The sequence below is a fragment of the Sesamum indicum genome, linkage group LG8 (assembly GCF_026168435.1).
Source record: "Sesamum indicum cultivar Baizhima isolate 11 linkage group LG8, ASM2616843v1, whole genome shotgun sequence".
In the NCBI taxonomy this organism is placed as follows: domain Eukaryota; kingdom Viridiplantae; phylum Streptophyta; class Magnoliopsida; order Lamiales; family Pedaliaceae; genus Sesamum; species Sesamum indicum.
The window spans coordinates 31,086,462-31,546,242 of NC_142664.1; the positions used below are offsets into that span (position 1 = coordinate 31,086,462).

The 459,781-nt window shown below is 36.9% G+C and overlaps 102 protein-coding genes, 1 long non-coding RNA gene, 1 other non-coding gene and 8 pseudogenes across 164 annotated transcripts in view; 70 read left to right on the top strand and 42 right to left on the bottom strand.

Annotated features, from left to right (window-relative positions):
• Positions 1-2,077: 2,077 nt before the first annotated feature.
• LOC105169708 (V-type proton ATPase 16 kDa proteolipid subunit) lies at positions 2,078-4,457 on the bottom strand. Its single transcript, XM_011090197.3, has 3 exons — positions 4,251-4,457; positions 3,673-3,958; positions 2,078-2,488 (listed from the first exon to the last, which is right to left on the bottom strand). The coding sequence occupies exons 1-3, from the start codon at positions 4,327-4,329 to the stop codon at positions 2,356-2,358; spliced, it is 498 nt and encodes a 165-aa protein (XP_011088499.1). The 5' UTR covers positions 4,330-4,457; the 3' UTR covers positions 2,078-2,355.
• Positions 4,458-5,072: 615 nt separating this feature from the next.
• Positions 5,073-7,350, bottom strand: LOC105169709 (uncharacterized). Its single transcript, XM_011090198.3, has 2 exons — positions 7,044-7,350; positions 5,073-6,467 (listed from the first exon to the last, which is right to left on the bottom strand). Exons 1-2 carry the CDS (start codon positions 7,195-7,197, stop codon positions 5,230-5,232), a joined length of 1,392 nt encoding a protein of 463 aa, XP_011088500.1. The 5' UTR covers positions 7,198-7,350; the 3' UTR covers positions 5,073-5,229.
• A 1,703-nt stretch (positions 7,351-9,053) lies between these two features.
• Positions 9,054-10,941, bottom strand: LOC105169710 (uncharacterized). Its single transcript, XM_011090199.3, has 2 exons — positions 10,648-10,941; positions 9,054-10,380 (listed from the first exon to the last, which is right to left on the bottom strand). Exons 1-2 carry the CDS (start codon positions 10,790-10,792, stop codon positions 9,263-9,265), a joined length of 1,263 nt encoding a protein of 420 aa, XP_011088501.1. The 5' UTR covers positions 10,793-10,941; the 3' UTR covers positions 9,054-9,262.
• Positions 10,942-12,823: 1,882 nt separating this feature from the next.
• Positions 12,824-17,134, bottom strand: LOC105169711 (translocon-associated protein subunit alpha). Its single transcript, XM_011090200.3, has 8 exons — positions 16,976-17,134; positions 15,946-16,110; positions 15,749-15,799; positions 15,394-15,482; positions 14,606-14,683; positions 14,307-14,510; positions 13,351-13,422; positions 12,824-13,183 (listed from the first exon to the last, which is right to left on the bottom strand). The coding sequence occupies exons 1-8, from the start codon at positions 17,034-17,036 to the stop codon at positions 13,133-13,135; spliced, it is 771 nt and encodes a 256-aa protein (XP_011088502.1). The 5' UTR covers positions 17,037-17,134; the 3' UTR covers positions 12,824-13,132.
• An 807-nt stretch (positions 17,135-17,941) lies between these two features.
• On the bottom strand, positions 17,942-22,504 carry XCT (XAP5 family protein). The gene is made up of 12 exons (XM_011090201.3): positions 22,207-22,504; positions 21,630-21,695; positions 21,477-21,541; positions 21,263-21,375; positions 20,799-20,877; positions 20,566-20,642; positions 20,417-20,478; positions 20,177-20,308; positions 19,968-20,021; positions 19,780-19,845; positions 19,185-19,259; positions 17,942-18,231 (listed from the first exon to the last, which is right to left on the bottom strand). The coding sequence occupies exons 1-12, from the start codon at positions 22,375-22,377 to the stop codon at positions 18,181-18,183; spliced, it is 1,011 nt and encodes a 336-aa protein (XP_011088503.1). The 5' UTR covers positions 22,378-22,504; the 3' UTR covers positions 17,942-18,180.
• Positions 22,505-24,311: 1,807 nt separating this feature from the next.
• On the top strand, positions 24,312-27,286 carry TIM (triosephosphate isomerase). The gene is made up of 9 exons (XM_011090202.3): positions 24,312-24,584; positions 25,071-25,097; positions 25,540-25,609; positions 25,727-25,850; positions 25,952-26,036; positions 26,197-26,329; positions 26,425-26,598; positions 26,696-26,778; positions 26,877-27,286. Exons 1-9 carry the CDS (start codon positions 24,378-24,380, stop codon positions 26,931-26,933), a joined length of 960 nt encoding a protein of 319 aa, XP_011088504.1. The 5' UTR covers positions 24,312-24,377; the 3' UTR covers positions 26,934-27,286.
• A 767-nt stretch (positions 27,287-28,053) lies between these two features.
• Positions 28,054-28,806, bottom strand: LOC105169714 (uncharacterized). Its single transcript, XM_011090203.3, has one exon. It carries the CDS (start codon positions 28,631-28,633, stop codon positions 28,238-28,240), a length of 396 nt encoding a protein of 131 aa, XP_011088505.1. The 5' UTR covers positions 28,634-28,806; the 3' UTR covers positions 28,054-28,237.
• Positions 28,807-29,322: 516 nt separating this feature from the next.
• LOC105169716 (Urb2/Npa2 family protein) lies at positions 29,323-40,857 on the bottom strand. Of its 3 annotated transcripts, none has more exons than XM_011090204.3 (10): positions 40,473-40,857; positions 38,292-39,924; positions 35,907-37,322; positions 34,832-35,157; positions 32,834-34,530; positions 31,021-31,429; positions 30,710-30,872; positions 29,996-30,099; positions 29,790-29,881; positions 29,323-29,696 (listed from the first exon to the last, which is right to left on the bottom strand). In XM_011090204.3, the coding sequence occupies exons 1-10, from the start codon at positions 40,691-40,693 to the stop codon at positions 29,620-29,622; spliced, it is 6,138 nt and encodes a 2,045-aa protein (XP_011088506.1). In that variant the 5' UTR covers positions 40,694-40,857; the 3' UTR covers positions 29,323-29,619. The 3 variants fall into 3 exon arrangements, with proteins under 3 accessions (XP_011088506.1, XP_011088507.1, XP_088739550.1); XM_011090205.3 differs by lacking the exon at positions 40,473-40,857 and adding an exon at positions 40,204-40,446; XM_088883424.1 differs by lacking the exon at positions 40,473-40,857 and having other exon boundaries at positions 38,292-39,714; positions 39,849-39,924.
• A 1,329-nt stretch (positions 40,858-42,186) lies between these two features.
• LOC105169717 (putative alkaline/neutral invertase B) lies at positions 42,187-45,584 on the top strand. 2 transcript variants are annotated; one of them, XM_011090207.3, is made up of 5 exons: positions 42,187-42,518; positions 42,961-43,445; positions 43,772-44,203; positions 44,417-44,975; positions 45,173-45,584. In XM_011090207.3, the coding sequence occupies exons 2-5, from the start codon at positions 43,011-43,013 to the stop codon at positions 45,460-45,462; spliced, it is 1,716 nt and encodes a 571-aa protein (XP_011088509.1). In that variant the 5' UTR covers positions 42,187-42,518; positions 42,961-43,010; the 3' UTR covers positions 45,463-45,584. The 2 variants fall into 2 exon arrangements, with proteins under 2 accessions (XP_011088509.1, XP_011088508.1); XM_011090206.3 differs by having other exon boundaries at positions 42,187-42,508.
• A 752-nt stretch (positions 45,585-46,336) lies between these two features.
• On the top strand, positions 46,337-50,279 carry LOC105169718 (uncharacterized). Its single transcript, XM_011090209.3, has 6 exons — positions 46,337-46,743; positions 48,027-48,226; positions 49,125-49,265; positions 49,383-49,463; positions 49,731-49,855; positions 49,943-50,279. Exons 1-6 carry the CDS (start codon positions 46,521-46,523, stop codon positions 49,989-49,991), a joined length of 819 nt encoding a protein of 272 aa, XP_011088511.1. The 5' UTR covers positions 46,337-46,520; the 3' UTR covers positions 49,992-50,279.
• Positions 50,280-51,306: 1,027 nt separating this feature from the next.
• Positions 51,307-52,271, top strand: LOC105169719 (snakin-2). The gene is made up of 3 exons (XM_020695756.2): positions 51,307-51,507; positions 51,778-51,820; positions 51,921-52,271. The coding sequence occupies exons 1-3, from the start codon at positions 51,418-51,420 to the stop codon at positions 52,100-52,102; spliced, it is 315 nt and encodes a 104-aa protein (XP_020551415.1). The 5' UTR covers positions 51,307-51,417; the 3' UTR covers positions 52,103-52,271.
• A 141-nt stretch (positions 52,272-52,412) lies between these two features.
• Positions 52,413-57,095, bottom strand: LOC105169720 (5'-methylthioadenosine nucleosidase). 5 transcript variants are annotated; one of them, XR_002287554.2, is made up of 10 exons: positions 56,812-57,095; positions 56,643-56,706; positions 56,234-56,325; positions 55,717-55,823; positions 55,252-55,326; positions 54,360-54,434; positions 53,569-53,661; positions 53,072-53,280; positions 52,921-52,995; positions 52,413-52,763 (listed from the first exon to the last, which is right to left on the bottom strand). XR_002287554.2 is itself a non-coding variant. In XM_088884240.1 (9 exons), exons 1-8 carry the CDS (start codon positions 56,900-56,902, stop codon positions 53,083-53,085), a joined length of 795 nt encoding a protein of 264 aa, XP_088740366.1. In that variant the 5' UTR covers positions 56,903-57,095; the 3' UTR covers positions 52,829-52,995; positions 53,072-53,082. The 5 variants fall into 5 exon arrangements, 2 of the variants coding, with proteins under 2 accessions (XP_088740366.1, XP_020551414.1); XR_002287553.2 differs by having other exon boundaries at positions 52,921-53,280; positions 56,812-57,089; XR_002287552.2 differs by having other exon boundaries at positions 52,861-53,280; positions 56,812-57,089.
• Positions 57,096-57,592: 497 nt separating this feature from the next.
• On the bottom strand, positions 57,593-62,310 carry LOC105169911 (COBRA-like protein 1). Of its 4 annotated transcripts, none has more exons than XM_020695819.2 (6): positions 61,786-62,310; positions 60,668-60,747; positions 59,333-59,786; positions 58,828-58,987; positions 58,462-58,715; positions 57,593-58,177 (listed from the first exon to the last, which is right to left on the bottom strand). In XM_020695819.2, the coding sequence occupies exons 3-6, from the start codon at positions 59,685-59,687 to the stop codon at positions 57,843-57,845; spliced, it is 1,104 nt and encodes a 367-aa protein (XP_020551478.1). In that variant the 5' UTR covers positions 59,688-59,786; positions 60,668-60,747; positions 61,786-62,310; the 3' UTR covers positions 57,593-57,842. The 4 variants fall into 4 exon arrangements, with proteins under 4 accessions (XP_020551478.1, XP_088740134.1, XP_020551479.1 ...); XM_088884008.1 differs by lacking the exon at positions 61,786-62,310 and adding an exon at positions 60,857-61,771; XM_020695820.2 differs by lacking the exon at positions 61,786-62,310 and adding an exon at positions 61,548-61,769.
• A 126-nt stretch (positions 62,311-62,436) lies between these two features.
• Positions 62,437-66,317, bottom strand: LOC105169721 (uncharacterized). Its single transcript, XM_011090213.3, has 5 exons — positions 65,737-66,317; positions 63,775-64,071; positions 63,304-63,519; positions 63,023-63,151; positions 62,437-62,812 (listed from the first exon to the last, which is right to left on the bottom strand). Exons 1-5 carry the CDS (start codon positions 66,013-66,015, stop codon positions 62,603-62,605), a joined length of 1,131 nt encoding a protein of 376 aa, XP_011088515.1. The 5' UTR covers positions 66,016-66,317; the 3' UTR covers positions 62,437-62,602.
• Positions 66,318-69,295: 2,978 nt separating this feature from the next.
• On the top strand, positions 69,296-80,766 carry MRL1 (Pentatricopeptide repeat (PPR) superfamily protein). 3 transcript variants are annotated; one of them, XM_020696005.2, is made up of 20 exons: positions 69,296-69,809; positions 70,543-71,545; positions 71,654-71,882; positions 72,192-72,255; positions 72,337-72,481; positions 72,592-72,707; positions 72,936-73,064; positions 73,209-73,382; positions 73,486-73,650; positions 73,886-74,026; positions 74,556-74,655; positions 75,775-75,883; positions 75,979-76,070; positions 76,659-76,749; positions 77,743-77,974; positions 78,086-78,178; positions 78,679-78,727; positions 79,014-79,107; positions 79,864-80,099; positions 80,242-80,766. In XM_020696005.2, exons 1-19 carry the CDS (start codon positions 69,498-69,500, stop codon positions 80,096-80,098), a joined length of 3,573 nt encoding a protein of 1,190 aa, XP_020551664.1. In that variant the 5' UTR covers positions 69,296-69,497; the 3' UTR covers position 80,099; positions 80,242-80,766. The 3 variants fall into 3 exon arrangements, 2 of the variants coding, with proteins under 2 accessions (XP_020551664.1, XP_020551665.1); XM_020696006.2 differs by having other exon boundaries at positions 80,245-80,766; XR_016066968.1 differs by lacking the exons at positions 78,679-78,727; positions 80,242-80,766 and having other exon boundaries at positions 79,864-80,004.
• Positions 80,767-81,090: 324 nt separating this feature from the next.
• LOC148787374 (auxin-responsive protein SAUR21-like) lies at positions 81,091-81,402 on the bottom strand. The gene has a single exon (XM_088884176.1). It carries the CDS (start codon positions 81,390-81,392, stop codon positions 81,096-81,098), a length of 297 nt encoding a protein of 98 aa, XP_088740302.1. The 5' UTR covers positions 81,393-81,402; the 3' UTR covers positions 81,091-81,095.
• A 1,567-nt stretch (positions 81,403-82,969) lies between these two features.
• Positions 82,970-83,534, bottom strand: LOC105169723 (auxin-responsive protein SAUR21-like). Its single transcript, XM_011090217.3, has one exon. It carries the CDS (start codon positions 83,425-83,427, stop codon positions 83,134-83,136), a length of 294 nt encoding a protein of 97 aa, XP_011088519.1. The 5' UTR covers positions 83,428-83,534; the 3' UTR covers positions 82,970-83,133.
• A 1,765-nt stretch (positions 83,535-85,299) lies between these two features.
• Positions 85,300-85,919, bottom strand: LOC105169912 (auxin-induced protein 15A). Its single transcript, XM_011090466.3, has one exon. It carries the CDS (start codon positions 85,797-85,799, stop codon positions 85,473-85,475), a length of 327 nt encoding a protein of 108 aa, XP_011088768.1. The 5' UTR covers positions 85,800-85,919; the 3' UTR covers positions 85,300-85,472.
• Positions 85,920-87,462: 1,543 nt separating this feature from the next.
• Positions 87,463-88,179, bottom strand: LOC148787375 (auxin-induced protein 15A-like). The gene has a single exon (XM_088883854.1). The coding sequence runs from the start codon at positions 88,041-88,043 to the stop codon at positions 87,747-87,749; it is 297 nt and encodes a 98-aa protein (XP_088739980.1). The 5' UTR covers positions 88,044-88,179; the 3' UTR covers positions 87,463-87,746.
• Positions 88,180-90,642: 2,463 nt separating this feature from the next.
• On the bottom strand, positions 90,643-91,215 carry LOC105169724 (indole-3-acetic acid-induced protein ARG7-like). Its single transcript, XM_011090218.3, has one exon. It carries the CDS (start codon positions 91,128-91,130, stop codon positions 90,813-90,815), a length of 318 nt encoding a protein of 105 aa, XP_011088520.1. The 5' UTR covers positions 91,131-91,215; the 3' UTR covers positions 90,643-90,812.
• A 1,616-nt stretch (positions 91,216-92,831) lies between these two features.
• Positions 92,832-98,223, top strand: LOC105169726 (pescadillo-like protein). Its single transcript, XM_011090220.3, has 13 exons — positions 92,832-92,953; positions 93,056-93,141; positions 93,244-93,492; positions 93,591-93,728; positions 93,820-93,904; positions 93,996-94,103; positions 94,461-94,554; positions 94,715-95,001; positions 95,343-95,450; positions 95,846-95,967; positions 96,651-96,864; positions 97,344-97,547; positions 97,964-98,223. The coding sequence occupies exons 1-13, from the start codon at positions 92,930-92,932 to the stop codon at positions 98,045-98,047; spliced, it is 1,803 nt and encodes a 600-aa protein (XP_011088522.1). The 5' UTR covers positions 92,832-92,929; the 3' UTR covers positions 98,048-98,223.
• A 2,510-nt stretch (positions 98,224-100,733) lies between these two features.
• LOC105169725 (auxin-induced protein 15A) lies at positions 100,734-101,275 on the top strand. The gene has a single exon (XM_011090219.3). The coding sequence runs from the start codon at positions 100,856-100,858 to the stop codon at positions 101,132-101,134; it is 279 nt and encodes a 92-aa protein (XP_011088521.1). The 5' UTR covers positions 100,734-100,855; the 3' UTR covers positions 101,135-101,275.
• A 617-nt stretch (positions 101,276-101,892) lies between these two features.
• On the bottom strand, positions 101,893-102,696 carry LOC105169729 (auxin-induced protein 15A-like). Its single transcript, XM_011090224.3, has one exon. The coding sequence runs from the start codon at positions 102,421-102,423 to the stop codon at positions 102,142-102,144; it is 282 nt and encodes a 93-aa protein (XP_011088526.1). The 5' UTR covers positions 102,424-102,696; the 3' UTR covers positions 101,893-102,141.
• A 634-nt stretch (positions 102,697-103,330) lies between these two features.
• On the top strand, positions 103,331-103,797 carry LOC105169728 (auxin-responsive protein SAUR24). Its single transcript, XM_011090222.3, has one exon. The coding sequence runs from the start codon at positions 103,331-103,333 to the stop codon at positions 103,604-103,606; it is 276 nt and encodes a 91-aa protein (XP_011088524.1). The 3' UTR covers positions 103,607-103,797.
• A 505-nt stretch (positions 103,798-104,302) lies between these two features.
• Positions 104,303-105,358, top strand: LOC105169727 (auxin-induced protein 10A5 pseudogene; annotated as a pseudogene).
• A 1,556-nt stretch (positions 105,359-106,914) lies between these two features.
• Positions 106,915-107,684, top strand: LOC148787376 (indole-3-acetic acid-induced protein ARG7-like). The gene has a single exon (XM_088884181.1). The coding sequence runs from the start codon at positions 107,243-107,245 to the stop codon at positions 107,519-107,521; it is 279 nt and encodes a 92-aa protein (XP_088740307.1). The 5' UTR covers positions 106,915-107,242; the 3' UTR covers positions 107,522-107,684.
• Positions 107,685-109,035: 1,351 nt separating this feature from the next.
• Positions 109,036-109,621, top strand: LOC148787377 (auxin-responsive protein SAUR24 pseudogene; annotated as a pseudogene).
• Positions 109,622-111,411: 1,790 nt separating this feature from the next.
• Positions 111,412-111,968, top strand: LOC110011286 (auxin-induced protein 15A). Its single transcript, XM_020695845.2, has one exon. It carries the CDS (start codon positions 111,539-111,541, stop codon positions 111,815-111,817), a length of 279 nt encoding a protein of 92 aa, XP_020551504.1. The 5' UTR covers positions 111,412-111,538; the 3' UTR covers positions 111,818-111,968.
• Positions 111,969-113,439: 1,471 nt separating this feature from the next.
• On the top strand, positions 113,440-114,014 carry LOC105169913 (auxin-induced protein 15A). Its single transcript, XM_020695846.2, has one exon. It carries the CDS (start codon positions 113,556-113,558, stop codon positions 113,832-113,834), a length of 279 nt encoding a protein of 92 aa, XP_020551505.1. The 5' UTR covers positions 113,440-113,555; the 3' UTR covers positions 113,835-114,014.
• A 1,691-nt stretch (positions 114,015-115,705) lies between these two features.
• On the top strand, positions 115,706-116,290 carry LOC110011280 (auxin-induced protein 15A). Its single transcript, XM_020695842.2, has one exon. It carries the CDS (start codon positions 115,840-115,842, stop codon positions 116,116-116,118), a length of 279 nt encoding a protein of 92 aa, XP_020551501.1. The 5' UTR covers positions 115,706-115,839; the 3' UTR covers positions 116,119-116,290.
• Positions 116,291-119,064: 2,774 nt separating this feature from the next.
• Positions 119,065-119,517, top strand: LOC105169730 (auxin-responsive protein SAUR24). The gene has a single exon (XM_011090225.3). It carries the CDS (start codon positions 119,187-119,189, stop codon positions 119,463-119,465), a length of 279 nt encoding a protein of 92 aa, XP_011088527.2. The 5' UTR covers positions 119,065-119,186; the 3' UTR covers positions 119,466-119,517.
• Positions 119,518-120,965: 1,448 nt separating this feature from the next.
• Positions 120,966-121,736, top strand: LOC148787378 (auxin-induced protein X15-like). The gene has a single exon (XM_088883582.1). It carries the CDS (start codon positions 121,287-121,289, stop codon positions 121,563-121,565), a length of 279 nt encoding a protein of 92 aa, XP_088739708.1. The 5' UTR covers positions 120,966-121,286; the 3' UTR covers positions 121,566-121,736.
• A 1,480-nt stretch (positions 121,737-123,216) lies between these two features.
• LOC148787379 (auxin-responsive protein SAUR24-like) lies at positions 123,217-123,778 on the top strand. The gene has a single exon (XM_088883583.1). The coding sequence runs from the start codon at positions 123,321-123,323 to the stop codon at positions 123,597-123,599; it is 279 nt and encodes a 92-aa protein (XP_088739709.1). The 5' UTR covers positions 123,217-123,320; the 3' UTR covers positions 123,600-123,778.
• Positions 123,779-125,221: 1,443 nt separating this feature from the next.
• Positions 125,222-125,781, top strand: LOC148787380 (auxin-induced protein X15-like). Its single transcript, XM_088883598.1, has one exon. It carries the CDS (start codon positions 125,346-125,348, stop codon positions 125,622-125,624), a length of 279 nt encoding a protein of 92 aa, XP_088739724.1. The 5' UTR covers positions 125,222-125,345; the 3' UTR covers positions 125,625-125,781.
• A 1,274-nt stretch (positions 125,782-127,055) lies between these two features.
• Positions 127,056-127,638, top strand: LOC105169733 (auxin-responsive protein SAUR19). The gene has a single exon (XM_011090228.3). It carries the CDS (start codon positions 127,166-127,168, stop codon positions 127,442-127,444), a length of 279 nt encoding a protein of 92 aa, XP_011088530.1. The 5' UTR covers positions 127,056-127,165; the 3' UTR covers positions 127,445-127,638.
• A 1,224-nt stretch (positions 127,639-128,862) lies between these two features.
• LOC148787381 (auxin-induced protein 15A-like) lies at positions 128,863-129,879 on the top strand. Its single transcript, XM_088883540.1, has one exon. It carries the CDS (start codon positions 129,280-129,282, stop codon positions 129,556-129,558), a length of 279 nt encoding a protein of 92 aa, XP_088739666.1. The 5' UTR covers positions 128,863-129,279; the 3' UTR covers positions 129,559-129,879.
• Positions 129,880-130,660: 781 nt separating this feature from the next.
• Positions 130,661-131,371, top strand: LOC105169734 (auxin-induced protein X15). The gene has a single exon (XM_020695801.2). It carries the CDS (start codon positions 130,931-130,933, stop codon positions 131,207-131,209), a length of 279 nt encoding a protein of 92 aa, XP_020551460.1. The 5' UTR covers positions 130,661-130,930; the 3' UTR covers positions 131,210-131,371.
• Positions 131,372-132,728: 1,357 nt separating this feature from the next.
• Positions 132,729-133,311, top strand: LOC148787382 (auxin-responsive protein SAUR24 pseudogene; annotated as a pseudogene).
• Positions 133,312-134,437: 1,126 nt separating this feature from the next.
• Positions 134,438-135,026, top strand: LOC105169735 (auxin-responsive protein SAUR21 pseudogene; annotated as a pseudogene).
• A 268-nt stretch (positions 135,027-135,294) lies between these two features.
• Positions 135,295-138,617, top strand: LOC105169737 (transcription initiation factor TFIID subunit 14b). Of its 3 annotated transcripts, XM_011090230.3 has the most exons (7): positions 135,297-135,710; positions 135,859-135,947; positions 136,061-136,282; positions 136,537-136,721; positions 136,854-136,975; positions 137,643-137,728; positions 138,328-138,617. In XM_011090230.3, the coding sequence occupies exons 1-7, from the start codon at positions 135,609-135,611 to the stop codon at positions 138,413-138,415; spliced, it is 894 nt and encodes a 297-aa protein (XP_011088532.2). In that variant the 5' UTR covers positions 135,297-135,608; the 3' UTR covers positions 138,416-138,617. The 3 variants fall into 3 exon arrangements, with proteins under 3 accessions (XP_088739406.1, XP_011088532.2, XP_088739405.1); XM_088883280.1 differs by lacking the exon at positions 135,859-135,947 and having other exon boundaries at positions 135,295-135,710; XM_088883279.1 differs by lacking the exon at positions 138,328-138,617 and having other exon boundaries at positions 135,303-135,710; positions 137,643-137,930.
• Positions 138,618-141,763: 3,146 nt separating this feature from the next.
• LOC105169738 (auxin-responsive protein SAUR50) lies at positions 141,764-142,267 on the top strand. Its single transcript, XM_011090231.3, has one exon. The coding sequence runs from the start codon at positions 141,876-141,878 to the stop codon at positions 142,191-142,193; it is 318 nt and encodes a 105-aa protein (XP_011088533.2). The 5' UTR covers positions 141,764-141,875; the 3' UTR covers positions 142,194-142,267.
• Positions 142,268-147,412: 5,145 nt separating this feature from the next.
• On the bottom strand, positions 147,413-148,145 carry LOC105169739 (auxin-induced protein 6B). The gene has a single exon (XM_011090232.3). The coding sequence runs from the start codon at positions 148,100-148,102 to the stop codon at positions 147,680-147,682; it is 423 nt and encodes a 140-aa protein (XP_011088534.1). The 5' UTR covers positions 148,103-148,145; the 3' UTR covers positions 147,413-147,679.
• A 2,233-nt stretch (positions 148,146-150,378) lies between these two features.
• LOC105169740 (ribosome-binding factor A family protein) lies at positions 150,379-153,898 on the top strand. Of its 6 annotated transcripts, none has more exons than XM_020695885.2 (5): positions 150,379-150,835; positions 151,771-151,944; positions 152,623-153,067; positions 153,467-153,524; positions 153,599-153,898. In XM_020695885.2, the coding sequence occupies exons 1-3, from the start codon at positions 150,479-150,481 to the stop codon at positions 152,776-152,778; spliced, it is 687 nt and encodes a 228-aa protein (XP_020551544.2). In that variant the 5' UTR covers positions 150,379-150,478; the 3' UTR covers positions 152,779-153,067; positions 153,467-153,524; positions 153,599-153,898. The 6 variants fall into 6 exon arrangements, with proteins under 6 accessions (XP_020551544.2, XP_011088537.2, XP_020551542.2 ...); XM_011090235.3 differs by having other exon boundaries at positions 152,623-152,836; XM_020695883.2 differs by having other exon boundaries at positions 153,467-153,898.
• Positions 153,899-153,954: 56 nt separating this feature from the next.
• Positions 153,955-156,549, bottom strand: LOC105169741 (uncharacterized). The gene is made up of 3 exons (XM_011090237.3): positions 156,293-156,549; positions 156,119-156,184; positions 153,955-154,442 (listed from the first exon to the last, which is right to left on the bottom strand). Exons 1-3 carry the CDS (start codon positions 156,338-156,340, stop codon positions 154,395-154,397), a joined length of 162 nt encoding a protein of 53 aa, XP_011088539.1. The 5' UTR covers positions 156,341-156,549; the 3' UTR covers positions 153,955-154,394.
• Positions 156,550-156,717: 168 nt separating this feature from the next.
• LOC105169742 (peptidyl-prolyl cis-trans isomerase Pin1) lies at positions 156,718-158,616 on the top strand. The gene is made up of 2 exons (XM_011090239.3): positions 156,718-157,072; positions 158,221-158,616. The coding sequence occupies exons 1-2, from the start codon at positions 156,838-156,840 to the stop codon at positions 158,343-158,345; spliced, it is 360 nt and encodes a 119-aa protein (XP_011088541.1). The 5' UTR covers positions 156,718-156,837; the 3' UTR covers positions 158,346-158,616.
• Positions 158,617-160,056: 1,440 nt separating this feature from the next.
• LOC105169743 (amidophosphoribosyltransferase, chloroplastic) lies at positions 160,057-162,145 on the top strand. The gene has a single exon (XM_011090240.3). The coding sequence runs from the start codon at positions 160,138-160,140 to the stop codon at positions 161,887-161,889; it is 1,752 nt and encodes a 583-aa protein (XP_011088542.1). The 5' UTR covers positions 160,057-160,137; the 3' UTR covers positions 161,890-162,145.
• A 249-nt stretch (positions 162,146-162,394) lies between these two features.
• On the bottom strand, positions 162,395-166,780 carry LOC105169744 (FMN-linked oxidoreductases superfamily protein). 2 transcript variants are annotated; one of them, XM_011090242.3, is made up of 10 exons: positions 166,435-166,780; positions 165,964-166,080; positions 165,592-165,840; positions 165,246-165,492; positions 164,939-165,162; positions 164,130-164,402; positions 163,567-163,848; positions 163,332-163,452; positions 162,852-163,021; positions 162,395-162,760 (listed from the first exon to the last, which is right to left on the bottom strand). In XM_011090242.3, exons 1-10 carry the CDS (start codon positions 166,708-166,710, stop codon positions 162,662-162,664), a joined length of 2,058 nt encoding a protein of 685 aa, XP_011088544.2. In that variant the 5' UTR covers positions 166,711-166,780; the 3' UTR covers positions 162,395-162,661. The 2 variants fall into 2 exon arrangements, with proteins under 2 accessions (XP_011088544.2, XP_011088543.2); XM_011090241.3 differs by having other exon boundaries at positions 164,939-165,165; positions 166,435-166,778.
• A 246-nt stretch (positions 166,781-167,026) lies between these two features.
• Positions 167,027-167,110, bottom strand: TRNAL-CAA (transfer RNA leucine (anticodon CAA)). Its single transcript has one exon. It is a non-coding gene; the product is annotated as a tRNA-Leu (tRNA).
• A 416-nt stretch (positions 167,111-167,526) lies between these two features.
• On the bottom strand, positions 167,527-171,476 carry LOC105169746 (Basic-leucine zipper (bZIP) transcription factor family protein). Of its 3 annotated transcripts, none has more exons than XM_011090244.3 (5): positions 171,252-171,476; positions 169,670-171,027; positions 169,425-169,557; positions 169,255-169,339; positions 167,527-168,239 (listed from the first exon to the last, which is right to left on the bottom strand). In XM_011090244.3, exons 2-5 carry the CDS (start codon positions 170,959-170,961, stop codon positions 168,025-168,027), a joined length of 1,725 nt encoding a protein of 574 aa, XP_011088546.1. In that variant the 5' UTR covers positions 170,962-171,027; positions 171,252-171,476; the 3' UTR covers positions 167,527-168,024. The 3 variants fall into 3 exon arrangements, with proteins under 3 accessions (XP_011088546.1, XP_011088545.1, XP_088740079.1); XM_011090243.3 differs by having other exon boundaries at positions 169,670-171,086; XM_088883953.1 differs by lacking the exon at positions 171,252-171,476 and having other exon boundaries at positions 169,670-171,245.
• Positions 171,477-175,350: 3,874 nt separating this feature from the next.
• LOC105169747 (protein BASIC PENTACYSTEINE4) lies at positions 175,351-178,887 on the bottom strand. Of its 5 annotated transcripts, none has more exons than XM_011090248.3 (4): positions 178,712-178,886; positions 176,772-176,815; positions 176,522-176,673; positions 175,351-176,356 (listed from the first exon to the last, which is right to left on the bottom strand). In XM_011090248.3, the coding sequence occupies exons 3-4, from the start codon at positions 176,582-176,584 to the stop codon at positions 175,493-175,495; spliced, it is 927 nt and encodes a 308-aa protein (XP_011088550.1). In that variant the 5' UTR covers positions 176,585-176,673; positions 176,772-176,815; positions 178,712-178,886; the 3' UTR covers positions 175,351-175,492. The 5 variants fall into 5 exon arrangements, with proteins under 5 accessions (XP_011088550.1, XP_011088549.1, XP_020552134.1 ...); XM_011090247.3 differs by having other exon boundaries at positions 178,701-178,886; XM_020696475.2 differs by lacking the exon at positions 176,772-176,815 and having other exon boundaries at positions 176,531-176,673; positions 178,701-178,887.
• Positions 178,888-179,380: 493 nt separating this feature from the next.
• Positions 179,381-182,127, top strand: LOC105169751 (3-oxo-5-alpha-steroid 4-dehydrogenase family protein). Its single transcript, XM_011090254.3, has 6 exons — positions 179,381-179,759; positions 179,843-180,192; positions 180,461-180,695; positions 181,590-181,688; positions 181,807-181,878; positions 181,983-182,127. The coding sequence occupies exons 1-6, from the start codon at positions 179,607-179,609 to the stop codon at positions 182,085-182,087; spliced, it is 1,014 nt and encodes a 337-aa protein (XP_011088556.1). The 5' UTR covers positions 179,381-179,606; the 3' UTR covers positions 182,088-182,127.
• Positions 182,128-182,411: 284 nt separating this feature from the next.
• Positions 182,412-185,290, bottom strand: LOC110012414 (NADP-dependent D-sorbitol-6-phosphate dehydrogenase-like). Of its 3 annotated transcripts, none has more exons than XR_016067013.1 (5): positions 185,109-185,290; positions 184,093-185,008; positions 183,864-183,989; positions 183,125-183,205; positions 182,412-182,849 (listed from the first exon to the last, which is right to left on the bottom strand). XR_016067013.1 is itself a non-coding variant. In XM_088884219.1 (5 exons), the coding sequence occupies exons 3-5, from the start codon at positions 184,093-184,095 to the stop codon at positions 182,631-182,633; spliced, it is 348 nt and encodes a 115-aa protein (XP_088740345.1). In that variant the 5' UTR covers positions 184,096-184,189; positions 184,582-185,008; positions 185,109-185,286; the 3' UTR covers positions 182,412-182,630. The 3 variants fall into 3 exon arrangements, 2 of the variants coding, with proteins under 2 accessions (XP_088740345.1, XP_088740344.1); XM_088884219.1 differs by lacking the exon at positions 183,125-183,205 and having other exon boundaries at positions 184,093-184,189; positions 184,582-185,008; positions 185,109-185,286; XM_088884218.1 differs by lacking the exon at positions 183,125-183,205 and having other exon boundaries at positions 184,093-184,174; positions 184,582-185,008; positions 185,109-185,285.
• Positions 185,291-186,635: 1,345 nt separating this feature from the next.
• Positions 186,636-188,106, bottom strand: LOC110011513 (NADP-dependent D-sorbitol-6-phosphate dehydrogenase-like). The gene is made up of 3 exons (XM_088883221.1): positions 187,898-188,106; positions 187,200-187,419; positions 186,636-187,077 (listed from the first exon to the last, which is right to left on the bottom strand). The coding sequence occupies exons 1-3, from the start codon at positions 188,071-188,073 to the stop codon at positions 186,847-186,849; spliced, it is 627 nt and encodes a 208-aa protein (XP_088739347.1). The 5' UTR covers positions 188,074-188,106; the 3' UTR covers positions 186,636-186,846.
• Positions 188,107-191,407: 3,301 nt separating this feature from the next.
• On the bottom strand, positions 191,408-197,624 carry LOC148787383 (uncharacterized). 5 transcript variants are annotated; one of them, XR_016066629.1, is made up of 6 exons: positions 197,442-197,624; positions 196,426-197,341; positions 196,197-196,322; positions 195,458-195,538; positions 194,733-194,807; positions 191,408-191,684 (listed from the first exon to the last, which is right to left on the bottom strand). It is a non-coding gene; the product is annotated as an uncharacterized LOC148787383 (long non-coding RNA). The 5 variants fall into 5 exon arrangements; XR_016066630.1 differs by having other exon boundaries at positions 195,458-195,590; XR_016066628.1 differs by lacking the exon at positions 195,458-195,538 and having other exon boundaries at positions 196,426-196,522; positions 196,915-197,341; positions 197,442-197,621.
• A 1,344-nt stretch (positions 197,625-198,968) lies between these two features.
• On the bottom strand, positions 198,969-201,829 carry LOC105169748 (NADP-dependent D-sorbitol-6-phosphate dehydrogenase). The gene is made up of 6 exons (XM_011090251.3): positions 201,566-201,829; positions 201,038-201,132; positions 200,807-200,924; positions 200,228-200,360; positions 199,533-199,752; positions 198,969-199,410 (listed from the first exon to the last, which is right to left on the bottom strand). Exons 1-6 carry the CDS (start codon positions 201,696-201,698, stop codon positions 199,180-199,182), a joined length of 930 nt encoding a protein of 309 aa, XP_011088553.1. The 5' UTR covers positions 201,699-201,829; the 3' UTR covers positions 198,969-199,179.
• Positions 201,830-203,335: 1,506 nt separating this feature from the next.
• On the top strand, positions 203,336-221,613 carry LOC105169752 (nucleoporin (DUF3414)). Of its 4 annotated transcripts, none has more exons than XM_088883742.1 (32): positions 203,336-203,768; positions 203,969-204,142; positions 204,269-204,364; positions 205,067-205,136; positions 205,985-206,118; positions 206,275-206,415; positions 206,489-206,646; positions 207,437-207,605; positions 207,711-207,809; positions 208,002-208,079; positions 208,161-208,220; positions 208,298-208,455; positions 209,247-209,451; positions 210,577-210,696; positions 211,431-211,513; positions 211,617-211,727; positions 212,088-212,186; positions 212,487-212,569; positions 213,364-213,512; positions 213,912-214,055; positions 214,183-214,290; positions 215,017-215,124; positions 215,290-215,394; positions 215,479-215,589; positions 216,127-216,302; positions 216,402-216,870; positions 217,030-217,137; positions 217,555-217,613; positions 218,149-218,530; positions 219,273-220,811; positions 221,047-221,254; positions 221,341-221,613. In XM_088883742.1, exons 1-32 carry the CDS (start codon positions 203,622-203,624, stop codon positions 221,439-221,441), a joined length of 5,952 nt encoding a protein of 1,983 aa, XP_088739868.1. In that variant the 5' UTR covers positions 203,336-203,621; the 3' UTR covers positions 221,442-221,613. The 4 variants fall into 4 exon arrangements, with proteins under 4 accessions (XP_088739868.1, XP_088739869.1, XP_088739870.1 ...); XM_088883743.1 differs by having other exon boundaries at positions 215,479-215,581; positions 216,161-216,302; XM_088883744.1 differs by lacking the exon at positions 203,336-203,768 and having other exon boundaries at positions 204,002-204,142; positions 204,241-204,364.
• An 807-nt stretch (positions 221,614-222,420) lies between these two features.
• Positions 222,421-223,198, top strand: LOC105169753 (peptidyl-prolyl cis-trans isomerase 2). The gene has a single exon (XM_011090257.3). It carries the CDS (start codon positions 222,485-222,487, stop codon positions 223,001-223,003), a length of 519 nt encoding a protein of 172 aa, XP_011088559.1. The 5' UTR covers positions 222,421-222,484; the 3' UTR covers positions 223,004-223,198.
• A 1,292-nt stretch (positions 223,199-224,490) lies between these two features.
• LOC105169754 (sterol 14-demethylase) lies at positions 224,491-227,307 on the top strand. 2 transcript variants are annotated; one of them, XM_011090258.3, is made up of 3 exons: positions 224,491-224,661; positions 224,863-225,368; positions 226,069-227,307. In XM_011090258.3, exons 2-3 carry the CDS (start codon positions 224,889-224,891, stop codon positions 227,065-227,067), a joined length of 1,479 nt encoding a protein of 492 aa, XP_011088560.1. In that variant the 5' UTR covers positions 224,491-224,661; positions 224,863-224,888; the 3' UTR covers positions 227,068-227,307. The 2 variants fall into 2 exon arrangements, with proteins under 2 accessions (XP_011088560.1, XP_088739872.1); XM_088883746.1 differs by having other exon boundaries at positions 224,491-225,368.
• A 185-nt stretch (positions 227,308-227,492) lies between these two features.
• Positions 227,493-228,182, bottom strand: LOC105169755 (small ribosomal subunit protein cS23). The gene has a single exon (XM_011090259.3). It carries the CDS (start codon positions 228,110-228,112, stop codon positions 227,597-227,599), a length of 516 nt encoding a protein of 171 aa, XP_011088561.1. The 5' UTR covers positions 228,113-228,182; the 3' UTR covers positions 227,493-227,596.
• Positions 228,183-229,047: 865 nt separating this feature from the next.
• On the top strand, positions 229,048-232,783 carry LOC105169756 (putative magnesium transporter NIPA6). Its single transcript, XM_011090260.3, has 9 exons — positions 229,048-229,607; positions 230,122-230,178; positions 230,276-230,366; positions 230,464-230,624; positions 230,721-230,848; positions 230,998-231,135; positions 231,651-231,743; positions 231,843-231,972; positions 232,310-232,783. The coding sequence occupies exons 1-9, from the start codon at positions 229,484-229,486 to the stop codon at positions 232,396-232,398; spliced, it is 1,011 nt and encodes a 336-aa protein (XP_011088562.1). The 5' UTR covers positions 229,048-229,483; the 3' UTR covers positions 232,399-232,783.
• Positions 232,784-233,476: 693 nt separating this feature from the next.
• On the top strand, positions 233,477-235,911 carry LOC105169757 (eukaryotic translation initiation factor 4B3). The gene is made up of 2 exons (XM_011090261.3): positions 233,477-234,717; positions 235,505-235,911. Exons 1-2 carry the CDS (start codon positions 233,576-233,578, stop codon positions 235,587-235,589), a joined length of 1,227 nt encoding a protein of 408 aa, XP_011088563.1. The 5' UTR covers positions 233,477-233,575; the 3' UTR covers positions 235,590-235,911.
• Positions 235,912-237,759: 1,848 nt separating this feature from the next.
• Positions 237,760-239,835, top strand: LOC105169758 (Pollen Ole e 1 allergen and extensin family protein). Its single transcript, XM_011090262.3, has 3 exons — positions 237,760-238,139; positions 238,598-239,030; positions 239,252-239,835. Exons 1-3 carry the CDS (start codon positions 237,989-237,991, stop codon positions 239,604-239,606), a joined length of 939 nt encoding a protein of 312 aa, XP_011088564.1. The 5' UTR covers positions 237,760-237,988; the 3' UTR covers positions 239,607-239,835.
• A 131-nt stretch (positions 239,836-239,966) lies between these two features.
• On the top strand, positions 239,967-242,547 carry LOC105169759 (putative amidase At4g34880). 2 transcript variants are annotated; one of them, XM_011090264.3, is made up of 5 exons: positions 239,967-240,662; positions 240,981-241,195; positions 241,330-241,572; positions 241,667-241,865; positions 241,967-242,547. In XM_011090264.3, the coding sequence occupies exons 1-5, from the start codon at positions 240,114-240,116 to the stop codon at positions 242,339-242,341; spliced, it is 1,581 nt and encodes a 526-aa protein (XP_011088566.2). In that variant the 5' UTR covers positions 239,967-240,113; the 3' UTR covers positions 242,342-242,547. The 2 variants fall into 2 exon arrangements, with proteins under 2 accessions (XP_011088566.2, XP_011088567.2); XM_011090265.3 differs by having other exon boundaries at positions 239,967-240,564; positions 240,997-241,195.
• Positions 242,548-242,583: 36 nt separating this feature from the next.
• Positions 242,584-246,414, top strand: LOC105169916 (putative amidase At4g34880; annotated as a pseudogene). Its single transcript, XR_016066752.1, has 8 exons — positions 242,584-242,652; positions 242,692-243,192; positions 243,732-243,947; positions 244,262-244,494; positions 244,559-244,567; positions 244,680-244,869; positions 244,995-245,946; positions 246,278-246,414. The product of XR_016066752.1 is annotated as a putative amidase At4g34880 (transcript).
• Positions 245,972-248,380, top strand: LOC105169917 (putative amidase At4g34880). The gene is made up of 5 exons (XM_088883067.1): positions 245,972-246,717; positions 246,870-247,084; positions 247,321-247,560; positions 247,651-247,849; positions 247,946-248,380. The coding sequence occupies exons 1-5, from the start codon at positions 246,184-246,186 to the stop codon at positions 248,300-248,302; spliced, it is 1,545 nt and encodes a 514-aa protein (XP_088739193.1). The 5' UTR covers positions 245,972-246,183; the 3' UTR covers positions 248,303-248,380.
• A 141-nt stretch (positions 248,381-248,521) lies between these two features.
• LOC105169760 (dirigent protein 4-like) lies at positions 248,522-249,800 on the top strand. The gene is made up of 2 exons (XM_088883068.1): positions 248,522-249,088; positions 249,156-249,800. Exon 2 carries the CDS (start codon positions 249,173-249,175, stop codon positions 249,734-249,736), a length of 564 nt encoding a protein of 187 aa, XP_088739194.1. The 5' UTR covers positions 248,522-249,088; positions 249,156-249,172; the 3' UTR covers positions 249,737-249,800.
• A 707-nt stretch (positions 249,801-250,507) lies between these two features.
• Positions 250,508-251,435, top strand: LOC105169761 (dirigent protein 23). Its single transcript, XM_011090267.3, has one exon. It carries the CDS (start codon positions 250,558-250,560, stop codon positions 251,131-251,133), a length of 576 nt encoding a protein of 191 aa, XP_011088569.1. The 5' UTR covers positions 250,508-250,557; the 3' UTR covers positions 251,134-251,435.
• Positions 251,436-253,079: 1,644 nt separating this feature from the next.
• On the top strand, positions 253,080-253,947 carry LOC105169762 (dirigent protein 22). Its single transcript, XM_011090268.3, has one exon. It carries the CDS (start codon positions 253,137-253,139, stop codon positions 253,746-253,748), a length of 612 nt encoding a protein of 203 aa, XP_011088570.1. The 5' UTR covers positions 253,080-253,136; the 3' UTR covers positions 253,749-253,947.
• Positions 253,948-256,353: 2,406 nt separating this feature from the next.
• On the top strand, positions 256,354-257,205 carry LOC105169763 (dirigent protein 21 pseudogene; annotated as a pseudogene).
• Positions 257,206-258,092: 887 nt separating this feature from the next.
• Positions 258,093-259,008, top strand: LOC105169764 (dirigent protein 22). Its single transcript, XM_011090270.3, has one exon. It carries the CDS (start codon positions 258,215-258,217, stop codon positions 258,845-258,847), a length of 633 nt encoding a protein of 210 aa, XP_011088572.1. The 5' UTR covers positions 258,093-258,214; the 3' UTR covers positions 258,848-259,008.
• Positions 259,009-266,284: 7,276 nt separating this feature from the next.
• Positions 266,285-267,275, top strand: LOC105169918 (dirigent protein 22-like). The gene has a single exon (XM_011090471.3). It carries the CDS (start codon positions 266,382-266,384, stop codon positions 267,033-267,035), a length of 654 nt encoding a protein of 217 aa, XP_011088773.2. The 5' UTR covers positions 266,285-266,381; the 3' UTR covers positions 267,036-267,275.
• A 1,608-nt stretch (positions 267,276-268,883) lies between these two features.
• Positions 268,884-269,495, top strand: LOC105169919 (dirigent protein 11-like). Its single transcript, XM_011090472.1, has one exon. It carries the CDS (start codon positions 268,884-268,886, stop codon positions 269,493-269,495), a length of 612 nt encoding a protein of 203 aa, XP_011088774.1.
• Positions 269,496-272,967: 3,472 nt separating this feature from the next.
• Positions 272,968-273,885, top strand: LOC105169920 (dirigent protein 21). The gene has a single exon (XM_011090473.3). It carries the CDS (start codon positions 273,032-273,034, stop codon positions 273,596-273,598), a length of 567 nt encoding a protein of 188 aa, XP_011088775.1. The 5' UTR covers positions 272,968-273,031; the 3' UTR covers positions 273,599-273,885.
• Positions 273,886-274,641: 756 nt separating this feature from the next.
• On the top strand, positions 274,642-275,449 carry LOC105169765 (dirigent protein 22 pseudogene; annotated as a pseudogene).
• A 1,093-nt stretch (positions 275,450-276,542) lies between these two features.
• On the top strand, positions 276,543-277,377 carry LOC105169766 (dirigent protein 22). Its single transcript, XM_011090273.3, has one exon. It carries the CDS (start codon positions 276,593-276,595, stop codon positions 277,163-277,165), a length of 573 nt encoding a protein of 190 aa, XP_011088575.1. The 5' UTR covers positions 276,543-276,592; the 3' UTR covers positions 277,166-277,377.
• A 633-nt stretch (positions 277,378-278,010) lies between these two features.
• On the top strand, positions 278,011-280,066 carry LOC105169767 (Pentatricopeptide repeat (PPR-like) superfamily protein). The gene has a single exon (XM_011090274.3). It carries the CDS (start codon positions 278,106-278,108, stop codon positions 279,885-279,887), a length of 1,782 nt encoding a protein of 593 aa, XP_011088576.1. The 5' UTR covers positions 278,011-278,105; the 3' UTR covers positions 279,888-280,066.
• Positions 280,067-281,086: 1,020 nt separating this feature from the next.
• Positions 281,087-282,477, top strand: LOC105169768 (PLC-like phosphodiesterases superfamily protein). The gene has a single exon (XM_011090275.3). The coding sequence runs from the start codon at positions 281,282-281,284 to the stop codon at positions 282,236-282,238; it is 957 nt and encodes a 318-aa protein (XP_011088577.1). The 5' UTR covers positions 281,087-281,281; the 3' UTR covers positions 282,239-282,477.
• Positions 282,478-282,554: 77 nt separating this feature from the next.
• FIO1 (methyltransferase) lies at positions 282,555-287,756 on the bottom strand. 3 transcript variants are annotated; one of them, XM_011090277.3, is made up of 8 exons: positions 286,457-287,756; positions 285,705-285,910; positions 285,158-285,614; positions 284,853-285,060; positions 284,324-284,431; positions 283,985-284,137; positions 283,837-283,906; positions 282,555-283,310 (listed from the first exon to the last, which is right to left on the bottom strand). In XM_011090277.3, the coding sequence occupies exons 1-8, from the start codon at positions 286,684-286,686 to the stop codon at positions 283,303-283,305; spliced, it is 1,440 nt and encodes a 479-aa protein (XP_011088579.1). In that variant the 5' UTR covers positions 286,687-287,756; the 3' UTR covers positions 282,555-283,302. The 3 variants fall into 3 exon arrangements, 2 of the variants coding, with proteins under 2 accessions (XP_011088579.1, XP_011088578.1); XM_011090276.3 differs by having other exon boundaries at positions 282,555-283,333; XR_016067052.1 differs by lacking the exon at positions 282,555-283,310 and having other exon boundaries at positions 283,985-284,150.
• Positions 287,757-288,254: 498 nt separating this feature from the next.
• On the top strand, positions 288,255-289,071 carry LOC105169772 (cold shock protein 2). The gene has a single exon (XM_088884297.1). It carries the CDS (start codon positions 288,331-288,333, stop codon positions 288,835-288,837), a length of 507 nt encoding a protein of 168 aa, XP_088740423.1. The 5' UTR covers positions 288,255-288,330; the 3' UTR covers positions 288,838-289,071.
• A 311-nt stretch (positions 289,072-289,382) lies between these two features.
• LOC105169770 (auxin transporter-like protein 5) lies at positions 289,383-292,957 on the bottom strand. The gene is made up of 8 exons (XM_011090279.3): positions 292,689-292,957; positions 292,404-292,589; positions 292,145-292,257; positions 291,847-292,030; positions 291,605-291,702; positions 290,706-290,913; positions 290,339-290,596; positions 289,383-289,949 (listed from the first exon to the last, which is right to left on the bottom strand). The coding sequence occupies exons 1-8, from the start codon at positions 292,845-292,847 to the stop codon at positions 289,668-289,670; spliced, it is 1,488 nt and encodes a 495-aa protein (XP_011088581.1). The 5' UTR covers positions 292,848-292,957; the 3' UTR covers positions 289,383-289,667.
• A 4,075-nt stretch (positions 292,958-297,032) lies between these two features.
• On the top strand, positions 297,033-299,794 carry LOC105169773 (Pathogenesis-related thaumatin superfamily protein). 2 transcript variants are annotated; one of them, XM_011090281.3, is made up of 4 exons: positions 297,037-297,330; positions 297,416-298,124; positions 299,110-299,210; positions 299,344-299,794. In XM_011090281.3, the coding sequence occupies exons 1-4, from the start codon at positions 297,267-297,269 to the stop codon at positions 299,346-299,348; spliced, it is 879 nt and encodes a 292-aa protein (XP_011088583.1). In that variant the 5' UTR covers positions 297,037-297,266; the 3' UTR covers positions 299,349-299,794. The 2 variants fall into 2 exon arrangements, with proteins under 2 accessions (XP_088740422.1, XP_011088583.1); XM_088884296.1 differs by lacking the exons at positions 299,110-299,210; positions 299,344-299,794 and having other exon boundaries at positions 297,033-297,330; positions 297,416-298,128.
• A 1,957-nt stretch (positions 299,795-301,751) lies between these two features.
• Positions 301,752-304,048, top strand: LOC105169774 (thaumatin-like protein 1). 2 transcript variants are annotated; one of them, XM_011090282.3, is made up of 3 exons: positions 301,772-302,014; positions 302,346-303,015; positions 303,450-304,048. In XM_011090282.3, the coding sequence occupies exons 1-3, from the start codon at positions 301,957-301,959 to the stop codon at positions 303,745-303,747; spliced, it is 1,026 nt and encodes a 341-aa protein (XP_011088584.2). In that variant the 5' UTR covers positions 301,772-301,956; the 3' UTR covers positions 303,748-304,048. The 2 variants fall into 2 exon arrangements, with proteins under 2 accessions (XP_088740421.1, XP_011088584.2); XM_088884295.1 differs by lacking the exon at positions 303,450-304,048 and having other exon boundaries at positions 301,752-302,014; positions 302,346-303,019.
• Positions 304,049-304,500: 452 nt separating this feature from the next.
• Positions 304,501-308,067, bottom strand: LOC105169775 (Glycosyl hydrolase family 10 protein). Of its 3 annotated transcripts, XM_020696289.2 has the most exons (8): positions 307,933-308,067; positions 306,725-307,420; positions 306,487-306,643; positions 306,224-306,399; positions 306,028-306,129; positions 305,801-305,947; positions 305,079-305,717; positions 304,501-304,964 (listed from the first exon to the last, which is right to left on the bottom strand). In XM_020696289.2, the coding sequence occupies exons 2-8, from the start codon at positions 306,842-306,844 to the stop codon at positions 304,629-304,631; spliced, it is 1,677 nt and encodes a 558-aa protein (XP_020551948.1). In that variant the 5' UTR covers positions 306,845-307,420; positions 307,933-308,067; the 3' UTR covers positions 304,501-304,628. The 3 variants fall into 3 exon arrangements, with proteins under 3 accessions (XP_020551948.1, XP_011088587.1, XP_011088588.1); XM_011090285.3 differs by lacking the exon at positions 306,725-307,420 and having other exon boundaries at positions 307,933-308,059; XM_011090286.3 differs by lacking the exons at positions 306,487-306,643; positions 306,725-307,420 and having other exon boundaries at positions 307,933-308,059.
• Positions 308,068-308,178: 111 nt separating this feature from the next.
• On the bottom strand, positions 308,179-311,406 carry LOC105169776 (serine/threonine-protein kinase-like protein ACR4). Its single transcript, XM_011090287.3, has one exon. The coding sequence runs from the start codon at positions 311,116-311,118 to the stop codon at positions 308,389-308,391; it is 2,730 nt and encodes a 909-aa protein (XP_011088589.1). The 5' UTR covers positions 311,119-311,406; the 3' UTR covers positions 308,179-308,388.
• A 1,089-nt stretch (positions 311,407-312,495) lies between these two features.
• Positions 312,496-315,417, top strand: LOC105169777 (peptidyl-prolyl cis-trans isomerase CYP21-1). Its single transcript, XM_011090288.3, has 7 exons — positions 312,496-312,888; positions 313,657-313,738; positions 314,325-314,372; positions 314,474-314,497; positions 314,621-314,803; positions 314,939-315,014; positions 315,113-315,417. Exons 1-7 carry the CDS (start codon positions 312,775-312,777, stop codon positions 315,288-315,290), a joined length of 705 nt encoding a protein of 234 aa, XP_011088590.1. The 5' UTR covers positions 312,496-312,774; the 3' UTR covers positions 315,291-315,417.
• Positions 315,418-316,737: 1,320 nt separating this feature from the next.
• On the top strand, positions 316,738-320,116 carry LOC105169778 (Plasma-membrane choline transporter family protein). Its single transcript, XM_011090289.3, has 3 exons — positions 316,738-318,188; positions 318,750-319,095; positions 319,705-320,116. The coding sequence occupies exons 1-3, from the start codon at positions 316,870-316,872 to the stop codon at positions 319,969-319,971; spliced, it is 1,932 nt and encodes a 643-aa protein (XP_011088591.1). The 5' UTR covers positions 316,738-316,869; the 3' UTR covers positions 319,972-320,116.
• A 1,184-nt stretch (positions 320,117-321,300) lies between these two features.
• Positions 321,301-322,376, top strand: LOC105169779 (actin-depolymerizing factor 5). Its single transcript, XM_011090290.3, has 3 exons — positions 321,301-321,451; positions 321,593-321,852; positions 321,966-322,376. The coding sequence occupies exons 1-3, from the start codon at positions 321,431-321,433 to the stop codon at positions 322,114-322,116; spliced, it is 432 nt and encodes a 143-aa protein (XP_011088592.1). The 5' UTR covers positions 321,301-321,430; the 3' UTR covers positions 322,117-322,376.
• A 1,702-nt stretch (positions 322,377-324,078) lies between these two features.
• LOC105169781 (subtilisin-like protease SBT1.6) lies at positions 324,079-326,866 on the top strand. Its single transcript, XM_011090291.3, has one exon. The coding sequence runs from the start codon at positions 324,108-324,110 to the stop codon at positions 326,481-326,483; it is 2,376 nt and encodes a 791-aa protein (XP_011088593.2). The 5' UTR covers positions 324,079-324,107; the 3' UTR covers positions 326,484-326,866.
• A 1,349-nt stretch (positions 326,867-328,215) lies between these two features.
• On the top strand, positions 328,216-331,010 carry LOC105169782 (protein EARLY-RESPONSIVE TO DEHYDRATION 7, chloroplastic). The gene is made up of 4 exons (XM_011090292.3): positions 328,216-329,334; positions 330,001-330,167; positions 330,347-330,431; positions 330,599-331,010. The coding sequence occupies exons 1-4, from the start codon at positions 328,427-328,429 to the stop codon at positions 330,771-330,773; spliced, it is 1,335 nt and encodes a 444-aa protein (XP_011088594.1). The 5' UTR covers positions 328,216-328,426; the 3' UTR covers positions 330,774-331,010.
• Positions 331,011-340,595: 9,585 nt separating this feature from the next.
• Positions 340,596-345,060, bottom strand: LOC105169783 (myb-related protein 308). Its single transcript, XM_011090293.3, has 3 exons — positions 344,554-345,060; positions 341,441-341,735; positions 340,596-341,278 (listed from the first exon to the last, which is right to left on the bottom strand). The coding sequence occupies exons 2-3, from the start codon at positions 341,701-341,703 to the stop codon at positions 340,729-340,731; spliced, it is 813 nt and encodes a 270-aa protein (XP_011088595.1). The 5' UTR covers positions 341,704-341,735; positions 344,554-345,060; the 3' UTR covers positions 340,596-340,728.
• A 145-nt stretch (positions 345,061-345,205) lies between these two features.
• Positions 345,206-349,363, bottom strand: APX3 (ascorbate peroxidase 3). The gene is made up of 9 exons (XM_011090295.3): positions 349,162-349,363; positions 348,918-349,042; positions 348,194-348,243; positions 347,903-347,968; positions 347,687-347,735; positions 347,184-347,266; positions 346,998-347,077; positions 346,812-346,914; positions 345,206-345,632 (listed from the first exon to the last, which is right to left on the bottom strand). The coding sequence occupies exons 1-9, from the start codon at positions 349,272-349,274 to the stop codon at positions 345,435-345,437; spliced, it is 867 nt and encodes a 288-aa protein (XP_011088597.1). The 5' UTR covers positions 349,275-349,363; the 3' UTR covers positions 345,206-345,434.
• A 1,225-nt stretch (positions 349,364-350,588) lies between these two features.
• Positions 350,589-357,009, bottom strand: LOC105169785 (synaptotagmin-1). The gene is made up of 12 exons (XM_011090296.3): positions 356,730-357,009; positions 355,156-355,254; positions 355,006-355,056; positions 354,788-354,911; positions 354,079-354,197; positions 353,851-353,952; positions 353,457-353,531; positions 352,826-352,902; positions 352,492-352,738; positions 352,061-352,411; positions 351,498-351,629; positions 350,589-350,879 (listed from the first exon to the last, which is right to left on the bottom strand). The coding sequence occupies exons 1-12, from the start codon at positions 356,838-356,840 to the stop codon at positions 350,751-350,753; spliced, it is 1,617 nt and encodes a 538-aa protein (XP_011088598.1). The 5' UTR covers positions 356,841-357,009; the 3' UTR covers positions 350,589-350,750.
• Positions 357,010-358,495: 1,486 nt separating this feature from the next.
• KAK (HECT ubiquitin protein ligase family protein KAK) lies at positions 358,496-369,530 on the top strand. 3 transcript variants are annotated; one of them, XM_011090298.3, is made up of 19 exons: positions 358,496-358,618; positions 358,937-359,902; positions 360,107-360,217; positions 360,338-360,454; positions 360,568-360,738; positions 360,810-360,971; positions 362,122-362,370; positions 362,457-362,578; positions 362,655-364,083; positions 364,635-364,739; positions 365,293-366,852; positions 366,949-367,164; positions 367,290-367,394; positions 368,185-368,265; positions 368,335-368,403; positions 368,573-368,701; positions 368,778-368,900; positions 369,007-369,163; positions 369,301-369,530. In XM_011090298.3, the coding sequence occupies exons 2-18, from the start codon at positions 359,045-359,047 to the stop codon at positions 369,070-369,072; spliced, it is 5,673 nt and encodes a 1,890-aa protein (XP_011088600.2). In that variant the 5' UTR covers positions 358,496-358,618; positions 358,937-359,044; the 3' UTR covers positions 369,073-369,163; positions 369,301-369,530. The 3 variants fall into 3 exon arrangements, with proteins under 3 accessions (XP_011088600.2, XP_020551545.2, XP_088739302.1); XM_020695886.2 differs by having other exon boundaries at positions 358,599-358,750; XM_088883176.1 differs by having other exon boundaries at positions 358,599-359,902.
• A 2,919-nt stretch (positions 369,531-372,449) lies between these two features.
• On the bottom strand, positions 372,450-376,780 carry LOC105169787 (beta-galactosidase 13). The gene is made up of 19 exons (XM_088883185.1): positions 376,604-376,780; positions 376,434-376,529; positions 376,241-376,353; positions 376,088-376,154; positions 375,907-375,999; positions 375,677-375,820; positions 375,451-375,545; positions 375,271-375,376; positions 375,098-375,182; positions 374,850-374,968; positions 374,618-374,779; positions 374,320-374,498; positions 374,120-374,229; positions 373,906-374,015; positions 373,701-373,808; positions 373,507-373,611; positions 373,270-373,415; positions 372,831-373,173; positions 372,450-372,752 (listed from the first exon to the last, which is right to left on the bottom strand). Exons 1-19 carry the CDS (start codon positions 376,772-376,774, stop codon positions 372,609-372,611), a joined length of 2,496 nt encoding a protein of 831 aa, XP_088739311.1. The 5' UTR covers positions 376,775-376,780; the 3' UTR covers positions 372,450-372,608.
• Positions 376,781-377,761: 981 nt separating this feature from the next.
• On the top strand, positions 377,762-381,062 carry MCM10 (minichromosome maintenance 10). Its single transcript, XM_011090300.3, has 11 exons — positions 377,762-377,918; positions 378,105-378,279; positions 378,817-378,891; positions 378,973-379,210; positions 379,300-379,424; positions 379,629-379,662; positions 379,756-379,802; positions 379,892-380,032; positions 380,338-380,402; positions 380,482-380,554; positions 380,651-381,062. The coding sequence occupies exons 1-11, from the start codon at positions 377,831-377,833 to the stop codon at positions 380,781-380,783; spliced, it is 1,194 nt and encodes a 397-aa protein (XP_011088602.2). The 5' UTR covers positions 377,762-377,830; the 3' UTR covers positions 380,784-381,062.
• A 1,361-nt stretch (positions 381,063-382,423) lies between these two features.
• Positions 382,424-386,350, top strand: LOC105169789 (rac-like GTP-binding protein 5). Of its 3 annotated transcripts, none has more exons than XM_011090302.3 (8): positions 382,424-382,626; positions 382,714-382,942; positions 383,801-383,888; positions 383,973-384,082; positions 384,458-384,521; positions 385,531-385,595; positions 385,735-385,800; positions 385,910-386,350. In XM_011090302.3, exons 2-8 carry the CDS (start codon positions 382,844-382,846, stop codon positions 386,012-386,014), a joined length of 597 nt encoding a protein of 198 aa, XP_011088604.1. In that variant the 5' UTR covers positions 382,424-382,626; positions 382,714-382,843; the 3' UTR covers positions 386,015-386,350. The 3 variants fall into 3 exon arrangements, with proteins under 3 accessions (XP_011088604.1, XP_020551638.1, XP_011088603.1); XM_020695979.2 differs by having other exon boundaries at positions 382,424-382,588; XM_011090301.3 differs by having other exon boundaries at positions 382,425-382,593.
• A 2,260-nt stretch (positions 386,351-388,610) lies between these two features.
• On the top strand, positions 388,611-392,437 carry LOC105169790 (kinase with adenine nucleotide alpha hydrolases-like domain-containing protein). Of its 2 annotated transcripts, XM_011090305.3 has the most exons (11): positions 388,611-388,817; positions 388,954-389,436; positions 389,570-389,643; positions 389,776-389,894; positions 389,969-390,084; positions 390,176-390,730; positions 390,818-391,066; positions 391,146-391,309; positions 391,390-391,617; positions 391,703-391,852; positions 391,966-392,437. In XM_011090305.3, exons 2-11 carry the CDS (start codon positions 389,286-389,288, stop codon positions 392,224-392,226), a joined length of 2,067 nt encoding a protein of 688 aa, XP_011088607.2. In that variant the 5' UTR covers positions 388,611-388,817; positions 388,954-389,285; the 3' UTR covers positions 392,227-392,437. The 2 variants fall into 2 exon arrangements, with proteins under 2 accessions (XP_011088607.2, XP_020551637.2); XM_020695978.2 differs by lacking the exon at positions 388,611-388,817 and having other exon boundaries at positions 389,363-389,471.
• Positions 392,438-393,731: 1,294 nt separating this feature from the next.
• LOC105169791 (basic leucine zipper 23) lies at positions 393,732-397,015 on the top strand. Of its 2 annotated transcripts, none has more exons than XM_088883797.1 (3): positions 393,732-394,225; positions 394,589-395,632; positions 396,623-397,015. In XM_088883797.1, exons 2-3 carry the CDS (start codon positions 394,795-394,797, stop codon positions 396,646-396,648), a joined length of 864 nt encoding a protein of 287 aa, XP_088739923.1. In that variant the 5' UTR covers positions 393,732-394,225; positions 394,589-394,794; the 3' UTR covers positions 396,649-397,015. The 2 variants fall into 2 exon arrangements, with proteins under 2 accessions (XP_088739923.1, XP_011088608.2); XM_011090306.3 differs by having other exon boundaries at positions 394,602-395,632.
• A 569-nt stretch (positions 397,016-397,584) lies between these two features.
• Positions 397,585-400,609, bottom strand: MSI2 (Transducin family protein / WD-40 repeat family protein). Its single transcript, XM_011090308.3, has 6 exons — positions 400,183-400,609; positions 399,424-399,744; positions 399,147-399,290; positions 398,817-398,941; positions 398,090-398,185; positions 397,585-397,947 (listed from the first exon to the last, which is right to left on the bottom strand). Exons 1-6 carry the CDS (start codon positions 400,462-400,464, stop codon positions 397,728-397,730), a joined length of 1,188 nt encoding a protein of 395 aa, XP_011088610.3. The 5' UTR covers positions 400,465-400,609; the 3' UTR covers positions 397,585-397,727.
• A 1,270-nt stretch (positions 400,610-401,879) lies between these two features.
• LOC105169793 (squalene monooxygenase SE1) lies at positions 401,880-404,535 on the top strand. Its single transcript, XM_011090309.3, has 8 exons — positions 401,880-402,210; positions 402,308-402,419; positions 402,528-402,702; positions 402,847-403,015; positions 403,104-403,328; positions 403,429-403,704; positions 403,825-404,103; positions 404,201-404,535. Exons 1-8 carry the CDS (start codon positions 401,971-401,973, stop codon positions 404,333-404,335), a joined length of 1,611 nt encoding a protein of 536 aa, XP_011088611.2. The 5' UTR covers positions 401,880-401,970; the 3' UTR covers positions 404,336-404,535.
• A 360-nt stretch (positions 404,536-404,895) lies between these two features.
• Positions 404,896-406,718, bottom strand: LOC105169794 (heavy metal-associated isoprenylated plant protein 26). The gene is made up of 2 exons (XM_011090310.3): positions 406,393-406,718; positions 404,896-405,468 (listed from the first exon to the last, which is right to left on the bottom strand). Exons 1-2 carry the CDS (start codon positions 406,471-406,473, stop codon positions 405,085-405,087), a joined length of 465 nt encoding a protein of 154 aa, XP_011088612.1. The 5' UTR covers positions 406,474-406,718; the 3' UTR covers positions 404,896-405,084.
• Positions 406,719-410,675: 3,957 nt separating this feature from the next.
• On the top strand, positions 410,676-411,943 carry LOC105169795 (putative BOI-related E3 ubiquitin-protein ligase 3). The gene is made up of 2 exons (XM_011090312.3): positions 410,676-411,274; positions 411,363-411,943. Exons 1-2 carry the CDS (start codon positions 410,993-410,995, stop codon positions 411,852-411,854), a joined length of 774 nt encoding a protein of 257 aa, XP_011088614.2. The 5' UTR covers positions 410,676-410,992; the 3' UTR covers positions 411,855-411,943.
• Positions 411,944-413,462: 1,519 nt separating this feature from the next.
• Positions 413,463-415,533, top strand: LOC105169796 (chloroplast protein FOR GROWTH AND FERTILITY 2). The gene is made up of 2 exons (XM_011090313.3): positions 413,463-414,001; positions 414,510-415,533. The coding sequence occupies exons 1-2, from the start codon at positions 413,684-413,686 to the stop codon at positions 415,347-415,349; spliced, it is 1,158 nt and encodes a 385-aa protein (XP_011088615.2). The 5' UTR covers positions 413,463-413,683; the 3' UTR covers positions 415,350-415,533.
• A 1,056-nt stretch (positions 415,534-416,589) lies between these two features.
• Positions 416,590-418,206, top strand: LOC105169797 (SKP1-like protein 1A). Its single transcript, XM_011090314.3, has 2 exons — positions 416,590-417,028; positions 417,734-418,206. Exons 1-2 carry the CDS (start codon positions 416,702-416,704, stop codon positions 417,905-417,907), a joined length of 501 nt encoding a protein of 166 aa, XP_011088616.2. The 5' UTR covers positions 416,590-416,701; the 3' UTR covers positions 417,908-418,206.
• Positions 418,207-421,088: 2,882 nt separating this feature from the next.
• On the top strand, positions 421,089-427,238 carry LOC105169921 (uncharacterized). Of its 4 annotated transcripts, none has more exons than XM_088883357.1 (14): positions 421,090-421,520; positions 422,637-422,774; positions 422,949-423,030; positions 423,470-423,546; positions 423,708-423,808; positions 424,246-424,372; positions 424,857-424,973; positions 425,068-425,153; positions 425,293-425,375; positions 425,598-425,687; positions 425,961-426,052; positions 426,398-426,541; positions 426,620-426,732; positions 426,880-427,238. In XM_088883357.1, exons 1-13 carry the CDS (start codon positions 421,371-421,373, stop codon positions 426,653-426,655), a joined length of 1,323 nt encoding a protein of 440 aa, XP_088739483.1. In that variant the 5' UTR covers positions 421,090-421,370; the 3' UTR covers positions 426,656-426,732; positions 426,880-427,238. The 4 variants fall into 4 exon arrangements, with proteins under 4 accessions (XP_088739485.1, XP_088739483.1, XP_088739482.1 ...); XM_088883356.1 differs by having other exon boundaries at positions 421,091-421,520; positions 426,620-426,707; XM_088883358.1 differs by having other exon boundaries at positions 421,100-421,520; positions 425,309-425,375; positions 425,609-425,687; positions 426,620-426,707.
• Positions 427,239-430,095: 2,857 nt separating this feature from the next.
• LOC148787384 (putative aquaporin PIP2-8) lies at positions 430,096-431,658 on the top strand. The gene is made up of 4 exons (XM_088883360.1): positions 430,096-430,468; positions 430,563-430,858; positions 430,959-431,099; positions 431,205-431,658. The coding sequence occupies exons 1-4, from the start codon at positions 430,180-430,182 to the stop codon at positions 431,322-431,324; spliced, it is 846 nt and encodes a 281-aa protein (XP_088739486.1). The 5' UTR covers positions 430,096-430,179; the 3' UTR covers positions 431,325-431,658.
• Positions 431,659-433,578: 1,920 nt separating this feature from the next.
• LOC105169798 (GCIP-interacting family protein) lies at positions 433,579-436,191 on the bottom strand. Of its 3 annotated transcripts, none has more exons than XM_011090315.3 (6): positions 436,047-436,191; positions 435,742-435,912; positions 435,333-435,532; positions 434,976-435,216; positions 434,089-434,225; positions 433,579-434,002 (listed from the first exon to the last, which is right to left on the bottom strand). In XM_011090315.3, the coding sequence occupies exons 2-6, from the start codon at positions 435,863-435,865 to the stop codon at positions 433,775-433,777; spliced, it is 930 nt and encodes a 309-aa protein (XP_011088617.1). In that variant the 5' UTR covers positions 435,866-435,912; positions 436,047-436,191; the 3' UTR covers positions 433,579-433,774. The 3 variants fall into 3 exon arrangements, with proteins under 3 accessions (XP_011088617.1, XP_011088619.1, XP_011088618.1); XM_011090317.3 differs by having other exon boundaries at positions 436,078-436,176; XM_011090316.3 differs by having other exon boundaries at positions 436,015-436,170.
• A 2,154-nt stretch (positions 436,192-438,345) lies between these two features.
• UBC23 (ubiquitin-conjugating enzyme 23) lies at positions 438,346-446,003 on the bottom strand. Of its 4 annotated transcripts, none has more exons than XM_011090319.3 (8): positions 445,827-446,002; positions 442,517-444,538; positions 441,940-442,077; positions 440,671-441,159; positions 440,422-440,491; positions 440,187-440,326; positions 439,683-439,994; positions 438,346-439,167 (listed from the first exon to the last, which is right to left on the bottom strand). In XM_011090319.3, exons 2-8 carry the CDS (start codon positions 444,533-444,535, stop codon positions 438,916-438,918), a joined length of 3,420 nt encoding a protein of 1,139 aa, XP_011088621.2. In that variant the 5' UTR covers positions 444,536-444,538; positions 445,827-446,002; the 3' UTR covers positions 438,346-438,915. The 4 variants fall into 4 exon arrangements, with proteins under 4 accessions (XP_011088621.2, XP_011088620.2, XP_088739480.1 ...); XM_011090318.3 differs by having other exon boundaries at positions 442,517-444,535; positions 445,827-446,001; XM_088883354.1 differs by lacking the exon at positions 445,827-446,002 and having other exon boundaries at positions 442,517-444,353; positions 444,457-444,535.
• A 2,638-nt stretch (positions 446,004-448,641) lies between these two features.
• On the top strand, positions 448,642-451,346 carry LOC105169801 (uncharacterized). Its single transcript, XM_011090321.3, has 5 exons — positions 448,642-448,854; positions 448,964-449,060; positions 450,051-450,129; positions 450,237-450,318; positions 451,019-451,346. Exons 1-5 carry the CDS (start codon positions 448,822-448,824, stop codon positions 451,157-451,159), a joined length of 432 nt encoding a protein of 143 aa, XP_011088623.1. The 5' UTR covers positions 448,642-448,821; the 3' UTR covers positions 451,160-451,346.
• A 759-nt stretch (positions 451,347-452,105) lies between these two features.
• LOC105169802 (putative 26S proteasome non-ATPase regulatory subunit 3) lies at positions 452,106-456,232 on the bottom strand. Its single transcript, XM_011090322.3, has 10 exons — positions 456,073-456,232; positions 455,897-455,977; positions 455,703-455,796; positions 455,135-455,325; positions 454,439-454,576; positions 454,209-454,345; positions 453,945-453,999; positions 453,763-453,873; positions 453,256-453,495; positions 452,106-452,844 (listed from the first exon to the last, which is right to left on the bottom strand). The coding sequence occupies exons 3-10, from the start codon at positions 455,782-455,784 to the stop codon at positions 452,332-452,334; spliced, it is 1,467 nt and encodes a 488-aa protein (XP_011088624.2). The 5' UTR covers positions 455,785-455,796; positions 455,897-455,977; positions 456,073-456,232; the 3' UTR covers positions 452,106-452,331.
• Positions 456,233-456,399: 167 nt separating this feature from the next.
• LOC105169922 (monooxygenase 2-like) lies at positions 456,400-458,839 on the bottom strand (annotated as a pseudogene). Its single transcript, XR_016066967.1, has 7 exons — positions 458,615-458,839; positions 458,300-458,380; positions 457,872-458,018; positions 457,694-457,747; positions 457,413-457,578; positions 457,115-457,343; positions 456,400-457,017 (listed from the first exon to the last, which is right to left on the bottom strand). The product of XR_016066967.1 is annotated as a monooxygenase 2-like (transcript).
• A 428-nt stretch (positions 458,840-459,267) lies between these two features.
• Positions 459,268-459,781, bottom strand: part of LOC105169803 (Splicing factor, CC1-like protein) — a 7,782-nt gene continuing 7,268 nt past the window's right edge. For both annotated transcript variants that reach the window (XM_011090324.3, XM_011090323.3), the window contains 2 exons: positions 459,772-459,781; positions 459,268-459,667 (listed from right to left, as the gene is read on the bottom strand). The exon at positions 459,772-459,781 is cut by the window's right edge and continues 105 nt beyond it. In XM_011090324.3, the coding sequence (XP_011088626.1) occupies positions 459,623-459,667; positions 459,772-459,781 (55 nt within the window). In that variant the 3' untranslated portion in view covers positions 459,268-459,622. The remainder of the gene's footprint in view (positions 459,668-459,771) is intronic.

Consider the following 459,781-nt stretch of genomic DNA (forward strand, 5'->3'; position numbering starts at 1 on the left):
CATTCCACTAATTTAATAACACACAAAAATGCATGAGAACGATCAATTGACGTTTTATTCTTGTAAAAACTAAATCACGGATTTTGAATCTTAAGGTAGAGTCCCATGATCAACTTTGATAAAAAAAAAAAAAAATGATGGGGGGGGGGGGGGGGTTGGTTCATTGGCTATGGCCTAGGGGTCGAGGACCACTCTCATCTAATCTCACGATTTCATTCACGTGATAATAAATGATGTGTACACGTAAACGAAATACAAACTAATACTTAGGTAAATTAAAAGTTTTATAAAGTAGGGGTGACAATGGGAGCCCACTGGATGTTATAATTATATAATGAAGGGGGGAAAAAGAAGCAGCAGATGCATGTAATCAAACTTATCTCCAAATTTAAATAATTAATCTCTTAAAAAGAAAATAAAATTGAGTCGGCAGTTGGAGGTAAAATGACAAACAAGTGTTATAGTTGAAAGCAACGTCATAACCACAACTATAATGTAATTCATACAATACCACTTGTCTCTTCCACAATTCATCCTAATAAAGATTTTTCATCTCATTATTCAGATTCATAAAGTTTTTTGCTTTATTTATTATGGTATGATAGAGATGCATGCATTTAATTACTTCCTTCTTTTGATAAAAACATGAAAACCTATGTTGTCCGTTATTTATCCTATTGACTCCACCCTTATCTTAGAAATCAAAATCTAATTGATTGCTTCTCCATTTCAATAATTTGGTCCAAAGAGTCGAATATCCACCAATCAAACTTTCACTCATCAAGAAAAGTAAAAAGAACAAAATACACCAATCAAACTTTTTGAATCATCATCTTTGACCAGGACTTGTAGCATAGATGAACCTAAATAGTTTAATTAAGGGACAATTATACGTCCATCTCATAAAATTTTGTTCAATTATACATAAACCACATGTGATTTAAAAAAGTACACCTAGCACGCCAATATTTGTTTCCATCCGACAAATAGATATTCCATCAGTCAAAATTTATCAATTATTTTTGGATATTAGCAAAAAAAAAAAAAAAGAAAAAGGAATAAAACTTTTAATTTGGCTTTGATTGACATAAACTTAATGCAGATTAAACAAGTAATTTTAATCAAACTACCCTTATACATCATCATACATTAATACATGAGGAGGTACACCTTTGTCCTTATAAGAATAGTTTGGTTAAAAAAAATTAGATGACCTACAATAAGTTAATCAAAGGTAAATATAAATTTTAATTCAATTTTTTTTTTGTTAACATCAACAAATTTCGTACATTTTTTAACTAACGGAATGATCTATTTGTTTAAGGAAACAAAAATGTTAAGGCTACTAGATATAATTACTTGAACCACAAAATATTTACATATAATTATACAAAATCCCATGAGTCCGGTGTAACTATCCCTTTAATTAAGGGATGAATTCTTAACCAAGTTAATGTCAGATATTAAATTCGTTTATCTTTTCCCAATCCTAGGGGTTTTTTAGTTCACACTTCAAATTGCAAAGGTCATATTCCTGTTTCCAGTCAACACAGCGCAGACAGAAGTCCTTACAAAGTCCTTTCATCTTATAATTGCCGAAACAAAGAGACCTTTCATCTTCTCATAGGCCAAGAAAGGATTTGCTTTGTGGTTTGTTTGGCAATCTGCAAGGACTTGATCTAAAAGACACTAGAATATTCACTAATATTTGTATATGGGCCTTTAAGAGGTTGGGTACAAATGTAGAGGACCAGCTTGAGCAGAAGGCATAGGTCACACATCCCAGCCGCAGCCTAAGCCCAGAACTCAGAAACAATACATACCCAATAGATCCGGCTTCAAGTTTTTGGCCCAACCCTATCATAAGTGCTCTGATACTGTTCTCGAAAATCAATTTAAAAATGTTCTAAAAACGGAAGAGTGAAAATTAAAACAACAATGCTATTATATATATATATATATATATCACTAAGTAATCCTTCACAACTTTTGCTCCACATCCCTCATGATCTGGAAAAAGATTGATTGATGAAATCCTTCCAAGCGAATTATACATTCACATATCTAAATACTTAGATACGGGCAAGGGTTATAACATCATAGAAAGAAGGTTCCTACATTGTCCGGAAATCCCAAGTTCACAAGAAAATCAAATAATGCAACAAAAGATAGCTATGAGCTCTTATTAAGTAGAAAAACATCCTCACTAGTCACTAATACTACAAACCCAATGCTCAACCATAGAATAAATGTGAAGAGAACACAATTAACTTTAATGATGAATTATAATGCAAGTAAAAAATAGCAACTCAAATCTGTGACAATTCAATTCCTACAACATTACCCGCTTTTCCACTAGTCAGCTCTGGACTGGCCAGCTCGTGAAGACAATATAATTCCAACAATAAGACCGTAGAGTGCCAAAGCTTCAGCGAAAATTAGAATGAGGATCATTCCAACAAAAAGCTTAGGCTGCTGTGCATTAGCTCTGCAAAGTAACATCAAGTATTAACTATAAGAAACATAAACAAATGTAAACCTGTATCAGATGAATATATCACCATATCAAATGCAGAGCATATTAAGAGCTAAGTGATTCATGCATAGACAAGATCAAAGCAAAGTAAATCAGACAAGGAAATTCACACATGGATGACACAGACTCTGATTTTTATTTGAAGTTGATAAGTAGAAAGATTAGGTCCATCTTTTTCCAAAATTAACATTATTAAGTTGGGTCTCCAAAACAGGCTTATATTTCCAACTCATCTACAAAAAATGTGTTCCTGACTCAGAGACAGTAAGAACTTTGAAGGTTTATATGTGCATTCGGACAGTGTATAATCTAATCCATAACATGCATATCACAAGGCAACATTTTCATTATTCATCATGCGAGCAGCCAGAGCCTATAAAGCACCATTTAACTCAACATGGACACTTAATATATACATATATCCTCGATTCACAACACTTTAAAGTCTCCTCGAAAGATATTCATGGCTTCTAGAAATAATTGTAAATTACTTGTACAGTATGTAAATTTATGAAAATGGACAAATCTAATACTTAAACATGTGCTAAAGATGCATTTGACACTTCAATTCACTATTCATCTATAGTTTCTACAAAAACATTTACCAGACTCAACCATATCGCAGTTCATCCACCATTTTTAATATATGCAGAAACTGATCAATAAACAAGCACAAAAACGGATGCAACAGCTGGAAAACCATCCCGCAGTTTAAACACTGGAGGTTGCAGCTGAAAACATAGAAGATCAATAAACAATGATGAATTACTCTCACAGAACATGCACTCCTTAAACTTTTCAACCTAGTTGGATTTTTATTTAGGCACATGAAATTAGATTTTGCTTATACTATGATCATTCTTCGTCACTCTTCAGTCGTATTTAGTACGGGCACCTTTCGCCAGCCAAAGATCACTATTAAAATAGCCTGAAGTAGCATCTGGCAACCACATCACATCAAGTTAATAAAACCTGCTCACATTGAGCTCCTAAATGCAAAAGGTCACATCTTAAAGTTCAAATCACAGCTCCGCGTTGCAACGTAATTCCAAAACAATATCATCCGACTAAACACAAAAATAAAATAGACTTTCAATCTTAACAAATCAAATTCTAGATATCGGTAAAGATCATACCTAACACCAGCATCTCCCACAATTCCAATAGCCATTCCGGCAGCAAGTCCAGAAAGGCCACAGGCCAAGCCCGAAGACAGATGCGCATATCCATCGAAAAGATAATAAGACTTGGCTTTCGGGTTAATACCAGTGCTGATAATCACAGCGATAATCAATCCGTATATACCCAAAACACCAGCCATGACAACAGGCACGATGGACTTCATCACGAGCTCCGGCCTCATCACCCCCATTGACGCCACGCCAACTCCACTCTTCGCTGTTCCATAAGCCGCACCCATACCTGTAAACTCAAACAGATCATATTAAGATCTTTAAACATCATTACAAAACCAAGATAAAAGAAATCCCAGCAATATAATCAGAATAAGGAGAAAACTGTTTCAGCATGTGGGATTCAGCAAACGACGGCAACAAACTACTAGAGATTCCGGCAAACTAATCATAAACAAGAGCAATAAAGTTAATAACAACAAGGAATCGGCAAAAAGGCATGCGACAAAATAGGAAAAGTCCACCAAATCTAATCGAAAGTTTTGGGAGAAGATGAGAAGTGAATTGAGGGGAGAGATTACAGGAGAAGACGAGGGCGGCAGCAGCGCCGAGAAAGCCGAAGAAAGGAGCAGTTTCATCGCCGCTGAAGGTCGAAGACATTTTTGGCTTTTATCAAAATTTAGTTTTAAGGTCGCAAAGAGGAAGAATTTCTGATGGGGTTTGGATTCAGATCTTTCTCGTGTGGGTGTGTGGGAGAGAGAGTGCGAGAGAGACAGAGAGACAGAGAGAGCGAGCTAAAAAATTATTGGAATGGGGTTGATGGGCTGCTTCGGTGATCAGAGTTGTTGGGTTTGACTTTGAGCCCTTGTAGAGGACTTGCAATGTTGGGCCTCAACAAGGACCAGGCCTTGAATAGGACTCAATCAAGGTCTGAAACATTTGGCCTGACCAAAATTGGGTAGGCCTATATTGTACTTCTTGTTGGTTCTGGGGCTTTATAGGCTATCACTGGTGGTTATGTGTGATACAGGTCCAAGTTGATATTTGGGCTGTAGTTTCTGAATTAGTCCAAATTGAAATTCTTGATTTTTTAATAGATCCATTCACCCAACCCACCTCCTCATGTTCGATACTCCGAGTCTTCTGCTGAACTTTTTTTTTGGAGGACTTCTTCTTCTGTTTTGATGACTTGATCTTGTAACTTAAGGAGGAGACGAGCTCGATATATTGATGACAAATTGAGAAAATTTAGACTTGTTTGGGAAGTGATTGGTGATCTGTTTTGAGCAAATTTCAGTTTTCTCATTCTCAGAAAATTGCTAGAATAGATGTCCCATTTAAGTCCTCTTTTTCATTTCCAGGAATGGCTTTGTCGGTTGAAGTGGTTGTCTGAGACTGCAAGATAATATTCTACATGACCACGATTTTATTTACCTGAGCACAAAATTTCCACATAGTACTAGTACAATTCAGTTCAATAATAAATATATGGTTATTATTTATATATAGAAGTAACGCACGATCGCTCTTTTTGTGCCCGGTGCTCCTAAAGAACACAAATCAGGGGTGGGAGAAGTAAGAGGAACGTGGAGGTTGGGATTTTGATTTTGGTGGGTTGAAGTACTTTCTTGGGACTGTGGGGATTGGAGGAAGCCGTGGAACAGGAGGAGCTCTGGGGATGGCATTTGGGTTCCCCTGATTTGGTGGGTTTAGTGATCCAGTAGGGGAAGTTGGTATTGGCGTTCTGAGTTGGGGATTTGGTGGTGGAGGATATGGGTTTTGGGCAAATGGTGGTGGAGCATTTGGTGTCTTAGGATGGGGTTCTCCATGTGGTGGTGGAATGGCAGGAAGAACTGGAGGTGGTGTGGGGTAAGGCGTTTGATAAAATGGTGATGTGAGAGGAGGAGGTAGTTGGTTGCTTTGAGGAGGCGGTTTTGGTAATGGGTGCTCAGAAAATGGTGGAGGAATTGGCTTCTGGAACTTGGGAGTTGGGGATGGAATTGGTGCATTGGATGGCTGAACTTGTGGAGGAAGTAGTGGTGTCTCATATTTTGGGATAGGTGGAGGAGATGTGCCCTTGCTCTTAGGATTAGGTTTGTTTTGTGGGCTCTGAGACCATGGTGCTGGCGTGGTCGGTGTGGTTCCAAAGTTGACATCTGGTGGTGGAGATGGTTCACGGAATTCTGGAGGGGGTGGTGGAAGGGATGGAACAGGCGGCAAATATGAGGGTGGTGATGCTGGAGCTGGTGATGTAGTTCCAAAGTTGACATCTGGTGGTGGAGATGGATCACCAAATTTTGGATTCGGTGGTGGAAGAGATGGAACAGGCGGCAAATATGAGGCTGTTGGTGGGAAAAAAATTTCATGTGGAGGAGTTGGTGATTGGATGGGAGTTGCAAGTGGAGGAAGAGCCTCGGTAGGTGGTGGAGCAAACCCCATTGGCTCCCCTGTGGGAGGTGGCCCAATGGGGAAAAATGTGAAGTTGGGTAGTGGCCAAAAGATGGCTGATTGGCATGTCACAGGAGAGAACTGTATTATTGTCGGCCTATTGTATGCTGCTTGTGTGGCATTTTCCTCAGTGGCAAGGAGTTTGACTGATGCCGTCTGGGCACTTTGTATGGGACATGGTGCAGCAGATGCACTTTGAAGCTTCGCAAAACACCCGTCTAGGGGATTTCCATGTTTTGTGATCTCAGCAGATAGCATTACATAAAATTTTCCTTCATTGTCAATGGCTCCATTTCCCTGTGGCTTCGTCTCTCTGTTCCTGGACTTGCAGCTTATGGAGACGTGGATCCCTGTGTCAACGATGCAGATGTTTATAAAGTTTCTGAGCACTTTGGAAAGAAAGAAGTACGAGAATGTTAAAATACTGTTCTATAGTGAAGTATACTACATGTTGTTTCTCTGCCTTTTCCTGCCCTTGAAAGAAATTCTCCTATATCTTTGATGCTAAAGGAATGAACTCTTCCTCCACACATTACAATTAATGTTCTCTTGGGTGGCGGCAGATGGAATTTCATGCGTAGTATGCATGCTGAACAGGGGACCAATAATGATAGTTATAATTACTAAATGAATTTTAGAGATAATGAAAAGAGTTTGGACATGACAACCTTTCGAAATCTGACAAAAAGTTGCGTCTATAATTAGGATATATCTAAGACTATCCTGACTTAGCTTAAATAGAATCATTAAATCAACTGTATCTAAAAATAGAATACATCTGTTGAGAAAATCGCAGGAGCTATTAAGCACAAAATCTATAGTTCCTCACAGAAAAATGTGGTACATATGATACTATAGCAAGAGAGTCTATATAGAATCTTCAGACAGATAAAAGGAGGATGTAAAGGAATGAAAAAAGTCCCTACCCATGGATTCTTGGCTGCTGCTAAAGTCATGCCTGATGCACTCTCTGCAATGCATGAGTCCAAATACCTTAACTGTCACGTTCTTTCCATGAGAGAAGCTTAGGGTTAACAGTAGGCAAACCGAAAAACCAAAGAACTTAAGTTGAAATCCCATCAAGAATTTGCTGGCCTTGTGGTATAGAGCATAAGGTAAAAAACACTGGGAGTTCTACTCAATGTGACACTGTTTGGGACTGGGGAACAATTTATAGCAATGGAGGATGTTACACCAATGATTTGAAGATTAATTCTTTTCATTTTTCTATTTTTCGTTGATATTGAAGGTCCCAGATGTAATTTACTTCTGTCACAGAAAATAAAAGGAAAGTAAATGCCACCGGCGCCACCGGCTTTGCTGATAAGAGCCATTTTTAGTGAGCATTGAAATCTAGAAGCGCATCTGCCGTACTTTCTTACCTCCAAGGACAATCCACTTTGTTGCTATGATGAAGCAACCCTCTTCACTAGAAATAAATTGCTCGTTCTGTTAGGTGCAAAGAAAATTGAAATAACTAAGAAAAAAACAGCAGCCTTTACTGAAAGCTAAAAGCTAATAGCAAAAACATGTTAGGTAGTTGGTTCAAGCTGAAAGAAACAGCACAATAACTGCACCTCAAAGCACTGAACTAATCCTTGGAGTTTTATAGGATCTCAGCACCTTTCTTTAACAAAAATATCATTAATATTGCATTTCACATCAGCATATTTAAACAACTGAATTGAGAGCTTGTAAACTTAATTGTTTTTTAGACGGACCCTTGTACTGTTGGAGTTCTTCTATGAAATGGGCTGAATTCTGGAACTTGATCTCAACAAATACATCCCAAGACTCACGGGAAACCAACAATCATGCGAACATCTTACAAGTCAATGATGTTTCGTGAGTCTCAGATATTTTTGGAGTATGTGCAGATTTTCGTGATTAGTTTTGAGTTTTCACTCGGGTCAGGGGCAAGTTCTGTATGCATATACCAGGTAATTTTCTGTAGATTCTGATATGTATGTTGTCAAACTACACGCATATATAATCTCAAAACAATATTCTTACGCATGATTCAAGTTGTGCTACAGTAAACTTTTATTTGTTCACCTGACATACAAGAAACTGAAAACATTTCTTTATAAAACTTGAATTTTAAATCAAGTAGTATGGACCCTCTACATGCTCAAGATCAGGTGAAATGTACATCTGTCTGCATTGAGGTAACAGAAGTGAGAAAATCTATATTTCCTTTTATCCTAGAGAGGGGCATAGAATTCCTTGGCAGTTCTTAGTCCAAGTTTTTCTTTTAAAACTCATGATCAGGACTCTACATTCCATGGTTCCATGCTTTCATGTTGGAAGATGGTACAAGCAATCTGTTCTTTCTGCAGTAATTCATAGTAATGGAGTGAACTTAAAAAAGTTTCAGCTTTTTCTGCAATAAAGAGCTGTTCACCATGCACAGCATAGGTCTCGAAAATAAAAAGTTATATTCCAGCTTCTGTAACTATTGAATGTCCAGAAAATTGGAGGCCCTAGGGCTATATAACAACAATCAAAATCAGGGACATAAGTGATCCGGTTCTTTTAAGTTTAGCTAGTCCAGTAAAGTTGACCATTGTTTTTTTTATTATCAACAGCTAGATATTGAACTGCCTGTTGTGTTGTTGAGTTGTTGCACGTGGTGCCATTAACAACAATGTGATGTTGGGTCTACCATCCAGTCGAGCCAACGGACCACTTTGCTCCAAAATTGAGATTAACTACCATACACTACAAGATCCATGTCTTTTTTACATATGTGTATTTGAATTGAGAAACATATCTTGTAATTCCTTACAAAATGATATTATTATCTCCAATTGATATTGACCAGTATATCAGGACTTGCGATCATGATATATACTACTGAGTTACCAAATAGTATTTACTGCTTATGTTTGTACTAGAGAAAAGATTATTCTTGGGATAAACATGAACTCTGGATATGTACAAACGTCTGAATTCACTTTAAATCAAACATATAACCATACAAGTCGAGTTCAAGTACCACCTGACATTCTTGCTTCTTTCATACTGCTTCTCTCTTGATACTTGAGAAGAATCTTTATTTTGATAGTGAAAATTTAACAACTTATTGCTTCCATCCTTGGAAGTACATGAAGCAACAGTGTTAATTACACTTCTTTTGAACAGATCATGGATGAGGAATTGCAGGAGGGAGGGGTGGGAGATATCCAGATTTGGGGTGGTGGAAGTACTTTGGAGGGATCTTGGGTAAAGGAGGAAGTTTGGGAAGAGGGAGGGGAGGACAAGGCTTCTTATAGAATGGTGGTGGAAGTGGCTTCACCACGGGTGGCTTGTAGATTGGGGTTGGTGGAGGGAGTGGCTTTACTATTGGTGGCTCATAGATGGGAACTGGTGGTGGAAGTGGCTTTACTACTGGTGGCTTGTAAATGGGAACTGGTGGAGGAAGTGGCTTTGCTACTGGTGGCTTGTAGACTGGTGGATTTGGCTTGATGGGTGGGCATGGCTTCTTTGGAGGAATATAAACTGGTGGCTTTGGCTTATAGATTGGGACAGGTGGAGGAAGTGGCTTGATCACTGGTGGCTTTGGCTTGTAGACTGGCGGTTTTTGCTTGGGTGGGCATGGCTTCTTAGGAGGACTGTAAACTGGCGGCTTTGGCTTATAGATTGGAACAGGTGGAGGAAGTGGCTCAACAACTGGTGGCTTTGGCTTGTAAATGGGAACTGGTGGAGGAAGTGGCTTGACTGCTGGGGGCTCATAAACGGGAGTTGGTGGAGGAAGTGGTTTGACTACTGGTGGCTCATAAACGGGTGTTGGTGGAGGAAGTGGATTGACTACTGGCGGCGCATAGACGGGAGCTGGTGGAGGAAGTGGATTAGGATCATATATCGGTGGAAATGGTGGAAGAAACCATGGGTGGCCAAAGTTCTTCTTCCAAGGATGGCTAATCTTGGGAAGAGGAGGAAACTTGAAATACGGCCAAAAGAACTTAGAAGTGCATAATGCAGCTGAGAACTGCAGGTTCTTACTGGGGCCGAAAGTGGTTATGCTGTTGGCCTGAGACTTGAACACAATCTTGGACGCTTCCAAGCCATTGTGGGTTGGGCAGGGAACAGCAGCCGCACTGTGGAGCTGAGCGTAGCATTCTTCCTTGAGCGTCGTCCGTCCTTCTTCCACAAGCTCCTGTGGAAGCGGAACGTTGAAATTGCCTTGTTGATCAAGCTCACCAGCTGCCACTCTTTTCACATCCCCATTCTTGAGCTTGCAGTCAATGGTCACATGAAGCCCTACATAGAATCCACCATAAATTATATGATTTCTTAGAGAGAGGAGACATATATCTAGTTGTGAAGTAGAAAGTTATAGCTAATATGGTTTTAAAATCACGACGACTATGGTAATTTAAGTGGCTATGGAATTCATTACTTCAAATCCAAATGAATCAATCTTAAAGCTTGCATTTATTATTAGAATCCTTTAAAGTCCCAAATTGATAAATTTGTTCACATTCAAATATGGAAGAATGAAAATGGAGTAGTATATATGGGAAGTACCTGAAAATGAGTGGGTAATCTTGAAGTTAAAGTCCTTGCAATCTGCACAGTGTGCAGTCCCAACAACCTTCAATATCTTGTCATCTGCATTACACAAACTCACTGCAACAAACAATGACAAGAAGAAGAAGGAATATACACTCATTATTATAATTGAACTACTCTCAGTCTCAGCATTAACTAAACCAAATATGCTAATCAAGAAAACAAACTAACAAGATGCATGTATGATGATTAAAAGGGTAGGTCTGTGTGATTCTTGAATGAGTTGAGGCACAAGATCAGGAGATTGTTACGGACATGTATATATATATATATACAGTGATTCTAGATGAAGTGATCTCTCTCCATCTTCTTGTTTTTTCTTTTTCTTTTTTTTTTTTTTCATTTAATCAGGCCGACATTATGTTAAATGAGATCACATGAGGTTAGGTGCCATTGATAATGACTTGAAAAACCCAACTAAAAGACAGAAATGAGAACAACAATTAACTAGCAGCTAACAAAATGTGCATGGTTAGTTGCAATGTACAGCTTTTTTTTCTTCATTGAAATTAATGAGCTCTTCAACTGCACAATTCCTCTTCTACTTCTATCTATCTACAATCCCACCCCACTACTCACATAAACACGTACCCTTATACATTGTGCATGTGTGTGGATTGTTAAATTCTGGAAGTTAATTTGATTGAGGATTCTATTACTCTTTATGCCACACTAACATTGTCAGAATCAAACTTCCTAATCAAGGTTAAATAGGAAAGAAGTTGCATCAATCTGCCTAAAACTGGTCGAGGTTGAGGAGAAGAGCTGAACAAGTTTACTTCCTTTCTCCTCATTGTGCTACAGTTTAGGGACAATAACCAATCACATAACAAGTGTGATATACGTACTTTGTAATTAGTTTGGTTCAACCAAACTTGATTTGGGCAAAATTTTCCCTATTCCATAATAGGTATATACAGTAAATACCCTAATCCTAGTCATCTTAGATTAAGGCTACAATAAGAGTAAGTTCTTGGGTTTCTAAATTTTGTTAGACATGCTAATAAATGATCATTTCGTTTATGTGTACTTTTTGAGTTACATAAAGATAAAATGTAAAGCAACACGAATCTATCAATTCAGCATTAAAATTTTAACATCATAGTCCTATAGAAATCATAACTTTTTTAGGTGATTGAGTTCTTTATTCAAAAAATAATTTAGATCGCTATAGATTATTGTAATTTGGGATGTGACTCATTCAAATGTCGTCCAATATAAAAACGAATTTGCCCATAATAAGAAAGACCCACCTTCTCTCGCGTCACAAAATACTAACACATGCCATCTACATTGATGCATATGCATAACCAACTCTATTAATACACCTGCCACCCTTTCTCTCGGCCCCTTCCCTTGCTTTTTTAAAGAGTATTCCTACCATGAAAGTTTTGACTTTAATAAATTGTAGGGTTTATTATATGGGGACTTAGCTAATTTCCATGTATGTACAGGTTGTAATAAGAATGAATATATTAATTCTTAGACGTTTGAATTGGGTAATAATGCTGCCCGTAATTGTCCCACTATTTAACACAATTGAAGATGCGTAATTATAGCTCAACAACTCCTTGCTGCTTGTTGATGTGACACTGAGATGCATATCCTTCTCACCATTTTTATAAAGAGACGCATTCAAGCACATATGAAGCAGAAAAGTTTTTAATTAGATCAGATTAGATTACCCCATCCCCATCCCCATTAATTCGGAGAAAAATATGGATGATATTTCTATATGAACCAAAAATATCACTACTAGAGCTACCCAATGAAGTAAATGAGCTTCAGATATTTGATACATTTGGCACACATACTAAATCCCTAGCCAAAAGTCCCACAAGAATGATAAGGTTTGCGCACAGAATCATTTTAAACAGAATGCATGCTACAAAGGTGAAACACAGAGATAATAACCTGCCTAAAACAGATCAAAGATGTTGCAAAAGTAAAACAGACAAGTCATCAAGTGTTAAAAGAAGCAACATATGTAGCCTGGATGTTCAGTCCTTAATAGTTATTGTGTCTCCAGATCCAATCACAGCCTTTTTGTTGTCTTTAACTTTAGAACAAGTTTCCTGCATAAAGCTCTCAACACAGCAAAGTTAATTCACTAATCAATGGTTCCTCAAGGTGAAAAATGCTTAACTTAATTGACAAAATGACCATAATCTAACCAAAGTTTTACAAAACTGTCACTTCGTGAAGTTAACTCTCAGTTGGGTCGGCATTTAAATTAGCACAAATTTCGGAATCGTCTCTAGAAAAGAAAACATAAAAGTTTCTTCCTCATGCTACAACAGTGAGGTTGGTACTCCCAGGCTAACTTCTAAAGAACTGATTGACCTTTTGAGCTTCCCTCATATATTTGTGTCTCTAAGCTTTGATACAATGATCATTGCCCCCATTTGCCGCTTACAGTCAACTGTTTGCGTCTGCATATCTATTTCTTCTTCTTTGATTTGTTGGACTGAGATTGAGCATATGCAGTTCCCTGAACATATAGATATCCATTAGCCATTTTACCGTCCTGCTGACCTCAATTTACAACAAAACTACTTGAAGAAAAGCAAAACTTTTCAACTGGGTAAATACCAGGTCCAGATGTCAAAAAAAGAAAAAAAATCAGAAGTTCAAAGAATGTGTAGCCGTCACACAAACCTGCAACCACTCATCCATTGAGGCATCAGTTGTCCCAGTTCCAACTTCCACCTTTGGGGGCCTCTTGGTTTTCTAATCATCAAAAGTGAGAAGAAGGTCAAAAAATGCTTCAGAAAACCAGGCGATAAACAGCCAGTTGATTAAAGGTTCTTAATCCAGCCATTGACTATATATTACCAAAAATCAACAGAAGCGAAAGGATAAAGCTGATGATGTTTTCAAAACAATCACACTCATTATTTCCCTTTTTTCTCCCGAACAACAATCATGTACCTACTAGGCATCTTGAGGGCATAACAGAGCTCAAAACATCAACATATTAGCAACAGAGACAGTATGGTGCACAGATACTTGTTGGTAATCAACACAGAAGTGAATGGTAACGCTGATGCTGTTTTCAAAACAATCACAATCACGATTCCTTTTTTTTCCAAACCACCACCATCTATCTACTAAGCATCTTGAGGTTAGCATTACAGAGCTTAATACCTCAATGTATTAGAAAAGGAAACAATATGGTACATAGATATTTTGGTAATCAACACAATGCGGTATATAGCTGCAATTGCACTCACAAAATACACACAGAAGAAAAGAAGGGGCAAAGACGAAAAAAGGGACTGCGGACCATTTTCAATATCTTCCTTGACTGGCTTGAAATTGGCAGCACTTCCCTTCCATAACAAGCAGTTTAAATACCAACTCAAACTTACTTCTACCACATGTTCACTCTCTCCCACACCCCACAAGAAACAGGAAAAAAAAAAGAAAGACAAAATGATCACATCCAGTCATTTAGTACAGCCGTAAGAACTACAAATTCCAAAAGTTCCTTCCGACAGAATGAACAGGACCCCAGATGCACAATTACGTAATAACTTAAGGTCTTAATATTTTTCAAAAACTTCTGTGGACATAATTAACAATTAGTGTATAAGCACAAAATAAGTAATCACCTTGGATAATTGTTGGATTTGGCTACGGATCCAAAACCCAAGAAGAGCAAGAAGGGCTACTCCAAGGCAAAACAGGAATACTGACTCAACACTGAACAGGCCACCTGGCTCAGTAACTTCAATCGTCCCATTGTAGAAGGTACTCTGGTAAGGGTGCTGGTCGATCTCATAGACAATAGTCCCCACAAGATCAAATGCACCAGACTGTAAGATAAGGACAGAGATAAGCAGCCATGATCATCGACTAACTGGATGCAGCAGAAATCTAATGATACACTTCAACAATCCTACAAGCTTACCTGTAAGAACTTGCTGACGCCAAATATATAAGGGAAAGTTGCTTGAGCTGAGGGGGGAACTGAGGCATTGTTAAAAGCCTAATAAATAAAAAAATCCATATTACTAGCAAGATCTACAAGAAATTGTATTAGCCTACAAGTGAAGTAGAAGAAGATAATAGGCAGTTCGTGATCCATAAGTTGAAATACCATATCTGGTGAAACCTTACAAAGCTAGGAAAAAAACAACAAACAGCTCAAACAATAAGTTACATTGCTGAGAAGCCTATGCAAGTGCAATTACCAAAATATTAAATAACAACTCACAAAAGCCAAATAACACAATTTTTAAAGTCATGGAATATCGATCTGCAGGCATGTCAGAAGATGGTAGTGTCTTACTACCTAACCTCAACATTGACCACGTTAAACATATAAGTTGTTTCAACCAGTATAAACATCTCCAACATGTCTGATTATAATGAAGCAGCCAAACAAACATATTAAATAGATTTTTTCAGATTCAAGCTATCATTCCTAAAGCAAACTTTTTTGGTTCTTTACAGTGTGTTTCGAGCCACTCAAAAACGATGAAAGGTTTCGGTTTATAAATCAAACGAATGGTCCATCATTTTCTGACAGCACAGACATGCTTTCAAGCAGCATGGGTTTTTCCATAAACACATAACCATAGTCCAATGACCACAGCAACATTTCTGAGCAAAGGTTTCCAGACTGCATATCTAGAAAGAAATTTTAGAAGATAAAAGGATCACAGAACATCAGAAAACAAAAGTCAACAAGAATACCTGGGCAGAAAGATTCTGAACCAAGTAGTGGTGATCAAAAGGAAGATGAACACTAGCCTGGATGGCAATGACATTAATACTTGATTCCCCTGAGGTGATATCCAAAATATGACAAGTCTAAAATCAGCTCTCTGCATATTCAACAACTCACATACACAATAACTACTATAGACCTGTAAAAAGAGCGAAAGATATAAAAGCTGAAGAGAATAAGCACTGACAATATAGATAACTTTCACAAATTAATTGACAAATTAAGAAGCATAATCCAAGGTCCCAAGGCAAGCGAAACGATTAATGACATTAGTGAATATGCTAGAAAACACTCAAGGACAACCACTTAACAAAGTATTACCCTCATTTTTTATCCCAACGAGCAGTTCACTTTCTTCCCCTGCCACCACAACTGCAAAAAGAAAGGAGCAACCATGAGGTATAATACAATACACATGAACAAGCTCACATGATCCAACAACCACAGAAATACAAGTGATTAAGGAGGGAGAGGGAGAGGGACAGGAGGGTAAGAAAAATTCAACAACCACCACTAACATTTGGATGGGTTTTTTGGGAAAACACAAACTGTTTCCACGCCTGGAGCTGGACTAAAACTCCCACCACCAAAGTCTTGGACATCCTCACCAACAATCCCAAGATCTCCTCCTTCCTCAGCCGATTCAACTACCTCTGCATCTGGGTCTGGCTCACATTTTGCAACTACCAAGCAAAATAAATTAATAACAATTAGGTAACTGAATGCAGCAAAATAAATTTATTGAACATTTCAAGACTTAATTTTTAGTATTGCATGCTTAAATACCATTGAGTATATAAAAGAAACCATAAATATCAATTCGTAATCCAGAGTATATCAAAACAAAATTATTATCTAAATTGAAATCATTGCAGCGGCTTAGAGAAGTCTGCACTATAGTAGGGCAGCAATAAATCAATCTGTACCAGTTGAACTGAAAAAATTCAACAAACTGTTTCTTAGAAATCAACACAAGATTGAACATTACTTACTACATATCTGCTTCCCCTAAACTACTCTAAAAAATGTAAGGTTCACTTGACTTAAGGAATGCATGCTCAAGTTAACATAATTCCTGAGAGATAATTATCATTACTATCTTGATAAGTTCACCACGAGACTAAGGAAACACAATTGAACAAGGGGAAAGAAACATCAGGGTCAATTTGCTAATTGTCAGAACTGCATCGACTCCGCAACTGATACCCACTCCAATCTACACAATCGTGCACTAAAAATCAAAACGTACAAAAACCACAATAAATATCAAAATAAGTAAAACGAAATGACGATGATCTAAATAAGTCAAATACATAAACAAGTGAATCTCGATCTGATTTCATCGCACTACGGGGAAATCGAATTGCAAAAGAAACCACAGCGAAAAGAAAAATTCTTGCTACAAAGAATCGCTCATGCATGTGCCTGCATAGAGGCATAGGCAATTAACTATACGCGAAAAAAAAAAAAAAAAGGAAGAAGCTTTCCTCCAAACGAAAAACGGCAAAAATTAGAGAATAAAATGGATCTGGATCTGAGATACTTTACCTTGCAGAACTGACGATGTGAAAAGGAGTAGAGCGAGGATGAAGAATACCCTAACTGACATTTCTTCTCCTTAGTATTGCTTGCTCCAAAAGACAGAGAAGAGGAGAAACTGCGTGTGAGAAGCGAGAGACAAAAACCTTTTAACGCGTGGACTGAACACCCATAGGAGGGTCAAAATAGGGAAATCCCTTTATTTGCAAAGAGGGTTGGGCTTCTTTTTCTTTCTTTTATTAACATCTGTTATTTTTTTTATAATTTTTAAAATAAAATAATAAAAATATATTTTTAGATTATAAATTATAATTTTATATGTTTTTAAAACTTTATAAAATAATTTTACACACAAAATATGTACTATGAATCATTCAATTTTCTCCATTTGATTTATATTTTATCAAAAAAGTTAAATAAAATCAACAAAAATAAAATAATAATTTATAGCTCCCGTCAACGGCTATATAATTATTTTTCATTCAATAAAGATGAATTTGTAATTATATGAAAACTTAGGAAGGTAGTCGTAATTTGCTAAAAAAATAATACACATAGGTATATGAATGTGTTCTGAAGAAATTCTCATGAACAATTATATATTAGGTGGAAAAATATTTTATAAGATAAAAGAAATCGCACAAACATTCTTCTTAACATTCTCAGTCACATTCACATCACAGGACAGGATCCTTGTCATGTTAGATTACTTCCCCAACGCTACCATTTTACAACTGCAAAACTGATTTTTTTTCCAGAAAAACACCAACCTGATACCACTGTAAAAATCATCTTTGTGAGGACAAACAATGTAAATATCCATTCAAGCCCTTGGGGAAAGGGCAATAGTAAACCCTTTCTCTGATTCCACTTTCTGACAAATGTGTTCGTTGTAGAATTCGGTAATATGGAAGAAGCATGAGGTATGAAAGGAGCAACCTTATCCAGAGCAATATATTATATTGACACTTCATATGCATGTAATGTACTAGTATTATAAATGCTGGTAGCACAGCACACAATTTCGGTACTCAATTCAATCAGCACATTAGAGTTGCACTGCTGTCATTCATAGCCTACTTCTATTAAATACAACTCAATATAGACATCAGAACTTGATTTGTAAAGGAAACTAACTGCTGTCTATAATGCAAAAAGCTGGTGAAGCGGGCTCCAGTCAACCAATAGCCCAAGACAAGGGAAGTTGCATTAAATCAATCCCCATGAATTGTATATCGCTCCCACTTCTTCGTTGGATCATATATCTGCGCACAGAAGAACCCAAGGTTTTATAGTTCTGAAGGACGGTTCTGTTAAAAGGCCACACTGTTTGTCCACATTACGAAATATAGGGGACAGAAGACAATATGTGCGTTAAGTTGGGATGCGTAGAGAGAACCCACGCAAGACAAGACAGTACTCTAGGGTACATTTCAAAATATGCAAATCAACAAAAGGATCGACTACGGCAGACTAGAAAAATACACAAATTAAATGATCTAACTTCTAAGAGTGTTTCCCAATCCTTGGTTTTAAGAAAAAGTGTAACATGATTAAAAGCTTTTATGATATAAGGTGTTTGATAGACATTTTAGAAGAGCTTAAGAAGGGAAACTCCAATTATCTAAGATGTTCAAAACTCCATAACTCTGACAACATGTTGATGGCCTCCAGTTGTTAACTAATGAGATATTACACCTAATATGAACCAACTCTCGACCAAATTATTTAGTAGCTTCTATAAAAATTAAAGATAACATCTTATAAGTTTCAAAAACATCTTACTAAACTCAACGAGCTACCAACAGTCTTTAACATAGACACTCAAATGGCATTAAAGGCTGCCACACGTTTTAATTTACACAACCAAAAGGGTCAACACCTTCTGGAACCATAAAGGCACCAAGAGCTTCGAAAAAGCCTCCGATGTGCACAAGCAGAAGACATTAACAGCTGCCAATCACCCTTTAACACATACAACCAAAAAGCATTACGTGTGCATGCATCCACATACACAAACACTTGAATCATGCAGGAGCAACCAAGAATTATGGCCACTAGGGTCAACGAGTAGTCCATGTTAAAATATGAGAATTTTGCCCAGTGGAGTCGTGCAATCAATCAATGCAGGCACCATGGCTTACACTTTTGTGCAGCACATGAAACAAACACATGTATATAATATATGTATGTAAATGGGGAGGGAAGGAGGGAGTACCTCCCATCTTGAAGCTGGAAATATGTGCTTGTTCTTCTCGTACCAATGTCTCTCCACAACTTTACCAGCATGTGACTGTTGAAAACGTGTAGTAGATCGATTCAGTAAATTGATCCATATGTCTACCAAACTTCCATTAAAATTGCATTACATGCATCAAAGACCAGGAAACGAGCATAGATTCTCTGCATATATATGCACTCCAAAAGAACAAATTTGTAAAAATATTAAAATGCTATTTGCAGACAGATGAAGAAGAAATTGAACTAAAATGCCCAGTTAATTAGATGATTTCACAATTTTAAAAAGGCATAGACAGTTCAACACACACACACACACACATATATATATGTATGAAGTATGAACAAGATAATAAATTGAAGACTGAAAATTACTTCTCAAATAGCCTAGAATTCAGTATGAAACTGACAGAAAACAGATATAGAAGTCAGAAGCTTCCTTCGTTCCCTAATAGTTGTATGAAACCACATAATGAACAAAATTCTCAAATAGACAAGAGTTCTCTTAGAAAATCATCACAACATGAACCTGTATTTACCACTCCTTCGATAGGAACACAGGTCAAGAGCCTTACCTCATCTTTCTCGATTGTCGCATCAGCAATGGTTCGAACATCCTCATGCACATCAAAGTGGAAAAGCTGCAAGGCGGAGAAAAGTAAAACACAAACACAAAAATTTCACTCAACATTTCCTCCAATATGATTAGCTTCAAAATCCTTCAAATATGCAATTGAGTTGAGCCTGAGAAAAAGGACATTACCGGTCCGCTTTTCCCTCTAGCCTTATTCACAATAAGCTCGTAGAAACTGTGTTGCTGCAACACAGAGAGAAGTAAAATGAGTAAAAAGTATGCAGTACTTTTTCAACATTTTCTAGTGATGTCTTCTAATAATTTGGTTTATGTGGAGATCCAGCTTCATATAAGACTTTCGGCCATTTAGACATAGCATTAGGGCATGAGGGTCTTACATGCGGAATGATGAGATCTTCTTTCACATAAAGCAGATTCTCCACTGAAGCAGTTCGAACCTCTCGGAATTCAGGAGCAAGCTGCTGTTGGACAGCACGAAGAAACTCCCCTATTGTATCACCTTTCCGCACCTGATAGATGCAATGATCAATACCAACAAAAAAACAGTTCGACAAAAAGAACTACTGCAATCCTGAGCAGGTTCATCGAATTAAGATAAAGATAAAGTAGTTCTAAACCTGAATCACTCGCCGATGGCCAGTACCATCCCAGTAGCTGTAAGTGATCTCAAGAGGCTCATCTGGATAACATAACAGAAAGCAGGTATTTTTAAGTCAGGTATATATACAACCAAACAAACCAGAGCATTTTAGGCTTTAGAACTAACTCTTTATCTGCTCCTGCTCACGAAGCCACTGTTTCCGCAATCTTTCACGCTCAGCTTGTTCTTCTGCCTCTCTCTCACTGTAAGAGTATGCTTCAAACTCCAAACGCCAAGAATAAGTAAAGAGTGGAATTGCTGGGAGGGGGATAAATGGAAAAACCAGATACGCAATAGCATATGATTACAGAAAGGTGCATATATAGAAGTACAAAAGCAGAAAGGGAAGGATCCCACACCTATCTGGCAAAAAGCTGGTTTCAACTGTAGGATCTTTTCCATATTTTCCAAATTTTCGCCGACTAAATTCTTCATTGTCTTCGGAGACACAGAAACAAAATGTATCAGCCATAAGAATGAAATCATTCCTATTACTCCCAGAAATCATGTGTTCATCATGTCATATTTTTTAATTCTTCACTAGCAAATAAGGACAAAAAGGAGAAGAACCAACAAGAGCAAGATGTAGAAAAGGTGGATAAATCACAAAAAATTACAGGTCTGTCCCTGAGATATAGGAAGATCAGCTATCAACTGCAGAAAACGTAATGAAATATTGGAAAATCATACAGGTTTTGTCCTAGGAAAATAAACAGATGAGCAATCAAACCATGCAGCTATATCCATATATTTGAAGTTATCATCAAACAACTCCCAATAACAGCAAAAAAAATCTAGAAACTACGAATGAAATAATTCTCACTATTTTCCTCGTCTTCCTCTTCGTTGTCATTCTCAAAATCATCAGCAAAAGATAGACGAGGGTCCGCCTTTATTTTCCGCTTCTTCAATTTCTGCAACTGAAGCTCCTCCTCCCTACAAAAAGAAGAAAGAGATCAAAACAACCTAGAGTAAACAACAAAAGATCCTCAAAATTAACATTGGTGAATATTCAATTGAAAACAACATGCACTCACTCTTGCTGCAGCTTTAGGAGCTTCTCCTTCTCTTCCTCTTCAATTTTGTTTTTAATATTCACCCTCTGCCGAACAAAACCATCATTAAACAACCCAGGCCAAAAGGAGGGAAGGAGGTCGCTGGAAAACACCAAAAGAAGAAATGTTTATTACCTTCTCAACATATTGTTCTCTAGTGACCAGACCAACAGTTTCCTTCTTGAATGCAGTCTCGAGAATCTAAACAATGAACACCAGAAGTTGAATTTAGCAAACCAGGAAGAAATAGGAAGAACCTTATACGCACTTAACTCCGAAAGGCGTAGCTTAAAAATCAATAGGACTGTTTTGTTTTGGCTACTTGTTACTGGTTTAAACAAAGTAACTAACGATATAAAACATTGTTTGAGCTTGATATCAATTTCTTAGGCAACTTGAAATTTGCTTAAACTCAAGTCAAACAACAAACTAAAGACTCCTGCACACGACAAACCCTATTTTTGTGTCTTTGGATACACAACATACTGGTCAAGCTTAGTCGTATTCTTACCGTGCTTGTAATTTTTCGAGCTTGATTTTATTGCTAATCAAGCTAAATACGATCTAAATCGGCTAATATGATACTTTTTCTAAGCAAGACATAATCTTTTATTGTTAGGGTTTTTAAGAGAACAATGATAGGATGGCAAACTTTGTGATAGATACATCAATATCAGTACGTCAATACTAGTCCAGAATGATAAAAGGAAACCTCAGAGGTGCTGGAGCCGAATTGGAGGAGACCGGGCTGGCCTTTAGAAGAGGCGGTTTTGTTCTTGAGCTCTTGTATTTTGCGGCGCTCGGCTTCTCTCTGCTTCTCGAGACGTCGGATCCGAACGGCATCCTGCGCCGTGCCAACGTACCCATCACCCATACCCGCCATGGTGAATTCTATGTATGCAACACCGTGAAGTAGGGTTTCAGTTTGCCGATCGATCGGATGAATTAGACACCTGATAGGGGAACGTTGAAGTGGGGTTATTAGCGCCGATCGACCGGGTGAATTCGAAATCGTGTAACTTGGTGTGGCGACTATAACTTATATACTAATTCCAGTGCTAACAAAGGGGTAAAATTACATTCTACACCTCCTACTCTATCCTTCTCCTACTTTACCCCCTATACTCTTAATTACATCATTTAACCCCCTTATATTTTGTAAATGCATTAATTGTACCCCTACCACAGAAATATGAACTTTTTTTTTTTAATTCAGTAATTTGGTTCAACGAATTTTATAATAAATTACTTCACTTTTTTCCTGATCTTAATATATCTATAATGTTAATTAAAATTTTTAAATTTAAAATATAATTATTTAAATATTAAATATATATTTAAAAACAAGATCATTAGATTCAGTATTTAACAATACACTCAAAAAAATTACAAAAAATATTTATATTATATTATTAATTATAATAATTTTAGTTTTATAATGCATGTACAATTAGTTTTATATAGTAATTATGATTTTTTTAAGATTCAAAAATTTGGTTGAACAAAGTTTATAAAATAAAATGATCGCAATAAAATTACTACACCTTTTTCTTGATCCTAATAATCAATTCTAAATATGACCATTCATATATTAAAATACTATTTAAATTGCAGAGTATTTAGTTATCTTAGTATTTGACAGTATTCACAAAAAGAATTACCAAATTAAATAATTATGTAATTTATTTTTAGAATTTATATACATTGAGTTTCTTGTAGTAAGTATTTGAAGATTAAAATGAAGTATAAGGTTTTTCATATTATTTTAAAAAAAATAATATGAAAATGATAATATTATTCTTTCAACATAAAAATTAGTTAAAAGAAACTATAGTTATACTCATATTTTTAAATTTTTAGTCCAATAATAGATTTTTTTTTGTACCATAAGCATGGCAAATGACGCTTTTAGTCCCATAAAATTCAAAATCACATTTTTTTAGTCTAAAAAATGTGATTTTGGGCTTTTTACTCCCAAATAATTTAACGCCTTTTTAATCCCAAAGAACGCCTTTTTAATCTCAAAACCATAATGCATGTGACTTTGTAAAACTAAAAATACAATGATTATAAATTTTACAGGACTAAAAACGATACTTGCGAAAGTTGTGGTACCAAAATGATATTTTGCCTCAAAATATATATCTATTATGTACAGAATTCCTATATCTTTATATGGATCGATTTCTAATATTTTTAGAAATAAACCACTAAAATATTATCCATTTTCAAATAGTTTTTAGTTTTGAAAAGTATTTTATGATTTAAATAATTATATTTTAAATTGAATTTTCTGAGGAATAACATAAAAATGCTACAAGTATAAACAAGCTTTATATTCATATTATAAATATTTTATTTTATAAAATTCATTTAGTCACATTGTTAAACTTTACAAAATTATTCTATTTATAGGAGTAGATGGAATTAAATGATACAATTAAAAGTACAAGGGGGCAAAGTTAAGATAAAACTAAAGTTGAGGGGATTGAATGCAATTTACCACTTAAATTGATTAGAAGGTTAAATTACTTTGCTTATATTTATTATAATTACAAATATTTTTTCAAAATTAATGATGATTTAATAAATACTTTGTCATTGAGCTGTCATAAAATACATAATTATTAATTTTAGAAATTATTTGTAACTTTTAAAAGTATAAAAATATTTATAATTATAAAAACTTTTTTTAGAACGGTTCTAATTTATTTAATTTAAAAAACCGGTTGTTTGTTTGTCACGCTCCTTCACGTCGAGTGGGGGAACGTGGTAGGTCAAGAGGCAAATTTTGTCCATAAGATACGATGCCACTTGTTTCTAGTCTCTCGTTTCCAGATAGAGGGATAATAGTTCAGTCCGCTACAGTACAAGAACACATCAATGGCGGTAGTGTCCACCTCAGTCGGCGGCGCCGCGGTCACCAGCCAGTTGACTCAGTTCTCCGGCCTCCGCAGATCCTTCCTCAAGCTCGACACCTCCAACTCCAACTCAACTCAGGCGTTTTTCCGAAATGTCAACTCGCATCTCCACCTTGCCTCCTCGAGTAGAGGGTGCCGTGGTGTCGTTACCATGGCAGGCTCCGGAAAGGTGACTTGCATCTTTTTTCATTTTTTAATTAGGTTTTTATATCGTATTTTTCGTATAATCAGATCTGGAGATAATTAATTAATTGCATTGTGGACTAGTTCTTGAATAAGATACATCTTTTAGGAATTTTGTATTCTGGTTATTGAATAAATAATACTTTGACGAATAACTAGTTGGTATAGCAAACTCTATTCGAAGGACTGGTTCTTGTGGGGATCGTTTATTGGTTCAAGTATATTGACCAGTGCCAAATGGATATGAGAGAATATGGATTTATGCTCCTGAGAAATGAACCATAACTAAAATTTGATGCCTTTTCTTGTAAGCTATAGTCGTCTTAGTAGTTGCATTACACTCTTGCAATTACCGCTTATCGTGATTTATTTATCACTCATCCCCTGGCAATTCTCTTCTTTGCTGTGAAGTTCAAAGCATCATCTACATTCCTTGTTCAAAGGTCTGATTGCCTTTTCCTTTATGGTGCAGTTCTTTGTTGGTGGAAATTGGAAATGTGTAAGTATTATTTATCCCCTTTTACCAAGTTTGCATCTCTTTTTCTTTATTTCCCTTTTGTTTGCAGTTCTTTAGTATTTCTCCCAATATTCTTCATGGCCGACGCCACTTGGGCTGCAAGGGCTGCAAGCTTAATAGCTTATGCTTATTTGGCAATTCTTGGCATGGATTTTGATTTAAGTAATATAGCTGTCTCATATATGGCATATTTTCTGCTAGCTGTGTCCTGAGGCGAAGAACTAAATTATGATAACTTAAGTAGACTACTCTATGTTCAAATACATCCATCCAAATCACAAGTATCGCAAGACCTATTTATAACCACTGTACTGATTCTTTGTCAGTTTGAAGATAAAAAGTCTAAGTTTTTGAAGCATTATCTGTATTTCTTGTTTTCTGATTTTACTTTTCTTCTTGGCATGTCTCATACAATTCTACTTAGAATGGAACTAAAGACTCCATAAGTAAGCTTGTTTCTGAATTGAACAGTGCAACATTGGAATCTGATGTTGGTAAGTTCTTCTGTGCTAACTAATACCTGTTACCATTTCTTAGTTTCTACAAGTGTAGCTGGTTCAAGCACTCCATTTGGTTGCTGGTATATTAATATCTAACTTCAACTATTGCAGATGTTGTGGTAGCTCCTCCATTCGTCTACATTGATCAAGTGAAGAACTCGTTATCTGATAGGATAGAGATTTCTGCCCAGAATTGTTGGATCGGGAAGGGTGGTGCTTTTACTGGAGAAATCAGGTGGGTGCTTCAGTAACATTGGTTTTGGCGATTTGCAATTTCTACTGTAATGATATGAGGTTGGACAAATGAAACATGGAATAAGAAATAACTTATTGCAGCGTGGAACAACTGAAAGACCTTGGATGCAAGTGGGTTATTCTGGGCCACTCTGAGCGGAGACATATAATTGGAGAAGATGATCAAGTGAGTGAAATTGAATCATCTTCCCAACTTTGAATAAATTATATAGGAAAAGCAAAATTGAAAGAAAATACTGCTAGTTTATCTGATTTGGTAACTTCTTGTTCTAATTCCTGCTAATCTGATCTGTGCTCAAAGCCTGATTAAGTACTATCTTCTGCAGTTCATCGGGAAGAAGGCTGCATATGCCTTAAACCAGGGTGTAGGAGTGATAGCGTGTATTGGCGAGTTATTGGAAGAAAGAGAAGCTGGAAAAACTTTTGATGTTTGCTTTCAGCAGATGAAGGCTTATGCTGGCAAGTTTCCTCTCTCTTCCTCTCTCTAATTGGTTCATATTTGAACTTTCTGTCGAGAAAAGTTGGTCAACCATGATTGCTTTCATGATGTGTAGATGCGGTTCCGAGTTGGGATAACATTGTCATTGCCTATGAGCCCGTATGGGCGATTGGAACTGGAAAAGTGGCTACACCAGCGCAGGCTCAGGAGGTGCACGTAGCCATTCGGGATTGGCTGAGTAAGAATGTATCTGCAGAAGTTGCTTCTAAAACACGTATTATTTACGGAGGTATGTACTGTTTAGTCTGAATTTTGTAAGTTTGGAAAAAAATATTCCTACATGTATGTGTTATATAAATAGCCAACTTGCAACAAATCTTCCACAGGTTCGGTAAATGGAGGCAACTGTGCTGAACTTGCAAAACAAGAAGATATTGATGGATTTCTTGTGGGTGGTGCATCCCTAAAGGTATATTTAGATTTCTGTTGTTGGTGGCAGGTTTTACGTCTTATCATTTTGAAGTTCTATGATAGGTTGATTCTCACGATTCCCCTTTTGTGCTTCAGGGTCCTGAATTTGCCACTATTATTAACTCCGTGACTTCAAAGAAGGTTGCTGCATGATATTTGGATCAACACAGAGTATGCTCACAGAACCAGTTGTAGTAGAACTATCTCACGGCTAAAGTCACGTGCTATTCCCTTTCGTGGTAGATCACCTCTTCCCATGTCCTCCATTAACATGAAGTGATTGTTTTGCTCCATCTGTTTCCTAACAAACACTACCGTGTAATGGACGACAAAGTTCACTACAATAATGTTTTTGTAGCAATGATACAATAAAGCCAAACATAATTGCACTCTGCAATGCTAGGGCCACACTGTGCTAGGGGCTTGTGTTGAAAACTTCTGTCATGATTTGTAACATTATCTCATTCTGGAAAATAAAACGAGGATGTGATGCCTCAATTTTGAAATTACGGAGTGAACTTGGATATCTGTGTATATGAGGACTGTATATTCAAATATCGATCTATCTTGCATAATGCTATGATCAAATTTCTTAATTCTAATTTGCGCCTGCCTAGTTACTTATAGTGTGTCTAAACTCCAAGGTGCCAACTCTTTCTGCTTAAAAAAAAATGACCATGTAAAGTTTAACATCAGACCACTTACTGCGGTGCCTCCCTCCTCGTCACCTTTTGGTTGGGAAGATTTCAAGCTAGCCCATACATGAAAGCAACATTCCTACTAAATTCCCAACCCCACTCCTATCCTGTGAAGCATAGGCAATAGACAAGGAAAAATAATTGCACCACCACTGTGTTTCCAAACTGAAGAATTTCATGTCAACATTACGAACAACTCACGGCTGCATATTTGTAGCTTCTCTGAGTACTGTGTCCTGTTCTAATTGCATCAATTGTGGTACTCAAATTTCCTGGCTATTGTCGAAGTTGAATTTTTTTAAAGAATCTAGAAATACGAAATTTTGGTCCAAGTACTAAGGTGTAGTTTGAATTGGCGAGACCCTTGAGCATTGCTAGGCGACTCAACAGACGTGTCATTTTAGAGTCAGCAGTTCAGCCCGAGGGCTTCTTCAAGCTAATTAATCAACTGTTGATGATTGTATTGAAATTAATGGCTGATCTGTCTTTTTTGATCAATTGCCGTGCAAAGCCAAACAAAATTTGCTTGTAAACAAAGACGAAAAAGTTGTAAAGAACTATTGGGCTCAACAACATTACAAACCACAACTCTAGTGGTCCTCAAAATCATTAATAACTAAACATCAACCGACAAAGTTAACAGCCATCAGAGTTAACAACACAGATCCAACCATCCATTACCTATTTCACTATGTACAACATCGTCTTGCATGATTAAACCCTCCACCGAACACAGTCCTTGAAACACACTAAAGATTTTCATATAAACCAACTCTCAAGAAACACAGACTGGTACTGCACCAACACAAGCAACAACAAGATCAACGCTGCCACCCCCCATGGCGATCCGCCCTCCCCCGCCCCGAAGTACTCACTCTGCCGCCTTTCCCATGGCGACCTTGGAGAGAACCACCAACAGGGCGGGCTGTCGAGAGTCGACAGCCACCTAACAGCAAACAGCAAGACTAGTGGTGCTGCCATCAGCAGCCACCCCATGCCCTCCTCGGTGGCCTCCACGATGGATTCGTAAGAGACGTACCATTGGAGACTGAGGAAGATGAAGATGACGGCCAAGATTAGCAGGACTGGATAAGGTAGAGGGCTCAGAGAAAACACCTCAGAGATTGAGGAGGCTGTGCTTCTTCTGTAATGCATTAATGGCTAAAGAGTGGAGTCTCTTTTCTTGGACTAGTTCAAAGTGGCAGTTGAGAAGGGATGGCCTAACTAATTTATAGGAGAGGATGGCATGTCTGATAACATGTGAAGCTGCCTACTGGAGTTAAGTTGCACCTGTCGTTTCTAGCCGTTGATAGGATGTTGATGCATCAGTGGAAGAAAGCATTATCCTAAAATCCTAGGTAGGGAAGAGGGCAGATTCAATTTTGTATTGCAAACTCTATTCCATCTTTTACTAAATTCAATATAGATATGCTAAATGTATAAAGATAGCAATATATATGTAATTTATAAAAGAAATTATACACATACTATATATATAAAATAAAATAAAAGATATAAATAAAATTTGTAATAGAAAATTCGATCCGGAGAATGGGATGCTTTCATTATTATTGTTAGGACTATGGTGGTAGATATTTTCCTCTTAAGAAGGTTTTTCTAATAGGTGGGAGTTAAGGTCATTGAGGCCATTATATTATTTTGATCAATTATTAATTATGTTCCCCCACATTCCCACTTATAAAGTGATCATAGGGCCACTTGTTAAGAAACAATTAGACGAGTGTAGTAATTAGATTAAAGACGGCACATCCTATAAATCAACTTATTTGGACGGCTGAAAGCGTCTCTTTGACTCTGATGAATGAATTTTGCAGCACACAACAGAATCATCAACAAATTACTTTAGCCCTAGGGGGCACCCAAAGTATAAATTAACAAAAAAAAAAAAAACAATACCTATAACTTTTTCATATTAAACAAAACCCATGAAAATAGTATTTTCCTAACCTAAAAACCAATCTACCAACTTTAACTAAAACAAAAAGAAAAAAGTAGGGATAGGCCATATTTGCAGGGTTTAGGGATTTTTGAACAAGATATATTACCTGAACTAACCTATAATTACGATTAACCTCCTTTTTGACTTTTCATTTAATAACAAAACTTGGGAGAGATCGAAATCAAACTTTCCCTTCGAATTGGAAATTGAGCTTGTAATCATGTTGCAGAGCTGCCAGAGTACTTCTGCAGGGACCCTCTACAGAACCATGAGGATAGAGCACAAAAGCATTAGTAACATAATTCCTATTTCTTTGGATCTTAAACTTAGATGCAAGTTTAGAATGCTCACCTCCAAATACAGTATGGAGAAGCTGAAGATCATCAGCTGAGCAGGAGTCTATTAGAGCATAGACACCGGGTCTCAAAGCTTCATCTACTTCCCTGGAAAAATAGGAAAACCCAGTCTAGAGTTAGCGCACGATTTAATGTGGATAAAAGAGAACGCAGAGCATGGGAGTTAATGTAAATCAAGTGAACATGAGAAACTGAAAATACCTTATGATGCCTTTTCTGCCTGGACCTAATCCACAGAACACCCATATATAACGAGACAAAAACTGGAATGAGCATTGCCCAAAGACATCTTTCTGCTGCCGCACCTGAAAGGAGGGGATTGGAGGTTAACAGCACAGATAGAGGGAATCTAACGAATGAAACAGCAAGCTAAAGAGATGTTTAGACAGACAACACAATTCAGCTAAACAACATATCAAAATTTATGGTGCCATAAGATTCAATCAGGTCTGAAATGTCTGGTTGAACTTTTGCATGTCAGAACATAAGACCAAATAGCATATAACTTAGGGTTTTCCTCCATTATCCCATTAGAGCTTCAAAGTTCTTTAGGATGCTGTGCATCCCAATTCTTGACCACAGTTCACGCCTTAATTGCTCTCCTTGTTCTACCACTGGCGATTCTAATAATTTTTTCTGATCTGAACCAACTCTACCAGGAATTTCAAGAAAAAGAATTTCTAAACACACAAAAGCAACAAGAATACACCATTAGAAAGATGTAGAGGGCGAACTAACATAGACCCTCGGCTCCTCCCAATTGATGTTGTGGAAGTTAAAGCATTAGCTAGTCAAAACTGCAACAGAGACACAGTTTCATGCAGTAGAACACTCTTCTACGTGAATACAGACTTCAATATCAACCAAATATGCTAACAGCTGACGGGTGGTTAGATAAGCATAATAAACACACACCTCTTCATACACTCGCCGCAGACTGCTGGCACATTTTACTGCCTCTTCCACTTCCCATGCAAAGAACTTCCCTCCAGCAACTGGATCTATATTTACAATCTCTAAGCAATGAAGAAGAACACTAACTGAATCTTCAAGAAGGGCCATGCACTGCCGAGTCTCACTAGATATACAAAGCCAAAAATAAAAGAAGAGAGAAAAGATTATATAGATGTTTCTGATGACATTCGAGCTAGAGAGAGATTAGATAGACGACACCTAATGGAACTGAAGATGAAACAGATTTGAGACACAAAAAAGAGGCACCATACCTTTTATGATGCTTAAGAGCAGAACATAACATACGGCAACATGCAGCATAGAGTTCTACTGAAAACTTTCTATCTACAGAGCTACTGCTTGTGCCGATTTGAGATGCAACTCTAACAGAAGCTTCAGAAATCTTTAGTTGGAGAAGGAATTGAAAGAGTGCCCCGGGTACACGCAGGGACTCTGCAATATGGCAGGCATCTATTTCGAAGAAAGAGGGTTTAGCAGAAACTTTTGTCAGTACTTCAACACACATGAGAATAACTGACCCAGAATCAGGTCCTGCATGAGCCTTGGTTGAATTAATACATCCATAGAAAATACTAGGACCCTGCAAATGCAGGATGATATTAAAAAGGCAAGCAACTAGGCTCTGGATGTGTCTCTTGATCATATTTAAACGTCTAGGCCCTGCAAAACCACAAGAGGAACTGAGAGTAAAACATCCAATAAAATGTCATAGTTAACATATTCAACACAGTGAAATGCTGGTTGGAATTTTTGTGCATTGGTCGCAATAACTTATAAATCCATCACATCAGTAGATGGTTTGCCCCAAAAAGGTTGTGCTTTTTATGACATCGTAAACTATTGAACCTACCAACTTCCTTCTCGACTCATATTCTTTTCATTAACTTTTTGCAAATTAGTGCCAGCATAGTCCTGGTGTTTGGGTTGGCTGGTTGTGATGTCATTGTTTTCTTGTATTGTGTTATTTTGGGTCCGTATTTGGAGGATACTGAGAGCAAAGTTAAGAGGGGTAGTTTACGGACAGTGGCGGCAGGTGAGATGAATGCCTGTCAAAAAGGCAAATGGAAGGTGTTAAAGGAACCTCTCTTATTGCATTTCCAAGGAGTAGGGAGTATCTCTTTTCCACCCTTGTGATTTTCAGGAGCTAATCACTTGAGATCACTTCCCAGCAGCTCCACACATCAATCAGATCATAATTTATTCCACGGTGCCGATTTGACTTCTGCTCCTAATTTTAGACATTATATTTTAAGCAACAAATGATACAACAGGTGCAACGAAATTTTGTTTAGGGATTATTCCAACTCTGCTTGCATATATAGAGCACCCATGTACAAAAATGTGTGCCAAGTGCTGCATTCAATTATATATTCAAGCTTAAATGTAGTAAGGATAAAACGATCACGACCTATGTAAGTTTTGGACAAAAGGGAGGAAATGGAATGTGAACAGAGGTACCTAGCCACATGTGCTATTAACAACTAGCAAGAGCAAGATTGACTATATGTATATGACCATAAAGAAATGGGCTCAAGAACAACAATGTTCTGCCACATTCTAATACTATCGCAGATTGCCTGACGCAATATCATTAGTGCAACCTCCTCTGCAAAAATGGAATCTGAAGTTACAGATGTATTTTCCTTTTCTTAGGTTAATGTAAAATGAGACTTTTAGAAGAAAAGCAACAAGATTAAGAAATTGACTAATACTCTTTGCTGAAGTCCCAAGCAGTGCCGATGCGCATTAACAATCATAAGAAAACACTATCGACCTCGACCAGTATATAACCATCAAATTTGCACAAAAATAAAAGTCTCCTGTAATGCCTAATTATGATTGTCCCACAAAAGAAAGTTGAACCAGAGCTTATAACCAAAAGCCCCCTGTTCAACTCAGTTGAGCATTAAGATGACAGAATGATCGCATAGAGGAAGCAATGCATCTAAAGAGGTGAACTAATTGCAATACCAAAGATGGGTGAAAAAGGAAAACTCATCATGCTTGGAAGCAAATGGAAGATTTATGAACAACAACAGAAGAATGATAACAATGATGATTCACCTGTTACAAATTCGAGAATCAAACCCAAGCAATCAATACCAGCGGCAACAACACAGGAGGCCTCTCCTCCATTTGAACTTCCACAAACTAGTTCATAATTTGTTATCAATCCTTCCTGTACTGCAACTAAAGCTCTTTCTATAGCCTGCACAGCGGATAGTAAGTGCAACTCAGATGATTTATTGACGTATGTTCTAAATGACTTCCTCAATCTTTCCTTAAACACATGCAATTGACTTGTTCCCAAAGAGAAACAAGAGTCCATCTGATTAGCCAGCTTCTTGGCATGTAATCCTCTGTCTTGAGAAGCTAACTTTGCTTCCTTCCCTTGTAAAGAGATGCATTTTCCGATAATTCTCAAGTGTAAGCCTATCAGATTGACATAAAAATCTCTGGACGATGAAGGATCAAACTGTGGAAAGTAACTCGCCAGCTCCTCAAGAAATTTCACGACACCATCTAACCAAAAAAAAGCAGATTGATGCACGATTTTTCTCCTTGAAAGTTCCAAAAGCAGAAATTGAGAAATGTCCACCAAAATTGGAAATACGCTCCAAGAGATAGAAGTAAGGTCAATCTGCATATTCAGTCTCAAAATAGCTGAACAAGCAATAAACAACTGCCGGAGAAAGAAAGATGCATCAGTTTTTTCACCGCCGAAGACTTGTATTAAGAACGACCCTTTGAGGCGTGGTTTCTGGTGTTGAACCTCGGTCAGAAAAGAGTCGAGACCTCGGACTGCTGGAGAGGATTTCCTCGTAACATTACATTGTCTAAGATCATCCTTTATAACAGAGGGTGCCATTATCCCAATTGGCCGTCCCTCACTAGAAGCATCATTGTTACCATCATAATGACCAGATAAGGACTGATTTACAGCACATGCATTACCACCACATGCTGAAATGCACAGAGTTTGCTCATCCTCAAGAAAAAATGCTTTCAAGACATAAGTTGTAAAATTCATGAATGTATCGACACATGACATAATTCTGGTCATGATGCCAGCATCATAACTTGAAAATATTCTGATATTACTATCGACTGTATTTGTATCAAATGTAGAGGCTAGGCCCCACAATAGTCCCTGAAAGCAAGCAATTGTTGATGATAACTTATTCAAATCGTGAAATTCGGTGAAGCATTCTACTTTCATGTCAAGAGATGCATCCCTAAAAGAATTAAGGGACTCTTGCAGGTTATCTTCTAAGACCTCAGCTAATTGCAAGACACTTTGCCATGCATCCAAATTCTCTGTCAATTGAAGACTGCATTCTGATTGATCAGACTCCTTAGTGCAAGGATCTAAGTTTTTTCTTACTCGATGAAGCTTCCTAGAAGAAACAAGGGAGCAAACTGCACGTGCACATTGAGCTCTACTTACTGTCTGCAAAACATTAGATGTATGCTCCACCAATGAAAAGTTTGCACCTTTAGCTTCAAAAGCAATATCTTCTGGAAATTCACGTGTAAATCCAACTACTGTATACAATGATTTTAGAAACCATAGCAGAGGAAATGAACATTCTGGTAATTTGGGGGTGATTAAGGACTGATTCCCACTAAGATTTTCTTTGCTAGAAGCTGCAATCAAAATCTGAAGAACCCTTCGACAGGTCACAAATAATCGGAAGATCTCATAAGGATTGCGAGGACATAATGAGCTGTGCCAGCCTAACAAGCTGCCAACCAGAAGCCTGAAATGCAAAGGTAAAGTTACTCCATGGAACATGGATGATAAGAGGAAAACCCGAGCTAGGACTTATAATTGAAACATTTAAAACAGTGAGTTCCATGTTCAAATGGTACTTTCCAAGTTGACCATCAATTAGTCTAATGAGATCGAGTGGACAAATAAAATTGCAGTATTTAAACAAAGCAAATTGTGCTTCGTTTGAGCCCATTAAGTGTCACTCCCAATTATTATTCTCATTCTCCTTCATGATATGTAAGTTTGAAAAAAAAAAAAAAAACACAGAAATAAATTCAGCAGTATACCTCTCAAGATTGAGAATATGAGTGATATACAATGACGATGATTTCGAACTTAAATGTTCTTCTGGCATCCGCTTCAAAAGATTGAGCAAACATTGACATGTAGCAAAATTAACATCAATTTGTTTATTGCAGGATTCAGCAGGCACCATATTCGGTTTTATCCATGATGACACTCCAATTTGGACATCAGAAAGATTTGAAAATGCAGATATAACCTCGCCCCAATCAGGTGACTCACTCAACTCTACTCCAGAAGTAGCAAATATAGATGAAACCGACTTCTGCAGAATCCTGCAGAACCTTGATGCCATATACCTGAAAACAAACTGAGAAAGAAGTCAGTGATAACATAAAGGACAAAGGAAAAAAACAATAACTAGGAGTAAGAAAATAAGAAGGCAATGTAATAGCACTCACAGAGGATTACTTGGCCCATATGAGAGGTTAAGTAAACATCCAGTGCACAAAAACTTGAGCAAATTTTCATGTATTCTACAAGACAAGATTTCAGTATATTGATTATTTAAACATTCATTTCCCACTCTCCACTTCGTCTAACCACAGGTAATTTCGTTTCTTTTTCAACTTCACATTTCTTATTCTAACTAATAACTAGTAGGTTGAAAACAAAGAATAATTGTAGCTATTGCCAAGACACCTTATTATAGAATAATAGATCATTTAATGCTAACATTTTGTCATTGATATTCTTCAGTCTTTTTTTTCACCCTCAGTCAGCTTGGACCCTCACCTCTACCAACTTGAGAGACCTTGATGACAAATTCACATTTTCAAGAAGTATTTTCCTCTGATCATTTTATGAATAACTATGCCTCGTACGTCACGAGATCATTGACTACAATAACGTTGAAATTTTTTGTTACATGCAACATATGTTACATGATAGAACATAAAGTTTATCTCACAAAAGAAAATTTCTTTGGATCCATCTCTGAACAGATTAGTTTCTCTGAGAAGCTGTATGCATTGTCCCTGACAGATCAAGAAATAAAGAAAGTGGATGAAGCGGGAGAGAATAATTGCTCCTATCCATAGGTAAATAATGTTAGCTTACTCTGTGTCTATATGATATGTTGTTGCTCAGAAACTCCAGTGCAATACGATGTATGACTCTGTTCAGGTGCCCAGGCCTGCTCGTCTTATGCGTACTAAAGTTGCCATCAACATCATTTATGCAGGAAAGGGAAGCCCGGATTAGTAGCGTAAGAAAATTCTTCAAGTCCTTCTTGGCAGCATGAGGGCACCAAAATTCAACATGCTCACAAATAATGCACCATAATATAGACGGCAATGAACTATCCTCCAGAGAACTGATAGAAAATTTTAGGGTATCATTAGTATGAAGGCCTTGAATTAGAGTGTCGTCTATTCCAGCATCAAATGAGGGAGCAGATATCTGGTTCTCAACAATGGATGAAACGACTCCCATGATGAATTCTGTCAGACCTACAGCTTCTTCTGTCAGTTCTTGAACATACTTTCTCCATTTCCTGATTCTCTTACGACAAGAAGACAAATCAGCATCATCTTTCAATTCAGTTTCACTCTGATTCCTCTGAAGCATGTGCTTGGAAGACTGTATCAGCCGATGTAAATCAACAAGTCTTTTAAGAGCCATGGCATTTAATAGATACACCAATGATGGGCAGAGGACAACAGAATCTTGGATACAAATATCTGAGACAGAATGTATAACATTAAGAAGAGTCACTGAAGGTTGGAAGATCCATGAAAAAAAGCATTTGCCAGCAGAACCAGTCATGCCCAACCAATCACTTCCACACTGAACTGTAAATCCTATTACTCCAGACATCCTCCTTGAAGCAGCAGGAGGCATGAGGGTGATTAATAGCTCAAATAAGCTTCTGCAGGACAACAATAAATGAAAGAAGACCGCTAGGATCCGGCACATGGACAAATCGTCACATCCAGTGCTCTTACTCAAAGTTAGTCCATCTACCAAAATAGTTAATTCTTTGCAATTGTCAGGCTGTGGTGAAACCAGGCTACTCAAACTAGAGCGTATAATTTCTATCAAGTTCTTCAAAGAAACACCAACAAGATAACTATTACCAGAAGTGACAGTTATAGAATCTAGAATGATTGTATATGCTTCACACAACACCTTACTGAGGAGTTCCTCACGAAAATGAAACTGCAGTGAGTCAGAACTATGTGGATATGACATTGACATTTCACCTAAACCAGCCAACCGATGCCCACATTTCATCCACTCCAGAGATTCCACAATATCTGAAGTCAACTGCCGAATGCATCCGGCTGCTTGCCCTTCTGGTATGGCCTTTATAGCATTGCTGAATGAAAGCCTAAATTGCAAAGAGCCGAGCAACATGCTCAATGAATTTGAATAGGATGAACACAAGCACGATGGATCAAATGCTTCACCACTTCCAATAAGTGATAAAGAATGCCTCACTGCTCTACAGAGTGCAAATACCGAAGTATCCACCTACACTAGTTCAATATATTAGATCAGAAAATTGAAATAATCAGATATACAAACAAATCTAGAAAAGACAATAATGCTTAAGATTCAGGAAAGAGTATATTGGTTCCATTATTTTCTATGTTCAAACAAATCATTATAGTTTATTACAGAGATTTATTATCCATGCCAAATGAAAAAAATGGTTGAACCATAACTTCCAAAAACTAAGCAAGATATTATTTATCCCAAGGAGGTAGAAGGTAATTCCTTCTTTATTCTTCCATACCAAAAAAAAAATATATATATAGCAATTTATATTCGGTACCATTATTTATATATGGGTTTAATTATATTTTGCCATCTGAACTATGACCGTTTTTATATTTTGGCATTAAACTTTTCTTTTGTATCTAGTTATCATCTCAACTTTACGAAATTTTGCACTTTGCCATTTATAACTGTTTTCAATCAAGTTTTTTATCAAAAAACCACCACATGTAGTACACATGTTATATTTAAAGATTATGTGATATGATATTTTTCACATATGCACAGCATGCGATGTTTTTCCAGCAGAAAAATCAACAAAAGGACAATCATATATGCAAAGTGCAAATTTCACAAAGTTGAGATGGTAAGATGGCACAAAAAGAAAAAATCGATGGCAAAGTGTAAAAAACGGACATAGTTCGGATGGAAAATGTAATTTACCCTTTATATATAGAATAATTCAATCTACTAAGAGTAAATAAAATGATAAAAAGTGAAAGATTAAGCTTGCGGTACAGTCTAAATCTTCTGCTGTGTTGCAGTATGACAAAATACACTGAACTTTAGGTCCAAAAACTTATGGTTTCCCTTGAGAAAGAAGCATGTCATTGTTCATTTACTGGAGACAACAATATCAGGCACTTGAACATATGTAAATATCACAAGCAAACAAAGCTCTACAAACATATAGAGCACATACACTTATCCATGCTCTCTCACCTGCCGAAGTTCACTGTAAAGATCAAATAGCCTGCAACCCAGGCTCAGTATCTCTGAGGACAGCAAGGGCTGACCCAGCACATCTTTTGAACTATAGCAGCAGGCTGCAGAGGAAAGAATCATAGTCCATAATCTCTCTAGATCATCTCCAACAACCTCATATTCAATATTTAACAAATGATGCACGGACACAATAAGCTCCTTTCTAACAGAAATCAAGAGTTCCCTGTGTGATTTTTCATCTGAACCGACAGACAACATTTTCGGATGAGCAGTTTTGGCTGAGAGCGACATGACTGTGGTATAGATAATCCTCAGAAAATTTCTGGAGGCCCCATCAGAGGAATCCTCTGTTCTTAGGTATATCTTATCACAAATGAAGCTACAAAGTAAGTTATTGATGGATCTCAGCACGCTGGAAACATTAAATAATACAGATTCTGCTCCCCCATCTGATTGAACATATTTGTTGAGATCTGCTAATAGATATTCCAGAATCTGTACAAAATAATCAAAAATCGATTTCCGAAGTTCTGCGTCCAAGCTATGGCGCACAGGGATCAAGTTTGAAGACACTCTTCTGCTCTGGGGAGAGCTATTGGGCACATGAATAGTAGAGCTCATATCTGATTGCCTAGAACCTCCACCACGGACTGAAATTCCCTTATGCTTTGTAACACAACTGACAAACAAATGAAGAAGCTCTCCTAGACCAAGTAATGCAAATTCATTCTTCTTGGTCACTATCTTCTCCACTTTATCAAATAGGTGTCTATGATAACTTTTATTGACCAATTTTTCCTCCTTTACAGCTACATCAGAAGAATCTTTATATCTAGCAGTACTCTGTAAGCTGAGAAATCCATCAACATGAGTGGGGTGGAACAGGCCCTGAGCTAAAACTTCTTCAACCAATTCAGGTAAATTTGTGGTCCATTCAGTATTAGAACTAGAATGTAGCACATGTAACAAGTGTAGCAGAGGCTCAAGCAGCTTATCAATGAAATTGTGGAAACCATTCTTACGAGTTGGATGGACCCGTAAAAATTTTGCAAATGGCTCAAACAAATAACATGATAATTTCAATATGAAATTCCCAAGCTTGCTTCCATCAAACTGACCCGTAACAAATTTCAAGATGAGTCCAAGCACTTTATCCATGAGGAAAATCCACAAATCTAAATTTTCATTGGCAACTCCACCATGGAATGAGAAGATCAATGAGATACAATCAAGTACAGCATCATAAAATTGCAGCTGCCGATCTAAAAGTGTTCCCTCACAACATGAGGACACATTATTTACACAAGCTGATGCCTCCATTACAATAGAATGAATCACCCGTAAGAAGTCCTTGGAGAATGTCAAGGAGACATGAAGTTCTCTTGACTCCTCCAAGCAGAAATATAAAATCTTCCAGCACCTAAGATCCAAAAATGATCCAGAGGTTTCAAACTGAGGTTTGTTTTCTTCAAGCCTCATTTTCTTCTCTGAAGAAATGAGAACTGATTGAATCCAATTGTTCATGAAAACTAACGTCCTTGAGGTATCCATTACCTGCAAGCCCCGACTAATATCGTCCATCTCCCTAATACTGCTTGTTTTCACATAATCAAATGCCAAAGCAACCTTCCTGCATTACATCCCATTTTTCATTAATCACATCCTGAATTCCCACAAACACAGAATTTCCAATAAAGCTGAATTTCAGGAAACCAGAAATAACCATGTATAGTTTGAAGTTTTTATTTGAAAGTCTCATGATCAGATTATCAACAGTCAGAGAGGGGTCACTATGAGTTTTCTTATTTATTTCCAAATAAAAGACAACTAATGCCCATAGTACAAAGACTAACCAATTCACTTTATCTTGTTCAAATAATTAATCCTGAACACCATAAAGCTAAGATACCTGTTGTATGATTCAAACTGAAACATTTCACTTTCGGTAATTGCAAATTGTTCTGGATTCTTATAGCTTAAGACAGCTTCACGTAACTTAACGACTTAAGCTCCTTCCCTTTCTTCTGATTTCATGTTTTCCCTGCACCTAAGCCACTTCCTCTAACCAAATCACAAGTATTGGTATTCAACTTCCAACATGAACTCAATACATAAAATAGCTAACCGTACTAACCATGTACATACACCAAAAAAAGAAGTACTAATTTCACTACGTACTCTAGAATGTCCTTGTCTTTGTCTTGCAGCGACAAAACCAACTGCAGGTTCCTCCATGCGACACCCTCTTCGCTCTCTCTACCCGGTTGATCAGTTGGAGCAAATATGGAATTTTCTCGAACTTGTTCAACAACGTCCGTGCTTCTTCGCTTTCTTTTCTTGTTGAGTGAAACCGATTCCCGCTTTCGCAGCCGGAACGGCGGGCTATTGGCCTCCATCATGACGTTCCGAGTTTTAAGCAGAGTAACGGCGAGCTGCTTAATGTAAAGAAATTTCACCAAACCGGTGGCGCGGCGCTGCCCACTTACTACTCTTGCTCTTTCTTTGTAGGCGGCCGCGGCAGGGCAAGTGTACCCGCAAAAGGGGGGAAAAATGAGAATTTGAGAAGAATATGGAAAGACAAAAAAATAAATTAGTACCCAAACCTTTGCATAATTATAGATACACCCCCACAAAAATTTACATTAGTATCCTTTAAGGGAATATACGTATAATTTAAGGAATTTTGTCTAGATACACCCCCACAAAAATTCCGTATACAAAAATTTTGTATCTTTAAACCTGAATTTAAGGAATTTCAATCTAATTTATCCTAATTGTGCATAGGGTATGTTGGCGTGATCTCTATATATTATGGAAATTAGTGTTGTACACATTTGTATAAAAATTCATTTCTAATTATTTTAACACGGTATTTTATAATTACTATTTAAATTCTTTTTTGTATTCATGTTTGAAATTATTGGCTTTGCCTGCACAATTTATTAATCTAATACTTTGTTCCCATTACAATATATTTTTTATAACAAAAATCATGTGGCTCTAAATAAAATGAACAATACTTCGTATAAAAACTTTAATCATAAAGTGTGAGTATACATTATATCAAGTATATCACCCCGTTATATACATATATATATATAAAAAAAAAGAGTATAATCACCCCAATATGTATATATTAATATTTATTGTCGAATAATTTATTTTTATTTATGATTTAATTTTAATTATATTTTTGTGTTTGAAAAATAACTTGTGTCAATCGCATTGGAGATTCACACCACAATTAACTTTACATTAGATGAGTTTTGGAATGTACAAAAAATTTATTACCATACCAATACCAAAAGTATGTGTATATATATATATATATATATATCAGATGCATAACAATTACATCAAAGGTTAATTATAATTACGTATCGTTTAAAACTATGAATTTATACTTTTTTCGCAAAAAGTTTTGAAATTTCGTTTGATCTCCTTCCATTAGGATTTTGATAGAAAATGCCGATGTAAATATTTACAAAAATTATTTATTTTTTCTCTTATTTAATATTCTCATCTATATTTTTGTATATATGTACATGTTTAATAGTATTACATTTGTTCTATTATAAGTATAAAATTCCTACATATGATGTTAAATGAGGGATCAAATTAGAAATTTGTGCAATATTTTTGCTGACATCAATATTTTTCCCCCCAAACCATAACGAAAGGGACCACAGTTAATTTTCATATGAGCTGCAAAAGTATCATTTTGGATTATATTTAGGGAAAGTATAATTTATAGTTTTAGATGGGTGCAAGTGTAATTAAATTTTAAATTAAACTTAATTCTGAAATTCACTCAAATGAGTAAATGTTAATTTAAAAGTTAAGATTTATGAGGCTTTGAATAAAAATTTAAGACACTAACACACAATGAAGTGTACGTTAAAAAGAGAGTTTGAAACTGATGCAACATTTTTCCTGTCAACCTCACGGTATCACGACAACGGCGCGTGCAAACCGATAAAATTCTCCGCCAACAACCTGCAGTGCTGGCAGAGCTCGACTCCCCATGCTGTATATCACCCGTCCCTCACCAAATTCACACACAGCCAACAGTGACTGGAAATCCTTTTTCCTCTGCCCTTTCACGTTCTCTGCGTGAGGACGTAGACGTTCCGGTTCCATCATTCACACATCGATACACGTATATATGTTGTTCACGCCGCCTCGTTTGATATTTTTCTAGCGAACTAGTCGGGGTGAGTTCATGTAAGCGAAATGGATTTTGGGTTTAATCATTCAGTTTAGCTTTTGTTGTTTCTTAATTTGATGGGATTTGGGGCATGTTTTAGATAGATGGATTGTTTTGATTGATTTGTTTGTCCTGATTAATGCATGTTTGCCTGCCATCTTTAGTTAGATTTATGGGAATTTCTTCATTTCTTGTGTTTCTATCAGTTTTTAGAGATGAGGAGAGATTATTTCTGAAACTAAAGAGATCAAGGGGGTTTTGCAGTTGATGTTACTTCGTTATTTCTCAATCATCAATAATCAGAAGAATCAATATGTGCTCTGAACTGAAGACGCTGGATTGTTTGTTGTTGACAATTGTTGACCGTTCCTATTTTTGACTACTCATATGTGATTTCGCATGTTTTGTGTGTGAATTACTATGTCGGCTTACCCATTTATCTGAATTGAAAAAATGCAGAGTATTGAGCATCTGCAAGTAGTTATATTTGTGTTTGAAAGTTGGCAAGAATGTCCACACTTACAGTAGATGTGCAACAAAATGGTAGTGTTAAGAATGTCGACTCAAGCAGTGTGCATGAATTGGACGAATATGACTTTTCAAGGCTGCCGGATCGGCCCAGAAATTTGAATTTGGAGAGGCAGAGATCGTTCGATGAAAGATCGCTTACTGAGTTGCCTTTGGGGTTCTCTCCTCATCCACCGTCTAGAGCAGATAACTTCTATCGAGCTTTTGACGTTTTAGATGGTTTCTTTTCACCTGGTAGAAGGTCAGGGCTCAGTACACCCAAGTCTTTATTTGGTTATGGGCCGAGCAATGAGCCACATCCCATGGTAGCAGAGGCTTGGGATAATCTAAGGCGCTCGTTGGTGTATTTTCGCGGCCAGCCTGTTGGGACGATTGCTGCATTAGACAACTCAGAAGAAAACCTCAACTACGATCAGGTGAAGGGCAACAATTCTGTCGCTTCACATAGAATATGCTTTATTAGTTTGTCTAGTGGATTGGTAATCCTAGTTATGGTGAAATGCATCCTGTCATTTTATTATAGCTTATTTGAGACCACTGTCGATGGTTGAAGGTAAATGTAGCAGTTCCACAACTTTGACTATTTATAAAAAGCATGATTTGAGCAGAATATGAAATAGTGTAAAGTATGCACATGTATAGTGTTTTAGTGACGTCTTTTTGTTGCCAGACTGATGTGCGTAAAAAGTTTTTGAGCCCGTTAGACTTGTTCATGTGGATTCTGAAGCTTTAACTTGTGCAGGTATTTGTTAGGGATTTTGTTCCAAGTGCACTGGCTTTTCTAATGAATGGGGAACCTGAAATTGTGAAAAATTTTATCCTGAAGACCCTTCGTCTTCAATCATGGGAGAAAAGAATTGATCGGTTCCAACTGGGAGAAGGTGTTATGCCAGCCAGTTTTAAAGTACTACATGATCCAACCAGGAATACTGAGACGTTGATAGCAGATTTTGGTGAAAGTGCAATTGGAAGAGTGGCTCCAGTTGATTCTGGCTTTTGGTGGATTATACTTCTACGAGCATACACAAAATCTACTGGAGACACATCTTTGGCTGAGAGGCCTGAATGTCAGAAAGGAATGCGCCTGATACTCAGTTTATGCCTCTCTGAAGGATTTGATACCTTTCCGACGCTTCTCTGCGCTGACGGATGCAGTATGATTGATCGTAGAATGGTGAGTGCTCTAGTCTACACCACACTCCCATACCAGAATATCTTGCGTGAGGATCCGATGCTGTGAGGTGAAGCTAGTTTGGCAAAATAAAGTGGTCATAAATTTTGTAGTGATAAATACTACATGTTCTTTCTCTTTTCATTCCAATGCTTGTTTCATGTGCTTTTGCTTTTTTCCCGACTACTTGTTGTCTTGAAATGTGTGTTCGTATAGGGCGTTTATGGATACCCGATTGAGATACAAGCTCTCTTCTTCATGGCTTTGAGATGTGCCTTGCTTTTACTCAAGCAAGATGGTCCTGGGAAGGAATTTATAGAACGTATTATCAAGCGCCTGCACGCCTTGAGCTATCACATGAGAAGTTACTTTTGGTTGGATCTGAAGCAGCTTAATGACATATATCGATATAAAACTGAGGAGTATTCCCACACTGCAGTCAACAAGTTCAATGTCATGCCGGATTCTCTGCCAGAATGGGTTTTTGATTTTATGCCGCTGCATGGAGGCTACTTCATCGGAAATGTCGGCCCTTCAAATATGGATTTCCGTTGGTTTTGCCTTGGCAATTGCATAGCCATACTTTCTTCCCTAGCTACACATGAACAGGCAATGGCAATCATGGATCTTATTGAATCACGTTGGGAGGAGTTGGTAGGGGATATGCCGCTCAAAGTTTCTTATCCTGCTATTGAGAGCCACGAGTGGCGGATCATAACAGGATGTGATCCCAAAAATACTCGGTGGAGTTACCACAACGGTGGATCATGGCCAGGTAATCTATTCCCGACAATTTTTTGCCGGACAAAGTTCCATCTAGTGACTACAGGTTCAGTTCCATACAAAAATTCTATATGAAGTTTCAAATGTATAGTGGTTCCCTAATCTTTATATACATCTCCTTGTATTTAATTGCTTTAATAGAAATGTTGAAAATAATGCAATGACATGTAGCTCAATTACCATGGCCAGTGCTCTTATGGCTTCTTACAGCTGCGTGCATCAAGACGGGACGCCCCCAGATTGCTAGACGTGCCATTGAACTTGCTGAAACCAGGTTGTCGAAAGACGGTTGGCCAGAGTATTACGATGGGAAGCTTGGGCGATACATTGGGAAGCAAGCTCGAAAACACCAAACGTGGTCGATTGCAGGCTATTTGGTCGCCAAAATGATGCTTGAAGACCCTTCTCATTTGGGTATGGTCGCGATCGAGGAAGACAAGCAGATGAAACCGGTCTTGAAGCGATCATCCTCGTTTTGATTCCTAATTTTAGTAAATTTGTACCTAAACAAGATTCCAAACTTGTAGCATGTCTGGTTTGTACAGCCTTTGCAGTGTTGATGTCATTCTTTTGTTTACTCCAATAAATCTTTAGTTCGAAATCTCTTTAGTAAATATAACGAACTTCTTAATACTTTTGGAATACAAAATTTTGGGGTGGATATTGGGCGAGATCCATCCCATTGGATTTATTGCTGACATGAATTCTGTTAGCTCAACCCCCCAGAGATAAATATGTACCAACTTTCTATCTGCTCTTCCATGCTCCTCTTCTTTCATTTTCACTATTTGGTTTTTGGATTTAGAGTGAGTCATCACCAAAATTATGGAGAAATCTCACTTTTTTAACATGCAGTTGCATATATGGTCACCAACCATATTCCCTCCTATTTTTCTTATTATGATCAACTAGGAGGGTGTTTCGAGTTTATAAAACTTTCAAAACATCTTACATAAAAATAATTTATTTTTTTAATAATAACTTATAAATTCATTTTTAAAAAAAATCAATGTTTTTAATTAGGTCCAAAGTTATATCTAATTCAAACATTTTATAAATTTATTTTACAATAAAATTTAACATTTTGCGAATTATTATTTTTTATATAAAAGCTTATAAGATGTTTTAAGTGAATTTAAAAAAAAGATATTGTCTTAATTTGCGTTATCTTTTTACTGAATATTATTTATATTAGGGTAGTGTTGATGTCTTCTTGTACATCTTAAATTTGGAAGGATATGTAAATTAGTAACATACTATTTTCTTGATTAGTTCATCTTTCTCTTGTTGTCATTGAATTTCGAGTAATTGTTCAACAAATTAGTATCAGATTGAAATTATTAAGAAGAAAAGAGAGAAAAGGACTTATTTCAGCCATGACTGGATTTTGAGATTACTATAATTAATTTATTTTCACTCAATCAGACCCGTTTCCTTAAAATCCCTTTCTATACCTAATTATTTACACCAATTTTCCATCTCTTTCAAACGGGAAATAACTTGTAAATCCACACACATACGTATACGCGTACAGAAGATGATGCCACCGAGGAGGCCGATCCAGGCCGTGGTGACATGGGTTCGGCGGCAGCCGCCCAAGGTGAAGGCGTTTCTTGCGGTAATCAGCGGCATGGCTGCGCTTGTTCTCATCCGCGCAATCGTTCACGATCATGACAATCTTTTTGTTGCTGCCGAGGCTGTGCACTCGATCGGAATTTCCGTTCTTCTTTACAAGTTGATGAAGGAGAAGACTTGCGCGGGTAGGGGGTCTCTTTGTTTTTCTTTTGTATTGTTGTTTGTTTGCTGTTGTTTTCGATTGATAAGGGGATGAGGTAAGTTTGGCTTTCAGAATTGAGGATGGAGGATGAGGAACTTTGGAGTGTCGGAACCACATAAAAATCCCCCATCATTCTGAATTATTTCCAAGTTCTTTTTTGGTCGGGTTTGATTTTCGTTTTCTGGGCCATTGAAAGATTGAATTTTTATGTACCTTTTTTCCTTGTCCGCTGAAGAAGTTGTATCGGGTGTAACATTGGAGTTGTTTTTGCCTTTCATTTTATTTGTTTTCCTTCTCTATTGCTTGGTAACTGATTTGGGGGCTGAGAGTTAAGGATCTTCCTCTAGTTCTTGGGTTTCTCGTTTTCGCTTTTGAGATGTTGCTGTTTTCTTGTACATTGGTTTTGTTTTTTTCATTTACTCTGGTGTTGAAATGTTGGAGTTTAGGTTTTCTTCTCCCTCAAATATGTTTGCTTGAACTCTTTTTTGTCCCGTTCAATTGGAAGAAAGAAGGGGAAAAAAACTAATCTTTCTCCAGAATTTATGCTACCTATTTTAGTCCTTATATCTTGTTTGAAGCTATATGGGGCAGCTTGAAGATGTTGACTCATTATCCCAACCTTCATTCTTAAACATAGTCTTTACATTAAATTGGACTCCTCGGAATGGATACAGTGTATTTTTGCTTCCCCCTTTTCACATATGTTTTGTTAGTCTTCATGTACTTGAAAATAATTGGAGTAGAAAGTTTATTATGGTTGGTTGTAAGTAAAGCTATGAAGTGTTTTTATTTAGATCAGAATTAAATCCCATATTGCAGCCTTTGATCTTGAAAGTGGGCAGCATGAAACAACAGAGAGAGATGTGTGGGTTGTTACTTGTTAGTCAGAAGATGCTTTTTGTACTCCAACAGTTTGGATTGTGCAATTTCCATCAAATTTACTTTTTATTTGGCAACTTCAGTCTGGATACTATAAAATTGGCAGAAGATGATGTTTGCTTTCCTTCCATTGGCATAGAATCTATATAGTGAATTTGTTTAACCTCTTGTTTCCTTGAATTGGGTATTGATTATGAGTTGTTGTGTTCTGGTGCCTTGGCAAACATCTCAAGTCATAGCCCAACAAATTGCATGTGAATTGGAGTTTTGAATGTTTACTTTCTAAATACACCTTGCAATAGTGCCCATATTCTATTTTACCTTGACTTATTTTCTTCATGGATGATTGATGCTGATTGCATCCACTTCTGTAATTTATCATGGCAGGGCTTTCACTCAAATCCCAGGAGCTAACAGCTATCTTTTTGGCTGTTAGATTATATTGCAGTTTTGTCATGGAATATGACATACATACCGTGCTTGACATGGCTACACTGGCTACTACGGCGTGGGTTATTTATTTGATCCGATTTAAATTGAAGTCAAGTTATATGGAGGATAAAGACAATTTTGCGCTATATTATGTGGTAAGTCCTTTTGTGGAATCTTGTCATCTTCGTCTGCGGCATAATTCTTTTACTTAAACAAAACTGGTTGAGTTCTATCCTTTAACTATTAGCTTGATAATGGCATACCCTACTGCCTAGGGGCTTGCATCAAGTGAATACAAACAATCCTAATTTTCATGATATTGAAAGGCTTTAGCACAAAAGTAATAGGGTATTTGGATACTGTTGGTGATGTATGTGACGGAGTCCTCAGCCCCTAATTGCCATATGCACTCTTTTTGAGGAAGTAAGGCCATTTGCAGTTCAACTTTGGACAGGCGAACAATTGGGCTTAGAATACATCAATTTTTGCTTCCCCTCTTTATATCTGTAACCAAATATTGATGTTACTACACCTCCATTTATACATTACTTTCCTACGTATTTTGACTTTTCGGCCAAACCTAGGAGTTTCTCGAATGCCTTGATGAATGTAACCTAACCTTGGATCTGGTAATCTTGACCTGTTTGTAGCTTCAAGGTTTAGCATACCCAATTAGTCACTTTACCTCAAGCTCCCATTTCATGAAGTTGTTCTTTGTAATTTATATTTTGCTGTTTGTGATATAGACCAGCCAGAATCACTATATTGTTAGTGCTTTGTGGTGAGACCTTCATGGTTAATGTTGCAATGATTCGAAGGTTGTGAGACCTTTAGCAGCAACAAGAGGAGCATCTCTTTCGGTTTGAATATTTTTCAATTTAGGGTCTACAGAGCTGTAGTGACCGGTATTTAAGAAGGGGAAATTTGTCAGTCTAACTGGATGTGATTCCAAGAGTCGATGGATTTTCTATAACACTTTCTTTTTATGAATTTGGGATCTTTCCATTGTTTTTTGCATTCACTGTTTAAGGAAAGTGCCTTGGGCCTGTGCAGGTGGTTCCTTGTGCTATTTTAGCTTTGCTAATTCACCCATCTACATCACATCACTTCGTCAATAGGATTGCCTGGGCTTTCTGTGTCTACCTGGAAGCTGTTTCAGTGCTTCCACAACTGCGCGTCATGCAGAACACTAAGGTTAGACTTTTTTTCTTGGGGAACGTAAATTGCATATGCACACTAATAACGTTTTCATTGTGAAATTTGAGCAATATAATGCATAACGTGATGACATTTTTAATATTTTGGCGGCAGATTGTTGAACCGTTCACGGCTCATTATGTATTTGCACTTGGTGTTGCGAGGTTCTTGAGCTGTGCCCACTGGGTCCTTCAGGTTTGATGCATGAACTTATCATGCACAGTTGTTTAAAATAGTTTGGCGTTATGCACAATGCAAAAACCTTGCAAGCATCCATGACTTGATCACATTATTGTTCTTTGGTTTGTATGTTGCCTGCAAATTAAAGAATTGGTTCAAGTAAATATCCTCTATCACAACATTGCCTACTAGAAGCTCAAACTTTAATATAAGAGAGAGTAGGTCTATCTCTTATTTGAAATGGACAGATTGGCATTACTGTTTCCCAATTGCAATTGGCAGGTTTTGGACAGTCGTGGTCATCTCCTCGTGGCATTGGGTTACGGACTTTGGCCTTCAATGGTTCTTATATCAGAAATTGTTCAAACCTTCATACTCGCCGACTTTTGCTATTACTATGTAAAAAGGTTGAACGACTTGCACCATCGCTGACGTAAACCCATCTTCTGCAAATGCTTTGAATTGCCATATTAACCATGATTTTTCACCTGCAGTGTTTTTGGAGGTCAGCTTGTGTTGCGCCTTCCGTCTGGAGTGGTGTAATTAGTGGTCTCGTACAAGAAGCTAAATCTACTTGTTTTCAGTGCACTTGAGGGGTTGCCTGTGGGCTGGTTCTTCAGCAGAAAGCTACTGCATTGCAAGTTTGGTAGTTCAGGCAGATTGGATAATTTAAAATCGACCTCAACTCACAAGAAATCATATTGGCCTAATTGTATCTGGTACTTATTTGGTTTTAGAGAGTGGATTTCATTGTAATTCAGTACGCATAGAGCCCCGTGGTGTGAAAATAGTGATATCGATTCCAATTTTAGCACTTGACATTGTAGTTCATTTTCTCCCTCTCCTCTTGTTTTATCTTAATAGTTGCCTGTTTGCCTCTTGGTCGCATCACATGCGCTGCATCCCTTTCGCTACAGGATTCTTGAACTCATTCACAACAGATCCCAATGCGCTTTGTAATAGAAGTTATAAGTAGTCAGCTCAGCTCATGGATTTCTGTGTTGCCTTTCATCTTTCTTTATTTTTAATTTAATAATAATTGAAGAAAGGGATTCTTATGGTTGGGAAGGAGAGTTCCAGAGAGAACACAGCTGTGAAGCACGAAACCAAAAGTACACAATATCTTATTTGGAGTTGGACCTAAACCACTGACGGGGATTGTTCTCTTTGCAACCAGTCTGTTGGTAGGAGGGACTCTTAAATTATTCTTAACATATACACTTTCTCCAGTTGTTAACTTTCCCGTCCTCTTCATATTCTTTTAACACCCATCGGCCATCATTTGCTATTATTATCATTGTTATTTCTTGTGTGTTTGAGTTTGGGGTGGGATGACCCGGTGGTATTATAAATAAATGAGTAAATTATGTGGATATCATTTTATTTTGAGTTTATTATATAAATCAGGAGCAAAAGTTTATAAGTATGCTTTTTCAATAAATTGCATGAACAGCCCCAATACATTTATCATTTTGTAAAAAGACGCTAAATATTTATGCAAGTGTCTAATATAATTATAAGATCATTAATTTTTTAATATTAAGGGTTTCTTTTAATTATTTACTTAATATTAGTATAATTTCACTATTTTTCTTGAGTACTACAATCTGAGTACATTTATGCAAGATTATAATTAGCATAATTCATTGCAATTTTGTCCTCTTCACACACTTCTTTTTGTCTTTATCCATTAAAGAGATGTAATGACAGGCTATGTTAATTGTTTATTTGCATGCATGGCTGGTGGCACTTTCCTTGTACTTGCTCCTCCTCTCTGTGTCCCCTCCCTCCTATCACCCTCCCCTGCTTCCTTTCTTTCTTCCTCTCCCTCTTCTTCTATAAATACTCTTTTCATCTCAACGTATCCACATTACAACACAAGTTTCACAACTCAATATATATATATATATATATATATATATATGTAAACTCTCTTTATACCAGGCGCGCACACACGCACTGATTATCAATGGCTAGTGCCAAGGTCCTTATAGTGTCAATCTTTCTTTCTCTTCTGCTTCTCCATGGAGGCCATGCAATCCAAACCGATACAGTACTGGTAAGATCCCAACTCCTCAACTTTCAATCTGTGTAAATTAGAAATAATTACACTGACACCACGTAAAGTCGTAAGTATATTGCAAAGACTATAAAATCACCATTCCTATTATATTTTACACCAGACAAGATCAGACGATAGAAAGAATTTGTAATGTAAAATATAGCTGTAGTGGGCTGGTGTCAAAATGAAATATTTTTTGCCCTTTTGCAGTAAGCCGAAATTTCACCAATGTACAGTACTAAGCAGCATGTTACAATTTTGTTGCAGACTAGCAATGCTGTATCAGGAACTGCAGCAAGCCCCACAGTTGGTAATCCATCAAACTCTAGATTCTTACTTTTTCCCTCCAATTCGATATTCTCTCATACTCTTTACCTCCACTTCACTAAAATGGACTATTGTGTGTGTAGACTGTGGAGGAGCTTGTGCAGAAAGGTGCAGGTTATCAGGAAGGCCGAATCTGTGCAAAAGGGCATGCGGGACATGCTGTGCCCGCTGCAACTGCGTCCCGCCGGGCGCTTACGGCAACTATGAGGCTTGCCCTTGCTATGCTAAAATGACTACCCATGACAACAATCCCAAATGCCCTTAATTCGAGTATCAACCGACCCTGTAATCTGTGTACATGAAATCTTGTATTTAGGAAGTTTCTTTCTGTAATTTCTTTTTGGATTCTCGTGTTTCTCTTTCTGTGTGGTGTAATTTGAGTTGCTAAATCTTTGTACTGGGAAATAATAAATACAATTAATAATTTCGCCGTATCTCTAGTTTTTTCATATTTTTATTGAGATTACAAGAATTAATTAATGGAACATTTAGGAACTAATTAGTACAGAATCTTGACCCTAGTTTGAAGTTGCTTATACTCTGCAACTTGAATTGCACTGTCGGCAAAACAGAACTGGTTTAAAGATCAGCTGAAACAGAGCATTTTCTGAAGTATCAGAACAGTAAGATAATGAAAATAGATTCTTGGTTATGAGGCAAAAGCACCAGCAAGCCTTCTTTTCTTTTACCTCCTTAAAAAGAAAACATAAAATTAACATGACATTAAAATGACTTTATTTTTTCTCACAGTTCTTACTCACTTTTCCCTCTTCATCATTTTTCAAATTCTTTGCCTCTTGTGACATGCACTCCAGTACAAATGCATAGCATTCCCATGATCAGCCAATGCCTCGTACTAGCATTCACGTTTTTGTCCGGCGGAAGCTCCAGCTTCTTTCCAGCCTATTGAGAAGTGCATACATTATCTGCCAAATTGTAACGCCAACATGATATTCAGAAATTTCTTCTACACAATGCACATTGACAGCAATTTGTGGGAATAGAGAATGAGAGAATTAGAACCTTCATTTTGCAAATGTCCAAGTGATGGAATAGAAACATAGTGGAACACAGGTGACTTACAATTGACTTTGACATGGATGGTTCAAAATGGCAAAAGGTGCACATATAATGAATAGTGTCCTTCACATCACCTGGCTGTACAAGATAACCTAACCATTGAGTAACTTGTAGATTAATTATACTCGTTATTATCTTCCTATGACATGCTCACATTGAGAACAATCAGAGTTCTGAGAAAGTCTTCCCATTGATGAAATCAACAACTTTTGTCACTGCTTTATCAAGGGCAGCAACAACTGCAGCTAAATTTTGCAAAAATTCCTCAGCTGTTGGCTTGTCGCCGTCTACAATGTCGGTCACAGCTTTTAAAAATATTACAGGTACTTTCAGAAGGTCAGCCGCATAAGCAACTGCTGCTCCCTGTAAAGAGAGTTGAAATTAAACATAATAATCATAGCAACTATTGGCATGTGAGAGGAAAAGACTGCAGATCCAGTTCAGTTGGGCCAATTTTAAATTGGCAAAGGCAACAGCAATTATATTTTTTATTTCTAGGAATAGAAGAATTTTGAAAGTACAAGGCAAAGATCTTTGCTTGAATTTTGATATAAGCTGCAAACTGGTTGAAGCTTAAGAGCTGAATAATGCACAGAGCCACTTTAATTTTTACTTCAGGCAGTATGATAAGCTCAGATAGTAGAAGGGTACCTCCATGTCTTTAACAGTCGCACTATTTGCAAGTATCATCGCTGCATCCTGTGGTGTCATATCTAAAGAATCGCCAGTGGACAATTTGCCAACCTAAAACTTACATATAGAGTTAAAAACTTAAAGAACTATGATGGTATTCCAAAATCATGTCCTAATCCCTTGATACTGGTCAACAAACACCAATATACAATAAACACAAGACAGAGAGGCACTATGCTAAGAACTAATCTGGGTAATGATAATTACGAGAAATCTGGAAATTTATCAGTACACCTAGTCCAGTTCACATACTCATAACATGCCCTATTAATATAAATAGGAATCTCAAAGCTTGATCACTTATCAGGCCACTTTCCACAATAGTTTCATCAACTGGGTCTATTAAAACAATGATAAGAATATGGAACCGGCTTCAATCTTTGCTTTTCTTTTCCTACGAACATATCAAGGCAAGATAACCACAAGTCCCAATTTTACATAAAAGGTCAATATCTCCATCTAGTGGAGACCTTGACTCTAAACGCAAATCCATGGACTGAAATGTTTTCATCTATGACTTGGTAGGTAAAGAAAATAGAGGGTTTTGCATATGACTGCAAGTATTTTTTTTCATAGACATCAGATCGTAATTAGGATAGAACCAACACAGCAGAGAAAGAATAGATTTCTTAGCCTTTGCCACTGGTGTCAGCATTTCAAAACTCTGATAAAGCAAATATGGTTAAAAAAGAAAGAAACAGTTAGAAATTCACGTTCAACTTTTGAAAAGATTACAAATGAGTAGTCACCTTTAATTTCAGCTCCTTTACAAGATTTGGTGTGGGGAATGCCTGACGTGCCCCGACACCATACAGGTCAAGCACCTGTAGATAAAAAAAGATGGACCACGAACATATGATACACATAGATTGAAGTTCTCTAATTTTACAACAATTTGATTGAATTTGAGGTTCTAAACTATGAGTATTTGCCACTCAGAAGTGTTGCAGCATCACATTCATGACATGTATCATCCACATTGAAGTGAAGGCTGTCTTGCGTGGGGTATATAAGTGAACTAAGTATCTACAAAACAGCTGGCATAAATTTCTGGTCAACTGATGTATCTTCCTGAGCTTCATTCAACAAACATTAGCAATAGGAGGCATCTAGTCTATAGTAAGAGGTTGGACCCTCCGTCCCTGGAAAGCTTCCTGGTATCTTCCGAACGCTTTTACAACTATATTGTGAATTCAAAAGATGTTATAAGTTGATTTGCAAAATCAATTATGGTAATGTCAGAGTCATACACACAGCAAAAGCATCTGCAGATAAGCAGTTCACAAAAGTATATTTATCTAGCTACCATTTAAAAAATTGTAGCAATGTATTACATTAGTTAAACTGGACAATGGGAAGGTACAAGTGAAAAAGTTTGACCAGTAGAGAAGTAGAGTAGAAGCACTCTGGTATAAGCACCAATAATAGCCCAACCAGATAATTTGAACATCATTTTTTTCTCCCAAATCTGTGTTTCAAATATACTTTATAACTGAGATACCAAGGACTCTAAAATGTAGATAGTTTTCCCTTTTACCTTTTTTATGCTCTAAATTATCTCCCTTTGTTAATAATTTCCTACAATTTCATACAAATACTTCAAAAGAAAACTAGAGGAAAAAGGTCAAAGCGATGACTTACAGGAACAGGAATTCTTCTATCATGGAAAGCAACATCTGACACTAGATATACGTCACCTATGGAAGCACCTTTTGCCTGGTAATACTAGATATCAGTATCATTAACGAAGTCATCACATGATCCATACAGAGGGCACATGTGAGTTATCAATTACATATCTGAAGCACAAGAATCCTCAACGATCAGCTTAGCGTACTACTCCAACAAAGGTACAGTCAAGGACAGATAAAAACACAAAACAAGTATGCAGAAGTCTATTCAGAGCAAAGACATGGATCGCACTCCTCTTTACCAGAAATGTAACGACGTATTAATGCTATGAGGAACAAAAATAATGCTCACACACATATAGAACATATGTTTGCACATCACATTAGAACAAGACTACTAGCATGGTTGGGAAGAGCGAGAACCAAAGATTCAGATGCTAGTAACAGAACAAGAAGACAGTAGTAGTTGTAGTACCTTGAATCCTCCAGCAGTTCCTGCATTTATGATAAGGTCTGGCTGTAATGCTTGAACAGAAGCATAAGTCAGAAGAGATGCAGAAACTGTTCCTACGCTGTCAACCCCTGAAAGAGAAATATTTCACTTACTTGTAGACAGGATATCAGATGAGATGCTTTGCAATCAGCAATTATAGATTTTCTCATACTCCAAAATGTGTCAATAATCATGGTCGAGCTTTTAATGTTACACAAAAATATTTTTCATCCATCAGAAGCTGCTAAACCACTCCAAAGTACAAATTTCATCATTGATAGTGTGGTTTTCCAGAAAGATATGCATGTGAACAAAATATTAATGTGGAAAATGCAATTTAAATAAATAACTGTCAAGTTAGAAAATTATAATTCATTGGAACGTTAACATAACATTAACAAGTATGAAAATTAGACAATTGCAATTTGTACACATACTACAAGCAATCAAGAGCGAATGCAGGCAACCAGGAGCTACAGTGGTCAAACAGAGTACGAACCGAACTTTTTGTCTTTTCCAGGACAGAGAATGTTGATGTTCAAATCCTTATATTTACCACTGTACCTCATCCATGGAACCCCCTCTGGGAACCTGCATCATCACTCATCAGTTTAAGATGGGAATATTCTCTATGGAAGACTAAAAGGCCAAGTGAAACGAAGTGATAACAGATATCTCTACATATTTAATATAGGATCTACTATCCAATAAAAATGCCAGAAATTCACTTCAAACACGCTTTAAAACTATCAGTTTATAGTGATTATATGTTGATAACCACTAAAAGTACAAAATATGTTCTCCAACTATCTGTTCCATCTTGATATTATGCACAGGGTAATAATTCACCCTCGAATTAAATGCATGTTTCCCAATAACATGAAAGAAGGCAAATAAGATAAGCATACAGAGAATCAGATTGTTCAGCGAGCTGAAACTTGTCCACCAGAGGTAATGCCTCCGTTTGCATGGCTAAACTCCATTGTCAGAAAGGCAGGAAAACATATGTCTGAAATCAGTACACAATGATAACCAAAGAAAAAAAAAAGAGTGAAGGGAAAAAAAAGGACAAAATACCGATAACAAAGAGAACACTGGAGATGGAGCGTTTAGGCGTCGACTCCTGGTTTACTTTAGACGCCTTTTTGTCGCCGGGAGGTGGTGCCATTGATCTGTCTGTCGCTGAAACTTCCGATCAAAGCTCCAAACTCTATATTCTTGAGCTAAAAATCTACGATGAAGGTGTAGCGCTACGGCGTATCCGACAACGTGGTTGATAAAATAAAAGGAGAGAGATAGTTGTTTGAATCTTGACAGCGAGTTCGGTTCAAAGTGGAGGTAATTGGTTGTTTGCACGCTGAAGAGGATAGATGGCCGTTGGATGACCCTTTTGTCCGACCCAATGGTTTTATGACAAGTGTGTAGATTAAGAACTGTAGGACTCGGGTGTCCGGTTGGGAAATGGGCCATCAACGCTTTTCTGGTCTTAAGTTGTTGGGCTTAAATACATGGGCCGATCCACAGGGATTGTGTCAGTTCTGTGTATAGTTTATTATACAAACCACATGCTTCTTACGTAATTACAAAAATCATCCATAACAACAAAAAAGAATAGAGTTAATTTGTGTAACGATGTTAACCTTTTTAAGAAATGTATGTGTATAAAATTAGGGTTGATTTCTGTGAAAATTCTTGTGGGTGTATGTATAATTTAAAAAAATAGAAAATAAATCATAAATCAAGAGGTATAAATGTAATTGTCCCAATAATTTTTCATCTTAAAGAGTTCCTCAGTTTATAGAAAATGAAAATATATCAGGCAATAGGTTTAATCACAGAAAAACAAGCAACCAGAGGGTTACTGAATTCTTTATCTCCACCTTTTCTTTTTTAATGGAGAGAGATTAAATTTCTTACATACAAGATACTGCATGTTACAATGCCTTCTTCAGAAGTCAAGAGAAAGGTGAACTGGTTATCCTAATTCTGTTGATGGGCACAGAGCAACATCAAACACCATTCACAATCTAAGAGAGAAATCCAACTCTTTACAAATGGATAAACTTTTATTTACATATGATTTTCAAGCATGTCAAGAACCAATGGTTTTAAAGGTTGAAGGGCTGTAGGATGAAATGTATATCATAACCCAACAAAGATTCTGTCAGCAAGTAAACTGCAATTAGAAGAAGAAACTGGAGACGACAAGGCACTCGACTCAGGCTGCCATTTGGTAGCATCGGGAAAGCGTCTGGAAGGGGCATCTGACAATTCTCACCATTGAAATATATTTTTCTAGGAAGAGCCCACCCATTACTCAGAGTAAATGAACCTGAATCTTTTTGCAGAAGTATCTCTGTAGTCACCGATCCCACTTGATACTGATCAGCTTGCAAGAGTTCTGTGTTGTTGAAGGCTTTTCCCCAGAAGAGAGCTACATCTTCTGCAAAATCTCCATAAAGTTAGAGTTGCCCAATTGGAAGGAAGAAAAAGGAAATCCGAAAGGTAGTAGCGTAGTATCTCTTCCAGCATTTTATGCAATTTTCACGATCGTCTCTTTTTCTGATTTTTTCCTTCTATAGTTTATCTGCTTGCTTACATGTGGCATGAATTATTGCCGATACTGCCCGTTATCAGTAAACAAAATTTAATCTTCCACTTTAATGGAAGACACATTCTCAAATCTCGACCTACTAAGTGGTTATACAGTTTTGCTATGGCAAGTACCTGGGACACCGGTAGTTGGAAGCATTGTACTGTTAAAGCTGAATGCAGCAGAAGGCTGTCCAAACCCAGGATGTTGAACCAAAACATTCCAGTTTGAGTAATTTCTTCCATAGTTGTAGTTAGAGACAGTCAATTTAACTCTCCAATGAGTGATATAATTGCTTTTAATATGCCAGTGAATGCGAAGAGGGCACATATGATCAGTGCATCGAACCAGATCAGCATTGAGCAAATTTGATGGAATAACACCTTCTCTGTTGAAAGGACATAAATAGACATGCAAATACTAATCAGACTTAGAATCATAGCATGAGATAAGTGGTTTAGAGAAAGTGAAGTATGCTTTCATCTAATATAATAGCAGACCTAATGCATGAGGTTGCAAACTGATCTGCTACTCGACATCCACAGCTGCAAGAAGGGCATGACGTGATGGTAGGATTGTAAAATGTTGAAAGTGAAACACAACAAACTGGTGTTTTGCTAGCTAAATAGCTGGAATATGTGCATGTCGATTTCCATGTTCCTGAAAATCATAAATCCTAGAAATAAGGATGTAACTAGACTAGCCCGGCTGCAATCAGGAACCTACATTGATTGATAGGGAAAAGTAATAAAGAAGGTCTAAGCTGGACTAAATAACATCAGATTCTTTGTTGAAGGCCCAAGGAGGATCAATAGATCACTCCGATATTTTTGTTTTACACAAGAAGTAGAAGCATATATAAACATCAAATTGTATGAGAACCTCACCACCGATGAAAAATGGCAGACAAGTAGTCTGTCGTCTAGGGTACCAAACTATGCAAGTATCAGACTTTGGCTGAGATGATAGGGTTGAATAACATCAAACATAACCTTGAATACTTACTGAAGACTTCCTCTTCTCTTCTTCCCCCAATAACTGAGAAAACTGTAGGACTAGTGTCCCTAACTGGACCACAAGTGTAACCAGGTCCAGGAGCCAATAGGGTAAGATTCAGAGGTTTGTATCCTGTAGAATTCTGCTCCAAATTGCCAACTACAATCTCAAAGGATGAGTAAGACATGGATGGGTCAATGGCCCACGAAGCAAGGATGCCACCACGGCAGCAACCATCACATCTGTTTCGCGGCATTGCATCTGGCATCAGATCAACGATCACAGGGTCTGGCTTGCAAGAATGTGGTACCTCGTATTTGAAGGATGAACAATTTCCTCGTTGGATAGCAAAAGCACCAGACATTGACCAAATAACCTCATCTTTGGCCCATGTCCATCCTAATTTCCAACCTGGTTTCTCCGCATGGCGATACTGGTAGTAGTTTTGGATGGTTACTCTTGCCTGCAACAGCAGTCACACTTTTATGGATAACTGGCAATGGTAACACATAATACGGATCAAATGAATTTTACAGCTATTTCCTGAATCAGCCCTTAAAAGTTGAAAAGGAACAGCTTGATCGCAACATTATTATGGAAATTCCATACGTAAAAGTAACAACACAACCATGAAGAATAATCCAGGTTGGACTATTAGCTATAGCTATGCAATTATAGTGAGGGCCACTTATGTTTCATAAACCCCGACTGGCTTTCTAGCGTCACAGAGTCGAAAAAAGATTTCATAATTTTCTCAACTAAGTTCACATCATATTCTTGATTGTACTTCAAGTTCATAACCATTTTACTTAAATGGAATCAGGACTGTGTGTTAAGTCAGGCTGCACTGAGTTCTAGTTCAGTATGTTTCTTCTGTTCCAACTCCAAAGCACGAAAAATAAAATTTGTTGCCCACAAAGTTACCGACAAAAATTTCGGAAACCAAAACAAGTTTCTCAGCAATTCGCTGAATTGCAGAACCCAAGATGTTCGAAATCTCCCTTTTTCTTTAAGAAATCAGGCTGACAAACAGTATGGTATGTATTTTACTTTGTGGTCACAGTTATCTGTACAGAGTAAAGAGCAATTTGTCATGACAATTAGCGACCGAACAGGATGCAGCCACTACACTGACTTCTTCATTAAGAACATGGGAATTGAATCTTTTCAATTATCATCATGGAAAATTGACAAATTAATCAAATGCAGGTGGTATAAAGCACCTGATTAACTCTGAAAATAAAACTAAACACCAAATGTTAACCACTCTGATAATGCTTTTCAAAAAGGAAATACATATAAAATTAATTGGGCAGCAAGAAATGCATCAATTGCAATACTAACCGCATAGCCATCAAGTGTATACTTAAGTATATCAAAGGTAACCGTAATATTTCCATTTGGATCCAAAGGGTCATAACAATCTGCAGCAACGTAAGCTTAGTTGAGAAATGTAGGTACATAGGAAAAAATAGTACTTAAAATATGCAGGATTAAGAAGAGGCAAGGAGCAGTAAAAAGAAGATATGATGCCTGAAAATCGGGACACTGCGATTAACAGTAACATCAGTAAGTAGCACTGGCCAGAAGAAGGAAATGAGACCATTTTTATAGGACAAAGAAATTCAACGTGGACAGAGGTTGTTATAGATGAAGAAATGAACTAGATCTTCATGAACTATAGTAGTGACTAGAGGAATGATCTAACATGGTAGAGTAACCACCTAGACAATTTATGTAAAGAGCTCTAGATTGGAAGTTGGAACAAAAGAGAATCATTGGGAATATCTATGCAAGAAGAACAGACAAAATCAGAAGATAAAAGCATCACACAGGGACAAATAGTAGATTCTCTTATGACACACGTATAATAAGCAACAAAAAAAATAAAAATATATTTGAGTACTCCGTAGTCCTTTCCACTGTCTGCTATGGAGCCACATGGACATGACCGTGGATCACACAACATTAAAATCCTCATGCATCATACTTATATATTGTTTTCATTAATGACTAACATCTTATATCATATATGTTTGAAAATCCAATGATTGATCTGAATCAGCAACGATTAACTCTATGCAACTCTTGTTTCTTGTTGAGCTTTAGTAATCCCCTGCCGAAACTTGGCGTATTATGCTCCATTGTACAATAAGACAGAAATCAGTACATCAAAATCACACTATAAAAGCAACAGTAATATAATCGAGGAAGTACAAAGCACCTAAATTTTAAATACTATAATTCGTCACAGCCCCATTTCAACTCCATGAATATATCCCGCTAAAATCGGCAAGATATGCCACAAAGAAAAGTACAAAAACCATCCTAATTATGCTCCACGCATATAACAAACGTTGACTTATCTAAAACCAAATAGTTTTTGTAAGCAGATGCAGGTGATTAGTGAGCAGGCCAAAAAAGTAAACGGCCATGAAAATGACATGAGAAAGGTGAGATACCATATACGTATAGGAACTGCAACAACCCAACAGCGTATCAACTCTGCCGGCTCCCTCTTCTCCAGAAGCACGGTTCTATCCTCCGCAGAACTGAACTGTGAAGTACGGTTAACTACAGAGCCCGTTGGTTCTTTTAAGCATTTCGTGTACCAGTTGCCAATGATCAACATGGCACACAAATTTTCAACAAAATATAGACACTGCAGTTGGCGTTAGATATGACGAAATCAAGAAAATTTGGAGAGTTTCGGTTTCTGAATTTGGGCTTTCATCGACTTATATTCAGTTTTGGGCTTTATAGATTTGCTCTTAAGCGATCCACCGCCACGTAACTTCTCTTGGGTCAATATTTTAGCACATTTCAATTGGGCTTCACTCCTGGACCCTAATTCTCTGGACTGGACCAAAAGCCCATAAATGTTTTTATTTAATTTATTTTTTAATTCATTTTATAACTTTCCACTTCCCCCATTATCTTTTCATACTTTTCTTTTTTTTTCATGCATCTTTTCTTGACACTATTTTATATAAATTTAATATTAACTTATCATGTTCTATATACTTTATTAAACAATATATATTTTTAAAATATTGTATTTTAATTAATAATTGTAAAATTTACACATACATAGTGAGTGCCACAAATACTAGTTAAGAATTAATTGTAATTAGTATTCATGATTATGGAATAATTTTATCAGAGTGTAAATTTTTTACACATCCATGCAACTATATAGTGGTAACAAGTGCTTGATGGTAGCAACTATCTGCTGCTATTAGCAACTATCTGCTGCTATCACATAACTTCTTCGCTTAACTATGGCGACGGTGGGTGCAGGAGGGTGGAGGACGAAGCAATCGGCTCATGCACGACCGAGTTTATAGATACAGAAACTGGATTGCCTTCCAACTGCAGCATGATGCTTCCCAGAATTTCTGTCAATAGCTTCTTGAACTCATCTTCTTTTACCGTTTTAGAATCACCAGCATCGAACATTTTAATAGCTTCATTCATAATGTCATCCATCTGCAAGCATAACAACTTTTAGATTCATCACCACCAGAGTTGGCTTAACCCTTTGTTACATATACCATATCAACATTTCAGAACAGCAGAGAGTCTTGGTCTAATGTTTTCGGAAGACTACATATGGTACTTTTCGTGTTTCTTAGCAAATAAACATATTAGTCAGGCTTAAAAAATGAATAATGAATCTGATCCATGGTCAAGAAATACCTGATCAACGGCACCAAGTGGAGGTAGGCCAGCAGAAGCAGCCAAAGAATCAAGCGCGACACCCAAATATTCTTTTGATATTTTCCCATTGCGATCTCTGGGTGCACCCTTCAAAGCAGAATCCAGTGTCTGCATTATACAAAATGCAAAGAGACAGAGATGAGATATCACACAAAGAAGATAATAGAAGCCTAATTTCAGAAATGAAAATGTTGTTTTCCTCTCAAATAATCAAATTAAAGTAGAAGGGAGTTTTACTATTTATGGGCAGTGTTGCTAACCTTATCCAACTCAAATTTGTTAGACAAGAGTCTCCGAATGCCACTCCCATCAAAGGTATTCTGACTGTGAGCAACAATAGTTGGCTGTTCCTTGAGAAGCTGCACCACATTCTCTGCAGCTCTCTTAAACTCTGCCAAAAATGTTTCCTGTGAAACAGGTTGCTGAAGTGCATCTCCAAGCGATTCTAGAGCTGGGTCCAGAATGTTACTCTTGACCTACAAAAGAAGAGAGCCCGTTTCATGAATTTAGGGAACATGCTCGACTGAAGAAGCAACAAACTGGAGAAGTAATGCCATCATAGTAAATAATGGGAGAACCGGACATTGGTTTGGGTATGCTGCACTACAATTGGCAGGGATTTTAATTTACACAAAAAGCTCCATCATACGATTATTATGTCAAAATGGAAGAAACATAGAAATATTCAACAGTTCTTCTTTTCATTTGAAAAGTTAAAGCTGGGCACTTACCCAAGGATCTGTTGCAGGAGGCATCCCCTGGTCAACCGTGAGTTTCTGGAAAGCCTTGACGATATAATCTTTAAGGGATCCATCAGGCAATTCAATCTCGGAATAAATAGAAAGCATTTCTGGTTCAAAAGTTGGACTCTTGACAAACTCATGAAGGTCTTCACCATCAATTCGGAGAATTACTACAGGATCTCGTTTCAAACCAGCAGCCATGCCCAGTAGGAAATCTGACAGAACCTCTTTAAACTCAGTCTTGCTTATTTTTTCTTGTGTTCCATGTGTAAATTCATTAAGAACCTGGATCACATCGCAAGAGAATGTTTATTAGTTCATTAAGAAATATAGAAAGTTGTTGTCATTGTGAATGCAGTAATACCACGAATTGGCCCACGTGTATTTTCTTCTTGAAAAAATTGACACTAGCATCTAACACGAACAATCACATTCTTGGTTTTTATAAGCTCTTTGTATCTACAGCACCATGCATATTGAAAGGTGACGTTCTTTCGTTCATGCTTAAATACGAGATTGCCATGGACAGTGGGATTTATCAGAATATCTTACAATCAATCACTAAGAGAAAACACCCACTGTACCAAGACTTCCATTTCAAAGATAATGGTGAAGGTAGAGGTTTCATTTGAGTAATCTACCACCAACAAGATTTTACCCTTTCTCGGCTTTATGTTGACCGCAAAGATGTATATTCTCAAAAGTAGTTATAACTTTCGGTCCGTCTAAAGCACCATACTTCTCTTCTTTTGCCTCCAAAACAAGCAAATGAGGAATGACGAAACAAGGTCCACATCAAGCTTTTTTATTTGGCCCAAAAAGGCAACACCAAGAGCCTTCCCTCAGACCTTTTGGCATCATTTTAGTCCCACCGTCATCGAAACTCAAAACTTCCACACCCACTAGATTCTGATTTTATGACGATAAGAACAAAAGCAGTCGGGAAGGTCATAAAAGTCAAAAGAGTGACTTAAAAGCTATGTCCATCAAAATTAAACCTGCATCAAGGTATTTATTTTAGATGGTTCTTGAGCAAGCCAGGTTTATCTCATAGGGTTCCAACAATCCTATTTCCGCAAATGACTAACTCATTCTAATTACGGCCATGGCAACCATGATACCAACTTAAAGATAAATGCAACAAATGCAATAAACTAGGCCCAAGTTATAGTTTGATATATAGTAGATCTATTACTTCTTGAAGCTCACCGACTATTAGAGTCATCACACTAATTCAAGAAAGAAGACCATAAGACAGGACCAGAAAACATAGAGACAATATCACCTCAGTTCACCCAATCAATATACCGCAAATGAATAGCAGAAGTGAAGAAGGTAACACCTGATTCAAATAGGTGAAACAGTTAAATCCATGCATCAAGCCTAAACCTGGATGATACATGTTTGGGTAGACCTACCTTTCTTCCCATTGTTCTAGTAAAATAAAAAGAAAGAGTGCACAAAATAACAGATGCAAGATATCTTTGCAATATAGGATGTTCTCTCCGAGTTCTTTCTCATCCCCAGGTAAAATTTCTTAAATTTGGCTAGGAAGAGTTGAACAAATACGAGCTGCTTGAAAAGTTGCATGTTATGCATATGCACATAAACATAGCCGGGAGTAATGAAAAAAATCAATATTTTCAACCCCCAACAGACTTCCCTCTCATGTGGAACTATCTACAAGAAAGCCAAACACTCAAACGGTTGCAGCAGCAAGTACTCCAAGATTACCACTTTTAAGCTTGAAACAGAAGAAACTCAACAATATGAACTGAGAATCTACCACCACCAGGCCTTCATTACATACTTATACCTACTCAAAGAACACTAGAAAGGGGAAGGAAAAAGCAAAATCTGCCTTCCTACTCTGTCCAAACAGCAAAAACAAAAGCCAAAGGAAAGAAGTGAAAAATGAGAAGAAATATGAAAAAGGGGTGTGGAGAAAACCTCAGCATAAATATGATCAGAGTGAGGAGAAGTTCCCTGAGCCGGCAAGCCAAGAGCAGCGCCTATATCGTTAACAGCGGGTTGCAACTCTTGGACAGAGAGCTTACCGTCGCAGTCAATGTCGAGTTCTTGAAACTTATGATCCACAAAGTTGCTAAAAACTTTCTCATTCTCAACCAACTCCATTATATCCGAACCGTCCATCACCTCATGACTCGTACTACTAATACTACTACTACTACTTTTCTCCTTCATTGAACCGCTACTGTTCTTGTGCATGTCCAGATAAACCAAAACTCCCCCACCCCACCTCACCCAACCCCCCTACCCTTTTAGCTTTTTCTTTAATTAATGCAAATACTACAAACCCTTTCGGCCCTTTCTCCTTTCGTGTGTGATTCTCGTGACTGTAATGGCCACCGACTTCCCACTCTTGTTTTCTTCATCTTTTCTGTGATTCCTTGTTGGATATTTATACATACGAGCGAAGGTGAAAGAGAGAGAAAGGAAACAGTGCTTTCTTTGGATATCAAAGCACGATTTCTTCCTTATTATTAGACCAATGTCAAACGAGACAATTATCTTTAATTTTTTTGTCATAAGAAAACATGGTATCAACGAACATAAGCTTATCTAGAACACAATATAATAATAGTAGTAATAATAAAAGAGAAAGTTTAGTTTTGGGCCACAAGTAGATTAGGAGTGTGTGGCGAGGACACGTGGGGCGGTGGTGGTGGGGTGTGCAAAAGTAAATCTGGTTCAGCTGAGCCCCTTTGGTACCAACTTCTTTATGCTTTGGTCGGCCCATAATTATTCGACGCGTGTCTCCTTGCAATTGCGTAATGCACCGGCAACTCCGTTTGGCAAAAAGTCAGAGGGCCCTGTTTTTTCATGGGCTTTGTGGCCCATGCTCTCACCTCCACATACAATTCCTTTCGAAAAATTACATGTAGTGAGTGTTGTATTTTTAATCTCAGAATTTATATATATTTAATTTCATAGAACAAATTATTGTATTGTTGGTTCATAAGATAATAATTACTATACATTTGATTTCATATAATATAAATAATTTTATATTTTTTGGGATTAAATGTGTAATATTTTTTATTCTGTGGGACTAAAATATTATAATATTTATCTTATGGGACTAAACGTTAAATTTATAAATTATGAGACCAAAAGTGCAATACACCTTATCGTGTGGGACTAACATTGCATTTTCACCCAAGTCCTTCTCATTTATTTAATACAAGCAATTCACAACACATTCAATGTGTGTATAAAAATATTTAAAAATTACATAAAATTAATATTTTTATTGATAAGTTGATTACCAATCATGAATTAATAGCTATAAAATTATAAAAGTGATAAGAATTGAAGAAGTTTGAGGGTATTTTAATAAATTGAATAAAAATATTGAAATTATTATTGTGATCCAATTTTATTAAAAGAAATAAATGAGTTAAATGATAAATTTAAATATTTCAAAATTATACGACAATAGAATTCTCTTTTGCAGTAATTTTAGCTATTCAGTTGAATAAATTATTATTAAAAAATTTATATGAATATAGCATTTTTTTTTTAGGCTGAAGTTAGATTATAAAGTCAAAATTAAAATATTTTACAATTCTAATTCTTGTTTTTTTTTTGGGTAATTAGAGTACTATTGTTATACTGAATATTTGAATAGAAATGTTTAAAATACCTAAAATATATATAATTTTTAGTTAAATTCTAAATTAACAAATCACAATACAAAATTTAATATATTAAAATTAATTTTTCAAGTTTAAATGTTTATATGAATATAAATAAAAATTGATCATAACAAATATATTAATAACAAAATTAAATTATTATTTAACTTAAATCAAAAAAATATCAAATACTAAAAAAGTATATAACTTATTTTAAGTTATATTATTTATAAATAATATTTAATTACAATTATCATATTTTAAGAATATTATTTTTAAATTTTAAAAAATTAAATTATTTTTACTTTTATTTTCAAAAAATAAAATTTTCAAATTCACATTTGTTTTCAAATTTTATATAAAATAAAAAACTTAAAAAAGAAAAAGAAAAACTATTGTCTTCCATTGATCTGGGCGATGGGGGTCGTCTACGAGACCTCCATCTCCAAAATTAGTGGCGACAGCGAGTGGTGACCTCATCGTCGCGGTCTTATAATTTATAACTAAAAAATTAAACACCAGAGAGGTTTATGCAACCTTATATACTTGTACTACAGCAAACACGCATGCCTTAAAATTAATATTGCGTGGAAAATGCAATTTGAAGTGTTTTCTGACATAATTATGACAGATGGACCCATGTCGTCCACATGGATCCTCATTTCCTCAATCATTACCCCAAATATTATGAATTCGTTTTTGTCATAATGCGAGGCTGAATTTTAACATTTCCTGTTCAGATCTTTTTGTCGTCCAATAAATATGTCAAAATCCGACTTTCAGTTAAATATGATTTACACCCACTATTTGCATCCAACCTTTTTTTCAATTCATTTTTTTTTTTTGTATAGTAATCATACTATTCAGTACGTAATCTATATATATTTTTTTAAATTAATTGATAATTTTAAAATAAATAAAAAAAATAACATACACATACTGATTATATTTGTAATCATTTTATTTTAATTAATTAAAAATTTATTGCTCTTACTTAAAAAATAAATAAATAAATATAGATCGACCAAGTACCCTTATTGATACTTATTTGTTCCACAAACAATTATCTACTTGATTAATTAACCACATTGATAATGTTCCATTATTGTACTGTTCGAATTGAATTGTTTTTATCAATTACAATCTATACTATCCATTTTATCTTTTCTATATTATACTTAAATAGACAAATGCGATAAAAATATAAATTATACACAAATGTCGAGTGTGTTTCGATCTATCATTAGTTATAATTAAATTTTCTTTTTTTGAAAAATCAAAACGTGCTTATTAGTGTTTAACACCGCGGCCCACGCTTTAGTAGGTACTGCTCCTGTGGTATTGGGCCTTGTTTTATGTTACACACCACATGAGAAGACCAAACAAATTATTAGTCCAATATAAGGGTGGCCCAAGTGGTGAGTTAAAATTTAGTGACCTTCAAATTTACTAAAATTATAAATACTCTCTTATTTTTTAAAAAATATAAATATTTTTCAAAATTGACGAGCGTCTAAAAAATACTCCTGATAGCAGTTCATAATTGGAGCATTTGGTAGGCAGTTATTAATCCCGGTGGGTGTTTTTAATTTTTTAATAAATAATGAGTATTTATAATTACGATAAATTTTAGTGGAACTCGTTATAATGTAGATTTCAACTAAAACTTTGACATTTCTAATAAGAATAAAAATAAAATTATTATCATAACTAATTACTTAAAAATATAGTTATTTTTGAAAAACAAAAAAGTAAAAACTAAGGATATTATCTAAAAATGTAATTATTATAAGGTGGTGATACTTAATAAATATGTTTATTTTAAACATGTTAAGTTGGTGAGTAGCAGGAGATAGAGAAGTAGTTGCCAACACAACGAGGAGCGAGAAGTGTCTGTCGCAAAGAATAGGAGGATAGAGGATAGAGGATAGGAGAGAACTTCAAATACGTCAGCATAATCTCGTTACTAACGTCTGTTCATAACCTCCTGACACTGTCCTCTCCTCCACTTGCACTCTATCCTCATCGCACAAACCACACTCACTAAAATCAATGGAGTCGAGTTTCTCTCTGAAACCCCAAGCATTCTCCTTGACTACGCGGGCTCCGGTTTCTTGGCCTCTCTCCACTCGCCCCGTTAGTCTCCTGCGCAGTGAATTCCTCGGCTGTGGCCACAATCTCCGGCTGCCGCGAAGGAGATGCAAGAAACTACGGCTGCAATCTCAGCCTTATTACTACAAGTTTCTCTTCAAAGCCACGCTTGAATCGCAGCAGATGCTTGTCGTCGTCGCTGCTTTTGCCGCGGTTTCTGCTATCACTGTTGTGTATTTTACTTACTCAAGAAAGCAATTTAATGTCAAGCAGGTAACCCAGAATTGTGATATTCTGTCAATTTTTTGGTACAGTATTCTAAATTTTGGTGTGAGTTGAGCTAGCTTAGATCAGTTTCTGTGATCCACTGATCTTTGGAAAAGAGGCCCATTGTTTCCATGTAACTATGCACAAACACACACTCACAGACGTTCAACGAGCATTCATGTTATGTCTGTGTCGCTGAATGTGTTACTGGAATTCCACATCCAATGAAGACCAATGATATAGGTGCTAAGGCTCCCCTCTCCCTAAGGGGGCTTTTCCTGGTGCGCCTCTCAAGAGGGCTAGGACGTGTGTGATGGTCAAGTTAACCCCACGTCAAGGTCTATGAAATATTGGCGTAGTTTCACGGTTATAATTCTGAAAAATAAACGTAGCATATTCAAGTTTTTTGTTTCAGGAATAGGTTATGTTAATTGATTAATTACATTTTTTAGTGGGAGCTTATTCCATAAGTTAAAACTTGATATGAATCTTAAATCTGTAGAGGGACAAAGTCACACAGCCTATGTTATTTTGATTTGATTGTATCTACTCTAGTTCAGTTTTACATGTGGTCTCTATGTCAAGCAGAATGTTATCACTGTTAATATAAGAAAATAACCTTTCAGTTGAAGATTGTTCCATAATCACTGGGTTGCAGATATGGTAGGAAGTTACTGCTATTTATTTCTTATGTTCAATCAGCCAAAGCCATTTTCTAATTGTCTATCACAATTGATAGATGTCAGGAAGGCTAACTCTAGCAGTATCTCAACACATAAGAAGTATGATGAGCTGGATTCTTACAGATTCAAATCGTGTAGATTTAAGGAAGATAGAAGCTGTTGATGGGAGCAATGATTTTATGAAAGAAACTAGAGAAAGCAATCAAGCAGATAAGGATATGGAGGCGGAAATCAAGTTTAGGGAAACAGATGTCATTCCCAGAGGAATCCTCATTGCAGAGGCATCTCAGTCTCAGTCTGACATGGTTGCTTCATGTGTTCATGATAATTTAGCCTCCCAAACATCTGAAATTTTGGAAATATCATCTATGGCTTCTATATCCTCCAAATACAACGTTCCCTCTTTCATCAAAGAAGTTTCTGAACATGAAAATCCTAATTCAGTTGATTCTGAATGGTTGGTTCCAGAAATTCAGATAAATTTCGGTGCTGCGCCTCCTTCAGAAAATCACATACAGGAAGAAATGGCTCAACTTGGTAGCCTAAAACTTGACGAAATTCGTGAACATGAAAACCCTAATTCAGCTGATTCTGAATGGTCAGTCCCAGTAATGCAGGCAAATTTGGGCGCTGTGCCTTCTTCAGTAAATCACATACAGGAAGAAACAGCTCAACTTGGTAGCCTAAAACTTGACAAAATTTGTGAACATGAAAACCCTAATTCAGTTGATTCTGAATGGTCAGTTCCAGTAATGCAGACAAACTTGGGTGCTGCGCCTTCTTCAGCAAATCACATACAGGAAGAAACAGCTCAACTTGGTAGCCTAAAACTTGAACTTCTCGAAGAGGGTGATATGAACTACTCTAACCTTATTTTCAGAGACTCTGAACGCGAAGAGCTGCACACAATTAATTTGGCCTCTTTGGAGAAGTTAGATAATCTGGAACCATTGTCATCTTATGCTAATCTTCAGAAGAATGGCAACTGTTCGTCACTCTTGAACGATTCTTTGGCTGAAGGATCCAATCTTACTGCACGCAATGTTATCTTATCTATAGGTCATCATTTAGATGTGTTATTGTTTCTTTATAATTACAGGAGTGTCTGGATATTAATTAATTTCCCGGTTTATGATTATCCGACACAAAAGATTTTCAATTTTCCAGGCAAGTTTGAAGAGGAAAGGCCCCCTGAGTATCAGAGAAAAGGCTTTCTCTGCCAGCAGCAGGACTCGAGAAATAGGAAAGAGTTAAGGAAGAAGGGCAAAAATATTTTTGGTCCAGATAGACATAAAAACTTGTCCTCATCTTCTTATCCCAAGGAAAAGAATGACAATGACAAGCACAATCCTTTATGGCAATTGCGTGTTTACAACCAACTGTTGAGGGAAGGCAGGTAATTCCTTTTAATCACTAATATGACAGTCTTCCATGAACAATTTGTCTTGTTCCAAGTTACTAGTCTGATCTAACTTAATTATCTGTCCTAGAAGCATTGGACAAGCTACAATGGCCTTAAGGAATTACCTATATTTTGCATGTTAGTCTTGGCATAGTAAGAATGTAGTAATGATGACAAAGGGAACTACCATGAGATATTGCCCGTTATTGTGACCAACATCCAGTAATCATCTAATCTATATGTCTGAAAAATATTTTCATATATTGGTATCAATCTTACCTATCTGTAGTTTCTTGATCCCAGGTTAAATGACTGCATAGAATTGCTTGAAGATTTGGAAGAAAAAGGTTTGCTGGATATGGATAAGGTGAGCTTGCATTTTGTTAATTACCCACCAGCATGATGCCCATTAATAGTATTATCTACTTGTTGAATGTCATGGCTTCAGGTTTATCATGTGAGGTTCTTCGATGTCTGTAAAAATCAAAAGGCTGTTAAGGAGGCATTCCGCTTCACTAAGCTTATTCCAAATCCAACCCTGAGTACATTCAATATGCTTATGTCTGTTTGTGCTAGTTCTCAAGACTCAGAAGGTACTCTTTCTCTCTCTCTCTCTTGCTAAGACTAGAGGGCGCCTATACACATGCTGGTTGAATTCAATGTAGTACTTCAGATTTACTCACCCAGTTGTCTTTTACACAAGGTGCTTTTCAAGTTCTGCAACATGTTCAGGAGGCTGGATTTCGTGCTGACTGCAAACTTTACACCACTTTGATATCAACTTGTGCTAAAAGTGGAAAAGTGGATACAATGTTCAAGGTAGATGCAATTAAGAGTGATACAGCCACATGGTGTTGCATCTGCTTTTTTACATTATTTCAGAAATAATAGATACGATAATCAACTCAATTTTGATTATTTTTTATAGTTTATATATTGGATTCCTCTGCCTCATAAAATATGTGCTGCATTGTAGTTCCTAATCTAAAATTACCCTCTATGTCTACATACTGATGGTAAAGATTTAATGCACCTTTTAAATTCTAGGTTTTCCATGACATGGTCAATGCCGGAGTTCAGCCAAATGTTCACACATACGGCGCACTGATTGATGGTTGTGCAAAAGCTGGGCAAGTTGCTAAGGCTTTTGGTGCCTATGGAATACTCAGATCAAAGGTCATATTGTACTTTGGATTTGATCTTCTCTCTTCCCTACATATAAGCTAGCAACGCATTTCTCATCTCAAATTCAAATGCTACCAAGTTATTTCGCACATTTCCCCCATACATGTCTAACATGCAATTGCTTGTATGTAGTAGGATGTGAAGCCAGACAGAGTAGTTTTCAATGCGCTTATCACTGCATGTGGTCAATCAGGAGCAGTGGACCGCGCATTTGATGTGTTAGCTGAAATGAGGGCAGAGTTACAACCTATAGACCCTGATCATGTCACTATTGGTGCTCTGATGAAGGCTTGTGCTAGTGCTGATCAGGTGTTTTATCTAGCTCCGTTTGAAACCATTATCTATTAGATTTTGGGTCGTTATCTTGCTTTCTTTCGTGGCAACTTAACTGGGACTATGGAACCTTTTTTAGGTTGACCGGGCGAGAGAGGTCTACAATATGATTCATGAGTATGACATCCGCGGCACTGCAGAGCTTTACACTATTGCTGTAAATAGCTGCAGTCATCATGGTGATTGGGAGTTTGCTTGCAGTGTCTATGATGACATGATAAAAAAAGGCGTCGCTCCTGATGAGGTACCTCTTTTAAATTCTATGATGACATGATAAAAAAGTTATCACTCACTGCACGAGTAGACTCTTATAATATCTGCTATCCCTTTTACATTTTGTTCGTTTATCATTTACAAATTTGAGGTTATGAGACATAGTTTGAGAAGGTAGTAGCTCTTCTAAATTGATAACAGTGTTCATTCATGATGACATGTTAATCTAATGTCTTATCTTACTTTGTTTTCCTTTCTCAATCCAGATGTTTATTAGCGCATTGATAGATGTTGCGGGGCACGCTGGAAAAGTGGATGCTGCATTTGAAATTCTACAAGAAGCTAGGGCTAAAGGAATGCATGTTGGAACCATATCATATAGCTCCTTGATGGGAGCCTGTAGCAAGGTATGGAGTACTTCTCGAAGCCTTCTTACATGATTTTCCATATGATAAGTAGGGTATAAGTCTTAGAGTTTCTTAGTAGATGGGTTGTGCATTTTACCTTGAAATGAAATAGCTTTGTCCCATAATTCTATTCTTGGATTTTCTTCTGGATTTTGATAGTAAAAATTGTCAAATTGCAGAACTTTACCGTGTTAGCCTACTTTTTTCTTGAAAACTAGTATCAGTCCGGTTGTTTTAGTGTACAAAAAGCAAGCCAACTCTATTTTAAGCATTTTGATTAAGAAATAATGTGATTTATGGTATTGCCTTGGTTTCTATAGCTTCTTGTATGCTGACAATAAATATAAGTTATGGAACTAAGATAACTGCTTTATCTTGTTCTTTTGGCATTTCTAAAAGTTCATTCCTCTATGCTAGCATTTTCCATGCTTGGAATAGTTTTGTGTCTTCTAAGCCCTGTGTGCATAATATCTCCAGCAGCTTGTCTGGTGGAATTGGGATGTCATAACTTATCTGCTGAATATTTTAGGCTAGAGACTGGCAGAAGGCAGTGGAGCTGTATGAGAGCATTAAGAGCTTGAATTTGAAGCCGACAGTGTCCATGATGAATGCCCTGATAACTGCGTTATGTAAGTTATCCAGCCAGCCTTTTAACAAACCACTGTTACATGTGTTGAAGCACTAAGATACTATTATGGAATTATAGTAGTTGGAGATGGAAGAAATGAGTTTATTTTGGTGTTTTTTTTGTCTTTCTGTATGGAGTGATGGAGTGAGGTTGTGATCTTTCTTGCATCTACAGCATAAAAAATATCTTGTTCGGACAATTTCTCTAGTATTATGGATGGAAATATAAAATCCTACAAAGACTCCACTTCAGCTGTATAAAGATAACAAATTCTTCCTTCCCTCAATATAAACACTACAAATACATTCTCTGGGGCATATTGGTCATTTAATAAATTAATTATTTAATTACTTTTTAAATTTTTTAAATTGATGGTAAAATAAAAATTCTCACCAGTTCCCTTTTAGGTTTACAAACCGAGCATTTTTAGAGGGGTTTAGGTGCAAGTTTTATTCAAAATTAGAATGGATAAACTGTAATTATGCCACTTTGGAGAGGGTCTAAGTGTAATTAACCAATGTTTAATGCTTATATTGATAGCTCTCCGGCCAACATGTTTTTGATGGTGTACTCCTGGCTCTGGATGTTAGTTTCTTTCAAGTGCATTTTATTTACATCTTTTATATTCTTGATGACCTATGTGTCTGATTCTTTTGTGAAGTTCTCTCTGTCCACATTACCATATCTAACTCCTTTTATGCTGAACAAAATAAGGAAGTAAATGGAAATTGGTTGATATTGTTTGCAATTGTGGATATATGACTGATGAATCAGTCTGATACTTCTGAGACAAGCAACTAACTAAGAAAGAAGTATCAGAGAACAAAAAGGACTAGCTTGGATCTATTTATATTGCAATGTGGTGCCAGAACTTCGAGAGCATTTAATGGACTGCCATGAGGCATCCTTGCCTTGTTATCCTCAACCGCAGGGGACTGTGGTTAGAAATATCTAGCAAAAATTAATCTCTTTACCTTTACACTGACCAAATGTATACTATAACCTTTGTGTGGAAGAAATATCTTTCACATCAAACTTTAGAATTATATTTTGTTTACCTCATTTATGCGGTATTATATTGATGGTGTGAGAGAAATCACTTATGCAAATGGACCTGTAGGTGATTCGGATCAACTGCAGAAGGCCATGGAAGCTTTATCTGAAATGAAGGGCATTGGCTTATGCCCAAATACCATAACTTACTCCATCCTATTAGTGGCAAGTGAAAAGTAATTACCTCTGTTTATATAGTAGAATTAATTTACTCTTTGCTTCAACCTAGAACAGTGTGATAATATGCGTATAATCTTTTCATCTCTTCCAGAAAGGATGATCTAGAAGCTGGCCTCATGCTTATTTCTCAAGCAAAAAAGGATGGTGTTAATCCTAACCTTGTGATGTGCCGGTGCCTCTTAGGTGAGATTAATAGGTTTCCATTATCTTTATTCTCTGAGACTGTTATTATGCTTAAGGACTCCTGGAGAAATGATTTATATAATTTGGCGTCGGTTATGCTAGTATGTTGTATCTTTTACTCAATTGTAATTTTTAAGGAATTTATAGGAACCTGAAATTTATACAAGCCATGTATCAGTTCTTTCATCAACTGTAGTTTTACATTTATCTGAATGCTTGAATGACTAAGTAATTGTATGATGTGGTAATTTTATTGCCATGTAAAATCCTTCTCTCATCTTCCTCTGCTGCCACTGTGTTAGTTAAAAACGGTTAAATGATTAAAATACTTATGATGTTAGATTCCGTAACAAAAATGGAATATGCTTTACTTTTTTTAGCAAATTTAGGCTTCAGACACCCCATCAACCTTAGTTACACCCTTCCACATGACCGAACCATTACTAAGAATAAAAAGGAAAATAATATGAAATGTTGAACTCTGGACAAATGTTGTATATTTTATAAGGTAATGCTTTTCTTCTTATGTGTGGATTAATGTTTTTTGACTTCATCAAGTTACTGATCAAGTTTTCATTTTTCCAAAAGCTATGTGCTTACGAAGATTCCAAGCAGCTTGTACACTTGGTGAGCCTGTACTATCTTTCACCTTTGGGCAAGTTCAGCTTAATAGTAAATGGTAGGGATTCTTACCCTTCATATAGTTCTTGCTGTTATTTATCACTTCCTGGGGGAAATATAGTAATTATTCTTTCTGGCACACATTGTTTTTCAGTGGAAAAGACCATTAAGTCTTGTTGAGTAGTGATATGGTGCATTTAAGAACAGATATAGTATGTCATAGAAATTAATTTTGCTATATCAATTACTGAATTGTTTCTATGGCAAGCATGTGAAGTACTCCCATTCCCCCCTTGTGGATCTTTTTCACAAAATGAAAATGTTTTGTTTGGCTGTATTGAAATGTCGGCAATGAATTACTGGTAGATTATATTCTTAAGTGTGTTTTTCCTTTCCTTTCCCTTTCACACCTAACACTTGGTGTGTGTGTGTGTGTTTGTATTGTAACCATTCAGATGGTTAATGAGTTTTATACTTTTGTTACTTGATATAAAATCGAAATCTAACCTGTCACCTTCAATACTTAGACTTCAACTCAAGACCGGAATGTGGAGATCAGTAATTTAATAGTTTGTAATTCTTGTTGTTGTTTGGATTGACAAGTGGAGAGTAATAGGAGCTGTTAGGAGTGTAAATATCTTTAAGGAGTCTATTTTCCTACATAGTGAACTGTTCATGCTGTTTGCGAACTTATGGAATGTTGAGTCTTACTTTTTCTGTAACACCCATGTACACTGTTTGCAAGAGTCTGGATTTCTCTTTGGAGCATTTATTTTTCTGTGTGATATTTTCTTTTATCATTGACTTCATGTCTGCATATTTATTTATTTCTCTTGGAAGTCAAATGCGCAATGCTAACATTCTAATTCATTGTTGGAATCTTCAATGAATTTGGAGAACACTAATTATGTAATTATTATCTCAATAATCTTAATGGCTGATTCATATATTCAACTGTACTACTAGCAATCACAAAATGAAAAAATTACTGGCATGTTCCATCTATAAAAATACAAAGTACATGGTTTATGAGATGGCTATATTTCCACAGGACATCTTTGGCCTTAATGGTGTACAGGGAAACAATTGTAGCCGGTACGGCACCTACAAAGGATGAACTTTCTCAAGTTTTAGGCTGCCTAAAGCTCCCTCATGATGTATCTGTAAGAAATAGACTCATTGAAAATCTTGGACTTAATACTGATACATCAAAAGGAGCAAACCTCCTTTCCTTGATTGATGGATTTGGTGAATATGATCCCCGTGCTTTTTCTTTACTGGAGGTCCGTAAACAACATCATTTTTGTTTTAACTTAATGAAAATCTTTAGTTTTCAGAACTTTTATCTCTTTGAAAATTATGAGCGACTTTACACATCTTTTCTGAATTTTTAGGAGGCTGCTTCTCTTGGAGTTATACCATTTGTCTCTTTGAAAGAAAGCCCAATTGTTGTTGATGTGAGAAATTTTCAAGTTCACACAGCTGAGGTGAGCTCATTTTCTTAGCAGTAATTTTCATTTCAGCAACAATTAGCATACTAATCTTACTGTAGTGGCCTAGATGATCTCTGTTTCTGCTCTATCTTGATTGGTCATGCTGTTACATTTCCCTTCTAGTGACTTCTTCCAGGTCATATTGGGGCCTCTTCCTTTAGCCTTCGCATTAACAAAAATACTAGTTGGAAAATGTTATTATAGCTCAAGAATATTGTGCATTAATAGCTCCCTAAGAGTATTGTTGTGTAAACTAGATCGTAAGTATTTCCTTTTTGTGTGAATCGTATCTTTTATGTGCATCATTTTCTATTATTGTTATCATGCAGCCCAGCCAAGGTGTTGGTTGCGACATTAACAGTTTACCACCTAGTGTATTCATTCCTCTATATTTCTCCCCAACCCCACATACAGACATAAAACTGAGTGCCTTATTATACATCTATATGCTGCAGTCAATGATCTCTCTAAAATGCCTTGCAATTATTGGTCAGGTATACTTCTTGACGGTTCTGAAAGGTCTCAAGCATCGCTTGGCTGCTGGTAGCACCTTACACTTCTTTGTTTTGCTTAATTATGTAACACGTTTCTGGTTTACTTGACTTTTTCCTTGTAGTATGTGCTTATTACCGACCGTAAATGCATTCAGCACAAAATAGTTAATGAATTTGCGAACCTTGAAATATCTTCATCTTTTTATTGACCCCTATTCGATGGCAACATAGTCATTCCAAAAGACTAGAGATGTCTGAATTATATGGATACTTTATATTTTCTACTCTTTCTTTATTTTCCCCTGTTTTACCACTTTCTTATGAATCTTGGGCAGGTGCAAAGTTGCCCAATGTACACATTTTACTGCCCATAGAAAAGGCACAAATTCAGACATCTGCAGGCGAGAAAATGATTAATATTGCGAGCAGGTGAGAGAATCTTCTTTGCTAGTTGAAAAGGAAGCTTCTTTGCATGGATGTGATTGTGTGGTTACATGCTCAACAAAGTTTCCTAATTAGATAGAAGTTTGTTAGTTGACTATAGAGACAAAGGCCTTTTACAGTTTTACTTGAAATGAAGTATAAAAGATGCTTGGTGGTTTCCGCTGCAAGACACGCTTCAGTGCTTGTTGTCTGTATGGGGTCCTGGAAGCCCTCGGAGGAGTCTTTCATGAGTATGAACTTTGTAAAGGTCCAACAAAGTTCTTGTTAACTTAGGCATCTTATGGTAGGATACAAATGTGAGTAAATATTTTTTCTAGTTGAACAATTGGAAGTGGATTTTACTTCCAGAAAAGAATCGATTTCAGACAGAACAATATATGCCCCAAAATCAGCATTTAACTTCTATTAGCTGGGGTTCTCAGTCAGATAACCTTAACTAAAACCATTTGAGCTTAAACTGACATACACCCGCTGTACTCAATTTGGGGAGACATACTGGCTCACCAACAGATAAAAGTTACTGGCCTTACTTTAAGGAGGTAATGTCAAAACCTATCCCTGGAAGTTGCCCTGTCAATTCCCAAAGACAGATGTCATCTTCACAAGTGCAATGAGAATCTTTATGCATATTATAGTTTAACTTTTAGCGCTTCAATTGTTGCTTATCGAGTTTGAGTGAGTTGTTTTCAGAATCATTGATAAGATTCAAAATGTACTGAAAATGTTCCATTTGCTCACCAGGATAAGCCAAGCAGTTGCAGCGCTGTTGAGGAGACTTGGACTATCTTATCAAGGAAATGAATCATATGGAAAGATCCGAATAAATGGTGTTATCATAAGAAAGTGGTTCCAGCCAAAGCTTGGTTCTCCTTACCGTGAAAAGAAAATAGATCTCAGCTCATCCATAAGACATCTAGGTTCAGGCATAAGCCGTCAACAACGTAAAATCAGAACTGTCCATTTCTCGCTGGAATAAGGTTAAGATATATTGGTGTCTTACAGGAATGTGTTTTCTTGATAATTGATACCCTAACTCCCTACCCCTAAAAGGTCATATGACCCTGCCATAAGTTGGAGATTCATGTTGACGACATAATGGCTCAACTGTCTTCCATGCAGAAGTCTGAGGAAAGTCCTTGACATGATGGAAGCGTCTTCAAGGAAGCAGCACCAAAATTTGAGTTAAAAGAACGAAGATGAAAGAAATGGATGAGTTCTTTCTGAAAGTGTCGATATGTTTGGTGAAGACCCTTGATTTGCTATCTGTAGCTGCTCAAACTATTAACTTGCAGATGGTTTTCAGATGGTCAGAGTTGGAAGTATATATCACTAAGGATTGATTTGTCTGGTATTTTGTGAGTCAAAATGGGAGGGGTAGATAACACCAGAAATATGAGGCGGCACCTGTTTGATTGATCGTATTTGTAATATATGTGAGATATGACAAAGTCATGGCCATGTTGACTGGGCGATTCTTTTCTATAATGAATCCCCAGTCAATACTATTTTGATTATGGGCCGTCGAAGTCCTCTATTGTCTAGATTGTTCAAATGAAATAAGCATAGAAAGAGCTGAACTTGAATGTTGTAATTCATCGGAAGTAGAGATTTTTCAAATGAAATAAGCCTTTTGATTTCTGAACATTTATTCAGGTTGCTTCAGGTACAGAACTCGAAGTTCAATTTATTCTAAAGAAGCTTGAACATTTTGCCTGTATATATGATGATGTGCATGCTAGCTACTAACCTTATATTTAGAATGATCAAGTCCGTGGAAACTGGCTGAAACAGATCTGGCAGGTGTACTGAACAATATCTAGCTGAAATATAGATATAAAAGAATCATTCTGAATATCTCTATGCTTCAATGGTGGTACATTAATCAATCAGTTTTACTCTACAGGGGTTCACAAGTATTATCGAGGAAACCACACAGTTTTCAAAATTGTGAGCACTGAACTTTGCTCATTACTTCATGAAACACTCAGCTGAGTAGTCAAGTTGATGAAGGCTTCCTCCTTACATGGAAATGTCAGCCCACCCATAGGATGATCGAAACCAAACTCTTCTTCTGCTTGCTGTAACAAATCTTGAAATGCAGGATGGTTGAGGTACGATATTGGAACTACATATCTCCTCTTCTGAAATTCTCCAACATAAACTGCCAGGTGACCTTTAGGAACATCTGATAGATTTCTCACGAGAAGAGATTGAAATTTTTGAATTTGCTTGGTGTTGATGTTAATCATGGATGGAAAATGGAAACCCATAGCTTTTCTTTCTTTTTTTTTTTTAATGAAATCAAAATTTCTCGAGGGATCTGAACAACACTTTTGATTGATGTTGAAATTGCTTGAGGTTGCAGCAGAAAGATGATTCTTACTTGTATTTATAGCATTGTTTAGCTGCCAATAACAGGCCAACTTGGGGGGTGAAATCAGGGCAAGAGTGGATTAATAATCTACTGACACGGGCCTAATGATTGATAAACCTCACATGGCTTTGCTCATATATAGGTATATATATATAGCTTAAGATAATATGTATTGTATTTTTTTATCCATGCAATTGCCTATGGTTCAGAAGCCCCACTTGTTCCCATGACATCATTGTTGAGAGGGAAATTGTGGGTTGTTTTGAAGCCTGATGCCTCAAAAACTGGAAGTTGTATAAAGGAAAACAGGTTATCTGTTTGGTGGAATTTGTATTAATGATATATGTGATGTTAGGGGATGGTTTATGCAGAGAAGGGATTTCTGAAAAGCCGAGGCAAGTTGCATTGCAAGTGGCACACAATAATTCTGGGAAGACCACTGAATATGTTTTTTCTTATGTGGTGGAATTTTTTGATGTCTTTCGCATATTTAATTAAGGATACTCTATAGGTTGATACTGGGAATACCTTCTGATCTGTGCATTCTTTTTTATATTTTTGTACCTTTTATCTTATACCATGTTTATCTCTGCCTCGTACATAGCTGCAACTCAGTAGATACCTTTTACAAGACTTGTAGATGCCATTAAAGTGTATACAAGAAACCGTTCTATGTGGGAAGTGCGGGACTTGGAATGTGAAATAATTGCTTACACACATAATATTATTCTGCAATTGATGGTAGTGTTTCACATTTCGGAAATATAACTATTTCTCTTTACCCAGCAAAACAAATTGCTAAATACGAATTTTTTGGGTTTTGCTGTGGGGGTGGTGGGCTGGTTTGTGTCGGAAAAGGCTGGAGTTGGGTGATCACCTACTTCAGTCAAAGCATAGATATGATGCGAAATTTGGAAACAACTACATGGATTTTTCTGGTTGCCAATTTTCTTGAAGAACTTAATTACAAGTCTGCTGGTCCAGATGAATCCATAAAAATTTTCTATTCCAGAATGATAGAGTCAGAATAGAATCTCTTATGCTTAGGCTGTGAAAAAAACACAAACTTTTCCACCTTGACATCCAACTCGTCCATGATGATAAAGTTGGGATTATTCCCTCTTCGTCTGAATAACGATTGTACGATTCTATGTTGCCTTCTCAATGTTCATCTATTTAATATGCGGAATTCTGAACTTTTTTAGCTATCCACAAACATGTTGAGCACCTGAAAGGGTGAAACCTATGATTTGCTGAGACCCTCTAAGCTCCAGGGTAAGGGGGATGTATGCTATTCTGTTGGATTTAAATATTTCTGTTGTTCGTTATTAAACTGATGGATATTTTTATGTAGTTTCAATTTGTATTTGAGTCTTTTAAGTTACTTTATGCGAGCTTGGATGTCAAGAACTAGTAATTTGCAGGTAGCATGATGCTAACATTGGTTAAAGTTTCAAGTGGGCTTTGTTTAACTGAAGAAGGCAAAAATTTATCTTGTATAAGTATGTAATCTCTCATTTTACATCAGTGCAGGACTGCCTACATGAATCTACACCCTACAGCTACTGTGTGAACACAAAAAACACAATACAATTTGTCAAAACTGTTGAGCCTGCCACTTTGGTTGATTTCTTGCATCACGACAGCTGCATCCTTGAGGTTAGCTCAACGAAGGCATTCTCACTGCACGGAATTGTGAGACCTCCCATGGGATGATTGAAGCCAAATTCTTCCTCCGCTCGATGCAACAAATCTTGAAATGAAGGGTGATTCAGGTATGATATCGGAACCACATACCTTTTCCTCTGGATTTCTCCGACGTAAACTGCAAGATGGCCCTTAGGCACATCTGATTGATTTCTGTGGAGAAGGGATTGAAGCTTGTAGAATTGCTTAGCATTTGAAATCAAAGATGGTAATCGAATAGCCATTGCTTGTTTCTGGGGTTGGAAAAATAGATGTTGGTTTTTCTACTAGGACGCTCGAATGCTGCGTGATTCTTGGATCACTGTAGAACTTCCTTTAGCTGTTGCTGGAAAGTGTAGAAGACAGATAACGTATATATAGTTGGAATTTGGAGGTCAAGGCTCTTATTCTAATAAGGGGTCTACATTACCAAGAAGCACATGGCTCCTGTCATGAAAGTCAAAAAATATTTCTCTTATCTATACATCATCACATGGTTAAGGATCCCAACTTGTACTTTCCATGTTATCATGCATCATAGAAATGAGGTCCGCTTTTCTTGCAGGTTTCTTGAGAAGAAGGGCACCTAACTCAAATATACATGGTCTGTTCTGGAATTATGAAAATCTGTGTGTGATCCATGCTTTCATTTTATAAATTTTAATTTTACCTTTTTATTGCAACTGTTGTGGCGGGGAGGACAGGCTTCCTGAATTTATTGAAATGCAGATAATACTATTTAATTGAGGTTGGTCAGTGTTTTCCATTCTGGGCCATGTTGTATTTAGCGAGGATCCAGGTGATAGAATTTATAACGATTCTTGATCTTCTCACTTTGATGCTACGGGATCATGCGCACATGTCCTTGTTTGTACACAACCTTATTTTACTTGCTATATCTTCAACTCATCTTGGTGTAAATTGTTGGCAAATTCTGCCCCATATTTAGTCCAATAATTGAGCTACTTCTTTTTCTCTTTTCTGGAATGGGTAATCCTATTCTTAAATTATATATAAGCATGTCTTTCTTAACCTATTCCCCCATCCCAATCCAACATTTATGTTTTATTAAGAACAAAACATGTCAAGATATGGTCTTCAAATTTAGAGGACGAAAGAGTCATTCAATTACTAAAAATGTTGGGATTTTTTAAATGTGGTAGCGCTGCAAATGTAGATATGATATTCTCGTTTTCTTCTCTAATGTTTTGCATAACTATATGTAAATTCTTTATAATTTTAAAAATTGTATCTAATATTTTTAATGTTTGTTTGCATTCAAAATTAACAGTATTTATTGATATTAACAAAAATAAAAAAAAATTATTGACTTATTAAGTAAAAACAGTCCCATCAAATTACTTTTGTAAGGGTGAAAATGTACCTTCTCCTTTGAGGTTAGGAAATCATAATCGAGATAATGGATCAAACGCTATGGAACTTGTGTGAATATACCTTCTCCTTTGAGGGTAGGACAATCATAATTGGGATAGTGGATCAAAAGCTATGGAACTTGTGTGAATGTACCTTATCACATGCATTAACGTGTATGAAGATGAATAAGGATAGTGGATCAAAAGCTGTGGAACTTGTGTGAATGTAAATCATCACATGCATTAGCATGTATGAAGATGAAAGGATAATTTGATTAGAAAAGATTTGTTTGACCTGCAATAAGGTAGTAATAAGTCAATCAGGGCTAAGTATGAATTTTTCTTCAATTTTTTTATCAATATCTGTAAAATTTGTGGATTTTGTCTAACGGGAGGATCAATTTGTTTGATGAAAACAAATGTCAGTAGTATTAAATATAATTTTCTAAACTATATAGGGTTTATTTATAATTATATTAAATTTCAGGGGATTAAAGTACAATTATCTCGAGAAATTATTTGACAATAATAGTCTTTCGGCATCCAAAATACACATTTTTATTTTCTTTTGAAGAAAAAATATAAAAGAAGTGTTCATACAAATACAATTGTGAGGGGAAATTCTAATCCAAATCAGATTTAATCACAATATGAATCAAGTATATGATAAGTACAATACACTTAACTTGTGATCGTTATATATAACTCAAAAAATACGATCAGTTATATGATAAGTGTGTTTCATTTGGTATATGCATGAGTGCTTTGATTTGTGTAAAAATTTCCCAATTGGGAGGTACTACTTCACTTGATAAAAGAAGAATACATACAGGTACAAAATTGGATTGAAATAATTGAAGGACATAAATACACTGATCATCATATTCATCTTATAAATTAAAAAAAAAAAGTTCCTGCTACTGCAACCCATTCAGATAAGACGTTACACTCCTGAACGCGTTTTCAGTGCAGGGGATGGTCAAGCCTCCCATGGGATGATCGAACCCATACTCTTCCTCCGAACTCCTCAACAAGTCCTGAAATAAAGGATGCTTCAAGTACGAGATTGGGACGACGAACCGATTAATCTTACTCGCATTCTCACCAACGTATACAGCCAAGTGACCCTTGGGCACGCACTCCACTTTCCTCGCACACGAAGAAGACGAAGACGAAGACGAAGGAGAATACCGACCCACGTGCTTAGCATGATGAAGCACGGAATGGATTAATCTAAACCCCATCGATCAACAAACGAAATTTTCAAATGATTTGTTGTAAGAATGAAGAATGTGTGTTTGTTTTCAGATTGGTTACTTATATATACATGTGTTGGTTGAGGAGATGATTTATGTATGTTGATTCAGTAGTGTGCAGAGACAAGTGAAGGGTCCATACGGTAGGTGTAGGGCCAAAGCTGCAGCTCGGCTTCCATACAAGTATGGACAGCTGCATGCATTATTTAGGTCTGCAGGGATCATATATATCAATTTCTGTCCAATTTCCTCTCACTGTGCCCATAGTTTTCAGTATACGAATTATAATTAATAGTCCTAATTTTTTTTGTTTTTTCATCTACTATATTAAAATTAGGATTTGATGGAGAATAAAATAAGCGTAAGCAATTCAAGCACACTTTGAATACGTGAACAAGTTTCAAGTTAGAAAATGATCTTCTTCTGTTCATCACTCAAAATGCCTTCTTACAATGATTTTATACTATTCAAGACATGTTTATGGTGTTTCGGTAGGCAGTTTAGTAAATGCATATCAAGTACAAGAATATGTGGTCTTATTTTTTCCATCTGTCTTTATACAAAATGTTTTTTCTAATCCTTGGATTGATTTTTCCTCTGATTGGTTGAATTTAAATATGTAGAAATAGAGGAATTTATGATATAGATATTTTGTGTAACTGAAACAACCTAATTAACTTCTACTGTACTTGATTTCTGTCTGAAAAATGAGATATCTTATAGCATCTTCTTCCATATTATTGAGTTGCTGAGTTGTGGGCAGTCATCCTTCCCCCACCCCCACCCTCACCCCTTTACACACAAGAAAAACCAACCGCCACGCCCACTGGTTTTTTCGAATGTGTGTGTGTGCGCGTGCACATACACACAAACACACACTCTATTTATAGAGATACATGTAATTTATAGTATTCAATCATTGACCTTTCCAGTTTCCGATGAAGTAAAACGAGCCATTTTCTCTGAGCAACCTTTTTAATTAAATCTCCCTCTCCATACCTCACACACTACACACATACATGCACACCTCTATCTACATATAAAATATCTTTGTGTGCACATACATATATATATATATGTATGTCCTTTTAAGTACAAGTTGACATAATTAATTGATTTAACAATGTTAATCAATTCCAGATACTGCAAGCAATCAGTTTGAAAACGGGTACGGTATGGTCTTATTCAATTAATTATTGCTGAAAGTTACAGATATAGTTATGAAAAAAATTCTTAAACAAATCTATTTGATCGAATCAAATCAATCACAAAGTAAGCGTATGTAGTTGGTAATTATTTTTTTTAAATTATATACAAATATTGCACTTGTCTTATAATCGATTAAGATTCGAGCAAACCCGATCTGAACTAAAATTTCCTGATAGGTGGAATTTTTGTACATGTTGAATGTCACGTGGTTCCTAACATGTTGTTTTCTACTTTTGGTATAGTAAGTAAACGACTAATTCTTCAACTTTAATATCTTCCACAGTGTGAGTCTTCATGCATGGAACAGGTCTGTTTCACTGCTTGTAAATCTTGTATGCATATTAAGTTTAGGGACTAAATTTCTTTCAACTCAACAGTTAATCACTTGAATAATTTTATGGATAATGTGTTCAAGTTTGCAAGACACATTGAGAAAACTGTGTTGGAAAGACATTCACGGATGGATTTGAAGTTGTAATAGAAGAGAACTTTACATGGGAAAAAGGAAAGAGAGATCAGACTATGGACTGCATTAAAGAACTGAAGAGACCAGCTACTTTGATTGTTGTCTCAGCTGCCCTTTTTTAAATACAAAGCCCACAAGAGCATCACCCTTGTTAATTTCGCCGTCTCTCTCAACTACTACTATTGCTACTACTACTACTGTTGCACATTATGTGCCAGAAGTGGTTTCAACTAAATCTAGCAGCTGAGTGTAATATATGATCAAGAAGAAGAGTTGAGCAAAGCTGTAAGACTTAAAAAGTAATCCTCAGTGCAAGGGATTGTGAGGCCTCCCGTTGGATGATCGTATCCAAACTCTTCTTCCGCCCACCGCAGCAGCTCCTGGAACAACGGGTGGTTTAGGTAAGATATCGGGACTACGAACCGTCTGTGGGACTCGCCTACATACACGGCTAAATGCCCTTTTGGCACGTCGATGCATGTTGTTGAAAAGCTACCGTTCTTGGAGGAATGATCAGTTTGACGTGTTTTCTTCTTTCCTGTTAGCTTGATTCCCATGTTGACAAAAACAGAGGTAGGAAAGCTAAACTTTTGACACTATAAATATGGTGGAATAGAAGGGAAGATTTTGAATTGAGTTGTTGGTTCGGAGGAAGAGTACTTATATATATATATATGCAGAGAGGAAGTAGAGAGTCTTGACTTGAGAAAAGAGAGCTCTGAGAATTATAATGGAAGATATTAGGAAGAATCACATGGTTCTGACTAGTCTGTAGCATGACATTGTGTCCTACCACTTAAGGGAGCCAACAACGAGAACCGCAAGTTGGAACTAATACTATAGTATATTCTATGGTTCACATAACAAAAAAACACTCATAAAACCTTCAATTCTTTTGCTTCAGTTGTTGATGTCAAGAACATGTCTTGATCATGACTATTGAAGATAGAAAAAAGGGTGCATACTTGTTTGGAGAAGCATTGAACTTAGACTTGTGCATGCCTGCCCTTTTTGCTAGTGTAGCAGGTGCCAATATACAAGACAATTATAGGCCCTTATGATGATAAAATGTCCCAATGAAAGTTTGTGGTGTTCAGTAAGGCCTTCATGTGCATAAAGTGATTTTAGCTGTGGTTTATTGGATCTTCCAGTGACTAATATTTGGTCCAGTAATCTTGGGAAGATCTTATTTAGGTTCATATTTTGCGAAAATTTGATCTTGGTTAGGTACTTAATCTCAGAATTTTGAGCATCTAATGATCAAAATCCCAAAATTATGTCGATAGAAACGATGTCACTACAATGCCCTTTTTCTCATGCTAGGCAATGTGTTCAAACAGACAAGAATTAGAACATAACAAATATGAAACTAGTTATGGGACACTTATTCAATATTGAAGACATCTTATCCAGAAAACAAATATATTACTTAATAATTGATTCATCGAGCGTCTTGTTTTTCCATGTTTCCTTCTTGTTACACAACACCACCTGATCAGTTAAGGCTTAGCAGCAAGGGGATGGAAACTCGTTCGTCATGTCCATCAACTTGTCATATAAGTAGATCAGATAGATAAAATGACATTTGCGTGGAAGGATAAGGCTAAAACTCGAGTCTTTAGCATAAATTTTATGAACCTTTTTGGAAGACAATATGCTATATAACTATTGAATAGCCCATCATTGAGTCAGTCAGGCCCCTGCTGTCGAGGTTTTCTGCAGCACCAGCTAGGCCATGGTGCAAGCATACCGTTCACACGTTTGTTGAGTTCAGACTTGAAGTTCTTGAAAATACTAAGTGTGTATATATATATATATAGTTGTATGAAGTCAACCCTTATGGGGATCCCATATTCTAATCCAAGAAATGTATGTACTCGTTGGGGGGAGATGACATTCTGATATACTTAATGCGACATATCAGCTTCAAAGAAATTCATCAACTACTTTCCTTGTCAACCAATTATTACGGAGACTGTACTTTGGTTTTTGAATAATTTGACCAGGAATATGAACAGAAACATCAATGAACAACATGTAATATCCTTAAAACAAACTAAATTCTTGTGTTTTAATTGTTATATTAGAAAGATTTGAAATTTGAGTAAGTCCCAAGATCAGAATTTTCCCAAAGCCTACTGCTTGAAATTATATAAATATGATCTAACTCTCGATTTACAACATTCTGTTATCTGCAGGACGAAGCTTTCTAGAGGTCTAATGGATAATTCATTGGCTCATACAAGTACATATGGAGATATTCAAATGTTTTAGGTGGTTCTTGGTCCCTATATGTCGACGAGAGGCTTTTCTGTCGTTCCTTATCACCACAATTTCAAGGGGAAATTCTGCTGTTTGTTGTGCTAAGTGGTAGGGCCTTCTGCACTTGAACAAACATACAAGTCTTAAATTCTTGGTGATGAGTTGGAAAGCAGAACCATGTGATTTATCATGTGCCGTTGTCTTCATTCTTCACTTGCACTATTCCAAATGCTCTTTAAACATTTATACGTAGAACACAAAACTGTGACCTGTATATACTCCATGCAAATAGTTCTCACGTATTTTTGGTGCTAAATATGTGGATTAAGCGTTGCTTTCAATGAAAAGCCAACTTTAGTAACTGCTTTGTATATATATATACACACACACTCTTTAATCAACACCAGTTAATCCAATTTGTCTTGGATAAATAGCTATGGAATTAGCTAACACTATGGAAAGATGAGGTAGCTCTTTGTGAGTATATGTTGGCTGTAAGCCACAAATATGTTGCAAAGCAGGCTAAGTGGGACTGTGAAACTAAAAGAAACATAAGCACATGAGGAATCACATGGATTGGTCTTCTCAATCATAAAAAAAAATTACTTCCTACCACCTCCCAGATAAGGATATGGTTTGATAAATTATACTGCACAGTGAACATTATGTGTGTTTGTTTGATCGTCCTACGTGATGTCTTAGCATGCAGTAAAAATCTGGGAAAAAACAACTCATGGTTATATGTTATGAAAAAGCAGTTTGTATCGTGTTCACGTAAAAATCTGTGTGTTCTTGTGCTTTGATTTTCCTCTCTTACTTCTGCACGCGTTTCTATTTCTATTTTGCAGTTGCTAGTAAACGATACTGAATGTTTTCCCCGCAGAAAATAACAGCTTGACAAAATGTTACTGAAAGGTTATATTCATTGGTAAGATTTACAGGCTACAAGCAGAAGCAATCTGCAAGAAAGAATATGAATCTATTCTGGATTACAAAACTTAGCATCCTAGTTCAGTCATCTCAGTTCAGGTTTCCAAATCAATGGGGCCGAGTTATGAACTTGATCAGAATGAAAGTGCCGTCCGACAAGAACTCAGTTGAGAAGTAAGGCTTAGGAAGTAATCTTCAGGGCAGGGAATTGTGAGGCCTCCCATTGGATGGTTGTATCCAAACTCTTCCTCAGCCAAATGCAACAAGTCTTGGAACAATGGGTGGTTCAAGTAGCATATGGGAATCACAAACCTTGTGTGCATCTCACCGACGTACACTGGAAAATGGCCTTTTGGGACGTCATTGTACGTCGATACGTTTGCTTTTCTAGGCGAAAGTGTTCTTCGGAGTTTCTCTTTGGTCTGAGCTATTCCACCTAAACTGAATCCCATCTTCAGAAGAGAAGAACTGGAGGGAGTTGAGTGTATGTATGGAGTGTTAGTCTTTTGTAAGATAGCTTGTGTTGGAAATAATGATTTAAAAGTGAAGTATATATAGGAGCATGCAAATAGATTAAGGATATGGGGAGATGTGGGAGACATATCAGGTGAAATAATTGGGGAAGAATCACATGGATTTTTGACTAATCTGTGGCATTTGGAGGACAGTCTGCCCTACCACATTAGGGAACCAACAATGAGAAATTGCAACTTGGAATATATATACATATGTATATCCTAATTAATAGTTGATACAAAAGATATATGCTTTTCTTGGTGATGAGAAGGGAAAAAGGGGCCATATATTTCACCTTTATTGATGCATTGAACTAAGGGGTTTTTGTGGTGTTTTTTGTGGAAAGCAAAAGCTGGTGGGGGAATATGTATGATATCAAGACTGAATACTGATGACAAGGGCTGCCAAGTAGCACAATTGTCTTCTGCAATGCATAATTAGGGTTTTGGAGGAGGACTTCTTTTCTTTCCAACTTGTGATTATAAAATCACCCATTACTTGGTATGCAATAAATATAATACAAAAAAGATGTATTTTCTCTTGAAAATAAATTATATAATTAATATATTCATCTCTCTCTAAATATTAATCATCTATTCAATTATAACATAAAATCTTTTGTCGTACTAATTTTTGAATACTCAAATTTACTCTTTATTTTGTTTCTTCCCTTTAAAAAATGTGATCAAATTAGTAATTTTAATACCTTTTTAATAATCTCAGAGTTATATGTATATATATATTTTCTATTAACTACCCATTGCTCTCACCTTACTTTTCTACATTAATTACAATTTATAATTATAATTGATTCTTTTACAAATTTCTATTTTCTTATCATTCCACACCAAAATTCTTTTTATATACTCGCGGGAACTGCATGCATCGATAGCTAGTAAATATAAAACTATCCGAGTAAGCACCATATCTGCTCATACTTGGATAGATATGGCGTTACTTCGATAGCCTTTGTGAATTTTATTTTACCATGTAACAAAGTACTTTTTAATTTTAACATTCAAATAAGTATATGATTATTTATTTTTATCCAAAAGATATCAAATAATGCTTAAAATTTTTTTTTGGCCACTTAAAAGATTATTTTCTATTTAAATTTATATAAGTGTAATATTGATTATCTTTATCCAAAAAGATTCACTCAATTTTTCTTGATAAATTTAGTTAGTCAAATAATTCAAATTTATTTTTATGTTCATTATTTAATTTTAAGTTTTTTTATTGTTTATCATTGTTTTCTATTTTTATAGTTTAAAATGTAATTAATTTATAATTTTTTCCCCCAAAAATACAATTACTAACTAGTACATTTCATACATTAGTATCATGTCAAAATTAAGACTGGGTGCAATTTTTGGACCAGGGCTTTAACCCTTTCCAGCTAAAATGGGCCTATGCCCAAGATTGAGGGAGTCAGATCATATGTTGGGTTCACACTACAAACCCCAATAAAGGCATTGTAATTTTGGACCTCTTAGGCCCAACCCAAATCTGTAAAGTCATATTCCAGCCCAGAAGGCCCAGACCCAAAATTGAGAGGTATTGAATCATTAGCTTGGGTCCAGGCTTCAAACCCTAGTTAGGGAATTCTAATTTAGACTCTCCAGGCCCAACCCAAATCTATAAATTTGTAAAACCCTCGCCTTCTTCCTCCCACTTATTCTATTCCTCTTCTCACTGCAACTCCTCCGCCACCACTCGCCGCCGCCTTCTCGCCATGCCGAAGCACTATAGGCCACCCGTAAGTTCCAATTTCACTTTGGACCACCTGGGGAACAGAAACTATACTGAAACTTGGCGCACGGGATAAGTTGATTTTTGTTGTTTGTCAATTTGTTCTCAGGGGAAGAAAAAGGAAGGAAATGCGGCGAAGTACGTTACGAGGTCCCAAGCTGTGAAGAACCTCCAAGTTAGCCTTCCAGTCTTCAGGTTTGTACTATTTCGTCGTGGTTTGTTTGTTTTAAGTAATTTTGCATTCAATTTTGATGCAGTGAAGTTGCGGTGATTTTATTTGAGTTTAACACATTCCAGGAAACTATGCATCCTCAAAGGTGTTTTCCCTCGGGAACCAAAGAAAAAGGTGAAGGGAAATCACCATTCCTATTATCATATGAAAGATATCATGTTCCTCAGACACGATCCCTTGCTAGAGAAACTGAGAGACATACGCGCTTATGAGAAGAAGGTCAAGAAAGCCATGTCAAAGAAAAACAGGGATCTCGCCGAACGGTTGTTGACACGGAAGCCTACTTACACTCTTGACAGGCTTATTAAGGAGAGGTAGAGTGGAGTTAGTAGTTATTTCATGGTTTCTCGGTATTGGTATCATGGGATGTTGTCTTGTGCTCTTTGCTTAATTCGACTTTTGCGGCGTATAGGTACCCTAAATTCATTGATGCACTGAGGGATCTTGATGATTGTCTTAGTATGGTACACCTTTTTGCTGCATTGCCTGCTGTGGATAGGGCTGTAGATGGAGAAAAGATTCCTGTGGACCGTGTCCATAATTGCAGAAGGTTACTGCTCTTCATCATGAATTTTATGATATTTGTGTGTTGTGGTGTGGACCTCTGATCTTTGTATGTTTTGCTTCCTTGGTGCTTCTAGGTTGAGTCATGAGTGGCAGGCCTATATTTCTCGCACCCATAAACTACGGAAGACATTCATTTCCGTGAAAGGAATATACTACCAAGTGTGTATGATATGTGATATATAAATTTCTATATATTGCCTGTGTTAAGGTTGGCTCCTAATCTTATTGGTTGTTTATCTTATCTATACAGGCAGAAGTTGAGGGGCAAAAGATTACTTGGTTAACTCCACATGCATTGCAACAAGTGCTTCCTGAAGTTGATTACAGAGTCTTGCTAACATTTTTGGAATTTTATGAGGTTGGATTAATTGCATTTGTTATGTGGTTACTGTTTTCTTTTACCCCTTGCATGCCTGAGGTTTTTATGTGCCTGCAAGACCAATGTTAACTTCTATTTTTGAAAGCAAATTTGGGGGAGAACTAAATTGTCTCAGTTCCAATGAATATTGCTCTTAAGTCCATTGTTTGATGTTTCTTGGATTTAAAGATTCTCCTCCACTCCCTTACTTGTGGCCTTTGGTGGTTTGGACCAAAATTTGTTTGAGAGTCCAATTGTCAATTAATTGCTTCTCTCACAATTAGGTGATTGTTAAGTAATCTGGCCTGTGTTCTGCATTTCTGTGGTAAGATTCATTGCCGTGTTTTCTGTTTGCAGACTCTTCTTGCATTTGTTAATTTCAAACTTTATCATTCAATAAATGTGAAGTACCCACCCATTCTTGATCCACGGCTGGAAGCTCTGGCTGCAGGTATGTTTTTATCCTTTATCTTCTAGCTTATTTAGAGTTGCATTATATTTTGTTTTCCTATCACATTGCAGATTACAGGAAACTTATAGCTGAGTTCATGTTGTAAAAAAATATGGAAATAAGCAAAAGCAGCACTTATGATATTGTTGGAACTTTGCAGATCTTTATGCCTTGTCTAGATACTTTGATGCCAATGCTCAAAGTTCCTCAATGAAGACAAAAGCCATTACTTCAACTGGGTCTGAGCAAGTTGAGGACCAGAAGGAGGGTGCAGAGCTTGATGAGGCTGAACTGAGGCTCGCCCAACTTCAGCAGCAACTTCCTTCTAATGAACCTGGTGCTCTGATGCACCTTGTTGAAGATGCTGCTAGCGAGGATGAGGAAGATGTAGAAACAAGGGAATGTAAAAATCTATTCAAGAACATGAAATTCTTCTTGAGTCGTGAGGTGAGGTGCTATAACTTCTTGTTATAGTATACTGTAATCCCTGAATTCGTGCTGATTTAGCAATTATGCTTCAGACAGAATCTCTAATTATGTGGTTCCATTGAGGAGTCATTTTCTGTTTATATATGCGCTCCCCTTTTCCTCTTTGTGTTTTATTTTTCTTGGTAGTATAATTGACATGTTTTCAGTGTCTCTATCTCACTTTCCCTCTCTCTCTCTCTCATTTTTTAAAAATGAGATTGCTATCTCTCCTGGTAATATCACTTTTCCCCTTAGCTACTCCCCACTGCTTTCTCTTCTGTTTAGTGACATTTCTGCTGGTTCAATTCTTTATTGTTCAGGTTCCTAGAGAGTCATTGCTGTTTATCATCCCTGCTTTTGGTGGCATTGTTTCTTGGGAAGGTGAAGGAGCACCATTTGAGGAGTCTGACCAGAGCATCACTCATCAGGTCTGCCATTCAGATGCTTTAAGGATGTGCAAATACACTTTTATTTTCTGCCTCTTTATCTCCATGTCCTTCCTTTTCCCTCTTCTTGTCTCGCTCTGCCCCCCAATGCCTATGTGCCCGAGCACCTAGCTAGATCTGGTATTAATATTTCTTTGAATTGTGAAATATAGAACGATCGACCGGATATGCGAAGTTGTTAATTTCATCTAATCGTATCGAATCTGGAATGTCTTGAATTGAGTTTTACAGACTCATTTGCTCTGCATCTCATAGTATGGCAACTTATCAAGGGACTCCAAGTGTGATGGTTGCTCGGCAGAAATGTTTCATTTAGCTGTTTTTGCTACAGAAGCTTTGATAATTATGTTTTCAGGTTTACTTGCATATTTGTGCAGGTTGTTGATAGGCCAGCACAAGGTCGCAAGTTCCTCACCAGAGAATATGTCCAGCCGCAGTGGGTCTATGATTGTGTGAATGCGCGCATTATATTGCCGACTGAAAAATATATGGTGGGATGGTAAGTTGCAGAACAATTTCATCTAGAACTTTTTTGGGTTCTGTACGATCAGCTTGCTTCAACTTATTTATCAGGATTTTTTGTGTGACAAATTTTGACATTGTTAACTTAGTTGCCCTTTGGTTCCAAATTCTCTTTCTGAATATTATGCTTCTTGTACATGAACTATATTAGCGCAGGGATACACATGCTGAATTGTTTGATTATTGAGCCCTCTATGTGTGGCGGTTGTACTTGTCTGTATGCTTCCGAAATTTATACCCCAAGGAGCTGGTTTATATGACCGTGTATGGCAGATCAATTATCTGACTGTTACCAGTGTGGAATGTCTGTGAGAATGAAAAGAGATAATGTACATCAGTTCCATGTCAGAACAAGAAGATATATTGGGCCATAGCTAGGTTTTAATTTTCTGTGTGGCACTTACATCATAAAGACCTACTTGCTGGAGATACCAGAGTTGTACTGCCCCATTTGAGTGAGACATTGTGTGTACAATTGAGTTGGTGTGCTCCCTTTTTGGCTGACTTCTATAACTTGTATTTGCTACTTACGTCCTTCAGTTGGACAAAACACATCTTTCTTTGTTCTACCAGTGATATTTATCCCGTTTTCTTTAGCATGCTTGCCGCACTTATTATAATAAGAAGTTTTTAACACTTCCAAACTTTCCATTTTGACAGTATTCCTCCACCGCATTTGTCTCCATTTGTTGATAATGAAGCAGAAGGTCATATACCCGAGTATGCAGAAGCTATTGAACGACTGAAGGCTGCTGAAAGAAAAGAAGTCTTACCGTTGCCCGGCATGGGAAAAGAAGATTTAGATGATCCTCAGAATTTACTAGGTATTATTGATCGGGCAGAAGCTATTGAAGCTGCTAAGAGAAAACAGAAGGTATAGATTTGATGAGTATGAGCTAATTGTTAATTGATTGTGGTGTATGATATGTTTTCTGTGGAATGCTGGTTTACTCATCTCTCTTAGTATTTGTTATGTGAAGATGATAACTCATGAATGCCCAAAATGGCTATTAGAATTTGTTTGATCCTTAACTGGAACATGATGCAGTATAATACTGTTCTAATTCGCACCCATTGGGCTCCATCCAATAAGAAAAAAATAACATGTCATCAATGAAATGGATTTTTGGTGTATCCTTTCAGTTATCCTATGAGAAATGTACATTTCTTCCACCCCTCTTCAAAAAACATGTCAATTAAATTTGGGAAATCATTGAATGCACATTTCTTCCACCCCGCTGCTCTTTGTAGTGAGTTATACTGTGAGAAATGTTACTATTAAATTATCCATTTTATTATTAGCTTATGATTCCTTGCTGCTGATGTATTCTGACATGTTCTGTGGATTTTTAGATGTCAATGTTGGAAAAACAATATCATGAAGAATTGAAACTAGAGCTTCAAGGTGCTGAGTATTCTGCTCCCTCTACTGACATTGAGGGCAGGGATGCTGAAGGAGACACTGCGCCTGATTTGCAGCAACTTGCTGAGGATGCTGCCAATATGTCGAAGGTTGTAATGCCACGCAAGAAGAGGAAGCTCCTAGAAGCAATGGAGGTAAGAATTTCAATCATTTTATATCTCTTATTGCTGTGTTTTTGCTTGTTTTGATTAAACGCATGGCCTTTTTTTTGTCGTTAATTGATATTGTTTAAAGAAAAGTGGTAAGCTTTTTGCTTCATTTACTTGTTTTTAGCAACTATGCATCTGCTAGATATCACTATATTCTTTATCTGTGAAGATGCAATTATTGTCAGCACCTCTTTACTGAATTTCTCTTGCAATTGGTTTGGGTACTGTGTATGTTCTTGATTGTTATTGTTCATGGTATCTGATGTCAAATCTGTTTAACAGGGGATATCTGAATTTAACCTAAGAAATTTGTAATGCATATGATCTTGTGCACGTGTTCATGCACCTATATCTAAATTCTCTGATTTTGCGTCACTTATATATGTTGGTTTCCTATCCAGATTGGCAAAGAGAGGAAACGGGCACATGTACTTCGTCTGAAAGAGCGGAAGAAAAAGATCGATGAAGCCAAGAAATCTGCATAGATGTGCTACTAGTCCTACAGTTATAATGTATAAGGTGCTTTCTGTGTGCTGTAGTCTTGGAATATTAATCTTGTATGGCTGGCATTAGCAATCATTTATGGTTGGCTACAATTTTGTTGTAATATGTGATTTTGAACAATCTGATTTTAGCAATCTTTATACGTTTTGTATTTTAATTGTGGAAACTGCACTAAAATCTCTAATCTAATCTGTATGTAATCTTCTGGCACTGAACTCGATGGACTGTGAAAGATGCGGACGTGGAGTGGAATGATGATGTGGGAATTGAGCCCTTACATTCTTTTATTACCGTTCCACATTTTGCTTGACTTGGAATCATTTGTATTTTTCTGCGGACTATGTAGCCTGAGATGTCCTCCAACCCCTAGGTGATACAAGGTTTGCATTGTCCGTATATTCAATATAATCTCAATTTCATGAAGTTCGTTTGGTTTACCCCTTGTACCTTTATTTGGATGTTAGTGTTGTTTCGGATGAAATCCACAACAGGTTTTAGGAACTGAACGTTTGTCGAGATGAAGATTAGTTTTAGTATTTCAGATTTGAATTGGTCCAACAAAGTAATATAAATCGACATATTAATGACAGTCAAAAAGGACAATATGTTGGTCGATCGATCCAGGGAGGTAAGGGAAAAACAGTAACCTGTCGATGGCCGATAGGTCAAACCATTTGGGTCGCAGTAGCTGCAAGCAACAACAATCATCTACTCCTTCCATACTGTGCTGTATCTACTTCTGATGGGTTTACATTTTTACATTTTTCTCACTACTAAGATTATCTATATTGAATTCTTCGTGACTTATATTAGTGGGGATAGCAGACTGTTAGAACAGGCCGAAGCGAGAGGTTTCATTCATGTGTGCCGTAGATCTGAATTAGGAAGGTCAGAGGATACTAACCAACTTGTGAACTTAGAAGAAACATTTTGTTATCAGGTAGAAGATCATAAGACCCTGCTGTGTATGGAGACCCTAACAGGCCTGTCATTAGACTATCTCTGGTTATATCATATGTAGCGCACATTATCTTAAATGCTGAGTTCAACATATAGTTGGTAGGTTATACTTCAAGTTGTACCAGATGTACGAAGACAACTGAATGTGATCTCTCATTTGCTAGTGTTTTTCTTGGCAATATGGCTCCTATTTAAATTTTTGTCTTCACAACAGATTATAAAAGTGGTGGCTGTTCATCTATATGTAGACTTATGTACAGGTAGTCAAGACATGTCCCTTACAGCTATCTAATCCTTCAGCTGTTATTTTCCTAACTTCACAGTCTCTCTTGTTCAGAAAAAGGAAATGGCAATCCATCTGCCTCGTATCACTAATGGCAAATTACTTTTTCGACGGTCTTCATTGGCTGATAACCATATTCCTAAAGGATGCTTTGCAGTTTATGTTGGAGAAAGTGAAAAGAAGCGATTTGTTGATCCAATATCATTTTTAAGCCAACCATCATTGCATCAATTGCTGAACCAAGCTGAGGAAGAATTTGGGTTTGGTCATCCAATGGGTGCCCTTCCATTCCCAGCAGTGAGGAATTTTTTATTGATCTCACCTCTCGGTTGAGTAGATTTTAAGATTCGAGATTAGTGTACATTTGTAGAACACAGTAATTGTAGGAAGAATTTTGTACACCTTAGTAGAGCATCTTCTGGAGGGAAATAATGCTTCCCACGAGAACAATCTTCCCTTGTAAAAGGAAAAGGTTCAAACTTACTTTTCTTGCTTAAGTTCTTTCTGGTTTTTAGGGGTTACATTGTGCTTGCTATTAGGTTGAACTGATATGACTGTTAATAAAAGTAATAAATTATGGTAGACTGCTTTGACATAAGACAGAGTCTTTTATTTCTTTCCGGAATGGCCTGCCACAGGAAGATATGATGATATATCTATTTAATGGAATTATACTGATGCTACTAACATTTTGAGGATTCCATCTGGGAAATAACGAAAATGCAAGAAAGGAAATTAAATTCAAGAGTTTCCATTCTATATAACATTGTAGTTTAGACTCTTATCTTCTCCAGTATATGATACTAAGAGTGTCCCTCCTGCTTGTGTACAAGTACGAGTAACTTTGTACAAAATGAGAGATTTTATGAAGTGTTCACTCAATATGGCTTTTCCCTGTAACTGACAAGTTTGGATGAAGGGCAATGAATTTACAGAAGCTGCAGGGCAGAAATGCTGTATAGCTTGAACACATTTAGGTGGACCTTTATGTTTGATCAGTGGAAAACCCAAACCAACATGACTATATGGATTAGCAGACCTGTAGATAATGTTGGTGGATCGACATTGCAATTAATCATGTCTGTATGAGTTTGACATATACTGATGTATCTTGATTAGAAAACAAAGGAGATCAAATAAACTTGAGATCTTTTAGCTAAAAGGAATCATCAGATTTGGTTATCCAATTGATCTCAGTGGGGTCCCTTTTGGGTTATGATTCTAAAGTTGCCAGGGGTCAATATTGTCAATCCCACAAATCCTTTATTTGTTGACTTTAGAATCTGCGTAGTGATCAAAGACAAATCCATGTGATTCCTCATGTGCTTATGTTTCTCAAGCTTGACCGGCTACCACATATCCACTTCTCAATCCAAATTTCTGGTGACACAACATTTCTATGTTCACCTATTTATACAACACATTTTGTGTTACAACCAGTAACAACTCTTCTAAGACGTTTAGCTTTCTCAGCTTTAAATCTTCTCTAAGGAACTTTCCTCAAAAATTTTTATTTCAGCCCAGCAAGATTTACTCTGATACAATCATGGCCATTCGTCAAATGCTTAGACGATCTCTATCAACCGAAAGAAGATCAAGTTCATCAGGAACTCAAGTTCCGAAGGGGCATTTTGCTGTGTATGTTGGAGAGAGTGAAAAGAAACGCTTCGTTATTCCAATGTCATACTTAAACCACCCCTCATTTCAAGATTTGCTATGTCAAGCTGAAGAAGAATTCGGGTTCCATCATCCGATGGGTGGCCTAACCATTCCTTGCAGTGAGGATTTATTCGTAGATATAACCTCTAGTTTGGGCAGAAGATGATGCACATAGCATGTGTTAGAGGAAACCAGTTTTGTAAATTAGTTGGTGATATAGAGGATATCTGTCAGGAAAGGAATTGTATCCCTGGATGAAATTACAGTGCATGAATATAGATGATTATGGGCCATTTTCAGATAAAAAGCATTGTCTACTTTAAGTTGCTACCATAATTCATTTTAAACTCAAGAATTTAAATCTTTAAGTTCTCAGTTTTGTTTCCTTTTGCTGTTAATTTCTCCTCTAGCAACTCATGAATAGATGTGCCGGAAGGGACATTTATTGTGTTCATAAAACCAGAAAAAGATTTAGATCTCCTTGTCGTATAGAATATATCCTTCTTTTTGTTCCTAGATTTTGACAATCCATGTTATACAAGAACTTGATTTTGATCACCCTGAAATGGGAACAATTTCTACAGATCTTTTCAAAAGACACATATACTTGCAACTAGCCGAAACGTTGTGCTCATCGAATCAGAAGTTTTTTGAGTGAAGAAGTATCTGAGTTGTCAAATTATTTTCTAGCATCAGGGTGGTCTGTGCTGGCTAAGTGCCAGAGGAAATGGTAGAGTTTTGTTTGTCCTGATAAAATGTTCATTGTTCATTCTTCTATACCATCCTTTACTACTTCTGATAGTTAGAAGACAGAATCATGTGATTCTTTATGGCTAATTTCATCTTAGAGCCCACTTGAATGACACTTCACCAGATGTTATAACTACATTCTGTTGATTAAGCATGGTAAAAAGCGACTATCAAGGATCTCAATTAAAGATTAAAGCATTATCTGGTAAAGAAAGTATGCAGCTCCGTGGAATACAATGCTAAAGTTAATTTTGATTCTATCTGCAGCTTTCTCTCTTGAAGTTACTGTAACAGGAATCTGTTGACTTCTCATAATAAGATTTCTAACATCAGGACAGTAAATTTTCTCCAGTGTTGTCTCTATGTGCACAGAGAAAAGGAAGTACTAAATGAGTCTCTCTACAAAATTGTACTATACAAAGATTAGAGGTTCAATCTCAAATTCTGTTCAAGGTGTGAGGCAAGATCAACGAAGACATCCTCTGTGCAGGGAAGTGTGAGGCCTCCAGTTGGCTGGTGAAACCAAAATTCTTCTTCAGCTTGGTTTAGCAAGTGTTGGAATGAAGGATGGTTCAGATAACTAACTGGAACAACAAACCTCTTCTTGTCATCCCCAATATAAACAGCAAGATATCCCTGTGGTACATTTACTGACTGTTGAGTAATTCTCTTAGCGTGGATGATTCGTGGCATATGGATGGCCATGGTTCAAGAATAGATAGTTCCTCAAGAGGGTAAGAGAAAACAATAACTGAAACTGATCAGATTGAGTTTGCCTTTGCCGAGACTTACTCTTGTTGGGTGATCAGATACAGCTGAAGTTTGAGTATATATAAGTGATCATATATCTGGCATCTTCAATCTCAAGCTTTATGGGGAAGAAGTATCAGATTAGGGGCCAGAGAGTCGCATCAGTACATAAGGAATCATATGCCTTTGTCATTCAATCTTTAATAATTTTTTCCTATTTTTTGCTTAAAGTGAAAAACCAACTGTGTGGGCATTCAAAGACTCTATTCCCCACTCTCATTAATATAACACTGTAGATAATTCAAATTATCAAAGGATGCTAGAATGTAGACCGGTACATCTTCACCCCATCTGCTCTTTTACTAAGGTGACATCCAGACACTTAGAATCATTTCTCCAAAGTGAAACTAATGAACAATAGCATGAGAGATCACATGGTTTTGCTTTCCTACTCATTACCAAGCTTTTTGACTTGCAAATTTGTTGAAGATCATAAGACCCTACCTTGTGTGGAGGCCCTAACAGGCCCCTGCCATCAGGACATCTCTGCTTATGTGATATGTAGGGCAACATTGTCTTAAATGCTGAGGTCATCTCTGCTTATATGATATGTAGGGCACTTCCAGTTGTATTAGATGTCTGGAAGACAACTCCATGTGATGTCTTGTTTGCCATTGCTTTCTCCCGGCCGTATGGTCCCTGTTTGAATTCTCTCTTGGCTACGAAGTTATGGCCTTCATCTATATATAAACCTATGTAGCAGCTAGCCAAGGCATGTTCCTTCCAGCTATCTAGCCTTCAATAGTTTCAGCAGTAACTTTCCTATCTGCCCAACAGCTTCTCTTGTTCAAAAAGGCAAAAAATGGCTATCCGCCTGCCTCGTATTACTCATGCCAAGTTACTTCGTCAATGGTCTTCATTGGCTGGAAACCATATTCCTAAGGGATGCTTTGCAGTTTATGTTGGAGAAAGTGAAAAGAAGAGATTTGTTGTTCCAATATCATTCTTAAACCACCCATCATTTCAACAATTGCTGAACCAAGCTGAGGAAGAATTTGGGTTTGATCATCCAACGGGTGCCCTTACGATCCCCTGCAGTGAGGAATTCTTCGTTGATCTCACCTCTCAGTTGAGTTGACCATGAGAGTTGAGAGTAGCATATGTTTGTAGAACACAGTTTTGTAAGGAAGAATGGTGTATATTTCAAAGAGGATCTTCGGGAGGGAAATAATATATCCCCAGGAGGAAATACTACTTGTAAAAAAAGATGTAACTCATGACATTCTTTTACACATTAATTTCTAATAATTTACTACAGCAGTTTTTTAATGATTCAGGGGTTATATTCCGCTTGCTTTGGGCAAACTGATCTGACTTCTGTCATAAATAGATGCGTTTTCAACATGATATTTATTTATACAAATCAAAGATTAACTTCTATTAGTGAAAGTATACTGAACTTCCCGGTTATTTTGAGGGTCCCATCTAGGAAATATCAGACATGCAACAGAAGAAATTCCCATTAACTCTGCATTTGTAGACTTCTTTCCCTAATGATATTGAAAGTGTCCCTTCTGCTTGTTCACAAGAATGAGTAACTTTCTGAAAGTGACTGATTATTTATCTTTTGGCTTAATATGCCTTTTTCATATAGTTTACAAGTTCGAGTGAAGGACATTAGATATTGACAGTGAACCTCCTCAGGGGTGCTGAACTTTCCATAACACCAAAAATCAGCTTATAGTTCAGGTGGCGTTATCACCTCACAGAAAAATTTTCAAGTCAATAATCCTTCTATTATACTAAATGGACTTTAACTCTATATGCGAAGAAGCATAATCACATGACCTGTCCAACCCCATCATTCCTTTTTTCCCGTGATAAAACACTTCTTCTGATGAGCTGAAAACCAGACTCATGTTTTGTTTCAAAACCACAAGACAATAAGGATTAGCAGACTAGTGGATAAAGTTTGGGGGATTCACAATGCAATTAATCGTGTCTTACAGATTTGATGTATGCTGATGATCTTGACTAGAAGATACAGGAAATTGAGTGAACTCATGATCTTTCAGGTAAAAGGAGGCTTTACATTTTGTTATCCAATTTGTTTCAGTGGGGTCTTTTTAGTGTTATGTTTTCGGAGTTGGCCGGGAACAGTATAAGTCAATCCCACAAGTTCTTCATCTTGTTGCTTAAAAGCTGTACAATGATTGGAAAACAATTCCATGTGAGTCCTCATGGGCTTATGTTTCTCAAGCTTCCTCCACATAATACATATCCACCTGCTACATCCACTACTCAATCTAAATTTGTGGAGGATACAACACTTCTATGTTCGCCTATATATACAACAGCTCCCTGAGTTACAACCAACAACAACTCCTCAAAAAGCTTTAGCTTTCTCAGTTTTCACTTGTTTCACAAAACTTTCCAGAGAATTCTATTTTGGCCTCAGCCAGATTTACTTTGATACAACCATGGCCATCCGTCAAATTCTTAGACGATCTTTGTCAGCTGAAAGAAGATCAATTTCATCAGGAACTGAAGTTCCAAAGGGCCACTTTGCTGTTTATGTTGGAGAGAGCAAAAAGAAACGCTTCGTTATTCCAATATCATACTTAAACCATCCAGCATTTCAAGATTTGCTCTGCCAAGCTGAAGAAGAATTTGGGTTCAGTCATCCAACCGGTGGTCTAACAATTCCTTGCAGTGAGGATTTATTTGTGGATATAACCTCCCGCTTGGCTAGAAGATGATATATGTACTTTGTTTTAGTGGAACACAGTTTTGTAATTAGTTGTTCTGATATAGGATATTTTTCAGGAGAGGAAATGTATACCGGAACAAAATTACATTGCATGAACATACGTGAAAAATTATTGAGCCATTTTCAGAGAGCAAATGCATTATCTGCTTTGAGTTCTTAACACAGGTTTTATTTAAGCTCAAACAATTCAAATTTTTTTTTTCTGCTCCTATTTTTGTTTCTTTTGCTGTTAACTTCTCCATTAGAGAGTTTCTTCCTGAAAGTATTAAGTTCTCTCTCAGAGAGTTCTACTGCTGGGAGACAGAGTGTAAAGTACAAACACACCTTTAAGCACCAGACTATGGTTGTCGTCCTCAAGCTAATGATATCAATTCATGAAGATGTGTCAGAAGGGAAATTAATTGTGTTTGACACATTAAAAAATAGAGTTGGACACAGTTGCCCTACGGAAATTCTTTTAGTGATCTTGATAATCCATGTTAAATAAGTCTTCATTATGATCACCTGAGCGGGGGTATAAGTTTTACAGATCTCACTCAAATTACATATTATTGATGATAGCCGAGATGGATGACGCGATGGCTTACATTAGTACGCAGCAAGAGAGTCTGCTGGTAGGATCAGAAGTTGTTCGAGTGAAGAAGAATCTGAGTTCCAAATTGTTTCCTAGCATCTGGCACTGGCTATTATTTGTCCTGAAAAAATGTTCATTGTCCATTATGTTATACCATCCTTCACTGCTTCTTATGGTTTGAAGACAGAACCATGTGATTTGTTGTGTGCTAATGTTTCATCCAAGAGCCTACTTGAATGACTGTTCACCACATTTAAATAGGTCTTAACTATTATACTATGTTGATTAAACATGATAAAAAGGTTTTCTTGTTTACAGTTTACTGAATAGGAAGCAGTATGGAGCAGCTTTCAGCTGAGCAGCCTATTATCAAAGAATTCCAGAGATCCATCCCATGTTGATAGTACATAGTGTAGGAATTATCCGCATTCCCTTCATGGCTATACTTTGTGCTGTTAGAAAATGAAATGATCACAAATTCCTGTAGTAGAATGATAAGTGTTTTAATTCAATACAGAACTTGCTTGCCATAGATCCAACCATTTCTGCTGATTTTTTATAGAGACCAAAGTTTGTACGATCAGGTGGACAATCCAGAATGTTGGAACTATTGAGGGATACTTGAACGGAAACATGGAATGGTTTTGCTTTCCTGATGATTATAAAAAAAATCAAGAATTTCGTATTTGTTCAAGACAGAAGTCCCTACAACTTATAGTAACAACCAACTGCAAGAATGTACAAAAGCTTCTGTGGGAGAAATGTGGGGACCCCAAGTGACACAGAACATCTCATGACCTCTGTTTAAATGATATGATTCTCTGTTGACCTAGTGGTCCTGTCTTGGCCATTTTGTCTGTAATTATGAGGAGTAATATCTTTCAAGTTGCTAGAAATCTATGTATATATATATATATATATATTTGTACTTACCCATTAATTATCTTTGGATGACCAATAGACAGATCCATGTGATCCCTTATGTGATAGGTCTCTTCCTATCACATGGCCCCTTTCTAACTCTTCTCTTCACCACAAAATTTTCTTTGCCTAGAGGGAGTCATTGCATATTGTTATTCACATTTATTTCAGCGGGGTCTGATGAGGAGTTGGTAGGAAATAATGTGTCTAAGATGACAAATAAATCGTTATGTTGATTTAAAACGCTTTGAAGACTTGAAGACAGATCCATGTGATTCGATGTGCTTTTGTTTCTCCAAATTTGCCAGCCACTGCATATCAACTTGCCTCTTCACCTCTCAATATGCACTCAGGATATGTTCATCTATATATACATGCATACATCAAGTTTGTGAGCTCACAACCAGCAACAAGTCCTTGAACACTCAGCTTCTTAACTTTCACTGGCTTCATAAAAACTTTCACATTCCTTGATTTTTCATCTCTTCTTCACCAACATTTACTTAACTATGGCCATTCGTCAAATGCTTAGACGGTCTTTATCGAGCGAAAGAAGATCAGCTTCATCTGGACTTGACGTGCCAAAAGGGCATCTTGCTGTTTATGTTGGGGAGAGTGAAAGGAAACGCTTCGTTATTCCCTTATCATACTTGAACCACCCTTTGTTTCAAGATTTGCTATTTCAAGCTGAAGAAGAATTCGGGTTTGATCATCCAATGGGCGGCATCACCATTCCCTGCAGTGAGGAGTTATTCGTTGATCTCACCTCCCAGTTGAGCAGAAGATGATGTGTTATACAAGGACTTAAGCAATGCAATTTTGTTAATAGATAGGTTTCTGGACATACATCTTTTTTTCCCTTTTCTTACACACAGAAGATACTTATCGGGTACAAAATGTATTCCCTCGACAAATTTAATGCACTGATACATGAAAATATTATTGATCTCATCTGAGCTGTTCAGTTCCTGCATTGGATGCAGAATACTTCCGTTTCTCAGTTGTTACATTCCTGAGGAAGAAATTAGCCCCTAGATAAATTTTTTCTTTTTCCTTCAGAATAGAAGTTTAAGGAGTCAAATTATTCAGTTAAGTCCTATATACTGCTTGCCAGTCATTTAACAGGGGAAACTCCAATTATTTAACTTGCAATTAAATTGATCCATCACCTGATAGAAGATAAAGCAGTGCCAGGTCTGTACCAAGTATTAAGCTTAGCAACAAGGCCAAAGGTCCGTTTATTCATTTCCAGGATGGTCTCTGCCACAAGACAGGATGCATCTTGAACACAGTTGTTCTATAATACAGAGACCGAGCTTCAAAAAATGGAAATATACTGTCATCTAGACAGGTGAATACTTCAAATTGGTTGATTTGATGATGAATTATTGCAACTTTTGTCAACTTTTCCCTTATGAAACTGCCTGCTGAGTCAAGTCTGAACGATGTGCTTAACATAGGTATGAAACTTGCCATTGGAGCTGCTTCATGTAGAAAGAGTACGATGTCTGAGTCCATTAGATGATCTGTTTTTCAATTCCTAATGGATTTTTGGTGGCTCAAAGCACCAGAAAATAGACATGGTGCCTAATCTGAGGAAAAATTATTATACATCCACATCCACTTTCTCCACTCAATTTTTCATCCATAGAGCTAGGTGAAGTTCCAAGATTCATATGTTTGTCGAGAAGCTTCACATGCATAACCGCCTTCTCCAAGCACCTAAACTTGTACATGGATAGAACATTCAGTAATGTGGATCTTTAAGTTTGATTAATTATGAACTAATGTACGACAGAGCAAATACGTGATTCTATCCAGATATACGAACTAAGTAAACTCATCATAAGTATGTGCATTCTCTGAATTAAATTGTCTAATGGATTAGTTGACCACAAGAAATAACTTTGTAAGGCAGACATTGGTAATGAATGATTAGGTGTAAGTTAAGGCCAATATATTCTGCAGACCAGAAATAGATATCTCAGAGGAACTCAAATAACTTTATGCATCATTAGGTGTAAGTTGGGTATCAGATATCATTATCTCATCGATTAGAGAGGGCCCTTTAAGGGGTTTCTTTCTGGAGGTGACCCCAGAAAACGCTTGCCAAGATAAGGATGCACCATTTTGTATATCTGAAATCTTGTGATGATTAGAAGACAAAACCATGTGATGCCTATTTGCATATGTTTGTCAAAGTTTGCCAACCACCATGCATTCACTAAGCCTCTTAACCACTCAATCTTGCTTGTGAAATATATGACATTAATTACTTGTTCCTCTATATATATTCTATAACTGCAGCTTGTGCTCACAACCAGCTACATATCCCAAGAAAACATAGCTTTCTCAGGTTTCATTTGCTTCACAAGACTTCTCCCATATTTCTTTCAACTACCGTTTTCTGCTTCAGCAAACTTATTTTACTACAACAATGGCTATTCATCGAATGCTTAAATGTTCTTTACCATCTGAAACAAGATCAACTTCAGCAGGAACTGAAGTTCCAAAGGGACATTTTGCTGTTTATGTTGGAGAGACCGAAAAGAAACGCTTTGTTAATCCAGTATCATACTTGAACGACCCCTCGTTTCGATATTTGCTGTGTCAAGCCGAAGAAGAATTCGGGTTCCATCATCCAATGGGTGGCCTAACCATTCCTTGTAGTGAGGATTCATTCATTGATATAACCTCTCGCTTGGGCAGAAGATGATATACGTCTGTGTCGTAGAGGAACACAATTTTGTAAATTAGTTTCTTCAAACATTCTTTTTTGTTTTTTTGCTTTCTCACCTTGCCAACAATGGAGGATATTTGTCAGGAAAAGAAATGTACCCTGGATGAAATTACAGTGTTTGAATATACATGAAAAATTACTCAGCCAATTTTCAGATGCAAAAGCATTATGTGCTGTCAATTTTCACCACTACTTCTATACAAACCCAAAAATTTTAATACTTCTGTTTTCAGTTTTATTCCTTTATGCTGTCAATTTCTCTATAAGTGAGTTTTGTTACCGACACTATTAACTTTGTGCTAATCTAGTTTCATTAATAAGAGTATTGTTGATTCTAGAAGAGATGGATGTAGCTACGGCTTCTGTTAGCACGCATCTAGTCATGACTAGCAATGACAATGTTCTCTTGTAGGATCAGAAGTTGTATGAGTAAAGAAAACTCTAAGTTCCAATTATTTTCTAGCAGCAAGCTGTTATCTGCTGGCTAAGTGCATTATAAAATGGTAGACATTATTTTTTGTCCGAAAAATATGTTCATGCTTCAATCTTTTATGACATCTTTTGCTACTGTGGATGGTTAGAAGACAGTTTTAAGAGAATGCTTCAGGGCTGAAACATGCACGTTTTCTTTTAAGTTGACCGAGTCAAAGTAGGTTCCTGTTTTTCTTAGGAATCAATTATTTTGTTATTCATGCTTTGCAATCATGGAGCAAGTTGAGGATCACGTTGTTAGTGGGTTGTTATTTTTCAAGCTTTAAATATTGTAATGTTTTGATTATTCAATGAGGAAGTCGTCTGCTTTTGCTTCAACGGTCTTGCAGAACTAACAGACAGAACCATGTGATTCTCTCTGTGCTTATGTTTCTTTCTAGAGCCCATTGAATTACTCTTCAGCACTTCTAAATAGGCCCTAACTTATTGCTACATGTGTTGATTAAACATAGTAACAAGGTTTTCTTGTTTATATTCTTTTACTGCATAAGAAACAGTGTTGGAGCAACTTGCGGCAGAGTAGCCTAATACAGACAACTTTCGAAGATCAATTAGTTTCTTGCCAGTACATAATATAGGAATCATCTGAACTCGATCATGATAATATTTCATGCTTGTTAGAAAAATAAACTGATGGCAAATTTCTGTATCAGAATGACAAATGTTTGAACTGTGTGCGTCAAGACTTGCTTGTCCACAGATCTAACCATCTCTGTTGATTATATATAGAGACCAAAGTTTGTCTGATCATATGGACAATCCCAAACTGTTCTAGTGAGGGACATTGGTTTTGCTTCCCCGATAATTGTAAAATACTCAAGAATTGCATATTTGTTCAAGAACAGATGACCCTACAACATAGAGTAACAAACAGCAGAAGTCCTCATTGAACTTAATGCTGTAAGAATATACAATAGCTTCTGTGGGAGAAATGTGGGGACACCAAGTGACACAGGACATCTGTTTACCTCCATTTAAATTATGTGATTCAATGTTGATAAAGCAGTCCTGTTTCAGCCATTTTGCTGAAATAATGAGGAATAATATCTTTCAAGTTGATATATATACAATGTATATGTACTTGAGCTTACATACTTATTAATAATTTTTTGGATGACCAAAAGACAGGTCCATGTGATCCCTTATGTGATATTTTCTCTGCCTATCATATGGCCCCTTTCCAACTCCTCTGCCTAGAGGGAGTCACTGCAATTGTTATTCACATTTATTTCTGCGGGGTCTGATGAGGAGTTGGTAGGAAAAAATGTGTCTAAGATGACAAATAAATCATTATGTTGATTTAAAATGCTTTGAAGACTTGAAGACAGATCCATGTGAGTCTATGTTCTTTTGTTTCTCCAAGTTTGTCAGCCACCACATATCAACTTGCCTCTTCACCTCTCAATATGCATTCATAAAGGATATGTTCATCTATATATATATATATATATATATATGCATACAGCAAGTTTGTGAGCTCACAACCAGCAACAATTCCTTGAACACTCAGCTTCTTAACTTTCACTCGCTTCATAAAAACTTTTAACATTCCTACATTTACTTCAATAAAGCGATGGCCATCCGTCAAATGCTTAGACGGTCTTTATCCAGCGAAAGAAGATCAGCTTCATCTGGAGTTGATGTGCCAAAGGGGCATCTTGCTGTTTATGTTGGGGAGAGCGAAAGGAAACGCTTTGTCATTCCTTTATCATACTTGAACCACCCTTCGTTTCAAGATTTGCTATTTCAAGCTGAAGAAGAATTCGGGTTTGATCATCCGATGGGTGGCATCACCATTCCCTGCAGTGAGGATTCATTCATTGATCTCACCTCCCGGTTGGGAAGAAGATGATGCATTATATACTAGGACTTAGAGCAGTGCAGGACACAAACACTTTCTTTTTCCTTTCATACGCACGAAAGATACTTTCTCGGGTACAAAATGTATTTCCTGGACAAATTTTTGGTATTCATTTGTGAGAATATTTTTCTCATTGATCTCACCTCTCTGTTGAGTGGATTATGATATTGGATATTAGCATTGCAGGACACAGCAAACATTATCTTCATTGAGCAACAAAGGATTTCTTTTCCTTGTAAAGTTCACATTTAGCAATCAATTCATGCTACAACAGTTTCTTGACTAAATTCACCTAAGTGACGACATAATACCTCTGTTCCTCAGTTGTTACATTCCTATAGAACAAATCAGTACCTAAGTAATAGAAGTTTAAGGAGTCAAATTATTCAGTTAAGTCTTGTATGCTGCCTGTTCTTTTGTACACAACGAAGACTGTCAAGAAAGATGCTTGCCAGTTATCATTTAACAGGGTATATTTCAAATATTTCACTTTGAAACAAACTGAATTGATGGATAAAAAAGCAGGGAAAGGCTTTTTTACCAAGTATTGACCTTGTAATATGACACCAGAAGTCTGTTTATTTTATTTCTGGAATGATCTCTGCGATTAGACGGCATGCATCTTGAGCACAGTTGTCCTACATTACAGACATTGAGCTTCTGCAAAAGGAAATATACTGTCATTTAGACACCATCGGAAATTCAAGGTAAATACTTCAAACAGATTGACTAGATGATGAATTATTGTAACTTTTGACAATTTTTCCATCATGAAACTGCCTCCTGAGTGGAGTCTTACCACAGGCGTGAACTAATTGCTACTGGTACTGCTTCATGTGGAAAGAGTAAAACGTTTGAGTCCCTTTTATGATCTATTCTTTATTTTTAAAGAAATTCTATCAGCTAAAATTACCAGAAAACAAGAAACAGTGCCTAATTTGAGGAAACGTTATTATACTTCCACATCCACCTTTTTCTCCTAATTTTTCATCCATAAAGCTATGTAAAGCCCCAAGATTCATATGTTCGTTGAGAAGCATTATAACAAGAAAAAAAATTTCTCCAAGTACATGATACTTGTACATGTATAGCACATTCAGTAATGAGGACCTTTCAGTTTGATCATTTCTGAACCGAGGTTAGACACACAAATGTGCGATTTTATGCAGGATATAGATATCTGAGTGAACTCATAACAAGAATTTGCATCGTGTGATTGATCAGTAGACCGCAAGAAACAACCTAGTCAGGCAGACTTGCTAATCAATCATTATGTGTAAGTTTGGACCAATCCAAAACCAAGAATAGACAAGCCCAGAAGAATTCAAGTCACTTTATTGATCATATTAGTAAGTTATCAGATATCATTATCACATTGACTAGAGAGGGCCCTTTAAGGGGTTTCTTGCTGGAGGTGACACCGAAAAATGTTTTCCATAATAAATATGCTCCCTTTTTTATGTCTCAAATCTTTATTATGATCAGAAGACAAATCCATGTGATGCCAATGTGCTTATGTTTCACAAATTTTGCCAACCACCATTTATTCACTAAGTCTCTTCTCCAATCAATCTTGCTTTTCAAATATATCACATTAGTTACATATGTCCTCTATATATAGTATAAAATAAGAGCTTTGATTCACAACCTTCAGCCACAAGTCCTAAGAAAACTCAGCTATCATTCCAATTTCCATTTCCTGCTTCAGCAACCTTATTTTACTACAACAATGGCCATTCATCGAATGCTTAGACGGTCTTTATCAACCGAAAAAAGATCAAGTTCAACAGGAACTGAAGTTCCAAAGGGATATTTTGCTGTCTATGTCGGGGAGAGCGAAAAGAAGCGCTTTGTTATTCCAGTATCGTACTTGAACCAGCCCCGGTTTCAAGATTTGCTGTGTCAGGCTGAAGAAGAATACGGGTTCCAGCATCCAATGGGTGGCTTAACCATTCCTTGCAGTGAGGAATTATTCGTTGATATAACCTCTAGCTTGGGCAGAAGATGAGATGCATAGCGTGTCTTAGAGGAACACAGTTTTGTAAATTAGTTTCTCAGACAAACATTCTTCTTTTTTTTCCCCCCTTGATTTTCTCCTTCCCAACATTGGAGGGTATCTTTCAGGAAAAGAAATGTATACCAGGACAAAATTGCAGTGCATGAATATACTTGAAAAGTTACTGATCCATTTCTGGATGCAAACGCATTATCTGCTTTGAGTTCTTAACACAAATTCTATGTAAACTCAACAGTTCAAATCATTCTGCTCATAGTTTGTTCAGTTAAACCTCTCCATAAGAGAGTTTTATTAGTGAGAGGATTAAATTCTCTCCCTAAGTGAGATTTATTATTGAGAGTTAAGTACAACACACCTTTACGGTGGATACTTTTTAAGGAAATTTTCATATATTCTCTTTCTTATGGCCTCCACCACACCGATATGGTTTTCACAACCACTCCAATAATTTCAATCATGAATAGGTGTGGTCGAAGGGAAATTAATTGTATTTGACACAGCCAGGAGTTGGCCTCCCTTGCTCTATGGAAAATCCTTTTTGATGAAGAACTTGGATTTTTATCATCCTGAGCAGGGAATAAGTTTTCAGATCTCTCTAAGAATATACATTATTGATGATAGCCAAGATGGATGATGCTATAGCTTAAGTTATTATGCATGGACTTGCAACTAGCCAAGAAAAGTCCGCTTGTAGAATCAGAAGTTGTATTAGTAATGAAAACTATTGACCTCCAACTTAGTTTCCAGCATCAGTCTGTTCTGTGCTGTCGAAGTGCCATAAAGATGGTAGACCTTTACTTGTCCTAAAATATGTTCATTGTTCATTCTGCTACCGAACTATACTACTTTTGATGGTTAGGAAAAAGAACCATTTGATTCTTTGCGGCCAATGTTTCTCTCTAAGTAGACATAACCTATAACTCCATTTTGTTGATTAAACATGGTAAAAAGGAATTCTTGTTTATGTTTTACTGAATAGGAAAGAATTGGAGCAGCTTGCAGCATAGTAGCATGATAACAGCGACTTTCAAATATCCATTACCATAATGGTAATGTTTCATGCTGTTAGAAGAATGAACTGGTCACAAAATTCCCGTAAGTGTACTTTTTATAATCCAACTATTTCTGCTGAGTATATATCGAGACCAACATTTATCTGACCATGTGGACAATAGCGAACTGTTCTCGTCAAGGACATTTACATAGAAACATCAGATGGCTTTGCTTTCCTGATAATTATCAAAAACTCAAGAATTGCATATTTGTTCAAGAACAAATGGCCCTACAACTTATAGTAACAAACAGCAGAAGTCCTCATCAAAATCAATGCTGTAAGAATATACAATAGCTTCCATCAGAGAAATGTCGGGACACCAAACTGACACAGCACATCTGATTACCTCTGTTTAAATGATATGATTCAATGTTGATACACTAGTCATGCCTTGGCCTTTTTTGCTGAAATAATGAGGAAAAATATTTTGCAAGTTGTTATTTATACATATGTATATGTACTTCAGTTTTTATACCTAATCATTAATTATTGTTTGGATGATCCAAAGCAGATCCATGTGATCCCTTATGTGATATTGTCTCTGCCTATCATATGGTCCCTTTCCAACTCTTCTTTGCACCACAATTTTCTTTGCCTAAAGGGAGTGATTGCATATTGTCATTCACATCCATTTTCGGTGGGGTCTTATGAGGTGTTGGTGGGAAATAATGTGTCTAAGATAACAAATCATACATTATGTTTCCTTCAAATGCTTTGAAGATTTGAAGACAGACCCATGTGATTCTATGTGGTCTTGCTTCTCTAAAGGATATGGCACTTACAAGTTCATCTCTATATATATATGCATAAAAAAAGTTTCTGAGCACACAACCAGCAACAAATCCTTGAACACTCAGCTTCTCAACTTTCACTTGCTTCACAAAAACTTTCACATCCCTTCATTTTCATTTCTTCTTCAACAAGATTTACTTCAATAGAACGATGGCCATTCGTCAAATGCTTAGACGGTCTTTATCCAGCGACAGAAGATCAGCTTCATCTGGACTTGACGTGCCAAAGGGGCATCTTGCTGTTTATGTTGGGGAGAGCAAAAGGAAACGCTTTGTTATTCCCGTATCATACTTGAACCACCCTTCATTTCAAGATTTGCTATTTCAAGCTGAAGAAGAATTCGGGTTTGATCATCCAATGGGTGGCATCACCATCCCCTGCAGTGAGGAGTTATTCATTGATCTCACCTCCCAGTTGGGCAGACGATGATGTATTTAACTAGGACTTAGACCAATGCAATTTTGTTATAGATAGGCATCTGGACATATAGTTTGTTTTCCTTTTATCTACACACAGAAGATACTTTGTCGGGTACAAAATGTATTCCCTGGACAAATTTATGGCATTGATTATGAAAAATATTTTGTTCATTGATCTGAAACCTATGTTGCTTGGATTATGAGATTAGATGGTATCATTTATTTAGGAATAAACTTGTACATTTGGATCATGCTTTTGAGTCTTGCAAAGGGAGATCATTCTCTCACATGAACGAAAAGGACTTCTGTCCCTTGTAAAAGTTTCGGATTTGGTAATCAGTTCATGCTGCAATGCTTCTTGATTGAATTCAACTGTGCTGTTCAGTGCCTGCATCGACTGCACAATACCTCTGATTCTCAGTTATCACACTGCTGAGGAAGAAATTAGTCCCTAGATAACTTCTCTTTTCCTTTCAGAGTACAAGTTTAAGTAGTCAAATTATTCAGTAAGACACCAAGTCTTGTATACTGCCTGTTCTTGCCAGTTATCATTTAACAGGATGAACTTCAAATATTTCAGTGGCAATTAATTTAATGTGTACCTGATAGATACTAAAGCAGTTCCAGCTCTGTAGCAAGTACATATTAATCTCGGCAAATGAGACCAGAAGTCTGTTTATTTATTTTTCGAACGGTCTCTGCTATGAGACAGGATGCATCTTCAACACAGTTCTTCTGTAATACAGAGACTGAGCTTCTGAAAATGGAAATATACCATTTTCCAGACAGTATCTGGAGTTAGAGAAAGGTAATTACTTCAAACAGGTTGACTGGATGATTAATATTGTAACTTTTGTCAATTTTTCCATTATGAAACTGCCTCCTGAGTCAAGTCTCAACAATAACACCAGCATGAAATTGTAATTAGAACTGCTTCAGGTGGTAAGAGTTCAATGTTTGATTCCATTTGATGAGTGTCGAAGTTACCAAAAATAATTCCTACTACACTTGTGAAAGTGGGAGTAGGGTCGATCCACAAGGATTGGTTTTAAGTTAATTTCTTTTTAGAAAAATAGAAAATAATGGGGAAGGTCGTTGATAAAAAAAAGTAATTGGAAACTAAATAATTAAAAATACCTGGTAAAAATATGAGAGAGAGATTTCCCGGTTAAGGCTAGGATTGTGCTTGATTCTCGTGAGTTGATCATTGATGCAAGAATAACACATGTATGGACAAATAAACCAGTTATGGTCGTTGGTATGACCTAACAACCTCACCTTTCCTAACCTTTTCGTTAGCCAAGGTACGACCGTTGGCTAGATCTCTAATTAACAGACAACCTTGGGAACGTCCACAAGATTTAATCTATTAACAGCATTAAGAATTAGAAAGGCCTGATTCTAATCAACAAACTCCTACGAGGACAATTCGTTTAAACTAGATCATGCATTCCCCATAACATAATTAAATACTGTAACATAACTAATCATGCTACGTTGCCACTAAGTATTGAACTAAATAAACAATTACACGGATTTATAAAGTTCAATTAGCTAAGCAAACCTTCTTGATAATGACCAACCGGCCGAATCATTCATAAATCAGATGTTTGTAATTAAAGCACAGAGAATAACATGAATATTTGCTTGACAAGTATAGAACGCAGATTAGATCTCACAACATAATGGGAATCAAGCAATCACCATACCTTAACCAGGAAATAAGAAATTTAGCCGGACATATTAATGGAAGAACACACTAGAAAGTGGAATTCCATTAATTCCGGTAGTAAAATAAAATAAAAGAGAAAAGATGAACAGAGAATTCTATAGAGTTCTAAGATAAAAATTGAATGTCTTCTAATGAAGAGATCCCCCTATTTATAATAAAAGTTCCCTACAAATCTAGACCTAGTGGGGGGATAGATATGTGATAAACTCTAAAAAGGTAAAAAGATTACAAAAGATAAGTTTAAAAGAATCCTTTCTAAATCTAAACACTTGATTCCTTTATCTCTTAGGAGAATCGTTCGTGCTTATCCTTATCCCGAGTTGACTACTCCATTAAGCGTGGGCACGCTTTGTCAATTCTGCAGAAACGTCCTTGTAATCTTCCTTTTTGCTGAATATGCAATAAAATCACATAATTAGGAATATTTTGACTTAAAAAAGGAAGATTAAATTACTATAAAATCATTATAATTGCAGAGTTATCACCATTACATGAACCTGTCACTTGAACTGCTTCAGGTGGTAATGCACAAAGTATAGAAACAGTGCGTAATTTGAGGAAACACTGTACTTCCACATCCACGTTTTCCTGCCAATATTAATTCAGGAAGCTCCAAGATTCTTTTGTATGTTGAGAAACATTCTCAATGAATAATCATTTTCTTCAAGTTCCTATGCTGGTACATCCATACCACATTCAATAATGTGGACCTTTGAGTTTGATTGATTCTAAAATGAAGTTCAACCACGACAATGTGAGATTTCCGGGTACACAGAAATCTAACTGAACTCTTCGAAAGTATCAGCATTTTAAATTCTCTGGTGGATTAGTAGATCACAAGTTAGGCAGAAGGTGCTAATCAATCATTAGGTGTGAGTTAAGGCCGATATATTCTGCCAACGAGAAGTAAACAGATCTTTAGGTGTAACTTGGGTATCAGATATCATTATCACATTGACTAGGTAGAGGGCCCTTTAAGGGGTTTCTTGCTGGAGGTCATAACATAAAATACTTTGCCAAAATACTGATGCTCCATTTCTTATGTCTGAAATCTAATGATGATCAGAAGACAAATCCATGTGATGCCTATGTGCTTATGTTTCTCAAACTTCGCCAACCACCATTTATTCACTAAGCCTCTTCACCACTCAATCTTCTATTTTGAAATATATGACATTAATTACATGTTCCTCTCTCTATATAATATACAACCACAGATTGTGCTCACAAACAGCTAGAAGTCCTAAAAAACTTAGCTGTCTCAGCTTTCATTTGCCTCACAAGACTTCTCCCATAGTTCTTTCAATTTCCGTTTTCTGTTTCAGCAAATTTATTCTACTACAACAATGGCTATCAGTCGAATTCTTAGACGATCTTTGTCAGCTGAAAAAAGATCAACATCAGCAGGAACTGAAGTTCCAAAGGGACATTTTGCTGTCTATGTCGGGGAGAGCGAAAAGAAGCGCTTTGTTATCCCAGTATCGTACTTGAACCACCCCTCATTCCAAGATTTGCTGTGTCAAGCTGAAGAAGAATTTGGGTTCCATCACCCAATGGGTGGCTTAACCATTCCTTGCAGTGAGGATTTATTCATTGATATAACGTCTCACTTGGGCAGGAGATGATATACAAACAATGTAATAAAGGAACACAGTTTTGTAAAGTCAGATTCTTAGACATTCTTCTGTTTTTTCTCCTTCCCTACAATAGTGGACATTTGTATGTACCCCTGGACAAAATCATATAGTATGCTATACATGAAATATTACTCACCCATTTTCAGATGAAACTCAATACTTCAAATCTTTCTGTTTTCAGTTTTGTTTCTTTGTGCTGTCATCTTCCCTGTAAGCAAGTATTATTACCAACACTATTAACTTGATGTATTAGTGTTTGCTAATAGGAGTTATATTGATTATAGCATAGATGGATGTTCCTATGACTTATGTTAGTACGCATCTCCTCGGGACTAGCCAAGTAAAGTTTGCTTGTCGGATCAGAATTTGTATATGAGTAAATGAAACAATTCATTCCAAGTTATTTTCTGGCAGCAAGCTATTCTCTGCTGGCTAAGTTCCTTAGAAAATGGTAACCATTATTCTTGTCCTAAGAAAATGTTCATTGTCCATTCTGTTACCACCTTTACTACTTTTGATTGGTTAGAAGACAGAACCATGTGATTTTTTGTGTGCTTATGTTTCTTTCTAGAGGCCGATTGGATAACTCTTCACCACATTTGGTAGGTCCTAACCTATTACTACTATGTTGATTAAACATGGTAAAAAGGTTTTCTTGTTTATAATTTACTAAATATGGAATAGTAGTCGAGCAGCTTGCAGCAGAGTAGCCTAATATAGACAACTTGCAAGATCCATCGTTTCTTGCCAGTACATAGTATGGGAATCATTTGAATTCCCATCATGGTAATATTTCATGCTTGTTAGAAAAAATTGATTGCAAAATTTCTGTATTTGAACGAGATTGCTTTTCACATATCTAACCATTTCTTCTGATTATATATAGAGACCATAGATTGTTTGATCATGTGGACAATCCTGAACTGTTGGTACTGGTGAGGGACATTTACGTAGAAACATCATCAGATGGTTTTGCTTCCCAAATAATTGTAAAAAACTCAACAATTGCATATTTTTTCAAGAACATATGGCCCTACAGCTTTGAGTAACAAACAGCAGGAAGTCTTCGTTGAAATTAATGCTGCAAGAATAACAATAACTTCTGTGGGAGAAATGTGGGGACACCAAGTGGCACAAGACACCTAATTACCTCTGTTCAAATGATATGATTCACTGTTCATAAAAGCAGTCCTGATTGGACATATTGTCTGAAATAATGAGGAACAACATCCTGCAAGGTGATATATACATACGAATATATATATATATGTACTTCAGTTTTTATAGTAGCTCATTATTTACTTTTTGGATGATCAAAAGACAGATCCATGTTATCCTCTATGTGATGTTGTCTCTGCCTGTCATATGGTCCCTCTAGAAATTTCTCTTCACCATACAATTTTCTTTGTCTAAAGGGAGTCATATGTATATTGTCATCACATTTATTTCAGTAGGGTCTTATGAGGCATTGGTAGGAGATAATGTGTCTAAGATGACAAGCCATTCATTATGTTGCTATGTGGATCTATATCTCCAAGTTGAAGACAAATCCATGTGATTCTATGTGGATCTGTTTCTTCAAGTTTGCCAGCCACCACATATCCACTTGCCACTTCAACCCTCAATCTCCATTCTAAAGGATATGGAACTCACAAGTCCATCTCTATATATATATGCATAACGTTTGTGAGCTCACAACCAGCAACAAGCCCTTGAATACTCAGCTCTTCAACTTTCACTTGCTTCACAAAAACTTTCACATTCCTTCATTTTAATCACTTCTTCACCAAGATTTACTTCAATAAACCGATGGCCATTCGCCAAATGCTTAGGCGGTCTTTATCCAGCGAAAGAAGATCAGTTTCATCTGGAGTTGATGTGCCAAAGGGGCATCTGGCTGTTTATGTTGGGGAGAGTGAAAGGAAACGCTTTGTTATTCCTGTATCATACTTGAATCACCCTTCTTTTCAAGATTTGCTATTTCAAGCTGAAGAAGAATTCGGGTTTGATCATCCGATGGGTGGCATCACCATCCCCTGCAGTGAGGAGTTATTCATTGATCTCACCTCCCAGTTGGGCAGAAGATGATGTATTATACTAGGACCTAGAGCAATGCAATTTTGGTATTAGATAGGTTTCTGCACATACATTTTCCTTTTCCTTTTGTACACAAGAAAGATACTTTGTCGGGTTCAAAATGTATTCCCTGGACAAATTTATGGTATTGATATATGAAAATATTTGGTTTATTGATCTGAACTCTCTGTGGAGTGGATTATGAGATTAGATGATAGCATTTATTTTCGGGACACAGTTTCGTAGGAATGAACATTTACTTTGGGATAATGCTTTTGAGTGTTAGAAAGGGAGATCATTCTCTCACATGAATCAAAAAAGAATTTCTTTCCCTTGCAAAAGGTTCACATTTGGTAATCAGTTCATGCTGGAATGGTTCTTGATTCATTCACCTGTGCTGTTCAGTGCCTGGATCTGACGGCACAATACCTCTTTTTCTCAGTATTACATACCTGAGGAAGAATTAGTGCCTAAATAACTTCTTTTACCTTACAGAATAGAAGTTTAAGTAGTCAAATTATTCAGTAAGTCACTAAGTCTCATATACTGCCCGTTCTTCCCAGTTATCATTTAACAGGGTGAACTTCAAATATTTCACTGTCAATTAAATTGATGTGCCACCTGATAGATAATAATGCATGTCCAGGTCCGTAGCAAGTATTAACCTTGGCAAATGAGAGCAGAAGTCCTCTCATTTATTTCTGGAATGGTCTCTGCTATGAGGCAGGATGCATCATGAACACGGTTCTTCTCTAATACAGAGGCTGAGCTTCTAAAAATGGAAATATACAGTCATCCGGACAGTGTCTGAAATTCGAGAAAGTAAATACTTCAAACAGGCTGACTTGACGATGAATTGTTGTAACTTTTGTTAATTTTTCCATTACGAAACTGGCTCTTGAGTCGAGTCTCAACAATGTTCTTAACAGAAGCATGAATTCGTCATCGGAACTTCTTCATGATACAATGTTTGAGTCCATTATATGATTTATTTGTTATCTTAAATAGTGCATATGTTGAGGAGACATTATTCTACTTCAACATCCACATTTTCCTGTCAATTTTCATCCATGAAGCTCCAAGATTCTCATGTATGTTGAGAAACATTATCACATGAGCAACCGATTTTCTTTAAGTACTCATGCTTGTACATGCATATTACATTCAGTAATGTGGACCATTCAGTTTGATTGTTCTAAAACAATGTTCGACACAACAATGTGAAATTATATCTGGGATACAGAAATCTAACTGAACTCATGTAAGTATCTGCATTGTCTAAATTTAAATTGTGTGATGGATTAGTAGACCACAAGCTAGGCAGACTTTGCTAATTAATCATGAGGTGTAAGTTAAGGCTGATATATTCTGCCAACCAGAAATAGACAGATCATTAGGTGTAAGTTGGGTATCAGATATCGTTATCTCATTGACTAGAGAAAGGGCCCTTGAAGGGGTTTCTTGCTGGTGGGGATACCGAGAAATGCTTTTCCAAAATAGGGATGCTCCATGTCATATGTCTGAAATCTAATGATGATTAGAAGACAAATCCATGTGAGGCTAATGTGCTTATGTTTCTCAAACTTTGCCAACCACCTAAGTCTCTTCACCACTCAGTCTTGCTTTCCAATTACATGTTCCTCTATATATAATGTGTAACCCCAGTTTGATCTTACAACCATCCAGAAGTCCTAAGAACTTTCTGTTTTCTCCAATATTTCTTCCAATTCTCGTTGTCTGCTTCAGCAAACTTATTTTACTACAACAATGGCCATTCATCAAATGCTTAGACGGTCCTTATCAGCTGCAAAAAGATCAACTTCAGCAGGAACTGAAGTTCCAAAGGGACATTTTGCGGTCTATGTTGGGGAGAGTGAAAAGAAGCGCTTTGTTATTCCAGTATCATACTTGAACCACTCCTCATTTCAAGATTTGTTGTGTCAAGCTGAAGAAGAGTTCGGGTTCCATCATCCAATGGGTGGCCTAACCATTCCTTGCAGTGAGGATTTATTCATTGATGTAACGTCTTGCTTGGGCAGAAGATGATATACAAACTATGTATTAGAGGAATACAATTTTGTAAAATTAGTTTCTCAGACGAAAATTCTTCTTTTTGTTTTTCTGCTTTTTCTCGTTGCCAACAATAGAGGACATTTTTTAGGGATAGACATGTAACCCTGGACAATATTATAGTAAATGAATATACATGAAAGATTACTCAGCCATTTTAGATGCAAAAGAAATTATCTTTGAGTTTTCACCACAAGTTTATATAAACTCAAAAATTCAAATCGTTCTGTTTTCAGTTTCGTTTCTTTGTGCTGTCAACTTTTCTGTAGGCGAATCGTATTACATGACAGTATTAACTTTGTGTTAAATTAGTATTTTTAATAAAAGTATTATTGATTGTAAGGGAGATGGATATCGCTCTGGCTTATGTTAGTAAGCAACTACTCACGACTAGCCAAGAAAAGTCTGCTTGTAGGATCAGAAGTTGTATGAGTAAAGAAAACTCTGAGTTCCAAATTATATTTTCTAGCAGCAAGCTGTTCTCTGCTGGCTGCATCTTTTACTACTTCTGAGGTAAGACGCAGAACCATGTGATTCTTTGCGTGCTTATGTTCCGTTATAGAGACCACTTGAATAACTCTTCTCCGCATTTACATAGGTCCTTACTCATTACTACATTATGTTGATTAAACATTGAACAAAGTTATTCTAGTTCATAGTTTTCTGAATATGGAACAGCGTTGGAGCATCTTGAAGTAGAGTATCCTAAAATAGACAACTTTTTGAAGATCCATCGGTTCTTGCCAGTTCATAACATAGGAATCCTCTGAATTCTTTCTGCATTAGAATAGGAAGTGTTTCAGATATCTAACCATTTCTGCTTATTACATATAGAGACCAAAGTTTATATGGTCCTGTGGAAGATGCTGAACTGTTCGTACTGGTGAGGGGCATTTACGTAGAAACATCAGATGGTTTTTCTTTCCTGATAATTATAAAATTCTCAAGAATTGCATAATTGTTCAAGAGCCAATGGCCCTAACTTATAGTAACAAACACCAGAAGTCCTCATTGAAATTAATGCTGTAAGAATACACAATAGCTTCTGTGGGAGAAATGTGGGGAACCCAACTGACACTTGACATCTGGTTGCCTCTTTTTAACGATTAGACTCACTGTTTGATAAAGCAACCGTGTCTTGGCCCTTGTCTGAGATAATGATGAATAATATCTTGCAAGTCGAAAAATACATATACATACATACTAGATTTTTATACTTACTAATTATTTTTTTGATGATCAAAAGACAGATCATGTGATCCCTTAAGTGATATAGTCTCTGCCTATCATATGGTCCCTTTCCAACTCTTCTCTTCACCACACAATTTTCTTTGCCTAAAGGGAGTCACTGGATATTGTTATTGACATTAATTTCTGTGGGGTCTTATGAGGAGTTGGTGGGAAGTAATGCGTCCAAGATCACAAATCATTCATTATGTTGTTTTGAAATCTCCTGATGATTTGAAGACAAGTCCATGTGATCTATGCGTATTTGTTTCTCCAAGTTTTCCCACCACCTCATTTCCACTTTTTCCACTTGCCTTTTCACCTCTCAATCTAAATTCTGAAGGATAAGGTACTCAAACACGTTGATCTTTATATATATGCATATAGCACTTTCATGAGCTCACAACCAGCAGCAAGTTCTTGAACACTCAGCTTCGCAACTTTCACATTCGTTCATTTTCATCTCCCTTCACCAAGATTTACTTCAATAAAGCGATGGCCATCCGTCAAATGCTTAGACGGTCTTTATCCAGTGAAAGAAGATCAGCTTCATCTGGAGTTGATGTGCCAAAGGGGCATCTTGCTGTTTATGTTGGGGAGAGCGAAAGGAAACGCTTTGTTATTCCCCTATCATATTTGAACCACCCTTCATTTCAAGATTTGCTATTTCAAGCTGAAGAAGAATTCGGGTTTGATCATCCGATGGGTGGCATCACCATTCCCTGCAGTGAGGAGTTATTTGTTGATCTCACCTCCCAGTTGGGCAGAAGATGATGTATTACACTAGGACTTAGAGTCATGCAATTTTGTTATTAGATAGGTTTCTGGACATATATTTGTTTCTCTTTTTTGACACACAGGAGATACTTTTCCGGGTACAAAAGCCTGGACAAATTTATGGCATCGATATATGAAAAAATTATTGATCTCACCTGAGCTGTTCAGTTCCTGCATTGGACGCACAATACTTCTGTTTCTCAGTTATTACATTCCTAAGGAAGAAATTAGTCCCTGCATAACTTTTTCTTCTTTTTTTTATTCCTTCCAAGCAGAAGTTTAAGGAGTCAAATTATTCAAGAAAAATGCTCGCCAGTCATCATTTAACAGGGTAAAGTTCAAATATTTCACTCGCAAATAAATTGACCTGTCACCTAATAGATAATGAAGCAGTGCCAGGTCTGCAGCAACTATTAAGTATTAACCTTGGCAAATGAGTGCAGATGTTTCCTTATTTATGTCCGGAGTGGTCTCTGCTATGAGATGGGACGCATCCCGACCACGATTCTTGTGTAATGCAGATATCGAGCATCTGCAGAATCAAGATATTCTGTCATCTAGACAGTGTTTGAAAGTCAGAAAAGGAAAATATTTCAAACAGGTTGACTTGATGAATTGCTGTAACTACTATCGATCCATTATGAAACTGCGCGTCGGTTTAAGTCTCAACGACTTTCCATTGAAATTGCTTCATGTGGAAAGAATGCACTGTCTAAGTCCATTATACGATGCATTTTATATTTTTAACAGATTTCTGGTTTGGATAAGTACCAGAAAATAGAAACAGTGCCTAATTTGAGGAAACATCAATATGCATCAACATTCACTTTTTCCTGCCAAATTTTCATCCATAAAACCATGTAAAGCTCCAAAAGTCATATGTTTGTGGAGAAGCAATATCACATGAATAATCAATATCTCTATTCGTGTACATGCACACCACATTCAGTAATGTGGACCTTTCAGTTTGATTGATATTAAACCAATGTATGACATAGCAATATGAGAATCTATAGAGGATATATCAACCAAATAAACTCGGCATAAGTATCTGCATTGTCTGAATTTAAATTGTCTAAGGGATTAGTAGACCACAAGAAATAATTTTGTTATGCAGACCAGAAATAGACAGATCATTAGGTGTAAGTTGGGTATCAGATCTCGTTATCTCATTCACTAGAGAGGGGGACCCTTTGAGAGGTTTCTTTGTGGAGGTGATACGGAGAAATGCTTTGCCAAAATACGGATGCTCCATGTCGTATGTCTGAAATCTAATGATGAATAGAAGACAAATCCATGTGATGCCAATGTGCTTATGTTTCTCAAACTTTGGCACCCACCATCCATTCACTAAGCCTCTTCACCACTCAATCTTGCTTTTGAAATATATGACATTAATTACGTGTTCCTCTATATATAATGTGTAAACCCAGTTTGATCTTACAAGTTCCAGCCAGAATTCCTAAGAACTCTCAGCTTTCTCCAATATTTCTTTCAATTCTCGTTGTCTGCTTCAGCATACTTATTTTCCTACAACAATGGCCATTCATCGAATGCTTAGACGTTCTTTATCAGCTGAAAAAAGATCAACTTCGGCCGGAACTGAAGTTCCAAAGGGACATTTTGCTGTCTATGTCGGGGAGAGCAAAAAGAAACGCTTTGTTATTCCATTATCATACTTAAACCACCCTACATTTCAAGATTTGTTGTGTCAAGCTGAAGAAGAGTTCGGGTTCCATCATCCAATGGGTGGCCTAACCATTCCTTGCAGTGAGGATTTATTCTTTGATGTAACATCTCGCTTGGGCAGAAGATGATATACAAACTATGTATTAGAGGAACACAGTTTTGTAAAATTAGTTTCTCAGACGAACATCCTTCCTTTTGTTTTTCTGCTTTTCTCCTTCCCAACAATATGGGACTTTTTTTAGGGACAGAAAATGTAACCCCCGACAATATTACAGTGAATGAATATACGTGAAAGATCACTCAGCCATTTTTAGATGCAAAACTATTATCTGCTTTGAGTTTTCACCACAAGTTTATGTAAACTCAAAATTCAAATCTTTCGGTTTTCAGTTTTGTTTCTTTATGCTGTCAACTTCTCCGCCGACTGTATTACTTGGTGCTTATTTGATTTTATAGCAGAGATGGATGTCACTATGGCTTCGTTAGTATGCATCTAATCATGACTAGCCAAGAAAAGTCTGCTTGTAGAATAAGAAGTTGTATGAGTAAAGAAAACTCCGAGTTCCTTATTATTTTTCTAGCAGCAAGCTGTTCTCTGCTGGCTAAGTGCCTTAAAAATGGTAGACATTGTTCTCTGAAAAGAATGTTCACTGTTCATCCTGTTGTGGCATCTTTTACTACTATTGATGGTTAGAAGACAGAACCATGTGATTCTTTGTGTGGCTGTGTTCCTTTCTAGAGCCCACTTGAATCACTCCTCACCACATTTAATTAGGTCCCCATTTATTACTACATTATGTTAATTAAACATGGTAAAAAGCTTTTCTTGTTTTTATTTTACTGACTATAAACAGTATTGGAGCAGCTTGAAGCAGAGAAGCCTAATATAGACAACTTTTGAAGATCCATCTTTTCTTTCCAGTACATAACATAGGAATCCTCTGCATCCCCGTCGTGTTAATATTTCATGATGTTAGAAAAATGAACTGATAGCAAATTTCTGTATTAGAATGAGAAGTGTTTCACATATCTAACCATTTCTGCTTATTATATATAGAGACCAACATTTGTCTGGTGCTGTGGACTATCCTGAGCTGTTCGTACTGGTGAGGGCCATTAACATAGGAACATCAGATGGTTTTACTTTCCTGATAATTATAGAAAAACCCAAGAATTGCATATCCGTTCAAGAACCGATGGCCCTACAACTTATAGTAACAAACAGCAGAAGTCCTCATTGATATTAATGCTGTAAGAATACACAATAGCTTCTGTGGGAGAAATGCGGGGAACCCAACTGACAGTGGACATCTGACTACCTCAGTTTAAATAATACGATTCACTGTTTGATAAAGCAGCCACCTCTTGGGCATCCTTGTCTGAGATAATGATGAACAATATCTTGCAAATTGATATATAAATATACGTAATTCGGTTTTTATGCTTGATTAATATTTTTTGGATGATCAAAAGACGGATCCATGTGATCCCTGATAAGATAGTGTTTCTGCCTGTTATATAGTCCCTTTCCAAATTGCCTCTTCACCACCCAATTTTCTTTGCCTAAAGGGAGTCACTGCATATTGTTATTCACACTCATTTCAGTAGGGTCTTATGAGTAGTTGGTAGGAAATAATGTGTCTAAGATGACAAGTCATTCATTATATTGCCTTCAAAGGTTTTGGAGATTTGAAGACAGACCCATGTGATTCTATGTGCTCTTGCTTCTCTAAGTTTGCCAGCCACCACATATTCAGTTCCATCTTCACCTCTCAACCTACATTGTAAAAGATATGGGCACTTACAAGTTCATCTGTATATATATATATGCATAAAGCGAGTTTGTTAGCTCGCAACCAGCAACAAGTGCTTAACACTACAACTTCTCAACTTTCACTTGCTTCACAAAAACTCTCACATCCCTTTTCTCCTCTTCTATACCAATATTTATTTCAACAAACTGATGGCTATTCGCCAAATTCTTAGACGGTCTTTATCCAGCGAAAGAAGATCAGCTTCATCTGGAGGTGATGTGCCAAAGGGGCATCTAGCTGTTTACGTTGGGGAAATCGAAAGGAAACGCTTTGTTATTCCTGTATCATACTTGAATCACCCTTTGTTTCAAGATTTGCTATTTCAAGCTGAAGAAGAATTCGGGTTTTATCATCCGACGGGTGGCATCACTATTCCCTGCAGTGAGGAGTTATTCATTGATCTCACCTCCCAGTTGGGCAGAAGATGATGTATAATACTAGGACCTAGAGCAAATGCAATTTTGTTGTTAGATAGGTTTCTGGACATCGTCCAATGGGTGGCCTAACCATTTCTTGCAGTGATAATCTATTCATTGATATAACGTCTGGCTTGGGCAGAAGATGAGACACAAGCTATGTATAGAGGAACACAGTTTTCTAGACTTAGTTTTTCGGACGAACTTTTTCTTTTTGTTTTTCTGCTTCTTCTCCTTCCCAAGTCCCGACAATAGAGGACATTTTTGAGGAAAAGAAATGTAACCCTGGTCAATATTGTGGTGAATGAACATACATGAAAGATTACTCAGCCACTTCCAGATGCAAAAGCATTATCTTCTTTGAGTTTTCACCACAAGTTTATATAAACTCAAAAGTTCACATCTTTCTGTTTTCAGTTTTGTTTCTTTATGCCGTCAATTTCTCTGTAGGAGACTTTAATTACATGACAGTATTAACTTCATGTCAAATTTCTGTATTAGGATGACAAGTGTTTCACATATCTAACCATTCTGCTTATTATATATAGAGACCAAAGTTTATCTGGTCCTGTGGAAGATTCCGAACTGTTTGTACTGGTGAGGGACATTAACGTAGAAACATCAGATGGTTTTGCTTTACTGATATTTATAGAAAAACTCAACAATTGCATATTTGTTCAAGAACCGATGGCCCTACGACTTATAGTAACAAACAGCAGAAGTCCTCATTGAAATTAATGCTGTAAAGAATACACAATAGCTTCTGTGGGAGAAATGTGGGGAACCCAACTGACACTTGACATCTGGTTACCTCTGTTTAAATGATACGACTCCTGTTTGATAAAGCAGCCCCGTCTTGGACATCCTTGCCTGAGATAATGATGAATAATATTATTTTTTTGAATGATCAAGACAGATCCATGTGATACCTGATAGATAGTGTTTCTGCCTGTTATATGGTCCCTTTCCAAATTTCCCTTCACCACACAATTTTCTTTGCTTAATTGTTACTCACACTCATTTCAGTGGGGTCTTATGAGGAGTTGGTGGGAAATAATGTGTCTAAGATAACAAATGATTCTTTATATTGCCTTCAAATGCTTTGTAGATTTGAAGACAGACCCATGTGATTCTATGTGCTCTTGCTTCTCCAAGTTTTCCAGCCACCACATATCCAGTGCCATCTTCACCTCTCAATCTACATTCTAAAGGATATCACACTTACAAGTTCATCTCTATATATATGCATAAAGCTAGTTTGTGAGCTCACAACCAGCAGCAAGTCCTTGAACACTACAGCTTCTCAGCTTTCACTTGCTTCACAAAAACTCTCACATCCCTTAATTTTCATCTCTTCTTTACCAAGTTTTACTTCAATAAAAAGATGGCTATTCGCCAAATGCTTAGACGGTCTTTATCCAGCGAAAGAAAATCAGCTTCATCTGGAGTTGACGTGCCAAAGGGGCATCTGGCTGTTTATGTTGGGGAGAGCGAAAGGAAACGTTTTGTTATTCCGGTATCATACTTGAACCACCCCTCGTTTCAAGATTTGCTATTTCAAGCTGAAGAAGAATTCGGGTTTGATCATCCGATGGGCGGCATCACCATTCCCTGCTGTGAGGAGCTATTCGTTGGTCTCACCTCCCAGTTGAGCAGAAGATGATGTGTTATACTAGGACTTAGAGCAATGCAATTTTGTTACTAGATAGGTTTCTGGACATACATTTCTTTCCCTTTTTCTACAGTCAGAAGATACTTTGTCGGGTACAAAATGTATTCCTGGACAAATTTATGGCAGTGATATATGAAATATTATTTATCTCAACTGAGCTGTTCAGTTTCTGCATTGGAGGCACATTCCTTCTGTTTCTCAGTGATTTCATTCCTAAGGAAGAAACTAGTCCTAGATAACTTTTTTTTATCCTTCTGAACTGAAGTTTATTTAAGGAGTCATATCATTCAAGAAAAATGCTCACCAGTTGTCATTTAACAGGGGAAACTTCAAATATTTCACTTGTGATTAAATTGACCTGTCACCTGATAGATAATAAAGCAGTGCCAGGTCTGCAGCAAGTATTAACCATGGCAAATGAGGCCAGAAGTCTCTTTATTTGTCTCTGAAATGGTCTCTGCCATAAGATGGGATGCATCTTGTGCACGATTCTTGTGAATTACAGGGAATGAGCTTCTACAGATTTGAGATATTCTGTCATCTAGACAGGGTATGAAAGTTATGAAGGTAATATTTAAAACAGGTCGACTTGATGATGAATTACCGTAACTATTGTCTTTCCATTACCTAACTGCCTCCTGGATTGAGTCTCAACGACGTTCTTCACATAGGCGTGATTCACTTCCATTGAAATTGCTTCATGTGGAAACAGTACACTGCGTGAATCCATCATACGACCCATTTTTTAATTGTTAACTGATTTCGAGTTTTGGCTCAAAGTAACAGAAAAAGAAACAGTGTCTAATTTGAGGAAACATAAATATATATCCACATTCACTTTTTCCTGCCAAATTTTCATCCATAAAACCATGTAAACCTCCAAGAGTCATATGTTTGTGGAGAAGCATTATCACATGAATAATCAATATCTCCAAGTAGTATGTTTGTACATGCAAACCACATTCAGTCATGTGGACCTTTCAGTTTAATTGATTCTAAACCAATGTACGACATAGCTATATGAGAACCTACCGAGGACATACAAACTACGTAAACTCATAAGTATCTGCATTGTCTGAATTCAAATTGTCTAATGGATTAGTAGACCACAAGAATAACTTTGTTAGGCAGACATTGGTAATGAATGATTAGATGCAAGTTAAGGGGAATATATTCTGCAGACCAGATAAACACTCAGAGGAATTCAAGTAAATTTGTGCATCGTTCCGTGTGAGTTAGGTATTAGACATCATTATCTCATTGATTACAGAGGGCCCTTTAAGGGGTTTCTTGCTGGAAGCGACATTGAATAATGTTTTGCCAAAATACGGATGCTCCATTTTGTATGTTTGAAATCATGATGATTACAAGACAAATCCATGTGATTACCATGTGCTTATGTTTCTAATACTTTGCCAACCACCATTGTTCACTAAGCCTCTTCACCACTCAATCTTTGTTTTGACATATAAGATATTAGTTACATATTCCTCTATATATATTATGCAACCCCAGTGTGATCTCACAACCAGCCAGAAGTCCTAAGAACTCTCAGCTTTCTCCAATATTTCGTTCAATTCTCGTTGTCTGCTTCAGCAAACTTTTTCTACAACAATGGCCATTCATCGAATGCTTAGACGGTCTTTGTCAGCTGAAAAAAGATCAACTTCAGCAGGAACTGAAGTTCCAAAGGGACATTTTGCTGTCTATGTTGGGGAGAGCGAAAAGAAGCGGTTTGTTATTCCAGTAACGTACTTGAACCACCCCTCATTTCAAGATTTGCTGTATCAAGCTGAAGAAGAATTTGGGTTCCATCATCCAATGGGTGGCATCACCATTCCTTGCAGTGAGGAATTATTCATCGAACTCACGTCCCGACTGAGCAGAAAATGATACATATTAGGTGTTAGGGAATACAATTTGTCATTAGCTAGTTCCCTAGACAAACATTTTTTTACTCTTTTCCTTTTTCGACACAGAGAGATACTTGCATATAAAATGTATCCCTGGACAAATTAGGAACTAATATACAAAATGTTCAGCACAACCTGAGCCATTTTTAGATGCAAATGCATTTCAAAAGCTTCTCACTAGTACTTCTTGCTGGTCTTCGAGTTTTCCTCTCTGTTTATTGCCAAACATTTTATTCTATGGTATTGGCTGAAAACTATATTGCTATACAAACTTTCTTCAGTTTATGTTAGCAGGTGCGAATAAGAAAGATCTGTTCGTTCCAGTATCATTCCTAAACCATCAATCATGCCATAAAATGAACGTATTTTGGATATTCCAGTTTCTAAATAAATGAAACTGATGGACGATAAGCTGTGCCAGGTTTTCACTGAATGTTAGCATTGTCAGATGAAAACAAAGTCTGTTAATTTATTTCTGAACATATTTTGTGATGTGATCGAACGTATTCTAGACATGTTTCTTGTATAACTCATAGACAAAACAACTGTACATGTAATATTCTACCAAGTAGACCATATCACGAATTCAAGAAAGGACATTGACTTCAAACAGGTGTACTTGGGATGCATCATTGAGAAACCTGTTTCTTCCATCAGTTATCATGAAAATGTCTCTCAGGATCATTCTTGGCTGACCAACTCTACTATAACAAGCGATTACATCTTTCATTGGCTCCAAATCCACTTTTTCCTAATCTGTACCCAAAAAACCATGTAGAGCTCCAATATTCCCAGGTTTTTGCCAAGAAACATTATAACTGAAGAACCAACTTTTCTATAATGTGGGCCTTTCAGTTTGATTAATTCTAAAAAAACCAATGTTCGACAGAACAATGTGATATTTCATCCAGGAAATAGAAATTTTAATTGACTACATTATCTGCATTTAAAGCGTCTGGTGGACCAGAGATTAGCAGACGTTTGGTGGGCTGACACTGCAAATGAATGATGTTTATACAATTCCAATACATGCTACAGACCATAAACAGACAGCTCAGAGGAATTTGGACATTTTTAGCTTTAAGTTGGGTTATCACATATTGTTATCTCATCGACTACATAGGCCCCTTTACAGGTTTTCTTGCTGGAGATGATGCTTTGGAAGACAAATCCATGTGATTCTTCATGTGCTAATGCTTCTCAAACTTCCCTACCACCATATCTCTACTACGAGGCCCCATCACCACTCGTTCTTGTTTCTTGAAGCATATGGCATTAATTACATGTTCCTCTATATAATATAAACCACACCTGTGCTTACAAACATCACCAACTCAGAGGAAAACTTAGAGCTCTCTCAGCATTCATCATTTGCTTCACAAAGCTTTTTCTACAAGCTCTTCGATTTTCACTTCATTAGCATTTTACTTCAATACAACAATGGCCATTGCCAAGATGCTTAGACGATCTTTCTCTTCAGAAAGAAGATCAACCTCATCAGCAGGAACTGAAGTTCCAAAGGGGCATTTTGCTGTTTATGTTGGGGAGAACGAAAAGAAACGCTTCGTTGTTCCAATATCATACTTGAACCAATCTTCGTTTCAAGAATTGCTGTGTCAGGCTGAAGAAGAATTCGGGTTCCATCATCCAATGGGCGGACTCACCATTCCTTGCAGCGAGGACTCGTTCATCAATCTAACCTCTCACTTGAGGAGAGCATGATGTGTATATAATGAGCAGTAGAGTACAGAATTTTCTAACATTAGTTATAGTAGTTAGTAAGAATGGGCAATTGTCCATCTTTTCCTCTAATTTTTTTACTTCTTCCCCAACACAGAAACGATGAAAAAGTGTCATTTCATGGCATAAAGAATGAAAGTCCTACTTTCTTTTAATGTGAATTGGGTCAAAAGTTTGTGCCTATTTCAATTCATATAAACCCTGATTCAAGTTTGAGCTATGAACAAAGGCCTAAACTAAGGTAAAAAAAAGAAAATTTTAAAATTTTTATAAAATATAATTTTAATTATAATTAAAATTAGATTTATGGTTACATGCTAGTAATATAATAAAACGAGGACGCAATGTAATTTTTCTTGGACATAAAAACAGCGAACTCTGTCTTTCCAGAATTTCAAATTGACCTACAAGGCACTACTTGCTAACGGTAAAACTCGGGGGCATAATCCCCTCCAACGCGAGTAAGCTGGTCCAGGCATTCGCTATGAACACGTCACCAGTCTACAAGTGCGTTTACCGACAGGCCCCTGTAGTCAGCGTAATTTGTCGCGTTTCCCTTGGTCAATAGATACGTGAAAGTGGATCTTTCCGCAGATGATCCTTTTCCTGCTCGTAGCTCGTACTCCATCGCTAATTGAGTACCGTACATTCGTCCAGGATCCGATTGGAAGCCCTAATTGATTTCGATCAATTTTGTGTGGGTGTTTTTTTTTTTTTTTCATAAATTCAATCTCAAGATGCCTCAGAAGAACGGCGCCGAACAGCCGGATACCAGCGGCTCTATGCCAAAATTGCAGCGTACAAAGATTACCAAATCCTCTGATGACAACGAGAAAAAGGTGGTCTTTTGGTTCTTTTTCCTTTTAATTTCAAGTTACAATCTTTGCTGATAGTGAAGTCAGAATACTTGATTGCGTGCCTCCTCGAGAATTTTTTTTTTTTCGATTTTTTGAAAATACTTTTTTGTGATTGTTTCGTATTTGATAGAGCTTGGCTAAGAAGCTTAAAGATTCAGAAATTTGTATTCCCATTGTGTATGGTAACATTGCTTTCTGGCTTGGTAAGAAGGCGAGCGAGTAAGTATATGTTGGCCATTCTCGTTTTTACTCCATAGTATTATAAGTACATTAGGTGTTTAATGAAATCATGGTTTAAATTTTCTTCTATTTATTATTGATATATTGATCAGGTACCAGTCACATAAATGGACAGTTTATGTTCGCGGAGCGACAAATGAGGACCTTGGAGTGGTGATAAAGCGTGCTGTTTTCCAATTGCATTCGAGTTTTAATAATCCCACAAGGATAGTGGATAGCCCTCCTTTCGAGCTATCGGAATCTGGATGGGGTGAATTTGAAATCGCCATTACCCTTCACTTTCACAGTGATGTTGGCGATAAACCATTGCACCTGTAAGTTTTTTCCCTTGTCTTCATGTATATATATGAGTACCTGGATGCAACGATGATGCATGTTGTACTAGATTGACTAAGGTTGAAATGGAACCATTGTTACACTAATTAGCAATGTGGTTCTGGTGCAAGTTGAATGGATAGTTTTCCTTTTTAACTTTCTCAATTTTAATGCAGCTGGTTAATGAGTAGAGTCAGTCGTGCATTTTGAATTTCCATGTGAGATTATGTTTTTGTGTATGAAATGTTTATAGGTATCACCATTTGAAGTTATACCCCGAGGACGAGTCTGGTCCGCTGTCCACTAAGAAGCCCGTTGTTGTGGAATCTTATGATGAAATTGTTATTGCGGAGCCTTCTGAGGCTTTGTTTGCCCGGGTGCAAAATTATCCTGCCGTAATTGTACCTAGACTGCCTGTGGGCTTTACTTTGCCTCCTGGTGTGTTTTATTTTACTATGTTGTTGGTTATTGTAGGCTTTGCTATCCACTGTACGCCAAGATATTTTATTTGTGTTTGTTCCATAGTGCCTAACTTACTTCAAGATGTTATCTGCATATGTGTTTTTACAGTGCCTATGGAGGATCTTGACAATAGGAACAAAGGTGATACCAAAGATCATCCTCTGAACCAGTGGTTTACCAATTTCTCCGAGGCAGATGAGCTATTAAAACTTGCTGCAGCTCGGCAGCAGGTCAGTATGAATATACTTTTTGGGCATCTAGCAATATTTGTTGAACTACTTTGCTCATTTGAATGTCTTGAGTACTTTCTACTTAGTTGTATGGTAAAAGGTATTGAATAACCACTTGGCAGAATACAGGAAAGAAATTAAAAAAGTCATAAATATTCATCATTCACACTCCAAGCAGACTTGCTATGCTACTGATTTCTATTCACAATTGAACACAAAACTTTATTTATCAATTTTTATTTTTTCAAATGGACTTTTAAATCTACAAACCCCATCAGAAGTGCAATTTAGCAGCCCCTAGAGCATGCAACTAGTGGATCACTGTCCAGTTAGTTTGCATGCAAGATCTGTTGTATTACGATATACAATATTTTGGAGCTTTCAGATGTTGAATTTGTCTTCAGAGGTCATTGTATGAAAGTTTGGGAGTTACATAGCCATTAGTTATGAAGCTGCTTCATGATAGCCAATATTTTTTAGGGCTGTGATTCGATTCAAATTATGCAATTCTAAGAACTCTGACTAATTCACCTGAGCAGTCAATAACAATTGTGTCTTCTTAATTGTGTGAAGTTAGATTTCTGGGCAACACATGTTCTGGTTGAGATGAGTTTTTCTTTTTCTCAAGTGCAAAAACTTGTGTTTTGACAGTGTCTATGAATGACAGGTACAAGCACATATTGCGAGACTCAGAAGGCAGTTGACTTTGATTGATGGACAACACCAACAGTTGAAAGCAGCAGCACCTGATATGTAAATGTTTGTTATATCTATTAAAAGTTATTAAATCTTCCCATCAATTTACTTCACGGAAGAGAATTTTGTACTTCTTCCATTTCCAGCTCTTTGCTGCAGTTTTCTGAGATCATAAATAACAATTTATTCATATAAAATGAAAAAGAATAATGTCATTGCTTTTTTCTGCTCGAATAAAAGAATATTCTTAGTTGACGGATTTTTGGATTTGGGAATCATTTTATCATGTTTGATTATACATGTATTTATAGCTGAAACGGTCTTCTTCGGATTTCATCGGAAGCTTGCATCTCATAGTGGAAATGAGTATACAAGATTTTATATCTATCAAAAAGCTGATAAAGTTTTTGTAGTACTGTACGGAATATTAATATAGCATGCATGCATGGCAACCAGGTCTGGAGAACCTATCTCTGTTAGTATCATTTTTATTCTGTTCTTTTGTGTTATCGTCTGGAAAGAGTTTAATCCTTTGTAAGATTTCCGAACTTGGAGGCAATATTTGCACAGCTTTCTGTAACTCCGTGCAACTTTAGGGACGTATGAATTGTTTATCAAAACTTGCCTGACATGAGTTGTATTATTGACTCATGCAGTTATCTTCAGCAGGATTCTGTTTTTCCAGTTGGTGAGTCTATGATGGAAGTTCAAAACGGTTTAATAGTATTGACTTCCAAGGCTTAGACGTGGCTAATAGGTAGTTGACATATGCAGCAAAGATGCAAATCCCTGTTCTGTTGTTTCATTTGCTGCTCAACATTTTGCAGCCCCAATGAGTGCATATCCTGAAAATTCTGTGTCCTATATGATACTTGTAATGTTTAACCTTTCCGTTTCTTGAATATTTGGTTTCTGCTGATCTGACTAATATTATCTGCTTTCATTACCTGTCCTCAGTAGCATATTTCCTGACTTACTAAGTTAGCATGATTGCCTGAACTGTAAAGGTATCATTTTAGTCTGTTGTGCATTTTTTAATTTGTTCCAGAGTTCCTTTGAAGTGTTCATGGCCATGTGGTTAAGTTTTATTGAAGTCTTTCTATTGATGTTCTTAAGGATCATGGCTGTGAAGTAAATTTCATTCTCATTTTCATTCATTTATTCCGTGTTTCTAGCCTGTCATTTAGTTGCGGCATATCAGGTACATAATCCTTATCCTTAAGAATTTAAAAAACTTTTATTTTCTTATAATTTATGTGGGTCCTTGATATAGCTTGGCACATTCTCCTGTTTCTGAGATGCTGTGTTGTCTAGGGATCTATTTATTGTTCTCAGTGTATGAGTTGGAGATCCAAGCATTTTGTACTCCAGGTTTTTGCGACATGCAAACTTGCTGAGCTGTTTCTTGGCCAAATTTTCTTGAATAATTCCATACTCCTAAAAACAACCCATTTCGGACCATTTTAGCATGATATCACCTCCTCCATGCATTACTATACAATCTTTTTCTATATTAAGTTGACATTGCTAGTTTCTTATCCTAAATCCCGAAATTCATTATTATTTCTGTTTTCCTTGTTAACTCCAGAAATTACAAAAAAAAACATTTATGAGCTTACTGAGGACATAAAATAGTCTACCGGAGTTGTATCTTTACCCTTAAAAGATCAGAAGGTGCATAGGTATAGATTTCTGTGGTTTTGTTGAAAAGACCGCGTGTGCATCTGGGGTTATTTCTAAGAGGGTTGGGTAGAGTTAAGCTGACAGTTTCAAGTAGTTGGGGGTGATATCAGAGAGCCGTAACTGACTGTCCATCCAGGAAAGATATAGAGCAAGAGTAACATGGGCTTCATGTGCAATACGGAATGCTGGGTCACCATCAACTGGAAAAGGTGTAATTCGGTTGATGTATTAGTTTCCTCCGGGTTCGTGATAAAAAGAAACAATTTAGGGACCACTCGTCTCCGTCTATTCTAATCATTATGTACCTCTAATCCAATCTTGCTTCATAACATGGGATGGGATTATCTGACCAGTTTCATGATATTCCATTTTCAGCTGACCCTGACCTACTGCATAATTCTTGGATAAACCTGATCTATTTGTTCAAGACAGTTCGATTACAGGAAGTATATAGTTTACAATCGACAATCTACTCTCCATTCAAAACCATTGGATTATAAAGTAGGGGAAACTACCCTGACCATGTGCACAACATATCATAATCAAGGAGTAAAGATTGCTGGAAAAGCAAGGTGTACTGTCAAGGACCTGAGGGTGTGTGTGGGGGAGAGTAAAACAAAAGGAGAAGACAGAAATGAATGCGAGAGGGGATACCATAGCACATAGTTAATGTTTGTAGAGATCTTTGGGATTGGCTTTCTGAGCCTCGGAACATGCACATGTAACTTTTTTCTGTGGGCATGGAGATGGAGGCAGGTACATATTGTGGACTACATTTCTGTGCGTTTCTCATTCCAAGTGTCCTTCAATCTCCTGTATTTACCCTTCCCTTTCCCCCCTGTTGGTTTCAATTTTTTTGATCAGGACCACACCTCCACCATCATCAATTTGCATCCAAACCAATGATATCTTCTCACAAATGGGTACTGTAGTCAATACGTGAACCCCGGAGACAATGTTCGAACCATCAAGACTTGCAAGTTTTGGGACTATCAATAGTTGATTGAGTATTTATCTTATTTTAATAGTAGTTGTTTGTTGAAAATTGAGAAGGGGGCGAACTAGTGGAGCGGTTTGTGCACTTAAATTATCAGTTGGCTGTTGATTCTTGTGCCCCAGATAACATGTAATGGGTCAAACCTGAAAAGGTACTTCACATGGATCTCTGCATGGATTTACTGATGCAACGCTTGTGTTTTTTAGCTGACAATAATGTAGCAGAATCACAAGTCCAACAACAGGAAAATACCAAAGTCTTGTAAAGGAGGATGGCTCGTACTCTCTCCAGTACAGTTAGTTTCTTTTGTTTAACAACTACAGTTAGTTTGAGCAAGAGTTTTCTATCCTAACCCCAATATCCACACACTTTTGTGTGTGTGCGACTTTAGGTTATATGCCCAATCCAGTGGGAAAAAATCAGTTTTTATTTAGCACGCTTTATTAAGTAGAAATTCCAACTAAATATTTCAGATATTAATAAAATAGGATAACTCGGAGAAGACATAGGAAAAAATAAATAAATAAAATAATAATAATAATAAAGTGGAAAATGTTGGGTACCACTGAAATATAAAAATGAATTAAAAGCGGTGGACAAAATACAAAATTTTGGAATTGAGACAATGTTGGAAATGGAAATAAGTACTATGGAGAGAGTGCTGTTGAAACCTGAAGCCGACTCCAACCCCTGAAAGCTAAGTATGAGGCCACCGTCCCATCTTCGTCTCTCAAAATTCAGAACACACAAGAATTTCTGCTTTTTATATATGAAAAAAAAAATAGAAAAATACGCACATACAGATACAGTTTTTTCAATCGAATATATATATCTTACCATAAATATTTGATCATGAAAAATTAAAATGTTGCACTTTACTTTGTCAAGTCCATATTTATTAATTACGAATATATTTTTAATAACAAAAAATTAGTTCTTGATGGCTTTCAAGATGTTGCATTCTTTCATTGCTGTAGAATTTATATATTGATCGCCTTGTATAAAAGAGACTTACCATATCATTTTCACATTTCAAGATAGTTGGGGATAGAAAATTCTTATTCTTGAGTCGAATTAAATATTTTTTAATTCTGTATCAATTATACAATAAGTATATTGCATTTTTCATATAATTGATTCAAGTTCAATTAAAATCAATTTGAATTAGAAATTTTTTCCCAAAAAAAAATAAAGTAAAAGTATTATTATATGTTTCTTGGATGTAAATCAAATTTAAGTGTGTTGATTAGTGCAAATTATAGTGTGGGTAGGATAGGGTCCACATTGCCAATAGGAGGGCCAACATAGAATAGTACATCAAATGGGCTCCGACCCTACATTGTCCTTCCATACTCACACACAGCCCAAAACACCCGTGGTATGTCCTTTCCTCCCACACCCCCACCTTTCTCAATAAATACCTTCACGCCCTTCCCTCCTCCTCACCTCCACCTTCACTTCCCCTTCACACAATTCAAAAACTCAAAACCAAACTCATCAATCACTACCCCTCCTCAACTCCAAATGGCTATCAAGAAATCAAACAAGCTCCCACAAGCAGCAGCCTTGAAGCAAATCTTGAGACGATGTTCCAGTCTGGGCAAGAAAAACGGCTACGACGATCAACACGAGCTGCCGGACGACGTCCCCAAAGGCCACTTCGCCGTCTACGTCGGCGAGAATCGAAGCAGACACATTGTGCCCATCTCGTTCTTGAGTCATCCAGAGTTCCAGTGTCTGCTCAGAAGAGCTGAAGAAGAGTTCGGGTTTGATCACGAAATGGGTCTCACCATTCCTTGTGAAGAAGTCGTTTTCCGATCCCTAACTTCAATGCTCAGATGAAGAAGAGACTGAGAAAGGGGAGGTCAATCGGAATTTTTTTTTTCTTTTTCTTTTTATTTTGAAGAAAGATGATTAAGATGAAATGCAGCATGCATCTGTGGGCTGCTTTTTTATCTTTTTTTAACATCTTCTTCATGTTTTTTGTGTTTTTTTCTTTTTTTGGGTGGGGGGGTGGGGGTGTGGAGGTTTTAATCCCAGTTTAATTAGGTTTGTAATTTTAGTGACCTCTAACCCAAGACCCATGAATTTATGTTTTCTGGGTTGGATTTGTAGAAAAGAGTTTGTAATTTTCCTCCCAGAGGCAGAGGTGTTTGTCTACACCCTGGGACTGGGAGAGTATTTCATGAGAATCATCTAATATTCTTTCTCTAATTCTCTATATATCTTCTCCCTCTATTATTATTTCATTTTATTATATTCTACTTTAACACTCGCATCACGTATTAAAAAAAAATCAGATTATATTTATATTTCAGAAAATATTTTACGTATATGAAGCCTGTATTTTAATAAAATACAAGATACAACATTTTAAGAAAAACAAAAACTTGAAATTTAGTCATATATATATATATAAGTCGTACTAGTAAATAATTATGAAAAAAATCTTATCATGGGACCACTCTCTAGAGGTAACTATTTGTGCTGAACATAAATTCTGAGACGGGGAATGTGGATCGCAAGAACGACGTGTTATCATCATTTTAAAAAAATTAAAAAATATATATATAGTATGTTCTTTGTATATATTTTATTTTTTCTTTCATCAAAATATAAACTCAAAGAAAAAAAAAGAGAGAGAGAGAGCGATAATAAACATGAATAAACTATAAAATTGCAATATCCTGATCATATTATATATAAATACATACAAATATGCACTCAATGAAATTTCTTTTAATTATAATTTATAATTATTTTAAATAAATGAGTTTAGCGTACTTAGACTTGCACACTTTTATAGAGTGCAACATAAATTGGGGTGCATTGTAAAGGCGAGGTGGTGTATGAAAATGAAAAGTCGTGTATGCGTTCTTGTCTTATATACTTTGATCATTTTCTTGTACTAAAAACACAGAAGAAATCCAATCTGCATGGATTTAGTATTGCATTGGCTCTACCCATATCTCTTTCCTCCATCCCAACAATAACAACAATAAATAATTGATGGGCCAACAAAGAATTCCACCTTATATTATAGACAGAAAGCAGTGGTTAGATTCGCTTAGTTGAGTACATAAAAATTTGTCAATTTTTCTCAACGCACGCGCCTTAATTCTAATATAAGATGGACATCTCGTAAGAAATCTTGAATTCAAACCATTGGACTGTCCCAGTTACAAGAAAAATGTATCCTGTCAAAAAAAGAAAATTATGATGTGATGATGATCCTTTAGAATTGGGGGAGGTAGGAGCAGTAATTAAGTAAAGAAGGGGTTTACCTCTTATAACTAATCACTACAATAAAAGCAGCTATGGCTTTTAAATTCCTTTGTCTCTGTTTTCTATTTCACTTTCACCCCCACCAACATTCTGACACACACAACTCTTTGCATGAATCTGTTGCCCCCCCTTCCCTTCTCCTCATCCCATCCCACATTCAATATTCACAACTCATGAGCATGATATGATATGATTCTTCACCCACATTTCTGGTTGGGATTTACTGCACCTCTCTCTGGAACTCAAAATGAAATTATTGCCTATTTGAATATTTGTCACTGCGTCCAAAAACACATTTATACGCCTTCATGCATCACTTTGTCCTTTTTTAAGATTAAAAATTTGAATTTAATATGTATGTGTTTTTGTGTGTGTGGGTGGCCAAAGAATACGACGTCTGACTTTATATAAATTGATTCTGCTCATCCCCTAAAATATTAAAAATTGAATTCTGCAACCACTTTAAAATAAATAAGAAACTCCGTTTCGTATTTACCTACCTACACCACATTCACTTGATTCTTTTCTTTTTCTCAATTCTAAATTATTGTTGGAGATTGTATTACAACAATTTTGATTGATGTCCTTATTTCTTCTCTCTATATAAATGTTTGTAAATAAATTTATAGGAAAAAATGCAATTTATTCCTATGACATGACAAATATTATAAATAAATAAATAAATAATAAATTCCTCTTTGTATTTTGAAAACTGATTACTCCTATTTAAACTATTAATAAGGGATAATTTGTCTTATTTTCAAAATACAAGGAATAATTTGTTTAACCATTGAAAAATGATTTCTCCCTACCATCAAAAATTGTTACTCTGAGTTAAGGCTAGTAGGGTCAGGTCGACTTGACTTGATTAATAAAAACAATCAACTTTTTACTGTGTTTCGGTATTTTTTATTGGGACAAATATTTCGCTAAAATAATGAGTATGATATTAGTAAAAAAAATTGAATGAAAATTCATATTTATTCATAATTAACTTATTACAATTCTTTTATTATAAAAATGAAGATATATCTCGTCACATGCGTTATCATATGACATTGTATATGGGTAATTTGGATACGAAAAACTTATTTGACCTACAATAGATTAGTGATAAATCAATTAGGGTTAAATACACACTCATTCAACTTTTTGGTGATATCAGTACATTTAGTGAATTTTAACTAACACATGGGCCTATTTGTTAGCCAAAAACAATTGCTTTTCAAATTACATAAAGATCTACACTATATATAAAGGGAGATCACCTCTTTGGTGTCTCCTTTTATTTTTTTTTTATATTTTATCTTTTGAAAGTTATTTCTTTTTTTTTTCCTCATTCCTCTTCATTCTGTGACTATCTTTTTACAAATTTAATATTAACCTATTATTTTGTATATATTTTATTAAATAATAAAATATTTTATTTTAAATGATATTTATAAAAATTAAACACAAATAAAATGTGCTATAAATTATTAATTAGGTATAATTATATCAAAACTTTGAAAGGGACTGGTTAATTATCCCTACGATGAGAGAAGAATATGGTGGTGAGTGGTTTAGTTATGCAATTACGTACAGGGGGACCGGTAATTACGTACGAGGGGGACCAACCATTGATAATCCGTACTCCGTTCTATTTCAGGTTCCCTCTGCTACTTGTGCACTTTACCTTCACTACTGTTTCCTCATACCCCTTCAGAATACACTTACAATTTTCATTCAGATTTTTTTAATTATAAATTAATATTATTTGAGGTATATAATAAAAGAAAATTTAATTTATTGTATAATATGAGGTGTAGATAAGATGGAAAAACAGATGAAGCATAAGCACAGGAGGAGGAAGCTTCCTTTTCTTTGGTATTGTACCAGAATTTTAGGGGCGGATGATCCAAAATCTTTCCGGGTCCACCCGTACTACAACAGGTGGGGCTTCTGGCACGTGACCCTTGCCCCGCCTCTGTTTTTTCGGTGCAATGCGCCGCTCCACTATCAATTATCATCAAGTAGAAGTACAGAATATACATATTAAGTGGGCCAGCCCATACCCGGTAGTATTTCGGATTCAAGCAGCTGGCAGGGTGGGTCTATTTCACTAGGCCCAGACCATGTGATTTATCCAACCAGTTGCCATCAATTTTAGGATAATGATCGACACATCAAATTTCCATCAAACAAACCGTCTTTAGTTTGGATCAGTTTGACTTGAAAATAATTAAATAATTCAGATCCCAATTATCACACAAATTCATCATTCAGATTAATACAAGATTTGTTTCATTGAAATTCCTGTCCTTGATTGCTTGACTCATTAGTCGTTATTTTGGCCTCTCACAAAATCAATCACTAATAGCGCCATATTATCCACTCAAAAGGCTTATCAACGGGTTTCAACTCTCTCTTAGTTTCCTACTATTCATAATAAACGCGCTTTTAATTATTTTGGGATGGACGACAAGGGCCACAGAAGGTGGGTTCAGGGTGTACGGATTGATGGGCCAGAAAGACAGATATGAGGAGTTACAAGCCCATATTGGTCCTTGCAATTTATCAATGATTGAGATTTGAACATAAGATTAGAACTGGAGTCTGCTATTTGTGCTGATGCAATGAACACGCCACGGACATACTTGTAATTTCAATATATTTTTTCAAATACATCAATAATTGTAAATTAATTAACATATTACTATTACAACATTCAATATGTAATACATCAATATTTATAAATCAATCAATAAATTCACAAGAAATTAAAAAAACAACATACTACTATAAAAATAAACTAAATACTTATACCTGTAGAAGTTAGAACTCAAACTTACAACTTTTTTACTGTAATACCTCAATCTCACGACTAAAACAAAACAAGGGATCATTGGTCCAAAAATAATGAAAATGATCTTTTATCACATTTTGGCGACACCAATATGTAATAGACATGATAACGTCTCATATATTGGCATTTGGTGTTATGCTTAATTTGTGAAAAGATTATTAAAAAAAATCCCAAATAGACTGCTTGCCGATAAAGATTAATGGATTGGACCCAGAAAGCAAATATAAGAAAAATATGCTCCCCGATTCGACATGAGCATAAATTAAAATGAATTTGACGTTGGGTCGTGTCTAAGCCCTAGAATATGTTCATTCTTAGGTCCACTAGCTATCAACACAAAAGATTTATGAGTTACTGATCATACCATGTTTTGGATCCATATATCTGAAGCCCATAATGCAAAAGTTGGTTTTAGTTTAGTTTCATGCAAATGCTTCACTGTTGTTATCCACATTTTCAAAGTCAACAATCAACATTGCGTAGTTTGGTTAATTGTTTGTACAAGCTCCATACCTTGAGCTACACTTTAAAACGACTGCCTCAAATATAGTAATGAAAACAAAAGCAGTTAACGTACATGCATGTGATAATCATACGTTGGACAATGCCCTTTCTTTCCCAGGCATTTCTCAATATCGTCAAATTTTAGGCGCATCTATCATCAATAAACACAAACAAGTTGGTCTTATCCTTTCAAATACCTCTGCAAAATCAAATTCCCCCAAAGAGTATACACAATTTATATGTAGATGATGATAACAATTTGCTGCCTGTGTCGGAAACTAAGGAAGTTAATTAGAAAATGAAAAATTCAAAGGGAATAATACATTGCTACTTCCTTAAACTATTCAAAACTGGTTACCTCATGTGAGCTAATAGAATAGTAAATTTTAGTGAATTTCGAGGATCCCCACAATCACAAAAGACAACGTTTAATATCAACAGTTTAGCATGTGATAATTATCCATTGCCAAATCAAGGAAGATCCACAATTTGAAATAGACGGTTGCAAATAACCCCGTCTTGAACTAGGGATCGAAGATGGTTCGGCCCATTGCACCTCCTACCAATATCCCTAGCAAACAAATCGAGAAAGAAAAAAAAAAAAAGAAAAAAAAGAAAAAGAAAAAGAGATTCCTCCCGAAAAAGAAAAACGATTCCGACGTGAGGAAAAGGCTGTGATTATAGTGGGAAGTCATCAGGCAGTGTACCCGTAGAGCAACGGCCTTGATTCGCCGAAAAAATCTGGGTTCTCATTCCTGACGCCCACGTGGCAGCATCGCAGCTGGAAGTCCGACTTAACCGGGTCGCCTAGGGACACGAATTGGAGGATCTCCTCGAATAGAGTTTCGTCACACGGAATCGCCAGCGGCCCCGAATTGTTGGCGAAGCCGTACTCCTCCTCGGCTTGGCTGAGCAGCCGCCTGAAAATGGGGTGGTTAAGATACGTCGCGCGCACGATGAACCTCCGGCAACTGCTCCCCACACTGACCGCAACATGTCCGGCAGGAACGTCCGATGGCAAACGGAGGGATGCTGCCTGCGACGCGGCTTTCCTGCGCCATGACCGGAGCATTTGCCGGATTCTCACGATGTGCCGGATTTTGTTGCTTTTTCCCATTGTATTGGGTGAGAGAGGAGAGAAGGTGATGAGTGGAAAACGCTTTTGGCCTTTGAACTCCAAAACTCCCGTTGATGAGGGATCTTATAAGCCTCGTCTACCCACATAGCCCCTGGATTTACAATTATTTACGATATTAATGCTAACCAACCCGATTTATATCCATCGGTCAAAATTTTGTTTAAATATATGGTCATTTACAAATACCTATCAATTAACGTTACTTTAGTATTTAAATAATTTCAAATAACTCAATTAATACTTGAATTTTTCACCATTCATATCACTTGTATACAATATTGATGTTTTTCATTTGTTTGATCTATTTATCTTTTTATTTAATTGTTATTTTACCCTTAAATATTAAAATAAAAATATATCAAAAAATAACCCACATAAATCGCTATCAATATATTTTCTATTTATATAAATCATCTTTAAATATTTATTAAAAAAATATTTTATATTAATAGTCAAGTCGACTTAATTGCATGTGCGGCTTTAAAATTTCCAGAATTAATTAATCTACAGAAAACTTACGTACATTTGCAAATTGCAATGAACTTAATTTGAGAGAAAAAAAAATATATTAATGGTGTCGTTCAAAAAAAGCATAGTATGAGATTATGCCTAAGATAGGAAATATCCAAAAAGTAATTAATTAAATATATATATATATAGATATCAAGAATATTTGGTTATGATTAATGGGATAACTCCAATTCAAAACGCACTTTGATCTACGTCTATTCTTACGGATAAGAATTAACAGATTGATTTCCTTATTAATTAGATCAAAGATAATAGCCCTTCACACCTGCTTCTTTCCTTATTTTACACCTTTTCTTTCTCTACCTATTTTAATGCCAATTTTAACTATTTTTTTTTATCTAAACATGATATCAATTTCCCTAATATCCAGATGTTAGGGTTAAATCAAAGCTACCCTTGTACCTATAAATTAGGGGATGTTGGATCTGCGTGATGATATGATTGGTATAGACTGTAATTTTTTTTTTTTAAAAAAAATATTATTGCATCTATCATGTGATGGTCTGATACGGTCGGATTTGGTTTGAGCAAAAATTATTGATTTAAGCATGCCTTTGATGTGATTTTCACTAATCCAAGTTTACAACAATTACATTAAGTGCTACCATCATTAATGATTTGTGATTATTCTAAGCAAGATAGATTCGGTGCAACACTGATTAATCAGTGCAGTGGAAAGAGGTGATTTTCCCTGTTACCCTTAATTATTATCATTTCTTGTCTCGAGTTGTCTGCTTAATTAGCACAGTAATGCGCGATTAAATTAGTTAATCTTGTAAAGATTTGGGGAATATATACTGGGGACCTTGTCTTCCAGCTTAGTCAACTTTAATTGTCTATTAGTGTTTCTTGAATTATTTAAGGGCCCTCCCTCTCCCTCACATCACATGCTTAATTATCATAAGGATTTATACTTCCCATCTTACCCTTCTTTAATTTTTTAGGTTATTCATTTATTCATACCCATTTTCTTCCACATTTAAAAAAACCAAAAATATTATTTCTTTATTATATTAAAGTATCGATATCTTATTATACACAACATATAATTTAGAGTAAAAAATCTAAAGTAATAAGAGAAAAATACTATAAGTAATATAAGAACATGTCTAATATCGATTGCAAATAAGAAATTTGAGTAGTTCATAAGTCTCAACAACTTCTCTATTTAACGAGTCACTTTTTTAGGATAAAATCGCAATGCAAGGCAACATCATTTGGCACAATCTATGCTCGTCACAGGTCCTTTGTCTTAAGGGGGTTATTATATTAGTAGAACAATGAAATATAAAATTGTATTAAGATATCAAGCAACAAAGTAATTAGCAATTAACATTCAACTATATATCAACTATTATTGAGATACATGAATGTGCATATTAAGTAGTATTGTTGGTTGTGCTACATTAATTATGGGGCCGTTGCATAGCTAAGCTTATAAAATGCTATAAATATCCAAGTATTATAGTCGCTTGCATTATAATAATCATTTATTATTAGGGCTCGTGCTCTGCTCACCATACATTCATTCAATCCTTGGAAAATACCAGACACAGGTCATGAATACACGTGCACATTGAAGGTCAACTTTTCTCTGTAATTGTCCCAACCTTATTGGGCCTTAAATTGGAGTTCTCATGGCTTATATTGGGCTAGACCCAGATAGTAAGCCCAATAGTTCATTGTTTTTGATAAATTTCCCACCAGATATCTCCACGGAAGATTTTCATACATATAAATATATTCCCTAAATTACCCTTGACCGGCGAAGGGATATTCTGGATTTTGTACCCTCGCCTTCTCTCCCACCGATAATATTCTCTAATGCCGCACCTTCTAATCCACCGTTCAACAATAACTCTCCCATGTTTCATCGCGCATTCCACGCCGTCATGTAGCCGTCTCGCCTCCGTCGGCCTGCGTCGTCCGGCGCAGAACCGGCTAATTAGCAGCGCCACATGCGTCGGCGATGGAAATGCCGCAAACAGAACGATTATATGCATGGCGAACCCTAGGAGGGTGAAAATGGTGGCGAAGCAGATCAGGAGAGAGCTCTCCGATATGTTGCTAACCGATAAGGTTTTGCAGTATGCGGTGTTGCCTGAAGCTGCTTTAGGCGCCGATCGCTATCTGTCGTCGCTTACTACAATAAGTGATGTTGAAGTCTCTGCTGATTTGCAGGTTAGTAGTTTAATTCCTTTTACGTTGATTACGGCAATTTTGTGCCGAGGCGATGTACAACTGCTGAAGCAGACAGTACTATTATGCCGCAACAAGTTGGTTTGAGGTAGATAGAAAGACCAAAATTCTCACGGAGTTAATTAAGCGACATACTTAGAATTAGAAATACTTCGATCAAAGTTTTTATATATTACTTTTTTTACCATTGCTATACTGTATGCTCAAATCTGGAGCCAAACAACAGTTTTAGTTCTGAAATCATCGAGCGAAGTCAGTTTAAAGTAACTTTTATCATCTTCTGTCTTACTAATGATATAAATGCTTTGTTATGGGTATTTTATTTTCAATCATTGAAGTGTAATTTGGTTTTGATCCCATGCCCTAGCTGTGATGGCATCGCTTCTTGCAGGATCTTAAAGAAGATGAATGTGTTCACTTCTCATGGTGAAAAATGTAAGAAGCTGAGACATTTGATAAATAGCACCAAGAATCAATATGAATTAGTATGTGAAACCAAAGGAATACTTGTTTGTGCATGTTGTTTTAGATATCTCATGACTATTCAGCTGTCAATTCTGAAACTAGATTGCAGAATAATGCAAACTTTGTTTGGATTGTAGTTTAATTGATACATGCATTGGATGTCAACTTCTTAGGATTAGATTCACTTGTGTATTCAAAGTTCATAAGATCCTCTGTTTGCATTGGACGAGTGTAAGACTGCTCCTGTATAGTTAGCATTTTCTAGCACTAGGATTGATTGTTACTTCACCTTTAAGGAGGTTCTTGTCCTGTTTAATCTTTATGTGAAACTTTAAGTATGGTAAGAAGAGTTGTGAATTTGGTTGTTTGGGTAGAAAACTTTAAAGGTGCTGATTCAGTTATCATATGAGTTTTATATTAAATCTTAAGCATCGTGTTTGCTCTGCCCTTAGGTTGTTAAAGTGTATGTCTCTGTTTTTGGAGATGAAAGAGGAAAAGAAGTTGCTCTAGCAGGGCTCAAGTCAAAAGCAAAATATGTTCGTAGTGAACTGGGCAAGCGTATGAAGTTGCGGCTCACTCCTGAGATTCGATTCCTCGAAGATGAGTCTCTAGAACGAGGAAGCAGGGTTAGATTTCCACTAGTCTTTTCCTTGTTCAGTTATCATATTTCACTTATTAGGACCCTACATCATGTTTGTGAGTGTGACTTAAAGTCTCATTTTTCGTATGGTATTGCGGTTGTAGTATTGGATTCAAAAGAGAATGTTTGCTTAGATTTTCCTGAGCACCAGAATGTTTTCAAGGAAACTGTTGTTGAAGTATCTTTTTATCTAATTCTTCTAGGAGATGGTGTCTATGGACATCTAGAAAGTACTGATGATGCCAGAATCTTATCACCTATTTCCTCTACAAGATATCTTATGCAAGAGATTTTGCACTGCCTCTTTTCATATAATGCATTCAACTTTTCTGCTATGGCGCTACATGTTCTGCTAAATGTCCGTTACTCATATTGAAATTATTATACATGCTGACATGACTTTGCTGGCTACCTGTCCATATGGCATGTGCTTAGTTCCTAAAACCACAAATTATTGAGATAAATTATGAGGGCTCCGAGGTGAACTTTTGCGTATGTGGCATGATCTTCTTGGAGTCGCTTGTTATAAATTGAAAAACGGTCAATTATGAGTTTTAACTGTTGACTTGATTTTCTGCAGATGTATCACTATTTTAGTTAATTTGGCTAATTGAAGGGTTGTGTCTTTTACTCTCATAACCGTTCGATGTTGTATCTGATTCAGGTAATAGCTATATTAGATAGAATAAAGGATGAGAATGAGAGAAAAGTAACAAAAGATCAAGTTTACGATTCAGGGGAGTTTGCTGATGGAAGCAATGACAATGTGGAGTGGGAGGGTGATGACCTTGATGATGAAGGCATCATTTATGTTAAGTAGTCTGGTCGAGCACATTGCAGACACTCTGCAATCTGGACAGGGGGTTACTTCATTACTGGTTAGTTCAGTCACCATTAGATGTAAAGAATTATAACTATGAATTCACATTTGCAGTACTGCCTGGCGATTGATGTTGAAACTGGCTTGTTAAAAAGTTTACTGTAGCTGCTTGGACCTCATTTTGTACAAAAATATACTAATTCTTTGCAAGTTAACACTATCATTGCAGTACTCTTAACATAGACTACCTGAGCCATTAGATTTTGGACAGGGGGTTACTTCATTACTGGTTAGTTCAGTCACCATTAGATGTAAAGAATTATAACTATGAATTCACATTTGCAGTACTGCCTGGCGATTGATGTTGAAACTGGCTTGTTAAAAAGTTTACTGTAGCTGCTTGGACCTCATTTTGTACAAAAATATACTAATTCTTTGCAAGTTAACACTATCATTGCAGTACTCTTAACATAGACTACCTGAGCCATTAGATTTTCCAAAAGAAATTGCCTGTTGGAAATGTTTTTGCTTCCTCATACTCTTATACTTTCTCAAGAAAAGTTACGGGGTTGCAGTCTCATCTCCATGAGTTTGCAGTAGTTAGTTGATTGCTTTAGCTTTTGCATATTTCATTTGAATTTCCACTGAAGCTGAGTAATTTCTTAATTCACTTTGTGTATTATGCAAGGACTCACGAGTTTTCTACATGATTAGTAGTACCCCACGAAGCATTAGAGGATTATTTGGTGCGCTTGCAAACATGTAGGTATGTTTTTTATTTATTTTGGAGCCAAGCATTAGAATCCATTTACTGCTGCAGGTTTGGTCTTCTGCATTAGGAGAACATGCACTCAGTGGTTTGTGTGATCTCAACTGCTCAAGGTTTAAGTTTCTGCTGCGTTGAAGTTCTCCCAGTGCTTATTGGATTCGGGCAAATTGTCAACCCAGAACTAATGGACAATAGTATCTATGAAAATTCTTTGTAAATATATGCTCTCTCCCTCTCTCTCTCATGCGGGCATGCACGTCTGTGTTTTGAGTGCCCAGTTTTTGCACCTCCTGTATTGGCACTTGCGCACATGTCAAGCATCAGTTAAACAAATGGGATGAATTTTCCGCATAGGAGTTGTCCAACAGACTGGATGCTGTATGAATTAAACAGATTAGGCAAGCATAAAAGATGTAACATGGGTTGGCATTGCAGAAGCACAAGATAATCGAATGTTTCACAATAATCTACCATCAAACTATTGCCAAAAAACACGACCAAAGGAAATTCCTCAAAGCTGCTTGCTCAGAGCTTATAAGCTCAAGATGCCAAACATACGGAAATTAACTCCGTAGCATTGCACAAATCCGTCAAAGAAGTGATCTCTTGCTGTAGGTGCAAATATAATTGTTTTTCCTATTGAGCTAATATCATTTGGCCGTCTTCAATGTATTGTCAAAACTGAAACGAAATGACGGAGATTAAAGCAAGAACCTCGCAACCATTGTCCGCAAGCTGAAACGTTACACAGACATTTATGGTCCTGCACATCAGGCCCGCATGGAAAACTATTTTTTCTCATAATTATTTTCATTAGTGAACCAAATCAAAAACACAATTCTTTGCTCTAGTGGTGCCCTTTAGCTTCAGCTTTCTTATGAGACTTGGCCTGCATCTGGTAAAATAATAAAAAGGCGAATGTAAGCCTTCTCAAGCAATCACATGACAAGATGAAATCAGCAATAAAGGGCATTGTTACGAACACTTCGCATGGCTAGGAAAGACTAGACAAGTGCAGAAAAGAATTGGATATGATACATATAATATTTTACATCACTACTAGGCAAGTGATGTAAAAGAATAGAAAATTTGTGCAGATGCATGCGTATAGAAAAGGAAGGAACTTATTCAGCAACATGCACCAGCTATGCGGATGATCAACTTAAATGAACACGCATGCAGGCAGCATATGTTATTTTAGTGTTAAGTTTTCCATCCCAGAGGAGATCAAAGTGTATGCGGACTGCCTATTCTGAAAGAGTAACAATGTTGTTCAAGCTGTAGTATTCATGAATGAGTTTCACAAATGACTACAATTGTATATTGATTCAGGGGGTTAGGAACTGGGATTCACCCATTTTTTCTCAAACAGAGTTGGATGACAATCTCATTCTACCGCAGAGTATAGAGATTTTCAAATAAGTTTTCCAGTACAAAGTTGAGGTAAAGAAGTTTGGTAGTCAATCCTATGTCTTGTAATGAAGTGAACCAGCTATACTAGAAAGATGACATAGAATATCACAAACACATGTCCAGCACTCAATATTTAAATACAAAACATTTCTCATGTAGCCAATGTCCAACAGATCAGAAATTTTAGGCTCCATTTGATTTTAACCCCAATACAACACGCCCAAATTAAAACAATGCAAATTTGGTATCAAGTTTTATATTATGAACACATAACTAACTCCTTGATTTGACACCACCAACATTACATTCAACTGACATATAACATCAGATTTAGCACTATTGGAAACATAACCAAACACCTGTCCATTTCTGAATTTTAAAAACAAATCGGCCATGTAGATTATTGTTTTCAAATGAATACCAAGGGCATAATCTTGTCAGTTTCCCCAATGCATTCAACCAAAACTCTGGAAGCCAGAACCTTTTCTTGTAAGGAAAAAGAAGATAGACAATAGCTGAAAGGATATAACAATTTCCAGGCAATAAGAGATTACTGAAACACTTCTAATCAAGGCACTCATGAAAGAAACAATTCTTTTAGGCACTACAACAATGCAATACTCATAAAGTCAAACTCAATCAAGGTAATCAATCAAACTAGCCAGCAATCATGCAACAAATTTCATCGTCGTCTATTGGTTCTGAAATGAGGCCCCTGCCTGTATATATTCATGAAAATATTTCAATTTACAGTTTGACTATACATCTGGAGATCTGAAAACCTCATCACCTATGTTCATTAACTTCAACTCAAACAAACATAAGTAAACTTAATCCAATTTCAGTTACACTCTCAATATTGAATTATGCGATATCAAATCTAATTTCAACAACAGTGGTGAAACTTTTTGAGAATAAAAGTTAAAAAGATAGCTCAAGCTATATATTTGGGCAGATAAGTCATCCCCACCGACAGATCTAAATATAGTCAACACCAAACCGCGGAAGGAATGATCGAATTAACAATCCACCGATTGATTTAAAATAACAACTAAGTAAAATCAAAGCGCAAAACAGTATAGAATAAATATCCATTCATATTTCTATTTATCTCCTACGAACGGAGAGAATGAAAACAAAAATAAAAAGGAAAAATACCTTAAGAATCTTCAGTTTTACGCTGCCGTAAACCAGTCCGAACGAGAAAGCGGAAACCCTAGCGACCTGCCCCAGTCAATGAAGCTCAAATAAATTCTCAATAAATAAAAGTATAGTATTTGTATACACTTAAATATACGGATGCAGCAGATCGGATGATGAAATGCAACTTACCAAAGCGAGTGTGCTGGTGCCGGAGTACGGTCCAGGAGGAGGCGCCATTGTTGCGAGCTCTGAACAGAAATATATGGCAAAGATGAAACGCACGCCGGAATTCTCCTCTTCTAGTTTTCTTCTTTCCAATTGGTATCGTTTCCTTTCCACGTTTTGTTTGTTTGCAGAGTTTGAGAAAACACACACTCTCTCTCTCTCTCTCTCTAAAAGGGAGTACTGAAGTTTGGAAATCTGAACCTTTTCGGCCCAGTTGTTTGTTCAGGGCTCAAGTATTGTGGGCTACGAAGCATACTAGTATTCAGCTCTTTATGAGGTTGGGCTGGGCCCACGAAGACACACTAAATCAAAATATCTGAAATTTTCAATTTTAGAACAATGAACAGAACGACGTTGCTTTGTTTGCACGCGAACCCTTCAAATAAACCCCAAACTGGTCCCCTCCACTTCTACCCCCACTACCTCACCAGCTCCACTCCACTGTCTGCCATCTCTCTCTCTCTCTCTGTTTGATTTTCACCACTGCATAATCCGAAGCAGAATTCGGGATGTCGTCGAGCCAGAAGGTGAGGGCATCGCACATACTGATAAAGCATGAAGGATCCCGGCGGAAGTCCTCCTGGAAGGACCCGGAGGGCCGCCGCATCTCCTCCACCACAAGGGGCCAGGCCGTCGCCCAGCTCAAAACTATCCGCGATGACATCCTTTCCGGAAAATCAAGATTTGAAGATATTGCGTCTCAGTTTTCCGACTGCAGCTCAGCCAAGCGCGGCGGCGATCTTGGTATGCAAATTGAAATTTTTATTCTCCAAATGGGATATTTTGGTCTTTTCAGTTTCATCATTTTTTGACTTGATTCCCCTTGAGACACTATTTAATTCTTATTTCTAGGTTTCGTTTAGCTTTATCTGTCGCGACATATTGTCCGGTTTGATGTTTTCCGTTTTATGCTTGCTAGAACACTCTGATGATCGGATGATTTGTTGAAACTTTTATGAAATATTATGATGAACTTTGGGAGCAATTATGAGAAAATTACTATACGTCGATTATATGGAGAGATAAGTAATGGGCTATGATCAGTATTAGATCCTGATCTTATGTACTCCTTTGTGCTGCTTGTAACCAACGGCCCTCTGTCGTGGATGCTCTAGGTTGAGATTTGCTTTAGTGGCATGCCCAGCTTGCACAATAGCATGTCCTTTGTGTGACTGGTATGACGTTCTGATGTAAATGGTCCATATTTGCCGTTTGAACCTCAAGATTCTGTATGTTAATATACTCTCTGTTCTGCTTTGTCCTTCAGTTTGCATATAATTTTCATAGGATGAACCGCGAGCTTAGTAAAGGATATGTCACTATTTTCAGCTCTTTTACATTTCTTTTGATCTCATTACAATGTAAAAGGTTTAAACCGCATGCAACCTATTTAATTGTTTGACTCTCTCTTCTCATGAGTTGTCTGCATTATTTTCTCCAGCAGGAAACTTTCATTGGTTGCTTGCCTAAGTACCCTGGCTTGACTTTGTCCTGTGTGTTTCTAAGTGGTTAATTTCTGATAATTATAATATTTTTGGAGATGTGTCAGTTTCATGATTTCCCTGTCCTTGCATTCTTGTGGCATCATCAAAATTTCATGTTTATTCTATCGTGCAAAGAAACTGTTTGGAGTTGGAAATCATTTTCATCTTTTTATGAGAAGCAATGTTGCCCTTCACTGTCCACGTTGACTTTGATCAGTTCTATGGTTTCAACTTTTGAGCCCTTTTAACCGCACTTGTCTTTATTCTTGACATTCCATTAGTGTGAGCTGCACGTTATTTTATTTTCAGTTCTGAGAAGTGTTAGTTTATGTGGCTTGTAAGTCAGAGTTCTTTACTTGAGCATAACCTAATCTCAAGATTGGGATCTCATTATGTTTGTTCTTTCAGGCCCTTTTGGCCGTGGTCAGATGCAGAAACCATTTGAAGATGCCACATACGGGTTGAAGGTTGGTGAAATTAGTGATATTGTTGATACAGATAGCGGAGTTCACATAATCATGAGAACAGGTTGATCAGACCCGGTTACAGCAAGGAAGAATAGTTCCTGCATCAAACTACAACATGCCAAATAAAGACTCTACGCATTTTTATGCTCTTAACATCACTCTCTCTCTTTCTTTCCCCACGATACTCAATATTATAACTAATTTATTTGGCAAGATGTATGACATTTTCTCCGTGGACTATAGTAAATAAGTTCCCTTCTTCTTGAAGAGTGTACTGAACAACCAAATTCCTATACTTCACCCCAAGTTGGATTATCTATTCTGGTATCTTGAGAAATTTTTGTTATGTTTACAAGCAAATAGATATGCATCCTTGTGATTTTTATTAATATGAAACTCATACTTGTCGTCAAGGTTTTACTTGAGCTCTGCTCTGGCAGCTAGGATGCAGTTTGATTGCTCTAACTTCTATAACGGTAGCAGCTACAAAATCCAGCTTTGAGCCATTGACATTATAGTATGTTGATTCAGGATCATCAACTATTGAAAAGTGAAAACTGTATGTATCTTCCAAAGCAGACATTGACAGAGCAGTTGCGGTTGGTGCTATTGGGGATAATGGCCCAGATACGAACTTGATTGGATAAAAGGGGGTGTGGGATATTCCCCTTCGTCCATATAGTTGTTAGCCAATTCTCTTGGCCCCAAACAACTTGGACCTTGCTATCACAAACTCAAAAACCACATGTTCCTGAAAATGGCTTCCAAATTCTTATCACCCATATCTTTTTGCTAGCGTAACGTGGACTTAGTATTTGGGGTGGGGGTCGAGCTTTCTTATGGAAAAGTTTGAGACCATCCAATGGTCTGTTGAATTTGGGTGTTTTTGGTTAAAGTTTAATAAGATGTCAAAAAAAGTGAGTATATGGTGAAGATGTTATAGTGAGAGTGGGAGTCCTGAACAAGAATATTGTATTTGTAGCTACACATCCATGGAAAAATTCCAGTTTCATTATCGAGTTTGGTGTTTGGCAGTTAGCCGATTGGAATTGAAGTGGGAGTCAAAAGTAGCAGCATCCCTCAGCCATTCATTGAGCCCACAAAACAAAAAAGCTTTACCCGAATCTTAGTTTTAAAAACACACGCACAGCCGCTGCCACTGCCACCACAATCATATCAATCATATTTTAATATCGCTCTGATTCCCTTTTTATTATTATTATTTCCCTGCTCACTCTTACCTTTTAATTATGTCCATCAATTAAAATTCTATTTCTTTAACCCCACGACGCCGTATCACCATCATGGACCAAAAAAAAGAGGAGGGTGCCGAATTTTAGAAAAAAAATAAATTTATAATTCAATTCTAACCACCCTTCCGGGAGAAGTAACTCATTCTTAAAAGACTCTGATTTATAATTTCTGACAATTCCAGTCTCTATATAAATTTAATAATAATAATTATTATTTTATTAATTATTGCTATTATTATTGAAACTGATCTTTTTTTCCGAATCTGGGAATCCAATTCTCCAATATTACTTACTAAAAATAACCACCGAAGATGTGAGTAAGGAAGAACAAGAACACGTCAAACAAGTGACGTCACGCTACTAGATTGTCTACGTATTTCACCGTCTCAGTTCGTTCAATTCTGTCCCTTGGGACCATAACAGACCAATCATGTTCCTCCGTGATACTCCCAGTTGTCACCGCAGTGTATCTTAGTTACCCCTAACCTTCTGAGTTTCTCTCCCTCCTCAGACAACATAAAGCCACCAAAACCTAGTCCACCTCCTTTGGCTATTCATAGTCCGCCGCCCCACCCCAGCGTCCTTTATCTCCCTCTTCTATTCCCATGGCCACCGCCACCACTGCCGCCTCCGCTCCTCCTTCGGCTTCCGCCTATCCCGCGTCCTCCGCTACTCGCTTCTCCCCTATCTCTCCGTCCTCCAAGTCGCTCTCCTCCCTCTTCCCCAAAATCTTTCCAAAACCCCTTCATATTACTCCCGCAAAGAATCCCATCTCAGATATCGTCTCATCCTACAAGAACACAATCAATTCAGGTACTGATAACGCACTATTTTTTCATGATGATGACGATAAACCTCGGGAAGAATGTGGGGTGGTGGGTATTTACGGAGACCCGGAAGCCTCCCGCCTCTGCTATTTGGCTCTCCACGCACTGCAGCACCGCGGCCAAGAGGGCGCGGGGATTGTGGCGGTGCACGATAACGTCCTCCAGTCTGTCACCGGAGTTGGGCTCGTATCCGAGGTTTTTAACCAGTCAAAATTGGATAAGTTGCCAGGAGATATAGCCATAGGCCACGTGAGATATTCTACAGCTGGATCGTCTATGCTTAAAAACGTACAGCCTTTTGTTGCGGGTTACAGATTCGGGTCGGTTGGGGTTGCCCACAACGGGAACTTGGTAAATTACCAAGCTTTGCGGGCGGAGCTTGAAGAGAATGGATCGATTTTCAACACGAGCTCGGATACGGAGGTGGTTCTGCACTTGATTGCTATATCAAAAGCCCGGCCGTTCTTTATGAGAATAGTCGAGGCTTGTGAAAAGCTGGAGGGTGCTTATTCGATGGTTTTCTTGACAGAGGACAAGCTCGTGGCGGTTCGTGACCCGTTTGGTTTCCGCCCGTTGGTCATGGGTAGGAGGAGCAATGGTGCCGTGGTTTTTGCTTCTGAGACTTGCGCATTGGATTTGATTGAGGCCACATACGAGAGAGAAGTTTTTCCTGGAGAAGTTCTTGTGGTGGATAAGGAAGGGGTTCGGTCGCTGTGTTTGATGCGTCACCCGCAGCCCAAATCATGTATTTTCGAGCATATTTACTTTGCACTGCCGAATTCTGTGGTTTTTGGGAGATCCGTGTACGAGTCGAGGCGGGCATTTGGGGAAATCTTAGCTACTGAGGCGCCAGTGGAGTGTGATGTGGTGATTGCGGTGCCCGATTCAGGGGTTGTTGCTGCGCTAGGATATGCTGCCAAAGCTGGTGTACCGTTTCAGCAGGGCTTGATTAGGTCACATTACGTTGGGAGGACGTTTATCGAGCCTTCTCAGAAGATTAGGGACTTTGGCGTGAAGCTGAAATTATCGCCAGTTAGGGCCGTCTTGGAGGGCAAACGTGTTGTTGTGGTGGATGATTCAATCGTCAGAGGAACGACTTCTTCCAAGATCGTTAGGTTGTTGAAGGAAGCTGGTGCTAAGGAGGTTCACATGAGAATTGCGAGCCCTCCAATCATAGGCTCGTGTTATTATGGAGTTGATACTCCTAGTGCGGAGGAGTTGATATCGAATAGGATGAGCGTGGAGGAGATTAGGGAGTTTATTGGGTCAGATTCGCTTGCGTTTCTGCCATTTGAGAGCTTGAAGAATTTGCTGGGGAATGATTCTCCCAACTTCTGTTATGCTTGCTTTTCTGGGAAGTACCCGGTGCAGCCAACTGGTAAAGTGAAGAGGGTTGGGGATTTTCTTGATGATGGATTGAGTGGAAGTATGGGGTCTATTGATGGAGGTTGGCTTCCTCAGACCAAAAATCAAGAGGGGGTGGGAGTTGGGAAACTCAAGGTGAAGGAGGAGATCAAGTCCTCTGCTTAGGAGTGATCTATTTAGCATTTTAGTTCTGGATACACACTAGTCTCCACATTTACCTCTGATTATAAAGCTTTTCTGGTCATGGAAAGATCGGATCCCTAGTTCAATTAAATGAAACACATGTTTTTTTGTTTCGCAATTTGACTGCTTTATGTTGGAAGTATGGGTGTCGGACCAATTGCTCATACAAAAATTTTGGCTGTACTCTATTTATTCATTTTAATATTTAATGTGGGCGATAAGTGCTGGATTGGATTTATATCACCTTAGTTTTGTAAGGTCACACTTTGATGTCTACCACGAAAATGCAGCCATTCCACGCCCAGAAGATGTGTACCATCTGTTCTGTTCCGTTGTCCTTCCAGCAGGAAGGCCCACCTTTGGATCGAGGAATTTTGTTTGTCCTTTTTTGTTCCTCGCTCCTATGTATTTGCATTCTGCCGTCTCCGTTAGATTTAACGGAGACCTAAGTAAACAACTGTAAGAATCATAACTCAAGGTTCGAATATGTCTGAGAAGCACATTAAGCTTTGACAAATGCTTTATGAGAATACAAGTAGAAAAACCGTATAAGGATTCGTTTTACAGTCATCCAAAATCAATTGGATTTTGTATTGTTAAGTCCACAAAATTCACGGCTCTCTCACCACAGAACAAATTTCTCAGTGTGTAAATGACGCCTTAGAAATCATGGACAAAGCATTTGTGCGGGACATACAATGTGTGTCAGCATCTTTCTGCAAGTTTGCCTTAAATTGAAACCCAGATGCTCTACTTAGCCATTTTCTGCGCTATCATATGCGTTAGACTTGTGCTTGGGAGCAAATGTGAAACCATAAGGCACCTTGCCAAGCAACATCTCAGATATCCTAATCTGCACAAAAAATTTGCCGGACAAGTTTAAGATCTGGAGAATACATAAACTTTTCAGAGGATAAATGGCTTGATATGGTTTAAATATGTACCCAATCAGCAGCAGATTCAGAGGCCATTAGGGTCTCAAGATCGTCACGACCAAAGTATGAAGGTGGCCGCCAATTTATTCTTTGGGGGATGTTATCTAACAGCCCAATTGGTATATATCTGCAAGTATAACTAAGCCATTCCAGCAAGAAGTGTCTGGTTGTTTCAACTCCTGCCATTAAATGCCGATGATGTAATACTCGATCACCTCTTTTAGCAATTTAAGATCTTGGCTCATAAATCATAATTCACTTACTATAAATATAATAGTTATACATAACAATAGAAAAGGTATAGAAAAATGGAGGAGAATGTAGATGATTTCTTTTGAAATGCTCGCATACAATTATATTAACACTGCAATGCTGGAGGACAAACTGCCTTAAAACTCTAAGTTACCACTCGTAAACAACATGGATGTGTGTGTTTGCAATGAGATATTCCAATGGGAAATAAGAATGTGTAAGTACAGGCTTATATACCTTTTGAGTCAGAACCCCAATGTTGAAGGCCAAAACGTACATAATCCTTCAAAATATCCAACCTCTGTCCGGAACTAATGTCCCAATGCCTCTGTTCCTTGATTTCAGTAAATATCCAAGGCTGCAAATTTTGAGAAAGCATCTTCAGAACTAAGCAGATGAAAGATGCATAAGACTTCAAATTCATTCAAATACTTTTACATTGTTGTGTAGAAGGAAAAGCTCAATTACAAACCTTGATCAATGCCCCTCGAGCAATCATACATGTAGAGAGTTCAGGGCAGTCAGACTTGTGACTGTTCCAGTCCAAATAAGAGAACACATCACCATTTCCAAGGACCTGCAGACTAGATGGAGCTGCTCGTGCACACTGGTAGATGTACTCCCAATTAGCAAGTTTGCTGTACCGTTGCTGTCGTGTCCGACCGTGTATTGTTACTGCAGTGGCTCCCCAGTTTCCAATATCTGCTATCAAAGAGTCAATCCGGTTTTTGCCCTCATAAAAACCCGTTCGTACCTGGAGAGGCAGAAATCACTACAGTGACAAATCCTCAAAGTAAACCATGCCAGAGAAGGTCAAGGATTGTTTCTAGGAAGCTAATATTAATGTAATGATAAATGGGTTTATACAGTTTGAACAAATATTTTGTTTAAAACTGCAGCTTATATCTCTCTGTCCTTTTATCAAACAGGAGAATAAGTATTTGCAATACATTTTTTTTGTGTTCTGTAACGAGAAAGATTATTAGGCATTGAATGCTTCAGCCTCTATGGAACAAGATAAAATCAAGGACAAACCTTGATAGTAACTGGTATGTCGACTGCTCTAGAAGAGGCTTCTACAACACTTTTCATTCGCGTTGGTTTCATAAGAAGGGCAGAACCAGCACCTTTGTTGACAACAATATCAATTGGACATCCCATATTAATATCAATGAAATCCACTGTACAATTCTGCTCTATTAGTTCAACAGTTCTTGCAACTGTATCTGGATATGCTCCACATATTTGAACACCAAACAGATCCTCTGATGAGTGGCGCCTTAGCAAAGCCCATTCTGAAGCTTGACCCTGTACAATTTTCCAGTGAAATGCATCAATGAGCAATTAATTTCAGTAAACTCTTAATTAGTAAAACTACAAAAAATACATGTAAAACTGTAGTAACTGCCAGCTGACAACAGCAAACTTTTAATCCCTGAGAATTTTATGCTCTCCAAATGAATTTTTTAGATTAGGAACTTCTCCGTATAGAAGAAGGAATTAGAACAGACTTAATAATCAAAGAAAAACTGGCATGGAAATTGCAAACAGCGTGCTAGTTCCATCTTATGGACCATTAATAAGTTACATAAATTGTAAATACCAATTACTGCATAAAAATGACTTTAAAAAGTATTATTATGCAAGGAATCACATAAAACAAAAGCACAAGAAAAGAAAATTTGTCAATTTATTAACATTGTTCTTTTTTTTAATGAATTCAGAAGAAACATCAGAGGTTTGCAACTGTTCGTAAAAAAATCCAGTAGTTCTGGAAGACCTGGCATACTCTGACCCCAGTAACAAATTAGCTCAGCACAGAAGAAAATATAGCTATTGCCAACCTGTAAAAGATTGGTGCACATTGCCATCTCACCACATGTAACATCAGCTCCCAGGACCTTGCAGACCTGGCGAAATGGTAGATTTCCTACTGTCGTCAGGGGAGCAAGATAGAGCTTTTCTCTGAAGTCAATGAGTTTCTTCTCCCGTGGGTGTAACTTTAGGCATTTATCATTGTCTTCCACAATATTCTCAATGCAGGTTTCTGGTTCATTCTGTTTGCAGCCTTCTGTTAAAAGAGACCAAATAAGCAAAACCACCTAGACAGAGAACTTAAAATGGAGCTTACATCAGTAGTTATTAACTAACCATCATTAACCAGAACAGAACAAGTCTCATCAATTGAGCTCTTTGTCTTCTTGGGTGGTCTAAGTTCATCAGTTGTGTCTGCTTCATCTGGTTTACCTTCTTCCAAGACTTCAGCAGCACAATCTAAATCGTTGCTTGAGTCACCAGTTGCTCTACAGCAACCATTTCCATCAACATCACCAGAGTCATTGCTAACAATTTTGTCATCATTCTCATTCTCCACCATTTTCTTCTTTTTTCCCTGCCCCTACAGTCAAATATGAAAGTAAAAAAAAAAAGCCGAAAATGAACAATTACTACTCTGGGCATGGGGAATGGTATCGAGATTAAAAGGTTTAGTCCTTGCCACAAGCCCAAGAAGTTCAAGTGCGGCATCAGCCTTGGGGAACTTCATTCTGTTTTTTTTCCACAAAAGCTTCTGGACATCCTTTTTTAATACATTCATTTCACTGCTTCTCTCGTCTCCATTAATTGTTTCATTAGCAGCTTCACCATTATCATCCTTATGTGTACCCGCAAATCTACAAGCCAGGCCATAAGGGCACGGCCCCTTGGTAGTCAAGAAAGGGCACATGCCATCTAAATCATCTGGTTTCTGCACCCAAAAGCACCATGTCCCATCACAACAGGACAATAACTAAATTTAACATTTATTCAACAGAATAGCTCTTCAATGGAGATTTGGTAGGTTCTATTATCTTTCACTTTTAAAGTCTACCTGAGCTTTGAATGCTTCCACATCATGGTTGAAGCGGCATCTGTCACCGTAAGGACATGAACTGACCTTCCCACTTTTCGCTACCTCTGGACAAATATGTAGAGCAGACTTTTGTTCCTAAGTTAAGTTTTAAAAAAACCTTTAGTCCACATAATATAACGTGTACAAGTGATTAAAGCAAATAAAGTACAAAAGACGAATGAACGTAATTCCATCCCATTCCCCCCCCCCCCCCCAAAAAAAAAATAATAATAATAATAAACAAAGCAATTCCATCAGTCTTTGCAAGAAAATGTAATGCACCAAGAAAACGCTTCAAAATCATTGTACAAAGCAATTCCATCAGTCTTAGCAAGAAAATGTAATGCATCTTCACGCTTCAAAATCATTATACATGAGTAAGCAAATAGTATTTCATTTCGTATACCGCGCAGTTTATAAGTGTTCCAAGCAACCAACTTATTTACTGACCTGACGGCGCTCGCGTTTTAACTGGCGTTTGGATTTCTTCTCCTTGAGAATTGGAGCGGAGGCGTCATCCTTCTGGGCGGCTGCTCCTTCATCAGCTTTACTACTGTTGTTGCCATCGCAAGTTCTAACGGGCGGCGGGCGTAGGAAATGTCTTTTCACCGGAGCTATGGCTTTAGCCACTAACTCGTCGGGGGTCGGGTGAGCTTCATCCAGAGGCGGAGGTTGAGCGGCGGAGACGGGGTTCAACGTATTATCCAGGAGTGAGGGGTCAGCCATTGCGGGTGGAGGTAGGGTTTGTGGGAGTGAGTGGAGGATAGTGGCAGTTGAAATATAAAAGTGCAGGCAGGGGAAGAAGACTAGCATGTAACTGCTAGTGAAACGGCGTCGTAGAAAGGAAAGGCGAACGTGATTTGGGGACTGACTACTAAAATAGCCCAATGGATTGAGGCGTTCAGCCCAATATAGGCCTTTTGGGATTGCCACAATTAGTAAGTTGCTGGAGTATTATAGACATTGTCAAATAATTTATTTGGTTGAAATATTGAAATTATTAGGGCTGAGTTGCTAATGATATGGGAAAAGAAACAAATTTTGTCAGAAGTGGGATTTGAACCCACGCCCTCTCACGAGGACCAGAACTTGAGTCTGGCGCCTTAGACCACTCGGCCATCCTGACCTTTTGCCGACCAACTGTAGCTTTACTTTATATATAAATAGACCTGGCCTTAACCATTCTTCCAATTCCAAGGAAACTTGTGGAAATTGTCAAAGTTCTTATCTCATTGTTTTTGCCGTTTAAGGGCATTCTGCATAGCATCTTATTTGCATCAACCTTTAATTTCCCAAAATGAATTGCAAACCCACGCCCTAAGGATTCTAAGCAATATCTTCCCTTCTACATATTTAATTATCATTGTTGTCGCTTTGTCGGGTGCGTGAACATGCTAGCTAATCTTCAACATTATCATCCTCACGACTCCTACAAGTCTCAGTTGAAATCCAGATGCATTGATCTGAGACAACTGATGCATTAGACCTTTGCATAAAATCACGACATAATCAAGCATCTTGATATTTAAAAGTTCCAACTGATTAAACGAAACATTAATAAGGAGACATTTAATCTCCGGGAAAATATTGGATTTGGCCAATGTTAACAACTTAAATAGCATTTACCTGCTCGTCCAAGAGCAAGAGACAAATGTAACATACTAACATCACCAGTAAATTCTGACACAAAAAAAAAAAAGATGACAAACTGAAACGAAATCATCCATCCAACAGAACAGATTTACTAGACACAAATCTCTTTCCCAGAGCACAAGTGAATGAATGCTCTGAGATAACTATAGTTTGTAGACGCAAGAAGAGGAGAGAGCATATCGACTCCGCACCTCAATGTTTGAGTTCGAGGTGCAAAACCAATGAATGAATGCAATTCAGTAAAAAAGTCAAAGCTGCTGAAAAATATGTAGTTCCAATGAATTGTAAGAAGGCATCATAGCCTTTGATGCCACCGTGCCATCAAAAGCCATTTCTTTAATTTAAACTTCTGCAGATGTGGTGTTGCATTTGCACACCACCCATAAGCTATTGGTTTGATTCATTTTTTGCAGATGTATTGCCGTTTGACTGCTGGGACTGCTGCTGCAATTGATGCATGTTCAGTTGAGGTGTCTGCTGTTGGCGTAACTGGAACATCTGAGGGCTAATTGAGAGCTGCTGAAACTTTGAGGTGTCTCCACTTAGCTCTGCAGTTGCAAGCTTCAAACGTTGCACTTCTGCTGTCAATGCTTCGTTTAGTGCTGTCGTAAGAAACCCATATGAGCGGGATTAGTTTCATTTGTGAAGCAAAACGGGTCAAATGAGGGAAATTCTCAGTGCAGGTATTATGCATATTAAGATATAGAATGATAAACGACCCAAAAAATTAAGGACAATAATAAGCACATGTTAGCAGCCAATGCCATGCAACAAACTCACGGAGAATGATCAATGATGAGTGTGTCATCTATGTCCCCCCAACCCAAACCAGCAAAACCACATCGAAAAGATAGAGTTGACAAATCCAACATGAGCACATTTCACAGAGTTCAAAACTGGGGTATATATGTCCATCAAAATCCTGTAGTAAAGCACAGGGATCAAGATCAACTACCCATTGTGACAGAGAAGAATGACGATCTTCAAGGAAGATAGCAAATTCATCCACGTCCGAACATACCTGGTGCTTAAAATCTAAAAAGTAGATGCAGATTTGGTACGGCGGTGCATGTGAATGTGGGTTTTTCTGGTGGATTGGAAGTGGGATGAGGTTTACAAGCATCAATTTTAGATATCCACAACCAACAAAATATGCAGATGGTATTCCGCAAGAAAATAGAACAGAATAATTTAAAATAGTTTACGACATTGTGCATAGCTAGATTATTATAGAGACTTTGACAGATATTTCGAGGGAAGTAGACATGAAAAGCTATTTTCTATGGACAAACTTTGATGCAGATCCATTGTGGTACATTCTCATATAGAAGAATGCATGTTTGGATAGTCATGCAAAAAGGAAATGGCAAAAGATAGCAACTACTTCAACAGTATCAGCTCTATGGTTGTAGAAAGCATGGTTCCTCAATTATTCAAATGTTTCATGAGGCGCAATGTACTTAAAGGGACAACAAGACTATGGCAAGATACATGTCAGCCATTTGCAGAAGGACTTGCACGAAATTAAAGTGGATCCACTTGAGTGGAGAAGATGTATTGATGTAATAGAATCAGGAAGGTAAGTAAAAGACTATAAATAAATACTGGAGTTCGTACCATCTCTGAGTTGAGCCTGTTGTTCCATGGCCTGCAAGCGAAACTTCAGCTCATTGTTCTGGCTAGTGAGCCCAGCAGAGTCTCGCTGAGTGGAAAAGAAACAAATAAGAGACTAAAAGAAAGGTTGCCACACTATTCACTAAAGCAAATAATTATAAGCTAGCACTCACTTGAAGCAGAGTAAGTTGGGCGGACAATGTGGTAGCTTCAGTCTGTAAAGTCTGGACTTTATGCTCCAATTCTGCTATATATCTCATCTTTCGCTCTTTCGACCGAGCAGCAGACTGCCGGTTGGCTAAGATCCTGAACACAAGACAAGTCCTCTTATTAAATACATTAAGTGTCTCTACATTATATAACACAGAAGAATAAGATAAGCTTAAACCTACATACAGATTATAAGGATATATAATACCTTTTGGCCCGCTTGGGATCACTTAATGCTATCTCCGCAAGTTTGTCATTTGCCATAATTTTCTTCAGTTCAGCACCAGTAAACTCACCATTCCCAAACTCCAAGCTAAAAGAATTAGTGTTTGCATCTAATGAATTGGTTGGCGAGAGTTGACCTGGAAGGGTTCCAGGGGAAGGAGGCAATTTGGGTGACTCGTCGCCAAAATTTATCTTTCCCATAAAACTGTCCATGGAGACACTTCTGTAGTGCCTAGTTGTTGGAGCAATATCTCCCCCAGCATTCCTTTTAATCCCTTCCCTCTTTTCAGGCAGTGAAGAGGCTCCTGCTCTTTGCATACTGCTCCCACTCTCATTGACACTACTGGTTGCTTCATTATCACTGCTGTCACCTCCATTTGTCTTGGTACCACTGGCTCTACTATCTAAATCTTCACGATTCTCGTTTCCCAATTTCTCGTCAGTACCAGAAGAGTTGAATGCATCAATGTTGTCCAAATTCATGTAAGCAGAGAATAGGTCATCAACAACTTCCCCTTCAGATTTTCTCTCCCCCATCCCTTCAGCATTGTTCTCTCCTCCTTTCTCCCAGCTAGACTCTCTCTTAACCAACTGCACCGGCTGAGCTCCTGAATTCTCTCTTGTGGAGGCCGACCTATCCAATGCACCAGGACTTCTCAACGGTATTAGTGGTGGCGAAGACTGCATCATGGACACAAATCCAAATGGGATATCACTGTTGGACCTTCTATGAGCCTTGCGAGGAGGAAGACTTTCACCAATCCTCAGGGAAGCACCTCTTGTGAAAGGTGAGGGCGGCAACAATGAATGTGAGCTGCCATCCTTATCCTCCATTGACACATCAGCTAAAACTTGATCAGAAATAGAATTCTGAGGTGAGTCTCGATAAGGTGAAGGGCTCAGAGGTGGCAAGGAGTCAAGAGCAAAAAATGATGGCTGCGACAAAGACCGACTGTGCGATGGCCCTGGACTAGAACTAAAATTCTGCAACCCTGTTTGCTGATTTCCGGGGCGGTTAACCGGGATCTGGGAATAAGGGGAAATAGGAGGAATTTGTGGATGAGAGGGTGGAATTCCAACCCTTTTACTACAAATTTCAACACCCGGGTTGGGTGAGAGCTGCCGAATGTGACCACGAAATTGCGGCATGTTTAACTGAGGTACGTCTAGATGATTCATGGAAAAGGGTTGCTGTTGTTTAGGAAGTGAAGATGATGATGTCCCAAATGAAGATTGAAGCCTTTGTGTATTAGCTTCGTCATTATCACCAGCCATTTCTTCAATTTGAAAACTCTTGTACTTATTTTATGCACTGCTTGGATAGAGTTCAATCCGGACAACCTGATGGCAAATCAAAGATATTCACTGCTCCACACCTCATACAACCATCTTAATTGAAACTGTAACAATTCAAGTCATAAAGTAATCAGCCAACAAAACGAAATGCACACATACACATACGAAGCTGCAGATTAACAAATCATCACTAAACTACGGACTGAAAAATTCCAGCAAAAAGGCGCAAAGAGCAAACAAATAAGCACTTTCCCCAAAGAGTTACCGACCATTTCTCATCAGCTGAGCCAGTTAGCGAGAGGTTATCGGCCGCATTCAGGGGAGAAGTGTAGCCACTGCGTGTTTTTATGCGTGTAATAGTGCGTGCGGATTATAGATATATAATATATAACAATATCTGTACGTATATATATTTCTTTTCTCTCTCTACAATCGTTTTCTCTTTCTCTCTCTACAAATATGGACGACGATGACTGGTATGACTATTTACACGGACTTCATGACTACTGCTTACACTACTGCTGCCTTTACTCGCAAGAACGCGTGAATTTAGTATGAATTTCAATTTCATTTGGACCGAATTTGCATTTCCACGGGATTACAATTTCATTCCGACCGCATCTCCCACGAATTTAATATGAATCTCAATTTCATTTGGACCGAATTTGCATTTCGACAAGATTTCAGTTTCATTCCGACCGCATCTCGCTAATCATTTTCTGGTTTTCCTCTATCACCGCAGCTTGTGTAGCAATAAATCCCTCTCTGTCTAATATATTTTTTTGTCCAACCAAGGTTTTACAATCTCCTTCCACGCGCGTGCAATGCAACCGCCTTTTATTTATTTTTTTCCCTTTTTTTAAATAAAAATATCTAAATATATATTGTTATAATAGAAACCCTATTCATCGCACTAATTTTTTATTCTCCCATCATAACCTTTTATTCATCTTATTCTTTCAAAAAAGATCGTTCATAATAGTAATTTTAATAACTTTTTTACTCTCAACCCACTATTTCATTTTTTCTCTGACATTCTCCATATTTTTTTGCCCTCACAAATTTTTATAATTTTTTAATAAACCATATTATAATTAGTTTTTTCTCTCATATTCTTCGTATTTATTTTTTCTTACAAGCTTTCATATTTAATAAACTCATAATTAAAATTTATTTTTCTTTCTTTCTTTAGCCCACATTTATTTTCCCACGTACTTCTTTCTCTTTCATCGCCTCACTGTATTTTGTTTCTTTTATTTGTTTTCTTCATCTCATACTATAATTTTTCATATGCTCATGAGAATCGCGTGCAAAAATAATTAATTTTTCTTAATCAAAACTACCCATTTTTATAAAAATAAAAAAAAATTATATACATTTAAAAAAAATAACAATTAAATTATAAAAAACTAATAAAATTAATTTCCCATTACACATAAACATTAAGACAAAAGGTAATTAAGTTTAATTAAAGTAACAAAAATAAGTTTAAAGAGGAGTACAAATGTAAACAAGTTAACTATTACTTAATTTTAGAAACAATACAAGTATTTTTAGGAGAAATCAAAAAAGAAAATCAATTACTAACTTTAAGGAGAAAAAAAAAAGATGAATCAAATCAAATCTAATCAAATAAAATATAAATAAATAAATTTTGACAATCCAAAAAGGGAATATTTGACAATTATCAAAAGTAAAGCAAAAGGGTACATACAATTTTATTTTTTTTATTTTTTTATGGTAAGCAATTAAGGTACATTTTGCATATAATAATTATAAATAGGAAAATTAAATAATAACATGATAATTTTTTATAATTAAAATTTATCACACATTCACACATATACGTAGGAATTTAAATACAAGAAAATGATAGCATGTGTGGTGAAAACTTACAGTGAAAGTGTTGAATGTTGAGGTTGTTATTCGCTTATAGTGGTTTGATTCTGCAGGAAGAAATAATGTACCAATTACCTTTCCCTTTATATAATGTAGAATGTAGGGGTTGTGTGTGTATTTGGAATATTCTTTCAAGTTGTGGGCCAATTCGTAATAAAATGAAAATTGAATACAGGGGATAAGAACGAAGTTAATTCACCCCAATGTTTAGGTAATCGCATAATTTAATTAAAATTAGATACTAAAAATGGCGGAGGGTGCAGTTAAGACTTGCGCTGCTGTTACTGTTAATGATGAGGTGGTGTATTTAGTGATTGGATGTGGGTGTGGATTAAGGCTAATTAAATTAGATTCCCCCTTGCTGCTGCTGTCTAATTATGACATCTAACTGTTTTTCACTCACTGTAATAATCACTTACAGTTCATCAAGTAAATATTTAGGAATAATTATACTCTCTTTTATGAAATTTGACGTAATTATATGTAATTTTTTTGTAGTTTCAAAATTTATATTTAATACTCCTGATATTTGGTTTCGTCTAATGAATAGATCAATTCGATAGTTAAAATTCATTGGATTTATAAATATTAATAAAATAAATAAATAAATATCGATATTTACTCTCGAGTGACTTAGTACTTACTTACGCCAGACCAAACAAAATTTTTATGACTGAACTATCTTTATAAAGGTGAAAGTATATCTCCTCACATTCATTAACGAATAAAGATTTATAAGGATAATTTGGTTATAAAAAATTTCAATAAAACCAATAATAAGTTAATTGGGAGAAAATATAATATTTTATCTGATTCTTTTGTTAATATCATCAAATTCAATTAATTTTGACTAACAAAAAATACTTATTTGTTAGACGAGAGCAAATTTCATGGGTATTAAATATAATTTTTCAAATAACAGGGGATATACGTGTAATTATAACAATCCTCGAGGGAGGAGAGTGTGATTGTCACAAATATTTATGGTGTTTGGAGACACTTATAACAATTGTGGGGTCTTAGCGACGGATAGAGTGTTTGTGCAATATATATTTCTTTAAGATAATTATATTGATTTTTCTTTAGATTTGGTGAAATTACACATAAATTATTTATAATTTAAAAAATTATATTTAATACCCCAACGTTTATTTCCGGCAAACGTATAGATTCATTTATTAGTTAATATTCACATAATTTGCTTACATCAACAAAGCAATTAAAAAAAAAATATATTTACTTTAAATTGACTTATTATTAACTTACCGCATGTTGAGCAAACTTGTTTTCAGTAAAACTATCCTTGTATGTTTTACACTCTAATGCATGTCATGGAGGTGCATTTGTAGTTTTATAAGTGTAGTTTGGTTACAAAAAAAAAAATAAAAAATTGGTTGACTTAAAATAAGTATGCAAGTCAATTAGGAGTAAATATAGATTTTGATTCAATATTTTTGCTGATATGAACAAATTACTTGAAATATATCAATAGAGAAATCTATTTGTTGGACGGGAACAAAAGTTAGGGGTATTATGTATAACTTCTTAAATTATAGAGAATTTATGTGTAATTATATCAAATATTAGGAAAGTATAGTGTAATTATTATTTGGTTTTTTTGTAATAAAAAATGAATGTTACATTTCGTTTAATTATATGTATATATTACGCATATAAAACGTCTCTTTAAATAGTAAATGATACGAACCTTAAGTATATAAATAATTTTAGATGTTATACACATAATATGTATATGTTAAATAATATGAAAAGAAAATGTTACTTTATTAGGACCATCTTATAATTGTCATTCAATTAGTATGAATTTTAATTATGATTATGTATAAGTATTAATGTTGAATATCAATTTAATTAATAAACTACTATAAATTAAAAAAGAAAAAGAAAGTAAATATTTGTATATGGGAATAAAGCTGGAATGGATGTTAGCAGGCGAAATTGAGATGGGGCAGAAGAAATTGGGTTGGAACGGATAAGGAATATATTACATTACTGGGTCCATATCCACGGGGAGAATAGTGGCATTTTCAATATAAGAAGCAAACAAAATGTGGGCATTCAGCTGCCTTACTGGGTCCATATCCACCTCGACGAGCTTTGGTGCTGAAAAGAGAATTTTTGGCGAAGTGGATAATTGCAGGGTCACCTCGCCAGCATGTCTAGTTTTAGAATTAGGGCTGCTGTTGTTTTTGAAAGTTTTACGCAATTATTAGGTCTACTAATTCGTGATAATGTGTCTCACGTAATTGCATGTGAACCCACAAACCATGTTGCTTATGATGACAATGGAACTGCCACTTGGGATTTCAGGTGTTATTATATTATATTAGGAGTTTTGGATAATGATGGGTGTATGATGAAGACCGTTTTGACGTGTTTACGACACCATTGCTAAAATAAAAAGATTGAGAGAGAGAGAGGGAACAAGAAGTAGTTGATGCTGAAATGTGAAAAGCCAATACTGAAACACATCCGTCTCAAAATAGCTATATTTACCAAGTTTGAGTAGAGTACAAAATTTCCAGTCTTCAGAGTTAGCGTTGAATCAATCAAGGGCACTTAACATTGCTCGTATGGGAGAAAAAGGAAGTTACTTGATGGTAATATAGCGATTTGTTCCATGTTTCGCCCAGTAGTTCTTGAGGTCTATGGGAATTGACAAGTCATGCCCAGCCGACGCCATTCTGGTAAGCAACCTGCTAAAAACACTCCCGCTCATCTTTCGGCCGCCCATTCTTGCGTGTCTCTTGTTCGGTATTTGTGGCAGAGGGTATACCGATATTGAGGTGGTGCAACAAGACGACTGCCAGCCACCGTTTCCCCACTTGTAACACTGCCGAGGTGCTCCAGTGCATGAACAAATGGGGACCGGCATCGTAGATTCGTTGAAACTTATTGGACTAATAGAACCAAACTCCTGAGCTTCCCACTCGGCCTTCGACCCTTCTGTCGTGATATTCCTGTTCAAATCCTCGCCTTTCCTCTTTACTTTTCTCGGTGATTTTGTCTTCTTTGATGTAATGTTTTTGTTTACTTTGGTCCTCTCTTCTTTTTCTGCGTCAGATGGAATGGCTGATATTGGTAATGCATTGGTGATACACCTTTCTCCCAAATTACGAGCAGATTTAACATTGTTGGCTTGCTGGTTTCTGGGATGGTTAGTGCGCTTCAATCCACGTGCGTTATTGCCTAATACTGCATTCATGGTACTCTCATGAAATTGGAGGGCAGCAATGGCATTGTCACGTTCTCTTAGGGCATTATCTCGATCTGCAATTGCCGCATCTCGCTGCTGGATTGCTACGTCTCTCTCGTTCAATGCAACCTTCTTTTCAGCGAGAGCTCTGTCACGTTCTTGAATAGCTGCATCCCTTTCATCACAGAGCATGCTGATCTTTGCATTTACATGATAAGCGTTTTGTTCCTTTGTTTGATACTGGGATATCATGTTCCACTGCAACATTAGTTAAAGAATGTACGGGAGGAAGTCGTCAGTGATCAACTTAAACCACGTTCCACCAAAGAAAGAATACAAAGACAAGTAGAAGATACAAGACTGGTTTTGCTTTTAAATGATCATTTCTTTTTTTAAACAGAGAGCTAATCTCTGCATAGTTACCGGAGGTACTTTGTAGTAATCCACCCTATGCCTCCTGCTTTCTCGTTGTCCATTTTCATCCATTTCACTATTCCTTTTTAGGCCTGTCCAAATGGTGGTTCAGCCAATCCTTGTGAGATCTTATATCTCTATTTCCGAACTCATGCATTCTCCTGTAGCCAGAAAAAAATGGAGATTCTGAACATTAGGAATCAATTTAGACACTATAATAGATGGAGTAATGAAGCAGTGAATTAGTAAATTTCATCACTTTTGGAGGTTTGCATTCCTGCCCAAAAGAAATCCCCATTGATTCTGGTATAACAGCAGTTCCTTGTCAGTTACAACCATCAGAAAAACCAACAAGATAAAAACAATGTAACATGAAAAAGAAACCCGACTGTCTATTTATATTTGCAGCAAAGAATTTTACGATCTTCCCAAAGATAGCTTATTGGTAACAAAATATGCTGTAGGCAATCTGAAATCAAGCGCATCTGAATAGGATTTATATGATTGAATGAAATAAGAATCCGACTAAACCAAGTCATACTCATTTGTGGATGAAAGTCCATCAATTCACAATTTAACTATACAGGGCTTGCTTATTAGTTAGAGTAGTAGCAAAACAAGAACTTTACACCACCAGTCAATTAGTTGCAGCCTATGCCTTAGTATTTAATCAGTACAAGTGATATATTTATTATGGTGGCAAAAAGGATGCAGGCAGAAGTAGAAAAGCTGAGGTGGAACCACGGGGATCCAAATAAAGGAGAAACCCCCATTCTCTAAATTGGAACAGATAAAGCATTGGAGAGGCAAAAAGATTAGCAAATGAATAAATTTGATGCTTCCTGTTATCAGAGTATCTCGCAAATCCCCCTCATCCCCGCCTTGCTGTGTTGTAACAGTAAAATTAGAGAAAGCAAACTGCAGTTGCAAAGACCAGGTCCAGTGCATAGATACTGCAGTTGCAAAAACCTTGTTGCTAGCAGTTCACAACCAGATTCCTCATTGAGAATAGTGAACAAAGAGTTTTCTGCTTACTAGAGAAATATAAAGGGAGAACCTCAGAATATCTACCATAAAGTTGACATCAATATCCTTCCCAGGAACAACACTTACAAATTCTAATCTCAAAACAGGTCATGATGAGATCAGACTTTAATTTCTCACAGAAACAAAAACAATATCACTTCCAGTTCCAGTGGAGCCATCAGTTAGTACTCCCAGAATGAGGGAGAATGTAAATCTTGGCAATTGTTAGTCAACTCCTTTTGTCTTACTTTACTTTCTCCATTTTCTTAGTAATTTAGCGTCACCACGATCCCGACTAACAATTACCACGGTGAGCAAAAACAGACACACACTATTTCGTACAGGAATAAAAACAGAGCAAATTCTTCTGCACAAGTATCCTTCAAAAATTCTATAATTGGCTGGAGGTGAGAAATAGAATCAATCGAGACAAACAGAATCAAAATTGCGATAAAACTTTGGACATACAGTCTGTTAAACACAGGTACCATCTAAATACAAAAGTCACATCTCAAAGATTGATGGTTTTAATCTGAGTTCTTGCTCTAAATCTTGCAATTACATGTGTTTCTGTCAAACCTCACAAATGCAAACCTTAACCTTAATTGATTCGAACCAAGCCCATTAAAACCACAACATCCCAAAACTGCTGATCCGCATGATTCACTTAAAGTATTGGCATAATTTTTTTCCCTAGAGAGCTAATTCTTCAACGTCAATGAGCAAAGCTTTAGAAAGTTTAGTAAAGTTATTTAACTTTAGACGCTGGCATCTAAAACGCAGAGCAGTAACTTCAAGCAAGACATCATCAGAGGCAAAAACAAGCTCGTGAATATCAACACAAAATCAAACTTCTCTCTTCCTACTCCAAACTTTGTCCTTCACTATTTACTCCAACCACTTTTCGGATAAATCTAATGCATAGGGGTAAAAAAAAAAAAAAAAGGCAAACACCAGAACTCATAAAATGCAAGCTTTATACATCCTAGTATCACTTCAATAAAAGAACATCAAATGTTGATAGTAAAAGAAAAAATAAAGAATCACTCCAGAACCAGTAATATATCACATACAATGAACAGAAAAACAAAAAATGTGCAAGCGAAAACAGCTAATGTGCAAAGGGGCAGAAGGCATGGAGAGCGGCGCGGCGAGGTGTTACCGGAGACGAACCGCATATTTGATCGGAGAGCATCGGCAATGGCCCCTGACCAGTAGAAACCCTCCTCAAACAACTTGCTCTACTCTCTCCTCTCTTTAATTTTACCGTTACAGTGTACTTGCTTGTGTGTAAGGATTTATTCACATAAAATACTCTCTCTCTTCAGTCTTCACCCTTTTTTTTTTTGGTTGAAATATCAAACGCAGTTAAACTATTATAAATAACAAAACAAATAAATATTCATTTTGAGTATCTAACCAAAATAAAATTTTGAATATATTACATTGACACCTCTAAAATTATACTAAAATACACAACTCTCTTTTATATTGTACAAAATTACAATTAAATTTCGCGAGGTGTATTTTTTAATAAATTTTTATATAGATTTTGAATATAAAGATAATTATAATTACAATTTTATAAAAAAATATGATGTGTTTATATGTTTTTGCCAAATCTAATAGGGTGTGAAGGTAATTTATTCTAAGATTTTTAGGCTTTCAAAGGGAATAGAAATACAGGATTTAGGTTATGAACTTGAATTTATATTGGGCCGTAAAATGGGCCTCACATAATAATCAAATTAGAATATTGAACAGTTAAGCCCATAAAACCAATGAGGAGCCCATTATGAATTCGTTAAACTTAAATCTCATAGTAGGTTCGTGGACGGCTTTGCGTCATCCGCTGAGAAAACGGGTTTACATGTCCGGTGTAAGCACTAATTTGATTCCCCGCTTCTTTGTCCTACCCTCTACTTTCGATTTCCATACCAAAACCCTTCGTTCTACTCTATTCCAAAACCTCACGCCACGCAATTTCGACTCCTTGTTTAATTATCGCTACAATCTTCGTTAATTTCCTCGTTAATGCTTGCAATTGCTGTTTAACCAGCAATCAACTATGATTTCTGTTGTTTCGCTGTTGAGAGCAGCGTGGATTGCAGGGACTCTGCCGATTGTGATCGCTTCTATTCCCTCACCCAAGCTCAATGCGTTTCACGAGTTAATTATTGGGTTCGCTAGGCGAGGAAAAATTATGCAGTCTTCTTCGAAAGTGAGTAATGTTGTTTGATAATTTTGGTGTGACTGCAAATTTTGATTGATTTTGTCAAAATGTTTTCGTCTTTGGAAATGCAGAAATTCAGTCTTCCCCAGAGGTTCTTTTGTCACTTTTACATACTGGCAGTTGTATGGACGACGTTTCTGCTTGTAGCCACATCGCTTTATGCACACAGAACAGCTCCCACAGTTTCTGAGCCAGTTCTGTATTCGAGCATAGCTAGCCACTTGACTGGAGTTTCCCATGAGCTTTCCTTGCATAAATCTCGTTCATCATTGAGAGACAATAATTACAAGATCTGGAAATCTGTGTTTCTGCTTTTATTGATGGAAACTCAAGTACTGGGACGGCTTTATGAGAGTGTATATGTCTTCAAGTATAGCCCTGCAGCTCGAATGCATATTTTTGGCTATCTCACGGGCCTGTTGTAAGTGTCGCCACATTTTAAAATCACAAAAATATGCATAAGACCATATAGTTGACCAGAATAATACACTGTTCAATGTACAGTGACAATTCTTTTTCTAATCCAGCATGGACGTAAAAAGTGTTTGTAGAGTTACATGATTTTCTTGAAATATTTCCGTGCTTATCCAAGTAAATCAAATGGATCTTTTACTACCCATTATTTAACTATAAAATAACAGAAAGTTGAAGCTTTCGTCCCCTCTAATTTGTTGTCTTTCTGGCAATAGTTTTTATACAGCAGCTCCACTATCCCTTTGCTGCACGTATGCCTCAGAGGTGTTCAGATTTGTGGCAAAATTATTTGCAGAGTTTGTTGTTAAAGGGAAGGAGAGAATGCAAGTCACAGAATTTGATTTCTGGGGTCATGTCAATCTTCTTATGCATCTCAAATGGTATGTGTGGTTTGGTGCAGCTCTTTTTTCCTGGGGTTGGACTCATCAACGCCGTTGCCATGCTATTCTTGTAAGTCTTTTATGACCATATGTTATTTAGTTCTCTAATTAGATTTGCTCTCTAGGATGTGGAACTTTCTCTATCTAAGTGGTAGGACCTGTGAAGTAACCTCTGTTGATAAGTACATATAACCAGACACTCAAAAACTGAAGGATTGTTAAGTTCCTTTACATGGAAAAAGTATGTTCTCCATTGATTATCCTTTGCAGTTGAAAAATAGAATATGGAGCCTACGAAAGTTGCACCAAACTTTCTAGGAACTCTCTTTGGCCCTCAGTTATAATTGAGTGGGTCAAATAATACCTGCATAATTTGGCAACAGGGGAATATTAGGACATAGGTCATTTTCACTATTTGTTGGCAATTTCTGATAATATTTATAATCTCATTTACCTCTGCCACACATATGGCATGCTAAATGTTATTGGAAATTAGAAACCATACAACAATTTCTTTGTTTGTAATCCTGGTTAATTGCTGATGAAGTTTTGTAGCTAAAAATGTGCCTGCTATTTTGAACCCTTCAAATCTTTAGAAGCCCCTTTTGGTACTTCATGGCTACTGACTGACCCATTGGAAAACAATGCCGGATTGTATCACTCCTTTAAAGTCGCTTTACATAATTCTGACAACTATATGATTTATTTTCTATTGCGTCATCATAATTGGTTATACACTAAGTTGGGCACCGACTAAAAAATATCATGCTTTCAGAAAACCATGAATACTTGGGATATGTATACTTATGAGTGCTGACTTTCAAGGTTAGGCTTGTTCTACGCAATGTTAGTAGAGCACTTAAATCCAGTAGACTATTTTGTGTTATCATTCTTGACTTGGCTTGATTGACATTGTCGCCCAAGGCCTGATATGCAAATAACATTCTTGTTTCTGAAAAATCAGGGCTCGTTAAGAGAGAATGATGCAAAAGTTGATGATTATGCAATTCCTCATGGTGACTGGTTCGAATATGTTTCATCTCCACATTATCTTGCAGAGATTGTAGGTTCTTTTTTCTATTTGTGGAACTTTCATTAGCCTTCCCGTGAATGATCTTGCTTGCATCCCAGGATTTCAACAAGTTTTAGTTATTTACTTCTCTTTTTCTCTTCTCTTGGAGGTCATGTACGGAGGACTTGTGGTCGCTAGTGGATTTTCTGATATAACAATTTGGTTACTCTTTGGATTTGTGGTATGTCTTAATTTCCTGAAACATTGAGCGAAGAAAGTATGATCCTCTGTGCCTAGAAAGATGTTCAACATGATTGACTGTTTTAATACTTTCTATTTTTGCAGGTGGCAAATCTTGTCTTTGCGGCAGCTGAAACTCAAAGATGGTACAATTGTAAATTTGACAACTATCCTAGAAACCGCTATGCTATTGTCCCTTTTGTTTACTAGTGCAGATAATAGAATTATATATCCAACTCGTTTGCATGTATCCTAAAAATTGTAAAGCACTTGTATATTCGAGTTCAAATGGGAATTCTCTTAGTTACAGAAAAAGAAAAAAGGTGATATCCTGATGCTGGTATATTATGGGGGGCATTTTACTCACAGAAATGAGGCTAGAAAACTGATAGTCAATGGATGCTGTAGACACGAAATTTGCTACATGGTAAGCTTTTACTCCAGTTATTTAATCTGTTGTGGTGAAAGTCCCATCATACAGATTGAATAAATGGATTCAAGCATTTTAGTTTCCTATCGGAAGATTTGATCAAATACCTGGCACACAATGTGAAAGATCAAATTAAATTCAATTTTCCTTCTTGGAGTGAATCACAATCGATGAATGTAATCATCTAGTGTATCCATAGGTTCGGATACTTTAAGCAACAAACTTTCCACCGATGCAAGATTGAGAAACAATCTGCCTCTCCCATCCTTTATCCCTCCAAGACAAGAGCATATTAGCCTTTGCAGATTCGATGCACAAGCAACTTATGCATACAAGTCTATGCCCCAAAACTTGGCAGGTTGATTGGTCCGGTATTTGCGGTCAATAGTTCTGATAAAATCCATGTCTTCTTTAGTAAGCTCGAAATCAAATGCCAGAAAGCTCTCAACTTTTGGTGACTTTGGTATTATAACTGTATTCCGTTGGATACCCCAGCGAAGAACAATCTGAGCCACAGTCTTATTGTACTTCTTGGCAAGAACCTGATGCAAAACAAGCAGAATTAAAGTTCATTTTGCACTGGATTCTTATTCAACTTCAATTTTTTACCAAACGAGAATAGTTATGATGGTAGAATGGAAAATCTACAGAAGTAATAGCTCATGTCCTTCTTTATTTTCCATTTCTTCTTCTTGTAGTCTCATTTTGACAGTTTTCCGATGCTCCCTAAACTTTATGTCATATCTATTGGTTTACAATGAAAGACTGACTTCTTTCAAAGTTGAAATTGGAGTACACAGAAGAATCAATCTCAGACCTTTCTTTTTCCGACCTTGATTCTTCTAGAAAGTAATCTTCTCCCATAATACTTCATTCATTCTTCTATATTACTCCATATCTATAGAGATGGTTACATGTTAAATTCCAGGCCAAGAAACAGAAACGAACAACTGAAACAAAGAAAGGCGTCTCTGTTAAGAAAGCTACTACTAAAACTACCACAAAAGCAGAATTCCAGGTAATAAGTTAGTTTCATGCAGAGATTTTTCTGTTCCAACATCCGCTTTACGGTTTGGTAGAATCAGGTAGCAAAAATAGTATTTAAACTGCATTCCACTAATTTGAACTATATTGTAAATTTATTTTTCCGGACCTTAAACTTTTAGATATCAGAGTCGTGGATGTCCCTTCATGTCCTCTTCAATACAATTTGGTGTATGGCTTACCCTTTATTGCATTAATTGTAGCCAAACAGCCATTTAAGATGGAGCTGCACTAAATTTCAAGGTAGATGGGGCTGGATATGGCTGTTGCCTGCCTCATGGATAGGACCTAATAATTAATAGAAGAATATTCTAACCAAGTAAGGTTAAATTTAAAGATTAAATTCTTCAACAATTTACCTCTGTTTTGTTATGAAGTATTTAGTATTACTTTCCTAAGATTCTGTAGATAAAATCTTAAAGGCTCCTTTTGGACTGGACACAAAGAAATTCACCTTTTATTATCAAACTTCAGTATCAAGAAAAAGCAATTCAAGCAATAATTTGACGTACCTCAGCATCATCAATATCAGAAAGGCTATCTGACTCATTGTTTTTAGTTCGGCTTCTCTTTAGCTTGTAACTCTTAACAATCCCCAAAAGTATCCATACTGATGTCCCGGTGTCTGGTTGAAGGACCTGAAATTATTCAATAAATATTCGAGGTCAGGATCTTCTTTTATGAAAGAATGAGTACAAGAAACCACATGTGCACATTTATCAGAACAGCAGGTAGGATTACCATCAGATTTTCTCAGTTGTGTAAGCCCACATGGACCAGCATCTGCACCTTCTACGTGGGAAGGTTCAACTCCTGTCTCTACCTATAGAATTAAGGTCTGTAAGATATGGAAGAACATTAAATCTTAAGATGGCACCATGATCCATCTTTCATGCCTGTAAGGTAGCACGTAGGGATGCAATCAGCTTGGCCATAGTTGCCGTCCATCTCCTCCATAATAGGAACAAATGAGAAGCTTGCATGTTTTCATACATCAACATACACTAGTTGTAACTCATACCACATTTCGATATCAAGGCAGTTACATAGATAAGTAATTATAAAATAACCCTTGCAAAAGCAAAGTACCTTTTTAGGTAATGGAACAAGAAAACCCATGTAGTAGTTGAATATCATGAACCTTGAAACAATTAGCCGAAACCTTCCAACGAAAAATCAAGAATATACAAGAAACCGGGTAATCTAAGTCGGTGATCATTGAGTTGATACCTTAACAAATAATTGACCGAGGCCAGATGGCGGCGGTCGCAGAAAACGGCGGAGGTGGCTGCCTAAGAGGACGACTGCCTCATCTTTCTGCTGTTCCAACAGCGGCTTCGATTCCCCAGTGAAGTTCCCGCTTTCTTCATTTGGAGCCAAATTTTCTCTGGAATCCGCACCAATACTGGAACTGTCCGGGCTTAGATACTTGATTTTCTGGTTGAACTCTGAATTGCATCTCCAAAATGCTTTCTGGGATGATTCTGGCAATACATCATGCCCAGCGGATGAATTCCTGTGGCAGAAGCTGCCAAATCCTTGAATCCCTCCTGAAACTTTCCGGGCCCTGTCCCATTCTTCTTTCAGATCAGGGCCTCTCTCCAGCAGCTTCAATATTCTTTCACATTTATTCCTCACAATCAGTCCCCAGTTGAATCTGCAAAAACAAAAAGAAAATTACGGAATAGCACAAAATCTCCGTGGGCAAAGAAAACTACAATGCGAACCCCTGAATTTTTAAAAAAGCAGCAAACTACCTCCTGCATCAGAGAGTCGGTTGAGAGTGGCGGTTGGGGGAGTTCAGCAGTTCTGATCTTCTCCTTGAAGAAGAAAGAATGTTGAGAGTGCCGGTTGGGGAAGGAGATGGGCGGCTGCTGAGAATGTAAACCAAAAGGGTAGTTTGCTCCTCAGTTTTCGTATTAAGTGATAACAAATCTCCAACGGTAACATTTCTATCTTCTTTTACATTTTATTTTTTTAATTTAGAATGGTTACAAAAATTAGCCTGCAACGGTAACATTTGCTTGGAAATTCAAAGTAAAAATAAATTTGAGTGATTTCTTTCTTTATTTTATTCAGTATTTATCAAAAAAGATATTGAATATACATGCTTTTTTATATAATCAAAAAATAAAAGATAAAAAAATAATATTAATTATATTCTTTTATAAATATTAACATTTTTAATTCTTTATTTAAAATTTTTTATTAGATTATATTGATTAGATACTACATAATATTATCAAAATAGATATTGAATATACATATTTTTATATACTTAAAGAAACAACAAAGAAAATGATATTAATTAGAATTTTTTGTACAAATATTAATACTTTTTATTGTTTATCTAAAAAAACTTGTTAGATAATATTGATCAGATTATTTTTGATAAATTCAATATTTTTAATTCTTTATCCAAAAAGTTGTTAGATAATATTGCTAAGATCTCTTTTGGATGAAATCTAATAGTTTTTTATTTTTATTTAAAAAATATATTATATTCCATTTGGCATCGCATAATAAAGGTCATTCAGGTTGTCCACACGTGCGAATAAGTAGTGCTTAAGTGGAAAGTCTCAATGATTCTATTTTATTATATATATATTAAAAATTTTAACCGATCAAATCTAACAATTGTGTAAATTAAATGAGTCGAATGATATATTATAAAATATAAATTAATATATTAAAATCATAAAATTATAAAATCTAAATTACAAAAATCCTCAAAATGACAGTAAAGTGAATATTTGATAGAGTCATCCAGCTGCAATAAATATTCTGAAGATGGTAACTTGACTAGAAAAGAAGGCATTATTTCAGAGTTTCTTCCTGATTTCTGCGTACAAGCCTCGCTTCGGCGGACATATGTTCTTTTCAGCAAATGAGATTTATGGCTTCATTTTAATGGTACTTTCTTTTCAAGTTGAACATTCTGACAAGATTCTCAGCTGTATTACCAAGTTTTTCTTTACACAACATTCAGAAAATTGTAAAGCACTGGTACATTTCGAGTTCAAATGGGCATTCCCTTAGTTATAGAAAAAGAAAAAAGGTGATATCCTGATGCTGTATATTATGGGGGGCATTTTACTCAGAGAATTGAGGCTAGAAAACTGATGGTCAATGGATGCTGTAGACTCGAAATTTACTACATGGTAAGCTTTTACTCCAGTTATTTAATCTAATGTGGTGAAAGTCCCATCATACAGATTGAATAAATGGATTAAAGCATTTTAGTTTCCTACCGGAAGATTTGATCAAATACCTGGCACACAATGTGAAAGATCAAATTAAATTCAATTTTCCTTCATGGAGTGATTCACAATCTCCATGATTCACAATCGATGAACGTAATCACCAAATGTATCTATAGGTTCAGATTCTTTAAACAACAAACTTTGCAAGATTGAGAGACAATCCGCCTCTCCCATGTTTTATCCCTACAAGATAAGAGCAGATTAGCCTTTGCAGATTCGATGCACAAGCAACTTATGCATACAAGTCTATGCCCCAAAACTTGGCAGGTTGATTGGTCCGATAATTGCGGTCAATAGTTCTGATAAAATCCATGTCTTCTTTAGTAAGCTCGAAATCAAATACCAGAAAGTTCTCCTCCAATCTCTCGACTTTTGATGACTTCGGTATTATGACTGTATTCCGTTGGATACCCCAGCGAAGAACAATCTGAGCCACAGTCTTATTGTACTTCTTGGCAAGACCCTGATGCAAAACAAGCAGATTTAAAGTTCATTTTGCAGTGGATTCTTATTCAACTTCAATCTTTTACCAAATGAGAACAGTTATGATGGTAGAAATAGGTTAAAGTGATGCAAAAAACATACTTTAAGAACTGGATCATCCAAACATGACACTGAACCGAACCATTCTGTGTTGGCTGTGGCACCTCCAAGAGGAGTGTGGGCAGTAACACAGACACCGTGTTTCTGACAAAACTTAACAAGAGAATCTCGCTGGAAATAAGGATGTGTCTCGATCTGATTGACAGCAGGCTTCACTCTCGCATAGGCTAAGCAATCTCTGGTCAGAAATATGTCATAGTTGCTGCATATAGAAATTGATTAAATTGTTAAGAGAAAAATCGGGCAAATACAAGTGCCAATAGTTTTTATCTGTTCTGGGAGAAACAGACTGAAAAATGGAGGAAGGGAGCAGCTATCACCTATATAAACCTTTGCTGAGAAAAGCAAGAATGTTTAACCATGGAGGCAAGGACTAGATAGTACTTAATCCAAGTGGTTGAGAACTCATGCGACCTAAAAATGGCCACCTGCAGCTTCTGAGGACTAGATAGTTGCTTTTTCCTTGTTGATCATCAACGTGGAGCGTGTTTTCAACAGCATTGTTATTAGCAATCTTTTTGCTCCTAGCTAGTTTTCAAATTTGAACTTATTTATATTATTATCCACATTCGAAGTACAATAGAATTGTGCAGTTCATCATATGTTAGTTATTCAGAAGCAAAATACATTGAGAAAAGAAGAGAAAATAAATTAATGAAGAAAGAGAAGCTTCGGGTCACCTGATCCCAATGCTTCGCACTAAGGCCATGGAAACTAGATCTTCCATTGCGTGCCATGTGGTCTCCAATGATACAGTAGTGTCAATGTCCAAAACACCATCCTCTCCCAAAGCACTTGCAGTTGTACCAACTCCTGCAAGAATGTCAATATCAGAGAAAACAGAACTTTCCAACATCAACACACCAGGGGCATTAACACTTGAACAAAATCGTTCTTATTGCTGACAGGAAAAAGAAAAGAAAGACAAATAACTCTGAGGTCCCCCATTAAGAATAGATCACAAAACACAATGATACGGAAAGCATCAAACATATGTGATAGCTTGTTTATGATGTGAGTAGCTCTTAAAATAGAATCCCCCGCAAAAACGGCTAGGAAGGTGGAACTGAAACATCAATGCCAGAGCCACCTGTAAAAGGTGTCTGTGTTTACGCTCAACTACCCCGTTTTGTTAGGGCGTATAAGTACAAGATCGTTGGTGACAAACACCAGCATTTTGGAAGAAATGAAGGCAACTAGAGCTAAAAAATTCGGACAAATTGTCGGTCCTAATGGTCTTAAGTTTGCAGCCAAATTGGGTAAGAATTTTGTGCAAAGAAAACAGTCAAAGTGTGCAGTGTTTGAGACTTATGATTTAACAAGTAAGTCCAAGTAGCTCGAGAGAAAATCATCTACAATCGTCAACATATAATGAGCTCCTGATAATGTGGCTTGTTTATAAGGTCCCCAGATGTCGACATGTTTGAGTTCAAAGCAGGAAAGAGTGCAAGAATTACTGAAACTAAATGGAAGGCGAGTTTGTTTAGCCAAGGGACATATGCTACAACTATGATCTTTATGTGGTTTAGGAATATGTGAGGATTTTGTGTGCTTTATTACATCAGGAGAGGAATGTCCTAGACTTTGGTGCCATAGAGAAAAATCATCTCCAGAAGAAGAAAGTAAGGCATGTGAATTAAAGCAGACAGATTCAGCAACAAAGGATTTGCTGCCCAAGTAATAAAGTTGTCTATGCTACTTCCCTAGAGCCAGAATGCGATCAGTTCTCAGGTCCTGCAGCACACAAAATGAACCATGAAATGAGAACTTGACATGATAAGAAATGCAGAGTTGAGATACATATAAAGTAGGCTGTGGGTAAAATGTGGAACAAATAACATATTAATAAGTGTAAGGTTGGCACAAAGTTGGATGTCACCCTTATGTGTGGCAAGAATAATGCAATTATCGGGAAGGCGGATTTGTATGAAGTTTGTGAGAGTGGTAAGGGATTGGAATAGCTTTACATTCCCACTCATGTGACTTGTAGCTCCTGTGTCTACAATCCACGAGTTAGCGTTATAACCTACTGAATTGCAACGATCCAAAGCCATACCTGCCATCTCGTGTTCTTGAGCAAAATGCACGTTGACTGGATCCTGAGGTACTTTGTGCTGAACCATTCTTAATGCCTCTAGCAACTCAAACATCGAAGCGTTATTAGAGTGAGAATTCCCCAGTTTATCCAGTCCACTGTCTTCTCCACTAGTCACTGCGTTCGCTCTCCCTGCACTGTCCGGGTTTCTTCGCGATTCATGTAGCTCCTTATACCAGTCAGGAAAACCGTGAAGCTTGAAGCAATTTTCCCTGTTGTGTCCAGTTTTATTGCAGTGCTCGTAGAGGAGACTATGTTTATCCACAGGTCCCTTGCGTCGCATGAATTCTCGAGGTCCTGTATTAGAGGTAGAATACCTTTGCTCATATGCTTTCATGGCAGATCCTTCCCCTATATCAGAGTATTTTGAGTTCACCATCCTTTGTCTCTCAACCCGTAGCACCATGGAATATGGTTTGTTGATAAGGGGAAGAGGTTCTAGAACCAAAATCTGACTACGAATGTTGTCGTAGGAATCATTCAAAGCCATCAAAAACTGTATTAGTTGGCTCGCATTGTTTTGTTCCGACTTGGTTTGCTGCATCCGCAAATGCAAAGGCCACACGAACACATAGTTAGTGGCATGAGGCATAATAATTCATCGCAGAGTTGTTTCAATTTGGTGTAGTAACCAGTTACGCTCATATTACCTTGCAAGATAAAACTAATTTCCCGTTGCAGCTTGTATAGCAGAGTTCTATCACACTCACCGTACCTAGCTTCAAGCTCCAACTAGAGATTTCTAGAAGAACTTGCATACAGGTATGCGTTTACCAAGTCCTTGGAGATGGTGTTCAAAATCCATGTCCATACCATACAGTCTATAATCCTCCACTGTCATGTGTTAAGGAGTCCCAATTGCAGGCTGTAGTCATCTGCCGTCTATAAATGCCAACATATCCTTGCTTTCTAAAGCCATCCTTACATACCTACTCCAGGATAGCCAATTGCTCCCATTGAATGGAGCAGAAACCATTACCATGTGATCATTCCCAGTTCCAATTGCTATGGAAGGAAATGAAGGCGTATCAGTTGATGAGCTCGCCATTCTCATCAAAATGTGAGGTTCAGATGAGTGAAATTGATCGGTCAAAGCACCTCGTATGCAGAGACCATCAAGATGATGACTCTGATACCATGACAAAATTAGGCATAAGCCCCACGGGTACTGGGTTACAGAGCAAGAAATGTAGAGGACTGAAGTTGTGTTTTCATTCATTCAACGAGAATTGGTACAGCTTCAATTTAAATAGAGATACAAAGGCGGTGATGAAGAAACTGTGTAACTAACTAAAACAGAAATAACAACTCATATTCCAAATCAGTTGCCACCTAAGCCACTAATGCCAACTAATGAAAGTGTAAAGCACAACTAATAAAAATGTAACCAAGGATAAACACGACTTCTTCACTGCAGAACCAGAGTAGCAGAAACAGAGTAATGAGAAGAAGATGTTGTCTGTGAAGGAGATGGAGCTTGAGCTGAATTCAACAGGTTCTACCAATCTCTTCCTTAGATGTGGAGTGATGGGATATACATTAGGAACTTCTTACATTCATGGGTCTGCATCGCAAATGCTTTTCTTGTATTATATTCTTTTGGCTGCAACCCATAAATATGGACATGATTGGTTAAATAGATTATTGCAGAGATCATAAAAAGAGGCTAGTGAATGAGAGGTCCTATGGTTCATGTTTTAAGTGTATTCAAGGTTATTAGTTGTTTATCGTGCTTATGCATGTAAATGAAATGCTTAAATTAATTGCTTTGAACTACAAATTGTCTAATATTTCTCTATTCAACTATGAATTCCAGGGATTGCTTTATTTGGTTCCGTACTTGCTTAATAAATTGAGCTATGCCATAATAATTACATGAACCCTCATTGATGTGGTGAACTAAGCCATAACGAGATCAACTAAACTTGGATGGTGCAACACTATCTTTTACTTGTTTCTTGCAATTACTACTTTCTTGGATGGCGCAACGAGTTATTTTAAATAATGTTATCTTTCCACTACTCCTGTTTAAGTCATATAGAGACATATTTCTAATACTTTCGTCAGTGGTGTTGCATCACATTAAAAATTGAAGGAATTGCAATAGGTAATTTTAATATAAAATAAAAAGAGGAACTTGATCCTCAAGTCTAAACAAAGGCTTTTTCCACTGAAGACCAAAGGTACTACAAACAAAGTATTCTTATTTACAATAGGCCAAATTTGTTCTAAAGATAATGGATGTCGATGTCCCGAAAAAGAAACTGCAAAGCTCTTGTGTGTGTCATGAAAGCTAGTGTGTCATTGTGAAGCAAGCGGACGACTGTATCATTTGGCTAACACTTGTCGGGATCATCTTCACTAGCATTAACCTGCACATAATCAACAGTATTAGTATCATTTCAAGATATGAAAAAAGAACAAAATACATAACGTACAGCATGCAATCTATACTCGTCTATTACGATTGACGGCTCTAGATTTTATATTTGGTTTCTCAATTATGTGCTTACCTAAATAACATCATCTCGTTAAAAACTATGTGGGAATTTAAAGATTGAAGTAGGAGATTCAAACACTCAATTGTTTCGCATTTGACCACTAAAAAGAATATGCTTCTTGACACTATCTAGAACCACATGATAACCTAATGTATCCATCTCTTCCTCTCTACCATTTTTCTAACCAAAGTCGCAACCTTTGTCCCTATCTAGTTATTCTCCACCGATTTTTTCTCATATTTTAAAATTCAAGAAAGGGTGAAACCATTGCATTTTTTCTTTGTACACTTCAAATCCAAAAATGTATGTGATTTCTATGAAACCTTCACATTCTCAACATTCTAACTTGGAAATAATGGGATTATGAATTTTGAGGCCAATTTAAAATGTGAAGAATGCAAGGTAGTTCGGAGTTGACGCCTAAAGGGGAGATAATCCTCCACCTTTTTGTTAATTTATTCCCAAATTATTCATTATGTTAGGTTTTATCCAATTTGCTTTTTCAAAACCTTTTGATTGTCATACATTTAAAACTTTTGTACAAATTGAACAGAAACACCATATTTGTCCATATCGACATCCAAACTTTGCAGGTGTATCATAGTAAAGTTTGTTGAAAAATCACTACTACACAACCACAAATTAGTTTATTTTTGAACTTAAGAAATAAAATATCATACACTACACGGCAAAACGATTGTCTAGATGCCAATCTCATTGTTTATTTTTATATTACTTGTACACCTATCATCTTAAAAGATTTGTTACCACATCTTGGCGAGTAGCAATATAGTTAATGCATGTATTTCTTTAAGTATTATCAATTCAATTATTTATCACAACAACAAAGTTAATTATACATTTTTTTGGACGTCCAAATAAAAAATTATCCATTTGTTCAAGAGTAATAAACCAAATGCACTTCAAACTTCAAAGTGTTTTCAAGAATACAAAAACTGCTTTAAATGACAATAAAAATCAAGTAATGATTTTCTCTTAAAATAAAAATATTTGACTTTTTCAGGCACTTATCCATAAAATATTCAAACTTTGTAAAATTTATCTTAGAGAAATTAGTGCATTTCATACTGATTTTGAAAACATGAGTTTATAACGGAAAGCACTTGACAAGAGAAAACAAATCTTAGTAAAAGAATAAAAAAGAAAACAAATTTTTTAGAAATATACTGCATTTCATACTGATTTTGAAAACATGAGTTTATAACGGAAAGCACTTGAAAAGAGAAAACAAATCTTAGTAAAAGAATAAAAAAGAAAACAAATTTTTTAGAAATATACTATGGTTGATTACTCAATAATTTTTTTAAAACATTTATCAAATGTTTGAGATTACGTATATATACAAAATTCACGAAATCTTCTTAAAAAGATTTAATTGGCATCTAGACAATCGCTCTACACTTTAGCATAGTATTTAATTTCCCAAAGTCCACAAAATAAAATAACTCATAGTTGGATAATATAGATTTTTCGATATTTTTCGATGATACACCTGCAAACATAAGATGTTAACATGAACCAACATGATTTCTGTAAATTCATACAATAATTTTAAATATATAACAACAAAAAGTTTCAAAACAAGCTCATGAATAATACCCAACACGACGAATCAACCAAGAATAAATTTACACAAAAAGGGGAGATTTGTTCTCCAATTTAGGTCTCAACTCTATACTTGCACCATTCACATTTCAACAGCCTCAAACATTCCCAATCCTATTCTTTCCGAGTCAAAATGATGGTCACGTGAGTTTTTCAAAGAAATCAGCACACAAAATTTGGATTTGAAGTTTTCAAAGCATAAATTTAATGGTTTCAGCCTCCTTGATTTCAAAATATGGGAGAAAAAAGTCGGCAAGGAAGAACTAATAAGGACATTGGTTTCTTTTCGGTTAGAAATTTGACGAGAGGAATATGAAGATACATAAGTCAACATTCGGTTCTAAAATATCATCAAAAAGCATACTTTTAGCGGCCAAAATATGTCCCAATTGAGTGTTTAAATCCTACGCAACCCTTTTGATTCCCACACAATTTTTAACAATATGAAGTTTTCCGGTAACACAAAATTTGCAAAACCAAATCCAAACTCTAGCGCCTTCAACCTTTAATAAACGAGTACACATAACCTATAATACTATTAATATGCTTCATTTGTAGAATCAAAAATATGAATGCTACATGTGTTAGGCCACCATTTTTAATTGCACAATACATACTTTTGGAATTTTCTAATGATTACTCGTCATATCTATCTAATGCTTTTTGGGACTTGAAACATGCTAGACAATTCACAATTTTAATGGCACTAGCAAGACATAGACAATGACAATATTGCTAACAATAAGCTTGCAAATAAAATAATTACTAATAAAAATAATATGACATCTCTATTCAATCAGCTCTTTCTCCTTGTACTTTGCATTAAGGCAGAACTAAGAATAAACCAAGAAATAGAAGAAAACAACATAAATACATGTGGCATTCTCCAATTCAAAGGCATAATATGCAACAGATATTGCACAACCAAGATACCTTCCAAGATACCTTCCAAGATGCAGTTGAGAATATATATTCTGTGTTGGCCCATCAGTTGGGCGAATATCAATTGATTTAAGAAGTTTAATCCCAGTTCAACGAGAAATTTTAAGTTGAGATCAAATTGGAGTAGCAGAAAGTTAATGCGTGGCACTTAAATATCAGTGAATAACATATATGCATTATGACAGGAGATGGGAAAAATTGACTGGCAACAAAAAACAGTAGTTAAAACAAAGTAGTAACTTACTGCTCCTAAAGTAGTATACTCCCAGTTGCCGATCAAAGCCAAAACTTTTTCAAACCAAAGTGCAAGCAAAAGGAAGGATCAGTAGCAGCTAATTGCAGAAAACTTACCAATTCAAGGCCAATAGTCTGATGGTTTGCAGTCTCAAGTTTGGTTACCACCATCAACCACCAAATGGGGATCCACTGTGAAAGCATGCAAATGTTATTAACTTCCATTACAAGAAGGGAAAGACCACCAAATCTAACCCAAAAAGACAAATGAAAGACTAGATAAGCATATGGCTAAGCAAAAGGATAGAAGAATAAAATCAAAAAACATCTCACAATATTCTTGTGTTAAATATATTAGAAAGTGAAGATTTTTAATTTTTCAAGGCATGCATAAATCCTCATGAATCTTGAGCAAGTTTGGATTGAACAAATTTGTGATACAATGGGATACTTATGTAAACCTTTTGTTTTTTTCTGACACAGAGTAAGTGACATAACAGATTCATCTTGGTTCCCTCTGTAACTCAATTTGTTAATTGACCTGCATGCTGTTTAGTTTCAGATGATTCCAACCTTTTCAATTTGAATACTGTTCAGGTTCTTGGATACCTTAACAGGAAGGAGGAGATCTATTACAAAGGATTTTATGGGAAGCAATGCATGGAAAATCTACAGAAGTAATAGCTCATGTCCTTCTTTATTTTCCATTTCTTCTTCTTGTAGTCTCATTTTGACAGTTTTCCGATGCTCCCTAAACTTTATGTCATATCTATTGGTTTACAATGAAAGACTGACTTCTTTCAAAGTTGAAATTGGAGTACACAGAAGAATCAATCTCAGACCTTTCTTTTTCCGACCTTGATTCTTCTAGAAAGTAATCTTCTCCCATAATACTTCATTCATTCTTCTATATTACTCCATATCTATAGAGATGGTTACATGTTAAATTCCAGGCCAAGAAACAGAAACGAACAACTGAAACAAAGAAAGGCGTCTCTGTTAAGAAAGCTACTACTAAAACTACCACAAAAGCAGAATTCCAGGTAATAAGTTAGTTTCATGCAGAGATTTTTCTGTTCCAACATCCGCTTTACGGTTTGGTAGAATCAGGTAGCAAAAATAGTATTTAAACTGCATTCCACTAATTTGAACTATATTGTAAATTTATTTTTCCGGACCTTAAACTTTTAGATATCAGAGTCGTGGATGTCCCTTCATGTCCTCTTCAATACAATTTGGTGTATGGCTTACCCTTTATTGCATTAATTGTAGCCAAACAGCCATTTAAGATGGAGCTGCACTAAATTTCAAGGTAGATGGGGCTGGATATGGCTGTTGCCTGCCTCATGGATAGGACCTAATAATTAATAGAAGAATATTCTAACCAAGTAAGGTTAAATTTAAAGATTAAATTCTTCAACAATTTACCTCTGTTTTGTTATGAAGTATTTAGTATTACTTTCCTAAGATTCTGTAGATAAAATCTTAAAGGCTCCTTTTGGACTGGACACAAATAAATTCACCTTTTATTATCAAACTTCAGTATCAAGAAAAAGCAATTCAAGCAATAATTTGACGTACCTCAGCATCATCAATATCAGAAAGGCTATCTGACTCATTGTTTTTAGTTCGGCTTCTCTTTAGCTTGTAACTCTTAACAATCCCCAAAAGTATCCATACTGATGTCCCGGTGTCTGGTTGAAGGACCTGAAATTATTCAATAAATATTCGAGGTCAGGATCTTCTTTTATGAAAGAATGAGTACAAGAAACCACATGTGCACATTTATCAGAACAGCAGGTAGGATTACCATCAGATTTTCTCAGTTGTGTAAGCCCACATGGACCAGCATCTGCACCTTCTACGTGGGAAGGTTCAACTCCTGTCTCTACCTATAGAATTAAGGTCTGTAAGATATGGAAGAACATTAAATCTTAAGATGGCACCATGATCCATCTTTCATGCCTGTAAGGTAGCACGTAGGGATGCAATCAGCTTGGCCATAGTTGCCGTCCATCTCCTCCATAATAGGAACAAATGAGAAGCTTGCATGTTTTCATACATCAACATACACTAGTTGTAACTCATACCACATTTCGATATCAAGGCAGTTACATAGATAAGTAATTATAAAATAACCCTTGCAAAAGCAAAGTACCTTTTTAGGTAATGGAACAAGAAAACCCATGTAGTAGTTGAATATCATGAACCTTGAAACAATTAGCCGAAACCTTCCAACGAAAAATCAAGAATATACAAGAAACCGGGTAATCTAAGTCGGTGATCATTGAGTTGATACCTTAACAAATAATTGACCGAGGCCAGATGGCGGCGGTCGCAGAAAACGGCGGAGGTGGCTGCCTAAGAGGACGACTGCCTCATCTTTCTGCTGTTCCAACAGCGGCTTCGATTCCCCAGTGAAGTTCCCGCTTTCTTCATTTGGAGCCAAATTTTCTCTGGAATCCGCACCAATACTGGAACTGTCCGGGCTTAGATACTTGATTTTCTGGTTGAACTCTGAATTGCATCTCCAAAATGCTTTCTGGGATGATTCTGGCAATACATCATGCCCAGCGGATGAATTCCTGTGGCAGAAGCTGCCAAATCCTTGAATCCCTCCTGAAACTTTCCGGGCCCTGTCCCATTCTTCTTTCAGATCAGGGCCTCTCTCCAGCAGCTTCAATATTCTTTCACATTTATTCCTCACAATCAGTCCCCAGTTGAATCTGCAAAAACAAAAAGAAAATTACGGAATAGCACAAAATCTCCGTGGGCAAAGAAAACTACAATGCGAACCCCTGAATTTTTAAAAAAGCAGCAAACTACCTCCTGCATCAGAGAGTCGGTTGAGAGTGGCGGTTGGGGGAGTTCAGCAGTTCTGATCTTCTCCTTGAAGAAGAAAGAATGTTGAGAGTGCCGGTTGGGGAAGGAGATGGGCGGCTGCTGAGAATGTAAACCAAAAGGGTAGTTTGCTCCTCAGTTTTCGTATTAAGTGATAACAAATCTCCAACGGTAACATTTCTATCTTCTTTTACATTTTATTTTTTTAATTTAGAATGGTTACAAAAATTAGCCTGCAACGGTAACATTTGCTTGGAAATTCAAAGTAAAAATAAATTTGAGTGATTTCTTTCTTTATTTTATTCAGTATTTATCAAAAAAGATATTGAATATACATGCTTTTTTATATAATCAAAAAATAAAAGATAAAAAAATAATATTAATTATATTCTTTTATAAATATTAACATTTTTAATTCTTTATTTAAAATTTTTTATTAGATTATATTGATTAGATACTACATAATATTATCAAAATAGATATTGAATATACATATTTTTATATACTTAAAGAAACAACAAAGAAAATGATATTAATTAGAATTTTTTGTACAAATATTAATACTTTTTATTGTTTATCTAAAAAAACTTGTTAGATAATATTGATCAGATTATTTTTGATAAATTCAATATTTTTAATTCTTTATCCAAAAAGTTGTTAGATAATATTGCTAAGATCTCTTTTGGATGAAATCTAATAGTTTTTTATTTTTATTTAAAAAATATATTATATTCCATTTGGCATCGCATAATAAAGGTCATTCAGGTTGTCCACACGTGCGAATAAGTAGTGCTTAAGTGGAAAGTCTCAATGATTCTATTTTATTATATATATATTAAAAATTTTAACCGATCAAATCTAACAATTGTGTAAATTAAATGAGTCGAATGATATATTATAAAATATAAATTAATATATTAAAATCATAAAATTATAAAATCTAAATTACAAAAATCCTCAAAATGACAGTAAAGTGAATATTTGATAGAGTCATCCAGCTGCAATAAATATTCTGAAGATGGTAACTTGACTAGAAAAGAAGGCATTATTTCAGAGTTTCTTCCTGATTTCTGCGTACAAGCCTCGCTTCGGCGGACATATGTTCTTTTCAGCAAATGAGATTTATGGCTTCATTTTAATGGTACTTTCTTTTCAAGTTGAACATTCTGACAAGATTCTCAGCTGTATTACCAAGTTTTTCTTTACACAACATTCAGAAAATTGTAAAGCACTGGTACATTTCGAGTTCAAATGGGCATTCCCTTAGTTATAGAAAAAGAAAAAAGGTGATATCCTGATGCTGTATATTATGGGGGGCATTTTACTCAGAGAATTGAGGCTAGAAAACTGATGGTCAATGGATGCTGTAGACTCGAAATTTACTACATGGTAAGCTTTTACTCCAGTTATTTAATCTAATGTGGTGAAAGTCCCATCATACAGATTGAATAAATGGATTAAAGCATTTTAGTTTCCTACCGGAAGATTTGATCAAATACCTGGCACACAATGTGAAAGATCAAATTAAATTCAATTTTCCTTCATGGAGTGATTCACAATCTCCATGATTCACAATCGATGAACGTAATCACCAAATGTATCTATAGGTTCAGATTCTTTAAACAACAAACTTTGCAAGATTGAGAGACAATCCGCCTCTCCCATGTTTTATCCCTACAAGATAAGAGCAGATTAGCCTTTGCAGATTCGATGCACAAGCAACTTATGCATACAAGTCTATGCCCCAAAACTTGGCAGGTTGATTGGTCCGATAATTGCGGTCAATAGTTCTGATAAAATCCATGTCTTCTTTAGTAAGCTCGAAATCAAATACCAGAAAGTTCTCCTCCAATCTCTCGACTTTTGATGACTTCGGTATTATGACTGTATTCCGTTGGATACCCCAGCGAAGAACAATCTGAGCCACAGTCTTATTGTACTTCTTGGCAAGACCCTGATGCAAAACAAGCAGATTTAAAGTTCATTTTGCAGTGGATTCTTATTCAACTTCAATCTTTTACCAAATGAGAACAGTTATGATGGTAGAAATAGGTTAAAGTGATGCAAAAAACATACTTTAAGAACTGGATCATCCAAACATGACACTGAACCGAACCATTCTGTGTTGGCTGTGGCACCTCCAAGAGGAGTGTGGGCAGTAACACAGACACCGTGTTTCTGACAAAACTTAACAAGAGAATCTCGCTGGAAATAAGGATGTGTCTCGATCTGATTGACAGCAGGCTTCACTCTCGCATAGGCTAAGCAATCTCTGGTCAGAAATATGTCATAGTTGCTGCATATAGAAATTGATTAAATTGTTAAGAGAAAAATCGGGCAAATACAAGTGCCAATAGTTTTTATCTGTTCTGGGAGAAGACTGAAAAACGGAGGAAGGGAGCAGCTATCACCTATTTAAAGCTTTGCTGAGAAAAGCAAGAATGTTTAACCATGGAGGCAAGGACTAGATAGTACTTAATCCAAGTATTTGAGAACTCGTGTGACCTAAAAATGGCCACCTGCAGCTTCTGAGGACTAGATAGTTTCTTTTTCCTTGTTGATCATCAACGTGGAGTGTGTTTTCAATAGCATTGTTATTAGCAATCATTTTGCTCCTAGCTAGTTTTCAAATTTGAACTTATTTATATTATTATCCACATTCGAAGTACAATAGAATTGTGCAGTTCATCATATGTTAGTTATTCAGAAGCAAAATACATTGAGAAAAGAAGAGAAAATAAATTAATGAAGAAAGAGAAGCTTCGGGTCACCTGATCCCTATGCTTCGCACTAAGCCCATGGAAACTAGATCTTCCATTGCGTGCCATGTGGTCTCCAATGATACAGTAGTGTCAATGTCCAAAACACCATCCTCTCCCAAAGCACTTGCAGTTGTACCAACTCCTGCAAGAATGTCAATATCAGAGAAAACAGAACTTTCCAACATCAACACACAGGGGCATTAACACGAGAACAAAATCGTTCTTATTGTTGACAGGAAAAAGAAAAGAAAAACAAATAACTCTGAGGTCCCCCATTAAGAATAGATTACAAAACACAATGATACGGAAAGCATCAAACATATGTGATAGCAGCAGCAAGTACATCTCTCCAACTACCACCATGTTTTCCATGTTTGGACTTGTGCTGAAATTGGCAGTCCCTTTTTTTTTTTACCTCTAAGATCTACAATGTACAGTCACGCTGGCACTCACCAGAAGACCGTACACTGATTGACCTTCCCTCTTTCCTATCATTCAGCCATAAGACCAGCTTATGTAATGTTAAAGCTAAGCTGAGAATATCACTCAGAATATGATAAGTACATGATCTCCAATGCAGGAACGTACCTGTGTGTCTTGTGGCAACAGGGAAGTGAACTAGGTATAAGTCTAGATAATCCAGGCGTAGTTTCTTTAGACTGTCTTTGCAGGCCTCAGCTACATGCCCGTGGTCTGAATTCCACAGCTGCAATTGGAGGAATAAATCTTAGTGCCTTTACAATGTGATAAATAATCTTCACCTAAGCACAAGAATTAGGAATATGACATTTTTAGAATGTGAGAATGTCTATAACTAGCCTTTGTTGTTATGAAGAGATCCTCCCTCTTGACAAGTCCTGCCTGAAACACTTCAGCAAGCGCCTCCCCAACTTCTTCTTCATTCTTGTAGTCAGCTGCAAAGGGCAACCGTGCCAGTCCATCAAGTTTATTGATCCCAATCACACGATCAAAGAAAGATTTGTAGAAGTCTCGGAGAAACGAACTAAATCTACCAGTGATGAGGATGCACAGTTTTAACTGACTTTCTAATTTATTTAAGTAATGCTACATTTCGTTTTTCAAAGTCCTCAGAACATTTGGGGGAAAAAAAGCAGATGCTAATTTCAAAGGCACCTATAATACTGCAACACATTCGCAGTTTGCTTGAGAACAAAAATTTATACGTAAAGGTGACTTTTCCAATAGCAGAAGTCTAGATAAACATTCAACAAAAAGGATATAAAAAGAAATTAAAAACAGAATCTCCAGTAGCATAAGTATTACTCAACGAACTTAAAAGAACAATCGAGCGAGAGAGAAAGAGAGTGGGGGAGCGAGAGAGAGTACCGGCGCAATCAAAGTGACGGTAACCGATTTTGATAGCGTTGAGTATAAGAATTTTTATATCTTTGCCTTCCATCCGCCAAACGCCCAGCCCAATCATCGGCATTTTGAAGCCGCTGTTCAGCGTAATCGCCATCTTTTCAATGAATGAGCTTATGTCTCTCTTTGTTTCTCTCTCTAACTTCTTCAATGGATGAGGGGCTTCAGGTTTTAGTTTGCAATAAATACCAGCACTCCTCTGCGTAGATCGGAACCTTGAAATGGATATTTTTCTATCTCCACGTCGAGCAACGACGTCGTTGGCATCTCTTCCGCATATTTCGTCTTTTCATCAAATAACTTCAGGCATAATTACACTCTCATCCACTGATATTTTGGGTAATTATAGGTAGATCCCTTATAGTTTAGGAAATTACATCAAACACTTCTGAAGTGTGTTTCTAAAATAATTTTCTCCGTTATTCAAAATTTATCAAATTTGTTGATATTAACGAAAAAAGTGAGTGTAAATTGATATCTATCATCGATTGACTTATTACTAACTTATTGCAGGCCAATTTTTTTTTTACTAAAATATCCTTATAACTATAAAAATATATTTTATCACATGCGTTAACGGGTGAAGACGCGTGAGTGTAATTTGGTCATAGGCATACTTATTTGACCTACAATAAATTAATCGAATGTAAATATAGATTTTTTTGTTAATTTCAGCAATTCGGTCAATTTTTTACTAATAGAGGAATTTATTTATTAGATGAAAATAAATCTCAAGATTGCAAAATGTAATGTTTAGAACCATATGGAGTCTACATGTAATTATACCAAACTTTAAGGGAGAGAAATATAATTATCTCTAATTCCAATGTAGTAAATTATTTTCTTGGACTCAATGTTTATTACTTATCAACAAGTTTTGAGGCTTAATTTTCTAAGGCTGTATTTGAATTACTGAATTTTGATTTGAATAGAGAATTTAAAAAAATAATTTAGTTTAAAATTATTTCTATTCATAAAAAAATAATTTGAAATTATAATGAAATGACGTAATTTTTTTAAAATTTACAATTATTCAAATATAGTTAAATTGAATTTAAATACAACTTATATTTGAATTTTAGTATGCAAATAACTCTAATTTTGTACAACTGTAATAGTTAAATACGACTCAAACCAGCATTTTTCAATTTTTAGTAGTTTTTTGTTTATGTATAATACTTTGTCTTTACTATACAATAATGTAACATCAAATTTCATGTTTCTTCCCTCCCCCCTTCTCTTTTGAAAAAGAAATAATTATATTATTTATATTTTAAATAAATAATAAATACATTTGGTTGTGCCACACACACTAGTTTATTATTATGGGAGAGGAGTTTCTTGACGTGCTCCCCTATTATTGGTATGCTATTTTATTCTTTAATATTTAATTTTATTTTTTTATTTATCACGCAACTTTTTAATTTTCTACTTTTGTGATTTTTTGTACGTGGAAAAACTGGACTCACTTTAAATTTCAAAATACTTTATTTTTTAAGATAATATATATTTAAATTTATAAAAATAATATTTATTTTTTGTGCACACATCAAATGTGTCCTTATTGCTAAGTATAAATATAGCGTTACGTGGTGATTTATTGTAAAAATTGAAAACCAACGATAAGGAGCCCAAAGCCGTATTCATGTGTTCAAATTTTATGTCCACATTATTATGAGCTGGGCCCATTAGCCCATTCACTCTAATTGTCAAGCAGGCACTAACGCCTCTCAAATCTGAAATCCGGCACCATCGTGTGTAGCAAGTAGCAGTATCGCGAAAACCCTGTCCTAACCCAACGTCATTTTTGTGGGTTGGTGCCCGCCCGCGATATATTGTAACGGTTTCTAAAGCCCTGCCCTAAACCCGACCTTACGCTTTTGGGTCGGTGTCAGCTCTTCTCTGTTTTACTTCGAAATTGCAGAGCGCGGGCGGATTCCAGCCTCTAGGGTTTTAAAAAGTTTCAGTTACTCTCTCACTCTTTCGTACTCCTCCTGTACGGTGAATTCAAGTGTATGCAATGGCGACACCAGCAACTACAAACGCCACCGATCAATCTTCCAACTCTACAAAAATAGTCGACGCTTCCCTCTGGTGGGAACCTTTTAATGCCTTTCTTACCGAACTTGAGAGCGCCTCCGGCTCCTCCGACCTCCCCCAGTCTCTGGTAAGAATTCTGAAACAAAACGAATAAAAAACCTACTTCTCAAATCATGTCTCTGAGTATCTAAAAACTGCAAGTATTGTGTGACTGCATGAATTTATTTCTATAATAATAGCATTCGAGTCGTAAGTGAAATCGCGTCTTCATGTATTGTTAATGGTGAAAATCTTGATGAGTCGTGTGACTAAATCAATTTACTTCAGGAGAAGAAGTTGAAAGATAATCACGCTTGGTTTCTGGACACCATCTTGCAATTCAAGTCGCCAAATCAGAGATCAAGGGAAGCACTGGATTCACCCAGAGTCAAGATAGGTCCACACGAGTTGAATGTACAGCCTGAATTGAAAGATGCAGCGCTCAAGATTAGTTCCATCATGGTAAATGTTGACATTCTCTATCAGTTGGTTTACTGTTTTGACTTCCACATAACTCAAAGTGCTGCTTGAATTAGTTGATACTGTTTTCATTTCCTCAGACAGTGAAATAACTTGCATACATGCCAGTGTTTAGATGAGGTGCAGTCTTATATCCTTGTAAAAAGATCAGTGGAACGAAATGATGCAGCAGCTAGTGATATACATCCGGATATTCTAAATTTGGTCAGTCTGATCTTCTTCTCTTATCTATGATTCATCTTAGTAGTTTCAACTTACAAGACTACTAGTGTAACAGCATCCGAGTCCCATATTGTTACTACCTTTCTGGAATAGTGGTCACATTCTCTCATAACCAATATATGCCATTCATGAGGAAATGGTTTTTTACTAAAAGAACGCTTATATAGACTGCTAAGTACTTCCTGTACTAGATTTGCTTGTGAAAGAAAATCTGGGAAGCATGTAATGCTCACATATAAAATGCCTCCTTTCTAACGTCTGACTGTTATGGAGCAAACAAATTGGCTGCAGAACCTCACTGGCAAGGTATTTTGTTGCCAGCTTCACCGAAGGAAGGTATATCAAGGTGGCTATAGCAGGCTACCTTTGCTGGACATGCAAAACAGAGGGAAAAATTTGTTCATGTGTTTTCATGTCCGAGTTTATCTAACTTTACATCTTACTCTGATTTTTACAACTCTTTGATTAATATATATTTCCATCTTTTGGTAAAGCATTAGTTTGGTGATAATTAACTGAGATTAGCTATATTTTCTGTTGGAATCTTGATGTGGATGCAAATTATAGTGATCCATTCTGTTAGTTTTATCTTGAAGTCCATCTAAGTCTAACATTCTTGTCCTTGTAATCATTTATTGTATTTCAGTTTTGGATTTTTCTTTACCTTTTTTACTTTTCTAAAAGGTTGTGCTTGAGTACTACATTGAAAGGCAATGCTTGTTGAAGTGCACAAGACAGATCCTTATGCATGCCTGTAAGTATTAACTGCTGTGTTAATGTTAATGTGAGGAGTGTTATTCGCTAAATTTTGATGATTGTCTTCTTATTTTGCTCAAAATGTCTCTATATGCTGTAGAATCATTTAAGTTTTCATACAAGTACCTTAAAATAGGGTTCTTCTATTTTAATTTTAGATGCACTATGAGTCTATGACCTAGATTTGTTGTGAACTGACTATTGCGGTAACAAAGTAATTTAGTACCTAGAGAGTTTTTGTAGTGTATTTATTAGTCATTAAATGTACTCTTCTTTCTTGGTTTTGTTCCCCCAATTAGTCTGTACCTTATGTAATTCATTGAGAAGGCCTGGATCCATTTGTGTAGCACAAGGTCATGATGAAGAATATGAAGCGGATTTATCATTGCTCTATAGTTATATTAATGTTATGGTTCTAAAATGTTACCTGCTGAAATGCAATTTGGACAGGTAATGCTTGTGGACTTTTAGGTTTTGTTGACCCACCTGACCCCCCACCAAAAAAAAAAAAGGAAAAACAATAGTTGTAGTAATGCACCATACAGATTCTACTCCTATAGTGCATCTAACAGTCAATAGATGAGAAGAATGAAAATGTTAAGGAAGTAAATACTGCATGGAATTTTCAGTTACAGATATTGACAATGGCAGCCTTTATTCTTAACTTGATGGGTTTAAATTTTTGGAGCTGTCCAGGGAAGACGGTGGTGTTTAGATTTGAGAATTTAGCAGTTATTACTTTGGTTTTTCATCTTTATGTAGTTGGCTTTTACAAAGAGAAACTATACATTTTTTGTTTATATAACCATTTTGGCCTTCTGATAATGGACAATTTTCTTTGTATAGTGTACTATGGCTCCCAATCAGAAGAAGGTTCTGCTGTATTAGAGGAGGCACAAAGGCTAATTTCTGATGGACTTGAATGTAAATTACTTTCCATCTTCCAGGACCTTCTGTCTTCCAACTACCCCGAGCAGATGGTACGGTCAGTTGTAACATTCAAATGAAATATTGGTACTGAAGCCTGTGTGCACTTATTTAACATTTATATGTATGCATTTATGGATCCATTCTTTTTTTCTTTTCTTGTGACCTGCATTCTAGATGAGACCATGTATTTGATGGCATTTTTGCAGGATATTGACCTCTACACTTTGTGGGCTGAGGAGACACTTATAGAGGACAATTTAATTCTCGACATTCTTTTCCTTGTTTATTATGAGTCCTACTGTACTTGTGACGCCAAATGCTGGAAGAGATTGTGTACGCTATACCAGGTACCTTCTGTTGCTCTGGTTGTACCTTTGGAACTTTATGCTTCCATTACTTATTTTTCTTTCCACAATGCAGGGTATTGTCAATGGGACGTACAACTTCCAGAAACTGGCAATATCAACTGAAGCCATTCGTTCTATTTATCATGCCAAAGTTCAGCTGCTATTCATTCTCATTGAGGCTTTAAACCTGGAAAATCTCCTCCAAATGATCCATGACAATACTCCTTTCAGGTTTTGGGTGCTCTTTTTTGTTTAATTTTCTGTTTCATATTCAGAGAGTGAAATGATCTCTTAAAGCAGTTGTAATTGCTGTAAGACTAATTTATCATCATCTTCTGTTAGCTAAAAACAATTGAGTACAGACTGTGGATATATGGAAGTAGTCAACTCTTGCATGACTTTTTTATGCTGGTTAGTTATTAAGGATGAAAACTTGACCTTCTTTTTTGAAATGTGATGTGCTTTCTCCAATCACCCGAGCAAAATAATGCATGTCACCAGTTAAAGGAATTAGAACCTAACAGAGTGAAATTCTGAATTTGAAAGAAAAATTTGCAGAGCATTCAGTCTATAAAAGTGTCATGGGCTAATCATTCTTCACTGTACTAGTCCATGACCATTCTTTTCTAGATGATGAGTGGGCCCACTTATCATCTCTGTGAAATTTTCTGTATCGAAATCAATGCCTTATCCATAAGCATTTTGATTAGTATGTATTCTATTCCATATACGAAATGTTCTTAATTTGAGATCCTGGTTTTTAGTTTATGACACCTGAAGAATTAGGTTACCAGACCCTAACCTCTTTACTGGATATTTTACAGTTGGAGCGCACTTGGGGCATGCCATATTTGATCTGCTTGCAGCATAAAATATAAAGAGTGTCAAATAATATTTGATATAGCTGACTGCTATTATTTCTTGTTAACTCAACCTTTTATTTTTTGTCATTTTAGAACATATATATTTTATAAACCTACAATTTTCTGAAATAGCTCAATGCTTGCTATTTCTTGCTCAGGCAGGGCACAATAGCCTTTTCAGATGTGGATGTTCAGCAAATAGATGCCTTGGTTTCTAGTTTCAATATTTTCGAGGCCAAAGAAGCAGGTCCTCTGATCCTGGCATGGGCAGTATTTCTTTGTCTAATTTCTTCCCTTCCAGGGAAAGAGGAAAATAATTTGCTAATGGTACATTTTCAATCAGAAAATGTTTCATCACTATCTTGTTTGTAACTTTATTTTGCAGCAACCTACACTTTTGGTTATTTCTTTTATCCTTTTGATTCATATCAGGAGATAGATCACATTGGTTATGTTCGTCAAGCATTCCAGGCTTCATCTTTGGGATATTTCCTCGAAATTCTGCAAAGCGACACACTGAAAGATTCAGATGTGAGTATTGTTTTTCATAACATTGTCCTGGGCTTTCTTTGTTAATTTGTTAAGGATAATATGCACACATATCCTTCGTGGTTAGGTTCTAAATTATATGTATGTTTCTTTATAATTTTGATTCCATACTCTTTTTTTATCTCTTAATTTTTTATTACATGAATCATATAATTTCTCTTTGCTATTATCCAGGGTCCAGTAGCAGGTTATCGGAGTGTTTTAAGGACGTTTATATCAGCATTTATTGCATCTTATGAGATCAGTCTCCAGGTATATTGTGCAAATAAGCATATAAATGGTACATTGTTTTTGGGTTGCTTTGATGTTCATACCACTTTCCGCATCTTGCAGTTTGGGGATGATAATCTGAAATTAATATTGGAGATACTATGCAAAATCTACAGAGGGGAGGTCTGTCTATTCAATGCTTTTGTCATGTTAAAGCATCGGCCTTACCACAACTAATTTAGGACAATTGATTTTTGCAGGAGTCCCTTTGTATTCAGTTCTGGGACAGGGACAGTTTCATTGATGGTCCTGTCAGGTGCCTTCTTTGCAACTTAGAGGGTGAATTTCCATTCCGGACTATTGAACTTGTCAGCTTGTTGTCGGCCCTTTGTGAAGGTGCATGGCCATCAGAATGTGTGTAAGTGGAACTTGGTGATGCTTTATCATGTGTATCATGTATAATAGTACAGCAATGCATCATTTAGTTCTTTGGCTTTTTACATTTGATGAGCAATTTTTTCTCAGTTAAACAATAAACTCTGTAAAATTTGTTTTTCTTCTAATGAACCTTAGAAGATAAAAATTCTGGAACTGAGTGATAAATAGTACTCTAGGATTATGTTGTAACTTTATGTTGAAGAGGCATCGTCTAAAAAGTGGACCAATGAAGAGAAATTCATTTTTTCCCCTTATTTTTTTATTAAATGATTTAACCTCTGAAGCGAATTAAAGTGTCTTTGATTATAAACTGTTTACTGGAGATTAGTTCTGTGGGGTATGTTTGTGCTTTGCATGGTTTTACTTAACATGTCTTTTAAGTTTTTTTTAGCTATATGATTCGGGAGAATTGGAAAGCAATAAAACTCTGTAAGTTTAAGTTCCACTTTCCATGACTCTTTTCAGTTTTTAATTCACAATATTGAGAAGCCTTCTCATTTTGATTGAAAAGAATCATGTCTTAAGAGGAAGTGAAAATTCTTTGTAGGTTTTCTACAATTCTCGTACTTTTATCTGAATTTCACCTCATGAATTTCTTGTACAACTTGAGCCTAGAAGTTTAGGGACTAAAATGGATCCAGTCAATGTTAAATTCCAATATGCCTTTTATAATCTGTGTGCCCACCAACAGTTTAGTTAATGCCTTGGCTGGGAAAGACACAGAAGTTGCGAATATATTTGTCTGATATATCTCTATTATCTTATGAGCAGATTTAATTTCCTTGATAAGTCTGTTGGGCTATCAACTCCTCTTGAGATAAGCAGTGATTCTGCTGTAGATGCTGTTGTTCCCGAGATCATTGAAACACGTTATCCCTTGAAAGTTGCTGGTATTGAAGGCTTGATAATTCCTAGCAAGTCTCGGGGTCAAGTGATGAGAATGATTGACAAAAAGTACGCTCTGGTGCGGTGGGAGGTAAATTTTGAATTAAATTTTGCATTTGTTATTTATGTATAAGATTTTTATCTTTTTTGATATTTTGCTCTTTTTGCTGTGATGATATCTTTGTAACTTCTTGGGCTATAGCATCAGCTTGGTGGATGCATAATGATTTTACTGCTTGTGGTTTTTTTGCTATCTGTATCTTTCTTTTCTGTCATCTTGTTCTTTATTCTTCTTATTTTAAAGAGATTCAACTTGATATATGATTGACATGTCCTCTGTCTATATAGACCTTTATAAATTCCGTAATGCCTGTTTCAAGACGTAGGGATGCTGATTGCTTGTGTGGCATTTTTGCAAAATTGTCATTAAGTACGTGTTTTCTGAAATGTGTGTTTGGCTATGGGTCTTCTGAGAAAATCTCCCAGTTAGTAACTCTTGCCGCTCTAGGGTTTCTTCCTCTTGGAAGAAAAATCGTATTTCAGGATTATGTTTTAGTCTAAGAATTCTTATTGACTGTCTCCTGCACTACCAAACACTATTTGTGATTGGCCTAGACTTGAATCTGGGTTTTATCGTTGCTACTTGGACAAGCGCTATGCACTTGGACACACCTACATTCTACATACAGTGACACAAGTTTTTCTTTCCCATTCCTGGGAAAACATCTCCTCGTTCATATATTATTCTAAGTGAACTGGTGTTTTTGATGTCTTGTCATTCTATCGTTCCTCTGCTCTGTGCTTATGAGTCTAAACATGTGCAGTTTACAGGACTATTGGTTTGTGTGATCACACTTATGGTCGTTATAGATAACTCCCTGCTTAATGCGAGAGTTGTTGTCATTTCCCATGCCTTTTAACTGTTGTGATAACAACAGCACCAGCTCTTTCTTTTGCTGAACCAGGGTTCATGATTGGTTATGCAGTGAGTACCATTTGAGATGTTTGGTCTGATGACTGCTCTTCACTTACTGTGACTTTTTCTTGTATGCTGTGCTGCTGTTACTTGGTGCATGTTTATCTTGTTGATAAAATCTTCAGTGTGGTGTGATGTCCTGTTAGCACTTTTGTTCACTGAACTTTATTATTTGTTTTCTTCTCTCTCCCTCTTTTCCACTTACTAGTTTCATCTATATTAACCTTGGTCTCTGTGCAGTACACTGAATCTGGAGTACTTGTGCTACTTTTGCGCTTAGCTCAACAGCAGTATGCACAAAACACGGAGGAGCTCATTGTAATACTTGATTTGCTCAGCCGATTGGTGACTTTCAATGTGGTAATCTGTTTTTCTTTCAATCTTGGCTTGCTTTTATTTGATAATCTTTAACCATTATTAAACTCTAAATTTGATTGTCACTGGTACCCCTTGCTTTGCTGTCTGGTCATATTTTAGCATAAGTTCTGTACGAAATTATAGTTTGAGATAGTCTGTAGTGCTTTACGAGGTACTCATCATGTTATATATGCGTTTTCTTTTTATATGAAACAAGGTCAGTTTTTATCACCTTTTACATTGTTGAAAGTAGCAGTCTACTTATGATTCTTGTGACCCCCTATGTGTTGCTTGTTGTGTTCTGATAAGGAGTGGTTATTGGGCCTGATGGGGTTAAAAATTTCCTTTAAGTAGCAACTCTTCCGGTTAGCTTGAAACTTGGAAGTTACATGAAAAAAGGCAATTTGAGTGCTGGGTTAACAAGCATTAACACTTTGATTTCTAGTACAGGCTGGAGACACAAGCAGGTGGAAAATATGTGTAAGGAGTAAGATTGGGTTGTCATAAGATGCCTGTCCATATGAATTGTTTACAACATCCATTTGCAGAAAGATTGAGTCGCTAATTTGTGAATATGCTTACTAAATGTCTTGTGGATAGGCTGGGAGGGGTTGATTGAGTATTGCAATGTGGCTCACAGGGAATAGCCTTGAAATTAGATATAATGTTTTGAAAAAGTGTTACTTGCAATTGGAGAGTACTTATGTATATGAATACTTATAAACTGTTGATGTTAGGCTGTTTGTTATTCTCTTATGGATGCTTGGAATTCATTCCATGATGAAGAAACTGGCATAGGGATCCAGGAAAAATATGTGCGGTATGACACTGAATTTCATCTTTTGCATTTTTGGATAATCTTTCATTTTGTATGAGTAATTCTCTTCTGTCATGAAGTTATAAGCCTCTGACTTTAATTGCAGCATCGATGTGGTTGAGATTATCTGTGCTTTGGTGAAAAATCTCCTTCCCAGTGCGAATGGTGCAGTAATGATGTCTATGGGGGTTACTATATTGACGAAAATGTTGAGATGGTAATCTTTTGGTCTTCCATATTCCAAATGCATGCATGACTGCCTTTTATTTGAAGTTGCTCATTTGTCGAATGGGAATGTTTGAATATGATTGGTTTCATGATGATAAGCGGTACATGACTTGATATGGATGTTACGAGTATCCCTAATAGATATTTGGTTACCAGTTGTATCTTTTTCCCCCCTATAATGGTTGCTCATGACCAACTGCATGCGGATAAATATGGTGTTGAGTTTATAAATTTAATATCTGAACATGGCTATTTGAATAAATTGATATGGTTCACATAATCAATTTGCATTTTTTAATTGCTGAATCTGGTTCTTACTTTCGCCTTTTCCAATGTTTTGTTGATGCAGCTTGCCATCTCATGTAGCTACAATGGTCTTGAAGGGCAATATATTTGATGTTGCCTATAGGACGAACCCTTTTGATACCGTCCCCAACAGTTTATCAAGGTTTACCTCTTGAGATGTTTTTTAACTGATCATTTTTAAACTAAAATCTATCATGAGAAATATGATTGACTACATTGGATAAGTTGTGTGGAATATAAGAAGCTCATGCAGATAGATTCCACCTATCTAACGAGGACTTTATACCTGCCCTCTTTCTTGCAATTTATTTGTGTTCTTTTGCCAGCTGAATCTCTTGATTTCAGTCTTTCGGGTGATTCTGTTTTCTTAAGGCAAAGGAACCTTCACGATGGCTTGATATAAACCAAATGTATTGACAATATTTTCCATGGATTGTTGCAGTGGGTCCTGGTTGCTTTCTGGAAGACTTGCCAAAATGCTTTTGATTGACTGTGAGCAGAGTGATTGCTCGCTTACTCTTTCAGGCATGTTATTTGATCTAGCTACTTTTGTGGGTGCTTATATTTGATCTGAAGTGGTGTTACCTTCTTTAATCTATAGGATTATATCCCTAAACGATTTTGTCCTTATGTAGAATAGACCACATTGTATTATTTGTTATCTCTGGAGTTTTAATCATCAGTTAGCGTTGTTAGTTGGTTATTTGTTATCCTGTGGATTTTCATTGGGGTTCACCAATGTATCTGTTGTGTGGTGCCTGCTTGTATTTGATTATTGTACAATTAACCACATTGTATCGAAATACTTAAACCTCCACTTTTTCAAGGATGTCCTACTGTACCCATGGATATTGCTCCACTAGGATTAGCTTCAGGCATATAACAAACAAAAAACAGTTACTAAGAGGTGTGGTTAATGAAACATGGGTGGGATTGTCTCCATTCAGATATGGTCTGTGATTTCATCCAGGAAACTCCGATTTCACTGAAATTGGGTCTATTGAGTTATCATTAGTCTTTTATTTTGAATTGGCGTCTGGACGACATGCTGAAGCCTTCACATGGATCTTCAAGGTTCACCTTTTGCAGTTTACCATGTTGATGCTGCAATTATAATTCTAGTATTTACAAGTTGTAATTTGCCTTTTCCAGTTGATGCATTTCATATTCTCTTTCTCCTCCCTACTGGGTCTACTGTGAGATTTAAGGGTCTTCTTTTGGTGTGACAGGATAAATTTCTTTTAGTAGTCTAATTTATTTTAGTGCATTGATTTTGTTATTGTTGAAATTTCAGCTGATGCTTGCGACTGATTTTACAGTGCTCGACTTCACTATGAATCTCCTGGAGACTGGATTAGAAACTGATACCATCCTTGCACTCATTGTTTTCTCCCTTCGCTATGTTCTTGTTAATCATGAATTCTGGAAATATAAGGTGAAGTATGCTCGGTGGAAGGTGACACTGAAGGTATCAGTTTCTTTCTTGTCCAAAAATATGTTAAATATCCTTGCTTTTACGTTTAGAATACTCTGTATCTGTTATTTGTAGCCAAATCATAGGATAAAGGCATGCATATAGTTTAACGATCAAGATATGAAAGAAGCATAGACCATAAAGTTCATTGAATGAGCAGTTCCCAATTTAATCTCCTTTTTCCCGGTTTTGGTTTAGCCAACATCAAGTGCAGAAGTTCCAAACAACTCGTAGTCATTTCTTGAATCTTATTATTTGGTCATATTTGTCGGTCATCTATTGAAGTTCCTATTGGTGACATAGGAGATGACCTATTTCATTGTTTACTTCCAATTTTTTTTTTTATATTTGCGAATATCTCTGATTTCTAGTTTGATTTCTTTGTTTTTGTAGGTGCTTGAAGTTATGAAGAAATGTATTTGGTCGATCTCAAGCTGTCACAAACTGGGGGAAGTAGTTCGTGATATAATGCTTTCAGATTCTTCCATCCACTCTGCCCTTTTTCGAATTGTTTGTACAACTACACCGAGCTTAGAGGTTAACTGCTGTATTTACTCCTTACATATCTTGAGATACTTTTACGCGACATGTGATTCTTTAGTCATCTTATTTGACCTTAGTTCTTCCTTCTCCCCCTATTTCCCTTTTCTCCTTCTGCCGGCAGAAACTTTATGTGTCTCGCCTTTTCGACATGCTGGACATTGAGGGGCTGCATCAAGCCTTATCCTCTGGGTTGGATGTCCTTATCAGTATGGTATATGCTTTTTCAAAGGTATGCTTCTGGACAGGTTATTTTTGTCCCCAGAGCTTAGTATGACAATTTTCTCAGAATTTGCATCCCTTTTTTCCTTGACAAAAATTTTAAACATTCAAAATTAGATTCTTTGCAGGCGATAGAACTCATTATCTGGTGAAGCAGATAATCTATAATTTTCTGGTTTTCAGGAAAATCTAGTTTGTAATAAAAGATCTTTATCTCATTTATATGGTGCAAGCTGAAACAGAAAAGTGCATGTCATTCACTGTGGTCTTTCTTTAATTAGTTGTACCAAATATTGATAGGTTCATACTCGTTACTTTTTCATGTTCTTAATACTATTGATGTACTTATGTCTGAACTTCCTGAATACAAAGTAACCTTGTGAATATAACTATACTTTCTGAGCCTGTCTCTTGCAGCCATGTTACTCGAGCTTGCTTTCTCACTTTCTCTATTCTGTGTGGGTACCTGAGTTTTAGTCTAATGGTTATCTTCAATGAGAGCAGTGAATGGGCATTTATGCTGACTAGTATTTTTGGTATCTTATATTTGGGCTCTGGAAATGGTTATTTGAATGAATAACTGACTTTTGTTTTTCTGATCTTATTAAATGGAGCAGCATTTATTATTGAAAAATTAAGAATTATCCTTCTCCACCTCGGCGTGCAAAGATATATTTTATGGTTGCATGTGTACTCCAGTTTTTAATTTGAGTAAAACTTAACTGTTGTTTTGTAGGATTCGCCAAGTCTTCCAGTTTTCCATCAAGCAGTTCTATCACCAATGACAAAGCCAATTCCTGTGATCAGTGCTGCCATATCATTGATGTCATACTTCCGAGATCCTGTAGGTCTATTTTCCTCAGAGGCAGCACTTCACTTGGATATGTTTGCTTTGCAGGATTTCATGGATTGAAAATTTAATAGTAGCTTCTTTTGCCAATTTTTGGTTTTTTCATTATATGGCCTGGTTTCTTGGTTTCTTACATCTTATTTTTGTTTCTTCATCCAGAAGATACAAATTGGTGCAGCAAGGTTGCTGTCTGTGTTATTTATATCCGATATTTCACAATCCTATACTTACAGCAATGCGACTCTCTGTTTGGATGATAAGCAGGTTTGACCAGCTTGCAGAATTGTGTCCAATTTTTTAGCTCAAAATTCTCTGTTTTATCAAATGTGGATACATTCTTTTTTGCAGCTTGCCAATTTTCGGAAATCCATTTGCAACACTCTCCGCGAGCAGTCACCTTGGAATGAGGATCTTATTCTTGCTACTTTGAAGCTCCTGACGTCAGTTGCACGTAATCAGGTTTCTTGTGTTTCATTTGACCCTTGTTTGTATAAGATTGCTTATCTTCGACCGTAGTATATGTTTGCTTGTGCCAAATGATTCTATCTTTCAGATATCCTTTCGATCTAGTTGATTTTGAAATTAGGAATCAAAAAATGGAGATTAAGCTTTATCTTATTTTCCAATTCAAATGATTCTTAAATTTCCTGATGTCTCTTTCTAGTTCTTTATTGCTGTTTTCTTTGTGATTGTTGATCTGAGGAACTCAAGATTATGCTAAAAGTTGCTGCATATCTTGAGTTCAAGAATGATTCATAGGTTGTTGGCAATATCCTTTTGCATAGCTTTTATTGCCAATATTTTTAGTTTGTCTCGTTCCTACTCAAACCTGTAGTCCTTGTTCTTCCTAAAAACTATTTTGGATCTGATGCTTTAGAAGTCTCAAAGACCAAGAACCATTGGGAATTCTCCTTTTTCATTATGATCTTTGTAATTCGGGCAATAGTTTAACTTTTGCTGGTTTTTTTTTTATGTTAATATTTATGTTTATTGCAGCCTGCTTTTCTAACTGCTATCATCATGTCTGAAGAGTATTTGAATGCTCAAGTGCATAATGTGGACTCCAAGCACCAGCCACATAAAACTGAGCATGGATCATTGGATTCCAAGGAAGAAACTCTTTTGCATGCAATTCTGCAGTATATCAGAAGGTCTGAAGGTTTATTTGATAGGTATGTCTCCAATATGTTTATTGGGTTTATTCACTTTGTTGGATCATTTTATATTTTTGCAAGATGGCAAACACTTGATTTGTCTAATTTTCTTTTCAGCCAAATGAATATATTATTATGTTTCTTGAGCTTTCTGAGGGCACTGTGGCAAGGTGCGCCCCATTTCACAAAAATTTTGGAGCAGCTAAAAGTTTCAGATAAGTTCTGGAGACATTTGACCGATTCTGTCAGGCTCATCAGTCAAATCGATTTATCTGGGAAGTTAACTGAAAAGCAGCTTCAGAACGTAGCTTACAAATATCGATACCTATCAAATGTTTTGGATATACTTGGTTATGAGATTTTCCTGCAAAAGAAATTGATGCATGCCGAGGCAGATTTGAAGCGAGTCTCGAAATCACCAACTAATGGGACAGAAGAAGCAGATAATTCTCCGTTTGCAAAAGATGGAGGTGTTGGTAGCCTAAAGGAGATAATTTCAACCTGGGGTAAGAGTTCAATATTGAGTGACCTCATAAAGGCATGTGTTTCTTGGGAATATGGTAACAGCAGTCATCTCCGTGCGAAGGTAAGGATAGCATGCTTTATTTTCTTCCACAATTTTGCAGCTTCTCTGGCTTCTTTTTCAGATGAAACCATTAATGTCTAATCTATTGAGTTTGTTTTCTAATATTTTAGTGAGCAATTGTTTTTCAAAGCATAATGTCTTTTATGTTGAATGCTGCAGGTTGCTTTTGGTTTATTTTCCGTGCATGCGATGGTGAAATTAAGAAATGGCGACCTGGGTAGTTTGTCATTGTCACTAATTGAAAGGATTATTACATTATCGCAAAAGGTTTATATCCTTCATCCATGTACGCTTGAGTTGCTTAATTAAAATTCAATTTTAATCATGTCCATCCAGTTAAAGTAGTATAAGTAATTCAATGTAACCAAGTCTGGTCAGAAACAGAAAAAAGTTAAAAGAAAAGAGGGAACCATGGGTCATTACATTCCGGGGTGAATGGCTTCAGTAAATTAAACTTAGGACATGAAACTCGACTTTTCTCATTTTGACCACTATTTTGCCATATTAATTCTATTATTCCTCAACCGTTGCACCAGTCAAAATATACTATCTAGCTTCCTATGCTACATGACTTGCATCAAGTGCATGTATGTTAGTGGGTAGTGTATTAGCTTCATCCTTCCATGCTGTTGTTAAGTTCAATGGGTGCTTTACTATTTAACTCATTTGTGTTCTTTTCTGCAGTTGTTGAAGTTGCCGGCTTTCTCAGAATTGTTGACTAGGTACAAAGAGCGTGGTTACAGGTGGGTTAATTGCGTTACAAGACTTGTTTCTTGTTATTTACGATCATATGTATCTTTCACAGGTATGAGTTTTTGAAACTCAACGTGCCTTGTTTTGTACACCTGTTGGCAACTCTGAGAATATTTGGTTACTGGCTGACCATGTAACTGAATTGTCATGGTTTTCTAGCTATTACTCCAATCCCAAAATGGAGATCTTGTTTCCATGAGTATCGCTCATCTGAAATTCCATGCTGGGCTTAATGGGAGATAAGGGAGAGTATATTTTATGTCTATATACACCCCCTGTGCCTCTTTGTATCAGATTAATTATTAACTGATTGATCTCTGTATTCATGGGCTAAATCTTGTGAGCACCTTCCATGTTATTTTGAAGCATTCCTCTGGTTCTTGTTGTTTTATGGAGTTGTCTGGACTATAAAATAGTAGCATGTAGCATTTCAACAATAATCAAGTCATTACCTCCAGAAGAGTTGAGTTTATGTGTTGTTCAGATGCTCAACTAATGCCTTATCTTTGGTATTTGTAATTGCAGTGGAGGACAAGAGCTGGAGAATTTGATACTAAGCGATCTGTTTTACCACATACAAGGAGAGCTTGAAGGTCGTCAGATTGATAACAGACCGTTTAAAGAGTTATTGCAGTTTTTGCTAGATTCAAGATTCTTGGACGCTTATATACATATAAAACAAGATCATTTTGCCGACATCAATAGTATCTACCTGTATGATACTGTTCGCCTCCGGGCAGACTTGGGGTTAGAAATGTGGGAGCTGTCAGCGTGGAGAGAATCTAAAGAAGTTGCAGAAACTATGCTCCTTTGCTTGGAAGAAGCAAATTCAAGAATGTTGCTCTCTCATTCGAAGCTTTCAGCTTTGAGAGGGCTAATTACCTTATTGTATATGCACGAAGACAATGTGAGTTTCAGATTTCTTGACTTAGAAAATTTATGGAAAATTAGCAAAGTACCCCTTAAGACATTTTGAGATTTAAAAAGTCCATCCAAATATCTTTTTATCCGAAAAACCCAGTACATCAACTTTTCATTCCAAAACTCAATTATTAACTTTTACTGTATGTTTGTACAGAATTACCCCTGGTCCTTACATTATAGGGTCTTTTGTTTACTGAAATTCAGTTTTAAGATTAAAACTCAAAGTTTAAAAATAAAATTTTGTAAAAATCTTAATACAATAAAATGAAGAGTCAATAGAAAATTAATAAAATAATTCATATAGTGGAAGTAGATTAAAGTTGGGCAAAAATAAAGTTTAACAGTTACAATATTGGAATGAAAAGTTGATGGCATAAGTTTTTTGGATTATAAGAATTTTCATGAAATTTTTAGATATAAAAAGTATGTTTAAGGGGGTTCTAGTAATTTTCCCAAAATTCTGACATTGATGATACTAAAGTGTTGAAACATCTTAGTTTAATTAATCGATCATCCTAGTTATTGACTATATCTGTCAATTACTAAGCGTGCTGCTTTCTTTCTGCATGGACATTTAGCTACAAAAATGAAAGCATTACAGTATTGTTGACCATTCTGAACTTATAATTTCCTTGTTTTCGCATTGGTTTATTTTGTAATCCTACCTCCAATCTGTATATGGAAGTTTCTCAATGACTGGGTTGGAATTCTACCTACTTGTGCAGGTATCAGAGAATGAAGCTTCAATTGGGCTGAAGATTTCTGAAAACGTAGTTTCATCATGCATCGACCACATATGTCTGTGTCTCCATGCTACATTAGAATCTTTGACTCCTATTCCTAATTCTAATGAAGATGTGTTTGATATCCTCACGGCTCAAGCGGAGCTACTGCTACTCCTTGTTAGATCTAAAAGTAATTCTATTCCTACACCTGCATGTGTTCTTATCTTAAAGACCTCAGGATATGGTCTCAAAGTATTACGCAGCTGTAGGCCATCTGTTGCCATTGGAACAGCCACGAGGTTTTTGCTTATGTTGATCCTCAGTTCAGTTGAGTTGATTCACAAGGATTTGCATTCGGGCACTAGAATTGCATCCGTTGAAGGTTCTGCTGAGGTATCTAATTCAAGTTTGGGGTTATTGCCTGTTCTATGCGACTGCATTGAGCATGCAGATCATTGTGCCCTGTCTTTGTCTGCTATCAATTTGATACTGAAAGGTTTCTCAACCCCTGCCACTTGGTTCCCCATTATATGGGAACATCTGCGGTTGCAGCATATTATTCAGAATTTGCAAGATGTAACTTTGTCCAAAACTGTTTCAGTAATATTGAAATTTCTTTTGAACCTTGCACGTGTGAGACAAGGCGCTGAGATGCTTTTAAATGCTGGGATCCTTGCGTCGCTAAAAATGTTATTGTCTGACTTACCTGACGGCGGGCATTTTTCTGTGATCCAAAGTGAGAGAATTTTCTCCAGCACATCCGACAAAACAGAAAAGTCTGAACCCATTTGGGGCCTCAGCTTGGCTGTACTTACAGCAATTATTCAGTCATTGGGCGATAGTTCTGCTGCTCGTGTTGTGGATTATGTGATGGCTTGCATATTGGTTGAGAAAGCCCCTGTAATTTCGTATTATCTCAGTGCACCAGATTTTCCAACTGACGGGCATGAAACTAAAAGAGCTCGTGCACTGAAATCAAATATTTCTTTAAGCGAGCTTAAGGAAACACAGAATACTTTGGCCCTAATATGTGTCTTAGCAAGATATTGGAATTCATGGAAGAAAGTAATGCAAAATATGGAGTCCCAGTTAAGGGAAAAAAGTATCCATTTGCTGGCCTTCATAAGCCGTGCAACTCAGCGCCCTGGAGAATCACCTAAGAGAGATGCTCCTCTATTGTGCCATCCTCTACTCAAAGACGAATTTGAGTGGTACAAGAAACAACCATTTATTAACAGCAGAAATGGCTGGTTTGCTCTGGCTGCCCTTGGCTGCAAGTTAAATCCCAAGTTTGCGTCCTTGTCTTCGAGAACAACAGCTCTTGTTTTGAGAGATCAGTCAAACGACAATGCTGATACATCTCCGGAGACACATTTGTCGGACTTGATTGCAATTGAGATATACAAAATTGCCTTTCTTCTCTTGAAGTTTTTATGTATGCAAGCTGAAAGTGCTGCCAGAAAGGCAGAGGAGGTTGGTTTTGTAGATGTTGCACATTTTCCTGAGCTACCAATGCCTGATATCTTACATGGCATGCAGGTAAATTGTATGCTTTATTCTGCATTTTCATGCTTCTTTTGAAACAAGGGAGAAGATTTTGTCAAGACTTGATGAATAGAGTTTGCCTCTATGGTCTGTCACCATTTCGACATTGTTATAATTTTCAAGCAATGATCTGAGCTGTACTGCCACTGCTACTTGATTATGTGTCCTGTGCTATACATAATTTTAGTCAGGTACTTTGGTCTAACTTCTTGCCTTGTTTGGACATTAGGATCAAGGAATTGCAATCATCACTGAACTGTGTGAAGCCAACAAGATGAAACAGCTTGCTCCTGAAATACAGGAGGCGTGCCTCTTGCTGTTACAAATAACAGTCATGGCATTGTACTTAGAGTTTTGTGTCATACAAATTTGTGGGATACGGCCTGTATTGGGCCATGTCGAGACATTCTCCAAGGAATTTCGGCTGCTTATTAGAGGTAATGTTCACTACTTTCTGAACTACAGAGAGTTTGGATTTTGATCAGTAATAATAAGTGAAAATGCTCTTTACATGCATTTGCAGCAACCAAGGACCATCTCTTTCTAAAAGAGCCACTGAGAAACTTGAAGCAAATTGTATCCTTTGTGTATCCTGAGTTGATACAGGCAGAAGGCTTGTTTTGAGGTTGTAGATGTATATGGTTAACCACCCATTGGTGTAAAATTATAGTTTCCTATGTAGTCGTCCCATGAGGTTTATGTGTTGATGCATGCACGTTTTCTGCATGGCACAAATGCCTCACTCATGTAAAACATGTCTATAAGCCTCTTCCCAATGGATACTAGTTTATTTTCATCAAGGTGAGCAGATGTATTTTAGTCGGTCATCGTGGTGCTTTTTGCCCGGAAATTTCAACTGGAATTGAGAAGATTAAAGAAAAATATGATGACAACAATGCGAATGAGGTAAAATCTGGGATGGAAATATTTAGTAGCAGTAAAAACTAATATTGATCTTTTGATAATTATTGGTCACTAAAAAGTTTTGCATTTAATAGTAGCATATGGTATACCAAATTAGGACAACGTATGTAGTTATTCTACAGATTAACCTGTAGAAGGATTCTGGTTATGCAATAAATCCGTTTGTACTTAAAAGAAATTGAAAGAAAAGGAAAATGATTGCTTTCTGGAAATGTCATACAATCCAGTCGGACCATAAGATAAAAGTAAACCCTCAAAAAAAAGCAAAAAGACTAGAAGATCAACACACATGAATTTTTATTTTGAAAATTTGTTTTTATTTAGGAGAATTTTCTTGTATTCTTTTTTTTTTTTAATTTTTTAATCTTAAAATTTGTCTTGAAATTGAGTGATAAACCTCTTCACTTTGGATAAAAATATTAAATAGCAAACATGGGGAGTTGAGGACTCTTTTAAAACGAGTCCAACCGGATATTAAAAGCATATCCCACGTGATCCCGATCCCGATCTCGATCCCTAAACTCAACCACAGTAAAAATAGAACTAAAACAACCAAACCCCGGTTACTTTCCGCTTAATGAATACGCCCCGATGATCGCGTCACGTGTCCTCCTTCAACGGCCTTGATGACTTCTCCTACGGATAATCTCCTTCCTCTCCTCTATATAAACCTCTCCCACAATCATTCTAAACCCTAAGTACGAGTTAGAAATATCAGTGAGCTAAGCTAGTAATTGCAAGATATGGCAAACCCTAAGGTTTTCTTCGACATGGCGGTTGGAGGCCAACCCGCCGGCCGGATCGTGATGGAGCTCTACGCTGACGTTGTTCCCAAGACCGCGGAAAACTTTCGCGCTCTCTGCACCGGGGAGAAAGGCGTAGGCAGATCCGGAAAGCCACTCCACTACAAAGGTTCGACCTTCCACCGCGTGATCCCCAACTTCATGTGTCAGGGAGGCGATTTCACCGCCGGAAACGGAACTGGGGGAGAGTCGATCTACGGATCGAAGTTTGCTGACGAGAATTTCGTGAAGAAGCACACCGGACCCGGTGTTTTGTCTATGGCGAATGCGGGGCCGGGAACGAATGGCTCGCAGTTTTTCATCTGCACTGCCAAGACCGAGTGGCTTGACGGAAAGCACGTTGTTTTTGGCCAGGTGGTTGAGGGATACGACGTTGTGAAGGCGATCGAGAAGGTCGGCTCCGGTAGTGGAAGGACTTCGAAGCCAGTGGTTATTGCTGACTGTGGTCAACTCTGTTAGATCTATCTCGTGATGATCTGTTGTGTTATAGATCTGATGGTGATCTGTGGTTTAAATTCTACTCTTCTAATTGTCGCGCATGTCTAGGAGTTAGGGTTGGTTGCGAGAGGCTGTTCTGTGTGAGCTTTTTGTTTTTCAATTATCGTTTCAAATGTGAACTGCCTTTCTAAATAAGATTATGTTTGACGTCGACAATATCGCTTCACTCTCTACCTTTATTTTGATTTAAGGCTATTCGGTTCTTTACATTTTAGCATAGCTAACAATTATTCTGGAAATCCTTAGCCTAGGGGAGTTGGTAAAGAACCGACCAGAATTCATTCTTTGGTGGTGAAAATGTCGGGAGAACCAAGTATATCCGTTAAAGAGGGTTGCCTCGCTGGTGTCAATGATGGCCATTTAAGTTTCTTGACTGGTACTTGGTGCTCTCTATTTGAAATTTCAAATCTGGCTATCCACCTTTTGTCGTAGCTGCGATCGCCGCCTGTATTATGTTAACTTCTAACTTCGTCCGAGTGTTAATATAGAAGTCTCCGTGGACACAGTCTTTTGTCTTACTTATTTCACTCTTTTGGCCACTTGCTTATCGTATTCATTCACCGTATCAAATTTAATTAGATGTCTAAATGGGGTGTCAAAAAGTCATAGAGCAGAAATATGTCTCTAGCAAGATGACGAAAGTTGGGGCATTTGATTGGAGGAGAGAGTGGGCGACCCGGAGGATCTGATTCTGAACGGGAGGTGAATGTTAATATTGTTTAATTTAATTAAGTCCTTTTTTTCTTTTTAACTTGAATAAATTCGATTGAGTGGGTGTGATGATTTATTTACGGGGGGGTCCAGCTTCTGAAGGATGTGGAGCATGGCTTCCGTGTTTTTGGCTGAAGATTTTTTCCGCATCTTGTCGTGAGGACGCGGCATGAGATTATTTTATCTTTTTTCGAGTGAAGTGTGTGGACCAACGCCAACTTGTTAACGGATCATGGAAAAGAAAATTGATGCTGCGTCGCTTTTCTCTTGCTACATGAATGAGGGAGGCTGCAGCTGCTGCTATTTAATTCAGGAAATCCTAAAAAGATGTTTCCTTTATAATGAAAAAGAAATGGTTGCGGACATCTCTTTTCCTAAATTGAGGAAAAGAGTGCGACTGGAATATTTATAAAAGCGAGAATTTTCAGTGGATATATATATAGAGAGAGAGTCACTAGAACAGAAAAAGATGGCTAATGGAAAATGGCATATGATTCAGTCATGAGTAAGTAATGCAAAAATTGTAGTCTTCTTGGACTATTCGCATGAAATAATGAGTTGGATATTAGTTGCAAGTGGATAATGACATCACCTAAAAAAGGCTGCTGTGTGAGAAGCCTTATTAAAGCCCATTGTTATATAGAAAAGAGAGAAAGAAAGCCCCAGGCCCAGGCCCACTGATTATTGATCCAAAAGAAAGAAAGAGCTTGAAAACCACTCTTTCATAAATCCATCCCAATGACATTCTCCAGTCCACCCCATCTCTTGTTCCTTCTAAGAACCTCCTTCAAAATCAGAGTCTCGATATTCACCTCTACTTGCTACTACTTAGCGCCTATCCCTCCTGCATTAACTTCCTATTCCTCTCAATTCTCAATGTCCTTCCCCTACTAATCACTTTTCATCAGGTTCGCTTTACCTCTTTCCTTTCTTCAATTCAAATATTAATGGATCTTAACATTTCTCATCGCTAATCCATTTAGATCTATTAATTCTTACTGTAACACGCCAACCTTTTCTCTCCCTTGGGTTTTCCACATTGAATCCCAACTGTCCCCTATATCTTTATGATGTTCTAATCTTTTCTTATTCTTCAAAATTGTGCTTAGCATTTAGGAGCTATTTTCCAGTGGCAATGGAGGCGTCGGAATCAACCAACGTTGAGAGCAAAATCTTGAGTGTGGGCCTTCTGCTGATGGCCACTCTCGTCGCCGCGAAACTGATATCTGCTTTGATAATGCCCAGATCCAGAAAGCGGTTGCCGCCCATCGTGAGTGCCTGGCCGGTGTTCGGCGGTTTAATCCGATTCATGAATGGGCCGGTGGTGATGCTTAGGGAGGAGTACCCTAAGCTTGGGAGTGTGTTCACTCTGAAATTGCTCAATAAGAACATCACTTTCTTGATTGGTCCGGAGGTTTCGGCCCATTTCTTCAAGGCCCCCGAATCTGATCTCAGCCAACAAGAGGTTTACCAATTCAACGTGCCTACATTTGGGCCTGGGGTGGTGTTTGATGTGGACTATTCCATTAGGCAGGAGCAATTCAGGTTTTTCACTGAGGCACTTAGGGTCAGTAAGCTCAAAGGTTATGTTGATCAGATGGTTATGGAAGCCGAGGTATGTAATATTTTCTTGTTCTTGCATTACTCATTTCTTTCTACGTCTTGTGTGTATCCAGATATACATGTTCTCATTCTAATTGTACTCGTGTTAGTTTGCTGTAAACTGTTCTCTTTTCTCACTGCATATGCAAGCGTTTCTATGCATGTCATATGAGTAGGTTTTGGCTGTTTGATATTACAAGCTGAACATAATCTTCTGCTATGATGTAGTATTTTACTTGAGTTTTTCAGATAAAATCTTGTGCTAATTGAATTAACACCTCAGATCCTTGATTAACTTCACTGATTCAACTTCTTTTCATTTTGTTCACACTCTTATTCTCTGTTGTCCTTGACCCGACTATGTCACATACTAAATTGCTCCATCTTATGTGTATGGATTTGATGGACATTATCCTGTGCTCCCCTCGGCGGTAGTTGTTCATTCACAGGAATCATGCAATAATAGTAACTGCATTTTGATAGTCTGTCCATGAATTTCTTCCCTATTTATTCATCCCTCTGGCTTTGCTGAGAATTTAGATATTTCTGTTCCAACATCGGGTATCGGAGGTCTCCGTTTCTTTTACCTCTAGTATCCTTTTTTGTACAGAGGAGTCGGATTGTTCTTGTTGTAGTTTGATATGTACAATGTTACTGTCTCTTCCATGCATACTTCTAAAACATTAGTGACTCTTAATGTTCCATAATGGCAGGATTATTTCTCAAAATGGGGAGATAGTGGTGAAGTAGACCTAAAGTATGAGTTGGAACATCTAATCATACTGACAGCCAGTAGATGCTTGTTAGGTGAAGAGGTCCGCAATAAGCTCTTTGACGATGTTTCCGCTCTCTTCCATGACCTTGATAATGGAATGCTTCCTATCAGTGTTATTTTTCCTTACCTCCCAATCCCTGCACACAGGCGTCGTGACCAAGCTCGCAAGAAACTTGCCGAGATCTTTGCAAACATCATAGCTTCTCGCAAACAAACGGGCAAGACACAGAATGACTTGCTACAGTGCTTCATAGATTCTAAGTACAAAGATGGTCGACCAACGACTCAGGAGGAAGTCACTGGCCTGCTCATTGCTGCTCTCTTTGCTGGCCAGCACACAAGTTCCATTACTTCCACGTGGTCTGGTGCATACCTCCTCCGCAACCCGAAATACATGTCGGCAGTTTTGGATGAGCAGAAGAATTTGATGCAAAAGCATGGAAATAAGATTGATTATGACATTTTGTCTGAGATGGAAGCTCTCTATCGATGCATAAAAGAAGCGCTGAGGCTCCACCCTCCATTGATAATGCTTCTTCGAAGCTCACACAGCGATTTTAGTGTGAAGACAAGGGAAGGAATAGAATACGACATTCCCAAGGGGCATATTGTGGCCACATCACCTGCCTTTGCAAATCGACTCCCACATATTTATAAAGATCCGGACACCTATGACCCTGATAGGTTTGCTCCCGGGAGAGATGAGGATAAGGCAGCCGGAGCTTTCTCCTACATATCTTTTGGTGGTGGGAGACATGGTTGTCTAGGGGAGCCATTTGCTTATCTACAAATCAAAGCGATATGGAGCCATTTGCTCAGAAACTTTGAGATGGAACTTATTTCGCCTTTTCCAGAGATTGACTGGAATGCCATGGTTGTGGGTGTGAAAGGAAAGGTGATGGTGCGGTACAAACGCAGAGCAGTTCCCCTTAACTAATTGGCATTGGAAACGATCCTAGCGTTCGAATGACATGTTTAGCTTAAGCATATGGTGCAGGTCATTTCAAGTGTTGAATTAATCAGACCCTGCTCCTTTGTTATTTTCCCCCGGTATAAGTTTTCTATTTGCTGTTGTGCTCAAGCCTATTGCAGTTTGTCAAGGAATTCTGAGGATGTGTAGTTTCCACATATGTTGTTCTCATTTCATCAATTAATCTTCTTCCAAGCTCTCACTAAATCGCTTCTTAACAAAGCAAATCCTTATTGGTGAAATTCTTGCAACGCATTGGATGGTGAAAGTAAAACCACCAGCACCAGCAAACCGCATGTGTTGCATTGCATTTCATCTAAGTGCAACCCCCCCACCCCCTAACTTGGAAGGAAGCCCATCAATCAAAGTTAAACGAATTCAGAAAACACAACTAGCAAGAATAAATAACAATTATATTATATCTAATAAAAACGTGAATGAAACAATAGTGGCAGGGAACAAAACCTTGCATTTCTCAATAAGCACAAAATCAATACTAAGCTAAGTCCCCTCCACTCTGCTGCCACAAATTGATAATATCAGTAGCCTGATTGAGCAGAACAACCATCTGCTTGTTGGAAATCCAGGGCTTACTCTCCAGCATAACCTTCAGCTCCTCCCAAGCATCCTTTCTCGGCCAAAAATAATACGGGCTCAACGGAATAGTGCCATGGCCGCCTGGAATCACTTGGTCTATAGCTATCCCGATGTTCTTTTCCATCCAAATGAATTTCAACACCAGCCTTGGCCTCTCCATCGGCTTCACCACCACTCCCAGCTTCTCTTTACCTTTATTTCTCTCATTCTTACCATCCAAGGTTGATGATTCTTGGGTGAGTGAGGAAGATGAAGCAGAGATCCTGACGGGTCTAAGCTTTCCTTTCTTCAGGGGCTGTGGGCATAAGGAAATCGATGGAGTCTTCAGAGTGGGGAAGATTTGAGTCTGAGGGAGGAGAGAAGGATCTGAAGAAGGATTGCCTGAAACAGCTTGAATTCCCACTGATAATAACATCTTCTTCCTACTGTGTTTATGTCTGTGGGTGGGGGTTTTGGGGGAATGAGATGAGGAAATTCAAGAGATATCTGTGGGAACTGGGCTGATTAGGGAACGGATGAGGTGTAGCCCAATGTCTTGTATCTTCAATCCGCTTTGAATCAGGTTATTGGGCCAGCAAGCAGAAATCAATTAAGGATCAGGCCCACTATTGGGCCGACGTATATAAAATAATCTCTCAATTATATATATATTTTTTCTCACACCCCACTAATCCACATTTTTCTCTTGCCTTCCTTTTCTATTTTTTTTTCTTACAATTTTTTATATTTTTAATAAATTTATTATAATTTATTTTTTTCTCTCACTCACTCCACTTTTTTTTTCCTCTCGGACTTCTTTATGTCGATTGTTTATTTTTTTTCATTTTGTATCATAAATTTTTTTCTCTATGCTCTAAAAAATTGCGTGCAATAAATTTATTTAAAATTAAATGCAATATTTCAACAATTTATAGAAATTTTAATAATACAATCATCATATATATATATATATAGATTGTTTGGGGATTAAATAAGTAAGGTAGAGTTTTGGTTTGAAAGAAATGAGGAGATAGATTTCCAGAAATTGAATAGTTGTCCAAGCTACGACGCCAACAAAGTGTGAGTGTGAAAGTGACCTACCCACAACACTAATAACAGCAAAAGGTAAAAGTGAGACACTCCAAAATATTTACAACAAAAACCATGCAAAATTAATCATATATTGAAAGTTTGGGTGTTTGTAGTGATTTCCCTAAGACACAAAAGTGGTCGCAAAAACAACTTACTGAATTCCATTTACATGTGAAAAAGGACAGAAAAAACCAGCTAAGCCTGTGGGTCCCACCAAACCAAGTCGCAGCCAGTAATATGCCACTATACAAATACAGCTACATTTTATTATTATTATTATGTACGAAGAAAGAGAAATCAGAAATACAGCTCCGCCTCCCTCGGGATCATACCTGTCCGCCGCCAGCTGAGTCGTTGACTCCATTTTACTTTCCTTTTTTCTCTTACATTTTTCACCCACCGTTGTAGCCGATTCATTATGAACCCACAATCATAGGTGTGTTTGGATAGCAGTAAACAGTTAAAGCGCCGGCGGCATTACCGTTTTACCTTCATTTTTTGTTTTCTATCGTCATTGGTGGTTGAAGATTCTCCGGTCGTGTGATTGGAGGGAATTCGGTTTCGTCGGATTCTGCGGTTTTTTACTTGCTCTTTTTGTGTAGACTTTATCAAACAGTGGAATGGGTGTTCTCTTTTGGCAGATTGATTAGTCTATATCGAGTATAAAGATACAGCATCTCCGTGCGTGTGTGTTAGGGGACGGAGAGAACGAGTGATGGGGGTTTCGGATAATACCAGAGGATTAGTATTGGCAATGCTGTCGAGTTTGTTCATTGGAACGAGCTTTATTTTGAAGAAAAAAGGTCTTCGCCAGGCTTCTGCTGCTGGTACACGCGCAGGTACGTACATTCAATTTCCATTCTATTCTAATCGTTCGCAGAGATCTGATTGATTCAAATTATCTATATAAAGATGTAAGTTCGAGTGGAATGAGTGCTTTTGGTTGTGGTTAGTGGTTGGCATTGCGTAGCAGGCGATAGTGGTTCGTCTTTGGTGCGTCTACAGATTGATGGATGTGAAATTGAGGAAGTGAATTGGTTTCTTGAAAGTTTGTTATCGAGTAGGAATTGAGAAAGATTGATATACTGGCAATTAAGTCATCTACAAAGTAAAATATAGATATCCTTGGAGGGGTTTCTAATGTAAGTTTGATATCGTGGCCATATTGGGGGGAAGGGGATAGATCATAGTTAGACAAAATGATGGACTGTTCAGGAACTTGACTATATTTTTTTCTTTCCCATGTATTCTTAGTTAGTGGATTGGAGTTTGATTAGAAACACTTGAAACAATCTAATCCTACTCTGTGCAATCAGTCACAGCCTACTCATTGTTCTTCTGTTAGTGCTGCAGGTGTTGGAGGCTACACTTACTTATTAGAACCTCTTTGGTGGGCAGGCATGATTACAAGTGAGTTGTGGATTTTTATGTTTTATCCTTTTGCTCCTCTTGGTTTGCTAGCAGGAAGGAAGTGTTTGCTGGTGGTTGCTAATTCTCTTCTGTGCAGTGATTGTTGGAGAGGTTGCGAATTTTGTTGCTTATATTTATGCTCCAGCTGTTCTTGTCACTCCTCTTGGTGCATTGAGTATTATTGTTAGGTATGTTTTTCAGACACTTCGAAATTTATTGCATGTGGCAAAAAGTAAATTTCTTGATATGTAACATTTACTTATGCCTTTTTTATGAATCCAAAAGTGCTGTTCTGGCACACTTTCTGTTAAAGGAACGGTTGAGACAGATGGGCGTACTGGGATGCGTTTCTTGCATCGTAGGGTCGGTAGTAATTGTTATTCATGCCCCTCAAGAACAAACTCCGATTTCTGTACAAGAAGTCTGGGATTTGGCTACCCAACCAGGTTCCTATCTCGTATGCTCTTTATTCTTAGTTTCATGTTCAGTGATGTTTTGTAGTTAAACTATTGCTTATTTGTGCTCGTTGTTTGTGTCTACAGCATTTCTAATATATGTGGCAGCTACATTATCCACGGTGCTAGTGCTGATTGTGCATTTTCAGCCTCTCTATGGGCAGACAAATGTACTGGTTTACCTAGGAATTTGTTCCTTAATGGGTGCAATTACGGTAACTGCTTTTGTCTTGATGTTCTTTAAGTGTGTATGCCTGTATCAATGTTGTGTGTGTTCAGTGTGATTGAGGCTGCTTATACTTCTGTATTGTTTGATCGAGAAACTTCTGTTACCTAAGTTTGCTGTGTATTCAATATCATGAAGGTTGTAAGCATAAAGGCAATCGGGATAGCAATAAAACTTACTTTGGAGGGGATCAATCAATTTGGATACGCTCAGACTTGGTTTTTCCTTTCGGTTGCGGTGATCTGTGTGATCACACAGTTAAATTATCTGAACAAGGTAACCACAACAATGATGATTGACATTGTTACGGTCATGCTTTCGGTTGTTATATTCTGATTATAAAAAAGTGAAAGCATACACTAACTTTCCTATGCATCACGTTATGCTCAAATCTTAAAGAATTCATGTCTTTCCATCAGTATTGGGGCATGGATTTTGTTATTTCATTTACTATGTACGTTTGTTATTCATCCCTTAAGCAAAATGATGCTCAATACATGTCCCTGTCACTGTCTCATATGATAAACTAGTCGGGAATCTGATGATCCTCCTGGATTAGTCTGTCATAAAAGTTTAAGCTCTGGAACTTTTAAGCTATCTAATGCCTCATTTATGACTGCAAGCTGAATATCTGAGTTACAAGGTTTCTTATTTTCTGAAACATTGAAATATTGGGCCGCCATTCCAAATTAACTTCTTTTTCCTCTAGAAATTTCTATATTCACATTGTTTTTGCCCAGAATCTTTTAGCTTTCTCTCTCTCAACCATGTTACTCAACATTTTTCTTCAGGCACTTGACACTTTCAATGCTGCAATTGTTTCTCCTATATATTATGTGATGTTCACAACTCTGACTATCACTGCGAGTGCTATAATGTTCAAGGTAACAAGCAAACTTTTGAAGTCATACTCTATCATGAAAGCCTTTACTGGAGCCAGCACAATGTGGATGCACTATCAATAATAATTCCTACTTTTGCAGGACTGGTCAGGTCAGAATCTTAGCAGCATAACCTCTGAAATATGCGGATTCATCACGGTTCTCACAGGAACTGTCATACTTCACATGACAAGAGAAGAAGAGCCAACAGCTACCACAGGAATTCCAAAAGGTGAAACTTTCTTGGAGCTGTCCATTTGAGGCAGCTCTGAACCTCTGATTTCAGTTCATTAAGAAACCACACAGAGGCTTGTTTTTTTTTTCTAATTATCTACAGTAAGAAAATTATGATTGAAGGTCAATGTTATTTATCTGGGAAGGTTTCTCATGATATATCTCCTCCTTTTGAATTAAAAGATAACTTTAAGAAACGTAGCATGCTGATTTTCATAGTTGACTTGCTTTTGTTCTGTTCTTGATGGCGTCTATATGCGAGCAAAATGCTTGTCTCGTGACTCTCTATTGATTTTAGCTTGAACTAACACTATACACTTGTTAACTGCATGCAGGAACCATAACTTGGTATGATGGAGATCCATCAAAAGCTTTACAAGAGGCTCCTTTTATCAGATTGGATAACTCAGACTACTTTGATTAACCAAAAATTTTGACATACAAACATGGAACATAATTATAATTCCCAGCTGTTATCCTTTTCGCCACAAACCAATGCCTACACTTCTGGGTTAATGGATTCACGGGCAGAGTTTATTCTGCAACAAAGGAAGGAATTTGGCCTTCTTTAACCTCTGCTGGGAATTGCATCAATGAAGTTACCTACGAAGAGAATTTGTAGATATGCCCCTGGTTTTTTAATTCTTTGTTATTAAAAGTTCTCTTTACGATCGTTTGCTTTAAGATATGTTTGTTGCTGATTATAGTTTGACTTGATTCCCCCCCCCCCCCCCCTCAAATTAGTTCTGATTGTACCAATTTGTTGTATAGTTGATGAATTTTTATATACGAATTATACTTATTGATTAGGTTGGTGGATGTTGATTATATTGTGTGGTGTGAATAAAGTGGAAAGGTACAGAAATTGCATGTATGTTTTGTGTTGGCAATGCCCAACTCCAACTGCAAAACTGCAACTGCATTCACATCACAACGCCCCTCCATAAATCCAGCACCTTTCTGCTCACCGCTCACTTGCCTTGCCACCCCCATCTAAAATTGGCTTTGAAACTAGCCTTTATCAGTTACATTTGTATGAGCTGTCCCATCCCATCTCTGCTTTAACTTATAATTATTTAACTAAGATCTAAGGATTATGATTGATTGGTAATTGGATGCAATGAAAAGTTTACAAATATTTGAAAATCATAATAAATTAATAAAATAATAAAGGGTTTTTATTTTATATTTGTATTATTATTAAAAAAAAAAAAAAGGAAAAGGGTAGACGGTATAAGGAGTATGTGGCTGGGATGTCTTTTCCCTGTTGGCTTGGCACAAACCAGAGCCAACCATTCTACACATGCCACCTCACCTAATCTAATTATAATACTACCCAAATTTCAATTTACATGAAACAATTAAAATCACAAGTAAAGTAATCTGGGCCGTATAATCCCTTTTGGACTGGGACTCTCGGCCCTCGGATCCCCAATTCTACTAATCTACGTGTGCTGCTTCTGCTTTTAGATGTATATAACCAACCAATCAGGCTTGGGGGTTGGCATCTTCTATTTCTACCAGACCCAAAATCTCCACAAAACCTATCGCTACACGCACTATCACACCACCACAAAGAGAGAGTTTTCGAGAAAGCGAGGATGGCGGCAACTGTCAGCGCGTGGGCTAAACCAGGCGCATGGGCTCTGGATTCGGAGGAGAACGAGACGGAGCTCCTCCAGCAACACAAGGAAGATGCCGATGCCGCTAACGGTCATTCCATTGCCGCCGAAACTGCCGAGTTCCCCTCTCTTGCCGCCGCCGCCGCCAAGAAAACTAAGAAAAAGAAGGCGCAGACACTTTCTCTTCAGGAATTCACCACGTACGGCGCGGCTAAGCCGTCAGCGTCTCAGCCGAAGGGCTTGACGCCGGACGAGCTCTTGGTTCTTCCTACGGGTCCGCGTCAGCGTTCGGCCGAGGAGCTCGATCGGAATAAACTTGGCGGCGGATTCAGATCCTACGGTGGCGGCATGAGGGATGAGCAACCGCGGCGTCAGGGAAGCTTTAATCGGGAGTCTAATCGTGAATTTGTGCCCTCTAGGGCTGATGAGACTGATGATTGGGCTGCGGGGAAGAAGTCGTCTAGTAATAATGGGTTTGAGAGAAGGGACAGGGGAGAAAGAGGGGGTTTTTTCTCGGATTCGCAATCGCGAGCAGATGAAGTTGATAATTGGGCGTTGAAAAAGAGTTTTGTTCCCTCGGAGAACAGGAGACATGAGAGGAGAGGGGGTTTCGGGTTGGAATCTAGTAATGGTGGTGCAGATTCGAGTAATTGGGTGTTGAGGAAGGAAGAGGAGGGGCGCAGGATTGGTGGAGCGTTTGATAGCTTGAGGGAGAGGAGAGTAGGGGGTCTTGAGTCGAATGGGGCAGATTCTGAGAGTTGGGGGAGGAAAAACGAGGATGGGAGTGTTAGTGGTAGGCCGAGGTTGAATCTGCAGCCTAGAACACTGCCGGTTGTGGAAGGGCAGAAAAGTGACAGTGCCAGTGTGGTGAAGCCTAAGGGAACCAATCCATTTGGTGAGGCCAGGCCAAGGGAGGAGGTATTGAAGGAGAAGGGCCAAGATTGGAAAGAGATCGAGGAAAAGCTTGAGTCTACTAAGATTAGGGAGGTTGTTTCTGCGGGACCCTCTGATGCGCCAAAGAGAAGCTTTTGGAGCGGAAATGGGAGAGACAGGTCTCGCCTGGAAGATAAGACTGAGAGGGCTTGGAGGAAGCAAGAATCAGCTGATTTGCCTTCCCAGAGGTTGGTGATTTAGTTATGAAATTGTATGAACTGTCGAGAATATTGAAATCTTTTGATTGCTGAAAATTTTTGAAAGTTTATATCTTGGTTGATAATGGCTTTATGCTTGGCATTTGGTGTATTGTCTAGAAACACAATGCGATGTGTTGGTTTTATTCAGCTGTACTGGATTGAATGATTATCTACTTTTAGTACTCTGTATATCTCATAGATGATGGCATATGGGATCTAATAAGATGATGGGGATTGTTTAAAAACTTTGTCCTTATTTTGGACAACCAAACAAAGCATTGAAGGCCTCTATTAAGCTCTATTTAGATGGGGCTGTCTAGCCTACCACCAGACCATGGTTATTTGCTGGTGCGAAGGCCATATATGACTTTTCTGTTATATTGATTAATCCAACATGTAGGTGGTGGCTGTGTTCATAATTGTTTGCTCTGCAAGTGCAATTATTTTGGCGACATGTGCATCAGTTTTGTATTATTGCAATATCTTTTATCTCATGCATTAGCTGATTTTGAGGTTAACTTGGTTGGATGCATTATAATAATTGATTGTCATAATGTATACTCGTGACCATTAGACATTTTATCATCTTGTCAATGCCCATTATAAATGGACATGAGTTTTTCTGGCACACTAATGAAATATCTGTGGAAAAGTAAAGCAAGGCATTAGAATTTGAGCCAATCTTGATATTTTCAAGACTAACTCTTTAATATTGTGGTTGAAGCCTTTTTTTTTTGCAGTCATTAAGCTTATCTTTACTTTTATTTTTGGTTAGTTCCGGTGAATCTGAAAATGAACCTGCTGAGAGCACTGAAAACGGACATGTTGAAGAGGCTAAAGAGGGAGATACTCAGATATGATATGCGGGGTGTTCTTTGAAAAGGAAGGGACAATACACAATGTGGCATAAAGAGTTGATGGTTGGACTCCTCTTGAAAGTAACATAGTTGAATCTGGCATGCAGAATTGATGTGCTGAATTTATAGTATGTTGGTTCTAGAGTTTTTCTTCCTTTGGTTTTGTTTTTTGTTACAAACATCATTCCAGTGCACATTGTAGAGCAATTTTGGTAGACTTACAGGTAGATTTCTTCAATGGCCTTTATGGGTTGTTTGTACTTGGTGTGGCGACTATTCAATGTGTTTCTATAATATTTTTTGAGTCCGTTCTGCATTGTGGAAATGATGTTATTCAAGCTCAAGCAAAAGAAGAAAGGACCTTAACCTGTTTCTCATACATACTCACAGACATCATTTTACTTTTATGCTTCTAAACTCAAATCTCTGTTGAGTGGGAATACATTCCGTTGTTTCCCTGAAATTGTTTCATTATATTGGAAGTATGGTTCGGTCCTATTTCTCTGATATTCCTATGGTACATCTGACGAGGAAAACTAATTTGGGGAGAGCATTGCTGTTGTAGCTACGAGTATATAGAGCTTCCTTCTAAATATTGTTTTCAACTTATATATTCATCACTGAAGCATTCTCAGTGTTTTGCTTTTGTCCCGGTCAAGATGGATTAGCTCTGCAGTTTTCAGGATTAGTTGAAGCGTTGCTGTATTTTGCTTGGTAATTACCTTTTATACATATGCATTATGTTTTGGATGCGAATGATCTGGACCAACCGGTTTGCAAGGTTCATTATGTTGCTCTTTATATAGGACTTCTGGAGTTCTACTATTTCCTGTGACAGCTGCATGTGTTCTAAGGTAAATGAGATTCAATTGCAAGGTTTTGCTATAAAGCTGGTTCTGTTTGTTTTGGTGGTTGCTGCTGTTTATGCTTTATTTTGTTGAGTCTGGGTTCCCAGTAAGCTCATTCCTATTTTACGGTAAACTACCTGATGACAGAAACTCATGTCAAACATCCCCCAAATTTGGTTTTGACTTTACAATGATACCAAGAAGAAAGGAAATAATCCTTCTTCCAACCAGGAGATTGATTGGTACCAACTCTCTGTAAGTGGAAAGAACTATGCTTGCACCAAGTTGCCAATTACTGTTTTCTGTCTCACTTTGCCCCCATTATTGAGTTTGGTTTCTCAACTTTCTGTGCGTCTGCGGATCCTGATTCATGGATGGAGTTTGCCATAGGAATGAACAAGCATTTTCTAAGAAACTGTAGAATTATAATGGACCATCTTAGGAGTTGGATACTAGTTAGCTAGTATCATTATGAGACGCAACTACTAGTTAAATTAATGAAATAAATTCTTCAAAATTTTCCACGGAAGGATCCCAGATGACAATGGCGGTTTGACTTTAATTGCAATGTGCGTCTGCACTAATATGCGTACCCCTCAACAGGGCCAATTTCAGATTATAGGTATAGAAGCATCCCACGCCATCTTCTTCTAGAAACACACAATTTCGACAGCTGCCTCTCATCTCTGAAAGACGAAACATATTGAATACGAAACACATAGGTAAGAGAAAATTAAAGAATGAAAACAGTTAGCAGGTTGGGTTAAAAACATATACAGGGCCTTTATGTAAGTTTAGTTCTTCAAATTCTACTGGTCATTGCTATTTGACAGGGGGAATGAATGGGTTCAATGCCACCCCATCCATGCATACAGAACCTTGTTGGCACATGATTTTTACAGTAGAACTACTTTCTTGACTGCCATTAGGCATGACCTCTTTCCTTCATGCGCTCAATTTTTGTCACTAATTAGTCTGTTTACCACTAATATATTTTCTTTTCTTGAAAATGTTTTATCAGATTAAATAGGAAGCTACCAAAGAAAATGTATATTCCGGAAATAATAAAAGCAGGCAAAGGTTGATGGGGTGATTTAAATCCATGTCCCTTTTCCTTCCTTCTACAGGGAGAATAAATTAGACGCTGAGACCTTGTTGGAGTCATTGGACAACTATTGATCCCTTTCCTATTAATGCTTACAATTCTTGAAACAAAGTGCAACTTTTATCGTTGAAATATGGAAAAAAAAAAAAAGAAAAAAAGGGTGCAACTTTGATCGGGAGTGATGGAAGCTGGATTCTAATAATTCCAGCAGCCTTAAATGCAAATCCGTACCTTTCCCTCGATCTCAGAAGACACTTGTTTCAGTTCGTAGCTCATAAATGCAGGCAGTTGAGAGTTGAAGCAACAGCACTGATAATTACTGCCAACTTTTCCTTTTTCCTTAGTTAAGCGCTTATTCACATTCGTTCACACCAAGAATTCTCTTTACAGGCTTTACTACTTATTCTTGTCTTGGCAGCTTTTCGTCTGCTCACAGCTTCTCAGAGTCCATGGATTGGTCAAAGAAGCTTTTCTTCACAGCTTTTCTAATTGTTGCAGCATCCATTGATGGAGCTCATGGAGATGCCATGGTCACTGGAACAGTGTTCTGTGACCAATGTAAAGATGGCCAGATATCCCTTTTCGATTATCCCTCATATGGTACATTTCTATGGTTCTTGCATTTTGTTTCTCTGGGTGGATTTTGGATTTATGTTTCTTTGTTGCTTATAGTTGGTGACTAATCGCTCAACAGTTCCTTGTTTACAAATCTGAAACATTAATGTATATCTGGTGGGCCAACTTTCATTACAGTGACTACTCCTATAACATAGTTTTGTACCTGGTAAAGTTATAGTTTTTAATCTTAAATGTGGGAATTCTTGAATCCTACTTATTTTCTTTTTCCTCTATTTCTGAGGAAGTGAAATCAATGAAGAACGATAGATAAGCAGATCTCAGATTTCAGTTAACTAATGATTAACAACATAAGCTATTAGCTAAGATTAATTCCTGACAGCTTTCCAAGGTTTTGCTGAAATTAAGGAGGAGCGATTCTGTATGAAATTTGCTATTATTTTAAAAATACTTACAGTGAGATGAAATATTGTTTTATACAGGAGTAAAAGTGACAATGGCCTGTCCAGGCAGTGATGGTCAATTCACAACATGGGGAGAAGAAACCACAAATTGGGTAGGAAACTACGCTATGAGGTTTGAGGGCACACCAAACTTGAGTGGCTGCTACACCCAGGTTTCGGGCAGCGGGCAAGGATCAAATGGCTGTGGGGCAGTAGCTGGTCCACCCAAGTATGTAAGACTCATGTTCGATATGTTTGACACTGAAATGTACACGGTGGATCCATTGCTTGCTCAGCCTGCAGAGCCCATGTCCTTTTGCCCGAAAGCTGCTACCCCCAACCCGGTTGCCCCTTCCAATCCTCCACTGGTTATACCGCCACCGGCACCTCAGCAGCCACCTTTGCCACCAGTTCCTAGGTTGCCTCCAATGCCTCCAGTATCGTTCTTGGAAGCTTCAGCTTGCCCATACCAGTGAGTTGATGGTTTTAGAGCGTAATAATCACAGTTGACACATCTTGAAATTTCTGCACCGTGTTTTACATTACAAATTTCAGATGATCGCAGGAGAACCTTAATGTAAAACATAATTGACAAGTGTGTTGGTGACAAGCAATATATGTCACCAGCACATGAGTCTTAAGTTTTTGATCAAAAGTGCAGCTAAATCAAGTTTGGTACTTCTTGTGTTGTAGGAAATGGATGATGCCTGAATACAGATGCTACTGGAAGGTGGTGACCCCGGACACGAAAGTAGCTGTGGTTTTCGGGCTGATTGCTGCCCATAAATACGGCACAGATATGACCCTGGGGCAAGGTATGAGGGGAAGAGGGGATCCCTATAGAACCCTCCTGCGAGAAGGGACGACTGCACTTCTCAACTCCTACAACAGCATCCAGTTCCCCTACCATCCTCTTGGTGTCATCCAGCACATGAATTGGGCGCTGATGGGGTCGACCCGACATGTCCTCCACACTGCTTTGAGCTTCATGAGGGCAAATTCAGGCACGGGCACTAATGCCACTTGCAGATTCACTACTTGCAAGTGATTTTATTACCTCTGTCCAGGATCATTGCATACATATTGGTTCTTTCCTATGTTTGCTTTTACGATTGTAATATGAAGGCTAGAGATTGAAGAGACCCCCCATTATGTCTATGTATGTATTTTTGTTGTTTGTTGAGTGGAAGAGGATGGATAGATGTAAAAATATGAACTCTCAGCGTCTGAAACATTACATTTTCACTCAGGCTGGAATAAAACGTTACTTTGCATTATACGCCATTATATTCATATGAGAGGCCCGATTCGTATTTCAGACTACTTGTGTGCAGTCTGCTGTCTCTCTCATTCAAACACTATCTTGACATTTTTAATTAGCTCTAATCTAATATTAATCGACTAGCGAGAGTGAGAATTCTTAGATTGTAGTTAATTAAAGTCGAGCTGTAATCGATTCAATTTGTTTGACGGGAAACCTGAGTTGACTTTATCTGTTGATATACCAGACCAGAACACAGAAACGAAAGAAGCAAGCTTGTGAGAAAACAAGGCCATGGAGAGGATCAGATGGGACCCGTCATTTCTCCTCTCCCAGCCTCTCATCATTCTCCTACTTCTTCTTCTCTCAGGCCCGCTCTTCAAGATCGATGCCCAGGATTTCACAATACAGGAAGCGACCATCAAGGACGTGCAGCGCGCATTCACCGAGAAGAAGCTCACCTCCCGCCGACTCATTGACTACTACTTGAACCGCATCGAAAGTCTGAATCCGGAGCTTCGCAGCGTAATCGAAGTAAATCCCGACGCGGTTTATCAGGCGGATAGGGCTGATGTTGAGAGGGAGGGAAACAATGGCAGCCGTCCAGCTCTCCACGGAATTCCGGTGCTCCTGAAGGACAGTATAGCTACCAGGGACAAGCTTAACACCACTGCTGGGTCGTACGCCCTGCTGGGGGCGGTGGCGCCACGTGACGCTGGAGTGGTGGAGCGACTGAGGAATGCAGGTGCGGTGATTTTGGGAAAGACGAGTATGAGCGAGTGGTACCACTTCCGGTCGCCTGGTATCCCCGATGGGTGGTGTGCCAGAGCTGGCCAGGGTGTGGTTAGTCTCTCTCCTATTTCTTTCAGATAGTTGTTATAGTTGAAGAATTACCCTTTTTTAACAGCCTTAAGATTTACTAAGTATTATAGGGTTGCATCTGAACGAGAAACCTTACTAGAATAGCCAGGAAGAAGGATGTTATAACACGAATAATGAAATTCATGAGGATCATTTGTGTAGCATTTGAGTTGGGGAATTCAATGTACCTTATTGAGATAAGGTTTTTGGCGCTAAGCTCTGACTTAGCTTTTGCATTGATCAGCCGTTGTGGTTGAGGCTATCATATAATTTGTTTTTCTTTGTGGTGATCTAATCCAGAATCCTTATGTGAAAGGTGGAGATCCATGCGGTTCAAGTAGTGGATCAGCAATATCAGTAGCAGCAAACATGGTCATGGTATCGCTGGGGACTGAGACTGATGGATCCCTCATCTGCCCTGGCGATCATAATTCTGTCGTAGCTATCAAGCCCACTGTTGGACTCACTAGCCGAGCTGGTGTTATCCCTCTTTCACCGAGACAGGATACTGTTGGGTAATCACATTTGCAAAATTGACTACTTTCCATCTTGTATCTCGTTTAATCCCAACTTCTAGGTTATGATATTTCTAGTATTCTTGCGAATATTGAGTTTCCTGGATACTAGCTTATTATGAAAATGAATTCAGGCCCATATGCAGAACAGTTTCTGATGCTGTTAATGTGCTGGATTCAATCGTCGGCTTTGATCCAAGGGACTCAGAAGCCACAAAGGCTGCAGCCAAGTTCATTCCACTGGGTGGCTATACACAGTTTCTCAATGAAGATGGGCTCAAGGGAAAGAGATTGGGTGTCATAAAATATCCATTCTTGGCCCTTTCAAAAATATCTGTATCCAGTCCAGTTTTTGAGGGCCACCTTCAAACCTTAAGGTGAAATTTAAACGTAGTTGAGACAAATTAGAATTTCAAATTAGTTCCATGCAAGCATCATCGAAATAATATATTGGTGGTTTTGCATCTCAAGGGAGAAGGGTGGAATCATACTAGATAATTTGGAGCTACCAAACATTGATGTGATCCTGAACCCTTTACTATGCGGAGAGGCATTGGCTTTGATGGCTGAGTTCAAGCTTTCTCTAAACGACTATTTGAGAGAACTAACCACTTCTCCAGTGAGGTCATTATCCGACATTATAATCTTCAACCAGAACAATCCTGATTTGGTTAGTCCTCAGTAAAATGACGCCGGTTCATGTTGATTTGGTACTATCATTCAGTTTTTTGCATGAAATTCATGATCTGAACTATATACTGGTTGTTGCAGGAAAGAAGTGAGGAATTCGGTCAGGAGATTCTAGTAGCTGCAGACTCAACAAATGGGATTGGAGAGGAAGAGAGACAGGCTATAGAAATGATGGAGAATCTGTCTCGAGACGGGTTTGAGAAGCTGATGTTGGAAAATGAGTTGGATGCAATTGTTACACTGGGTTCGGATGCATCAACTGTTCTAGCAATTGGGGGGTTTCCAGCTATCACGGTTCCTGCTGGGTACGACTTAGATGGCATGCCCTTCGGCATTTTCTTCGGTGGCCTAAAAGGCACAGAACCTACACTGATCGAGATTGCTTATGCGTTTGAACAAGCCACTCTAATTCGGAAGCCCCCTCCTTTCAGATCAATTGAGTTAGCTTTTGTGTAATGCATTTGGAAGTCATCAATGCGTGTGTGATTTTCCCAATGCTTCACGCATTCTTAACGTACTCAAATCCAGCAAAAACCTTTCTGTACTTTGCTTGTGTTTAGATTCAAACTCGGATGCTTTATAATTCAGGTTGAAACTTAAAAGGGCTACATATAGTGTACGCTAATCTTAAATAAAATCGTTTTCGTAAAGACTTTATGAGACGCATGTGGCATTCTTGTCGGCGCTTTTGTCTGTTAATGAAGAAACCGCCTTGGCAACTCCCATATCTCTTCCCTTTGTCTTTTTCCGAGCAATCAAAAGTCCAGGTACGAGGTTTACCAAACAACCCAGGTGCAAAAATCTAGTACTGTAAAAAGTTACGAACAGGCCAACATGGAAGGATTGATTTTACAATAGAAGAAATCAGTATAGAAGAAATTCGACAGGCTTTCGTTGAAGGCAGACTCACCGCAAGAAAGCTAATCGACTTCTACTTGCACCAGATCGAGACCTTGAATCCGGTGCTGCGAGGGGTTATAGAGGTGAACCCTGACACTCATAAACTAGCGGATGAATCCAACAGGGAGAAGGAGAGGAGTAAATGGGAGGCCGATTGGTGGAGCTGGGTGAGCTGCATGGCATTCCTGTGCTCCTCAAGGACACCATTGGAACAAATGACAAGTTGAACACCACGGTCAGTTCCTACGCATTCGAAGGTGAGCCGGGATGCCGGGGTGGTGGAGCGGCTGAGGAAGACTGGAGCCATCATTTTGGGCAAAGCTAGTCTGAGCCAGTGCCCAGTGGTGTAAGTTTCGTTCTCTCAGTGGAGTTCCAAATGGCTGGTGGGCGCGAGCTGGACAAGGAGTGGTTTGTACCTCCAAAAACCACATCAATAGGCTAATGTTGGTTACAAAAATTAATGGCTTGAAGTGTGTTGGTTTGCTTATATTGAGTATAATAGAGTTCACAATTGTCTTTCTTTTAAAAAATCAGCATTATTTTGAGCAAACCCTGTACACATTGCAAAATATCCAACAGAAGAAAGAAAAAATGTTGTGCATGGTGGTTTTCACACTAGAATTCGAGATAAGAAAAAATTGTTGCAGTCTGTCTGATTCTAGGATTTGATGAAGCAATATGAAGGAAAATAAAATTCAGCAGAAACCAAAGAAAATTATTTGCCCAGAGTGAGTTCCAGGAACACTGTAGCTTTCCTGAATAAAGGTGGAAAAAGGAATCTGGAGTGAAATGGAAAATGGATTATAATATGATCCTAATTTAATGATTTGTTCTTGAGCTGTTCCTCTGCTGATTTTCATTCATCAGCTTTTCATCTATGTTTATATGATCTGAACCATGTTCGGTTCTGTTAATAGCAAATACCATTTCTTATTCGACGAATACAAAATCCATATGTACCTTCCGTAACACCATGTGGATCAAGCAGTGGATCTGCAATATCAGTGGCAGCAAACATGGAGTTGGTTGCACTAGGGACTGAAACTCACAGCTCCATCATCTGCACTTCAGATCATAACTCGGTCATGGGGTTCAAACCTGCTGTAGGCCTCACAAGCCGAGCAGGGGTTATACCTATGACACCTCGCTTGGACACAGTCGGGTAACCCCTGATCCTCGACAAATTTCATCCCTTAGTTAGCGGTTACTATATGTTAATGAGTTTCTAGAGAAGTCAAATTTGTGAGAAAAATAGGAACAGAGTAGTAATGAGTGTTACATGGAACTAAGACGGCTTAAAGGCAATTTTTATCCCCTAGCTTTAGGCTATTCTCGTTTTGATCCTCTAAATTACTAGGGTTTCATTTTGGTCTCATAAAATTGAAAAAATCTCAATTTTGGTACAAATTTGGTCGGAAAGTTGAGTGACTTTCTCCGAACTAAGATTGATGCTCATTTTTCCTGAATGTTGTGCAGGCCAATTTGTAGGACTGTATCAGATGCAGTTTCTGTGCTTGACGTGATTGCAGGTTTGGACCCAAGATGAAGCAACAGGCGAGGGGGCTAAGTTTATTCCTGAAGGTGGGTATAAGCAGTTTCTTAATGAAAATTGAAAGGAAAGAGGCTTGGATTGTCAGACATCCCTTTTTGGAAAAAATTAATGATACTGCTGAAATTGCAGCATGTGAGCTTCATATACATACATGCAGGTATTAGTGCATCTCAACTCTCAATTTTTATTTTGTTTAAGGTAACGGTGCAGAGAACTCTGAGGGAACATACGTAGAAAATGATTGGTATCCACAAAATTTGTGTAGGTTCTTAATATTATACTGGAAGAAGTTAGTTTTCTTAATATACCAAAATGTTGTGGTTTGGTATTGAAGGAAGAGAGGTGCAGAGTCATAGACAACTTGAAGATAGATGATGTAGAGACAATTCTGGAACCCAATCACAGTGGTGAAGTTTCAATTATGATGGCTGAGTTCAAGGCAGCTATAAATATTTACCTGAAAGAGCTGGTCGAATCTCCCGTGTGGTCTTTAGTAGATATTATTGCCTTCAATGAGAGCAATGCAGAGTTGGTATGAGAAGACAGTTTTTTACCGTCAGATCCGCTTGTGGAGCTTAAGTTTTAAGTTTAGAAAAGAGTACGCTGTTTCAGACCTCTATTGAAGTAATAACTATAGTAGAACTATTGCAATTTCAGGAAAAGCTTACAGAGTATGATCACCATACTTTCATAGCAGCTCAGAAGACAGATGACTTAGGAGAGCATGAGAAGACTATACTTGAGAAGTTAGAAAATCTTTCGTGCAATGGGTTTGAGAAATTAATGAAGGAGAATGAATTAGATGCAGTAGTGATACCAGGTACGTGTGCTTGCCCAATTTTTGCATTTGGAGGCTCTCCAGCAATAACTGGCCCAGTCGGCTATGCGACTGACGGATGCCGTTTGGAATCTGTTTTGGGGGATTAAAGGGCAGTGAGCCAAAGCTGATTGAAATTTCATATGCTTTTGAAAAAACTACAAAGGTTCGCCGGCCTCCTCCTGTTGGTGGTAGGCTAGGAGGCAGTAGAGTACTCCATTTCACTTTAAATGCTTGGGTAAATGAATTTTTTCACCTTGAGATGAATTGGCCCAGGAGGACTTGTTTTCTGTTGTCTTCAATTCAATGTATATACTGTTGCATAACTGTATTACTGTCATTAAAATTTCGAAAATCAGGAGTGGTTTCCTTAATCAGTTGATTTTGCATAAACATGTTTTTGACAATGGATGTGTGCTTTCATTGAGACTCACTAAATAAAATTTTGTTATCTTGTCTGCTTTATTTTTGGGTAAAAGGCAGCTTGCATTAATTTAAAAGGAAGTGATACAACAAGATGGTGCACACCTTGTCTTCTTGTTCTATGTTTTGCTTTCAGCCTTAATTTTGTGGGATTGTCTAACATAGCTCTTATTATGGATCGCTCAATTGTTTCCACAGCTTCAAAACTCTTTTTCTTTAGGTTTATTCTTTATGTGCTGCAATGATGTGATGTCTTCAGTGATCCAACATGAAGCTGCCCAACCAGAAACCAGAAACCACGCCTGCTATAAATAAGTCCAAGTATAACATCAGAAATAGGCGGCAGAGTACAGAAATTGTCATACACTTGTATGCAATTATGTTATTTGTCCTTTCCTTTTTGATTCAATTTGACTTGGTTATATTAAGATCTTGGAGAAATTACTCTATGATAGGATACAATTAGAAAATCCAAAATAAAATTTTCTAGTCATTTTCAAATCAAATTGCATCACATGAGAACCACAGATGATATATCCCGAGGTTGTGGTTGTATGAAGGGGAAGTAAATCAATCCATCAGATTTAGGTCAATTCTATATACACTATGCAGGCTCAACGCTCATTAGCTTTACTTAGCCTTTTCGCCTTCAGTTTTTTAGCATGGCACTCACAGATCGACACATGCAATGCACTTTCAGTAAGGGAAGCCACAATTCAGGATTTGCAGAATGCTTTCCAGCAAAACCAACTGACCTCGAGGCAACTTGTTGAGTTCTACCTCAATGAGATTAAACGGCTAAATCCCATTCTTAAAGGGGTTATTGAAGTAAACCCTGATGCACTTTATCTGGCCGACAAAGCGGACCAAGAAAAGAAGGCTAAGCAACCTGGTTCATTATCCTGGCTGCATGGTATTCCTATTCTGCTGAAAGATAACATTTCTACCAAAGATAAGCTTAACACGACGGGTGGATCATTGGCACTGTTGGGATCAGTTGTGCCTCGAGATGCAGGTGTCGTGACAAAACTGAGGAAAGCAGGGGCTATCATTCTTGGGAAGGCTAGTTTGAGTGAATGGGCTAATTTTCGCTCTTTAACTGCCCCAAGTGGCTGGAGTGCCAGAGGTGGCCAAGGAAAGGTGAATTTCTATATATGAACATGCTTGTATTTGCAAGAATGGGTTTCAATATCGTTCACCCTTTATTCTGTCAATTCAAAAACAAAATAGCTACCTGCCTGCTTGCATTTTTAAGTAATCACTGAGAGATTTTGTCCCCTAATAATGTGCAGAATCCTTATGTTCTGTCGGCTGATCCTTGCGGCTCGAGCAGTGGATCAGCAATATCTGTGGCTTCTAACATGGTGGCAGTATCACTGGGAACTGAGACTGATGGTTCGATAATATGCCCTTCTGGCTTCAATGGTGTGGTGGGCATAAAACCAACTGTTGGTCTCACGGGTCGAGGTGGTGTAATTCCAATTAGTCCAAGGCAGGACACTGTAGGGTATGTCTTTTTTTAAAATGCGTGTATGTGTGTGTGTGTGGAACATCATTCTTGTCAGAAAATACTGGAACAAAGTTTTACATATTGTTGTGTTTAACATTCAGTTTAATTATAATCAACGTCACCAATTAGGAAAGCAGACTGCAGATTGCTCAAATTCTGTGCAAGCTCATAGCATTTCCTCAAGAACTTGAGTGAATAACAGAACGAACTTCTCTAATGATTTGGATAAACAGGCCTATCTGCAGGACTGTATCAGATGCCGTTACTGTTCTTGATGCAATAGTTGGGTTTGACTATAATGATGCTCAAGCAACCCGAATTGCCTCAAAGTATATTCCCTACGGTGGTTACACCCAATTCTTGAAAGCTAATGGACTTAAGGGAAAGAGATTGGGCATCGTAAGGAATCCTTTCTTTACTTTTTCTGATCAACTTGTTGAACAAACATTTGAGCAACACTTCCAAACATTAAGGTGAAAGCTTTACTCTTTCTGTTATAGTTTTTCCATTGATCATCAAACTGTGCTCATACAAAATACAACTACAACTTTCTTGAACTTCAGGCAGCACGGTGCGATCTTGGTAGATAATTTGGAAATAGCCAACATCAACACAATTTTGAACTCCACTTTAAGCGGCGAAGCAACAGCATTATTAGCTGAATTCAAAATTTCATTGAACTCTTACCTGAAAGAGCTAACGGCTTCCCCAGTCCGGTCCCTGGCAGAAGTCATAGCCTTTAACCAAAAATTTTCTGATGTGGTATGCAGCAATAGATATTCGAGTGAACATTTAAACATACTTGAATAACATCTTGAACGGTGAATTGTACATATCCTCAATGAAACGTTTTTGCAGGAAATGATTAAAGAGTTTGGCCAAGAAATCTTTTTGGCTTCTGAAGCAACTAATGGGATTGGGACTGCAGAGAAGAAAGCAACATGGAACTTAGAAAATTTGACGAGAAGCGGATTTGAGAAACTGATGATCCAGAACAAGCTGCATGCATTGGTGACTGCTGGAGCAGGTGTTGCTCCAGTTCTTGCAATTGGAGGGTTTCCAGGAATCACTGTTCCTGCTGCATATGACAGCAAAGGTGTTCCAATAGGCATTTGTTTCGGTGGATTGAGGGGTTCCGAGCCTAAACTGATTGAAATTGCTTATGGGTTTGAGCAGGCGACAAAGAGCAGGAAGCCTCCAACGTTCCTACCATAAAACTGAATTACATGTCATTTTTGTCTAGATCCGAGCTCTTTCTTCGTTCTAAATCCTAGTCTGAATGTTTTCTTGAAACACGATTCATATAGTTATCAATATCAATTAATCATACGGTTTTCTGAAAAAGACATACATCTGACCCTCGTTTGATCTTTACAAAAATTAAACATTCTTTCTTATAGTAAAAAAAGAAATGAACTTATCAGGGTATAAGCGATTGACCTCAAATAATTAAAAATCAAATTTGATACGGCAAAGATTACCAGAATATTTTTGGGTTTTATTTCCATCAACAGATTTTCGTATGATTTGGTTGGAGTGATTTACTTAGTCAAATATCTGCAGATATCTTTACAATCATTACATTATAAGGCAAAAAGAGATACCTTATGATAACTCATATCTCATCTTTTTTTTTTTATGGAAAAATTATTGTACAACCACACAATACTTCAACAAAGAAAAAACACATTTCATTGTTCTAAAAATGAACATATAGCATAATCTATAGTCATTACATTTTTTCTCAGCTAATACTTTTTACATGTCACATCCACTGTTATATTATATTTTTATCTTGCGACCACTCTCATTTCAACGAAATTCACTCCATTAGTTGAGACAGGATGAGAAGAAAACACAAACAATCACACTTGTCAATACTCGTATCCTGCCTGTGTCAATTACTACAGAGTCAATGCAATGGCTCAAAATGGAAAGAACGTAATGTAGGGATCCGAATAGATTCAACATGCAAATAATTGAAGGCTGCAATTTAGGAAGGTAAAACAATTGAAAACCAGTTTGAATTCATCTTAGTTTAGTATAAATACTAAGACACCAGTTGCAGGTTCGCAAAGCAGAGAAATGGAGAAGGCTGTGTTAGTGGCATGGATATTAGTACTTAGCGTATGGACTACACCAGTTCACTCCAAATACTACTCCAAAAGCCGACCGTATGAGCCAGTTCAGGAAAAGAGAACTCGTCTTCACTTCTACGTTCATGACATTCTAAGTGGAAACAAACCAAGTGCAGTGCAGATAGCTGGTCCAAACACCACTAAGAAAGAGGATGGGCCGACACCGTTTGGCACCACATTCGCCATTGATGATCTACTCACGGAAGGGCCTGAGATAACCTCAAAAGTCATTGGCAACGCACGAGGAATATACGTCTCATCCAGCCAGGGCAAGGACTTGACTTTGGTCTTGTATATTGATCTTGGTTTTACAAGTGGGGAGTTTAAAGGGAGTTCACTCAGTGTGTTTTCCAGGAATCCGATAACGGAGAATCACCGGGAACTGGCTGTGGTTGGAGGGAGAGGGCGGTTCAGGCTGGCCAGGGGGTTTGTTTTGGTCAAGACATATTCCTTGAACATAACTAATGGTGATGCTGTTCTTGAGTACACTGTGGAGGTTGTTCATCCTTGAGGGATTAGGTTTTATTGTATAATGCTGGAAGTTCATGGAAACATTTCTCTTCTTTTCTAACTAATCCAGAATCAGTTTTTACATCTGTTGTTTAAGATGCAAATCCTGGTTTTCACTATTTATTTGTGAGGCATCCCATGTGCCTACAAATTTTATAAATATTAAAAAATATATATATAAAATAATAAGTTAATATTAAATTTATAAATAGTGACAAATAAAAAATAATTTTTATTAAAAAAAAGTAAAAACTATTGAAATATAATGGGGGAGTGGGAAGTTAGATGGATAAGTGGGAGGTTAATAAATAAATTAAAACTAATATACCAAAATAATTGAGACACTTTTATATTTGTCACCCATTATAGCATCATCCACCAATCATTGACTTGCTTTCCCAAAATTCCAATATTAACTACTTGGTAAAAGTGAAGTTTCTATACAACCTTCACTCAAAAAGAAAGACCAAAAAAGAAAAAAGGATGCAGTATACCAACTACGTTCTTGTTAATGCATTAGTTTATTCAAATTCTTCTCCACTCAATTAACAAATCCTATCAATCTTAGGTCAAGAGGGTTGGTGGGAAAAATGGAACATCTCTCATTTTTCTACCTTGAAAGATGGTCCAAAGAATAGTAGTTGTTGTTTGCCTACTTGTCAAAATTCTTAGAGACTTTTCTCGAACTAGCCTTCCACACATGTCCAATTTTAATTAGTTTAACTGCTCTACTAAACTTTAATTTGCTCCCTTGTATATATACATCCACATACTCTTTTTGATTTCCTGCATTTCAGAGAAGAAAGAAACACAGAGCCAAGAATGGGACGTCTAGATTCACTTTCGGTTTCCATCTTTCTCGTTTTAGCCATAATTACAGGGGCGGCTGCTCAGCCCCAGCCCAATGATCAAGTTACATGGGCGAAGAGAGTCGAAACAGGAACTGAAGTCATAACCACTCTCCAATTCTATTTCCATGACAAAGTGAGTGGGCAGAGTCCAACTGCCACAAGGATTGCTCAAGCTCCCCAAACCAACAACTCATCCACCCTCTTCGGCATGTTGATGATGATCGATGACGCGTTGACTGTTGGGCCTGATCCATCGTCCAAGATTGTGGGACGGGCCAGGGGGTTGTACGGGTCAGCGGGGCAGACGGATTTTGGGCTGATTATGGTCCTCAACTATGGGTTCACGGATGGAATATATGATGGTAGCTCCTTTAGCCTTCTTAGTATCAATCCGGTGATGCAACCCGTCCGGGAGATGGCCATTGTTGGTGGGACGGGCCTTTTCCGGTTGGCTCGTGGGTATGCCCTGGCGCACACCTATTGGGCTGATGCTGCCACGGGTGATGCCATAGTTGGGTACAATGTTACAATTGCCACCTACATTTAAAATGCAGTAATTAGTAGCTTATTTTCCGTTTTGGTTCTGAAATCAACCCACAACATGGCCTTAGAATGTAGGAGGGAAAATTGAGTTGGGCTACCTCTTTTGTTGAGGTATTCAGATAGAATGGTTAATTTAGTTTGTGTTGAGGAGGCAAATGTTGGAGAATATGCATTTTAATTTTCAAAGCTAAAATAAAATGAGAGTAGGTTACTTGGTGGGATGCAGAAGAAGACGAACCGATGGCTGCCATTTATGGAAAACGTAAGCTTGACTTATAATAAGAGTTTTCATGTGTTTGTATCTAATTCAAGTATAACTAATACCAACAATTTAATTCAAATCTTATCAGGAATCGAGAATTAGATGGGTGTGATGGATGGTACGTATGCCCAACAAATATACTTGACTTTTCCAACCTCTCTGCCCTCCATTGTTGCTTAATCTGCCATCATCTCTAATTTCCAACTACTATCACTTCTTTTCTGCAGTGTAATTAATTAAATCAAGGTTCCCAACTCAATTTGTGTTACAAGATTTATATATATCTAGGGTAGAGTTGAAAAACGGAATAAAAAGGCCAGGAGCCCCAATTAGAGTTGAAAAATAAATTAAATTACCCAATTTTCAGTTGAAATTAATTGATAAAAATTTATTTGAATTCGAATTGTTAAACGTATAACAAAGGGCAAAATATCTTTTTTGTTCCATAGAATAGGGGTAGAATTTATTTTGGTACCACAATTACGACAAATATCGCTTTTAATCCCATAAAATTTATAATTACATATTTTTAGTCCCAAAAGTTCACATGCGTTGTGGTTTTGGGACTAAAAAGATTTTGTGATTTTGAGACTAAAAAGACCCAAAATCACATTTTCTTTTAGAACTAAAAGGACATGATTTTGAGTTTTATGAGACTAAAAACATACATGACATAGTTATGGTACCAAAACAAATTTTCTACCCTTATTTTATGGTACTAGAATAGAATTTTGCTATGTAACAAATTAAACTTGAACAAAAAAATTTTGTTAGATAAGCTTTCAAGCTTAGCTCGATCAATCTCGATTCAATTAATACAAAAATAATAATAAAAAAATCAAACCTTTCAAACTTTAGCTTATATTTAATTCTGTTAAAACTCATTTAAACTTTATTAAATCAATAATCAAATAAATTCTAACATAATTTTTAGAACTCGATAATAGTTAAAATTTTGAATAGATTAGAAACACTTATATACCTAACCATAATATATATGTGATATCCATCTCCACGTGCACCTACCCCCATTCAGCACCAGTCCCTTCACTTAACTATGGTAAATTGGGTTTAACACTATGGTTAACAAGTTTTATATATAGTCACCATATATACACCTCTATAAAAACATAAACTTGTCGGAGTCAATGAATTTGTATAAACCTTAATTAGAGGTAAACTAACTCAATTTGTATTGGGTACGTACGTACACTTCATCTACGTGACGTGGAACGCACCAAGTACTATATAACAAAGTTTAGGTGCAGACGGCTGCAAACCTTAATTGTGTAAGTATGTAAGAACGATATATAAAACTAAGGCTTTATTAGTATACATGGATTCATGCGAGAAAATTTTTGTCCAGACCAATTCTAGTAAAATCAAATCAATTTTAAATTTAGTGTATTATACTTATGATGTGATTTGTTTATTTTTTTTAAATTGTACACCAATCACACAATAAGTATATTGTACTTATCGTATGATTGATTCAAATTTGATCAAATTAGATTCGAATTAAAATTTTCCATACACGCGACCCGGTGCTTAGAAGAACACTGGAAATAGTTCAAAAAGTTGGACGTCATGCATGAACAATAAAAATTACGTACCCTAACTAATCTTCCCACTTAAAGTTAATCATCACGCTTCTTCAACAACTCCATATAAGAGAGCTGATCATCGCACCAACTTTTTCATACAATTAACCACTTCCCCTATCGATCTTGAGGATTCTCTCCTCAATGGCAAACATTATAATTTTCATCGTAATATCCTCTTTGTCCATAGCCTGCATACCTAGTGGTTATGCTAGAAAACAAGGTCCTGTAGACAACGAAAAAGCATGGTTCCAGAACATCTGCCAAGGAAATGAAAAAGTGGCCAAGCTTCAGTTCTACGTTCAAGATGTCCTAAGTGGTGAAAATACGACAGTCTACGAGATCGCTCGTGCCTCTATCACTTCTAATTCTCCAACTGCGTTCGGTCAGGTTAGAGTTCTGGATGACCTGCTCACTGCCGAGCCGGATATCAACTCGGAGGTAGTGGGTAGAGTTCAAGGGCTGATCACTTCAGCGGACTTGGAAACATCAGCCTTAGCCATAAACCTTAACTTCGTTTTCACGTCGGGCCAGTATAGTGGAAGCACGATTAGTATTTTGGGACGGAATCAGATCATGAACAAAGAACGTGAGTTGCCGGTGGTTGGTGGTACCGGGGTGTTCCGTTTTGCACGTGGATATGCTATTACCAGCACTCATTCTTACAATGTTGAGACCAGTTATGGTATTCTTGAATATACGATTTATGTGACTTACGTGGATGATTCTAGCATGCGTCTGCAGGCAAACATGTGAAAGCTTCTCCCCTCCCCAAATTTAAGCATTTTAATTTCTTGTGCCCGTTTCCGTTTGTTACATGTAATTCATCTACTTTTGGACTTGGCTAGAAAAGATGTCATGTAATGGAAGTGCATGTATGAAATATTGGCTAAATTACAATGACCTTCCCTAAAGTTTGACATAATGACAAATACATTTTTGTCGTTTGAAATTATCAATTTTGCGTTTACAGTATTTTTTTTATTTTTATTTTAAGAATTAAAAACTTATAAAAATTCAAAGGTGTGAACGAAAAAAATTAAAAAATTATAAAAAGTCCATTCAGTCCATAAAAAAATTTAAAATTTTTAAAAATAAATAATATTTTATAATATTTTTAATCCACATGGGTATTGTGGTCAATTCACCACGGAATATAGATGGAAACCTAACTGATTGGAGTAATTGTTAGACGTTCGTTAAAATTAGAGGAGTATTGATAATTTTTTAAACAATGAAGGGATAATCGTAATTATGCCAAACTTTAAGGGAGATTGTTGTAATTTACCCATGAAACATATATGCCAATGGTTTTAGGGTTTATGATATTCCCTATTTTCTTTGGTTACTAGCCACTGTGGCATGCAATATCTGCACCATATAATCATAGATACGATATAAATTTTAAAAACAAAAATCACATACATATAAATATATGATTAAAAGTGATTAATATGAGTGAAAGTAAATTCTAAATATGATAATATATCGACGATTAAAAGATGATGTAAACCATTTAAAATAAAAAAGTAATTATGCTGGAACAAATATATAAGAGTGCAATTGAAATTTTAAAATTTGCTATTGTGATATCACAAACAACAATTGTAAGTGAGGAGCGATTTATATATATATTATTAAAGTATTAACTATAAATTTATATATATAGGACGTACTTTACAATTTATACCATAATAAAAGAGAAGTCTATTATCATACCCTTTAGACTTGCCGTTGGAATTAGACCCATTTTATATTTTGAAATCAATATTGCATAAAAAAAATAATTATTTATAATTGTTATATATTTTAGACACACATAAAATGCAGTGTGTGGTGTTAGTATTTGGTTTGAGAAACCCAAAATTAGAAATGATTTCAAAATGAATATAAGTCTGCACACATGTAAAAATAGAAACGTATGAATTCAGACCCGGCCCAACAATACCCATATTGATGTGTAAAATGTGACCGCTGATACTAGCAGTTCCCACTCGCCCAATTCACTCACTCTTCTCAACTGTATATCTTTAATCATAATTATACAAACACCTCACCAAATTTTTGAATCAATTACACTAATATTTCCTCTACTCATACGTATAATCCCTCTTAACTCTCATACTATCATCAAATAAAATATAATTGTAAAAAATGCAGTACAATTTTGAGAGAAAAACTACTGATCCCACTACAAGAAAGAGTTTGGGGGTTGGGGCCCAGATTCATGATCACCAAAGCTGCAAGAGAAACGTCTGGGGGAAGGAAAAAGCAACCTCCAACCCGACTCAAACCCAGATCCAGATTCAGTTGCAGTTGCTTGTGGAAACAAGGGGAAAAATTCAGACACTCGTCCTGTGATAATAGAAATATTTAAAAAAAATTCTATGAAAACTAAAATATTGAATACCCCCAATGATCTAAAATAAAGTTAAGAAGACCCCCTCTGTACAGAAATTGGGTCACACGTACTTTGACTGCGAATTTGTTATGAAAATATATTTTTTTTTTATATATTTTTGCCCTTCCCTCATATTTAATATATATAATATTATATATATTTATTTAAAATAAAATATTATTTATATAATAATTATTTATTTATTATTATATAATAAAATATAATTTTAATTAAATTAATTAAAAACCCTAAAGAGGAGGGCCGACACCCTCCTCACCCTGGGTGACGGCCATCGCGGTCGCCCATCCAGCAAGGGCGATCGCGTTGTAATTATTATTATTATAATTATTATTTTGAATTTTTTTTATAAATTATATATACTATAAATATATTTAATAGTTATAAATTATATATATTATAAATTAAAATAATTAATAGACTTAGTTTGACCGATTGATTAGAATTGGGTATTTTAGTTATTATTTCTAAAAATATAGGTTCAAGTTGATCAGAAGGCGGTGTGCTTATTTATTCATAACATGTGAATAATTTTTTATATTACAAATTTATAATATTTTGATATATCACATGGGGTAAAAATAAATTTAACCCTAGAAACAAGTATAGACAGCGGCTGCATATAATTGACTTGCCTCCATATCTATATATATATATATATATATATATATAATAACAGTTGATATTCAAAGGATGTATGCTTATGAATTCTTCCCGAATATGGCGGCCACACATATATATATATATATATAAGGTCAAGCCGAAGCGTCGGAGTCGGGCCAATTTAATAATTGGACTGGACGTACGGTTCACAACTGCATACTTTTCTAGTATGTCTAATTTGAACACGTACGGTTTCCCAAAATATAGAGACTCCTCGTACCTTGTCTATATATGTCTAATGTATTTCCTCACTGGCTCTCTCTCTCTCTATATATAATATTATCCACAGTTGCATGCATGTTAATTAAGCTCATCCACCACTGCTCATTATATTCATCATCATTTTTAGATGAAGATGAAGATGAAGATGGTGTTGCTTTCTTGGATGGTAGTAATTGCAGCTATGGTTGTGGTTGATGGACATTCACCTACTGGTAGTAATGAAGGGCCCAGAGAAATGAAGGACTGGTACAGAAAACTTCCTCACATGAAACACAAGGTAACAGAGCTTCATTTCTACCTGCACGACATCGTCAGTGGCTCTAATCCAACCAATGTCCCACTCGTTGTCACTAATTCCACTTCTCAATCACCCACTTATTTCGGGCTAATAGCCGCGATTGACGATCCATTAACAGAGGGCCCAGCCCCTGACTCCCCTATTGTGGGTCGAGCACAGGGGCTATTCGGTTCCACCTCTTTGGACAAGATAGCCTACCATATGACCTTCAACTTTGTGTTCACAAGCGGAAAATACAACGGCAGCACGCTCAGCGTTGTCGGCCACAACCCGTTTATGGATGAGTACCGTGAGTTGCCCATTGTTGGTGGCTCCGGTGTTTTCAGACTAGCCCGTGGTACCGCTCTGTTGAATACCCTAACCTTCAATAGCACGTCGGGAGATGCTGTTGTTGAGTACGATGTTGTGGTATTGCATTACTAATTAGTGGGACACCTACCCACGTACTGAAACACAGTAATTAATGTGGTAGTTACGTATTTTGCAGTCGTCTCTGTCATTTAATGAAATCCCCAAATGCATATTGCTTATTCTAGGCCCTAATTGGATGATTCTTTTCTTTTCTTTTTGGGTATGAAGTGAATTTCTATGATAATATGAAATATAAAAAGAAGTTTTAAGGATTTTCGTGCACGTGTTTCAAAAACAATAACAATAATGAAGCTTAAGAGATTAATCAATTTGGTTTTCAGTTATAAAAATCAGACAACTTCATAACAAGTCATGAGAGGGACTCTCTATCAGTGCTTGAAAAATAGCATGATGTAATTAATGACACATATATATCCATCCTATTTTTAAAATCGACACATAATTTTAAGATAATGTGTGGTTTGCAAGTGTGGATGAATGGAACAGGTCAGGAAGATGTACATCTAACCATGTCATAGATCGATGAGGTTTATTAATCACAATTATTAATTTATGACATATGTCAAATAAAATGAACAGGTCTGGCCCACTCTTTCAATATTTACTTGTGGTCTTGTCTCACCTTTTCATAACAAGACATCAGCTTCCTCTTCAATTCCATCCTTAATTCTTATCCACGTGATTAAATGCTTTTAAGCTGTTACTATTTGTATTATAGAAATTAACTAACCAAAAAATATTATTGTTTCGTGTATACATATATAGACATCTTTATCTAAGATCTTTAATTATAGAATTAGAATTACATATTTAATTATCATAGAATTTAATGCAATTTATCTATTTATAATATTGCAAATGAGCAAATTACTCTTTATGAAAAACAATAGTGATTTGTCACATTGTGTTTCGTAAAATAAAACATTTACATCCCTATTTAAGAAGGTAAATTGTTATTCTATTGAGCCTCCTTTATGACCACATCAATATATATTGTCCATTGTAACAAAGATAATCAAATTACATTATATGGTTCAATGATAGGAGTGGGAGGCCAAGAATGTGAAGGACATTATCTAATTAAGCAAATTGGAGAAGAAGACGACATGCCGTTCTAAATTAATATTGACAGTTGACACATTCTTCAGTAACAACTCCTATAAAATCCCGTTCTTGCTTAGAAATATTAATCATATAAACCAATCACCATTTCCCCATCTTGAGAATTCTCTATTAGGCAGTAAAGATATGGGAAAACTGATCTTTCTTACTGTGATGGTAATTTTCTCCTTGTCCTTAGCCATACTTCCAACAGCTGGTTATGCAAGCAAAACCGATCCTCTATACACCGACGACAACGATGAATCGTGGTTCCACAACCTCTGCCATGGAAATGAAAAGTTCGCCAAGCTCCATTTCTACGTTCAAGATCTACTAAAAGGCGAAAATCAGACAGTTTATGAGGTAGCTCGCGCGAACATCACTTCTAACTCCGCGACTTCGTTCGGTTCAGTTCGAGTCCTGGATAATCCAATGACAGCGGGGCCTGATATCAACTCGGAGGCCGTCGGCAGATTTCAGGGGATTGTCACTGCTGCAGACCTGGAAATATTGTCCTTCTCCATGAACATTAACTTCGTCTTCACGTCGGGCCGCTTCAGGGGAAGCTCCATCAGTATTTCGGGAATGAACCAAGTGATGAACGAACAGCGTGAGCTGCCGGTGATTGGCGGTACCGGAGCTTTTCGTTTTGCTCGTGGATATGTGATTACCACCACTTACTTTTCTGATCCTGACATGGAACACAATGTTTTGGAATACACGATTTATGTGACTTACGTCCATCAATCCAGCATGAGTTCTTGTCGTGCAAACATATGAAAGCTTGTCATGAAGATGGTAATGATGAGGGTTAAATTGATGCACACCGACACAATCTTTGGGGTGTTGAAAAATGCAACAAAGTCATGTGTGTATTGTATCCTTATTTGAATAAATGTGCATTAATTTAATCACTTAAATTACTTAAAATTTTGCACTTACTTTATTATGATATACTTTCCTTTATTTTTTTATTTGAATAAAGTGAAATAGCACGTACTAATTAAGTAAGAAGCACGTGATAATATTTCCATGGAATTTTTTATTTTGCTCAACTAAATGAAAGATTCAAAGAGAGCAAGGCATTAATTAAACAATCTAAGTGATTAAATGCATGAAATGCTGTAAAGGAACATTTTGTGAAAGGTAAAGTACGTAATGAACTATTGTTAATTGAAATAAATCGATTATAATAATTCATATCGAATATAAAAAATCTAATAAAAATCATTACAACAATCATACAGTGATCAATAATATTAAATAAATTCAAATATTTTGAATATCTTGGATCGATGTTAACTGTAACAGACAGGTAAAATGAATCGAAATTCAAGTAAAACATATAAGGGCAGTGATTGAGATGGTCTTGTCTTGGCTACTCGGAGATATCTTTGGTTGTTAATTATAACCATCTTATTAGACATAAGTTGTAACTACTGAAGAATTAGAGGAACACCGGCCCATATATTTTCCCGACATACATTTATAAAAGAAAAAGTCCATCGATGTTGTGGCGGAGTTTGGCGAGACCCCTATCAATCTATTCATCTAATGTAATCCGTTTACAATAAGAAAACCATAAAACAGGATTACTTATATATTTTACCGGACATACAAGTTTTAAAATTGACCCAGCTTTGGGGCATATTTCTTCGATTAATTTGTAGAATAGCAGTGGTATATATGTTGGCATTTCTTTATTATTAGCTGATATATCCTAATCTTATTAATTAAGCAATTATTGAAACTGACATGACATTTCATGTGATTGATGATGTCCCATTGCATGTGTTGTTTGTATATATATGGGACCGTGACTATATCATCAGCCTCAAGTCGAGTAATTTGATAGACACATGGCCTTGTTTGCCAAATTTTGTGGTGTACGGGTGATTGGTGCACCATTTCGCTAGTTATTATTCGTTCTGATTTCAATAAAAAGAATAAGTTTTGAATTTGGTAAGTTACTCAAATTTCTAATTTACAACGGCATTTATGCATGCATCATCTTCATAAATCTAATCCATTCGATATTAAATTCCAATCGCTACGCCAAATATCATAGCTCAATATGATAACCTACTTATTTCGCCCAATAAAACTTAATTAATTCAATTGCCAAGTGAAAATCCAATAATAAGATTAGTTATGAGTAGAATTCATCCAATGTGAATTTAGTGTAACACCAATGGTTTTGGTTAATGGGTAAGCCGTAGGCCCTATATTCAAATTTAAAGTCATAGGTTCGATTCCCATTAAATATATAAATATTTGTCGTACTTTATATGTGTTTAATGTAATTTATTTTATATTTTTTTATTATATTAATATATTAATCGAACCAACATATTATTTAATAGCTCAATTTATAAAAAATATTGATAGAATCATATAATTACCACTTTTTAATGGAGCAAAAAGATGTCGGAGGACAAAAGAGAAATTTCAAGAAAAATAATTAGAGAAGGAGCACATATATATTTTTATGATGGGAGGTATGTACTAAATTGAGCATAGAAGAAGCATATTCTCCACTATGTTTTCGAAGTGTGCTCAAATTAAGACATGTGCTTGAAGTGTGCTCAAATTATTTGTCTTATGATGCGGACTTCCGTGTGGTTTGTTCTTCTTTATTCTTGGGAGGGTGGGTGGTCTTTTCAATGCAGTTAGTAGCTTCTCGTACAGCTCTATTAAATTCCGTGAAATAATGGTGCTGCATTGTTGGTGGGACTCACCGCCGCATGTACATATATGCGGTGCTTAATGTTTAAGGATCCTTACATTCTTTTCTATTAAAATTTAATATAATTATACATACACCTTCTATGATTTAAAAAATTACATCAAACATCTTTAAAGTTTACTTTCGTCTAATAAATTAGTCCCTTCTTTAATCAAAATTTAACAAATTTTACTGATATAAACAAAAAAGTAGAAAAAAAAAAAATCTATATGTACCTCCAATTAACTTATTACTGACTTATTGCAGGTTAAATGACTCTCTTTATAAACAAATACGTCTTCACGCGTTGATGCATATTGGGAGGTATATCTTCACCATTATATAAGGATAGTTTAGATCGAAAAAAAATATTTGGTCTACCTACAATAAGTCAGTAATAAGTCAATTAAGGGCATATATTAATTTTCATTCAGTTTTTCTGTTAATATCAGCAAATTTGTGAATTTTAACTAATGTATGACTAATTTGTTAGACGAAAGCAAACGTCAAGGATGCTATATGCAATTTTTCAAACTACAAGGGGTCTATGTGTAATTACACCAAACCCTAGGGAAGGAAAGCGTAATTATCCTAATATTTATTAGAAAATAAGGGTTTAATGCATTTTGCACTATTGAATTATATATTTTATCTTGTTTACACTCTTAAAGAATGAAAGGTAATAAAGACATATCTAGCAAAATAATTTGGTATTGAAAGGACAAAAATACATTTCTCACTTACTCATGTACATTTTATTTTACTTCACAGAATATGTTTTATTAAAATATCTTCCCCAAAGTGATTTAAAATTTTAGTCATATTTTATTTTAAAAATAATATTTGTAATTTATATTTTTTTATGAATTATGGAACACAAAAAATATTTACAAGCTCAATATATGTTAATATATTTTACAAAGTAAATAAATTGTGTTAAAAAGTATATGTAAAGATATGTCAATATATAATGCATATAATATTATAAAAAAAGTATGTTATATAACTTATATATTTTTATTCAATTACATGTCTACATAATAGAAATATATATATCATATCATTACTTAGAAAATATAAAATATGATATTAATTATATTATAGATTTGCAGATTTTATAGTATATATATGTTCGATGTAATATTTAAATTTGTATTGATAATTTATTTATTTTTTTTAAAATAAATATATATAATAGCACAAGCAAAATTTATGTAAATTTTTTACTAGTTATGTAAAAAATATAAGAATTGTAAATCTTGCATAGTGTTTATTTTAAATAAAAAAATTATAATAATTCAGATTATATTTAGGAGAATAATTGTAATAGAGATATTTTAGGGTGTAAATAATAAGGGTATTTTCATCATTAAAAAATGAGCGCATATCATGAGGGGTTATTTTGTTAATTTTGATAGTTCAGGAACATAAATGCACTTTATGTATAGTTTAGGGGTGTAAAGTTTATTTAAACCAGTAAATTATGGCATACTCTACGTGTGTACATGATTCTTTAATTTATAGTTTTTTTTACTATTTAATAAGTATATACAAAATAATAAATAACATTGTATTTATAAAGAAGTGATGATAAATAAAAAAAAGATAATGATATAATATAGAATGAGCACAAGATGCATGAGAAAAAAAAAACTATCAAAAGATAATGGGGAAGAGAAAAATTAGATAAAAAAATAAATAAGAAAATCAAATTAAATAATAAAAAAATATAAAATGGCAAACCCAAAAAATTAAAGGATAAAATATTTTTTTGATACCATGTCGGTGTCGCTTTTGGTACTATAAAATATGAAAATACGTTTTTACTCATGTGACTGGCTGATTTTAACTTTAAAGGCAATGTTTTTTTGGGTACCATTAAGAGAAAAAATATATATATTTTAACCAACTTTGACCATAAATTATAAGAAATTTTTTAATTTTTTACAAAAATAAAAATATTAGGAAAATTTTATTTTAATATATAGTAAAATAGCTCTAAAATTATAATTTTTGAATCTTCATATAATTTCTAGGAACTTTTTTATTATTTGTAAAATTGAATTATTATTTGATCTAAAAATATATTAATATTTGAGCACAAACAATAAAAAGTAAAATTTATTTTTTGAATAAAAGTATTAGATAAAATTTATTTTTATTAAACAATAAATTAAATTTTAAATTATAAGTATTTGTATTTGAGATAAATTGTAGCATCTATTATCTTTTTTTTTAAATTGAATTTTTATTTTGCTTGAAAATACTTTAATAAACTTTGATCATAAACTATAAGAAATAAAACTTTATTTTTTATAAATTAAAAAATAAAGAAATTTTATTTTAATATAAATAAAAAAAATAGTTTGTAATTTATAATTATATTTATTTTCGATAAATTCTAGCATATTTTAATTATTATTTATTTCAGAACTATTCTAATAAACTTTTGACCGCAAGAAAAATAACAAATAAGTTTTAATTTTCCAAAAATAAAAAGTATTGGAGAAATTGCAATTTATCTCATGTGAAATTAGAAAAATTAGAAGAAATATGAAAAAGAAGATATAAAAAATTACTCTAGCATTTGAAAATTGATGCGCTGCCTCCCTACCCACCAAGTGCTTTGCATTTGTGTTCAAATGTAAAGGGGGTCATGTGCGTCCTCTGTTTTTTGAGGGTTAAATTTATCAAAATATAAAAAATCCCCTTATAAAATTTTGAATATCAAAATCACTCTTATATTATGAATAAATAATAACACCGTCTCCTGATCAATTTGAACCTTTTTTTTTTAGAAACAATAACTAAAATACCCTTCTAGTCAACCAGTCAAACAAAACCTATTAATATATAATTATTTTAACTTATAATATATATAATTTATAACTATTAAAATATTTCTAATATATATAATTATAATTTATAAAAAAATTTAAAATAATAATTATAATCCCCACCTACTTCGCTCCCACCCCCTACCTCCCCTCCCCTTCCCACCCCCACCGCCCATCTGGGAGACGTCGGTCGCCCTCGTTGGAGATGGGCGACGACCAAAAATTCAAAATAATAATTATAATTCCCACCTACTTCGCCCCCACCCCCTACCTCCCCTCCCCTTCCCACCCCCCACAGCCTGTTTGGGAGACGTCGGTCGCTCTCGCTGGAGATGAAGGGTGAGGAGGGCGCGGCCGCGGTGAAAACACTTTTAACTAAATTATTTTTTATTATATAAATAATTAAATAATATTATATAAAATAATATTTTATTATTAATGAATATTATACTAATAAATATATAATATTTATTATTACTAACTATATTTAATATTATATATATTAGATGTGATAGAATGGCAAAAATGTCAAAAAAAAAGGTACCTTCATAGCAAATTCACAGTCAAAGCGCGTGTAGACCAATTTTTGTACGGAGGGGTTTTTGAACTTTATTTTATATCTCAGGAGATATTTGATATTTTAATTTTTATAAAAAAAATTTCAACATTGTAATAAGTTACATGGGGAGTATTTGAATTTTTCCTTTTTTTCATAAAAAAGTTGTTTTTAAATTTTACAATAAGGAGGTTAATTGCATTTAGTCCTACCAACACCTAATCTTAAGACAATTCAATAAATAACATGTCCTTTTGTGTGTGGGCTACTCATCAACACCTACTTAAAGATGTTTTCACAAACGTATGATTTTTGTTCAACACGTACAACATTATGATGAGTTGTGTGGAAAGAAGAAGTTGGAGTTGGTGAGGGATAAGGAGAATTTCCCATTTTTGCAAATTCCTCGTGGACAAAATGGCACTCAAGCTATGCTAGAAAAAGCAAATTATTTCCATTTTTATTAAAGGATTAGGGTTGAAGGAAGTTGCCAATCTTTGAAATTTTAGAATTGAAAAGGAGTGGGTATATAGGTCTAAAGTTGTGGGGGACATAATTATAAGTAAGCATGGATGATATATATGCATGAGGTGGTCGCAATTGGTGGCAACATCAGTTAATCGAGTGAAGAGTAGCCGACAGTGGATGAGTTTAAGATGGACAGCGAGTGAAGACTGACTTTCACAATATTATTAAATGATAGTAATATATATGGAACGCAGATATGTATAGAAATTAAGTTAGGTTAAAAGGGTACTTTTGTGTAAATAAGATGTTTAAAATTGAGATATGTATCTATTTGACTTTAAGAAAAAAAATTCAAGTAGTAATTAAGATATTTGTAAAAACTTATTTATCAATTTGATATATGTTAAGAAATTCAAATACTAATTACATCATTGTCATATAATTTGACAATGATATTAAAATTCAACTACTGAAAGAATTTGTACTCGCGCGCTGTCTATAATTAAGTGGTTCACGGAACTCAACGAATGGCCTGAAAGAGGTAGCCATCAAAATTCAGATATCTAATGAATAGACAAAATATCAAATTGATGGTACAATGTATGTCATGAGTGGCTAAGAAATCCAGATAAAATAAATACGGAGAAGATCATCATATTCTATATATACTTCTTTCTTCAACAACTCTTACATAATCCCATCCCATCCTCGTTTTTTAAGCTGATCAAACCATTCAGACCATCCTATCTTCAGCATTGTCTCATTAACGTGGTAGAGAATATATATATATATATATATATATATGTGTGTGTGTGTGTATGGTGTTTATTTTTTAATTTACATTATTTTATTATTAATCCTCAGATTTTTTTTTTCTTGAGAAATGAATTTTTATTATAATATGAAATTCTAAGAAAAATAATTTTCTTGTAAATATGGTTTCTAAAATCATAGATAAAGAAAACCTTAAAAACTTTGAAAGTCGCGTGGATATATATATATATATATGTGAAACAAAATAAATAATGCAACAAAAATTACAACAAAAAAAAATCCAATTTGTTGCTTGTAGAATAACATACTACATACTCATCTTGTAAATCCATTTAAACCTAATTCTAAGATATTCAACAAATAATGTGTCCTTGTATATTTGGATGACATGGTTTATTTTTTATCGAAAAGCTAATATATAGCATAAGTCATTGCAAACACTCCTAATTGATGCATATAATCACAAAAGTGATCAATAACATTGAAATATTAGTAATTAAATCAACTTCATATTAAAAGATTAATGATATTAATTCAAAGGTAACAACCCTACACAAATATCTCTTGATTCAGGTCGAGCTCAAGGTTGTGGTGACATGACAAATCCGGATGGTTTAAGATTCTTCAGTAGACCAATAATGAACAATTGGAGATAGCTATGGTCAACAATATTGTACAATTGTTAAGCTTGTTGAGTTGAACTCCAAATAAAACTCGTCCTCTAACAAAATATCAATTCATGGTTCAATATATTTGAGTGGCCAAGAAATATCGAAACCTAATCAAGTAAGAATGGAGTAGATGAGAGTGCGATGGGACTAATATCCAAATTCTACACATGTACATTTCTTGGATCAGCAACGCTTATATAAACCTATCCTCGGACAAAGCTAATCACACAATTTCCCCAATTCCCATCGATCTTGAGCAATATTGTCTCGTACGCAGAAAGAAATGGCAAAACTCTTGATTTGTCTTACGTTGATTGTTATTTCCTCCTTGTCCATGGGCCTGCCGAGCAGTACTTATGCTAGGAAAACAGGTCCTCCGGCTCCGGACAGTACTGATGAGAAGGAGTTATGGATCCAAAACATTTCCTTTGATGGGAAACAAAGAAGAGTCACGATTCATTTCTATGTTCAAGATTTATTAGCCGGTGAAAATAAGACAGTCCACGAGGTAGCAAGGGCTTCTATCACTGCTGATTCCCCGAGTGACTTCGGTCAGGTCCGAGTGTTGGATGACCTAGTCACAGTCGGGCCTGATTACCACTCGACGCCAGTCGCCAGAGCTCAGGGGCTCATCACTTATGCAGACCTGCAAGTAGCAGCCCTGGCGATGAACATGAACTTCTTTTTCACCGCCGGCATTTTCAACGGAAGCACCATCTGTATTTTGGGAAGGAACCAGATAAATCTACCAGAACGTGAATTGGCGGTGGCTGGTGGTACGGGGTTCTTCCGTAATGCTGCTGGATATGCTATTACCAAACTCTACTCTTACGATGCTGAGAAGGAGTATGGTGTGTTGGAATACACGCTTTATCTGACTTTACCCGGTTCCTCGCCCCGCATGGTCGCCGCTACTGGTATTCATGCAGACGTATGATCAGTGCGTACGTGGCTTTTGATGAAGAAGATAATAATTTGGGTTAAATAATAAAGTATTTTTTCTTTTTCAAATGTTAGAAAAAATAAATAATAAAAATTATTTTTTAAATCCTAGAAAGAAAAAGAGAGAGTGAGAGAGACCTGAGTGTGTGTGTGTGAACGTAAGGATGTGTATGTTTTTGTCTAATGATATATTAATTTTATATAATTTATAAAATCTATTAAAAAAGTCATGAAAGTTAACTTTTTTCAAAGAGTTAATTGATATCTCAAATGATTTTTTTTTGAAATCTTATACGCTTTGTTTAAAAAAAAAAAAAATTAAATATCTTATTGGAGCTTATAGCTCTCAAATATTTTATAAAATGTTTTGAAAAATTTATAAACTTAGCCAAACACCCTCTTAATTATTACTCAAATTGAGTATAATTAATTGGGTTGCGTTAATTATAGTAATGACAAGGTGGGAGTATAATTTTACTCCTAGATCACAGACCTTCATTTGTTCCTACACGGCGCAACAATAGCAGTCCCGACCCAGATTGTGCCATTGTGGACAGAGCCCAATAGCTATACTCGGCTCCTCCTCTTAGGACCATATGTTGATAAGTTTTAAAAGGCTATCATTTTGACAGTATATATCGATATAATTGATCAAAATGTTTGTAATCATATATATAATTATTTTTTTAAAAAACACTACCAAAAGAACTAAGAATTTTTTTTAATAATTATATAAATATATATATTATTAAGTTTGGTTTATCTTGCAATAAAATAGTTGGTTACATGAAAAGCGAGTAGTCTACTTGTAATTGTGAAGGTTGAGGTTGGAGTAATTGAATTCATATTTAAATGTTTTAATTTATATATAGCTGCGGTCCATATATATATATTAAGTAGTAGTCCTGTTACCACTTGCCATACATATTAATATGGTTGACATTATTATTAACCAATTAAATTGAATTTAAATATTGTTTTGCAACGTATATACATAGTGCCACCCTTGCTTAAAAGCTTGATCATATATACAACATATATTTCACCAAATATTCCCATCTCTCGGTTGTGTAGACAAGTAGTGATGATTTTGATGGTTATATTCCTCCTTTTGCACAGCAATATATGCACGGAGCTGGGATCATGCAATATGCTTCCAGACAACAACCTCAGCAATATGATTGCATCGATTTTATTTAATATTGATTAATATATATTATTAATTTATCATAGGTCATAGTTATTAAAATTATAGTTAATAATAATTTTCTTTTTCTAATGATGAAACGTGTAACCTCAATATTCAGACATCGTTTTCTCTATAAAATTAAATCAAATTATTGCTCAATTAAAGCTATAAATTTCAACAACCTTAATTAAATAAATACGGAGAAGATGTACGAGAAGAAATTTCAACAGGCCGCTCTTAAATATTGACATTTTACACATATCCTTCTTCAATACCAACTATATTATAAATGGGGTAAATTGCAATCTATCTATCTTTGTTAAGAAAATTAGACAAATAATCCCCTTATGAAAAATAAAATAGCAATTTATCCCCTCACGTTTTTCAAAATTTAGCTATTTATCCCCGTATAATTCTTAAAATGAAATAATTTACCTCCCTACCCTAAAAGACAAATTGCTTTATTTTTTAAAACATGGATCAAGCTTTTTCATAATGAGATAATTTGCTTATTTCTAATATTACAAAAAATAAATTGCTATTCGGCCATTATAAATATCCCACCCTGGCTTATAACGTTGAAAACACAATCCACCAAGTCTTCCTATATATCTTCACTATTCTCTCGTAATTAACTTGATAGAGATAAAGGATATGGAAAAAGTGATGAGTTTTCTTATGAATTTGATGGTTATTTCCTCTTTGCCCGTAGCCACATATGCTACGAAAACAGGTCCTGTAGACACCAAGGAACCATGGTTCCAAGTCATCTCCAAGCATGGAAATGAAAAGACAGCCAAGCTTCATTTCTATTTTCAGGATTTAATAGGTGGTGAAAATAAGACAGTGTACGAGGTAGTCCGTGCTTCTATCACTTGTAATTCTTTGTTTCCGTTGGGTTCAATTCTAGTCATCGATAACCTAATCACAGCTGAGGCGGATATCAAGTCAAAGCCAATTGGCAGATTTCAGGGGATTGGCGCTTCTGCTGACCTGAAAACAACAGCCGTAGCCTTAAATGCTAACCTCTACTTCACGTCGGGAGGCGTGAATGGAAGCACGATCAGTGTTTCGGGAAGGAGTGCACTAATGGAGGGACGTCGGCGTGAGCTGGCGATCGTTGGTGGTACCGGGATGTTCCGTTTTGCAAAAGGATATGCTATCACCAATTATACTACTATTGTTGAGAATGAATATCTTCTTGTGGAATGCACCGTTTATGTGACTTACATGGACGAATCCAGACATGAAAGCTTCTCAAGATAATAATAAGCTGGCTGGTTAAGGGCATGCATATGTGCACACCACGCCTACATTTATAATCTACCTATACATTATTTTATTATTATTATTATTATATATATGTATGGGGTTTTAATTTAATTTCGGTGTTTATTGACCTATTATTACGTAAACAAAGTTGTGTACTGTACTTTCTCCACTAATCTAAATAAACTAATGTGCATTTATTAATTAATCTTTTAAAGTCTTGTATTTTACTATTAAGTAGTCTAATATATGGATATTTTCAATCAACTCGAGCACTTTGTCAATTATAGTTTTTCCCATGTCTTATGTATATGAAATAATTAAAAGTTAATTAATTCGTCCACATATTGCCCGGTTGTTATTTTCGGAAAAGCACCGGCCGATATTGTTGACAAGATAGTAAAATACGAGATAACCCCTGCATCTATCACTTCTAATTAATACCTAAATTTCATTCATTTACGTACCAGTTCTAATAACCTAATCCCTGCTATACTTAATTACAACTTAGATCCAACCCACAGAGCTCAGGGTTCATCACTTTTGATGACCTGGAAATATCAGCCACCAAAACCATACTTGAAAAATATTAAGGACCAAAATTGATTTAGTGGCAAAATATAGGGACCAAAAATATAATTTACCCCAGAAATATCACTGGTCATATGGGCCAACAACAGCAGGGTGCATCCCAGACTCTGCCATTGATCATTGACAAGTTTCCAAAGGCTATCATATTAACTTGGATTATATTTTTAATAATTATACAATAAACTATATACTTCCTTATATGAAAAAGCCGCTTTCCATTCAATCACACAGCCACTTGTGAACTTTGAGCTTTGAGTAATTCAACTCGCATTTAAATGTAATATATTCACACATTAATGCATATGAGAAACTACATCCTCATTATGGTTGGTTTTAGAAAATATTTGTTTGACCTATAATAAGTCTGTATATAAATCATTAGTAATGTGAATTTTCATTCAATTTTTTTTATAATATCATTAAACTCCGTAAATTTTACTAACAGGTGAATCTATTTGTTAATTTAATCAAAAATAAATTTTAAAATTACTAAATATAATTCCTAAATCACAAAATATCTATGTACTATCACACCAAAACCTACAAATTAATATGGTTGCGTAATGTAATAGTGCGGCCTAAAGGGCAGGACCAATGTCATAACTGATATCAGGCAGCGCCGCACCCACACTTCTGCACATTTTTCCTATATCTCTAAATTGATGCTTCTCTTCGGTCCTAATTTATTTATCACCATTATTGAAAATAGATAAATAGTCCTGTTATGAAAAATAAAATAATAATTTATTTTCTTATATTTTATATAGTAATTTATTACTTCATTTTTTAAAACACAAAAGGGTAAATTGCTATTTATTTTTTTTATAGAGGGATAATTCATTCATTTTCAATATTATAGGAAGGTAAATTGTTATTCACCCTATATGTATATGGGTCCACAACTGTACATTGTAAATGCATGGTAATTACTAAATATTTCAAGAGTTCACGTATTGTTTTAATTTAATTAACCAGAGTCGACTAAACCTAATTGCTGCTAACTTTTATATAAATCGCTATTCTTAACTTACGAAATTCAATAATTCGATGGATATTATTGATAGATTAAAAGTGGATAGGCTATGTAAAAACAAATTCTATGAAGTGATTTATGTGGATTATGAACCACAAACACGTAGTGATCGATGGATTTATACATATCGTTAATTTGTAGTCGTCTTCTTTATCGACCTAATTTATATTTAGCTATATATATGATGTGTGTGTTAACCCTAATGTTTTGACCTTTTTGCCTTTGGAACTATGAATACGCTTTGTTGTGAATCAATGCATTTTCATTTGGTACGCAGGTGAATCAATTTAATATGGGCTAGAGATAGGCTTGTCAATTCATAGAATTTCATCCATAAAGGATTCGTTTTTTTATTTTTAATTTTTACCTATAATTTATAGGGTCGGGTGTTTAATTTGATTAACGAAAAATTTTAGTGTACCAAAAATCGAACCAAACTTATTAGTTCAGTTTGGTTATAACAAATGTTTTTTTCGGTTCAGTTCGGTTAATAATCAAATTATCGAATTCATAAGAAAAAAAAAACTACCAGTTAGTTTTTTTTTAGATAATTTAATATTTTTTTTATTTTTTTGTACTTTAATATTAAAATAAGTAGATATTAAATTACATTATTATAATATAATATACATTTATAAATTATAAAGATAATTTATATATATTAATATATTTTATAAATTATAATATATTATATAAGTATATTTTTTAATTTTGGTTATTCAATCGGTACGGTTAACTGACCTAACCAAACTGTACCAAATAATTGTACCGATTTTTTTTTAAAAAATAACTGAAAACTTAATCGAACTTTTTAGCTCGATTTTCAACACAAATCGAAGAAAACAGGCCAAATTGAATTTTTAACACCCCTAATAATTTGTCAATAAATTCAGAATTATTGAGATCAATTTATAAATTAACTCTCTTTTATAGAACTTTTTAAATAATATATCATTTATTATACTATTTACAAAATAATCTTATAAAAATATTACACAATAAATAATGTTATGTTGTCTTAAGATTTTTAAATTTGTTCACTTGAAATTAAATTGTTTGATAAATAAGTCAAATTGAATATTGAAGAAAAATAAATATATTTTCTGGGTCCAAATTGGGTATATAGATCTATGGGTATTGATGAGTAAAGATTCAAACCAAACTCAATCTATATTTTTTTAGTGGGTCTGAATCTTTATCTGGATTTGAATCTAATATTATTCACTGGATTTGAATCTGAGTTTTAGAGTTAATTTATGGGTTTGAGTAAGGTACTATCCTACCAATTAACACCCCTAGCTAGACGTTTTGCAATGGTTGCTGTCACATCCTTGCAGGTAAGGATAATTTGCATGCATGGGATCTGGTGCTTATATATCTATATAATTTTACTATTTACAAAATAATTTTTGAGTTTGAGAACCAAGTATATCAGAAGAAAAATAACGAGTATATTTTATTTTTTCAAAATCAAATAATTATAAAGAGATAATATATATTTAAAGTATTTATAAATATATTTCCACAAAAAGTATCCGAAAAAATTACATTTTTTATCTTATACGATAGAGGATATTGCATTTTTGGTCCATAATTTATAATTTTAACATATTTAGTCCTATATATAAGCTCAAGAATGCTATAATTTGATGGGCTAAGTTCATAAACTGTAGGATAAAAAATACAATATCGATTGGGACCAGAATTGTCCCAAAATATTCAATTATGGTTCAATTTATAATGCTAAGAGATTTCCATAACCTTAATTAATAAATACGGCTCCAATTGTCTACATTATACACAGCCTTCTTCAACAACTCCTATATAATCCATCCTTGCCCGGCTTAGTAAGTAGTGATATATAACACACACAATTCACCAATTCCTCATAACAAACTTAATCAAGGATATGGCGAAACTGATTTTTCTAATATTGATGGTTATTTCCTCCTTGTCCATACCCATATATGCTACGAAAACCGAGGAATCATGGTTCCAAATCATCTCCAACCATGGAAATGAAAAGACAGCCAAGCTTCATTTCTATCTTCAAAATTTAGTAGGTGGTGAAAACAAGACAGTGTACGAGGTAGTTCGTGGTTCTATCACTTCTAATTCTTTGTTTTCGTTCGGTTCAATTGTTGTCCTCGACAACCTAATCACCGTTGAGCCCGATATGAAGTCAGAGCCGATTGGCAGATTGCAGGGGGTTGCCACTTCTGCTGACCTGAAAACAACAGCCGTAGACTTAAATGCTTACTTCTACTTCACGTCGGGCGGCGTCAATGGAAGCACGATCAGTATTTCGGGAAGGAATCCAGTAGTCAAGAACGGAGAAATTGAGTTGCCGATAGTTGGTGGCACCGGGATGTTCCGTTTTGCACGAGGATATGCTATCAAGAATTACACAAGTATTGTTGAGAATGAATATCTTCTTGTCGAATGCACCATCTATATGACTTACATGGATAATTAAACATATGGAAGCTTCTCAAGATAATAACCATGCATGCACACCTGCACAATCTAGCTACCTATACGGATATTTCAATCAACTGCTTCAGCTCTGTTGTAGTAGTTCATTTTCCATGTCCAATGTATGTATATGAAATAATTGAAGGTTGATTAGTGGTCAATTATGCTATGAAAATAGGTGGTTCTGTAAACACCGAGGATTAATGGATCCTTAACATTGCCATGGAAATTATGTTGACAAGACAGTGTTGTTGGAGGTATATAAAACAGCTGGCTCCCCAATATTCATCTTTCTAATCAAAAGGTAAACCAGATTCAGTTGACCGTAGGTTCAACACATGTTGACTGGCCCAAATCCGACAACTATATATAGACCAGAGGTGGCTTCAGCCAATTCTGCTGTATTTATAGATTTCAATGTTTGTAATTATGTTAGGACCCTGGCAGCATAGAACCATGATTCTCAAAGCAGCTTCTTTACAATTAATTAAGCGCATGCAATCAATCACATGGGCATGGATGCATCTCTTTCTTTATTTATTTCTTCTTCTGACTTAATTCAATTTAAAAGTTGATGCAGTAGCTGTCAGAATATGGGATCCCACGCTGTGCTTCATCCCATCAATGAGGATATATAGATATATATATATATATATATATATATGCAGAGGTTTGAATCTCTAGGCTAAAACTACTCTAGTTACTTGGAAAATTGCAAAAGTTGCTGCGGAAACTTGTAGTATATGAAAACATAGAAAGTATCAAACTCATCCAAAGCAACAAAATTAAGGAATTTCAATGAAATTTATGTTCAACTCGGGGTTTAGTTAGACTGAAATTAATTATATGTCAAGTATAATATATTATGTGTTATGTAATTGATGTATAATTTTAAAAAAATCAATTATATAATATATATTTATTTATTTGATTCGATCAAATTTATTCATGTGCTAGTACGTAGATTGGTTTTTCTTATTTTTATGGCACGCAAACTCATAAATGAATTCAATAATTGCTACTCACACCATCACTATAAACACCCTTTTTGAACTTCAGTATTAACACAAAGATGATGAAGCCATACACATACTTCATTTTTATGCTTTCTTGTTCACTAATCATTTCTTTGCTGGTTGCTGCTGAAGCACAAAATGGGCCCATAGCCGTTGAAAATTGGTTCTCCAAACTTCCTAATGCAAAGGAAAAGTTGACCAAACTTCACTTCTACTTCCACGACATTGTGAGTGGCAAGAAGCCCACCGCCGTTCCGGTGGCTCGGGCCAACTCCACCTTCGCCTCGCCCACCTACTTCGGGCTGGTCTCGGTTATAGACAACCCACTCACGGCTGGGCCGCGTCCCAAGTCCCAGATTGTGGGTCGAGCCCAAGGGATCACCGGCTACTCCTCCTTCAAGGAGTTGTCCCTACTTATGACTCTAAATCTCGTGTTTACCTCAGGTGAGTACAATGGAAGCACGCTTACTGTTGTTGGCTATAACCCATTTACTCAGCAATATCGTGAGATGCCGATAGTCGGTGGCTCTGGTGTTTTCCGGCTGGCACGAGGCCTCGCCACCGCCCAAACCGCTAAGTTTAATCGGAGAACGGGGAATGCGGTGGTTGAGTACAATGTCATGGTGCTTCATTATTGATGTCCCACTCCTCATTTCTTCCTTGTTGCTTTCTTTTTCTTTTGTTTTCTTCTTTTTTTTTTGAGTGAACTCATACTTATTTACAGTGATTTCAAATAATTGCCTGCTTTATGTGATGCAGCTTTTGGAGAAATAAATGGAAGTGAAGCATATTTGTTAAAATTAGATTTGATGGAATCAAATTAATTATATTATAAATATATTTATAATTGTCATATAATTGATGTAAACTCGTTCAAGATCCCAAAATCATTAAAATTCAAAGAAGGGTTTATTTTTTCTTGGTAGATAAAAATTGATTCCTGAAATTCCCCGGGAAGCGTCATCATTGAGGTCTATGATGAGTTTTATGTTCTAATATTTGTTGGAGTAGATATCAATCATAGATTGATATTTCAAACTCGTTTATCAGTCGTATCTTACATTATGAACTCTAAAGTAAGGTGTAGGGACGAGAAATTATAATATTATGTAGCATTATTGTGTTATTAGAATTAGATAAAACATTAGTTAGTATAGTAATCTTTTATGAGTTAGTTGTTAACACATCACTTTCATTAACTCATTTTCCTAATTCAAAATGATAGACACAATATAAGAAGAAAACAATTTAATCTGCTGCAGAGTGCAAACCTTAGCTGTTATTATCACTGATCATGACCATATGGCTTTTAGTCCTTTAAGAAAATCCGTAAAATATTAATGCAATTTCAACCATACAGATGCCTACCAATTATAAACTTTAATTAATAATTTAAATATATTGAGCATTATTTCACAAATTAGTTTAGAGTCTACCGATGCGCAAGGCCAAGTTTGGAACTCGCTTTTTTTTCTCAAGGCATAATTAAAATATTCCTAACATATTTATCTTAATAAAGTGATAATCCCTTTAAAATTTTCTATCAATAATATTTTATTCTTAAACGTTTAATATTAATAAAAGTTTTCCAAAAAAAATTAGTCTGGTAGCTTATTTTTTTTATTTTACTCTCTTTCATATAATAAAATAAAAATAATATTAAATTAATTTATATACTCGAGTGTACTTCAATAATTAGTAAATAAAATAGCCCTTAATATTATCTTTCAATATGTTGAGCGATGAATATTATCCTTCAATATGTTGAACAAAAGCGTCAAACATCGCGATCAAATTTATTTGAAATTTTCTTCATAAAAGACATGAGAATTATAATTAATTTAATTTAATAACAAATCGAGAATCATCCCTATTATTGTCCCATTGACCTGCCAACTGCATATATATCTCCTACTACTATATATACACAATACTCTCAAATTCTTGCCTTCATCTTTACTTGGAAAAAAAAGAAAGAGATGGAGAAGCTATGCACATTTCTTATACTTTATTCCTCAGTGCACGCCATGGCTCATGGGAATAGTGTTGATGAAGGGCCCGAAGCAGTGCAAGAATGGTTCAAAAATCTTCCAAATGCAAAGGAAAAGGTGACTCAACTTCACTTCTACTTCCATGACATTGTAAGTGGCAAGAATCCAAGTGCCATCACAGTTGCTGAATCCAATTCCTCTCTCGACTCCCCTACCATGTTTGGTGTAATCCGGATGATGGACGACGCGTTGACCGTGGGGCCCGAGCCCGACTCCAAGATCATTGGGAGGGCTCAAGGAATCTATGGTTCAGCTTCTATGGAGGAAATAGGGCTACTCATGACCCTGAATCTCGTGTTCACACATGGCAAGTATAACGGCAGCACTCTTAGTGTACTTGGTCATAATCCCATCCTCCATAAGTACCGGGAGATGCCTATCGTCGGTGGCTCCGGTGTTTTCCGACTGGCACGAGGCATCGCCACCGCCAATACCGTTTGGTTCAACGCTACCTCCCAGGATGCTGTTGTTGAGTACAGTGTTATTGTGTTGCATTATTGACCCATTTTTAATTATTTATGTTTGGTCATGGGGTTGATAATTGGTTGTTTCTCATACGGCTTTGTTCACTGTCCCTTCTCATGTCATGTTTTGCTTGTAAACATTAGAGTATATGTTGTCTTAAGCTGTAACGCTAGCATATTTTCATAATTGCTCTCCTCCTTGTAAATTTATATTTTTCTTCATTTAAGCGTTATGATTTGGATGCTTGAGTGATGTTTCACATTGGGGACAATATGATGATGGTATTTTTCTCGTGCTAAGTAATTGAAAAAAATATTACATTTTTTATCTCATACTATAGAGATTATTTTTGCACTTTAATCCTAGAGTTTATGAGTTTAACGCATTTTGTCCCATAGAATAAAAAGTTATAGCAACTTTAATCTTATAGAATAAAATTTATGATACATATGGTTCCATAAAATAGAAGATTGTAACATTTTTTTGTTTCCAAATACTATATTTTTTTAACTTATGAGACCAAATAACTAAACCAGTAAAATATAAAATTAAAAGTTCAACATCCTCCGTTGTATGGGATGGAAAGTATAATTTCACTGTTTATTGAAATTTACATTTAGTCTTACGTTAACCCTATAACTTGAAAATCTCTATGCATTTTTTACATTGTTTTTTTAATTCTATTTTTTAGAATATTATGTCAAAGTTTGAGACTTGGTATAGCTATTGGGCTTAAGGTATATTTCACCCTTCTTATTTTTGTATTGGGCCGAAAGAGATGAGACTCATTACAAACTGGGCCCCAATTGAATAATACTTGCAGGTTTCAGCGGCTGTAGCCGCCCACTAAAAAGCCCATATTGCCGTAGTATGAAATCTTAAATGAAGTTCTCTTTAACGGTCAACTGTGAACACAACGCAACCAACAGTCTCGGGCGGCGATGCTCGCCGGAGTTCACATGTTGGCCCTCTTGCTATGAAATCCAAAAGAATTCGTAGGTATCCTTGTGTTGTCCAAAATTTTATTAATCTCACCTCACGAGGTCAACTCCGAGAAGCAGTTGACACTTTGCCTCTCCTGTCTCGCAAAGGATTTTCTTTAAACTCCAAACTAATTGCTTTGCTCCTTCAACAATGTGCCAAGGAAAAATCCATTAAGGAGGGGAAATGGGTTCACCTTCATTTGAAGCTCACGGGTGGAAAGCACCCCAACACGTTTTTAGCCAACCATTTGATTAATATGTATGCGAAATGTGGTGATCATGTCAAGGCACGCGAGGTGTTCGATAAAATGCGTGGTAGGAATTTGTATTCTTGGAACATTATGCTCTCAGGATATGCGAGTCTGGGGATGGCGAAGGCGGCAAAAAGATTATTCGATAGAATGCCTGAAAGGGATTTTGTGAGTTGGAACACGATGGTGATGGCGTGTGTGCAGAGTGGGTGGTTTGATCAGGCTTTGAGATTTTATATGGAGCTGAGGAGGTTACATATTGGGTTTAATGAGTACAGTTTTGCTGGGGTTCTGACGGTTTGTGTTAAGTTGAGAGAGTTGTGGTTTGCCAAACAATTGCATTGTCAAGTTTTCCTTATTGGGTATTTGTCTAATGTGGTTCTTTCGAGTTCCATTCTGGATGCATATGCAAAATGTGGTGAAATGGGGGATGCTAGTAGGTTGTTTGATGAGATGAGAAAGAAGGATGTTCTTGCTTGGACCACTTTGGTTTCGGCCTATGCACAATGGGGGGATATGAAAGCAGCTAGGCAAATTTTTGACTCAATGCCTGAGAAGAATTCTGTTTCTTGGACTGCCTTGATTGCAGGGTATGCCCACAATGGGATGGGGCGTCATGCCCTTAAGTTATTTGCTGAGATGGTCATGCTTAATGTAGAACCTGATCAGCTTACACTTAGTAGTTGCTTGCTGGCTTGTGCTAGCTTAATTTCCCTCAAGCAAGGCAGGCAACTTCATTCACACATGATAACTGCTGGTATTAGGCCCAACGTAGTAGTTGTGAGCTCTCTCATTGACATGTATTCAAAGTGTGGAAGCTTAGAAGTGGCAAAAAGAGTATTTGATACAATTGAAAACAAGCAGCATGTCGCGTTGTGGAACACCATAATATCTGCATTAGGACATCAGGGGTGTGGTAAACAAGCAATAAAACTTTTTGCGGATATGGTGAGGTTAGGTGTGAAACCAGATGGTGTCACCTTTCATGCCCTTCTTAGTGCATGTAGTCATTCAGGGCTTGTGCAAGAAGGGCTTTGTTTGTTCGAGTCCATAATGCCAGATTACAATATTATTCCAGATCAGGAGCATTATTCGTACTTGATTGATCTACTAGGCCGGTCAGGATTGTTCGACGAGTTGACAAATCATCTGAAGAAGATGCCATGTAAACCTGATGATCATGTTTGGAATGCTTTACTTGGTGTTTGTAGAATTTATGGAAATGTAGAATTGGCTAGGCTAATGGCAAGACATCTTGTTGCACTGGAGCCTCAATCCACTGCAGCATACCTTCTGCTATCAGGGATGTATGCTGCTCTTGGTAGGTGGGAATCTGCAGAAGAAGTCAGACAGCTTATGAACGCGAGACATCTGGAGAAAGACCAAACCCTTAGTTGGTTAGAAATTGATAGAAAATTGCACGTAGACACCAAAATTAATAAGTCATGTCATCCTGAAAAGGAAACAACACTGGTATTTGAACTATTACATGATGGCAGCTCATTATATAATGTTGAAAGGTAAATATTCTAATCTGTTTGTCTTCACCCGTTTAAAGAAGACAGGTGGGAGAACCTTTCACGTTTTCTAGAACGACCATTTTTTTTTGCGACCCCTCTCTATATCACAGATATCTTTCTGTTTTTGTTATCTTAGTAACTTTGTGAAAATTTTGGATGGAGGGACTCTCTGAACTTCTGTTCTATTTTATTAGCTCCACTAAACTTTCTAAAGTGGCATAAAATATTAGTCGGTCATTCACTGTTATGTTATCATCCCAATTGCTGCACCAGTATGTGGACATAAATCATGGATGTAAGCATGTATGCGTAATCATTTGGATCCACTGAAGTAATACATTCTGATGCATGTTATCCATCAGTAAGATGTTTCCTTGCTGCTACAGCAAACTGGTGCCCGATGTCATGCATATCAGGTAGTTGGGAGTCCCTAAGAAATCCGAACACAATATATCCTTGATTCATAAAGCATTTCCTCAAAAAGCACTTTAGCCGGAAGGAGAGTAACCCCGTGATTACGGAAGAAGTAGGTAGCCGTCCTCATCAATACCATGTCATACGTACTGCAGTACTCATTTGCAAGATGTGCAGAACAAGAATGGTAGTTTACATGCGCTAAGGTTGCATAATTTGTTCCTTTTACTTCAATCAACTTAGAAGTTTCCCACGATATTGTTTAACATCCCATTGTATACTTAAAAAGCAGTGGGCGACAATCACATTGTACCTACTGGCTACATCTCAAACTCCATTACTTTTATAATAGTTGCTAGTTGTTATTCACCGAATATCCTTTGTGTTGCATGATTGCACAACCTAGTCTTTTTCAACTGTACAGGCTCAAATTAAGGACTATAAAATAAGAGTCCGATTTCTTGAAACAAAATAGCAACTTTAGACAATCTTAATGTAATCTAAAAAACATCTCTTTTAACAATGACTTTATATATATAATGATTGATTGAGCTCCGGCAGATATTTTATAGATAAACATACATGTTTGCATATCAAAGAAGTTATGATATAGTGTGTATGCTTTACCGACAGAAAAGAGATGATATTTTCATAATAAAAATCAAATACAGAGAAGAGCTAAAATGCGGGCATGTGGACAGCCATACAAATGGATCAAGCAATTAAATGAAATTGTAATAGTAACATGTAAATAAATATATATCACCCCACCAATCATTCAAGCAAGCCGGCCCACCACCACCAAATACAACAGGACGTATCCATCATTGACGTTATTGAAATGGAATTACAAAGTTTTTGATAACGTTTCCTGTACAGACAAACTTAAAAATCAGGGGAGAGAAGGCCAACAAGAAGAGGAGGAGGAAGGAAACAAGAAAAAGAAATTGATAAACCCCCTCTTCTTGGGTTCTACAATCTACAATGGGTGGTTTGTTCTCCAAACAAGTCGAACGTAGAAAGGCCATCTCAACGGAGAAGAAAACCCTGACTGACCTCAACCAAAATGGAGGATCCGACTTCCCGGGCTCCGACTACCATCCCCCCGACAGGAAAAACTGGATGTCCGCCCTCAACCCTGACGTACTCCGCATTAACCAGATTGTATGGCCCGGCACCCACGATTCTGCTACCAACAAAATTGGATTCCCTCTCGTGACCCGACCCTTCGCGCAATGTCAATCCCTCTCAATCTACCAGCAGCTCAAAATTGGTGCCCGGGTTCTCGACATCCGAGTACAAGAAAATAGTCGCGTCTGCCACGGTATCCTCCTTAGTTACAGCGTTGATGTCGTGATCAACGACGTGAAGAAATTTCTCCAGGAGACACAGTCCGAGATCATAATTTTAGAAATCCGAACCGAGTACGGGCACGATGACCCACCCGATTTCGACAAGTACTTGGAAGATCAACTCGGGGAGTTTCTGATCCACCAGGACGATCATGTATTCAACAAAACAATATCGGAGTTGCTGCCGAAGCGAGTCATTTGCGTGTGGAAGCCGAGGAAAACTCCCCAGCCGAAAGCGGGTGGCCCATTATGGAGTTCGGGTTACTTGAAGGACAACTGGATCGACACTGATCTGCCGTCGACCAAGTTCGAGAGCAACTTGAAGTATTTAGGTGAGCAGCCGCCAGTTTCGAGCCGGAAGTACTTTTACCGGGTTGAGAATACGGTCACGCCGCAGGCGGATAACCCGATAGTGTGCGTGAAGCCAGTGACGAATCGGATCCACCCGTATGCGAGGATGTTTATAGCTCAGACCTTTGTGCGGGGAATTGCAGACAGGTTGCAGATATTCTCAACGGATTTCATTGATGGGGATTTTGTGGATGCATGCGCTGCTCTGACCAACGCTAGGGTTGAAGGCAAAGCTTGAAACGGATCCCCAGTTGTTTCATGCGACTATTTGTTTTCCACGTATTGTAAAAAAAGTATATACTCCACGTCGGGTCGGGATCCATTGTCGGGTTTGATGAATACTTGCGTGTGTTGCTTATTTGCATAAATTAATTTGTGAACTTTATTTGCATTTCGTTTGTTCTCAAATTTTATATGTTATGGAAAGAAGTGTCACAGTTGGAATAAATTATGCAGATCGATTATCTTGTCATTCAACTTGCTTGAGCGTTCTCTATTTTGGGTATACAGAAAAGGTCAAGAACGAAATTTGAACAAATTAATTACCCATATAATGAAATTAAATTAATTAGATTTATATATAAAAAGTTGGGTAGCAAATTAGGTCCAGGGACCGGTACCTTTCATTTTCGACAAGCCATTCAATCGAGAAAGACACAGAATGACACTCAGTACAACCTCAATTCTCAAGTACGTCTATTACAAGTTACCGAACAAGCCAACTACCAGCCTGTTTAAAACAGGAGGAAGAACAAAATCTTCTTGTAAATTGTGAAACGCCGTTTAAATGCACTTGCTCCTTACGGATTCTTTTTACATGATCCAAGAATGAATCCCAACCATCATTCTTCAATCTTCTTGGGGAAATTCTAGTCCAGCAGCTATGAAATCGTATATGACTGTGATCCCACACTTCATGTGCCCAAGACCATTAAATTGTCCATACTAATATCTTAACCAGGTATTGCTAAAAGACGGCTTTGGTCCCAGCTTGGAAGTTTCCGCCAATAGCTATCCAGTTGGATGTTCTCTTCCACGGCTCAGTATGCTTTCTCACATCACTTAACTTCAATTGGTGATATCCAGAGTTTCACCTCTCTTCCACTGAAAGGCTTTAAAATGCCTGATGATTTCCGAAATAGATAATGCGGCTTTCTGAAGTTGCAAAAGAGTATTGTCATCCAAAGGTGCTTTCCGTAAATAACTAGCATTCAACAGATTGTGCACTCTTATCTTCCGAGTTTACAGCTGGGCGCATTAGCCAACACCCTTCCCCTACAGAACTTGTTGGTGAGAACTTCTTCAAGATGCTGAAAAATTAACGAAAATAAACCTGCATTAAAGAAAAGCAAAGTTACAAAGAGAATTAACATGGCTAGAGCCAAGTTTCGACGAAGAATTTGTTTCAATCCATCAGTTTACGAACTTAACCTACTAATTAGGGATGAAAAATATAGAAATTGAAGATCAAAACAATAACAGATAACACTACCGCGGATATGTTGTAAACAAAATGTAATAAAATGCAATGAACAAGCTAAACAGATATTCATATAAACACAGAAAGCTAAAGCACTCGCAACAGAGTGGGAAGATTTATATACACAACTCTGGACAAATTTCAGAATAGAAACTATAGCTATCAAGGGATTGGAGGGAGGTTATAATAGTGATCATTAAGACTAAGATGGTTATGATAAGCTGGTTGAGAACATGGACAAGTGGATACATTATGAAACTATTAGTACAGACCCATAGCACTTGCTGTTCCACCAGCTTTCACATTTGCCACTGGGAAAAAACAAAGCAAAGCAAAGAACATAGGAGCTGAAATACCTGCAGTGCCGCTTTCTCGCTCGAGTGATGTTCCTCTCACCAAGAGTGTCCCTGGATTTAGCTGGAAGACCTACATATGGAATAGATATACAACTATAGCTTAGGCCTGAAAGAACATATAACAAATTGTTGGAGCAAATGGAATTACCAAGACGCGAAAGCGCAGGGCATCTGGTTGGATTGGGAAATCATTTGAAGAACTGGATATGTTCAATTCGGGATGGTAACTAGCAGCCTCACTCCTGTTATCTGTTGTCTCAGTCTTTAGAATTGCATCAATTTGATCCTTTGAAGCAGTGATCTTTAACATAAAACTATAATTCAATCATCAGTTGGAAGTGATAATATATAGAAGGAGAAGTGACTTAGCAGATATTGTTCAGTCCTGAGTTACAGTAGTATGAATATATGAAACTGGGCAGTGACTGAACTTGGAGTAATATGAATATATCAAATTAGGCAAAAGTGAAAATGACTGAGAGCATACATCAACTTTGAAAGTGACAGCATCTAATTTACAAGATGCGCCACTCTTTCGAATGTAAGATTCCACTGACTGCAACACATGGAAGGCACTGTGCTGACATTGAAGACCCTAAGGAAACAGTAAAATAGCAATATTGAGATGCCATGTCTACACCAATTATATATAATATAAGACGATATAGAGACAATAAAATCAGAAATCTGGCATGTTGACAAAATACCACATATGCAAACAGAATGGAACATGGCATGTTGACAAAATACCACATATGCAAACAGAATGGATGGATAGACAGTACAGACTAATGACGACAGTAGGTTCTACTGAGTGCAGAATTGGGACCAGATAAACTGAAATTAGAAATCCTGCAATTGGCATGCAAGTATGCAAATGCTTTTGTATTTTCTGAAGAACTTTTGCAAGTACATTTAGCATCATTACTAATGCATTCGTCCTTGTTTGCCTGATCAAACATGACCAAAAAGAAACCAACCAAAAAACGATGTAAGATTAGAAAAAATTCTTAAACCTCAAGCATGAAAGAGAGATTATTCTCCTCAATCTTATGGGAAGGTATTATCTTCCTCGAAGCAGGTAAAAAGGACCAGGCAAGGCCCCATCTTGATGTCCTGCCCTGGACAAATTCTGTGGTCTTCACTACAGTAGCTCCAACTTTCCACAGTTCCGATACCAAAATATTCAGATTCAGTTTTCTTCCAACCATAGAAGTGTACCACCTAACCACAAACAAAAGTGGTGGACATAAAGGCTAAGGCAAGCCAATCACAGCTTTAAACCAAAAATCACTTACTGGAGATAAGTTAACCATTTTACCTAAATGTGTCTTTTAGCTTGACACTATCTTCAATGATGCGAGCGATGAAGGCGTGTTCACCACCAGAACAAACCATCTCCTCTGAAGTCCCTCCACAAGAAGTCTTCGGATTTAAACCGGCTTCATGCATTGTCTCAAAGAATGGGGGGTTGCACATACAGAAGTCAAAATTCTCCCCATCCTTGACAACACCTAAAAGTACCGGCGGGCCATTATAACTCTTGGACGCGCCTGAATGACTCTCGATTACAGATGATGCTGAACGGCCATCATTTTGGTCCTTTGCATTGCTAGAGTCAGAGCTACATTCACGACTAAATTTCAGAGTATTTTGCAATTCTCCCACATGACACATTTTATCCCCAGCACCAACCCTTCTAATTTCAATCAAGCCAGATATATGCGGATTGCTCTCGACATTTCGATTTGCCCACTCTATAGCTACATCCGTGATATCTTACAAGGACCACAGGAAATAACACACTCACTATAAATGAAAACAGTGAGTGAAACAATGAAAGATAGATGACAATAAAGATAAAGTACCTGAACCAACAAACTGCCAACCAAGAATTGACGCACCAAGGAGGGGATAAATACAATTTGCGCCAGTCCCAATATCAAAACCTTTCTTGACATCACCGTCAGCTCTGTTAGCTGGAATGGTATCTGAAGCCAAAAGATCTTCTATCCAATGGATGTAATTTGATCTGTTGGGCACTGTAGGGCAGAGTTGCCCATCAGGAATCCACCTAGAATATTAGATTTTCATCAAACAACAGGAGTCAACAAAATTGAAACTAAATACATCTATACTTTCCTTGCATACATTTGGTCATTGATGCCCCCACCCTCATCCCAGCCCACTGGTGAACAAAAAGAAATTACTACAAATTTGAATGCAGACATTCATTTTTTTAATCACAAAGCAGTTGCAAAATATTTCAAAATAGGCTGTAGCAAATGTAACCTAGATGGAAACAAAATAAGCATATAGGGCGTACCATCAGAACCTGCAAAACAACTGAGCTCATAAGTTAGAACTTAGCTATAAGAATAAACCAAATACCAAAATGAAACCATATTCAAGCTACAATAATGAAATTTGGTTTATAACTTAGCTGAAAATAAATAAACGCAGCTAAGGAACCCTACTTAATCAACTCTAGCTGAGAATCCACAAAATAGAATTAACCATAAGAAATAAAATAATATAGCAACAGACTTGATGAATATCCTAATTATAGCAAAAACGTAACCCCGTCAAAGAATCAGAAAAGTTTTACAATTCAGCGTACCACTCGAGACCATGATCGTGGAGTAGCAAGACTCGTGTGAGCTCGCGGGTAGCATTAAAATCCGTCCAATCAATTTTGGGCCGTCCGTCACGTGAGTAGAAGACATAGGGCTCAAAACTCGGGTACAAAGAGGCCAATAACCCGAAATCCGGCGGATTATCGGAGTATCTGTTTCGTGGATGGATTCCCCGCCGCTCAGCACCGTTCTTTCTCTTCCTCTTGCCCGCCATCTGCCGCTCCACAACTCTAACCGCCTCGGTTTCAAAACTAAACGAGTTTATAGATATGGGTTTCTGGAACGCGATTCTTGTTCTGGTGCGGTTTCAGTACAAAGTAGAACCAACTAAACTGAGATGGGGTTTAATGTTGAGAGCAGTAGAAGCCTGTAACCGTATTCGAAGAGATAATGGGCCAGAGTTAATTGGGCTAAGATAGTTTAAACTTTACGAAAGCCCACTTTTATAGTAGGAAGTAGGAGTATGGATGGATAAGTATGAGCAGCCTGCCCAACCCAATGCCCTTCTTGATTCACTGATATGGGAATGGGACCTTGTGGTTTTCATCTTATCCACAAGGTAAGATTATTCTGAGTCAGCAACTCTAACCTTTTCCGCCCAATTTGGATAAACACAGACACGCCAAATGACTCCTCAAACCACACCCACATCAGTTCCCTACCCTACATACAGTACCTCACCATTCCCCACACTCCCGCTCCCCTCTCTATAAACGTACAAATCATACATAGTAACACATCCATCCACTCTCAAGAGAGTAGACAGACAGACCGACCGACCATAGTTCAGACTTCAAATCAATGGCTACCATTTCATCATCTTTGTACGACTTGTTGGGCATTCCAGCGACGGCCACCGGACGTGAAATCAAGGACGCCTACAGGAGGCTGGCCAGGACGTGTCATCCCGACGTGGTGGCTGTCGCGCAAAGAAATAAATCAGCAACTGAGTTTATCCAGATTCATACAGCTTATTCCACACTCTCCGATCCTCACAAACGTGCGGATTACGATCGCGATTTATTTGGAGGGCGTGGTGGTTATAGTTCCTCCATGGGTGTGTCGTCGGCTCCCTTAAGGTCGGGATATGGAGTTAGGAATTGGGAGAGTGATCAATGTTGGTAATTAGCAACTGTAATGATAATTGAGTAGCTATTGTGATAGACCGTCATAGGCAGCAGGATGGGTGTGTGTATGTGTAGCGCATTTAGACCACACCACACTTGTTCTTCTAGTACATATATTTGCAGAGCGTAGAGTTTGCTAAGCTGAAATTATGCTACTTGACAACTCTTTAATATTATTTCATTAAGCAAAGATTATTCGCTAATTATAAAATAAATTTTAATATTATAATTGCACTGCCTTGTTTGCTTGAATCTGGAGTTTAGCGATCGATTCGAGGAGTGGCAAAGACGTACTAACTTCAATTTTCTCCACAAATCGGACGGTGAAGAACAAAATGTAATGTACCAATTGCTGGCCTGCCCATATATTTCCAGCACCAGTCTCTTTAGATTTCTGATAACAGGTTTAAATAATGAAAATTCTCACTCTAATTACCGTTCAGTTAAACTCAATTAACACACATTAAATATGATCAAAATTTATTATGTAATTAATATTTTTTTCTTAATTGGATTATAATTAATTTAATTTTGATCAAATCAGATATCTACTAATAATTTGGATTTATCCCGGATCCCACATCAGAATTTACACAGTTGAATCCAAAATGAAGTCCGGTTACGTGGCACCCTCCAACTCAAATATATCAAAGGCCCCGCGGGAGCAAAGTCCCAAAATACGAGAGAGAGAGAAATTAGGGCGAGGAGTTGTAATTTGTAGAAAGAAGAAAATGGCAGAGAGTGAGGTGAAAAGGGGAACGGTGAAATGGTTTAGCCATGAAAAGGGTTTTGGTTTTATAACTCCTGAAGATGGAAGCGAAGATCTGTTTGTTCATCAATCAGCCATCAAATCTGAGGGTTTCCGCAGCCTCGGCGACGGTGAGGCGGTCGAGTACATTGTCGAGTACGGCAGTGACGGCCGCGCCAAGGCCGCCAACGTCACTGGACCCGACGGCGCTTCTGTCCAGGGAAGCACCCGGGGATCTTACGGCGGAAGAAGCGGCGGTTATGGAGGATACAATGGTGGAAGCAGAGGAGGCAGCCGCGGTTATGGAGGCGGTGGAGGAGGAGGTAGTGGTTGTTTCAGGTGCGGGGACACTGGGCATATGGCTAGGGAGTGCCCAGAGGGAGGTGGTGGAAGATATGGAGGCGGAGGCGGAGGCGGAGGGGGAGGGGGTTGTTATAATTGCGGTGAGGCGGGGCATTTTGCTCGTGACTGCCCCCGAGACAACCGCTGAGCTAACTGGGGATGCTGTGTCCTTTCTCTAGTGTTTTGCGTCCGTTTTTGCTATTTTAGGTTCTCTGATGAGGTGAACCATATGTTAGTATAAATGAAACCAGTGTCTGCCCCTTTATTATTGTGTTTTGGTTATATGGTGGCCTTATCAGAATTATCTGTGGTTAGGATTTCAATGTTATGACGGTGGTTTGTATCTTCTTCTGTTGATCGATACACGCAACGCATAAGGATATGCACTCGCTCCTTGAATTGTTATGCTAACTTTTCTCGAATTAATTCTTTAACTTATACGACGCCAAACCCGTATTTAGCAGTCAATAATAAACACAAATAAGACCGAATATCAGTTGAACCATGCAATGTAATGTCCGTTTGAGACAACTTCCCTGTGAATTAGTTGAGACTTGGCAAAGACATTGTTATTGATGTCTTTTATCTTTCGCACATCACAAACAATAGAGAATTATAATCGACTCCCGAAAGGCATCTGATTGCTGCACATAGACATCAAATGCCTGGGCAGTGAATATTAAGCAGGGGTAGTAATATTAAGCGGTTGCTCCTTTTAAGTTGCAAATTTCATTCAGAATTGATTGATGCATATTAAAAGCGATGACTAACAACATAAAAGATCTATTCTAACGTGCATTTCATTTTCCTGGAAAGAGGCCTAAAGAATGATTTGTGATGAACTGCACCGGTGCAGCTAGCATGCACTTGTCACCCGTGATTGCCGTTTCCTGTACCCTCTCCCATGGTTTCTGGCGGGCCCTGTAATGATCAGGGAGTAACTAACCACTTACCAGTTGAGTGGTATGGCGAAATAGTTCAAGGAGTATGATGAAGACGAGGCGGTGGCAGATGAGTGGCGTTGGCAGCGGGAGGTGGAAGAGGAGTGGTGGCGTTGGCCAGGTGTGGCGGCAGTTGAGATGGGCACTGGTAGCATTTAGTGAACAGCCCAAATGTGTCGATTTGGTGGATGAAATTAACCATGCTGGCCCAGCCACCAAACCCAAACCCAACAATCAGAACCCACACAACCACAAATATGTTGATCACATACGTCCCAACCCACCTCCCAAAGTACTTGGGAGGCTGCTCTATTGCATTCTGCACAGCAAGTTTAAATTGTCAGGTCATTGTTGTCTAATTTGTATTATGAACCCTTTTATTCAAGTTGGATACTTATAACAAGAAATAGAGTAATAACTGTTAATCCAAGAAGTTTGACAGAACAAAGCTCTGTTTTAAAGCTGCCCCCGATAATGACTTGACGATTATGCCAAGGCGTTTTTGGTCAAACTGTCCATTAAAACTGGGTCTGACCAAGATTCTGGCTTGTCCCACCTACCACCTGGCTGGCACCCTTAATATTTATTATATCCCTTTCCTTTGGAGGTTTACAATTGGAGTCAAATGAATCAATGCGCTAACTTGACACTAAATATCCTAAAACAAGGAGACCATTTTTGCCACTACAAGAATAAATGGGTACGTACCTCTCGGGCTGCTGCTGATTTGAAGGTGAAAATGTGAGCCAAAGCAGGGATAATATAGACAGTAAAGCTAACAAGAAGTGATCCGACAGTGGAGTTGATGGGGCCGAAGAATGGGAAGACGATGGCCAGGAACCATATCGGCACCACCACCGGCAACCTAGCTGCGGCTCGCTTGCACAAGCTCTTGCATTCATGCATGCCTATTGCCTTTTCCCACACAAAATACAAGGGCGTGCAAGCGAAACCAAATGTTATAAACTGCATCCACGTAACAACAATAACATATATCAGCTCCCAATAATTCAAATTTCTATATATTTTAAATAATTGACATTAATGAAAATAAATTATTAAATATTGTTGATGCCTGATGGATGAGCATCAAAATGACAGCCATGTCCCTGAAGGGTGATCTTGGGAGGAGGGAAAAGGCATTGGAGTGGTTGAGAAGTAAATCGCCGAATGCCCAGTATGCAGCTGCGGCAGATGGGAGGGTAAGTGTCAAGACATAGAGTGTGGCCAATAAGTAAATGGCCTTGAATTTCTGTGGCTTCCACATCGCGTGCATGATCTCTCTGCCCAACACAAAAACTTAATTCATTACCTTTCCAGTTTCCAGTTTCCAGGTCCCAGTTTCCAGTTACAATTAATTATACGTCAACCTCCCAAGTAGCTAACTCATTTTTCATTTAATTAAGTAACCTGTCAAATCTTTTGCATTAATTCTACCTTGTTCTAAACACATTAATACGTAATGTCATTTCTGATTATTATATATATCTATATCTGTATATATATATATATGGTTTCGAATAACTCCTACGTACGACATTAGAAAACGCATAATCAAACATAAAGCAAAAAAATAAGAAAAGCAGTACTGTAGAAAAGTGAGTGGAGAAAAGAGGTCTGCCTTTTTTCCCATACATGCAAAAAGAAAAAAAATAAAAAAGGGGTTCCCAAGAAAGTGGTACTTTTCTCCCCAGCACGCCTGGACGGGCATTATCCGAAAATTACTATTAAATTCTGAGACAAGGACTTATCATTAAACTCAGCAACTGTATGAATTGGTCACTAGATTGCATGATCAGATATGTACAAGATTATGTCTGTAAATGCCAATGTCAAGTCCCTTTAGGAATAAAGATGAAAGAATCGTCGTACTCATCTCTCAATTTGGAATTCACTGTTTTACCCTCCCTCCACCTCGACAGAAAGATATTAGTAGCTACGGCTTAGCTAGTATAATTCATAATAATATCTTACACTGTAACAGCATGTCCCCCGAATGTGTAGAGAATGTTTGTGGCTCCTGTGAAATACAGCACCAACTTGGTTGCACCCGAGTGCTCCACACCCTCCACCTGTTCTTGTTCATTCATATATACATAACATATATATTTATATATAATTATCAAGAAATCAAACACAATTAATTTAAAAAAGAAAAAGAAAAAGTTGCGTATAAATAGAAATTAAGAGGTAGAGAAGAGTAGAGTACTGAGTACCTGGCCATGAAGTAGAGAAGCAATGGTGAGATACCAAGCTGTGTAAGTGGTCATCAACAAGCCAAGAAAAGACCAGATTCTGTAGTTGTGGAAAGAAGGAATGAAGACAGTGGTGGCACAACATGCTCCGAAGATGTAAGTCCATGTTCTCTTGTCCAAATTATCATTTATGTAATATATATTGCTGCATGAAAACCAACAAATCAATAATTAATTAATACAATTTTCAATTACAACGATATATAACATATATGATTTTGATCATGCATGATGATGAATCCATCATCCACACACATACCTCGCACAGGCTATGAGTTGGATGACCGATCCAAAGAGAAGAAAAGTGCAGTTAAATGCCAAACCAACGTTCCTCCAGTGTTTTCCAAGGAGCCCATCAAGAACTTCAAACCACTGCTTGATTAATAAAACAGTATAATATAAAATTAATTATTAATTGCTCGGAATTAAACATATATTTATATAGGAAAAGCATGCATGTGAATATTAATTAATAATTAGAATATGAATTTATAAAGAATAATTAATGATATAATTACCTGAATGACATGGTTCCTGAAATCAACCTTCTCTCTTTCTTTCCTGGTTCTGTACTCCACATAGAGAATGCTGATGATATAAGCAGTCCAGCTACCCATCAAGCCGTAGAAGAGCTGAAACACAACTCCCGACATCATACCCAGCTGCGAAAATGAGTATGGCAATGTAAGCAGCACCTGAGCCACCTGATCCCAAAATGACTCAATATTAATTAATTAATTAATTCTCTCATGTTATACATTATTAGTGATATTGTACGTAAGACTGTGTGTAAAGAAACAGACCTGGTTAGAAGCACAGCTGAACCAGGCATCATAGGCTGAGCCGCCATGCCAGAAGAGGTTGGAAACTTTTGATTTGATGCTTATTATTGGCTTCCCTTCCCTCTCCATTTCTACATAATTTCCCACTATTACAGTCTTCTCAGAGGACTGATCATCCATTTTCCCTTTCTAGCTAGTGTGTGTATGTGTGTGATCTTGTACTGTATATCACAATGTGAGTGGTAACATTTATATATACAACTCTTGCAGATGCAGATATATAGGGAAGAAGATGGTGAGAGTTTCAGCAGAATAATGAGGAAGTGCGACTTTGGGAATAGCGTCACACCGCTTTTGAAGAGGGAAATTTCGCAAATACCAGTTGTTATAATTAAGTGTCTCTCCTCCTCGAATAATTAATTAATTAATTGTGTTCAAGAATAGTAAAGACATTGATTAAACGTGAGAGAGGGCACGAGTGCTTAATGTTGTCTACTTCCAATGCTAATCATCAGCGTAATGTTTTTTTTTTAATTAATTTGGAAGATATTAATGAGGTGTTGGTGACAAAATACTAATTTTAGGATAAATTAGGTCGATTTCCCTAAAATTTAGTATAATTACAAATACCCCTTATTGTTTGGAAAATCATCAATACTCATTTTATTTTAACGATCGTGTTACAATCAGCACAATTCGTTAGGTTTCCATCAATTTTTTATGTTAAACTGACCAAAATACTTTATGAATTAAAAATTATAATTTTATTTATTTTTTAAAAAAATTGTTATCTTTTTTTGGACTGAATAGATAATTTTATTTATAGTTTTTCCATCTACTCCTTTAATTTTTTATAAATTTTTAATTTTTTTAAAAAATAAAAAGTATAATAAGATCAAAGTTGATAATTTCATATCTTCATTCAAGAATTACATAATTTAATCAAATATTAAGAAATATTTATAATTTTTCAAATAGTAATAAAGTATTGATAATTATGACAAATATTAAGGAAGGTCGATATGTAATTTAGGCATAATTTTATAATCTTCATATTTGTTTACTTTGAGAATTTTGGGTAAAATATAAATCCTGAATAATCTAAAATCCTATATCTAACAGAAAGACAAACCTTTTTGTTTGGAAAAAGAAAAGAGGATGATGAGAAAATAGACCAAATGATTGCTGCCAAAGGGGAAGAGGCGTGGTTGCTTTTTAATGAGAGAACACAGTGGCTTTTATCAGTTATATCACATACATAGGGGCAAACTTGGGAATGCACACACCCTCAACTATCTACAAACCCCAAATACCAACACTGTCTCTTTTCACATGGGACTGCAAAATTCGGCAAACACATCATCCATTCATATTTGTCACGATTTCATATTTGATGTAATTATACGTAAATTTTTAATAGTTTAAAAAATTATATTTATTACTTTTAATATTTATTTTTCTTAATAAATAAAATTTTTTATTAATTAAAATTCACTAAATTTGATAATATTGATAAAAAAGAATAATTACACTCTTTTCTTTAATGTTTAGTATAATTATACGTAAATCCTCTAAGCTTAGGGAAATTACATCTACCACTCCTAAGGTTAAATCTCTCTGTTAGTCAAAATTAACTAAATTTGTTGATATTAATAAAATTAATAATTTTATAATTGAAAAATATTTTTCGAAGCACCACGCCAAGAAAAAATGAGATTGAGGGCATAATTTGACATTTTCTTAGTTTTAGAAGGGTCGTGCCAAAAAAAGTTTAATTCGATTATGCAATATACCAATTACCCGATTCCCACATTTTGATATTTTAATGTGGTTCGAAATAATCATATGAAGCTTCTTTCCACGTCAATTAAAGAAACCATTTATACATACTCCTTTTTTCTTAATTGGAAAGAAACCATTCTTACTCAACCATACAAATTTCAATTTAAGTTGGGTTTAATCGGATCTAAATGAATTATATAGTAAGTGTAATATATTGGTGATTTGATTGGTGTATAATTTAAAAAATGATCAATTACATGATAATTATATCACACTTATTAAACAACCGATTTGATTTTGAAAAAACATGATTTAGGTAAAAAAAGAATTGGTCTAGCACATGGATACAGCTAATTGATGGAAAATATCATATTGTATATATTCTACGATCATCACACATTAATTTGCGTACTGCATAACTATAAGAAAACAAGGCATATACTATAAATAATATTGCAACGGAATTAATTTCATAGCTAATGAGATGGGCTAACAATGAATATTTTGTAGCAAATTGTTTATTGAAATTACTCAAAAAAATAAGATATGCAGGTAACAAATTTTTTTAATTTTGTAGCTTTGGAGATGGACTAACAAAGGATATTTTGTAGCAAATTATATATTAAAAATATTTGATGAAAATTAGGTACATAGGCGACGAAATGGCTACAAATATTGCAACAAAGTGTACATTAGATGATTTTTTATTGCTTACACTTCTGTTGCCAATCTCCATTGCTAGTGCAACAAATTAGCTATAAAGTTTTGTGTAGAGAATAATTTAAAAATAAAAAACTATGGAGTATCTTATTTATTTATAAAGTGAACTGCGGAATTATCTTAATTATGAAAATAAAACTTGCTAGGAAGTCTCATTTGCAACGAAAACAAAAATGAAATCGAATATTCTGTCGCTATAGTAATAAATATAGCTACAGAAATTTTATTTCTATAACAATGACGGTGCTACGGAATTTTGATGGAAAAATTTGTTACAAAATTTTCATTTCTTTACTACAATATTGGCTACGAATTTTCTATTACTATGTGAGGTACTCCATTCCACATGGATTATGAATTAATAAGATAAACAATATATAATCATTGGGCAAAGAACTCAAGTGCATCAATTGAATACTTTTCCATGAGTTGTTAATAATTGAATTTTAGAATGCACTCAAATGCGTTCGGAGGCAATTCTTGGGTCCATTAGGATCGCGAGCCCGGGGCGTAACAAATAGTGTCAGAGTCGACCACTTGACTGAGTCGAGAACTAAGTGTGATAAGAGGCCAAGTGCTACATGCATGGGAGAGGGCTCAGGACATATAACCTACCTAAAAAGTTTCCGTTAAAATTAATTATAGAGATATAGGTTTCAAAAATAACTTAGAATCATTTTTGTAGCTATAAAGACGTATGTAAAAGCATGTGCTACGGCTAAATGGAAACGAATACCATATTTTATAGCTATGTACATACACGTACACGTACTATTACTATGAATTCATAATTATAATGTAGATGATGGGCATGCATATACATATAATTAAAGTATGATGATGATGTTAGTTATGGGGCGCGGGAGCAAGCCTGAAACCGACTCTAATGCAGCCAGCGAGAGCGAGGCAGACAAACATACATATTATACATAATCTGTTAGGGAAATGATGGACTACGTACGTACTGCTCCTTTTATGGCGCCATTGGGACCACATCAGAAACATTCCCTCATCATTTATACCCATCATTGCATATCATATATATCAATTATGAGATACACCAATGTTGATGCCACTTCCCCTTTACCATTCACATTTCATGTTTACAACATATATTGTTACTGCATCGGCCCGATTAGATGGATGGGATGGTATGAAGGGAATGCAGTGATTGAAATAATTGGGATTAGCAATAGTTGTGGGTGCAGTATAATTGAACCCGCAAACTCATTGAATTTGTATGATCATGCATCAAAATGAGCCTCCCTATGATCATTTTGAGTCCACTTGCTGGCTGTTTGGTGGGAGGCCTAATCACTTAATTCTCCAATCAATCATTAACTTTGAACCAAACCTTCAACATCCATCTTCATGTTCCCATCTCCATCTCATTCTTCATTTTCAAACAAACCTAACAACTAATCAAGAACAGCTAATCAGATCAACTTAAAAACACCACATATTCTAAATTGCTCTTTTTTCTAATACTTGTAATGAAATGGGTAATTATATCATGTTATAATTACAATCTTGATTCATTGTAAAAGAAACAAAAAAATGGGCTTGAATGTGGATACTCTACTGGGTTGGGCCAGTAACATATTACGCTAATACTGCAACATCTCTTTTGACTTTCATGTTGTTGGGCCATCCAGGTGGCAACTTTCGTTAAGGATTTGAAATCTTTAAGCATGAAATCAAAATATGCCACACAGCAGTTTCAAATGAGTGGGTTATATAATTTATAGGGGTAACCAAATTTCAATATTTTTACTCTTCGCATATGGTATGAATGAATAAAATAAAAAATAACAAAAAGATATTCCAAAACCCCACTGCAAGAAGTCGCGCACCCATCCCAATCACCATTGCTTTGCAACAACTCCCCACTCTCCCCTTTCCCTCTCTTCTCTTTTTCTTGTCCTAATCTCCCATTGACACCTTCTCTTTCCTTCTTACCATCTTTATTCCCTAAAAAGAAAGGAAAAAAAGAAAAAAAAAAGAATAGGAATTGGCAAAGGAGGCAGAATGAAAATTAAAACGAAAATATTTCTTTAAAAACCTGTAAATTCAGTTTACTTCTCTGCTATCTTCCAAATGGGCCGTCTTCTCTTCTCTGCCACTTTGCTCTCTCTCATCTTCAACTTCTCTCTCTTCCCAGGTTGTATCTTTTATTAGTTCCAAGTATTTTTTGTTCATTCACTTCTTGAGCTGATTTGATCTTCCCCTTTCTTGAAATCCTACAGAGGTGGATTCGACGACGTTCAAGATAGTCAACAAGTGCCGCCGCACGATATGGCCCGGAATACTGACGGGCGCCGACAGGCCATTACTCAATCCCACAGGCTTTGTTCTCAAGAGCGGAAAATCCAGAACTCTTCGGGTACCCAGGTCCTGGTCGGGTCGGTTATGGGCTCGAACCCATTGCTCCACTGACCCCTCCACCGGGAAGTTCTCCTGCGCCACAGCTGATTGCGGCTCGGGGAAGCTAGAATGTGCCGGGAGTGGCGCAATCCCCCCGGCCACGCTGGCGGAATTCACTCTCAACGGCGATCAAGGTCTCGACTTCTACGATGTCAGTCTTGTCGATGGGTACAACCTCCCAATGCTGATAATCCCCAAGGGAGGTACAAGAGGAGGCCCAGGAGGGTGCAGCTCCACGGGGTGTCTAGTGGATTTGAACGGCGCGTGTCCGAGGGAGCTGGCGGTGGCGCGTGGGAATGGCAGCCGAGAGAGCGTGGCGTGCAAGAGCGCGTGCGAGGCTTTTGGAGATCCGGTGTATTGTTGCAGCGAGGCATATAACAGGCCGGACACTTGTAGCCCGTCTGTGTACTCGCTGTTCTTCAAGCACGCTTGCCCGCGCTCATACAGTTACGCTTACGACGACAAGACCAGTACCTTCACCTGTGCTTCCGCCGACTATATAATCATCTTCTGCCCATTGCCATACACCAGGTAAATTTACTGCTAAACCCTTTAAAATCTATAATTCTTTGGTTGAAGTTGTTGGTGGTAAGGTGTCAACGAGGAATCTTTATACTACATTGAAACTCTTAGCAAATTCTGCCTGGTAGATATTAGTCAAGGAATGAAGAGTTAGAATTAGAATCGGAAAGACTTTGACATTCAAAAAGTTTCATCAATCCCCAATTCTATTAGTTCTGTTTCGTGTATTACATAAATGTGAAGTTTAAGTAGAGTTTGGAGTGTACAAGAGCGAATGACAGACTCTCTTTTCCTTGTTGGGTGGGAATGAAGTCCTTTTCATGTTTTATTTCTAAATCTTTTAGGCTTTTCTACAGCTAATTAATGACCTAGACTGTTCAGAAAGTTCAAAATTCAGTGCAAATATTGCAATTGGCGTTCCATTATCATTCTGGAATCAGAGATTGTATTTGTAGACTGTAGGTGCATTTCCTCAAATAACAGAGACTTCCATTTGTTGTATGATGAGTTTGAGGTGTGGTGGTTGGCCGTGAAATTACTTAACCCCGGTTAGGTTGCAGGATTGTATTACATAAGATCAATGTTGTTCATTTGCATATCTAAGTTATTTTACAATGTTGTTTGAGTTATTGTGCCCTCAGCTTCGTGTTATATATTTCTGAAATTCATGTTTGATTCTATTTTCCCTTCTTCTTCTGCCTCCTCTTCTTCTGTCCGCCCTGTGTATATGCAGCTTCCATGTCCATCTGCATCACAAGATTCTTAGGTTTTGCTACTTTAACTGCGGAACGAAATTAAACCATTTGTTAGGAAGCCCTATATAAACATGATAACGAGTTTCTTACTTTGTCGTTGCATTAATGAGTTGTAATGATTGGACCCCAGGTAAGTTTGAGAATCTCCTATTTTATTATACAGTCGGATGTAATACTCTAATATGTGTTTGTGGTTATGGCTCCATTTCAGAGAGTTAATCTGTTCAAAATTTTTACAGCCAAAAATTTCTGGCAGCACGGAAGGAAACAGCGGATTTGCCTCTAGTTAACAAAAGTATGATGTACATTGGAAGGCACCACACGCGGTTGTCATCATCAGGTTTGACTTCAATGCACTCTTTGGCATCTGCTATTTGTACGTTGATGAAAATCTTGCATGTTCTGCTGCTCTTGTGAGCTTTATGACTGAAAATTTTGCATGTTCTGCTGCTCTGCTATTTGGACTCTTTCAGGCTGATTACCAATTATTGTAGCTGAAGATTGAGCATTTTGTTGCGAGCCTCAATGCTGTATTAGCTCTTGTTACTCACTTTTGCGACTTGGATTAGATTGTTGACACCAACATTTCGTGGCCGACAAAGATACAAGCATCTCCGTATATAGGTTACTCTCCTCCGTACTTTGGTTATTCCACTTGTGCAAATAGAAATGTTGATGGATGAGGCAAGATAGTGTCCCCGGCATCTTTATCTCTGGTAGGAATAGGATTGGTAAGGGGAGAAGTAGTTGTGGATGCGGTGAAAATTATTGAGAAATGGGAATTTAGGCAGTATGGGGTATCTTGGTGTGGATAAAAGCTGTTTGAAATGTGTGCTTCTCTAGCGGGAATAATTTGGTAAATGAACTCGGACTCCTCCTCCGCTGCCAAAACTTGAAATGTTATATTCTTCTGTTTCTCTTGTCTATTTGGTACTCCTAGTTCTGGATGATTGCATGGGTTGGTATTACACCTACTTCAACTTATTTTGTCTAATTTAAAACTCAAGTTCATTTTAACTAATTTTGATTATGGGCCTGGCTGATTCTAAGGCCCAAGGACTTGTGAACTTTGTTTTTACTTTCTTGTTATTCTTTTTTCTAATTAAACATATTTGTAAAGTGGTGACAGACAGGACTAAAAGTTGAGGTTGTGTGATGGTAAATGATTATGCAATACGGTAATTCAGAGATCAATGTGCGATTACCCGTAAATCACTCAAGACAAACTGTTATTATAGCATAAATGCGCAGCTATATATATGGCCGGGCTGTATGATGTAATTATTAGATAAATCGTTTGTTGTTCATAGTCTCAATAAAATTAATGGATTCATATGATATGGTAAATTTGAACATCCCTGACTTTTATAACTGAACCAAACCGGTTTTTAAAGAATTATTACATGGGATGGGCCTATTCTAATACAGGCAGTAATGATGGTATTTGTATTTGAATTGGTAATGAGGAAGGGGATGGCAATATGTGTAGGAGTAGGACGAGAGTTGATTAGTTGAGTTCTAACATAGATTAATAAATGTGTCAAGAACGTGACATAAGAAATTTGGAAGAATTTGGGTGATGGGAGTGACAGAGAATGATTTGGCACATGCACAAATTTCACTTGTGCTGTGCTATTACACACATGTAATGTAACCGAATTTAGGTAAGGGGAAAGAGAAACAGGACTAGAGAATGTGAGAAACTAATCTCAATGGAAGCTTCAATAACATTATCTCATTTAAATAAATAATTATCCATTGTAATTAATTCGACTTCTAATAAGAAGATTCTTAAGTTACATGATAATGTTAAATTCTTTCAGTGTTATTTTTCAAAAAACATAATATATTAAAACAAAATTGAATCAGGAGACAACGTACATGCAATTTTATGTGTCTCTGTAGATGCGGGAATGAATGGACTCAACGTCCGGAGTGGGAGTCAAGAAGACAAGAACAGTAGTTTAGACGGAATGGTCCAAATTTGCGTCAAAAGGCGGAGAAAAACAAGTCCGCTTTTGCATAAAAAAATTATCCGAAAGTTTAAACAAATGAAATGATGGAATTGTAATAAAGCGGGGTTGAATGGTCGTGTGAGGTGGGGCCTCCATCATCACAAATCTCCCCCCTAAAATCATAATCATTCATCTTTCAACCCTTACCCACCCCCACATATTGAATTGCTGCCTCCTGTCTGTTATGATATGATACATGTTAGTAGCATATTCAATTCAAACAAGGGCATGTTTGTTTGTCTTCATTTTCAACTAGTTTACGTTGAATTTTACCAAGTGCAATTTAGGTTTTGATGGGTCACAGTTGTGTGCAGTTAAAAGTCACGTCTAAATGGAATCCAATGATTTTTACTGAATGGGTCAGTGGAATTAATGTGAGTTTGGATGGAGAAAAGAAAGGACAGTGAGCCCACAAGGAAGGGAAAAACAATTGATGATTTATGTGGATGTAAGTTGTTATTCCTCTCAGCCACAGAGACAGAGTGGAGTCTCATTCCATATTCTTGTTATTAACCAAAATAGAAATAAGGGATTAATGATCCTTTATTAGTGACATAAAGATTTTCAAATTAGTATTTGATAATTAATTGATGCAGAGGCGTTGTAATTATTATTACTATTACTATTACTATTACTGCTCTCTCTCTCTCTTCCAACGCTCTCACCCTTTTTCTCTTCTTTTCCCTTTAATTAATTCATACTCATATGAGTACCAGTACCAGTACCAGTACGTGTTTGTTGGGACCCGACACGACCACAAATCATCATAACACCTCATTTCTCGCTCTCCCACTGGCCGCTGCACACCTCTGTGTTGGTAGGCCGCCCGAGACGACAAATCGCTGCTCCAACCCACTGCCTGCCGCATTCTGAATTTACGGACCCATAATAATAAAGATTAATAAATTACCCATTGCTAATTGCTTCTCTTTTTCTTTATTTTATTACTATTCTTTCCACTCCAACATAACAACAAACTAATCACTCCAACTATTTCCTTTCCCTTCACATCTACATCACATTAAAACAAGCAAAGGATCGGAGGAGCTGATTGCTTTGAGTTGCAGCACCATGGACCTCTCCTTTACCAACCCAGCCTTCCTTCTCGCTTTCCATATCTTTTTCAGAGGTAAAACTAACTCTAACAACTCCCCTTCCACCATCATTTTCCTTACATTACTTTCAACTTTTCTTACTTGGGTTTTACTGTAAGTATGTGATCTTCCAGCTGGGTTTTCCTCATTTTGTTGCTTATACTTTTTGTCTTTGATAAAATATGGCCTTTCAACTGGATTCTTGCCTTTTTTATTTCCTTTTTGGCGGCATCGTCGAACTGGGATTTAGCTGTTTGTTTTAATTTCTTCCCAGATGTGCGAGCTTCAACAGGTTTTTGCCATTATAATTTTCTTTTGGAGATAAATATGTGGTTTGTCCCTTCCTCATTTCTCTCTCTTCAACAGTCGCATTTGGAGCCACATTCACATTTGTAAACAAGTGCGAGTACACAGTGTGGCCCGGTATACTCGCTAACGCCGGCAGCCCCACACTCGACAGCACCGGATTCGAGCTTCCCCCAGACTCTTCCCGAACTTTCATCGCCCCTGCCGGCTGGTCAGGCCGTTTCTGGGGTCGAACTGGATGCACATTCTCCGGTTCTGAACCAGGCTCTTGCCAGACTGGCGACTGCGGGTCGGGTCAAGCAGAGTGCAATGGTTCAGGAGCTGCCCCACCAGCCACGCTGGCAGAGTTCACACTTGGGACTGGCGGCTTAGACTTTTACGACGTCAGCCTTGTGGACGGGTACAATTTGCCTATGATAGTTGAAGCTACGGGCGGCTCTGGCATGTGCGCTTCGACCGGTTGCGTGACGGATCTAAATAGGGTCTGCCCCTCGGAGCTGCGGGTTGGTGGTGGCGAAGCGTGTAAGAGCGCATGTGAGGCGTTCGGGAGCCCGGAATATTGTTGCAGCGGCACGTTTAACTCACCTGCGACGTGTCGGCCGTCGGTTTACTCGCAGATGTTTAAGTCGGCCTGTCCTAGATCATACAGCTACGCCTATGATGACCCCACGAGCACTTTTACGTGCTCTGGAGCGGATTATACGGTGACTTTTTGCCCCTCCATGCCAAGGTAAAACAAAGTTTGCCTCTGCTTATTCATATTCTTGGTTAATAAGTCATGAGTGCATGAACAGATAATTATAGAAATGCAGCAAAAGTTTGGCCTAGTTGTAAACTTGTAGCAAAATCTTTTTGTTGTGAATGTTTCTATTTTCCAGCCTGCCCGGTGTTTTTCTTGTCTTAATGGTGGGATTTTGTGGTTTCTTTGGCTTTTTAGTCTTGACCATGGGAATAAAGTTCTTAGAATAGTTGAATTTAAGATATAGCAAAGGTCAAGAATGGTAGAATGATTTGCTTCCTATCTCCTCTATATTAAAGAAAGCATTAATAATTTCACCTAAGATTTTAGCGAGATCATCAAGTTGATTGCAAGACTCAGTGGATGCTACTACTATAGTCTATAGCAACGAATGACCCTTTGCTTATCTTGCGGTGTTCTTGCAGTCAGAAATCTTCAAAAGATCCAAACCCAACAATGACAGCACCAGGAACTACTAATGCTGATGGGTCTCTATCAGGGTCAGACACTGGCACGGTTGGATCCGGTTCAGCATCCGGATTAGGATTTACCGGGTCGGACCCGGATTCGGCTTCAGGGTCAGGATCTCAAGCCATGTTGTCAGATGGATCATGGTTGGCTGGTTTAGCCATGGGGGATTCAACTAGGGTTTACTGCTCATGGTCCTTGCATTTTGCTGTCTTCATTGCTTCTGCCATTTTCATTGTATCCGTTTTCTCTTAATATTTTAGGGTTTCAGCTTTTTTGTCTTTCTAGGCCTGGGAGTGGGCTCCCTCCCAATGCACAAGACATTGAACACAAGGCTGCCTTGAAGGAATTGAAGTTTTGGCTTTTTTGTTAGGGATAAAAGATTGATTGATGGAGATTGCAGCTTTGGGAGCCTCATTCTCACTAATTTTTATATTGTTTGATACTTAGGAAGTGTTTTTTCTTTCCTTTCTTTTCCCTTTTCCTGGAATTGTGTATATATAAATGCTGGTTTTCCTTTCCTCCCTGTCCTGGTAAAAGTGTTTAGTTTCATGGATCTGTTTTCATCATGTTCCTAAAGCATATAATCCAGTTGCTTATAAGCATCAGATTCCATTAGAATTTTGCACGTACATTGAACAAATCCAAGAAACATATGTTAAAATTATGACGAAGGTTTAAGCTGGAAAAGAAAAGGAACATTATTTGCTTTGAATATGTGGGAGTATCTTAGCTAATGTCTGGAGAATAAGGTCCGTTTGCAGTAATTTGCAAGCATTGCTTTTATACTTGTCGGCTATGGCAGATCGTCATACAACATCTTGTTTATATACTGCTCCTTTGCCATGTCACTAAGAACATGATTGTTGCATGTATGTAATTGCTGTTTGGATCTTGAAACAAAACTTGCGCGGTCCCCTTCCTTCCAAAATTTGCTTTCAATTTTTTATTTGTATATTGTTCGAAACATCACAATAACAAAATAAATTAAACCAAACCCGAGTCCACTTTCACCGAAACAGTCGTATTAATTGTAATGTTAATTCAAGACATGCAATCATGTCATTTGGTGTACTTTCAGAAGAGGTTGTTCATCAGTTTTTCTTTTTTCGTATGTGCAACAGATACGAGAAAATCTACAAATGAATGTTCCAATGTTTGGTTTCATCGTCTTGACACAAAGAGAAGGTTGAATTGGTTGTTCTGTTGCCGTAGTTGACTGTCACCCTGTATTCACCTAAGAAACCAGAAAAGTCAAATGCACCATGGTCATCTGTTTCGCCCTTCACCACCCCAGTTTCCCATTCTTTCAGCAGTGAGTCCACCACATCACCGGCTGGGAGATTGTGGAGTTTGTTATCTGTTAGGCACATTCTGTAGCATCCAGAGGGGTGTAATGCTGTCCAAAGCATGATCCCCTTGATGGAGGGGTGTGAAAAACCTTCTCTCAGCACTACTTCTAGATATTTGGCCTGCAAAATTAGTATCAAATGAGATGTGTAATTCAAGAATGTGAGAGTAAAAAAGCTTTCTTGATCATTCAAATTAGCATATAAAGTTGTATTGGCTATTCTTTGTCTCGTGACCTGTGTTTCTTGATCAAGACTGTTGCTGATATCCACCTCTGTGAGCCAAATGGGAAGCTTTAACGTAGCTAATTTATCAAGAATAGCTCTGATTAGAGGAGGATTTGGTACTGTAAAGTGTCCCTCAAGTCCAATTCCATCCATTGAGACGCCGCCTTCTCCAAGTTCTTGCAATCTTGAAACATAGTGATCCACCGTGGAGTTCATATCATCACAAGTCTCCAACACATTGTATTCATTCATGAACAGCCTGGCCAAAGGATCTGATTTCTGGGCTGTTTGGAAAAATTCTAAACTGGCATTGGGACCAAGCCGTTGCTCGTAGAAATCCCAGTGGAGCATTTCATTATCGACATCCCAGTGTATGAATTCGTTTCTGTATTGACTCATCAGGCTTTGTATCCTGGAACTGACAGCAGATTTCAGCTCTGAGCTTGTTAGATTACGGACCCACGAAGGCGTAAAATCAGGGTCCTCCCAGAATATGTTATGTCCCCTGACTATAATCTGGTTACGCCTAGCAAATTCTAACATTTGATCTGGGATTGTATAGTTAACTTCTCCAGGTTGAGGTTCTGTTGAGTACCATTTCAATTCATCTTCAAATACTGCAGCATTAAATCGCTCCACGAACCAATTCTGCACCAAGAATTTATGCTTACTACTTGAAGGGAAAAAATAATTGAAAATATTCATGGACTGTAGTCACTGTTCTCTTTTACCTGGTAAGGTAAATTTCCTAAGATGGTACTTGCTATGGAAGATCCCAACGGAAAATCTCGAGAAACTTGCTCCACCACAACTGTAGCTCCTTGTAACCTGTTTCCATCAATATCTGATATGTGTAACGTGGTGGTGCGTTTTCTTTCCTGCATGGTTTTAGCCAATGTGAGTATCCAATCTTTGTAATAAAAATTAGTATTTTTAGTCCAAGATTCTAGGTCCATACAGTGTTTAGCATGTTTTGCTGGTTTATTTTCCATTGCTGATCAGTGAATGGCTGCAGAGAAGCACTGGAAACAGAGATAGTTATTGGTTGCCCATCTGAATTCTGCAAAACAGGAGGAAACAATGTAACTTTTCCAGGGACTACAAATCATGTCATATCTATCAATTTGGATGAAGGAAAATTTACAGTCACTCACCTGGAAATAGATAAGAGCATAGGCTGAAGGCGAGTTGAGAACAAATCCACCTTTTAGAAACGACCAGCATCCTCTCTTGGCTATAACAGTTCCCATGCAATTGAAAGTGACATTATCAGTTGTCAAGCTCGCCTTTATCACAGCTGAAGCTGCACCAGCTGTTATCTTAACCCAACCTGCCGATCACCAGCATTGTGTGAATTATGACAGAAAATTAATCGCCAATGGAAGTCTTTGAAATAAGCTGAACAGTTCAAACTCACTGGAAAAACAGTAGATTGTGTTGCCAGTGAGATTGTTTAAAACGAAAGCAGGGGAATTAACAGGAAATCTGGGGGGATGAGGCCTATTATAGACTCCGAGAGACTGATTCTTGATGATACCACCATCGTAGAGTGGATCCTCTGGTGCTGATTTGCACTGATACAGATGAACTGGTTAGACTAAGAATGATAACATTTGGAGATTTTCAAAATTGAAAAAGTGCTCCAACTTGGTTACCTCAGTGTAAGCAGAATAATCATACAAGGGTCCATCTCCCGTAAAAGAAGTCGAAGCAGTAGTTAAAGGTCCAAACTGGAGGGAGAGTCCCAAGAATAAAATGTATAGATAGTTCTTCATGTTTTCTACTTGAAAAGTTAGACTTTCAGACAGCAACCAAGTAAGCCTGAGTTAAACATATATGATTGATTCTACTAAACCCCTTGAGAGAGAGAGAGAGAGAGAGAGAGAGAGAGAGAGAGAGAGAGATGAGATGGCTAATGTGGTGATCAAAGGGGTGTTTAATAGGTGGTTTTGTGACTAATCACATACCCAGTCTACAAGATAACTTTAAAGAGGGCTGAAACAAAAGACATTTCAACGGCTTGTTCATCTCTTATTTAGTACATCATTCTGCCAGGTTTCTGGAGTTTATAGGGACTTGTTGCTTAGACATTTCCTTAAATTGTCTGTTGCTGTTTTGGAGGTTTTAGACATTTGGACTCAAACTCTAACTTAAATGTTCCGTTGAAGCAATTAATAAATTTACTGCATGTCCTCTATGATCTTGTCCTTCTTCCAATTTTCAATTCATAGAGTCCATGGAAATGATTAGAAAAATGTAATCGTCAGAAATGACGGTGCCAATCCCATATGCTTTACGTTGGAACAGGATCCTCTGAAAATTAAGCCACATTTTCCAAAACAAAAGCCCTCCTGAAAAAACAAAAGGAACTATATTTGAATCTTCCTAGGATTAAGAAAAACATATGTCCCTCACAAAAGAAAAATGGTTTTAATCATTAAGCAAATAGTTCCCCGAGCTGAGAAGATGGATTTGATTGTTTACTAAAGAAAAATGGTTTTAATGATTACAATTTACAAGCCATTGAGATTATTGGCATTTCTCAGATGTGGGCTTCCGGGGTTTATGGGACAAGTACAAAAATGAGAATCCAAGTTTGTCATTTCTTGTGGGCTGTACTGCTCAAGAAACGCAAGATGGGCCATGAAGAAAACCGATTGGTTTGCCCGTATTACTTTGTTCTGTGATGCTAACATGACTAAAGAGGCTCTGAGAAAACAGAACTCAGTTGCTAACCAAATGAATGCCACGGCTCCGAACAACTCTATTTAAAGATGTTCAAATTGGCTTATAAACCAACATAGTATAATCATTTCCTAATGTTATGGTGATTAGAATGCATTTCAGTTAGTGAAATACCAACCTCTTTGCAAATTTTCGGGCATCCTGTGGTAGTGTAGAATACAGGTGCTGTTTGCCATAGCAGAAACCGGAGAAGTTTCTTGAGCATCCACATCCATCCCCATCCAGACTGCATAATTCCAGCTTGAACAATTTGGCAGAAATTGAAAAGAGCAAAAAACACAATACCTGCTGTTGCTGCTATGCTCAGGAAAATACAAACAAATCAAAAGAAAAGTGAAATATTTGTGTAACTCAGCCCAGGAAAAAGTGAAATCAGGTTTTATGCATTAAAGACCAGCTTAGTCGAGACAGAATATGCATAGTTAACAGAGTTATAGGTACAAGAAAGAGGCATTCGACTTGTAATGATCGCTTATGAGACATCCCTGCATCCTTACACATTTCTCTCATTGATTGAAGTGTAACACCACTAAAACTATAGTGCAAACATCCCCCCTGCATCACCTCAATCTAGCTAGAAATTGTGCTGCAAGTACAAGTGTTCTTGAGGAGAAGCAGGACCAATCTCTTCCACTGGGTTTCTGAATGCGTCTCCAATACAGGCTCCATTTCCCACATTTCTTGGTTCTATGTTTTTCCCATCAAGATCTGATTCAGAAACAGATGATTTTCTCCTCTGCGAGGAAGCAACGCTAGGAAAAGTGATCCATGATGGAGCCCTGAATTCAAATCTTTGATCCTCTGTATCCGCCCCATCTGTTTCTGAGGTTGACCGGTTTCCTGATCTTTGAGAAGACTTCTTATGCAATCTACTACTTCCCAAAACCACCTCAGTCGGCAAGATAGGCTGATCATTAGATGGGCTACCCATTAACAGAGCAAGTGCGCGCTCCAAAGCTGTAGTCACTTTGTCCATTGATGGCCTCTCCTTTCCTCTCATTCTCACACATTTACTTGCTATATTAGCAATTCGCTTCAGTGCTTCAAGATCTGGTGGAGGTTTCAGTGCTGGATCAAGAATGGCTTCTAGATCACCAGCTTTGATCAAAGGGACAGCCCATTCAACTATGTTTCCTTCTTCATACTGCATATCAATGGCTTTCCGACCGCTGAGAATTTCCAACAGCAAAACACCAAAACTATAAACATCTGATTTGGTCGTAAGGTAATGAAGCCTATAGTACTCAGGGTCAAGATAGCCAAGAGTACCAGCAGGCAGTTCAGCCAAGGGGGAGCTACTGTTGGCTGGTCCCAGTAAAGAGAGGCCAAAGTCAGCAACACGTGCATTGTGCTCTTCATCTATGAGAATATTTGAAGACTTTATGTCACGGTGAATTACAGGGGGACAAGCATAGCCATGTAGATATTCAATCCCACGAGCCGCTTGAACTGCAATAGTAACCCTCCTGACCCAATCTAATTGGTCTTTCAGTTCCTTGTTCTTACTGTGGAGGTGTTGATGCAAAGATCCATTAGCCATGAACTCATAAACCAGAAGTCTCTCTCCACCTTCTTCACAGTAACCAAGCAAATTGAGCAGATGGGCATGGTTTAACCTGGAAAGCAAATCTAGCTCTGTATGAAACTCCTTTGAATTCTTCTTCACGTCAGGAGAGACAATAGCCCTTTTCACCGCAACTGTCGTCCCATCCTTCAAGACACCTTTAAAGACACAAGAAAAACTACCCTTTCCCAGAAGTGATTCTTCCTTAAACCCCCCAGTGGCTCTTTCAAGTTCCTCGTATGAAAACATCTGAGCCCTCCTAATCTTCAGCTCATCCAAGTCTGGACGAATCTTCCCACTCTCCTTACGAGAAGAACCATTTCCACTACGCTTTTTGGAAGTAACAGAGCACCTACAGTTCCTTAACTTGTATCGAACATATAGAACAGAAGTCAGAGTAACAGCACTTACCAAAAATAAAGCAAAGGAAACCTCTGCAGTAATGATTGGCAATTGCAGTGACCAGAACTTTTCATTCTTGCTTCCAGTTCTAGCAGCACTGGAACAATTATTGATGCACTCACCTGAGGTGCAACTCGAACAGTTGAATCCACATTGCCTATCCGATGTTAAGCTGCATTCACTGACCTGATACATTTCATTAGGACAGCCATCGCTACAAGGCAAGCAAATGTGAGAGCCAGGAGACTTGCAAGGTGAACTTGCATTATTAAACTCATAAAAATCACGTGAACAAGGTGTTGGCTTGCAAAGTCCAGGTGAAACAGCCAGCGGCAGAGCTGAAGGAAAATCGGCACCCCAACAGATAGGCGAAAGAGATGTCTCAGCTAGAATTCCACAAGTGAAGTAATCCCCAGCAGCAATCTCATAAAGCTTAACACCATTGGGAGGAGGTGTACTTTTCTCCACTGTATAACCCCAGCAAATCACTACTCTGTCATAACTTCTAATCCCACAAGCATGAAACTTTCCCCCAACTACAGAGAGCATAGGATCCTGAGGCGCCAAGTCCACGTTAAGCTGCCCAGAATGCATAAGAGAACCAACAGAAATCTCTAGTTCAAGATCCAAACTCGTCCCCCAACAAGCCACTCTAGAATCCACCCCTTGCAAAATCCCACAAACATGAAAACCCCCAGCTGCTATTTTTCTAAATCTCAACTCCTTGGGGACCAATCCTATCACATTACTACTAGTTTGATCACCCCAGCAGAAAACGCTCCTGTTCTGAGCAAACAAACCACAGTTAAACTCAGAACCTGCAGAAATAGATTGAATCTGCCCATCAAAATTGTAACTTTTTGTCATGTTATAACCCCAACAATCAACTAAAGAAGTATTCCTCAAGTCTCCCATCAAGGGTTTTCTCAATCCACATAAATGGTGGTCTCCAGCACTAATTTCTATGTACTCAGAATTCTCATCTGCTTTTAGAGGCGTACCCATTGGGATAAACCCTGTGCTACCCCAGCAAAAGGGTTCATTTGAATCCATCTGAAGTCCACAAACAAAGCCACTACCAGCGGTCAAACCGAGAAAAGGCGTATGATTTGGCGTTGCATGAATGATAGCAGGATTTGAGCCATAACAGTCGGCCAAATGAGAGCCATCAGATTTTAAACCACAGAAGACGGGACCGTTTTCACCGTAAGAAATGGCGATGGATGACATTGATCCCAAGCTGGAAACTTGGGAGCATAAATAGCGAAAAAGCAGCAAAAAGACCAAACAGCGATCAAGATGAAACATGGGGTTGCTCCATGAGAAAAGCTGCTTCATCTCTTCAAGATGAGTTTCTTGAACCAAGTAGTATTAATATAGTGTTTCTGTAAATCTCACAGGTTGTTAGGTGCGGAGGAAGTGGTGGCTGAAGGAAGCTTTGCACTGTGTGTGTGAGAGAGAGAGAGGGAAATTGAGCTGGTAGGAGCATTTAATATTCATCTGAGGGTGAATATTTGTCCATTCTCAATCCGAGGGTCTGTGTTTATCTCAAAACATTAAAACGTAAGCAGATGCCGCTGGATATCACGCTCACATTAAATGCTTCTTTTTCTGGTTTGAGCTAACTGAAACTAAATTCTTACCTTGAGATGCATATTGTTTTGAACTCTTAATATTAAGTGAGAGTAGTGATATTATTAAGATTTAATAATGGTTATATATTTCTTGTCTTTTTGATGAATTTGGTCATATTCATACATAGATTTGAGTGAAGGAGTCTCGGGATTTTGGGAAGACTTTTCTGGTTATTTTGTGATTACTTTAAATACTAACATACAAAACCATGCTTCTTTTCAGGATTAACCCCTCTCTTTCTCTTTCTCTTTCTCTTTCTATCATAATATATAAAAATCCAAGTTTAACTGTTTTCATGTGAAGACTATGTGTGTATAGCTGTTCCATCCCATTCAACTTTTTTTATTCTAAATCAATTAATATTTTTACATTATGTGTATCCAAGTTCAACACTATAGCATTAGTCCAATTATTTCTAAAAAACATTAAGATTAATGGATCACTAACTTATAAAATAGATGTTACCACTTTAATACAAATTGCGAAAGAAAAATGCTTTTTTTTTAAAAAAAAAATAATATTGCAACAATAGGTGTGAAGTGGTAGAATGTGAGCTGCAATGAGCTTGTGGAGTCATTTAATGTTTATCAAGATTAATCTTCCCGACATAAAAAGAATTAATTAGAGATTTGTTAGGTTGACGTGCCTTTAGATATAGAGAGTTTATCCGATATAAATTTCTTATTGTTTACTCAGTGATCCTATTGAATCAGACCTATTTTTGAGCCGCTACGTATTAATAGAAATCATGAGCTTAGTATTTGTGATCATGAACCAATAGCTGGATCAATTAACGGGGCCCACTACTTTTGCTTTAGACTTTAGAAAAATTAATTGACAAGTATTATGTATAAAAAAATTATATTAGTAATAGAATATTTTATACACACGATATATCAGTGGTAGAGTTTTGTGAAAAATGTTTTATTAGGCCCAATGCAAAGCATTTTTCTGAATCAGTTAAAAAGGAAAAGGCCCAATTAAAAGCCCAAATAGAGTTACTCACTTTATTTGGGCGGTCTCGAGGAAATAACGAGTATGAAGGCGTGTACACAACTGGATCCGATTAAACTAACAACTTCCTACTTTAACAATAAAATCTTGAGTGAGGATTAAGAATAATAACAGCAGCATTAATCACTCGCTGCCATTGTTGGCCTCGAGCAGAGAGAGACGAAGACCATTATCAATTCAGATATTCTTCCAATTTTATACATCACATTTACCTGCTTTGGAAACTCCCACTCACACTATCCGGTGTGTGTTTATAGTTTATACACTGATTTTTACTGTGAAACCGAAAATATTTGCTGGTTAGTATGCGTTACATGGATGATTGATGGGAAAACTTACTGAGACATGATTGATTGGATGATGGGGCGAGAGATCTCAGTGTTGATTCAGCCAAAGAGTTTGTTGATTTTCGTGGCGGCTTTAGTTCTGATATTTCTCGCTTCTTCGTTGTCTCAACAGGTAAAATGTTGTTTTGCTCAGTGCCCATTTTTTGTTGTTTTGAAATTTTCATACTTGTCGCTTCGTGGGATTTTGTGAGTCTTGCTGCGTAGCTTTATTCTTTAATTGGTGATTGGACTGAATTAGAAGTTATAAGTTTGCTTGGATCTGTTCTGATTGCCGTTTTAGTTGGTGTACGAATTTTTGGATGGTTTTTGTTTCCTTGTGGGTTCGAAGTCTTTGGTGGGATTCTGGTGAAAATTTCGAATCAATGTTGAGGAGAAACCGAAAATTTTTATTTTTTTCGCATTGGTTAAATGGGTAAAGGCTCCACCTTTATGAGCGAAAATTGTCAAGTATATGGACCATAACTGAAGAAAAAACGCAATATGTTCTACTTGTGATTGATTTAAGTTGCATGAAATAAAAATCGGTTACTGAACGGGATAGTTTGAGTGGTATATCTAGTTTGACAAGTTAAACGTTGCTCAAGGTATTGTTTTAGATATTGTGCTCTAAAGAAAATCTTTGATGGTTCATAAGGAATCAGTAGGCGGCAAGGAAGTATAACTTTACAAGCAAAGCATACTGACTTTTAAGTGTTTACGAGATATGTGGTTTACTATTTGCTTAATATCTTGTTAAGATATATATTAAGTACCTTCTGTTTTCATCTACTAGATCATAAGTTATGGAAAGTAGTTTTTATTTCTTAGATTTTATCACTGATGATGCTCTTGGCATTTTCCATGTTTGTGTTTCCTAATTTTATTTACTTCATATTTCCAGGAGGCAGCAGAACATGTGCAGGAAGACCACGAAATTACCCATAGAGTATTTTTGGATGTTGACATAGATAAGCAACGAATAGGTATGGCCCAAAATCCCATTACTCATATGATTTAATTATGAGTCTCCTGCCCCAAAATCCCATTATGAATCTTATACGAACCATGACCTGATTTCTATCTCGAGGTAACTTAAAATAAAGTGGTCAGTAAATTAAGGTGTGGGGTAGGGGGTGTGGATTGTCTAGGATAATGATTCTGCTGATGGCATTTAATGAAGGATTTTAGTAACACTGCAGGACCCTTGCGTCAGACTTTCAGATGTATTAAGCAGAAGGCTCTCCACTGTTTTTCTTTGTTTTCTTCCCCTCAAATTGGGATTATAACATGATTTGCCTCTTCTACAGTTTGATAGACGAACACTGTTCTTGTGACATGCCATTCTATGCCGCATAAATTTATAACACTTGCTCGAGCTATCATGAAGTGATAAGCCTGACAAGTCATCAAAATCTCATTGTCGTGTGTGCTCCCACCCTTTTGGATGTGAAACTTAAAATTCTGGAAATGTTGGAATAATACTTGGAAGATAGTTGACATCAAAATCTGCATGTATTGTTTTCATCGTGTCCCTGTTCACATTTTGAGTTTTACACCTTGATATAACAGGGAGAATCACTGTTGGATTATATGGTGAAGTCGTGCCAAAGACTGTGGGTAATGTCTTCTGTCCCCTGCTTGAATTTCTGCCTGTTCAGCAGATTGCGCTTGTTTTTTTTCGGGATGACAATTGACTGTATCTATGTTTTTCTTTACAGAGAACTTTAGGGCTCTGTGTACAGGTATTTTCAGGACTTACTACTATTCAAGTTTGTTTTTGAATTGGCATTCTTGAATCGATGTTTTTGATAGAATGTCTGATAGTTTGTGTTTTCTCCTTCAATAATCTTTGTATCTGGAATCAGGGGAGATGGGAAAAGCTGCTAACGGGAAAGTTCTCCACTATAAGGGAACTCCATTTCATCGGATAATACCTGGATTCGTGATACAAGGTGGGGACATTGTTTCTGGAGATGGGAGAGGAAATCAATCTATATATGGCGGCACATTCCGTGATGAGAATTTTAAGTTGAAGCATTCACATGCAGGTTCGCAATGATCTCGTAGTGACATTCTCTCCCTCTCTTTCTCTCTCTCTCTCTCTCACACACACACACGCGCGCGCGGGCGTGCGCACCCAGAGAACACCTGCAGAAAGGCGCTCATCAATCTGACTTTTGCAGGTGTTTTGTCAATGGTGAATTCAGGGCCTGATTCCAATGGTTCCCAGTTTTTCATATCTACAGTGAAGGCTTACTGGTATGCTTTCTCTGTTGAGGTAGCATTATAGAACGAGTTCACTACTACTGTTAAACTTGTGAAGTCTGGTGCTGAATTCTTCACATTTCTTTGTCCAGGTTAGATGGAGAGCATGTTGTTTTTGGCAAAGTCATTGATGGAATGGATACTGTTTATGCCATTGAAGGGGGTGCAGGAACCTACAGCGGGAAGCCAAGGAAGAAGGTAATTATTGCCGATTCTGGGGAGATACCCAAGAGCAAGTGGGAAGACGACCCCCGAATTTCAGTAACATAACAATAAACGCAAGTTCTTAAGTTTAACTAATTGATTCAGTTAGAAATTGTTTTGCTGTGCGTTCTTATGTAGCATATTTGTGAAATCGTACAATCATCTATAGTCCAGCACTTGCCTCTTCAGAGAACTGTAATCTGTTTTTCCGCGTTGAGCAACTGATATATGAGTGGCTATTACAGAAAGAATGAAAACCGAAGCATATATTATAGGATAGAACAAAAAGGTCTTTTAGCCATTTTGTGCTGCATTTAATCAGCTCAAGTACAAAAAGGACAAGAGGTTCTACATTCTTTTATGCTATTCCTGTCTTAATTTGTGCATTTGGGCTGATGTACAGGAATGTAAATTTAAGGTAGTTGATCCTTAGCTAGAAAGTAATGAAAATGTTGGCAGGCAAGGCAACAATTAAATACTAGTAAATGAAGAAAAGAAAGCAACGAGGATCAAAATCTTTCGCATTAATGGAACGGCCATTTTCACTCATGTCTCAATCAGTACTTTTACATCTTTTATCAATCAATTATTATGAAAACTTGTGCTTTTTATCCTTGAATGTTGTATGAAGCAAGGGTTATTGCATAGCAATGCCAGCCTTTTTCGTGTGTCTTACATTTTTGTCGTTGTTTGCTCTGCTTTCTTTCGGGCTTCACATGCAGCATTTCTTGTCCATATTAAATTATCTGTTTGGGGAAATTTTAACTCAAATTAAGTTTAGTAAAACTTGAATTAAATATAATATATTTATAACATAATTGGTATATAATTAAAAAAAATCAATCATATAATAAATATACCACATCTATTTTAAAATTAATTTAATTTAACAAAATCGGAAATGAACAATAATTTTTCAATCTACTCAACCCCATGACCATGTTCCTTAATTTTATCTAACCCTGTTCTGAATACATAGAAGTGGTGGGGAGATTTCAAACCTACCATTCCACGTAAATATGATCATATAGTGGGAAGAATGTGGGTAGTAAGTGGGAATATGCATAATTAATTGTATACCAAACTTGATTATGCAAAAGGAGGTGCGTTGAGCTGGCTTACTATTTGATTAAATTCACTCCTAACTGTTTCTTGCATATGCACGGAACCATCTTCTTTATTATTATTTCCTTTTGTTCGTTTTTCAAAACAAATTGAGGGGTCAAAATGGGATGAATGGGTGTGAGTAGCTTATTTATAAATGTACATCAAGAATTGTTTTTAGATCCATTAAGTTCAACATATGCCGTAGCTGTAGGGTGAAATTCAAAAGGATGCAGAAAGAGGCGAAAAATGCAAAATGATGCAAGTCAAAATTCACATCCCCAAAATACATCAATATGTACTGTTTTTTCATATTATAAACATAGAAGAATAATTTTAGTTAAGCAAATTTCAGTTTTTGAGATAATTTTCAAGAATTTAACCCCAAAGTATTACCTAGAATAGTTGGCACTGTATTCTCAGAATCGTGATCCACAATTCACAGCTCACATGAAATAGTCAAACGAAACAACAATCCCATCATCATCACCTCCTCCAACCACCGCCACCTCCAACCCCCCCCCCCCCCGGCCCGCCGCCGATGGACAATAGTGAAGACCCTAACAAGTTAGCGTCCACTCTTTATGACCCCACCTCCTCCGTCAAGCAACCCCTCCTCTCCAAACCATACCCAACACTTGACCCACCCATAGCTTCCACCTCTGAAACTGAAGACGACCAAACCCAGTTCCTTCAGATCTCTTACAATTATGGCCCTCGCTCCATCAAAGATTTACCTTTTCTTCTTCTCTTTTCTCTACTCGTTCTCTGCACTTTCGGCTTTGGAATCTTCGCCTCTGTCAACAGGAACCCCCACCGCTCCCAAGTTTCGTCTTTTATTTACAATACCACCTCATCTTCTTGCACTTTCGTTAAGGATTTGCAGAGTCCCTTCTCTTCGAATTCTTCGCCCTGGAGTTCTTTTGACAGTGTGAGTGAAAGCTCAACTCCTAATGGTAGACCCACTTATCCAAGTGCCTCAAAATCGACTTCTTCGGAGAGTTTGCATGCGAATTTCTCTTTTCCCGAGCACCCCACTTCATTGAACTACTCAACTTCGACTCGTTCCAGGAGTACAAGTGAAGATTCCTCTTCGTCTGACTATTCCGTTTCTTTCAAGTCCCCAAGATCAACTTTTTTAAACGCTTTGCTGGATTGTACATCCTTTCTTGGCAACCCCTCTTCCTTGAACTCCATAAACTCGAGTGTTTTGAAGAGCTTGATATGGACGCTTGTAATCACTCTAATTCTGAGCGGGCCCTTTGTCTTGTTCGTGCTTTTGTTGCTCAAGCACTACACTAAACAGATAGTTTATGCCTCGCTCCCTTTCTTTGTGATAGTTCCAATTTTCATTAATGTGTACTGGTTTGTTGCTTGCACGGTGAGCTCCAGATGCAGTGAGGCCTTTCCTTTGGCATATCGGATTTTTGTCCTCATTTTCGTCTTCTTGATAATTGGGGTTATTGTGTGGATATTTGTAATGAACTGGCATAGAATTGAGTTGACTGTGAGCATTATTGGTGTAGCTTCGAATGCATTGTCCAGAAACTTAGGATTGTTCGGAGTTCTTCCAGCTCTGATTCTGGGGTTGCTTGTGTTCTATGTACCCGTTGTTGTGTTTCTGATATTCGCTAACCGGAATGGGAAGATCGTGCCCAGAGAAAAGCATGGGGAATACTATTGTGTTTGGAAACAGGATAGCTGGGTGCCTGCTTACTATACATTTGCAATTTTGATGATGCTGTGGTCTGCCACTGCTATGGTGGAAGCTCAAATATATGTGATCAGTGGAACTATTGCACAATGGTATTTCTCCAAGGACGATTCGGGGCCAAAGCATGGGATAAGAAGTTCCTTAAGGTGCTTTCCTATATGCCTGCTTACTATACATTTGCAATCTTGATTGTCCTGCTGTTTGTGTGCTGTAGGCTATAGGCACCAGTAATATGTGTACTTAATGCTCTTAACACTGGCCAGTGTTTGAAATTACTGATTTGGCTGACTAAATGTGAGAAAAAAGATTTGGTGTAATGGTCTTAGCGATGATGTATAAAGGAGAGGTTTCAAGGACTAGTTGCAGTTGATGCTTTGAGCATATTCTCAGGCAACTACTAACAAGAAGTAATGTCTTAGGAATGTGTCACCAATAATAATATTGTTATTCATGAAACTAAGTCTATGAGCAAATTATCACATTCAGAGTCTTATTGCTAACTTTCTGATTCAAATGCTAAGAATTATTAATAACGATGCAACTTACAAGTCCTTTTTGTTTATTGAACCTCCCTTGAAGCAGTCTTTATCCCATAGCACATAACACTAGAATTGGCTTCATAATCTTCGACAGTTTTTCCACTCTTTGCATATGTTGATTCAACATCTCACCTGATTGCATTTCTGACCTCTCTTAAAACATTGCAGAAACGCATTTGGCCCGTCCTCTGGGACAATATGTTTCTCTGGATTGCTTATCTGTGTTGTCCGTATAGTACGCTCTGTGGTTGATAATGCAAGGCAAGAAGACGCTTCTGGGATTGTGAATCTTATTCTGCGGTGCTGCGCCAATACCCTATTGTCAGCAGTGGAGTTTCTGAACAAGTTCACCATTAATTTCGCTGCCATAACTGGTGAAGCATACTGCAGTGCTGCAAGGATGACATATGAACTTCTCAAACGCAACCTTCTATCAACAGTATTTGTGGAGACTGTTTCCACTCGAATACTGGCTGGAATTGTCCTTGTACTATCAGCAATTTATGCCATAGTGGTAAGTTTAATCTCTTTCTTTCGATACACTCCACATGGATTTGTTCGAATTTCTCCCACTTGAGCGGATGAAACAGCTCGATTCCCATTACTAATTTGGCAGGCATGGTGAGCTGCCCTCAGTGACTCTTATAATCTGAGATACGGCAGTTAGGGCCTAGCTCACTGTCCCATGCCACTAGCCACTCAGGGACTCACTATTCTGAATGAATTGAACATGTTGATGACCTGCAACTTATAAAGATCCATCCATGCTCTTGAGTTCTATTGTGTAATTTTCTTGTTAACGGTGATGTTTTTGGTAGGCATTTTGTCTCACAGCCGTGATCATTTGGACCTTGGTCCACTTACAGACAGATAGCTAAAATAATAGTTTCTTACAGCCATGATCATTTGGACTGCTCAGTGAGGTGGCGGACATGATTTTGCTCCATTTGATTTCTCCTGATTATATTTCCGTTCATTTATAAGTGTTATGTATATGTGTGTATCTTGAATGTCATGGAAGCATGAATTGGTGATGCTACCCTTCTACTCCATTTCTTTTCATGTTTTCCAGTACCTATATGTGGAGTTTGGGTCTGAAAAAATGCTGTTTCTTCATATGCAGGTGTGCGTTCTTCTGAAAACTGTTGTTCATCTAGGGGATGATGCATATTTTGTTGCTCTTATGGCATGGATATTGCTGATTGTGGTTCTGGGCTTCTTTGTGCACGTCTTGGACAATGTTATTGATACAGTGTATGTATGCTATGCCATCGACCGAGACAGGGGAGAGGTTAACAAACAGGACGTCCACGAGGTCTACGTTCACCTCCCAATCAGCAGAAGTCATAGGGGGGCAGGTTTTGTCGCCAGAACTCCGCTGCTTGTGTAATCATATCCTCATTTGGTTCATCTGTTGTATTATCTGTAACTGGTTTTGCTTGGAGGTATAATTGCCAGACGGCAAATTGTGCATATTTGAGATGTTATCTTGTACCCAGCGTTGTTCAATAAAAATGTTCATTTTTGTAGCAGAATTCCTTGTTTGTTGAGAACTCTTTGTTTGTCCAACACACGCAATACCTCAATTTGTTTGAGCAGGCTACATTTCACAATTTACACATCTGAACATGCACCACAGTAGTAAGATAAGATCATTTACGTATACGTGGATTGCAGCACGGAGCTTGTGGTTTATAAATTTCTGGAGGCAGCAACCTTAAACTGAAAACCTTTCATGAAAAGTCATTAACATAATCAGAAAGAAGGAAAAAAGTTTATAATAATGTCCACAGCTCTGAGGAGCATTAGCAGGTAGAGTAGTTCCATGAGAAAGAAGTCGAAACTATGCAGCTGGATACCTCAAGTTCTGACTCAAAAGCAGGAAATAACTCACCATATGGTCTCCATCTCTTCTCTATGGCCATACAATAGGCGGGAGCAGTTAGGAATCAGTCGATTATGCCTAATAAAATAGGGGGGGGGGGGGGGGGGGCCTCGTTACTAAGTTTTGATATTGACTCTCTTTAGCGCTGCAATGTCGCGATTTATGTGACATACAGAAATGATGGGGTGTGGGCTTGCTAGAGGGGGAGGCCAACACGCGGGGCATGCCCCCTCATTGGATTGATGGAGAATGTTAGACTTTAGTGTTTGTAAAAACATGTGATTCGTCTTGATCCTCTTATGTATAATGGCATTTTCACAGTTCCGTGGAATGAACCTACTAATACTTGCAACTCTCTCCATATCAAGAAAGGGGACAACAGGATATATATTGTTATTAATATAATGGTGTGACCTACATTCCTTGGGGCAGCAGCTGCGGTTTCATGGGAAAACTCGAGCTTGGGATTTCTACTCCCAAAGTTAATTGCAAAAAAACAACTTTGCTTAGAAAAAGAAAGGGAAGAAGTGGTAGCTTCTCCGCCATTGCTTCAACGCTAAGACTGTTTGAGCAGCCACAAAGAGATATGTGATTAAGGTGTTTGATCCGAGACAGGGACCATTTTACTGCTTCATTCCCATTTCCATTCACTATTACGTATCCTAATTTTGACATCAAAGGGAAAAGGGGGGGTTCCGGTGTGTGTGTGTGTGTGTGAGTGTGAAAACAAGAGTGTGTCTAGCTTCATTCCACTGCACATATAACATCAACAAGATAATTTAATTAATATGCATTTCATAGGGGTTAGATTTGTAAAAACAATACAAGACTAGTGGCAATTTCATCAACCAAATCCTATATAAACATCTAAAGTACTCTCACTCCTCCCAAATTTCTACCAGTCTTATCACTTATAAGCTTAGCTAAGAAAAATTGACCCTCCATCCTATTCCTACCAACTCTTATGGCCATGGCTTTCAAGATGGTACTCTACACACATTCATCAACATCTAACCCTTTTTCACACACAAATTTCGAGCTTTAAACTACTTCCATGTTCCAGGGCTATTAATTGTGGTTGTGGAGGAGTTTCGACTAATTTTACTTGTTTATTATGTTTGTACAGGCGGTAACAGGAATGTGGGTGACTGAAGAATGCAAGAACTCCTTCATGGAGATGAAGTGGAAGAAGATCCACAGATACATAGTGTTCAAGATCGATGAGGGCTCTAAGCTGCTCACCGTGGACAAGGTCGGCGGGCCTGGTGAAGGCTACGACGATCTCGCTGCCGCGCTGCCGGAGGACGATTGCCGCTATGCCGTCTTCGACTTCGACTTTGTCACCGTTGACAACTGCCGGAAGAGCAAGATCTTCTTCATTGCATGGTCCGTCAGTAGCTCTACATATATACTACCAACTTCTCTAATTTTATGGTATCATGTTGGAGTTGGACAATTTTAAACACTCTTACATACATGTTGATTACTTTGTTGGTCAGGGCACCAACAGCTTCAAGAATTAGAGCGAAAATGCTGTACGCAACCTCCAAGGATGGATTGAGGAGAGCATTCGATGGCATACACTATGAAGTTCAGGCCACTGATCCAACTGAAATGGGATTCGATGTGATCAAGGATAGAGTCAAATAATTGACGTGGATGGATTTGATGATTATCACAAGGAGTCAGTCAAATCATGCATGTTTTCGCATCTAATTAATCACTTTTAGTTTAATTTAATAACTCCCACTTAGAGATGCTTTTGTGGTTATTAGTAGTTGTGACCATCGCCTTTCCAAACTGTGGTGGTATTTGTATCACTGTTAATTACTCTAATTTGTAATAATCATACTTTTGTCTTGTCCTTATCAGATGATTAGTAATAATTAACCACTAAGCACCTTTACTCATCCCTATCCCTTTTTTTTTTTTTTTCTTTCTCTTTCAATGATTTCGAATGCCACTGCTGCTTACTTTAGATGACTGCATTAATTACATTTAATACCAGTTGTAAATTTTAGAATAAACAATAATAATATTAAATAATTATTAGTAATTATTCAAAACCAAATACTATATTTTGCACATACAATTGGTATTTATTTATTTAGATAAACGCTTTATGATAAATCGACTAAAATACTCTTTTAGATTATAAATTATATTTTTATGGACTTTTCTTCCCTATTGATTATTTACTTTACTCACCCTGGTGTTTTTACATTTTTTAAATATTTTTTTGTTAGAAAAAGTTCAATAAATATAAAATAATAATTTTCATCTCACTGTTTAGGCTTTATAATATTATTTTTTAGTTGATTAGGTATTTATAAATTTTGAAATAATGAAGGTATTTGTAATTATATAAAGTCAAATCTGAAATGTATTAAGATAAGGGTGGGAGAGGCAGAGCAAAATTACTCCCTACTGGGCTCATTGTTAAAAGGTCTGCGAGCAGCCCAAAATAAAGCCATATTGGGCCTTTCTGTTGGGGCCATGTAAAAGTGTGAGAATTGGATTGATGGCCGAAAGCAAAAGAGTCCATCATGAGTTGTGGTGGGGTCTGATAAGGTGGGCCTCCTCACATCAAATACCTGTCTCCCAAACCAAAATGGACCCATTACGATGCCCCGCTAATAATAAACGTACTGTTCTTGCTTTCTCCATCATTTTACCCGCACGCCTCTGCCTCTGCCTCTCACTTGCATTACATTATTACACAAAACATGATAGAAATAATATTTTCTTTTAAAAAAAACATTAATAAGAAAAAATCAAATCATATTAGAAAATGAGAGTAATTAATTATTTAAACTATAAAAATGTGAATAATAAAAGGGAGGCATGTACCAAATTTGCATTGTTGGGCAATTGATATTGGTTGCGGTTTGAAAGGGAACCATGTTTGTGTTGACTAAATCAACAGCTGCTCAAGAGTTACAAGTCATTATAGGTGCAAGCGGTTAGGACGTGAGTTATTAATAGTTTGGAAATGCTAACACTTCAATTATTGATGGACAAATACAATTGATTCATTTATTTGATGTTGAGTTGGAGATGATACTGTATTTAAGTTTCGGAATCAGTAACACACTACTATTCTACAGCATTGATTTTGTGGAAGATATTAATGGATTGAATTTCAAAAATAAAAATATATAAGAGTCTCAGAAAAAGGGTCATTTTCGGGTGGGCACTGAATTATTGGGTTATAGGTATAGTTGAAGTATGATACTGATACGTGCACAACATATTCACCAAACAACATGAAATGTATAGTTAGTGTCACGACAATGTCATTTTCGGGTAAGCACCTACTCATTCATTCATCCACCTCACACATATTTATTTTTATTTCTCCCATCTTTTTAGAACTATGCCTATTTCAAAAGTGGTATATCGAAATTAACACAATATTAAAATATGAATGTTAAAAAGAAAAGCTTGGGTAGGTAAGTAAAAAGGGTAAATAATTGGCGCCTCGTCCGCAGCAATATCCGCAGTCCATGCTGACTCATCACAGCAGTAGCACATATATTAAATAATGCTCCTCTTTTCACAAATTTAATAATAAATCCAACAAAACTCTGATTTATTAACGGCTAAAAACTTAGATTAGATGAATCAAAATAAGCAAGACAATGATTCCCCCTTATATCACTCCTTCACTCTCTTCACTTCACTCACTCTCTCTCTCTCTCTCTCTAACCATGGCTTCCCTTCATCATCTTCACTTGTTGTTCCTCTTGCTGGTCTTGGTTACCCAAATTTCAGCTCATCACACCCCTCAAACTTACATTATTAGAGTAGACAGCTCATCCAAGCCTTCCGTGTTCCCAACCCATTACCACTGGTACACTGCCGAGTTCACTGCACCCACCACCATCCTCCATGTCTACGACACTGTTTTTCACGGCTTCTCCGCCGTGCTGACTCCATTCCAAGCTGCGTCAGTTCTCAAGCACCCCTCAATCCTAGCCGCATTCCAAGACCGCCGCCGTCAGCTCCACACCACTCGTTCGCCGCAGTTCCTCGGCCTGCGCAATCAGCAAGGGCTGTGGTCCGAGTCTGATTATGGTTCGGATGTTATAATAGGAGTCTTCGACACTGGGATTTGGCCGGAGCGCCGGAGTTTCTCCGATCTGAATCTCGGCCCCGTGCCCAAACGCTGGAGAGGTACATGTGAAATAGGTGTGCGGTTCAATAGAAAGAACTGTAACAGAAAAATCGTTGGCGCCAGGTATTTTTCGAAAGGTCATGAGGCGGCTTCTGGGTTTGGGGGAATTGTTGGTGGAATTAATGAGACTATTGAATTTAAATCGCCGAGAGATGCCGATGGGCATGGGACCCACACTGCGTCCACTGCTGCCGGAAGATATGCTTTTAGGGCAAGCATGGAGGGCTACGCTTCCGGAATCGCAAAAGGCGTGGCGCCGAAAGCGCGTTTGGCGATCTACAAAGTGTGCTGGAAGAATGCGGGTTGCTTTGATTCTGATATTTTAGCGGCATTTGACGCCGCCGTGAACGACGGAGTTGATGTCATTTCAATTTCCATCGGAGGTGGTGAGGGCATTTCCTCTCCGTATTATCTCGATCCGATTGCAATCGGAGCTTACGGCGCCGTCTCGAGGGGAATTTTCGTTTCCTCCTCAGCTGGAAACGACGGGCCCAACGGAATGTCGGTGACTAATCTCGCGCCCTGGCTCACCACCGTCGGCGCCGGCACAATCGACCGAAATTTCCCTGCTGATGTGATTCTCGACAATGGAAGAAAATTCTCCGGCGTATCTTTGTACGCCGGTGAACCGCTGAATGGTAAAATGTATCCTTTAGTTTATCCTGGTAAATCAGGGGTGCTTTCTGCTTCCCTATGTATGGAAAATTCACTTGATCCTAACCTAGTGAGAGGCAAAATAGTAATTTGTGATCGTGGCAGCAGCCCACGAGTCGCAAAGGGATTGGTTGTTAAGAAGGCCGGTGGTGTAGGAATGATCCTCGCCAATGGAGTTTCAAATGGTGAGGGTTTAGTGGGCGATGCTCACTTGATTCCAGCTTGTGCTGTGGGCTCCGACGAGGGTGATCAAATTAAGTCCTACTTGGCATCCAATCCTGCTGCAAGCGCAACCATTAATTTCAGGGGCACTGTAGTTGGAACCAAACCAGCTCCGGTCGTCGCTTCATTTTCTGCCAGAGGGCCAAATGGGTTGAACCCGGAAATTCTCAAACCCGATTTGATTGCCCCAGGAGTGAATATCTTGGCGGCCTGGACCGAGGCAGTTGGTCCGACAGGCTTGGATGCGGATACCAGGAAAACAGAGTTCAATATCTTATCCGGCACTTCCATGGCTTGCCCCCATGTGAGCGGTGCAGCTGCCTTGCTGAGATCCGCCCACCCTGATTGGAGCCCCGCAGCAATCAGGTCAGCAATGATGACAACTGCAAGCTTAACTGACAACTCTTTCAATCCAATGCTCGACGAATCTAGTAAAAAACCTGCTACACCATATGATTTTGGAGCGGGTCACTTGAATCTTGATTTAGCCATGGATCCAGGACTGGTCTATGACTTGACCAATAATGACTATGTTAGTTTCTTGTGTGCAATTGAGTACGGGCCAAAGACAATTCAGGTGATCACGAGATCAGCGGTGAACTGCCCAATGAGGAAGCCATTGCCGGAGAATTTGAATTACCCATCAATAGCAGCTTTGTTCCCGAGCGGGTCAACAGGGGTCTCGAGCAAGACGTTTTTCAGAATGGTGACGAACGTGGGCGAAACAAATGCAGTTTACAGGGTGAAGATTGAGCCACCAAAGGGGGTGAACGTTGGTGTAAAGCCTGGGAAGCTGGTGTTCTCTGAGACTGTTAGGAGACTAGGGTACTATGTCACTATAACCATCGACAGCAAGCATCTGGTGTTGGATGATTCGGGTGCGGTTTTCGGGTCGCTCTCTTGGGTTGACGGGAAGCATGTGGTGCGGAGCCCCATTGTGGTAACGCAAATAGATCCATTGTGAAGTTGTGAATCTTGAAGTTAATTGGGGTTTTTATCTGATAGAAAAATCCAAATGGAGCATTGGCTGATGCTCAAACTAGGAAATGGTAGCATGATCCAGTTTGATAATTATTGATGATGGATGATGAGGCGGGGTAGGTAGGTTGTTGGTGTTTCCTCTTGTGGAGGGTGGATTGTAGAGTATGATGGGGGTGGGATATAGGAAATGCATTTCAGTGTGTTTCTTCTACCTGGTTTTTGGAAGAGTTTAAATAGTGTGATGGATGTATTTATAGATGATAATAGTGTTTGTGATCATCTTAGTATCAGCAGTAAGGGTTGTAAGTGCAAGGGATGCATTGTTATTCTATAGAATTCGCCTATATTTGGCTTTATGTTTGCTAATTTGCTATTTCTTTCTTCCCACCCCAACAAAAGATAGTAGGTTTATTATATCCCTTTTCAGTTTTTTTTCTAATTCTAAATTCTTTTTATTACAACATAACTTTGATATGTTATTATTACTCAGGATAAAGCCCAATTCCGCGGAAATTCAATTCTTGCAATAATTTATTTTACAAAATTGGAGTTAGTCAAAGAATTATAATTATAGAAATTACCCAAAACACAAAGTATAAAATAAGCAATGTTTTCCCCCCATTATGAATAATTTAGCGAAGAAAGGGAAACACACACACATATATATATAAAATAATGAAGTGAGGAGGTAGTGATCCATTTGCAACATGATAGGGAGCAAACAAATGAAGCAGGGGATTCTCACCCAAACATTACATAAGAATAATAATACCATACAATATCACAGGCTTGACTGAGCATGAAATGATTGATTAGGGCAGTCAGCATCCAATGAAGTCATGCTTTCAGTTTTTATATATTTTCACCGTAAAAATAAAAATTATTGAACCTCCTCTATAGTATTGTTGTGCAGAAATACAATCTTTTTACTTATTTAAAGAATATATATATAAATATATTATATGTTGGCTTCTTCCTCTATTTAATTTTAAATTTTGGCAGTGAATTAAAGAGTGGAAGCGTGTGCTTATAGAGCAATATGTGATGTGATGTAACAGATGGGGTCTTGCAGTCCACATGATCATCATCTTACCTACTAAAACCAAATCTCATTCTCAGATTTCAATTGAAATACCCAATAATTTCGCCTAATTCTACCATTTTTTTTTTAAAGAAAAAATTATGTGATGAGTCAGTATAAATATGAAGATGATTTCTGTTCTCTTAATTGCTTTAGCTGCCAAAGAGGAGATATTTGGAGTGATTGTCCCTCCATTTATGACCTACAACCCTCCCTATTTTATATGGATTATTATTTATTATGCACAACTAATCATAAGCTCAAAAAATTTAGATTCAAACTTCATGAAACATAGTAGTCGAAAACAAAATTATTTTATTCATTTTTTTCCCGGAAAATAAGAATTAAGTGAAATTTAGAATGAATTTTGTTACTGGAGTGTGTTGTGTTATGAAATCAGGAATATCAAATGGGCCTACTTCCTGGACTGGACTGACCCGATACAAAAATAAGCTTTAGATGGGCTAAGATGAAATAGTAAGCCGCTAACATACATTGCTTGGGCTTTTCGAAATAGTTGGGCCCAATCAAAATGGGAATATCGCAGATTTTTAAGGTTTTATTTCAGACAGAAAAATCTGATTATTAATAAAGTGCATCAGCAGTTACTTTTTACAGTGTTACGGCTAATCCGCGGCAACCACGCGGCCTCTCCAGCTCTTGCTTCGTGGCGTCAACTTCCAGTTCCAGAGCCAACTCTTCTCCTTCTTCTTCTTCACATCTTTGTCCTTCCTTAAACCGACCCCCCCCTGCATTCCTTATTTCCTAAGATTCCAACCATATAAAAATCTTGATTTCAATCCTCCATCTCAGTCTCATTCAAGAATCAACCTAAAATCAAAACCATGTCTTCTATGAGTCCCAAACACCGCAGCTCTCTCTACCCAGAAGTTGTTCAAACCAACCCTGAATCAACTTCTCCATTTATCTCCAACCCCAGCAAGAACCCTTCTTCCTCTTCATCTTTATACCCTTCTATTGAAATGAAAGATTTAGCGGAAAATCTCTTCCCAGAAACCGAGGAAGAAGGCCAAACCGGCGCCGCGCATCGGGGCGGAAATGCTTCTTTTGAATCATCTGAGGAAGTTATAATCAGAGTCCCGGGTGCAATTGTTCATTTAATTGATAAGGAGCAGAGTGTTGAGCTCGCCAACGGGGATTTCTGTGTAGTTCAACTGAAACAGGGAGATAATGTTGTGGCGGCTTTGGCTCGAGTTGGGGATGAAATTCAGTGGCCGTTGTTGAAAGACGAGGCAGCGGTTAAGCTTGATGATTCGCATTACTTTTTCAGTCTCAGGGTTCCTTCTGAAGGCGGCGAAATCAACAGCGACAGTATTTTGAATTACGGGTTGACAATAGCTGCTAAGGGTCAGGAGGGGCTGTTGAGGGAATTGGATTCAGTACTCGAGAAGTTTAGCGCTTTTAGGGTGGAGAAGGCAGGGGCGGTGGTGGAGCAAGGCTGGTGGGGAGCGGTGGCGAAGGAGGTTTCTCCGGAGGAGATGGAGAGAAAAAAAGAGGAGGTGGAGAAGAGCGCCGCTGCGTACTGGACCACGCTGGCACCGAACGTGGAGGATTACAGTGGGAGTGTAGCAAGGATGATAGCTGCGGGGTCGGGGCAGGTGGTAAGAGGGATATTATGGTGTGGTGATGTGACTGTGGATAGGCTAAAATGGGGGCATGAGTTCTTGAAGAACAGAGTGGGGAAGGCATCGAGCTCGGATGTTAGTCCTCAGGCATTGAGGAGGATGAAAAGGTATTATCTTTTGCATCTTTAGTTGTTAATATTCCATATATTGTGTCGTGTTTTATTACAATGTGAATTTAGTATGTGTGTTCGTCTGTCCTGACAGTCTTTTCTGTTTCCCAGTGGATGTCTTTGTGGGACAGGATAGCAATTATAAAAGAAATAAAAAATGAACTCATTTGATTAGGATTGAGTTTCTGCTAATTCCATTTAGATGCTTAAGCTCTAATCTTCGAGCAGAAATTGCTTAAAATTTGAATGACCTTGTCTGAATTCGCTTTTCACTAAAGCAATCTATGCTGGGATTATTATTCATGTAATTCAGAGAAAGTAGGCCCATGCTCCTTTTGCAATGTGTAGGTGTGTAAGGGAGAGATGTGATCTATTCATGAAACTGGTTGGCACTTCTGGAAGAAGAATGCTTTTTAGATGCTGATCGTTACTCTTTTTTTGGAGCGTTGTTCTAGGCTTTAAGTTGTGGAATCTACCTTCTCGAATTACACTTGTTGTGCTGTCCTTAGTTTGTTAAACTTGGGACATAATTACATCCTCCATACTCCACAGCTTTATTGGCTTGCATTTTGGTGACTAATTTTGGATGGTTCTATGTTTAAATGTACCTGATCCTCTTGTTCTTTAAAGTATTCATGTGTTTTTTATTGTTGAACTTAACAGGGTTAAGCGATTGACAAAGATGTCAGAGCAAGTTGCAACTGGCATCCTTTCTGGGGTTGTCAAGGTCTCTGGCTTCTTCACTAGTTCAGTTGCAAACTCCAAAGTGGGCCAGAAATTCTTCAGCCTTCTTCCTGGAGAGATCGTTCTTGCTTCCTTGGACGGATTTAGTACGTACTCTCTCCCCACTTCTGATCTCTACTTGATTTAGATTTTTGTTTCTGCCTTGATCTCCAAGGGTGATGGGCTTATTCCTCGGATGCGTGCTATATGCTGCTCTTCTCAGAACTGTAAAGTAAAATTGCATTAACTTTTCGCTTGCATGGCTGTTATTTGGCCTGAATTACAGACAAGGTGTGTGATGCTGTTGAAGTTGCTGGGAAGAATGTAATGTCAACTACTTCTGTGGTGACCACCGGTCTCGTGTCACAAAGGTGATCATTTGTTGCCTATTAAGTTTCTGAGCTTGCAATGAGCAACTAGGTTCTGGATTCTCTTTGTTTTATGATTTTTATCATACGGATTACCAGGATAGAAGATATTAATCAAATTGATTTTTTCTTACACGAGTGATTCCTCATGTAGTTTGTTCTTTGGACAGATATGGTGAACAAGCCGGAGAGGTGACGCATGACGGGTTAGGCGCCGCAGGGCATGCCATTGGCACTGCTTGGACTGTGTTCAAGATAAGGAAGGCTCTGAACCCGAAAGGTGTCCTTAAACCTACAACCCTGGTGAAGGCCGCTGCCAATTCTGCTAAATCAAAGGCTAAATGAACAAGTGATCGTCCCCTCGGGTCTTGTTTGACGTTTAAGTTACGGCCTGAAACTTAGACCTGTGGGTCATTGTAGATAGTTGTATTATGTTTGGCTTTGAGATGTAACTCGTACTAGCGTTTTTCTTCCCCTTGCTGCTTTTTGTTTCTCTTCTTTTCTTCTATCATTTGAATTGTCCCTCTTAATAGACTTATGGATTTTTTTTGTCAATGTGATGATTGGATTGGTTTGATTCAAGTAAGTTTTGACGAAAGACTGCAGTTGGCAGTGTTAATTGTATGTGCATCTTATCTTGTTGGTCTAGCGGAGCCGAGCATTCCGAAGGGCACCAAGCCAAGGAATGCAATAAGGCTCTACTGCTCTATCCCCATTGCAGCTATGAGCTTTGAGCTATGAGTTAGCTGTTCTGAGTTCTTTCTTTGAGTTAGGAGTTAACTGAGTTAGGAGTTAGTAGCTAGATGTTCCTTATGAGTTTGATGTTAGATGCCAGAGTCCGAACAGAGCTATTGAGTTATTGCTGGATCTTCTTTTTGTTCGTATAATAGAGATTCAAGCAGGCCTTATAGAGGGCTAAAGACTAATCAGCTTGTCTTAGGACTCTTTAAGAGCCTCTGGACCAACATGGGTGTGTGGGTAGATAGCTTAGTTAAGGACCTTAAAGGTTTGAACTTCAAGAAGCAAGCCGGCGTCTGACAGAGCGCCGATGTGAATGGAAGGCAAGAGTATTTGCTTTGATAGAAGCATTTGTATCCGCTGAAGGACTTTGTGCCAGCCAAAACCCATTAATATAAATTGAACTGGGCTCAAGTTCTTGCCTCTCTCCTCTGAAATACACAGATCCGCAATATTAGTATCCGCTCTTCAATCAGAGTGGCTTGCTAATAATGCACCTAAGTATGATGATATTAGGCTATGCGGGCCTTTTATGTGGATCCCTTCCGTGGATGAGGATAGAGGCCAATTGGCTCAAACGCTGGCGTCTATTTCGGAACCTTTACGCTTGGGGGAGCTGATGCTGACGGATGTAGTGTAGAGCTGATACTAATACTGTGGATTTGTTAAAGCAGCAAGTGGGGTTGGGAGGGCCAACGGTTGCTTCGATTTTGGGCTGGGTTTCTGTCAAACTTATAGGCCCAGGAGGGGCACGAACTTATAATCAATCAATGCACAACTTGTATAATAATAATAAATATAGAGAAAGACGTGACAGTATGATAGAATATGAAACGAAGATGTGCTTGTCCTGAAACCTTATCTTTGATGCTGATATTAGGCAGTGAGGGCAGGAGGAGGAGGAGAGGTAGTTCAAATTGGATGGTGTGGAGTGTGGTGTCTGTTGTAGGGAATTGGAAGTCCCTCGCTTGTGTGATAAATTATTTGTGTGATGTGTACATGACCACCATGACTGCGACCGCGCCATGACCATAAATACTCGAACAACTCCTTAATATTCAATATATAGATGAGTGCAATCAATCCCTTACCAGACCCTCCAACTCCATACTCTCCCTGCTGTCTGTAACCAAACGATTTGGACATCCTTCGCCCTATTTACAAGTTTAATATGTTGAGAGTTTGTACAAAGTGTGAATTAGAGTATGAATTCTTAGTTATTGGAGAGACATGAGATGGAGATGAATGTATGGGACCTCCTCCTCAACACCTCTTGCACTCACTTCATCATACATAATTGTTGGTAGTAGCTACTAGCTAGAATGGAGTGGGGGTGGGGTGGGGTCCCATAGTAATTAATTAATAAATAAGGGGGAAAATGAGAATAGGTGAGATTAAAGGGTTAATGGGCAATAAATGAGACAAGACAACCACCAAACCCTAAACCTTGTGGCCCATCCGGAGTCATGGTGGCCTCGCACTGCTTCCTTATGCCCCTTTTTCGCCCTTAACCCCCTCCCTATTAAGTTTTTTTTTTTAAATAAAAAAAATAAATAAATAGCACCCCCACCCCCACCCCCACCTATTCTTATCAACAACTAGTGGCCCACCTCCTCTCTCATCATATCTCACCAAACTCGCTTAACTTCTTTCACCTGCTCTGCTTTTGCTATCTTGCGCACCCTCCATCTCTCCACACCCCCTCTCCTTTTCTTTTTAAATTTTCAACGGAAGCCATTATCGATTCATTAATTACACCTTAAATTATTGGAGATATTATCAAATTTAAATCTCTCTCTCGCTCGCTCGCGCGCTCTCGTTCTCTCTATCTATATATATTTTAGGAATAATTACACTCTCGTCCTTTGAGATTTGATTACGCATAGATTTTCTATAGTTTGAAAAATTATATCTAACACTTTGAAGTTTGCTTCCATTAAACAAATAAGTCCTTCTGTTAGTCAAAATTTACTAAATTTGTTGATATTAACAAAAAAAAATTAAATAAAAGTTATATTTACCCAAAACTGACTTATTATTGACTTATAACAGGTCAAATAATCTTTTTATATCAATTACATTCATATATCTTTACGTGTTAATGTATGTGAAGAATAATATCTTTACCATTATAAAGGTGGTTTAGTTTGTAGCAAATTTTAAAATTTTAAAATACTTTTGTTCTTATTTAGTTTGTAGCAAAAATTATAGCATCACCACAATTTAATTATTGGCTTGATGCCTGTTTAAGTATTTTCTCATGCCTAATGAAAACCAAACATGCCGAGTGATTGAGAACCATTTGCGGTTCAAGCTAACAATCGGGCCCAAGTAGGTTGGGAAGCCCAAATAGAGAGAGGTAAAAAACTCAAAATCAACCTAGCAAGTCAAGGTCATTTCTCAAGGCGCATAATTGAAACGCCTCAAAGCTAAAAAATCAAAGCTCCCTTGGAGAGCATAATACGCCCCACAGCCAAAAGTCAAGCTTCCTTGAGGCGCATAATATTCTCCAAAGTCAAAACTTAAAGCTCTCTTGATGTGCATAATACGCCCCAGCCAAAAATCAAAGCTCCTTTTAGGTGTATAATACGCCCCGAAGCCAAAAGTCAAATTTTCTAGACGCGCATAATACGCCCCGAAGTCAAAACTCAAAGCTCCGTTGAGGCGCATAATACGGTCCAGAGCCAAAAGTCAAACTTTCTTAAGGCGCATAATACGCCCCGAAGCCAAAATCAAAGCTTTCTTGAGGCGCATAATATGCATCGAAGCCAAAAATCAAAACTCCCTTGAAGAGCGTCCAAAACTAAAGCTCCCTTGAGGTGCACAATATGTCCCGGAGCCAAAAGTCAAACCTCCTTGAGGAGCATAATAAATCCCGAAGTTAAAACTCAAAGCTTTCTTAAGGCGCATAATACGACCGGAGCCAAAATTCAAGCTTCCTTAAGGCGCATAATACGTCCCTCATAGGAGTACGTTTCATTATAATTTTAAGTTATATTTTGCTATATTTTGAGGTTAAAATACTACTAATCAAGTGTCATATTACAACATTATCTTATAAGGGATTGATGAAACAAAAAAGGAATAAAGAAGCAAAAAATTAACACTTGATAGATTAGAAGGAAGAGTTAGGCATACCCACGCCTAAACCTGCAGGGATATGACTGGAAAAGTAAATTCCAAGACGTGAATTTTGGAAGGATTTGAAATTGATTGGGACCCCTTTGGCTGATTGGAAACTACCTCAGCTGGAAGAATTTGTTTAGAATATTAATTTTACTTCCTAAGCTTTAGTTTTATTAGAAATTTACCTTTTTTTTTAACTCTAATAGGATTATGTAACTAGTTTGTATATATATGTGATGCAATTCTTTGATATCTCATTTTTGGAGGATATTCTCTGTGTTTTTCTATAATATTTTCTCTTCTTCTTTTATTTACTCACTTTGAAATTGTTCTCATACTTAACTTCTAAATTTTAACACAACACTATAAGACATAACATACCTGCAAAAAGAGTCCGTGCTCCGATCAAATTTCCAAATATCCTATAAATAATCAGGAACTAGAGGGTGACTGATGGAGGAAAAAACCAAACTAGAAATGAAAAGGTCATCATTTTCGAAAGAAAAGTGTTAGAGAAGGAAAAAATATCAATAAAAAGGAAAAAAAGTTGACATTTCAGAAGAAAGGTACTGAAGAAAGAAAGGAAAAAGAGAAAGATTGACATTCCAAAAAAGAAAGATATTGAAGAAAGAAAGAAATTTAAAAAAAAAAAAAAAAGAAGAGTTGACTTACTAAATTAGTGTAATATTGTATTAGGATATAAATACTCCATTCATTATTGAAATAAAAAGTTTGTATAGAACTCTATTGTAATGATACTGAATTTGCACCCCAATCAATATGTAGCAGGTACGTACATGAGGAGGAGAGTCAGCTCACCATACCATGGGATCTCATTATCATATCAATCACATTAGGTAGCCTTATTTCAGTGTCACATCATGTCAATGTGTTGGTTAGTGGTCGGTAATGCAGATTAAATGCAATGTGAGGTGTGCATGCATGCATGCATGCATCTATTCCAATCATTCATACATTCATTAATAATTCCCCTACCCCCCATTTTCTCAAGTATACACTATCATTTATGTCATTTGGTAGTTTGCACTTTCATTCACCAATTTGCATCTTTTGCATTAATTAGTGTTTTGTAAACTACTGGGTCAATGGCCAAACTAGTACATAGTGATTAATGGCTTCCTATGGTTGAAAAATCATGAATGATAAATTTAAAAATAATTTTAATTAATAATGTGTAGGTGATATGTGAATCATAGTTGATAACGTCCAATCATCGTATCTAATTAGTCGACTATGGGTCAATCACTGAAGTTGTGTATCCTGTTGATTGAAATCATATATTTATTACAGTGAAATGGTATACACTTTGAGTAAAATAATATGTTTGTTGGAATGAAAATCATAACTTTTTATTATCTTTTTTAGAATTGGACATATATATATATATATATATATTCACTTCATTTTTATCAAATCAAATCCTAAACATTCTAATATGTCGATTTCATAGAGTTCAAAATATGGCAAATTGTAATTTACCAAAATGTGATATATATAAAAAATAAGCAATTTACCCCTTATGAAAAATAAATTGAACAATTTATCCCTATTTAAAAAAGGTGCACAATAACCCCTTCATGCGAACGATGTTGTGCACATCACGTGCGTGATGTATACCGCCTATGTGAAGGGGGTGTTTTGCACATTTTCTTAAAATTTAGCGTGGTAAATTGGTGTTTTTTTTTTTACAAGGGGGTTAATTGTCTATTTTCTATATTATAGGTCGGTAAATAGCAATTTGCCTTTCCAAAACATCATTTTGATTTGCTGGTTATCAAAATTTGTAGTGCTACCAATTTAATAGTGTAAAATCATTGTATTCAAAAGACAAAATTACCATTGCCAACATTAACACCAGTGCTGAATAATATTATTATATAAATAAAAAGTAAAACTCTTATCTCAACTTCATAATACATAAATACGTCACATCCCTCCATCTTTGAACAACACATATTGATGCATGGAGTATTGAGGGATTGCGGTCATACTACACCAATATATATAATATGCTTAATTAATTTGTGCCCTCATTGCGTACGTATACGGATTAATATACTTAGATATATATTTTATTAACAGTCTGAATTTGGCAGCCCTATGAATAAATTATAGCGATGAAGTCGTCAATCAACCTGCACTTCCATCCTACCCAATGTATTTACTCACGTATCAAACATATAAATAAATTTAATAAAAAAAACAGTGTGTTTTATATAATTTGTGACGTACCCATTATTTATATATATTTTATTATATACAGCAAGCAATTAATCATCTAGATTTATTTATTTATAATAAGTATATATAGTGATGCCGCCATTCATGCTGTAAAATGTAATAAATTGCAGCATAGGAAATTAATTTTTTTTTATTTCTGATGAGATAGATAGTTTTTTTTTTAACAAAAAAATATAATAAACTTATTTATGTTTGTATACTTGTCCCTTTCTACACCATAATATTGTCATCAAATCATTAGAAATTGAAAATTTAATGATATTTTATTAATAGCAAAGGAAAAAAATATTGGAAAATATAGACATATACTAGTACAAAACCCGTGCCAAGGCACTGAAAATATTTTCAATTTTGATCTTGACTATAATAATAAATACTCAAAAATGCACATTTATAGGTTGATAATGACACCACCACACTATCTTTTTAAAGTAAAAAATGCCCTTCATAACAAAATAACTAACTTATTTAACTTTTCAAAATTATATTAATTGATTACTATAATGTACTGGTTTATATATTTTACTCTTATTTATAATATATTTTAAAGTGTAAAAAATTATTTATTATATATACGTAGGAACAACGTGCCACAATATCTAGTAATAAAACAACCTCTATGCAGTGATTCTAATAAGAATTAGATAAAATATTATTTTTTTTGGACTTGAATGAGTTATTATTAATTATTTAGAAAAATGTCTAGAAAATCATTGATTCTTATATATTTCTTAATTTAAATCATGGTTTGCTTATGTCATAATATCATATTTTACTTATATGGTATCTCTCTAACTGCAGTCTGCAGATACAAAATATCCTAAATTTTCAAAACTACATTTTTTGTTTTGTGCTTTATTTAATTCATCAGTTCATCCTTATTTTAAATATCATACAATTTACCTTCAATATGTGGAGCATAGCTTATAATTATTATTAAAGTATGTATCATTGTAGATAAGTGGAACTTAAATGGATAGATGTTTTATTGTATATAGATAGATAATAGGTTGGTTGGTCAAATGAAAAAGTGTAGATGAGAAAGATCAAGTGGAAGAGGGGCGTTGAGTTTGGAGAAGATGAGGCCTACGTGGTGGGGCGGCGGCTGCCAACCAGCCGGAGTTAGTGTTGGTGGCGCTGCACTTCATTTCACTCCATTTTTCCTTCAACCCTCAATAATTAGGAATATTTAAAAAATAAAAAAAATTGTTACTTTCCTATGATGTCATTATCACAAAGTAAAAAAGAGGTAAGCCCATATTATAAAATCAAAGGAAAAGCAGAAATGGAGTGGAAGCCTACACACTCTCTTTCTCTCTCTATACTTTCTACTCATCACCATCTCACTTCCCACATGCTTCTTCTAATTCAACCTTCAAGAATTAATTAGGGTTGTTAGGATTTGGATGAATTAATGGATGCATCATGTTGGAGTCTATAGTATGAGTAATCAGTAATCTCCCCCCTTCATTTTTATCAATTTGTTCAACTCCAACCTACCTACTCATTAATGATTGATGATTTAGTATTCTACTCCAACCCTACTAAGCTAATTATCTCTTCACCTCACCTCATTCTGAATCTAATTCATAGTACAACATACTATATATAGCAGTACTTGAACAAGTACCTCATTTTTTCTTATATTTGCTTCATTAAATCATCACTATCCTAACAACAATTTTCAAATAAATATTTCTTGCAAATTAACTCAATTCATGAAACAGACGCTTATTTAAAATTCCTATATATATATATTGTTGAATTGTTAAATCAATATAAAAGATTGCAAAACTGATTTAGTGGTGTGGTGTGGAGTGGAGTGGAGTGGAAGAGATGAGTTGCATTCAAAGCCGTATGACCTAATCTCATAATGGATTTAGGTACACCTTAAATCAACTCAAGTATTATGATGTCACTATTATAATAGGCTACTGTAGCAATATTAAAATTATATATGTAACTGAAAATTTAATTTTTTTTGAAAAAAAAAAAGATATTAATGTAGACAAGTATCCCATGTTAATTGCAAACGGGGAATTTAAGCGGCTTGTATATAAGTCTCAACAGGCCTTCTCTCTCTAGAAAAACATATTTTTAGAATGAAAGCATGAGACTCATACAAAATTAGAACGAATAATACATCGAGTAATCAAATTGTAAGCTATATCATATATATAGTAAATATTATATTTATATAAAAAAAAAGTATATATTAATTAAGGGAATAGTAAACTAAAGTTGGTAGGAGGGATATTGGAATGTATGTATATGATGAAAGGAGAGGTGCAGCAGATGCTACTTTCTTCACGCATATATACTATCTATCTATCTATTAATTTATTGTTATTGAATAGGTGTAGTTGAATAATTATATGTATGTATAGGTTGGAAGAGATAGGTTACCCACCTCTTTTCTTCTCATCCTCTCACAGCTTATCCGTTGGGTTAATGCCCCTTCATATATCTTTTTAGATACATACATACATAACAAATAATAATAATTTAAATAAAAAAAAAAAAAAGAAGACAAACAGGAAAAGGGAATCTAAAATTAGAAAAAAGAATTAAAGTGATGAACAGAAAAATGGTCATCTTCGTCTGTGTGACTTTTCTCACACCATCTCACATGATTCATCATACCAAAGGTGGACCAAGGATAAGGATCCATGCACAATTATTATTTTCTTTTAACTAATTTCACTTTTATATTCATTCATTCATTCTTCTTCTTCTTTTTCTTTTAAATATATATATATATATATATATGTATATTTATGTAGTCATTAAAAAGAATTTATAGTCCGGCTTGAATTTAGTTAGATATGAATTAATCACATGATAATTATAATTACACTACTATTAAATATAATTAATTTAATTTGACTAAACTCGATCTGTATAAAAATCATAATAAACGTGTTAAAATAAGAACAAATGTGCTATATATATACTGATTCTTGTCAGGTATTATCTGAGGTGATTCAATACTTCCATCCTACAATACTACCAAATAGTTTTGTTATTTAAATACTAATCGTCATGGCACGCTGTCCCTACATGCATATAATAAATAATATTTTATATTTTAAAATATATTATGAAAAAAAAATTCTATATATAAACCAACACATCATATTTCTAAAGAAAGAAAGAAAGAAAGAAAGCAACAAAGAAAGAACAAAAATATATTATTAACATAATAATAAAATTGGTGTCATGATGTCATAATTGTAATTTATAAGATACAAAGACCTTTTTTTTTTATATATATATAATATAGATATGTTGAATATGGTACCTACAACCTCCTTTTTAAGAAAATGTTGAGTAATTTTTTTTAAAAGGAAAAGAAAAGGAAGAAGATTAGAATTAGGTGATCAAGTACCAAAAATTAATGAAAATTTGGACCACAGTAAGGGTGGACGCAACATAGTACCCAAGTTAATTAAGCTGTGGAAAGGGGCAAATGCATGAAATTTTAATGCTCTAAAGGAATTTTTGCAATTGATTAGGCGGATGTAATATATCAAAATTGTCACTGCACTAAGTTAAAGACCAGACTTTGAAAAATGATAAATTACAGTAGTAATTAAGAATTCATGTATACTTAATTAAGTAGTAGTTATCTACCACAACACAAGTGCAAAACTGTTAATTGTTAATGGGTATGGATTAATTTCCCCTTTCTACTGTACAGACAGAACAAAAGGGCCTACAATTTCAAGTACTGAAAACCCACCACCGCCACCTATATACACCAATTTTTTTTTTTTTTTTTTGAGGAACAATTTTAATTACAACATGATGAATTTCAAACATACATTGCTTTTATATAATTATATTATATATCTCCGCAAATTGTGTAATAAATAATCACAGTCTCTGCACTGCTAACTATCTATATAATAATTAATATAAATAATATTATTTATGCAAAATATGTATCAAATATACAATAATATATCAAGATAAATTTCTTCATGAGGAAGATCTCTCAACTAATTAATTATATATATATATATATATATTACCTCTATCTTTAACATTAATTAATAATTTCTACTATTTCTTGATGAATTAATCTTTAATAATATTGTTACAGATTAGAAAGAAAGAAGAAAAGCTTAATTAATCTCAGATCATGAAGTAGTTGATATTTCTGATGAAGATATCATTTCATCTCCACGCTTCTGTAGTCCAAAACTCCGGTCTTCAACCCCAGAAAATCATACCCTGGATTACTGCTACGGCCGCTGCTGCAGCTGCAGTCTTTGCTGTTCTGTATCCCAAGGCTACAGGCGAAGCACGAACTACTGCTAGAAGTATCTCTGATTCCACCTGTTCTGAGTGGGTCTTGATGATGATGATCCTGCTGCTGACCGTAAGGAGGGCTGATTCGGAGCTCCAGATTCAAATCGGGGCAACGCTCTGCAGCCGGGCTGTTGTGATCTTCTTTGGTGATCATCAAACTCCCACCACCACCAGTTGTGTTTTTGTCGTCGTGGTCGTCGTCTTCTTCTTTTGAATTAGCAGCAGAAAAAGAGATGGTTTTGATGGATTCCTGTGAAGCTGCTGCTGCTGCTGCTGCGGGCTCATTGATTGGCCTGTGAGTGGTTGGATCAATACCCCGGCTCAAAAGCTTTCGTCTGATGTGAGTGTTCCAGTAATTCTTGATCTCATTGTCCGTTCTTCCCGGCAATCTTCCAGCTATAAGTGACCACCTAAACAAGAATTTAATTAATTAAACCCTCCCTTTATTATTCTGAATGATCAAATATGATAGTAATTAAAACAATTTTAGAGAAGAAAATTTAAATTTGATTATTATCATCAATGGTTATCTTGATATATATATATATATATATATATATTTATGGGCTTACTTGTTGCCAAGAAGGCTGTGGAGTTTGATAATGAGTTCATCTTCTTCTTCGGTGAAGTTGCCACGTTTGAGGTCAGGGCGCAAGTAATTGATCCAGCGGAGGCGGCAGCTCTTGCCGCAGCGGAGGAGGCCGGCGGCCTTGGGGAGGGAGCGCCAGCAGCCCTCGCCGTGTGCGCGAATATAAGCGATGAGACGATCGTCTTCTTCTTTGGTCCAAGCGCCTTTGTTTGTGTGAGCTTTTTCACAGCAAGGAGACCTCCCCATTATTCCTTTCCTTTGTAATTAATCTCACAAAACTGCAAAGTAGTTGACGCTCGGCTCAAACCTTGATGATCAGTTGAGTAGTATTAATGTTGTTTGTCTGACCTCCTTTGTTGGATGGCCTTTTGAGTAGTAGTACTATTGACAGTGGATGGATTATATGAAGTGGTTCTTCAGCATCAAGACCGGCCCTTTAAGGACTTGATGTGATTTCTTATACATACATACAATACATATGTGTGTGTGTATATATATATAAGCTTTTGACTCTGGAGAGAGAGAGAGAGAGAGAGGGAGGAACTAATTGCTTCTAGATGTGAGTTGGTGAGACAGGTTAGAGAGTGGCAGCTGGGTGGTATCTCTCTTGGTGATATATATATTAGCACCATCATCATCATATATACACACACACTCTCAAGAGTTCAAAAGCATATATGTTACATATATATATATATATAATGATTTAGGTAAAAGTGACATTAACTATAGGTGACCTTCAGGTAGGTGTAAAGTAAGGTATTAAAATAGAGCAAGAAAGGGAGTACTACTGTTGATATATATCTCCTATCTCTCTCTCTCTATATATATATATATATATGTGATCTCATTGAAACTCTGAACCACCTTTGATTAATAATTTAACTAACAATCACAAAATAAATAAATAAATAAGTAAATTACAAACTCCCATCTAATTAACAACATTCTTGATGGTTTCCGGTGACCTCTGCCCCAAACATATTCCACCTACAATGGTACTATTTCATTTAAAGCTTTAATTTCCTTGACCTAATTTTCATTATATATGAAATTATATTAGGTTTTAATTTATTCTTCAAATATATATATATATATATATATTAACTAGTCTTCATTTTCAGCAATTTCTATTGACTAGTAATTGGACGAGGAGTATGGATTTTTTTTCTTTTAAATTAGAAATATAATAATAAACTAGTTAATTAGTTGTGGTTGAGATTTGTGAACTGGTGAAAATCCAGTGAACCACTATTGTGAGAGATAATTTAATTTGGCAATTATTGTGAGAATATTATAGTAGAGATGGTAGGTAATATTTAATTAACGTACTATATAATTAATGTATTACATTGGTGCCCAACATGCAAAATATATGTTAGAATATATAGATAGTAGATAAAATTGTTAGTAGTAATTGTATTTATGTATGGGTGGGGGGTTCTAGAAGGATTAATTAAGGGGTTGGGTGCAAGTAAGGCAGAGTGTGAGGGGAAAAGATGAGGAAAAGGAAAGAGAAATGAGTGTAGTTTTGGTTGAGGTGTGGGGGTTTTTGCCTCTTAACCACCTTCCACTTCTCCAATCCTAAACCTTGTGGTGCAAGTTAGTTTAGGGTTAGGGGTTATAGGAGGATTCAATTTCATTCATTCATCCACCTTTATTTTTTCTTTTATATCTATCTATCTATCTATCTATTTATCTATCTATATGTATATATATATATGCATTTGTCACCCACCACCACATGATTAATTTGCTTCTCCCCCAACCCGAAAACAACAATGAAAATAACTTGTCCATATCCATGAATCAATTTGGCATACATCCATCATCATTTCAGACTCTTCCATCCATGTCCACTTGTGTAATTTCATGTGTTTCTTTCACCTACCTTTTTCACCTTTTCTCATGCTCCAGAAAAAGGCTCCACCTTTGATGTTCAATATTAATGCCACGATTTCTCATTTTATTTTCATACCAGCATTATCTCCTCTACAACAAAAAATCAATTTCTTCACCATACCCTCCAAAAAAATAAATAACCCTCTCTAAGCTTATCCATATAAATATATATATATATATATATATTTCCTTTCAGAATTTTAACCCTACACCACCAATTATTCAAACCCTATCCATACCATGCTCATCACCAATTATGCAAAGAAAATAATAATAGAAATCACTCACAAAGTAATTTAAAATTTGGAATTAATGACGCACACTACCAACTTGTAGTTTCTTGGCCTTTAACAACAATATTAAACAAATTAGACGGGCACTTGTCATATCAATCAGTTAGGTTGATTAATTCAATTTTGGGTTGGCGGGTTGTACTTGTAATCCCCAACTTGGGTGCCTCATCAACACAAATGCAACAAAGTAGCCAAATCCATAGGGGAAACACTATGAAAAAGGAAAATAATACAAAGCCCAAAGCTTTAAATTAAATGTAGTTTGATTGGTGAAGAAATTAAGTTATATACTAGCTAGCTGGGCAATTAATCTGGAACAGTAGTAAGGTGACAGCCAACTCAGGACCTCGTGGATAACATGTGCTTAGGTAGAGAGAACAAGACTCGTGGGGTTGTCCTAAAAAAAACTCTTACCTACCTCTTTTGGTCCTTTTTCCCCATCCCATGTGAGAACCTCCCCTCCTCCTCATCAACCTTGCTCAAATTAGGGTCTGTGTCAACTGACCCACATTTCCTGGATAAAGCTAATCCTAACTCTCATATACCAACAACATTTTCACATTCTTTATGTGAGTCCGATCAAGGTCACCCCACTCTTGATGATTTGATTGGTTGGTGTGATACAGTAAAGTTAATCAAAATCATCCATATTCACTTATTATGTTCATTAGGTGTATACATAAGCCAAATGCGATTCTGCAGTAGTTCTTGATGAAAATTCTTAGTTGCACGTTCTAAAGTTGTCAACAAGGCATTTTCATTGCTCAGTTATGAGCGTACGAGTGTGTATATATACATTTAGTAAAAGTAGGCCTTTCAAAGATGTCAACAAGGTATTATTCAGCATAATGAATAAGAATAAGTGTGAAGAATGAAAGATACACAAGAGAGAGAGAATTACCACGCCAGGCTTTGTTGGGCTCTAACTGGTGGAGACGACTGTCATTTCACACTTGTCAGCAACTTGATTTTGTCTGATTCTAAGTAACACGACATGGGAAGCAAGCATCAAAATCTTCTAATAAGATATTCTCCTTCCAAAGAAACCAAGAATCAATCTCTTCTATTATATTTGGAAGTGCCCGGTTTACCGCAATCAACAAATACCTGTTTCCACAAGCAATTATCATAAATCCCATCAACTTAAAAACGAGAATAGGTCACAATTACAAATAATACCTGGTCGATCACTGTTTCTAAAGGCACAGAAATCAGGAAGCCACAATTAAAAACTTCACCTTTTTAACTCTCAAACTAAAAAATCTGCATGTGAGATCCCAATGGGACCGGTAGTGCAAGTTTAGGTGGAAACCGCAAAAGCCCTTGCTCAATTATTCGCACGTGGGAGGAGCATAAAACAAATATACAAGCATGGATCTGTGGTGAAGGAAAGAAACTTAATAATGCAGGTTGGTCCATGATCCCCATGTTATGCATTTCGGATCAGTATTAGGACAAATAAACATCTTTTAATACGGCCCCACTCGTCTCTTCACCCATTCTCAATTTCGATTTCCTTGAATAAGAATATGTATTAAGGGTGTACGAAAGAGTTATCAATCGTAAGCTTAACCTATATTCCTTTCAAGCCAACACTGGTTAACAAGTTTAGGCAACTTTCTACCCATACATATCATTGTCACATAAAGCTCCAGTGTGTTATTTTGACATGCAGTATATTGTATTGAGTACAATATATGATTCTGCTAGAGGGCAGTGACCATCTCCGGTCCATGATTAACATAGAATCAAATGGAACCGTTAACCATGAATAACATTCATCTATTTCATCTTTTTCCTGACTTCATAGAGATAACTCAGGATCACCACTGCAGCAGCAACAGCAACTCCAACAGCACCTTGTGCCAATACAGTGCCATCTTTCACAATTGCCTTTGCACCAGTGGGAGTAGGGGTAAACCCTAATTCGGAAAGTTTCTTATGCGATTCAGCGTAATCTTTAAAGAAGGCATCTTCATCCTGCATGTGCAAAATAATGGGGAAACGGTTAGAGTAGTAGGCAAAGTTGCTGATGACATACAAACATCCTGTTCAAAGGTGGTGGTGTGAGGGCAAAAAACCCTGCCAAAGCATATAAACTACACTGCCCCATTAATAGGAATTAGGCAGTTTGGCGAAGAATACAGCACAAACTCTCAAACAATAACTGGCAAAGATACTTTCCTAGAGCACCCTTCAAAGAGATACCAATAATATAAAAACAGAAAAGAAGCCATACTGACCGGGAAAAAAAAGGAAAAACAGTGGATAAAAAGATAAAAGAACTGTGAGAAGAATCAAGATCTATTTCCTTTAATCAGGCATGTGTGAAAGTGAGTTGACTGAAGATGATTGTAAAAGCAGATTTAAAGGGGCTAAAATATTTTCATTACTCGGTCATCAAACACAAGATTTGGCAATTTTATTTTGCCCTTCACATTTCTGTTCCTGGCATTGATGAATTCCAAAGTCATCTCTTAATATAAGATAGAGATGATGATAAAGAAGTTAACCTATTTTTAATTGATAAATTGTATTGCCTCTTCAGCATATAGGTGGAAGCTCAAAAATATCTATATTTTCTTCAAAAGTAACAAACTGCTCTCGAGAACAAAGTTATTATATTCACTAGGGGAGTAAAGAAGGTTCAACATGTTGAATAAAATTAACAATGTTGCGAATAAAACATGATTGCCAATCTAAAATTAGAGCGAAGGTGACCAGTGAGCACGAGTAATTAAGCACCTAAAGGAATAATGTACTACCCATGAATGCGCATAAAAGATTTAGGTCACTGGACAATCATATAAAACCTTTCCATATACAGCAGCTGTGAGATGTAACCTTAAATCGTATACAGTTGGAGGTTCGGGGTAATCATTTGAATTTGACCTTTTAAGAAAAAACAACCTCATTCAATATGTTTGTCTCTGTGAGATTTTGCAACACAAGTAAGCACCCATACAGAGTATCAATTTTGTAAGTATCACTATACTTACAAACATGATACTTGTGGATTAACATCCAGCAGCATATGTTTTTGTACCAAATTTTACTAAAACATTTTGATTTTTTTTTATCAGACTTTATGCAATCAGCTCTGCCTGATCTTAGCTGCACATAATTGCTGAACCAAATAGTTAAAACCGCATACTGCACCTTAGCATAAAGCTCAACATAACGCCTAAAGTCAGGATCATCCAGCAAAGCCAAATCAGTTGGGAGTTTTAGTAAGCCCTCACTCTCCCCCTTAAGAAGCTCCCTGGTTCAGATAAATGTAATCAGAAGGCATAAGAACAAACAAACGGATTTAAAACAAAAGGCACGTCATGCTCCAAGACTTACTGAAAATATGAATTATCAAACTTTAATGGCTCTTTAGTCCAAGGGCCATCAAAGCCTGATCTCTCAGGATGTGCCCTCCCCTGTGAATACATTGACCAAAATTATGTTAGAATGGCTTTTCTTTTTATTTTTCTTTTTAAGGCTCAGTGGGTAGTATATTCATCAAAATGCTTAGATGATAATTACCAGGGTGTGGCCACCCGATAGTGCCACGATATCCTTATCAGACAAACCCATCCGGTAAAACACCTCCTTGAGATGTGGAACACCTAACATCAAAGCACAAAAGAGTAAATCAGTTAAACTTCTAATTAGCTTGCTACGAACATTAACTTTTTGGGACGAATAACCTTTAGAGCTCCTGATGGAACCTCTTTCTCCAAAGTTCACAAGTAACCAGATTCCAGAAACTTAAAGGTAATATATGAGCAAGAGCATGGACTGAAAAATGCCATTGGAGAGAAAACGTGATTCTATAAAGATGCACTAATTGTAATATTTTCACCAATACTTTATGCAGAGAGTGAAGTATAGATAGATGTTATTGAAAGAATATATAGAGAAAGGGACCAAATAGCAAGTGCGAATGTGCAACAACACATTTAGCGGGTCTAAATGAAAAACAACCATCTAAGCTTAGCAAGTGAGAAGATTCAGAAAACTAAGATTTCTATAATATTTTGTTTGACCTTTGTTAGCATCGGGAAGTCGCCCTTCCTTTGGGGAAATCTTTGAATCCTGAAAAGAAATATGAGGTAGCTACCATTAAGATTGCTCTTAATGCAATTATCGTAACTTGCCTATGGATGGATCTAATCGCATCAACCTAGTGCACTATGGGGAATGCTGGTAACTACTAGCACAATACAAATTTGTTTTATCTCTGTAAGATAGAATATGGATACCTTTCTACCAGGAACAAAATCAATTGTGGGGCCTCCAGTGACTTCAACAGCAACAACACCTGCAAGCTGTAGGCAAAATTGTCCAGTTAGCATTAAACAAAGTGCTCTTAGTTTGTCCACCAATTGATACCTCATAATAAGTAATCCCGAACTGTATAATAGTTAATCAAGATCATACTGTTTAATTTCCAAGTCAGTTGACAAAGCAAAGTAACATTACCCTGTGAAGGTTTCATGTTTGCCTTGCACTAAACAGCACCTGTGAAGAATCCAGAGCATTAGGAAAATTACCTGATACAGATCTGCATATGTGATTCTCGGACATTTAGACTTCACTTGTTCTGCAACCCAACCAAAAATCAATAGTAAGAAGAAATGTAGATATACACTTCGAAGTGATATGATCACCAAAAATACATTAAAGATTATATTAAGCTAAATCCTACCACCAACAAATAAAAAACATCCAAACAACAAGGCTCCAATAATCAATGCAAACAAGCCAATCCATGTGAAATTTTGCTATGACAAAGTATACATCAGACAACCAAATGTAAAGACAACCAGCACCAGCCCACGTCTGAAGCCATACAACAATCAAACAAGTATTTCATCCGTCAATGATAGTACTTCAAGCTATGATGCTAGTACAACTGCACTAGATGTGTGAACAGATTATGAATGTAATCCATTAATATGTTAACAGTAAGTTAAACAAAATCCTCCCACCTTACCAAAGTACAGAATCCTAAGAACTATGATCAAATAAGTTGTTCAGAAAATACATGCCGCAAAATGATAAATAATTTTCCTCTGTGAGCATTTAACTAATGAAAATACACAAAGACAGCAAAATTTACCTAGTTTAATTAAATGCTGCAATACTACTACAAGTTATCCGACTAGTAAAACTCCAGCAGATATAATACATACATGCATTATAAACTAGAATAGAAATCATTAAACAGAGACAGATTAAAGTGAAAATCAACTATGAAAAATAGAGTCAACTAACCGCAAAATTCGAGCGCGATTTTCAAGCCACTATTAGCGCCATGAGTGTACTCTTCTTCATTTCGAATCGAACCGTTCGGACCTCCAGTCTTCGTATTCACATCATAAGTCCCCGCATCATGCCACCTAGTTAACCACAAACCAAAAGCATAAGAAAACATTAAGTTAATCAAAGTTTAGCTATCAAACTATTATCTAGATTAAAAACGAAAAGGTTAAAAGCAGAAACGGAAAAGAGAAAATACGCCAAGCGAAGCATAATAGGGGCGCAATTCTTGTTGGAGATGAGAGCGCGTAGTTCCCGGCGAGCTTTCTCGATTTCCTTGAGGTACTCTGAGTCGACGATAACTTTCGCCATTGGAATGAGTCTCTGAAATTTTCTCTGGAAAATAAGGAGATAAGATATTTTTGAATATTGACTGGCGTTTATATGGGAGAGGGGAACAACACTGGAGTTGCTGAGCCCCGACTCCCGACTGGAGGATTGGGTTTCTATTTTTCTTTTTCCAACTTGGAAATTTCTGATTGGTGATAAATCTAATCAAAAGAACCTGGGCTTGGAAAACGAGCCCATTGATAAGGCATGGGCCTGAACAAACCGGGCGGCGTTCGCTGGCGTTATCACTATCTCTATTTTCAGATTTTCTTCTTTTTATTTTCCAGTACGTGATCTTAAATGAGATAATTATACCCTTTTTTTCTTAAATTTAATATAATCACACTGTTTTTATATACATATAAAAAATAATATTTTATTTTTTAAGTAAAATATATATATATATATAAAGCAACTCATTAAGTTTCAAGAAATAAAAGAAGAAAAGAATAGAATAAAACGGAAACAAAAAAATAAAGAAAATAAAATCAATTTAGGGTGCTATCAGCATAACAAAAATATTAGTCTCCCAAAATCATAATTGTTGTTTGTGAGTAAAAAATGTGTTTTTTTATATTAGTATAGATATAAATTACATATTGATCTCATTTACACCGTCCTTCATTAAAATTTGATACAATTACATATTGACTTATTATAGTTTGATGAATTTTATTTAGTATTCCCAAAATTTATTTCTATTTAACAAATAAATCCATCGTTTCTCAAAATTTACTATTGCTAATATTAGCAATAAATAAATAAATATATAAAAATTCATGTTCACCTTAAATTGACTTGTTATTTTCGCTTTACCTCGATAAAGTTTAACTAATATTGAATCTATTTATTGAATGAAAACAACCATTTACATTATTATATGTAATTTTTTTAAACTATAATAAATCTATATATAATTATATCAAACATTATCTAATTATCCTTTTCTAAAGTATGTAGAAACAAAATCAGAGTAATATTTCCAGATGTAATACAGACTAAAAATATATTATAAATAGTTGTTGATATAAATTGAAATTGAAGTTGCATCTTAAGAATGAGATATTTCAATGGCTAACTTTATTCTTTTTCTATTTCATTTTTTGTGGAGTTTTGTGAATAACATCAGTACCTATAGTTATTATACACAGGATCTCAAGGTAAAACAGTAAGTTAGATAATGTCCAATCGCTTTCTACCGGATTAAGCTTTACCAAAATGAAAAAAATATATGTAAGCAATTTTTCCAAGTCAAGAAAGGACAGTACTTTTTTTTTATCTCAATAGTACACTCTGTGAAAGAAGAAACCGGGCCTCAAGAAAATGTACACAAACCAACAACATACGTATCATTGTACACAAGCAACAAAACCAAAGCTCCAACATATGTTTGCAATTACAAAAAGTTCATTTTCTTTCTTTTATTTTTCTGAAGGGGAATGGAAGAGATTGTGAAGGTCAAGATGTTTGCCACTGCAGCTCAATTTGTATCCGTCCATTCTTTGAGTCTATCAGATGGAACTTCTCATTTATCCTTTTGTTGCTGATAACATCTGCTAGGCTGATATCAACATAACCTAGTGTTTCCTGATAACATCAACCAAAGGATTCAAGAAATTAACAAGCAGCAGCCGAAAAGCATTATTAGCACTAACCCACTAACAACAATTATTGGCTGTTTGCTGTTCTTATATGCATAAGCAAGACAATTACAGACATTATGTTCCATTATCGTGTTACTTTTAAATAGATGCTCGGCTTTTGCCTGGATCAAGCTATTTTCGTGCGGAAGAGAGTGTCTATAAAGTGACTATAAAGATATTCTTTCCTATTAAAAAAACTATCAAATTTTAACTTTGTCATCCAAAACCTTTCTTTGTTATTCCGCAACCAAGAAAGTAGTAATAAATAAGCCAATGAATGTGGTGCAAGTCAAATGTGCAAAACATGAAGGCTTCTCATATCTTCCCTACTGCACAATTGCCTTTGAAAAAAATATCTGGTAAAACGCATAAAATCAGTTAGAATTTCATTTTTGGAACTGAAGCCAAAAGGTTAGAAAAGAAGCTTCAGTAAGTATGCTACGACTTAAACCAAGTTGGTAGCTAGCCCATAATGACATCATGTCTAGCCTAGTAACTCTCCTTCTAGCAATTAGTTTATTCCAATTACTAAACAATAAAGACAAGAAGGCGGCAGAATTACCTTGGGATGCAACAGGCCGATTCTGGTCGAGGTGCTGAGTACTTCCACATGTAGCTTGTCTTTTAGAGGAGGTTCTTCCAGCATGAATGTGAACTCCTCTTCCCATCTTGGATCTCTACTCTTTTTTATTTGCTGTGTCAACAAATAAAATGTTAGCCAAATAAATAGCCGATGTACTGACAATCCACAGAAAAGCAGCCTTTAGCAACATACAATTCGATGCAAAAGTTAGATTTCAGCACACGTGATAATTCCATCCAATTGATGTTTTAATTGGGTGTTGGTAAATAAGAAATTTCTGCTACAGCAACATATTACTGATCTTCACTAATTTTCATAGTAGGTATGTAACTCAGTTTAAATTTTAGTGGAACCGTCGGTAAATTTTCTGTACATAAAATTGCTATGGAAAATAAGCACGAGCAATTAAGTTGGAGCTCGTCGCTGGTAAACAGGATCAAAATCAGAAATTAATTATTCTCCAGCATACCCTCTGCAGTGTGGACAGAAATTGCATCTGTACGCACAAAAGCATACTAGAGAAAAACAATTTAGTTGCACACCTTTGTTTTTCGCTCCTCGCCTCTGAATATGATACGCACATATGGGTTAGTGTGGTGCTTCCCCTCAACATCTTGAGCTTCATGCACCGTAACTACTAGTACCCCTCCCCCAGGTGGTGTGCCTTCAGGAGCCTTTTGTACTGCACTTGGATTTTCAATATCTTTTGGCAGATCTTCCTCCTTGAAAGGTTTGTATGTCAATTCCACCACGATTTGTCCTCGCAACTTATCATTTTGAACATCACTTGGATCTATGGTCTTAAGAAGATCCAGAGTCATGTTTTTTGGTTCATCAGGGGGAAGCTCCTTCAAAGGAACTACATTCATACCCATCTTTTCATGTTTGCCAATCTGAACAGAAATAGAACACATCTAGAGTTAGACATTTTAATATCACAATAATACTTGTAACTCCAACTGGATATGTATACCTGCTCCCAATCATAAACATGAAGTTCTAATGCTTGTGTTTCAGGATCTTTTACAACCATGCTGAATTCTTCATTCCACTCGGGGTTCAAATTCTTATGCTTCACTGTGGTCTTCTTCGATGGAGCCTTTGTTTCAGTGAGTTTCAGTTTCACATAAGGATCTGATGCACCCAACAAATCTTTCTTCCTCAGCTTCAGTGCCCGCAAAACCTTCACATGGAGAATTCCAACAGGCTTCTTCATAGCTCTGAATGTTTGAGTTGAATCAGAAGATGAGTTTAGGCCACAGAAGACAAGGCTAAATGTGCAATATCTTACATATTAGGATACATACTTTGTTGGATCCAGAATTTGCACTTCAAGGGTTTTAGGCCACAGATACATGTTGGCAACTTGATCCTTTATAAGCTCCTGAAATAGTTTTTTTCCCCTTCCCCCAATGAAAAGGGAAGGATTCATATTATGGTTAGCACATACATCACCTGATGAAAAAGAAACATATATCACCAAATAATGTAGAACTTTAAAGTACAAACATAAGTACTCCTTCCACACCCAACACCTAGTAATCTTTCCACAGCCACCAATGTGTTTCTTCTTTTTCATTGGAGTTAGTCGCAATACAAAAATCACTATAAAAAATAGATAGATTACCATAATATTTTAGTTCATGAAATTCCAGATCACAAGCCTAAGTTCATCACTAATAGAGATTAGACAAGTAACACAAAACCTGTGAACTGCAGTAACATTCACTGGCGGCAGTTAGAGCTACAAGCAAGTGAGCTTTGAGTACCAATGCAAAAAAGTAAAATCTATAGTTCAAAAGATAAAATTTTCATCTGGTTCACGGCATATATCTGAAATCTAGTGCTTATTTCTAATTTCCATCTAAATTAAAAAAAAAATGCCACTCATCAAAGACGAGATAAAAGATTTTAAGAATTGATGTAACAGAGTTATACCTGAACAAAACGGTACAGGCCAGGAATAGACATAAGGTCAGCCCCAGCAAGCTTCAGTCCGAAGTCAACATGAGGCTGCAAATGAAGGGGCAGCTTAGTGAAATGGAATATTAACAAGCAGAACTACATGCCATATTATGAGTTGTTTGAGCATATATCGACATATAAGAAACTGAATTTCTTATGAATCACAAAGCCTTCAAGTGACCCTGGAAAAGTAATAGAATTTCAGTAACCTTATATGGGGACAGGCTAAAAGCATTACAACAAGTACAGAAATTAATTCAACAGCCTTCCACAACAACTTTTAAGCTGACGAGAAAGAGAACGATCATCTGGTACTTGGTGTTCTATGTCCGAAGTGTTTTTGGTCTTAAAAAATAACACCACCAACCTTCTCCATAAGAGACACAAGAATTTTGGCGAAACATGGAAAGCTGGGAACAAGAGGCTTTAGGGTGATACGGGGTTGAGCAAAGACCTGCAAATCAACGACCTGCAATGTACAAGCAACATATTGCTTTTTAATATGATTGGCAGTCAAGTAGACCCAAAAACTCAACATCTATTATATTTATTATATAGGTGATACATTCTTATAAAACATAAAATAGCAGGCAACCTGAACGGTTGCTTTTAGTCCAAACGCTTTCACAGCAATGATGACATTAGGATTCCCTGCCCATTTCAGTGAAGGCTCCATAATCAACTCCTTTTCTTCAGTAAGATAGACCTTCATACCTGTCATGAGAAACTTGACAGTTTCATTCCCGGCCATGATATATTAGTTCACACTTAGCTAACACAAAAAAGGCATATGAATGCAAATTATGCACCAGACTTGGACATAAACATGAGAGGAAAACACATCCACAGGAAAACGAAGTAATTGAACTTGGGGGATGGTGTTGACCCAGCCACTAGTTAGCATTTATATACTGGTAAAAGGCAAAGCAAGAGCGATATTCAAAGGGTATGAGTTGCTATTTTACATACAGCTATTGTTAGACCAAAGAAGCAAAGGAGAACAAGAAAAGTTCATAAACAAAATCTAAGCACAGGCTGATCAAGTGGCCCACTGCGGGTTTGTTAAATATAGGTATTAATTAAGCACCTAGATAGACATATAGACTAGACTGTAGACTGAAACATGTGTTAAAACACATTATCTAAGAGCTCCAATTCTAAAGTTGGAACTGCAAATATATATATTTTCCTTTAAAATAACATTTATGAAACCTAACTTCATTTCTAAAATATTGTGAACTATGCTGAAACTTTATAAAAGGAAAAGCAAATTCAACAAAACTAATATCAATTACTTCACTAACCTTGAAAAGTGGGTGGCAGAGATCCTAGAGTCAGTGTCTCAAATTCAACAGATTCAATTTTATATTTGGGAATTTGCTCGGCAATAATAGGGGTGGCTATATTTTTTGCCGTCTTGCAAATCGCCTACAAGAAGCAAGACAATTGATGTGAAACAGATGAATAGATATCTTATAAAGAAGGTAAACGATGGTACAGAATATTCAGTGGATATCAATACCTTGTCAAGGTATGGCCACATCACTTCAAGGAACTTGTTGAGCCAGTCAATCTTTGTACCAGTAGAGAAAGTAAATTACAACATAAACATAAGACAACTATACATACAAATATTTGAATGCAATATAAGTGACTATGTCGCCAAACTTACACGATCATAGTCTGGATTCTTTACCCAAAGGGGTATTTCAGGAAGTAATCGCAACAAACTTTGTGAGTCTTGCTCAACCAAAGGACGAATGACAGGATCCTGATAAAATTAAGAGTCAGAAATTGTTTTGCACATTTGACACCTTATTGTTATGTTAATTTTCATCCACAAACAACTATATGGAGCCTAAAAGAAAGGAGATGGTTCGATTTGCAGGATTAGGAAAGGATTGATCTGTACCATCTACATCAGACAAATAGATATCAATAACACACTACTGAGAAACCCAACTACAATATAAAATCCAGCTCATACATCCCATCTTCAACATTGCATCAGACATAAATGCTAAGAGACCCTGGACGTAACTGAATTCTATACTTCAGTGATTGTGAAGATGGATGTATAGCAGTGAGGTGAAATTGCACTAAAATTGTTGGTCCCACAAATTGAACTAACAATTTGAACATGAACCAAGGAATTCTCGATTTCGACCAACCAAACACATTTAGTTTAGTGCATGGTCACCTATGACATAGAAAAATAAGCATATACAATTTGGTAGCGGAAGAAAATGTCTGATACTTTTGTTGACTTTGGCACTGCCTAAAACTGGACTGTCATTTTTAATTACATGGCTATGGGCAAAACATTTTTTAGAACTTATTCTAATATAGATTTAGAATGTTCATAAGCACAAGCCCTTTACCTGGTGAATTTACAATTTTGCATTCACAAGTTCTCACCTCAGACATGTGCTGATGTAAATTCATAATGCGCGTAAAACATTGTGAATGTCAACACATTGTTGGAACTAACCATGAATAAGAAAGAAACTGCTGAGCCTGCTGGATAAGTTTGTAATTTGAGAGGTAACAGGGAGTCGAGTTATACTTGCTTCTTCAAAAAATTATCCTATTGTGGTACTAAATCATAACTTTGCAACCTCTATCTTGTTTCAAGTATCCTCCACCCATCAAAAGAAACAAGTGAAGGAAACAAACAAAATAATCTTTCCTCCGAATTTACAGCATGGAGGAAATGGAGCATTTGAACTAGTCATATCCAGCTTATCAGTGGCCATTTGATCCAATGATCAACAGTTCCAATCACTCAAAGTATAGTTCAACATTGAAAGAAGCAGTCCAGCTTATACTCTAATATAGACAAGCAACAAATTGTTGGACAGTACTTATACATCCTCCATCTCCTCACATGAATTCTATCGGTAAAGCTACAGGATATCAATCAAATAGAGATAACTAGGATATGAGGAAAAACATACAAATTCACAATGAACGTAGTGTGCATAAGTCTCCATTTATTTAGTTTCGTTCTAGTTCTCGCTCTATTTAAAAATCCCCTCCAACAAAAGCTAACATATAACTGACTGCAACTCCCCAAGCAACATTTAAAAAAAAAATTAAATTCCCACATACACATTCATTGGCAAAACACAAATATGCAAATCATCAATGCATAAAACAAATACAAAAAAAAAGGAGCAAATAACTGCAGCTACTGTGTAGCATAAGCAAGCGCGCGAGAGAGAGAGAGAAAGAGAGAGGGAACACCTTAACATCGCAGGGCTGAAAATAGATGAATAAGTAATACCCAAGCACCATTCCAGTAGAAATCCCAACTCCAAATCCACAAAACCCCAATATTACACTTAAAAACCCCATCTCCAGAAAGCTAACCCTTTTTGAAATTTCAAGCAACACAAATTTCTGCGAAGCTGAAGCTCAAATGGTGAAAACAAAACAGCTACTATGTCGTGTCGCAACTATTCAATCAAGCTTCTTCCAGAAACTCTAATCGACAATTAATCACTCCTTTGATCGTCGTATACTAAAAATAAACAAATATTTATGTCGACAGACACAGCACAAGTGCAGACAACGCCAACTAGTAAAAGACATAAGTACCCTTGCGTGGATCTTGACGTAGAGTCAATTCTTTACATAGATTGTCGTGCCATTAATGTCATTTCATACTTAGATACCCCTGACCGCGTTGAGATTTTTGCGGAATGTGTAAAAGAGAGGGAAATCACTTTTTTTTCACCGAAGCAAAGATATATGCTCTTTTTATATTAGCTGTTCGCATGTGTATATAAATAAATAACTATTTATATTTCAAAATATATTATAAATATAAACATAACAAAATATATTAATTAATATATTATATTAATAATAATAATTTATTTAATATAAATATTTATTATGGGCCGGCCCATTTATTTGCTGTAATCAGATGAATGGTGCTACTCTTCATTTGAGAGTCTTGACAAAATCATTATCAATTTTTTGCCTTATCGCTTTCTCTCTTTCAAATCAGGTAAGATTTACGTATAGTTATATTAAATTTTAGTAAAAGATAATTTAATTATTTTCAAAATATACGTTAACGTGATATTAATATATAATTATTTAAAAAACAAATAATAAAAATAGGTGGATAAAGAAATAAATGAGGTATGGTAGATGAGAGATGAGGAAATGCAATATTAGGTTGGAGAAAATGTACTTGGAAGTATAGATTAGTGGAAAGTGGAGATAAAGAAAATAACATAAACGAATAATTACACTTCCCTATACACATATGTTATTCGAAAAATTACATTAAATATTTGTGACTAAACTACCATTATAACGATGAAAATATACATCATTACATGTATTAACGTGTAGATATGAATAAAGATAATTTGATCATAAAAATATTTGTTTTGACTTGTAATAAACCTGTGATAAGTTAATTTGAAGCAAAAAAGCATGCATTAACTTATTTGTTAGACTTCTACTTCGAGGATATTTATAAAATCAGGAGAAAATTATGTATAATTACATCAAATTTTATTAAAAGAGAGTATAATTATTTCCGACACAAATAGCATAAACGAGGTCTCTTTTGAATTATAATCATTTATATCATATGTTCTTGTATCACTATTAATATATTAATTGACTCGGAGGTTAAATATCATAGAAAAAATAGGATCATAGTGTAAAGGCAAAATTATTTTAAATAGCCAATAGAAGAAGCAAAAATAATTAAATGGAGAATACAATAAACGAAGAAACATAACATTTTATTATCTGACAAATTAATTTAAATCATTCACACTATCATCTGTATTTTTTGGTATTATAATATGGTACATGTAGGTGTTTAATTTAAGTTTCATGATAATATTTCATTTCCAAGTTATTAATATATGATAATAGTGGAGGCCATTTATATAATTATAATTTTTAATATTGAATAGTAAAACAAAGGGAATCACAGTGAGTGTGAGCCATATTATAAGAAAGGCTAATTTGAAGAATTTATAGCCCACCTTAAATATATACTTGCTAACTAAAACAAAATACACCGCCTTACTGTTTTCCTCACTGAGTATCAAATCCTCTTTATAAGGCAGGGAGCGTATATAACAACAACAGAAGATCAAGAGGTGAGGAATTCTACAGACAAAAGAGAAAAGGGCAGCCCATACAATTAGGGTTTTCGATTTTCGTATTTATTTACATCTGTTCCAGTATAGTTTTTATATTCGTTTCTGTCTCAAGATTGCGTTGGATTATCTGTACGGTCTCACAACTCGATTACAATTGATATTATTTATTTGAGTTTCGTGTCCAACCTGGGTTCTGATTGTATTTTACGTCGGCACAATTGAATTGATTCTGAGGGTTTTGTATTGAATTAGGGTTTCTGATTCAGTTGATTCGGCATTCATTCTAATTTTTTTGTATCGACTTTGAGGAATTAGGTGTCTTTGGTGGCTGCGGGGGTGACATGATACGGCTTTGGGAATCGATGGAGCGTCTGATCGCCGATTAATCGGCGACTTTAATAGCCGATTGTGTAGGGTTATTGTATGGAAACTCGGAGCCGGAAGCGGGCGGAGGCATCCACCTCAGCAGCGTCCTCTGGCCCAACCACACGCCCCACCAAACGTTCTCGCCTCTCTGCTACATCCGCTATTCCTGCAGCCAACACCCATCTGATCTCCACTCGTTCTCGCACCGCTGCTCTATCCACCTCTATGGACCCCGCACTGGAACCGTCCACCGCATCTGCCTCCACCACTCGTGGTCGCCGTGGCAAGAACCCTAGTGGTGCTCAAAATTGGGATCATAATAATAAGAAGGAAAACACTAATTTGGACAAGGGTAAAGAGAAAGAGCCTGAAATCAGGCACAGAGAAACAGAGAGGAGCTTAGGGCTGAACATTGATTCGCTTGAAGCCGATTATGAGGATAATGACAGTGAAGGTGGAAGTGGGATTTTGCATCAGAATTTGACTTCTGCTAGCAGTGCTCTACAGGGTTTGTTAAGAAAATTGGGTGCTGGATTGGATGATTTGCTCCCTAGCTCGGCAGTAGGATTAGCTTCGTCTTCTCATCAAAGTGGCCGGTTGAAGAAGATTTTGTCAGGGTTGAGGGCTGATGGCGAGGAAGGGAAGCAGGTGGAGGCTTTAACACAGCTTTGTGACATTCTCTCAATTGGGACAGAGGATTCTTTGAGTACATTTTCTGTTGATTCTTTCGTTCCAGTGCTGGTGGGGTTACTTAATCACGAGAGTAACCCTGATATAATGCTTCTTGCTGCTAGAGCGCTCACACACTTGGTTGATGTCCTGCCCTCCTCTTGCGCTGCAGTGGTGCATTATGGGGCTGTATCTTGCTTTGTTGCTAGGCTGCTGACAATCGAGTATATGGACTTGGCTGAACAGGTAAGCTTGTTGGTTAATGTTGGGAAATAATCTGTGCTGAGAATTGTTACTTGAAGCTAGCAATTTTTGAATTACTATGCTTTTTTCATCAAATTCTGTAATTGTTGCTATTGACTGATTTTTCACATGCCCAGCCATGGGGACAGTTTTGTATATTATCTTAACGTTGAAAATGGAGTGATGATTTCGATTTTTTTGAATCAGTCGTTGCAAGCCCTGAAAAAGATATCTCAGGAACACCCAACAGCTTGCTTGCGGGCTGGCGCACTTATGGCTGTTCTTTCATACCTCGATTTCTTCTCCACAGGGGTTCAGGTGCCTCTTAGAATGGGACAATTGAATAGTTAATTTTCATATTTGAACTATCAATTAAATTAAATGTTGGAGTATTTCTACTGATTTAAGCAATCTAATTTCTATTTGATACGCTGTCAGAGAGTTGCCTTATCAACTGCTGCAAACATGTGCAAGAAGCTACCTTCAGATGCAGCTGATTTTGTAATGGAAGCTGTTCCCTTGTTGACTAATCTCCTACAATATCATGATGCAAAGGTGAGATATTATGCTGCAGTTTGATTTGACGAAGGTTTAACAGGTAGATTTACAATTGGTTCTGCATCCTCTTCTTTCAGTGCTTACTGGCAAGTTCTTCATGTGATTAATAGGTTTTGGAACATGCATCTATTTGCCTGACGCGGATCGCTGAGGCATTTGCTTCATCGCCTGAGAAGCTTGATGACCTCTGCAACCATGGTCTTGTCACACAAGCTGCAGCCCTGATTTCATCCAGCAATTCTGGAGGTGGTCAGGCTTCACTTAGTACTTCTACGTACACGGTGAGGTTAATGATTTATTCTGGGTCAGGTATTTTATTGAGAGGCTGTAATATGACATTACGTGCATGTAGGGATTGATCCGGCTTCTTTCGACTTGTGCAAGTGGTTCTGCTTTAGGAGCTAAGTCCCTGCTCCTACTTGGAATCAGTGGCATTCTGAAAGATATTTTATCAGGATCTGGTCTTGTATCAAGCATGTCTGTTTCACCTTCTTTAAGTAGACCAACAGAGCAGGTAAGGACTTTTTCCTTGCTTAGCTTGACTCTCAGCCTTTCCAGGTTTTCCTTTAATAATTTGGAATTGTACTTGCATTCTGGTAACGTGAGATGTCGAAAAGTTCATCCTTCATGTGATTCGTATCTCCCTTTTGCTTTCACACCTGTTTGGTGGAATGTTGAACTACTGTTGTATTTGTGAAATTGAGATCCTATTGCGTAGCTGGATGGATTGGAATAAAGGTCTGGCATTTTCACATTAAACTGTGTTTAGTGTATGACCTATTTGTGAATTTGAGGAAGTAGAACACTTTTGTTCTTCTTTCACTTCTTGTTTTCTGGCCACGTTTTTTTGGCTCCTGTAATTCACCTTTATATGTGGATTTTTTAGTTTTGCAATGGGGTCAAAATAATAAATTTCACACTATCTAGAAAAAAATTTCAATATAACATAGTGGGGTCATTGATCGAGAGTTGGCTGGTAAACTCTAAGCGTAGTAATGTGTACGGATTTACAGACCCAGGCCCATACTTGAAAATAGCCATAGCTATTACCACAACTGACCACATCAGACCTGGTATGAGACCCATCTGGTCTGCGGATCAGGTGTCCCTTACCCTGCCTGACCTCTGGGTTGGGTAAAGACCTGGTTTGATTTTCCCGCCCTTTTCTTGATTTTGGTGACTTACTTTTTTGTGTAGATTTGGGCATGCTGGTTGGCAAACTTTAGTAACTTACTTGAACATTGTCCAAAAATAAGGCTTGGTTAAGCATCTTCAATAACATAGGAAATAAAGATGTAGGATTCAGTTGAAGTTGTTGGGGTTTGAGGGGAGGAATCACTAGGTGACACAGAAAGGATGTTGCTCTATGTTTTCTTTTTTCCTTTTCTTTAGGCGGGAGGGTGTTGCTATTAGTTTTAAAATTTGAATTGTTCATCTGATTGGAATCTATTAGTGCCACTGGCTAGAATTACTATGACAATTCAAAGTGCAACGTACATACCCTACACACACCTGTTAAATTCCTTTAGTCTGGCTCGGTCTGGTGCTCAGGCCTGTTCATTGGGTATAGAGTTGGGCAATTCCAGTCTGCCTACTCCAGTAAGGAATGGACAGGACTGGTCGTTTTAGCTCCGTTATTAATTTATAGTTCTTTGTAACATCAGATCTTTGAGATTGTGAACCTGGCAAATGAGCTGCTTCCGCCACTTCCTCAAGGGACAATATCTCTTCCAGCCAGCAGTAGTTTGTTTGTTAGGGGTTCTTTTCCTAAGAAGGGTCATGTAGGAAGCTCTGGGAAACAGGAAGATTCAAATGGGAATATACATGATGTTTCAACTCGTGAGAAACTAATGAATGATCAGCCAGCGCTCCTGCTGCAGTTTGGGATGGATCTCCTTCCTGTTCTAGTACAGGTCAGTTTTCGGAATGCAGCAATATAGTTCCCTTTTTATGTTAAGAAATAGCATAATAAACAATTTACCTGGGTTTTTCCATGCAGATTTATGGTTCCAGTGTCAATGGTCCCATCCGCCATAAGTGTCTTTCCGTTATCGGAAAGCTCATGTACTTTAGTACTTCAGAAATGATCCAGTCTTTAATAAATGTTACAAATATCTCTAGGTACACAGCTTCACCACACTTTTGATTGCAGTCTATATCTTTTACTGGTCAGCCAATAATATTTTTGTTTGTGTAGCTTCTTAGCTGGGGTTTTAGCTTGGAAAGATCCTCAAGCATTGGTGCCTGCCCTTCAAATAGCAGAAATTTTGATGGAAAAGCTTCCTGGTACTTTCTCAAAGATGTTTGTAAGGGAAGGTGTTGTTCATGCCGTGGATAAGTTGATACTGGGGGGATCTACTAATACTTGTCAACCATTGCCCCATGAGAAGATTAATGATTCTATTCCTGGATCGTCATCACGTTCTAGGCGGAATCGAAGACGAGGTGGTAATTTGAGCTCAGATGCAAATAACGCTGATGATTCTAAAACTTCAGTTCCAACTATTATCTCACCTCCAAATTCAGTAGAAATTCCAACTGCTAATTCAAGTCTTCGGGCGGCTGTTAGTGCATGTGCAAAAGCTTTCAAGGAAAAATATTTTCCTTCAGATCCAGAGGACAATGAAACTGGGTTTACGGATGACCTGCTCCGGTTAAAGAATCTCTGCACGAGGTTGAACTTGGGTATTGATGAACAAAAAACTAAATCCAAGGGAAAATCAAAAGCCTCTGGTACTCAGCTTGCTGATATCTCCGTTAGTAAAGATGAACACCTGGTTGAGGTGATAGCTGAAATGCTACTGGAGCTTAGCAGGGAGGATGGTGTATCGACTTTTGAGTTTATAGGCAGTGGAGTTGTGTCTTCTTTGCTCAATTACCTTACTTGCGGGTACTTCTCCAAGGAGAGAATTTCTGAAGTCAATTTGCCTAAGCTTTGCGAACAAGCGACAAGAAGATACAAGTCTTTTGTTTCTCTTGCCCTTCCTTCGAAGGTTGATGAAGGACATGTAGTTCCCATGAGTGTTTTGGTTCAAAAGCTTCAGAATGCTTTATCCTCATTGGAGCGTTTCCCTGTTGTGCTGAGCCACACTTCCCGGTCATCAGGCGGGAGTGCTCGCCTTTCTTCTGGTCTCAGTGTTCTATCTCAGCCGTTCAAGCTGCGCCTTTGCCGAGCACAGGGAGAAAAAGGTCTCCGGGATTACTCTTCAAATGTTGTACTTATTGATCCGTTAGCAACTTTGGCTGCTGTTGAAGACTTCCTCTGGCCCAGGGTTCAACGAAGTGAGTCTGGTCAAAAGCCCCCAGTATCTGCTGAAAACGCTGAGTCTGGTACTACTCCTGTGAGTGCTGGTGTCTCGTCGGCATCTACTTCTGCTCCTGCTTATGGTACTCGACGTTATTCCACACGATCCCGATCTTCTGTTAGTACAGGTGAAACAACCAAAAAAGATTCGTCACAAGAAAAGAGTTCCAGCTCATTAAAGGTGAAGGGAAAAGCAGTCTTGAAACCAACCCAAGAAGAGGGTAGGGCACTCCACCACGGTAGAAATGCTGCCCTCAGAAGAGGCGCTCTAGACAAAGATAACCAAATGAAGCCAGTGGATGAGAACACCTCTTCTTCTGAGGTATGCTTTTTACTGCATGAAAGAACAATGAGTTGAAATGGTTGGTTTGCTTTAGATTCTGTTGACATCTATTAGGCTCCTGGTGCAGAGTCCTGACATGCTCAATTACATACTTATACTTCGAGAGTAAGTTTTGTTTAAAAAAAAATGATACTCATAGTGTGCATCTGTAACTCACTTGCGATCTCTTTTTGGATTCAGTTGTTGCATCCATGTGAGTCCTTTCCTGGTTATAAACTGCTTAGTAGACTTTTCTTATCAACAGTGTAAACATTTTGTGTCTATGTTGTGTTGTCTTTTAAAATATAGTCAAAAGTGTATGCTAACAGTGCTGTGTCATCAGTTTTTTGTTTTTCTCCATTTTGTCCTTTAGTGGTCTCTCAGTTTAGTAAACTCTGGACTAGGTGATGTTCTACTGCTGAGCTGGATATGAACTATTTTCGTTAATTGATATGTTTGATCTTGTAGCTGACAATCTCATTGATTTCTCTTGACCTGTTACATCTGTGAGATTTTGAATATTTGAGTTTTTGTTTATGTGCTTGTTGCAGGAAGACGAATTGGATTTTTCACCTGTGGAAGATGATGCTCTGGTGATTGAAGATGAAGATATCTCCTGTGATGACGATGATGAGGATGATGATGACAATGACGATGTATGTTGATTATCTGATTGATCTTTTTAAATTTCTTAGGCACGTTAGTATCCTGGTTTGAAATGTTTTCTTGAGAGGGTCCCTCATATTTTACTTTTCCTGGTTGGTAATCTGTTCTGGTTTCTGCAAAATATAACTATCTTTAATGTTGCATGAGTCAGGTGGATATAAAAACAAGATTACGGTTGATCAGAATTCCTGGTTTGAACTAAAAATCAACTGATAAACTGGTACAATATGTTTACAAAATAGACGACACGGGATTAGAATATGGTAAAAGACGTGTTCGTCAATTAGCCAGTTTGAGCGAAGTTGCCAGATGCTTTTTAGTTAAGTTCCACAATATGGCGAGTCCATGAGAGCATTCATGATTAATATGTATGTTTCAGGCTTTCAGCATCTATTATTTCCGTACTGGAAGTAGGTGCTTCCTGATATGAAGCGCAATTTGCTACTAGAAATAGGAGATGGATATTGTGTTTATCACATCTGATTGTTTCTGATGTAAAACATGAGTGAATCTCCTTGTACTGAATTTTTCATTTTTTCACAGGTACTGGGAGATGATACTCTTCCAATTTGCACGCCAGACAAAGTGCACGACGTTAAATTGGGTGACACTGTAGAAGATAGTCCTGTCCCTGCACAGAGTGATGCTCAGAAGAATCCAACTTGTAGTTCTGGCAGTAAAGGTGCTTCAGGCAGAGGATTAGATTCTACGGAGTTTAGGAATAGTATTTCATTTGGTTCAAGGGGTGCAATGTCCTTCGCCGCTGCTACTATGGCTGGACTTGCATCTGGCAATAATGGAGGTGTAAGTGGCGGCAGAGATCGTCAGGGACGCCCCTTATTTGGCTCTAGCGAACCAAAACTAATATTTACTGCAGGGGGGAGGCAGCTTAATAGACACTTGACAATTTATCAGGCAATCCAACGGCAGTTTGTTTTGGATGAGGATGATGAGGACAGGTTTGCTGGGAGTGATCTTGTATCAAGTGATGGGAGTAAGCTCTGGTCTGATATTTACACTATAATGTATCAAAAAGCAAATAATCAAGCTGAGAGATCTTCACTTGGGACTGTGATGTCAACACCTCCGTCGAAGTCTGGAAAAGCTAGTTCATCTAGTAACTCTGCCCCTGATGCGTCCTCGAATCATGTCTCCCTATTAGATAGCATTTTGCAAGGGGAACTTCCTTGTGATTTGGAAAGAAGTAATCCAACTTATAACATATTAGCATTACTACGTGTGCTAGAGGGATTGAATCAGCTTGCTCCGCGCTTGCGAGTGCTGGCAGCAATTGATAGGTTTTCTGAGGGGAAAGTCTCTAGTCTAGATGAACTCAATGCTGCTGGAGTCAGAGTTTCTCCAGAGGATTTTGTAAATAGCAAGCTTACTCCGAAATTGGCACGACAAATTCAGGATGCACTTGCACTTTGCAGTGGATCGCTTCCATCATGGTGCTACCAGCTGACTAAAGCTTGCCCATTTTTGTTTCCTTTTGAAACTCGGCGTCAATATTTCTATTCAACTGCTTTTGGATTGTCTCGTGCATTGTATCGGCTCCAGCAGCAGCAAGGTGCTGATGGCCATGGATCCACAAGTGAAAGAGAGGTCAGGGTTGGTAGATTACAGCGCCAGAAAGTTCGTGTTTCTAGGAACCGGATATTAGATTCTGCTGCAAAAGTTATGGAAATGTATTGCAGTCAAAAAGCTGTTCTCGAAGTTGAATATTTTGGTGAGGTTGGTACTGGATTGGGGCCTACTTTGGAGTTTTACACCCTCTTGAGCCATGACCTTCAGAAGGTTGGATTAGGAATGTGGAGGTCAAGTTCACCAGTGGGTGGAACCCCTATGGATATTGGTGTAGGGGGAGAGTTGGATGTAAAAACTAATTCCTCAGCTGGTGGTGACATAGATATAATTCACATGCCTCTTGGGTTGTTTCCTCGTCCTTGGCCACCCAGTGCTGATACTTCTGCTGGTAGTCAGTTTGCTAAAGTCATGGAGTATTTTCGGTTACTCGGCCGAGTAATGGCCAAAGCTCTTCAAGATGGGAGGCTACTTGATTTGCCGCTGTCTGCTGCCTTTTATAAACTAGTACTTGGTCAAGTAAGATTATTTTGCTCTTGTTGGTTACAAAAGAAGATTTTGTCTGTCTGTAGTTTTTTAAGATTAAATAATTATATCATGACTTCTTAACCCCAGGAGCTGGATTTGCATGATATCATCTCTTTCGATGTGGAACTTGGGACTACTTTGCAAGAATTGCAAGCCCTTGTCCGCCGAAAACAGTATTTGGAGTCAATAGGAAGCTATAATCCAGAGGAGTTGCATTTTCGAGGAGTTTCAATTGAGGATCTTTGTTTAGATTTCTCCGTTCCAGGCTACCCGGAATATGTTTTGAGACCAGGCGATGCGAATGTATGCTCATATGCCTATCTATTCCTGTCATTAGTTTCTGTTCCACTACACCCCTGCACCCACCTTAGTGGCTGTTTACTTTAATTACCGGTTTCTCACCGTCTTTACTCTACTGAAATTTTCAGGTGGATGCGAGCAGTCTGGAAGATTATGTTTCCCTTGTTGTTGATGCTACTGTGGGGACTGGGATCTTGCGACAAATGGAAGCATTTAGATCCGGCTTTAATCAGGTTGGTATCTTTTATTTTATTCTCTTCTCCTTTCAATGTCAAATGCATCTCTCTTCATGTTCCCGGAGAGTCTGTCTAGCAAGTAGCGATTTGTAGTCTGAATGCTCCGGTGGCGTGCCAGATGAAAATAGATAAGACTATTTCACCCTTCTGTTCCAGTCAATGACTGTCTTCTCTCTCATAGTCCTGTTGATCCTCCGAAGTATGTTAGTAAGTTGTAATTTGGCCGTGCTGATGGCAATGCCAGATCAAACGACCCTTTGGTTTGAATTGATGACATGCTTCTCTATCATTGATCCGGTCACACATCCCTTCCAATATTTGTTCAAACCATCACATGTAGCCTAAACCATCACTCAACTGCTTAAGATTGGTATTGGCATGTTGGTGTCAAGGTGATATAGTGATGGTGGGATAATGAGTTGTGATGGAGAAGTAAAAGGAAAAAAAAGTAGAAAATAAAGGAAGAAGGTATGTTATTTAAAGTGCTTCGGCTCCAAGGTCAGTACTGTTATGTGCATGGCTTGATGTGAATTACTCTTGCCTGCTTTTATTTGACCATGCTCCATTCTTTTTGTTCTATTTGTTTCATCCTTTTGTGAACCAATGAGAAGGGCGGCTATGTACTGTTTAAATTAGTGATTGCATGATTGGCAATCTTTTGCTATTCAAAGAGGTAGTGTCCATTATGTGGATACTATTTTTTCAATTGGCTGACAAAATAGTATATATTGATGTTCGTTATTTCTAGGCATGTGTCTGATTACATTAGTGGATCTATGTTTCCTAGGTGTTTGACATCTCAACCTTACAAATATTTTCTCCAAATGAGTTGGACTATCTGCTCTGTGGCCGCAGAGAGCTGTGGAAGGTAATAATGCCCTCAACAGGACTTGGATTCCTCGTGTGCCTGGTTTAACATATTTTTCTTTAAATGCAGGCTGAGTCGCTTGCAGATCACATTAAATTTGATCATGGATACACATCCAAGAGTCCTGCCATTGTCAATGTATGTAAACCTCAATTACATAAACACAGAGAGGAAATTTAAATATTGATCCAGAGAGAGAAGAACAAGGATTGGCAACTTGAATCCTGAACCAAGTTTCTTGTATCACTTTTACAAAGTTGATATATCTGCACTTATGCTGATGTTGTGCCTTTCATCTTGTTATCAGCTTCTTGAAATTATGAGTGAATTCACGGTGGAGCAGCAACGGGCCTTCTGTCAGTTCGTTACTGGTGCTCCTCGGCTTCCACCAGGTGGTCTGGCAGTGCTGAATCCTAAGTTAACAATTGTCAGAAAGGTATATAGCTTGTGATGATCTATTTTTATCTTTGCTTAGCTTATATATATTAATACACCCTTTTACCATTGAACAGCATTCTTCAAGCACAAGCAACGACGCACATAATGGTTCTGGTCCATCAGAAACTGCTGATGATGACTTGCCCAGCGTGATGACATGTGCAAACTACTTGAAGCTTCCACCATATTCCTCCAAGGTATGGGTTGCTTATGGCTACTGTTGATGATCGTGGAGAGTGTACTGTTTGTTTTGATAACTGCTATTTTGCATTGATGTTTTGCTTTTTGGTGTTTTGGGTTTAGGAAATCATGTACAAGAAACTACTGTATGCCATTAGAGAAGGACAAGGATCTTTTGATTTGTCATGAGTTGTAAGACTAACCAGCTGGACCTGCAAGAATATTTACTAGGATGCCCAGAAACTGGTGGGTTGAAGCTGCAGTTAGATTCTTAATAAAGGTGACCCCCTTTTCGCACACCTTTTTAACCTAGGTGTTATTTGGAAGCTCAATTTTGGCATCACAACAATCCATTATGTTTATTTTCCCTTTCTTTTGGGGTTGTAAATTTGGTGGAAATTTGGATGTGCCTTTCAGGTTTGACAAAATGCTGCTCGAGAACACTAGCAATGAGGGGATATCTTAAGCATCTGCATTAATGGCTTGTAAATAAGTAGGGATTCTTTTCCCTTTTTTTTTGGATGAATATTTTGACTCCTCTCCCATTAACTCTGTGTAGGCGTTGGGGTTTAGATGGAGATTGCTGGTGACATTTTTGTGTTGTGTTAAAATGGACAATTAATAATAATTGCAAAGCATTGATCAAATAGTTCGTCTGGTTACCTTTTTTTTTATTCATAAGCTGCTGAAAACATGTTGGTGGATATCTATTTTTCCATACTTGTAGGCTTGTAGCGCCCGTGTTGTTTTCTGAGAATCGGAAGTTTCGACTTGTAAGCAGAAGACACATCCTGTTTGGACTTGGGCAGTGTTGCCTGCCTTGATACAAAGGTGGGGTTGTGGCTACCAAGGGAGCATCATCTACTAAAATTATTCGATAGACATTCTGCTAAAATAGGAGCTTTGCATATTTGGCAACGCATTTGCATATGCGTCAAGGTGCATAGTGGGTCAAGCCAACTTAGGATCCGGCATGGACCAGTTCAGCAAAGTTCGGTTCAGGTCTAGCCTACTACTGTTCATGACTGGTCCTAGGGTGGTGTTGATTTTTAAATGGGCCAAATTGGGTCCATTTATAAATGAAGGGCCACCTCGTGAATCGGCCCAGCTGATGCCCGATTAGGACCAGAACAGGCTTGGATCATGTTCGAATGTGCTGATATTATTTTTATTTTATTATGAAATAGAAGGTTTTTTTTAACAATTACTTCATTTTTTTTGTAGAATTATGAAATACAATAAATAATAAATTAAATCGCCAAAAAATCATAATTAGAAAAATAATAGTTAACATTACATGATGAACTTAGATGATAACTTTTGAAAACATAAATAATGGATTAAATTACTAAAAATTTATAAGTAGAAATGGTAATAATTTTTAAAGTTTCACAAATATAAAAAATTACTAGAATAGTTAGTTTAGGAGAATAAAATTAAGTTTATACGTTATGCATTATATTATAAAAAAAATGGCTCAGCAGGCCTAGCTCAAGTTCGGCTCAGGACCAAGTGGTCGAGGACTACTGGGCTGAATTGGTTTTAGGTTTCAATATTTGAAATTGGCTTGGACCCGAGCAGGCTTGGGCCACTTCAGCTAATTTTTTATTTGTTTAGACCAGTTCTAGATCGGGCGAGCCTCGGCCATTGCACATCTTGATGTATGCATCTATGTTTGGATTTGACATATTTTTTATGAACGAATTGTAATTCCACCCAAGAATTTAAGGACTTCATTGGTAACAAGAAAATATCTTTATGTATGTTAGGCTTCATGAGATTATGCTTGAGAGTAGAGAGAGAATTCTTAGTCGTTTGCGTGAAATATATGAATATTAAAATTGAAATGTAGTCAAAATGACGAGGGCATTTTGATCATATAGAGTTAATAAGAGGCCTTAAAAAAATTAGGTGTAGTTAATTTTTTAAAGTTAGGTAAATTTTTTCTCTGATGACTCTAAAGTTAGGTAAATTCTAAAACTCTACAGACTTTGTTGAAAAGAAAAAAATTCATATGGTCTCAAGCTCTCAACATCGTATAAGCCTAGCCAAAAATTCTTTGAATTTTATCTTAACAATGGATCTTTAATTTGTTTGGATATGAAATTATGAAACTTAAGATGATTCTAAAATCTAGTGCATATATCTCAACATTTTATTTCCAACCACCTTATAAAACAAATGTATATATGTTGGGATGCTCGTTGGAGTTGCACAACATTCATTAATTTGTTCCCAACAAGCACCAGTGTTAATCTATTATGGGCTTTAAATATATATATATTCCAACTTTCTTGAGTACATAGTATATGTATCTGGAATTTTTAATAAATTTCTTGTGTTCTCAGCTGCATTTCTTTTTTCCTCAAAAATAATGAGAGAAGCTAAAATTTGGGAATAATTTTCAAGTATTGCCACGCTATGATTGACGAATGACCAAAGTCTATTTCACCGTTAGGTACATACAGTAATTAAATTCACTTTGCCATGCATATAACAATGCCGTAACGCCGACAAGATAAGGAGCTATGAAAGTAGTTGGGGAACCAGCATTGATCTTCGTTAAGGAAGCAAAACGCTTTCATTGACTTGGAGAAGTGACATAATATATATTTATAAAAGACTTTTTTTTTTTTATTCCACGTACCAGCCATAGTTTTTCATGAATAATATTGTATTGATTAATTGAATTATGTTCATGCAATTTGACTAATTAAATATAATGCATCCCATTAGATAAAAGAAAGTTCATTGTACATAGTACATAGTACTATTAAAACTTAATGCAAGTTCATGTATGGTAAAGAAATCAACTACTATGTAAAAAACATCAAACCTTCCTAATTAATCAATCAATTCAAATCAAAATCAACCAACCATGTCTTTACACCTAAAAGGTGTCCAAAAATCAACCATAGCAGATCAAATACGTAAAATGATGCATGTTCAAAGGTCCAAAGTTTAGAATAAATTGTAGCTAGTATTGTTGAAAATTCCATTGAGGATGAAACTAAAGATTATAGTAGCAGCAACTCTTCGCAATTCTTTGTTGCAGTATGAGAATGCAATACTGAAGCTTTTGGATATAGGAAGAAAAGTTAGAGATGAAATATAATAAAATTTAAATTTTAAGAAAAAACAAATAACAACAAAATGATATTTTAGTAAGTTGTCCTAGTTATATTCGTAATTTATTAGAATTGTTAATTTATAATACTGAAGGGACCATAAATTTATATAAGGGTTTATCGAAAAATTATTATTTTATTAATTAATCGAAATGATTAATTTAGATCTTGAGCCCAGTTGGAATGGAGAAAAATTATTATTTTAAACAAGTTATTAATGCGTTAAAATTGCAACAAATGTAGTAAAATTATGACAGAAATGTGTAGAATCAAGTTTGAAATTAATATCTGGTAATTAAAATGCTAATAAGCTGAGCAGCACACGTTTGGACGCTTCTGAAGAAAAACTAATTAATATTCAGCTTCAAGAAAAGCTATTTTATAACAACTTTTCTAAGCTAAAAGTTGAAGACAAAAACAATTATTCTAAATCTCTCCAAACACCCTCTACACCTGGATAATAATTGGTACTATCCTAGTCCAGTCAGCCGCCGCCGAAGTACAAACTCTAACCATCTTAAACAAAAAAGAAAAACAAAGGGTCGATGATGAGAGTTCTGGCATGCATCATATGATGATCAGATGGAGAATGCATATTCAAGCATCGCTCTTAGAGCCTCCAAAACCGCATTTCACCTGCACCGCAAGCGACTTCTCGATGTCGGGGCAAGGATCAGTGCCAGAGTCCAGCAGAGTCTTCCTGTCAAACGGAATCGTACACTCCGTCTTCCCCAAGCATTCCTGCTTCCATGTATATATACAACGTTGTGATTAATTAAGTAATCGTGAATTCATGATCATGTTTACGTACGTACGTACCTTTTCAACGAGTTTGTGGGCCGTTTTAGAGTCGCATTTGCCGGCAATGAAGGCTCCGCAGGCGCCATCAGCCTCCCCGAAGCTCACGAACTCCACTTTCTCAATGATCTTCTTGTCGGGACAAGCGAGGTGTGCTCCCTTGATAGGGTTAATATTAGAGCGCAGCTTGTTCTCTTTCAAATCAAACGATTTCACGTGAGGCGGGTGGTACTCCGTTACCACACTGCAAATTGTGTCTCTGTTCACTACCAATATTTCGATCTTCCGAGGATCCCCGCCCGTCTCCTCAAACACCACTATCAGATTGTTCGTCGGCTTCAAGAACGATCTTGGCACATGATACCTAATAAACATCGCAATTCCAAATTCAGACTTCACCATGTATGCATGTCTACCTCCACACACACACACACACATACACATATAAACAATTACTTACTCTTCTTGAGTAGGTTTTCCGAGTGGTGAAAGGTAAGACACCCAATAACGGCCAATGCTTTGGCCATTGATCCACACCATGCCCTTGGCCATGCTTGTCATTCTCAAAGCGACAGGGTTGCTACCTTCTGGCGCATCAAAATATGTCTGCACAAATCAAATTAAATACCTTGTAATAATTACTTCAACTTTTTAATTAGGGTTTGTACAATTTTTAAGGATGTTGTTTGTTACGTACCTTGTACCAAGTGAGAGGTGTTGGGGTTCCATTGAATTCACTCCATTTTCCTTTCTTTGATCCTTCCTCAGTGTACAATTGCATCTTTTCCCCAAGTACGCCCACCTGTACAATATTTTTATTACACATGAATTACTTTTGTACGTACCATCATTTTTTCGTATTAACTATATAAGTAATTTATAATTAATTACCTCTTGGCCCCAGTAGTTACGGGTGATATCCAGAGTTCCGGCCATCAAACCTTGAATAGTGATAGCTCGTGGTCCAGCAAATCTTTTCTCCATGTATGCTCCGCTATTCTACATTTCGAAAAATTAATTTCTTCAATACATTAAATTAAAAAATGTACTATTATTATTATTATTATTTTTTTAAATTAGGTTGATAAATTAGTACCGGCAAACCGACTGTCATTGCCAACAATGATATATGATTAACTCCAGGAAACAATTTAATAGACTTCTTGAAAACATGGCTCTTTTCCACATTGCTTCCATGCCCAAAACCTGAAATTCATTAATGTCGATGATCCAGACATTATTAATTAGTTAGTATATGAAAAAAATAGAATGTTTAGGACAACAAATTAATGTTGATTCATTAAAATTACCTATGTATTCTGCATTCACGAATACAAGCAAAGCATGGCCAAGACTTGCAACCTGGAGGATCGGAGAGATGTCCGAACGCATTGGCAGGTCGCGCTTATCAAAGGTGATGCTACAAAAAACGATAAAGATTTAGAAGATTTAAATCTCATATATTCATTACAATTAGTAAAAAGTAAAAATATATAACATATATACATACCTGGTGCTATACCAAGCATAATCCGAGGTATCTTTAGCGAGGTTGTATAATTCCTCCGGCGACTTGCTCTTTCTTTCTAATTCATGAGCGGTAGGAACCCTTTCCTTGAACATCTCCCATTTTCCCAGCTTTGCTTTTGTTGAGATCACAAAGTTTCTCGAACTATGCTGCGCAACAACCTGTGCATAACATAATGCATTGCGTTCAATGAAGAAAAAACGAAAATGATATAGTACTATCATGGCCGGTTAACGTTGTTAATTAGTCACGAAATTTACTAGGAAGGGAAAACCAGTACCGTTTGAGTGTTGTAAACTACTGTTTTGCAATCAGGGAGAATGCTGATGGATTTAGAAGGTAGGTAGTAGTCCACACCCCTGAATTTAATAGTCCCAGCTTCCCTTGTATCATTGTTGGTCAAGAATGCAGCACAGATGTCATCTTTCTCAAAAGTTATGATCTGCGTATTTTAATAATTAATTCAATTTGTGTATTGATTCATGTGCTGCAAAATTTGATTCGGTTCTTACCTCTAAATCTTCAGTAAGCTTTTGGACACGTGGGGTGCCCTTAAGCAAAGCCTTCTTGCTCAACCTCAATGCCCTATGCAAGTCTCTCAGGTGTCCGAATTTAGGTTCCCTCTTCAGACCTGAAGAAAACAGAATACCAACCATCACAAATCAGACTACGTGGTGTGATTTGCATACACACATGCATGATCGATCAGTTTGTGATGGGAGGATTTTTAAGTTTTGTGTATAAGGTGTAAATTAGGTACCAAATTCATCTAATGGAGCTTCATCATAGTAACGACTTGTGACGAAAGATGAACTTGTTCTCCCAAAATTGGTTCCTCCGTGGTACTGTCACAGATAAGTAGTACTTATCAAATTTTGTCCGAATGAGAATAGCGAAATCTTTAAATATTAGTTCATGATAAAGATAACGTACCATGTAATAGTTGTTGAGGGTACCGTTCTTTGCAAAAAATCGAGCAACAGCAAATGCTATGTCTTCTGCTGCACGCTGAGAGGGAGGGTCACCGTATACTCGATACCTGCAACACAAGTTTTTTACATTATATAATATTCATCCATCAACCAATAACAATAAATCGAAACTTAGACTTACTGAGCTGTCCAGTTCTCGGTCCAAAGGGAAGGCTTGTTAGGGCCGTTGGGACCAGGGAAAGTGTCTCCACATTGTCTTCCATTACATGTACTAATCTGAGAAAGAAAAACGGATCGACATTAATTATGAGACGAGATGAGATGCGTAAATATATTAGTTTGTAACAGAAAGAATTAATTAAACATGGATACACCGGCCGGCCTGTCCGAAAATCACCGGTACTTACTACTGTATCAGGGGCGTCTCTTTGCTTGCACATGAGCCAAGGTATGCCGTTGTGTAGGTTAACAGCCAGCTCTGCTGCCCATTTGACATACTTGTGGCCCGATTCTCTGTATGCTTCTTGGACATTGTTGTACTCATTCTCAATCTGCAAAACATAATTAATTAATGATTTATTTTTCGACTTAATTTAGGTAGACATATAGTTGGTGGAAGAAAATGTATGATATTTACTTGTGCCATGATGATGGGGCCTCCTTGGTCTGCGAACAGTTTGTGTTCTTTCATCAAGTTGATGATCTTCTCCGCGTACTTCTTCATGTGGTGCTGCATATGCATGACAATGCCAATTAAATCATTTTTATTTAATTATGCATTTCTAGGTTTAATTGATCCATCTTGTTTGGATAGTTACCAAGAAGGGTTCGTTGTACGAACGAAATGTGATATTTGTAACCCCTTTTAACCAGTATGGAAATCCTCTGCCCAAACAAACAAACACATTTCAATACATTAAACAGTAGGATCCACAACTATGATTATTCTTTGGTGATCGAATTTCAGTTACCCTAAATTCCATTCAGCTTCGATGTAGGGTCCAATCCTGAGAGTCACCCACAAACCCTCTTCCCCGATCAGTTTAATGAACTTCACCAAGTCATAATTTCCTTCAAAATTGAACTGCAACCACAACATTAATTATTACCAATTTACGTTAATTTAAAATTATATCAGTGGGTAAAATAAATATATTTGATTACCTGTCCCTCAACAGGCTCGTGAATATTCCAAAACACGTAAGTCTGTATCAAGTTGAGCCCACCTTCTTTAGATTTCCTAATGATGTCAGGCCACATCTGGAAACCAATTTTTCGTTAAAATTAATTGGGAGATTAATAAAAAGTAGGCTTGTCAGTGTGACTGTACTCACCGCAGGAGTGCTACGTGGGTAATGCACGGAACCAGAGAAAAGAAGTTCTCTACTTCCATTGATAATAATGGACCGCCCGTCATACGTAACTGCCTGTTGTTGATTCTTTGTGTCGCCGTAGACATTTGCAAGAAGCAACGGCAAGAGGACTAAGAACATAGCTCTTCTCATTTTTCTCTTATTCTTGGTTTGGTTAGTTTTTTATTTCTTTTTTCTGTTGGGAGAGTTCAATTGCAACGTTTTCAGGAGCAGCAGTCTTTAAAGAATTTAATGCAGTAACAAATGTTGTTAAGTGCGAGTCATAGGTAGGAGGTGTTCACGGGCCACGTGTGTTGTTGGGCTTCCAGTTTGGTTGTTCGGTTTCTAAATTTGTGTGGTTGGAGTAGAGGATGTCTTTTTTTAGAATTTTAGTGCTATACTTATGGAAACTACCATATGACTCGTGATATGTATGATTTTTTCAAAAACTCACACATAAAAAATTCATATTATTATTATTATTTTGTCTTATTTATGTGGTAATTTTAGTATTTAATAATGTTATCCTAAATAAATGAATTATTTATTAGTAAATAAGTAATAAGTTTATCATACAATAATTCAATATTTGATATGATGAAATAAACAAAACATTGTAATATCTCATCACTGCTGTTCTGAAATTTATCACTTATTAATATAGTTCCATTACACAAAGTAAAGGAGGGGCTATATAATATTCAACAATTAAAAAAAAATAGATAAATTATAACGACTTCCTCTAATATTTGCCATAATTACAAATACTCACTTATTTATTTTTTTTGTTTTTGCTTTTTAAATTAAAAATTTATAAAAAATCGAACGGGGTGAATGAAATTTTTTTAAAAATTATAACAAAAATTATCTACTTAGTCCATTAAAAAAATACAAAATATAAAACTATGATTTTTAATTTAAAAGGGTATTTTGGTTCGTTCGTAAAAAATCTAATAGATTGAATTAATTGTTAGACAACCGTTAAAATCAAGAAAGTATAAATAATTTTTAAATAATAAAAAATATTTATAATTATGGTAAAGGTACAACCCATTGAAAGGAATGGAATGTTCCTCTTCCGCCAATTTCCCTCCTGAAAATTTAAAATCTCCCTCCAAAAAACCAAACAAAACCCTAGTACTAATTCTCTTCTCAAAACATACAATCATATTCCAACTACTTCGACTCACTAATAATCCGCGAAACAAAATGTCGAATTCGAATCACCAAGACGACCTCGATCTTCTCCTCTCCCTTGAGGATCGAGTTCTGGAAACACCTCCTGCTTCGCCTTCAGGTATCCCCTTCTTCTCTGCGCATACACTGTGCGTGTACTGCAAGTAGCAAATTCTGCGTTTGCTATGTTTTAACTGAAATCTTGCTGTTGTGTCCATCTTTCTTTCAGAATTCGTATCTTTATATTTGAAAATACAACGGTAAAAGCATCGTAATGACTTCCCTTTGTGTATGGATTTGCGCATAGGTTATTTATCAGATGATGGGATGCCAAATCGTTCGGGGTATGTGGACATGTCTGTTTTTCGAGAGGCAGTACAGGATTGCCTTGATTACAATCCGAAAGAGAGACATCAGAAATCGGAGCAGGGCAAGCGTTCTAGTGACATTGAGGTTGACAAGTTTTCAGGCCTGCGAATCCAGTAGGTTTCTTCTTTATCTGTGTACTCACTGTTTGATGTTTGCTTTATTGGATGAATTTATCAATTTAGGATTTTAGAGCATGTCGTGTTTTATCTCTTCAAAATTATCATCCTGGTTGAGTGTGCTATTGTGATGTGAAACACTGTATGTTGTGTGGTTGAACCTGCGGTAAATGCTTTAGTTAATGATTGTGAAATTGTTGAAAGGATGCAGAGGTTAAAAAAAGTTCAATACGCGAGCATCCATTTAGGTACATTTTTTATTTTCCTTCAAGTTCTCTATCTTCACTACTATGACCTTGTACGATGATCATAATTTGAGGTTGTAATAAGAGGTTTTTGATACTGGATGAAGTTTTATGCTGCATAAATACATTGGCAATTCAAGAGTGTAAGTATTAGTAGACTTATAGGACAAGAATGTTCTGATCTATGGTAGATTGCTCTCCTGGTGAGGTCCTAAAAAGTTTGTAAGTGGGTTTGTACTGTTCTCTTAATGTTAATTTGTTTTATTGATGTTTACCTTTTCTTATTCAGGAATCGAGTGGTGTCACGTGTCGAGTTGAGCAACCATTTGTCAGATATTAGATTTGTTCGGTTACCCACAATAAAGTATGTTAATTCAGAAGACCTCAGCTGTTTTATGTCGTTGCCACCTGTACAGCCATTGATGGTGCTTTTTTCTGTATTTAGGAATTTGCTGAAGGGAGATACTCTCTCTGGATGTTGGGCCACTATTGGAGTTTTAACTGAAAAGGGGATTCCAAGAACTAGTTCTATAGGAAAGACTTTCACAATTTGGAAGATGGGCTGCTTAGATGAATTGACTATTTCTCTTTTCTTGTTTGGCGATGCTTATCAGAAAAGCTGTGAAGAGAAGATAGGGACCATCTTTGCATTGTTCAATTGCACTGTCCGCAAAGATAACAAAGTATGAGTTTTGACATTTGTGATGTTCTGTCATGGTCATTTTCATAAAAGAATTCCAGATTTCGAACTTTTCCCACAACTTTGTTTCAGGGAAGTGGATTTTCCTTGAGCGTCTATTCTGCTAAGCACATCTTAAAGCTGGGGACCTCAGCGGATATTGGAATTTGTCAGGGAAAAGGAAAGGATGGAGTGGCTTGCACAGCAGTCATTAACAAGTATGCCGGTCTAATTCACTGTGAATATGCTTTATATTAAGTTCTGGGATTCATACTTTTTACAAGCTTGCACATAAATCTCAGAGAGATGAGCATATGTGGAACTTGGCTTTTCTTTTGTGTGTGATTCTATTTGTTAATGCCTTGTAGTATTCTCTAGACTCAATTAGTTTAGACAACTAATACATCAGTTTACATCTGCAGACGTCGTAGAAAGTATTGCAGCTACCATAAACGGGTATAGCTCATATTGTCAATTGACCTGCCTTGATCATTTCCAAATACACACACTTAATAATATCAACTGACTCTTTGCTCATTCTTTTTAAAGAATGCATTGAAGACATATACTTCTACAAGGACAGAGTTGAAAGGAGGGTAGGTGATTATAGCTGCTCCAAGGCATACTAGTCTACCCTGTTCATTAAGTTTCTCTTGTAATTTGACTATTGAATTTCATATGTCAGGAATTTAAGGACAGGCTTTAGAGATTATCTCAAGTCAGAAGGCATTTACGTGGTTAAACCTACAGATGACAGAACAAACATCACAAAGTCCAATCGGCCTGTGAAAGTATTGTCTGTTGAAGGATTAAAGAAGGCATTAAGGTCTGTACAAATTCAAATTCTTTAACTGCTTTACTGGATGCTTTCACAATGACGAACCGTTTTAGATTTGTCATTATATTCTTTCTGACTTCGAAGATCTTAAGAGTATGTCTTCATTAGCATGAGCTTTCACTTACGACTGGAGTCCCTTGCCTTCTAAAGTTATACTCTTGAGTGCCATTTTGGAAGCACATCTCTCTTTATTTGCAAAGAGACATACTCAGGGGCCAGATCTTGGTGATTTTAGTTAAAGAGGCTACAGGATTTACTTTGCAGTTGCTAACTCTCAACTCTGAACCTTACAGTAATGCAGACAAAGTGACAACAAATGTATATTCACAAGGAATTCGGTTTCTGAATCAGCTTACAGGTAGGCTATGATTGCTTGTGTACTAATAATATATGATCTTTTAATTTCTTGTTAACTGGTAAATGTACTTGAATTACAGGGAAAACTGGTCCTAAAGTAACAATTGAAAACACTAGCCGTCCACATCAGCAAATGAGTGGTACAGATAAGAGGTGGTTGGAAATAATTCTATTTTAATTTCTTATTTAAAAATTTGCTTTTTGGTCTTTGCGCTTTCCTGCTGAAAAGTCAGCATGTCTGGTTCCCAGGTCAAGGCCAATCAAAGAACCAGATGCCAAAAAGTTGAAAATGGATCAGAGACAGGCTCCAGGACAAGACACCAAGGTGGCTGGTGTAAAGATGATTGAGTTAGATTTTGCTAGTTCAGATGATGAAATTTGAGGCCTGACTTTAATTCTTGATCTGCAATGCATAGAACTTGAGAAAATTTGGTATATTTTCTCAGCTAGTAGAGTAAGGGCTGTATAGTACTGTTAACGAATTTGCCCATGGCTCAAAATTTTGGATGCTTATCTTTCGGGTGTGGGAGATGTGTTTTGATCTTTTTGCTTCACCCCCGCCCTTCTCAATTATGTATTTATGTTTTTCAGTTTCCCGATATGTTTTCCATTTTTGTTGTCTCATTGAATGCTTGCTTACAAGATAATTACTCGAAATCAATCGTGGCATGTTTTTACTGGTGCTACAGGAGAGTTTGTCAACCGTTGACTTTTCTGAATGTGCAGCAAGAGCAAAACAATATCGTACTACGTGCATTGACTCAACGACAATTCTGTGCACCTAATCATTTTTAAAAACCAAAAATTAAACCGAACATGCTCATTTCTCTACGCTTTTTTAATTTTTCTTTAAAAAAACATACATATATATATAATTTTATTATTTTTTTAATTTTGTTCAGAAGTATCTGTACAAAAATATTAAAATAATATATAATAATACATTTTAATATAATTAATAAAAATAAATATATAAAAAATATTTGTTTCTGATTTGGTTGGATCATCGAATGGTGGGAAAAAAAACTGAATTGAGAATCGATTTTCTTTTAATAAAATCAAAAATGAAACTGAATTTTTTTGTTTGATTTTCGATTCATCGAGTTTAATTGAATTGTCAATACCCCTACAACTAATTATTCAGTTTATTACAATGGGCGACTGGGTCATCCATCTAGTTCTAGTTGAGCAGTTTTCCAATTAATATGGAATAATTTTGATAACCTCAATTAAAAAAAAAAAACACATCAAAAAAGGGAAAAAAATAGAAAAGAGATAATTATTTGACATAATGGTGTAGTTATGTTAGGTTGATTGTCATACTCAGTGTTACCATAACAACTGATTGACTTGTGAATATGTTAGTTTTCTCACGTTATTTGAGTATTTATTTCATTTGATATAAAATTTAATTTGAATTTAAAAAACGAAATAAATATTCACTACAAAAATAGTAATTTGGAGCCAATTGTGCTGTATTGTTACTTTAATTGGAATTTAAATCAATAGAGAAATTTATATAACATTATTTAATATGTCTTATCATAATATACAAATATAAATTTAAGATAGAGATAATATATGGAAACTATTATCATATAACGTGTATCCTTGTTATTTTTCGATGATACAAACTTTTACAAAATAAATTTAATATCAAATAAATTTTGCACTGTAGCGCCCAAATGTTGATTTAGGACATGGGTTGGTGGAATTTGACGAAAAGATAAAAGAAATTTGCGTAAATTTCATTCTTATGCTATTTTCATGGCATTGAAGTAATAATAATATTGAGGATGAAGAGGTTGTTTGAATTCGCTTTTTACAATATTTATTGTATTTTTCTTTAAAATTAATATAAATTATATTGGATATAAATTGGGGAAAACAAGCATTAGTTGATTGAAAAAAGCAAAACACGACTACAGTAGTACTAGGGTGGTGGCACAGCACCAAATTTGCATGATACGGCATCTGAAATCAAATACTAGTGGTAGCTGTGTTTTAGCTGGCTGACCAGTGACCAGTGCCCCCCAACAAGGAAAGAAACCAAAATTTAAAATTCAATCATAAGTTTCTACTTTCTCTTTCTAAATCCTTACTCTCTCTCTACTCAGTCCAGCTGATAGAGAGACTCTTACCTCACTCTGCCCCTCAATTTTAACTAACAATCAATGCAGTTGTTGGGTTAGGTGCTGCTTGATTATTCACGCATACGCAATTTTGTATACCAGTTTTTGGCTTAATGTATTGGAATTAGGGTTTTTTCCTTCTAAACTTCTCTTATTTATTCTCATTCCTAATTTTTGCAGCTAAGTAGCTGGATTAGCAACTCCATACTTTTGTCTAGGATTGTTCATTTGGTTTGCTTGGAGCGAAATTCCAACTAACTAAAGCTGAGATAAGTAGTTCGCCGGTTGCAGAGCTGTCGCCGGCTACCAGATGAGCGCGTCCAGGTTCATAAAGTGCGTCACCGTCGGCGACGGAGCTGTGGGTAAAACTTGCTTACTCATTTCCTACACCAGCAACACATTTCCCACGGTATGGTTTTTCTTCTTTCTTCCGGGTTTGGTTTGTTGTTTCTTTTGTTTGCCTGTTCTATTAGTGCTGTTGTTTCTGAAGGTGTTTTATTGGATGACTCAGTCTTGATACTATGAGACAGTGATGCTAGAGTATTTTTGGGCATTCTCGGAGTTTGATCTTGTGAATTGAAATGAAATGACCTATATTCAAATTTCAATAAACTTTCGTAATATCGAATAGCATGAACTCAATTTTATGGATCCGGAACACTTTTTCATGTTGTACGCGTAAGCATTCTTAGGTAATTGAATGGGATTATGTTTCTGTGTGTGCGGTTCTATGATGGATGGGTTCTCTTGGTCTTATTACCTGCTTTTAGAAAAATGTCAATATTTTATCTCTCTTTGGCATGGGTGCTTTAGGTGGAAGTCAGCAAATATCAAGGAATTGTTGTAAATTAGCTAATTTCTGTTTTTTCAAGAGACAATTGGCGTGAGAAGTATACCTTTTCATGGATCTGATTTGGACTTTAGGAGCTGGGCAATGAAGTACGAACAAGGGAAGGAACGGGATTTGTTCCGAATTGGCAGTGATTTGATTAATGTTATTTGTCTAAACTAATTTTTTTTCTCCCTTATACTTTAGGCTGTTTATCTTTAATCACCTTCCTTTGAAACTATGCTTTCTTCTTGTATAAATCAAAACCGTGTTCCAACAACTTTGGGGGTTGATGTGTTTGTAATGCAGGTTCAACTGAAGTAATGTTGTAATTATTGTTGGTGTTATTATTACTAAGGTATAGTTGGAATTCGGTGACTCTTATTCTAACATTTTAATTATTTTTTCTCCATATTTCTTGTCCTCTACTTTATGCAGGATTACGTCCCAACTGTATTTGACAATTTTAGTGCCAATGTTGTGGTGGATGGGAGCACTGTCAATCTAGGGTTGTGGGATACTGCCGGTAAATTAGTTCTTTCAGTTGATATCTTCTTTCAGTTTTTTCAAACCAATGACTGAACAGGATTGTCCCTATCTTATTGAGCAGGCCAGGAGGATTACAATAGATTAAGACCGCTAAGCTACCGCGGGGCTGATGTCTTTATACTTGCATTCTCCCTGATTAGCAAGGCTAGTTATGAGAATATCCCCAAGAAGGTGAGGCTTCCTTTGCCTTGCGGAGTTCCCTTTTCTTTCTTTCTTTCTCTTTTTTTTCTTTTTCCCTTCTGAATCTTGCCTCTTCATGTTTTCTCTTCTTTGACCGTACATTAAACAAAAAGAAAACAGATAACCAATAATCACATGAATGATCTGTTTGAATTTTGATTTAGCTAGATAAATCAAGGAATACTTTAGCACTAAGTGTTGTCTAGTCTTTGCATTTTGTTTAATTGTAATGTTCTCCTTTCGGGATGAGTGGTTGATGGGACCTTCTAGCTTTCTCATTCCCCACTCCATGCCTGCCATCTTTGTGGGCGAGAGTCAGAATTCCTTTGTTGCTGATAATTTTCTCTATGTTTGTATGATACTCAGTGGATTCCTGAATTGAGGCATTATGCTCCTGGAGTTCCAATAATTCTTGTCGGGACAAAGCTCGGTCAGGATTTCTTTGCATCTTCCCCTTAATCTTGTATTACTCATTTAACACTGCTTTTTTACATGAGATGTTGATATTGCATATAACTGACTGCCATGTAACTATTCTGCACAACTACATCGAGTTTGTATCCTCACAGGTAAGATGTTATTGCTTTGTCAGAGTCATCCCAATGACCTCTTTAATGCTAGGTTATATCTTCTCTTTAACTAATTCTTCAGATAAGTTTCAAGGGGTCGAGGCTGCTTGTTACCATAAATTGTGTGAATGCCATCAAGTAGGGAAAATTTTATATTGTATTCAAATTATAATGGAGAAAGCCACGAAGAATTTTCACAGTGTAAGGCAAAGTCTAAGTGAGATATCTATTGGGGTTGCTCTGTTGCCCTGACTAATGCTATGTGAAGATCATTGTTGGAAAAACATTGTGAGGTGGAATGCCTGTTATGTAACTGATGAGGAATAAAATACAAGGTCAAAATTGTAATATGAGGAGCATAAATATGACGCTTAAGTTTTAAAAGTGGTAGTCTTAAAACACAATCTGTCAGCTCTTCTGTTTCTTGAAAATTGGTAAATGCAACAAAATCTAATATTAGCCACATCAAATAGTATTCGTCGATTCTGAGGGACATCTGAGGATTAATGGATAATCTTAAGCTAGTGTTTAATCTTCACATTTTCTTTTCCCCCATAAAATTGTCATTTACCTCGCTGATTCCTGGAGAAAAGTAAGCTACAGACTAATAATTTTATTAAACTTTTATAGAATCTTGGCTTATTCTGTACATCTATTTTTGCCGTGGGAAATAAGGGGGTCTTCTAACTCAGCTGAATTAACCTTGCGCTTGGTAATATGGAACTTGTATTTGTCTATTTTCTCCCCAAACGAACAGGAGAAGGAAGAAAATAAAATAGATGTGGTTTTCCCTTTACTTGATCCTCATATTGTCAAACCTGTATCTTATTTGTTGTTCAGATCAAATAATTGTATTTTGTTTCCTTCCAGATCTCCGGGAGGATAAACAGTTCTTCATAGACCACCCTGGAGCTGTGCCCATCTCAACTGCACAGGTATGATTTTCTTATGTTTTTTTTTAAATTCTCTTTATCAGTGTATTTTGGTGAAAGGTGACTTTGGTTCTTGCCCATAACTTTGAGAATGAAAGGTTCACCCTCCTAAACAAAGTTGATTTGCCATTTTCTTTTGAAGGGAGAGGAGCTGAGGAAGTTAATTGGTGCAGCTGCCTACATTGAATGTAGTGCAAAGACACAACAGGTAATAAATTTAAGCTTTTAGATGCATATTTTCTTTTGTATTCATTGTAAGACTTCATAACTTCCACAGTTAGTACTCTCTTCTCATTGTCTTCTTCTGAATATTGCAGAATGTGAAGGCTGTCTTTGATGCAGCTATTAAGGTTGTTCTGCAGCCACCTAAGCAGAAGAAGAGAAAGAAGAAAAAGGGTCAAAAAGCCTGCAGTATATTGTGACTGATTAAGAAATGCCAAGAGAAGAGATGAAGTTACAGGTTACTCTTACCATGTCACTTTTCATACCTTTGAATTCACTGCCCCACCCTTGAGGGTGCAATAACCTTTAGTTATAGTCTTGACTGACTGTACTTGGGAGCTCTCTTAAAGCATCAAAAAGTTGGTTTCCCCATTCTCAGCCTTAGTTTGAGATGTATATCTGTGATCGAGACATGTGATGATATGGTTGTACGATTTGTGATTGTGTAAGGTCTTGTGCATACACAAAGCTGTTGTTGTATCGACATTCTATAACTGAGTTAGGTTATTGAAAGAACTGGAGAAGTTTATCTAGAATCGCCATTATGCTGGATGCATGGGCGCTCTCTTGGGTGCTAGGTGGTTGAAACTTGAAATGCAAGGTAAACCATCCATGTTTGCTGATAGGGATTTGGGTTCTGATCCTCCACCTCCCCTGGCCCTCTGTGAACCCGTAAGCTTGTACATGGTCGTGTTCATTCTGGCTATTGGGTCTTATTTGAATTTTCTTCTTTAGAATCTAAGAACATATGAGAGTGATATATCACCCCCAAGGTCGACAAAGCCACTTATAGGCTCCCAACATTAGTTAACCGGCATTCGCAAAGCTAGTAGACTAACCTACGTCACCCTATTGTATTTTAGTTTGTAACAGTAAGGGGCGTTTCCTTTTTTTGTTTGGATCACAAGAATCAGATTAGTTTGTGCATGTAATTTCAGACATAATGATAGACAAGTGGTTATGTGTGTTGTAGTGCAAGGTTAAGGTTTGTTTGAGGAACTTGTCTGATAACTGGTTAAAGATGAGGTGAGACAGATGAATCCAGACCAAAAGAATTCTGGAGGAATTATTGAATGGTATAAAGAATAATGGCGTACCATGTAAATGAATGTAGGGTGATCCTCAATTATTTGAAATTGAGAATGTATGTCATGTGTGATGCAACTTGAGTATCCCAAGAACTAAATAGGTGGGCCAATCAGAAGAGGTTTATATCTATCTCCAGTCACCGACCAAACAGTACATGAGATTCTCACCACAAGAGATTTTTAAAGATGCTTAACTTAATCAATGTGATATGATGATCCTTGACTCAATTAATTTATCATTTGAGCTAAATTTAATGAATATTTACTTGGTGCCTATCAAATCAGACCATCTCTCTCTCTCTCTCTCTCTCTCTCTCTCTTTATATATATGGTGGTAAACAAAGCATACGACGATTCAACCCAGATACTAATCCTAAAAAAAAAAAAACAAATCGGGGCCACGTGTTTAATGTATACAACAAGTGGTGGGTGAATTTTGTGAGAGTGGGTTACGTGGATGATTTGTGATGGAAAAAGACATGTGACCAAATAAAGTAGTTATGACGTGTATGGTGTGGCCACTCTGTTATTATGTCGAAAATCTCTTTTTTTTTTTTTTTTTTTCTATTTCTATTTTACCTATATCAATTCATTTCACCCCAAATCTAAGTTAAGGATAATAAGATATAAAGTTAGTGAATTGTGTGAGGAATGAATGAATGAATTGGAAGTGGTGTTTTGAAATGAATAAAAGAGTTAGAGGGTGATATTGTTTGAGGATGAAAAGTAGGTTCCGTGAGAAAACATATACTATACTACCAACGCCAACGCAGTAACAATGAGTGAGTGCATGCAGTAACAATGCAGCACACCTCATCTACTTTATAACTGGTGGAGTAGCAACACCTTCTTTATCATTACACTCAAATCCTATCAAAATATATTAAAGAATTATCAACTCCTCACTACTAAACTACTTTTTTCATTTTTACATATAATTTATATTATTACCTTATCTTCATATTCTCACGGACACATGAAATTTTATAATTTAATCATACACTGCTTAACCCTTTTGTTCACTCTGTCTTCTTGATAACTATACTCCACAATTATAGTATCTAATTATATTATTTAAATCAAAAAATTGTTTTAGGTAGAGTCAAAACATACTTTGAAAATTCATATTATAGAATCATATCCCATCACGAAACTACTTTTTTTTTCTTTTTACTTTGATCAGTATATGTTTTCAAATATTATCTCCTCTTAATTTCACACTAATTGTTGGTATTAAATAAATAGTTTTATTTATTGTTTTTACCAAAGAAAAGAAAAACATAGGGTGGTGGACTTTTCCAGGTCCCCGTCTTTTCTATTACATCAAATGTGGGTCCCCTACCCCCAACTTGTCCAACACACCAAAAAGTTGACCACCTCGGGATCGCACTGTCCAAATCAGTGGCATTTTCGTCTTTCTATGGGCAAAAATATAAAAAAGAAAAATAAAAGACATTTCTTCCTTGTCTTTTTGTTTGCTTTTTCCACACATAACGTCGTTAGTGTGCCGTTGCAGCAACCGCCTACCCGCAACAGCCGGTGGAGTGCTCTCGCTCCTTTAGTCGGTCGTTATCCTGCGCCACCGGATGTTATGGGTTCCCGCAAATTATTGCCCCTTGTATTAATGGTTTAAAACAAAATTACGCAATAATAATACTCTTATAATCAATTAATTATCCATTTTCAGAGTTTCTCTGTTTTGCTGCTTCCCGGTAAAGTATTTGAATAAAAATCCATCTTTTTTAAGTAATAATTGTTTACTGTAGTATCGCAGCAGCCCACCTTTGAAATTTCATCAAAAAAAACTGTTTGTTAGTTAAAAGTAGGTTTGCTTATGATCATCGTTGGCGGCATTTTCTTGATTTTAAATGTCTGATGGCTTTGAACAACAGAAGAAGATGTTCAAAAACTTTAGGTAGGTTTCTGTTGTCGGGTCCTCCTCATTTTTTATTTTTTGTTTTTTCTAAAGATTCAACGTGTATTTTCTTAAGGGGCTTGTGGGTTTCTTGCTGATTGTTTTATTATATACATATATTCTTATGGTGGAACAGGAATTCGCTGTAGAGGTATGCTTTTGAACTGGAGGTTTGGATCTTCTGATTGGTTTTCTCTGAATCAGAATAATCTAAATGAAGGGCAGTCTCAGGTTCAAGAATTCAGGAACCCCTTTTCTTGAGAAGCAATACATCTTCACTCTGGCGGCTGCCGTGTGTTGCATTCAAACATGGACTTAAGTATTCAATGTTTCTGCATAGATTTTGATGCGAACAGAGGAAAGAATCCGAGAAATACGCAAACGGGTTTCCCATAAATGCGTGTAGAAAGAGCCTATTGGATGTTTTATTGAGTGTTCTTCAGCAATCAAGAAATCTCAAGTGCGAAGATGACGGTTGAGAGGTTGAGTTTGGGAAGGAAGAATGTGGTTGTGGGAATAAGATTGGACGCCCATGCTCAAGAGTTGCTGGATTGGGCATTGGTGAAAGTCGCTGATCCGGGAGACAGTGTGGTGGCTATTCATGTTTGCAGGAATTCCGGTACTGTGACATGGCTGCATGCTGCTGCCTTGCTTGTATAAGTTGGACTCTCGTGTTTTAGTACAATTTGAACTCTTATGTATTTTACTTGAAGTAAATTAGGTTGTTGTGACTTAAAACTTCTTGGTTGCAGATTGTATTTCTAAGGAGAAAACGGTGTTGGATGGTTACTTGGAAGACTATGAAGGTCTATGCAGCCAAAAGCAGGTTAACTTTACCGTCTGCTAGATCTTTTACCATGATTGTTGTAGTAGTGATCACTTATTGAGGATAAAGGTGAATGCCAGATATTGACTAGTTATCTTTGTTGCCTTTTTCTGTTTCTTTTGGGGTGTGCAGGTTGCTCTTAGTACTGAAGTCTTGAAAGGATATTCACTCAGAAAAGCTCTGGCTAGACAGGCAAAGAACCACAGTGCATCAGCTGTTGTTGTTGGGATCAATAAGCATAGTGCTTTGGGGTAAGCAGAGTCTGAAAATGAATATCTGTATATGTAAATTATATCTTGTAAGTTTGACAGCCAGTTATTTTCAGGGGATGGGCTTCGATTGCTAAGTATTGTGCCAAGAGACTACCTCCAACGACTGAAGTTTTGGCAATTTACAATGGGAAAGTTGTTTTCAGCAGGCATTCCGAAATCCAATTAGAAGGTCCGGTATTCTATGTTTCACCAGTAATCTTGTAAATATAAGTTATTGGTTATACAGAAAACTTATTTTTTGTTTTATGGATGATCACCAGGTCCTGGTTTAGATCCAAAGCCAAGTTTTTGTATGAGCGATAACCTCCCATTCAGAGACAATTATTCTGAGTTTGGAGAATCAGAGATATCAGAAATGAGTAGGTTCAGTTTTGATGGAAGAGATGGAAACATAAATTCAAAAGACGACGTTGTAAGCTCTGTTGGAAGCCACAAGAGAGGTTCTCTAAGTTCGATTTCACTTCCTGCACAGGATTTTACAAAGCAAAGGCCTGGTTGGCCTCTGCTTCAGACAGCTAGTTCAGTAAATCAACAAGCACTAGAAGCAAGAAAAATGTCGGTTGTGCAATGGGTAATGACTTTACCACAGCGATCGTTGTCTGATATTTCTGAATCCAACTCCCTTACAAGTTCCAAGACTGATGATTCTCTTGAAGGAGAAAGCGGAAAGGTGTTCGAGATAAGTACAATAGACAAACTAGCCAGTCAGCAAGAGCTGCCCAAGGATTTGGAACTTATACTTGTCAGGAATCTGGTGGGCTGCAAATTATTCGGCCATGATGTTCTGAAAATATCTACATCCGAGTTCTCCTCAGGTTATTATCTCAAACAACTCTACCTCCATAAAGTTCCTTTTACCTTTTGAAAATTTGTATCCCACTTAACACCTTCAATTGCTGCAGGAAATCTTATTGGAAAAGGAGGTTGTAATTCTGTATACAAGGGAATTCTTCCTGAAGGCAAAACAATAGCAGTAAAACTATTGCAGTCCTCAAAAGAAGCCTGGAAGGATTTTATCCAGGAGGTTGATATAATGACCACATTGAAGCATAAAAGAATTGCACCTTTGCTTGGAATTTGCATAGAAGATAATGATCTAATCTCCGTTTACGATTTTATGCCAAAGGGGAACTTGGAAGAGAATTTGCGTGGTAAGTTGGACAAGAATCAAGAATTTTTCTCTTAATGAAAGATTAAAATCACCTAATTTTGAGTTGATTATTGAAGCAGGTGATAGAAAGGAAAAGTCTGTGCTGTCGTGGGAAGCAAGATTTCAAATAGCTGTTGGGGTTGCTGAAGCACTAAACTACCTACATAATGAATGCCCGAGACCTGTGATTCATAGAGACATCAAGTCTTCAAATATTCTCCTAACTGATGAATTAGAACCACAGGTAGTCACACTGCATTTAATTCTTCGTCTCTACATTACACAACATGATTAGTGATTTGATTTCCTTAATTTCATCAACAGTTATGCGATTTTGGATTGGCAACATGGGGACCTACAACAGCATCTTTTCTGACGGACAGTGATGTGGTAGGAACATTCGGCTATCTCGCTCCCGAGTATTTTATGTATGGTAAAGTTAGCGACAAGATTGATGTATATGCTTTCGGTGTAGTTCTACTAGAATTACTATCAGGGAGGAAACCAATTGGTTTAGAAACTCCAAAGGGCCAGGAAAGCTTAGTCATGTGGGTAAGAACATGCATCTCTACTAAAACTTTAGCCGTCTTGTACAAGTTTTCTGAAAAATTAACAAAAGGTAATTCTTGATACTCAGGCAAAACCTAAACTAGAAAGCAAGGATTACAAGAGTATATTGGATCCAAATTTGGATGGAAACATCAATGAGGCTCAAATGCAAAGAATGGCTGTAGCTGCAGCACTTTGTCTAACTCAAGCAGCCCGTCTTCGTCCCAAAGTGTGCCAGGTGATGAAAATCTTGTGAATTTGAACAACATTAATGAAATAAACATCTTACTTTATATTCATCACTAAGCAATGGTACTAAGATTATTGTTTCCTTGTTATTGCATACTTCAGATACTAAATATCCTGAGAGGAGAAGAAGTTGCTGATGGAGGAAAAGCGAATTGTGGGATTTACGATGATTCAGAAAATCAAGATTTTAATGATGATGAAGTTTATCCAGATTCAAGTGCAGAATCCCATCTAAGTCTTGCGTTGCTTGATGTAAATGACAACTCTACATCGTCATTCAGCAGCATTGACCAAAGCAGCCCCCGTTATGTTGAACAGTTGTTGAAGAGAAGATTGATCGTCAGATCATCAAGTATGGATTAGTTGTCTTTGTACAAATTAAGCAAAGATGAGCGTTGCACCCAAGTCGAGGTGGTTTGCATATGTAATCAGAATGAGTTTTTTTTTTCTTTTGTTTTTTTGGTGGTGATTTATTAAACAAAAAAAAAAAGAAAAAAAGAAATCCCCAAATTACAGAGGTGTAGTTTAAGGGGAATAGAATGTTGAATATATTGATATAAATTCTTTTGTTGTATGCATACAAAAATATACAAAGTTTTGAAACATAGAATCAAAATTATTTAGACTAAAGAAAAGGATAAATTATTTTGATATACTTACAAATATTCTTATATTATTTGAAAAATTATATATACTTTTTATATGTCACATAATTATGTAATCCTTCAAGTAAAATGGTAAATGAAACTCTATCCTTATTGAAAATTTAATTTGGAGGGAACTCAAATTCACAAATCAAGCGGAAATATTGAATATATTTTAACTTATTTTTCTTTTCATATCAAATATATAAATTTGATGTTGAATGGATGTTATTATAAAATATATATATATAAAATTTTAAAAAATATTTAAATTATAATTTAGGAGCTAAAAAAGGTATTTTGAACAATTCAATATAAAATTAAATGAAATAGGTTAACTGTTGTATAGATGTTATTATTTGAATCTCGATAATTTTTTAATAATAAAAAATATTTATAATTATATCAGAATTTAAAAGAAGTCATAATTTACCTAAAATGAAATGAAAATAAACTATTGGAAAGGGAGGGACATAGTCTTGTGGGCTTGGTGGATGTGGTAGCAAAATAACTGGGCCTTATTAATCGGCCAAAAACTGGACTACAACAACTAGCCCAATAGGATCCCAATTAGGCCGAGGAAAGAATCTCATCCATATAAAACAAATTTATATAAACCAAAAACCAAGAGACTTGAACCCATAATTGGCCCAGTAGGATGATTCTTGTGACGTGGCGATCAGTTGTAGTAAAGTATTGGGCCTCTATAAATGGACGAAATGTTCGATTATATTGGGCTACAATATTGGAGGCCCTTTTCATCTTGTAAAAATGTAATTGGGCCCAGATGATATATAATTGGGGGATAAGAATAATAGTGAAGCAAGAACAAAATACACTATGCGACAAAAACAAAGAACTAACTAGTCTTTGCCAATACAACTTGATGTGATAGTCATGTTTTTAAACATTAGTATGCGATTTAGCTACATTACATTATTCTTGCTAGAGGTGTTGAATATATTATTATTGTACAAAATATCATCTATTTTTATTAAAAAAAATTTAATATAAGTACCATTTAACTTCATACTTGCGTAAAAATTATGGGTCACTTTTGACTATAGTTATTCTTAAAAAATATGAACTTGTATATCATTAGACTGATAATTCTTGGGGTGCTCACGTTTATAGGGTTGGAGTAACTATTTTGATATGTTAGGAAAAAATAAAAATTGTTATTTCATGTCATATATTACATCTAAATATACCACCATGAATTCAGAAAGAAACAGAGAGAAGCGAAGGGCACACCACTCTTCTCTCAACTCTGATTCCAACTCCAATTATTAAATAAAATTTCTTCATTCGCGGAAAGGAAAGTATTTTTGTAATAGTGATTAGTAGAGATAGAAACAATATTATATTTGTTTGTGAAATCAGCAGCCTTGTTTCTATAAGTAGGGAGAGTGAAAATTTTTAGCTTACTTTCAGAAAGGGACCCTTTTTTCTTCTGTTGGAATTCCTGAAATCTGAATCAGTGGCCCCTGTGCTCTGCCCTGTTTCTGTCCGCCGTTGAATTGTCGACATTTGGGTCTCCTCCATAACTCCTTTTAGCCGCTTCTAGGGTTTCTTTTACCTTCTAACTTTCCCCAACCCCATCGCCACCCGTTACTGCGACTCGCTCGCCTCATTTGTGACCCCTTTTTGCCGCTTGCTTTTTGGGTGCCCGATTCGTTTTGGGAGATTTAATTGCTTCATGAATTAATCCGTTCATCGTAAGTCATTTGCTTTTCGTTTTTTGGTGGCTTTATAGATTTTCAAATTTCTCAACTCAATTTGTTCCGGCTCATGCTTGTAGCTGTGGGATCTTATACGGGATTCTCTTTTAGTTGCATTTTGGTTTAATGCGTTCGGGGCTTATATTTGTTTCTTACTTCTCGGGATACTTGCGGGTAAATTTTAGTTTAAATTGAAGTCAGTCGTTTTAATTCTTCCTAATTATGAACTTCTTTGACATGGATTATGTTTTTAATCCTTGGCATTTTCCTCCTGGTGTCTGTGGTTTCAATACCTTTTTGTTTGTACGATAAATTATTTTGCTTCTGATTTGGTTGTTTTGAACATTATTATATAATTAGTATTTCACTGCAGACTGGACGAGTGATCTATCTTGTTGATTTTATTTCTCTGCTACGGGTTTGGCATGTTTCTCAATAAGGAAAGGACATTGCTGAATGAGATAGCACTGCAAATTCAGTCCGAGCATCGGTGAAGAGTGCTGTATGGTTCTTATTTTCAATAAGATTTTGATTGTTGGTTTTATTCAAACAATATATCTGCTGAAATGGATGATGGAGAGCTTGATTTCCCAAGTGACCAAATGTTATCGTGCTTGGATATGACTAATGCTCAGAGCAGTTGCTCGTTTGACATAGATGAGTTTCTTGGTCGGACACAGGCCTGCAATGATGCTCTTGGGCGGACAGAGGCTTATACTGATGTTCTTGGTCGAACGCAGGCCTGCACCCATGCCCATGCTTGCAACCCATCTGGCCCTGATAAGTCCCACACACACACCTGTATTCATGTTCATACCCAAATTATGCCATCCCCTAGTGAACCCCAGGCTCCCAGTGATGACACTGCTGAGTCAGTAGAGAAAAAAGGTAAAAAAAGGCCATTGGGTAATCGTGAAGCTGTCCGCAAATATAGGGAAAAGAAGAAGGCTAGGACTGCATCGTTGGAGGATGAAGTTGTTAGGTTGAGAGCTTTGAATCAGCAGCTAATGAAGAGGCTGCAAGGTCAGGCTTTGTTGGAGGCTGAGATTGCTCGGCTGAAGTGCTTGCTTGTAGACATCAGAGGGAGGATCGAAGGAGAAATTGGCTCTTTCCCTTACCAGAAAACAACCAAGAGTGGAGATGTCTATCAAAACATTGCTAATCCTAACCTTCCAGGCACTTACGTGATGAATCCGTGTAATATGCAGCGGAATGATCAGCTTTACTGCCTTCACCCTGGATCAGAAACTGCGTTAAATGGCCAAGGCCTTGGGGATTGTGGATTTGACAATCTTCAGTGTTTGGGGAATCAAAGCTCTGATCAGAAGGAGCTCCCTGATTGTGGACTTGGCAATGCTAACGTTGTTTCTGGTGGCAATACTTCCAGCAGCAGTAAGAGAAAAGGTGAACTTTTCTGTTCATCTTAATTTTAGCTTACCTTCTGATGGACATTTCAGTTGAATCTCTGTCGTGGAAAATATGACTGCTGTATCGCATGGTTTTACTGAGTTAGGATTATTTTATTGAATTGTCTTGTCTGCACCAAAAGAATGGTTAACTACTGTTAATTGGTGACTCTTTTCCATCTTATGGCTATTTGTTTGTTTATTAATTAGTAACTCTTTTCCATCTTACACTATTTTTTTCTTATAAACAAGAATTCTCTCCGATCTTATTACCTCTTTGTTTGTTTATCATGTACTCAGATAATATTGTTGGTGCGTCTAGAGAATTAGATCAAATGTCTGGATGAAGGGTTTGTAATTGCGTGTTTCCCACTTCCTTGTAGACTGTCTTTGATGTCTGCTTTATACTGTGTGTTGTTTCAATTGCGTGGTTTGACCTTTGTCCTTCTATAGATAGATGCACATATATGCAGCACAGATACTCATCACACAGAAACATGTACATAGATCAAAACATTTTTCTTGGAATAAGGAGAAAAGTCTAAATAGAATTAAGCAATTTCTGAGCATGCTATCGGTTTCCCCAAAGATTAAACAGAAAAACACATGATCTGCACGAATGTCCTAAACCAAATTTTGAGATAAATGGTGTAAATAACTGTTTGTCTAATGAAATGGATATGAAATTTAACATATAGTTAACTTAATAGTGGAAACTAACGCTGCAATTTTTTTGAAGTTCTGTATATAAGGTCTTATTTCAGTTATTTGTGAATAAGAAACATTTCATGCTAAGAATTTTACATACTTCTTGATATGGGTAGTAGCTGCATGTTAGCATTTTTGTATGGAAAGAATGTTAGGTGTCTCACTGGTTAGATAGTTCTGATGTTTGTAAGTGTTTAATTTATAATGAACCAAACACAATTATCAGGACTTGCATAACCGGCATCCTTAACTTTGTGTGAACTTGATGTTGTGTCAGCAGGGGGACGTGCTGCAATGGCTAGTTAAAGAGCTAATCAGGTGGAGGTATCTTGTTATTGAGAATGAGTATTTGCTGATTTCATTTCCATCTTCTTTTTAGGATTAGCCCTGGCATCTTTTCTTAATAAGCTACTGTTGGCAAGACGTAGAGCTCTGTAGCTGGGGTCTAGTTGGTTTTCCATGTATATTGGTTTTTATTGGCAATGCATTGTAAAGTAGGATGCTGGGAGCATAGCTAGCAGAAACTGAGGGAAAAGGAGACGAAGATTTTGGTTTTGCAAGGCCTTATTAGGTTTCTCTGTCAGCCTCACGGTATCAGAAGGACGAGATATTTGTTATTTCATTCAATGTGTTTTGACTGTATTCTTAGTCATAATATCTGTTCCTTTCACAACCTTGTTTGTTCCTCAAATGGTGATGTTTTCAATGCTAATTACATAATCCAGAAAACTTGTTTCTGGATAGTTGAGGTGCTCCAGTGCCCGTGTGCTTGTCATTGCAATCATGAAGGATAAGTAATTCCATCAATGACACAGGTAATAAGAGTGGGGGTAACAATTTCATGCAGCTGTTGTATATTACATAGCACAGGTGCACTTGGTTCCTCTTCTCTGGCATAATGACCTCTTAGTCAATTGGAATGTGCAACTCATCCCAACCGAAGCTTACAAAGTTGAAACTGGTGATCAACACTCTGGTCTTCGTCTTTTTTGCTCGGCTTTTACTCTCCGCCTCTGATAGTTTTTCAAGCATCATGTCTTGTCGCATCTCACTTTAGAAGTGGATCTGTCAAAACAATTCTTGTATTATTCGCCACTTCACAAAAGCAGCATCTCACCTAGTATCAGAGCACATGGCATCCACATATGTTATTATTAATTTCAAATCGAACAGACAGTATTAACTTAGTATGTAACTTTAACCATGAATGAATAAAATGGGCGTGAGCCCCAAGAAACAGTGTAAAGCATCAGTAACATAACTCAGCATACCGAAGATTATAATTTCAAACAAGTTACAGATTTTCAGGTCATCTACATTTTGAAGGGGAGTTCAATCAGGCAGAAAGAAGCTTCTAATCCTAAGTACAATTTATCTGAAAGCAGCTAAGAAAAATCAGCGGCTTGGATGTCATCCTCATCCCGGTAGATGCTCTCAGACATTTGCCAGACTTGCACTGTATTATCCTCTGCTACACTTGAAATGACCCATGGCTCATTCTTGTTCCACGAAAAGTCTGAAATCTTTGCTTTATGACCACCATGTGAGAAGAGGAGCTCAGGGGGGCCATCTTCAGCTTCCCCTTCCAACTGCTCATCCCCAACCCTAAAAAGCATGACCAGGAATAATTTAGTCATTACTATCGTTATTTCAATCATAAGATGAATACAGGAAGATATCAAAATTAGTGCCAGCATGAGATGCCTGATTCAAAAGGTTTCATCATAGGATGCTCGGTAGAACATACCTGTTAAGGTCCCAAACCATCAACCTTCTGTCATCAGCAGAAGATGCCAAAATAGTTTCATGGTTAGGATTCCATTCTACCTGGAAAACCTCTTCCCTGTGAAAAAAGGAACATAGCAATGAGCACAAATGCTTTCCATAGGCAATATGAGATATCAGAGTGTCTTTTGTTAACACATTGGTAATTCTCTAATTCACATTCATGTGAAAACCATTCCAACTGGTTAAACATCATTAACGCTATGATAGGGATCATCAGTTACTGGTACCAGCACTGAGTTAGCATTTGTTAGGATGGAATTGTATACAATACACTGAAAGTATCATTTCAGTACTGAATTCAGCTTCTGCTTGGTAAGGTCGTCTTGTCCTCCATTGTTTATTTGAGATATTGAGTTAGACAAGATTGTAAAGCATGCGACAGTTCCTTCTCCATGTTTTACTAAGTTCATATCAGAGCAAGCCTTGTCAGACTAAGTTGTAATTTGTAAAACCAACATGGACTAAAAGGACAGTTTTGGCTCGTGGCATCAAAACCTGCTGTTTTATGATTTTTTGGAAATCGTCACAACTCTTTGCCCTTTTTTAGCACGGGAACAAGTTTAGAGTGGTTGACGTTATTACCCTAAAAAGAATCCCATCTAGAGAAATTCGGAAAAGAAGCATCACATATTTTAAGAAGCACTTCCTTTTTCCGGAAAGAATTCAATCTAAATGAGAGGACTTACATATGATTGCCAAGAGCATGCAGTGGAGAACTCAAGTTCCGCATATCAAACAGACCCACTGTGGTATCAGAGGATGCAGTCGCCAAAGCCCACTCGTTAAATGGATTGAAGGATAAATAGTTCACCTGAAAAATTGAAAGAAAGGAATTGTGTTCTGATGCATAATTAAATGATAATACAAACATTAAGATTATGTACAACAACCAGATGTAGAAAATTGGAATTGTATGAAAAACTAGTATTAGCCACATTAAAATCAAGCATTGGTACAGGGATCCGAAACATAGAGAAATGCTGATGAAAGAACAGTGTAGCAGATAAGTCCTTCACCTCCTTTTCATGCACAACAACTGAGTGTTGGCACTTGTTTGTGCGTAAATCCCAAATCATTAGCTTGCAATCATCTCCCACGGAGCCAAACAAATTTTCATTCTTTAGATGCCATGACACATCCTCAACCACATTTTCATGACCCTGGAGCATAAACCACAGTTAAGAAGTTAACTCACCATGTTAGAAGATCACACAAAAGCTCTTTCCATAAAAAGAGATGACAGTGAGATGATCAGAATCAGCACAAGAATGTGCTTGAAAGATAGTAGTTTACCTTATAAATATAGTTTGCTTCAAGCACTTTCTCTTGAGGCATTGAAGAGATATCCCACAAACATATTTTACAATCGTTTGAACCACTCAAAAGATAACCTTCCTTCAGTGAGCTCCACGACAAGCCATATCCTTCCTTGTCATGTCCTTTCAGTCTCAAGTCCGGATCACAGGAAGCGCCTTTGGCCTCCAGCTGCTTAGTACAGTCAAATACATATACTTGGGAACCATTGGTCTTCGCAGCAATTATAGCTTGATTTTGCAACATACATCTTGCCCTATTCACTTCTCCATCAACTTGTATCTTTTGAACTATCTCTACCTGCATACACGCAATACATTTCGGTGTCAACAACTTACCATCAGCATTTTGTTTTTAGTTAGACCTGGTCCTCTAGGACTCTCTAGAAAAAGGTGGGGAAAAAAAGAAAGGCCAGTATGATTTGGGATGAACTTTATAAAGACCAAATAAACTAACGCCAGCCCAAGGTCGATGCATGAAATTCTAACGAGAGAACCAGAAAAACAAAGAGAAAAAAATTAGAGAAAAGAAACAATAATCTCTACGTATTAGACTATCAAACGGTTGATGCCTTCCTTCTCACACAAAAGTTGTTTTGGAGCAGTGCCCTGTTAAAAATAGAATAACTACAATCTTTCAGTAGGAACTTTACTCGAACAGTTGGTACCTACCCGTACACAAAATATACGAACATCATCTACATAAAACTTAAATAGAAATCAACACCAGACAACTGACCTTGGGGATGATGGAGTTCTCGGGGTCGACTACGAGGGCAGAGGAGGGGTCGCGGGGGAGGTACGCGTCCGCGAGCATGAGAAAATTGGGGATACCATCGGATGTATGGGTCCCCAGGATCAATTTGTGGACGGCGAGATCACCACCGTCGGACGAAGGCGGCAATGGCAGCCACTGTACGGTGAGAGACGGCCACTCGAGGGAGTGGCAGATGACGAGATCGTACAGCAACGGTGTATTCTTCTTCCACACTGAAAACTCCTCCTCCACCACCTCTTCCATTTCTTACACACTCTCTCTTTACACCACACACGCACAAAAACACACACAGAGGAGAACACGTACTAATGGTATATTTTCACGCACAAATGAGCCGAAGATTATGAGAGGGCTTCTTCCCGCCAAACGTGGAATCGGAGGGAAAATTGGGGAAGGAGCTGACTGTGTTGGGCCTTTGGGCCGCAAAGATTCAAAAACATATTTTAATATGGGCTTAATCTTAAAGCCCATCTAAACCCAGATACGCCGGTCCAATTAATTTCTAAATTATACAATTAGAAAATCAAAGTCCTAAGCCAAAATTCCAACAAATTCAAAGCCGACTAGGTACAATTTGTTTTTTCATATTAAATACCAAATAAAAAATTAATATAAATATATACTTAATATAATTGTGTTATTATAGAATTAAACTTATGCTATTATTCGTATCTATGTAGGTGCGCCCATTGAATTTGTATGAACCAACTTCATGTTGCTACTATTTTATTTGTAGGTATTAAATAAGAGCATGTTGAGTTATTCCCAGATTTGTTTCATTACCACTTTTAATTTATTATAAAATTATTCTAGGATTTGTTCCCTACATGTGGGGTTGGATTAGTCCTATGCCCCATTTTGTTACCTAAATCAAACTTATGTGAACCAAAATTCGTCACCACCCCCGGTTTATTTCCCACCGTTTTCCAATCCTTTGAAATACCAGGGTTTTCTTTTTTAACTTTTAATACCAAGACTTTGTTATTAACTTGCTCGGATAATTATGTGTTGCTTTGTCATGAGGTTTTATATAATTATACGTAAATCTCATCTAGTATGAGAAATTACATTTAGTACTCATGATGTTTACTTTCGTATAATAAATGGATACATCTATTAGTTAAAATTAACCGAATTTGTTGATATTAGCAAAAAATTGAAAGAAAATATATATATTTATTTTCAATTTACTTATTATTAACTTCTTGTAATCCAACAAAATTTTCTAACCAAATTGCCCTTCTACATACATCTTCACACGTTAATGCATATGATGTGGTATATATATTTGATCAAAAAATATTTGTTTGACATATAATAGACCAGTAATAAGTTAATCAGGATATATATAATTTTTCATTCAATTTTTTTTCTAATATCAACAAAATTAATTTAGTGAAGGAATCTAATTATTAGACAAAAACAAATATTAGGAATACAAGATATAATTTCACTAATTACAAAAAATTTTACATATAATTACGTAAAATAATTTGATGGACAGCGGCCTAATTATCCCCAACTCATTTGCTGAAGTTTGTTACCTAATTATTCATCCCAACAACCAGCCTTATTTGACTAACACAAAAGTCCAATTTGGAGAGCTTTGTGTTCTTTAACTGCTACTGCTACCTCTTTTCTCTCATGTGCTGCCTACCTTAAACATATATATAAGTGGGCTAAGGATGAGTCAGTTAAGACAGCAAATACATATCAGTGATAGAGATAGCTAAATAGCTCATTTTGGTGATGGAGTTGAACATGATGGAACAATACATTTTTGGTGGATTCATTGCTTTGGTTTTTGGGTTAATATTGTTATACATATTCCTTGAGAAGAGCAGTAAATGTACTGTAAAGGAGGCACCTAGAGGAGCCAGCGCCAGGAAAAGCTCGGAAAACTTCGTCTGCAGGAAGGATGGGCCCCCGGATGTTGTCATTGTTGGTGCCGGTGTGGCTGGTTCAGCACTTGCTTATTCTTTGGCCAAGGTGCAACGTGTTTTCACATTCATTTTGCATATGATTTTGTAGATAGATAGGCTTGAGTTCTAGTCGGTTGTTGAACGTTTTTATCCATGATTCACAGGACGGGCGAATAGTGCAAGTGATTGAGAGGGATTTAAGCCAACCTGATAGAATTGTTGGTGAGCTACTACAGCCAGGAGGCTACCTCAAATTAGTGGAGTTGGGGATGGAAGGTAAAAGCTATGAGATAGTATTAGATTTTGCATAACTGTTGTGATGAAGTCTTCTAATCTCATGAGATTTTCTTCAAGAAATTGAGCATTGACATTTTATCAATGCAGAATGCGTACATGGGATCGATTCTCAGCAGGTCTACGGCTATGCACTTTACAAGGAGGGGAAATATGCAAAATTGACCTATCCTTTGCAAGATTTCAGTTCAGATGTTTCAGGCAGGAGTTTTCACCATGGCCGCTTCATCCAAAGGTTGCGCGAGAAGGCGGCTTCCCTTCCCAAGTATGGATTTCCTTTTCTTCTTACCGATCCTAAAACATCCCTTTTGCTAACTTTCTTAGTAGTAACCAGATAGAAACAATTTGATTTTTGTCTAATAATATATTGTTAAGATCAAAAGATTCCGACTCTTGGTTTCTTGTGTAGTGTGAGAATGGAACAAGGAACTGTAACATCATTGATTGAAGAAAAAGGAACCGTTAAAGGAGTTAAGTACAAGAACAAAGATGGACAAGACGTCAAGGCATATGCTCCTCTTACAATTGTATGTGATGGATGCTTTTCCAACTTGAGAAAAAATCTGTGTATACCCCAGGTAGATGTTTGAGAAGATACACTTTTCTGGTTGTTACGTTACAAAGAAAATTTAATGAATAGAGCTCTCTTTAATGATTATTTTGCAGGTAAACATTGTATCGCATTTCGTTGGTATGGTCCTGAACCTGGAGAATGGCAAGCTTCCACATCCGAATCACGGTCATGTTATTTTGGCAAATCCTTCGCCCGTCTTATTCTATCCTGTCAGCAGCACGGAAGTCCGCTGTTTGGTTGATGTGCCTGGCCAAAAGATGCCTTCAATTTCAAATGGAGACATGGCCAAGTACCTGAAGACAAAGGTGGCTCCTCAGGTATGAGAAATATCTCAGTTACAAACTTATGACACTGCATGCATGATTCTTGGACGTCTACGCAAGTCTGGTGAGGACATTTTTCTTGCTTATTTATCAGCTCCCACCAGAACTACATGATGCTTTTATCGATCAAATCGATAAGGGAGACATAAGATCAATGCCAAACAGGAGCATGCCAGCCTCTCCCCTTCCAACTCCAGGCGCAGTCCTGTTGGGGGATGCATTCAATATGCGGCATCCATTGACTGGTGGAGGAATGACAGTTGCTCTTGCTGACGTGGTGGTGCTCCGTGATCTGCTAAGACCTGTTGAGGATCTCGGCAATGCAGCTGCACTTACCAAACATCTTGAGTCGTTTTACGCCCTCCGCAAGGTGAGATCAGACTCTGTACTCCAATAGTAACTAACTTTCTTCCATAATCTTGAATGTCCCAAATAAACTCGAGCATGTTAAACTTAATTTGAAATGGTTCGTGTCCTTTTTTTTCTGCAGCCAGTGGCGTCAACAATAAACACTCTGGCAGGAGCCCTGTACAAGGTGTTCTGTCCTGCACCTGATCAAGCAAGCAGGGAAATGAGAGAGGCTTGTTTCGATTATCTGAGCCTTGGAGGAATGTATTCACAAGGGCCAATTTCCCTGCTGTCAGGTTTGAACCCAAGGCCTATGAGCTTGGTCGCACACTTCTTTGCCGTGGCCATATACGGTGTAGGCCGACTACTGCTGCCGTATCCTTCACCCAAGCGCCTGTTGCTCGGAGTTAGATTGCTTTTGGTGGTTTTCTCCTCTTTGATTGATCAAAACTACAGTCTAAAGATCGAAACAGTGCTATTAGTACTAATGTCGGTTTCTTATGACTTCTGTTGTGCAGAGTGCATATGGCATCATATTTCCCATTGTGAAGTCTGAAGGAGTGAGACAAATGTTCTTCCCCATCACCATTCCGGCATACAACAGAGGTGCTTCAGTTGTAATGAAGAGTGCAATGTTCGACATGATGGCATAAAACTAGCTACTTCCGCAAAACACACCACCAACGAGGAGAAGCATCCTCTTCATGCCATCCTAGAAGAGGAGAAATGTACTCTTTTTACTGTATAATTCTTTTTTAGTTACTTTTGTCAGGTCTACTAGGTTGCTTTATTCAATGTTCCCATACTGTCTTTATAACATGCTTCATAGAAGATGAAGGATAGTTTTCCTTTACTTTTTGGGTACAGTGTCAATGCGATTTCAACTTCAGTTTCTTTATCTACTCTCACACTTCGGGCAGACGCTACTTCTGATTCAACAAAACATGACTAGTTCTAGGTGCGACCATTTTGCCAGTAACAATACATAAGCTAAAGCCTTTCAAAAAAAAAAAATACATAAGTAAAGCGAGATGAGCAGTGGTGTCCAACCAAAGTTTCCACTCACACAACTTTTAGCCTGGAAAGAAATCATACATCCATACTTAAACAAACACAGAAAGCAAATACCACGACGTGAATATATAGGTAATGTCCATTTCATGCATGATGACTGCAATTCTTAACATTGAAGAAAAGATCATCAACCCCCATATTATCTAACGTCACAAGATATTCATTGCATAAAACCATATCGAAATACAAAATCACACGTGAACAAACCACTAGGCTAAAAGAACTACTTCAATTTGCACACACACAGAAATTAGAAAGCAAATACAACCACCTAGATACGCTCAACTAATCCACCTACTCCATATCATACACACGGATGTACTAAAGATCACATGACAACACATGCTGCTGGATTCTCATCACTGAAAGCAGTAGTGTAGCGAACTTCAGTTGAGCTCGCCCGTGCTAGCTGCGAAACCTGTGGATCCTCAGAATTTCGGACATAACCCGCTGGGGCTTTCTTGTCATAGACACCAGGTGCATAAGGGTGTGCAACAACGTCATACGGCACATAAGGCCAGAGCTCAGCTTTCTTTCCTGTACGATGAGCCACACGAGCCACAACCTTCTCAGGTTCAACGTAACCGATGACCGTTAGCTTGTTTTGCTTTGGCGACACCTCAACAGAGGTCACCCCTTTCATTCCTTCAACGGATCTTCGCACCTTCCTCTCACATCCTTCGCAATCTATCTTAATCTTTATCTCCACGGTCTGGTTAAGAAACACAACAGGGAAAAAAAATCCCAAGTACCTCAGTTGCATGTAAAATTGAGATGTCTACCAAGAGAAAGACGAATATATTGAGTGAGAAGAAAATGAAGCGCGATACATGCGGCCTGGATTAACAAAATGTCCTTGAATTTTCTTCTGTACTTCCACTTTCCGCTTTTTAATTATAATTCAACAAAGCAAAAAGCAAAAAGCAAACACCTGAGTTCAAGAGAACAATAATTTGGTACATGATGCTGCAAAATCCGGTTAAATTGAAGCAAGCAGCATAATTAACCTTCTTGAGGTAACAATTCCAACCGCCTACATGGATAATTCTTATTTAAGAACTTGTCATTCTCTGTTTGTTCTTGGAAGAGAGTGACATTAATTATACTCATCACCAAGAAAAGCTGATGCTTTCTAAAAGTTGCTGATGTTCAGTATTAATGCATTAATTGGCAGAATAGCATTGCTGATGTTCAGTATTAATGCATTAATTGGCAGAATGGCAGAGAGACCTAACAGTCAATTAAATTCGCAATAATCACTGCCAGTGCCATTGAACTACATAGGGCAGTATGCAGTGATTAGGGACCAAAAAAATAAAAGAAATCACTGGTCATAAATAGCTATTAAGAAGTGGAAAATAAAGCAGAGAGACCGCAGCATGCGGTGAGCTGTCAGGAGAAAGGTCTACCAAAGGCCAGACCTTTCACTTTATGGCAGATCTGTGCCCATATCATCTCCTGCTTTACAAACAAACCAGTAGTATAATTCTTTAACATTTGATTACAAATAACAAAATCAAAATAAATTCACAAATACATCCGAACAAAGATAGAAAAAGGAAAAGGAACTCTACCGAGGAAAAACACACACACACACACATCCACATGTGTGCGTGTGGTGGGAAAGAGAACAGACCTGGAGTTGTTTGCGTTTCTTAAGCTTGGAATGGCCACTGGAGCAATCAAAGATGTGCGAGAGATGATCCAAAGCCCCCATTTCCAAAGATCTCGTCTTTCTTCTCTTATTACCACTGCTAATAGTACTATCTTTAAGTATTAACTATCAGCTGCACCAACTCTTAAAGTTGTCGCTCTCTCTCTCTCTTTCACACTAAACCAGAATGGTGGCAGACAGAAGAATGATTAGAACAGAGAGAAAATATCCAATTTGAGCGGTCTCTTTTCTTCTTGACAAGTGACAAACTCTTATTTGCATTTAGTTGGAGTAGGAGTGAGGGAGCTGCCTGTCTGTTTATATAGGCGAAGTACAGTACAGATTTTCATTTAAAATGGACCGTGTGATGACGAGGGCTGGCTAAAGCGATGTAAGCCACGTGGTGTCGTGCTATTGTAAGGGATATCCCTGCACCGACCCGAGTTTGGACAGTCCGTCAACAGGTTAAAAGATAAGGCGGTGAAGGTTCATTGTCACAGGACTCGGATCCAGAGGGACCCACTCTGACACTCTCAGGCCCCATTCTGCAGTCCTTTTATCCTTCATTATGATCCATGTTCATTTTATTTTATGTGGCCCATAATGCCTCAACTAAGCATTTAAGTTGGCCCATCTTCCCTTCCACCCACTTTTCTTCCCCTTATTAAAAGAACAAATATTTCCCCAAAAAAAAAAAATTCATTCAAGTAAAAGGCCCATTAGTTTACATAAGGCACCACTTGAGCCCAGTTATATGGACCACTGTGATACAGAAGCCGCTTGATAGAGTTTGTTCGTTCTTAATCTTAATGGGCTGTGGCCCAATTCGTACAATGAAGAAAATAGCATCGATTGAATTTTCTTGTATTTTTTTTATTTTATTCAACATAAACATACCATGTTTTAAATACTTAATATGATTTATTTTATTAAAAATAATATATATTAATTAATTAATTAATTAAAATAGAAAACGCATTGGAGTTTAGAATAGAAAATTCAATTATAAAAGAGGGGGGAGGTTCTTGGTCGTAAGCTTTGTCCAATTCCGATATATATAGAGCAGTTGTCTTTCGAGGGTATTGTACATAGATACAAAAAACTAAGCAGAAAAGCAGCTCACCAGTTGGGTTCTTGGAAACTAGAAAAAGGGTCAAGTTGGAAGAAACATAATAAATTATGAGTACCAGATATTATTATATATATATGATTGCGTGTGCGTGTGCGTGTGCGTGTGCGTGTGTTTGTGTTTAAGATGCATCCAAATGTCTGAATTCAATAGTCAAAGTTGCATGAATCCCTTTGAAATAAAATAAGGATAAGAAACAGAAAATGAGGATGGGGGGAAACAAAGGTGGTCTTCCTCACATGAGTTAGTTTTTGCAAAATCAGGTATATTCATTTATGTTTAACAAAAGCAAAATACATAGTCAGAGTCAGCAACAATATTAAGCCAGCCTTTGAATATTCAAAATCAACCAACAACCCATTAACTACACACCCATCCTACTATATAATTTTGTAATATTAAAAAAAGAAAAAAAAGGAATAATGGAAATAGTGTTGGTGCAGAATTCAACTAGCTAGATTGTGCAGATAGAATTTGGGACCATTGGAAGGAAATTACTACACCACACCACCCCACCTGTAGAAATCAAAATTATTGGTGCATGCACTTGTACATGAGACCACATCCCTATTCCTCCTTCACAATAATACTCCTGTTTCCTACTGCATCTTAATATTACCACTTATTTTTCCTTTTTTTTTTTCATTATTAATATTATTATTATTGCTAATTGTTTTAAGTGTTCCATAGCAGTACCAAGAAATAATAGGATATCTCATTATCTGAATCGTGAAGTTGATATCTCACAGACTTTTAATTAAAGGGTATAGAGTTGGAGTTTTAAGTTTATTTTCAATAATAGTACATCATTTATTTTTTACTTAAAAATAAATAAAAATTCCAAATTTATGATGAATTTTGCTATAAAAGGACAAGATTCCATTGAATTCTTGAATCACGAGTATACTAAATTCAAAGATTTATGAATTTTTTTCATCACAATGTGTTTATGTGGGTGTGGTCAAATTTGAGTCATTAATGCTGCGCGCATACTATGGATGTGCGTGTAGATATATAGTAGAGTAGCAATAAATAAGTGAAAGTGGATGTCACGCAAAAATTGGGAAATAATAATTCCTGGAAATTGAATGTTAGACACAAGGGCTACGCATCTTGGAGTTGGACCATCTCAAATTTTTAGCCTTTAGGGGAACAAAAATACAGCAATGTGGGTGTGGTCCATATATAATTTTCTTCCCTAACTATATATATTAAATACCAATATTGGTCCACCTCCACATTTATTTCTTTTATTACATCCCTTATAAATATTATATATTATTATTCCAATCACAATACTTAAAATACTCTATTCTTAATTTTTTATCAGCGCAAAAAGAATTACAACTCTTTGTTGACTTGGTGTTTAATTTTTCTAAACGTATGATGGTTGGAAAATAATTAGGGAACTGAAAAGTCATCCCTTATTAATTACTGTGATTTGCATTTTGTAACTAATTTTGGTACTTTAAGCAAAGGGATTATTGTGTGGGAGGGCATGAAACAAAGCTCTAGGAGATGGAGATGACGATGACCCCAAAATGTCTATAGTTGTAGGGGTTGGTAAAAAATGGACTTACACCACAAGAAAATTAAAACCTTTTTCTTAATTAATTTCTCACAGGTACATTATGAATTGGCGTCTAATGGTAGGAAAATGTGCTTTTCAATCGATAATCACGTGCATGCCTTCTTTATCTTTTTCCCCTTCTAGGATAGACTAAGGAAAATGGGATAGAAAAATTAATACCAACTCTTTTTTTTTTTTTAAAAAATTAATTGTCTGCAATATTTAATAAGTGGAATTGTGTGTACTTATTTTACTATTTTTTTTTAAGAAATGAACTATTTCTTGTAAAAAGTAATTAATAATTGAAGTATAGTCGATATATGTAAATAGATAAAAAAAAAATAAGTAATTGATGGAAACTATTTAATTAAAGTTTTTAAAGCATAAAGTGTATAATGTTGCAGATTAATACAAATTATGATGCCCATGTCATTGACAAAAGTGGAAATTGTTATTTTATATATGGAATTAATAGGGTAATAATGATGGAGCAACTAATAAAGGAGGAGGAGGAGGAGGGGAAAGAGAAAAAGAAAGGCACGAAAAGTCTAATGTCGCGTTCCTCATACCATATGGCGCATCTCACGATGATGGGAAAAACAAAAAACAATTTCATACACACGCATCCAATTCACACTAAACCCTTGTCATTTGTTTAAAGTGTGAAAATGAAGGCCCCATCACTAATTACTTTGACCACTTTAATTGGAGATATGCCCATACAAACATCTCAATAAATAAATATATTTGTTTATTTATTTATTATGCTCTGAATTGTTATATTGATTTTTAAAAAAAAAAAAAAAAAAAAAACAAAATCGTCACGTACATGTCGTCATGTGTATAAAGAGGAAAAAAATAAATTTGTTGGATTGTGTTGTGAATATTGCAATCTGCTGATGGGAATAAAATCGTATGGCTTTTTCATAAAGCAAAAGGACTCACCGATTATCATTAATTAAAAGGTACCCATTCTAAATTATGGAAATTAACAAGTGAAATTACCCACTATAGGCTCTAAATCCGAGGTGCATTTATGGCAAGAAAATTTAGTATTACCATAGGTGGTCTGGAATCCTATTCTCCAGCATTTTACAAAATGACAAATTCTGATTCCTCGCTTACCTTCTTCCTCCTCACATTGTTATGGGCAAATTTTAATTTTATTAATTTCAAATCAATCATATAATAAATATAATATATTCATCATTGACTGTACATTTTTTCAAAAAAAAAAAAAAGTGATTTATACCATTGAATATGCCTCGGAATTGAATTTGTGGGCAGTCTGAAAATCTCTGGCCCCGATAGTTTTAGTCACAAAATCAGCATGTGTACGCCCTTTCCTCAACATCCCTCTTTAATGCATCACAAGAATAGAGAGTGAGAGAGAGAGAGAGAAAAGAAAAAAATTAAAAAAGATTGAAGAAATCAAGAATCCTAGGCCCCCACCCCACCTTCATCTTTTTACCTTTTTAACTTACTTTAATTAATTGAATGAGGATGGATTATCTAAATTTACCTTATAAATTTGATTTCTGGCCATCCCTCCTCTCCAATATAAATACACAACACAAAGACACCCTACCATCTTTGTCCTCTTTTTTTATTTTTTATAATTTATGACACGTTTTTCTCGAAAGAAAGCATTAGCCTCTCACAGACAGTCATCCCCCAATCCAAAACTTATAATAGATATATATAAATTTGCATCATCATCATCATTATAGGTTTTGCCAAACATAAATTTACCCCACTTTGTTTGGTTCATCTTTGGCTGAGTTTGTGTTGGCTGAGGAAAAGGAGACTCTGTTTGGTTGTTGCGGAATTTTTTTTTTATATATATATATATATATATCAGTATTATTGTTATCCCAATTCCAATGGCTATTCAAGCGCAGATATATTCAGGATTTGGTTTTGGGTGTCCTCAAGATCTGTTGATGATGGAGAATGCTCGTGGATTCAGTAACCAGTTTTTCATTCAGAAACCACAACAGGAACACCAACCCCAACCCCAACCCCAACCCCAACCCCAGCCACTCATCATGCACAAATCTCCCATTCTTCTTCCAACAGATGATGATCATCATCACCAATCAATGCTTCTCTCTCACAGTATTGAGAATCAAAGAATGGAAATTGATCTCTTCATCAATTCACAGGTGAGTTTCTTTTTGTTTAAATTAATCAGTAAGAATTGTTAATTAACATAGCTCTGACGATTTTAATTCTTCTCCTCTGGAAAAACAGAACGAGAGATTGAGATTGGCGCTGCAAGAGCAAAGAAAGCAGCAAATAGCGCTGTTCATGAAGAAGTACGAATCGAAGATTCAGTTTTTAATCAAACAAAAAGAAGAAGAAATCGCGAGAGCAGCAAAGAAGAGTATGGAGCTCCAAGATTTTCTGAAAAGGATGGAGGCCGAGAATCAAACATGGCAGAGAGTAGCCAGGGAAAACGAGGCGATGGTTGCGTCGTTGAACAGCACGATCGAACGGCTGAGAGAAGCTGTGGGCAATGCAGCTGAGGATGCAGAATCGTGCTGCGTAGAAGAAGAGAAAAAGACACAAACGTGGGTTGAAAACGCGAGCAAGATGGTGTGCAGATGCTGCAATTCTAGGAATTCGTGTGTAATTATGTTGCCCTGCAGGCATCTCTGTTCATGCAGAGATTGCGAGGCATTGCTTGATTCCTGCCCTGTTTGTACAACGGTTAAGAAAGCCAGTGTAGAGGCATTGTTTTAATTGATTCTTTTCTTTTTTTTTTTGGGAAGCCCTTTTGAGGCCTGTCAATGGTTTAACTTGATGAAGATACAAGGATTTTACCCAGAAAAGACTTCCAGCCCTTTTTCCTTTTTTCTTGATTTTATGCTTTCTCGATGAATTGTAATTGGAATAACGCTTGCATTTTATTTTAAGGGATAATTATAGTTCTCTTGTAGGTCTCGAGAAATTACATCTAATACGTCTGGGGTTTGTTTTCGTGTCTAATAAATAAGTCTCCTCGCTAGTAAAAATAAGCAAATCGTAAGAATGTTAAATGTAATTTTTCAAAATACATGAGGTATACGTGTAATTACACTAAATTTTAGGAGAGAGGAGCAAAGGAAAAGAGTCCTAGAAGAGAAGGTTGAGAGTACTAAAATTTTATTATATTAATAATTATAATAATAAAGAAAGGGATTGAATGAGTAGAACTAGAATCCATTCTTGGGCAAATGTAAAGATGTTGAGGGTTTTCATATTCCTTGTTTGGCTGTTTGTAGAATGAGTCCTTTTTCTGTTTTCCTACGGTTTTAGCTCTCTGTAAACTTAAATCCGTGAAGATGAAAGATGTAGTTTACCCCAAATAGATGAGTGAAGGTACAGAAACCATCCAATCCATCACCCTTTTCTCCTTCATTCATCCCTTTTGTTTGTTGCCCATTTCCATGACATCAAAAGCTTCTTCTCTTCTCACTCTGCATCCATCACTTTCCCTTCTTATGATTAAAGCTCTCTCCACACTCTTCTCTTCTTTTCATAACTCAACAATGAACTAGATTAGACTAGACTAGTCTAGGAGCATCTTTTTCTTTCCTGGACCTCTGGAGTTACTTTCTTTTTTAACTCTAGGTTGAGATTTGTTTTTACCCTAGTAGATTTGATGGAACCGAATGATCATGGAATTGAAACATAAGTGCAAATTCCATCACTCCTCCTCTTCAATCAGATGATAAAGAATGGATCGAGTGTAGTGCATGCAATCCACAACCGAATTTCACTAGAACAAACTTGTTTGGATGGGGAAATAAAGAAAAAAGAAAAAGGGCTATTAAAACTAGGTGGAGAGATGCCCAAATTTGGAACAGCATATTTGGATTGGTTGTGAGGGTGAATTGAAGCAAATGGCTAATAAAGTTGGATTTTGGGAGCTATCACACAGGCTGTATCTAATGGATATTTGGGCTGTCCATCATCCACAAAAGTTTTGTCTACCACTTCCACTTGTGTCATACAATGTGACTTAAAATTTCCTTGTCTTGCTTACCACATTCAATGAAAACTGTGCCCTTTTGCCTTTTCTGCCCTACAACTACAAACTGCATTGTTTCTGACGTTGGGTCGAAGGAAACAAAAACGTCTCTTATTTTTACTTGTAATCTCGGGAAATTCATCCTTTTTCTGCTCTTTATGACAAAACTCATCCAAAGAAAAGGGCAAACAATGGGCCACCTCAGCCCAAATCAATTCTTGGAAAAATCGTGTATCCAAGATTACTTGATTAGCCCATAATAGAGCAATATGGGCCACAGCTTCAAGAACTAAGGATTTCAAAACGACAAAGCAAAATGGTTGTGTAGGAAAGAGGAGTTGAAGATACAGTTAAAACTGGCAGTGGCGACGGGGTTGGTACTTGGTATGGTGGGTGGGACTCGGTACAAAAGAAAAGAGTATGATATTATTGATATGTAGTTTATCCTTTCAGCTCCACTCCTTCCTCTCTTCTCTCTCCCTGCAAAATAATCCCAATAAATAAGAGAACCCTGCCTATAATATAATTGGGGGGGTTCAGGGCTGCATATTTCCGAGAAATGGAGAGGTTAATTTCTTCCAATTTAATCCCTTCCCAGCTCCGTTGCGATTCCCCAATTCTTCCCCGACTTGACTCACTCCGGAGACTCGCTCCTTCTCCTTATTCGACGTTGTCCTTTCCGTTGCTTGCTCGCTCCAAATTGCGCCGACTCAATCTTCTCTCATGCAATCACCATGACCCGTATTTTGTTGCCCCCAAACCCGTTGATGATTTCCCGGCAAAGGATTTGTCTGTTTCTGTGGATTCGGCCAATGGGTCGGAAACTAAGTCCTGTTTTCTCAACCTAATTGCTAGTACATTATCTAAGCAGCAAAAGGTACTGATGCTGTGGAGTTTCCTGTTGTACTATAATCTTTTGCATTTGACGTGATTCCTTGATTGGTTTTTTCTGCGATAATATGCTGCTTGCGTGTTTTACATAGACTCGTGCCAGTTTCCAGAAGAGCATGTCTGTTTTTTCTTTGATCAAGTGGACATATAGGATTTAGACAAAAAAATGTAATTGCCTAGCTAATTGGATCTTGAGGGCTGTCTTTCTTTGTTTATTATCTTTCTGATATCGTGCAGATTATTGCCCTACTTGCTAGTTGTTTTTTGGAAACGCATTGTGATAATCGTGTGGTAGTTTAGGAGAATTACCAATGAGTAAAGAATGCAAAATGCACCTTGCTATAAATTCCTAATTTCGAATATATATATATATTCTAGAAATGGAATTTAGGTTTGGTCCTGACCAATATAAATCCAATATGATCTCCTATGCGTAACAAGAGGAAGCATGCTGGTCGTCCCTTTTGTTGACTGGTTTATTCCATATACTTCAGGTGTATAATGCTGGGAAACTGATATTAATATCAGCAATCTTTTTTACATTACACCATCCGGCCATAGTGCTACCAGCTTTTGCTAGTTTTCCGAGTGCAGCTAAAGCTGGAGCTCCAACTGCGGTTGCAGCAGGGAGTAGTCTCGTTCGTAGTGAGTTACTCAGCAGTGCGTGGACTGGCTTCTTTGCTGGTTGCTTACACACACTATCAGGTCCTGATCATCTTGCTGCATTAGCTCCACTCTCAATAGGCCGTACGAGGATGGAAAGTGCTGCTGTTGGAGCCCTATGGGGATGTGGCCATGACGCTGGACAGGTTATATTTGGCTTACTTTTTCTACTCTTGAAAGATCGACTTCATATTGAGGTCATTAGGACGTGGGGAACAAGAGTTGTGGGTTTTACTTTGCTTGTAATTGGTGCCATGGGAATCAGGGAAGCTTCAGAAGTCCCTGCTCCGTGTGTTAACCTGGAAAATGTTGGATGTGATGTTAGTGGGTATGAGGCTGTTACTAGCCCGTCCATTGCAAAGAAGAAGATTGGATTCGCCACTTTTGCAACAGGGATTGTCCATGGATTGCAGCCTGATGCTTTGATGATGATCTTGCCTGCACTGGCATTGCCTTCTCGCTTGGCTGGTGCTGCATTTCTGTTGATGTTCTTAGTTGGGACAGTAATTGCTATGGGAAGTTACACCGTGTTTATAGGTTCATGTAGTCAAGCGCTCAAGGATAGAGTCCCTAGAATAACGGAGAAGCTCACATGGGCGTCTTCCCTTATAGCAATTGCTTTAGGGCTTGCGATTCTGATCAGCCAATTTTTTGGATTTAGCTTGTATTAACATGTTTAGAATTCCTCATTTGTCTCTTTGTGGTAGTGAAAGATTTTGGGAGGTACAAGGTAGTGAATTGAGAGAAAAGCTTGTGCCTGTGGCTTTGTATGTCCAAGACTCCAATATGATTCTGAAGTTAGATATTTCATTGCCCCGCCCCAAAAGGTATGGGGCAAGTTGCCACTTTGAGTAAGATGGGCTCTAGACTGATTCATTTGCTTTCAGCGCATATCTTCTAATTATGAGGGTTGGAGGAATTTATAGCAGTTAGGAAATATGTGAATTAGAAAAATAGCATTAGTTGCAACGAGCATAGACCATTTCGTCCTCCTCCTAACTCTCTCTCATTCAAACTCCATTACCAACATTAATTACCTAGTCAAGCATGAGCAAGTCAATGTGTCACCCACCCACTTATGCGTATCTAAGATGGAGAAGAGAAGAGTATTTACAATTTGCATAATTGGCAGAGTAATCACATCAACAAAACCAATAGGGAACCAACTCAATTCCAACAATATGTTTGACATTATATGTGAAAATGAGAGAGTGATGAGATTCGAATATATTTATTATGTGAATATTTTTTAATAATCTTAATCAACCTGTCTAGCAAGCTCAAATCCAACTCGCAATGGCTTATAAGTCACAAGCACTATTAGATTTGGATCTATCAAGCATTTGAATTTTTTGAATAGGACAACTATTGCACTTGTTGTATTCAAAGAAACAATAATGCTCACGAGATTCATTTTGATGTTCCAAGTATAATTGGATACTAAAACTCTATAAATTAATAATATAGGACTACATAATTTTATTAATAAAAAAACAATTTATTAATTTAAAGAGATTTCTTTCATCTTTTCATGTTGTGCTTGTTATAATTCTCAAAAAAAAATTATGATTATGTATTTGTTTTGTTTACCTATGTAATTAGTCTAAAAAGTAATCATTTAGTGAAGCAAATTCACTGGCGTTTAGTTTGAATTAATAATCTTAGAATTTAACATTTAAATTGATGGATTTGAAATACACTTACTATGAAGGTTCTTTTGAATTTTTTTTTTTTTAATAAATTCAAATTGTTATCCAAATGCGGCTTGAGGGTTTGTATTATTTGTTTTCTCGCCTCCTCTGATTTCAACAGCAGCACGCTTTTAAAACAAAATTTGGAGAAGTCGCACTCGAAAGACTGCCGCAGTTTCACTGACCGCCTAACTTCTAAATAACCTGCCCCGCCCACCGTTTTCTCAGTTTGGACTCCTCGCCAGCTCTTCCATCCCCCCCCCCCCCCCCCCATATTTTCTCCAACTCTCTCTCTTAGGTTTGGGTTTTGGGAAAATCTTTTGATCAATCAGATGTCGTCCGACGGCGCAGCGCAGAAGATGATCGTTCTAAAGAGCTCCGACGGCGAGACATTCGAGGTGGAGGAGGCGGTTGCTCTAGAGTCGCAGACTATAAAGCATATGATTGAGGATAATTGCGCTGACACCAGCATCCCGCTCCCTAACGTTACTTCGAAGATCTTGGCGAAGGTGATCGAGTACTGTAAACGCCACGTCGACGCCGCCGCAAAGGCCTCCGCCGATGCCACGGCGTCCGACAAAGTCGCCGAAGACGATTTGAAGGCGTTCGATGCCGAGTTCGTGAAGGTTGATCAAGGCACGCTGTTTGACCTGATTTTGGTATCTCCCTCCTCTCTATGTTTAGCTTGACTATTTTGCCCCTAGGTTTTGTTGTTTTTTCGATTTTGCCACAGTCGCTTTTCTTGATCATTTCTGCCCCTGGGTATTATTGTTTTTACAGTTCTGCCTCTCTAGCTGTTAGCCTTCAATTTTTCCACTATTCTGTTTATATCACTCTTGCGTTTGACAATCGTGCATGCTAGTAGATTTATTTCGTTGGGATTTAGTTTTGTATGTTTGTTGGGGTTATTTTCTGCATGACGCCTTTTGCGTTATCTTATTTGCTCTTAGTATGGTTGTGCTTTATCTTGTTCCTCCTAATTTTGGTCTCCACTTGTTCTTTTTACATGTGTGGAGCTGTGTATTGTTTTTTTTTTTCTGTTCTAGTCTCACTTAATCGTTTTGGATTTAATTGTTTTATGTAGTTTTGTTTCATTATTGCTTTTTCCCTAGCTGGCTGTCTTCTTGTTGTTGTTACGAACTTGGTTCACGCATGTGTGAAAAGGATACTATGAACTTGTGGAGGCTGTTTCAGCATGTCCATTATGCATGTTGAGATATATTAACGGGTTGGAGCATAGCTGTACAGTACACATTGCTATTGTTTTGCTCGTTGCTGCTTTCTTTTACATGGGCTAAAGTTGCTGCAAGGCATTGCTGGGAATAGCTTGCAGTTTTTTGTCTGATGATTTTATCGATCTTCAGGCTGCAAACTACCTAAACATCAAGAGCCTCCTTGACCTCACATGCCAAACTGTAGCAGACATGATCAAGGGGAAGACACCAGAGGAAATTCGCAAGACTTTCAACATAAAGAATGACTTCACACCAGAGGAGGAAGAGGAGGTACGCAGGGAGAATGCATGGGCATTTGAGTGATACCTACTTGATGGCTCGTATGCTGATAGTTGTGCAGTGTTCCTAATAGTGTCTTTGGACAGAGTGTCAATAGTAAAATATGTTCATCGTGTTCTGCTGAAGACATTTGCATGTTTACCTCTGATTCACCAAATTGGAACCTTATTTTGTCGTTATGACGAAAGTTTACTGAAGGTTCTTTTGGATGGTTAATGGTAATTGTGATGTCGTCTATTTTTGGCAGCTCTGTTTATTTCTTCTTCCATTTACATGGAATCAGTGAATGGTGATGGTGTGCCTCTTTTTACGGCGTTCTTCTTCGACTGATCTCTGTATCATTATGATGTGGTATGAGCTTGATGGTAACAGCCGACAAGAGGATGCAATGATATGCTCGATATAAGGATCCTTCATTATGAGTGTCAAACTTGGAAATGCTTGTAGTGGAGCAACAATTCGTTCTGATGAGTCTGATTTGACACATGGAATAAACTGCCATTGTCATTCGCATTGAGATGGTTCCCTGATCTCGTGTTTTGACCATGGAGTTCGACGCATCAATATTAATTGATTCATCCATAATGAAATATTAAATGAATCTTTTGTATAGAAGAAAAAAATCAAGAGCTTCGAGCCAATAAAGACTAAGAAGGTTGACTCAAGAATAAATTGGATTATGAGTTCCATTGAAAAATTCTGAAATAACCATTAAGTACGAAGTGGTCGGAACGATGAAACCTGTGAATACAAAAGATTTTATTAAACAAATGAATCTTACTGATTCACTAGTCGGAATTGCGAAATGAACCAAAAATCAATTTATCTATTCTGAGAAGTCACGAACAAGTGCTACGACTGATTCAGAATCGCGAAATGAACCAGAAATCAATTCACCTATTATGAGAAGTCACGAACAAGTGCTACGACTGAAATAGAGATTGCAGGAGTAAATATTCGCCCGCAAAAACTTTCTTTTTTTTTTGAATTGGTAAACTTGGATAAAGGACAAAACAAAATAAAGCTTTTATGCACTACTGAACAAGTCTCTGCATTATGCTATCAACAGAAAAGAGGAAAAAGGAATGAAAAATTGAGTTGCAAGTTTAGTCCAATATTTTACGGGTTAACAAAGTTGGTACCCTTTCAACAACGTGACACTTTTGATTTTGAAGGCAAATGGCCTTATTTTATTTTTTTGATTCCCGGATGGAAACTATTTCGTCATTGGTCAAATTTAGTTTTGACCAGTCCAAATACACGACTGTAGGCATGCGTGAGGTAGCTGCACTGCTGTTTATGCCAATTACGTTTCAGCGAGAGCAACACTCTATTTCCTTCCTTTGTCCTCGTGTATGTTGATAATAGGAATGATTACCGCCTTTTTTTTTTCTAAAATTTGGTATTATTGTATATCGATCCTCACTGACTCAAAAAATTATGTCTAATACCAGTAACATATATTTTTATTTAACAAATAAATTTTCTCAATAACAAAAAATTAAATGAAAATTTTATATTTTGTCTTCTATTGACTTACTATTATTTTATTATAAATCAAATAAATTATTCTCATTATTTGTAACATCTTTACATTTATAATAGTAGGATAAGAGAAAATTTATTTGACTGCATAAGGTTAATAATATGTTAGTTAGAGACATAAATGAATTTTCATTCAATTTTGTGCGAATATCAATAAATTTAGTAATTTTTTATTGAACGGAGAGATCTAGTTATTAAAAAGAAACAAGTGTTGGTATATAAAATGTAATTTTGAAACAACGTAAATTTATGTGTAATTATATCAAATATCTTAAAACAAATAATGCAATTATCCCTCAATAATATAATGTAGGACAAAATTTCACTTTTATTTCCGCCGAACAAGAAGCGTCACAATTTTCGTTTCATAATTTATAAAGTGAAGAAATAAGTCTCATGATATTAAAAAATGGGGCACTTTTAATCTCGAACGTCAATGGCAAAAAGCCGTATACATTGGTCAAACTCAATCTTGTTGGGAACAAAAAATTATATATTTTTTTTCTTTTAATTTTACGTAACCTACTTTGTTAACTCTATAAAATTTGGATACTAAACTTGTAAAATCACGTATCTTATTAGATTAAAAATAAAATGTTGACTATTATTAATAAGTGACTATTGCTTATTATTTGAAAAATTACAATTTTAGTCTGGTTGGTATTTTTAGTCATGTACGATTTATTTTTTTACATTTTGGTCCTGTAAGTACACGATTTTCATGATTTTGGTCCTATTCCGACTAAAATGGCTAGAAAAAGTCATGTGCAAGGCACATGACCATATTTCAAAAAAAAAAATTCCGGCCTTTTTGCTTATGAGGTTGTCCAACTATGCACTATTTTTATTTTCACTAAATGACATGGCATTTAAATGCCAACTTGATCAAGTCAACTAGTTATTCCCTCCAAAATATGCCATGTAGAATTAAATCGGAACCCTCTCCTCTTTTATTTAACGCCAAAGTGCAAACAAAAGCCTTAAAATTGCGTTTGCCATAGTTCCAGCTGAGGAGAACTACTTGGTGAAGGTTTCTGTTGATAATGTCAAGTGTAGCAGCCTCTACCGATTGCTATTATGGGACGAGAGCCATGCTTTGAACACCATGAACAAGTGAAAATTCTGGAAGAAGATTCATGTAAAATAGTTCTTTACATCATTTCATGTAAAATTTATGTTTGATGTTTTGTTATCTTTTCTTTTGGGTATTTTTAGAGAGGAAGGGGTATGTTGGCATGCCTTCAACCAAAACCATCTTCCAATATTTTGTTCTCCTCAACACTTGCTTCATCTTTCTCCAACAAATCGCTGCCAAAAAAAAAAAAGAAACAATAAATGATTTTTTTTTGGGTATTTTGGTCGTAGGAGAATTGGAGAAAGAAAGCACACTTATATGACAAAAATCACGAAAATTGCATGACTATTTCCGGCCATTTTGGTCATAATAAGACCAAAATCACGAAAATTGCATACTTATATGACCAAAATGCGAAAAAAGAATCGTATAGAACTAAAAATGCCAATCCCTTATACTTACAGGATGAATATTGCAATTTTCCCTTTAGTATTAGTTTCGAGTGGGACAGCCCATACTGTTGGCCCTCTCTACTTCTCAGCCTATGAGTTATCGCCACGTCACGTAATGACAGAAGGCCAAAACTTCCTCATTGACGTGGCTTCCGCTTTGCTTTCATCGGAGGTCCACCTAGCCTGCTGCTCATTTTCCACCAATTCTTGACGTCGCGGCTCCCTTAACAATTTTGTGAAAGAAGTCTGAGCCAACGACTTCCAGAAGCACCTGTACAAAACTGGTTCAAATTAAAGCAAATCGAATCTAGTTCCCCATTTCCTCCACCTCATCCAAAAAAGTGAGACGACCCCCTTTCCCCCTGCTTCCATAAAGTACGCCGGGGAAAAGGCTCTGAATTATAGGTTGGAGAAGATGGCGGAGATCGAACCGCTGCTGCAACGCTTTGGGGACGAGCACAAACCTCCTGAAAGTGAGGAGCAAGCAAATAGTAGCAACACTATTGCTAAAAGAAAAGCTGCTCGCGTCGCTTCGCTCGATGTTTTTCGAGGCCTTTGTGTTTTTGTAATGTTTCTTACCTTTCTTAGCGTAAAATTTGCTCTCAACATTGATCCTTGAAATTGGAGAAGCTGCATTTATTGAGCTGTTGATTTGTTTAACTTTATAGGATTTTATCGAATTTCTTTTTAGTGTTAAGACTATCTTTATGGATTGAAACGGATATGTAGTCCTGGGGAGTTGACTAGCTACATATAGCTTTACATTAAATTTCGCGGCTTCTCTCTCTCTCTCTCTCTGTCTGTCTTTTTCTTTGCTTTCTGTTCAGAAGTTTTCCCGTTTTCTTTTGTATTTCACTGACTGACTTCTATGCTGGAAGTAAAGAAGAGGAGTTCCAGATGTTAAGAGTAATTTTTAGGGAATTATACTATATGACCTGGTTGCTGACGAAGATGTTATCTTGTGGAGTTGTGTTATGAGAAAATCCAATTTTATAGCAATTGATGCCAGCGTTTGATTTGCTTGTTGTATTCTTAAGTTTGTCTTGCTAAAAAGGTAAAAGAATAAGACAAGTAGGAACCAAAATTGTAAGCGATTGAAAAGGTTTTGTCTCCCAGGGTGAATGTGCATGGTTGAAGATTAATATGTTTGATGATATTGAATTTCTGGTAATTTTGAGCATGTGAATCAAGGATTAGGTTCATAAAGTTCATGTTGATATTTTACGAATGTAAACTTGTAGTAAGCATAGCTCAATTTCTACATAAGTTAATTTCAGTTAAGATTTGATGAAGTGAGGATAAGTTGATCTCAGATTTTTTTTGCTTTTGCTCATTTCACTTTATTGAATCAAGCACCAGCTGAACCTGATGGTATGAAAAATCCTAAGAGATGTCCGCCTGTTCAGCTATCCAGTTAAACTCAAGCTAGAATTTCTGCGTGAAGCCATGTTTGATTATCTTAAACTTTTTTTCCACCCCCACCATTTTCTAGGAGAATTCTTAACTTTTAGGTTCTTAACTCCCATTAAGATGTTTATTAGAAATTATAGTCTGCAAATGTCAGCATATTTTCTAAGCCAGGAAGATAATTTTTGACAGCACTTCTTGATCTTTATGGTCAGGCATATAATTGAGGTTATTCAAAAATTTCTGTTTTGACTTTAATACTTTTTCCTCTCAGCTGATGATGCTTGTAGATTACGCTGGCTCGATTTTCCCAATTATTGCTCATGCCCCTTGGAATGGTATTCACTTGGCAGACTTCGTCATGCCGTTTTTTCTTTTTGTTGCTGGGGTTTCTGTGGCTATTGTATACAAGGTAACTGAAAATGTTATAATGGAATTTATCTAGTTTTGACACTTAGACCTTTATTTAGCTAGACAGGTACCAGATTATGATAAGAATGGTATTCTATTTTTACCTTAAAAGGTATAACTTCTAAGTTATTCTGATTTCACCTCTAACTGCTCCTTTGTGGGTTTATATGTGCAGAAAATTTCAGACAGAGTCGAGGCTACATGGAAGGCTCTCTTTAGAGCATTGGAACTATTCATCCTTGGTGTTTTTCTTCAGGGTATACAATGCAACTCCCGCTTTCTTTCTATCTGTTGCTTATGTTGTGCATTTGTCGTTGAATGAAAATGGTACAACAAGAGTGTAGAGAAACTGCACATATTTGAAAAAAATGGATAAGATTGTCAGTACTCCACAAGGAAACAGTTGACAAGTTTAACATTTGTCCATCAAGGTTAATACTAATATATTTTAGGGTCAATTATGAAGAAGTAGCTAAAAATAAACTCTAAATGACAACAGAAACAGGAAGATATCAGCAGTCATGACACGTGAAACAGTTATGATGATGTTACAATATCTGAAGTTTCATATATACCATTGCATAATGGTCTTGTTCATAATTGCAGCTGTCAAAATTTTGGAAGCAGCATTCTTTTTTAAATGTATTTCCAGTGAATCTGCTTGATATAGTGATTGATAGTTTTACTTCATTTCAGGTGGATATTTCCATGGTGTTACTTCTTTGACATATGGAGTGGACATTGAAAGGATGAGATTGCTTGGCATCTTACAGGTTTCATCATGTGTTGGTAGTAGTTAGAGCTTACAATTTACATCTAATTACCAACATCTAGTCAGTTTTCTCTTGGAACAAGAATTTGAAGATAATTCATTATAGAAGAAAATCCATGTGTTTTAATAGTACTTACAAATTTTATTTTGTCTTTGATGTAGAGGATAGCAATTGGATACATCGTAGCAGCATTGTGTGAAATATGGCTTCCATGTCAAAGGTGGAGAGGGGTTGGTTTCCTCAGAAATTATAATTGGCAATGGTGAGTCAGGACTGGCATGATAAAAGGTTGTACAAATTTGGTAGCTAACACCGTGTTTCATTACAGGCTAACAGCTTCTACTATCTAGAAGGAACTCATAGTTTCACTGAAGAGAATGTAATTCAAGAAGAATACATCTGATACATCATTATGCATGAGTACAGAGAGTTTATCCTTGATCGGGTTTTGGTGTTACAAGCAACAACAAATTTCCCACATATGGAAAAAATTAAGATAAACATTTTTGGATCTCCTGAAAATGTTTCATGCAATTTGGACCAAGTTATGTAATCTCTTTTGGATGAAGATGAAACAATCGTAATGGAAGTAGTCCCAGGAATTTCTATTAGATTAGGTAGTTTAATGAACTTACATATTTTTTTATTCTTATTTATAGGTTTGGTTTCATGAAGACCACTCAAATTTTTTCTGTGTAGGTGTGTTGCATTACTGCTAGCTGTCATATATTTAGGGTTCTCATATGGGTTGTATGTTCCGGACTGGCAATACGTGGTACAAGCCGATTCCTCCATGCTGACAGTAAATAACAGCCGTGTTTATATGGTAGGACACTCTCTCTCGCACGTGCGGGCGTGATTATTTTTCTGGATATTGGTTTTTCTATTAAGCATATGAGTTTTATTAAGAATAACTCTTTATGCTTAAAAATTATATTCTGTGAGGTAGAAGAAATAATTTGAGAATTTGCTGGAACTTTATATTTCACTTGGCATTTTTTCCCAAGTTAAAGTGGTCAGTGAATTTCAGTAGTAGGTCTATCTCAGGAGGAGAGTAGGCTAAAGCAAAATTGGTTTCTCTAGAGAATACATCTCTCTTGATAGCAGAAGGGTCAATTTTGGCACCGAGAGTATTTTTTATATGTTACACAGATAAGGAGACCAATAAAGAAGAAAAGTCAAAGAACAAGATAAAGTGTCGCTGCTATAAGACCGCATTATGAGATTATAAATATAGTCAAAAGCAAGGATGCAAAAAGGCGTGGATAAAATTTTCTCATGATTGGGGAATTGATTTTGTCCAACTCCAGGTGAAGTGCTCAGTACGAGGTGATCTCAGTCCTGCTTGTAATGCTGCTGGAATGGTAGACCGCTATATTCTTGGAGTTGATCATCTATATGCAAAACCTGTTTACAGGAATCTGAAGGTATCTTCCTACTTCCTTTGCAAGGTTATGTGCTGTAAATATCAGGTTTAAGGATCCTATTCATTGATTATTAAACGCTCAACTAAAAATGTAGGAATGCAATTTATCCAGCCACGGCCAAGTCCCACAAACTTCGCCATCATGGTGTCATGCTCCTTTTGATCCTGAAGGTGTTCTGAGGTAAGCAGCATGATATTTCTGTTCCTCTGGTCGCCATTTTCACCTGAGCTTCCCCGAACTAATTGGCACTACTTTTTTATTACTTCTACTCATACAAAATCCATTTATTTAAGATTTTAATTTTTAATTTCTTATGTAGACCCTCTGTGTTGCAGTTCACTCACAGCTGCTGTGACCTGCATTATCGGACTCCAGTACGGCCACATTCTAACACAATTGCAGGTTTGGTACAGGATTTCTTATTTATTCTCTTCTGCAACTCAGAAATGATTTTGTGTAAGATACTGTTAATCTTTGGCAAGATTTGGAAATGAAGGAAATGGATGACATTTCCTCAATTCCCATCACATAAAAATCCACAGACTCCAATACATAGACTTGGCTCGGGATAGAAGCATGGTCTTCCGTGACACTAATTATTGTTATGTAACTAACTCCAATCAGTTGTTTTTCAGCAACACAAAGAGCGGCTGTGGAACTGGTCCATTTTCTCATTTTCCCTAATGGGCCTTGGTTTATTTCTTGTTTTTTTAGGTATGTATATTTTCTTGATTTACCAGGTTCTAGCTATGGTTATAACATCAAAAATATATAGAGAACAGAAGGGAGAATAGGGTACTTAAATGATTGCCATCCTCTTTGTCATGTAGGGTCTTTGCTGATATTTGATCTGAATAACTTGAAGGCCACTATCATTTGACATATGTGGCTTTCTTGTGATCACGTTAAACATTTGACAATCTTGATGTTTCTGCTCTAGGGCGCTGTCATTGTTTCTGTAACCCTGTTCTTGTTCTTTGCCTTCAGGGATACCACTTAACAAATCTTTGTATACAATCAGTTATTTGATGGTTACCTCAGCATCTGCTGGAATCACCTTTTGCATACTGTACACGCTAGTAAGTCCAAAATGTCTGATCACTATTATACATGTAAATGGTTTCAAGACATTTGTTGCCCTGATGTAATGATGTTGTGGAGAAAACAAGACAATGTTTTGACTTTGACCAATAGGCTATTGTTCTCTATAATCATGCAACAAGACTAGCCTTTGTTTTCCTGTACACGTGACTCACAAAGAATTGTGTGAACTTGAAAACTCATGTAATGACACCCTGCCATAATTACACTGAAAAGGACATCATTAAAGGTTGAAACTGTATAAACTACAAAAGAGTTATGCTGGGCGAAAAATTAATACCCAATGATGTAGTTGATTTGCTTGGCAAATGCCTCTACTGCAGGTTGATGCTTATGGTTGGAGATGCTTGACTTGTGTGTGGGAGTGGATGGGGAAGCATTCACTTAGTATCTTTATTCTCATAACTTCAAACATAATCGTGATAATCGCTCAAGGATTTTACTTGAGAGCTCCTGAGAACAACATTGTAAGTGTTATATATTGGTAATTTCTCATCACAATGTCAATATGTTATGACGTGTAACCCTTGCAACAATTGAAATAGGTTCACTGGGTTATAAACCGTTTTGTTCATAAATAAGCGTGATGTCTCCAATCCAGCCCTGTATGGAAGCTAGAGGTTGTTTCTTCAAGTAAGTTCCATGGGACAACAGTAAGGTGATTTCATCAGACAACAATGACAATTGAATTTCATACAGCATAGTTGATCGTCTCTTTTGTCATTCATTTTGTATGTCACGAGTTGAATATTGAGTTTCAAGTTGTTCAAAATTATGAGCATTTTCTTTTGATTTCTCTTTTCAGGGAACTCGTATTATAACTTTTTCTCTCCGATCCGTTATCAGCTAACAGGATCGAGGTGCTTTGTTGTATGCTGGTGACCAAGGCCCTAATTTTATACTGATGGGAAAGCGCGAATTGGAACTGTTGTACTAATAGCTAGTGCAGGTGCTTTCTCGGTATTCAACCAGGCAATGCTGATACAATGTTGAACTTTAGTACAGGTGATTACTGATTACTGTAACTTTAAAATTGCAGTACTGATCTGAATCTCTCTTACAATATGTAAAATCCTTAGATGGGTAGACACTCAACTGGTGTACCTCGTACTGAGTAAAGATGGCGATCTCAAGAATAAGTGGTAGTTACTCAGTTCAAAACAATGTAACTAATCTGAATAAAAAAGTTGTGTGTGTGTGTGTGTGTGTGTGTCTCAAGTAATTAGTATTTCACCGCAGCTGATGAAGAAATGAAAATGGTCCAAAATGGGTGTTTGGCGGAATAGATGGGTTGGAGTGCGGTGATGATTGTTTCTGGGCCCATTAGCTGTTGCGTGTTCGGGCATTTAACAATCATTAGCCCAATATATCTTTAAATCTTGAACCCTAATTCAACATTTGTAAAGCAGCTAATTTGAGTACCGAAATGGAAGTTGAGCCTCTTAAGGATGGTGATCAAGAATTAAAATCGAAGTGGGGGCTCTTAATGATGATGATGATTAAGAAATTAAAAATAGTAGCATAATTAGCTCCAACCCCTCATACTAAGCACAAATAGCTTCCACTCTGTATTGCACCAGAAAGGTGGCAAAAAGATATTAGGATGTTTGTTTTTATCTTAACTAGAATGACGACATTTCTCCGACAGAAAGAATTCTGAGACTCTCATCATAACAGACCTCCACAGTCAATCTCTAATAATTGGGCTTCAGAAATATATATATATTTTAATCTGTACACTGGTGTCCTTTGAGTTTTAAGGGGATAAAAGTTGCTGAAATACATATGAATGTAATTTAGATCTTCTATTATAATTTTGTATTTCATCTAATATATAAATAAACAAACATCAAGTATATAAATATTTTTATAGTATACAAGTAAAATAAATATGATACACATTACATATATATAAATTAGTGTGTGGCAGCCAGCTAGCCATGTTTCTCCTTTTCCATGATGCGAAACAAAATGTAGATACAAAGTGTTGGTATTGTATGAATTAGGCAAGGAACTGAAATCGCATTCCCCGGCCTTACCTTTGTGGAACCAACACACCAGAAAGCCATGCCCTATTCTTGTGAAAAGGCATTTCAGTGACAAGTCAAATATATATATATATAGATAACTGGAATATTCTTCTCATAATTATTAGGAAACATTTATTATATATATCCGAAAAGAATTACCCCTTATCCTCAATTATTATGTACCCGTCACAGCTACCCCTTAAACGCAATCATCAAAATTCAAAATCTTATTTTAACTTAAAAATATTAATCAGTCACTTGGTTAAATTTAAAAGTGGATGCAGCATAGCATGCCTGCCCAGCAATTATGTTATGGAATCTTGCATGTCCAGATCATGTGGTGAGAATTGACATAGAATAGAATGCCTTCATTGAGATATATATGAAATGACAACCAAACTGTATCAATGGGTTAATGGAACTTCAGTCGCTAGCATTAATGTTTGTTGTTAATTAATAATTCTACCATGTCAGCAACATGTAAATTTTGCTGGATTTTGATATTTCCAAATCCTCTTTTCACATTAACTATCCCCTATTGCATAATTAATTTAATTTATGCTTCTTATTATTAAAAATTATATTTGTATACGTCGCACAAATTTGATGTCACGAGTCAAAAGATTTACGGAGCAAGAATCAATATTTTGTCAATCAAAGGAAGTTGAGTCAAATTTCATTATTTGGATAGTAGCTAGGACTTAAAACTACATCCACAATGCTTAACGACACGAATTATATTCGATAAAAATATAATGTCCAACAAATTAATACACCAATCAATCAACGACGAATTAAGATCCTTCCTTACTCTAATTTTTGATTCAAACGTAATAAAAATAAAAAAAAGGAAAAGGGTAATTGAGAGGAGAATTGAATTGAATGGGCGTAAATGGTGAATGAAAAAGAAGTGAAAATTGTTCAAGACGTTGAGGGGTCGCTTTCAAGCAAGAAAAAGATGTGGATGTGGGGTGGGGGCATTTAACGTGCGCCTGAGTGGTATTAATAGGGATAGAAGATAGGTAGCAAACGGCAACAAATATGACCGTTAGCGCTCATTGAAAATCCAAAAAGAAAAAAGAGGCATTCGTCTCTTCTCTTAACGCTTCCTCCACTCTCTTTCTTTAGAGTTTACTCCTCCCCAGGAAAAAATGAACCCTATAATAACAATGATGACGAGATTAAGATATAAAAGAGAACAACAGGTGGGTCCTACTCAAATTTCTTTCTTCATCAATGACAGCTGTTTCTCACATGATGATGCTTTTCATTATTCCAGAAAAAAATGAAATAATTGTGGAAATTAATAATAATAATGGGGCAGAAGAGGATTAGGAAAGAGGGTGGGTGTGCAGTTACCAGTCTAGTTAATCTTACACAGAGAGACACATACATGGTTCAGAGAATGTTTATGTAATTAATGTTTGTGATGAGAATGTGGATCATCACTAATCAATCACTATTATCAATTATGCTTTTATAATAAGCAAAATTCGGTGTTTCATTTCCATCCCTCACATTAAAATTATTATTAAGGAGAAAGAAAGCTAACCACTCCAAGTTTCTCAAAAGAGGGAAAATGAGAGAGAGTCGTTGGGACTGGGAGCGTGCTGTACAGCACACAACACAAACAGATAGATGATTACCCCTCACATGGTCTCGCTGTCTCTTTAGCCCCACCTCTCTAGCCCTCTATCACTTGTTTGGGCGTTTAATTTTTGAATTCTCCAATTCCAATAATTAGCTTCAACACCATCAAATTTATATTTTTAAATATTATAAAAGAGTAAGTAGAGTAGTATGTATTTATTATCTTTTAATTAATTACTATGCAACCAACCAACATTTCAAATTATGACTTCATTTCAAATTCTCTCCACCTCCCAATTATATATAAAAAATAATAATATACAATACTTTGTATTCCAGAAATACCCTTACCTTATCCAGAAATCCTCCACTCTCTCTCTCTCACCCTTAAAAACCCCACTCCCCAACCTTCTCAACACCCACCCCATTCACATTCACCTCAGAAACAAATTTCAATTTTCTGTCATACACAGACCAACCAAGCCATGACCAAGGAAGTGACCGAAGAGGGTGTGCAGCACCGTAAGGACTACGTGGACCCGCCGCCGGCGCCCCTGTTTGACGCCGGTGAGCTGAAGCTTTGGTCCTTCTACAGAGCCCTTATCGCTGAGTTCATCGCCACCCTCCTCTTCCTATACGTCACCGTCGCCACCGTTATCGGCCACAAGAAGCTCAACGCCGCCGACCAATGCGACGGCGTTGGCCTCCTCGGCATTGCATGGGCATTCGGCGGCATGATTTTTATCCTCGTTTACTGCACCGCCGGCATCTCAGGTACCTATAAACACAAAGATTTAGCTAAATTTTCACTGAATTTCACTTATCCTTCTTCTTCATTTAAATTTTTTCTACTGTTTTTGCCTTACAGGTGGACACATCAACCCGGCGGTGACATTCGGGTTGTTTTTGGCGAGGAAGGTTTCGCTGATTAGGGCTGTAGCATACATGGTAGCACAGTCTCTGGGTGCTATCTGTGGCGTTGGGTTGGTGAAAGCCTTCATGAAGAGCTACTACAATTCACTCGGCGGAGGCGCTAATTCTGTAGCCCCAGGGTACAACAAGGGCACTGCGCTGGGTGCTGAGATCATTGGTACCTTTGTGCTTGTTTACACTGTATTCTCCGCCACAGACCCCAAGAGAAGCGCACGGGACTCTCACGTCCCTGTAAGTACAAATTTAAGCTTAGATTTTCACTCATGCATGCACTTAAATCATCTTTAATGTAATGTATTTGAAGTTAATTTTGAGGGTTTGTGTTGTGTAGGTGTTGGCTCCACTTCCCATTGGATTTGCAGTTTTCATGGTTCATCTGGCGACCATCCCAATCACCGGAACCGGCATCAACCCTGCTAGGAGCTTTGGAGCTGCTGTCATCTACAACAACGAAAATGTTTGGGATGACCATGTAAGTGAACTTTTGTCCTTGAGAGAGCATGCAGTTGGATTCTAGCTAGTTCGCATAGTGTACTAGATAAACGAGGATCTGAGTTTCAACTTGTCTGTTTTGCAGTGGATTTTCTGGGTCGGACCATTCGTGGGAGCATTGGCAGCGGCGGTGTACCATCAGTATATCTTGAGGGCTGCAGCCATTAAGGCTTTGGGATCATTCAGGAGCAACCCCACCAACTAAGACGTCTCATCAACTCAACTCCTGCAGCAGCAAGGACTCAGAAATTGAATTCATCTGTCATTATTATTGTTAATCTTTGTAATTTGACTTAATTATTTTGTGTGTAATGAGATCAGGAGAATGTCAATTATGAACCCTTTCTTTCTTTAATTTACTGGGTTGTTTTTTTTTTTTCATATAGCTCTTTTGTTCAATGTTTTTGTAATTGTTGTTAGCTTTTTTGGCTGTGTATTTATTTTGGCGGAAGGAGTGGTGTGGTGGTGTTTCCTTTAATTTATATGGATTGGGGGGAAAATCATCCGCCTCTCTCTCAAACAATTTCACTCTTGGCTTATTTCTAGTGCCTTCTTTTGTCTATTCATCTATTAAGATGCCCTCCCAAAAGATTTGGTGTGAGATTAACGTATAGATCCTCTCTTACACATTATACATTTGGTTAATGATTTCATCTAATAAATAAATAAATTCGTTGGTCCCAAAAGATTTGGTGTGAGATTAACGTATAGATCCTCTCTTACACATTATACATTTGGTTAATGATTTCATCTAATAAATAAATAAATTCGTTGGTAAGTTTATGAATATGCTATTATAAAAAAAAATTAAATTAAATCATATTTATTTTACTTAATTTATTATAAATTTATGACAGGGTCCGACAAAAATTAGGTAGGTGTCATGTTATCCTATGGTCGCGTTACCCTCGCGACTTCAAGAAGCTACTTTCGAAAATAGTTGGAATTGAACCAAAAACTCCCAATATAATGGTGATGACGTAGTGTAGTCAGTAGTGTGCATCTTTAAAAATCTAAGCCACTCTTCTGCTATCATCATCATCATATTGTTGATAAAACACGATTTCGGATAAGGCTTGTGTATAAATTTCAGAGAAGGAAACAGGAGGGTTGGTGTCTCTGCAATTACAACCCCGGATAGAGCCGTAAGTTGAACATTAGAGTAGAGTTTTGATCGTAAAAGGTCGTAGGTAGTAATACCGTAATTATGGATAATCAGGAAACTGGGCAGTCAAATCAATAATTGGGGTTACAATTACATACACAGACAGACATGATGACAAAATCTTTTCATGGTTGAAAGTTGAAACACAGACCCTAGTAGTCTTTTCCACTTTATCTTGGTCCTCGCAAAATCCACTAACAGAGAGACACCCGTCGCTTAAATAGAAAAAGAATCCCCTACTCTACACTAGGTGCGCATATATGATTATGGTTATAAATAGAAAAAAAAAGTGTAGGCGAATGGTAGTAGGCATCCAACTTTGTATTTCCCCGAGCTAGTAGAATCTGGAAAGGTCTGAAATTTTTAGGTGAAGAGTGACACATGCTTATCCATCTTTTCGACTTCAAAACTGGCAATGCGATTTACCGTGAAGAAAGGAAAAGCAAGAAATAGAGGGGCGGAAAAGTAATTACGTACTGCCAAGAAAGGGAGGAGGGGTGCGATTCTGATGAGGTTGCCACTCTGGAATTGCTTGTTAATTGTTTGTCATGTGACGTGGGTGGTGCGGCTGGTTGTGCTCACATGAAAGGACATTTGCTCACGAGGGTTGTGGTTTCTAGTGAAGTGGGTGGGGTACCTCCAACTCCAATTCTTTCATCTCCAGCCAAGATGAAGAGTTACAATAATTCCAAACATAAATATGGTTGCATCTTGTAATAGGCTACCTTCATTCTTTTTTCCGGGACTAAGCCTTTCTTCTATTTGTATGTTTATTCTTTTGTTTGGGAAGACTAATTTTTTAAATTTCTTTGCATCTTTTATTTTGTTTCACATGCACACATCATACGTGTAAAAGTTTTCCTTAAATAAGATTGACAACATCATGTTTGTACATGTGACACACACACATATATATAAAATGAAATAGAAGATATAAAATGAATTGAAATAGAAAATTCAATTCAAAGTTGAAGGTGACCACTTGCGTAATTCTGTTGTATTTGTTCCGTACACATTGAATTTGTCATTGGCAAGGATCGGGCCGGATGCATTAATATCACAAGGATGAAGTTTAGAGTGATCAGATATCAGAACGAATTGGTGACTAGTCCAACCTCACCAAACACAATTTCCATTCCCTCCCCATTCCTTAAACCCCCTGATTTACAACTAGGTGACGTATCTAGTACTAAAAAATTATCTTCATCCAAGAATTTTCTTGTCCCAGAGCAGTGTATTGCCAATGCAACCAGATGCTTCTATCAGGGACCAATCTGTTATTCTGAGGACACACTGGACAAACAGAAATGGCATATGTAAACAATAACTTTACACTTGTGCGTCAAAATTTCTAAATCATATTTTACATCTTCCTCCTAGTCCAGTAAACACCAATGGAAGAAACAGGGACAACGCAAAGCAAATGTAAAAGGATAAGTTGCCTTCTAGGATACAAGTGCAGTTCGGAGGTGCAGCAATTCAGTACTACCTTAGTCTGGCAAAGCAGTTCCTCTCTCAAGGTTGTTCTTGATCTCCAGAGTGTATTTCCCAAAGGCCCGCTCAATCTTTTTGTTGAAATGCTCATTCCGGTCATTGATTGAATCGATATCCTTTTCTTCGCGGTACTTTCTCCTCCTACTGAAGGACCTTGACTTCTCCTCTCTGTCCTTGAGCTCTTTCACCATTTTGTCAATCTTCTCCTCTGAGATATTTGGCGCCTGTTCAATTACAATAACATGAGAATATTTCCAATTAAAAGCCGCAAAGTGAAATAGGATTCGCCTCACTATGTGCTACTACTAACTTTTCCATATTGAAGACTTGAAGCCTCTCGATAGAATTCTGGATCCGCTTCTTTCATTCGGTTGTACTCGTCATGGTCTACTTCAACATTCTTCGTCCTTTTCTTGTATGCATTATACAAAGTTTTTTGATTGAAAACTGCAAAAAGATGAGGTTAACTGTCTGTAGAATTGATGCATTGAAGGTAACAGAATAAACTTGCAAAACAGAAATTAGCTTAAAATTCTCAGTGACCAGAGACAAAACAAATATTTACATAATTCCTAAGGCTATATTTTCATCCATGACATCCAAAAAAAGAAAATAAATAAATAAATAGGAGAAACAAGAGGGTAATGGTACGTATGAAGCACAACATAACTACAAGAGGCTGACTGAGAGATAAATAATAACATTTGGTTGACATTGATCTTCATAGGATTAACACACTTTGTTAGAGAAGCAAACAAGTAACAAATGGACATTTATTCATTGAATCAAACTCACAATTACTACAAAAGTGAATAAAAAATAAGGTTCTCGATATAAAATTCAGGACCACAGTAAAAGCTTCCAACATATGGGAAACATGGTTTTCCCAAACTAAGCTGTACTATTGTTGATGGCTGTTCATGTGTATAAAGCATGGGCATCTGTTCAAATTTTAAATGATATTTGTGCACCCAGCAGAAGGTGAGGCTTGCAAGTACTTCATACAATTGCAAAAATGACAACGCAAAACCACCAAATAGTTAAAGAATACTTTAATGTATTAATTCATTCACATATAACATTGTTTCATAAATATATGATTTTAGAATTTAAGCATGACCATGAAAGACAGCTAACATAAGCATGAAATGACCAACAGAAATAAGATATTAAAAACAACAGAAGATTGCCACCTACCATCCCAACCAGCAGGAGCAGGCTCCTTCTCCCATTTCTTATACTTCGACTCTGCCATCTCCTGTGTATCAAGCATATATGCTTTGCTCATATCTAAGCCATTGGCCTCAAGAAGTTTTCCAATTTTCTTCTTCCTCTCCTCAAGCCATTTTTGCTTGGAAATTCCTCTAGATTCGACTGGAGCTTCCATTTTTTTCTTCTCTGCAACCATGGCAGTCTGATTGGCTTTTCTTGCCGCATTCTGCATGAATAAGGAAAATTGATACATTATAAAGAGCAACAAATCTGTTCATGTCCCCGTGCATGAAGAAGAAAACTGTTTATCTGCATTGTGTTTTAAACGCTGATCCACCTTACCATCTTCATCCTCAACTCAAACAATTTCTTCTGCCTCCCTGTAAGATTAGCAAGAGTCTGTGCCCCACCATCATCACCATCCACGCCAGCCTCCTCATCAGAATGCTCTTTAGAGCCATCACTTCCATCATTCTCGTCTTCTTGCTGATTGGGAGCGGTAACTATATTTGGCTGTACATTACTCTCATTGCCTTGCAATCCTATCACATTAAATGGAAAACGACTACTCACCTTCCCATATACAAACTGACCAACACAAAAACCTTATCTTAATTATGCACATATCATATATAAATGAATATCAGCACCAAGCATGGGGATCTAAACCCGAAAACTGAAAAAGAAAAAAAGTTCCCCAGCAACAACTTCAAAAAACACTAGAAACACAGGCATAAAAAAGAATACAAACCTGTATCGCTCTTATTTGTTTTCTTCTTTGCTTCAGCAATAATCTTGAAGCAGTAGTCACTACATTCATGATACGGATTCGATGCGTTTCTGCAATCTGGATGCACTCTCCCTTCTTCAGCCATACGTTTTTTTTCCCTGATCTCCGTTAAAACTTGAAGTAGAATAGTTCCTGCAACATAGAGAAGTATATAAAATTAAGTAATGAAGGATACAAATTATGCAAACCTAAGCCTAACTTAGGTAGAAGACGAATAAAACAGAAACAACGAACGAAAAGAAAAAGCGCCTGCGTAGAACAATTACAACTCGATTAGACTTCAGAAAAAGTAATAACTCTGCAGCGGGCGATCGAAATTGAGAGCGCGAGGCTTTAGGGCTTCCACAAATTCGAGCAGATTTTAAGAAATAATTGGGGATTTCTCCCGGAGCAACGAATTGTAGACAGCTTTTAAAGTTGAGGGAGGAAATCTTGGGCCGTAAAAGAGGTATGGGCCAACTATGATAGAACCTAAAGGCCCATCTGATTGGCCCATCGAGTCCCATCATATGGGTCTCAAAGACTACTATATAACAATCTACTTGGGCCACTACTAACTCGTATTAGATTATGGGAGATTCTAATTTAGATTGAGTTTGACCGAGCGTGAATTAATTATATTATAAATGTAATATACATTGCGATGTGATTGTTAATGATTAATTACATAATACATTTATCAATCTTGCTCTGTAATAGTTTAGTTTGTCCAAATTCGAATTGGATAAAAAAAAAAAAATCGTTTTGCTTCCCTAATTTAAAAGAATAGAAGAAAAAAGACAGAGAAATTTGAGTTGCATTTGTCTTTCATCTTTTCACCTACTAACATTAGTATACAGAGAATAAAGGAGACACATCTTTCAGCTTACTTCTGATTTCTTCTTGGATCGAAATGTCAAGAACAAGTAACAAAATATTTTTCTCCCAGTCCCAGATATGGAATGATGATTCATGCAATGACAACATTAAGGATTTGGCATCAGTTAAGCATCACTATCAACTCAAATTTCTCAACATCTTTCACAATTTCTACTCTTCTTTTGTTTTTTTCTTCTATCTGATGCCCCCATCGATTCTTGTTGAGCCATGAGAGGTAGAGAATCAGGCCCATTTCAAAACAAGAAAGGTAGAACATATATACCATTACTTGCTACTGTTTTTGTCTGAAACAACGGACTCTTAATTGGTCTCTTAACTGACGTACACAACTGCTCTTTTTTCTTGTTTGTACTTGAAAACTTCAATTATCATACACTACCAGTTTCTGTATTTTTCAGGAAACATGCTTGCCAAAAGTTTCTCCAGAGGCTTAGGCCCCCTAGTGGGAGATAAGTGCTGGGATAAGATTGTGCTTTGGAAGTTGTATGATGATCATAGGTAATGTACAGCCTCTACCAATCCACTTCGTTTCACAACGAGAAAGTTAACTAAGACTTTGTTTCCTGGATCGGTTTGTAGGTCTCTTGGGTTGATCAATAGCATTTGTGCTGGAACTACATATTGAAAAGCACGGAGAACGAATGCTTTTTCCTGCTTCTTTTGCTGTTTCTTGCACCACTTTTGAGTCAGAGCATACTCCTTCTATAAAACTGGATTCGGCATAAGCCCTTCTGCCTCAACATCCATGAAAATAGTAAGAGTCAGCATTTTAATGCAGGTGATCATGATTGTATTTCTATTTTCTCAGAATTCATGCAGAGGTTTTATTGTCGAACCACTCCAGATGGTTACACTTCTCATGCAACTCACATTCAAATGCATCAGAAGTAAGCCTCAAATCCTTCTGAATCCTCCGTGGAGTAAACGTTTGTGTATTAATCCACCCTCTTAGAGTCAAGATGAAGTGTTGATGTCTCGATTGATTTCGTAGGAATTACTTGGTACCAGGGTTTTGGTCGCACTGCCTCTTGTATTAGTCCAATTATTTGCAACTAAAAGAGTATGTAATGCATAAAATCTATGTATTGCTTGGAAAACAGAAAACACTAGTACTAGACATTAGTTGGGTTACAAAATTTCCTGGTTCCTGATGATGATCAAGTCATAAACTTTATCAAAACCCAGTGGGGAAGTTTTGTAAAAAAGAATGCAAGTTTAGGTAATTCAGGTTATACAGACTCAAGTTTCAGTTTCTCGTCACGTGGGATCCAAGAAATTCCATCACTCTTTTCTATCTGATGCAAATCTTCAGAAGGATCTCAGCAGCTTCCAGCAAATTTACAAGAGACCCTTTGTCTGCGACTTTGTGACACATCCATGAACCATCCAACAATCAGCCCCTTGAAATTCTCGTATGCAAGTTTTCTGGGCTAGTCTATGGCTCGACACCAAAAACTCATTCTCAATGCTGAGCTTAAATATGGTCAGTAGTGCAGAGACATATTCTTGCGGGAACTAAGAAAATTTTCCTTGCTATGATGCGCACAGCATTTGAGAAGAGTGCCATCAGTTTTCAAATACATCACTCAGCACAAGGAAAGGGAACGAACATCCATCATTTGGAAATATTCTTACACGCACTTAGTGTTTCCGACTGATGTAACATGAAGATACATGAGCATTCGGTTGATGGAGAAATTTTCTGTTTTTTGTATAATATGTTGAACAAAACAAAAGCTGCAATGAATGAAATATCTGAATAATACAACAAAATTTCATCCATCTACCCTCAAGAAAAAGGAAGAGATGAATGGTGAAGGAAAATATCAACTGCCCAACTTAAAAGGCAGGGGAAAAAATGCCAAATAAACAAATGAAAAAAAAAATATAAAAAAAAAAAGAAAAAGAAAGAAAGAGAGCAGAAGTCCTGCCCGAACCTGAGTTCAGAATTCTCAACCACCAGCCGTTTTCCTTTCGTCAGTTCATAAAATTTACAGTTGACTAAGTAAAATCTATGTAATGTTAATCCGGACTTCTGAAGGTAAAGTATCCAGCATGAGAATGTACCGTCCAATGTCCCAATTAGAGCACAAATTCCCTGGAATACAGCATTCATGATCCAATCCAAGGCTCAACTTCTTCGAAGCTTCGAGTGTCTTTATATCGGGAGTACGCAAAATTTCTACCAACTCAATGACATAAAAATGTGTGTTCCTCAGATAGTTTATGATGCACTTACGGTCCTTAAGATCACTGCTATGACTGTATCAGATGCGTAAATTCCTGGCAATCAGCACGAACTTCATTTAGAGCAGAGAAAAGTCGTGGTACAACTTTAGCAAGCATAAGTTTGAAACCAACTGAGTTTGAGTTGGCATTATTATCAGTGCTAATAGAGGCATCCTTTGTGAGCGAGCCAATCAGGTGTCCTTTCATATAAGCATCACAAGCCTTGAGAATAAAATAACCACGCCTCCGGAAGTGCTCGTTGACAAGTTCTTTAAAGTCCTGAAACCAATTGGGTCATTACAATACAAGGAAATTAGTCCATGCATAATATAAGTTGCAGCATTTCACTCCAAGAAAACTGCATTTAAGATATCTTCCAAGTGACAGGACTATAAACATTTTATGCTAGAGAAATATGAGAAAAATATGGAAAATAATTGAAGCAATAAATGTCATATGCTGAAATATGAAACCGTGTTAGTCTCCTATTACAGTTTTAATAAACTTTCACAAGACACTTCTTTTGATGCCAAAGTAACTATTCTCAACATACTGAAGTGGTTAGCATTCAGCCAACCAGGTATGGTAAGAGAAAAATATGAATGTCTCAAGCCTATTGTCACACCGTAACAAATGCCCAGTAACCCCCAACGCAAAAGAAAAGAAAAGATTCGAAACAACAGGCATTCAACAAAAACTAAGATGATAAATGAACAAAGATAACTCAAATTTGGAACAAGTATCACTTAAGTGTTGACCACATAGGAAGAATAGCAAATTTTTTACTTAATCACCTTTGGAGGTTTTCGCATCAGATACATCATCGTCTTACAGTTCAATAAAAATGTATTCTCATTGTAGGACAATGAATTTTTCTCCCCTTCCGCCGTCCCAACTTGTTTATCATACCCAGCTTCATTAAAATACGGCTTGGAATTTAGTACAAGCCCCTGAAGTGAAACGAGTACTTGAAGAATGCTTGAGCTTGAAGGATCCCACACCTCGTTTCCTCTACCTGTCCATGTATTCAAAAGACTGAGACATACTTTTCCTTCCTCATATAAATTTGGATTTATTCGCCACCCTCCAGAATGATAGTATACTGACTGCAAATAAGAGATGTTTTCTTTCAATATTTCATTGCATCACAATGAAAGATAATTCTAAGAATTTTTGTGCATATGAGACACAAAAGATTAAAGATACAAATGAAACTAGCTCTCAAGCTTTTGAAGAACAATAGCCCAAACAACCCCACAGAGAGAGAGAAGAAAGAAAAAGAAACCGAGATTTCTTACAGGTGGAACATCCGGATATTCAGGCGGAAGGAGAAAATCAAAGAAGAAAAGGCCATCCTGGTAAGGTGTCCCATAAGCTCCAACTATGACAGCCCTCAAAAGATCCATTCTATCTTCATAGACACGTACGTATATCCCCTCTGTTCAAGAGTCTTTTATCTTATTATCACATCTTTTGATAGTATGATCACAAGAATTAAAATATCAGAGAATTAGGGTCCTAGCAAGAGTATACCAGGCAGGTTATTTTGAAGAATGTCCCAATCTCGTTGAACTTTCTTGAGCCACTTCCTGGGAGCATTATTCTGTAATTTGGTAAAGTACTCAGTTACTCATGCATGCCCCATAAAACAACGGAACATGATTTATTAGTGACTAATGGACAAACATAAGAGATATCAAAGAGGAGCATAGAAATAACTCAGATGCATAACTGTTTTTCCTGATACCAGAGGAGTCCTAGAAACTAATGAAAAGAACTGACCTGCCCGAGTGCGCTAAGAAAGTAATGGTCAGTAGGATCTCGGACAATATCAAAGCCTTTAAATGTTGAAATAAACTCATCACAAGGAGGAGCACCATCTGATTCTGGTGGTCTTAAGTTACACACAGTTTCAACACCTTCTAACAAATCAACAGCCTCAGTAACATCATGTTCCTCTCCTTCAGAATTAGTTGGCAGCTCCGAAAGTTGATACTCAACATCATTAGGTTTCTGGGAGCTGGATTCACCGAGAGAATCTTTACTAAAAACCAATTCATTGGATTGATGAACATCTTCACTTTTAGTATCTAAATCCAATGAATCAGACTGCTTTTTTCTATTTGAAAATATACCAAAGGCCAGTCTGGTCATAAAACCAAGAGCAGCAAGGGGTATTGAAAGAGCTCCATTGTTTCCAGAATTTTCTGCCGCAATGTCACTATCTTCAATCTCATCCATAATGTGACTAGCATCAATTGTCCCGTGGTCCTAGATTCAAATATGCATATCCACTGTATCAAAGAAATAGAGAGCAACTCTATAGAGATATAAAATAATAAAGTGCTAAAAAACAATATGCTTCAAGATTAAGCATGTGTTTAATGGTCTTTGAGATATATGATATGACAGTTTTGATACTAAAAAACCGATACTACACAAAATATAGAGAAGTTAGTACTGAGTATGATAAGCAAGTTTCACTATGAAAGAAATTCTGGTTACATGGATTCTCATTAGTACTCTATTATGAACCATCATGCCGCAATTTCTACTACATATGGATGAACTTTAGTTTTAAGAAATAAACAATATAGCATTTGCCTAATACAAATTCAGGACAAGAGATTCTGAATAAGTGCTACATTTTCAGCCTTTTCCACATCATTTACATTCGCAATGAGGTCCTACCAGACACATTTTTCTTAAGTTATTTTGATAAGCTTTTCTCCTAAGTTTCTAGGGATAATATGCATCAAAACCAAGCTATTCAAGCAGCACAAAAGCAGCTTCACTGAAGCTCTATCAAGGTTTGTCATATACTAAACAGAAAGGGTACAATAATGTTTCTCGTCATGAAAATGTGAGGATAACTTTAATAAATCTATTCCTTCTTGTTGATGGTAATCCAGTAACTAAGATCTTTTCACATACACCACAAAGCATCCAGCAGAACCTCTAAACAAAAGTTTGAGTAGACATGATGAAGTAAAAGACGAAAGACAAACTAAATTGACCCATCTCATCAATTACACTGCTCTAACCGTTTACCTCCTGTACATTATTAACAGTCTCTATGGTGTCATCCTCAACAGTTTCCCAGCTAGCCGCATCATCACTAGGATAACTTCCAGCTGCAATGGATTCTTCATCATCACGACCAACAACATATATTGCTTGAGGACCAACCTGGTTTAACAACAGAGATTTTTAACTGAAATGTAATTACAGAAAGGAAAAGCAACAATTATTGGAAATTCTTATACAGAAGTGAAGTTATTACAAAGAGTAAAAAAAACAGAATAACCTAGTTTCATAGTCAGTTCTCACTTGCAAAATCGTTACTTGGGGTGGAAGGATGCAAATAGATAAATGTTTGGAACCTAAAAATCAGACATATCATGAAGCTCCAAATCTGTGCTACTGGACAATTGTATCTAAACCTATATTGATAATAATAATTCGATGAAGAGAAGAACTCACATGTACATACTCTCCAGCTTTCAAATAAAATGAGAAGGAATATATAATAAAATGATGGGGAAAGCAGAGTTATGGTAAAAAGATCACTGCCCTAATTCAAATGTAAAAAAGAAATAATAATTCACGACGCCTGCAGAAGAATTACCGTGGATACTATCCCATCAGCCCATGTGACTTCTATGTCACCATCTTTCAGTCCAGTGATATTTCCAACCCAAGAAAGATCTGAAAATTCGATAGACATGTCACGTGCAGATGTATTTTCTATGCTCTTACTTTGATGATGCTTTCCTATGTCAGGTTTGGACTCATCTGGACTCATAAGTGGTGTATCTTCAATTGAGTGCACAAAAGAATTCATTTTGGTTGGTAATGAAACAGGGGACAGCCGAACAACTACATCTCCATAACAATAATCATAGTCCGGATGCCCCTCTAGCTCATATGCACTAACCACTTCCTCTTTATCAAATTCTCTAGGGTCCTCTGCCCTTGCAACAGGCTTCAACCACCGGACACATGCTGTCCGATCTTTTGCATTAACACTTTTTACAACACCAACACGTCTGATCTCTACGCCATCATTACTGTCATCAGCAGCCTTCTCCACTACATACTGTTCAGCGACAAACTCATGATCCCCAGGACTATCAATGGGAATCAAAGATGTCGAATCTAGATCTCGTCCTATCGTTCCGTCCTGCCATGCAACATCAACTTTTGTCTTTGTATTGATAATTAAAAGGGCTCTTTCAAAGTTTTCTACTTTCTTTCGGGCTTTCTTGTCCTTTCTGACTACAACTTTACGGATCTTCTTACGGTGTAGAGGCCAGCTCTCATGTGCGGTTCCCTTTGAATCTGACACTGAACTGCCGCCTAAACTAGCTGCAGGATCGTTCTTAATAGAAGAAGCCTCTGAATCATTTCCGGTCAATCTGTTATACCCAGTTGATTCCTCAGTAGTAGTCACTTCAGCATCAGACTCATCACCTGTTTCAGTAGATTCAGGTTCGTCCTTAACACAATCATGAGATTCTGATTTGGGTACTCCCTTGTCTAAGGGCATGGGTGTCGACCCCAATGATGGCAGGAGGCACCAATCACCTAATTGCCAATTTGTATGAGTGAAACAAGACAACAATTTTAAATTTTTAGGAGTCTGCTCTTCTGCTGGAGTAGTAGCTGAGTCAGGTCCATACCCAGCAGAAGCAATCCAGTAAATGAACAATGATCCTACTGTGACTTTGATCACTGTACCTTCGAGTCGGTTAGCTTTCCACAATCCAGATAACCACCTGGAATTCTTGAAAACTGATGAAGAGCTTGCCTTCACACGTTGGCCTGGATAATATGGAAAATGTCCATCTTCAAGGATGTTCTTTCCAACTGGTTTGAGACGCAATGGATCAGCTTTCATGACTTTGCAGACAGAACCATCATCAAACAGAACAGTAACATTATCGAAAACATCTTCAATTCTACCTAACCATGGCCCAAGCACAACATGATCGCCGACAGTGAAATCTCTAATGCGCTTCAAGTCTCTAGATGGTTTATCCTTCACAATAGACCCATCATGTGTTAATAGATCGACTGTAATATTGACATCAACCACAATACCAATTTGACCCGTTGGATCAGAGGCAGCAGTAACATAATCCCCATGTAAATATCCTCTATCAACAACTGTTACATCATCAATACTTTCTGTAGTTTCTGACTCATCCATCCAAAGCACTCTAACTTGGTCAGCGGTAAGTGAAGTGTGCTTGGAGCCATTGCCATCAGTATTTTCAGCAGCATTCCTATCAGAATCGCCTTTGTTTTCCACATCACCTTCGTCATTGCAACCAGTCTCATTATCTTTTTCACCCTCATCCTCATCTTCATCATCGGTTATGCTGCTTTCAGAATCTGAATCACCGGCAACTTCAGACACAATCCCAGTCTTATTGTTAGTTTTGCTTCTCACAACATCTTGTCTGTAAATATATGACACATTCTGTAAGTTCCTGAGAATCTCGCCGAGTTTATTTTCATCTCTCGATATTGGATCTATAGTTGGCCCATGTGATGATGAATCACCTTGTTTTGAGGTGGCATTCTCACTAGTAGTTGTAGGTTCATCAACATCAGAAGCATCAGCACCTTGCCCAGATTCCATCTGCTAAGCACATAGGAGACATTTAGAAAATCATGAGAGAGATGGCTATTACCGCATTTAACAAATTTTGATTATCCTATAGTTAATGAGCTATATTATACGGTATCTTAGTCCACCACACTGTCCAACCCTTTCTTCGGTTCTCATGTTCTTGAGATACGTAGTAAACTATTTGGTGGAAAGTTCCATTAACTTTATCTAATCTGCCAGTTTCTCTCTATCTGTTTCCAATCTAGGAGATCCTACTATGTTTAACGAATGCCCATATGGAACCCAAATGCAGACAAATGTTCAACATCACAACCCTGATATCCATGTAGATCCATATAATACTTAATAAATGATCAACATTATAATATCAAGTGGTTTGACAACATACTGGCAGTAGCAGGGAAACTGAGAGTTGGATCGGGCTGAATTTAAAGAAATTTTACACAAGTCCTATTTCATTGCCAAATAGAATAAACATAAAAAATCTTCTTCAACGAGTTAAACTTTCAAAAAGAAGAGCCTAGTGCATATAAATGAACTTATATCTGTCAAACAACTCTTTCAAATATAACATTCCTACTCGCCCCATGTAAAAGTAAGATCAGCTTGTCGTGGCAAAATATGTTATCTGGTTCTCCTATAATAGTGATGTTTTGCTGCTAAACTAAGCAACAATAATCATGCCATGAGTACAAGTGCATCACAGAATAACCTTCTTCCAACCATAATTACGCCTATCTATAGCACTGTATTCATGAATAACTACGGAACCCAGAATGATCTCCAGCTCCATGGAACTTCTTGTTGAGACTCAGCCGACCAAGAACTAAGAATATCAAAAGAACTCAAGTATAGCAGCACATTGAAAGAAAGCTTTCAAAAACTGCACCGCATGATTTTTAGTTCACTTCACCCAATTACATAGTCATCCTATCGAATCCCAACACCTATATTAATCGAGGCTCCCCCACAACATCTCATAATTGCTTCAAGATTACTCTATTATAACAATGAAGCACACCATATCAGCTGGTCAAATTTTAAAAAGGAAAAATTCACAGACTACGAAAAGTAACAAAACAATAGAATTAAAACCCAAGAACAGCTCCAAACCCATCATTCGTTGAAACTCGACGTAGCTAAAGAACGAGCTAACAAATAAAAATGTGCCAAAACAAGATCATATCAATTGTTATGCAAGACAATTCATGGACAAGCCGATAAAGAGAAATGATTTACAATACTTTTAAGACGAACAAATGAATAACAACATATCGATTGGAGAAATGCTATTCCTTACCTACGAGCGAAATCAGAAGGCGGAAAACAGATAGAAAAGCGAGAGCTGATTGAAATTTATGAATCAAAGGGCTCTCTGCCTTTATTCTATTGATGATGATGATCGTGAAATCAAATGTTTTAAAAAGGAAAAAAAAAAATAAAACAAAATAAGGTGACGGCCTGAAGTATTATTTATACAGCAGGTATGTGTAATTATGTATGTATAAATATGTGTATTATTTATACAGCAGGTATGTGTAATTATGTGTGTATAAATATGTGTATATACATGTGATGTCCCAGAGAATAGATTATAAGCTGTGGGCTTGTAGTTGTAGCGGAGAGGTCAAGGGCACTTTTGTCATTGCGTGCCGTATAAGTGTTTTCGATGTCAACACGCCTTCTTCTTTTGTTCTTATTTTTTTTAACTTTCCAAAAAGCGTAAATAACGATTTACACCAATTGATGTGAACTCTCATCCATATTTCATATGGATTTTTAAATTGTGGCTCATTGTTTTTACATTTTAGAGTTCAAACGCTCTGTCTTTATTTGTTTGTTATTATAATACTCTTTCTTATATCCCAAATCTATGTGTTTAAATATATATTTTTGGGATTAATTTTTTTAAATATATTAATAATAATATAGAAACTGCGACTCGAATTAAAAAATAATTTTTTTTTAAAAAAATTGCCAAGTCCTGATTTTGGTGTCGTGATTTGCAATCACGATTTGAGGAATTTTTTTATTTTTTTAATTTATTTAATTAATTTTTAACAACATATTAAAGTCAAAAAAATATAATATTAAAATTATATTAATTTAAAAAATTACAATTAAGTATACAAATGTATTAGTTTATATTTTTTTGTACGATTGTAAAAAATGCAATGAAGTATACAATTATTCTTGACAACCCAGTACCGGCACATTTGATTGTGTAGAAGAATTTCTTTGTTGGGCTTGTTGTCTTGTACGCGTTTGCGCTCAATCCATCTCATTGTGAATACGTGATGTTTGATTTCGACTAGGTTGTGAAGAGATGCGAATAGTAGTGTCGTGTACCAACTCAAATCCCGATACATCCCAGTAATCTTGGAATACACAGGCTCAAATGACTTAAATATGTATTCTTGTAAGCCATTATATTATAATAACCATTCACTATTGATGCAACATTAATTATGTATGCAGCGCATACTTTTTGAGTGTGACTGCAAGGAATACCAAATTGAGTCCACTTGCCGCAAAAACATTCTCGGTTCGCAATTTTGACAACATGGGTATTGAGTCCATGTCCACTGTGACGTCTTGTAACAACCGAGGCGGACTGTTGGAACTGATGGTATTTGGTGACGGTATACTCAATAGAATTTTGTTGCCGGCATGTAAATATTTTATATGCAAAATCCGTCCACAGTTGGTTATTGACTAACATTACAGTACATTTTGCCAACCTCTCACGAAAATAATGGACAGCTCGTTGAAGCGTCATCTCAACAATTGCTGTCAACGGCGGCGAACCCCTTTTAATACTATATTTATGCATTCTAATATATTTGTCATCAAAATATCGCATCGTCATCCACCATCATGAGATGCTGTCCATTTTTCCTTATTAATCTAATCTAAATACCCAAACGCGGCTAGTTTCTGGCTCTTTATCTCTTCCATAATTCGATTGAATTTTCTGATATGATATTCAGAGCCAGCTCTCCAACAAAGATCCTTCAACACTACATTTTTGAATTGATTGTTGAAATTGGAACACACATGCCTCAAGTAATATCGGTGCACGCCGTTAGATGGCACGAAATTCGAACTTTCACGTACAACTTTAATGATACCAGATGGCGGTCAGAAATAAGACAGATACCACGTCGTCCTCGTATAATATGTATGCTCAATTGTCTAAGAAACTACTTCCAAAATGAATATGATTATTTACCGACAATTACAAAAGCAAGAGGGAGTACCTGTTGATTTCCATCCATGGCAGCGACAATCAACATTTCGTGCTTATACTTTGTGTATAAATGGGTATAATTGATCATATGCACCATGATACAACATTCACCAATTCCATTTCCATCGTTTAGTGCATATCGTGACAATGTGGAATCTAGTTCTGCAACAACATCAAGTCGGTCCAGTGGTAATGATAATGAGGCGCAAAATGAGCCAATGCAAAATGTGAGCGAGGAAATAAGAAGACCTCGGCGTCAACGCCACATACGCAATTGTGGAACGGATGGACATTTTTTACATTTGAAATTGTATACTTCATTGTATTTTTTATAATTATACAAAAAAAATATACACTATTACATTTGTATACTTAATTGTAATTTTTTAAATTAATATAATTTTAATATTATAATTTTTTGGACTTTAATATATTATTAAAAATTAATTTTATATAATTAATTTATACAAAATTTAATTAAACGAATTAAAAAAAATAAAAAAATTCTTCAAGTCGTCATTTCAAATCGAGACTTAATATTTTTTTTAAAAAAAATATTTTTTAAATCGAGTTGCGGTTAGAAACCGCAACTCATTATATTATTATTAATATATTTAAAAAAATAAATTAATATAATTTATTTATTTTTTTGTAATAAAAAAATAATTAACCCTATATTTTTGTCAATCAATGTAACAATAACATTCAATACCATACCGATAAATAGTCAATTCCCCAAATTAAAAAATTAGTAGATGGAAGTTTGAATAATAATTAGGAAACAAAGTAAAATGGTTTCTTAAGACAATGGAAAAGAAAAAGGTGCAACTTCTGTAACTGAAATTATTTCTCAAAATTTTGTATGCAAATCCAAATTCATCATTTAAATATAATGACAAAGTTTTCAAATTTCAGCAAGATGGAAGAATTTAACAAGGGCCTTTGAATTTGGCAAAGAAATGTGATCAGTAAGCCCAAGTCACCCCTATTTCCTAAATTTTTCCTATACAGGAGAATCGCGTCTTGCTCATCTGTGCCTGGAGACATGATCGTCTGCATCGCCGTCGTTGGCCACCAGGTACTCCTCCTTCTCCCTACTGTATACAGACCGACACCGATCAGTATTTTACAATAGATTTGGTGCAAATAGTTGGAGTGATTTTGGTTGAATCTCGTGCGATTGGCAGAACAATCCGCTCTACATACAGAGTTTTACCGAGGCAGATGATGCACTCAAGCTTCATCACATTGTTCATTGCTCTCTAGATGTCGTTGATGAAAGAGGTGAACTATTTTGTTAGATCCTTTTGCTTTTGCTTATTGCGCTGGTAATTCTATGGATGAGCAGTAGTTAGTTGCATAAATTAGTTGAAGAGACTAAAATTCCAACAGATTTCAGTTGTGAACTACTCCTATTAGGTTAGTTGCGAGGTACCGAATAGTACGGTTGGAATACTTTTCAGCCCTAAACTACGAGCATGCTGGGATCTGTGGAAGCCTTGAAAGGCTCAGATACTGTTCGCGCTACCACTGGCCCTTCAATGAGATCAAAACTAAACTAAATGAAAATAATTTAAGGGATGAGAACAAGACTTATCAGTTTAAGGATGACATTTGCAACGTTAGAATATATTAGCATCTATTTTTGGTTGAATTGCTCTGTTTGTTTTCGCGACAAGCTTTGGAAACAATTGGGATCTAGCATGCTTATGGATCTATGAGTCTGAGAAATACCATACATACAAAATCATGATTTTTGAGCATATGTATAAGAATATTTCCTCAGTAATGAGCTGACTTGAGAAGCTTATCCTGGAATATGTCGCAACAAAAAGGATTTAGCAAGGAGTGTATGCAAAGTTGGTTAAGTCATGGCCATCCAAGATAAGTTGATGAAGGATTATTTGACATGATATAGACATATCTTCAGGAGACTATTAGATCCATTGATTATGAAATTGATTGAATTCATTATAGCAGTAGAATTGGAGGAAGATGGGGCAGCCTTAGATCACATAACGTGAGGTTATTGAACAGGACTTGACCCTTTGAAATTTCATTTTAGAGGTAACTTGGTAGAGTGTAGTAGAAGAGTGCATCCAACTATGACATAGCACTTTGTGTATGTTGTATTATTTTTCTCTTTATTTTCTCTTGTCAGCTTATAGTTGGTATGCTTAATGTAAATCAATAGTGTTCTAGCGCTTCCTAGACCTTGTTCCTGCTGTGTATGATTGAACAAATTTGTTTCTTTGACAATTTTTCTTTCATCAGTGAACAACCCGAAAAAGTCTGGCCCGACACTGAACGAGACATTTCTTGGTTTGCTATACCCAACTGAAAACTATAAAGTGTAAGTATGAAGAGTATCCTTTTCTGTACTGTGGGGAACATGAATATGGCTTTGCTTCATTTTACTCTAGTAACTGCTCTTTGGAGCTCATGATCTAATGCTTTCAGGTATGGGTACTTAACCAATACCAAGGTGAAGTTCATATTGGTAACAACGGATCTTGATGTCCGGGATGCAGATGTGAGAAATGTAAGTGTAGACATGAAGACGTGCCTTGTCTTAAAATTGTGTTAACCATTTTGCACGTTGGAGACGCACTCTCATACTCGCGTGTTGCCTAGTGGCTAGTGCATACCATTTTGAGCTTTCTAACTTTGGTAGAGCTCTTGTAAACACTGGCTTAAGTATCATAATTGTATTTTTGAGAGATTTTATTCTCTTTCTTGTTGCATTTGGGTCCTAAAAATTACTTTGCAAGAGACTAATACCCATGTTGATGATCCACTTAATAGCAGTGACTCTAAGCATTTCCCTTGGTTTATCTGGACTTTTGCCTGAAAACTTGATCATCATATGTAATCTACAACTAATTTCTTATAAAACCTCTGAACGTGTGTCAGGCAATACTGGATTTATATCTGAAACACTAAAAAGATTATTTCTCTTGCTTATAGAAATTCAGTAGATATGTAACATCCATCATGTTGTGTCTTTACCGCATTCTAGTATTTTCTCAATCTAGCATTGATCTGAAAATTTTGACACCAGGTGCAAAGTTCAGTTTAAGATGCGAAAAATATGTTGTTTATAAGTTTCTAACACTACTTTGATGATGATGATGATTCTTTTTTTTTCTCCCCTCTTTTCATTTAGATTGCTACTTCACAGACCCATTCAGCATCCATAAAATGGCATCTAACTTTGTTCTGCTTTTTTGAAATTGCTACAGTTTTTCAGGAGGTTCCATGCTGCATATGTTGATGCAGTGTCAAATCCATTTCATGTTCCAGGTAAAAAGATAACTTCCAAAGTTTTTGCTGAAAGAGTCAGTGCAATTGTCAAGTCCTTTGGACTAAGCTCAGCTGTCTGAGAGTTGAAACCTGTAATCATTGTGTTGTAGCCTTAAGCTTCTCTGTTGCTTTGCATTTTGTTGACATGTATCTAGATTCTCAAGATGACCACAAATTGTAGAAGCTACCACCTTATTGTGAGCATGATCATACACGAGGACTGTTTGTATATCTGTATTTTTCTTATCAAGATCTTTCAATATTCAAGTGCTCCATTTTCTTAGAAATTATAGCACTCTTTACAACATCCCCACCAACATTCATATGAACAAGTGTACACATGTAGTATTTTGTAGATAGTAAATCCAAAAACAATATTTTATGCTCATCTGTGGAGATATAATGACAACATGTGGATGTCAAAAGTTCATGTTGCACAAGTCGCAAAATGACTTGAGAGAATTAGCTCGTTCCGATTCACTTAGCTGATAGACAAGAATGTTTGCTGCTTCATGTATATACCACTTTGGACATGCTGTTTGTGGTCTTCCGGAGTAGAACTTACCCTCTACTAGTCTTATAAATGGGTAGATTTCACTTTACCTCCTGAAGCTAGCACAATCGAGGTTGTTCTAGTTGCAGAAAGATGGGAAATCACATATGGGTAGCCAATACAGATTGTTCTCCATGGATTCGTTACTTAGGTTTTAAATCATCCCATTTATGGATGCAAGGGCTCCACCTCTGGTCTCCGTGACCAAACAACTGCCAAGGTAAATTGATCTAGCAAATCTTGTTCACCTTCGATAATCTTAACCATACGACGTATATTGCAATATAAAGAATTCAGCTCCACTTTTATTGTATATTCTGATTATTATTTATTCAATTTAATTTTATCCTTAATGGTTCAAACATATGCAGAGCAAACTTACAAACACTAACAAAGAATAGCACTCAATTAACAGCTGTTGAATAACCCAAACATCGGTATAAATATTTTGCTTTTCTTGTGCAGTGCAAGAATCAAAGTAATTAATGACCTCATATAACTGTAATCAGCTCAATAAAAGTTGCCAACAAACGCTTTGAGCCTAAAACAGGAACCTGATATAACACCGAGTAGTAAAATGCAAAAAGCTACAGAGAACAAGCAGCCCATTAGTCTGTCGAATTGAAAAATTCTTGCACGAAAGTTGATAATTCTGGTGCAACTTTAAGAGAGTCATACGCAGCCATGCTCCTCTTATCATCAGAACTCATCCTCCTCCTCCTCAGCTATATGTTTGGCAAGCTCTTGCTCTTGTTGCTGTCTTTCTCTTCTCTTCTCTGCACTTTCCTTTTCCTTGTGGGAATTAGGTGGAAAACGGAGGGCGCGAACTGCTTCATTGTGCATATTTAGGCAGAAGGCTATTCTTGAGTTAAAAGCAATCTGCGGCTCATTTGTAGAGTAAATATCCCCCGTCTCCTTCGATACCATCCATCCATTAGCATGATCTAATGTAGCATCAATTGCACCATCTCGAATTGCTTTGGATACAATACTTTCAGCATCAGCAACAGGATTTGCAGAATCCAGTCTCAACTTCTTAGCAACATCAGCTAGTGAGATTCTGGAGTATGAGATGCTAATGTTGCGTAAGCCTGTCCTAATGACATTGTGACGTAGCCTAACAATTAAATTGTTAGTTCGGTCAGAACTGAAAGTGGTGGCAAATTTCTCAGCAACTGCTTTGAAAAGCTCCAAATCTCCAATTCTAACAGCCTGAAACCCACATGTAAAATTAGTTAATACTCGTAAAATCTCCAATTTATAAATTGCTGTTTCAGGGAGAAACCAGTGTCAAATTGCAGCAATTTCCCTCGGATTAGATGATAGAAACTCTCATATCTAGATAAGTACTAAAGCAGACATTAGCTTATATGTTCAGCACGTCCCACCCGAATGACCCAAATATTTTTAGGCTTAATAAATTATTTAAGAATAGAATAGAAAAGAATAATTTGACCTGGTCCTCACTTTTTCTCCTAAATATTCTCCCAAGTGTCTGTTCACAAGGGCGATAAACAAAAACTACGTGCATATGCTCCAGGTAAACATAAAATATTAGGATAAAGGTGAGATAATTGCCAGATGGTCTGTAGATATTATAAGCTTTAACAGTCTTATACTCACATTTGTAAGCTCAAAGTATGGCCTCAGCGCTTTTTCCATCCCTTTCTGCATAAAAACAGTTCTTTCTGGAATCTCCCCAAGCAGTAAGCGGACAATCACAGCCCATTTGTTGCACTGAACTCGGAAACCAAGAGCAGAAACAGGTGCTTTCCTGGCTGCTTGGAGTAGGGACTCTTTTGCATCAGTATACTCTAACTGAATTGTCCTGATCTTTCCAAGGTAAAACAGGTAGCGACAAAACTGCAGAGGATAAGAAGATTCAGCACAACCAGATTGTAGAAACATAACCTTCAATATACAGCTTCACATAATTGTGCCAACACCAACACAACAACCAGTAAAAAATTCTAAAAAGAAAAAAAACGAGAGAAAGAAGGAGAGAGAGGGGAGGGGGTTGGTAAATGCTTGAAAAGAAAACCACCAAGAAGCAGTGCAGAGATTTTATAAAATGATCTACAATAAACATTTGAAAACATAAAATAATGGGCAAAGTGTCTTGAAATTTGCCTGTTGATTCGAGTGAGCTTCAAAACGAGGAGCCTTTGATCTCAGTTTCTCTGCTTGATCATATAAGTTGTAGTGGAGGTAATTCCTCAGCAACAGATTCAGAAGAGTTTCCTGCAAATGTCATCAATCAGAAAAACCACTACCAGATAATAAACTAGTTGCTTGTTAGATAACAGACCAACCTGTCCCAACTCGTCATGGCGCAAAGTTGCAGTCCGGTGCAAAGCAAGTAGATTACTGTTTGAAAAAACTTGTTTCTATTAGATACGAAATTGTAATTTCACAAGAAGACACACTTAACAGTAAAATGAGATACATATTCCGGTTTATTGTTCCCTTGAGCATAAATGGATTAAGAAAATTTTCAATCCAAAATCCATGCATCAAACAAGGATCAACTCATTGTTGCTGTTGCAAGCAATTCAAACTACAGCAGATATGCATACCCTCGTATTTCAGCAAGATCACCAGTAAGTTCATAGCTTAAAGAGTAGTAAAAATAGAGCCTGGATGCTAGGACATCAACAGTTCTTCTATTGAGGTTCCTTAAACGAGCAATACTAGCTGAAGAACAAGCCTTAGCCTGAAAGTTCAGAAGAATTATCAATAGGTCACAAATGATCAAACATCAGTTAAAATAGCAAGCCTCTCTGGAAATTTAATCATACACTTATACCTCACTGTATCTCTTCTGATCAATCAGAAATATTAGAATTAGCAAATAGCAATAAATCTCAAGTTCTGGCAAGGAATGCTTTGCAGGAGCTTGCGCAGCAGATGTTGCGGTATCAACTTCCATATCATGCTCATCCTCCTACAAACATCAATGCAGCTCATAAAATGATGATTTATCTATAAATAAAACCCCCATGGACTTCTACATTATTTGACAAGACAACTCCCACACAATGTCAACTGCTAAACCATTTAGTCAACTTTCCACACAAGAGTGGCTGCAATTTTCTAAACACATGGATTCAATGGATTTATAAACAATGGAATCTAAAGCACAGGACCAAGATATCTAGTCTTCGGTTTTTTATTTTCTTCAAGTAATGATGGTAACATGTCCAAACTTCAAAATGCAACAAATAGAAAAGCAGAACATGAAGTAAAACTGAAGTATGGTCTTGCAAAAATGGAATAACTCAATATTCTGTGTTTATGCCATAATTTCTTCCACTTAAACAGCACTAACTTCTTTTACAGCACAAAATAAGCAATTAACATAACAGATACTACACAAATTCATGTATCTGGTAGATCAATAGACATAAGTCAAACTAAGCAATCCTTCACCCTATCAATCAATCTGAATATTACAATTTGCATAATGAATTCAACAATTCACTTAAATGTCTGATTTTCTTACCTTCGGAACATATGAAGACATGCGAGAATGCGCATCAGATCCAGGCACAAGCACAAAATTGAGAAATGCAGAAAGCACAGAAGCCTTTAGCTTCTTCCTCAACTGAATTGTCCACCGAATAGCCCTCACAATCCTCCGAACCTCTCGTGTGTAAGCTCCCGTCTCAATCAAAGCAGCTATGTCCTTCAAATCTGATATACCAAACGCACAAAAATGACACCCCAAAGAAGCTAACTCTCAGGTCAGATTCGGGATTAAACCAAGCAAAGTGAAATAAGAAAGCAACGGGACCAGTTTGCTTCAATACTACATATGCATCAAGATTTACAACCTTTTCAAACGTATTCCAGTATTACAGAAAAAAAAAAAAAGAAAAAAGAGATGCATCATTTGGTAAATTTCTCTCATAATTATTATAGCTTTTCATAATGCTGCCATTTCCTACGTGTTTTCATTCAAAATCAATTTAATCAAACGAATTATTAGAATTTTAGCTCATTTTTTCTTCATAAAAATCCATAGTCCTAATTGAAATAAATTTATCTACGCATAAGAATTAATCACTCACGCTGAAGAGTAGATGGAGAGGTGGACGAGAGGGAATTGGAGGGGGCAGGGTGCTGCTCCTTCATCTCAACATCTTGGGTCATTTTCGCCAAAATCTGAGAAATAAACGCAATATTCGACACATAAAACACCCAAATAAGAGCTGGAAACTCCATTTCCGTTCGCTTAGATTTACGAAATCTGATTCATTATTACCAGAAATCGAGGGAAGAAATTATTCTTGAGAAAACAATTGATCTGGACCGATATGAAAAGCTAGTCGATTACTTTCTTTCGCTGCAAGTCAGAAGAAAATTTCATAGACGAAAAACAAAGAAGGAAGAATTGAAGTAGATTTCGCGGAGAAGGAAAAGGTGAAGAAGAATCGGAACCTCAGATTGGATGAATCAGTGTGAGAATTTCGAAGATAAACCCTAGAATTGAAGGAGTTGTTCGCTTTTGGGGGTCTCTTTCTCCAAGCAGGCAGTAAAAGAGAATGAGTAGAGTGACTACCCCAAACTTGGGAATATCAGGATGAAGAAGCGATGTGGGCAATATAGTCATTTTTCCTATGTTTCTTATGCACTACTCCACACTCTTTTATCTTTTATTACACTTCTTCTCCAATAAAATGATGCGAAAAAATAGGCAATTACACAAAGTAAAACCCTAAAACACAAACAAAAATGAAGCAAGCAAAGAAACTTGTATCTGTCATCTGTCAGCGATGTATATGTATGTTGGTTAAATGAGGTAATAATGTCAGATGGGAACTAAATTGGCAAAAGAATATAATTTGATCAAACAAGACCTGTATGTTACATAAGAATAAGATTCAATAATCAGCAATGCTGCTGCCACAATCAGAATCAGACATCTTCAACAAAATGGCAGCCAAAAATCCGTCTCTGCTGTATAAAGCCAACCATATAAGCTATACTACATCTCCATCTCCTCTCTTTCGCATACTTTTCCAACCCCATCTTCATCCTCTCCTGCTTGATTTCTTCAGCATTGTCTTGTACGCCCACACTCGGCTTCTGTGTCACTGCTTTGGCTAAAACCCTGGCCAAAACCACACCATCCTCCAGTGCTGAACAACCGCCTTGGCCGATATCTGGTGTCATATGGTGTAGGGACGTCTCCGGCTAGACACACCTTGTCTTTACTGATATTTCCCCAAAGCAACTCCCATGCTTATCTAAATTTTAACTGGGACCATATCATACTGTTCAAATCTGTTTGTTCAAAGATATTCCTGACCTTGTTGGAGGCATTACCGAGCTTGCTCAGTACAAATTGCTTCATCTTAGCTGGATCTTCTTCTACGCCTTTGTCTGCACTGATATTTTCACATCGTTATCAAGAGGTATACAACGAAGCCAAGTTACTAAGACCAACCAGGCTAGGTAACCTAGGAGAAACGATAAGCACCTTGGGGAGAGGGTATATACGTGAAAAACCAGTAAACACCATGGTCATCACATGGAGTGACACCATATCTGACGCCATTTCCGAAAAACTGAAGGAACTTAGGCTCAAAACCATGGCCATTCTCACAATCTAAGTAGCCCCTTATGGATGCTCGCCCCGCAGATGATGGTTTACTAAAGCCTAGAAATTTGGCCACCACCGAGATTACTCCGTCATACCCAATCAACACCTTATATATAAGAATTGGTAGGTCAGAGCATAGATAATACGTATTGAGTAACTCTGGTCAATTTATTACCTTAGTTTTAAGAACAGTTCCGTCAGCCAGATGAATTGTGTTGAAGAAACCAGAATCCTGAATTGACACGACTTTGGACGAATATCTGATGGTTCCTTCAGGAAGTTCGTTCCTTAAGGATTCAATCAGCACCTTCCTATTAATACGCCGGACTTCATGATTGCCCCTGCATCCACATACTAACAGTCTGACTCAAACTTAAGCTCCTAAGGCCAACATTACAAATATTTATCACCTTTAAAATGCAATTTCCTCGGAGAATCCATCCGTATCAAACTCACTCAAGAGACAGTTCTGCTGTTGGTAGCCCAGAAATCACTGATGTACTCACTAGTCTGCAAAACAAAAACAGGCATTTGTAAGAGCTGCTTTAGTTTCACCTCTGACAAAGAATAACCTCAAAAATCTTATTGTGAATTAGAAGCTGTTTTGATGAAGAAACACGAGAGAAATAGATACCTAGTGAGTTGGTTGTGTTTCTGACGCAGATTGTGTCCGATACCAATGGCATCCAATGCCTTCCAAGCATTAGTCCATAATGCAAAGGCAAATCCATCAGTCCTCAATGTGTCGGCCGACTCCAATACCAAGCTCCGAACTCCCAATCTACAAAAACAAAAAAAACATTTTTTTCTTCCTTTTTTCTCATTCACTTTGTTTAAACTCGCTTAGACATATTTTAGCAAGAAGAAACACAAAAAAGGGAAAAGAATAGTTCAAAAACAGTCCACGCAGATAATCAGTAATCAGCAAAACATTGCTAAGGTAAAGATTTATAGATATCACCACTTTGCCCAACTGTCATATGTATTACTAAAACCATATCATGTTAGATGTAGAATTACGGAAGAGAAAAAGAGGTACGGAGAAGAAAGTGAGTAAAGTACCTGTGAAGTCCTAAAGAGGTTGTAAGGCCAGCAATTCCAGCACCAACAATCACTATTTCTTGTATAACTTCCATCACTAATCTTGGAATGGTTATGGAACATTAACTCATAATAATCAATGCAAACAAAACACGACAAACTTAAAAGAAAAAGGAAAAGGGACATAATTCCCACAGAGAATCCAACCACCACCAAGGGTTCCTTAATTAGTATTTACTGCTGGCATGGAAGTAGAGAAAGAATCTTACTACTAAAAATGGCTCTCTAACAAACATAACATAGATTAGATGTTCCGTTGTTAAGTCATAATTATACCTCGTCGGAGTTGAGCAATCAAGATAATGGAGTTGAAGAGTTGCTGGTGCCACTACTTAACACAAAACTGTACTACAATCTATGCATGAAGTTCATATTATATCCATCGAATTGTTTGAGCATTGCATCCTGAAAATTTGTGTAACTATGTTTTCGCTTAAGATTATTTAATTTGTACTTGTTTAAGAATGAACCAATTAAGTTACAATTTTCTTGATAAACACCAATCAATTCTCTTCTCTCTTTCGCTACAGTTTTCTTATCCACATGATTCTTCCTCCTACCTGCCAAAATGAAGACACTTGGCAGGTTTTCATGAAGACACATCAGTGGACGCAATAATCACATGTGGAAAAGGATGAAAGAAAGAGAAAGCTCTGATTTATGGAAAGGAGGAATAATGAGGGCTGGAAATAGAGTCGTCCTATTTTTCAGTATAATAACTGCACAACTCTATACACAGAAAGACAGAATAAGGTATTTGAAATAAACGGCAAAGGTAGAGCTTCCAACTCCAATAGTATCTCCATAAAATGCCATAACGACACCATCTTTCTTGAGGTTTTGGGCTTCCAATTACATTTCAATATTTGAATTTTTAATAACGCTACGTGGTCAAAGATTTTAATAGTGAAAATCTAAGGCTATACATATGTAAAAATAATCATATATTAAGAGCCTAAATGGGAGCATTCATCCAAATACAGAATGAAAAATTGAAGACCATAGATATGGGGCTTATGGTACATTTGACTTTTCAGAAGTTAACAAATTAACCAGAATCATAAATTTCGTCACATACATCACAACTCTCTTTATGGCAGAAGAGAGTTTGCCATGACTCTCAGCCATCTAGAGTGTCTGAACTTTTTAGCACCCACGCTCAAATTACATCCAGAAATCATGCGCACGAGATGTAGTGCCGAAATTCATCCCAACCCAACAAATCAAAATTGAGGAAGGTGTGTAAGCAAGTTCTTTAGCAACCCATCTCCCACCGCAGACTTCCTAGCCGCTGCTATCAGGAAATTTAGCCTCATAATTATGGTGAAGCTGCATGATAACAATAAAAGTTTGTGATGATACATTCTGTTCCATCCCAAAATTCCAGAACAATCTACAACACATTTTTAGAGTTAAAAGGAAAAGGACATTACCATGAATGTT

Excerpts from the sequence above, each read along its gene's own strand:
- LOC105169720 (XM_088884240.1), bottom strand. The coding sequence starts at position 56,902 with ATGGCACCACCTCCCGGCGACAAAAAGGCGTCTAAAGTAAACCAGGAG. Across the intron at positions 55,824-56,233 it reads TGGAAAAGACAAAAAGTTCG|GGGTTGACAGCGTAGGAACA; the intron begins GTTCGTACTCTG and ends TTTCTCTTTCAG. Across the intron at positions 54,435-55,251 it reads ATAGAAGAATTCCTGTTCCT|GTGCTTGACCTGTATGGTGT; the intron begins GTAAGTCATCGC and ends TTTTATCTACAG.
- LOC105169726 (XM_011090220.3), top strand. The coding sequence starts at position 92,930 with ATGCCGAAGCACTATAGGCCACCC. Across the intron at positions 93,142-93,243 it reads GTTAGCCTTCCAGTCTTCAG|GAAACTATGCATCCTCAAAG; the intron begins GTTTGTACTATT and ends AACACATTCCAG. Across the intron at positions 97,548-97,963 it reads AGCTCCTAGAAGCAATGGAG|ATTGGCAAAGAGAGGAAACG; the intron begins GTAAGAATTTCA and ends TTTCCTATCCAG.
- LOC105169764 (XM_011090270.3), top strand. The coding sequence starts at position 258,215 with ATGGGAAAACTGATCTTTCTTACTGTGATGGTAATTTTCTCCTTGTCC.
- LOC105169770 (XM_011090279.3), bottom strand. The coding sequence starts at position 292,847 with ATGGATGATCAGTCCTCTGAGAAGACTGTAATAGTGGGAAATTATGTA. Across the intron at positions 292,031-292,144 it reads CAACTCATAGCCTGTGCGAG|CAATATATATTACATAAATG; the intron begins GTATGTGTGTGG and ends GTTTTCATGCAG. Across the intron at positions 290,914-291,604 it reads GGGGGACATGCTGTTACAGT|AGAGATCATGCACGCGATGT; the intron begins GTAAGATATTAT and ends TGTGTTGGGCAG.
- LOC105169783 (XM_011090293.3), bottom strand. The coding sequence starts at position 341,703 with ATGGGGAGGTCTCCTTGCTGTGAAAAAGCTCACACAAACAAAGGCGCT. Across the intron at positions 341,279-341,440 it reads CACAGCCTTCTTGGCAACAA|GTGGTCACTTATAGCTGGAA; the intron begins GTAAGCCCATAA and ends ATTCTTGTTTAG.
- LOC105169920 (XM_011090473.3), top strand. The coding sequence starts at position 273,032 with ATGGCGAAACTGATTTTTCTAATATTGATGGTTATTTCCTCCTTGTCC.
- LOC105169777 (XM_011090288.3), top strand. The coding sequence starts at position 312,775 with ATGATTGATTGGATGATGGGGCGAGAGATCTCAGTGTTGATTCAGCCA. Across the intron at positions 314,498-314,620 it reads CTTTAGGGCTCTGTGTACAG|GGGAGATGGGAAAAGCTGCT; the intron begins GTATTTTCAGGA and ends ATCTGGAATCAG. Across the intron at positions 314,804-314,938 it reads GTTGAAGCATTCACATGCAG|GTGTTTTGTCAATGGTGAAT; the intron begins GTTCGCAATGAT and ends TGACTTTTGCAG.
- LOC105169912 (XM_011090466.3), bottom strand. The coding sequence starts at position 85,799 with ATGGGGTTTAGATTAATCCATTCCGTGCTTCATCATGCTAAGCACGTG.
- LOC105169725 (XM_011090219.3), top strand. The coding sequence starts at position 100,856 with ATGGCCATTCGTCAAATGCTTAGACGATCTCTATCAACCGAAAGAAGA.
- LOC105169776 (XM_011090287.3), bottom strand. The coding sequence starts at position 311,118 with ATGAAGCAGCTTTTCTCATGGAGCAACCCCATGTTTCATCTTGATCGC.
- LOC105169789 (XM_011090302.3), top strand. The coding sequence starts at position 382,844 with ATGAGCGCGTCCAGGTTCATAAAGTGCGTCACCGTCGGCGACGGAGCT. Across the intron at positions 383,889-383,972 it reads AGGGTTGTGGGATACTGCCG|GCCAGGAGGATTACAATAGA; the intron begins GTAAATTAGTTC and ends CTTATTGAGCAG. Across the intron at positions 384,083-384,457 it reads ATGAGAATATCCCCAAGAAG|TGGATTCCTGAATTGAGGCA; the intron begins GTGAGGCTTCCT and ends TATGATACTCAG.
- LOC105169794 (XM_011090310.3), bottom strand. The coding sequence starts at position 406,473 with ATGGGGGCTTTGGATCATCTCTCGCACATCTTTGATTGCTCCAGTGGC. Across the intron at positions 405,469-406,392 it reads AGAAACGCAAACAACTCCAG|ACCGTGGAGATAAAGATTAA; the intron begins GTCTGTTCTCTT and ends TTTCTTAACCAG.
- LOC105169709 (XM_011090198.3), bottom strand. The coding sequence starts at position 7,197 with ATGGGATTTCAACTTAAGTTCTTTGGTTTTTCGGTTTGCCTACTGTTA. Across the intron at positions 6,468-7,043 it reads CAGCAGCCAAGAATCCATGG|GGATCCACGTCTCCATAAGC; the intron begins GTAGGGACTTTT and ends TCGTTGACACAG.
- LOC105169793 (XM_011090309.3), top strand. The coding sequence starts at position 401,971 with ATGGAGTTGAACATGATGGAACAATACATTTTTGGTGGATTCATTGCT. Across the intron at positions 403,016-403,103 it reads AAAATCTGTGTATACCCCAG|GTAAACATTGTATCGCATTT; the intron begins GTAGATGTTTGA and ends ATTATTTTGCAG. Across the intron at positions 403,329-403,428 it reads AGACAAAGGTGGCTCCTCAG|CTCCCACCAGAACTACATGA; the intron begins GTATGAGAAATA and ends CTTATTTATCAG.
- LOC105169740 (XM_020695883.2), top strand. The coding sequence starts at position 150,479 with ATGCCGCACCTTCTAATCCACCGTTCAACAATAACTCTCCCATGTTTC. Across the intron at positions 150,836-151,770 it reads AAGTCTCTGCTGATTTGCAG|GTTGTTAAAGTGTATGTCTC; the intron begins GTTAGTAGTTTA and ends CTCTGCCCTTAG. Across the intron at positions 151,945-152,622 it reads CTCTAGAACGAGGAAGCAGG|GTAATAGCTATATTAGATAG; the intron begins GTTAGATTTCCA and ends TATCTGATTCAG.
- LOC105169790 (XM_011090305.3), top strand. The coding sequence starts at position 389,286 with ATGACGGTTGAGAGGTTGAGTTTGGGAAGGAAGAATGTGGTTGTGGGA. Across the intron at positions 390,085-390,175 it reads TTCCGAAATCCAATTAGAAG|GTCCTGGTTTAGATCCAAAG; the intron begins GTCCGGTATTCT and ends GATGATCACCAG. Across the intron at positions 391,310-391,389 it reads CTGATGAATTAGAACCACAG|TTATGCGATTTTGGATTGGC; the intron begins GTAGTCACACTG and ends TTTCATCAACAG.
- LOC148787374 (XM_088884176.1), bottom strand. The coding sequence starts at position 81,392 with ATGGGTTTCCATTTTCCATCCATGATTAACATCAACACCAAGCAAATT.
- FIO1 (XM_011090276.3), bottom strand. The coding sequence starts at position 286,686 with ATGGCGGGCAAGAGGAAGAGAAAGAACGGTGCTGAGCGGCGGGGAATC. Across the intron at positions 285,911-286,456 it reads CACGATCATGGTCTCGAGTG|GTGGATTCCTGATGGGCAAC; the intron begins GTACGCTGAATT and ends CTAATATTCTAG. Across the intron at positions 285,615-285,704 it reads TTGGCAGTTTGTTGGTTCAG|ATATCACGGATGTAGCTATA; the intron begins GTACTTTATCTT and ends GGTCCTTGTAAG.
- LOC105169729 (XM_011090224.3), bottom strand. The coding sequence starts at position 102,423 with ATGGCCATCCATATGCCACGAATCATCCACGCTAAGAGAATTACTCAA.
- LOC105169762 (XM_011090268.3), top strand. The coding sequence starts at position 253,137 with ATGGCAAACATTATAATTTTCATCGTAATATCCTCTTTGTCCATAGCC.
- LOC105169782 (XM_011090292.3), top strand. The coding sequence starts at position 328,427 with ATGTCTTCTATGAGTCCCAAACACCGCAGCTCTCTCTACCCAGAAGTT. Across the intron at positions 329,335-330,000 it reads GCATTGAGGAGGATGAAAAG|GGTTAAGCGATTGACAAAGA; the intron begins GTATTATCTTTT and ends TGAACTTAACAG. Across the intron at positions 330,432-330,598 it reads ACCGGTCTCGTGTCACAAAG|ATATGGTGAACAAGCCGGAG; the intron begins GTGATCATTTGT and ends TTCTTTGGACAG.
- LOC105169742 (XM_011090239.3), top strand. The coding sequence starts at position 156,838 with ATGTCGTCGAGCCAGAAGGTGAGGGCATCGCACATACTGATAAAGCAT. Across the intron at positions 157,073-158,220 it reads CAAGCGCGGCGGCGATCTTG|GCCCTTTTGGCCGTGGTCAG; the intron begins GTATGCAAATTG and ends TTGTTCTTTCAG.
- LOC105169759 (XM_011090264.3), top strand. The coding sequence starts at position 240,114 with ATGGAGAGGATCAGATGGGACCCGTCATTTCTCCTCTCCCAGCCTCTC. Across the intron at positions 240,663-240,980 it reads CCAGAGCTGGCCAGGGTGTG|AATCCTTATGTGAAAGGTGG; the intron begins GTTAGTCTCTCT and ends GATCTAATCCAG. Across the intron at positions 241,866-241,966 it reads ACCAGAACAATCCTGATTTG|GAAAGAAGTGAGGAATTCGG; the intron begins GTTAGTCCTCAG and ends TGGTTGTTGCAG.
- LOC110011286 (XM_020695845.2), top strand. The coding sequence starts at position 111,539 with ATGGCCATCCGTCAAATGCTTAGACGGTCTTTATCCAGCGAAAGAAGA.
- LOC105169921 (XM_088883357.1), top strand. The coding sequence starts at position 421,371 with ATGGCGGAGATCGAACCGCTGCTGCAACGCTTTGGGGACGAGCACAAA. Across the intron at positions 423,547-423,707 it reads GATTGCTTGGCATCTTACAG|AGGATAGCAATTGGATACAT; the intron begins GTTTCATCATGT and ends TCTTTGATGTAG. Across the intron at positions 424,974-425,067 it reads CTGTTTACAGGAATCTGAAG|GAATGCAATTTATCCAGCCA; the intron begins GTATCTTCCTAC and ends CTAAAAATGTAG.
- LOC110011280 (XM_020695842.2), top strand. The coding sequence starts at position 115,840 with ATGGCCATTCGTCAAATGCTTAGACGGTCTTTATCCAGCGACAGAAGA.
- LOC105169738 (XM_011090231.3), top strand. The coding sequence starts at position 141,876 with ATGGCTATCAAGAAATCAAACAAGCTCCCACAAGCAGCAGCCTTGAAG.
- LOC105169743 (XM_011090240.3), top strand. The coding sequence starts at position 160,138 with ATGGCCACCGCCACCACTGCCGCCTCCGCTCCTCCTTCGGCTTCCGCC.
- LOC105169798 (XM_011090315.3), bottom strand. The coding sequence starts at position 435,865 with ATGGCTGAAGAAGGGAGAGTGCATCCAGATTGCAGAAACGCATCGAAT. Across the intron at positions 435,217-435,332 it reads TTGAGTTGAGGATGAAGATG|AATGCGGCAAGAAAAGCCAA; the intron begins GTAAGGTGGATC and ends TTATTCATGCAG. Across the intron at positions 434,003-434,088 it reads CAAGTCTTCAATATGGAAAA|GCGCCAAATATCTCAGAGGA; the intron begins GTTAGTAGTAGC and ends GTAATTGAACAG.
- LOC105169758 (XM_011090262.3), top strand. The coding sequence starts at position 237,989 with ATGGATTGGTCAAAGAAGCTTTTCTTCACAGCTTTTCTAATTGTTGCA. Across the intron at positions 238,140-238,597 it reads TTTCGATTATCCCTCATATG|GAGTAAAAGTGACAATGGCC; the intron begins GTACATTTCTAT and ends TGTTTTATACAG. Across the intron at positions 239,031-239,251 it reads GCTTCAGCTTGCCCATACCA|GAAATGGATGATGCCTGAAT; the intron begins GTGAGTTGATGG and ends CTTGTGTTGTAG.
- LOC105169714 (XM_011090203.3), bottom strand. The coding sequence starts at position 28,633 with ATGCATTACAGAAGAAGCACAGCCTCCTCAATCTCTGAGGTGTTTTCT.
- XCT (XM_011090201.3), bottom strand. The coding sequence starts at position 22,377 with ATGGCGGGTATGGGTGATGGGTACGTTGGCACGGCGCAGGATGCCGTT. Across the intron at positions 21,376-21,476 it reads CTCCTAAAGCTGCAGCAAGA|GGAGGAGGAGCTTCAGTTGC; the intron begins GTGAGTGCATGT and ends TTCTTTTTGTAG. Across the intron at positions 18,232-19,184 it reads TTCCAGCTTCAAGATGGGAG|ATATATGATCCAACGAAGAA; the intron begins GTACTCCCTCCT and ends TTCTGTGCGCAG.
- LOC105169775 (XM_020696289.2), bottom strand. The coding sequence starts at position 306,844 with ATGAAGAACTATCTATACATTTTATTCTTGGGACTCTCCCTCCAGTTT. Across the intron at positions 306,644-306,724 it reads ATTATTCTGCTTACACTGAG|TGCAAATCAGCACCAGAGGA; the intron begins GTAACCAAGTTG and ends CATCTGTATCAG. Across the intron at positions 306,400-306,486 it reads CACAATCTACTGTTTTTCCA|GTTGGGTTAAGATAACAGCT; the intron begins GTGAGTTTGAAC and ends GGTGATCGGCAG.
- LOC105169730 (XM_011090225.3), top strand. The coding sequence starts at position 119,187 with ATGGCTATCAGTCGAATTCTTAGACGATCTTTGTCAGCTGAAAAAAGA.
- LOC105169734 (XM_020695801.2), top strand. The coding sequence starts at position 130,931 with ATGGCTATTCGCCAAATGCTTAGACGGTCTTTATCCAGCGAAAGAAAA.
- LOC110012414 (XM_088884219.1), bottom strand. Across the intron at positions 182,850-183,863 it reads CTGATATTGATGATGCTGAG|GTTCTTGCCAAGAAGTACAA; the intron begins GTACGTCAAATT and ends GTTTTGCATCAG.
- LOC105169746 (XM_011090244.3), bottom strand. The coding sequence starts at position 170,961 with ATGGCTGGTGATAATGACGAAGCTAATACACAAAGGCTTCAATCTTCA. Across the intron at positions 169,340-169,424 it reads CCCAACTTACTCTGCTTCAA|CGAGACTCTGCTGGGCTCAC; the intron begins GTGAGTGCTAGC and ends TTTTCCACTCAG. Across the intron at positions 168,240-169,254 it reads ACAGGCTCAACTCAGAGATG|CACTAAACGAAGCATTGACA; the intron begins GTACGAACTCCA and ends TTCTTACGACAG.
- LOC110011513 (XM_088883221.1), bottom strand. The coding sequence starts at position 188,073 with ATGTTGGAAAGTTCTGTTTTCTCTGATATTGACATTCTTGCAGGAGTT. Across the intron at positions 187,420-187,897 it reads GTGCGAAGCATTGGGATCAG|CAACTATGACATATTTCTGA; the intron begins GTGACCCGAAGC and ends TTCTATATGCAG. Across the intron at positions 187,078-187,199 it reads TGGATGATCCAGTTCTTAAA|GGTCTTGCCAAGAAGTACAA; the intron begins GTATGTTTTTTG and ends GTTTTGCATCAG.
- LOC105169717 (XM_011090207.3), top strand. The coding sequence starts at position 43,011 with ATGTCCACACTTACAGTAGATGTGCAACAAAATGGTAGTGTTAAGAAT. Across the intron at positions 43,446-43,771 it reads AAAACCTCAACTACGATCAG|GTATTTGTTAGGGATTTTGT; the intron begins GTGAAGGGCAAC and ends TAACTTGTGCAG. Across the intron at positions 44,976-45,172 it reads CAACGGTGGATCATGGCCAG|TGCTCTTATGGCTTCTTACA; the intron begins GTAATCTATTCC and ends TACCATGGCCAG.
- LOC105169785 (XM_011090296.3), bottom strand. The coding sequence starts at position 356,840 with ATGGGGTTTTTAAGTGTAATATTGGGGTTTTGTGGATTTGGAGTTGGG. Across the intron at positions 352,903-353,456 it reads GCCTGTACCGTTTTGTTCAG|GAGCTTATAAAGGATCAAGT; the intron begins GTATAACTCTGT and ends AAACTATTTCAG. Across the intron at positions 352,412-352,491 it reads ATGTTTATGATTGGGAGCAG|ATTGGCAAACATGAAAAGAT; the intron begins GTATACATATCC and ends ATTTCTGTTCAG.
- LOC148787381 (XM_088883540.1), top strand. The coding sequence starts at position 129,280 with ATGGCTATTCGCCAAATTCTTAGACGGTCTTTATCCAGCGAAAGAAGA.
- LOC105169760 (XM_088883068.1), top strand. The coding sequence starts at position 249,173 with ATGGAGAAGGCTGTGTTAGTGGCATGGATATTAGTACTTAGCGTATGG.
- LOC105169802 (XM_011090322.3), bottom strand. The coding sequence starts at position 455,784 with ATGACCCAAGATGTTGAGATGAAGGAGCAGCACCCTGCCCCCTCCAAT. Across the intron at positions 454,346-454,438 it reads ATCAGAAGAGATACAGTGAG|GCTAAGGCTTGTTCTTCAGC; the intron begins GTATAAGTGTAT and ends CTGAACTTTCAG. Across the intron at positions 453,874-453,944 it reads GCCATGACGAGTTGGGACAG|GAAACTCTTCTGAATCTGTT; the intron begins GTTGGTCTGTTA and ends TGACATTTGCAG.
- LOC105169774 (XM_011090282.3), top strand. The coding sequence starts at position 301,957 with ATGGACCTCTCCTTTACCAACCCAGCCTTCCTTCTCGCTTTCCATATC. Across the intron at positions 302,015-302,345 it reads TTTCCATATCTTTTTCAGAG|TCGCATTTGGAGCCACATTC; the intron begins GTAAAACTAACT and ends TCTCTTCAACAG. Across the intron at positions 303,016-303,449 it reads TTTTGCCCCTCCATGCCAAG|TCAGAAATCTTCAAAAGATC; the intron begins GTAAAACAAAGT and ends GTGTTCTTGCAG.
- LOC105169766 (XM_011090273.3), top strand. The coding sequence starts at position 276,593 with ATGGAGAAGCTATGCACATTTCTTATACTTTATTCCTCAGTGCACGCC.
- KAK (XM_011090298.3), top strand. The coding sequence starts at position 359,045 with ATGGAAACTCGGAGCCGGAAGCGGGCGGAGGCATCCACCTCAGCAGCG. Across the intron at positions 360,218-360,337 it reads TCTTCTCCACAGGGGTTCAG|AGAGTTGCCTTATCAACTGC; the intron begins GTGCCTCTTAGA and ends ATACGCTGTCAG. Across the intron at positions 360,739-360,809 it reads TTAGTACTTCTACGTACACG|GGATTGATCCGGCTTCTTTC; the intron begins GTGAGGTTAATG and ends ACGTGCATGTAG.
- LOC105169913 (XM_020695846.2), top strand. The coding sequence starts at position 113,556 with ATGGCCATTCATCGAATGCTTAGACGGTCTTTATCAACCGAAAAAAGA.
- LOC105169911 (XM_088884008.1), bottom strand. The coding sequence starts at position 60,929 with ATGGTCTCATTTCCTTCTTCTGGCCAGTGCTACTTACTGATGTTACTG. Across the intron at positions 60,748-60,856 it reads CGCAGTGTCCCGATTTTCAG|ATTGTTATGACCCTTTGGAT; the intron begins GCATCATATCTT and ends ACGTTGCTGCAG. Across the intron at positions 58,716-58,827 it reads TTTGCAACCTCATGCATTAG|AGAAGGTGTTATTCCATCAA; the intron begins GTCTGCTATTAT and ends TCCTTTCAACAG.
- LOC105169779 (XM_011090290.3), top strand. The coding sequence starts at position 321,431 with ATGGCCATGGCTTTCAAGATG. Across the intron at positions 321,452-321,592 it reads TGGCCATGGCTTTCAAGATG|GCGGTAACAGGAATGTGGGT; the intron begins GTACTCTACACA and ends ATGTTTGTACAG. Across the intron at positions 321,853-321,965 it reads AAGATCTTCTTCATTGCATG|GGCACCAACAGCTTCAAGAA; the intron begins GTCCGTCAGTAG and ends TTTGTTGGTCAG.
- LOC105169787 (XM_088883185.1), bottom strand. The coding sequence starts at position 376,774 with ATGAGAAGAGCTATGTTCTTAGTCCTCTTGCCGTTGCTTCTTGCAAAT. Across the intron at positions 374,016-374,119 it reads CGTGAATGCAGAATACATAG|GTTTTGGGCATGGAAGCAAT; the intron begins GTAATTTTAATG and ends AATGAATTTCAG. Across the intron at positions 373,416-373,506 it reads CACCTCTCACTTGGTACAAG|ACATATTTTGATGCGCCAGA; the intron begins GTACGTAACAAA and ends TGATTTGTGCAG.
- MRL1 (XM_020696005.2), top strand. The coding sequence starts at position 69,498 with ATGGAGTCGAGTTTCTCTCTGAAACCCCAAGCATTCTCCTTGACTACG. Across the intron at positions 69,810-70,542 it reads AGCAATTTAATGTCAAGCAG|ATGTCAGGAAGGCTAACTCT; the intron begins GTAACCCAGAAT and ends CACAATTGATAG. Across the intron at positions 72,482-72,591 it reads TAGTTCTCAAGACTCAGAAG|GTGCTTTTCAAGTTCTGCAA; the intron begins GTACTCTTTCTC and ends CTTTTACACAAG.
- APX3 (XM_011090295.3), bottom strand. The coding sequence starts at position 349,274 with ATGGCGAAAGTTATCGTCGACTCAGAGTACCTCAAGGAAATCGAGAAA. Across the intron at positions 348,244-348,917 it reads AATCGCGCTCGAATTTTGCG|AACAAGTGAAGTCTAAATGT; the intron begins GTTAGTTGACTC and ends GTTGGGTTGCAG. Across the intron at positions 347,969-348,193 it reads CATATGCAGATCTGTATCAG|CTTGCAGGTGTTGTTGCTGT; the intron begins GTAATTTTCCTA and ends TTTTGCCTACAG.
- LOC105169919 (XM_011090472.1), top strand. The coding sequence starts at position 268,884 with ATGGAAAAAGTGATGAGTTTTCTTATGAATTTGATGGTTATTTCCTCT.
- LOC105169918 (XM_011090471.3), top strand. The coding sequence starts at position 266,382 with ATGGCAAAACTCTTGATTTGTCTTACGTTGATTGTTATTTCCTCCTTG.
- LOC105169796 (XM_011090313.3), top strand. The coding sequence starts at position 413,684 with ATGGAGAGGTTAATTTCTTCCAATTTAATCCCTTCCCAGCTCCGTTGC. Across the intron at positions 414,002-414,509 it reads CATTATCTAAGCAGCAAAAG|GTGTATAATGCTGGGAAACT; the intron begins GTACTGATGCTG and ends CATATACTTCAG.
- LOC105169741 (XM_011090237.3), bottom strand. The coding sequence starts at position 156,340 with ATGGCGCCTCCTCCTGGACCGTACTCCGGCACCAGCACACTCGCTTTG. Across the intron at positions 156,185-156,292 it reads GCACCAGCACACTCGCTTTG|GTCGCTAGGGTTTCCGCTTT; the intron begins GTAAGTTGCATT and ends TGACTGGGGCAG. Across the intron at positions 154,443-156,118 it reads TAAAACTGAAGATTCTTAAG|ATGCAGGCCAAGTCTCATAA; the intron begins GTATTTTTCCTT and ends TTATTTTACCAG.
- LOC148787380 (XM_088883598.1), top strand. The coding sequence starts at position 125,346 with ATGGCCATCCGTCAAATGCTTAGACGGTCTTTATCCAGTGAAAGAAGA.
- LOC105169724 (XM_011090218.3), bottom strand. The coding sequence starts at position 91,130 with ATGGGATTCAGTTTAGGTGGAATAGCTCAGACCAAAGAGAAACTCCGA.
- LOC105169778 (XM_011090289.3), top strand. The coding sequence starts at position 316,870 with ATGGACAATAGTGAAGACCCTAACAAGTTAGCGTCCACTCTTTATGAC. Across the intron at positions 318,189-318,749 it reads GGGATAAGAAGTTCCTTAAG|AAACGCATTTGGCCCGTCCT; the intron begins GTGCTTTCCTAT and ends AAAACATTGCAG. Across the intron at positions 319,096-319,704 it reads CAGCAATTTATGCCATAGTG|GTGTGCGTTCTTCTGAAAAC; the intron begins GTAAGTTTAATC and ends CTTCATATGCAG.
- LOC105169772 (XM_088884297.1), top strand. The coding sequence starts at position 288,331 with ATGGCAGAGAGTGAGGTGAAAAGGGGAACGGTGAAATGGTTTAGCCAT.
- LOC105169710 (XM_011090199.3), bottom strand. The coding sequence starts at position 10,792 with ATGAGTGTATATTCCTTCTTCTTCTTGTCATTGTTTGTTGCAGTGAGT. Across the intron at positions 10,381-10,647 it reads GATTACCCACTCATTTTCAG|GGCTTCATGTGACCATTGAC; the intron begins GTACTTCCCATA and ends GATTCTATGTAG.
- TIM (XM_011090202.3), top strand. The coding sequence starts at position 24,378 with ATGGCGGTAGTGTCCACCTCAGTCGGCGGCGCCGCGGTCACCAGCCAG. Across the intron at positions 25,851-25,951 it reads GCTTTTACTGGAGAAATCAG|CGTGGAACAACTGAAAGACC; the intron begins GTGGGTGCTTCA and ends AACTTATTGCAG. Across the intron at positions 26,037-26,196 it reads TAATTGGAGAAGATGATCAA|TTCATCGGGAAGAAGGCTGC; the intron begins GTGAGTGAAATT and ends TATCTTCTGCAG.
- LOC105169767 (XM_011090274.3), top strand. The coding sequence starts at position 278,106 with ATGAAATCCAAAAGAATTCGTAGGTATCCTTGTGTTGTCCAAAATTTT.
- LOC105169711 (XM_011090200.3), bottom strand. The coding sequence starts at position 17,036 with ATGTCAGTTAGGGTATTCTTCATCCTCGCTCTACTCCTTTTCACATCG. Across the intron at positions 15,800-15,945 it reads CCCAAAAAACCCATCCAAAT|TTGTGGTGGCAGGGGAAGAA; the intron begins GTTAGTGGTGGT and ends TTCTTTTTGCAG. Across the intron at positions 13,184-13,350 it reads CAATGGATGAGTGGTTGCAG|GGAACTGCATATGCTCAATC; the intron begins GTTTGTGTGACG and ends CTATATGTTCAG.
- LOC105169721 (XM_011090213.3), bottom strand. The coding sequence starts at position 66,015 with ATGCACAAGAACAGTAGCGGTTCAATGAAGGAGAAAAGTAGTAGTAGT. Across the intron at positions 63,152-63,303 it reads ACAAATTTGAGTTGGATAAG|ACACTGGATTCTGCTTTGAA; the intron begins GTTAGCAACACT and ends TGTATAATGCAG. Across the intron at positions 62,813-63,022 it reads CACTTGGTGCCGTTGATCAG|ATGGATGACATTATGAATGA; the intron begins GTATTTCTTGAC and ends TTATGCTTGCAG.
- LOC105169719 (XM_020695756.2), top strand. The coding sequence starts at position 51,418 with ATGGCTAGTGCCAAGGTCCTTATAGTGTCAATCTTTCTTTCTCTTCTG. Across the intron at positions 51,508-51,777 it reads TCCAAACCGATACAGTACTG|ACTAGCAATGCTGTATCAGG; the intron begins GTAAGATCCCAA and ends ATTTTGTTGCAG. Across the intron at positions 51,821-51,920 it reads TGCAGCAAGCCCCACAGTTG|ACTGTGGAGGAGCTTGTGCA; the intron begins GTAATCCATCAA and ends TTGTGTGTGTAG.
- LOC105169761 (XM_011090267.3), top strand. The coding sequence starts at position 250,558 with ATGGGACGTCTAGATTCACTTTCGGTTTCCATCTTTCTCGTTTTAGCC.
- LOC105169797 (XM_011090314.3), top strand. The coding sequence starts at position 416,702 with ATGTCGTCCGACGGCGCAGCGCAGAAGATGATCGTTCTAAAGAGCTCC. Across the intron at positions 417,029-417,733 it reads CGCTGTTTGACCTGATTTTG|GCTGCAAACTACCTAAACAT; the intron begins GTATCTCCCTCC and ends ATCGATCTTCAG.
- LOC105169768 (XM_011090275.3), top strand. The coding sequence starts at position 281,282 with ATGGGTGGTTTGTTCTCCAAACAAGTCGAACGTAGAAAGGCCATCTCA.
- LOC105169744 (XM_011090241.3), bottom strand. The coding sequence starts at position 166,710 with ATGGCTGACCCCTCACTCCTGGATAATACGTTGAACCCCGTCTCCGCC. Across the intron at positions 165,841-165,963 it reads TGGAAGCATTCAAAGCTCAG|AAACCAGATGATTTAGATGG; the intron begins GTAGACTTTAAA and ends TTTTGGGTGCAG. Across the intron at positions 162,761-162,851 it reads CTGAATCTGCTGCTGATTGG|ATTAGGATATCTGAGATGTT; the intron begins GTACATATTTAA and ends TTTTTTGTGCAG.
- LOC148787379 (XM_088883583.1), top strand. The coding sequence starts at position 123,321 with ATGGCCATTCATCAAATGCTTAGACGGTCCTTATCAGCTGCAAAAAGA.
- LOC148787376 (XM_088884181.1), top strand. The coding sequence starts at position 107,243 with ATGGCCATTCGTCAAATGCTTAGACGGTCTTTATCGAGCGAAAGAAGA.
- LOC105169708 (XM_011090197.3), bottom strand. The coding sequence starts at position 4,329 with ATGTCTTCGACCTTCAGCGGCGATGAAACTGCTCCTTTCTTCGGCTTT. Across the intron at positions 3,959-4,250 it reads TGCCGCCCTCGTCTTCTCCT|GTATGGGTGCGGCTTATGGA; the intron begins GTAATCTCTCCC and ends TTGAGTTTACAG. Across the intron at positions 2,489-3,672 it reads GTGGGAGATGCTGGTGTTAG|AGCTAATGCACAGCAGCCTA; the intron begins GTATGATCTTTA and ends GTTACTTTGCAG.
- LOC105169716 (XM_011090204.3), bottom strand. The coding sequence starts at position 40,693 with ATGATGGAGGCCAATAGCCCGCCGTTCCGGCTGCGAAAGCGGGAATCG. Across the intron at positions 37,323-38,291 it reads TTTACAGTGAACTTCGGCAG|GTGGATACTTCGGTATTTGC; the intron begins GTGAGAGAGCAT and ends GAACTAGTGTAG. Across the intron at positions 29,882-29,995 it reads GGCAGAAAAGGCATCATAAG|GGAAGTAGATGAAGCTTTGA; the intron begins GTATTTTCAGTT and ends CTATTTTTCCAG.
- LOC148787375 (XM_088883854.1), bottom strand. The coding sequence starts at position 88,043 with ATGGGAATCAAGCTAACAGGAAAGAAGAAAACACGTCAAACTGATCAT.
- LOC105169747 (XM_011090249.3), bottom strand. The coding sequence starts at position 176,584 with ATGGATGAAAATGGACAACGAGAAAGCAGGAGGCATAGGGTGGATTAC. Across the intron at positions 176,357-176,521 it reads ATTACTACAAAGTACCTCCG|TGGAACATGATATCCCAGTA; the intron begins GTAACTATGCAG and ends CTAATGTTGCAG.
- MSI2 (XM_011090308.3), bottom strand. The coding sequence starts at position 400,464 with ATGGAAGAGGTGGTGGAGGAGGAGTTTTCAGTGTGGAAGAAGAATACA. Across the intron at positions 398,942-399,146 it reads TTGTTGTGCATGAAAAGGAG|GTGAACTATTTATCCTTCAA; the intron begins GTGAAGGACTTA and ends TCAATTTTTCAG. Across the intron at positions 397,948-398,089 it reads ATGGTTTGGGACCTTAACAG|GGTTGGGGATGAGCAGTTGG; the intron begins GTATGTTCTACC and ends CATGCTTTTTAG.
- LOC105169752 (XM_088883742.1), top strand. The coding sequence starts at position 203,622 with ATGGCGACACCAGCAACTACAAACGCCACCGATCAATCTTCCAACTCT. Across the intron at positions 204,365-205,066 it reads ATCCGGATATTCTAAATTTG|GTTGTGCTTGAGTACTACAT; the intron begins GTCAGTCTGATC and ends CTTTTCTAAAAG. Across the intron at positions 220,812-221,046 it reads ATATCTTACATGGCATGCAG|GATCAAGGAATTGCAATCAT; the intron begins GTAAATTGTATG and ends TTTGGACATTAG.
- LOC105169755 (XM_011090259.3), bottom strand. The coding sequence starts at position 228,112 with ATGTTATTATCAGTGGGAATTCAAGCTGTTTCAGGCAATCCTTCTTCA.
- LOC105169751 (XM_011090254.3), top strand. The coding sequence starts at position 179,607 with ATGATTTCTGTTGTTTCGCTGTTGAGAGCAGCGTGGATTGCAGGGACT. Across the intron at positions 180,193-180,460 it reads GGCTATCTCACGGGCCTGTT|TTTTTATACAGCAGCTCCAC; the intron begins GTAAGTGTCGCC and ends TTCTGGCAATAG. Across the intron at positions 180,696-181,589 it reads GCCGTTGCCATGCTATTCTT|GGCTCGTTAAGAGAGAATGA; the intron begins GTAAGTCTTTTA and ends CTGAAAAATCAG.
- LOC105169773 (XM_011090281.3), top strand. The coding sequence starts at position 297,267 with ATGGGCCGTCTTCTCTTCTCTGCCACTTTGCTCTCTCTCATCTTCAAC. Across the intron at positions 297,331-297,415 it reads CAACTTCTCTCTCTTCCCAG|AGGTGGATTCGACGACGTTC; the intron begins GTTGTATCTTTT and ends GAAATCCTACAG. Across the intron at positions 298,125-299,109 it reads TGCCCATTGCCATACACCAG|CCAAAAATTTCTGGCAGCAC; the intron begins GTAAATTTACTG and ends AAATTTTTACAG.
- LOC105169917 (XM_088883067.1), top strand. The coding sequence starts at position 246,184 with ATGCAGGCTCAACGCTCATTAGCTTTACTTAGCCTTTTCGCCTTCAGT. Across the intron at positions 247,561-247,650 it reads CAACACTTCCAAACATTAAG|GCAGCACGGTGCGATCTTGG; the intron begins GTGAAAGCTTTA and ends CTTGAACTTCAG. Across the intron at positions 247,850-247,945 it reads ACCAAAAATTTTCTGATGTG|GAAATGATTAAAGAGTTTGG; the intron begins GTATGCAGCAAT and ends ACGTTTTTGCAG.
- LOC105169791 (XM_088883797.1), top strand. The coding sequence starts at position 394,795 with ATGGATGATGGAGAGCTTGATTTCCCAAGTGACCAAATGTTATCGTGC. Across the intron at positions 395,633-396,622 it reads CAGCAGCAGTAAGAGAAAAG|GGGGACGTGCTGCAATGGCT; the intron begins GTGAACTTTTCT and ends TTGTGTCAGCAG.
- LOC105169733 (XM_011090228.3), top strand. The coding sequence starts at position 127,166 with ATGGCCATTCATCGAATGCTTAGACGTTCTTTATCAGCTGAAAAAAGA.
- UBC23 (XM_011090319.3), bottom strand. The coding sequence starts at position 444,535 with ATGGAATCTGGGCAAGGTGCTGATGCTTCTGATGTTGATGAACCTACA. Across the intron at positions 442,078-442,516 it reads CTGATGGGATAGTATCCACG|GTTGGTCCTCAAGCAATATA; the intron begins GTAATTCTTCTG and ends TTGTTAAACCAG. Across the intron at positions 439,168-439,682 it reads TGATGCGAAAACCTCCAAAG|GACTTTAAAGAACTTGTCAA; the intron begins GTGATTAAGTAA and ends AATTGGTTTCAG.
- LOC105169737 (XM_011090230.3), top strand. The coding sequence starts at position 135,609 with ATGCCTCAGAAGAACGGCGCCGAACAGCCGGATACCAGCGGCTCTATG. Across the intron at positions 135,948-136,060 it reads CTTGGTAAGAAGGCGAGCGA|GTACCAGTCACATAAATGGA; the intron begins GTAAGTATATGT and ends TATATTGATCAG. Across the intron at positions 136,283-136,536 it reads GGCGATAAACCATTGCACCT|GTATCACCATTTGAAGTTAT; the intron begins GTAAGTTTTTTC and ends AAATGTTTATAG.
- LOC148787384 (XM_088883360.1), top strand. The coding sequence starts at position 430,180 with ATGACCAAGGAAGTGACCGAAGAGGGTGTGCAGCACCGTAAGGACTAC. Across the intron at positions 430,469-430,562 it reads CTGCACCGCCGGCATCTCAG|GTGGACACATCAACCCGGCG; the intron begins GTACCTATAAAC and ends TTTGCCTTACAG. Across the intron at positions 431,100-431,204 it reads AAAATGTTTGGGATGACCAT|TGGATTTTCTGGGTCGGACC; the intron begins GTAAGTGAACTT and ends TCTGTTTTGCAG.
- LOC105169756 (XM_011090260.3), top strand. The coding sequence starts at position 229,484 with ATGGGGGTTTCGGATAATACCAGAGGATTAGTATTGGCAATGCTGTCG. Across the intron at positions 230,179-230,275 it reads GTGGGCAGGCATGATTACAA|TGATTGTTGGAGAGGTTGCG; the intron begins GTGAGTTGTGGA and ends TCTTCTGTGCAG. Across the intron at positions 230,849-230,997 it reads CCTTAATGGGTGCAATTACG|GTTGTAAGCATAAAGGCAAT; the intron begins GTAACTGCTTTT and ends AATATCATGAAG.
- LOC105169754 (XM_088883746.1), top strand. The coding sequence starts at position 224,889 with ATGGAGGCGTCGGAATCAACCAACGTTGAGAGCAAAATCTTGAGTGTG. Across the intron at positions 225,369-226,068 it reads AGATGGTTATGGAAGCCGAG|GATTATTTCTCAAAATGGGG; the intron begins GTATGTAATATT and ends CCATAATGGCAG.
- LOC105169753 (XM_011090257.3), top strand. The coding sequence starts at position 222,485 with ATGGCAAACCCTAAGGTTTTCTTCGACATGGCGGTTGGAGGCCAACCC.
- LOC148787378 (XM_088883582.1), top strand. The coding sequence starts at position 121,287 with ATGGCCATTCGCCAAATGCTTAGGCGGTCTTTATCCAGCGAAAGAAGA.
- LOC105169801 (XM_011090321.3), top strand. The coding sequence starts at position 448,822 with ATGATCGTCTGCATCGCCGTCGTTGGCCACCAG. Across the intron at positions 449,061-450,050 it reads AGATGTCGTTGATGAAAGAG|TGAACAACCCGAAAAAGTCT; the intron begins GTGAACTATTTT and ends TTCTTTCATCAG. Across the intron at positions 450,130-450,236 it reads CCAACTGAAAACTATAAAGT|GTATGGGTACTTAACCAATA; the intron begins GTAAGTATGAAG and ends TAATGCTTTCAG.
- LOC105169795 (XM_011090312.3), top strand. The coding sequence starts at position 410,993 with ATGGCTATTCAAGCGCAGATATATTCAGGATTTGGTTTTGGGTGTCCT. Across the intron at positions 411,275-411,362 it reads ATCTCTTCATCAATTCACAG|AACGAGAGATTGAGATTGGC; the intron begins GTGAGTTTCTTT and ends CTGGAAAAACAG.
- LOC105169728 (XM_011090222.3), top strand. The coding sequence starts at position 103,331 with ATGGCTATCCGCCTGCCTCGTATTACTCATGCCAAGTTACTTCGTCAA.
- MCM10 (XM_011090300.3), top strand. The coding sequence starts at position 377,831 with ATGTCGAATTCGAATCACCAAGACGACCTCGATCTTCTCCTCTCCCTT. Across the intron at positions 377,919-378,104 it reads ACCTCCTGCTTCGCCTTCAG|GTTATTTATCAGATGATGGG; the intron begins GTATCCCCTTCT and ends ATTTGCGCATAG. Across the intron at positions 380,033-380,337 it reads GGATTAAAGAAGGCATTAAG|TAATGCAGACAAAGTGACAA; the intron begins GTCTGTACAAAT and ends TGAACCTTACAG.
- LOC105169757 (XM_011090261.3), top strand. The coding sequence starts at position 233,576 with ATGGCGGCAACTGTCAGCGCGTGGGCTAAACCAGGCGCATGGGCTCTG. Across the intron at positions 234,718-235,504 it reads GCTGATTTGCCTTCCCAGAG|TTCCGGTGAATCTGAAAATG; the intron begins GTTGGTGATTTA and ends ATTTTTGGTTAG.
- LOC105169781 (XM_011090291.3), top strand. The coding sequence starts at position 324,108 with ATGATTCCCCCTTATATCACTCCTTCACTCTCTTCACTTCACTCACTC.
- LOC105169748 (XM_011090251.3), bottom strand. The coding sequence starts at position 201,698 with ATGGCGATTACGCTGAACAGCGGCTTCAAAATGCCGATGATTGGGCTG. Across the intron at positions 200,361-200,806 it reads TGTTGCCACAAGACACACAG|GAGTTGGTACAACTGCAAGT; the intron begins GTACGTTCCTGC and ends ACATTCTTGCAG. Across the intron at positions 199,411-199,532 it reads TGGATGATCCAGTTCTTAAA|GGTCTTGCCAAGAAGTACAA; the intron begins GTATGTTTTTTG and ends GTTTTGCATCAG.
- LOC105169718 (XM_011090209.3), top strand. The coding sequence starts at position 46,521 with ATGATGCCACCGAGGAGGCCGATCCAGGCCGTGGTGACATGGGTTCGG. Across the intron at positions 46,744-48,026 it reads GAAGGAGAAGACTTGCGCGG|GGCTTTCACTCAAATCCCAG; the intron begins GTAGGGGGTCTC and ends TTATCATGGCAG. Across the intron at positions 49,266-49,382 it reads GCGTCATGCAGAACACTAAG|ATTGTTGAACCGTTCACGGC; the intron begins GTTAGACTTTTT and ends TTTTGGCGGCAG.
- LOC105169723 (XM_011090217.3), bottom strand. The coding sequence starts at position 83,427 with ATGGCTATTCGATTACCATCTTTGATTTCAAATGCTAAGCAATTCTAC.
- LOC105169739 (XM_011090232.3), bottom strand. The coding sequence starts at position 148,102 with ATGGGAAAAAGCAACAAAATCCGGCACATCGTGAGAATCCGGCAAATG.